The sequence below is a fragment of the Pinus tabuliformis genome, chromosome 8, assembly GCF_031772625.1.
Source record: "Pinus tabuliformis cultivar Carrire ecotype Pingquan chromosome 8, CPIR1, whole genome shotgun sequence".
Classification (NCBI taxonomy): Eukaryota; Viridiplantae; Streptophyta; class Pinopsida; order Pinales; family Pinaceae; genus Pinus; species Pinus tabuliformis.
This window is the reverse complement of record NC_142294.1, coordinates 1,519,263,769-1,519,840,484: the sequence shown is the minus strand read 5'-3', so window position 1 is coordinate 1,519,840,484 and position 576,716 is coordinate 1,519,263,769. Positions and strand designations below refer to the sequence as shown.

At 39.7% G+C, this 576,716-nt stretch overlaps 3 protein-coding genes across 3 annotated transcripts; 2 read left to right on the top strand and 1 right to left on the bottom strand.

Annotated features, from left to right (window-relative positions):
* Nucleotides 1-121,614: 121,614 nt before the first annotated feature.
* Nucleotides 121,615-533,300, bottom strand: LOC149241668 (uncharacterized). The gene is made up of 7 exons (XM_089367568.1): nt 532,922-533,300; nt 437,206-437,353; nt 329,062-329,151; nt 328,631-328,685; nt 328,311-328,433; nt 121,936-121,992; nt 121,615-121,837 (listed from the first exon to the last, which is right to left on the bottom strand). The coding sequence occupies exons 1-7, from the start codon at nt 533,002-533,004 to the stop codon at nt 121,734-121,736; spliced, it is 660 nt and encodes a 219-aa protein (XP_089223694.1). The 5' UTR covers nt 533,005-533,300; the 3' UTR covers nt 121,615-121,733.
* On the top strand, nt 236,521-243,299 carry LOC149241670 (uncharacterized). The gene is made up of 4 exons (XM_089461029.1): nt 236,521-236,668; nt 236,783-236,924; nt 237,053-237,283; nt 243,182-243,299. Exons 1-4 carry the CDS (start codon nt 236,521-236,523, stop codon nt 243,297-243,299), a joined length of 639 nt encoding a protein of 212 aa, XP_089317155.1.
* Nucleotides 248,765-249,653, top strand: LOC149241669 (uncharacterized). Its single transcript, XM_089367567.1, has 2 exons — nt 248,765-249,225; nt 249,351-249,653. Exons 1-2 carry the CDS (start codon nt 248,767-248,769, stop codon nt 249,543-249,545), a joined length of 654 nt encoding a protein of 217 aa, XP_089223693.1. The 5' UTR covers nt 248,765-248,766; the 3' UTR covers nt 249,546-249,653.
* Nucleotides 533,301-576,716: the final 43,416 nt, after the last annotated feature.

Here is a 576,716-nt window from a genome sequence, read left to right as displayed (position 1 = left end):
TATCTCCTAAAATCAAGAAAATGCGATATGACGAAGTTTGATGACAATGACCCAATAAATTGGATACTTTAGATGGAGAAATATTTTGATCTACATGGTGTACCACTGTTACAAAGGGTATGTATTGCATCTAATTATTTAGAACCGAATCAATTTTTATGGTATAAAGGGATTTTTTCTCGTAAACCACTTGTTACATGGTCAATTTTCATGGAGGAAATGATAGCACATTATGAGGATACAAAGAGAATCACCTTCTTTAGCCAATTGATAAATCTCAAAAAAAAGTGTTCAATGGACAAGCACATTGAGGACTTTCAAAAATTGAATATAATGGAAAACGAGATTCGAGAGAAGCAGAGGATTGATGTCTCCATAGGGACTTTAAATGATAACACTCAACATGAGGTTCGTCCTTGGGAACCTGATTCATTGGAGAAAGAATTCAGGTTGGCAAGAAAAGTGGAAAGCAAAATCATGGCAACAAGGAAGTCTACTCCTCACAACTATAAAGATGGAAGTGTTGTTTCTCCTAGCCTTCCATAACATACAAGGTTGACACCACAACAATTGGAAGAAAAAAGAGAAAAAGGACTTTGTTACAATTGTGATAACAAATACATTAAAGGTCATAAGTGTGCTGAGAAGAAATTATTTTACATTGATTGTGAAGAGGAGGAAGAAAAGGATTAAGAAACATCAAAAGAAGAGGATATACACCAAGAACCAACCCCAGAGAGAGTAGAAATGAATCCGACCATATCCTGTAAAGCGTTGGCAAGAATTACCACTCCTCAAACTCTCAAGATAGAAGGACATATCATGAAGAAAAAGGTTCAAGAAGAGAAATATCACATCACAAAAGAAGAAAGGAATCTGACCATATCTTGTAATTTATTGGCCAAAATTACCACTCCTCAAACTATCAAGATAGAAGGACATATCAAGAAGAAAAATGTTCAAGAAGTGAAATATCACATCGAGCATCAAGAAATGAATCTGACCATATCTTGTAATGCATTGGAAGAAATTATCACTCCTCAAACTCTCAAGATAGGACATATCAAGATGAAAAAGATTCAAGTAGTGAAAGATCACATCGGCCATCAACAACAAGTTCTCCAACTTTTAAAGGATGATGCCACTTTGTTGCGGAATTGAATGAAACAACAGGCAGATCAACATCACAGTGAAAGAAGTTTCAAATTAGGTGATTGGGTATTTTACGGCTACATCTCAGGCAAGATATTCATGAGAAGGAAATGTTGGCAATACTACATGCACTTAAGAAATGGCGACCTTACCTAATGGGAAGACACTTCAAGTTAAAAATGGATCATGATAGTCTTAAATACTTTTTAGAACAAATATTATCTTTAGAAGAACATAAAAATGGGTCACAAATATGTCGGTTTATGACTTTGAAATCATCTACAAAAAAGGGAAGAAAAATGTTGTTGCAGGTGCAGTCTCAAGAAAGGATGAGGATGTGGAAGCATTGTTTTGTGCTATTTCTATTATCCAACCAGATTGGATAAAATAAGCAAGGGATGAATGGAAGAAGGGAAAAGAAGTGTGGCCACTCATTCAAAAGTTGTAGAAGATCCCAGTTCAAACAATATTGCCAGAACTTGACGAGGAAGGAAAAATCATATTGGAACCTAGAGCAGTGACAGAAACAAGAACCCAAAAGCTATGAAATCGATCAATTTCAAAGTATCTCAACAAGTGGAAGAACTTACCCACTGAAGATTCCAGATGGGAGAACAATAATTTTATACAGAAGCATCAAGAACTACTCAAGCATTGAGGAAAACACTTTTGAAGGAGAGGGGCATGTTAGCTCCCTATACTACTAGTGTAACCCCTTATTGTTATTAGTACAACCCCCTTATTATATTATTGTGCCCATGTAGTCCCCATATTGTTATTATTGTGCCACATAGAAGCCCACTATTGTTATTATTATGCCCTTACATTATTACTGTTATGTCATCTCTGATTATATTACGACCCCTTAGACTCCTATATATAGAAAGGATGTCTTGACATTTGTATCATCCAAGAATTGTTCATTTCTGTAATGTAAAGGAGGTTTCCCCCTTGAGGAGGCTTATTTCTAAGGTGTTGATCTATCTTTTCTATCTTTTTGTGACCTGGTTTCATAACATAAATTCTCTAATTTCTTCCACTTCTCTTCGTTCGTTTGGTAGGCGAGCAACAAAAGAAGAAGGATGAAAGGGAAAATGCTCAGAAGGAAAAACTTCATTATTAGTTTCATTGATCTTATATTCTTCAATATCAAAATCAACGAATTTAAACATGAAGGAAACATTTGTTGATCTTTCGGGTAGAGCACTGATTGAATCATAATCAATTACAAAATCTTGATAATATTGATCATGTTGGATTTTGAAAAGAAATGCAGCCATCACTCGAGATATTTTGACATAACATTCATAATATTTGTCCACCTCAAGCATGTGTCACTTGCAAAATAGGGTTCACACGTGCTATTAGCATTTATTCAACTTGAGTAAGAACTCTTAAAATATGAGGTTGCTCACCAGGGTCCATGTTATTATATCGATAAAAATGATGGGCTCCTCTTTAACTCTTACATCATCTGCAAACAGGTCCTTCAGAATGTCTCACAACATGGATTTCGGGATATTATTCTTGGAAAATGTGGCACATTTGGAAAACTGACAAGCTATCTATATTTGCTTGAGATTTTTTATGCACTGCAATCATGTTTTCATCAAAATGAATATGATCTCTACCGATCGAACCATGTTGAAAACCATTTGGAAGAGTAAAATTTCTTCTAACATGTACTTCATCTTCAAGAACATGAGATTCCCTTCACAAATTTGAAGCATGTGGAATGGATCTATGAGAATGTCTTTCCAAATTTATGGTGTGCATTTCACGAACTTGAGAGGATGTAAAGGTATCTTTGTCATAAAAGACTTTAAAATTTAATTTCCAACTAATTATAAATGAAAAAAAAATGAAAAGGAATGAAATGCATTCAAAATTTACATTTGGTTTCTCTTGGATTCTAAGATAAGTGGATGGAACATTTTGGGATGTAGTTTCTATGCCTCTATTCAAATGAGTTGTTTCCTGTTTCAAAAAATAAAATGCATTATAAAATTAAATGTCCAAAAAAGAAAGATTCAAAAATTGAAAATAAATCAAATACATTGAACATCTGCAATAGTTTTACAATTTGATGTTTTGGATTCCAATTCTCCAACCTAATGAGATGAGATCATGGTTTCTCCATAACATAAGTTTAGAAAATACAATTTCTAGGCAACTGTAAACGAAAAAATGAGAAAAATATCAAATGCACTCAACATTTACATTTTTTTGGCGATGTGGATGAATGCTATGAGATGGTTACTCTTCACTTATAACATCAATAGATTGAACATCTACGAAGTTAATTTGTATGCCTCTATTGAAATGACCTGTGTCCTGTTCAAAGAAATTAAAATACGCCATAAAATTCAATGTCCAAGCAACTAGAAATTTAAAAAATGAAAATAAAATCAAAAAACATTGAAAATTTACATTAGTCTAGCAATCTGATCATCGAGGAGAATGCACAGGAAGGTTATGACATGCTTGATATTCACTTCTCAGATTATTAGATGTAACACTTTGGGAGTTAATTTCTAGACCTCTATTAGAACAAGTTGTATCCTGTTCGAAGAGAATAAAATAACATAAGTTTAGTAAAAAAAACTTTGTAAATATAGGAATGTAATAAAACAACCATTGTTACAGTGAAAATCAAAATATAATTGTGTTACCTCCATTGTTCCACCTGAAATGCTATCAGGGATGACTGGTTCTCTTGGTGGGACCACATTACTTTGAGAAGTAGGATTTGAAGATCTGATGTTTCGAGCAACTGGATCCAAATTATGAAACAAATGTCCAAGTAAACTATCATCCAAATCATCACACAAAATGTCATCATTACCTACACCATGGATGTCTTGCAACCTTTGGCCATCAAAACATGAAATTGGACACACGGAAGGGTTAGGGTGGACATTTGCATCCACATTATTGATATGGCATTCTTCCTAATTGCAAGATGTTTCCCCAATGTTATGAACATTTTCAAGAGAGCATCGAACAACAATATTATGCTGACGAGGAGCATATCCTGATAATGAACTATCAACAAGAAATGTTCTTTCCATTATATCATCCATAGTACGATACTTACGAGGAATTATAAAATCATTTTCAAGAGTGGATTCACTCGTTTTTCTATTATATGTAGCTCTCCTATACTCATTTATGGCATCCTTATTTTATTGATACTGAAAACGATGACTTTCATTAGACCTCTCACGTGATTTTGGTGATAAATTTTGTTTTCTTGTATGCTTGCTTGTGCCTTTAGATGACATGTCTACAATGAATAATAAAATATTCATTATGGAATCATAAACATGGAACATAAAAAATATCTAATATAAACAAACAAACAAAAAATGAAAAAGGCACAAGGTTTTTTTTTGGAAATCATAAAAAACATAGAAAGTGTATATGTTATTTTTTCCAACCATATAAACCTATCAAAATGTATAAAGATTTTTCCAAATGGCTTAAACAAAAAATCCTAAATTTCTATGTATCATATTAGAATCAAAACGAAACCCATACTATTGGGACACAATACTCTAAGAATTATATGAATTGGATGTATATATAAAAAATTGGAACTATATACTATCAAAATATAAATGTAAGTATTAAAATGAACATAAACATATCACATTGTTTGAGAATCAATGACAAAAACCAATTATAATTATACAAAAATTGAAAGATGCATAACATCGAGAAACATTTACATGTAAATAAGAAACATTTAGGGAGAAACAATATGAAATATTTTACATCATAAAGATCAATACAAACATAATTTTAAATATCACCATAAAGACCCATAGTATGTATAGAGACAAAAATGGAAATATTTTCCAAAACCATAGAGAGTATAAAATGGAAATATTTATAAGAACTCCTAAGAATACTAATTTCCTAAGAATCCATATCCATATCCAATGGTGGAATCTTATCAATAGAATCCATACGGGGAGCAATTGAAAAAAGTTTTCCATACTCAATCAAATCATTGCAATCCTCCAATGTTGGGTACCAAAACCAAGACATCTGTTCATTAGTTGAATTATCAATATCTATTGGAAAATAGATGTGAGTCATCATGTAATATAATAAGAAAGGAACTTCACTGCAGTTGCACATAAGAACCAGACCATGGAGCCAAGACATTTGTTGTTTATATCTGCAAAAATTTCTTCCAACAACTTCCATCTGAAACCCCAATCATCTTCAAAGTAGTCAGTTTTTCGTTCACACACAGTTGACCAAATTGGAAATGATCTAATTCTTCAATTGACCATATAGAAGTGGATCCATCATTGACAAGGCATATCAATTGATTCATGTATATTGCTAATGACATACATTGTACGTCACTGATTGGAACAAACGAAAAACCCCACTCATTTTTTATTATGTCAAACTAGTAGATTGTACACCCGTACCGAGGGTAATCTTCATACTCCTTGTCGAGATACAACCAAAACAATTTACTTTTATAAAAAACTACATTCTTAGGGGGTGATGTGCCACCAAATGGAATAGTAGCCCTCTGCCATACCCTATCAAAACTACTACAAACACAAAATTTTGACTGCATCCTGTCATACATATGTTTTAGAACAACCTAATCATATTTTCTGCTGCTTACATTTTCCAATAATGAAAAGAGTCTCAAGTCTCCAATTCGTATTGGCCCTATGTTTTTAAATGCCTTTGTAAATGGATTCATCACAAAATAGTTCTGTGTTTGGGAGAATTCCGTTGGTAAGGATAAAACCACCATTGGTCCAACAATACACTCTACTATGTATCTTGAATCTATGTATTGCAAATCAAATTGAGATATGTGGCCATTATGATTAAGGTATTGAGCAGCAAAGCAATTGTCTTCACTATTGAGGAAAGGTACGAGAAATCCAAATTCATTCATAGAGACATTCTTGCAACATAAAAAGAAAGAAGGGTTTTTCAAAGCATTCTTCCATTTTTTACAAACAGTGCTAAACTTTATCACAACCGATAAAGGGAGCCATAGGAAGACAAGTTCAAGAACTTCAAATGGAAGACAACTCCAAATAGCTGGATCCATGATGAAACAATGAAATCACCTAACAGTTAAAAGACACATTTGATGTCAACAAAACAATTTAATTTTGAATAAAATTAAAGGTAACATACATACATAATTTATGATACAAAATTTTCCATTTTGTTAAGGATAAAAATGTTAATGGTTGTGTAAGAGTGAAATTTTAACTAATAAAAAATAGTTGATGAACAACTTGGCTTTTTTTCTAGATTCAAGATCACATAGCTACCTATTTTGTATAGTAGTAAATTTATTTTAGTTATATGTTTTAATTATGCATGTAATGTGAATCACCTAAATAATTTTTGGTTGGAATTTGACAAACAAACAAAAATTGACTCAATCATAATGAATCCAAAAATATCAAATTAAAACTATATTAGTAAATTTATAAAACAACAAATTCGTATATATTAATTTTTTTCATATTTAGAATTAATCTAAAATTATTTTACTTATTTATTAATAAAACACTAGATTGTTAATATCATAAGATAATCCTTGTAATGGACTGCATTAATATCACAACTTAAGCATTCTAAGGGACTACATTAATATCTACATGACTATGATTATGTGTTATATGGAGGTTAAATTAATAAATATTAGGAAATTTAAATAATAAAAAAATGTAATATGTTTTATGTTTGTGAGGTTTTTCAACCTAATTTTATATACTTATTACTTTTTTTAATTATTTGAATTTCTTAATATTTATTAAAATAGTATTTCTTATTTAATAATGTAATTTTTAATCATACACTAATCATAATAATTATAATTTAAATGTTCTTAACCATTAAGAAAATGTGTTTCTAAAACAATTAATTCTATATGTCTCCATTGTTTTAAAAAAATAATGATATATAACTTGATCTTAATCTTAAAACTGAATTATTATTTTTATTTTATGTGTTTATAAATATTTTTAATGGGTTGTCTAACACCTAGATGTTCAGGAATTTTTGGTTGGAACTAACTACATTTTTTGTTGACTCAATCTTAATTTTTATTGTTTACTCAAATTTACTTGTAATTCCAAACAATATTTGCCAAATTTACTTGTGATTCAAACAATATTTACTCAAATTTACTTGTATTTTTTAATTTTTTTTTGTTGAATAAAATTTAATTGTAATTTCAAACAATCTTTGCCAAATTATAAACAATATAAAATTTAAAAACACATGAATTTAATCATATATTAAGCAAGTTGGTTAAAGTTTCTTTAAAAAAAATTGAAAAAATTTGTTTTATTGAATTAATCTATTCTTATCCATATTTTTATTATACAATGTCTTTTTGTAATTATAATTTATGAAAGAAATTAAAAAAAAAAGTTGTTTAAAGTTTCTCAAAAAAAATTGAAAATATTTGTTTTATTGAATTAATCTATTCTTATACATATTTTTATTAGACAATGCTTTTTCTGTAATTATAATTTATGAAAGAAAAAAAAGGTTGCAATAAGAGATTTAATATAATTTTTTATAATATAATTTTATAAAATCCATATCTTATTTTTCTAACATATCGTAATATGTATGTAATATAACGAAAAGAGTTTTTGCATTATTCTCTTATATAATTATATTATTCTATTTCTTTCAAAAAATTAGAAAAGAAATGTTTAAACAATTCTCAATAACATATTAAATATATTTAATTATTTAAATTAATACATTCGAGCTAAGACATATACATTATACAAATTCCTATAATATTAGTAACAACCAATTACATTACCCATATTACACATATACATCAACGAAATTCCTACAATATTAATGACAACCAATCACATTTAAAACCCATATTTGTTCATTACTCAATGCAATTTCTATTCATCAATACACATTTAAATATTCATAATTATACCTCACACACTTTTATTGAATCCAACAAAATTTCCTCAATGAAGCAACCATACACACATAAGATTTGACATTATCAATTAGCAGGAAACTTGGATTTCTTTATCCACTTGATTATGATTATGGGGTATATGGAGGTTAAATTGACATATATTGATGGCTTGCTAACAGATGCAATGTGACAATTTCAGGAGTAAGACATCCATCCAATTGAATAGAATAGTGTTTAAGAGCTATATCTAATTTTTTCAAAGAAATATTTTACATGGCTTTTAAACAAGTAGAGAAAGGTGTGACATTCTTTACAATGAACAGTTAATAAAACAACATATTCCACTTGTTTGGGTGCCAAAGTTAATTTATAGTGTCACATAGTTAATTTATAGTGAACAACTAATTTAGGTTAATTAAGAGTAGTTTAGATTAATGAATAATTATGATTAATTATAAGTAACTATGGTTTATTTAAGTTTATGAGTAATTGACTAATTCTATGTTTCATTTTTTAGGTTTATCCTAGTAAGTGAGGTATATGAGTAAACAGGTTATTTAATAAATAGTTCTGATTTAAATATTTATTAATTATTTGTGCATTAAACAATTTCTCATTTAATAAATATTGTTTTAATCATTATTGCAAAACTTATCCGATTTCATTAGTATAAACATTAAGATCATTGTCAAATTAAATCATGAATTCTAACTTAGATTTATGACTAATTATCATTAACTATGAGTTATTTAGCTTATGAGTAATTAACTAATTTTATGTTTTACTTTTGAGGTTTAGGAGTAATTTATTCTAATTTAGGTATGTGAATAAACAATTTCTGATTTAATAAATAATTTTAATGTAAATATTTATTAATTATTTAGAATTTAAAAAATATTTTTTTAACCATTGTTACAAAGATTAATTAATTTCATTAAAATTAGTATAAATAAATGAGACCTAGTATTACAAAGATGATTTTTTATCCTTTCTTAGATGTAATGAATTTTTAATCAGCATAGATTTATCTTAAATGCAAATCTAAAGTGCGGAGAAAGATTCAATTTCTTGAGGTATAAATTTTTGTATGAGTCTACCTTATTTAAATGTTTTGTATAATTATTTGATTTTTTTATATTGACGGAGATGAACAAAATTTCAAGTTTGATGACATAGAGGTTACACATCATAGTGGGTTGTAAAATGAGTCCCATTTGTTGGGATGACATGGAGGCACTTGCCCAGAACATTGTATTGAGAGATAGGGTGTAATAAGAAGAAGTCTAATGGAGACACGGTATAATATACAACTCAAGTGGAGATCAGCTTCTCATTCCTAAATGGTGAGAAATTTGAGGTTATTTATTTATTTAAATGAAATACTTGATTTCATTCACATTTTGATTTAGTTACTCATTTTTATTTGATTTTATATATTTTTTATCTGATGTATTATTATCTTTCATAATAGTTAAGAGATACAGTGGTTTTAATTAAATTTTTATATCTTTCTTATTAATAAAAATAATATATATGATAAATTAAACTAATTTAAATATTTAATAATATATATGAACCGTGAGGGTCCTCTTTGGGAGATACCTCAGCAATCGAAGCGAGGAAAACCAGCATTCGGATGACGGACTGTAACAAATCATAAATGCGAGTATATCAAGGTCAAGGAGCTTCTGAGCTCTCACTTGCAGGAGAAAAGTAAAATAAGAGGTGTAAACTTACCTGTAGCCGCCGAGAGAGCTGAGGTGTTGAGGTTAAACACCTTGACATTGTCGGAGGGGTTTGAACAGACCCATCTGCACGCTTTGCCAGCAAAGAGAACAAATCAGTATGAACCTCTAGCGATTAACAACTTAACTCTGAATGCAAACCATAAATTAAGAAGCAGATGATCATTACCTGTGCAGGCTTAACGCTGAGCACTTCATGGCCTCCTGAGGGATGGCAGGGTGTGAAGACGACGCTGGAGGTTTCGAACCGGTGTCTGAGCACCAAAGTGGAATTGGAAAGACTTGCAAACAAATGAGTTTTGGGCTTGCTCCGATGGGGTTTGAATAGCCCTAAAACCCTCGGGCTCTTTCCAGCCCTTCGATCTAAGGATTAGATCCTGATCGTTGAAGTAGAGCGGGAAACTGGAGCGAAGAAGCCGAGAAACCCGAACCTGAGGTGTCACATGGCCGGGTGGGCAAGCCATGCCACCTGCCATGGTGTGGACTGAATTCATAAAGGCAGCGGATGACTTGGCGCCTGCAACGGCTGCGGCCGGACCACCAAACCCCGCGCCAAATTAATACACCGCGTACTGAGGTGGGTTGAAGAGTTAGGTTTTAGATGTGAAATCAAATACCGCCATAAACCAAATCACCATGTAAAATATATATCATGGCAGCATATAACCGACCTGTGGTAAGGTGTTGGGACTAAGCCGCATAGGTTTTACAATGTTATATAGTATAAAGTGTTGGGTAATGTATTATTGAGTTTAATATGCGACAATACATAAAAGTATGAAGTATATAGTGTAGTAAAAGTAACTTGTAGGGTGCTCATTAAATTTTTTTTTATGTATATGTAATAGAGGGTGTGACAAATTGGTATCAGAGCCCAGTTTCAACACTGTGGCCTCAAGAATGACATGTTCACTATGCAGAAGCTTACACCATGTATGCGTATAAAAAGTTAATAAATTAATTAACTGCTGTTTCTGTCTATTTAGGGGTGAGATACAGGAATATAACAGCTAATAGTTAAGCCAGGAAAAAGTAGTGAAATGCAAGGAGTCGGCAGCAACCCTCGGGAAAACCCAGAGCTGTGGGTACAGTTGGGTGAGGAAACACGAAGTACCAATCTCGCAATACTGGAAACTGTTCAGGAGTTGAAAAATGAGATGGCACGATTACGAGAAGACAACGCGCGTTTGACGGTAGAACAAGAGAGAATTCTGAAGAGTTTGTCGGACAGGCAGAACCCACCCTTATCTAATCCCAGCGCGGAACAGCAGAGGATGACAGAAGAACAAGACTATCAGATTGGACCTGAAAATTCAGAAGGTAAGGAGGATCATTCTGATAATGTACCAGAGCAGCAAACCTCAAAACGTCAGAGAATGGAGCTGCAGGGAGAATTTCGAAAAATTAAACCCCCACATTTTGATGGAGAACAGGAAGAAGCAGCTGAAGCATGGCTAATAAATATGAACAAATATTTTCAGTTGTACGAGTATGATCATAACTTGAAGGCGCGACTGGCTATCTTCCAGTTACAAGGTACGGCAACCCTGTGGTGGGAGGAAATCAAGATTGTCAAGGGGGTAAGTGAATGGACCATCACATGGGGGAAGTTTCAGAAATACTTCAAAGAAAGATACCTGACCGAGTGCTTCTACGATGAAAAGGCAAGAGAATTCCATGATTTAAGACTGGGGCAGCAGACTATGGACGAGTTCATTAATCGCTTTACTTCTCTGCTACGTTATGTACCTTATATTAAGGAGGAAAAAGCCAAGGTACAAAGGTTTGTGAGTAGCTTACCTTCATATATAAGAGAGAGGATTGAGTTTGACAATCCTAGGACCATGGATGAGGCTATTCGTAAAGCAAGGATCTGCTACCAGCAGAATAAACAGAAGGGGGATGCTTCAAATAAAAAATGGAATGAAAGAAGGAGTAGTCGGGTGGTTGGAAACAGCAAAGGAGGTCGCAGTAATGGAGGAAAGGGAGCTGGTAAAGGATTAAACAACAGAACTGTAGCAAAAAGTGCACCCCGAGCTAGGCCAATAAGTGAATCTAGAGTAAGTGAACAGCCTGTTAGGCCAGAAGGTGAAGGAATGACCAGACCTCCAGTTCAATGCTGGGGCTGTGGAGGACCTCACTATGTTAAAAACTGCCCACAGCGAAAGGGGACGGACCAGATATCCCAAATTCATGAAGCATCGACCGTTGGGGACGTGGCACGTAGTGTACCGAGGATTAACGCAGCCTTGGATGACCGCCAAGCGGAATACCAGCCGACTATGGTGGAATTTGAAGGTAAAATTTCAAACCTTTCTATAGCTGTTCTTATTGATCCAGGAGCTACTTTAAGTTATATTAGCCCAAAGATAGTAGAACAGTGTAAGTTACAATCTGAAAAATTCAGAAATCCGTGGTTGGTCCAATTAGCTACAGGAGCCAAGAGACGGGTCTTGGAAAAAATAAATAATTGCTCTTTAACCGTAGCAGGACAGCCAATAGTTGTGGATCTGAACGTACTACCCTTGGGTTCATATGACATCCTGATTGGGATGGATTGGCTGGAGAAACACTGGTCCTTAGTGAACTGCAAGACTAAAACCATTTACTATAAGAATGATCTTGGAGAGCAGCAAGAACTACAAGGGATCAAGCATCCCGTACGGATTCGACCCATTACAGCATCTCAGTTAGCTAAATGCATCAAAAAGAAATGTCAGATTTATGCTATTCAGGTGGGCTACGCAAATCAGAAGGATAAAACTGCTACGCTGGGCAACATTCCGGTGGTGCAAGAATTTGCAGATGTTTTTCCAGAGGAAGTACCGGGATTACCACCTAAAAGAGATGTGGACTTTACCATCGAATTGATTCCGGGGGCAGCACCCGTGTCACGGGCACCATACCGAATGAGCGTACCAGAATTAACAGAATTAAAAATGCAACTGCAGGAGCTGCTAGACAAAAATTACATCCGTCCCAGTGTATCACCCTGGGGAGCCCCAGTGTTATTTGTCAAAAAGAAAGATGGAACTTTTCAGATGTGTATTGATTATCGTCAGCTAAATAAGCTCACAATCAAAAATAAATATCCTTTGCCCCGGATTGACGAACTTTTTGATCAAGTGAAGGGGGCAACGATGTTCTCTAAGATCGATCTGCGATCTGGTTATCATCAGATTAGAATTAAAGAGGAAGATATCGCTAAGACAACTTTCAGAACGTGGTATGGGCATTACGAGTTCGTGGTGCTACCTTTCGGTCTGACCAATGCACCTGCTACCTTCATGTGTTTGATGAACAGTGTGTTTCACAGGTTCTTAGATAAATTTGTGTTGATATTCATAGACGATATTCTGATTTACTCCCGATCGAGGAAGGAGCATGAGGAACATCTTAGAGTGGTGTTGCAAACTTTGCGAGAACATCAGTTGTATGCAAAGTTTAGTAAGTGTGATTTCTTCCGGAAGAGATACAATACTTAGGTCATATAATCACCAAGGAGGGGATTGCAGTAGACCCTAAAAAAATAAGGACTATAATGGAATGGCCCATACCAAAGGACGTGGCAGATATTAGGTCCTTTATGGGGCTAGCTGGCTATTATAGAAGGTTTGTGGAAGGTTTTTCAAGGGTAGCATACCCTATCACCTCCTTACAAAAGAAGGGGAAGGCATTTAAGTGGACCTCAGAGTGTCAGCGGAGCTTTGAGCAGCTTAAACACTTACTCACCACCGCACCCATTTTGAGTATAGCTGATCCTAATAAGGATTACGTGGTCTGTACTGACGCAAGCAAAGAGGGTGTGGGAGGAGTGCTGATGCAAGAGGGAAGAGTAATTGCATATGAATCAAGGAAACTAAAGGAACATGAGCAGAAATACTCTGCTTACGACTTGGAGTTGGCAGCCGTTATCCATGCACTGAAAATGTGGCGACATTACCTTTTGGGAAGAAAATTTCTGTTGTTGACAGACCATCACAGTTTAACAAACTATTTCAGCCAACCCACCTTAAATACGAGACAAGCTCGTTGGGCAGACTTCTTAAGTGGGTTTGATTTTGAAATTAAGCATTTGAAGGGAAAGGAGAACCGGGTAGCTGACGCATTGAGTCGAAAGGTGCAATGTGTGTGCAGAATTTCGGTCAGTAAATGGCAGAGTACCTTACTTGAAAAGATAAAATTAGCGGCTGATCAAGATGTTGTTTATCAGCAAATTAAACAGCAGGTACAACAACTTTCTGGTAAGGAAACACAACAGGGATATGAATTAGACGATGCCGGAATGTTGTACTTTAATAAAAGGTTGTATGTACCTAATGAAGATAGTCTTAGAAAACTGATTCTGGACGAATTTCATATCAGCCATTACACCGGGCATCCAGGATACCAAAAAATGGTCACCGCACTTCGGAAGGAATACTATTGGCCAAGAATGAAGAAGAATATAGCTGAATACCTGGCGCGATGCCTGGAATGTCAACAAATTAAGGCGGAGCATTTGCATCCAGCAGGGCTGCTACAACCCTTACCCATTCCGGAATGGAAATGGGAAACTATTTCCATGGATTTTATAACTGGGTTGCCCCGAACAAAGAAAAATAATGATTCTATTATGGTGGTGGTAGATAAGCTAAGTAAGGCAGCACACTTCATACCTGTACAGTCCACATATAAAGCTGTGCAAATTGCTCATATTTTCATGCAAAATGTGTTCAAATTGCATGGACTTCCGAAGGTAATAATATCTGATCGTGATGTCAAGTTCACATCGACTTTCTGGAGAGCATTGTTTGCTGAACTGGGAACACAGCTGAACTTTAGCACAGCCTATCATCCCCAGACTGATGGCCAAACGGAACGAGTGAACCAAGTAGTGGAGGACATGTTGAGGGCATGTGTAATGCTAAAACCAACCCAATGGGAGGAATATCTCCACCTGGTTGAATTCGCGTATAATAATGGGTATCATACGTCAACACAGCTGAGTCCCTTTGAGGTTCTGTATGGGCGAAAGTGCCGCACACCCTCAAGTTGGGGTGGACCTGAGGATAGGTTAAGATTTGGCCCGGATATGCTCAAGGAAATGGAAGACATGGTGAAAAAGGTGCGTAACAACTTAAAGGCTGCTCAGGACAGACAAAAAAGTTTTGCAGACCGGAAGAGAAGGTTCAAAGAATTCCAGGTCGGAGACCATGTTTTTGTAAGGATCCAAGCCAGAAGGAGTACCTTGCAGTGGAGTGGGTGTGCCAAACTTGCCCCTCACTATTTTGGACCTTTTCAAATCCTGGCAAGAGTGGGGCCAGTAGCTTATCAACTCGCCCTACCAAGTCATATTAAGATCCACAATGTTTTCCACGTTTCCGTACTAAAAAAATATGTCTACGATCCTAAACATGTGATCCAATGGCAAGATGTTCGGGTAAGAATTAATCTGGTTATTCTAACTAAGTTTGACCTTATACAAGGAAATAACTAGATCTGTTGTTGATTGCAGGTCGAGCCGGAAGGCGAGGTTCTGGTCGAACCACTGAACATTCTCGACCGGAGAGAAGTGCGGCTGCGGAAGCGGGTTATTTCCCAAGCTAAAGTGCAGTGGCAGCACTATGGGCCTGATGAGGCCACTTGGGAGGATGAGGAACTCCTTAAAGAAGCTTACCCGAACTTGTTTAGAGGAAACAGACATCGGGACGATGTCCAAACTCAGGAGGGGGAGATGTAATGACCCCAGAGGATGTAAATATGAAATTTTACTATGGTAAAAGATAGTATGGTAGTTGTTGTTTTATTTTAAAAAAAACAAAACTCTGATAAACTATTTTATTGAGAAATTTAAATATTTTCTTGAAATGCTGGCAGCCTCTTAAAGGAGGATTTCAAAGAAAGTAGTCAGTTGTAATAACTGATTGAAACTACCTTCCCAAGCAGGAAAAGTCCTGGTAGTGGGAGGAAGCTCTGTGCTGTGGGGACAGACAGAGAAATCTTTTCCAAAAAGGAAGGAAAGAGAAGAAAATACAAGAAAAACTGGTTAAGTCTGGTAAGGACCAGATAACCAGGCACAAGGTGCACATATCTTGTTGAGGGCTGAAGGCCTGCAAGATGGCTCGGGGGGAGAATCCAGTTTGATAGATGGATCTCATGGCTGGGTGGAAGAGCAAAATCGAAGTACAGGTGACTGGATTAAGTACCTATTCGTGACTCTGGCGAACCAGGTACGGTTTCAAACTGCAGAGTCTTTGTTGAATTAAAATGAGGAATATGCAGTGAGCTTCTAATAGTCAAATAATAACTGCATTTCATTCCCTTCGATACTGTCATACTGTTAATATAGCTACACAGGTGTAGTTTTAATTAAAAGACAGGTTATTATTCAATAGACATGATACGAAGTAATCAGAGAGGCAGAGGCAGTCTCAAGTAAAGAAAAGCGGTTAACGAAAACAAGCAGTCCAGAATGCCTAGAATATAACAAACTGTTAATGTAATGTGCCAAAACAAGAACAATATTAGAGACCTTTGAGCCTGAGTAGTGAATGCCGGCTATAGTTCGGATTCTAAACACATCGACAGGGAGGAGGTAAACCCATTTCTATTTATAGGAAACTGTTGAAATGCGAAGAACTATCATATTGTTCCAGACAAAGAAAGAAAATAAACATACTCTGTAATCGTACGAGATGGAGGGCCATACCGTATTCTGTTACAACCAATATTAACAAATAACAGTGTTCGCAATTATAGTTGCAGAGGAATCAGTTCAATATAGAATGACAAAGGAAAACGAGATATCTGATTAAGAAACCTATGCATGCTACCACAGAAGAATTCCATTCCTGTGTATATTCCGACATTTTTAAAGGAAAGGAAAGAAGTATGGCGTTACCGATTAAACCGAGCCGAGAACATCAATAGCAAAACTATTTAATGACAAGAGTCGCATGGAGATACCAGAACTATTTACCCCGAAACTGTAACAAAACTTAAGTAAATCGAAGAACCCTGCCGTCGCTGAGACGGACAGCATATCCATAGATGGAGTCGGAAATCAGCGGCAAACAAGGAAAACCAAACAGTGCACATCATATTAATATTGCTAAGTATACAAATCATATTAAAAATTGCTCAAAGCGCAAGCAACCCAGAAGGGGGTTCAGACAGAGCAACGTTTTCATATACAAATTAAAAAAAATAACACCCCGATAGTGTAACCTTAGAAGGGTAACATTGTACATATGTATAAATGAAAAAACTTCAAAAAATATAGCCTGGTTTCGCTAACCCAAGGCTGTGCATTACGGCCAGACCCTGTGCAATGTCATAAATTAAGTACAGAGACCCAATGTCCAGATATGCCGAAAGGGCGGTTATACAATAACAAATTTAATCCACAGATAAATGAAATCAAGTACATGGGTTCGCCATGGACTATATTTCACCAGGGCTGGACATGGACTCAAGCCAGATAACAAAACACATATAAACCGTGAGGGTCCTCTTTGGGAGATACCTCAGCAATCGAAGCGAGGAAAACCAGCATTCGGACGACGGACTGCAACAAATCATAAATGCGAGTATATCAAGGTCAAGGAGCTTCTGAGCTCTCACTTGCAGGAGAAAAGTAAAATAAGAGGTGTAAACTTACCTGTAGCCGCCGAGAGAGCTGAGGCGTTGAGGTTAAACACCTTGACATTGTCGGAGGGGTTTGAACAGACCCATCTGCACGCTTTGCCAGCAAAGAGAACAAATCAGTATGAACCTCTAGCGATTAACAACTTAACTTTGAATGCAAACCATAAATTAAGAAGCAGATGATCATTACCTGTGCAGGCTTAACGCTGAGCACTCCACGGCCTCCTGAGGGATGGCAGGGTGTGAAGACGACGCTGGTGGTTTCGAACCGGTGTCTGAGCACCAAAGTGGAGCCGGAAAGACCTTGCGAACAAATGAGCTCTGGGCTTGCTCCGATAGGTTTATGTATTGACCTAAAACCCTCGGGCTCGTTCCAGCCCTTCGATCCAAGGAATAGATCTCGATCGTTGAAGTAGAGCGGGAAACTGGAGCGAAGAAGCCGAGAAACCAGAACCCGAGGTGTCACATGGCCGGGTGGGCAAGCCATGCCACCTGCCATGGTGTGGACTAAAATCATAAAGGCAGCGGATGACTTGGCGCCTGCAAGGGCTGCGGCCGGACCACCAAACTCCGCGCCAAGTTAATATACACCGCGTACTGAGGTGGGTTGATGAGTTAGGATTAAATGTGAAATCAAATAAACCACCATAAACCAAATCACCGTGTAATATATAATATCATGGCAGCATATAATCCAACATGTGGTAAGGTGTTGGGGCCATGCGGCATATGTTTTACAATGTTATATAGTATAATGTGTTGGGTGATGCAGCATTGAGTTTAATATGCGACAATGCGTAAAAGTATAAGTATATAGTGTAGTAAAAGTAACTTGTAGGGTGCTCATTAAAAAATTTTTTTATGTATATGTAATAGAGGGTGTGACATAAATTATTTTCTCTTTTAAAAAAAAATAATTGATATCATATTAGTTTAACTATTAAGATTGAAATTAGTTTAATTATATAAATCAAATACCTAATAATTTTTTTAGTCAAAAACTTTTAATTTTAAAATATTTTTAATATATGTTATTTTAAAACTATAGATTTAGTGTCATAAATTTATTAAAAAATTTCAATAATACACCTCATAAATTGTAAATAAAAATACTTCATTAGTTTGTAAAAAAAATTACATATCCCTTCTCATAAATATATAATTCTATTAAAATATTAAATTGAAATGCTCCAATAAATTAGAGTCATTTACATTTTCCCTCACTTTAAAAATAAAACAAGTGCAGAAGGCATTTGACCGAACAATGAACCAAAAACAAGTGAGGGGGATTTGTTTTGACTACAGAGTTTGCGTTAATGGGTTTTTGAAAAAAACTCGTATTTTTATTATTTAAAATTGTAATATTAAAAGATTTATTAAAAACAAAAAATGATAATTTAAATAAATCAATAATTATATATTTTTTTGACTTGGAAAACAAAATTGAATAAATTTAAAAATATTTGATAGTAAATCATTTTCTCTTTAAAAAAAATAATTGGTATCATATTAGTTTAATTATTAAGATTGAAATTAGTTTAATTATATAAATCAAATACCTAATAATTTTTTTTATCAAAAACCTTTAATTTTAAAATATTTTATTTTAATAACTTATTAATTTATCAAAATCTTAAAACTACAGATTTAATGTCATAAATTTATTAAAAAATTTCAACAATACGCCTCATAAACTGTAAATAAAAATCCTTCATTAGTTTGTAAAAAAAATTACATATCCTTTCTCAGAAATATATAATTTTATTAAAATATTAAATTGAAATGCTCCAATAAATTAAACTCCGCGATTGTCATTGTTCCTTGTTTCTATCCCGTCATCTTGGAGAGAATTGGTTGAGAGTCGAGACCCTTCCCTCTCTACACCTGTTCATCGTTTTCCTATAGAAATGTGGAGCAGTTTTTTAGGAGCCTCTAGTTTAATTTTTTAGATAATTTTGATAGTAACATTGATTTTAATGGAGCATTGTATTTTTTAATGCTATTTTAAATGAAATATTAAATGGTTACTGAGTTGTAAAATGAGCTTTTCAATTGAATTAAATATATATAAAAAATAATTTTAATATATGAATTTAGATTCGTAACAAATGCTTATTGTTAAATAAAAACAATCTTGTTACACCTGAGAAAGCTAATATGCAATTATGAGAAAGTGGTAGAGTTAAAAACCCTGGAGTCTAATCAATTAAGAGCTAAAGATTGTGTAGCTAAGGAAAAAAAAATAGGGTGAAGGTTGTCTCAACTTCATAAAAGAATGGTAGCCATGTCTAGAACCTTCCGATTATAGTTTGAACATACGCCAAAGGATTAAAGGTATTAAACATGTCGCATATGTTGTGATGACATGGATGAACTTGCCCAGCACATTGTATTATGCCTTTTTTTAACAAGGTAAGTTGTTGATGTGAGAAACAAGGCGTAATAAACAAGAAAGCAGAGGCTAATGGAGACACTGTATAATATACAACGCAAGTTGAGATCATCTTCTCATTCCCAAATGGTGAGAAATTTGAGATTGTTCCGGAATCATGGAGCTACATCCCTTACAATTCGGTCAAAAGCGGATAGCTATGTTTAGGATTAGTTTTTTTTTCTTAAATATGAACAAAGGATATCATAAATCTATATATTATTTAATTTATATATATATATATATAGAGAGAGAGAGAGGGGGGGAGAGAGAGAGAGAGATATTATTTATTTTTGGTATGGCCTATTCAACAAGACTTCAACAAAAATGAACAAAGCCATTCCACATTACAGTAATGACAAATCTAGTTAATAGTGGCCATTGAAAACAAATCTAGGTAACAAATTGTGCAACTTTCTTAGGAGATAGAAGCAGAGAGAAGCCCCTTCAAATAGTTCCAGTAATCCTTGCACCAATCCTTCTAGTAATCCTTCAACAATTCCAACAACGCAATCACTAAGAAAGGGTTTCTCCAATGCATCTTGAGGGAAACCTGAAAAAATACTAGGTAGAGAAAAGGAAGGCTATGAAAGATTTTTCACCTTTATTAACAGAGAGAAGCCCTTTAAATATTTAGAGTAATCCTTCCAGCATTCCAATAATCCTTCAACAATTCCAACAACCCAAGTGCTAACAAAGAAATGCATGCATCCACAGAGCCATTGATTATAATAGATAGAATGGTAATGAATACTAAGTACAATAAATATTTAATGACAATTTGAAATGCTCAAGATGGAGTGGATGTGTTATTTTAATATTGCTCGAGGTTACAATCGGGCATGGAGTGGGAGAGTTATTCTATTATTCCTCCACGTTACAATCAGAGATGGAGTGGCAGAGTTATTATTAAGAGCATGAATGGTGAAATTGATGGACACCTGTTTTTTGGAGTTATTATTTCCATTGCGGATTACTGGAATGATTGCTGGAATGGTGAAATTGATGGACACTTGTTTTTGGAGTTATAGAGACACCTATTATTTGGAGTTATTATTAACAACATGAAAGGGTGTAATTGATGTACAATCTAATGAAACCACAAACAACTATTATTTTGAATTGGACAGGCCACCAATGGTTTGAAATGGATAATGATCTTATTTAGAGATAATTAAATAAAAAAAATCATATATTATACTTTCATATCTAAATTTTAAAATGGTAGAAAAAAATTTATCACTATCACTATCACTATCACTATCACTATCATTATCACTATCCCTCTTATCACTCAAAATTTTTAAATAATTAATAATATACACACTATCCCTCTTATCCCTGAAAATTTTTAAATAATTAAAAATATACACACTATTAATTTTGACTTTTTTTTTCATTTAATCTTACCCTAAATTAAAAAAAGAAAAATGTTATGAAGGTGCAATTAGTTGGAGGGGTGGTGTATATTCATGTAGGAAGCAACAATAAAAATATCATACCATTGGAAAAACAAAACTAAAATCACCAAAATTCTAATTTCTAGAAAATTAGTTAAGGTTGTAAAGCAAATCAACTGAAGTACAAAAAAAATTATCATGCAAGTGAATAAAGTTTATTGAATTACATAGAGTGTTTAATCTGCCAAAAATTTATATATATATATATATATATATATATATATATATATATATATATATATATATATATATATAGATATAGATAAAAAAATTTGGTAGATTAAACACTCTATGTAATTCTAAAAGAAAATAAAGTGATATATGTTAAGTGGAAGTAAGAGAAGTAAAGAAAAAAATGAATTATTTAAGGATAATTAAAAAATGGCATAATAGAGAATGTTCTATGAGTCTTTTCCAATAGCACATTGTAGACTAATTACATTAAAGGGGAATATCTAAGGAAAATCAATTAATTAGCAAACTAATTATTAATTCCAAAATCAAATAGAGAAGGAAAGGAAGATATTTATCATTATTTATTAATATATTAGTTCATCCATAAACTCAAAAATTAATTTGTCCTTCCTTTAAAATAAATTTTCTAACAACATAAAACCTTCATAATCATCAAATTATTATATACTGATATTTCATTATATATCAATATCTACATATGCGTATTCAACACATTTCTTCCTTATTTTATTCCAATATCTACGTATTCACAATATTTCATCATTAGTTTATCTCAAAATCTAATTATATTTTATATTATATTTGAAGTAGTTTTATAATTACATAATTTATATGCTACAAATTATTTTATTATAAAGTAAATTATGAGAAAATAGTGAAATTTACATATGTGTGGATAAAAAAAGAATGCATTCAAGATAGTTACAAAAATATACAATAAGATAGCTTGTAATAGTTGGTACAAGGAAAAATATAAGTCAATAGAAAAGAAATTATTAAATGTCAATTCAAATGGGGAGATTCATAAAATGAGTGAATGCGAGAAAACTCATGCATAAGGAGTAATCCTTCTTAAAAAAAAAACAAATTAATTGGCATTGTAAATTTTCATCCTAAAAGAATGTGAATATAGTTACATTCACAAAGTTTATTGCTAGGAGAAAAATTAAAGATTAAATTATAACATATGTGTTCGAGCTTGATAAGAAAGAGATTAAGGAAAATTTCTCCTTTCTAACTAAATGTATAATAGGTTATTTTACAAGGAAATTTAAAGAAGTGTTAAACATGTTGTTAAGAGAAAACACCCTTTATCTTCCCAAGTTAGCTTTTAACTTCTTTTTTTTCTAAGTAAAGGCTAATTCTATTAATAAAAGGAAAATATAGTTACATGGAGGTCAAGACCTCAGAGGAAGCCGAAGCTGTCCAACAGAACTGACAAACTATCCCCGGGTTGAGATAACCAGATACAAAAGACCCAGAAGCCATACATACAAAAACACTGGCCATAATGGTAAACAACAGTACAGGTCAGAGGAGAGTTGTAGCCATACTTTCTGTGCTGCCCGGATAACCATATGCAAAACTGAAAGACCAAAGGCCTGATAAACTTGCCGAGCCAAGACCTGATAAAAAACATATTGACAGAAGATCTGATAAACTTGCCGAGCCAAGACCTGATACAAAACACATTAACAAAAGCCAGAATAAAACAATGCTTTGAATAAAAGAACCAGAAGGGAAACTGCAACATCAGACGAGGTCCCGGAGGCATCAAGCATCTGTCTGAGGGTCCCGAGCATCCTTCTCCACCTGGCAAGGAATGCCCATCCACGAGTCATCAACATTGTCCTCAACACCTGTACCGCTACCACCTGGAGGAGCTGCCAAGCGTTGATTGCCATCGGGGGTTTCGCCGGATTAACAGAAGCTGAGATATCCTGCGTATTGTCTTCTGGAGGCTTGAGGACATCAGGGACACTCCCCTCAGCCTGCAACTCACCACAATTGAACACAATTCCCACATCTTCTCCCTGGAGCTCGCTATCATCCTGAGACTGCGTAGTTGAGGTTTGCACAGAGACACTAGGTCGAGCTTCTTCCTCAGCCAAAATTACAGTGATGCTGGCCGAGAGAACTGGTCTATTAAGGCGACTATGGAATTTGAAGCGGGTGGTTTGGAACAAATTGTGCAGGAAAGGCTTGCCATTATCAGAGGATGGGGAAGCCGAAGCCAGAGGGATAATATTCTGGGGAGTAGGCTGAGAATGCCCACGGTTTCCACTGTTGCCTCCACAGTGAGAGCAACCACGGCGACGCATTATTGTCAAGGGAACAAAGTAACCTGAAGGAGATGAAGAGAAAGGCCAGATAGAGCAGGTTCGAAGGTAAGAAATCCAAATAAAGGTCTTACACCAGACATGCAATGAAGCTACCAGAGCAATACGAGGATGCAGGGACAGAGACAAGCTGATGAAGGGAGACCCAATGGGAATGTCAGCTGATACAACCAACGAAGCCATAAATAAAACAACCTGCGAAGAGTCTCGAACAGGGAGCACATTCAATTCTGAATGCTTGATGATCTGTAGGTACCATATATAATCCATTTTCATCCGCGTGAGCATTTTGGAGGTTGTGCGGATTTGCCAACTACAAGTCCAGATGCCGGCTTGACATAAACCTTCATTGATTATGACATTAAAGCACCCACATCCAGGTGTGTTTCTTCTTCCTGGTTCATATCATTCTTCACTATGGTATGGTAATTCATTAGTTGGGCGTCTGAGGCGATGCTGGAGAGTGATCCTGTATGAAGTTCCAACCCACATTCCACTCCAATATTTGCAAGAAAGTCTGCCAGTTTGTTTCCTTCTCGACGAGTATGCTTAATGGAAATGGCCCTGTGTCGAGAAAGCCAGATATCAATGAGCTCAAGCCTTTGTGCCATTCGCCAGTTGTTGCTTACCTTGTGCGAGGGAGTGCCTTGCATGATTTTGGTTACCATATTTATAATGATCTGTGAATCCCCTTCTATGATAAGCGGAAAAAATCCTCTGTCATGTGCTAAGGTAAGACCTTGCCATAAGCCTTCCAATTCCGCTGAGTTGTTGGTATCCCAACCTTTTGAGCCAAGAAAAAGCAGTAGAGGAATCCCCTGATGATCTCTGAAGACCCCTCTGAATCCTGAGCTTCCTGGATTGCCTTTTGAGGCTCCATCGAAGTTAAGCTGAATCATGTTGTTGGGGGGTGGGATCCACTTTGTAGGCAGTCGGCCAAGCGGAGGTGGGTTTCCTTTGGAGGTAAGCTCTTGATTCAAATGAATATTCCAATTTGCCCAGATGGATTGTTCTTGCGGCAGAGAAGGAAGATCTTCCTGGGACCAAGAAATGATGGAGAGGGATTCTTTGATATTTTGGCATAAGATGGTCCAGAGATTCTCTATAGACATGGATTGGTCCTTGAATATCCTGCGATTCCTTTCCTTCCAGATGTTCCACATCAGGAGTCCAGGGATAAGCTTCCACAGAGTGTTTAGGAGTTTGCTTTGATACGGTGATTGGTTCCAGTTGCGAACTGTAGCTTTGATGTCCCCATGAACTCTGCCCTCTTTTTGGCAGCGAAAGCTAACTTTTTCCCATAGCTTGCGCGCAATATGACAGGCTTGCATAAGATGTATGATGGATTCCTCTTCTTGCTTGCAGTTGGGGCATATGGAAGGGCCATGATAATCTCTTTTCCTGAGGTTATCCCAAGTGAGGATTTTATTTTGACATAGGAGCCAAAGAAAGGTAGAGACTTTCGGCCAGTTGGAGGGATCCCAGACTTTGCTCCATAGTACATCTTTGACTATGCGCTCCTTGATGATTATATTGTAAGCTTCCTTTGTGGTAAAAGTGCCTTTTTCTTCATAGCCCCACCTAAGAATATCCATTTCCTCCGAAAAAAGTATTTTCCTTTTCCGTAATTCTGAAGTGAGAGAGTTCTGAGCCTGTTCAGTGTCGTGCCTTAGAATCTGATCCGCTTCAACCCAACGTCTATAACCCTATGTGGAAGAGGGATTCCAAAAGTGTCTGACCTTGTCTAACTCATGCAAATCCTGCTCCGGTAAGTGAAGGTGAGAGAGAATGTCCTTGAGCTTTGGCAGCTGCTGCCAGGAGTCCTCCCAGAATCTAGCTGTGTTGCCATTCTTGACTTCCCAAAAACTATGCTGTTGAATTAGGTTCCTGTGTTGTTTGGCCGAATTCCATATCAATGATCCCATGCCCACTTCTGACATTCGTATTCGTTCTTCAATTGGGAAATTGCTTGCGTATTTGGCGGTCCATAGTAAAGCCCAGGGAGTGATTGGTGCAGAGAGCCATCTCCACCAAATTTTGGCTCCCATGACTTCGTTACTATGAGACGGGTCCCTCAGACCAATGCCCCTAGCATTCTTCAGAAGACAGACTTTATCCCATTTGACAAGAGCCCATTTACGGGTGGGGCCAGAGCTACCCCATAAGAAGTTGCGCTGGAGCTTCTTGATTTCCTTGAGAACCCATTTGGGAGCGGCCAAGATAGAAAAAAGGTAAAGCGGCATGGAATGAAGAACAGCTTTAATGAGGACTAATCTGCTGGCCATGTTAAGAGCCCTGTGTGTCCAAAGAAAGAGACGAGCCTCTAGCTTTTCTAAGAGGATTTTCTAGGAGGAGTGCTTAAGAGCCGAGGCAGTTAGAGGCGCTCCTAGATATTTAGATGGGAGAACGGCAATGGTGAAGCCAAGAATACGCGCTATGGCATTTTGGGTAATTACAGGAGTGTTGAAGAAGAAAATTTGAGATTTGACTTTATTGACACTGGCTCCAGAGGCTTCGGAAAAGTCCGACAGGAGAGCTTTGAGTTGACGGGCTTCCTGAATAGATGGATGGCTGAAAAGCATGTTGTCATCAACAAATTGTTGGTGAGAGAATGAAGGGGAGTTGAGAAAGGATAAGCCTTTGAGTAGCTGAGATTGCAGGGCTGATTTGAGGCTACGCCCCAATCCCTCTGCCATAATGACAAATAGGAAGGGAGAAAGGGGATCTCCCTGCCTAATACCCCTAGAGGGACAAAAGGTGGGCGAAGGTATGCCATTGATGAGCACCGAAAAGAATGATGAAGATAACAGACTCATAACCCACCTTACCCAAGGAGGAGCAAAGCCAAAAGCTGTTAGAATTTTTTGAATGTAAATCCAACTTAAGCTATCAAAAGCCTTGGATAGGTCTATTTTGAGCAGCATACCTGGTTTCTTGGATTGCTTCAGTGAATGGATTATTTCATGAGTTAAGATAATTCCATCCGTTATCTGCCTGCCTTCTACATAACCAGATTGCTCAGGCGAAATGATGAGAGGAAGCAGTAATTTCAGTCTGGAAGCAATAATTTTGGATACAATTTTATAAATAATATTGCATAAAGCGATAGGTCTATACTTATCAGGTGTGCTGGGCTCCACTTCCTTGGGAATCAGCGCAATGAAAGTGGCATTCAACCCAGGGAACATCCATCTTAATGTACGCGATTCCTCCACCACTTGCCAAACCTCCAGTTTGATCAGGTCCCAAAAGTTGTGAAAAAAGTTTGAGGTAAATCCATCCGGACCCGGCGCCTTGCCAGCTTTCAATTGATGCACTGCATTTTCAACTTCCTGAAGGTCTACAGGTCGGAGAAGGAGTTGATTATGCTCCTCTGAGATTAGTTTGGGAATGTTCCTCAGAATTTTGTCAATAGCTGGCGTTCTGTCTATGTTTGGCTCTTGATGTGCTTGCTTGAAATAATTGAGGAATTCACTTTCAATACCTTCATGAGTTTCAATCCTTGCTCCCTGCTCATTTTGAATGTGGGATATGTTGTTATTCATTCTGCGCTGAACGGTGGTTCTGTGAAAAAATTTTGTGTTTTTTTCTCCGTCCTTCAGCCACTTTATTCTTGATTTCTGTCGCCATAGGGTTTCCTCCTGTTTTTCTCTTGCTAAGATTTGTGCTTCAAGAATTTGTTCCTGTTTTTTCAGATCCTCAGATCATCCTTCGATTATGATCTTCTGCTGCAAATTCTTCATGTCTTGATTGAGGGCATTCTGAGCTTGAAAGATGTTACCAAAAGAAGTGTGATTCCAATGTTTGATTTTGCCTTTGAGGTGCTTGAGCTTCTACTGAAATTGAGACATCTTGGAGCCATTAGGAGGGGAAAAATTGCTCCATGTTGAATTGACTAACTTATTGAAGTCCGGATGAGACATCCAGAAGGCTTCAAAATGAAAAGGCCGTCGAATGTTGTGACCGGGGCGGTTCCACTGAAGGGCTATAGGCCAGTGATCGGAACCCGATATCGGCAGGATAGAAGCTACAAATTCTCCACCCAAGTGAATTGCATTGTCTGATAATAGGAATCTATCAAGGCGCGAAGCAATCTGATGCGATCCTTCTCTTTTGTTATTCCATGTAAACAAACCATTGTTGGAGGGGATATCAATAAGCCAGTTATTCTGAATGAAGTCTTTTAGGTGATTCCCATCTCTGTTACCTCTGTTTCTGCCTCCCTTTTTTTCTTCCAGCCTTGCAATCATGTTGAAGTCACCTCCAGAAATCCATAGAGGGTGCAACCTATTTGTGTTGAGCTCCGAAAGGATGTCCAGGATTTCAACTTTGTGCATAGTTTCCTGAGGAAAATACACATTAGTAATATGACCATAAATGTTAGTGCCATTTATGTGAAATATTGCTTGGATGAAGTTCTTGTTTGCATGTATATTGTTGAGCAAAAGAGTGTGCGCGTCCCATAGAATTGCAAGGCCGCCAGACGCCCCTTGAGCATCTACAGTTGTTACCATCCCACCTGGCCAGGCTTTCGCTGCAATTTTTTCCAAAACTGTTGAGTTGCATTTAGTTTCTTGCAAGAATAGAATTTGAGGTTTTTCCTGCATGATCATGTTTTTGAGTAGTCTACCTTTCCTTGGGCTATTGAGCCCTCTAATGTTCCATGAAATCAACTTCATTGGGAAGGGTTGGGGTTGATGTTGAAGTACTTAGTTAGCTTGGAGTATCTGCCTGACTCCACTAACACTTCTCCTATTCTGATAGTTCTTTGGAGAGTGGTTTTCCTCCCACGCTTTTTGTTGTCTTTGGCAATAAACTTTCCATCCCAAGAACTTCCAATCTGGACACCAAGAGAGTGATGCTTTTGTGCTCGCGTTAGGACCTCCACCAGGTTGTCTACTTGCCGATCTGGGATTTTATCAAAATTCTTTGTTTTGCATGCCTGCTCTAGGCCTAAGATATCAAGTTCGCCAATGTCTATGTTCTCAGGATCTTCCTCCATGTATTGGGATTCTTGTAATTCTTCAGTTGTTTCAGTTGTTGTTCTTGGGCTGGGTGTTGTATTATCGACCTCCATTCCTTGAAAGTTCCAGGCTGGGGTTTTGATCTGGGTATGGGGGAGCGATTTGCTGATCAGAGGATCCTCTGGGAGCGATAAGGCCGCTTTCTGTTTATCTTTAATGGTTTCCTTCTCAGAAAGAGAGGGATTTTCAGACTCAGGATCATCATTACTCGCCAGAGCAGCAAAGTTGTTGCTAGTTGAAGGTTTGGAGGAGCTAGCTGGATGCGTCCTGGGATTGGTTACCGATTTCTTGTGGTTTCTTCTGCAGCTAACCACTTTGGTAAATCCATTAGGAGCAGGCTTGTCCGGGGACATCTGGGAGGGGGGTTTTCTATTTAGAGGATAGTCCCTAAATAGATGACCCAGATCATGACATTTCCTACACCAAAACGGTACATGCTCATAATCTATCAGCTGAACCCATTCAATATCATCATGAAATAAACTTACCGCATCTGGCAGGGCTTGATTGAGGTTCATGTAGACACAGATTCAGGCATATGATGTGTATCTGCTAATTTTTGTTTCCTCTGCCACTTTGATAAATTCACCCAGTGCATTACCAATTTCTTGCAAGGAGTCTTCCTCCCAATATTCCACAGGAAGAGAGTAAAGCCTTATCCAAACCGGAGCCCAACTGAGATCTTCCTTGTCAGGGTTGAAACGTTCTACCCATCCTCTGAGATACAGGCCAGCAGCGTTGAAGAAGTACGACCCTCCGTCCAGAACCCTATTTCGATCCTCCAAGCAGTTAAAGATGGCCGTGAAAAAACCTTTTGGCCCTAGTTGCAGAGTAATGTGACCCTTTGGATTCCATTTGGAGGCTATCCAGCCTCTCAACGCTTTCTCAGTCGGCCACAGTCCAATGAACTTGCCTATTAACGCATGATCCCTCATGAACTATATTCTGGCATTGATTCGATGGCTTGGAAATTCTACTTTTGGCCTTTGAGTGGCTACTGGCTTGCATGTGGATGAGCTAACCTTGGGCTGATCCTGCTGATCTTGAGCTTTGTCCTGATGTGCACTTGGATCCTTATTACCCTCACTCTGCACCTCTGCATTGTCGTTTTCTTCATTTTGTTGCTTTTTGTTGTCGTCCTTTGGGGGAGGCGCATCGCCCTCCCCCTGAGGGGGAATCATTATTCCTAAGATTGCCTACAGAAGATGTATGGCCGCAGATCGACCAGAGACTGTCAAAGCTGACCTCGGTCAGGAGGAGTCTGCCGTAGCAGGGTTTACAGAAACCCTAGAAAGAAGGTTGTCGCGTGCTCCTCATCGTCCCAGCCTCCAACTCCAGAAATCGGGGGTTTTGGGGTGTTATGGACACAATGGAATCATTATTTTTGTGATTTGAGCATTGTATGAAGAACAATTGGCTGAGCCAAATCCTTTTATGTTGTAGGCAAAGAGAAAACACCCTTTATCTTCCTAAGTTAGTTATTAACTTACCGACACCTGTTATTTAGAATTAGACACACGTTACCAATGGTTTGTGTAGGAATTTACAGGGTAAGTTCCTCAGACAGAACACCAAAGGACACCGCTCACAACCAGATCGCAGATCAATACACAAGTATTTTTGACGTGGTTAAAACCCTCAAAGAGGGAAACAGTCCACGACCTAAGCCAATGCGGCCACTTCAGGCAATTTATTAATAAAAGAATGAAAATTTACATAAGCTTCTCTCATAGACGGATTACCCTACAAATGACCCTCCATGTGCTTTAAATAGAAATCATGGACCAATCGGGTGTCAAGCCATGGATCAAGTGTCGATAATACCGAGGAGAGAATGAACCGTCGGATCACTACATATCGTGACCGTCAGATTGTAAGTTACAAAATGTACAAGGTAAAGAAACACACTTTACCTAACTCTATACCTAACTCTATACTAGACCAAGTTGTACTTAACTATTTCCTATGTGTCGGAATATCCTAACATCCCCCCTTAAGAACAACTTGGGATAGGATTGAAGGATTTACAAACATGACACAATAGGAGAAGGAAGGAGGCACTAGAGCCTATCCCCCCTTAGTGACAACTTCCTGAACTCCAACCATAAATCGAATTTTAGTGAACTTCGCCTCTGTGAGAGCCTTTGTGAAGATGTCTGCAACTTGATCATCTGTTGAACAATATTGCACTTCAAGAACATGGTTGTGAATGATCTTTCCGATGAAGTGCATGTGCAGTTCAATGTGTTTGCTGTGCTGATGTTGGACTGGATCTTTGCATAGTTGAATGGCACTTTTATTATCTCACCAAAGTGTAGTCGGATGCTGCTGTTGAAAGCCAAACTCTGACAGGATCTGACGAAGCCACAAGGCTTCCTTACTAGCTTCTACGGCACCACGATACTCTGCTTCTGCTGATGAAAGAGAAATGGCACCTTGTTTCTTGCAAACCCATGTAATAGGTCCTGAACCAAGAGTGAACACATAACCAGCAGTAGACTTCCGATCATCAGGGTCACCATTCCAATCGGAATCAGTGAAACCAACCAATAGAGGAGATGCTTCGGCACTGTAATGAATCCCAAACTGAACTGTACCTCGAATATAACGAAGTATTCTTTTAGCTGATTTCCAATGATTTTCACGTGGTTTTTGCATAAACCGAGCAACAAGGCCAACGGCAAAGGAAAGGTCAGGTCGAGTATGGGTTAGATACAAAAGTTTTCCTACAAGTTGACGGTATAAGGTAGCATCAACTTCAGGAGAAGTACAAGTGACTGAAAGTTTGACTCCAGATTGGAAGGGAGAAGGGGCTGGCTTACAGTCTTCCATGTGAAAATGGCATAGAATATCATAGGCATACTTGGACTGGGAAAGGGAAATACCCTCCTTGGATTGCAAGACTTGAAGACCAAGAAAATAATGTAAGTGTCCTAAGTCTGTCATTTCAAATTTCTTTTTAAGGCTGGACTTCACATGGTTTATAAGGTTGGGATCACTACCGGTAAGGATAAGATCATCAACATAAATAACAAGAATGATAAGAGACTTGCCCACTTTCTTGGTGTAGACAGTATTGTCAGAATGACACCTAGAAAAGACAGATTCTAAAAGAAAGCTATCCATTTTGGCATACCAAGCTCGAGGAGCTTGCTTGAGACCATAAAGGGATTTCTTAAGCCGACATACAAGGCTGGAGTCTTTTTTTATGAAGCCAATGGGTTGTTCCATGTAGATTTCTTCATGCAAGTCCCCATGCAAGAAGGCAGATTTAACATCCATCTGATGGACTTCCCATTTGAACGAGGCAGCAAGGGAAAGAACAAGGCAGATAGAGTTCATTTTGGCAACAGGGGAGAAGGTTTCAGTGTAGTCAATGCCTTCAACCTGTGAAAATCCTTTAGCAACAAGACGAGCTTTATGTTTATCAAGTTTCCCATCTGGTCCATACTTGGTTCTATAAACCCATTTGCATATAACAAGTTTTCGTCCCTTTGGTAGAGGAACAAGATCTCATGTATCATTTGCCAATAATGAATGATATTCTTCATTCATAGCTGCTTCCCAATCTGGATGGCCTGAAGCTTCTGCAAAAGTGTCAGGATCATAATTTACTGGAGCTTGAGCTAGTAAAGAAGAGGCTCTGTCAAACTGAGAACGCATGCGTCGCTGATCTATAGGATCACCGACAAGATCACCTGCTGCATCTCGAGTAGCACGAACCCATTTTGGAAGCTAAGGAGCTGAAGGAGGATCCTGAGATGGTGCGGGAGGATTGTCATCCTCACTTTCATCATCTGAAGAAGAAATGTTTTCAAAAGTAGAAGAGATAGGGAGAGGTGGCACATCTGCCGGACTAGGCTCGTAGGCCAATATATTTTCATCAAATTTTACATCTCTTCTAATGATAACATTTTTTGACTTAAATGGAATAAGTCTATAGCCTTTGACATCTTCAGAATATCCAACAAAAGTACATTTTTCACTCTTAGGTTCCAAAGCTTTATGCTTTTCATCTGGAATATGGGCCCACGCTTCACTTCCAAAAACACGAAAGTGACTTACATCTGGTTTGATTGAGCTCCATGCTTCTTCTGGAGTGATATTATTTAAATCCTTAGTAGGAGTGCAATTTATTATGTAATTTGCACAGTTAATTGCTTCTGCCCAAAAACTAAGACCAAGTCCTTTAGATTGTAGCATACAATTAGCCATTTCCTTTAAGGTGCGATTCCTCCTTTCAGCTACACCATTTTGTTGTGGAGTATATGGAATAGTATGTTGCATTTGAATTCCATTCTCAGTGCAAAAGTTGGTGAATGTGTTTTTAACATATTCTCCGCCATTATCAGATCTTAGCTTAAGAATTTGATGTCCAGATTGTTTTTCAACAAAGGCCTTGAAGGCCAAAAATGTGTTAAATACTTCACTCTTGAGTTTTAAGAAGTATACCCAAGTGTGTTTGGAGAAATCATCAATGAAAGTTAAGAAATACTTGCAGCCAGAGAATGACACAACTGGAAGTGGACCACATAAATCACTATGCACAAGCTGTAGAGGGGCTGAGGCACGTTTTTCAAAATTGTCCCGATGATGTTTTCCGAGTACACATCCGGAACAAACACCATCTCTGCAAGATACCATAGGAAGACCTGTCACCATATTTTATTTACATAGGTGCTGAAGGGAGCGATAGTTTAAGTGACCAAATCGCTCATGCCAAAGTTTGCTCACTTCATCGTTATGAGCAACAAATACTGAGGGAAGATTTGATGACCCAAAGTTGTGAAACTTATAAAACCTTGTAGAATCATCAGCAACGCCAGTAGCTAAAATCTTTTTAGGATCTCTTAGGTCCTTGATTACAACATCATGAGGTGAAAATTCAACGATTTTACCTTCACCTGAATGAGTTATCTGATATATAGATAGAAGGTTGCAGGATAAGTTTGGAACACATAATACATCATTAAACTGACCATTGTCTAGATGAACAGTTCCAGTCCCTACAACACTAAGAGATCTATCATCACCAACATATATATTTTTGGTGTTACAATCATTTAAAGAAGAAAACATGGCTTTGTTTTTGGCCATGTGATAAGAAGCTCCAGAATCAATGAGCCACTCATGAGAATGAGAAGAAGAAGATACATTTAGTGCATAGCCAGACCAAGATGCTTGAAAACCACATGCAGAAAGTTCCATTCCTGAAGATGAAGTTGAAGTTGAAGATTGCTCCAAATGGATGTTATGTTTCTTCATCACTGCTTCCAAGGCTTCCATCTTCTTAAAGCATTTGGATTCTAAGTGGCCATCTCGATTACAAAAGTTTCAATGTCTATCAGTCTTCTTCCATTTGTTTTTATTTGTCTTATCATTTTATTGAAATGATTTTTCATTTTGAGGCTGAGATTGCTTAGGACCCTTGTTTGGTTTAGGACCATTCTTTTTAGGATATGACTTCTTATGATTCTTTGAATTTGGTTGCTACTGGGTGGCTAACGCTTTCTTGGAAGAGTTTCCAAGATTAAGAAGACCAAGGTGTAAGAGTTTTTCTTGTTCTCTTATTAAAGAATCACAAAAAGAGTCAAAGGAAGGGGACTTGTAGTCTATTCCTTGAGAAATGAAGGCTTCTCTTGTAGAATGGAAGGTGGAAACAAACACAGAGTAGGCTGGTCCCAACTTAGTAAGAATGGAATAGATAAGGTTACTATCTTCTTTCTTAACTTTAACACCTTCCAAGAGATATCTAAGGGTCTTGAACTTGGACAAGAAATCTTCAATGCATGAAAAATTATTAGGGTCCAATGTAAGCAACTCATTTTCAAGTTGATGGGCTCTAAGTTCATTTTTAATCCTAAAAACTTTATTGATTTGTTTCATTGCTTCATCAGGAGTATCAAGTTCTGCAATATGGAATCTAAGATCTGGAGAAATAGACATCCCTATCAATCCACGTGCTTGATCTTGCCTATTTTCCCATTTAGCAGCCTTATCTTCATCCTTTGGTTTCTTTTCTTGGCCTGAGGCTATTCTGTAAAGACCTTTACTTCTAAGTAAATCCTCAATGTAGGACAACTATTGGAAGTAGTTGGTGCTGTCAAGGGTAACTTGGTATTGACTTTCCATTTCAACGGAAACTGAAGCTAAAGATGCTGAAAATAAGTGTTCCAATGGATAGATCTCGAAAAATTAGGTCGGTTTAAAAAAACGGCTCTGAAAACGACTTCTAGGTGAAGAAGTTATGGCTTTTTGAAAAAAGTTGATGAATTCGCCGACGAAGTGCGGGAACGGAAATGAAAAAATCCACCCCCAAAAAATGGAGACTTGAACCCAAGACCTCTACTCTCTTAGAATAGTTTTGAACCAATTGAGCTATACAAAAAATTTGAGAGAGAGAGAGAGGGGGGGGGTTGATGCTTTGGGTTCCGTGCTTGCTTTGAGAAGGCTCTTTTTCCCTACAAAACAAAAAACACAAAACCCAACACGGACATACAAAAAAACGAACCTTGCGGCTCGATGTTAGCTTTAGCCGAAAAACTAAATATTTTCAAAAATGAACCTTGCGGCTCAAAGTTAGCTTTAGCCGGAAACAAAATATTTTCCTCAATGTTTCTGATTTTCCGAGATCACGCTAAGGCGCAGGGAAAAGAGCATACGCATGAGAAAAATCCTTCCTTTCTGTTTCTGATTTGCCCAGATCGCACAGAGTCGCAGGGAAAAGAGCATACGCAGAAATGAAAGGTATAGATCCGGTAATAAAAAAGGCTAAATAAACCGAAACCGAAATAAACAGAGAGAAAATAACTGTAAACTGCAAATAAACATTGCCTCCAGATCTTAAAAATGACGCAGCTATGGCTACCGGAAACCTTTTCGCGTGAAACGAAATGGGTTCCTCACTGGAACAGATGCTCCCAACACAACAAAGCAGTCCTCTCGGCCCGAAAGCAGTCAGAAACAGTAGATCTAGGAAACGGCAGTCGGATGCAGTTCTACCGGCTTCAGATTTGGATCACCAACGGACGCAGCCCTCAAATAGCTCTGATACCATGTAGGAATTTACAGGGTAAGTTCCTCAGACAAAACACCAAAGGACACCGCTCACAACCAGATCGCAGATCAATACACCAGTATTTTTGACGTGGTTAAAACCCTCAAAGAGGGAAACAGTCCACGGGCTGAGCCAACGCGGCCACTTCAGGCAATTTATTAATAAAAGAATGAAAAATTACATAAGCTTCTCTCATAGACAGATTACCCTACAAATGACCCTCCATGCGCTTTAAATAGAAATAATGGACCAATCGGGTGTCAAGCCACGGATCAAGTGTCGGTAATACCGAGGAGAGAATGAACTGTCGGATCACTACATATCGTGACCATCGAATTGTAAGTTACAAAATGTACAAGGTAAAGAAACACACTTTACCTAACTCTATACTAGACCAAGTTGTACTTAACTATTTCCTATGTGTCGAAATATCCTAACAGTTTGAAACGGATGATCATCTTATTCAGAAATACACCTTTCCACTACTATGACAAGTGTATGTGTAAGGTGTGTGTTACATTTTGTAGTCTTCCCATTATGGTTAATCCTGATAGGTGTCAATTAACAAATGGCATGGTAAATTTTTAATGGAGCTTTGTAAAAAATTAATTTAAACAAGGTTTAATCATGTGATTTAGATATGCACAGAAGTTAGTGGTGTGAATTCAATCCATTGATATTGTGGCAACGACGAGAATATACTGGCATCTTTAAATTCAATTCGCCCAATCAATGTTTTTTATTAGTAAAATCATTAAAGTGCTTCAAACAGGACGTCGTGGAATTTTCACTATAAGGTTTTTTCTACGGAGATTCATAATCTGAAATTAAAACCCATTTGAGCCGAAATATTGGTGAACCTTATGTATGAATTTCATATCTTGTCTCACTATAGTTCATAGATATGATCCAAGTAAATTAGGGTTTTTGCAGGGTTCTGAATTCCATCTCAAACCAGTGACCTTGGGAAAATTGTCATAACTTTCTCTCTGAGCATTGGATTCCAATTTAGTGAAAACAACATAAATATGAGGAAATATAATTTGTTGTATATCATTTTTAGAGCCGGAGGTTGAAACAATGACATGTGGCACTTCGTACAAGTGATCTATTGAACTAGTCTATAATCTGGGCATCTTGGAAGATTGGAGATAACTCATTCTTGGAGAATCCAATCTCAATCATACTTGTGGCATTGGAAAGAGGACTTAGAGGGATACCACAAAATGCAATTCTAGTCCTCGGTTATCCGAAATCTCAGAGATATATCAGATTCAATATCGATCTTGTACAAAGCAAAAAAAGGTGTGTAGTCTTTTTTGAAAATTTGCATAAGTTTTGTTTGAAAAAATAGTTTGAAGTGATTCAAAGGGAATAGTGATGCATAATTATCATTAATTGATGCCCTGAAGAAAGAAAATAGAAACACCTAGTATGCAACCTGAAAGCTCTATTACGAATCATGAAGAAGAGGAAGAAATGAAACATGATATATCAAAATTACGAGACCAAGTGCAACAAATTTCACTCTCACAAAAAGTAAGGGAAGCTAAAATGGATGGTTTGAAGAATGGCATGGAAGCTAAGATGCATGGTTTGAAGAATGGAATCAATGAAGCAAAAGGCAACATTGAAGATTTGAAGAAATACATGGAAGGTTTGAAGGGAGGTTTGGCGAAGTTGATACAAGAAATGCTTCCTAATGGTGAAAAGGTAGTAGAGAAAACTCATGATGAGAAAAAAATAAATGTTAATCATGATTTAATAGACTCTAGTGTTGGATTGAAGACCCACCATATTCCAAATATCAATATGAGGAATTTTGATGGCAAGGATCCCTTAACATGGATACTACAAATGGAGCAATATTTTGATCTCCATAATGTGCAAAAAACACAATACGTACGCATTGAAAATTTATATATAGAACTCAACAAATTTGTATGGTATCAATGGCTTTGCTCTCGTAAACAAATTGTCATTTGGTAAATTTTTACGGAGGAAATGATAGCACCTTATGAGGATACAAAGAGAAATGCCTTCTTTAGCCATTTGATAAATCGCAAACAAAAGGGTTCAATAGTGGAGCACATTAAGGACTTCCAAAAATTGAATATAAGGGCAAATGATATTCCAAAGAAACATAGGATTGGTGTCTTCATATGGACTCTAAAGGATAGCATCCAACAGGAGGTTCTCCTACGGGAACGTGATTCATTGGCGAAGGCATTGAGGTTGGAAAGAAAAATTATGGCAACATGGAAACCTACCACTCACAACTATAAACATGGAAGTGTGGTTGGTCCTAGCCATACACAACCTACAAGGATGACACCACAACAATTGAAAGAAAAAAGAACAAAAGGGCTTTGTTACAGTTGTGATAGAAAATACACTAAAGGTCATAAGTCTGTTGAGAAGAAATTATTTTACATCAATTGTGAAGAGGAGGAAGAAAAGGAACAAGAAACATCAAAAGAATGGGATATACACCAGGAACCAACCCAAGAGAAAGAATAAATGAATCCGACCATATCTTGTAACACATTGGAAAGAATTACCTTGCCTCGAACTCTCAAGATAGAAGGACATATCAAGAAGAAAAAGGTAATAGTGTTGATTGATTCATGTAGTACCCATAATTTTATTTATTGTAAGATATCCAAAGAACTAAATTGCTTCTTATATCCAGCAACAGAGCGTCAAGTGATGGTTACAAATCGAGGAACCATAAATTTCTCGGGAAAGTTCCATAATATCAAGCTATCCATGGGAGAATATGTATTGAATAGTCCAATTATTTCCATTCCAATGGGTTTTATTAATGTTGTACTAGGAGTCCAATGGTTACAATCTTTGGGTACGATAACTTATAATTTTCAAGAACTTTTCTTGAATTTTTTGGGAAGGAAAGGAAGTTGAATTAAGTGGTATCATAGGGAAACCAAGAAATATAATCAGCTCTAATGGCATGAGAAATCTTCTAAATAAATAACAATGGGGCGTAATTGCACAATTGTGTTCACTAGAGGCTCAAACATCAAAATTATCTATTTCTCCAAACGTCCAAAAAGTATTGGAAAATTATTCCTAGGTATTTGAGACTCCCAAAGGCCTCCGACCTATTCATGATCATGATCATGCTATTCATTTGATTCCGAGAGGTATTCCTCCAAACATCGCGCCTTACAGATATCACTATGCCCAAAAGAGTGAAATTGAACGTATGGATGGAAAAATGCTAGAGGTTGGTATAATTTAGCCTAGTAAAAGTTCATTCTCTGCTCCAGTAGTATTGGTGCACAAGAAGGATGGATCATGGCACATTTTTCTGGATTATAGGGAGCTCAAAAATCTCACTATTAAAGATAAATTTCCCATTCTTGTCATTGATGAACTATTGGATGACTTACATGGAGCAATTTACTTCACCAAGTTGGATCTTCGTTTAGGATATTATCAAATAAGAATGAAGACTTAAGACGTTCTGAAAACAACATTTAGAACTCATGAGGGTTATTATGAATTTTTGGTCATGCCTTTTGGCCTTACCAATGTCCTTTCTACATTTCAAGGTTTGATGAATTCCATTTTCAAACCCTTCCTTAGAAAATTTGTGTTAGTATTTTTTTATGAGATACTACTCTACAGAAAGTCTTTGAAGGATCATGTTCAACATGTTGATAGTGTGCTTAAGCTATTAGAGGAGAAACAATTATATGCAAAACCTCCAAATGTTTCTTTTGAGTACAGGAGGTGGAATATCTAAGTCAGATTGTATCTCAAGAGGGTGTTAAGGCAGACCCTAACAAAATTAAATCCATTAAGGAATGTAAAACACCCGCATCCATAAATCATGTGCGAGGATTTCTCGGGTTGACAGGGTAATCACAAGTTTATTAAAAATTATGGGAGAATAGCAGCACCTCTAACAACATTACTAAGGAAAGATGCATTTTCTTAGACTCCGGAAGCACCTAAGGCTTTCTAGAATCTTAAAGAGGCAATGTGCCAAGCACTAGTCTTAGCTATGCCAGACTTCACAAAAACTTTTATTGTGGAATGTAATGCCTCAGGAAACGGAATTGGTATTGTTTTAATGCAAGAAGGAATACCCTTTCCTTTTGAAATTTGTCCAATCAAAGGAAATTATTTACACAAAGTTATTTATGAGAAGGAAATGTTGGCAATAATACATGCACTTAAGAAATGGCAACCTTACCTAATGGGAAGGCACTTCAAGATAAAAAAAGATCATGATAGTCTTAAATATTTTTAAGAACAAATATTATCTTCAGAAGAGAAAAAAAATGGGTCACAAAGATGTTGGGTTATGACTTTGAAATCATCTACCAAAAAGGGAAGAAAAATGTTGTTGCAGATGCACTCTCAATAAAGGACGAGGATGTGGAAGAATTTTTTTGCGTCATTTCTATTATCCAAATAGATTGGATAACTGAAGCAAGGGATGAGTGGAAGAATGATGAAGAAGTGTGGGTGCTCATACAAAAGTTGCAGCAATATCCTAGTGCATCTGATACATCTAGCTGGAATAATGATTCATTATGGTACAAAGATAGCTTGTACCTTTGTAAGAATTACCAACTCAAACAAAAGGTTCTTCGGGAATTGCACACCTCTCCCTTAGGAGGGCACTCAGGATTTTAAAAAACTTACCACAAGGTTAAGAAGGATTTTTTTTGGGATGGCCTTAAATGTGATATTCAAAATTTTGTGGCGGAAAGTTTGGTTTGCCAACAAAATAAAGTTGAGACAATTAATACCACGAGTTTGTTACAACCTTTATCCATTCCAAGTCAACTTTGGGAGGAGGTTTCAATGGATTTTATCATAGGTTTACCCAAATCTAAAGGAAAGAGTGTCATCATGGTGGTAATTGATAGACTTACCAAGTATGCACATATATGTGCTTTATATAATCCATTTAAAGCCAGTACAGTTGCTACTAAATTTATGGAAACAATTCAAAAGCTACATGGAAACCTAAATATTATTGTAAGCGATAGAGATCCATTTTTTACTGGAAAGTTTTGGAGAGAATTATTTTCTTGTTTTGGTACTCAATTAGCTCATAGCTCATCTTATCATTCTCAATCGGATGGGAAAACTGAGATAGTGAACAAATGTTTGGAAGGATATCTTCATTGCTTTGTATCTGATAAACAAATGCAATGGGTCAAGTGGTTACCTCTATTTGAATGGTGGTATAACACTTCCTTCCATACTGCACCAAAAATGACCCCATTTATGGCACTTTATGGATATCATCCATCGTCCATCACATCATCTTTACATGAAAATTCTAAGGTTCAACCAGTGGAAGATCACGTCGAGCATCAACAATGAGTTCTACAACTATTAAAGGATAACCTCACCTTAGCGAAAAATAGAATGAAACAACAGGGAGATAAACATCATAGTGGAATAATTTTTGATGTAGGAAACAAGGTATTTTTACAGCTACAACCATACAAACAAATGTCCCTCAAGAAAGCTAAGAAGGATAATAAATTATCACCAAAGTATTATGGTCCTTACAAGGTGTTGCAAAATATTGGTACTATGGCATACAAATTGGAGCTTCCTACATCTTCCCGAGTGCACCTACTTTTCCATGTTTCATGCTTAAAGAAGGTTATAGGTGACAAGCTCCCAGTTCAATCAATATTGCCAAAGCTTGACAAGGAAGGAAAAATCTTATTGGAACCTGAAGCATTCATGGAAACAAGAACTCAACAACTACGAAATTGATCAATTTAATAGTATCTCATTAAGCGGAAGAACTTACCCACGGAAGATTCGACGTGGGAGGATGACAATTTTATATAGAATCATCTAGAACTACTCAAGCATTGAGGAAAACACTTTTTTGAACGAGAGGTACATGTCGGGTTCCTATAACATTAGTGTATTCCCTCATTGTTATTAGTGTACCCCCCTTATTATTATTTTTGTGCCCAATAGAAGCCCACTATTGCCATTGTTGTGCCCTTAAATTATTATTGTTGTGTCAGATTTGATTATATTGTGACCCCTTAGACTCATATATATACAAAGGAGGTTTTTTCATTTGAATAATCCAAGAATTGTTCATTTGTGTAATGTAGAGGAGGTTTCCCCTCAAAGAGGATTATTTTGAAGTCATTGATGTATCTATTCGTCTATTTTGTGAGTTGGTTGCATAACATACCTCAAGTAACTAAGCTTGCTACATCAATACGATCATGACATTGATGTATAGGTTATGGTTGTTGGAAAGCCAAGGTTTGAATATCATAACATACATTTAATAAAGGAAACCCTTGTTTCTAGAATGAAAATAACTGCTATATGGTCATATTTTTAAGTAAGCAAGGCATGCATAAATATTTTCGAAGGATTATAAACTTATTTTCATAGTTTGAAAATATGGTGAATGAGTGAGATAAAGGGAGGTTTAAAAATATAACCTTTATTAGGTTAAGCTAAATATCCTTAGCAAGGTCCATTCCATAAATGAAAGATAAACTCATGAATCTTATAAAGTCAAAAATTATCATGTGGGAGTTTAAATGATAAAAGTTACTTATCACTCGCACAACATATATGATTTTAATTTAAGTATTTATCTCTAATGTCAAAAAAAGAACCATAAAATGAAATATGTCTACAGAAAGTCTTTTGTTATGAGAGATGTTATGGGTTTAATATTAGGGTTTATCATATTAGTTTTAATATTGACTTTATAATATAGGGTTTGTAATATTGGGTTTATAATATTGAGTTTAATATGCGGGTTTATAATTGTCACAATGTTACATTACATTGTAGTTTAACCAATGCCACAATGCATGATTACCAAATTATTCAACCATGTTTACTATTGTGGTTGACTATGCTTGACTATATTTGAAATTAAACACTCTTCAACTTCAATTAAACATAATCGCCTACTATTATTATTGATGAATATTAATAGTCAAACATAACCAACCACATTAGTCAAACATAATCAAAGAGAGTCAACCTTTAGAATCAATGTTTAAATTGTCAACCATAATTTTCAAGTTTGATCAAGCATAATCTCTATTAATATTAATCGATTAATACTCATATTCAAACATGTGAAATTGGAATTGTACATAAATCTATCGAACATCACATTATGATAACCATTATTTAAATTCCATAAAAATTAATCTCAACCACTGAAATATCCTTAGCAAGGTCCATTCCATAAATGAAAGATAAATTCATGAATCTTATAAAGTAAAAAATTATCATGTGGGAGTTTAAATGATAAAAGTTACTTATCACTCGCACAAAATAAATGATTTTAATTTAAGTAATTATCTCTAATGTAAAAAAAAATCATAAAATGAAGTACGTCTGCAGACAATTTTTTGTTATGAGAGATGTTATGTGTTTAAAATTAGGGTTTATCATATTAGGTTTAATATTGAATTTATAATATAGGGTTTGTAATATTGGGTTTATAATATTGAGTTTAATATTAGGGTTTATAATTGTCACAATGTTACATTACATTGTAGTTTAACCAATGTCACAATGCATGATTACCAAATTATTCAACCATGTTTACTAATGTGGTTGACTATGCTCGACTATATTTGAAATTAAACACTCTTCAACTTCAATCAAACATAATCGCCTACTTTTATTATTGATGAATATTAATAGTCAAACATAACCAACCACATTAGTCAAACATAGTCAAAGAGAGTCAACCATTAGAATCAATGTTTAAATAGTCAACCATAATTTTCAAGTTTGATCAAGCATAATCTCTATTAATACTAATCGATTAATATTCATATTCAAACATGTGAAATTGGAATTGTACATAAATCTATCCAACATCACATTATGATAGCCATTATTGCAATGTGAGAATCATTGTCGCAATCTTATATTACACAACAATTTATCCAACATTGTATTGTGGCATTACAAAATTAGTTAACCATATTTACTAATGTGGTTGGCTATTTTTGGCTATTTTTGTTGACTATGTTTAAAAATAAACACTCTTCAATTTACGTCAAACATAATTTCCTATTATTATTATTCAACCACATTAGTCAACAAAGTCAAACAAAGTGAGACTTTATAGCGATTGTTTAAATTGTTGACAATGATCAAACTTTGGTGTACATAATGTGACAATCATTGTCATAATGTTACATTACATTGAAATTTATCCAACATTGCGTTACGAAAGTATAATATTGGTTAACCACATTTACTAACATGGGTTTATAATATTGGGGTTTTTATTAGGGTTTGTAATATAGGGGTTATAATGATCAGGTGCTCATGTCCTAAGTGTCGTAAAATGCTCAAAAATGAAAGTGCTCAGAACTGGTTCAAATTTGAACGACTAAAAAGTGCTCGTCCTCCTGATTCTGGCACCGTAAACGGTTCGAAAAATTGTCGCCATATGAGAAAGTTATGCCAAAAACAAAATCGCCCAATAACCCTTAATTTTTGAATTTTTCAAAAAAAATTTAAAAAGAATATTCCATGGAATATTCCAGGGATTATTTTTTTTTGGGCAGCCAATCATAGGTTTCCATGTGGCAGGCCCGGAGGCAGCCACGTGGCCTGGGTGACGTCAGCAAATGTATGCGGGCGCATATGTTTAAAATTTTGGTGTGGTTGTGAATTGAACCCACAACTTGTCAAACACAATTACAATGCCTTACCAATGCACCAAGCACAGAAGACTTGTTATGTGGGCGGCATAAATTTGTTTTAAAGTTTGATTTTCTGTTGGGCGGGGCTCGAAGGGGGCCAGCCCCTAAGGGTCTACCCCCATACCACGTGACCTCACGCCGAGAACCGGGTGCCATGCCTTAACCGCCGGCACAAACTCCAACGCAAACCACCAGCCGAGATTTGCGGTCACATGCGCGCTAAAAATGAAGTTAACCGGCGGTCAGTTAGCGGCGGAATTGGCGGTGGCGCCAAATTTGGCGGCCGCTCCATATTTAGCGGGGTTATCTGGCAGTCAGCCAGTTTTAACTGGAGTTTTTTTAGGCCAAGCTGGTAGTTGGGAGTAAATGGCCATAACTTTGGCTAGGAAAGGCGATTTTGGACGAATTTTTTTTTGATTTTGGATATTTTCGACCTTCTGAAGCCATTGGCATAGGTCTTACAGCCATCTGAGGTAATTTGTAGAGGTTTTGGAGCCATGGAAGTTCTAGGAGCCACTAGGGCCCAGTATTGGGAGAACTGTATAGGGTTGCAGGTATCCATTGGAGGTGAACCAGTAGTCAATCCTGAAGGATTCAAGTGTTCTGAATCCGATTTTACCATCTATTCCACCTTTGTATGCTTCTATTCAGCTGTATATTCAATTTTAGCATTTAATTAAAACAAGGATAGGCCCATTTGGGAGCCTTGGACCCAGCAGACGTAGCCCAGGAGGGGTGAACTGATTTATCAACTTCTTTTGCATCTGTGGATGATTTATTTTGCAGAACAAATTCGTTTTAGTGTGTTAAATAGTAAAAGGAAATAAATCTGCTATACTTAAATGGGTCATGAACAGCTGAAAATTTCATTTGTTTTCTTTCTGCAAGACATGGACATCTTTTAAACATGTATATATCTGAATTGAATACCTTGTAAACCATTTACAAGTAGTTTCAAATTCAGATCAAGTTGGTATCAGAGCTATGTTGTTGTTTCTTTGTATCAAAAGCAGTCAAATAAGCTATATACAGAGCCTGAAACGAGCCAGGAAGCCTTCGAAATGCTCTTGTTATACAATTGCAAAGTAGATAAATGCTCTTTCAATCAATCTCTGGTATAGTTGTCTTTTGATTGTTTTTGTGCAAAGATCTTCTAACTGTCTTGCAAGTATTGATGCTTACCAGGTTGACACTTAAAAGAGGGGAAGGACAGTTGACTAGAGAATGAGAGAATCCTCAGTCAAGTAAGGCCAGAGAGCCATCACCTCCACCTTCAATTTCACCCTCAAGAGTTTCAGTAGAAGCTTCAAGGATGTCTGCACATGAAGGAGAAATTCTTGTAGACATGGATCCAAAAGAAGAAGAAAGAGTTTTCAGAAAGGCTTTCTTGGACCTCACTGAAATAATGAGGATATTGTACCAAGAAAGAAATGAGAAATTGGCTAGAGAAGGGTCCAAACATCCACATGAAGGAGAGGGCTCTTCAGGAGGTAAGAAGGATGATGATCATTCCAAGAAAGGACATGGAGGTAATGGTGATCCACCACCCCCATCGTCACCTTCTTCCTCTTCATCCTCGTCTTCTTCTTCTGTGCATAAGCATAGATCCTATGGAAAAAGTCATTTTTTGAAGCTTGATGTAAAATTCGAATTACCTATGTTTAATGGTGAAGTGAATGCAGAAAAGCTTGACAACTGGATTAGGCAGTTGGAAGTTTACTTGAGGATCTAGAATATGTATGATGATGCCACCAAGATTCAGTTGGCTTCTTTGAGAATGGATGGGGTAGCATTGGTCTGGTGGGAGGCCAAGACTATAGAGGAGATAAAGAAATTTGGTAAGGTTACCTTAACATGGCCTGAATTTCTGTTAGCCATTAAAAAATAGTTTTATCCTCTTGCTCACATGCAGAAAGCCATTATGAACTGGCAAAATTTCAGACAACTTAAGGGTCAGAGTGTCCAAGACTACACCCAAGAATTCAGGAGAAGAGCTCTCTTATTAGGGGTAGATTTACAGACCCAAGAAACCTTGCTGAAATACATTGGTGGCTTGCATAGCTACCTTAGACACACCATATTGATGTTTAACCCTACTAGCCTTGACGAGGTTTGTGTCCAAGCTACCCATTTAGAGGCAAGGGGAAAAAACACATTTGAAGAGGGTAGAAACAAGCCCCTCAAGGGGAAAAACAAAGAGAAAACCTCCAAGGGAAAGGGCAAAAAGAATGCATCTATCAAACAGGAGAGTGAGAAATTGATCTGTAAACACTGTTCTAAACCAGGTCATGAGGAGAAAAACTGTTGGAAATTACATCCTGAAAAAAGACCTCAATTTAAAAAATCCAAAGGGAAACAGAAAACTGTTGCTACTACATCTACACCACGGGATTTAGGGGATTATTCAGGTGATGAAACCAAAATTGCAGCCATGGGTTTGAAAAACTTGAAGGGAAAAGAAATTGAAACTCAAGCCAGCACTAGTACCTCAAACTGCCATGTACAAGCTCCTAATGACGAAGAAAGAATTGAACTGTTTCATGTGAGGGTGATTTCAAAACATACTAAAATTGACACACTTTTTGATAGTGGGTCACAAGCAAACCTTATATCAGAGGACTTGGTCAAGCAGCTTAAACTTGAGACCGTTCCACATCCGAAGCCATATCCACTTGGATGGATTTGCAAGGATGCAAATTTACAAGTTTCAAGAAAGTGCACATTGCGTTTTGCAATTACTGCACATTTTATTGACACACTTGAACTTGATGTGGTACCTTTTGATATAGCAAGAATTGTTTTGGGAAGTCCTTACTTGTTTGACAGGAAAGTTATCTTTCATCGCCATGAAAACAAATATCATCTTTTCAAAGATGGCAAGGAGTTCATTGTTAGAGCTCATCGCAAGAAGACAAATATAGCGATGGTGAATGCAGGACAGGTAAAAAGGCTGGTCAATTCAAGTAAGAATTTTGTTCTTCTTATGATTAAGCCCAAGGTTGATGTGAATCATGATTCATTTGACAATTGTGATCCAAAACTTAAATTAGATCTATATGATGTAGTTGATGCATATCATGAGATGTTTCAGGAGCCAACAGGTTTGCCTCCTAAGAGGGAGATTGAGCATGAAATCCATTTGCATCCAGATTGTCCTCTTCCAAACATAGGCATGTATCGCATGTCTATTATGGAGAATGCTGAAATAAAGAAGCAAATAAAGGACTTGTTGGACAAGGGTTTCATAAGGCCAAGTACTTCGCCATGTGGGTCACCGATTGTATTGATTCCAAAGAAAGATGGCACTTGGCGTATGTGTATTGATTTCAGGGTCTTGAACAAGATAATGGTAAAGAATCATTACCCACTCCCAAGGATAGATGATTTGTTAGACCAACTGAAAGATTCTCGATATTTCACTAAGTTAGACTTGCGCAGTGGATATCATCAAGTAAGAATTGAAGAAAGTGACATTTGGAAGACAACATTTAAAACCAAACAAGGACTCTTTGAGTGGCTTGTGATGCCGTTTGGTTTGTGCAATGCACCTGCAACTTTCATGCGGGTAATGGATGATGTCTTGTGTCCTTTTCTTGATGATTTCGTTATTGTCTACTTAGATGACATCTTAATTTTCAGCAAGTCTACAGAAGATCATGTCATGCATGTTAGGAAAGTACTTGATGTTTTGAAGAAGAATCAGTTATTTCTTAAAATGTCAAATGTGAATTTGGAAAGACTTCTTTGGTTTATTTGGGACACATAGTAGGAGGAGGTACTTTGAGAATAGATCCTGCTAAAATAGAGGCTATTGTGAATTGGCCTACTCCCAAATCCATAACAGAGGTAAGAAGTTTTTTGGGTGCAGCTCAATATTGGAGGAAGTTCATCTCTAACTTCTCTTCCATAGAAGCTCCTATGCATGCAGTGACAAGTGTGAAGCATGCTTTCCAATGGGGAGGCAAGCAGCAAAAAGCTTTCAAATCTTTGAAAGAGAAGATTAGTTCAGCTCCGGTCCTTGCATTACCAGATTTGAGACAGCCATTTGAGATACAAACCGATGCTAGTGATTATGCCATGGGTGCAGTTCTTCTACAGCATGGTAAGCCTATTGCTTTTAATTTTGAAACTTTTAATGGTGTTGTTGTAAATTATCCTACATATGATAAGGAGTTGTATGCATTGGTACAAAGCGTCAAAAAATGGAAACACTATTTGATGGGCAAAGAAATTGTTAATCATACCGACCATCAGCCCTTACAGTACTTGCAATCACAAAGCAAGTTACAACAGTCACGACACTTCAGATGGATGGGCTTCTTGTAACGGTTCCATTTGGTAATAAGGTACAAGAAAGGTACTTTGAATAAGGTTGTTGATATGCTTTCAAGGCCTATTATTGGTGCTGTTACTTTACTTAAGAACGATTCCATTGTACATGATAGTTACATAGAACAATATGCATCTGATGATGACTTTAAAGATGTGTATGCTAACTTGAGTAAAGGGAATCATATAGAGGAAAATGACTATCACATGCATAACAATTTGTTGTTTCATTTGGGAAAGTTGTGTATACCATAGGGGGAGAGAATAAATGTCATAAGAGAAGCTCATGCTTCTCTTATTGCTAGCCATTTTGGTATAAGAAAAACAGTTGCACATCTACAGAGGTATTGTTATTGGCCTTGCATGGTAGATTATATTTCAAGATTCATAAGAGGTTGTTCATTATGTGCTACAAGCAAGCCTAGTAATAGGAAGCTTGGCTTGTATACTCCTTTGCCGGTACCTTCTAGACCATGGGAGAGCATCTCTATGGATTTTGTAGGAGGTTTGCCAAAATCTAGAAAGCAGCAAGATTATTTATATGTAGTAGTTGATCGTTTCAGAAAAATGTGTATACTTATGCCTTGTAAGAAAATTATAACTGCTGAACAAACTGCTGAATTATTTTTTCATCATGTATGGATTCACTTTGGTTTGCCTACTTCCATTATTAGTGACAGGGATTCCAGATTTGTGGGGAATTTTTAGTCCAACCTATGGGAGATGATGGATACAAAGTTGAATAAAAGTACTGCTTTCCATCCGCAAACAGATGGACAAATAGAAGTTGTGAACAGAACCATTGTGCACCTCTTGAGAGGTTATTGCAGCAAGCATCCCAAGCTTTGGGATGAACATTTGCACTACATACAACATGCTTACAATCGTGCCAAGCACTCTTCCATAAACACCTCACCGTTTGAAGCTTGTTTTGGTTACTTGCCAAAATCACCTCTTGATTTCATTCTTGAGAAAGATGTCGCCATTGAGGGACATAGTGATATTGACAAAGCTCGTTCATTCATTGAAAGAATTCAGCAAATACATCAGCAAATTCAAGAACAGCTTGAGAAGAGTCAAGGCAAGTACAAGGAAAGACACGACAAGCATAGAGTCGATCACAAGTTTCAAGAAGGGGATGAGGTATGGCTGTACATTAGTAAGGAAAGGATGCAAGGAGAAGGTAAAAAGCTGAAGCCTATTCGTTATGGTCCATTCAAAATCCTCAAGAAGGTTGGAAATAATGCTTTTCAATTAGATTTTCCTTCCTACATGCAAATGTATTCTGTTGTCAATGTGGAGAACTTACGTTTGTATGAACCTCCTTTGATTGTTGATCATGAAAGTGTTGTTCAGCTGCCATCTATAGAAGATTTCTCGCCAGAATTCTTAGATGAGCTGAAAGAAGATACAATCCTTGACAGAAGGACACGCACTTCAAGGAGGGGCAATGTAGATTATGTTCGGGTTGGTTTCAAAGGCAGCAAACCGAACAAGGAAAAGTGGATGGAGGTGGACAGAGTGAGGGAGCTATACCCTCACCTCTTTAACAGGTAGTTGAAGGCTTTTGGGGTCCAAAAGCTTCCCAATGGGGAGGCGTGTTCAAGTGCTCATGTCATAAGTGTCGTAAAATGCTCAAAAATGAAAGTGCTCAGAACACAGTTCAAAGTTGAACGACTGGAAAGTACTCGTCCTCCTGATTTCGGCACCGTGAACGGTTCGAAAAACGGTTTTCGTATGAGAAAGTTATGCCAAAAACAAAATCGCCCAATAACCCTTAATTTTTGAATTTTTCAAAAAAAAAAAAAAAAAATGTTCCATGGAATATTCCTTGGAATATTCTAGGGAATATTCCTTTTTGGGCAGCCAATCACAGGTTGCCACGTGGCAGGCCCGGAGGCTGCCACGTGGCCTGGGTGACGTCAGCAAAGGTATGCGGGCGCATATGTTTAAAATTTTGGTGTGGTTGTGAATTGAACCCACAACCTGTCAAACACAATTACAACGCCTTACCAATGCACCAAGCGCAGAAGACTTGTTATGTGGGCGGCATAAATTTGTTTTAAAGTTTGATTTTCTATTGGTTGGGGCTCGAAGGGAGCCAGCCCCTAAGGGCCAGCCCCCATACCACGTGACCTCACGCCGAGAACCAGGTGCCATGCCTTAACCGCCGGCACAAACTCCAACGCAAACCACCAGCCGAGATTTGCGATCACATGTGTGCTAAAAATGAAGTTAACCGACGGTCATTTAGCGGCGGAATTAGCAGTGGCGCCAAATTTTTCAGCCGCTCCATATTTAACGGGGTTATCTGGCAGTTAGCCAGTTTTAACTGGAGTTTTTTTAGGCCAAGCTGGCAGTTGGGAGTAAATGGCCATAACTTTGGCTAGGAAAGGCGGTTTTGGACGATTTTCTTTTTTATTTTAGGTATTTTCGACCTTCTAAAGCCATTGGCACAATTCTTACAGCCATATGAGGTCATTTGCAGAGGTTTTGGAGCCGTGGAAGTTCTAGGATCCACTAGGGCCCAGTATTGGGAGAACTGTATAGGGTTGCAGGTATCCATTGGAGGTGAACCAGTAGTCAATCCTAAAGGATTCAAGTGTTTTGAATCCATTTTTACCATATATTCCACCTGTGGATGCTTCTATTCAGTTGTATATTCAATTTGAGAATTTAATTAAAACAAGGACAGGCCCATTTGGGAGCCTTGGACCCAGCAGACGTAGCCCAGGAGGGGTGAACTACTTTATCAACTTCTTTTGCATCTGTGGATGATTTATTTTGCAGAACAAATTCGTTTTAGTGTGTTAAACAGTAAAAGGAAATAAATCTGCTATACTTAAATGGGTCATGAACAACTGAAAATTTCATTTGTTTTCTTTTGGCAAGACATGGACATCTTTTAAACATGTATATATCTTAATTAAATACCTTGTAAACCATTTACAAGTAGTTTCAAATTCAGATCATATAATATTAGGATTTAATATATTCCCACATATATATATATATGGCTTATAATTTAGGGTTTATAATTTTAGGTTTTAATATTTTGTTTAAGATATTAAGTTTTGTAATATTAGGTTTAAAATATTGGGTTTTAATATTAGATTTTACAATATTAGGTTTTAATGCTTTCACAACCATATTAGTAAATGAAACTAATATATGTTGATAGGCATATATGAACCACATTAATAATTATTAGATATATGGTATTGATTCATAAACCCAAATATATAAACCAAATATTTTATACCTAATATTTAAAACTTAATACTATAAGTCCTAAAATTTTAAACCCTGAATTATACCCAATATTATAAATCTTATTAGTGTAAAACCCTATTAATATTGAACCCTAATAATATAAATCCTAATGTTAAATCTATGTTATAAACTTTATATTTAAAATTAGGATTTATAATTCCTTACCATACACCTAAAAATTATTAATGTGTTGATATATGCTCATCGATGTATATCAACCACATTTACTTTTTTGGGTTGTATATGTGCTTGATATATGCCTATCGGTGTATATCAACCACGTTTATTAATGTGGTTATGCTATTAATTAGCGAAGCCTGTAAAAATTCAATACTTTATGTTAGCTACATTGTAATCAAGAAAATATTTAAATTTATGACCTGCAAATTATTTTTATGGAGATTTCAATATTAAACTAGAGTCTTTTAGAGGAAATTTTAGCCTAAAAGTGCCAATGAAATTTTCATGTACATAATGTGTAAACCAATCAAAATCTTTTAAATTTAAAAAGAGGTACATGTAAATATTTTGGAGAGAAAATTTAAAAACTATTTATTTTAATTGTATTTTTGGCTTATCTCCTCATATATTTACTCAAATTTCAATTGTAGACACTTATTGGATGCAGAATTAAATTATGCATACAACGAGTACCCATTATGCATACTTTTGAGAAGATCCAGATTGATAAAATTTGAAAATACATTTATTAAAAAAAAAAAGACATGTTCAACACATTTTTTTAGTGTATCTTCAATTTTATTAATGTGGGTCTTCTCAAACGTATTTGTAATGGGTAATCATGTCTACATTTTAAATTTAAGTAAATTTATAAGGAGATAAGTCAAAACTACAATGAAAAAAGTAAATTTTTTTTCCTCCAAAATTCATAACTATTGTTTTATTATTTTTCCTTAGGAGGACACTTTTATGCTAAAATTTCCTTTAATAGGGGAGAAAATAATCTTGGTTGTTGATAAACTTAGTTTCGACACCAAAAACAAAGTGATAATTTTAGAAAATTATCTCTTAATGATAAAGTGAGAATTTAGTGTAAAATTTATTTTCAAAATGTCACATTTAACATAAATTAACTAAAAGGAAGAGTAAAAAGGGTATCTTAAAGAAGAGTAAGAAGATATTATTGAGGTGAATTGAAAAACAAAATTTAATAGTGATGTTTTTATTGTATTTATATTTAATTAGAAATGAAGTGAATAATGTCTATTTGAACTATATGAGATGAATAAAGTTAATTCAAATTGGATTGCCCATTGTTATAATTTAAATATATCATTCAAACTTACATTAAGAAGACTTCTAAAGTTAATTCAAATTGGATTGCCCATTGTTATAATTTAAATATGTCATTCAAATTTACATTAAAAAGACTTCTGTTAGAGAAGACTAGTTTATCTTTCAAATATTGTATTTAGATTGCTCTTGGAAACAAAAAGCTCTTACTTAGCAAACCAGGCCAATAAATATATTTATGAGATATATTGAAAATGAAACATACAAATAGAGGAATAGAGTCACTCGTGCACCACAAACAATAGTTTGTATTTATTATTATTTTTTGAAGGAATAATTTAAAGTATTTGACTAACTTAAATTATGTTTATTAAATCATTGTAACTATAATACATATCAAAATACAACTATATTATTATCTATAACCATCAAACTATAATAAACTTTTGCAAGCAATTTTGAGCAACTATGAAAATCGAATCTTAAACATAATTTAAAAAACTAGTATATTTTTTATTCTTAAAAATTGATAAACTACTTATTATGAAATTAGATTAAAAACTATCATATTTAAATAAAACAACTTTAATTTCATAATATATATATGTATATATATATATAATATTAAAAATGTTACAACAATTACATACATCTTTATCTTGGAAAAAATTTGAAAAAAAAAAAAAAAAAAACATATCATTCATTATCGAAAGCAATTTTATTATCTCTATTAAAAATTAGAAAAATCAATAAATAAATCATTAAAATAAATAAATAATCATATCAAATTCTTAAACCTAAATTCATATATATATATAAATAATTAAAACAAACATTAAATAATCTCTAACTAAAAACCCTCAAATAAATATATTAAAAAATTCTCACCATGCATAAACTCAAATAAAATAAATAAATAAATAAATAAAAATCTCCCGGCATTAAACTTACTTTAGTAATGAGAGTAGTAGAAAGGAAATTGCAAACTCACAAATACTAAATTTAATCATATTTATTTATTTAAATGATTATTTTAAAAAAAAATTCAAATAAATATATTAAAAAATTCTCACCATGCATAAACTCAAATAAATATATAAAAAATCTCTGGGCAATGGGTAAACTTACTTTAGTAATAAGAGAAATAGAAAGGAAATTGCAACTCACAAATGCTAAAATTTAATCATTTGAATGATTATTAAAAATAGATAAGGTTAAATTATTAATTTTTTTTAATATTTTATATTAAAAATAAATTTAACATCTTAATTTAAAATGAATCTAAATATTTTTTAAATAATTTAAAATTTTATTTACAATCAATATATTCCAATCCATTAACTCACTTGTATTATGTATTATAAACTAGGTCAAAAATTTAAATTATCATAATCCACATCATTTTTGTTTTTAAAATAAAAATAAAAAAATTTAAACACTTCCAGGGTCAGATTTATTGAAAAAAAAAATTAGCTGAATTCCAACTTAAAAATTTACCATCGCCAAGAAATTGTGACATCGTTAGAAAACGACGGCGCTAACGCACACAGTGAATGATTTCGCAATATCGGGACCTGTGGTTGTAGTTGAGGGTTTCGAAAGTTTCCGTCGAATCCACTTGTATAGACATATAGACGCAATAAATGCAGCCATAGCGGCTACCATGCCTAAAGCTGTTGGAAGCTCGTTAGAGCGTTTCCCTCCTGCAAATTTACAAATATAGCCCTGGTAAATTAGCGAAGTGTTTCTAGCGTGATTTCCTGTATAAATGGGATTTCCGCTTGCAGACCCAACTACACCAAATCTGCCTTAAACGCGGGGATTTCCACTATGAAACATGAAAACACAAGTCCAACATCAAGGTATTTAAACACAGAGAAAGGAAATCAACATTCAAAGCCTCCACGGGCTACTCAAATGATAATGCACGCAATACTGCTTTTATTCCCAATAAAATAAGGAACAGAGTCGGACTTCGCTCCACACAGCAATTCTCTCCTCCCTCTCACTTATTACATTTTCTCTTTTTATCACTCAAATAATTTCTCTAACAATATTTAACAGCAATTTTCTATTCTCAAGAGATCTAACAACAAATCTTCTATTTCGTAACTCTCTTTTGCCTCTATACTCACAACTCTATCTTTAAATCTAAAATAAGATAGTTTCAACTCATTACAATAATAAATTATAACAAATTATTTGAGAGATCCAACCCTCTCACTAAAAACTGGTTTTGACCCAAAAGTCAATGAATTTGAACAAGTTTCCACATTGCTGGCTAACTCCAATACTCCTGCATCACCACCACGCGTAAAGCTGTCGGAAGCTCCTTAGAGTCTTTCCGTCCTGCAAACTCACAAATATAGCCTTGGTAAATTAGCTATGCCTAGTTCACCGAATAAAATCTTTACAGAAGCACCAGCGTAACCTATGGTGAGAGAATGTACGTTTTACTGCACCGAAGGTGAGATATTTTGGGGTAGTAAATTGGCTATATGTTTTATTTCACCAAATAACAAAACCACAATCGTTATAAAATAAACAAAACGACAATTATTAATTATAAGATACGATATGCGACAGAAATACCGGATTCTGGAGTACTCTCGCCTGGCTATGACCGCGGCGAAATAATGGACGTATTGAAAAAGCTATAAATTTCATAATGCAAATCGCAGTTCCTACTTCGGTAGCGTGCTCCATTAGCTCCAGTTGCGCATGCCGTGGCCGAATTATTAGATCGACCGGCACCGGATATCTTTGACCGACCGGCAGCTAAGCACGACCGGCAATTTGTTGGGGACAGATCTCTCCAACACTGGGCTAATATATAGATTTCCCTCGAATCCGACAAATCAGTGTCGAATTTAACTGTAGCAAAAAGTTGGGGATTGTGCACAGCTTTTTCGATAGTATCTGAGAGGAGTTTCTCAGTAGCATTTCCGAACAGCTCTGGAACATAGCTTTTATTGCTGTCACAAACAACATTCATAACCTCGCTTCTCTCATTATAATCGTTGTAAAAGTTATGATTGTCGTAACGTAAGAAGCAGTCATTTAGCAAAAGGAATCCGGAGGTTCTGTCGCGGCATTTATCAACAAGAAACGCTTTCGTCGCCGATGCGCACTGTTGGCAATCGGAGGAATTTAAATCCCCCCTGCACTGGAGAAGCCCATAAACAGCACTATTGCTGTTTTGGCCCTCAACACTAGTGTTGAATCCGGTCATAGAAACGTTCCCCACCAATGATTCAAGTACCCGGTCTAAATTACGCTCGAAATCGCTACCGTCTCTATATTCGTTAGTCCCGCAATCACCCCAATAGGAATTATTAAAATCCTCAGCTGCTAAGAGGTGCAGAGGCGTCCATACACTGACGATAAGCAACATACAGTTCATTATTAATGCTTTCGGCTTCATCGCCATCGCAGGGCAGGGAAAGAGCTCAACGCCCTTCTCGATCTTTCTTAACTTTATGAAGGAAGGCGCGTATTCTAAAGTTGAGTTGGAAAACACAGCAGGGGTATGTGCGTCAGTGTGAGTTTTCAATTGGTGTGGCTGAATCGATCAAAGTTAACTGCAGATTCTCTCTAGTCTCTTTCATCCATTAATAATAATAAAAAAGGGAAATTAAGTATGACATTAATCTAATCTTTTTCACACATTATACTAAATTTTCCCTTAACCGTCCACGTAACGGGGTCGAGGTCGGGGTCGGGCTTGGCTTTCTATGACGTGGAAGACCGGGAAGAAAATTTTACTTACGAAGAGAAGGCGTAGGAGATGGGGCAGACGATTTGAATGAAGGGCGGGTCGTCCCTATTGACTTGCCTTTCTGTGGAGTGGAAGACTCCCTTTTCTACAATGTGGAAATCTCCGTGACTGAGCCCGATGACTCCAAGTCCCCGCGCCTTTTTGGATCGATACGGCGAGTCTGACGCTTTGTCTAAGCAGAGTCTAAGCGTTATATTTTTCAAAATTTATTGGATCATTTTGTTTGGAATTTTTTCACAATTTGTTGAAATGATCAATTTAAGTGGTATAATAAAAAAAGTTTAAATTTATTTATATATTTAAAAATTGATTTAAATTATATAATATAATATTTTAAAATTTATATTAAAATATATTTAATAAATAATTATTTTGATTTGTTTCTTCAACTTGTCTGGACCACATTTGTCACGCCCCTACACCTGCGGTGCTCTTCCAACCGCTTATAGCGAGGTGCGGCACCACCGAACGCTTTCTTTTCACCAATACTCACCTTCGTGGACTACGCCTAATTCACTTGTCCTTACTTAGTTTGTGTTTCGCAACCAAGTAAAATGCATTTATCCTTTATACTTAATGAAGCCCATACTCATTCATTATCCATATGCAATTAACCAAGAACATCAACAATTGCAAACAAGTATAAAGGGAGGGGCAACTCCCGAACAGTCTGCCCAACAATATATTATAACAGTTTCTTCAATAATACATCATCAAGTATACTTGGCAAAACTCCAAGTCTATACTTAGAATAATTTTACAATCAAGGCATAGAACAGCCTTTACAATACATGTGCCAACCTCATACGGTAGGAGGGTGCTCACCCGAGACACCAAGAACTCCACCTCTAAGTTCTGCACAAAACTACCTCAAAACCGCACCTTGATCGACCTACACCTGACCTCCGGTAAAACTGCGCACTTCACAAGTGGAGCGCATGAGATATGCGCACTCCTCTTTTCTGCGCACTCCTTTACCCCTTATCCAATGTGTAGTAGGAAGTGCGAGCTGCTTGAGTGATGATCCCAAATGAGACTTGCGTCCTCACAATATATACACAAGCCTGCTCAACGTAAGGGTGTGTCCAGCCTTAAGGCCGACCCCCAAAACATGTTAAAACGCCCATCGAATGGCTATAGTGTATGTCGGCCTTGCCATCGTGCAAAGCCTCTCCACGCCAAGGTATAAGTTCTTCGCTCCACGCATTTTTCCCACTAAGTGTCGCGCGCCCTCATGTAACGTCGCACTTAGCTCGCCAAAACGTCGCATATGTCCGGAAGTGGAGCGCCCGCCCGTCGCATGTCCGCCCACTCGTCGCACCGATGTGCGCCCGCCGTGCCGCGCGCCCGTCGCTCATCTGCCCGAGTTGCGAAGACCTTACAACATTCGTTGATTCGAAACGCGTCGACAAATGGTTTCTCATGTGATTTTCGCCGAAAAATCTCTCGCAAACTTGTTATGGATCACAGAAGCCTCAGCTCTACCATTATTTTGAAATTTTTGCATAAAGATTTTCAGTGAAGAATTTGATGTTGATGTAAATTTTTGGGAGTTGAAATGTGTCTTTAAAGATGAGTGAAGTATTACTAGTTAAACATTTCAATAACAAAAACACATGTTTTACGAAAATTTTATAACAACGTTAATTATTATTTTTTATATATGTTTAAAAAAATGTAAAGTAAATTTGAATACAAAATTTCATATTAAAATGTTTAATTTATAGCTACCACCTACTATAGACCAAACAATTCCCCTGTAACTACTATGACTTGTACCAATTGGTTTCCTTAAAAAAAAAAGTGAAAATATGTTAATCGTCTTAAAGAAAATAAGTGTACATTTTAAACACATTTATGTGGGAATTGATGTGATCAAAGACCGTCTATTGGAAAATGAAATGAAATGATATTTTAAGGTACACCAAACTAAAAATAGTCTATGAGACCATTAGTTTCCTGTTTTCTCGCTTTTGCAATTCAATATTTTTCCTATTCAAATTGATGATGAGCTCGCCAAACATTACAACAATCCCCTCGCTGAAAAGAGAAAACCAAGAAACGGATGCTAACATGTTCTCATAACTTTCTTTGATGTCTTTGAATACATCACATTCCAAAATGAAATGTTTTTCGGATTCCATTGCCCAAGACATGAAAAATGTACACACCCATTCTTCCCAAACATCTTTAACCCCTTTCCCCCGTCCTTTTTCACACCGAAGTTGATGGGAGTTGGTCCTTAATTGTGCAATAAAAAATTTTCCCTTCCACGAAATGCTAGGGAATAAGAGAGACAGTGATGTGATATTTGAAAGAGCATTGAAATTAAATTTGAGGGTTTCAGTCAGATTTCATTTGACCGTGGGCTTGAAGCACGATAAACACTTGACCAACAAATAAATCTAAGAGGAGCACTCGCTACTCGTGTTTGGACCAAACCTAATTTTCGTGTAGAAATAGAATGTGTGAATTTCCTTTGGATTTTTTTCCCAACCTTTCCTACTTTGCCGACACCAAATAAATCTAAGAGTAGCACTCGTTGCAGTTGTTTGGACCAAACCCAATTTTTGTGCAGAAATAGAATGTGTGAATTTCCTTTGGCTTTTTTTCCCAACCTTTCCTACTTTGCCGACACCAAATGTCGACTCCGTTTGACTTGAATCCAGTGGGGCGGATTAAAATTCAAAACGATTTTGGTTTGGGAGCTATTTCATAGGCTTTCAAGAAGTAACCAATAGTGTCATTGTCAATAATAGAAGTTGAATATGTTGCTGCAACAACATCAGCGTGTCAAGTAGTTTTGATGAGAAGAATGTTGAGGGATTTATGCCACAACCAAGGGGGAGCAACAACTATTTTCTGTGACAACACGTCTACAATTGCGCTATCAAAGAATTATGTTTTTCACAAGAGGACCAAGCACATTGATGCTCAATATCATTTTATGAGAGAGTTTATTAACAATGGTAAAATTATGTTGCAGTAGTGCAGATCACAGGAACAGTTTGCTAACATTTTCACAAAGCCATTGGCACGTCAAAATTTTGTTTATCTCAGAGACTGTTTGGGAATTGTCAATGGCGAAATTTGTGATTAAGGGGGAGTGTTGGAAAAATTAATATCAACCACTACAATTACTAAACTGGTAGCAACCATACTTTCCAAGTAGAATTTTTGCATGTTGCAGATTTTGTTAGCAAGCTGAAGTACAAAATTTCTCAGGAGTACAAGTTCTACATTCCTCAACGCACATCAGATAATTAAAATCAAATAAGTATTTAATATAGACGTATGGTAAAACATTTACTCTGCAACTCTTACTTGCAGTCTGCAACCTCTCCAAGTTTAGAAAATCATTCATTTTGTACAAGAGCCCATACTATGTCTTAATGTTTTGTTCAGTCATGCATTAATGTGTCAAAATTATATTTTTTGATAAATATGAATGTAAAACACTTTTTGCCAGTCGAGAGGATGTAAAGAGGATGTAAATTCTCAGAGATCGCAGTAAGAAATTTACTGGGTGAAGGAGCCACAATCTCCATATGAATGTATTTCATGCATTAAAATTATAAACTAAAGTTTTATTGTGTTGCTCCAAATTTTACTCTGTGTTTTATGTGAGTTGACTATCTATGTTATTTTTTAGCTCCTGTCTAGTTGTGATTTGATCACTGCAACTGAATATTTGACCTCCGCAATTGATTTGAGGGAGACTCGTCTCCTTTGCCCATTAATTTTTTTATATATATTTATATTGTATCATCACACTTTGTGATTAATACATTCAAGCATAAATCCCTTTTTTAAATTATTTATTTATTTTCATTTATTATATTCAATTGGTATCAGAGCTCAGATTAAAACTCTCATGTGTGAGAACAATGTTAATGCATGACAAGGATTCACACACTCCTTCGCTAATGTTTAGCTGTTCAGTATAGAAATGCACACAACATTATGGAAAGCGAACAAGGGATTACAACCTATCGATTCCTAGTAGACAAAAGTTGAAAATTGGATGGTAACTATGGAAAAGAGTTGAGTCAAAGCATTTCAGAGGAGACTGGTAGCATTGTTATTCTTGGAGAGCCTTAGATAAACTTTGGAGTTGCATAGAAGAAGCTTCATAAACAACCTTTAGTGGACAATGTGCGCTTCAATATAGAGCATAATTGGATCGTGGACGTGATTGGACAGTCGCACCTTCATCAAATGAGGTGATGCCAAGAGTTCTAATAATTTCATTTGTCTACTGGCGATGACAATGTGGCCAAAATCCTCATTCTAGTTTTGGTGCATCTATCATAGTTGTGATTATCAAGCACGTGAGAGAGAGAGGCCTAGAGTGGTTGGTTGGTGTCATACCCAAAAATGAAATTTCATAAGTAGAATGTTTCATAATTGAAGAGTGTTGGAAAGACAGAGAAGACAAAACACAAATTCACCCATAAAAATACAAGCTATGGCTCTTCTATTGATCACACAAAACTTGATTCTTAAAATGAACCTGGTGAAGGGTATTTATCCTTTTCCAACTAGCGGCTTGCATAAAATATCTTGACATGCATCCACATGCAACCACACACTAAAATTCGTCTATCACTTAACTTGACTTGACTCAACACTCAAACACTCAATCACTCAATCACTCAGTTAACTGAATCTCTATTTTTAGCTAACTCCACATGTGGGAGTAATTACAATTTCTAACACTCCCCCTTAATTACGACTGTATGACTCAACATAACTTAACTTTACTCGATTATCACTCAAACATGTCTGTTGGTCTATGTCTCAGTTAGGCTTACAATGACTCAAGGATTTTACAATTTTTCATTTTCTTTTTCTCTGCTTCCAGATTCTATATCCTCGAAATTGCTTCATTCTCTGTTGAAATTTCTTGTTGTAGGTTTTATTCACTTGTTGCTGCTACAATTTTTCTTTGACTTGTCTTGAACTTGTTCTAAAAAACAATTGGATCATGTCTTCTACACCTTCCTCTTCAAATATTTGTTCAACCATGGACTGTTTCCAAAACATTGCATCTTCAAACTGTCTTCTTTGCTTTGCTTCTTGTGCTTTATATTCATGAGTTTGACTCGCTTCAATTTATCCTATTGGTTTCTAAATCCATTCTTCAATGAGCTTCAAATATACATGAAACTTATTAAAAACCTTGCTTTCAACTTCTTTACCCATGCTATTCTGAACACCTACATATTCAAAAACAATGTTAAAAACATCTTTAATATGACTCTCTTCAGTGAGAGCTTCCTGCTCTACATCTGCCTTCTTTTCAACTGCATGGAGGTTTTCTTCCACTATTATGTTGTTAGTGGATATTCTCATAAAAAACTCTTCAATCAATTTATCATGTTCTTGATCATCAACTGCTGCTAGATGACATACTGCTTCATGAGCAGTTCCAATTGCTTCATATCTTGCTGCTACAGTGGCAGCTTCAACCTTCAATGTTTCATCAAACATTGTGCTTATCATATTACCACAATCAATCTCTGTTTCAAAAAAGAAACCACACATATCATCAACATAATGTTCATCGACACTATGGTGTGATATCTGAGCATGCATGTGCTCATACTCAATTTCATTGATAATTTCAACTTCACCAAATCTATCAACTGTAACTGGATTCACCAATTCACATTTAACTTTGTAGTCATCATCCACATGTGTCTCATCACAGTGGGATTCACCATCATCTTTATCATCCATATTATAGTGGATTCCTTGAGCATTAATATGCTCTTTCTCTGTTTCACACACAGAGGCTTCAACTTCTCTCTCTGCAATCTTTGCTACATATTCTTCATCCATATGCACGCTTGCATAATGGGTTTCAATTTTATGGCCTTAAAACCATCATCCACTTTTGAGTGGGGTTCTCCAAGCTCTATTTTCCTCTCAGAGTCTTGCTGATATACTCTCAGATCTATGGCTGACTTCTTTTCTTGTGACATAACCTGTTGTTACATGTCACTCCTCCTTGCGCCAAATTCTTCTTCCAGGAACATCCATGCTTCCTTGGAAGTTGTAGCCTTTACTACCTTGGACAAACACTCCTCATCCAATACCTGTTTTATAAAATTCAATGCTAAAACATTACATACTTCATCATATGGGTTATTAGAATCATACTCAATTAACTCTTTAGCTTGAAGAAAAGTTAACATCTCGATAACCCAATGATCAAAATATTTACCTGTAAACAACGGAGGTGGTAGAAAATCAAAGCTACACCAATCACCGTAGATTTCTTTTTTGTCTTCTGCTAGACTTCTCAGTTCCTCGGCTGCGGCCTAAACCTCTCTAACCATGGCAATGATCTTTGCCTCTTCTTTTCGATTTAATTTCCTCATATGCTTCAGTCGTGCTTTGTAACCCGTGACTTCTGTCTTTCCTCTATTTTATAGATTCTTTCTTGATTGAATGAGGCTATCTTCCATATCGCCCTCGAAAGAAAATATGATTTTCAATATGCACCCATGTAAGGAACAATCTTCACCCAAAAACATGATTCTTACAATGAACCCAGTCAAGGGTATTTATCCTTTTCCAACTAGCGACTTGCCTAAAATATCTTGACATGCATCCACATGCAACCACACACTAAAATTCGTCTATCACTTGACTTGACTCAAAACTCAAACACTCAATCACTCAGTCACTCAGTTCACTGACTCTCTATTTTTAGCTAACTCCACATGCGGGAGTAATTACAATTTCTAAAAAAGAGGTGACCTCCACCATGGAGATTGGTCAAAAGCACCTTGTGGAGGTATGATGGATCCAGAAATGGAATTTGATGTGCATTTTGCCCATCACGAGGCATTTTTCCCATATTTCACGTTTCAAATTTTTTAATACTCATCTTTAGCAATGTGTTTGGAAATTTGTAGAACGTATTTTTATAGTTAAGTTTTTTCTCAAAATATCATTAAATTTTTTTATTGGGAAATTAAAAACCTTTATTGGGAAATCCAAGTAACTAGAGAAACCATACTAAAACACATTTCTTAGGATATGCATAATTTGATAATACGGAGTTAGAACATGGGTGGGACTAGTTTTGTACCATATCTTAAGTGTAGTCTCCCAGAGAAATTGACCATGGTTCATTCAACCCTCCTGCGATTACCCACCTTTGCAAGTTGCGACCATGGCATATATCCCTGTCATTATAGATATTCAAGACCATCTAGCTTTGTTGTCTACTATTTTTATTTCTGCATATCTAGGGTATGGACTTTTGGTGCACGCATGTTATTGTTCATGTTTTAATTGTTACAGGCATTTTGGGAGTGGAGAAAAGGGCTCAAGGTATTTTTCAATTTTGGGGATATTGCATTTTCAGTGCAGTAGAAAGAGATTAGCAAGTAATATCACTTTAGTTGAATCTATTGAAGCTAAATTCCTTTCAACAAATGGTGATGATAATTCTCAACACTTGCATTTTTCTTTGTTCTCATAACTACACAGGTAAGTTTAATAAGTTTAATAAGTTTCTATATATGTGTTTCTATTTTGTAGAACTAGGAAACAAAAATGTTAGTATTAGGGTCCTTACAGTTTTTTCTTTTAATTTAATAGCTTCTAACCAAAGAGTTTATAAGTTGAAAATACAATTGGGTTTTGTCCTTGGAAGTGTATATTGCTATCTCTAACAATTGTTGTGCAGGTTTCTATGATGTTTCAATTAGTTGAACATAAATTATAAAATCTTAGTTGGTGACGAAATTTACCAACTTCTAAAATTCCCTCCTCAAGATCGATAAATATACTGTGTATGAAATAGGGTTGATCATGCAGTAACGCATGCTATGGAGATGTCCAAAAATTTATTCGTTGTGATAGAATTGGGAAGACTCTCCAAAGAGAGCTTGATCATTTCATTCACAAACATGAAAATTTATACATCCTAGCTATTGTAGTTTCTATAGTAATCTACCATTAATTTTCAACTACCCTTACTGACTCCACCGACTAACACTAAATTTTTCATCACATGAACAAACATAGACGTCAAATGAACATGCATAGATGACGTCGAGATTATTCTAACAAACCTCCCCTTAATCACGATGACATAAATTTTAAAGTGCCTGCTGGTCTAAGTCTCAGCTAAGGATTACAACAATACATAAAAAAACTTGATAAGGGGGCTTTCATATTTTGTTGTTGATTTCCCACAGCACAACTCTCTTTAGTGGAAACAGTGTTGCAGATAGTACTATCTGCAAACACTCCACTGGATATTCTCTGCAATCTATGCCACACAGGTGTCACAGTCTTCATCAACGGACACTCAGTTGCAGACACTCTTATCTGGCAACACTCCACTCGATCTATGCCACATAGGCATCACAATCTTCATCAGCGGACACTCGGTTGCAAGCACTCTTATCTGCCAACACTCCACTAGATATATTTGTTCCACACAGTGATGCAGGAGCATTCAACCCAAGGAAAATCGTTGTAAATAGTAGGCATAGGGGGCCATGCATTTTAGGAAATAGTTTTCCTAAGTATCAAGTTAATGCAACATTTAGGCCTTAAGTGTGATTTAATTAGATGCTCTCAAAACAAATAAATGAGAACATGAGTAGTTCCATGATCCTAGGAGCAAGGGAGAGCTTTTACGCATAAAAGGAAGAATAGATGTGGACCATTGAGCAAAACAGGGGGCTTTACTATTTTAAAATAGAGAAAAGATGGAGTGGATAAAGTCTACCATATATGTACATATGTAGTGAGCTTTAGGGCTTTAGTGAGTGATTTAAAGAAAGGATGTCATTGATCCGATCCAATGTTTCCATATAATATATGTAAGCCTACGAGCAACAGGAAGAGGCCACAAATAGTAGAAATCATGCCTATGCGAGACGAGGAGTCTTAGATATAATTTGTTCTTTTATATTAATATATGCAAGATTGGTTCCTATCTTTGTCAATATGCTTAAGAAGTATTTCATGTGTGATTTACAGTGAATTCATAGGCTCTGTACAAGTACAAATAGAATTCTGAAGGACACAGAGGGAGAGCACGATTCAGAAGAATCGAAATGGATCATTAAATCCATTTAGAGCTTTGCAAGAACGACAGAGATCAAAGGAGTGTGAGGAGTTTAAGTTCAGAAGGAAGAGCAAGCTACGAATTAGCAAAAGGCTGGAACCTTTGAAGAAAGCCTTTGAGGAGAAGCTAAAATATGGAAAACTGGAGACTTAGAGTAATTTTTAAGAAAAAGGAAGAATGGAGAACGAAGAGTGAGGCATAGGTACCATTAGATCTGAGAAGATCAATGACGGATATCAAATCGGTAAGGAGAGCTATCGCATTGGTGGGGTCATTACATAGTTTAACTCCTGCGAATGTAAAACCCAAATTACACTAAGAGATAGTGAAAACCACAGTTGGACTCAAGTGCCAAACTTGAAATAATTTAGGGACTAATTTATTTCCCTATCGGGGCCGAAAAGTTATCGGATCGGCATGTAGAAATGGAAGGAGCTGGGCATTAAGGTTGAGCAATATGCAATCGCGTGATTTAATCTCAACTGTCAGATCACAGATCTGATCGACGATCAAGATCTATTAGCAAATCACGTATCGGCGCTGGCGAAGATCGGAGGGGTTGGCATTCCAGAGAGTAGAATCGCCGATAATTACGAACACGAATATATAGAGCTTGAAGTCCAGGTATAGGTGATTGGGAGCAGAGTTTACTGTATTACATCGTATTTATATTAAGTTTTGTGTCAAAGGTTGCCGAAGGTTTTAACGCTAGAAGGAATGATTTAAACATATCGGAGTCGGGGAGAAGTGAGGCATGTTTGTATGCATAAACCCCGAAGGGAGTGAAGGCCGATTGCGATCAAGGTAAAGCATTGAAATCTATGTAAGGTCGTATTGAGTTAAAAAGGTATGTTTACAGAGTTTTCCTTTGTAAACGTATGTTTCATTTATAAATGGTTTTTATGAAGAAAAGAGCACCGATAGAGATATGTTTACGCGTAAACATATATTAACCAAGGTTTCATAGGGATGGTTATATATATATATATATATATATATATATATATATATATATATATATATATATATATATATATATATGGATTGTGGTTCTGAAGGGTTTTGATTTCCGATAAGAGGTTTCAAGCGGGGTGATTGAAGTTCCAATGTAATGGAACTTATAAGAGGGCCACTTGACCATTTATGGTCTAAGGGTTTGACTCCATTATAGAGTCAGACACCTGGGACAGTTGTGGATGCATTATTGATAAATGCATACTATGGGTATATGTGCGGGTGTTACCCTGGCATTAGTTTGTCTAAGGATGGTTATATGTCGGTACCCTACACCATTAGTGGTATCAGAGCAGATTTGTAGTCTGTAAAAGGAGAACTTTTGAAGTTCTTGGAAGACTGTAGCAGTTCCAGCAGAGGTTTGGAATAGAAGGAACAAAGAATTCCTTGAAGGAAGGAGAAAGCAAGATTGCTTAATGCAAGTTCTGAAGGAAAGAGGACTTGGAAACCAACCAGAGGATAATCCATTCAAAGTGCAAAAGAATGGGTGAAGCAAGATCATGCTGAGATCTTGAAGGTATGTTATGTTTTAAATTAAGAATGTGTGTTTTTATACTAATGCACAGGTGACAACAAGAGAGGCTTTGAGAGAAGAACCAGGTGAGTTCTTGAAGACAGAGTAAGGAGAATACTCTGAAAAGAAGAAGTGGTAGTGAACCTAAAGAATCCAATAAGAGATTGGACAGAGAGGACAGTCAAAGTGTTCTCAAGAGAGGGTGAGAGATTGCAGAAGCCTAGAAGGAGCAAAGGTGTTTCTCAAGAGGAGGTTCTAGACAAAAGACCCATGCTTACCAAAAGACTGAGTGAGGAGAGCTTAGTGAGGTAAGATTGCAGCAAGGAGGACTAGCTGTTGTAGAGGCTTGTTGCAAAGGAGTTCATGAAGAAAGAAGAGAGGAAGATGACTACTGATATTCATAGCAGAGGTTCAGAGAGAAGCCACAATAGAGGATATAAGAAAGAGGATGCCAAAGAAAATGGCAAGAGGATGAGTCAAGAAGAAATTGACAAAGAGGTTGCTGAATTAAAAGAACAACTCAATGCATTAAGGAGAATGCTTGAGGAAAGCCAAAGACTAGGTTGGGTCTTAAGGAAGAAGCCAGTGGAATGGCATGAGATGCAGAGAAGGCTACAACAAAAGAAAGTAAAGTGGCTGAAGGAAAAACTCAAGGAAGTTGAGTTAGAAATAGAAGAATCCATTTTTGAACGAGAACAAGGTGAAATTCTGGAAGAAAGTGAAGACTACACTGAAACTAAAGAATGGGGATCAAGTGAAGATCTTATGGACTATTGGGATAGTTCAAAACAACATGAGAAGATGTTGACTGAAGATGAAGACTTGAAGACTGAAACTTCAAGTGAGACCAAAAGGTCTGATGATTTTAAATCTGACAATTTGTGTATGTTTACATGTGAAGGACAATTGGCTGATATTTTCATGGAGAAGGAAGAAGACCAACAGAATCTAAATTCTGTTTTAGAAAAAGATGAGATAGATAGATCTCATATACATTTGGAGAAAGATATCAAGCAACCAAGTGAAGGGCTTGAAGAGATTGAAGAGGAGACAATCGCAAAATTTCTAAATCATCTGAAGGATTTAGAACAGCAAGGGACTGAAGGCAAACTTGAGGAAGAGACTATGTTAGCTAAAAACATAGTAAAGGATCATCAATTCACTATGATGATAGGCATAGTGGAGATAGCCATGGAAACTATTGAGACAGACAGTAGGGGAGAAGGACATCTGCTGAAAGATGTTAAGAAGGAGGAACCCTATGCAAAGGATTTAACCTTGGGATAAGGAACACTAACAAAGGAGTGTTTTGAAGAGAATGGACAATCTTTTGAAGATGTCGAAAGTCTGAAGGAATAATCTAGGAGAAAAGAGCATGATGGAGAAGATCTCTTGAATGAGGAAAGTAGTGATTTGCTACAATAGAAAGACCTTGAGATTACAAGGGTCAAAGAAAGACAATATTTTAATACAATAACACATCATGTAAAGGATGAAGCTAGAAGAAGATAGCATTGTGATGAAGTGCTTGATAAATGTGAAGAGGAGATTAAAGCACTGGAGAAACTGATGAGAGAAGCTGACAGTAGAATAGAAGCTGCAGTTACAGTTTCTAAAGAAGAAGATGTGTCTCAAGTAGCCATGGAGACAGGAAGATGCAATAATTTGTTTGCAGGTTCATTAAAAAGCATGAATGAGTGTGAGTATGTAATCAAAGAAATGAGCAGAGATTGTTTGAAGATGGTAAAGAGGTGGTAGGAATCAAACAATTTCAAAGTGAAGATAACCATAAGTAGGTTAAGGAAGGAGAAATTCACGACTATGAACCCAAGCAGGAAGACATCATTAGAACAGATGGTGTGGAAGAGAGACTAACTGACAGTCTCATGAATTTTGCTGAGAATTTGAATCAACATACTGATGTGTTGGCAGAGGAGAAGGAGAAAAGAGAGCAGCAAACTGAATTGTTTCCAAAGGAAGATAAGGCACAACAGCCTTATGTTTTTTATTTTAACAATTGTTTTGAGTGTGCAGGTTTTGTTGCAAGTGCTGGAGGGGATTTGGCACAGGTGAATAGCCAAATAAAGATGAGAGAAGATGAAAATTCTATGGAAGAATTCAATCCATGGAATGGAGAAATTAATTTGCTAGAGAAAATGCTGAACAATCATGATTTAATCATGAAAGAGGGTAAGGATGATCGGGAGGCAGCAAACAAACCAAAAGTTGGAGCAAATAAAAGAGAAGTCAGCATAGGAGTCACAACAAAAGTTGAAGCAAGCAAAGCCAATGTAGAAGACAACATCAAGAACCTGAAACAAATAGAAAAAGATAGAAATACAAAGCAGAATATGGACCAGCCCAAAGATATGTTGGACATAGAAATTGAAGAAATATGGCAGCAAATGATGAAGCAATTCAAATGGAGAAAATTGGTAGCAGCAGTAAGCAAGATAAATCAGAAGTTGAATCTGATTGACAAGAAGAAGAAGACAACAGACATACAGTAGCAGCAAAGGTACAAAACATGTGGACAGTTACAGAAAAAAGTGTGGGATCCAGGAAGACAAAGATCATAAGACACATGATCAGGAGATCATGAATATTTTCTACTTTGAGAGTCTGATGCAGTAGCATTCAGCCCAAGGAAATTCATTGTAGGGGGACATTCATTTTAGGAAATAGCTTTCCTAAGTATCAAGTTAATGCAACATTTAGGCCTTAAGTGTGATTTAATTAGATGCTCTCAGAACAAATAAATGAGAACATGAGTAGTTCCATGATCCTAGGAGCAAGGGAGATATTTTATGCATAAAAGGGAGAATAGATGTGGACCATTGAGCAAAACAGGGGGCTTTTCTATCTTAAATCAAAGAAAAGATGAAGTGGATAAAGTCTACCATATATTTACATATGTAGCGAGCTTTAGGGCTTTAGTGAGTGATTTAAAGAAAGGATGTGATCTATCCGATCCAATGTTTATATATATATATATATATATATATATATGTGTGTGTGTGTGTGTGTGTATGTATGTAAGCTTATGGGAAACACGAAGAGGCCACGAATATTAGAAATCAGGAATGTGTGAGATGAGGAGTCTCAGATGTAATCTATGGTTTTATATTAATATATGCAAGATTGGTTCCTATCTTTGTCAGTAAGCTTAAGAAGTATTTCATGTGTGATTTACAGTGAATTCATAGGCTCTGTACAGGTACAGACAGAATTCTGAAGGATGCAGAGAGAGAGCACGATTCATAAGAATCAAAATGGATCATTGAATCCATTTAGAGCTTTGCAAGAAGGACAAAGATCAAAGGAGTGTGAGGAGTTTAAGTTCAAAAGGAAGAGTGAGTTGCGAATGAGCAGAAGGCTGGAACCTTTGAAGAAACCCTTTGAGGAGAAGCTAAAATATGGAAAACTGAAGACTTAGCGTAATTTTTAAGGAAAAGGAAGAATGGAGAATGAAGAGTGAGGCACAGGTATTGTTAGATCTGATAATATCAATGGCAGAGATCAAATCAGGAAGGAAAACTATCGCATCGGCAGGGTCATTACACAGTTTAACTCCCGCGAATGTAAAACCCGAATTACACTAAGAAATAGTGAAAACCACAGTCGGAGTCAAGTGCCGGACTTGAAATAATTTAGGGACTAATTTATTTCCCTATCGGGTCCGAAAAGTTATCGGATCAGCGTGTAGAAAGGGAAGGAGCTGGGCATAAGGTTGAGCGATATGCGATCGCACGACTTAATCTCAACCGTTGGATTGCAAATCTGATCGACGGTCAAGATCTGTTCGCAAATCGCGTATCGGTGCTGGCAGAGATCGGAGGGATCAACATTCTAAAGAGTGGAACTGTCAATAATTATGAACACGAATATATAGAGTTTGAAGTGTGGGTACAGGTGATCGGGAGCGGATTTTAGTGTATTACTTCGTATTTATATTAAGTGTTGTGCCAATGGTTGCTGAAGGTTTTATCACCAGAAGGAATGATTTAAACATATCGAAGTCGGGAAGAAGTGAGGCATGTTTGTATGCGTAAACCTCAAAGGGAGTGAAGGCCAATTTCAATCAAGGTAAAGCATTGAAATCTGTGTAAGCATCGTATTGAGTCAAAAAGGTATGTTTACAGAGTTTTCCTTTGTAAACGTATGTTTCCTTTATAAATGGTTTTTATGAAGAAAAGAGCGCCGATAGAGATATGTTTACGCGTAAACATATATTAACCAAGGTTTCATAGGGATGGTTATATATATATATGGATTGTGGTTCTGAAGGGTTTTGATTTCTGATAATTTTCATAGGGATGGTTATATATATATATATATATATATATATATATATATATATATATATAGATATGGATTGTGGTTCTGAAGGATTTCTGATAAGAGGTTTCAGGCAGGGTGATTGAAGTTTCGATGCAAAGGAACTTATAAGAGGCTCACTTGACCATTTATGGTCTGAAGGTTTGACTCCATTGTAGAGTTAGACACATGGGATAGTTGTGGATGCATTATTAATAAATGCATACTATGGGTATATGTGCAGGTGTTACCCTAGCATCAGTTTGGTTAAAGATGGTTATATGCTGGGACCTTGCACCACACAGGAATCACAGTCGACAGAATATTCATTAGCGAAAACTTGATTGAAGACACTCTTATCTGCTAACACTCAATAGTCATGTCTCACTAGCACGCTCCACATATAGCTCCACACACTTTTTGCTGGACCTCAGATGGAGCAGCTATCCATGTGATCTGTTCACATAAATTGTCTTCCACGTAACAATAGCAGAAGCTTCTTTAAAGCCAGGTTTTCCGTTAGTGTTACCATAACCCTTATCACGTCCAAATATTTGGTTTTATATAATTTCCTCCACGAGCCATCAGAAGGGGGTCTGAATCGAGCTATGATGACGTTCTTAGGACTCGACCAAGAGCTCACCGTGCTAGACTAGTTGCTACTCTGGTTGTCCCCCAAGGTGGGAGAATTAGTCTTCACCTTGGTGCCCCTCAGAGTCCTGGTTACATTATCATAAGCCCTCACAACTTCTTTTGCGGTATCAAAAGTACTGAGCCAAACACGGGTTTTCTTATAAGTATCTCGGATCTCCATCGCAAATCGATCCTAAGGCCTCCTCCTCAACTTCTGCACTACATACTTGTTCCCAAGCACTCGGCTGACTCATACTGGCTCCACACATCCTCAGCTTTCTTATGCTTACTTTCAGAAGCCACTCACAGCCAGTGGACATCACACAATTCATTTAGGCATTGGCCTTTAAACTTTTCACCTGGGCACAGGTTTACACCTCCTTCTTCCAGGCAAGACTCCAACAATGCTTCACAATAACCCAACAACAAAGTGCTCAACGTATCCTCAACACACTGGAATCGACATGGTCTTTAAACATGGTGATTCACACCTTGGCAGACACACTCTAGGATAGATTCCTTGAGGGCTTGAATCTCTTCTTCAACCTCATCAGGCGAGTATATCCGTTTCATAATTTCCATAGCCTCGGCTTCTCCTTTCTTTCTCTACAACCAACAGGGAGATTCCGGTGGTATAATCTCCCCATCCACAGAATCCCATCCTCCCATTCATCAACATCCACCAATGGAATCTATGAGCCTTTGTCCTCAATTCCTCCTTTCAAGTTGAGAACGCAGTCAGAACTAAGGGTTGTTCATGCATAGATTGCCCTTAAATGTTTTTTTTTCTCGCTATCTGACATTGTGTGTTATTCCCAACCAAGAGAGAGTGAAGCGCAGATTAGTAGAATGAATGGTGTGAGCCAAATGGGCTACCTGTGTTAGAGGAAGCGGTCGATTATTCCATGTGTTTTCTCTTCCAGAAATGCCATTGTTGCGAAGAACATGCGAGGTGAAGGATCTGTCCAGGAAATCGCTGAAAATAAGAGAGTCCAGGAAGGAACATGGAACTAAAATATAGTTGTTGCAAGAAATCAAAAGGTCGTGGACCTATGCTGAAATGTGTCGCTCGAGTTCAAACGTGGAGTTCGTAAGTGTTTTACATGAAGTTCATAAGTTTTGTTTCACATCAAGTTTCCACGTATATGTGAAGTTCTTTTTCAAATCAACATATCCACGTATGTGTGAAATGTGAAGAGTTTTGTCTTTATAATAAAGGTTAAAATATTATATATGATTTTATATTTATTATGAAACATATATAATTATATGTGGAAATTTTGAAAAATATATTTTAAAAATGGGATAGAAAATTTTAAAAAGATATTTTAAAAAGGAGAAAGGTCATTATTATTAAAGTTTAAAGAGTAATAATTAAAGTTTTATTTTTAAGCGGAGTTTTTGTGTTTTGGAGCATGAATTTTATTGAAAATGGAGACAACAGTTACAGATATGGAGAAGTTGAGCGGGGCTAATTTTTCCCTATGGAAATCACAGATAGAAGATATATTGATTTTAAAGGATCAATATTTGTCGATTGAGGGAACAACAAAAAAACCCTCATCGATGATAGATGAAGAGTGGAATAAGGTCAATAGAAAGGCGATTGCAATAATCCGCCAATATCTATCAAAGAATGTGTATTTCAATGTGTCTAGAGAAAAGACGACATAAGGATTATGGAATAAGCTCCATCATTTGTATGAGAAGAACACGACATCAAACATAGTGTTCTTGATGAAGAAGCCTTATAATTTCAAGATGAAGGAGGGTGCTTCAGTTGCTGAGCACTTGAATGCATTTAATATTATTACTAATCAACTTGCCTCTTTTAAAATAATTCCAGATGATGAAATTAGAGCTATTTTGTTAGTGTGTTCTATGCCAGATAGCTGGGAAAATTTAATTGTAGCTATGAGCACTTCAGCAACTGCAGGGACCCTAAATTTTGATGATGTCAGCAACAATTTAATGAATGAAGAGTTGCGACACAAGTCAATTGCGGAAAACCAGGGAGGAGAAGCTCTAGCTTTAGCTGATCATGGTAGGAGAATGGATAAAGGCTGAAAAGGGCAATGAAGATCGAGAGGTCGATCAAAATCAAGGAGAGGCAAGATCATCTACTTTCATTGTGGAAAACTATGGCACATGAAGAAAGAATGCCTATGGAAGAAAGGTCAAAAGGATCATAGACTGGCCAATACAAATCACAAGTCATCTAGCACAAATGAAGGTGAGACTACTGCTATAGCCATAGATGGTGATGTGTTGTTTACTGTTTTAGTAGAGGATGCATGTGTATATACATCTAGCAGTAGCTTTGATTAGATCCTTAAATCTAGGGCATCTCACCATGTAACCCCATGCAAAGACAGTTTTGTTGCATATAATCCTAGTGATTATGGTAGAGTGCATTTGGGGAATAATCATTTTTGCAGTATTGTTGGAGTGGGAGATGTCTAGATCAAGATGAAGGATGGACAAGATATATTGTTGAAACAGGTCATGCATGTACCAGAAATGTGTAAGAGTTTGATCTCTATGGGATGACTGGATGATGAAGGTTATTGCACAAGCTTTGGAAAAGGAGGATGGAAAATTAGCAAAGGAGCATTGGTCATGGACAAAGGACCCAAGACAGGAACATTATACACATTGAAGGCATTGATAGGAAAATCAGATTTGGCTGCTGTCACAAAAGAAGGAAATTCAGCAAATCTGTGGCATAAGCGCTTGGGTCATATGAATGAGAAGGGTTTAAAAATCCTTGTTGGTAAAAATTTATTGCCAGGTTTGAAATCCTACAATCTTGATCTTTGTGAGCATTGTATATATGGTAGAAAAAGAAGTGTTTCATTCCTTAGAGGTGGTCATGATGGAAAGAAAAATGCGTTAGAGTTGATATACTCAGATGTGTTTGGGCCTATTAATATCAAGTCATTAGGAGGAGCATCATATTTTGCAACATTTATAGATGATGCATCCATGGGCATATCCTATGAAAAGTAAGAGTGAAGTGTTAGGAATATTTCAAAAATTCCATGTTGCTGTGGAAAGAGAGACTAACAAATTTCTCAAGTGTTTAAGAATAGATAATGGTGGAGAATATTGCTCAAATGCATTCAAGGAATATTGTAAGAAGTTTGGCATAAAGCATGACAAGAATGTGCCTAGTACTCCTCAACATAATGGTGTCGCAGAAAGGATGAATCACACCATTATGGAAAAGGTGTGAAGTATGTTGTATAATTCTAGTTTGGGGAAGAATTTTTGGGCTAAAGCAGTGAGGACCTCTTGCTACCTCATAAATAGATCTCCAACTATAGCCTTGGATGGTGGTATCCCTAAAGAATTTTGGACTGGTAAGAAGTTGAATTATTCTCACTTGAAAATCTTTGGATGTGAAGCATTTGTACGTATTCCCAAAGAAAATAGAACTAAGCTAGATGATAAATCTATGAAATGCATTTTTTTGGGATATGCGGGTGAAGAATTTGGTTATTGTCTATGGGATCGATTCAAACATAAAATTATTAGAAGCACAGATGTTATATTTAATGAGTCAGAAATGTTCAAGAGGACTGTAAGTAAGTTGGAGGTCAAGAAGGTTATTGACAGGTTTAAAGAGTAGTAGGAAAACATCCCACCAATTCAAGAAAATGAACAACAAATTCAGGAGCAGGAAGATCCACAAGTGGAAAATGATGAACACCAAGAAGAAGGAATATTGCAGGAACCTTTTCAAGAGATTCAACCTGATAATGCACCACCACAATTGGTTCATAGATCTTCTAGGCCTCATAAGCCTTCACAAAGGTATCCTCCTTCAAACTATATTTTGTTGACTGATGAAGGTGATCCTAATTGCTTTCAAGAAGCTTGTAAAGTTGAGCACAGTAAAGAATGGAAGAAGAAATGAACTCTTTGCTAGAAAATAAAACTTGGGAATTGGTAAACCTCCCAAAAGGTAGAAAGGCTCTACAAAACAAATGGATTTACAGGATTAAGCATGAAGGTGACAAAAAGAAGGAGAGGTATAAAGAAAGGTTGGTGGTGAAAGGATTTGCCCAAAAAGAAGGTATTGAATTCACTGAAATATTCTCACCTATTGTTAAAATGTCATCCATTAGAGTCATTCTTGGTCTTGTTGCTTCTTTAGACTTAGAATGTGAAAAGTTAGATGCAAAAATAACTTTCCTTTATGGTGAATTGCAGGAAGAAATTTATATGGAGCAACCCGAAGGCTTCATAGAAAAAGGTAAAGAAGACCTTGTTTGCAGGTTGAAGAAGAGTCTCTATGGGTTGAAACATGCACCTCGACAATGGTCCATGCAATCTAGATTTAACTCAGTGGGTGTGAGTTATCTACAATGTTGGATGTGTCTAGTAATGGTGGAAAGTATGGCCAAAGGCGGTCCACGTTGATTATTGGGTGCAGGCCAAGGAATGGGGTAATGTTGAGCTCAAATGCATTGTCTCCCATAGCCTTGGTAATGGTGAAAGGATCATATTAGAGTGGTCTAAGTTTCCAATAGGATCTGGTAAGGCATTCCTTTTGCAAATGCAACCAGAATTTGTCGTCCAACTGAAAATTGTGTGGCACCTGATGTTGATCATGTCACTGCTTGTATTTGGCATTTGATTTCTCCAGAATGTTGTGGACCTACTGGTGAATATGTTGGATGTGCTCAATGAATTTGTTTTCTTTATTTGTTTTGGATTGTACATGAGCCGAATCTGCTTGAGTAGCTGCAAATGGCATGGCCACATCAATGGGACATAGTGGCTGGAATCCCAAGCCCACCTGGAAAGGTTTGTGGCCAGTCGAGCTATGGAGAGCCTGGTTATAGCTGTGCTAAACATAGGGTAGGCTCTCATCGCATGTGCATGGATGCTTTGACTTGTACATACACAGAATGTGTACGATCATCCTGTTGACAACCTCTATCTGGCCATCAGTTTGGGGATGGAAGGTTGTGGACTTAGTGTGTTTCGTGTCCAACATCGACCAGAGACTAGACCAAAATGTACTGAGGAACTTGATGTCCCAATATGAGATGATAGACTGTGGGATGCCATAGTGTACCCACACTCGTTCAAAGAAGAGTTTAGCAGTGGCCTTTGATGTGATATTCTTCTTGCAGGCCGCCATAATGGCCATCTTTGAGAACCTGTCTATGACCACAAAAACGTAGTCGTTTCCATGCTTATTAGAAGGAATGCTTGACATGAAATCCATGGAGATGGATTCCCAATGTCGACTAGGGGTAAGCAGCGGGGTATAGAGGCCTTGCTTCTTGATGGTCAGTTTAGCAATGGCGCAGGCAGTGCATGATCTGATGTACTTCCCTACATCCTATCGAAGATTCAGCCAATAGAAATACTTCTACAGTACTGCCACCATTTTCTTGACCTCGAAATGCCCAGCAGCTCGACTATAGTGTGCTTCCCAAATCATCTTGGCACACTCACTTGAAGGAACACAAAGGTGACCCAGGTGGCATAATAGGGAATCTTGGAGGTGAAAATCTGGAACATGCCGACCCTCCAAGAGTGTCTGGTATGTGTGGCTGAATTTTGGGTCGCTTTTGTAGAGAAGTGACCAATCAGCAGTCTCGTGCCCACAAGAGTTGAGCATGGTGGTTAATGCCATGATCGGTGGTCGACTGAGGCAATCTGCAACATTATTGGTGTTGCCCTTCTTATACTTGATATTCAAATGGAACTGTTGAAGGTATGTGGACCACCTCTGATAGCAATCATTTTGTAATTTCCCTTGGGTTTGTATGAACTGCAGGGGCTGGTGGTCTGTGTCGATGATTGTTTCCTTCCATAAAATGTAATGCTTCCATTGTCAGCAGACCTACACAATGGAATACATATATTTTTCATAAGTGGGATACTTCTGAAATGTGTTTGAAAGTGTCTCACTATGATATGCCACTGGATGTCCATGTTGAGTAAGGATTGCCCCAAAATCATAGTCAGAGGCATCTATCTCAACCTCAAATGGTTGTTGCAAGTCTGGTAATGCGAGCACTAGTGCTAAGCAGAGGTGATGTTTCAACTCTGTGAATGCCTTCTATTTAGATTCATACCAAAAGAATTTTGATTTCACTCCTCCTTTGGTGACTTGACTCAAGGGCCAAGTGATATGAGAAAATCCCAACACGAACCTGCAGTAGAAGTTGGCAAGACCCAGAAAGCTATGAAGCTCTGTCAGAGTGGTTGGATATGGCCAATCCCAAATGGCTTGGATATTAGCTGGATCCACATGCACCCCCGTTCATCAATAATGTATCCTAGATACTGAACTTGGGGCATGCCAAAAGTGCATTTCTCCAAAGTGGCACATAGCTTGTGTTGCCGCAATGTTTAGAGAACTTATCGGATGTGATGGAGGTGCTCTTCCCAACTCTGGCTAAAGATCAGGATGTCATCCAAATATACCACTACAATTGAGTTGGTGAATGGCCACAAGATGTCATCCATTAGCCTCATGAAGGTTGCAGGAGCATTCGTCAACCCAAAAGCGATAACCAACCATTCAAAAAGGCCATCCTTGGCTTTGAAGGTAGTCTTCCACACATTGGAGGGTTCAATTGGTACCTGGTGATATCTTGACTTTAATTCTATCTTGCTGAAATATTTTTCTCCCTTTCGTTGATCCAGAAGGTCATCAATCTGTGGGATCGAGTACCTATTTTGGATATCAATCTTGTTCAATGCCCGATAGTCAATACAGAGTCTCCAAGTCCCAGCCTTCTTCTGTAACAACATGATCAGGTTTCCACAGGGTGATGAACTTGGTCGGATGTGACCTTTCTATAGCAGCTCCTGAATCTGCCTCTTGATTTCATTATTAACCAGAACGGAGCGTCGATAGATTGGTCCATTGGGCAACGATGTACCTGGGGTCAAATTAGTGGAGTTCTTGACCTGACAGTGTAGAGGAATGCCTACAGGAGAGGTGAAGATGTCCTCGTACTCCTCCACGGCCTTGTCCATCTGTAGTTGTCATGCGGAGGGGCCCTGTCTGGAGGTCATGGCCACTGTCTTCTTCTTTCCTTGAGGGCGTATCATCAAGAAAGCAAATTTCCCATTTTTGGAAATGAACTTACTGCATTGTTTTGTAGTAACCAAAGAGATGGCTGTAGGTGGTGCTACCTCCAGTATCCTATACAACTTATTTCCCAAAGTAACAATAATAGCACGAGGCCTTGATTCATACACAGCATGTCACTTCCACAAGTATGGTTGGCTTAATAATACATTACAAACATCAAGGGGAGAAATGTCACATAATACCTCATCTATGAAGGGCTTGATGTTGTATGGAAGACGAAACTGCTGGATCACGCGAAGATCTTGTCCTTGGTGAAGCCACCCGATGGTGTACGGTTGTGGATATGTTGTGGTTAGTAAGACGAGCCACTTCACGACCTCTGCTGAAATGAGGTTATTTTGTCTCCCGCTGTCAACAATGAACTATAGTGGGGAGCCCTTTACCCACATCTGGGAGTGGAAGAGGCGCTCCTCCTCCTCCTCTGGATCTTCAAGTTCCTTCTTCTGGACCTTTCTGTGGCAATAGTGGCGTTGGGCTCTGCACGATAATCTGCTTCCCTTTGTCATTCCCCTTGTTGGGTTCTGACATGCATCTGATTCTGAAACCTTTAGCTCAGCCACCAGTGACTGCCTAGCCCGACACTCGCTTGTGTTGTGAGTGGAGCTCTTATGGAACTCATACCACTTTCCCGTGTCCTTTTTTAGCTTCACGACGTTGTTCTTTGCTTGCAACTTTGGCGGGTTGTCTTGGGTCACCCCGCCTTAGCTTTGTCCTTTGTTATGCGATTTGGGGGCACCTTTCCCTTGCTTTGGATTCGCAATCCAAGGTCTCTCTTCTTCTATTTAAACTTTTGCTCTATCTTGATGGCATATCGGTATGTCGTGCCAAGTGAGGAGATGCTCAGGAATTCTATTTCGTCGTGGATGTACCTATGTGGGCAGCCATAGTATTTCAGCACCAAATGCTGCTCTAAATCCTTGATACCCAACTTTGAGGGAAGGGTATGGAAAATATTGGTAAACTCTGGCACGTCTTGGTCCCTTCCCTGATGCAGCGTGGTCCACTTTGTGTATTGATCCTCATAGCTTCTGACAGGGTAGTACTGCTCCTTGATGGCAGTTCGGAATGAATTCCAAGTAGGTATGGCTAAAAACAATGAGGTCGTACTTTCATCCTTCTGCTCACAGTAGGTTTCCCATTAGTCCTTGACATGGGGGGTAGCTTTGAGAAGAGTGAAAGTTATCTTTTCCCTGTCGGAAAAATCATGAACAAAAAATACCCTTCTAGCATATTTAACCATTTATCTACGGTGTTTGCATCTATCTAACCGTCAAATATGGGAATGTCAAAGTTAACTTGTACCTTAAAGGGTGTGGCACTTCCAGAGTAGCGTCTCGAAGTAGATGTGTCACCCCAGCGTAGCCGCTTAAGGATCTGGGCAAAGTTTTCCATCATCGCGTTCCTTTGTCGCTCGAGGGCCTCTTCGAGCAATATTTTGATAGGATCTCCTGCCCCCTCGTCTTTCTTTTCATCCACCATGGAAGGTTGTCGGGATTTCCGAGGTTGGTCTTGCAAAGTTTTGACTATTTCAAGCCCTAACTCCTTATATCCTGACCTCATTGATGACATGCAAAGAAAGATAGAGAAAGAGCAGACCTCTCTGATACCACTGATCCAGATTTAAACAGGAATGCAAAAATTTACAGATATAACCACGCATATAGAGATACAACAGAAATAATACTTCATTTCATTATTGTAAAATACTGAAATATGCTTACACAAATAAATGGAAATAAACTAGCTAGGGCGATGATAGCTTATCTCTGAGAAGAGATGTGGCGGCTATATGCCTCTGAACTGTGTTACAATGAGGCTCAAAGGTCTATTTATTATTGAGAAACAATGGAAAACCCTAAACATCCAAAAACCTAACCCTAGGAGATGAAGCACCAAACTATGGGCCCCGTTTTGGGTAAATTGGTACATCAACTTCTCGGGGTCATAACTTTGGCATATTATCTCCATTTGACGTGCACAATACCTCTTTAGAAAGACCCATGTTACTCCCACCTTTCCCAAAAAACATTGTTTAGGGGCTCAAAATGGCTTCGGAAGTTCACAACCCGAAAAACTGCAAAAAATAGTAAATTGTGCTACAATTAAGGAAACTGAAAAACTGAAAGAAGAAATGGTGGGGTTCCAACTAGAATTGGTAGGTGGCCACCAATATCCACCTAGATCAACAAGAAATTTAATTCATTCATGTTGGAACACGGTTTTCACAGGTTGGAAGTTGACCATTGTGTTTATATCAAGAGGTATGAGCAAGGAAAGTATATCATATTATTTTTATATGTGGATGACATGTTGATTGTTGGGCATGATAAGAATAAGATCAATAGGTTGAAGAAATATTTGGGTAGAAAATTTGCAATGAAGGATTTAGGACCAGCACAACAGATATTGGGCATGCAGATTATGTGTGACAGGAAAAACAAAAGGTTGTGGCTGTCACAAGAAAAATATATCAAGAAGGTGCTTGACAGGTTTAATATGAAGGATGCCAAGCCAGTTGGTACACCCCTTGCAGCCCACTTCAAGCTGAGTACTAAATTATGTCCTAGTGATGACAAGGAGAAGGAAGAGATGAGCAGGATTCCTTATGCTTCAGTAGTTGGCAGCTTGATGTATGCCATGGTATGCACATGACTAGACATTGCATATTCAGTGGGAGTAGTGAGCAGGTTCCTTGCCAATCCAAGCAAACAACATTGGCAAGTAGTAAAATGGATTTTGAGGTATCTCAAAGGGTACTAGTCATTATTGTTTATGTTTTGGTCATAATGAGACTGTGCTTGAAGGATTTACATATGTAGATATGATTGGAGATATGGACACCAGAAAGTCCACTACAGGTTATTTGTATACATTTGCAGGTGCAATAGTATATTGGGTGTCAAGGCTACAAAGAATAGTAGCTCTCTCTACAACAGAAGTAGAGTACATAGCTGCAACAGAAGTTTGTAAAGAGATGTTGTGGATGCAGCGATTCCTAGGAGAGATAGGAATAAATCAGGACAAGTATGTGCTATATTGTGATAGTCAGAGTGCCATTCATTTGACGAAAAACTCAACATTTCATTCAAAAACCAAGCACATTGACTTAAGGTACCATTGGATCCGGCATGTGTTGGAGGAAGAACAATTATCCTTGGAAAAGATCCATACAGATAGGAACCTGCTGATATGCTCACTAAGGTTCTACCAAGAAATAAATATGAGTTATGTAGAGGCATGTTAGTACTCAGTGTGACTTGATTCATGACTCTTATTTGGCTTCAAGTGGGAGAATGTTAAGTGTGAAGCCTAACTCACGAACATTGTGTGAAGGGTGGCACCAACTCCTCGACACTCTGTCGTCCCAGCTGTCATCGCCACACTCGTGTCAAACCTACCACATTGCCATTAATTTCTAGATCTCCATTTGAATCACATGCAAGATTCTAGATCCTCCTTCAGCCTCTATAAATTTGTAATTTCTCTGGCCAAGGAATGAAATCCAAAGGCTAAGGTCTCTCTATATAATATGAAGTGATTTATGTTCTCCAAGTATTTTTTTTCTCTTCTGCTGTCAATTTTCTTCTCTTGTTGCTCCATTGTTTGTGATGTTTCTCCTGTTGCTCCATTGTTTGTGATGTTTTGTCTGTTGCTATAAAAAAAAATTATTTCAGCTCTGCTTCTCCTATCTAACACGTTAGTTTGAAAGACACACTTTGATAAGTGTTACAATGTTTATATTTCATAGAATGTTGTTTCTATTTATGTTCAATGGGCTTTTCCTTTGAAATCATTCCATTGCACATGAACTCAATACTTTGAAAACAACTAAATATCTTGTGACTTTTTGGTAATATTTTAATTACTTTACCCACTTCACTTAGTGATAAGTTAAGTCTAAGTCAAGAAACTAAGTAGACAATTGACATGAAATCCTCATAATATTCTATGATGCTAAGTATTCTCAAAATTGCACCTTTTTAAGTTTGTATTTTGATGACCTTTTTTATCTATCAAGACCAAGATCACGGTTTCCAACATTGTTACATAATTGTAACATAATTAATTACATGAAAGAAAAGATAATATTTCATTGTAAAAATGTCTACTTTCACGGTAAAAATTAGTAAAAATTTCTTATTATAAAATTATATGATTTTTTTATCTATATCCAAAATTCTACTTAAGTGATTACAAGAGATAAAAGATAATGTTTCATTGTAAAAGTACCATCTTTCATGATAAAAATTGAAAAAAAATCTTATTGCAAAAATTGTTTTTGTTTGTTTGTTTTTTTTAAATCTTAAGACTAATCCCATTTTAAATGAATTAAATTTTTATATAATATTTTTAAAATAAAGTATTCATATTCTAAAAATTGGAAATATTCAATTACATATATTTATAATAAATATTTATAAATATATAAAAAAATTATATAAAACCTAACATCTAATAGGATGGGTTTTAGATTTTAGATAATAAAATATTATTAATCAATTAAATTAAGAGGTTAAGATTTAATAATTTATTATGCGTTATGGTTTTTTTGTTTTTTTAATGATAAATATGACTTTTTTTAACATGTTATTGAAGATTAATTTTTTAATCAGATCTTTATTAGTGAAAGGATTAATTATCATAACATCATTTTTGAAATGCAAAATTTAAACAGAGCATTCCTTGATAAAAAGCCTAAAATCCAAAACATCAAAAAAAAATTGTATAATGAGCAAAAAGAAATCTAAATTCTAACTTTGAGTGGATCCATCGCGCTGCATTCCCCCCGCCATTGAATTATTCATAGATTTATAGAATGCTATAGTTATGCAACTGGAATATATATATTTAATAATAAACTGCGAAACTAAAAGAATGCGAAACGTTATTATGACAAGCAGAAAATGTTTATGACAAAGTTGCTAAAAGAAATCTGTATTCTTCAAACAAAGAATACAATTTATTTTAGAAATGGACGGAGTGTTACTTATTTGATGAACAAGGAAAACAATTGTACAAACCGGGTGGTAATTAAAATCGTGATCCTGACGGCATCTGGAAAGGCAATAGAAACAACCCCGGTCGTAATTACAATCATCTTCCCCGTCGTCCACGCCTTGGAAAGCCAACAGAAACGACTCCGGCCGTAATTAAACTTGCCTTCCCCGTCGTCCACGCCTTGCACAGCCAATAGAAACCAATACTGTTATAATTAATTGACAAAAATAGACTGCACAAAATATGAAACAACTTGTTTGACAAGGCGTCCATAATAATTTATGAAACGACTTGTTGGACAAGGCGTCCATAATAATTTAAGAATTGGAACCTCAAGCATTACCAAGCGAGAAGGACGTGGAGCTCCTGCCCTGCCCTGCAATGGCGATGAAGGCGAAAACATTGATCAGCTGTGTGTTGCTTATCGTCAGTGTATGGACTCGTCTGCACCTCTTAGCGGCTGAGGATTTTAATTATTCCTATTTTAATTATAGCATGTGCTTCTGAAAGGTTTAAATGACATTATGCAGAGGCTACATGGCGCCTGAGTACAGCTGACAGAGAAAGCAGATGTCTTCAGCTTTGGAGTTCTTGTACTAGAGATTGTCAGCGGACCAAAAATAATTTTACTTTTAAATGATTTTTGATAAATCTATTTTTTTTTCAAATATCATTATATTATTTATATGATTAATATTATGTATATATTTTTATTAAATATCATTATCTTATGGATATTATTGAATAGGTATATTATGTATATTTTTATAAATTTTATTAAATAGTTGAGTTGAGTGAATTTATTTTAATGAATACTATACACCAATTTGATTTTTAGTTTGGCATAAAATAAATATAATATATATATATATATATATATATATATATATATTAATTTATATTATACATTAATATTATATTATATCACACTATATATTGATATATACACAACTAATATATCATATATTAGTGTTTTATCATATAATTGTATTTAAGATAAATTAATAATAATAATATAATAACCTTTAAAACTAAAAAATTCATATCGAAATATTTTTCCACAAAAAACATTTAAATTAATAATTTTTTATTTTTTTATAAATTAATATGTGATACTCATTATAATTTTTGACTTTAAAACTTAAAAATTCAATAATAAAAGTATATTATTAATATGTTATAATATTTGAACTATTTTAATAACTAAATAGTGGATATTCTAAAGCAAGTTACCTACACATTATATTCAATATCAAATGTATACTTAAATAAATTTAAAATGAAAATTACTATTATATCCAAGAATAAAAAAAAAAATTGGATAATACTTTAGTGTTCAAAGAAATGTTACTATTTATAAAAAAAAATATTATATAAGGAGTAAAAATAAATAAAAACAAAAAAAATTAATGTAATGGATAAGGAAAGTAAGTAATTTTAACATTTATCTGAATTACATATTTATCTTAATTTTTAAAATTAACCAAAATTTTTTAGTTTTTTTAATTGTTTTTATAGGAAATTGTTGTTCTTAGACTTCTGTGTAATGAATTTATTGAATTGAAAGATTACATTGTGTTTAATTTTTTCAAAAAAAAATTAATGTGATATTTATTAGAAAACTAATAATATTATGTCAAATTATTAAATATGTATTATTGTTTGTCCAAATAATTAATATGATCATTGATATTTTTATCTTGTTCACTATGATTGATATACATTATGCTTTAATATAAGTTTATTTATGAAAATAATGAGAAAGGAAGAGAGATAAATTCAATATATTTATGAAATGTGAGGTTCAATTTTTAATGTTACATGTTATATGTCATTAAAAATTCATGAAATTATTGGTGTGTATAGAATGTTATTCTCCCTTAACATGCTCCTCCTAAATTAATGATTTCTTCTTGGTTAAGCAACAAATTTCATGTTCTCTGCTCATATTAAGTATTTTCTTTATTGTAGTAATGAGAAGGGAGGAAAGATTAATCATTTCCTAATTTAAATATATTTATAAATTATGAAGTTCAATTCTTAGTGTTGCATGCCACAAGTCACTAAAAATTCATGAAAGTGGTGTTGTGTGTGCAAGCATGTTTTTTTAAAGAATAAGGTTACATTAAGGGTTGTTCATTGTTTTATCAACAAGTTTCATGCCCTCCATTCATATCAAATGAGAACCTTGAGTCAATGTACTCACAAACATATATATACATATACATATATAATCTAATTTTTATAAATAGAAATATTATAGATATTTTAACAATAACATTTCCATCATTTTAATAACACTGATTGATTACCATAACATTTGTGTTTTTTTCAAAAATATTTCATAGAAAATTTGTTTATACTAAAAACTAACCTTTAAAAGATAACACATTTAAAAATAAACAAATAGAAAATCAAGAAATTTAGAAAAACATTAAAATACAAATATAGCATGGAAATATATTTTCCTTATATTAAAATTCTTTAATCTAATAATTACCACATATATATATATTAAATATTGAGTTCCTTTTACAATATAAACTTTGAACTTTAAAACTCCATCTAAATCTTATTAACTTGGAAGCTTCAATCTTAATAAATGCAAAAGGATTTTATTTAGAACAATATATTTGGATTATAAGAATTTATTAAAATCATTTCATTTTCCAAACAGACCGTCTTTGTTGGATAAGTTTAAAATAAAGATTTTTTTGGAAGTTTAAGCAACACAAGGTTAAATACATAATCAACTTGAAATAGAGGTAAGTTCATGCAATGAGATGGGGATTTTTTTCTCTATCTCTTTATTGTCTTTTGATTACACATTATTTAATTTTTTTATTTATTAATTTTGTATATAAATTTGATTTTAATAATGTAACATGATTGTTTAGCTATTTCTCAATTTTTAATAGAGATGATAGAATTAATCTCAAATAAAAAATGATCCTGTATTGTTTTTCCAAAGCCTTATCAAGATAATGATGTATCTAATTGTGACATTTTCAAAATCATATTCTCTTAAAGCAAATGAAAGTAAAATTGCTCTACTTAAATATGAGTATGAGTATATGAATGATTAATTTCTATAATATATAAGTTTATTAATTTTTTAAAATAGAAAAAAAATACATTTTTCTTATACCATGTTTAAGTTTTAATTTTAATAATTATTTTTCAAAATTCCGTTGTAAATTTTCTGTAGGGGTGAGAGATGATAATGTAACTGTTTAATAATATATGTTAAATATAAATTAATCACGAAATTCTTGAAACATCCTTCAAATTAATAATCTCAAAAATTAATATAAAAATATGTTTATGTTTGATTTATCTTTTAAACAGTTTGAATGATATTTTCGAGTTATAATCATGAGCAACAGATAAACATTATTTAATAATAAATATATCATATTTAGTTAAATTATATAGAAAATAAAATACAGTTATTAATTTTTCTACCATTTTCTTTTTAGTTAATTTCAATTTTCTCACCCTCTTACATCCTTCAAATTAATAATCTCAAAATTTAATATATAAATATGTTTATGTTTGATTTATCTATTAAAAAGTTTGATTTTTTCGAGTAATAATCATAAGCATCAGATAAACATTATTTAATAAAAAATTTATTATATTTAACCAACTTATATAGAAAATAAAATACAATTATCAATTTTTCTACCATTTTCTTTTTAGTCAACTTCAATTCTCTCACCTCTTCTTTTTTTTTATTATATTTAACCAACTTATATAGAAAATAAAATACAATTATCAATTTTTCTACCATTTTCTTTTTAGTCAACTTCAATTCTCTCACCTCTTCTTTTTAAGTACACCAATTTCAGATTCCAAACCTATGTTTTCTATCAAATTCTCACAAAATATTAGGGTGATAATTTCTTAAAATAGTATATATTACCAAAAAAAAAACATTAAATAATTATTAAATAATATAATAAATTTAAAATTATATCAATAAGAAATAATAATAATAATTTAGTTTTTACACTATAGGAAAGGGTTCTGCAAATTTAGTTGTATGATTTAGCTTATAGGTCTAATAACTAATCATTTAGTTTGGGTTGTTGTTTCTAAAAGGGTATGGCCCAAAGCTTAATTATGTCCAATGTCACTTCATAATCTAATGATATGTAAGAAAGATCTATTCCACTTGAATTAATAAGACACTAGAAACCTCACATACTCAAAACAAACCTATTGAAAACCAGTTTGATTCAATAGCCCTAATCAAAACAAATATACAAGAGAATGTAAAAATGAACATTTTATCATGAAAGGCTGAAATGTTTAGAAATTTTCTTGAATAACTATTTCAAATACCATTTTAAGAAAATATTTTCATTGATGCTGCTCTGTGCAAATGAATGACAGAATATTAAACTAATTTTTGTTGTTGTTGCTGCAGCAGTAGCTTTAATGTCTTTGGGCGAAGAGGTAGGAGGTCGAGGCACGTACTGAATCAAATGGGGAAAATTGAGAATAGCAGAGTTCCCTTTCAGAGCAAAAGTTGCATGTAATCAACAATTCAGTATTATATAACGGGGAGATATGTTGCTTCACTTCATATATTCAACATCTGTCTCGCAATGTGATGTGAACTGTGTTCAGTGGGTTCACTTGAAGAAGCCGTACACAATATCATTACATTTTCATGGTGACACTTTATGTTGATCATTTAATCAATATTGGGAGTAGTGTTGAACTTTCTCTCTTACATTGCTTTTGAGTAGTGTTAACCTTTTTCTATTACATTTCGTAGATGGATGCAAAATATTTCTCCCTCGAATTAAATATGATTTGTCCCGCATCATATTCGTTAACAGTGAAGTTGACTTAAGAATTAGATGTTTTAAAAGTTAGAGTTATTTTCAAAATGCCATAGAAGGTCATTCAGGAGTGAAAGGATTAAAAGTTAATGTTACTTCCTAAAGGAAATTTGTGTGCAGTCTCATTTATTTCATTCGTAATCAAATTAAATATATATATATATATATATATATTATAGGATTTAAAAGAAATCCATTTAAAAACTATATAGATAATGGCACATTCTTTAGAAGACTCCTTCCCTATCAACCACTTAAGAAGAATATATAGCAAAGTAATGTGGAGTTATACGTCATGCGCACATGGGGCGACTCTAAGAATCGCCTGGTGGGGGCAATTTTTAGAATCGCCCCATCTGCTACAAATTGCCCCAAACAATGCTTACTGGGCATCCAATACAATATTAATTGAAGAAATCCTAGAAAAGGAGTTCCTCTTCCTCCTCAGAGACTAATACCTGTATATCAAACTATGCATATAGATCAAAATCTATATTCATAAGCGAACTAGTAATTAATAGTTGTTTGTGGTTGAGAGTGTTTGTACTAGTTGGCAGATCAAAATCTATATCCATAAGTGGGCTGAAAAAGCCCACAATAAGCCGACCTTCCTTCTCGCTCATTTTCAGGGCAGCTGAGCCATGTCTGACAACTCTATAGCATATCCTAGATATTTTATATAAGTTATTAATCACCAATCCTAGAAAGGAATTGATTTAGTCATAAGCATATATATTCTTGCTCCTTGAACAAGGAATTAATTAGCAGCTTGGTTTCATGGTTGAATTACTAATTACCTGGTCGCTTCAATGGTGGGAACCATGCCTTCAATCGTGGGAACTACTTCTATATCTTGGACTTCTCTATCTCTTGAATCATAGAGGAGCAGCATTTATCAATTAATTGCAAAAAGTGCAGTGAGTCGTTCGAGGGTAGACCCCACTCACTGTGCTAGGAGGCCAGGTTCTATTCTTTCTACAACTAGGTAGGATTTGAAGGAGCAATTAGCCAGGTTCATGGTAGGAGGAATTAGCCAAGTTTCAAACCATCACACGTTGGTGGAACCCATCCATCTTGGGCTACCTCCCGACATATTTCTTCGGCGTTAGCTCATCAGATAATATGGAGCCACCAAATTGTCCTTTTCGATGAAAATTTGCAGCGATGCTAGGCGATTCTGAGAATCACAGGGTGGCTGGGAGATTCTCAGAATCGCCCCACCACCAAGTGTGTATGTCACCAAAAAATTTATATGAAAATCCCAATGTCAACATTGTAAAACCACAAAAAATTTCGAAATTTTTGACGTAGTGACAAAATAATTTCTGCAACCCATCCCTATATATCACACGGTGATATCATAAGACATGCCAAAATGATACGTTAACTAATCTCTTTGAGTAAATGTTTTCTTTTATTAACATTGAAAGTACCAAAAGATGCGGACATATGGGACATCATGTAATTTGTCTCAGTAAATGTTTAATTTCTTAGCAATGGAAGTGCCATAATTTGACTATGGAAGCGCAATTGAATAATTGTCCTAAAAGTATATTGCATGGATAATTAAGTCACACCAAATCACGTAAGAAAAGGACTTTTCGAGTTGTCAGATAGCATATTTTGAAATATTTTTTAAGATTCATCACATAAAGATTTAAAAGGTGTAAATGAATTAAATAAGCTTGTATTGTCATAGTAAAATGAATATAAATTGTCTACCAAATAGGGTCGAAAGGGATGTTACCCCTTGCTCTATGAGCATTGGTGGCATGAAATTTTTTACCGTCAAACTTCGTGTACCATTGGTCTTTCGAAAATTCTTCTAGGGTCGTATATTTACCATTACGCACACTTTGGAGTGATAGTTACCAAGAGTATGAAGTATTCTTGCAATTGTAATGACAATTTATGGCTAGGCGATTTTGAGAATTGCCAGGTGACGTCGCCCCGCCACCAAGTGTGTATGTCACCAAAAAAATTATATCAAAATCCCAATGTCAAAATTGTAAAACCACAAAAAAATTCGAAATTTTTGACGTAGTGAAAAAATAATTTTTGCAACCCATCCCTATATATCACACGGTGATATCATAAGACATGCCAAAATGATACGTTAACTAATCTCTTTGAGTAAATGTTTTCATTTATTAACATTGAAAGTACCAAAAGATTCGGACGTATGGGACATCATGTAATTTGTCTCAGTAAATGTTTAATTTCTTAGCAATGGAAGTGCCACAATTTGACGATGGAAGCGCAATTGAATAATCGTCCTAAAAGTATATTGCATGGATAATTAAGTCACCCCAAATCAGGTAAGAAAAGGATATTTCGAGTTGTTAGATAACATATTTTGAAATATTTTTTAAGATTCATCACATAAAGATTTAAACTGCATATTATTAAACGTGGAAATGAATTAAATAAGCTTGTATTGTCATAGTAAAATGAATATAAATTTTCTACCAATGTGGCATGAAATTTTTTACCGTAAAACTTTGTGTACCATTGGTCTTTCATAAATTCTTCTAGGGTCGTACATTTACCATTACGCACACTTTGGAGTGATAATTACCAAGAGTATGAAGTATTCTTGCAATTGCAATGAGAATTTATGGCTATGGAGTCACACTCATGTTTTCAATGATTCCAATATGGAAAGTAGAGTTCCCATTCAGAGCAAAAGTTGCTACGTCATGCGCACATGGGGCAATTCTGAGAATCGCTCGCCCCATCTGCATTCAAGATCATAGAATACTTGATGTTGCTGCTGTTGGGAATTGATCGTGGGGGCTACCGTAGTGTCTTGCTGCATCATTCTGAAATCTTTAAAAGAACATGAGCAAAAGAATCCCAAATACAATAACGGTGCACTCCACTAAATCAATGGCAGCGCGATGGGTGCGATAAAATTGTATTAAGGCTGGGGAAATTTTGAAGCAGAAAAAATTCAGAGAGCCACAACTTCTCTCCACTTATATGCGCTCGCAAGAAATGATAGAAAATAAAATTTAATGTCCGTCATTGAATATGTGTAGGTTCTATAAATAGTCTCTTTCAATTACTTCCTAGCTATACTCCTTACGTGCTGACTTGTATTATCTATTCTATTTATGAGGGCCAGTTAGTGTTACTCAAAATTGTGTGGGAACTTCATTTTATTGGAGTTGGTTAAAGTTTACTATATTAATTTAAATAAAATGTTAAAATATATTCTGAGTTTAATATAAATTTAAAAATGATTAAATTTTGGGTATAAAAGATTATTATTTTCAATAATTTGATTAATCCAAAATATATTATCAAAATAAGATTATTATTTTTTAAATTTGAGCACATGAAAGTATTTAGAGATTAGATTTTTTGGTTGGAGAAAAATTTGTTGAAAAAAGTAGTTATTTTGAATAATCTTTTATCTTTCAACGTATGTATGATCTTATTTCTAGGAGGATAGTTGAATTGGTTTACATATGAGATGAGTGAGAATGAAATCAAATGAGGAAATATTTGTTATATTTGTTATTGAGGAAATCTGTTATTAAGGAATTTTTTGTGTTTTAGATTGTTTCAAAGACTCTCATACCTTGTAGCATGGAGTAATTATGCTTTTGAAACTCTGACATAGAGATCATGTTAAATAAAAATGTTTTTTTTTTTTGTTTTTTTTGTTTTTTTAGGATTTGTTATGTATAACATTAAAAGTATGAACACTTTCGATAATTAGGAAGAGTTTTTCCAGTAGAAATCACATAGGATAAAATTTTGCTGAATTGTTATCTTGAGTCATATGCATGGTTATGTTTTTTTGAGGAAAGTTAAATTGGATCTCTCTTGAGTGATAAAAACTTAAGCAATTTCCATGGCTCAATACCTTTTTTCCAGAAGAAAAAACAACTTTTATTAAAACTAAAAGAGGTTGCAATCACCTGAGTAAAAAAACGCTCATGGAAGAGCACAAAACATCCAAAAACTTCACCATATATTGTAGAGGAACACATTGCAATAAAAACCAAATGTAAACCTCCCATATGATGGCAAAGAAAGAAGATTGAAAATGCAACGAGTGCAAAAGGATCACACAACAGAAAAAACAAATAGATAAAGATCGCATGCAAAAATAGAGAGAAAAACTGGGAGGAACCAGGAGAGTGACTTAACAGTGGAGGCATGTAAAAACCACATGGAACAAAAATTATGGGCCATCACGAAGTAACAAAAGCCCCTGATCCAATGGGGAGACCATTGTCCAGGAATTCATAATAAATAAGCCCAGGAGAGACAGTGACTCCACGTTTTGAAAGTTGATCAGCCAAAACATTCTGCTCCTAGAAAATGTGGCAAAAAGAGATAAAGGAGAAGCAGGCCTTTAAGGAAGAAATCTTCTCAAGCCAGTGGAATAGAGAGGGCACGAAGAGAGAGTGATGCCCCAAGGCCTAATCTATAACAACCTTTGAATCCCCTATAATAAGAATCTCATCCACTATAATCCAAGAGGCACAATGCAAAACTCCCCATAATGCAACACCTCAACTCGCATGTTGGTTCCATGCCCACCGGACCAACATCACTTACCTGGTTTGATTTGAGCACTATTTTCACAACCCGAAGATCACTTACCTGATTGCTAAATCCAACGCCGACGCCGAGAAGAATGCGGCTGACTATAAGCATGCCGAGATTCACAGCTCCAGCATTCAAGATCGCTCCTAGGAGGAAACTGAGGCCGCCGACGATTATGCTTACTCTTCGCCCCTTGGTTTCCTTCTTGTTGGGCACACTCATGACCATATTGATCAGAGGTTCAGTCGTTTTTCAGTCACATTGAGGAGGAAGGAAGTTGGGAGCTTGCCATCACTAATTGAATGTATTAAGAAATCATACATGCCAGAGCCTACTTTTGATGTGTTGGAAGAAACTGTTGACATGCGAAGGTTTATTATGGGATCATATGGTGAGGGGAAATGCATTGAACAACTTAATGACATTAGTTTCCAACATCAGTTTCGTATCAAAAAAATTGATGGGAAAACACTAATATGGGGCAAGAAGTATTCAACTACTGCAAAATGGGCGCCGTCATTAGGTTTGCAATTTTTTAAGTTCATTCCAGATCATCATGTCATGGTCTTTTAATTTTATAGTTGAAAAAATTTTAATTTCTTTTGTATCTAGCATGTTATGGTTGAGAACATGTTGAATTTATACTTAGGAAAGAAAAATGGTATTCTACCAAAAACATTAATGTGTTTTTCCCCTCATAAACAACTTTGTTTGGCACATAAAAATTTGGTTTTACTAGCATTTTTTAAAAAGTTTGAAAATTTACCCTAAAAAGAAATCATCGTTCCAGTATCATCACTTTTTCGTTTTGAAGCTATATTTTACACGAAAATTTCGTAGTAAATTTCGTATTCACTGCCATTTTTAAAACATGTTCAAAATTGACCTCTAAAAAATAAAATCATCGTTCCAGTGTACACACTTTTCTTTTTTAGCACTGTTTTTGATGTTTTTTCGGGGTTTTTTTGCCAGAGTTCCTGTTTTGAGTTTATAGTTCCCGTTTCAAAGTTTACATTGTTCTTACATGCACATCTACCCAGTCGTAAATGCAGATTTCTTGAGATTGTTTGAACCTTCAATGATTGAGGACCCTAAAGAGCAGAGTCAATTGCCTTCTATCGATGCCCCGCTACCTAAATATCTTAATGAATTGCAGGAAGACACAGTATTGGACAGGAAGGTGAGGACGACACGTAGGGGAGATGTGGAGTACCTCAGGATTGGGATCAAAGGTTCAAAGCCAAGCAATGCAAAGTGGATTGAGATTGGACAAGTGAGAAACCAATTCCCTCACTTAGTCGATGCTTAAAAACCAACTTTTGGTGGTCCAAAAGCTTTTCAGTGGGAAGGCCGTGATCCGAATTGGATCTATGAAGAACTGTCAGAAGAACCATGATTGTATCAGGTCGGGACATACATCAAAGAATTAAGAAAATAGTGGTCAAAAAAACCTATGAACAGTGGCAGTTAGCAGCCAGTGTGGAGCGACGAGGACCTCGGTCAATGCGCGCTGACTGAGGCCCATGGAGACTGCGTAGGAGGCAAAACTAGCCCCTAGGAGGCCCAGATCGGGAAATAGAGGCACCAAATTTATAAAATTTATAACCCAGAATAAAACATGCTCAGTTCATATTAACTTCAGGTAATTACAGACATCCAAATATGAGAATAACACTCCGTGATGCAAGCAGATCGAGAAAACTTCTCGCAGATGCAGAGCAGGGAGACTTAGTCTCAGACAGACTCAAAAGACTCAAACTAACATCACAGACTATAGAGTTAAAACTCCGTGGTGCAAGCAGATCGAGAAAAATTCTTGTAGATGCAGAGCAGGGAGACTTCACTCAGACTCAAACTTCTCAGACTCTCTAAAACTCTCCAAAAAACTCCTCCCCAAATGAACTTACAATTCTAGTATTTATAATATCCTAGCAGGTCATCTAGTGAAAACTTTTACCGGGAACTTGAAACCAAAAGAATCCAACTTTCAGCTAGAACATCATGCAAGATGTCTATCATGAAAGGACCTTGTACAAAAGTAATGAACAGTTCTAAAGATTCGGGCAAGTGGGGACAACCACTTGTTATCTCATCCCTCCGAGGCTAGGCCATATGGGGACCGAATCATTATATATCTAAAAACGAAAAGATGGCCGGAATCTAGGACATCGGATCTCTTACAAAAGTAATTACACAGAGGAGATTTTATTCGGACTAAATCCCACGGAAACCAGAAAACAATATATGTACAAATAAAGCAGGATATGGAAGGATATCATCTAAGATGGCCAGAATCTAGGACATCGGCTCTTTTACAAAAGTAATTACACAGTGGAGATTTTATTCGGACTAAATCCCACGGAAACCAGAAAACAATATATGTACAAATAAAGCAGGATATGGAAGGATATCATCTGAGTGATCCTTCCAATCAATCACTATTAGCTCTGCCATCATAATCATGTGCATGAGTATCTGGGACAGCTGGATCAATATGACCAAGTTTGGTTTGGTCAAGTTCTATTAGTTCATTAATTATTTCTTCATTATCTAGAGCAAGCACTTCGTATGGTACAGATTCATCTAGCCAATATGGTGCAGCATCTCTGGTACAACAAAAGAATGGAAATGTGTACATGAATGGAGGCCTGTCTTGCTCATCCACTGATATCAATCCTCTAAATCTGATGGAAAGCTTAAAGGATCCATCTTCTTCATTTGGAATGACAATTGTGTGGCGGTGGATGAACTCAAACTCTATGACATAATCATTCTCGATAGCTACATGCATTTCCCAATGGATAATTTTGACAAACTCAGCAAAAGTCCTATCAAAAATACTTTTAGATCTGGGCAAATACCTAAACATAAATAGCTTAAACCATGGACTCCACCAATTGTCAGCAGGGTCTATAGCTGCTGCATAAATTATGACCTTAATCGAACCATGTATCCTAGCTCTCTAATGAATAGAGAAATAGTCTGACCATGTCCAGTCAGTATTTTGAATGCATCCAAAATAAACAGGATCTAGTTCTCTAGACAATGCATAATAAACACGCCATGGCCTAATCCTATATGGTAACTCGTTTATATATGACCATCTAGACTCTTCAGAGTCAAACCATTTTTGCAAAATGATCTGTCTCAGGCATAATGGTAAGGTTAGGCATTGTTTTGAAAGACATTCTAGACAAAACTCATAATGACAGTTACTACAGACTGTGACATACGTGACTCTGCTAGACTTGACATGACTGGACTGGCTTGTAGAAGCTTCATGCTGGTGAAGAGGTCTGAACATCTTGATCTCTTTGATTTCTTGAGCACCTTCTCTGGTAAGCATGTCAGCAAGATAATTTTCTGCACCAGACTTGTAAACAATATCAAAATCAAAACCCTCAAGCCATAGTGCCCACCTCAGCACTCTGGTACTGCCTTGTTCTAACAATCTTTTGTTTGCCAGCATCTGTTTCATATGCTTTAAGTCTGTTCTGACAATAAATTTAACACTTTTCAAGAACAAGTGAAATCTCTTTATTCCTCTCTTTACTGCAAGTATTTCCTTATGAGATGAAGGATACTTTTTCTCTGTATCATCAAAAGATCCTGAGGAATAGGCACAAACCAGTTCTTTTCTTCCATGCTTTTGTAACAAAACTGCAGCCCAAGTGTGATCAGAAGCATCTGTCTCAAGTATAAAAGGAAGATTAGTATCAGGAAGCTTAAGTTTTGGCAAATCATTAAGCTTACTCTTAATACTAATTACTGTTGTTGTCATCTCATCTGTCCAACTGATAGCTTTCTTCTTTAGTCTGTTCAACAATATCTTTGTGTCTTCTGATTGCTTAGCATAAAAATTCCTTATGTAATTTAGACATCCCAAAAATCTCTGCAGTGTTTTCACATCAGTAATAATATCAGGGAATTTCAATAGATGGGTTAGCACATGTGGCTGAAGTTCTACATGTCCTTTTTCTATGTGTAAACCCAAGTAGTCAATCTTGACTTTCCCAATTTGAAATTTTTCTTCTGTATCTGAAAGTACCAAGCCATGCTTATATACAAGTTGGTAGAACTGTTCTAAATGGACCTTGTGCATATTTACATCTCTACTAAATAAAAGCAAATCATCAATATATATAATAATGTACTCTACCCCACCAAAAATGTCTTCCATTCTTGTTTGGAATTCAGATGGAGCATTTTTCAGACCAAAGGGCATCACAGTCCATTGATATTGGCTGTGAGGAACAGAGAAAGCTGTTTTATATCTATCAGCAGGAATAATATCAATCTGCCAAAATCCACTTTTAAGATCAAACTTACTAAACACATTAGCATTAGCAATCTTAGCAAGTAACAGTTCCTTGTTAGGCAGAGGATATCGAATAGGGAGAAGAGCATCATTCAATGCTTTATAATTAATCACAAGTATTTTCTTACCTCTTTTTTGCTCACTGTGCTTATTGACATAAAAAGCAGGGCAAGCCCAAGGGCTCTTACAAGGTTCAATAAGCTTATGTTCTAACAGTTGTTCAATTTCTGCTTTGCACAATTCTTGCTCTTTCGGACTCATATGATTTGCACTAGCTTTTTGTGCCCTAGGAACATATCCTTCTTTGTAAGGTAGTGCAAAAAAATACTTTTCCCATACCCAAAAGGCATCTGGCCTACTGGAAGTACAATCTACATGAAGCCTATCATAAATCTGTTGCAAAGTTTTGGGACCATGTAACTCTACATTTTTTACAATCTTATTAATCTTGGTCAGATCTTGTAGACTATACTGGAGAGGATCCTCATCTTCAGGCTGCACATTGATTTTGTAGTCACTGGAAGCAGGAACTATGATAGGACCAACAGTGGTGGAGAATATAACATAATCTTTCCCAAAAGTGACTGGAAAATATTTCTTCAGAAAATCTTGTCCTAACAAAATGTCAGCACCAGTATCAAAACTATACAAAGTGACAAAAACATGTACATCATTCAAGAAAATGGGAAATTCAGGAGCTATGTGACCTATTTCCATTAAATCACCAGTGATAGCCCTGAATTAGAGTTTAGTAGGCTGCCAATAATAATGTGGAATGGCTTTGTATTTGCAGCAGCTACTCATAGCACCAAAATCTATTTGAGCATCCAAAGTATAAGGTTTAATGCTAGGGACTTTAATTCTTATTGGAATAACCACTCTATCTCCAATGCCCATAACATTAAACAGCTCAACATTTTTCTTTGGGGATATCTCTTCAATAACTGGAACATTTTTCATCAGTAAACTTGTTAATTTGGAATTACAATCATCATAATCATAAATAAGTAATTGAAGCGTGGACGACAACTGTATCATTTCTGAACTTGTATGATGAATTGAAGATTCCAAATCTGTGATCTTTTTCTTGAGAGCATTAATTTGATTCATACCTGGAGATACAGAAATCTGCAAAGGTATGAACATTGAATCGAACTCTCTTTTGATGAATTCATCCTCATCTCTTTCTTCTTCTGAAAATCTTTCTTTCTTTTTAGATGGCAGTTGTTTCTCAAGATTCTCAATTTTTTCAGTCAATCTTCTTCTTGCTATAAACTAGACTGGATCTAACTGTGTGAGATCAGCTTTGACTGCTGCAATCTTTGCTTGTATATCTCCTGAAGATTTTAAACTGAACATTTTAATATCAGGAATGAATGTTTCATCAGAATCAGATGATTCTGAATCAATTGTTAATTTCCTGATTTCAAGAATTTCATTATCTGAAGATTCTGAAGAAGAACTTGAAACTTCAAAATATTCTCCCTCAGAGTGAGATATGAGATCCCAATCTTGCGGATCGTGGATTGTCGAAAAGATATTCATTACCTTCATCTGCTTCCTATATTTTCTTTCTCTGCAAGTGTTAGCATAATGACCTTCTTTACCACAAATAAAACACACAACTTTTTTAGAAGGTTTTGATCTTTTCCTAAATACTACCCTTCTTCCTTTAAATGATCTTTTGGAAGGAAAGTACTTTTTCTTCTTAGGAAAGTATTTATCATTCTTGCAAGAGCAGGACTTGTCAAACTTTGTCTTTTTAGAAACCTTTCTTTCACTTTTCTTATGACAACCAAAATTATAGGTTTCTTTGAAATTATTGCAAAGCTTTGTGCTAAAGTGCATCTGTTTGGAAAAATTCTTCTTAGCTTTGCTTTCTGCACATTCTTTCTGCAAAATTGTGACAATCATTTGGTGAATAGCTGCAAATGATTGTCCTTCCAAATTCACTTTATGATCTGCTATGTACTGATTAATGAGATTAGGAATTTTACCAGGCATAGACTGAATGTAATACTTCAGATAGGAAACATTATGTGGATCACTAGCCTGATACATAAGTTTCTGCATAACACAAAAATACTCTTGCAAATAATCAATGTTGCATAATTTCTGGGAGAGAAATAGCTGTGAATGATGGGCTGAGTCTTCAGGGACTAATCCAACAAATTCATGTTTTAAAGCTTCAAATAGTGCTCTTAATGGATCAGTAACTATTTGATCTTTCTCTTCTTCTGCAAGCCTTTCCCACCATTGCTTTAGTATGCCAGTAAAAGACCATACAATTTGAGTGACTATAACAGACCATGGTGCTTTGGTTTCAGCTTTTATCTGTAGTGCCCAAGCATGGACATTATGCAATACAACAATCACTTCATTATAATCAAGGCAATCAATATTTACTAACAATGAATTTCCATAGCCTCTGGAAGCAGGATTGTCTAATCTTACAGATGTAGATTGTAGATTTTCAGTATATCTACTAAACGAGCTTGATGTTGATGCTTCATGTGCAGAGGTATCCCCAACACCTCTTTTTCCTTTGTTAGAATAGAAAAAGGAATCACTTCTATCTCTTTTAGAACTTGGTTCACCTTGTGATTGTTCACCAGTTACTCCTGACATGGCCATTATTGTAGGAGCAGATGATTGGCCATTTTGTTTCATTAAAGAACTAAGGCTGACATAGTTCTTTGGCAATCTTAGACTTTCAACAAAAGGAAGATCAGCTAGTATATTCTTCATCAACTCTGTTTTTTCTCTAGCTAGATTGATTCCTTTCTGGATTTTCTCAAGTCTGACTTTATCTATATTCTCTACCCCCTTAAAAAAATATGCTTCAATTCATCAGAACTGGAGGAGAATTTCAACTTTGAACTTGAAACATCTACTTCTCTATAATGAGGTGGAGAATTAGGAGTGGGGAGTGCATCTTTAAGATGTTCCAAAGACTTGGAGATGATACCCATATTTGACTGAATATTATTTAACTTCTGTGTGTGTGCATCTTGGGTTCCCAATGTCTCAATATAACCAGTATGCATCTTTTTTATGTGTTCTTTAATTTATAAAACATCCCGGGCTATATCATCAATATTATAAAGCATACAAACTATTTGGTAGTTTGTATAATTATGCAGCTTTTCATTTTCGTTTTGATCTGGATCAGAAGTTTCTCTCATAGATAACCATTGGAAATCTGCTTTCTTTGTTCCATTGCTAAATGTCCTTCTAGAATTTCCAGATTCTAAATATCTTTCTGGTATTTTTGCAGTGACTTCTGACTGAGCTCTAGGAAGTGAGAAACTTTTAATATCAGGTATAAAGACTTCAGAGCTAGGGGAATCATCAATCTGGAATGTAGAAGATGAAGATGGAACGCAGAACTGACAATCATCAGGTTTATGAGAGGTAGACTTTGTATGATCCTCTCTTGGAGTAGAATGTCTTGATGATAAACTTCTGGGAACAGAGGGTATATGTGGATTCCTACCACCCAAAATTGTAGATCTAGGGAAGGATGACATAGATCTAGTAAGTGAAGGAGTGGTAAATTTAAGACCAGAGGATCCGTCAAGATGTTGGATGAGAGACAATTGTGGAGGAACTTTAGATGTTTGCAGTTGAGGATATTTCTGTGAAAGTGGAATATAAGTACTATTCCATTCATCTGGAAGAGTACATTCTGCAAAACCAATCTGTAAGGGAGTAGTGTTACCAGGGCCAACAATAACACCTTCTTTTAAAGCTCTACCAGCTAACTTTGGATTGAGAGGAGGCATGGAGGTAGAGACAAATCTCAGGCATATAGAAGCATGGAGCTGAGAAATCTGTGACTGTGGGGCAACATTAAAACCATAAAACTAAATATAAGCATTCAAGAATTCATTGATATAAGGGTCTGTCAGTGAAACTTGATATCTGGGGATAACTGATGACCAGACAGGGCCATTATTGAGGGGACTTTGGAATCCTCCCAATAAAGCATCGTTGAAGTTATTCATTCTGGTATCAAGGACACATGTCAAGCATGAAGTATTTAGACCAGGACGGACTAGTGGATTAATTCCAAATTGTATGATACCTATATGGATATATCTATAACCATTTTCCAAACCCCATTTGATATTTTCTGGCTGTATCAGTGGGATTTGATATACGGACTGGCCAGTGGAAATAGGAATATTCACAGATGTAAATCTAAATAACTGAGCAGCTCGAAACTGGAATACAAGCATTTTATAAAGCTTATCAATATCAATCTTTGGCAATGTCTAGTTTGGCTGTGCAAAACCCCTCAAAATGGGAAGGCCCCAAGCACTCGGTCGCATGAAGAGCCGAGAGAACTGTGGGGAAAAGGTTAAAGGACAAGGCAAGACCCGCACTCCGAAAACCGACAGTATTGATCGGGGGCACCCTCAAGCGGTAAGCGGAATTGGTGAAAATGGAGCAATCCCACTCAGCGCCCAACGCATGGCAAGAGAAGGAGAGAGAAAACCACCGTTGATCACACGCTAACGGTCGGGCAAGTCAACCGTGCGAAACGTGCGAATGGCATTGGATCTGGAGGCCCCATATCTAACGGTTGAGATCACGCCCGATGGGAAAGCGGAATCGACGGGGGATTAAGCCACAATTTGTAAAGATTTGACGTCCGATTTGACTACCAAGGTGGCAGAAAACTCATTCCACGATGTAACGGAAGAACCATACCGATGAAGCGAGTTGGCACAACTGCAGGAGGACATGCGGCCACTCCATGTGAGCCTGATGATGACGCCAAACAGGGAACTCCAAGCAAAGTTGTAGCAGGTGATCCGACGGGAAGTGGAAGAGGAGTCGAACAACCATGAGAACGAATGGCCTTAAAGCCATGCACAGGTAAATCAGAAAGACACCAGAACCCCGAGAGGAGGACGAAACACAGAAAGGAAGAAGACAGAGAAAAACCAAAGAAATACAGTGAAGCAAAAGCAGAACGGAAGACAGAGGGCCGAGCTAACCGAAGGCAGCATCGAGCACCAGAGAGCTTGAGAGATTCAAGCTATCCCTAAGAGGATCTGTCTGGACTGAGCACCACATTGGGCTCTCTCCATTGAAGACCAGAAAGGTCACTAAGCTGGTAAAGAAAAGAGTTTGTGTACTCTAGTGGCTTGGGGCATCCGAGAACGACCTGCCAAGCAAATTTTGTTTCTGGAGACTCATATTGAGCTCCTTCATTGTAATTCTCTGCTTTAAGACACAATAAAAGAAGGCCACCACTGAGAGCTGGACCGGAGACGTAGCCCTGGAGGATAGGGTGAACTCCTTATTAAATTTTTGTGTTCTTATATTGCTTACTGTATTTCTCTATTGTTTTTCCATTTCAAGTGTCTGTACATTTGCAATATGATCGATCCGTTGCCTAAATAACATAGAAACACACTAACACATGAGTCTGTAATACCTTCATTTATTAAATCTTTAACTGAGGTCACTCATAGGGTGATTATCAGATCATACATTTGCCATGATATTAATCTTATGGATCCTCCAACCAATAACTTTAATGACTCCTTAATCACGAATATAATTTCTCAAGCAAAAGTCATAAAGTTATATTGAACTTCACAAATCAAAAATATTATTAAACAATGTGTCTCCCTCCTCCTTTTTAAGTTATATATATAATTTTTATAATAACAACCAAAACATGATTTCATCAACCAACCATCAATCTTTCTTACCAACCACCAATATTTTAAAAAAAGTTAGGAAGCCATTTATTAATCAAAACCAAACAACACTTTTCACTTAATTGCAAACTTCCACGAAACTTAAGAGCCCAACTTCCAAACAACTACCACAAATGTATTTTTACAACCGCTATTCACTTTTCTTTTCTTTTTACTTATGACCAGAATTTACAATTTGTTTTTTTACTTACTCATTAACAACACCTTTTTTATTTTTTTTATTTCTATATATATTTTATTCCACCATTCACCGCCATAGATACATAACTTCATTAATCATTTTAAGCAACTTCCATAATTCACTTTTCACTTATTTTTAACCTTTGCATTAAACATAAAGCCTTTGAGATTCATAAGAAACGATTAAAAAAAAAAAATTACCCTTAAACGAAAACATTGGAAAACATATCCAATAACCAAATTCTATCAATGACAGAACCTTGCCCACTCTTTGATTTAAAAAAAAAACTAGAGGCCGATTTCTTGCCCACTCTTTGATTTAAAAAAAAACTAGAGGCCAATTTCTCTCTAACAGGATATGAAATATCTTGCTTTAGCACAGTCAACAAATACTATAGAGTTTATATCAATCTCCAAACACTAGACGTCAAGGATTTGCCAGGCTTCTTCGGCCCTCTCTTACAAGCACACTTCAGGCAGACGTTCTTAGCGGTTCGGCTCCCTCCAATGAGCCTAACAAATCAATTCTCCACAGGAGCACACTCTTACGCAGAAGCAGACGAACTGCAAGTAACCTCAATCCTTTAGCCAGCTCGCCCTTCACTGGGACCTTAGGCACTGCACACAAACTTTTGTTGTCACACCATCACTACAACACAACAAATTTTATGTAACTTTCTGATACTTCTCTGCAACACAAGGTCTCTCAGACCTCACACAACGATCTCTAACTCTCACTCTGATCACTCACACAACACTTCAAGCTCTGATACCAAATCAGAGAACGCAGACACAAAACTAGAACTGAACACAAACACTCAGAAACTTACTCATTCGATTGCTAAAGAGGGTTTTTATACATAGTGGAGATGTTTCTGGAGTCCGTGACGGTGGCTTCTTAAAGAAACTATCTAAGTCTCGAAACTTCCCCCAGAATTCTCTAGAAGGAACTAGACTATGCTTTTTCAAGAAACTATCTAACTCTCGAAACTTCCTTCTGAATTCTCCAGAAAGAACTAGACTATGCATTTAATGCAAGTGATTGGAATTATTAATGTTTTCCAACAATTAATATTTAAAAAAAATGCTAAGAGATATTACATTGCAGTCTTAAAAGACTTAAATAATCGTTTTAATGTTTCGTGTATATTCCATATTATTGTCAACTCTTCCAAAATATATACACTCAACCTTAGAAATATAAAATTATGATATCAAATTCCCTTTCACTTATCAGCATATTCATTGCAGGTGTTTGAATAGTTTGATTAGAAAGGAAGCAATCAACGTATAAATATTTTTTGAATCATTAATATTTAAAAAAAAAGGAGCTAAGAGCAATTACATGATGGTAGTCTTGAAAGACTTGAATAATCGTTTTAATTTTTCATGTGTATTCCATATTGTTGTCAATTCCTCCATCAATTCTTATTGCAATTACTTATAAAAAAAATTAATAACCATAAATTCTGAGAATTTAATTTTGCAATTACTTATAAAAAATAAAAAATAAAAAAAAAATTACCAAATTTAAATTTACATCATTACTGATGGTATACATTAACTCAACATCCTACCACAATTTTTAGATAATTGGAATATGACCTCCTTCGAATTTTCGTCACATTTCAAATGTGAGAAGTCTCAATAGTTTGTCAGTATGAGTCTCAATTATTATTTTATAGCAAGTCACAACACTATTTCGAAAACCATTTACTTGCCGAATTTGAATTGGGTACACATAATATGAGGGTAATGTGTTCAACGAGTGTCACCCTCTGCTCTGCTAAAGAGAGGGCATATTATTTCTTACCTTCCACAGTTGGGTTCATTGAGCATCCACCTCTAGTTGCTCAACATCGATGCTCTGCTTCTCATGAAAAAAATAAAGGGCATATTATTTCTTACTTTCCACGGTTGGGTTCATTAAGCATTCACCTCTACTTGCTCAACATCCCAAATGGAATCCTTATAGCATGAGAAGCAATTGGTGATGTTGCTAGTGACCCTTACATCCTAGATGGAATCCTTACAGCATGAGAAGTGATTGGTGATGTTGCTAGTGACCCTTACAGCATGAGAAGCGAGCAGCCATTGGTGATGTTGCCAGTGATTCTTACACCATGAGAAGCGATGGGAGATGTTTCTATACAACATGAGAGAGTAGCAAGAAGCGATTCCTGATGTTTCTAGTGATCCTTTAAATCAAATCAACATTATACATGTTCACAATTCAAAAGAGAAAAGTCTCTTTTGACTAAGTTTCAAAGACTCGTGATCTAAAAAGTTTGCAAAAGATTATGGCCAATCCAAACTTGGACATCATAATGAATTAAAAATACCATTCCTTAAGGGCAAGATACGATAATTAAAACCTTGTACATAACTTCGAACTTAGATGTAAATCTACTAAGTATGCACTAAAGAAAAAAGTCTAACATAAAGATCATTATCAATGCATCATCTTCAAAAATAAATTTCATGTTTTGTTATGAAACCAGCTCAAGAAAAGATAGAAAAGATAGATCAACGCCTTAGAATTCAGCCTCTTCGAGGGGGCAACCTCCTTTACATTACATAAATGAACAATTCTTGGATGATACAAATGACAAAACCTCCTTTCTATATATAGGAGTCTAAGGAGTCACAATATAATCCAGCCGACCTAACAATAATAATATAAAGCCACAAAAATAACAATAGAGGGATTCTATGGGGCACAGAAATAACAATATGGGGGTAATAGGGGCACAACAATATAAATAAGGGGTATAACTACAATAGTAATGGGGTAATCACTAGTATTATAGGGACCCAACATGCCCCTCCCCTTCAAAAAAGTGTTGTCCTCAACGCTTGAGTAGTTTTGGATACTTCTGCATAAAATTTGCATCCTCCCATGTGGAATCTTCAGCGGATAAGTTCTTCCACTTGATAAGATACTCTGAAATTGATCGATTTCGTAGCTGTCGAGTTCTTGTTTCTATGACTGCTTCCGGTTCCAATATAATTTTTCCTTCCTCGTCAAGTTCTAGCAATATTGTTTGAATTGGGAGCTTGTCATCTATAACCTTCTTTAAACATGAAACATGGAAAACTGGGTGCAATCGAGAAGCTGCAGGAAGCTCCAATTTGTATGCCATAGTACCAATCTTTTCCAACACCTTGTACGGACCATAATAATTTGGTGATAATTTATTATCCTTCTTAGCTTGCTTTAGGGACATTTGCTTATATGGTTGTAGCTGTAGGAATACCCAATCACCTACATCAAAACTTCTTTCACTGCGATGTTGATCTGCCTGTTGTTTCATTCTATTTTGTGCCAACACGAGGTTATCCTTTAAGAGTTGGAGGACTTGTTGTTGATGTTCGATGTGATGTTCCACTGCCTGAACCTTAGAATTTTCTCTTAAATATGATGTGATGGATGGTGGTTGATACCCATAAAGTGCCATAAATGGGGTCATTTTTGTTGCTGTATGGAAGGAAGTGTTATACCACCATTCAGCCAGAGGCAACCATTTGACCCATTGTGTCTGTTTATCAGATACAAAGCAACGAAGATATCCTTCCAAACATTTGTTTACTATCTCAGTTTTCCCATCAGATTGAGGATGATAAGATGAGCTATGAGCTAACTGAGTACCAAGACAAGAAAATAATTCTGTCCAAAAATTTCCAGTGAAAATGGGATCTCTGTCACTTACAATAATCTTTGGGTTTCCATGTAGCTTTTGAACTGTTTCCATAAATGCAGTAGAAACTGTACTGGCTTTAAATGGATGTGATAATGCACAAAAGTGTGCATACTTGGTAAGTCTGTCAACTACCACCATGATGACACTCTTTCCCTCAGACTTGGGTAAACCTGTGATAAAATCCATTGAAACCTCCTCCCAACGTTGGCTTGGAATGGATAAAGGTTGTAATAGACCTGGTGTCTTAATTGTTTCAACTTTATTTTGCTGGCAAACCAAACATTCCGCCACAAACTTTTGAATATCTGATTTAAGGCCATCCCAAAAAAATTCCTTCTTAACCCTGTGGTAAGTTTTTAAAAATCCTGAGTGCCCTCCTAAGGGAGAAGTGTGCAATTCCATAAGAATCTTTTGTTTTAGCTGGGAATTCTTACAGAGGTATAAGCGATCTTTGTACCATAACGAATCATTTTGCCAGCTAAATGTATCAGAAGTACTGGAATCTTGTTGTAGCTTTTGAATAAGTGCCCACACTTCTTCGTCATTCTTCCATTCCTCCCTTGCTTCGTTTATCCAATCTGGTTGGATAATAGAAATGGCACACAACAATGCTTCCACATCCTCATCCTTTCTTGAGAGTGCATCTGCCACCACATTTTGCTTCCCTTTTTTGTAGATGATTTCAAAGTCATAACCCAACATCTTTGTGACCCACTTTTGTTGCTCTTCAGAGGATAATCTTTGTTCTAAAAAGTATTTAAGGCTATCATGATCCGTTTTTACCTTGAAGTGTCTTCCCATTAGGTAGGGTCGCCATTTCTTAAGTGCATGGAGTATTGCCAACATTTCCTTCTCATAAATAGCTTTGCTTAAAAACTTTCCCTTGATTGGACGACTTTCAAAAGCAATGGGTCTTTCATCTTGCATTAGAACAACACCAATTCCATTTCCTGAAGCATCACATTCCACAATAAAGGTTTTTGTGAAGTCCGGTGTAGCTAAGACCGGTGCTTGGCACATTGCCTCTTTAAGATGTTCAAAGGCCTTTGTTGCTTCCGGAGTCCATGAAAATGAATCTTTCTTCAATAATGTTGTTAGAGGTGCTGCTATTCTCCCATAATTCTTAACAAACTTGCGATAATACCCTGTCAACCCAAGAAATCCTCGCAGATGCTTTATGGATGTGGGGATTTTCCATTCCTTAATGGCTTTAATTTTGCTAGGGTCTACCTTAACTCCTTCATGAGATACAATATGACCCAAATATTCCACCTCCTGGACTCCAAAGAAACATTTGGATCTTTTTGCATATAATTGTTTCTCCTCCAATAGTTGTAGCACCCTGTCAACATGTTCAACATGATCCTTCCAAGACTTGCTGTAGATTAGTATATCATCAAAAAATACTAACACAAATTTTCTAAGGAATGGTTTGAAAATTGAATTCATCAAACCTTGAAATGTTGAAGGTGCATTGGTAAGGCCAAAAGGCATGACCAAAAATTCATAATGACCCTCATGAGTTCTAAATGTCGTTTTCGGAATGTCTTCAATCTTCATTCTGATTTGATGATATCCCGAACGAAGATCCAACTTGGTGAAGTAAATTGATCCATGCAATTCATCCAGTAATTCATCAATAACAGGAATGGGGAACTTATCTTTAATAGTGAGCTTGTTGAGCTCCCTATAATCCGGACACATGCGCCATGATCCATCCTTCTTGTGCACCAATACTACTGGAGCTGAGAAAGAACTTTGACTTGGTTGAATTATACCAGCCTCTAGCATTTCTGCAACCATACGTTCAATTTCACTTTTTTGGGCATAGGGATATCTGTACGGCCTGATGTTTGGAGGAACACTTCCTGGAATCAGATGAATAGCATGATCATGATCACGCATAGGTGGGAGACCTTTGGGAGTCTCAAATACCTTGGAATGATTGTCCAGGACTTTTTGGAGATCTGGAGAAATAGATGATTCCAATGTGGAAACATCTAGCGAACATAATTGTGCAATTACACCTCTTTGCTCCTTTTTTAGAAGCTTTGTCATGCCATTAGAGCTGATTATCTTTCCTGGTTTCCCTGCAATACCCCTTAATTCAACTTCCTTTCCTTCCGTAGAAAATTTGATGAAAATTTCTTGAAAATTAAAAGCTATTGTACCCAAGGATTGTAGCCATTGGACTCCTAGTACAACATCAACACCTCCCATTGGAATGGAAAGCATTGGGCTAGTCAATACATATTCTCCCATGGATAGCTTGATATTATGGCACTTTCCAGAGCAATTTATTGTTCCTCCATTTGCAATCATCACTTGACACTCTGGTGCTGGATATAGGAAGCAATTCAATTCTTTTGCTACCCTACAATGAATAAAATTGTGGGTGCTTCCTGAATCAATCAACACTATTACCTTTTTCTTCTTGATTTGTCCTTCTATCTTGATGGTTTGAGGAGTGGTAATTCCCGCCAATGCATTACAAGATATGGTCGGATTTATTTGTTCTTCATCTAGGCTTTGTTCCTGGAGTATATCTTCTTCTTTTGACCTTTCTTGCTCCTTTTCTTCTTCCTCTTCACAATCTATGTAGAATAATTTCTTCTCAGCACACTTATGACCTTTAGTGTATTTGCTATCACAACTGTAACAAAGCCCTTTTGCTCTTTTTTCTTCCAATTGTTGTGGTGTCAACCTTATAGGTTGTGGAAGACTAGGGGCAACAACACTTCCGTCTTTATAGTTGTGAGTGGTATGCTTCCTCGTTGCCATAATTTTGCTTTCCATTTTTCTTGCTAACCTGAATGCCTTCTCTAATGAATCAGGTTCCCAAAGGCGAACATCATGTTGGATATTATCCTTTAAAGACCCTATGAACACATCAATCCTATGCTCCTCTGGAATATCTTTTACCCTTATGTTCAATTTTTGGAACTCCTCAATGTGCTCCATTACTGAACCCTTTTGTTTGAGACTTATCAATTGGCTAAAAAAAGTGTTGCTTTTTGTATCTTCATAATGTGCTATCAATTCTTCCGTAAAAATTGCCCAAGTGATAAATTGTTTACGAGAGCAAAGCCATTGATACCATACAAACTGATTTGGTTCCAAATATACAGTTGCCATACGTACCTTTTGTGCATTTTGCACATTATTGAGATCGAAGAATTGCTCCATCTGTAATATCCATGTGGCGGGATCCTTGCCATCAAACTTCCTCATATCGATTTTTGGAATATGGTGATTCTTCGATCCAACATTAGTGTCTATGGAATCATGATTAACATTTCTTTTGTTCTCATCATGAGTTTCCTTTACTACCTTTTCACCATTAGTGACCCTTTCTTGTAGCAACTTCTTCAATTCTTCCATGTCTGTCTTCAAATCTATCTTCAAATTTGCCATCGAATCCTCCATCTTAGCTTCCATGCCCTTTATCTTAGATTCCACGCCATTTACCTTAGATTCCATGCCATTTATCTTAGATTCCACGCCACTTATCTTAGCTTTTGTTAGCTTTTGTGAGCGTGACATTTGTTGCACTTGTTCTTGTAATTTTGATATATCATGTAGCATTTCTTCCTCTTCTTCATGAGTCATGCTAGAGCTTTCAGGTTCCTTACTAGGTGTTTTCATTTTCTTTCCTCGGGGCATCAGTTACCAATAATAATGCTTTACTATGCCCTTTGAATTCCGTTAAACCAAGCTTACACAAAAATTTAAAAAAAAAACTACACACCTTTTTTCACTTTATAGAAGCCTGATATTGAATCTGATGTATCTCTGTAATTTTGGATCATCCAGTTCTGAAATTGCTACCTGTAGTAGCCTTCTGTGTTCTCTTTCCAATGCCACAAGTCTGAGCCAAATTGGATTCTCCAAGGAAGAGTTATGTGAAATCTCCCACAGTGACTTGCTTTTAGACTGGTTCAGTAGAGCGAACTTGTACGACGTGCCACGAGTCACTGTTTCAACCTTTGAATCTAAAACACACACACAAGAAACTACAGTCTATCCTATTTCTGTAACTTCTTACGAAATTTCAATCCGATCCCCAGAGAGAAAGTTATGACGATTTTCCCCAGGTCACCTGTTTTGAATGTAATTCAGGAGTCTGCAAAAAGACCAACTTCCTCAGATCATATCTCCGCAAATATCGCGCAAAACGCTCTGAAATTCGGACCCAAGGTTCAGCGCGCTTTCTTCTCAAATGGGTTTTTTTTGCGACTTCTGAAATGTCACAGAAAAAAAGTTATAGCGAAAATTCCACGATGACCTGTTTGGAGCAGCGAAACCCTAGAATCCAAAGCTCTGATACCAAATGTTATGAAACCAGCTCAAGAAAAAATAGAAAAGATAGATCAACGCCTTAGAATTCAGCCTCTTCGAGTGGGAAACCTCCTTTACATTACATAAATGAACAATTCTTGGATGATACAAATGAAAAAACCTCCTTTCTATATATAGGAGTCTAAGGAGTCACAATATAATCCAGCCGACCTAACAATAATAATATAAAGCCACAAAAATAACAATAGAGGGATTCTATGGGGCACAGAAATAACAATATGGGGGTAATAGGGGCACAACAATATAAATAAGGGGTATAACTACAATAGTAATGGGGTAATCACTAGTATTATAGGGACCCAACATGTTTGTACAAATAAAATGATTGAAAACAAAGATAAAGACTTGTTTACAGTGGAGTAAATAGGCATAGGGAAATCTGGAAAGCTAGAAAAATAGCATTATTTTTTATAACATTCTCCACAATCACGTACACCTTCGGTGTCTCTTAATGATACATATATCTCCAACCCAAGTGGTTTTTTTGATGGAGCTGAATAGGGAGGTAGATGTGGATGGGGGATTTGAATTTGGATTTGTATGGACTTTAACATGTAGTATAGGATCCACGGGGGATGTGGAACTAATATGAAGGTGGAGGCTATGGCAATTTGGGGGTTGCTCTGATTCATGGCATTTCTAGACATTCACAACATAAACATATATGGAGACTCCCAAGGCATCATCAATCATGTCTTGGGATCCTCCACTATTTCACACCCCCATCTATAGGGCTGGCTAAGGAACATCACATATCTTCAGGCACTCTTCAGGGAGTCACTATACAACACATCCACAGAGTTCACAACACTGTTGCAGATGCCTTGTCTAAGCAAGGTCTACTCGACACTTTGGATGGGCTTCATATCACTCTGGAGGTGGATGGATGCTTGATAGATGCTGGTTTTATGCCTTTTCCTTGAGTTTTTGCCTACACTGTATTTTGTATTTTTGTTGTGTCCACATCACATAGATGCTCATTGTGGAATTCACATTTCTGGGTTTATTTTGTCTTGCACTAGATAGCTATTTCACTGTTATATGCTTCTTCATCTGATTTTGTTTTTGGTACACTGACTATTTTTATGTGGACTCGGTCTAATTGTAGAGATTGAACCTGGTCTTTTTTAATATGATACACTGGGCCATTGTTGGTCTATGTGGTAATATGTTGCTTTCATGCTGAATCTAGATGGATCTTGATGTATTGGTTTTACTATAGTATAATAAAATCAACATTTTTTCATTCCTGGAAAAAATTAAAATCATCGATAATAGTCTTTATTATTTTTAAACATTGATGAGGAGCAATTCCAAATTGAAAGTAGGCAATGTTAGAAAATAAACCACAATTGTACAGTTGCTTATTTTTCCATACATGAAAATAATGGCAATAACCAAACCCTAGTTACCAGAAACGGGATGATGCCCGTCGTTTCTTGGAGAAACCCTCGGAGAAACCCAACGACACTGGAAACGCCATCTTAAACGGTTGTTTCATTTTCAGTGGCCAGAAACAGTTTCCTGTGAAACGAAACAGTTTCTTCTCCAAAACGAAACCGTTTCTTCTCCGTTTCTGGATAGACTTCCAGTTGAATTTATTTTTTCGGGTAGACTCCAGTTAAATTTATTTTTTTCAAACCGTGGGTTAAGTCCAGTTTAATTCACAGTTGACTACTAGTTTTCTGTAAGTTACATATATAGAGGGTTAAGTCCAGTTTAATTCGCAATTCACTGTTAGTTTTCTGGAAGTTACACATACAGAGCGAGAGTACTGCAGGGTATTGTGAGAGAGCAACGAAAAGCACTAGTTGTATTTGTGAGAGAACACAGGGTATTGTGAGAGAGTAGCCAAAGAAAAGCATCAGTTGTATTTGTGAGAGAATACATGCAGGCTCCAATAGTTGTGTTATGCCATTAAATTCTATCTCTAGACTCTAGTTGAGTAGCATTGTTATTGTGTCTCAGAAATTTTTATTTATTAAGACAATAGTTATATTTTTTTTTAACTGGGTAGCGATCCATGCAAACCAATGGCTTTTTTTAGTTGTGCAATTGCTCATGGTTTTTCAAGGCTTTAAGCAGAAGAGGAGAGAAAACCCATCACTCGTCAAATGCAAGCAAGGCACAGATCAGAGCCAAGCAGCTTGACGCCCCCATCGAGTTATCTTCAGCAGCATCGTCAATTTTATTGTCAAAAGGTACTACATACAAACTTCAATCTCTGATTTTTCTTATGAATGTTGATTGACAAACGTTTTTCATACCAGCTTTCTTCATCCCACCTCTTTATGCAATAGAGGAAAGTTCTAGTTTGTAACCTACTTTGAATTATAGAATTTAAGGTTCATTTAATTCTCTTATCAAAAGGGTTCCATGCTTTGTTGTTCTTGCTTGTAGCCTGTAGGAATATATCTGCAAAAGGTCCAGATTAATTTAAGTCCACAATCGTTGATTATGTGTAACCTGAAGCATTATGTGTCTGTCATAGTTAATTTAGAATGTGTAGCCTAGTTACTCAGGATTATGCCAAGCACTAAGTAGACCCTCATGGATAAAATAGAACAATAGGTTCAAAAGGATGTTAAAAAAAACAAAAACGCAGGTATCAATGAACTTGCAAAATTGAACTGGTATGGAATTTAAGCTTGAACTGTCTCTATCTTAATTACATATATTTTCTATCGAATTTAAGCGTTGGGAATCTAGTGACATTAAAAATAATTGTATTTTGTTTGAGGATAATTCAACATGTTTCGACAAGAATAATTTCTCTTTCGAAATCCCCAAAACTGAATTTGAAGCCAAAATATGCCAAAACCAATTTTATTTTATTTTATTTTAGAATGTTAAGGCTTGAACATATATAGATAATTTTATGTATTTAAAAATTAAAGAAAATAAACAAAAATAATTATAAATTTTGGAAATTTTCTTTTTCATTTTCACTTTAAATTTTTACTTTTCTTTTATTTTAGAATGTTAAGTGCCGAACATATAGATAACTTAAAAAAATAGAAATAATTGTTAATTTGGAAGATGTCCTTTTTCATTTTCACTTTTACTTTTATTTTAACAAATTCTAAATTAACAAGTTTAAGACAATGATTTTTGTAAAAATAAGTTTAAAATAAAAAAATCTACTTTAAATTTAAATTTAAGTTTTTGGAAAGAAGAGAAAATGTGGATTTTTTTTTCTTGGTTGAATTGTAACTCTAAAATTGTTATATTATCTAGGGTTATTAGAAATGATTTAAAATTTAAAATAAACTATAAAGAAAATCATATATATATATATATATATATATATATATATATATATATATATATATATATCCAAGTATTTAAGATAATTGGAATTTTTTCATTCCAATTTTTATTGTATCGAATCCAATCCGAATTGAATTCAAACTTGGTAACTATGGTTTTAACCAATGTTTGTTATTTGAACCGTAGATACCCAATCTAAATGACTCACAAGACCTCCCTAAAAAATAGTTAATTTATTGTTTAAGAATAGATAAATTCACAAGTTTAATAATATATATTTAACATGCGAGAGAAACACTCTTGAAAATAAGAAATAGCATACCCACATATATAATTTGCTACAATTGATAACTCATTTTCAGCTTTGGTGAATTTCATAAATCCTTTTCCTTTAAAAGGCTTAGCTTCAGTGTGGCCCAAAAAACATGATATTAAATTCTAATAAAAAAACATGATATTAAATTCTAACACAAAAATCATGATATTAACTAATAAATTAAATTAAAATATAAATATTTCAAAAGCCCAAAAAACATGATATTAAATTCTAATAAAAAGCAAGATATTAAATTCTAACACAAAACAACATGATATTAAATTAAATAATAAATTAAATTAAAATATAAATATTTCAGAAATTATTTATATATCTGTTTTAAAACTACTTTTCAATTTAACAAGAACTTTTATTTTATTATGTTTAATTGTTATTAGTAATAAACTAAACTTATCATATATAAAGTTTTAAGTTTTATGGTAAAGGATTACTATCTAGTTCTAAATGATATAAATAACAATTATATATTATGCATTCATCAAAGTCCTTATCATAGACTCTGATGACGTTTTAGATACATACACGAATTATTTGTAACTGGCTTGTATTATTATACTGTGAAGTTGTATGAAAATCTTGAAAAGTTACGTACTTTGTGCAAAGTCTTGAGATCTTCTAGAACATAATAGATGAAAATGATATGCATTATTTTAGGAATTTAAGTGAAACATATTTACTATGCTAAAATTCCATTTAGTATTTAGGCAATTATTTACTTTAATTGAATGAAACTAAAGAAGGCAGTGGCTCCATAGATTGGCTATGTATATGAATGTTTTTTTTCATTTTTATCTAGCAAAGCACAGGGCTGAAATATAACTCCATGCATAATAGGTACCTACGTTCTCATTGTGGCTTGGGAGGTGCACACAATACACCTAAATTTTTGGATCAGGGACTATCTTCTTACAATTTCACTTGAAGCAGTGCATCACCATGGCCCATCCCATACATAAAAGCACCAATAATCATAGAGATAATCCAAAATTGTAGTCATCAAGACTAAAAAGTCCAATACAGTGCAACACGGCTGAAGAACGACATTGGCATATGCAGAGTAGTGTGCTATCAGTGATTTGGTCCTATGACCTTGCGATGAGAACAAACTAACAAATCCAACTGGAGAGACAAAGTTTATTCTTCAAATTCATGGTGGTTGTATAGAACTTAATGTCTTATTACACACATCATCTTTCCAAAATCATAGGTGTTTGCTTTCGAAGGTTACTGAGCTGCTAAATCAAAAAATTGTAGATTTCGTTGCTGTTCATCATCGATGCAGGGTAATTTTCTCAATTCCTTAAAAGCATGCATTATTTCTTCATCAAATCCTTGTGCAAACTGAAATTTAGATAGAAATATAACAAGAGAAGAATCATTAATAAATCTAGTATAAAAGTATTTGAAATCATAAAGTCCTTGTCTAGGTTGTACTTGTACGCCTTTACAAATATGCTAGCCTTTTCTTGAAGTGCTTTAGCTACTCCTCTTCGTTGTTCATGAATGAGGAGTAAGGTCACCATCCTTGGTCTTTCGTACCTTAGCAGCTCAGGCAACAACCCTCTCTCTATCACAATCTCTTTGATTTCCGCAAGTCATGGTGAAAAACTGAGCTTGAAATACAACTTTTGAATGCCTTGTCCCTAGCCCAGAAGGGCTTCAACAATATTCTTGTATAAAATAGTATGGTAGCTACTCCGCACTTGTCAAATGGAGATAATTTTATTTTAACCAATAATATATATATATATATATATATATATATATATATATATATGTCAAATAAGAAAAAAAATAGAAATCTTAATAGAAATCTTAGGGGAATTGATATTAATCTACCCATTGCTTTTAGAATTCAATACTTGGCTTTTGAAAACAAGATACATAGAAATGAAATACTACATATTTGGTATTATATGCACATTGTAGATGATTTTTCCATTGCTCAAGCATCATAAAAAATTGTCAGCAACCATTCATCATATAGTACATCAAATTATACATGTGAATAAATTTATCTCTTCAAATGTTTAATTAATTATATTTTTCTAATTAGGTGTCAATTTTTTATTTTTACTTTTTGTAACTAATTTTCAACTATAAATTGTGCAGATTAAAATTGGTTGCGAAGGAGAATCATCTATTTTTTATTCCACTCATTTCTCATTGCAATGGAAGAAAGTTCATCAATGTCACAAAGTAGACCACCCATTTTCCAACAGAAATCTTCCATAGAGGCATCCAAAAAAATCCAAAGCAAAGAATATCAAGAAGCAAAAAAAGCCTTTGAAGCAAGGTTATGGGCAGCTGTGAAATGCACTCAATCTTATAGCGGAGGATCAAGTGGATGATCTGGTTCAAAGGTTTGGTTGAGCCCTTATTGTAAAGAACAAAAATCAGGGAATATAGTAAGAGTTTGATGGCTTTTACTTGGAATGGGGAAAAAGAACAATCAGCGTTTATGTGACAGTGTACCTAAAACAAAGAGAGCTTATCTAATTAAGAAATTTAATGAACTTTAAAAGCTTAGACATATTGTTGAAGGTTTAGTTCAAACTAACAACAATCCTAGTGGATTGACAATTGGTGGTCCACACTCTTATTCTCGACATCAAGTTTTTGTTCCCACCTTCAAAACTTATGGGATGTAAAAGGGAGGGGAAATCTCGATGCATCCATTGGACGATTTTTTTTCGTAAATGGCATATCTTTCAATGTTTGTAGGTCTCCTTATTGGAAGGAAATGGTAAGGAATCTAGTTAACAATGCTCTTAAAGGTTACAAGCCTCCTAGTTATAAAAAGATGAAGAAAACAGTGTTATCCGAAGAGAGGGCTCAGGTTGAAGCTACATTTCAAGACATTAAAGATAGCTAGAAAGAATCTGGGGTCTCCATTGTCTCAGATGGTTGGACAGATGTTAACCATCGTCCCCTTATATATATTTTGGTTTCTAGCCCAAAATGAGTTATGTTCTTAAAATCCTATGATACTACAGGAAAGACAAAAGATGGTCCATATCTAACAGGTCTCCTCAAAGAGGCAATAAAGGAGGTTGGAAGAAAAAACGTGATCCAAATTGTTACAAATAGTGCCTCAAACAATGTCCTTGCTGATGGGTTGATTGAGGATGGATATCCAACAATTTTTTGGACTCCTTACTCTGTGCACTACTTGAATTTGCTCCTGAAAGATATTAATAACATTGCATGGGTTGATAAAACTAACATTGCATGGATTGATAAAACTATAACTGAAGCAAAGATGCTACAACACTTTATTATTAATCATGCAGCGTCCATAGTAATTTATAGGAAATATGCAAAACTTCAGTTTCTTCGATGTGCCGAGACTAGATTTGCATTTTCATTTATTATGCTTCAACGCCTTATTAAAATGCATTAATCTTTGAGAGAGATGGTGGTATCAATGGATTGGCAAAGGTGGAAGAGTTCTCATACTGGGGATGGCCTAAAAGTTGAGGACAAAGGTGGAAGAGTTCTCATACTAGGGATGGCCCAAAAGTTGAGGACATTATTATTGGTCTTTCTTCAAAGAATTTTAGAGAAGAGTGGAGGATATTGTCACCCTTATAACATCTATTATTTCCACCCTTTGCATATTTGATAGTGATCAACCATGCTTAGGGGATGTGTTTGAGAGCATGGATCAAATGAGAGAGAAGATTCATAACATAATGGAAGATAAAAATTCTAAGATCGACAAAGACACCAAAAATGAAACGTAGGAACTTAGTTTGACAAGGTGGAAAATGTTTCATAGCCCTCTTCATTCAATTGCATTCTTACTCAATCCTAAACGGTTTCATAAGAAACCGTCGTTAGATGTAGAGGTGATGCAAAACTGGAATAATTTTATAAATAGGTGTTACAATCATCAAGATCGCACTGCTTTACGGTTTGAGTTAGGAAAGTATTTGAGATCAAAAGACCACTTTGCAAATGAAAATTGTGCATACAACAAACAACAACTTAGACCCATCGACTTCTGAATACAATATGGTACATGGACCCCCTTTCTTCATCAGTTGGCTATCTGTTTCCTTTCACAGGTATTCTCAATAAAAAATACTTTTAAAGGATTGATTTATGGTTTAAACAATTAATTATAAAGCTCATTTTGGATTATTTATTTTTTAAGATTTCAATTGACTATGACTAACATAATTTTAATTTTATTTTACAGTTGACTAGTTCTTCTGCATGTGAAAGAAATTGTTGTGAATATGCTTTCATCCATTCAACAAAGAGGAATCGCCTGGCACAAAAGTAACACAAGATTTGGTGTTTGTACACTCAAATCTACGTTTGTTATCTCGACAACAACTAGTATACAAAACTAGACCTATGAGAATGTGGGATTATAGTGGTTCACAAGATGATGAAAATGATGAGCTTCTACTTGAGGTGCTATAAGACAATGCTGAAGACATGCTTGATGATACCATGAAGTCTATTGACTAAAATAATTCTTTGGGAAGTGGTTCAAGCTCAACAACTATTCAAGAAAATGAGCTTGAAAATCTAGATTATTAGGTTTACTTGCATTTTGATATGAATTGTTGAAAGTGACTTTAAAGATACATATATATTCAAAAGTATAAATTTAATTATTTATATTTCAAATCTCAAAAGTATAAATTTAATTATTTATATTTCAAATCTCTTAATGTTTACTCTTTTCTTTTCTTGGAATTAATGATGGGTAAATTTTTGGATCTACAAAATTATCACTTCTTTCTTAAAACTAAATCCGTGTTTACCAATGTTTCTTTACAATTTCATAAGCAAAAACATTGCAGATTTATGATTAATCACCTTTAATATTGTGTTTTTCTCTTTCCTCATTTCTATTCGAAACCTCCAAACTTGGTTTCTAAACTTGGTTTCTTGTACCGTTCTCATTTCCCGTTCGGTTCCTATTTCCCATTTCTGGGAACATAGAAATGGGAACATTGAAATGGTAAAACCCCACTCACTTAAAAATAAATATAATACACATTTCCAATTTCGAACACACTTACTATTATTTCGAAACAGTGTTTACTATTTCTCAACAGTGATGAGGAGCAATTTCAAATTGAAAAAAGTAAGAAATGTTAAAAAATAAACCACAATTGTACGGTTGCTTATTTTCCGTACATGAAAATAATGTCAATAACCAAACATGAAATGGTAAAACCCCACCCACTTAAAAATAAGAATAATACACATTTCCAATTTAGAACACGCTTACTATTATTTCAAACACTTAATATTTTTGTTAGAAGTTTTTCCGTTCTTAAGAAACTCTTACAAAAAATACGCCTCCAATTCTTTTGGATTTCTTTACGGCCTTGCCTCTATGGAAAATTAATCACCATTTCAAAAGATATTCAGTGTGCATGACACCATTAAATACTTCGGTCAATATAACTGCAATTTAAGAAATGTATAGCTCCATTGTCTGCTTCATTCCATAGGCAATGAGTCATACACATTTTCTATTTTTTACACATTATTTTGTTATGTTTTTTCCCATGGGTAATTTTTTTTTAATAAAAATGCACCTTCAGTTGATTGATTTTCTTTATTGCCTGGTCTCTATTTTAGAAAAATATTCAGGGGGTATGATACCATTAAACCCCTCGGTCAATACGACTCCATTTTCTGAAATGTACAGCTTCATTCCATCTGCATTGATTTAAAAATAACATTAAAATAGATTTAAAAGGACGAAAAAAAGATAAAGAGATATGATATAGAAAAAAAACAAAAACAAAAACCATTACCATTTAAGGTCTTTTGAACATCCAAATGTATCAAGATTTGAGCGTCATCTTGTACTCCTGGAAAACAAACATCTTTTAAATATCCCTTCAAGTGTAATTATTAATTTATGATTTAACTTAATCTCCGGAATATCCAAATCCACATCATGATTTTATGGAATTTCATCATAGAATTGATTAATTCCGCACTAAACTTTACTATTGTATTCCACTGAAATTGCATTCTAAATCTGCAACAAATTCATATCAACGTTTTTATTTTTCCTTTACAAAATCGTTTATATACACCTTCTTGGAATTGAGAGAATCAAAATTTCCATAGTAAAGTGGAATAGTAGCTAATAATGAATAAAATTGTATGATATAAAAATCAAATGCAAGATGCACAATTCTACCTAATCTAAAATAATCTAAAAACCACATTAATCTAACCATCAAGGATCAAGTATAGTCATACGAAACTATACTAGCATATCATCAAAATAAACCCTCCCCTTGCTTGATCACGAGATAAAATAATGATATATCAAAGGACAAGTTGATCACAAGTTGGTATAGATACATAATGAAGAAAGAAAGGATTTGTTACCCACCAAAATGGTTGACCCCATAAGAAAAAACATTTTTCATAAGAAAAAACATTTCTCATACATTTGAGAGCCAACCAGAAATTGCATTCTAAATCTGCAACAAATTCATATCAACGTTTTTATTTTTCCTTTACAAAATCGTTTATATACACCTTCTTGGAATTGGGAGAATCAAAATTTCCAGAATAAAGTGGAATAGTAGCTAATTATGCAATAAAATTGTATGATATAAAAATCAAATGCAAGATGCACAATTCTACCTAATCTAAAATAATCTAAAAGACACATTAATCTAACCATCAAGGATCAAGTATAGTCATCGAAACTATAAAATTGTATGATATAAAAATCAAATGCAAGATGCACAATTCTACCTAATCTAAAATAATCTAAAAGACACATTAATCTAACCATCAAGGATCAAGTATAGTCATCGAAACTATACTAGCATATCATCAAAATAAACCCTCCCCTGCTTGATCACGAGATAAAATAATGATATATCAAAGGACAAGGTGATCACAAGTTGGTATAGATACATAATGAAGAAAGAAAGGAAAGGATTTGTTACCCACCAAAATGGTTGACCCCGTAAGAAAAAAAATTTCTCATACATTTGAGAGCCAGAGCCAACCAGCAACCCATGATATTCACTTATTCACTTCTCAATGTTGATATACCATGTGCTTCTGCTATCTGCATCAACCACATACTTCTCACCAATGTAATTTCCTCTTGGATAAAGGTGGTTACTTCTCACCAATGTGATGTAATTTCCTCTTGGATAAAGGTGGTTACTTCTCACCAATGTGATTTCCTCTTGGATAAAGGTGGGTTACTATTCAAAAGGTACTTTAATCATTATGCAATCAAGTTCTTATATTTGTTTGTTTTGCACATTTAGTGTTGTTTGTTTTGCACATTTAGTGTGGATAAAGAGGTAATTTGGAAAATTGACCAATTTTGATTGTAAATTTGTTCTTTTTGATTGTAAATTTGTTCTTTCACCTTACCAAGGGGATTTGTTTGTTTTGCACATTACCCATGATATTCACTTATTCACTTCTCAATGTTGATATACCATGTGTTGATATACCATGTGCTTCTGCTACTGGGATCAAACACATACCTCTCACCAATGTGATTTCTTCTTGGATAAAGGTGGGTTACTATTCAAAAGGTACTTTAATCATTTTGCAATCAAGTTCTTATACTTTTGTTTTGCACATTTAGTATGGATAAAGAGGTGATTTGGAAAATTGACCAATTTGAGGCCTTAGGGTTATGGGAGGGGGACTACTTGGAAGACTCAGATTGAAATAAGCTGTTCATTTTCCCCTACACCATACTTTTTCACTTTTCATGTCACATTACAAACCCATTTATATACCACTTCCATTCTTTGAATCTAACATGTCATTGATAATCATGGAAAGTGGCATGTTAGGAGATGAACATGTAGGGAGAACTGGTCAAATCAATATGTTCTCCATGGAGGATCAGATATACACCATTGAGAGAAATCAAGAGATTGGCCACATGCCTAATAATCTTGGGGTTTACAATATGATTGCAAATTTAGACGAGGTCACTAAGATTTTTGGGGAAAAATCTACATCTAGACAGAGTCTTGCTATGGCCAAACATAAAGGGATAACTTGTCAGAGAAGGGATATCCAAGACCGAAATAATCACAGAGTTTTTCCTCCTCCTACTTCAGAATCCTATTTCAGAATTGAATTTTGACTTAGGCAATTGGGTGAATAATGCAAAGGTTTCTATTCTAGTGAAAAAACTTTTAAAGATACCATCTCACATGGCCAAGTTACTAAGTCCCATTGAAGTTACTCAAAGGGAAGAAAAGCTTAGTGACGAATTGGAAGATGAGGAAATTGTATTGAAAAGTATGAACTGTTATGTGGGGAATGAAAATCATCTACCATTTTATGTTTCTTTGATAGTGAATGATCGTCTTTTACACAATTGCATGCTTGATTCAGGGGCTTCATCAAATGTCATGACCAAGAAAGTCATGGAGCAACTGAATTTAAAGGTTTTTAAGCCCTATCATAACATATGTTCAATGGATTCTAAAAGAATTGAAGTGTGTAAGATAATTAAAGATTTACAGGTTTTCCTAGCTGCATACACAGATAGAATAATGACTATGGATATTGTTGTGATAGATGTTCCAGATTCATGGGAAATGCTCCTATCAAGAAAATGGGCATCAAATCTAGGTGGCAACCTTCAAATGGACTTATCATATGCCACCATCCCCATGCCTGATAATACCTTTGTCAGACTTTATCGCGAGTTAGAAAAAAGATATCATGTTGAGGATCCAAGGAAACCCAACAATGAAATTATCTATAGATCATGCCAGACAAGAAGTGATGCAGTGCTGACAAATTTCCTTCGCCCCTTAACAGAACATATTCAAAACGAAGAGATTAGGCATAGCTCAAAAAAATTGGGTACTTCAGATTTTCCATCAGAGCAGTTTCAAGACAAAGTAGTAGGATTGGAAATAAATGCATCATCATCACCAGAGCAGTTTCAAGACAAAGTAGTAGGATTGGAAATAAATGCATCATCATCACCATTGCAACTAACCAAAAAGAAAATAAAAAAACGAAAAAAAAAAAAAATGAACCATCAGTTATGAGCAGCATCAATAGTTGGAAAAACAAAAGGAAGAGGTTTGGTTTATCTGATGGCCACAAACATGTTAATATCGGGGCAAGTCATAGTCCCAAGATAGTCAGAATTGGGCAAGGCACATCAAAGAAAGAACCTATGGACTTGCCTGTGAGTAGGCAGGTTCTCAAGATGGATTTTATTGAAGACATCTGATGCCATAGGGCATCTTTGTGTATCATATTTCTAACCTTATCTCGTGTCATTTTTGTTTAAGTAGTTTTATTTCATGAATAAATTGTCATTTATGCTCTCAGAATAAATTTTTATTTCTTCGTTTCTATACTTTATTTCATTTGATAATATTTTGAATGGACACTACTGATATATGTCTTTTGTCAATGGATGCAGATTCCAAGTTCTTGCACACTATCACTTCATATTTAGCATGCATCCCCAAATGGAGCCAAATGTTGACCACTGGAGTGGCACCTGATGATTATATGAAGACTTCATGCCCAAACATGATCCAAAAGACACTTGTACCATTAGATATTGTCAGTCAACAGAGTTTTTTTAACTCTACTTCTATCTTCTCATCACCTTTCTTGTACCTAGATTCCACACCCTACGGTGAATTGTAATATATTATACTAGTAATGATGAGTTTTGAGTCTGTAACAGGCCTAGGATGTTGGGACTCTATCAACAAACGAGTACACCTTGGAGTGTTTTTTTAATCTGGTTAATTATCCCTTCTTTTTCAGAGGCGGATAATTTTCTAGGTTTTTTCGCTCATGTTTTACCCCAAAGCCGGGGTGACGGTTTGAAGATTGAGCCCCTAACACATCTTAGTGTCTAGAGTCGATGTATATTACCATACTAGATCACACAGAAAAATTCGTGGAATTTGTTTAGGTCTAGGTAGTCATTTTTTAATTTTTTAGATTTCCCACAGGTCAAAAAATGCAAATAAAATTGTAATAAGTGTAGTCTATAGAAGTTGTATGGGGTATGAGTAATCAAAATTACACCTCACCCTCAAATTTCTACCCTCAAATTTCTACTATGACACACTTTGAAGGGTTAATAATGTGTTTTGGACTCTCAAAACCTATTTTTCCTAAGTTTAGTGGGAACTTTGGCAATTAATTAAACCATAAAATAAATAAATGAAGAAAAATAAATATCCACACATACTAAATGTTGTGAAAATGAGGTGAAAAATTATGGGGGAGTTAAAGTGAAGTCCCAAGGTGATGTGGACTCCTAAAATCAAGGAAAGAACGTGCTCAAATAAAATCGAATTTCTGGCATTAAATGAAAAAACTGTTTGGAAATTCGAATTTGTGAAGTTAATGCATATTTGGGAGGGATTTTGGAGAATATTTGGTAGAGATTTTTGTGGAAAATTGTCCCCACATGGGTTACCACCCATATACACTTGTCATTCCACCATAAAATTCAAATTTTGCACATAAGGGAAGAAGAAAATGATGTCCACTTACCAAAATTCGATTTTTACACTTGGCATTGGAGCTCCATTCAACAAATTTGAATTTCTCTTTGGGATTGTCACCCAATGCCATTTGTCATTGGCATTATTCATTGGAATTTGCTCTAAACTCTCTATATAATAGAGCCATGGACTCTCACATTGTGTAATATTGTTACTAGCTATTGTGCTTGCGGAAGCGCTGCTGCCTTGTACACTTTCAGAAATATCAATAAAGACTTTGGGGTTTCATTCATGAGGTGTTCCCCCTTTTCGAGTGTGATGAATTGTTGAGCATTGATATAATTTTTTTAACTCATGCTTTGATCTAATTTGCTTCCATATGCTCTTGTAGATTTGTTAATGTAAAGCTATCTTGCATTGACATTTGGTTTAGAAGTATGCTCTAGGTATAGAATGCTCTAGATGGTTTTAAATAAATCTCTAGAGTTTCTTATAATTGTTTATTACTAAATCTATATAGAATTAATTTTTGATTGAAGTTTTGTAGAGGGAACATCTTGATGGAATTATAGAATCAAGCGTGAGAAGGAGTCTTTGGAAAGACCAACCCACTCTTGATACATTCTTAAAGGAGTTCTCATTTGTTCTTTGAACCTTTATAGTCTTATCTTACAAAGTGGTTTTGCAGGGATTTCGGCACATAGCTTGTACACAAACCGAGAACTTCTAAATTTAAATCTCTTTTAAAAAAAACATTGTACTTCATTTCTTTCATTTGTTATCTAAGAGCTTGAAGATGGCTAAGTAAAAACGAGAGTTTACTCTCACTCTTTAGCTTAGCCTTTTGTAAATTATAATTGTACATATATATTTTATCTTGTTGATTTTTCCATTAATACTTAACTTATTTTGCAGCCATTGTTTGGATTGTTTGCTAACTCTTGTGTGGCAGATTTTGAAGAGCAACTTCCTGCAACATCTAACAAGTGTTTGCAGGACCTTTGGCAAGTTGGCAAGTGTTGGGGGTTCAATTTCCAAGGATGTCATGAGCCCTTTTGAGGCTTATTTTGGCCAAGTCGAATTCACTAGAGGGCTGCCAATTTTCCTCTTTACACTTTGGGCATTTGGAGGAAACTCGCACCTTGTTTCCCTTGCATAAGTTTTGTGCAGAGATATTGTCACTACTTTCTCAAGAAAGGAGGTCTAGTGTCCAAATTTCAAGAGATTATTGTGAAGACTCTCCTTGAAGTATAGTTGAGAACTTTGAAGGGCCCTCTTCTCATTGTAATATTAATAAAATATCTAACTTGCTTGTGGGAGCTTGGGATTTCTCCCACAGTATCCTATCTCCCTATTTAGAGGGAGACTTCTCTTGGGTGGATTGACATTTGCATGGTTTAAGATTTCATACTTCATTCACTTACATGCATGCTTTAATTGGGAATTAACACAACCTCACTATCACATTTCATTAAGTTAAAGTTTGTTACAATTTCACATGAGCTTTGCATTTTCTTTCTCATTGTTGTTTGGAGCTACAAGCTTACACTTAAATTTGGGCAATTCATCCTTTACATGTAAGCATTTTATATTCTTAACAAACTTTGATTCGTTTCCATTTACCTTAGTAAATTGTTTCATGAGCACTTGAATACATGCTTCAATTTTATGCTACATTGTTATCTTGAATATTAGAGCAATTTATTGGCATTGTCTATTTGAAACAAATTTTACTTTCAAGCAAATTACTTGTATCATTTTACTTCATTGATGAAACACATGCAACACTTGTAAGCTAATTTTATTCCTCCAATTGAAGTTATAATTGCAACTTATGTTGAACACTATTTCATTTTCAAGCATTGCAAATCAATCTTTTGGAAGCATTTGCATGTATCATTATTTTAATTTAGGGAATTAACACAATTTGCATATTTCATTTTCAAGCATTGCAAATCAATCTTTTGGAAGCATTTGCATGTATCATTATTTTAATTTAGGGAATTAACACAATTTGCATTTCATCTAGGCATTTTAGTGTAGGAATGCCCCAAAGCCTCATTAAAATTTTACCTCCAACATAAGTTGGTTGAAATAGACATCTTAAGGATCCTCTACTCCTCTATTGACTTCTCACTGTGAGATCCATATTATTAGGCGAGGGTGAGGTCTGAGGATTGAAGAGTTAAATTGTAATCTTGTTGTAGCGCTAATTAATAAAATTAACCTAGAGCACTTTCCATTACATTTACTTTTCTTGTTTCTTGATGGTTTGAGTTTTCATATGCAAAGTCTATTGCAAAAACAAGTATTGTAATCATTTCAAACAAGTGTTTTTTTTTTCATGTTTCAAGTCTAATTGCATATTGATGTCTTGGTTTAGCACTTCCTTTCTTTTACATTTCCAAGTTAATTACTAATTTCTGGGTTTTGGCAAAATATGTTTCACATGTTTTGATTTATAAAGTTGATTATCTCAAAAGCATTTTGTATCTTACATATCTTGTACTAATAATTCTTATTTACATTTCAGGGTTACTTTGTTTTCTCTTTTGAGAGCATTGCATTTTACTTTGAGCAAATATATCTTTAAATTGTTGAGCAAATTCCTTGTAAGGCACTGGTTTTATGGTTTTTAATCATATTAATGATTGACATTGTTATTTCAAGTTGTTAACTTTATATTTGCTTATAAATCTTTAAAAGTAATCCATTTTCACTATAACACTCTCCTAGAAACTCACACCTTTTAACTTAACTTTTCATTAGGGACCACCCCCCTAGCTAACCTAGGAGATAGCTCAAACGGAGAGAGTTGGGATTAGTGTGGCAACCCCTTCTCTGAGTTCCCTGCCACCAACCACACCTTGTGGGGTTGAAGGCTTTTCTCACTGACTTGTAGGTAGGTGCAATGTTTTAAAACTCCGACTCGGTATCGACTCGGTTGGCTCGATTTCAATGACTCGGTCATTGTAAAAAATACATTAAATATTTATTTTTTATAAAAACACATAATTTTAAAGATTTTCATTCATGTTTCCAAACACACAGCATTAGAATATAGATAGAAGACAACATATGGTCAAAGTAGGCTCACGAATATATCCATTATATCAAAATGGCAACCAGTGCATTGTCCAATACATACACGATGATGATATAGAGATCAAAACAAAAACACATAACCAAAGAGGCTATAAATGGCCTCTACAACAAAATTCGGTGACCAGTGCTATTGGCTACTACTAGAGTTGCCAACATCATCTGGCTCAGTGTTACTTGGGAGCGGGAGCAAAAGTGGGGATCAAGAGCGAAAATGGGAGCGAAAGCAACATTTTCAGAAGCTTCTGGTTTGGGAGTGAATCCCAAAGGAGTTCGACAACCAATGTCACTAACATCAAGGTACATAGAGGGATTGGTGGTCTTGATTAAATACGAGTTCCATTCCCTAATACATGACAAAATTCAATGGAAACATTGCAAGCTCCAATCCTGAAATCCTGAAAAACTGATAAGTCTACTAAATTTTGAATGAAATCTAAAATTCTATTTTCTCCATATGAAATCCAATGAGGCTGGAACCACTCGCAAACATCCTGAGTCATTTCATGGTAATGTTAAAAATTTAAGTAAAAGGATGAAAATGAAGATTAAAGAGAATGTCACTTTTACTTTAAGAATTTAACATTACCATGAAATTTGAATAGCATATCAATAGTAGGAGAGGGGAATGGACCCCAAATAGCATTCAACTAATTTAGAAAACACCTTGGAGTCCCCAACACTTAGCTAACAGTTAATTTTTTTTTAAATATGAAAAATCACATTTTTTTTGGGGTTACAGGCCGCATTCATTGACTCGGCCGAGTTATTGCAGAACCGGCCGGGTTGACCGAGTCATGACTGACTCGGCCAAGTCATGCAATAACTCGGTCGAGTCAGTCATGACTCGGCCTCCCGTTCCATTTTTTCTGCCGGGTCACAAAAAATCCTGACGACTCGGATCAACTCGGTCGTTTCGGATTCGATTCGACCGTTTTTTAAAACATTGGGTAGGTGTAGGCGGCAGGGTCAACAACATTGTCACACCAAGAATTGCTGACCCTAGGGTTAGGGATAGCCCTTGGTCACATGGTGGGCATGTGACCTGGTAGAAGGTCCAAAGAGGGGCCAATAAGGTGCCCAATATGCTGCCTGTGAGTGACGTGTGAAACCGTGATGACATGGATCAGAATTGGAGGCCTTAGTCCTAAGGGCCAGGTCGTTGAACCATATAACCATATATCGCAATCAAGGGTGAAAGCTCGAGCTTCTAACAGAGAATGGAGACTAGTTCACGGAATCAACGGTTGGCAAGGCCTCCAACCATATGACATAAGCCCGGGGTGGGGGGTGTCTCTATTGAATGGCGACCATTGGATGAGTCAGAGGTCGATGGAAGTCGGATTGCTACCCCAAAACTGTGAACGGAACCAAGATAGAGAGGCCTCCCCCGTATGACACAAGCAACGGAGGGAAGTGTCACTATTGGACGAGGACCATCAGATGGTCCAAAGGGCGGTGGATCGTTGGATCTCTGCCCAAAACCTCAAAGAAGATCCGTGTTATCAGGGATTCCCCCCTCTAACGTCAACAAGGGGGATGTGGGGGTAGTGCATTTAATCTTGGTTGTAGATCCACTACTGTCGAGGGCCATCGGATGGTGGATGACAGTGAAAAAGGGAAGCCTAGGATAAATTTAGGGTGGTCAAGGCATACGCATTCCTCTAATATATATATATATATATATATAGAGAGAGAGAGAGAGAGAGAGAGAATGTGACCACAAGTGATGTTGGAAATAATGTAAGGTACATGGTATCAAGGCATACTACATAATCAAGTACCCCTAGACCCATAAGAGCCACCACCATGTGGCAGTGTAGAAAAATGTCACATCAGCACCATGTGGGAATTTATCTCCTAGATTTGTCTCCAACTGATAGCTAGCAGCCCTGGACAACCACCAATGTAGTCGATGTATTGTGCCATTTGATCTATGCTTCTTGAGACATTTATATGTCCCCTCGCCCATATATCGAGAGCATATGTTTGAAGGTGGGCAGTCCACTCCTAAAGGTATGTGTTTCATTGTGCCATCAAGTGGTCATGCTTGTTTTGCCTTAGGCATTTTGGGCATGGATTATTGTGTGACTTGGAAGAAGGAAGGGTTTTTACTGTAGTTTTGTTCCCTCATCTTAAATGGGGGGTTAATCCTCAACCCTAGTCCTGTGGGATCTCCCTTATTGGCTTATAGCTTTAGGAAGGGAACTACTTGGGAAACCACAATTTTGGCAGTGTTGTCCCATTTTTCCATTTCACATTTTTCACTCCCCTCTACACATTACAAGCCCTATTTCATCATCTTCCCTCCCTAGGTCCACATGATCACTAGGTCCACAAGGCACTGGTACACCCCCTCCCCCTGTCCACATGTTTGGGTCGGGCCTGAAGATGTTTTCCTGTTGAAAAGTGTGCAACAAGAAATGCTTGTTTAGAATGCAACAAGATGATGGAGCTTAGTGAAAAGAGTCGCCTTCACTAAGTGGGCCCGTAGGCAAATTATGGCGCAAGTTCTTTTTTTGGATCCTAGCAGGGATGATCACAACAGGAGTGACCACAGCAGGGATGATCACAGTATGGGTGACCACAGTATGAGTGACCACAGTATGAGTGATCAAAGTCTATTTTTAGACTGGCTGTCAAAAATAAAAAAGTCAAATACTATTGTCTCATAATAATATTTAGACTATAAACTTGATCTTATTCTCTTGGAACACTTCAGTTTGAGCTATAGATGTGGCACATGCAGCTGTCAAAAGGAAGTACGCTTTCTTTGTGGGTCAGTTGAGTTGTTGCATGCATGACTTCAGTTAGAACTCAAGTGAGTTGAGTTTAGTGGACTAGAGGTGGAGTTAATGGAGTTGTGTTCAGTTTAACTTTGTTAAACTAGTTGTATTTAGTCTAACTGATCAATAGACTAGAGATGAGTTGGGTGAATTAGTTATTAATTAATTCACAAGTTATTAACTCATAATGAAACTATAGAATACATCAGTTAACTTAGTTGCATGTCAGTGCATGTTCAGTTCAGCAAGGACAGGTGTTAGAGGATCAGATTGCTATCAGTTGTGACTATATCTGTGCATGATGATTTGCACAATCAGAGGGATTGAGTATGCCAATGAATTGGCCAATACCAAGAATTGTAGCCTGTGCTCACGTCCAACACAGTGTGAGTGATTATTTGCAGGTCAAATATGAGTTTGGTAAACCATTCTCATCAATTCTTGAGCAGGTATTGAGCTGTGGAGGCAGGCAAGCAGCGGGGGAGATTTGGAGATCAGATCTGAGCTGTATTTTGTGTAACAGGTGGAGATACTTGTGAGAAGTATTATGCTGTGTAATGTTACCTGATTCAATCAATATAATATATAGATAGTTGGGGTTTTTAGCGAGATGCTTTCCCCGGGATACATACTGTGTTAATGAGTTTGACTGATGCTTCTATGTGCGCCTGTGAATGTTTCTGCTTTTGCAAATTGATGATCAACGTAGAGGAGCTTATGTATTGTGTATGTATTCCGCAATAGTACATGATCAGGATAATCTCCATTGAATATGTGTCATATTATTCAAAATTTCGACATGGTATCGGAGCTGTTGATCATCAGATCTACTATTCAGGAAGTGTTTACATTCTATTTCTTCAGGCAGAGTCTGTAATCGGGCCAGGTAGCCTCTGGATTCATCCTTCTTTTGGAAGGTGAGATATCCGGTGAATGCCCATACAGTCGATCTCTGTACAAGAAATACTTTGTTCTCACGAATTCTAGATCGGAAGTGGTTGAGTTTTTGAGCTGGTGGAATTCGAATTTAATTCCAAAGCAAGAGATAAAAACTCAGAAACATTAAGTGTGAGAATGGAGACAGTATGCCCTCACGAAGTTCACCCAATGCCGGGATGAGCTGGGAACTGTGGGGGTGACTGTCGGATGAGGATGCTGAGTCTAGCACTCCTTGACCTTCCTAAGAGTTGGCATAGCTACCAGGACTCGGTGAATGGAAGGGAGAAACTGCCAGGATGGGAGAGACTTTGGTCGGATCTTGTGCAGGAGGAGATTAGACGGAGCACCAGAGACGGTTCTTCATCCATGCAGGATGAGGAGAACTGTGCCTTAGCGAGTAAGGTGAAGAAGGGGAAGGAGAAGGGTTCTCTTTCCGAATCCAGTTCTTCCAGTGGTGGGAAGAAGGTTGACAAATCGAAAGTGCGATGCTTTCGTTGTCATGAGGAGGGTTCACGAGTCAAGAACCTGTATGCTCTTGAGGTTCAAGATGCATGCAAAGCCTTGAGCAGCGAGGCAATTGATGGAGACTTGGTGGTTGAGAGGGAAGGTATGTTACCTTTCAACATGCAAAGCCAGAAGAAGTGTCAGACGATTGTGGAGGAGCCACGACTGGTGCAGCAGCTTCAGGAGGTTGTGGAGGAGCCACAACAAGGGAAGCTGAGAGGAGATCGAGTAGAGACATCTACTCATCCAGAGACCTCCAGTAGGGGGAAACTTAGAGCCAGGTGGGCTGAGGGATCGCATGCAGCCATACCTCCAGGTAGGAGGTGGGGTGATGTGGATTGATCGTCCTAAGGAGGAGGGGCAAGATCCTTGAGGTACCCAACCTTTTGGATGAGACCTTACTACGGGAGCCCCAGATGTGTAGTAGCAGGAACTGACTGATTGGGTAGAGACAGATGCGGATGGAGTGACAGAGAGAGCGACAGTGCAGGGAATCCCAGGACAGCACATAGCTAGTAAGCTGCAGCAATGCGAGAGGCACAAGTGTTTTGCACAGTGCTAGGTGGCACAGAGAGGTGTGCAATGGTGCGAGATGCATGGAGATGTTGTAGTAGCGCAGATGTCAGAGAGGGAGCACTTGTCAGCAGCAGGTAGAGCTTCAGCATCAGAGGGTGTTTCTAGCCCAACAGGGAGGTCAGTTGGGAGGTGCAATGCGGATGCAATGCTGGGAGATAGAACCAGCAGCAGCACGGATGCAGTCAAAGATCAAAGTGACAAAGGCTAGAGCAGTCAGATACTGAAGAGCACAGAGATGCAGAGTTTTCAATCGACAGAGGCAATAGCAGTCAAAGAATTTGATGACAGAGCAAGTGGACCGGCCAGATGTGTTGCATGGAGAACATTCCAGAGTTTCAGGATCGGGTTTGAGAAGAAGCCTTTCTTGTTGAGAAGGAGTGTTGAAAAGTGTGCAACAAGAAATGCTTGTTGAGAATGCAACGAGATGATGGAGCTTATTGAAAAGAGTCGCCTTCACTAAGTGGGCCCGTAGGCAAATTATGGCGCAAGTTCTATTTTTGGATCCTAGCAGGGATGATCACAGCAGGAGTGACCACAGCAGGGATGATCACAGTATGGGTGATCACAGTATGGGTGACCACAGTATGAGTGATCACAGTATGAGTGATCAAAGTCTATTTTTAGACTGGTTGTCAAAAATAGAAAAGTCAAATATTATTGTCTCATAATAATATTTAGAATATAAACTTGATCTTATTCTCTTAGAGCACTTCAGTTTGAGCTACAGATGTGGCACATGCAGCTGTCAAAAGGAAGTACGCTTTCTTTGTGGGTCGGTTGAGTTGTTGCATGCATGACTTTAGTTAGAACTCAAGTGAGTTGAGTTTAGTGGACTAGAGGTGGAGTTAATGGAGTTGTGTTCAGTTTAACTTTGTTAAACTAGTTGTATTTAGTCTAACTGATCAATAGACTAGAGATGAGTTGGGTGAATTAGTTATTAATTAATTCACAAGTTATTAACTCATAATGCAACTATAGAATACATCAGTTAACTTAGTTGCATGTCAGTGCATGTTCAGTTCAACAGGGACAGGTGTTAGAGGATCAGATTGCTATCAGTTGTGACTATAGCTGTGCATGATGATTTGCACAATCAGAGGGATTGAGTATGCCAATGAATTGGCCAATACCAAGAATTGTAGCCTGTGCTCACGTCCAACACAGTGTGAGTGATTATTTGCAGGTCAAATACGAGTTTGGTAAACCATTCTCATCAATTCTTGAGCAGGTATTGAGCTGTGGAGGCAGGCAAGCAGCGGGGGAGATTTGGAGATCAGATCTGAGCTGTATTGTGTGTAACAGGCGGAGATACTTGTGAGAAATATTATGTTGTGTAATGTTACATGATTCAATCAATATAATATATAGATAGTTGGGGTTTTTAGCGATATGCTTTCCCCGGGATACATACTGTGTTAATGAGTTTGATTGATGCTTCTATGTGCGCCTGTGAATGTTTCTGCTTCTGTAAATTGATGATCAATGTAGAGGAGCTTATGTATTGTGTATGTATTCCGCAATAGTACATGATCAGGATAATCTCCATTGAATATGTGTCATATTATTCAAAATTTCTACAGTTTGCCCCAGAGGTTGATGCAGCTAAAGAAAAAGTTAAAAGCATAGCATGGCCACAAGCAAGAAGCAAAAGAAAAAAATATTATAAAATGCAAAAGATGGTTGGGACATTATATTACCACATGGGAAAATTCCAAACATGAGCTTTGCCCCTTCATTATGGCCATCACCCTGGTTCCTAGTGCCCCATGAGTGCCCCCACATCATTAAGGAACCCATTCATGTCTCAACCCCTAGTGGGCGATGAACTACCCCAACTTAAGGGGCTAATAATTTCTTATATCATACATAACATGCTATCATTTCGTAGAGTGCCAAGCAATGATATAAAGAAAAATCAAGAAAAGGAAAAAGGAAAATAAAGAAGGGTGGAAAAACAAAGGTTGGGATAACTCATATATCCATGATTGCTTCCTCCTACATTTATACAACTAAATATGTGGACATCCCTCATCATTACCATCCTTGAACCCATGGCATTTGGCTTTGAGAGCCCCGTGTCCCCATCCATCTCATCATTATTCACATGACCCCTATCAATTGAAGGATGTACCTTGGAGTTGTCTTTCCCTTTAGGGGTTAGGAACACCTAATAAGATTGTTTATTAGCCACTCCTACCTAGGGAGGTAACACTATTACAAGCTTAAAGCCCCAAATTTTGAAGGGAATCCCATTATGAAGTCTCAATGTGCCGTTGGTTAGAAAGCTTGATTCACTTAGATGCACTAATAAATTATTGTACTTGATGGTCATGAAGTGCATTGGATCTTATATGTAGTTGGAATGTAGTTTCATCATGGGCTGGGAAAGTGCATTGGGTCTTATATGTAGTTGGAAGGTAGTTTCATCATGGGCTAGGAAACTTAAGTGAGGTCCAAGGCAACCAAAGGATCATATTGACACCCCTAGGGAATGTGTTGAGATCCATGGGACTCCATCATGTGTTTGTTCATTGCCTCACATCAATATTCCACCAAAGTTCCCGGACGAGGGGGCGAGGATACGTGGGAGCGGCCTATGCAAAAGCTCCCCACCAATTTTTAGGAAATGTGAGGGGACGTCAGGATCTTAAAAACTTATAACTATAAAATATAATTTAATAATTTATAAATTGAGACCACTATGAAAATTGGATTTGAATTGAAAAGCTGCAAAGCATGATCATTGATATGAATATAATTATCTAATATAATAATATCATATAATAATAAATTTAAAATTCTAATTTATTATCATACATCATACATTATGATTAAAGTTTAAACCATATTGATGTTTCACTTCCTACTATGAACATTGAACACTGAACATTGAACAATGAACAATGAATATTGACATAAAATTATAAAAGTCAAGTTTGATACATCATATATCAAGAGTCAAAATTTTATAGAATTATAAAAGACTAAAGTCAAGTCTGATACATCAAGAGTCAAAATTTATAGAGTCAGAATAACATAAGAACATCAACATATCAAAAGATAAACGAGCATAATTTTGCTCAAGCCTCAAGATAATGCCCCGCTAGTCTCTGCATACAGCTGCTGCATGAATAAATCAGGATGAACCATATGGTCCATATCACCATCTGAATCTGAATCTGAATCACTAACATTCTCAAACATGCTAAGTGGCACACCAACTAACCCCCTCTATCTCTCATCAAGTCTCTCCTCCATATCTACCTATGCATCATCCTCTGGATCAACATCCCATAGTGTCGCTGGTCCCTTCAAATACTCAGGTATCTTCCTATGCTCAAGACGTAGGGCACTGTGCACAACAACTAACTTCTCCACTCTTTTAGAGGTAAGCTTGTTCCTCTTGATAGAGTGAATGAAGCTATATGTGGACCAATTCCTCTCTGCTGCAGAGGAACTAGCAATCTGAGACAACAAACGCATAGCTAGATCTTTGAGCTCTGGAGCACCATCCCCATGCATCTTCCACCAACCAATCGGGTCATCTTGGGCTAGATCTATGCAATCTGCTCGAGCACCACGTGTGTTGAAGGGGCCACTAAGAGATGCAAACTGAACAAACTGTCTTCGAAATCTTGACCCCTCCTCACTGTACATATTTGCAATTGCATCTAGGAAGCCATTCTTTACCTTTGGATCATCAATTAGAGGCACCCTCCTAGGTCTCTCAACATACCATTTTGGGTTTAATGCATATGCTGCCATGTGCAAAGGTGTGTTCATGCGATTCCACCTACGCTGAATGATGGGTCGAATCTGGGAAGTATAAAACTCTAATGAGGGCACTCTGCTGAATGGCTACCTTCACATGACCCAACATGATATCAAAGGTCTCAGATTTCTCCAAGACTAGGAGCATCTGAATCAGTGTAACAAATGACCTCCACAATAGGGCCCAAGAATGACACCAAATAAGAACAATCTTCCCACCAAACATTGTCCAACACCTGAAGAGAGATTGCATTGCCCCTCAGTCTCTGGATATTCCTGCTACATTTTGGCTCGTGTGGGAACTCTTTGCCCGTACTTTACCTTCCACTATCTTAGGCTCGCCGATCTTATTGCTCACTGAGCGAGGGATCAGGTCGATCTGAAAAAGCTTCCTCTCAACTAGTTGTTGAGACTATAAGCCGGTAGGAAGAAACTTTTCCTAGCGAGTATAGGTTAGCCTCATACCTTATCTCCATGGTTGGGGGCCTAGCTAGCATTAGTTCATGAGGTAGTGGGGTTTGATTCTGAGCACCTTCCCCACTTTGAGCTCACAACCAAGGATTTTAGAGGTGCTTGTACCTCTATCATCCTCTCCAATAAGAGAAAATAACTAGCATATCTAGTATCAGTGGGCTTGAGGAATTCCTTCCTCATGTGAGCCCTGTACATAGCCAAGGAGGTGTGGTGGTAGAAAATAAACATCTACACATCTCTTGCCGCTGTCACCAAGTTTGATATCCACTGAATCTTGCCAATGTCCTTCAGTGCATTATTGAGTGCATGCACACAACAAGGAGTCTATAAAATATGTTGATACCTGTTTTGAATCAATAACCCAACTGATCTACAAATTGTTGTTGCATCTGTCACAACCTGCACCACACTATCAGACCCAACATCCTCTATAGCTTCTCGAAGAAGCTCAAATTGGAAAGATGCATCCTTGCGCTTTCCAGAATAGTCAACAGCTTTAAGAAAGAATGGACCTTCTGAAGATGTCACTATGATGTTGATTAGTGGATGTTTTCGAATGTCAGTCCATCCATCCATAACAATAGAGCAACCAAACCTCAACCATGTTTGTCTCATTCTTTCTTTCTACACATTAATTTTGGACACTTGTCTATCTAAAATTGTTGTTCATAGTTTATGTTCTCCGGGTGGTACATATGAAGGCCCTATTTTTGCAATTGCTTCAACCATTTCCTTGTAATAATGAGAACGAACAACATGGAAGGGAATTCCATTGGCAAAAAGAAATTTGCCAGTTACATCATATGTGTCATCTCGATCTATAATGTTGTACATCCCAGACACTGTACCACCCATTGCACAAGAACAAGATGCACTAGTAGAAACCCTTGTCTTTTTTGATGAAGCACTGGATGGAGAAATATTTGTGGATGGATCAACATGTCTGCTAGAAAATAATCATTTTCCAGTGGCTGCCCTTTCTAGTCTCCAAATTTGCTCTCTTTGAGTTGAATTCAGGTTCTTTGAGGGACACATATTCACTCCTTTACCTGTAATAGCCAAAATGTGTTGCTTCACCTTGGTATAGCTGCCAACAAAATGATGCCCACAAATATTGCAGACCCAATCACGTGAGCTACCACCAACTTTTGGATTCCTTTTCGGTAGTAGTCTGGTTGCATAGATTAGAAGTGGTTTTAGAGGATTAAATGTCCCCTTTGCAAATTTTTCCAGCTCTCTTGGTGGGTCTCCAGAATCTACACCACGCCTATTCTGGTATCTTGCCCCCTTGTGACCGCTTTCAACTTCTTCTTGTGCATCTTTTGGCTCACTACCACTGTAGCTACTGTCACTGCTCTCACTATTCCCAGAAGAAGTTTGACTCTGACTCATAGTTGTAAGTTGTAAGTTGTAACTTTGTTAGTTGAATGACAAATTAAAATGTAAGCTGCAGCCTATAATGAAAAAAAAAAGAAGTAAAAACATTACAGTGTACACAAGCTAGTAGCTACAACACACATTGAACACTGAATTTTTATTTTTTTATTTTTTACAAGAAAAAATTTAAAATTACTACACAATGAAAAGTTCTAAACAATTTAAAAAAATTAAAATTTACAAAAACAGTTTCAATTTTTTTTTTAAACAGAGTTAAAACTGAAGAAACAAAAAAAAAAAACGCAGCAGGCAAGACTTCTTACATGGGTCTAAAAATTTAAAAAAAAAAAAAAAAAATTTACAACAAAAATTGAAAACAACAATGAAGTTTCTAATTTTTTTAGAAATACATTATGTTTAAAAATAAATAAATAAATGAAAATGAAAAAAAAATGCAACTACAAAATTACAAAAAAAAATAAAAATGAAAAAAATTTACAAACAATTCTGGTACTTACTTGAGATGCAGCAGTCAGCGTTCAGGCAGAGCCGTAGGTGACATTGGACAGTGGACCTGAATGGCGATGGTGGACTGCTGCTTGACAGGGAGGAGTTTCTTGCGATGGACCAGTGGACTACTGCTCGACAGGGAGGAGTTGCTTGCGATGGACCAATGGACTGCTACTCGATAGAGGGTGGAGTCTGCACTGCTGCTCACTAGAGGAATGATGCTCGACGGGGGATTGTTCTAGTGTGCTCGATTAGTGGACTGTTACTCAAGGGAGGACGGGAGGAGTGAGGAGCGAATGGTGTGAGGGGGCGCAGATATTAAATGTTTAAGAGTTAAAACCCTACATAATTACAAATAATGTGCTCCCAAATTAACAGTTAATTAAATTTGGTTTATATTAAAACTTAGTTATTTTAGAATTTAAGTTAAATTTTAGTTTTAAACCATTTTTTTTTTTTAATTGTGCCTCTCATCCCCTCTTGTCCCCCCACGACCCCCTTCGTCCCCCTTTTCGGAAACGACTCCTCAAGACAGGGAAACAATCCCCTAGCACGTCCCCCTGCGTACCCTGATTTTTGGGAGCATGGGGAAACGGCCCCTTCTCTTCCCCAAGTGCTCGGAGCACGGGGTAGCTAGGAAACTAGACCCGGGGGGGAGTCCCCGTGGAACACTGCCCCACATTATTCGCGAGATGACGCTATTGGGCTAGTGTGCCCTAATCGACTTAGCATGATCATGGAAGATGATCCAAGGTCCAGAGGAGGTTTGTCTCACCTTCAAAACTTGGGAGGGCAGGCACCATCATTAGAGCCCTCTTTTGGAGCAGTTTATAGACTTATCTTTCATCAAGACACCCACAAGGCCAGTGTTTGTGCCTCAAACCCATTATGGGGCACCACATGGTGACTTGCATAGAAAATTCTAGGCCATCCCCTAATTCATCTTTATTGGATCTCTCTCTCTCATCATGGCACTTAGAGGGACTCAACATGGCCCGCCAATGACCCTACATCATCGACTTGGGTTGCATATGGATGGCTTATTCATATCTTGTGATAGCTACTTAGTCAGCTTGTGACTAAGGCTTGTTCTAAGAACATTATTTTATAATTTTGGGGGTTCATGAGGATAATTCAATTTAAAGAGACTCATATAAATAGAAGTGCTTGTTCTAAGAACATTATTTTATAATTTTGGGGGTTCATGAGGATAATTCAATTTAAAGAGACTCATATAAATAGAAGTGATTCTCATTTGTGAGAATTGATCATCATCACTTGGATTTTTCTCTCATAAAAGAACTCACACTTTTTCTTTGGATGCTATTAAAGATTCTTTGATGCATTTTGACATTTGGAGCTGTAATTTTCGATTTTCTTTGGAGCTACTTCATGATTTGTGGATGTATATATCATATTGTCATCTTGTAAGTGCTTCTTGTCGAATACTATCATTTCTGAGAATTGATCATCATCACTTGGATTCTTCTCTTCTAAAAGAACTCACACTTTTTCTTCGAACGCTATTAGAGATTCTCTAATGCATTTTGACATTTGGAGCTGTAATTTTCGATCTTCTTTGGAGCTACTTCATGATTTGTAGATGTATATATCATATTGTCATCATGTAAGTGCTTCTTGTCGAATATTATCTTGGAATAATGTCTAATGTATGGAATTGTTGCAGCTAGTTAATGCTCTTCTACCCTAATTTGTTGAATATCATTTTGGAAAGCTATTTGGTTGAAAATTACATATGTTACTCATTGCATGAAAAATAATGAATGTTCCTAGTGGATGAGATTTGTCTTTCTTCCTTAAAACTCCTTAAATATTGAGTGGGTAAATGTTGAAGATTGATAACTAGGGCATCAATCTTTAGCCTCCTTAAGGACCATTTTGGCCAATCTAGAATCATCTAAGACTCCATAGCCCAAAGGACTAGGCACTAGTCCAGGGATTTTGGTGATCAAACTCTTCTTTCTCCATATTTTATCCTCCTAAATTTCAGTCGATCCCCTAAAGGTAAGGCGGAAATCTAGGACTTGCAACAAAATTTGAGGGAGGTGATTTTCTAGGATTCCAAGAGTCCAAACATCAAGCTCAGATTCTAGGCTACCTATGCTTCAAGTTTGGTGGGTATCCGCCTGATTTTTATAATATTATCTCTTGCCATAGGTGCTACTCCAAGAGCCAAAACCTAGGTCTTTCTATCTCACCTTGGGGACTTCTTTAGGAGTTGTATGAACTTAGTATTCACTAGAATAAATCATAAGAAGCCCTTTCTCCTCCCTTTCCTTGACCTAGTGAGTGCCTTGGAAGTATTTCTTCCCACGATTATTCATAAAACCCTAGGTATAGCACAAGCTTTTCCTAGGTCTCTCAAAGGGAGCAAATAACCTTTTAGAATTGTTAAAACATCACATAGAGCTTCTTTGAGAGGTCTACCTCATAACCTAGAGTTTTCATTAGGGGACTTTTGAGGTCTAAAATGGGCCTCCTAAGAAAAATGTACAACAAAAATAAACTTTATAACAACCAATAGGATTCAAGATAATGATGTCAACCATTGGAGATGATTCACCATTTTTGAAGTAAAAAAGTAAAAATATTAAAAAATAATAAAATAATAAAACTACTTTTTCAACTCGTTTTTTCAACTTATCTCCCTAAGGTTTTACTCAAATTTCGAGCAGAAGTACTCGTTGGATGCAAAATTTAATTCCTCATCCAAAGAGTACCCATGTTTCATACTTTCGATGGACCCTGCTACACGAAAAATGAGAAATGCATGAAAAACGTTATTGAAATAACGTTTTTCATGTATTTCTCATTTACGTGTGGTAGGGTCCATTGAAAGTATGCAATATGGGTACTCCTTGGATGAGGAATCAAATTTTGCATCAAATGAGTGTTGTCGCTCGAAATTTGAGTAAGCCCATAGGGAGCTAACTTGATAATACGAGTTGGAAAAATAGTTTTTTTCTTTTTTCCCTCTAAAATTTGATGATGTAATCTAATCTTATTTTATTATTTCCACTATTATTTTATAATTCCCTTTGGAGGCCCATTTTAGGCCTCAAAATTCCCCTAATGGATCTAAGGAATACCTATTATCATTGCATATACCAAAACTTTAAGCCTTGAACTCCTTATCTCAAGGCCTTTCTTGGAGAGTGTTTTAGCTTCTTTGAAACATTAAACAATTCTTGTCTCTCCTTGAATGGACATTGTGGAATCACATCATACCTAATCATTGATCTACCTATTCTAAGTGATTCCCTTCCCACCTAGACCCCTCCCATCGATGAAAGTTCGTAAAGAGCACGAGAATTTGACTAGGATGATAGTTGGTCATTGTCCCATTGTTGTCACTTAGTCTAGTAGTTGTCCCTTAGGTTTTCTATTCCTTAGGACCCTGCCAGATTGTGTGGTAACAGGGACCACGTGAGTGCCACATGGCAGGGTCTGTGCACTGGTACATTTAAATTAATGAGCCCCTAAAGAATCATAATTTGCAATCCTGGAAACTGATTGGGGCCAAATTTATACACTGGAAAAATCTCGTCGAGACAAATAAAATGATGACACCCAAATTGAGTTTTGGAAACTTGGAATAAGTAAAAAAAAAAAAAATCCCCATTTCCCTCAAATGATGACACCCAAATTGAGTTTTGGAAACTTGGAATAAGTCAAAAAAAAATTCCCCATTTCCCTCACTGTACCAGAGAAGTTTGGTTAACATAGTATATAAAGTCCCAAGGGTAAGGGGGTGTGTTTACAATCATGGTTCGAGCAAGGCTAAAAAGTTTGTACTGAAGGACAAGCTCAAGAGCATTAAAATGTCCAAGTCATATACGATGGTTTCTTACCTTACCAAGTTTTCCAAAATAAAGGAAGAGTTGGATGGTGTGGGTGAGACAATTCCATATAGAGATCTAGTGAATTTTGCTCTGTTAGTTTCACAAAGTCATGCAAGCCTTCACAGATGGGATATGTGCCAAAGAAAGCTTTTCAGAATTGGGAGTGTTTATGGGGTCATTGCATCCAAGAAGAGATTCACGAACAAGCTCAAGTTGGATCTCGTGTTAAAAGCAAGGATGATGAAGAAAAAATCACTCTAGTCGGCAAAGGGTAAAAATAGCGGTGGTGGTGGTGAGCCAAATTTTAAGGGAGAGAAGAAGAAAAAAGATCTCAGTAAGATCAAGTGTGGTAAAAAGAGCGGTGGTGGTGGTCAACCAAGTTCTAAAGGAGAGAAGAAGAAAAATGATCTCAGCAAGATTAAGTATTTTTCATGCCACTAGTTTGGGCATTATGTTACTAAATGCCTGAATAGGAAGAAAGGGTCCAAGAACGACCAAGTAGCAGCCTCAATAGAGATAGATGAGATCTCTTCTCATTTTGAGAGGGAGTTTTCACTCATTGCCTCTAGCAAGTTTAATGGCTACCAGTTTATGGTGTGTGAACAGCAGTGGGTCCTATCGTATGACAGGGAACAAGAAGTATTTCAGAAAAATGCTAGAGAAGGGCATGCAGTTCAACACTGAGATGGGAGACGATGGGAAGTACTGAGTCGAGGGTACTAATACAATTCATTTTGAGAGGGAGTCTAGAAACCCTCTATATCTCAGAGATGTTCTTTATGTACCTGGAGGTTGGGCTCAAGAAGAATCTCATTTCAATTTTAGCATTGGAGGATAAGCGGTATGAGGTGAACTTCAAATAGGATAGGATTACAGTTTACAGTTTGAGACACAAACAAGACCCTGTACAGATTACAGTTTGAGACAAAAACAACATTGACTAGCAGAGGAGCCTGTGACTTAGGCAACGAGCTTGGAGAGTTGTGGCATAGGAACATGGGGCATTTGCACCATGTAACGCTGAAGATTCTTAAGGATATAATGACAAGGTTTCCTCAGTGCAACATGGATCAACATGAGGTGTTGAAGGATTGCACACTTGGCAAGTAGTCCAAGTCATCTTTTCCCAGTAGAGACATGTAGTGTTGAAGATTCTTAAGGAGATAGCGACAAGTATGCCTCAGTGTAGCGTGGATCAATATGAGGTGTACAAGGGTCCTAGGAGGGGATCCTATGGAGCAACTACTAGGTCAAGGCAAACAATGGAGCGATAGCCCGCTGTCACCTTAGCTAAGGCTCACTGCTCTTCAGGGACTTTCATCGATGGGAGGAGACTTAATATGATAGGAATCAATAGATGAATGGATCAATAGAAGGATGAGGAGTGATTCCTAAGGCATATTCACAAGAGAGACTCAATTATATGGCTTTCTTGCTTGGGAAGCAAGGTGATATGCTCTCTAGGAAGGGCTAAGAGGATTTTCAACGCTGGGGTTTGTGAATATATCTCGTAAATATGACTCCTAAACCTAGTAATCCTTATGGATAATTGGCCTCTATGTGATCTTTGTGAAATTAGAGTTATCAAATTGCGGGTCCACAAAAGGCCAAGTGGACCTAGAATTAGGTCAAGGATATGGAGTTGATTAACCAAGGGGGGGCTTGATTGATTAGGAAAGAGAAGAGGATCAAAGGACAAATTTTATTTTGAAAATTGAATGTAATGATCCAAATGAGGACACTAGCCAAGGAAAACCTAGGGCAAGAAATGATTCTTGAGCTAGGTCTTGCAATACCTTAAGATCCCACCAAATTCCCTGAAATTTGGGGGAGCCCTAGAGAGAACACTAGCACGGTTATGGACAAGAGATGAAACCTTTTTGATGGTTATAATGGGAGAAAAATGATGCCCTAGGTGACCTATGGAGGCTAGGCCTAGAAAGAGAAGGAGAGGTGAGAGCAATATTCCTTAAAAGTGATCACCTATGGAAGGATTAGTGCCTTATCCTTTAGGAGAGATCGAGTCAAAGAGAATTTATTATTTGGAAAAGATTTACCCAATCAAGGAGGCCTTCAAGCAACTTCGCATGACATTAGGGCATGAGAGCAACGACTCAAGATATTTATACTTTGATATGTAATAATTGATGACTTATCGAGATGAATTCAATTACAGTAGTTTCTAGGAACATTCACTCATTCATACATGGCCTATACAATGATGCAATGCTACAAAAGATCAAAATTTCCACAATTTCGCATAGAAAAGTAGTAAATTTCAAACTTGTATAGCAAAAATCCCAGCAACATTTCATGTGACAAAGTAAATACAAGAATAAGCATGAAACATGTACAAATGAGTATATCCAATCATCAAATTATGTCAATAATGAAGCTCCAAGACAAGATAAATAGATCCAAACATAAAAATTTATCCATGTAATCCAAACTCGTCCTTCAAATGGAATGTGAAATTCTCAAGTGGCTACTAAATCCCAATCCAAGTGATGATGAAAGAAATGAAACACCTCTCATCTATTTATATCATCTCTAATGAGTTCGATTTGTCTAAGTAGCCCTAATTTAGCCCCAAATAATAAAATAATGTGCAATAATAGCATTCCTTGGTGACAAGCCCACCAAGGTAGCTCAATAACATAAAAGAAGCCTCTCAAGAGGACAAAATAATCAATATAATGAGTTGTTGGGCCACTGAGAAGGCCTAATGAAGTCCAAAGTGTACCATGTTGAGAGAATGGACTTCAAACATAATGGACAAGGGGTTGGTCCCTTGTTTCCCAAGTAAGTCACATATGGTAATCCCAAGTGGGTGTGGGGGCACAATGACATCCTCATGGGTCTCCAAGTGGATTGATAATGTTTGCTAACCATATGTAAGGGCTAGGATGATGACCTAAGCCCTCCCTTTGCCTCCTGCAGTGAGACACATCCTCATTTGGAAACCTAGAACATCTGCCCAGTATATGGTGCAAGAGTGGAGCTGGTTGGGCATGGCGAACTAGGTGCATCATCTTCATCCAAAAGATGGAACACGAGCAATCATTGAATGGTGTTTGGGATCCATGAAGTACTCTTTACTATGGTGGAGGCCCATGACTCTCAACGTTCACTCTACAAGTGCCAATGTGGCTCTCTTGAGGGCTTGGACCCCGTATAGGGAGGCCAAACCCCAAATGGAGACCCACCTGCAATCCTGCATCAGATCCAATGCGTCCCCCTGCCCTCAAATACAATAAATCATTAGAGTAATCAAGTAAAAGAGTTTACAAATCACGAAATCAAGTGGGCGCTTCATGGTGGCATGCATTTCCATAGTGGGCTTTGGCATGTACAGGTGTCACCAAACTCAATGGGGGTTTAACCAAGGACCCCATTAGGTGGTTTCAACCTCTAAAGGGGATGACATGTCCATGGTACATCCATCAATGGGTAGTGTTACAACTCAAACTAGCAGGGGCCCTAGGAGGGGGGGATCCTATAGAAAAACTAATAGGTTAAGGGGCAACAATGGAGAGATAGCCCATTGTCACTCAACTAAGGCTCCCCACTCTTTATGGACATTCACCGATGGGAAGAGACAGAGTATAAGAGGAATCACAAGGATGAATAGATCATTCAATCGATAGAGGGGTGATTCCTAAAGCTTATTCACAAGAGAGGCTCAAATAAATGGCTTACTTGTTTGAGAAGCAAGGTGATGGGATCTCTAGGAAGGGATAAGGGGATGCATTGGCTTTTATGCAGGATGGCAGGTGGGTCTCCATTTGGGGCTTGGTCTACCTATACGGGGTCCTATCCCTCCAAGGGGGCACATGGGCACTTGTAGGGTGAGCGTTGAGAGCCATAGGCCTACACCATAGCAAAGATTACCTCATAGATCCCCAACACTGCTCATTGATTGCTTGTGTTCCACCTTTTGTATGAGGATGAAGCACCTAGTTTACCATGCCCAACTGGCTCCACAGTTGCACCATACACTTGGCAGATGTTGGAGGATCCAAAGGATGTCTCCCGTTGCAAAGGGAGGGCTTATGTCATCATCCTAGCCCTTACAGATGGTCTACAATCATTTTCAATTCATTTGGAGACCCATGAGGATGCCCATGTGCCCCCACACCCACTTGGGAGCACCACAGGTTCTTGCTTTGAAAACAAGGGGCCAACCCCTTGTCCTCTATGTTTGGAGTCCTTTTCTACATCATGGCACCCTTTGGACTTCATTAGGCCTCTGAGGAGGCCCAACAACTCATTCTATTGATCATTCGACCCTCTTGACAGGCTTATCTTTATGTTATGGAGCAACTTGGTGGGCTTTGTCACCAAAAGTATTCTTATTATGCACATTATTTTATTTTAGGCGCTCAATTAGGCCAATTTAGCTAAATTGAATTCATTAGAGAGGGTATAAATAGAAGTGAGATGATTCATTTTCATTATCATCACTTGGATTGGTTTATTCTCTCTTGTGAGATTTTCGCTCCCTTTTGGAGGACAAATTTGGATGACATGAATGAATTTTGATGTTTGGATCTTCTATCTCATCTTGGAGCTTCACTATTGGCATAATATGATAGTTGGATATATATACTCTTTTACACATGTAAGTGATATTTTCATGTATATTCTTGTTATTTACTTTAATACATGAATTTTGCAGGGATTTTCGCTATACTAGGTTTGAAATTTATTGCTTTTCTTATGCGAAATTGTGGAAATATTGGTCTTTTGTAGCGTTGCATCATTTCATGTATCATGTGTGAATGTTCCTAGAGATTGTTTCTTTATTGAACACATCTTGATAAGTCATCAATTATTGCACATTGAAGTATAAACTCTTCTAGCAGCTGCTCTCATGCCCTTATTGCCATGCGAAGTTGTCTAGGAGGCTCCTTGATTGGGTGTAGTTCCTCTAAATCATAAATTTCATCTTGACTCCATCTTACCCAAAGGACAAGGCATTGATCCTTCCATAGGTGATCATTTTCAAAGCTTATTTCTCTCACCTTCCACTCTTTTCCTAGGTCTAGCCTCCATTGGTCACCTAGGGCATTATTTTTCTCACAATTTATCAATCAAAATAATCTGATCTCTTTCCCACAACTGCGCTAGTGTGTCCTCAAGAAGCCCTCCAAATTTCACAAGAATTCAACGATGGGATCTTGAGATATTTCAAGCCCTAGCTCGAAGATCGGTTCTTGCCCTTGGTTTCCCATTGGCTAGTAACCATATTAGGATCATAAAATTTCATCTTGACTCCATCTTCCCCAAAGGAAAAGGCACTAATCCTTCCATAGGTGATCATTTTCAAAGCTTATTTCTCCCACCTTCCCCTCTTTTCCTAGGTCTAGCCTCCATTGGTCACCTAGGGCATCCTTTTTCTCATGATTTATCCATCAAAACAATTCAATCTCTTGCCCACAACTACGCTAGTGTGTCCTCAAGAAACCCTCCAAATTTCACGAGATTTCGGCAGTGGGATCTTGAGATATTTCAATCCCTAGCTCGAAGATCGATTTTTGGCCTTGGTTTCCCATTGGCTAGTAACCTCATTAGGATCATAAAACACATTAAAAGAAAATTGTTTCTCTGATCCTCTTCCATTTCCTAATTAGGTCAAGTACATCCTTGGTGACCAAATCCATATCCTTGACCTAATTTTAGGTCCACTTGGCCCTTTGTGGTCTCGCAACTTGTTGACTCCAATTCCACAAAGATCACTTAGAAGTCAAGCATCCATAAGGCCTTTTGAGACTAGGGGCTACCTTGACAAGGCATACTCTCACACCCTATCCTCATAGGCCCTCTTAGCCCTTCCTAGAGAGCCCATCACCTTGCTTCTAAAGCAAGCAACCCATTTAGTTGAGTCTCTCTTGTGAATAGGCCAAGGAATCACTTCTTTATCTTATCATTGACCATATATTCTCATGATTCCTCATATACTGGGACTCCTCCCATCGATGACAGTCTGTAAAGAGCAGGAAGCCTTACCTGAGGTGACAGTGGGCTATTGCTCCATTGTTGCCTTTGACCTAGTAGTTGCCCTTTAGGATCCCCCCTTGACTCCTGCTATTTTGAGCAATAACATTTTTGGCAGCATTGTTAGGAAAACGAGACGCGTGTCTTGTTCTCCATACGAAAATATTGATATATCATTCTTGGCAACTCCATTTGAAGAACGAAGCCCTAGTTATTCATTGTTCTATAAGGTCAATGGTTGTAGTGTGCAAGCATTTGTCAAGGCATTTTCATTCACCCTGGCAACTCCCATGTCATTAAAGACCCAGCAACATGTTGAACACATATATTCCCATCATAGATATGACAAGGACCTCAAGATATCCCTCATCGAAATCCATGAAGAATATGCCAATGTTCAATGGGGATCCACATTCCGCAGCCAATCACGTTGTAAGGTTCATGAGGTATCTTTCAAGACAAAATATAACTCAACCTCGTGACCAAATGGAATTGTTTACCTTATCCATCACCCCCAATACCGATTGGCTTGAGTCATGTGAGCCTAAAAGCATTCCTTCTCTCTCAAAGTTGGTTGTGCATTTCGTGTTGCATGAAGGGTTGGGTTTCCAATCTCATGAAGACATATGCCAAATGTTGGACGTGGCCCTTCGAGAGGAGGAAGTTATTGAATATGGTTTTATGCTTGAGGAACGATATCTTGATCATCAAGGTCAAGTTATTAATGCATACCTCAAGGATTGTACCGAAAAGGAGGCTCATGAATTGGAAAACATCTCCTTTGAGGATGACAAAGAGTTTGATCCTAAAAGCCTCCAGAATCTGCAAGAAAGAATGAACGAATATAGTACTTCATGGAGGAGGTTAGTAAGGGAATATAATGCTAATGAATTATTCTTTGATTTATACAAGCAAGAGGAGGAGCTATATAAAATGAAATGTGAATATGGTAAGAACCCCATTGATGCTCTCCTCTTAGAAGCATTGTACCAAACTCATGTAACAAATACCATAGTTGTTGCCCTCCAAGAGGAGAGGAAAGAGGAAAAGTCCTTGCATAGCAAAGAAGAAAATGAATTGCAGCTTAGCCAACAACAAATGCATGATGAGGAATGGGATGATCCTGAGGCAGATAATGACCATCAAATGAATGAAGAACATTAAGGGAATTTTGAGGTCTAAAATGGGCCTCCTAAGAAAAATGTACAACCAAAATAAACTTTATAAGAACCAATAGGATTCAAGATGATGATGTCAACCATGGGGGATGATTCACCATTTTTGGAGTAAAAAAGTAAAAAAATAATAAAATAATAAAACTACTTTTTCAACTCGTATTTTCAACTTATCTCCCTAAGGTTTTACTCAAATTTCAAGTGGGAGTACTGTTGGATGAAAAATATAATTCCTCGTCCAAATAGTACCCATGTTGCATACTTTCGATGAACCCTACTACAATAAAAATGAGAAATACATGAAAAAACATGTTTACAATAACGTTTAAATTTAGGTATGTTCTATGCTTAAGAGCAATTTACTTCAATTTTTTTATTAGCCCAATATCAATATCCAGTTTAGCAATCACATCAGCATGATAGTAAAATGCAAATAGAATATAAACATAAATAGTGGAAGACAAGCCAAGACAAGATAATACAAGATGTGGCACCAGCTAGGGACAAACCCCAATGTGGGGAAACCCTTGATCAATTCTTCTTATATTCTTTGTTAGTTCAGCAGAGAGAGAGATAGTACAAATATACAAAACTGATATTTTATGACAGCAACAGCAAACTGTAAAAGTCAACGTTGGTCAAACAAGTCAGATTTGACCTCCAATCAAGCTTAGTCAAAGCTCAGTCAACTCAGCCTCCAACAGCAAGATGTATCATCCCAAACACTGCTCATGAACTTGCTGCAATACTGCAAATCTGGGACTAGTTAGGGCACTAACCACAGTCCCTAATAGCCCATCAAACTGGCCTAGAAGAACTCCTATTGACTAAAGTTGTCCTCCAATGGAACACTGCCCTCCACGCTACTCTTTTAGGGCAGTTTCAAGCCTAAAAGTAAGGACTAGTCTCCCTAACTCAGCTGCAGCACTCAACAGGACCTTGACTAGGCCTGCAACAGCTTCTTAGGAGGATTGTCCACCCTCTAGCAAGTCCTCAAGCATACCTCCTAGCCTCAGCCTCCAAGAACAGGGAATCGGCTCTCCAACCAACAGTTTTTTCCTCTAAATGGACCCCTGAAACAACACTTAAATGAATTCGTTGTCACCTACAGCACACCCGAAATTCACATGCTTCTTCCATGCTGTCAATGGACTTCTTCTTCTTGCTGCGGCTAGGGTCTCTCCTTTGACTGTAGATTGAGGCCTTCTTTTTCTGCATATTGACTACGAATAAGAGCCTTTCTTGTCTGCGGATTAAGGGCTTCTTCTTAATTGCGGATAAGGGCCTCTCCTTGTTGTGGCTAAGCTTCCTTTTGACTGCAATTAGGGCTCTCCTCCTTTTGATGGAGGCTCGGGGATTTTACCCTCCACATAGTCCAACACTTCTTATTCTTCTAATGTCAGATCAAGAGACATCTTCCATCCATGATAGTCAGACTTTTCACGGAGCTTGTCTTCAACTGAGAAGTGGGATGAGGAACCCATTGAGCCTTTTGTCCTTTCCAACTGGCTTCGGTGATTGCTCTTTCACTCTTGCTTGGGCTTTGTCTTCACCTCAGCTCTAATACCATGTTGAATTTAGGTATGTTCTATGCTTAAGAGCAATTTACTTCAATTTTCTTATTAGCCCAATATCAATATCCAGTTTAGAAATCACATCAACATGATATTAAAATGCAGATAGAACATAAACATAAATAGTAGAAGACAAGCCAAGATAATAAAACACAAGATGTGGCACCAACCAGGAACAAACCCAAATATGGGGAAACCCTTGATCAATTCTTCTTATATTCTTCAATAGTTCAATAGAGAGAGATAGTACAAATATAAAAAACTGATATTTTATGACAACAACAACAAACCCTAAAAGTCAACGCTGGTCAAACAGGTCAGATTTGACCTCCAATCAAGCTTAGTCAAAGCTCAGTCAACTCAACCTCCAACAACAAGATGTATCAACCCAAACATTGTTCATGAACTTACTGCAATACTGCAAATATGGGACTGATTAGGGCACTAACCACTGTCCCTAATAACCCATCAAACTGGCCCAAAATAACTCCTATTGATTGCAACTATCCTCCAATGGAATGTTGCCCTCCATGCTGCTCCTTTAAGGCAGTTTCAAGCCCAACGCAAGGACTAGTCTCCCTAACTCAGCTGCAGCACTCAACAGGACCTTGACTAGGCCTGCAAGTCCTCAAGCATACCTCCTAGCAAGTCCTCAAGCATACCTCCTAGCCTCGGCCTCCAAGAACAGGGACTCGGCCCTCCAACCAACAGTTTTGTCCTCTAAACGGACCCCTGAAACAGCCCTTAAATGACTTCATTGTCACCTACAGCACACCTGAAATTCTCATGCTGTCAACAAGCGGCTTCTTCTTGCTTCGGCTAGGGTCTCTCCTTTGACTGCAGATTGAGGCCTTCTTTTGTTGCATATTGACTATGGGTAAGAGCCTTGCTTGTCTGCGTATTAAGGCCTTCTTCTTAATTGCGGATAAGGGCCTCTCCTTGTTGTGGCTAAGCCTACTTTTGACTACGATTAGGGCTCTCCCCTTTGACTACGTTTAGGACTCCTGCTTGACTGCTTATAGGGCTTGCACTTCACTACTGATCAGGCCTCCTCCTTGACTACAGCTAAGGAACCTTTAACTGCAGCTAGGGCACCTTTATGACTGCAACTATGTCTCCTTTAATACTACAGCTAAGTCTCCCTCTTGACCTTTCTTTCCACCAGGTCCTGTTTGTGAGAGGACGAACCTAAACCAGTGGAGAGAGAAATCAAGAGTAATGTGTGTCTCAAATGACCTGAGGTCTCCTCTATTTAAATGCAGGGTGGGGATAATTTAAATTTTCTTGCTAGCTGTCCTTGACAAATTGTCAATAATACAAATAAATTCATATCTCCATAAATACATGTCAGAATCGGATGATCTTTAGATCAATCCTACACCTCTCGGAGTGAGGAATCCAAGAAAAAAATCAGCTACCATAAATAAGATGACGCACATGGAGTTTGGCCCTAGTTGCCAATTTTAACAATTTTTCATGTATTTCTCATTTTTCGTGTAGCAAGGTCCATCGAAAGTATGCAACATGGGTACTCCTTGGATGACGAATCAAATTATGCATCCAACGAGTGTTTCCGCTCGAAATTTGAGTAAACTCATAAGGAGATGAGTTGAAAATATAGTTTTTTTTTTTTTTTTGTTCCTCTAAAATTTGATGATGTAATCTAATCTTATTTTATTTTTACCGCTATTATTTTATAATTTCCTTAGGAGGCCCATTTTAGACCTCAAAACTCCCCTAATGTCTATGAAGGCCCCATGATGTCTCAAACATGAAAAAAATGAACCCAAGGAAGAAGAAAGTTCTCCATCACCTCTGATTAGCCGTTTTGGTCCTTATAACACCCTTCCTAATGATTGGAAAGGTCACTTTTCCATGTTCCAAGATGATGACAATTTGGCCAAAGAAGAAATTTCCACAATTTCGGATAATTATGATAGCCCTTGTGCTAATAAGATTGAGAAATATGCTTCCTTTAGCCATGCCACCGATAAATATTTTTTCTTCATGTTTGAGCATTCCTCCCCTTGTTGTGTCCCTAGCCCTGATATAGATGTTTGCGATGATTTTTATTCCCCTAGCTTTAATGAAGCGTTGGTTTACCCTATGAGAAATGAAGAATCATGGTTTTTCCCAAAATACAATGGTGATTGCAACTCTTGTTTTCCCAATAACTGAAATAATATCATCCTAAATATGTCTAAGTCATTCATTCCTTCTTACCCCGAGGATGATAGGCCTGAGATAGTTCTTCATCAAAGATTTATGTACTTGGTCATTGACATTTCCATCCTCTAGTTAGAGGAGAAAATTCAATCTTCTTGGTTGGTGTCTTTTCCTTGCCTTGGGATTTCTTTTTGTAGCATATGGGTCTCTCATTTTCCCAGCCCTCACCCTCATAATCCCTCATACTTTTTTTCCCATTTGTGTTTTTGGATCTGCTGTAATCATAGAAGCACATGTTTTATCACTAATCAAATGACATGTTGGTTGCATTGGATCTATGATTATACTTAGAACTTCACATTGTATCATATGCATGTTAGAGTGGGATGCTGGTTGCATTGGATCTATGATTATACTTAGCACTTCACATTGTATCATATGCATGTTAGAGTGGGATGCATTGCATGCTCATTCTCTCATTAGAACTAACATCATATGATATTTTCATGATAGATTAGGTGCATTTAGATTAACATTTCATTTTTACTTTCTTGTTGATTTTTTATGGCCTAATACTAAGCATGGGTGATCATAAGACACCATGAAAACATGTTGCTTTGTGTGCTTGGTCTTTAATATATGTAGGTAACAAGTCTGTGGTACCAAGAGATTGTTGGTGTTCTCATGACCTCTTGTTCGAGTAACTTCATGCACCTTTTCGAGAGATCATGTCTTAGTTGGAGCTAGATGTTACCCACCACCTATGGGTAGTGTATATAGGAGAAATTTTTTCGACTAGATGGTCCTCAGCCAACAGCCAATTGTTGGCATTATGATACAGATGTTGTCTTTGATGGCAACTCACTCAGATGAAAGTTCACAATGCAGCAGGTCAACAGCAAAGGATTATAGATCAGACTCCAAAGAATGAAGAAAGAGAGGTATATGCTGGTTCACTTTGTCCAAGGCACATATACATGCGGTTTAACAGAACAAAAGTAGCGTATAACGTATACATGCACTTACATGTTGGAAAACCAAGTTTTTGGTCCAAGGTATTTGATCCAAGGTATTTTGGTCCAAGGTAATTGGTCTGAGGCATTTGGTCCAAGGTATTGACCCTAGGTATTAGGTCCAAGGTATTAGTCCTAAATTGTTTTGGTCCAAGGTATTGAGAAAGGCCTAAGAGTATATAAGGAGGAGAAGATCATTAGGCCATGAAGTGCAAGCAATGAGAAGAATACTTCTATATGAAGTATATATTATGTTGCAGGGTTATGTTTAGGACTGGATCTGAAATATTCATGTGCACTTTGAGTTCAACACTGGATCAGGAATCATGAGACTTGAAATGACTTATTCTTGAATGCTTTTATATTGGTTGAGCCCAGATCTGATGTTTTGCGCTTGTTCTATTTGTTATCTATCATGATCTGGGTTATCTAAAGTCTGGAATTGCAACAAAGTTTCGAGTCAAAATTTGCAGATATGTACACAGGTTCGTCTCGGCCAAAGGGTGTGTACACGCAGGTTCGACTCTTTCAAATAGCGTAGACAAAAAGAAAAGCTTCTTTTCATATCTGACTGATCTATCTGATCAAATTCTGTTGTTTTACTATTGTATGTCAATGAAGTCTTCTTAGATATGAACATAGAATTGTTGTATAAGGAAACTGAGTCTGATTGATTGATTGATGAAGAAGGAAGGGTGATCATTATTGGTATCTGTTTTGAACTCTGTAATATGACAGTGGATCTTCAGAATGTCACTGATTAGTACAGCCTATGGTTCAGAAGTTTATGATTCAGTATCTTTAGAGATATACATAGGTTGGGTTAAAAGGAAGTAGCGTATACACGCAAGTTGAGTTCAACCAAGTAGCGTATACACTCTAATGCATGATTTTTTAGGTTACAGCTGGTTTTAGATGATGTTGCAGGGTTCTGAGTTGAACACAAAGTTCTGGTGTCAGTGATTTGATTGTTCAGATTAACTGAATATTGGTTAATGCAATTTAAGTTTAAAAGCTTTGATGGGTCCAATGTGAAAATTTGATGAAACGTAGCTTTCAGATTGTGGTGTTGTGATCCAAGAGTATCCATTCTGAAAATTCATGAAATGTGGTCCCTGGTGGAAGAGTGAAGTTTTCTGTAAGCTGGCACCTACGTACTAGTAAATATATTGGCTAGTACAAGAGCTAGGGGGTTGTAGCTCCCTTTCAATATAAGCTGAAAAACGAGAGAAGGTTGTAACCTTCTGCAAGTAGAAGCCTGCGCACTAGTATGAGTCTGCACCAGTACAAGATTGTTAATAGATTTTCTTATTATTAGAAAAAGGCAGAGACGACAACAGTAGGTGGTTTTTACCCACATTGGGTTTCCACCTTAAATCTTGGTGTTCATGTTTGTTACTTATGTGTAATGCTTTATACTGCTTTTACTGCACTGTCTAATAAATCTCTGATACACTGGTTTAAGCTCAACACATGATAAACTGTCTAAATCACAAGTTCTTTGCATATACGCTGGTTTCTTTAAGCACGGTCGCGTGTACACGCTAGTTCACTTCACTAAAGTAGTGTATATAAATCTGTTTGGGAAATAAAATTATTGATCTAATAACACTGATTCACCCCCCTTCTCAGTGTTATTTCCAACAATTGGTATCAGAGCAGTTCCTTCAGAAGAAGCTTAATCACTTGAAGGGAGATCCACCATCATGAATAATCAAGAAAGCATGGGATCCATTAAACCGCCAATCTTCAATGGGAGCAACTTTGTTTATTGGAAAATAAGAACCATAGCTTATCTACAATCGCTTGGAACGGATGTCTAGGAAATTATGGAAGGAGGATATACATTTCCAACAACAATTCCTACAGATACAGTAGGTAAAAAGAAATATGAAACCAATGCCAAAGCTGTCAATACTTTATTGGGAAGTCTGTCACAATCAGAGTTTGTCAAAGTCATGCAGCTCAAATCATCCAAAGAAATATGGGACAAAATCGTTCTAAGCTACGAAGGAGACTCTCAGGTAAAACGTGCTAAGCTTCAAACTCTCAGAATTCAATATGAAACTCTTAAGATGCATAGTGATGAAAGTATAGCTAGTTACTTCCTACGTATAGATGAAGTTGTCAATTGTATGAAAAATCTGGGTGAAGAAATTAAGGAAGTTACCTTAGTTGAGAAAGTTTTGAGATCCTTGTCTGCTAAATTTGAATCCAAAGTGTCTGCCATAGAAGAAAAATAGGATCTGTAGAATATCACTATGACGCAGCTTCATGGAATCTTAACAGCCTCTGAGATGAGAAAAGGAGGACCATCAAATATGAGAGAAGCCACATTCAAAGCTTCAGCAAAAGGAAAGGAAGAACACAATGAATCAGGACATATTTCATCAGAAGAAGATGAAGTAAACTTTGTCAAAAAGCTTCAACGAGGTTCTGGAAGGTTTAGAGGTAAGTTACCCTTCAAATGTTTTTCTTCTGGCAGAGTCAGTCATTATGTTGTCATTATGCTGCTAGATGTCCTCATAAAGATAAATTTGAAAAAGGAAAGGAATATGCAAAAGGGAATAGAAAACAAGTTGTGAATAAAAGGAGCTATTATACTCATGAAGATAGCAATGGTTTATCTAATAGTGATGAAGATGAAACTGGACAAGATTACAGACTTCTCATGGCTTATGAGAATGATAATTTCTGGGATGCTTTAGAAGAGGAAGACCTTCATGAAGAAATATCTAAACTCAAAATCTGTTTATAAGAAAAGAATGTGATTACAGATACCTTGACATACCAACTTGCTGAAAAGGAAAAACACAAGGAAAAACTAGAAGGTGAAATTGTGGGTCTAAGAAAGGATCTTAAGAAAACGAAATCTCTCAATCTTAGATTTGCTAAAGGATCAAAAACTTTAAATGAAATTATCAAAGTTCAGCATTCTCCTCTGATGCTCCTCTGATAAAGACAAGTCTTGGATATACTGAAGAAGCATCTCAATCACAGAAGCCGTCAACCTCCACCAAAAGCTATCTTGATGCAGCAATGACCAGTGAACAGTATGACAATCGTCAGTAAAGGCATAAAGTAGATCACAAAGTAAATAAGACTCAATTTACTCCAAGGATAAATAGAAGCCACAACCAACCTCAGGTAAATCATACTCAATTTTCTCAAAAGATGAATATTAATAGAAACTATAATCACCAGGTCAATAGATTCGATAGTCGCAGGAACCTCTTTAATGGGAAATGTTTTTCATGTCATAATTTTGGACACAAAGCTGCTCAATGTGTTTCTTACAAAACCATCATGACTAGAGAAGCACGAAATTGAAGGAATGTAACAAGAATCAAGAAAAGTTCCTATAATAACTTTTCCCTTCTTGAAAATGAAACAGAATGCTCAATCTGTAACAACTTTGGTCATAAAGAATCTGAATGCAGGAGCAAATTTCGGCAAACATTTCAAAAGGGGCAAACTCCATTAAATCCCAAGATATGGAGAAGGAAAGAATCTCAAACAGAAAGATGTCGTATAGCCTTGTATGCAAAAGGGCAAGAAAATCAGTGGTACATCGACAGTGGATGCTCAAAACACATGACAGGAGACAAAGAAAAACTTCACTCATATAATGCCTTAGAAAAGGAAAAGAATGTCTCATTTGGAAATGACACTCCTGCTATCATAAAAGGTAAAGGCTCTGTTTTCTTGAAAGAAAAGGTTAAAACTGGAAATGTTATGTATGTAAATGGTTTAAAGCATACCCTGTTGAGTGTCAGTCAAATGTGTGATAAAGGAAATGAAGTGGTGTTTCGATCAAATGGATGCGTTGTTCGTGAGCTTGATATAGGAGAGACCGTGATCAAAGGTACAAGAACTCCAAACAACTTATACATACTCAAGGGAGGACAACAACAGTGCTATCTAAGCAAAAATAATGAAAATTGGATGTGGCATAGAAGATTGGGACATCTAAGCTTTTCTCAAATAAGAAAAGCATGCAGATTCAAGGTTGTTCGTGATCTTCCAAATATCAACATCCTAGAAAATACAATATGCAAACCATGTCAAATCGGCAAACAAACCAGAGTTCACTTCATGGAAAAAAAGGGTCAGCTAGTAAGCCTCTTGAACTTGTCCATACTGATTTATGTGGACCATCAAGGAAAAAGTCACCTCGTGGAGAAGAATACTTTATTTTGTTCATTGATGATTTTTCCAAAATGTGTTGGATAGGTCTTCTAAAGCATAAAGATGAAACTTTTGAAAAGTTCCAAAAGCCTTCAAAGCTTTGATTGAAAATGAACCAGATCGAAAAATCAAATGCCTCAGTTCTGATCGAGGAGGGGAATTTACCTCGGATGAATTCTTTGACTTTTGTGAACAACATGGAATAAAAAGACAATTCTCCACTACAAGGACTCCTCAACAAAATGATGTGGTAGAAAGAATGAACAAAATAGTCCAACAAATGGCTCGAGCTATGCTAGATGAATCTAGAACTCCTGCAACCTTCTGGGGTGAAGTTGCATTCGCTGCCGTAACTATTCTCACCCAAGCAAATGTTCGGGTAAACAGCACTCAAACTCCACATGAACTTTGGTATGGTAAGACTCCCACTGTAAAATACTTTAAAGTTTTTGGAAGCAAATGTTATATCAAAAAGACTGATGAAAAACTTGGTAAGTTTGAACCCAGAGCAGATGAAGGCATTCTTCTTTGGAAAAATTGTTGAAAGCATTGATGTTGTAGTAGATAAAACATGCAAAAATCCAAAACAGATAAAATCAACAGAAAAATATGATAATGAAGAAGATTGGGATTATTTTCCCACATCAAATCAAAATCATATTGAACAAGAAAACAATGAAGCACGAGAAGAAGAGATAATGGTACAAGAAAAGACTCTGTCCAGGTATGTTCAGAAAAATCATCCAAAAACTCACAGTTTAGGGGAAAAAGAGGCAGGTGTACAAACGAGAAGAACTATTACAGAGACCTCAAGCTATCTAGCATTATTATCCTCCACTGAACCTCAAAATGTAAAAGAAGCATGCAAAGATGAATGTTGGGTCAAGGCCATGGATGAAGAACTTGAGCAAATTGAAAAAAATGATACTTGGGAATTAGTTCCTAGACCTCCTGATAAAAACATTATAGGAACTAAATAGATATTCAAAAACAAGCTGAATGAAAATGGATAAGTCATTAGAAACAAGGCCAGACTTGTTTGTAAAGGGTATGCTCAACAAGAAGGTATAGATTTTGAAGAAACTTTTGCACCTGTTGCCAGACTTGAAGCCATAAGGATGTCTCTTGCTCTTTCTAACTTTCATAAATTCAAAGTATACGAAATGGATGTAAAATCAACCTTCCCGAATGGAGATTTAGAAGAAGTTTATATTGAACAACCAAAAGGATTCATTCTTGGAAATGATGCAAAACTTGTATGCAGACTCAAAAAGGGCCTCTATGGTCTGAAACAGGCTCCAAGGGCCTAGTATTACCGCCTTGACAAATATCTACACCAACAAGGTTTTACAAAAAGTTCAGTAGATAGCAATCTATATACAAAAATTGAAACTGATAAATTGCTAATTATTATTGTTTATGTTGATGATATCATTTTTGGTAGCAATGAAGAATCCATGAGTCAGAATTTTGCTTTAGCAATGCAGTAAGAATTTGAAATGTTCTTGCTTGGTGAACTTACCTATTTTCTTGGTCTACAAATTCAACAAAATAAAGATGGTATTTTTCTTTTACAAACCAAATATCTCAAATAGATCTTAAAAAGGTACAGAATGGAAGATTCTAAACCTGTATGTACTCCAATGGTAACAAGATACAGTGTCAGCTCAAATGATGAATCAGCAACAGTACATCAACCAACTTACAGATCCATGATTGGCAGTCTACTTTATCTAACAGATACCCAATCTGACTTCATGCATGCAATAGGAATAGTTGGAAGATTCCAAGCAAATCCAAAGGAATCACACCTTCAGGCAGTCAAAAGAATTTTCAAATATCTTCAAGGAACTCAGGACTTTGGTTTATGGTATCCTAGAGATGCAGATATTACTCTTCATGCATATACAGATGTAGATTGGGCAGGAAGTGTTGATGATAGAAAAACACTAGTGGTGGTGCATTCTCTATGGGTTCCAGATTAGTGTCTTGGTTCAGCAAGAAACAAAGTTCAATTGCTTTATCTACAGCTGAAGCAGAATATGTGGCTACTGCATCTTGTTGCACATAGCTACTTTGGATGATGCAAACCTTGCAAGACATTCAAATCACATGTACTCCACCCATCTCCATTCTATGTGATAATATAAGTGCCATCAGTATTTCAAAGAATCTAGTCATGCACTCCAAGACCAGCACATGCCTATCAAATACCATTTTCTACATGAACAAGTGCTTGAACAAAAGGTCAAATTGGAGTATGTTCCCTCCAAAGAACAGGTCGCTGATATATTCACTAAAGCACTGCCCAGAGAAACATTTGAATATCTCATACAAAAGCTAAGAATAGTTGCTACATCATCCTGCTGTTAAATCCAATTTTTCAGAGAAAGGTTATTATATGTGTGTTTCATGAAGTACAGTCGCGTACACACACGGGTTTCTGTGGGCCAACGAGCGTATATGTTTTTCAAACAAGAAAACAGTGAGGTAGGCTCTGATATGGGTGCTCTGTCTGATGTTGATGATTACAGTCTATTGATATGCTCCGTTCATTAATTTTTATCTAACTGACAAAGATGCCTTGATCATTGACTTGTTAATAATGCACAGGTAACACAGGTTCAGGGGAGCATTAGCCTTCACTCGCATTCTACATTGTTGGCATTATGGTTGTTGAGTCCAGCTATAGCTTTAGATATTTATACCTTTTGTTGCTTGAGTCATGTAAAAGTCTAGGGTGTGATATGTCTTATCATACATTTGAATGAGTCCTATTGGACAAATGATGTAATTTGTATCCCCACTTTGCATGGATGGATGACGTAATTATATTTCTGTCATGTATAAACAATTGGTATATCCCCACTTGGTTGGATGGATGAGTCAAATTTAGTATATCCCCACTTGGTTGGAAGATGGATGTATATATGATTCATTGGTGATAGGAAGGTCATACTCACATAGTTGAGTTATAAAGTCATATTATTCTTTTGGAGAATATTTTTGCAGACTCTGCTTGTGCTCAGGGGGAGCATGGACGGTTTCAGTGCATCTCAACATATATAAAAGGGAGTTCAATGAGACAATTCAACATGTACTTAGGGGGAGCATGAACAGTATAGGGGAGAGAATATCCTGGTTTTCCCATTGCCCTTGATGTCAAAGGGGGAGAGTGTCTTGGTGTTGTTGTTACCATCAAGTCCAAAGAGGGAGATTGTTGGCATTATGATACAGGTGTTATCCTTGATGGAAACTCAATTAGATGAAAGTTCACAGTGTAGCAGGTCAACAACAAAGGATTACAGATCAGACTCCAAAGAATGAAGAAAGAGAGGTATACGCTGGTTCACTTTGTCCAAAGCGCGTATACACGCGGTTTAATAGAACAAAAGTAGTGTATAACGTATACATGCACTTTCACAGGAGGAAAAGCGTGATCCAAGGTATTTTGGTCCAAGGCAATTGGTCTGAGGCATTTGGTCCAAGGTATTGAGAAAGGCCTAAGAATATATAAGGAGGAGAAGATCATTAGGCCATGAAGTGAAAGCAATGAGATTCTAAGGAATACTTCTATCTGAAGTATATATTATGTTGCAGGGTTATGTTTGGGATTGGGTCTGAAATATTCATGTGCACTTTGAGTTCAACATTGGATCAAGAATCATGAAACTTGAAATGACTTATTCTTGAATGATCTGATATTGGTTGAGACCTGATTTGATGTTTTGCGCCTGTTCTATTTGTTATCTATCATGATATGGGTTGTCTGAAGTCTGGAATTGCAGCAAAGTTCTGAGTCAAAATTTGCAGATCTATACGCAAGTTCGTCTTGGCCAAAGGGCGTGTACACGTAGGTTCGACTCTTTCAAGTAGCATATACAAAAAGAAAAGCTTCTTTTCAGATCTGACTGATCTATCTGATCAAATTTTGTTGTTTTACTATTGTCTGTCAATGAAGTCTTCTTAGATTTGAACATAGCATTGTTGTATAAGGAAATTGAGTTTGATTGATCGATTGATTAAGAAGGAAGGGTGATCCTTGTTGCTATATGTTTTGAACTCTGTAATATGACAGTAGATCTTCAGAATGTCACTGATTAGTATAGTATGTGGTTCAAAAGTTTATGATTCAGTATCTTTAGAGATATACACAAGTTGGGTTAAAGGAAGTAGCATATACACGCAAGTTGGGTTCAACCAAGTAGCGTATACACTCTAATGCATGACTTTTGAGGTTACAGCTGGTTCTGGATGATGATGCAGGGTTCTGGGTTGAGCACAGAGTTCTGGTGTTAGTGATCTGATTGTTCAGATTAACTGAATATGGGTTGATGCAGTTTAAGTTTAAAATCTTTGATGGGTCCAGTGTGGAAATTTGATGAAACGTGGCCTTCAGATTGTGGTGTTGTGATCCAGGAGTATCCAGTCTGAGAATTCATGAAACGTAGTCCCTGGTGGAAGAGTGAAGTTTTATGTAGGCTAGCACCTACGTACTTAGTAAATATATTGGCTAGTACAAAAGCTAAGGGGTTGTAGCTCCCTTCCAGTAGAAGCTAGAAAACGAGAGAAGGTTGTAACCTTCTACAAGTAGAAGCCTGCATACTAATATGAGTCTGCACTAATACAAGATTGTAAACAATTTTTCTTATTATTAAAAGAAGACAGAGACGACAGCAGCAAGTGGGTTTTACCCACATTGGGTTTCCACCTTAAATCTTGGTGTTCATGTGTGTTGCTTATGTGTGATGTTTTATACTGCTTTTACTGCACTTTCTAATAAATCTTTGATATATTGGTTTAAGCTCAACAATGATAAATTGTCTAAATCACAAGTTCTCTGCATATACGCTGGTTTCTTTAAGCATAGTCGTGTGTACACGCTAGTTCACTTCACTGAAGTAGCATATATAAATCTGTTTGGGAAATAAAATTATTGATCTGATAACACTGATTCACCCCCCCCCCCCCTTCTTAGTATTATTTCCAACACCAATAGCCCCTTGCATCCACCCAATAGCTCGATGTTCCATTATCTCAGCCACCTGAACCAACCATGTGGTTCCTCGCCCACTTGTTATGATTGTATGTTTGAATTTGGGCCTCTCAACCCCAAAGGTATGGCTTTTCATTGGTATAGTTAAGTAATTTTCCTTCCTTGTCATGGGCACTTTTGGGCTTGGATTGGTGGGGGCATTCGACGGAAAGAGTGGACTAGGTTTGTACTCTTGTCTCCACTGCACGATTTCATATTTAGCCTTATATCCTAGTCCCGCGGGATCTCCTTTACTAGCCATTAGCTTTAGGGTTGGCACTACATGGGAAATCCCAATTTTGGTTGCGTGGTCCCGCTTCCCGACACCATATACATCACTCCCTTCCATGCATTTTAGTTCCATTCATCTCTTTTCCCATCCAGGTCCACATGTATCCACTAGGTCCACATAGGGTTAGCCTTCCCCCTCCCCTTGTCCAAACCTTGGGTCAAGCCTGAAATGATGCCCAGAGGTTGATGCAGCTAAAAAGAAAAGAAAAAGCATAATTTGGCCACTCTCAACAGGAAATGTACCACAAAATGCAAAATATGGTTGGGACATACAAATTTAGCACGTGGGCAAAAGCCAAACATGAGCTCTACCCCTTACCCATAGCCATCACCCTGGTTCCTATGGGCCCTAAATGAGCGCCCTCCATCATTAAGGAACCCATGATTGTCCCAACCCCTACTAAGCAATGAACTACCCCACCTTCAAGGGGTATCCACTATTATATATCACAAAACATGCTCTCATCCCCTGGATCCCTGAGTAGTTATAAAGAAAAATCAATCAAAGGCAAAAGGCATATGAAAAAGGGTGGAAAAACAAAGGTCGAGGTGGCTCATGTACCACAATTTGCTCCTTCATAGAGTCATATACCCATGTGTGGGCTTCCCTATTATAGCTACCCTTGTACCACGATGTGTGGTCTTGATGATTCCCCTGATCCCCTCTCCATTCATCACTCTGTCATTTTCCACCTACCACTTGAAGGATGTACCATGGGCATGTCACCCCCCTTTAAAGGTCGAAACCATTTAATAGGGTCATTGATTAACCCCCTATTAAGCTTGGAGACATTAGTGTATGCCAAAGCCCACCACACAAGGACATGCCATCATGAAGTGCCCCATTGATTCCATGACATGTAAGCTTTTTTACTTAATTATTCTAATGATTTGTTGTATTGGAGGGCAAGGGGACGCATTGGATCTTATGCAGGATGGCAGGTGGGTCTCCATTTTGGGCTCAGTTTCCCTATATGAGGTCCTAGCCCTCCAAAGTGCCACATGGGCACTTGTAAGGTGAGCGTTGAAGGCCATGGGCTTCCACCATAGCAAAGATTACTTCATGGATCCCCAACAATGCTCATTGATTGCTTGTGTTCCACCTTTTGGATCAGGATGATGCACTTGGTTCACCATGCCCAACTGACTCCAAAATTGCACCATAAACTTGGTAATTGTTCCAAGATCTAGAGGATGTCTCCTGCTATAGAGGGAGGGCTTATGTCATCATCCTAGCCCTTACATATGGTTTACAAGCATTTTCAATCCATTTGGAGACCCATGAGGATTTTCTTGTGCCCCCACACCCACTTGGGAGCATCACAAGTTCTTGCTTTGAAAACAAGGAGCCAACCCCTTGTCCTTTATGTTTGGAGTCCATTTCTATATCATGGCACCCTTTTGACTTCATTAGGCCTCCTCGAAGGCCCAACGACTCATTGTATTGATCATTTGACCCCCTTGAGAGGCTTATCTTTGTGTTATGGAGCTATTTGATAGGGTTGTCACCAAAAGTATTGTTATTAAGCATATTATTTTATTTTAGGGGCTTAGTTAGCCAATTTTGCTAAATCAAATTCATTAGAGAGTGTATAAACAGAAGTGAGATGATTCATTTTCATCATCATCAATTGGATTGGGTTATTCTCTCTTGATATTTTTGCTATCCATTTTGGAGGACAAATTTGGATGATATGAATGAATTTTGATGTTTGGATCTTCTATCTCGTCTTGGAGCTTCACTATTGGCATAATATGATGGTTGGATATACTCTTTTACACATGTAAGTGATATTTTCATGTATATTCTTGTTATTTACTTTAATACATGAATGTTGTTGGGATTTTTGCTATACTAGGTCTGAAATTTACTGCTTTTCTTATGCGAAATTGTGGAAATATTGGTCTTTTGTTGCGTTGCATCACTTCATGTATCATATGCAAATGGGTGAATGCTCCTAGAGATTGTTTCTTTATTGAACACATCTTGATAAGTCATCAATTATTGCACATTAAAGTATAAACTATTCTAGTAGTTGCTCGCATGCCCTTATTGCCATGCGAAGTTGTCTAGGAGGCTCCTTGATTAGGTGTTGTTCCTCTAAATCATGAATTTCATCTTGACTCCCATCTTGCCCAAACGAAGAGGGATTGGTCCTTCCATAGGTGATCATTTTCAAAGCTTATTCCCCTCACCTTCCCCTCTTTTCCTAGGTCTAGCCTCCATTGGTCACCTAGGGCATCACTTTCGTCATGATTTAGCCATTAAAGGAATTCAATCTCTTGCCCACAACTGTGTTGGTGTGTCCTCAAGAAACCCTCCAAATTTCACGAGATTTCGACAGTGGCATTTTGAGATATTTCAAGCCCTAGCTCGAAGATCGATCCTTGCCCTTGGTTTCCCATTGGCTAGTACCCTCATTACGATCATAGCATTAAAACATCAAAATAATATTATTTTTGTGATCCTCTTCCTTTCCCTAATTAGGTCCAATACATCCTTGGTTGACCAACTCCATATCCTTAACCTAATTTTGGGTCCACTTGGTCCTTTGTGGTCCCACATCTTGTTGACTTCAATTCCACAAACATCACTTAGAAGTCAAACATCCATAAGGCCTTTTGAGACTAGGGGCTACCTTGACAAGGCATACTCTCACACCCTATCCTCGTAGGCCCTCTTATCCCTTTCTAAAGAGCCCATCACTTTGCTTCTAAAGCAAGCAAGCAACCCATTTAATTGAGTCTCTCTTATGAATAGTGTTGATTTTTAGTAGCTTGGGAGGTACTCCAAGCCTTAGGGTTTAGGGTTTGGAGGGTGGAGCACCACAAGAGTTACTTGTGGGCTTAGAACCCCAAGTTGGGGTTTTACACCTATCGTTGTTTCGACCAAAACCATGAAGCATTTTGGACATGTGGTGGATGGAGATGATAGAGGACAGTGTGGAGAATCCAACACTTTGAGAATCATCGAATTCTAATATGTCCTTGATGAGTTATGAATTTTTGAAGTTGACAATGAATTTTTAGGTGTTCAAGTGAGGTAGGCTTGAAGTGAAATTAGCCAAAAGACATGTCTCTTCAACAAATTCATGGAGTCCTTATTTTGGTATAAATACAAGGTGTGTGAGGCTCATTTAGAGTATCCAAGTGCATTCATCTCTTATGTGAACACATATGAGGCAGTGTAGGAGTGCAGGGCAAGACGTGTAGGAGAAAAGGTTGGGTTTTGGCATGATTCTTCTTCCAATTACAAGTTTGAGTTACCTTAAGAGCAGTCACATGGAAAAAGGCAAGTGATGAAGGTTTTTGTGTGGGATGTCTCTCCTAAATAGGCCGCAGCCCTAGCTGTGCCTTATAGGAAGGCCATAGGCCTAAAACACATGTACAGGGAGCCTCAACTCTGTTACAGAGAAGCCATAGGTGTACAGGGGAGTTAGAAGATTTGTTTGGGGGTTATTTTAGCCCAGACCTATAGCCTTGCATTGGGAGACCACTATGAAAGGAAGTCGCAACATTGGAGGGTTGTTTGGGTGAATTTAATAGGGCTATTGCAGCGTGCTAGGTGCCCTAACTAGGAATAGTCAAGGACAACAGTGTACATCAGCACTTTATGATATGAGATATGTATGATTGATGTGTTTTGTGTAGGGTTGAATGTTAGAGGATCAGTCCTAGTGTGGATAGAAGTTGGAGCAACCTGTGGGAGCCATTTGGAGGGCTTGTCTTTGTGGATGAAAGCCTATCCTAGGAGAAAATTGTGCAGTGAAGTATTGGGCATCATTGGGCTAGTGGAGGGCAGCGTGTTGGCTACCCAAAGTATCTCGTGACTAGCAATCTTAAAGGAAGTGTGACAACTGAACATTGGGTGAAGATTGGAGGCTAATGTGCAGCACTTTGATGGACAAAATTCACTGCTAGATTGGCAGATTGGAGCTCAAGTATTGGCCAGCGTAGAGAGTAGATTGGATCAGCACGTGTTCATTGCAAAAGAAGCGACTTGCAGCAGTGTTAGGTGGCAGCCCTCTTGAAGACTCTCTGTGATGTCCTCTGATGGACTAAGGGGCAGCTAGCCGATAGGACAAGATGTGACATAGAGTCTGCGGCGTGATTGTCATTGTATCTTGTATTCCATAGATTGTTGTATTATTTAGATTGGTTTAATATAACAAAGATTGGGTTGTACATCATTGTACAATATTTTGTTAAAAACTGTGTATACTTGTGCATATGTGATTTACTATTTTACATTTTCCATTGTGCAGAGTAGTTCTATTGAGATTCTTGGTTTGGTAGTATCATATATTCTAAGATTCTATCCTAGACTCAAGATCGTGGAAATTCAACATGGTATCAGAGCTTTTTGAGCTACTTTGGAAATCAATGAATCAGAGTTGTGCACAACAAAGTACACGTTAAGAGGGAGTTGGTCACATTGTAGGTGACAATGTCAAAGTTGCAGGTTGGTCTCCAGTATGAGGACAGGTTGGAGGGGTTGTCCAACTATAGTCCATGGAGGGAAAGGATCAAGTTGGTCTTGTAGGTCAACAGGATTTGGGAGTTAATTGAGAAAGAAATCAAGAAGCCAACTGACCCAAAGGAAAGGAGCTGGAAGTGTACGAAGATTTGGATACAGGGTGAGATTGATCATTCTTATGGTGTGAAGGATCCCCTAATACCTCATTTGTCCGGAAGAACATAACACATGAGATGTAGATGGCTCTTCAGAATTTGTTCCAAAATAAGGATGAGAACCGGCTATTGGTATTGGAGGATAAGTTGAAGTCCACGAAGATGATATTGGGTGAAGGAGTGACTTCGTATCTAACGAGATTGTCTCAGGTCAAAGATGAGCTTGTTGCCATCAATGTGACTATTTCAGAGAATGATATGGTGAGGATCGCCTTGAAAGGGTTCACCGAGGAATGGAAGCCCTTCATTAAAGGGATCATTGCCAGAGAGAAGTTGCCAGACTGGAATAGGCTGTGGGACAACTTCATTCAGGAGGAGTTGCAAGACGAGGATCTTCATTCGAAGAAGATGGTTTCAGATGATGACATGGCACTTGTAGCACAAATGAAGGGAAGCGGAAGAAGAATTTGAGTAAAGTCAAGTGTTTCAACTTTGGCAAGATGGGTCATTTTTCGTCAAGATGTCCGATGAAGAAGAAGGGAGATGACGAGAATAAGAAAGGGAAGCAAGTCGTCGTTGTTTCCACTTTTGCTGAGATAGATGCTCTCACCAGAAGATTGGAGGAGGAGGACTTTGCCATGATCTCTCATTTCTCGCGAGGTACTATCGATGAGGATGGATGGCACATGGACAGTGGTGTGTCGAAACATATGACAGGGTCACAGGAGATTTTCAAGACTCTAGTTGAATGGGACTCAAAGTTGCACATGGTGTCAAGCGACAAGAATCAGAAGGAGATCTGTGGATCGACAGTTGTGCCATTCAAGATGGAGACAGGACGAGTGATGCGGGTCTAGGATGTACTGTTTGTACTAGGACTCAGATATAGAATGATATTTGTCTCGATGATTGAGAAGAAGGGGTTTGAAGTCTTGTTCCAGCATGGGAAGGCAAGACTTAGGCCCAGAGGCTCTGGGCTCTATCTCCACAGGTATTGTGCTAGGAGTTAGAGAGCATGGTCTATACAGGCTGACAGGAAAGACTATAGATCATGGGAAGAAGAAACAGGTGGACTAGGTACAGGTTCTAGAGAAGCAGTTGCAGGTGCAGGCTTCAAAGGTACAGGTATAGGTTCTAGAGAAGAAGGTCCAGATTCTAGAGACTCAGAGGAAGTCAAGTTCTAGAGGGAGTTTGCAGGTTCAAAGGGAGACTTTGCAACCCCAAAAGAGCGCATGGTCAGTGGGGAGCAAGGGTGCTTCCACATCTGCCAAGAAGGAATCCTGGAGGGATTAGAAAGTGATACAGGAGAAGAAGAAGAAGCAAGATGCTTCTAGTGACAACGACACTTCCGAGAGAGGCGTAGTTCATACTTCAGAGATTGTTGTCGTTGTGAGCGCCAGGAGTTGGGCGAGTGTTGCGAGTGATGATGATGATGAGTTACTTCTTAGTTTTTGAAGTACCTCCCTTGCTAAGAGGGAGTGTTGATTTTTGGGTAGCTTGGGAGGTACTCCAAGCCCTAGGGTTCAGGGTTTGGAGGGTGGAGCACCACAAAACTCACTTGTGGGCTTGGAACCTAAGGTTGGGGCGTTGCACCCATCGTTGTTTGGGCTAAAACCACGAGGCATTTTGGCATGTGATGGATGGAGATGATAGAGGGCAGCGAGGAGAATCCAACATTTCGAGAATCATTGAATTCTGAGATGTCCTTGATGAGTTATGAATTTTTGAAGTTGACAATGAATTTTTGGGTGTTCGGTTCATGTACGCTAGAAGTGAAATTAGCCCAAAGACATGTCCCTTCAACAAATTTGTGGAGCCCTTATTTTGGTATAAATATAAGGTGTGTGAGGCTCATTTAGAGCATCCAAGTGCATTCATCTCTTGTGTGAACACATTTGAGGCAGCGTAGGAGTGGAGGACAAGACATGGAGGAGAAAGGGTTGGGTTTTGGCATGATTCTTCTTCCAATTACAAGTCTGAGTTACCTCGGGAGCAACTGCAGGAAAAAAGGCAAGTGCTGAAAGTTTTTGTGATGGTTTTTGTGTGGGATGTCTCTCCTAAATAGGTCGCAGCTCTAGTTGTGCCTTATAGGAAGGCCACAGGCCTAAAAACACATGTATAGGGAGTCTCCACTCTGTTATAAAGAAGCCGCAGGTGTACAGGGGTGTTAGAAGGTCTGTTTGGTGGTTATTTTAGCCCATAACTATAGCCTTGCATTGGGAGAACACTGTGAAAGGAAGTCGTAGCATTGGAGGCTTGTTTGGGCGAATTTAATAAGGTTGTTATAGGCTGCCAGGTGCCCTAACCAAGGATAGTCAAGGACAGCAGTGTACATTAGCACTTTATGATATGAGATATGTATGGTTGATGTGTTTTGTGTAGGGTTGAACGCTGGAGGATTAGTCCTAGTGTGGACAGAAGTTGGAGCAGATTGTGGGAGTCATTTGGAGGGCTTATCTTGGTGGATGAAAGCCTATCCTAGGAGAAAATCTTGCAATGAAGTATTGGGCATCATTGGATTGGTGGAGGGAAGCATGTTGGCTAACCAAAGTAGCCCATGACTAGCAGTCCTAAAGGAGGTGTGATAGCTGAAGATTGGGTGAAGATTGGAGCCTAATGTGCAGCACTTTGATGGACAAAAGTCACTGCTAGATTGGCGGATTGGAGCTTAGGTATTGGCCAGCCTAGAGAGTAGATTGGATCAACTCGTTTTCATTGCGTAGAATCGACTTGCAACAGTGTTAGGTGGTAGCCCTCCTGGAGACTCTATGTGTTGTCCTTTGATGGACTAAGGGGCAGCTAGAGAGTAGAAAAAAGAGAAAAGGACCAACAGGACAAGATATGACATAGAGTCTGGAGCGTGATTATCATTGTATCTTGTATTCCATAGATTGTTGAATTATTCAAATTGGTTTAATATAACGAAGATTGGGTTGTACAGTATTGTACAATGTTTTGTTAAACATTGTGTATACTTGTGCATATGTGATTTACTGCGTTATATTTCCAGCTATGCAAAGTAGTTCTGTTGAGATTCTTGGTTTGGTAGCATCAAAGATTATAAGATTCTATTCTAGACCCAAGATCATGAAAATTCAACAAATAGGCCAAGGAATCACTTCTTTATCTTATGATTGACCATATATTCTTATGATTCCTCATATATTGGGACTCCTCCCATCGGTAAAAATCCATAAAGAGCAGGGATACTTAGTTGAGGCGATAATGGGTTATTGCTCCATTATTACCCTTGACCTAGTAGTTGACCTTTAGGATCCCCTCCTAAACTCCTGTTAGTTTGAGCAGTAACAGGTAGGTGGCATGTGATATAGTGATGGAACGGAGTGGGGATCAAGGGAAGGATCCAGGCCACATGTCATGGTACAAGGGTAGCTATAATGAGGAAAGTCCACACTTGGGTATATGTGTGTAGGAGGGAGCAAATCATGGTACATGAGTTACCCTGGCCTTTATTTTTCCATCCTTCTTCATATGCCTTTTGCCCTTGATTGACTTTTCTTCATAACTGCTCGGGGCTCCAAGGGATGAGAGCATGATGCATGGGATATAGCAGTAGGTACCCTCTTTTAAGGTGGGGAATTTCATTTTCCACCAGCAGTTGGGACAATCATGGGGTTCTTAATGTGGAGGGGGTTCATCTAGAATTTTAGGAACTAAGGTGACGGCCATAAATAAGGGGTAGAGCTCATGTTTGGCTTTTTCCCACGTGCTAAATTTGTATGTCTAGACCATGTTTTGCATTTTGTGGTACATTTCCTGTTCAGAGTGGCCAAATTATGCTTTTTTCTTTTCTTTTTAGTTGCATCAACCTCTGGAGCATCATTTCAGGCCCAACCCAAGGTGTGGACAAGGGGAGAGGAAGGCTAACCCTATATGGACCCATTGGACAAATATGGACCCGGATGGGAAAAGAGATGAATGGGGCTAAAATAGTGGAGGGGAGTGATGTGTATGGTGTCAGGAAGTAGGACCACAACCAAAATTGGGATTTCCCATGTAGTGCCAACTCTAAAGCTAGTGGTCAGTAAAGGAGATCCTACGAGACTAGGATACAAGGCTAACCACCAAATCGAGTAGAGGAGACAAGAGTACAAACCTAGCCCACTCTTTCTGTTGAATCCCTCCACCAATCCATGCCCAAAAGTGTCCATGACAAGTAAGCAAAATCACTTAACTACACCAATGAAAAGTCATACCTTTCGGATTAGGAGGCCCACCTTCAAACGTACGATCATAACAGATGGGCGAGGGGCCTCATGGTTGGCTCAAGTGGCAGAGATAGTGGCACAATGAGTTATATGGAGGCTACAAGGGGCTGTTGGCTACCAGTTGAGGACCATTTAGAAGAAAAAAAATTTCCTATGCACACTACCCACAGGTAGTGGGTAACAGGTTGCACACTTGGCAAGTATGCCAAGTCATCTTGTCCTAGTAGAGATAATAGGGCCAAAGATATCTTGGACCTTGTTCATTCAGATGTATGTGGTCCTTTCTCTACAGTATCCCTTATTGGGTATAAGTACTATGTCACCTTCATAGATGATAACTCCACAAAGACCTGGATATTTTTCATGAAGAAGAAGGATGAGGTCTTCTCAAAGTTTCTAGAGTTTAAGGTCGTGGTTAAGAACCAGGTTGGTAGGAAGATCAAGGAACTAAGGTCTGATAATGGTGGGGAGTACACCTCAAACACATTCAAGGAGTTGTGTGCCAAGGAGGGCATTAGGAGGGAGTTGACCACACCATATAATCCTCAGGAAAACAGGGTCGCAGAGTGCAAGAATAAGGCCATAGTTGGAGCGGCCAAAGGCATGTTGCATGACCTGGGACTACCTAAGTTTCTTTGGGTCGAGGCATGCAATACAACAGTTTTCTTACAAAACTAGAGCCCACACAAAGTGTTGGAGATAGTTACACCAAAGGAGGCATTTACAAGGATGAAATTGGATGTGTCTTGTTGTCGCTCATATTGTACAAGCATTGTGACAACGGCTCAAGGAGGGGGTTGTCACTCTGATCCCCGACCACTCCATTCTAGTTGTCTCCCAACAACAGGCTATGGGGTGTAGTCCCTATGGAAGTGAGATGATCGAAAGTAAGTTGGGAACCAACTTGCCCAGGAGACACAGTTGAGTGGCCTAACGACTTGGCGAAAATTTAGCAAGATTGAGGATTTGATTAGATTTAGAATTGATACCAGTGCCTTATGGAATCAAATTTCTTGCTTATTATGGATTATGACGAAGTAACCAGATGGACAATCGTTGCTTATATGATTAACTAACCTATATGAGATGCAACTCCTAAGATCTAAATGAGATGCAAGGATCTTGGTTAATTTTAAATTATATGCCTAGTCTAAATGGAACCTTTCCCTTCAATGTTTTGAGAACAGTGTTAAGAGTAGGTTATGGGATGGAAACCAATGGAAAGAAAACAAAGGCTTGATTAACGATACCTCCCCTTGTGTTTCAACCACTCAATGTCTCCAACACTGCAGAGATTGTGGCTCTGACGACTGCAAGGTCACTGTGTTAACCACTAAGAAGGGTTGAATCCCTCAAGTTAGATGAGAAAGGGTTGTCATACAAGTATCAACCAAGCTTATGCTTAGAGGTAAGTTTTTAATGGAAGCTAGGCTTAGAATGCTTATGCAAAAGATTATGAGTGAGATTTTTAGGTGAGATTACTTAAATGTTCCTCTAAGTACTAAGTTATGATTTACTCCAAGTTACAATGTTAAGTACTTCACAATGCTTAGAAAAGGTAATCTCAACCAAAAGACAAGTGCTTAAGTTTAACAGTGCCAACAAAAGATAAAGATATCCACAAGATGCAATTGCTCAAAAATATAGATCCATAATATATAAACAATAGAGCAACAATTAACCAGTGATTTAGTATGATAAGCCAATGACCATTATCCAGAAAAGACAATAAGATAGCAAGTGTTCTTAGCCAATATTCTTCAATAGGAGATGTGCAATTAGATTTACCAATCTTCAAGTTAAGAACACTTAGATGCAATTTAGATCACCGCCGATTGAAACAAGTTACTTCAATGTCAAAAGAAAGAGTTAGGGATAATTGATGTAACTTCAACCAAAGATTTAAAATGTGCTTAGAGAATGAGCTTATTAGATGTGAATTATGAACTTTATAGCATATAAAATCACAAGAAAAACACAACGTTAGCTACTTCTACAATGTCAATGCTAGCAACAAGGAACAATATAGTGCAAAACTATGAAGACACTTATGCAATTTATGTTCTAATGAACCTTTAATGAGTAATAAGTGAACGATATGACAGCAGTAAGGAATTTATGACCGCAGTGAGTAAATTTGCCTTAGATACCGGATTCAAAGTGCATATGCTTGCCCAATGTAAGAAAGAGAAATCCAACTACCAAATCAATTTTTCCAACTCAATAATTTAGATGTATTCAACCTTCTTATGATGAGATTACCACAGTTATATCAGATCTGAAATGTTAATTACAACAGTAGGAAAAGATGTAAACAGTGAGCTATCAATGCTACAACAAGTGCCAAAACATGCCCAAAACTTGGAATAAGATTGCCAAACTAAAAAAAAAATGAATTTTTGAGCGCTTTCAGAAGTCTTATCAGAAAATATCAGATCTGATTCAGTGATTATGCAGAGAATTTTCAGCAAGCAAATTACTAGATCTAAGCTAGATCTTCAATGCCCAAGTGGCCAAAATTTTAGGAAAATTTTATTATGCACATTTAAAGTGTTTTGACCAACTAGATGTGTTTTTAGGGCATTTATATCACTGTTATGAAGATGTTATTACAGCTGTAATAAAACATAGATAAAATGAGAGTTTAGAGAGCAAACCCTAGGCCCAAGGCCTTGTAGATTACTTGCCCAACTTTGCCAAAATTTCTCCAATGCTCTTGCAACCTGAAAACACCCACCTAGGGCTAAATTTTTCTGCAAAATACACGAAGCTTCAATCCCAAAAAAATTCAGAAATAGATAAAGGACAAACTAGGGCTAAATGAGGGCAAGAGGCAAAGGAAAGAGGTCAAGGAAAATCACGGAAGGAGGAAGGAGGCCAAGGAAGGCTAGCGGCTCAAGGAGGAGGCCGAAGGAAGCCAATGCAAAGCCCTAGAGGGTTGTCGCTTGGCTTGAACGAAGGCCGAAAGGCCCTTAGGGGCTGCAACCTAGGCTTTTTAGGTCCTAAAGGCCTGTGGCATCCTAAAGGGAGCCTCAAAGAGGCTACCGCAAGCCTTTTAGGGTTGTGGCCTAGGGAAAAATGGAGGAGGAGGGGGGACAAAGGCCCTAGGCCTCACGATTAAGGCTAAAAGGCCCTAAAAACCAAGATGCAAGAGGAGGAGAGGGAGGCTGAGGGGGATGGAGCCTACGGCTAGCCTCAGAGAGGCTTGAAACTTAGACGCAGAGGGCTAATAGGCTGATGCAAGGGCCTAAGAGGAGGATGTTGGCTTTGGAGGGGCTAGATCCGAGCCCAGGAAGGCTAAAAAATGAAACCCCAACTTTAGAAAAATTAATCTCCTTCAGATCTGCAATTTTGCTCAATTTCTTCAATGGTTGGCCCTTCGAAACATTGGAGACTAGATCTTACCCTCAAGGGCCTAGATCTAGCTCTATTCCAGCTTTCTCCACTTGATCTCACCTGCAAAAATAAATTTACAAATACCCAAAACCCCAATATATACAAAAAAAAAAAAAAAAAAAAACCTTAAAACCCCAAAACCCCAATTAGAAATAATTTACAAAATATATTTTACAAATCTATTTACAAAATTTACAAATATACAAGGGTTTTAAAATAAATTTTGAGAAATACTTTTTTTATACAATTTTCTCTGATAAACGACTAATAATACTTTGGAAAATTAGCGTGTGAGTTTTTGTAGCATCGGTTGTGTTCTAGCCACAAAATTTGGTGGAGAGACTAGAATACATGAGATATCCAAAACTGATAAATCATTTCTGGAAATTCCACCTAGAAGTGTCTCAATTAGATTATTAGCCATTTTTTAAATATTTCCAAAGTCTAAGCTTAGGGAATATGGCTAATTAATTGAGATAAGGTGAAAATCATCTAGAAACTCACACGGATCGATCCAGAAATGATCTGACCCGTCTATTAAGATTTAATCTTGGTCGCTGGAGTCCCAACAAGAAGATATAAGAATGGATCGATGTGGTGATGGAGAATAACCCAGTGCAGATACTCAGTTGCCCATGGAGTTCGATTTTCTCAGTGGCAGAGATTCAACAGAGAAGATAGAGTCAGACGGTGAATCGCATGTAGCAGAGGAGGTTAGCAGGATTCTAGGAGGAAATATTGCAGTCCTGGGAAGAGGCAGTGAGAGGAAGGTCGAAATCCCCAGAGGCTCTATGCAAGCACTGCACAGAGGGTGACACAGAAGGTTCAGCGTGTGGCTAGGAAGGCAATTTCGGTGGCAAAAATTAGGTGTGGGGTGAGAGAAAATTCTAACAATAATTTTTCTAGTATTTTTCTTAGATTAGATTATCAATAGAGCATCGAAATTATTGTACTCATAATTGTTGTTGAAGAATAATAAAGCCCTCATCTGTTGCACCACTTTTTCCACATTAGGTTTTTCCGGGGACAATTATCAAAAAATAAATGTGTCAAAATTCTTCTGTGTGTGCTAGAATTTCTCAGTTTCTAGTATTTTATTTTCTGCAATACTTTTATGGTGAAATTGCAGTTGTGATTTTATTCATTGTTTGTTGTAGTAAATAAACTACATAATTAAATTTACAGTTAGGAGAATAATTTCTAGTTGCTGCAATAGATGAAATTTTCACATGGTATCAGAGTTAGTTTCGCACATTGGTAGCTCAAAAGCAGGAATTTCTTTGTTTAGAGGGAGCAGTAGTGGAAAATTCGTAGAGGCTACGCAAATTACCTAGCCATTACGAATTGCTTGGGAAATTCAATTTTCAGTTGCAGGTGGCAGAAAAAGATCGATTTCTAGAGATTAGTAATTCCAGCAGGTAGAGGGAGCAACAACAAAGTTATTTTCGAGAGCAGATTACTGATCTGTGGTACAGAGAATTTTACAGCAGTTTGCAGTAGCAAAATAAGTGTCGAGGGGAAGAGGAATAACCAGTGTTGCGAACATCACAATTTTTTGAAAATATCATGATTTTTTTGCCAAAACGATTTAATCACCGATTTTTTTGGCTATTTTTTTAATTTTCAAAAAATCGTGAAAAAATCGCAATTCGATCGTTAAAAAATCGTGAACGTTAGAAACAATGAGTTTAAAGGTCTGATTTTTGGTTTTTTTGTCATTTTTTTCAGACAGTGGGCAAGTTTGAGAGCCAAGGAGGAGAAGAAGTCATCCACAAGCACAACAGAGGAGAAAAGCGAAGGAATTTAGCATCCAAAGCAAGAAAAATTCAAGTTTGGACCATGTTTCTTCATCAAAGTGTGGTTTCCAAGTATGGGCATGGACATTTTTTTGTTTCTTTCTTGTTTTTGCTTGGGTTTCTATAACCCATTGATTTTCAATGATTTTTGAGTGGATTTGATTGTGTTTTGTTTTCATTTTTTTTTCATTTTGGTCAAAGATGCAAAAACTTGATTTTTAGATTTATAAGTTTAATTTTTTCTTGTGCCCTAGGTTTTTTGCATCTTTTTTTCTTGGGTTTAAATGTGCGTTTTTTCCATTATTGTTTCATTGAGTTGAGTAATTTTTTTTGTCAAAAATTCAATGTGTTGTATGTAAATTTATTTTTATTTTTTTAACTTGCAATTCTTCTTGTGCCCTAAGTTCAACTTCAAACTTCATTTTACATTAAAACTCGAGATTTCAACAAAGTTACAAACATGCAAAGGAAATTGGACCCTCTGTGGCAATTTGGCGAACCTGATGGAAGGTTTGACAGATCAAACTTGACTTGCAAGTTATGGGGGCATCATATGATAGGGGGGTATACAGATTGAAGTATCACCTTGCACAAATCCCTGGATATGAGGCAGGCCCTTGCTCAAATACAAATTCGGAAATCATTCGAAGAGCCCTCGGATCATTGGAAGAAATATAGCAAACCAAACTATCCAAGTCAGCTCTGAAGAGTCAACTAGCAGGGAGTAGAGTGTTAGGAGGTGAACATGAGAGTGGCACTAGTTCTACTTCAGCATCAGTATCTACAACCAACCCTGTAGTTGCCTCATCATATTTTGTTCCTAGAACCACACCTGGTTCACAACCATCTATCTCTTCAATTATTAAAAAAAATGAGAAAGAAGAAGCTGACAAGTTGTTGGGCAAGTTTCTTCTTTGGAGTGATATTCCTTTCAGCGTTGCAAGGAACAATCCATTTTTCCAGCCCGCTGTTGATGCTATTGCAGTTGTTGGCCCAGGGTACAAAGTCCCTTCTTATGATGACTTTAGAGGGTGCATTCTTCAAAATGAAAAGGTTGACTGCACCAAGAGATTGGAGGAGTTTAGGGCATCATAGGCACACACAGGATGCACTAACTGCTGATGCTATCGCAGTTGTTGGCCCAGGGTACAAAGTCCCTTCTTATGATGACTTTAGAGGGTGCATTCTTCAAAATGAAAAGGTTGACTGCACCAAGAGATTGGAGGAGTTTAGGGCATCATGGGCACACACAGAATGCAGTGTGATGTCAAAGAGTTGGACTGATCAAAAGGTTATAAGCCTTATAAACTTCTTGGTTAATTGTCCCAAGGGGACAATGTTTATGAAATTTGTTGATGCATCTACACATATCAAAGATGCGTGATTATTATGTGATTTGCTGGATGTGTTTATTCTGGAGGTGGGTCTAGAACATGTTGTCCAAGTCATAACGAACAATGCTACAAATTATGTTGTTGTTGACAAGATGCTTATGGAGAGGCATCCTACCTTATTTTGGACACCTTGTGTTGCACATTGCATTGATTTGATGTTGGAGGACGTACGAAAAATTCTTTTTGTCAAAGATATTGTTGACTCATCAAAAGCATTACAAAATTTATATATAATCATGCAAATGTGCTTCATTTGATGAAAACATTTACCAACAACATGGAGTTGGTGTGCCCTACTATTACACGGTTTGCCACCAGTTTTATATCTCTTCAATCCCTCTTGAATTCTATGTGGGATGTGAAGAGTATGTTTCTTTCAGATGAGTGGCGTGACCGCAAACCAGAGGGAGAAGCCATATGCAGATTAGTTTCATACCAGGAAAGCTTCTGGGCGAGAGTGCAAGAGGTGTGCAACATTACTGAACCTTTGGTAAAAGTTCTTCGATTAGTTGATGGTGACAAGCTCGCAATGGGCTACTTGTATGAGGCCATGGACAGGGCCAAAGAATCCATTCAGACCTAGTATGATGATAAGGGAGATGAGGAGTTTCAGAAACAACTCTTCCTCTGAGAAGTGATTGATGAATGATGGAACAATATACTCCATGTCCCATTCATGCTGCAAGAATCTACCTGAACCCCACATTTTCTTACTCTTGTGGGTTCTTATTCGATGCTGAGGTCATGGATGGATTCTTCACCTATGTTCGGAGGATGGTGCCATCTCTGGTAGAACATGCAGAAATCTCCAAAGAAATGGAAATATACAGGATGGCAGGTGGCACATTTAGCTTTAACATGGTTGTGGTTGATAGGAAGACTAAAATACCAGGTATGTTTTAGTTTGTTTCAAATTTCATTGTCTTTTTAAGTTCATAACTTCATACTTTGCTTCAACTTTCAAATTTCATTTTTTTCTTATGTTTATCTTATTTGTAATTTTGTTGTAGATGCATGGTGGAGAAGCTATGGTGGCAAAGTACCCAATCTGCGAAGGCTCTCCATTCGAGTGCTTAGCCAAACATGTAGCTTCTCGGGATGCGAGTGTAACTGGATTGTATTTGAAAAAATACACACCAAGAAGTGCAACAGGTTAAAACTTAAAATATTCCAAATTTCCAATTGGAGTCCCAGCGACTTAATGACATGGTCTACGTCTACTACAATCTTCGATTGTGGGTGAGGCAACTTCAAAGGACACTTGAGGTGGAGGCCATTTTATTGGATGGGATTGACCACTGTTGCATGGAGGGTTGAGGCCGAGAGGTCTCTCATGGAGTTTGCTGCTGATTGGTTAGAGCAGGAGGTAGTGGAAGGGGTAGAGTAGGAGGAGGAGCAACAGGAGGAGGAGGTGACATCACCTACCCAGGCTACCCCTGTCACCAGTAGAGGACGTGGTATACCTCCTGTAGCTCCTATTTCTTCAGCTTCTAGAACACAACAGAGTCCACTGCCAACTCCACTGCCATCTACATCTAGAGGGAAAGCTATTGCATTTTCTCGCAAGAGGGGGCAAAGGAAATCAATAGTATTAGTTATTTGGTTCATTTCATTGTATATGGCATTATGACTCATGATATGAGATACATTATTATATTTTTTTGTTGATATTTTGAGGTTGAGTTGGTACTCAGGACTTACTAATCAGGACATGATTCATTGTTGTGTGATGTAGCACTATAAATTGTTGATTTGGGGTAGCATCGGATGTGCTCTAAGCCTCAAATTTTGCAGAGAGGCTTGAGCACATGCATTCCAAAGAATCCAGAAACCGTTTTGGAAAATTCCACCTAGAGACAATTATGTTAAAAGAATTAATATTTTTAATGGAGTTCCTAAGTCTAAACTTAGGAAAAATAATATATTAATGGGTATTAATTTAATTGTGGGTGTAACTTCTAGAAAAAGACAAATATCAAGTCAAAACGATCTGAGCCTTTAATTAGGAGTTAATCTAGGCTATTGGTTGTCCAACAGGAAGATATAAGAAGGGCCTTGAGGGTCGTTTGGAAAATACACCAAGAGATGAAGAGATCGAATTTCTGAAGTGAGAAGTTCTCAAGAGAAAATTTTGATCGAAAGGATTTCTTGCAATTGAGGGGCAGGGATAGTTGGGTTGGAATATCTTCTCCAGAGCCCAGGATATGCAGCAGAGAGAGGCAAAGAGACACCAGAGGCGTTGACACTAAGCCAGGAGGGCCCACGCAGAGCTTGACGTTGACCCAAAAGGGCTCACGTAGAGGCAGCGCAATCACCCACAAAGAATTCTAAGTTTTGCAGAGGAGCTGACATTTCTGAGCCAGGAGGGCTGGAAACTACTCCAGAAGGCAAGACATTTCCCAGTTGAGCTGACGCAGAGCCTCAGAGAGCTCCATGCAGACCCACGCAGTTACTGTGTAGGGGCAACGTAGTTGTAGCCGGGGACAGTTGATTCAGCTACCAGATCAGCCGGGATTTGCCGAGTAGAGTGAGGTAATCTGACAATTCTTCTCTACCAGTTGTATTTCTCTGTAACTAGATTATTGAGAGGGCATTCAGAGTTGTATTCAGAAACTACTGCTTAATAATATAAAACCCTCAGAGCTACTGCACCGATTTTCCCGCATTGGGTTTTTTTCGGGGACATTTGTCCAAAACTAACAATGTCCTATGTGTTTGTATTTCCTTGTTTAGTTTCTATGTTTCAGAATCATATTTAATTTGGTGTAGGCTGCTTCAGTAATTTGCTTCAATATTTCAAGAAGAAATCTGAAATAAGTTTGTAATGTAATTTACAAAGGTGAAGTAGATTCAGTTGGTTGTAGTAGGACTCCTGAGATTGTTAGATCTAGGAATTTTCACATGGTATCAAAGGCAGGTTTGATGTGTAATAGGAAGAGAAGATCTAGCACTAAAGCAAGGGCCAACTCACTGCAGCAAGCAACAATTCGAATCCCCTGAGGGATTGCACAATTCTAGAGAGGAGGGTTATATTTTTGAGGTTGTCTCTCTCTGAGTGAGTTGATAGAGAGGTAAGACTACCAGATTGAGAATTTTCCAAGGTAGAGGGAGCCACGCAGAGCCTCAGCACTGTAGATTTCCATAACTATTTTGTTTTGACACCCTTTTTCCTCCATTTTCCTGTTTTTCATCATCGTTATCAACTCAATAAAAGCAATAAACCATAGATTTTGATAAGGTAAAAGCTCTCATATGTCTTATTTTTCATATTCGTGAATGTGCCTTATTATTATGTTAAATATTGCATTAGCTACAAAATTATCATGATTTTGCAGCGATTTTACAAATCCACAACTATCTCTATGGTTTGCAGGGTTCTGGTGCGCCAACAAAGCAAATAAGCACATGGGAGGTTGAGGATCGATCTCCTCATGGATCGCCTCCTATTCGCTAGAGCCAATTCACTGAAGGAATCAGACAGTGGCGTTGTCAAAAGCACAAGTGAAACATGTAGCAGCAGAAGTCTAAATGCATCACGTTTCTCTGATTTTCTTTCCAAATGGCAAATCGTCGAGATAACGCTTTTATTGTTAAGTTTCAAATTTGAATAAGGATTGATTGAAATACCTATAGTCGTAGAAGTATCAAACTATTGAGCACGCATTTTATATAAATATGTATTCTCTGTAGAGGATAAGAGGAAGGAAGTAATAGTTAAATTTCTGAAGAATTGTGAAACAGACCTTTGTTCTCATATGAAATTAAAGTTACCTTTCTGTTATCTGATGCATATGTGAGCGTGATTTACACCTACTGTATGTGGAGGACCCCTACAGACAGTCAAGGTTAGTTTACTTCATTTTATTGCTTTTTGTTACCGTATTGTCATTTCATTCTAGTTTAGTTTCCTTCTTCCGCTATTTCATCATTTCGTTATAACTCAGTTAAATCTTGTTATTTTGTTTGAGCATAAATTTCTTCACACTCGTTTAATGGTTTAATTTCTTCAACGTTTTCGCTTAATTACAGTCAACATTTTTATGCTTTTAGAATCAGAACTTGTATATATTCTATAGTCAGCATTAGAAGATTACTTTCATGCTTTTTAGAATCAGAGTTTGTATATACTTTGCAAACAACTTTTGAAGGATCATTTTCTTGCTCTTAGAATCATTTGAATTTCAACACTTTGTTTTATAGCAACCAGGTGTTCAGGATAGATTCATAATGTTAAAATGATTAACATAAGCTGTTCAGAACAACACTCAATATAGATATGACCTAGTAGACTAGTCTAACAATAGCTTAACTTCCACTTATTAATTTGTAGAAATCTAACTCTAATCTAATAGGAATCTAGATAACAACAAAAATCCCAAAACAAATATAACCATCATCTTACAAACTAAAGGAAAGGCTTCTAGCATATATAGTGCACTTGCACTTCACAAATTTACCAACTCGGGTCGATAATTTATGCTTGCAATTTAAGAACATTAAATTGACCAAACAAACGCAGAGCTAGAGGGACACAATTTTCTACAACCTTAGCATAATTGCAGTCATGATCCTAATGAAGACAAAGTCAAGATAGTAATGAAGAAGGTGCAATCATGGTGCAACAACAAAGAAGATCTCTGTAGTGCAGTAGTAATGGACTCAATGGTGCAGAAATGATGATGATCCCAACAGTGACAAAGAAGAGGATTGGTGTCTTGGTCTTGGAGTGGCTTCATAGGTCAAGGGTCATGGTCTTGGTATTCGTTAATTGAAATCTCTATAAGAAGAATTTTGTGTGGGTTTTCCTCTCCAAGAGGGAGAGGTTTTGGCCTTGGCAGGCGTTGAAATTTCTAAGTATCACCCATTAGAAATTTTATCTGTATTCTCTAGTTTATTTCGCCTACTTGTTTAATTACTAACAAGTTATTTAATCATATAAACATTGAAATAAACACAATATAGTCTCAACCATTTACATATAAACAGCTGAAAGAAATAGAAAAGCACACAAGTGACATTGTTATTTTTGGACAATCGTCCCCTAAAAATACCCAACTTGGGAAAACTGGTGCAGCAATTCTGAGGGTTATATTATTATGCAGTATTTCTGAGTACAATTGGGTGCCAAACTGACTCACTTGACAGAGAAAATAATCTAGCAGTAATACTTCTCTATTCGGAAGCAGATAGTCTGAAAGTCTGCCCCACAAAGCCCTCTCCAACATAATCTGAGGCTCTGCGTCAGCCCTCCTGGCCTCTGCGTCAGCGTGAAACCCTCTGCGTCAACCCTCTGAGGCTCTGTGCAATCTCTCTGGCTCTTTGCATCACGCCTGCAGCCTCTGTGTGGATGACATAGGCCCTTCTGGCCTCTGTGCAGTCCCTGCTAGCCTCTATGTCGCACCCTCTGGCTCTGCGTCTGCCTCTGCGCTGGTCTTCCGGCACTATCTCTGCCTCGTACTCACTGCCCCTCACTGCAACTCTAATCACTGATTTGATTTCTCTTACTTAGCAAACCCCGCTCTAGAAAATCGAATGACTGATCACTATGGTGTATTCTCCAACTGATCCTCAAGCCTCTTCTTATACTTTTTATGTTGAGTCTTCAATGGCCGAGATTACATCTCTAATCAACGACTAAGATTAGATTTGGCTTGATCCATGTCCTTTAGAACCTTCTAACCCAATTTTATATTAATACCCATTAATATTTTATTTTTCCTAAGTTTAGACTTAAGAACTCAATTAAAAATATTAATTATTTTAATATCTCCCTAACTCGATAAAATCTACAAAAACCATTTCTGGGTCTTGGAGATCCCATGTGTTTTAGCCTCTCCACCAATTCTCATGGCTAGAGCACATCTGATACTACCCCAAATCAACACTCACTCTTAGCGAGGATTGTGCTCTAGTAATACTCCACACTAAGCATCACCCTGATCATACGGCACCGGTACCTGTGTTAATGCTAGGCCTCCCTGCCCAACATCCTCTGCACTATTGCATTCTATAGTGCTGCCCATGGCTCTACCAATGCCACTGCTACATCTGTACGACAGCTCTCTCTGCATTCGTGTTGCTGCTGGTCCTTTCTCCCAACACTGCATTTGCACTATAGTTCTCTCTCATCATGCTACTGCTACTACACTGCAACTCAGGTACTGAGAAGTAAGTAACTGATCCACCCAACAACTGACATCCTAGTCAGGCTAGAAACCCTCCCGATGCTAAAGCTCTCTCTGTCGCTATCCTGTGCTCCCACTGGTGCCTCTGCGCTACTGCAACAACACTGTGCCTCTCACACTGTTGCAAACCTCTTTGTGCCATCCTGTACTGTTGCAAAATCCTCTGTGCCTCTCGCATTGCTACAACCCTCTCTGCTCTGCCAGGGACTACTACACTTCTAGCACTCTCTACTGCTTTATCTGCATCCATTTCTACCGACATCCGCCATTTTGCTACTCTCACTTCGGGGCTCCCGTAGCCAGGTATGATCCAAGAGTTTGGGTACCTCAAGGATCCTACCCCTCATCACATGCAGTCTTCCTGACTACAGCTCGATGTCTCTCCACCTCTTCTCTAGAGGTACATGAGCAATCATGGCACAATCATCATCCTCCTCTACCTCCTTTTCTGCCTTCATTGGCGCTACTTTGGAGTCAGATGCCTCTCCCTTATTCTTCTTCCTCGGACACTGGTTCGCTTAATGCCCCAATTCACCACAGTTGAAGCACTTTATCTTGGAGAGGTCCTTTTTCTTCCTCTTCTCCTACTTCCCCGCAGATGCCAGAGTTGCATCTTCTTCCTCTTCTTTCTTGACCCCGGCTCCTTTGTTGCTACTTCCCATCTTGGTCAGTTGTCTGATCTCTTCTTGGCGAAGAGCTACCCACAATTCTTCCCAATCTGGAAGATTTGCTCTGCCCAGAATGCTCTAGACGAATGTCTCCCACTCCTCGGAGACTACATTTAGGGCAGTCCTCACCGTCAACTCTTGATCCGGCGTGGCCCCTATGGAAGTCAATTGGTCCTGGATCTCCTGCAACTAATCTACCTGCTCCTCCTTATGCATCTGGTACAACCGCAGCTAATTCTCCAGTAGCATCTTCCTCTGCACGGAAGTGCCTTGATATAATGTCTTCAAGGTGTCCCACATTTCCTTTGTCATCTCTTTCTCGGCAATATGCTAGACCACATGATCCTTGACGCCATCAAGGATTATGCACTTTGCCTTGGCCATCGCATCCCCATACCTTTCATTGTCAGCTAGGTCAACTGAGATAGCCACGGTTCTCAAGATGAAGGCCTTGATGCGATGTCTATCTAGAACGGATAGAATCCTGGCCTTCCAGATGACAAAGTTGAACGCCCCGTTCAGCCTGTCCTGATCCCTCAATCCATTCATGGCCATCTCTTTTCTCTTCCTTTCGACTCCTCTGAGTCTCTACTTCCCTCTTGGAAGTTCCCTCTTCGACTCCCTCTGAGTCGCTACTTCCCTCTTGGAAGTTCTCTACTAGACTACCACTGAGTCTCGATTTCCCTTCTGGAAATCCACCTACCAACCGTCGAATCACACCTCTCCGATCTCCTATGCACCTGCAACACTGATTTGGATTTCTTGACTAGAAATCCGCGTAGGTAGCAACTCCCGCTACCTTGGTTTGTCCCCGTTAGGTACTGTTCTATCTCGGCAGCAACAACACCCCACCAACTTCACTCCCAGCAATCTTCCCATAGCTTCCTATGCCCCAACAATTGAAGCACTGAGCCTCTAGGCTTTGCGCAATCCCGAGAAGGCTAATTGGCTCCCTTGGCCAACTGCGTCAACCCTCCTGGTCTTCTGCGTGGCTCTTCGTGAGCTTCTTCATCCTTCTTCTGCCTCTGCATTGGCCTCTCTCTGGCTCAAATTAATGATGCAGTCCCTCTGCATCAACCCTTCTCTGCTACTCTCCACCTAGGAACAACTTCTGTGACTCGGGACAGTTGTTTCTACTGCAAATTCTCTGATTCAGCTGGTGCCTTCAGCTCTCCTGTGATATGCAATGCTCTGATACCATGTTGAAATTTCTAGGTATTATCCATTAGAAATTTTATATGTATTCTCTAGTTTATTTCGCCTACTTGTTTAATTACTAACAAGTTATTTAACCATATAAACACTGAAATAAACACAATACAGTCTCAACCATTTACAGATCAACCGCTGAAAGGTTGTTGAAAGAAATAGACAAACACACAAGTGACACCGTTATATTTGGACAATTGTCCTTGGAAAAACTTAACTTGGGAAAACCGGTGCAACACTTCTAAGAGTTATATTATTATGCAGTCTTTCTGAGTACAATTGGGTGCGAAACTAGCTCACTTGATAGAGAAAATAATCTAGCAGTAATACCTCTCTATTCGAAAGCAGATATTCTGAAAGTTTGCTCCACGAAACCCTCTCCAACACAATCTGAGGCTCTGCGTTAGCCCTCCTGGCCTCTGCGTCAGTGTGAAACCCTCTCTAGCACAATCTAGAAACTCACATGAAACGATCCAGAAATGATCTAAGCCATCTATTAAGATTTAATCTTGGTCGTTGGAGTCCCAACAAGAAGATATAAGGGATCAATGTGGTGATGGAGAATACACCAGTGTAGATACTCAGTTGCCCAGGCAGTTCGATTTTCTCAGTGGTAGAGATTCAGCAGAGAGAATAGAGCTAGACGTCGAGTAGCAGGTGGTAGAGGAGGTTAGTAGCATTCCAGGAGGGAATACTCCAGTCCCAAGAAGAGGCAAAGGATGAAATCCCTAGAGGCTCTGTGCAAGCACTGCACAGAGGATGATGCAAAAGGTTCAGCTTGTGGCTAGGGAGACAATTTCGGTGGCAAAAATTAGCTGTGCGGTGAGAGAAAATTCTCACAATAATTTTTCCAGTATTTTCCTTAGATTAAATTGCCAATAGAGCATCTTAATTATTGTACTTAGAATTATTGTCATTTGTTGCCCCGATATTCCCACATTGGGTTTTTCCAGGGGAGAATTGTCCAAAAATAACTATGTCAAAATTCTTGTGTGTGTGCTAAAATTTTTCAATTTCAAGTATTTTATTTTCCGCAATATTTTTATGTGAATATTGCAGTGGTGATTTTATTCATTGTTTGTTGTAGCAAGTAAACTGTATAGTTTAATTTACAGTTACAAGAATAATTTCCAGTTGCTGCAATAGAAGAAATTTCCACATAATGCACACTATTGCCTTAGCAAGGTTAGATCAACCGTATAAATATCTGGAGTCCAAACAAGGTCAATTCATGCCCACAGTTTGTGAACTTGGGGACCAAGGACTAGGGAACCTGCATACACTATATATTTTTCTCAAAAAGTTTGTCAAACATATGTCGAATCAAATCATCTAAGATAAACTTTGAATCTATTAATAGAAAGATTTTATCCCCATCTAATGAAAAACAAATTTTTAAATTAATAAGCATAATATAGGCAAGTCTGTACCCAACACATACCACAAATCAATGAACACTGAACACCAAAAAATGCATCGCAAAGTCTTTATTATGATTCAAATAAATGTTCCCAGCGACACTGTAGTTTTACATCAATTCTTCTGAAGCAATTTCTTAGTCAAACATTAGATGATTTGAGACTTAAAGGACTCTCTATATATAGATAAATCTTCCAAGTGGAAAAATAACGGCTAGTTGACTTAATCCTCATCAAAATAATCTTGGTCGTTGGTCGTTGATAAATCTTTGATGATATTTTAATTTTAACCATCGAAAATATTTATTTTGAGGAATTTTCGAATTTCTCATTAAATTCCTATTTTATTAGACTCAAAATTAATTATTTTGAGCTAATTTCTTCAAAGACTTTGACCTAACTACCAAGGTCCAAGAGTTCAATTTTTCTTGAAATTTCCAATATTCTCTTGGTGGGGGACCTCCAAAAAATAATTTATTCGATACCCAAGAATTTTTCCACTGAAGAAATTAAATTTCTCCAGAGATTTTCGTAAGCTTGGTAGGACTCTTTGATTTTCGAGTTTACATGTCCATTATTCACCCCACTACGAATGAGGGTAGCACAAGATTCGAACCCAAGATCTCCGATTTGGTGAGACTTCATTCCACGACCATCGCCACTTGAGCTACCTCAAGCGGACAATTTCTCCGGACATTCAATTTTGACTCTAATTGATTAAATTTCTGGCTTAGGATTTTTATTTATTTTTGCAAGAATATTTAATTAATTAACACTTAAGGGGATTAAATATTTTTTCCACTCTCTAATATTTTAGCCACGGTGTTTAAGTATGAGGGATCATGCACAAAAATGTTTTTTACATAAGATTTTTACAATTCAACCCTCAAAGGAGGAATACCCATTCGGCTTAGACTCTCAAATTACATACTCAATTCTACGACACAATATGATCTAGTAGATCAAGTGATTTGTAATAAAATAATTTAGCCAATTAGCTTAAATTATTCCCAAATCACTTTTACATATGACTCGACTAAAACACAACGACTCATCTAAGACTTTGACAAAAAATTCCACTCTAGTTTTGAGGTGAGGTTGGAGGGAAAAACTCTACCGACCACCTGTGTTTAAAAACACAAATGAATTAGTGAGATGAAAAACCTCATAAGATGAAACTCTCGCCAAAATAATAGGCTTACCTAGGTTGTTACATACACACACAGTCTTACTAGCATCATTTACATTATAAATTTGCATAATGGGTTTACAAAGACTCAATAAACTGCTCACTAATGATCCAATTATTTGAAAAACCTTTGGCAAATCTGCTTTCTTGGAACTTTGACAAAAAGTCTGCAACATCTAGCTCCATATGGAACTTGTAACCCCTCAAATTAAAATAAGGAAAACAGACCCCAAAAGCTATCTATATATAAGAGAGGAGAAATCATTTTCTCATCACAGTTGATTGGACTTTTTTATTTGTGAGTTGAGTCTCTGAGGGTTTTAAGACCCCTTTTTCTTTTGATTGGTTTTCAGTGGTGATGATCCCAACCTAGTCATCCCCTCTTTCTCTCAACAGTTTGGAATACTTTTCTAAGGCATCTTACATTTGGTTGTTGGCCAAGCAAGGGAGAATTTTGTGGGGTATTGGTGTGGAAAGACATTGGGTTTCTTGTGGCTTTGTTAGCGCTCACTTTGCAGCATCATTGTAGATGCAATCACAAGAACAACAAGGATCAGCTATTCGCAAAATAGCCCTAAACCCACTCCAAGGCTTTCAACTAGACCTGAACGAGATTACCTATAACAATGGAGTAATCCACACTATATCCATTCAAAATCGAAATCATCATGTATACATAGTAAATCTCGCTTGAATAGAGAAAATCTCACTGTTGATAATATCAGCGATATTGGAAAATATCGGGATATTTTAGGCAAAATGATATATCACCGAGAAAATATCGTGATATTTTCTATTTTGAAAATATCACGATATTTTCAAAATATCGGCAAATATCGTAATATTTTGAAAATATCAGCAAAATACCGGCTATGTTTAAAAATTTGAAAAAATTGTTTTTTATGCTTGCCAATATTTGCCGATATTTTCGCCGATATTGCCGATAAGATGTTTTCTGGACCCTCGCCAATATTTTGCCGAAACGATATTATCAACACTGGAAAATCTACTCTAACAAACTGAAATATAAAAGACATAACATGAATGCGTGAAATAAAACTAGCTAACGACATGAAATAAAAAGGAGTAGGGTTAGAGATACTATACAAACGATGCCCTATGGCATCAGATGTCATCGATGTGGCACAATCTCGGACATCTGCTTGCTGATTGGTAGATCAATAGGTTGCTTATCAGATGTCCCTTGCTGAAACTTGACCCTCTTTGGTTGGTGTAACTATTTGTCACTGTGTTGCATATCTCTGTCAAACTGAAACCTGCTTCTCTTTCTGCTCGGAGGAGGGGATGGGTGGTGGAATGAAGAAAAGTGATAAACTAGCTGGACAAACTTTGACTCAAAATACAACGGATGACCCTGAGGCACAACTTCTTCACCATTTTCCAATCAGTTAGGAACTTCCACGTGATATTTTCTTTCCACTTCTCTATATAATGTGGCCATGCCACCAGCTGCTGCAGGAATACTGGAGTAAGATAAATCCATCTGAATAGACCCACCTAAATTAGTGGAAAACTTTATGGAAAGGAGCATTCCCCAAACATCTGGTGCATTAATCACTGTTATGTCCATAGTGATAATCTTGTATGGGTAATCAGGGAATGAGACTTGTAGATCCTTTACAGCACCAAAAATTTCAACTTTTCTCGAATCCATTGAGCTAATGTTATGAGAAGGTCTAGAAATTATTAAGTTTAATTGTTCCATAACTTTCTTATTCATAACATTTATAGATGCATCGGAATCAAGCACGCAATTGTGAAGCAAACTATCATTTATGTCCCAAGTCAGGGAAAAAGACTGATGGTCTTCATTCGGCATGTAGCAGTTTAAAACTTTTAACTTAATTTCCTCATCCTTAGGATTGTTCTCATCATTACTTTGTTGAACCATACCCAAAGCCTTGAAGAAAGATGCCCAAGATGCCCTTTGAGATGGAATTCTTAGGAGTTCAAGCAACGGGACAGATATCTTAATGTTATTGATCCATGCGTCCTGATGCATAGTTTTTTTCAAAGTTCCAAGTGGAAGTACCAATTTTTTCAATAGAATCAGATCATCTATCAACAACTTATGTGTCATTATAAGCCCATTCTGCAAGTTATGTAATGTAAATGATGCTAGTAAGACTGTGAATGTATGTAACTACCTAGGTAAGCCTATTATTTTGGCGATAGTTTTATCTTAGGAGGTTTTTCATTTCACTGATTCATTTGTGTTTCTAAACACGGATGGGCGGCAGAGTTTTTCCCTCCAACCTCACCCCAAAGCTAGGGTGGAATTCTTTGTGAAAGTCTTATGTGAGTCCTAGCGTTCTAGTCGAGTCTTATGTAAAATGATTTGAGAATAATTTACGTTAATTGGTTAAATTATTTTATTACAAATAACTTGATCTACTAGATCATATTATGTCGTAGAATGAGTATGTAATTTGAGGGTCTAAGCCGAACGGGTATTTCGCCTTTGATGGTTGAATTGTAAAAAATCTTATGTAAAAAATATTTTAATGCATAGTCTCTCTTACTTAGACACCATGGTTAACATATTAAAAGGTGGAAAAATAATTAATCTCCCAAATGTCAATTAATTAAATTTTCTGGCAAAATTGAATTAAAATCCTAAGCCAAAAATTTAATTAATTAGAGCCAAAAGTGAATTCATAAAGAAAATAAATTCTTCAAGTGGAATAAATTGTGGCTCTTAAAAGAATTAATTTTTGAAGGTCCTCCACCAAGGGGATATTGAATATTTGAAGAAAAAATGGACCCTTGGACCTTGGTAGTTAAGTCAAAGTCAAATTTTTGAGGAAATTAGTTCAAAATAATTAATTTTGAGCTAATAAAAATAGAATTAAATGATAAATTTGAAAATTCCTCAAAAATAAAATTTCAATGGTTAAAATTAAATGATGATAAAGTATTTTTCGACGACCAATATTATTTTGACAAGGATCAAGCAAACTAGCTGTTATTTTTCCACTTCGAGGATTTATTTATAAATTAGAGAATCATTTGAGTCTCTAACCATATGATTTCTGGTTAAGAAATTGTTGCTGAAGCATTGATGTAACACTATTATCCCACTAAGAACTTTTATTTCTATCATAATAAATACTTTGGGTTGCAATTCAAGGTGTTCAGTGCTCGTTGATTTGTGGTATGTGCTAGCCACGGGTTTTCCTATGTTGTGTTGGTAAATGATAAAAATTGTTTTTCATTACATGGGAATAAAGTCATTCTATTGATAGTTTTAGGCTAATCTTAGATGATTTGATTCGCCATATGATTAAGAGATTTTATTGAGATATATACAGTGTTTGCAAGTACCCCAGTCCTTGTTCTCTAAGTTCACAAACTGTGGGCATGAACTGACATTGTTTGCATCCCAAAAATTTATGTGGTTGATTTAAACTACGCTAAGGCTATTGTGTACATTGGGTTTCTAAAGTATATTTAACCATTTATCAAAGAAAAAATTCCATAAAAATTATATCTTTAAATTTATTTCAAAACCCTTGTATATTTGTAAATTTTGTAAATAGATTTGTAATTTAAATTTGTGAATTATTTTTTCTAATTAAGGTTTTGGGGTTTTGAATTTTTTGAATATATTTGGGGTTTTGGGTATTTTATCTCCATTTTTTACAGGTAAAATCAAGAGAAGTTGGAATAGAGCTAAATCTAGGCCCTTGAGGGTAAGATCTAGTCTCTAGATATTTTGCAGGGCCAGCCACTGGAAAATTTGCAGCGAAATTCAAATCTGGAAGCCACGAAAATTTTTCTAAAGCAAGGGTTTCATTTTTAAGGCCTCCAGGGTTCAGATGCGACCTCTCCAGGGCCAACGTCATTCTCCTCTTGCCTTGCATCAACCTTCTTGCCTTCAGCGTCAGCATCATAGGCCCTTTTAGGGCAGACCGTAAGTCTTAGACGCCTTAACCTCCCCTCCTAGCCCCTGCGCTGAGGGTTTAAGGCCAAATTTGGCCTAGCCTCAACCTCCTTCAGAGACCCTAGATGGCTACCCCTCGGGGCTAGCTGTGGGCTTTTTAGCCCTAAAATCCTAATCGTTGCCTCCTTTTCAGCCTCCTTCCTCCAGCGTCCAGCGATTTAGGGCTTTTCCTGCCTCCTTTCCCTTCGCTCTTCTCTCTTTGGCTATTTTTGACCCCCGATCTGCCTTCCTCTAGCCCTTAGCCCTCAAAGTTGGCCCTACTAGACTTAGCGTTGGCCTTCTTTGGCCCTAGTTTGCCCTAAACCCATCTTTGAATATTTTGGACTGAATAGTTGGTGGTTTTGCAAGTTTTTTGGGCCTCAAAAACTTTGATTTTTAGGGGGCAAGCTCATCCTAAAGTTTCAACAAATTTGGACCAAATGATCTTGAAGGCCTTGGGCCTAAGGTTTGCTCTCTAAACCCTAAATTTTCACTATTTTGCGACTGCTACCATTTTTATTTTATAAAAGTGATACATAGGCCCTAAAATCTTAAAATTTGGCCGCTTAGGTTTCCAAGATCTAGCCTAGATCTAAAATTTTGCTCGCTAGAATTTTCTGTGTAAATAACTGAATCAGATATGTAATTTCTTGAATAATTCACCTAAAAAGGCTCAAGAACTAAATTTTTCTGTTTTGGCAAAATTTTCCTAGTTTTGGCCCTATTTGGCACTTGTTGTAGCATCACTAATTCACTGATTTTGTATTTAATCTACTATTGTAACAAGGTATATTAGATTTGATATTATTCTTAAATTTGCATCATAAGAGGTCTAAAAGTCTGACTTTTCTGTTTGACAAGCAAATTTTAAGTCTTAGGGTATATTGTGGCACTAATAACTCACTGTTGTCATATCATTCACTTGTTTCTTATTAAGAGATCATTGGAACACAAATTGCATAAGTGCGTTCATAGTTGTACATTCTATTGTTTGTTGTTCCTAACATAGATATTGTGGGGATGGCCAACATTGTGTTTTCCTTGTGAATTTATATGCTATAAAGTTCACTATTCACATCTAATAAGCTCACTCACTAAAAGCACTATAATCGTATCTTTCCTAAATATTAATTTTCAACAATTAATGTTAAAGTTTATTAGGGCGCCATTTTTTTTGCTTTGATAATTGCATCTCATCATTAATGCATTAAGTTCATCAAATGTCATCATTACATTATTAAGATCTACACCATTATACATCACTATATGCAATTACATAGAAATAAACAACATCACCATCATCATCAATGCAGCAAAATATAAAAGGAATAGTAGAAAAAAGCATGCACACACATAGAGACACCAGGATTGGTCAGAGACCAGGGCAAAACCCACTATGGAGAAAATCGTTGCAAATCTGCTTCTTCTTCTTCTTAGATTGTCATCAAATGGTGCAGCAAAAGAGAGTACAATGATCCATAACTTTATCTATGCAACAAAAGAATTAATGATATCCATGAAATAGATCTAATCATGTTAGGAATCAGAACTCTCACACTAATGGTTGTAATGTGTTGTCACAAACTAATGTCAATTATTGAATATTATCTGTCTCAGGTGCCCTCCCACCTGCGAGAGCCACCTCTGGGTAAGATTCCTAATACAATGGCTACTAGGCTACCTTCTTCACAAACACGTCCAACAGGTTTCCTGTACCTTCGGCTGAAATCCACGATCCAGGGTATCATCTCACCTGAACCAGAGAACCTGAGCTAGCAAACTCAACAAGGAGAAAGCTCGCTCAAGCTTGCGTCTTCGTGCCTAGCTTCTATCCCGCCTGTCTCCAAAGTTGTCATTGTGCCGAACATCGCTGAGCACTGGAGTCACTGTTAATGAGCCCAATACATGTCTTTGCAGCGTATACTAAAAAATCAGATCTACAAATTTACAGAACTGTATAACAACAGAGAGAAACCCAGATCTACCAGATCACTAAAGTCAACTAAAGCCAAGATGTCAAACCCTAGATCTGAACTCTGGTCACTCTCATCAACACTATCTATGTGCGACCGAAACTCCCCAGTCGCTCTCTCGGACACTGTCTGAGGGCGACTATCACTGTTTGGTTGCTCTCAAGAAGACCCTGTGCATGCGACCAGGGTGAAACACACCTAAAACCCTTGGTTGCTCCCATGAAGTTACTGTGCACGCGTCCGGGATAGTCGGGTCGCTCTCAGGACCATTCTGTGTGACCAACGGGGAACTGATACCTCCAAATCTATCTCTGAAGCCCAAGTTGCTCCTATCAGCCTATGTGCTAGCGTCTATGGTTCTTTGGTTGCTCTCATAGGCTTGTGTGCTAGCGTCCAAGGTCTAAAATGGCCAATTCTGTGCCAGCATCCGAGATCTAGAAAACCCTAACCTAGAGCGAACCTTTCGCTTGTGACTTTGGACCCGTGCGAACTCCTTCCGTCGAACCTGTGTGAACCAAGAAAAAAGAGAAGAGAAGATGTGTCTAAATTATCTTGAGGTCTCTTCTATTTATAGGTTTTCCTGAGGGTTCACTTGGGGATAATACTGACCCGAGCAGTTACTCATGTGGTTAGGGCCAACCCATTCCATAATAAATGTATGAATAAAATAATTCATAACCCAACTTTCGCTTGACCAGATTGGGTAATATTTAGGTTGATTTTCATCCTCTTGAAAAGAGGAATCTAATGCAATCATTATCTCGGTCATTTGAGTTGTCCAAGGTGGAACTTTACCACAGTTGAAAAAATTAACACTCCCTTTCGATTAAAGAGAATTCCACCTATTGACCACTACGTGTCAACGACCCATAGCAGTACACCCCTTTTTTCGCAAAGGGGTAGCGCTTGATCGACGTGTTTGTGCCATTCGACTATCATCATCAGCGTGATCATGTTATGTTGTAAACCCAGTCTGCATGTGTAAATGTGTAAATAATCTCAGCAGATCTGTGTCATGTATGTATTTGCTTAGGTAAACCTAATTTTCTAATGATGATTTACATTCCGGAAGGTTTTTTTGTCTAAACGATCTATAATCGGCAGAGTTTTCCTTCAATTACCCCAAAGCCGAAATGGATTTTATCATTAGAATGTTAGGGGAGTCTTAGTGTGCTAAGTCAAGTCTATGTAAAAGTGATTTGGGAATAATCCTAACTATTTGGTTAGATTATTTTATTACAAATTGCTTGATCTGCTAGATTATATTTGTGTCGCAGAACTAAGTAGCCTGTGAGGGTCTATGTCAAATGGGTTTTCCCCCTCAAGATGTAAAATTGTAAAAATCATGATGTAAAGTGTTTTGAGGGTTAGAAAAATAATTTATCCCCTCATAAGTCATAAGTCCTAAGTCGTAGATATTTTTAAGTTTTCCAAAGGCTAAATTTGATGGTCCTTTGACAAATTAAATCTTAACTGGTCCAGGGACAGATGATTTGATTATTTTGCTAAATTTTATGTTTTAGGTCCTGGGGTTAATTAAAAGTCAAAATTTTGAAGAAATTAATTCAAAAATTAAATTTTTGAATTAATTAAAATAAATTTAAATGATAATTTCGAATTTCCTCATTGTTTTAATTTCGACGGATGAGATTAAAAGATTTTTTTATCCTTCTCAATGGTCGAGATCGCTTTGACAAGGATCACTCGAACTAGTCATTGGGAAATTTTTCTTTAAATAGGAGATCAGTTGTCAGTTGAAGATCATTCGATCTGAGAGTCGTGTGCTAAGGAAAGCTCTCTTGTAATTTTTTTTTCATGTGCAAATAAAGAAAGACTTTGGGGTTAATCTCTGCTGGTGTTACTCTTCAGAAAAATGTTGTAAGATGTTTTATTTTCTTGCATAGATTTACTTTCAGCCATTGATGTTAGCTTATTGAAGAGTGATTTAGACACAGGTATCTTGTCTGATCACTAGGGTGATAGTTTAATTTCTGAATATAATAGCAGGTATTTCCATTTGATCTGAATTTCACTATTGTTTTCTCTCTCTATGTTAATGGTTGAATTAAGTTGTGCAGGAAATCCTTGATTTTGAGATCACTGGGCGTTTGGGGAAGTTCTCGGCTGAACTAGCCAACTCCCAAAAAAGAATTTTCTGAAGAGCCCATTTGGTTTTGATCCCAGGCTTATCATTAGAATTTTTTTGGTGAATGCATATGAAGGGTTTTCTGAAGCACCTCATACTAAATTTAAAATTCTAAAAATATTTCTGTGGCATACTGACAAATCTGGGTATTTAGAGCTTTCAAACTGTGAATATTGTAATTATTTCCCTGGTTTTTGGGTTTTTAGTATGATCCTTGCATATATTGTTTCTGGGTGTTTGTTTTTTCATTGGAGGCTGCAGATTTGAAGGCTAGCTTCAATCTTGAAACTAGATCTAAGCCCTGGAGGGTAAGATTTGGCTTCAGAACCAGTTTTTTGCAGGGGTACGATTCTACTACCTTGGGTCTCATTTTTGTAGGAAAATTTTTCGAAATTTTTTAAGATTGAAACCAAACCCTCTTCTCAGCAATTTACCAAACCACGCTGCCTGCACAACTCTGCAGCTCATCCCTACATAGCCATACAACCCCTCACGTCCGCTCCTCATCTGCTGCCTCCAAACATATTTTCGGCCAGCTTCATTCTCCCACGCAGCTTCGGATTACTCTTCTGCGGTTTCGCATTCGTTTCTCTCTCTACATATCCCTTTGCCGACATTCCCTTCAGCGTGCTACCTCCTCCACATGAGCTGCTCCACATTTGATCTGTGTCGCCCTCTAGCATTCCTCTCCCTCCTCTGTCGAGCCAGCCATCTCACGCTCCAACATTATCCCTATGCGTTCCCTCCTCCTCTGCCAGCGTCTTGCTCTCCTCCACGCACATCCACACCTGCACACGCATTTCTTTTTTTCTCACTGAACTTGCTTGAGCTGCCATCCAAACCTGCACATTTATTTTCTTAGCAAATTTACTCACTGCTTTTCAATTCACCTCACGCTGATGCGATTCTCTGCAGCGTTCAACGTTGCCCTCGTCAGCTATCTCTCTGCCTGCATCCTCCATTCGTCGAGCCCCTCCACATTCCACGCATCTGCAAACAAAAATTAAAACCCGTGGCTCCCTGCGTTGATTTTCCCCAGGCCTGCACACACCAGTCGCGCAAATAAATTTCGATTTCGATTTTCTATAAGCTGCGGTTTGATTTTATGGTTTATGCATTTATGCAAGTTAGGGTAATGTATATTTTTATATAGTTAGCATAATTAGTTTTAGAATTAAGTTTTATAAAATTTTTGTTAGGTTTTAGATTTATTTCATTTTTATTTTGTTTTATTTTAATTTTGAATTTAGAGCTTTATAAAAAAATAACAATAAAAAATAACAAAAAATAAAAAATAAACTAAAAATTTCGATTTAAGTTCTATTTTTATTTTTTTACTTTCACCTTTTTACTTTAACTTTTTGTTAAAAAATAAAAAATAAAAATAAAAATAAAAATAAAAATAAAATTGGAAATTCCTTTTGATGTCTTTTTTCTGTTGTGGTATCAGTATTCATCATTTTACTATAGTTAAATGTACTTAAATTTTTATCTGGAGTTTAACTATTGGAAAGTGATTAATTTCCTAGATTTGGAATTTCAAGCATAATCATTTTAAATTCTAGGTGCTTAGCTTTTAAATTTTGTGGTTATTCAAAGTATTCTATCTTTTGAAAATTTAATTGCTGGAGCTTTGCTAAGTCATTGATCTTTATTGCTTGATTGATTTAGTGCTTATCATATGCTAGACATTTCAGTAAATATCTTCAAGCAATTGTTGAAAGATTTGTTCGTATTTATATTTTCTAAGCAGCGAATCAATTATTCGATTTCCACTTCATCTAGCAAAGGCACTGGTATTAAACATTTAAAGATCTAATCAAGTTTTAAAATCAATCAAGTGCTTGTTTCCCTCGTTGTGTCTCCCAAGCCAGCTGATTACCAGTTGGTCTTCTTTTATCCCATAGGGTCTACCCCCCTTAGCCTAGGGAGACAGCTTAAACAGAGAGATCAGGATTAGGGTGACATCCCCCAGTCTGAGCTTTGTCGTGGTGCGTAGACACTCTGTGCGACAACACCACCTATGAATATCTGTCCATCAAACAATATACCATTCTAGAATCTTCGAGTGTCATCACGTATCATCACGGATCATCTCTATCATGTAGTCGTCATGCCATGTCCATCTCAAGAGTCTCACCATCAAAAATCATCATTGTACATCTCGATCTATCCTTTGCTTATTCTTGCTTATCTCTTTATTGTTCCTGCTCATATGCTGAACATTCTTGGAATTTCTACCAGTGGGCTACTACCCAGAATATCATCATTAATCGTCATCAAAGAGCATATCATGAAGGAGGGCATCTCAACCGAGAAACATCGGGGAGAAATAGCTTCCACCCATTCTGAGCAATAGGACAAATCATCACACAGGGGAGTACACCCTCGACCCTAGAATTTCATCAGGGAGCTTACCCTCAACTCGGAATCATATCGGTTTATCTCAACCCATCCTATTTCCTATTGATCTTCCCATTGATAGCCTTGAATAGTCATGTGGTAGAACCCCTGACTCATAATCGACTTGAGTTGTACACCCCAAGTACACTCTCAACTCATTGGCCAAACGAGGAGTGGTATTTCCAACAAGCTGGCCCGCTTGTGGGTATGATGCCAACAGGGGTATACTCTACAAATACAAAACAGGGGAGCAACATTCTCTGACCCTATGAAGATAGGGGAGCAACATTCTCCAATACTATGGTTAACATATAGGGGTAACGCCCTATTGTCCAGAGTTCCCTTAACCCCAGGAGCCCTTCTCCCTCAATTCCTCACTCTAGGGGCTCAAACAGGAGGGAAGAGTTGGTTGAGTGTCCTCGATCAGTGCTGCTCTCATCATACTCAAAAACGGTATCTGCGTGTCTAAATAGTAGTTATTTCCTGTTCAAAAAGAACATCAAATCAAATATCATGTCAGATCATATATAAGCATATAAATCACAAAACGGTACCATAATCATCCTCCCTCTCAAGGAGGTGCCAACCACAAGCCTAAGCTTGTTTCGAACAACTGCATTGTCTCAATTGTATGAGTATGTCGGTCCCAGTGATAAATATGGGACTCACTGCCAACCAGATCATCACAATGTATCCATTTCATATCCGGATCATACTCAAACAACTCTCTAAGGAGCTTCTATATCTTGCCTCACAGTGAGCCATGCTAGCAACATCATGATGAACCTCTATCATGCTATGGACCTCTCATCCAAGATATCATGGCAGATCTTATACTAAAGCAGTGTCCAAATGTGCTTATCAACAACGATCTCAAATATCAGCAATAGATCTATGCAAACACATGTCATAGGAGAAATATCTCATTCTCAAAATATAACACCTCATGCAGATATTTGAAACCATGCTTAGTGGCAACTCTATGTGAGTGAAGCATCTCAAACATGAATTTATTCAGGTTCTATGCACATCATATATATACAAATGTTCAAAAACGGAACATCAATGCTTCAACCATCGGATGCCATGTCAATTTCAACAACATCTTGAACTTCAAATCAGAGTATCCAAGGATTTTCATTTTCATTATTCAAAAACATTTTCCAATAGCTTTGCAATATGGAATTTCTTTCCCAAATTCCAGAAATCGATTCATCATGCCATGATACATCATTTTGGGCTTCATAAGCCATCTCCCTCTGATTTAGATCATCAAAGGCTCATCACCTATCACAAGTAGATCATCAAGATATAAAACCAAAACCATAATCAATATCAAAGCCATACCTTGGAACTCATCATCCTGACTTCATCATATAACTGTCAAATATAGACATATCTAGATTGCAATTCTCTAAGAATAATGCCTTGCTAAGCCATCATAATCAGCCATACACAACTCAATGTTGTACTATCAACAACAAAGTCAACTAATCGGAGTTTAGAAGCCAAATCATGACCATTATCATAGTATTAATAATTTCAACCAGGAGGAAGGTGGAGCTCATATCAAATCATGAATTCATCATGCCAACAAGTCATGCATTATCAATCCACACTTGATTAAGTCATTCTCATAATCATAATACAAGTCATCCTGTCACTAGGTGCAAATGCATGCATCAAGAATGAGTCATGCAAGTTCCATTTTTCATTCCAAATCACAACTATCATTACTTCAACCATTGTGCTAGGAACAAGAAGGCCAACTTCCACAATAGTCATCATGCCCACATGAAGGCAAATCAACAATCATCAAATCAGATCACTAGACATCAGGTCAAGTGAAAATTTCTATTGTAGAGAGATCTATAGTCAAAGCACATCTCAATCATCAATTCAAAGTTATTATCAAGCATCATGAGAAAACACTTTTCATATGTACGAGTAATGCTAAATCATGCCAACCTCTTATAGCACAAACATAGTGACATATCTATATGTATGTCCGGTCACTTGCAAACACAAGTTTAGTTTGCATTATTCATGTTATGGAAAACATTCAAGCTTTTCCGGATAGCAAATCTTACTACAAATCTACAATACATCTGTGGTACTGACATCTTCCAGGTGACCATCTTATTTCATGCACAATACTTCATTATATGATCAGCAATTTAACTCAACAACTTTAGAAATCAGTTAACAATGGAAAAATATGTTAGGGACATCAAGATTCAGAGTTCACACAGCTTCACTATGGTCAACAACAGTCAAACCTCCGTCGCTCCATTCTTGTTAGCATGAGAGCGACCTTATCAGTTTCGACGTTGTCTAGGCCTTAGCATGCGTGCATCCAGGGACGAGATCTCCTAGATCTGTGACTACGTCCAGAGAAGAAACCATAATTTAGGGCTTCAGATCTAAAACTCTATGATCAATATTGTCATATGCACATAAATCATACTTCAGCAACATAGAATACAAATAGTAATAAGGGTAAGAATCTTGAGAAGAGATTCTCCCTCTAACTAGGGATTTGCATCATTCATCTTCATTCATGTAAGCAACCTATCTCTACTTGAGTCATGCAACAATAGATTTGTTAGATCATAAACATGTGGCTATCAGCATCATGACATCAATCTTTCATCAAAGGTTAGACTCAAAGAAACAAATAGATGCAACATCATATCTCAAAGATTACAAATACAATAGCATTTTCTGTCAGGTCACTCCATCAAGTTACTATATCCATTTTAACCATATGCCATCAAGACAAGACCACAGGAAGTAAGAGATCTAGAATATCAATCTTACACTTATACCTCTCACATCAAGGTTATCATGCTCTTCATGACCAATGAGATCAAATTAAGTCATTCAATAAAGCTTTATCAAAACAACAAGAGTGTCAATCACTCTTTTCATATGCTTATCGCAAGCATTACTAGTAGATTCATGTATAAGAGTCAATGAACTATCATTCTATATGAAATCCATCATGACAAGTATCAAGAGTATCATTTTCTAGACCCAAGGTGCTAGCCTTCTTTATAGCATCACGATATCCAACAGATAGATCATATATGTTAGCCAAACATCAAGATTATCAATGTATCAACATTAGGTAGAAGGTCAAAATGTTCAACACCAAGTGCATAATTTCATCATAGGAGACATATATCCAAGTCACTTAATATGCATGTATGAGCCATTAAAAAGAGAGGCATTCTCATCATACCTTAGGGCTTACCGAGCCAATAGTTGAAACACAACATACCATGCATACCTTGTGGTATTCAAATGCCTGAGCACCTACTCATTAGACATAGGCCGCTTGGAGCACTTTGTCATATTTTCATCAAGTACCTCCTTGTCTCTTTCCAGATCTGCATCTCAAAATGATCCTCAAGAATGATCTACTCATCACATCTCATCAAGGAGGTTAGAAACATCCATATACTCAAATACATATGCAAGAAGTACAAGAAATAAACATATTCACTAGATCTATAAGTCTAAAGGGTAAGAAGAATCATAAGTCAAGAAATACTTATCTTAAATGAGAGGTGATCCTCCATCAATGTCCATGGTCCATATACCAATGTTTTCTTAGGGCTTCATCAAATCTCCCACAAGTGCTTGAGCATTTTCACATAGACCATGCTAGAGTTTCATACATCATATCTCAAGTCTTTGCCATAAACCAGCGTTTTCTCTCCAACCCTAACCTCATATAATCCATCAAACCCTAATCATAAAGATGCCTTGGGTTTTCTTCAAACCTTAGAATTCTTTTAGGTATCCACCACCCTCTTCATGCTTCCATAAAATGTGTCATCATCCCGGTGATCTCAATGACTTTTCTTCAGCCCAGCTTTGATAACATGTTAAAATTTTTTGAGTGACATTGTTCTTTGCTTTGATAATTGCATTTCATCATTAATACATTAAGTTCATCCCATATCATCATTACATCATACATCATCATATGCAATTACAGAGAAATAAACAACATCACCATCATCATCAAACCCTAGATCTGAACTTTGGTCGCTCTCATCAACATTGTTTGTGTGTGACCGAAACTCCCTGGTCGCTCTCTCAGATCCAGTGTGAGGGCAACTGACTGTTTGATCACTCTCAAGAATACTCGGTGTGTGCGACCAGGTTGAAACACACCTGAAACCCTTGGTTGCTCCCTTGAAGTTACTGTGCATCCATTTGGGGCAGTCAGATCGCTCTCAGGACCATTTTGTGTGAGCGACCGGGGATCGATACCTCCAGATTTGTCTCTAAAGCCCAAGCCGATCCCATAAGCCTATGTGCCAGTGTCTATGGGTCTCTGGTCGCTCTCATAGGCTTGTGTGCTAGTGTCCAGGGTCTAAAATGCTCATTTTTGTGCCAGCGTTCGAGATCGAGAAAACCCTAACCCAAAGGGAACCTTTCGACTGTGATTTCAAACCCTTGTACGAAGTCCTTCCATCGAACTTATGTGAACCAAGACAAAAGAGAAGAGAAGATGTGTCCAAATTATCTTGAGGTCTCTTCTATTTATAGGCTTTCGTGAGGGTTCACTTGGGGTTAGGACTGACCCAACCAATTATTCATGTGGTTAGGGGTAACGCCCTATTGTCCAGAGTTCCCTCAACCCCAGGAGCCCTTCTCCCTCAATTCCTCACCCTGGGAGCTCAAATAGGGGGGAAGAGTTGGCTCAGTGTCTTGGCTCAGCGCTGCTCCCATCATACTCGAATTTGGTATCTGCTTGTCTCAATAGCAGTTGTTTCTTGTTCATATAGAACATCAAAGCAAATATCATGTCAGATCATATATAATCATATAAATCAAAAAATGATACCATAATCATCCTCCCTCTCAAGGAGGTGCTAACCACAAGCCTAAGCTTGTTTCGAATAGTTGCGTTGTCTCAATTGTATGAGAGTATCTCGGTCCCAACTATAAATATGGAACTTACTGCCAATCAGATCATCACAATGTATCCATGTCATATCCAAATCATGCTCAAAAAACTCTCTAAGGAGCTATTGTATCCTGCCTCACAGCTAGCCATGCTAGCAACATCATGATCAACCTCAATCATGCTATGGACCTCTCATCCAAGATATCATGGCAGATCTTATATTAAAGCAGCATCCAAATGTGCTTATCAACAACAATCTCAAATATCAGTAATACATCTATGCAAACACATATCATAAGAGAAATATCTCATTCTCAAAATAGAACACCTCATGCAGATATTTCAAAGCATGCTTGGTGGCAACTTTATGTGAGTGAAGTAGCTAAATCATGAATTTATTCAGGTTCTATGCACATCATATATATATACGGATGTGTTGGAATTTCTAAGTTTAACCCATTAGAAATTCTTCCTATAATATCTGGTTTATTTCTTCCTACTTGTTCAATTACTTAACAAGTTATTTACCATGTAAATACTAAAAATAAACACAAATAAAGTATCAACGTCTACAGATCATCAACTAAAAGTAAACAAGCACACAAGTGACACCGTTATTTTTGGACCAATGTCCTCAGAAAAACCCAATGCGGGAAAACTAATGCAGCTATTCAGAGGGTTTTATTATTATGCAGTTTTCATAATACAACGAGGGTGCAAAAATGGCTCACCCAACAGAGAATGCCCTCGGTAGTAGTACCTCTCCTTGGAGACAGATATTCCAGCTGATAAATCACCAAATGAACGATCCCACAGCAACAATTGTAGCTTCCACTGCTCTGCGTCACTCTAATAGGGACTACATCACCCTATTTGGCTCACTAGCTCCCAGTCTGTCCCACAAAATCTTCCCACTGTTGCCTCTTGGCCCTGCGTCAGCTCTACTAACCTTTGCGTCAGCTTCTGGAGCTTCTGCGTCAGCCCCTAGACCCTCTGCGTCTCACACGTTGGCCTCTCCTGGCTCTGCGCAGCTCCTGGCTGCCTCTGCGTCACAATCTCTGGGCTCTACGCTATCGCTCTGGTACCAACTCTGTCTCTCTGCTATGTATTCACTACCCCTCGCTGCTGATCAATGATTCTATCTCTCTTAGCAAACCCTGCTCTAAAGAATAGAATGATTGATCACTCTAATGTCTTCTCCACTGACCCTCAAGCCTCCTCTTATACTTTTATCATCAGTCCATCAATGACCAAGATTAAATCTCTAATCGATGGCTAAGATTAGATTTGACTTGATCCATGACTTTTGGAACCTTTTAACCCAGTTTCATATTAATACCCATTAATATTTTATTTTTCCTAAGTTTAGACTTAGGAACTAAAAATATTAATTATTTTAATATCTCCCAAACTGGGTATAATCTGTCCAAACCATTTATGGGTTCTGAAGATCTCATGTGCTTTAGCTTATCCACCAATTTTCATGGTTAGAGCACATCCGATGCTACCCCAAATCAACAGGATGTTCAAAAACGGAACATCAATGCTTCAATCGTCAGATGCCATGTCAAGTTCAACAACATCTTGAACTTCAAATTGTTAATTTATGGTATGTTCTATGCTTAGAGCAATTTACTTTTTTTTCTTATTATTATTTACAGCTTAGCAATCACATGTGCATAAGTAAAGTGCAGATAGAATTAAACGATCAACAGAAAACAAGCCAAGACAAGAGACACAAGATGTGGCGGCTAGATAGGGACAAACCCCACAATGAAGGGAAACCCTTTGATCAAATCTTCTTTTATCTTCAATAATTCAGCAGAGAGAAATAGTACAATAAATCTAATTTATATCAGCAATAGCAAACCCTAGATCAACAGCATCAGCATTAGCAGCTTCAGAGGAGGTCCAAATGGACCTACAACGCAGTTCAAAGGAGGAGATCTGATGGTCAATGCTAGTCAAACTTTGGATTTGCAATTGCAGCTTCAGGTTTAGCAGCTTCCTTCCACATGTGTGAGAGAAGAGTCACCAACTGCGCAGGAGAGAAGAGCCTCTTTACTGTGCTAGAGAGAGAGAGAGATGTGATGAGTTGAATGAGTCCAAAAGAGGAAAAGTCCTCCTGTATTTATACACATCTGATGATAATTGAATAGGTGCGACTGTTGGGATTCTGAGCCTACATGAGTTATTGGTAGGCTTGATAATAATTCCATAATCAAAATAAATTCATATCTCCATAAATACTTATCGGAATCAGATGATCTTTAGATCAATCCTACACCTCTCGACGAGAGGAGTCTAATAAAAATATTATCAGCCATGAATAAGTTGAGCCACATGGAGTTTGGCCCTAGTTGCCAATTTTAACCCTCCCTCTCAACTAGGAAGAACCCCATCTGTAATCTATTTGTCAATCGCAACTATTCATCCATAAAATGCACTACCCTGTACAGCTTGAGCCTTGCCCTGCTCTGCTTTATTCTGCCTATTCTGCTTTGTCTTGTTCTGCCCTGTACTGATCTGTACTGTTCTACTATGTACTGCTTTGTTTTGTTCTACTCTGCTTTTGCCCGAATTATGAAGAAGAAGAAATGATCGAGGATGTATCATGCTGACTCAAAGTCAGTCTTAGAGTATGTACCACTCGTCCTAGACCAGACTCAACCAACCCGAAGTCAGCGTCATAGTGAGTACAACTCCTACCACTGGTCCCAGACCAGTCTCAGAGTGCGTACCACTGGTCCCAGACCAATCTCAATCGACTCAAAGTCAGCGTCATAGTAGTTACCACTCCTACCACTGGTCCCAGACCAGTCCTTCACTGACCCGAAGTTAGCCTCAGAGTATGTACCACTGGTCCCAAACCAGTATCATTGATCTTAGATCAATAAAGGTAATCCTACCGTAGGGAGTACGGTAGATACAACGATGCGTCCATCGGTACTGCTATGGTCCCTAACTTCATTTCCTTGCTTATTGATCAAATGAGAGGTACTTCCCATGAGTCCCAGACTGAATGGGTAGGATGCCTTGACAGGAGAACTTAATCAATCTCATTCTCACAGGAGAACTAACCATCCTGCTACACAATCGCCATGGAGAACACAACATCCAGGCCTCACAGGAGAGCTAGTCATGCTACTACATAATCGTCATGGAGAACACATCATCCAGACCTCACAGGAGAACTAATCATCCTGCTACATAGTCACCACGGGGTGCACATGTACACCACCAGGGGATAGTGAATCACCCTGTGGTCATATGTCGCTCGAAGAAGTACCCCGCACCCCCTCGGAGCTCCCAAAGCTCAATGCATCATACAGGACCCTCATCAGAGGGTATTTGAACAACACCAAGTTGTTCTCAAAAAGTCAAGAATTTGACTTTCCCTAAGGGCTTTGTCAAAATGCATCCAGGCCTCACAGGAGAACTAGTCATGCTACTACATAATCGTCATGGAGAACACATCATCCAGACCTCACAGGAGAACTAATCATCCTGCTACATAGTCACCACGGGGTGCACATGTACACCACCAGGGGATAGTGAATCAACCTGTGGTCATATGTCGCTCGAAGAAGTACCCCGCACCCCCTCGGAGCTCCCAAAGCTCAATGCATCATACAGGACCCTCATCAGAGGGTATTTGAACAACACCAAGATGTTCTCAAAAAGTCAAGAATTTGACTTTCCCTAGGGGCTTTGTCAAAATGTCGGCGACCTATTCATCTATACCGATATATTGGAGCCTTATATCTCCCCGCTGCACCATATCTCGAATATAGTGGTACCTGATATTAATATGCTTGGAGCAATCATGAAATATGGGATTCTTTGACAAACAAATCCCACTCTGGCTGTCACATAAGATCATGGTGGTATCCAGTGTAAATCCAAACAGCTCACTGAAGAGCTTCCACAACCAGACTGCCTCACAGGAGGCCATGCTAGTAGCAATATACTCTGCCTCGGTGGTGCTCAAAGCCACTGACTTCTGCTTCTTTCTCATCCAGAATATCGAAGCAGATCCCAAGGTGAAACAACACCCAGAAGTGCTCTTATAGTCCACCACACTGCGTGCCCAATCAGCATCAGTATATCCAAATAGTCTCACATCTCCAGCAGTGTATCTTAACCCATAAGTGATTGAGCCACGAAGATATCTCAACAGATTCTTGGCACCAATCCAATGTATGTGGTGAGGTTTAACCATATGTTGACTCAATAAGTTGACTGCAAAACATGTCTGGATGGGCATTCACCAAGAACATTAATGCTCCGACGAGTTGACGATACTCAGTGGAATTTCGTAAAACAAGTCCAGCAGCACTACCGCTTAACTTTTTGAAGTCAAGCTCCATCAGGGTAGTTACGGGCTTGCAATCCACCATACCGAATCCTTCCAGAATCTTCACCACATACAGCACCAGTATGAGAGGTTTGTCATCTTCAACCTTAAAGTAAAGGTTTGGATCAGCTTCACTCCTAGTGAATCCCAGCTTCATCAAGTAGCTATCGATCCTCTCATACCATGCTCGGGGTGCTTGTTTCAGCGCATAGAGGGCTTTCTTCAACTTGCATACATGAGAGTCTCGATCATAAATCTCAAATCCTTCGGGTTGCTCCACGTAGACCTATTCTTTGATTGAACCATGCAAGAATGCGGTCTTGACATCCATCGGATGTAGGTTCCATCCTTGTGAAGCCGCAAGGGCTATGATCGAGCGGATGGTAGTATATCTGGCAACAGGTGCAAATATTTCATCATAGTCTATACCTTCCTTCTGGGAGAAGCCACGAGTGACAAAACGAGCCTTATATTTTTCCGTACTTCCATCTGCTACATGCTTTATCTTGTAAATCCATTTAGAAGTGACAACTTTCTTGTCCTGGGGTCTAGGAACTACTTCCCAGGCATCATTCTTCATAATAGACTCATATTCTTTGGAAATAGCATCCTTCCATACTTAATGCTTGATGACATCTGAGAATGATGAAGGCTCATTTTGTATGATCGTGCTCATGATGGTCAGGTATCCCTGATACCTGTTGGGTTTCTTACTTTCACGGAAGGTTCCTCGGGGTGTAGTGTGTCCTTTAGCATCATCGAGTAGCCCCCTAAGCCAAGAAGGCCTCTTCCTAGAAGAGGAAGGCTCAGGTGGATCAATAGGATCCATGGATTCTTCCACATCAGGCATTGATTCATCATCCTTTTCTTTCGGTTCCCTAGTGCCAGCTTCTTGAGAGTTCCTCAAAGTTGGAAGATTGTCCACCTTGTTGAGATCCATATCTTCGTCAAAGGTGACATCATGACTAATCACGACTTCCCTTTGACTAGCAACATAGATTCTATAACCCTTAGCATTTTCACCATAGCCCACGAAGACTCATTTCTTTCCAGATGCACCAAATTTATTCCTTTTCTCTTTCGGCACATGAAAATATACAGGGCTTCCAAAGATTCTAAAATGAGATACATCAGGTTTCTTACCGGTGAACATTTCTTCAGGAGTCTTGGATCCCAATGCTTGATGAGGGCATCGGTTTTGTACATATACGGCGGTGTTTGCAACTTCGACCCATAGAAACTTCGGAAGTCGCTGATCATGGAACATGGCACGGACAGCGTCCACAATCGTACGGTTCTTCCTTTCCGCCACACCATTCTGTTCAGGAGTATATGGTGTAGTAGTCTCCCTCTTGATGCCAGCCTCTTTACAAAAGTCATGAAACTTGTTAGATTCATGTTTAGTCCTGTTATCAGTCCTTAAGATCTTGATCTCTTTTCGGTTTGATTCTCGATCAAGGCTTTGAAGTGTTGAAACCAAGAGAACACTTCATCCTTCTTCTTCAAGAAATATATCCAAGTCTTTCGAGAATAGTCATCTGTAAAAGTGAGGTAATATAAATATCCTCCCAAGGAGTTTACAGGCATCATACCAGATATGTCTGAGTGAACCAGTTGTAATATGTCGGAGGTCTTGCTTTGGCTTGAGGGGAATGGTCCCCTTTTGAGCTTTCCTTTTACCTTTGCTATTGAATTTGCCATTCCTTTGATTGCCATGAGATGGATTTTGATCATCATCCTGGTGTGAGTCCTTTCTATCAGGGCACTCCCTTTCATAGTGACCTGGTTTATCACAAATGTAACATCGTCCTTTTCTTCCACCCTTAGGTCCAGCCTTTCTTTTTGATTTAGTCCCAGAATTTTTCTTTTTCTTAGCATGAGAAGAAAAAGCAGCAGGAGGACCTTTAGGCATGGGCATTTCTTGCTCTTCAACCCTTGTTTCTTCTTGAATGCATCTAGCCATTAATTCCTCGAAACCAGGAATTACATTATTATTCAGAAGAGTAGTCCTGAACACGTACCATTCAGATGGTAATCCTCCAAGAGTCGTGAGTGCCATTTCCCTATCAATAATAGTCTCCCCAATAGATAGGAGATCGTTCCTGATCTCGGTGATTCTTAAGAAGTATGCTTGCATACTCTCATCTTTGCCCTTCTTAATTTCCTTTAGCTTATTTCTAAGAAACAAAACTTGATTTGCATCATTAACTTTAAATAAACTCACCAGTCTATCGTAGATTTCCTTGGAGGTGTTCAGGTTGGAGATGTAGGCCACCAAGCGCTTGTCGATAGAGTCCCGGATGATCTTCTTTGTTTTGACTTCACTGGTTTTCCATTTGTTCTTGGCAGCAGCGGTTGCATTTGATGGAGGCTCAACAATATTGCCTCTCACATGGTCCAATACTCCTTGATCTTCTAAGGTTAGATCGATAAACATCTTCCATCCGTGATAGTTAGCTTTCTCATGGAGCTTGTCTTCGGCAGTGAAGAGTGATGCCATAGTTCTTTTAGGATAGCCTTGCCAATCTTCTCTTCGGTGATTGCTCTTGCTCTTGCTCGGGCTTTGTCTTCACCTTAGCTCCGATACCATGTTAATTAATGGTATGTTTTATGCTCAGAGAAATTTACTTTTCTTTCTTATTATTATTCACAGATTAGCAATCACATGTGCATAAGTAAAGTGCAGATAGAACATTAAACGATCAACAGAAAACAAGCCAAGACAAGAGACACAAGATGTGGCGGCTAGCCAGGAACAAACCCCACAATGTGGGGAAACCCTTTGATCAAATCTTCTTTTATCTTCAATAATTCAGCAGAGAGAAATAGTACAATAAATCTGATTTATATCAGTAGTAGCAAACCCTAGATTAGCAGCATCAGCATTAGCGGCTTCATCATCAAAACTAGGGCAGTCGATATCTCACAAACGGATCTTCGGATCAGCTTGATTCCACTATCAAAATATGCGGCCTTCAGAGGAGGTCTAGATGGACCTACAATGTAGTTCAGAGGAGGAGATCTGATGGTCAACGTGGGTCAAACTTTGGATCTACAATTGTAGCGTCAGGGTTGGCAGCTTCCTTCGACATGTGTGAGAGAAGAGTCACCAACTGCGCAAGAGAGAAGAGCCTCTTTACTGCGCCGGAGAGAGAGACAGATGTGATGAGTTGAGTGAGTCCAAATGAGGAAAAGCCCTCCTGTATTTATACACATCTGATGATAATTGAATAGGTGCGACTGTTGGAATTCTGAGCCCACATGAGTTATTGGTAGGCTGGATAATAATTCCATAATCAAAATAAATTCATATCTCCATAAATACTTATCGGAATTAGATGATCTTTAGATCAATCCTACACCTCTCGACGAAAGGAGTCTAATAAAAATATTATTAGCTATGAATAAGATGACCCACATGGAGTTTGGCCCTAGTTGCCAATTTTAACACAAATCAAAGTATCCAAGGTTTTCATTTTCATTATTCAAAAACATTTTCCAATAGCTTTGGAATATGGAATTTCTTTCCCAAATTCTAGAAATCGATTCATCATGCCATCATACATCATTTCAGGCTTCATAAGCCATCACCCTCTGATTTAGATCATTAATGGCTCATCACCTATCACAAGTACATCATCAGGACATAAAACCAAAACCATAATCAATATCAAAGCCATACCTTGGAACTCATCATCCTAAATTCATCAGATAACTGTCAAACATAGACATATTTGGATTGCAATACTCTAAGAATAATGCCTTGCTAAGCCATCATAATCAGCCATACATAACTCAATGTTGTAACATCAACAACAAAGTCAACTCATCAGAGTTTAGAAGCCAGATCATGACCATTATCAAAGTCATCATTATCATAGTATTAATACTTTCAACCAAGAGACAGGTGGAGCTCATATCAAATCATGACTTCATCATGCCAACAAGTCATGCATTATCAATCCGAACTTTATTAAGTCATTCTATCACTAGGTGTAAATTCATGCATCAAGGATGAGTCATGCAAGTTCCATTTTTCATTCCAAATCACAACTATCATTACTTCAACCATTGTGCTAAGAACAAGGAGGCCAATTTCCACGTAAGTCATCATGCCCAAATGAAGGAAAATCAACAATCATCAAATCAGATCACTAGACATCAGGTCAAGTCCAAATTGCTATCATAGAGAGATATATAATCAAAGCACATCTCAATCATCAATTCAAAGTTATTGTCAAGCATCATGACAAAACACTTTTCATATATACCAGTAATGTTAAATCATCCCAACCTCTTGTAGCACAAACATAGTGACATATCTATATGTATGTCACAATCAACTACACAAAGAAGTTCAGTTTGCATGTTCATGTTAAGGAAAACATTCAAGTTTTTCCTGCTAGCAGATCTTGCTATAGATCTACAATACATTTGTGGTATTGACATCTTCCAGGTGACCATCTGATTTCATGCACAATACTTCATTATATGATCAACAATTTAACTCAACAACTTCAAAAATCAGTTAACAGTGGAAGAATATGTCAGGGACATCATGATTCAAAGTTTAGACAACTTCAGAAAGCTTTAGATGATGGTCAAAGAGAGTCAAACCTCTTGTCGCTCCCTTAAGGTTAGCATGAGAGCGACTTTAGCTGCCTGGACCTAGGCTTTGGCATGCATGTGTCCAGGGATGAGATATCCTAGATGCGTGACTGTGTTCGAAGCAGAAACCCTACTTTTTGTAAGGGCTTCAGATTTAAGACTCTTTTGCAAATCAATACTATCACTGTCAGATGCACATAAATCATACTTCAGCAGCATAGAATACAAATAGTAATAAGGGTAAGAATCTTGAGAAGAGATTCTCCCTCTAACTAGGGATCTACATCATTCATTTTCATTCATGTAAGCAACCTGTCTCTACTTGAGTCATGCAACAGCAGATCTGTTAGATCATAAACATATGGCTATCAACATCATGACATCAATCTTTCATTAAAGGTTAGACTCAAAGCAATAGATAGATGCAGCATCATATCTCAAAGATTATGAACACAATAACATTTTATGTCAAGTCACTCCATCAAGTTATTGTATCCATTTTAACGTTATGCCATCAAGATAAGACCATAGGCAATAAGAGATTTATCAATCTTACACTTATACCTCTCACATCAAGGTTATCATGCTCTTCATGACCAATGTGATCAAATTAGATTATTCAATAAAGCTTTATCAAAACAACAAGAGTGTCAATCACTCACATTCCATATGCTTTTATCATTCTTATCGCAAACATTACCAGAAGACTCAGACTCCTGTATAGATGTCAATGAACTATCGTTCTATATGAAATCCATCATGACAAGTATCAAGAGTATCATTTTCTAGACCAAAGGTGCTAGCCTTCTTTATAGGATCAAGATATCCAACAGATAGATCATAGATGTTAGCCAAACATCAAGAGTATCAATGTATCAACATTAGATAGAAGGTCAAAATGTTCAACACCAAGTGCATAATTTCATTATAGGAGACATATATCCAAGTCACTTTCATATGCATGTATGAGCCATTAAAGAAAGAGGCATTCTCATCATACCTTAGGGCTTACCGAGCCAATAGATGAAACACAACATACCATGCATACCTTGTGGTATTCAAATACCTGAGCACCTACTCATTAGACATAGGCCGCTTGAAGCACTTTGTCATCTTTTCATCAAGTACCTCTTTGTCTCTTTCCATATCTGCATCTCAAAATGATCCTCAAGAAGGATCTACTCATCACATCTCATCAAGGAGGTTAGAAACATCCATATACTCAAATACATATGCAGGAAGTACAAGCAATAAACATAATCATCAGATCTATAAGTCTAACAAGTAAGAAGAAACATAAGTCAAGAAATATATATCTTCAATTAGAGGTGATCCTCCTTGAACCAATCTTCAAGAGCCATCAATGTCCATGGTCCATATACCAATGTTGCCTTAGGACTTCATCAAATCTCCCACAAGTTCTTGAGCATCTTCACATAGACCATGCTAGAGTTTCATACATCAAATATTAAGTCTTTGCCATAAACCAGGGTTTTCTCTCCAACCCTAACCTCATATAATCCATCAAATCCTAATCATCAAGATTCCTAGGGTTTTCTTCAAACCCTAGAATTATTTTAGGTCTCCACCATCCTCTTCATGCTTCCATAAAAGGTGTCATCATTGGGGTGATCTCCATGAATTTTCTTCAACCCAGCTGTGATAGCATGTTAAATTTTCTTAGGGCAACATTGTTCTTTGCTTTGATAATTGCATATCATCATTAATAAATTAAGTTCATCCCATATCATCATTACATTATTCATATCTACACCATTATACATCAACATATGCAATTACATAGAAAGAAACAACATCACCATCATCATCAATGCCGCAGAATATAAAAGGAACAATAGAAGAAAGCAGCATGAACACATAGAGACACTAGGATTGGTCCAAGACCAAGGCAAAAACCACTATGGCAGAAACCCTTGCAAATCTTCTTCTTAGATCGTCATCAAATGGTGCAGCAAAAGAGAGTACAAAGATCCATAACTTTATCTATGCAGCAAAACAATAATGATATCCATGAGACAGCTCTAATCATGCTAGGAATCAAAACCCTTATACTGATGGTTGTACTGTGCCCCCACAAACTGATGTTAACTATTTAATATTGTTGTCACTGTGCCGAACACTGTTGAGCACTGAAGTCACTGTCAATGAGCCCAATACATATGTTTGCAGCAGATACTAACAAATCAGATCTACAGATCTGTATAACAGCAGAGAGAAACCCAAATCTACCATATCACTGAAGTCAATTGAAGCCAAGATGTCAAACCCTAGATTTGAACTCTGGTCGCTCTCATCAAAATTGTCTGTGTGCGACCAAAACTCCCCAGTCATTCTCTCGGATACTGTGCGAGGGCCACTGTGACTGTTCGGTCACTCTCAAGAAGACTCTGTGCATGCAACTGGGGTGAAACACACCTAAAACCCTTGGTCACCCCTTTGAAGTTACTATGCATGCGTCCGGGACAGTCGGGTCGCTCTCAGGATCATTTTGTGTGAGCGACCAAGGACCAATACCTCCAAATCTGTCTCTAAAGCCCAAGTCGCTCTTATAAGCCTATGTGGCAACGTTTATGGGTCTCTGATCACTCCATAGGCTTGTGTGCTAGCTCCAGGGTCTGAAATGCCCAGTTTTGTGTCAGTGTTCGAGATCCAGAAAACCATAACCCAAAGCGAACCTTTCGTCTGTGATTTCAAACCCTTTTGCGAAATCCTTCCATCGAACCTGTGCGAACCAAGACAAAAGAGGAGAAGATATGTCCAAATTATCTTAAGGTATCTTCTATTTATAGGCTTTCTTGAGGGTTCACTTGGGGTTAAGACTGACCCAAGCAATTACTCATGTGGTTAGGGCCGACCCATTCCATAATACATGTATGAATAAAATAATTAATAGTGCAATTATTATATCGGTCATTTGAGTTGTCCAAGCTTGAATTTTACCACAGCTGCAAAAATTAACACTCCCTCTCAACTAAGGAGAATTCTAGCGTCCAATATTTGTCCATCGAACAATATGCCATTTTTTAATCTTTGACAGTCATCACATATCATCATGGATCATCTATGTCATGTAGTCGTCGTGCCATGTCCATCTCAAGAGTCTCATCATCACAAATCATCATTGTAAATCTCGATCTATCCTTTGCTTATTCCTGCTTGTCTCTTGATTGTTCGTACTCATATGCTGAACATTCTCAGATCTAGAAAAAGAAGAATTTGTTACCGGAGAGGAGATCAAGCTACCACCCTCTATCCATCAAGGTTTTATCTGGAATCTCTGCCAATGGGTTATTACTTGGAATTTCATCATCAATCGTCATCGAAGAGCATATCATGAAGGAGCACATCTCAACCTCGAACCACATCAAGGAGCAATAGCTTCCACCCATACCGAGCAATAGGATAACTCATCACATAGGGGAGTACACCTTGACCTTGGATCACACAAGGGAGTACACCCTCGACCCTGGAATTTCATCAGGGAGCTTACCCTCAACCCGGAATCATATCGGGTTATCTCAACCCATCCTATTTCCTATTGATCTTCCCATCAATGACCCTGAATAGTCATGTGGTAGAACACCTGCATCATAATCGACTTCGGTTGTACACCCCAAGTACACTCTCAAATTGTTGGCCAAATGAGGAGCAGTATTCCTGACAAGTTGGTCTGCTTGTGGGTATGATGCCAACTGGGGTATACTCTGCAAAGACCAAACAAGGGGGCATCATTCTTCGACCTTATGAAGATGGGGGAGCAAAATTCTCCAACTGCTCCCCGATACTCTGCTTCTGTTGAGGAGAGAGCCACTGCCTGTTGCTTCTTACTAGTCCAAGTAACAGCACCAGATCCTAGACTAAACACATACCCAGCTGTAGATTTACGGTCATCAACCGAACCGGCCCAGTCAGAGTCAGTGTAGCCACGGAGAATAGGATTGGAGTTGCGAGTATATAAGAGGCCATAATCAGAAGTACCACGCACATATTGTAGCACCCGCTTTGCTGCTATCCAATGATCAGCTTTAGGAGCTGACATAAAGCGAGAAATGTAGCTTACTGCAAAACTGATGTCAGGTCTGGTAGCAGTAAGATAGATGAGACTGCCCACTAATTGCCTGAATAAAGTTTCATCCACAAGGGGAGAGGATGACTGTGCTGAAAGTTTGAGCCCTGGTTCCATAGGAGTCGTGGTCGGTTTGCAATCCTGCATTCTGAACCTTTCCACAAGATTTTTGGCATACTTGGACTGAGAGAGAAAGATCTGATTTTCAGTCTGCCAAACTTCAACCCCCAGACAGTAATGAAGAAGTCCCAAGTCTGTCATCTCAAAAGTTCTGCATAGATCTTGTTTGATCCCATGGATCAAGTGTGCAGAGCTGCCAGTAATGATAAGGTCATCCACATAGACAACCACAAACAAGATATCATCACCAGTATGCTTGATATACAGGTTTGCATCAGATGGGCTCCGCTGAAAACCCTGATCTGTCAGGTACTGATCAATTTTCATGTACCAAGCCCGAGGAGCTTGTTTCAATCCATAGATTGCTTTAGCTAACCGACACACTTTCTGTTCTTGACCAGCAACCTTGAATCCTGGAGGCTGCATCATGTATACTTCTTCTTGAAGATCACCATTTAGGAAAGCACTCTTTACATCCATCTGATGAACTTTCCAATTGAACTGAGCCGCTAGGGCAAGAACAAGCCTTATGGTACTCATCTTGGCTATAGGAGCAAAAGTCTCCTCATAATTGATGCCTTCCTTCTGTGAGAACCCTCGAGCCACAAGACGAGCTTTATACTTGTCTATGGTTCCATCATCTTTGTATTTCACTTTATACACCCATTTGCAGCCTATGGGCTTTTTTTCGGCAGGAAGATCAGAAAGTGTCCAAGTGTGATTCTTCTGAAGACTCTAGAATTCGGCTTCCATAGCCTGTTCCCACTCAGATGTACCCTTAGCCTCTGAATAGGTTTGAGGCTCAAAAATACTGTGTAGGTTAGCCATAAGAGCAAAATTGACTGTAGACTGTTGTCTGTTCTTATGTCTAGAAGTTCTACCTTCAAGGAGCTCATCATCTCGGAGATCACCTATGGTTTTAGCCCACCATTTAGGTCGAAGAGAAGAAGAACCAATATCAGGAGTAGAGGAACCAATATCAGGAGGAGGTGGAGAAGGCTCAAGAGCAATAGGAACAGCAAGAGGAGGGTTAGCTTCTGGAGGAAGCTCAGATAGAGTATTATCAAATACTGATGCTACATCATCCCTCCCATCAGGTGGATCGACTGGAAGAAGAACACTGTGAGGCTGATCCTCAGAACGCTGCTCAGAAGAAGAAGACTGAAAGAATCCTCTGTCTTCATCAAATACTACATCTCGACTGAAGCTAAGACGACCAGTGGCTATATCTATCAGCCTATAGGCCTTGTGATGATCACTGTAACCTGTCATCATGAGTTTCTGGCTTTTGGAATCCAACTTAGAGCGCTTAGCAGATGGAATCCAAACATATGCAACTGAGCCAAATACTTTGAGATGACTGATCTTAGGCTTACGACCAGACCAAACTTCTTCAGGATTCTTCCCTTTAACAGCCTGAGTAGGTGATCGGTTAGGAAGGTAAACAGCAGTAAATACTGCTTCAGCCCAGAATTTGTTTGGAACACTCCTGTGTTGTAACATGGAGCGAGCCATTTCAACAACTGTGCGGTTGCGACGCTCAACAACACTGTTCTGCTGGGGAGTGTAAGGTGTGGTTAATTGACGTTTGATGCCATGAATATCACAGAAGTTGGCAAAAGCTGAGGAACAAAATTCCCCCCCATTGTCGGTCCTAAGGGTCATGATATTACAACCAGATTCTTTTTCAACTAAGGTTTTAAACTTCTGAAAGGTACTAAGAGCATCAGATTTATTTTTTAAAAAATACACCCACATCTTTCTACTGAAGTCATCTACAATAAGTAAAAAATATTTGCAAGCAGTGATAGAAGCTGTATTCATAGGACCACAAATATCAGCATGAAGTAACTGAAGTACCTTAGATGCGCGCCAAGATTCTCCATTTTTGAATGAAGACCGATGTTGCTTTCCCGCTTGACAGGCACTGCATACCCCCAACTGCTGAGTCTGAATATCAGGTAATCCTGACACAAGTCCCTCCCGAGAGAGCTGAGAGAGATACTGCATATTTAGATGCCCATATCGCTGATGCCATAGAGTGCTGATGGGAGAGACACGTGCTGCTAGAGCCACTTCTGGAAAGTCACCGGTGTCAAGTAGCCTGTATAGACCATGGTCCTCTAGGCCAACAGCAACTGTTAGACTGGTCTCCCTGTCAATGATGGAGCACTTGTGTGCACTGAACACAACATCAAGCTGAGGAGAATTCCTCATAATCTGGCTGACAGATAGCAGATTAATCTCCATACCAGGAACATAGTATACATTTAGAAATATGAGCGTGCGTCCACCAGACTGAATTTGAACTGTACCCTGCCAGCTACATTGTACTTTTCACCTCCACCAAATACCACTGAATCACTGAAAGGTGAGAAGTCAATAAACCAGTCACGCCTATGAGAGAAGTGGCATGATGCACCAGAATCAATGTACCATGCAGAGGAAGGAACATGTTCTGAAGACCTTTTAGCCATAAAGGCGTAAAAGGCAGAATCTGTCTGCTCGGAATGTTCTGCAACATTCGCTGTCTGATTTGGCCCTCCCTGTTTCTTCTGTTCAGAAGCAATCCTCTGTCGGCAATCTTTCTTCATGTGACCGAACCTGTGACAGTAATTACACTGCACACTTTTCTTCCTAGCAGGATCAAAAGGCTGAGGAAAGCCTTTCTGCTGAAAAGACTGAGAGGACTGGTATTTTGCAGCAAATGCATTTTCCGAGGGCACTGATGAAGCACCACTACCAAACTGCTGTTTCCACCGATCCTGCTGCAAAAGTTTGGTACATAAATCTGGAAACTTCAGATCAACATTTGTGGTTGTAATGTTGAGAGTTTCTATGAAGTGTTCATAAGATTTCGGTAGACTTTTCAGAGTAATGACTACCATATCTTCTTCCTCCATAGTCCGACCAATGGCTTCGAGCTGATCTCGAATGTCTTTAATTTTGTTGAGATGTTCCTGTAAAGACATATGTTCCTCCATCATGATGGAGAACAACTGATTTTTGAGAAAAAATGCTCTGCTTTTGTCAGATGTCTCGTGCAGTTCTTTCAACTGTTGCCAGATTTCGGCAGCGGTCTTGCCAGAAGGAATCTGTGGTAACTGATCATCAGCGACAGAGAGCTTGAGAAGCATAACAGCCTCCCAATTTCGATCATCAAATTTATCTTGATCGGTACCAGCTGTACCGGGACGAGGCTCTTTGCCCAAAATGAGCTGATCAAGACGCCTGTATTCAAAAATGGTCAGCATTCTTTGTTTCCAAATGTTATAGTTGCTGCCATTAAAGCGTTGATTTCCTTCTAACATCAGATTGGTGTGCGTGGCCATTTTCCCAAAGTCAATACAGAAGTCTGACACACAAAAAAGTGTAGCTGCCTGCTTAAAAATCTTCTTTCAAGATGACTGTACCAAACCTTAACAAATTCTGTTGTGAAAGAAATAGGCTTGCACACAAAAAATTACTCAGATCTGTATCAGTGCACCAGATCAAAAAACACTAGACCAAAAGAAAAAATAACTCAGATCTGATCACGCCACTTTAAAGATAACTGTGATGCTGGTTTGATCACGTGCACTGATGATAACTGTGATGCTGTTTTGATCCCACTTCAAAAATAACTGTGATGCTATTCTGGTCCCACCGCTTCAAATAAAATCACAATAAACTTTAATCCAATTGCTAAGAAAACACGTGAATCTGGAAAATACCTTTACGTGAAAATGCCAGATATTTTCAATGCCGTCACTATAATCTGGAAAATCCCGTCGCGTGATACAAGCGGGGCTTAAATCACTGGAAGATCTCGATCTGTGGAATACACGAGCCAAAATACGTGAGCCAAAATGGTGACGCAAACACTTCAATCTTCGGTTTCCGCTACCGCTTCCGATTCTGATTTAGGCTCACCGCTTCCGCTTACTGTAACTTGATATGTTTCCGGCGTGCGATTCCCGTGTGGTGAAGACTGTGGAGACAGTCAATAGATTGACATTACCATAACTTGATATGTTTCGGGCGTGCAATTCCCGTGTGGCGAAGACCGAGTGGGCGTCGGGCGTGTAGACTGTGTTGCCACGTTCCCGTGTGGCAAAACAAATCCTCAGCTGAGACGTTAAATGAGGATTCCTCGCAGCGAACACTAATATGCTCAGTGGCTAGGGTTCAAGTGCCACGATGAGACAACAAGGCTTCAAACAAAATAAACTGTTCAACCGACAAATAGACTGCTGCCCCTGGATTCTAAATGCCGGATTTTAATTTCAAAGCAATTTCACGATTCCGCCACAAAGTTAATTCCTCATAAAATGATAATGCAGGAGAAGAATCCCTTTCTGTATCGAGATTGACGACTGTAAGCTTTTATCACAGTGAGCAAAGCCGAGGCTAAGACTCAGTGAAGGCTACCTGGCTTACAGAGGGCTCGACCTTAGAAAGGAATGAAGGAACTCAAGAGATTAGGATACGAAGAGGATAGCTGATCAAGAGATCTACAGACCCTGAGAGCAGTTTCGAAATGAACTCCTGAATTTTTCAAACTATGAAAAATTATTTCGAAAAAAAATCCCTGTGCTCTGATACCATAAAAGAATATCGAATGAATTAATTAGAAATGAGCAAACAGCTCAATGATAATACAAAGATATTTACAATAATAGAAACATCAGGTTTCTATGTAGAATATGGAAACAAACAGTTTCATCTAAGAAACTGCTAAAAGAATAAAAATAGCAACAGCTAAAAGACTGAGCATTAAATACTAAATAGAAATATTCTAATAGGTAACACCCTATTGTCCAAAGTTACCTCAACCCCAGGAGCCCTTCTCCCTTAATTCCTCACCTTGGGAGCTCAAACAGGGGGAAGAGTTGGCTCAGTGTCCTCGATCAACCCTACTCTCATCATACTCGAATCTGGTATCTGCTTGTTTCAATAGTAGTTGCTTCCTGTGCATACAGAACATCAAATCAAATATCATGTCAAATCATATATAATCATATAAATCACAAAATGATACCATAATCATCCTCCCTCTCAAGGAGATGCCAAGCACAAGCCTAAGCTTGTTTCAAACAGTTACACTGTCTCAATTGTATGAGAGTATCTCGGTCCCAACTATAAATATGGGACTTACTGCCAATCAGATCATCACAATGTATCCATGGCATATCCAGATCATGCTCAAACAACTCTCTAAGGAGCTTTTGTATCCTGCCTCACAACTAGCCATGCTAGCAACATCATGATCAACCTCGGTCATGCTATGTACCTCTCATCCAAGATATCATGGCAGATCTTATACTAAAGCAACATCCAAATGTGTTTATCAACAACAATCTCAAATATTAGCAATACATCTATGCAGACACATATCATAGGAGAAATATCTCATTCTCAAAATAGAACACCTCATGCAGATATTTCAAAGCATGCTCGGTGGCAACTCAATGTGAGTGAAGAAACTCAATCATGAATTTATTCAGGTTCTATGCACATAATATATATATGAATGTTCAAAACAGAACATCAATGCTTCAACCGTCGGATGCCATGTCAAGTTCAACATCTTGAAATTCAAATCAGAGTATCCAAGTATTTTCATTTTCATTATTCAAAAACATTTTCCAATAGCTTTGCAATATGGAATTTCTTTCCCAAATTCCAAAAATCGATTCATCATGCCATGATACATCATTTTGGGCTTCAAAAGCCACCTCCCTCTAATTTAGATCATCGAAGGCTTATCACCTATCACAAGTAGATCATCAGGATATAAAACCAAAACCATAATCAATATCAAAGCCATACCTTAGAACTCATCATCCTGACTTCATCAGATAACTGTCAAATATAGACATATCTGGATTGCAATGCTCTAAGAATAATGGATTGCTAAGCCATCATAATCGGGCATACATAACTCAATGTTGTACTATCAACAACAAAGTCAACTCATCAAAGTTTAGAAGCCAAATCATGACCATTATCAAAGTCATCACTATCATAGTATTATTACTTTCAACCAGGAGACAGGGGGAGCTCATATCAAATCATGACTTCATCACGCCAACAAGTCATGCATTATCAATCCAAACTTGATTAAGTCATTCATAATCATAATACGAGTTATCCTGTCACTAGGAGCATATGCACCCATCAAGGATGAGTCATACAGGTTCCATTTTTCATTCCAAATCACAACTATCATTACTTCAACCATTGTGCTAAGAATAAGGAGGCCAATTTCCACATAAGTCATCATGCCCACATTAGGACAAATCAACAATCGTCAAATTAGATGACTAGACATCAAGTCAAGTCCAAATTGCTATCGTAGAGAGATCTATAGTCAAAGCACATCTCAATCATCAATTCAAAGTTATTGTCAAGCATCATGACAAAACACTTTAATATATACCAATAATGCTAAATCATGCCAACCTCTTATAGTACAAACATAGTGACATATCTATATGTATGTCTCGGTCACCTGCAAACACAAGTTTTGTTTGCATGTTCATGTTATGGAAAACATTCAAGATTTTCTTGCTAGCAGATCTTGCTACAAATCTACAATACATCTGTGGTACTGACATCTTCCAGGTGACCATCTGATGTCATGCACAATACTTCAGTTTATGATGAACAATTTAACTCAACAACTTCAGAAATCAGTTAATAGTGGCAAAATATGTCAGGGACATCATGATTGAGAGTTCAGGCAACTTCAGAAAGCTTCAAATGATGGTCAACAATAGTGAAACCTTTGGTCGCTCCCTTCATGTTAGCATGAGAGCGACTTTAGCTACCTGGATGTTATCTAGGCCTTAGCATGCGTGCGTTCAGGGATGAGATCTCCTAGATCTGTCACTGTGTCTGGAGCAGAAACCCTAACTTCTGTAAGGGCTTCAGGTCTAAGACTCTACTGCAGCTCATTGTCATATGCACATAAATCATACTTCAACAACATAGAATTAAAATAGTAATAAGGGTGAGAATCTTGATAAGAGATTCTCCCTCTGATTAGGGATCTGCATCATTCATCTTCATTCATGTAAGCAACCTATCTCTACTTGAGTCATGCAACAACAAATCTGATAGATCATAAACATATGGCTATCAGCATCATGGCATCAATTTTTCATTGAAGGTTAGACTCAAAGCAGCAGATACATGCAACATCATATCTCAAAGATTATAAACACAATAGCATTTTCTGTCAAGTCAGTCCATCAAGTTACTATATTTGTTTTAACCATATAACATCAAGACAAGACCGCAGGTAGTAAGAGATCTAGAATATCAATCTTACACTTAAACCTCTCGCATCAAGGTTATCATGCTCTTCATGACCAATGAGATCAAATTAGGTCATTCAATAAAGCTTTATTGAAACAACAAGAGTGTCAATCACTCTTTCCATATGCTTTCATCATGCTTATCACAAGCATTACCAGCGTACTCATGTATAGAAGTCAATGAACTATCATTACCAACCTTACCTTATGGAGACATCTATTCACATTCACATGTCGGCCTATAAATATGTGTGAAGGGTCCTGGAATTAGGACAGTGAAAAAGTTTGGATATCTCTGAAATTTTCGAAGGACAAGCATAGAAGTAAGTTCAGATAAGAACGCAGAGAATGTTTTGGTGAAGGATCTCAGATAAGGGTACTAAATTGCAATAGATAAATTCGGTATTGTCTCACAGTCAAGGGTGAAACCCTATCTTCGTATAGCAAGGAGAAAATTCGATGAGACTACAGTAATCAAGGTTTGGTATAATCACAAGAAGGGTCTCTCTCTATTTCGGTGTAATTGCAGAGGTCATATTTTGGATTGGAGTAGAGAAGCTAGACAAGATTTTGGTGATATCACAGTGACATCCCCTCACTGTCTCGGTGTTGTACCATAGTAATGATCTCGATATAATCCCTGTCTTACAGTGAAGAGAATTCGGTGCTAACACAGGAAGAAGATCACAAATATGCGACAAGGTCTCGGTACTACCACATGAAGAAGGTCTAGATGCGAAGATCGAAGTGGAAGAGGATCGAAGAAGAAGGTTGACTGTCAAGAGAACTTGTGTCTTGGTCTTAGAGAGGCTACTAGGTCAAGGGTCTTGGTCTTGGTCTTGGTATTCGTCAATTGGAATCTCTATAAGAAGAATTTGTGTGGGTTTTCCTCTCAAAGATTGAGAGGTTTTGGCCCTGGCTCATAGCCTACATTCTGTCTCTTATATATTTATGTTCATGCATTGGTAGTTGTTTGATGAAGAAAAGCACTAATAACTTAAGCAATAAGAAGATCCTAATCTGATGAATTAAAAGGCACTCACAAGAAGTTACTAATCAAGAGAAATCACCTAATTGTTATGCCCTAGATTTCTCAACAAATCAGAGAGGATCTTAAACATCTTTGTACAACGAATATTCTCAACCATCCTCTTATCCTAGGGAGATTCCTTTTATCCATGCTCTTTCTCAATCTAGGGAGATTTCTTTCATTCAAGCTCCCTCTTAACCTAGGGAGATTTCATCCAGGCTCCCTCTTAACTTAGGGAGTTCTTCTTCTTCTTTATGACATCAAAGAATCTTTCGTGGCTTCCATCCTTCTCATCAGAGTTATCATTACCATCACCATTCACATCATGCTTATCACATCAACTTTTCTTTACGAACATCTTCACTATCTTGAAGATCACGTACCTGCACAACTTAGATAGCAAGTACAACCAAATCTATAGAAGCATGAAGTTAACCATATCAAAATCATGGAAGCATTCGACTTTATGTGTCGGATGCCCAAACTTAAGTACAAACAAGAGACACATAATCTTCAACATCTTGCTAGGGACTTTGTCATAAACCCTAGACTACTTCATCAAGGCTTATTTCATAACAACTTTCATTACATCTAAGGTTTCAATGTTTCTTTCCAAAGGTATGACATACCCTACTACAACATATAGCAAACCCTAGAAACAATTCAAACAAATATAGATTTGCAATGCATCTAACAACTTTCAAAATTCATATGTTATACTTTCTACTAGGATTTATACAAACCCTAGATTTCATACATGAGATTCAATAATCAAAACCAATCACAGCTCAATCAGGCTCAATCAACACCATGACTAGCTTCCACTAGGATTTGTTGCAAACCCTAGATTTTCTCAAACAATCAAACATTAATCATAACCAAATCTCAAATTTCAACAATCTTACATAAATCTACATTGTCATCAAACATCAGAGATTTTCACTTCCACTAAGGCTTAACTCCAAAACCCTAGAATTCACAAATACTATCATTCTAGAGAAACAAACTTCGACTAGGGTTTAGTTCCAAACCCTAGGACTCATGACCATCAACAATTAGGTCAATTCATATATCTAGGATATCATGCACAAGCATATCACAACATGTGTTAGTCAAAACCCAACCATACAAATATCAATAAGAGTTAGACATATAACAGACTTGATCAGACTAGGGTTCGATCGGACAAACACACACATCTCAAGGTAATCATTTTAAGACATTATAAGGGTCTTGCTTATACATTCTACCAAACCCTTTGGGTTTCAATACAAGAACATAGCAAACCCTAAATTACCAATACTTCAAAGTTTCAGAATTTCAGACATTACCATTCAACCCTAACAAGTTAGGGTTTCCATAACCATACCAAAATCCCAAACAAAACATCATCAATCAGTTACTTTAGACTTCATCAAAACATCAGATATTTTCTTTCAACAATAACCCTAAGCAGATTAGGGTTTCACACATTATCATTAGCATACCCTTAAGTTAGGGTTTTCCAGAGAACCTTTCAAGGGTTCTATAAAAACAAACAAGGATGCAAGGAGGGTAGATTTATCAAATGATGAACCACCCAAAACAAGAATTTTTATAATTCAATACAGCTAGACATAGCTAGAAATAATGATGTTAGTGATGTAACGCAAATTTCAAAAATAAGATGAACGTACTTTTAAGTCTATAGTCTAAGACATACCTGGAGAAGTTCCTCAACAAACCTTGTAGGAAGTGTTCTCTTTGTATTAAGCCATGATCTTTTATACCTGTAATACATGCTTTCAAGTAGAACATGTGATACCAAGAACATGATTTAATTTCTCAAGTTAGATCTCCTACATAACCATGGAGGATGGAACCCTTTGAAAAATTACTCCTTTCAATTAAGGATGTTTTCTTGAAATCCTAGATTACTCGTAAACCCTTTAAGATTAGATACATTTGAAAATCTAAAAGCTTATGAACATACGTACCTTGTGTTTACATACATCTGGTTTTATTAGACTTGTTGTAGTGACAATACTTGCTTGATTTCTTTTAAGTTGGTTCCTTGTACTCACAGAGTGCTTTCTTCGGACAGACTTCGAATAGTCGTCAAATGAATATTTTTGCTTTATCAAATCCTCGTTACCTAAGTCACCTAACACGGGGATTCGGGACACGTAGGATTCAAGATTCGTGGTGTCGGATTCGGACACGCTGACCCCCCGGAACAGGACACGTTAGGACACATTATATATTATTTTATTAAATATATATATATATATATTTAGAAAAAAATAAATATATATATATATATAATTAGATATTATCATATTTCTTACACAACTTTTAATTAATGATACAAATTTATTGATTCCAAACATAGATCTTCATCTATAGCTATTAGCATGCATAGTACATACAAAATTCAAATAAATGTCGGTGGTACTGGTCACATAAATGATAAATCTATTAAAAATTTAAATCATGATTCATAATTCATAACTGAAAGACAACTTACAACTACAAGATAGTAAGATAAACACACCGACAACTGTAGTTTTCTCATTAAGTCATCAAATCAAAATGTGTTACATAGGTAGTGTTGGTGCAATGCCAATGGCAAATAGAAATAGAAAATATAAAACAACTACAGGTATATAAGCCTCAAGGCATCAATCAGCATCAAAATCAGCATCACTGTCCCCATCATCATGGTCCCCACTGCTCTCATTTGCATCCTCCTCCTCCCCTATATCCATAGTCGCCTCTGCATCTGCTAGTATGGAGGTTGACCCCTCTAAGTCATCAAATCTAACAGGCTCTAGCACTGGATCATTGAGATCCATGTTGGCCAATGCCAACTCAACAGTGGTGTCCAGACCCATATCATCAAGAAAGACATCCCACATCTTTTTCTTTCCCCTCAACCACTCTTCCCTCTGCCTGTAAATAAGACGAAGGTTGGTGTGCACATACACCATTGTCTCTGCCCTGGACTGCTCAAGCCTGCTCTTCTTCACACTACACAAATTCCCATATGTGCTCCAATTCCTCTCGCAACAAGAGGATGAAGTCACTTGAGAGAGGAGCCTCATGGCTAACTGCCGAAGAGGAGGGCTTGTTGCCCCATGATTTGCCCACCAAGAATAGGGCTTCTTAGCCCCCTTGTCTCTAATCACATCATAACCTCCAAATCGACCACTGCCAGTGGAAAACTCTGCAAAGGCATCCTCCACCTCAACAAACAATGCACTATCCTGATAAATCCGCCTAAATGCCTCTTTCCTCCCCTGTGAGATTTCACCATCCATGTGAGGAGGGAATCTACGGGAAGGTCCACCATTCAGCCACTCATGGCTGTAGTATTTGGGGTTCAATGAGTGAGCCAAACAATGTAAAGGTGTACAATTCTTGTCCCATCTGTTGATAAGAATATTCTGTATAGTATCACAAAAGGCCTCTAGTGATGTCTCATACTCGGGGCACTCACTCTGTAGAATAATGCTCCTCACAGACTCAATCATGGAATCCCATCTCTCATAAACCTCTCCTAGGATGGGTTTGTCTGTATCTGCAACTCGAAGCAAAGAAATGATAGGGTCCATGATCCGAATAATTAGATCTACCCTCTCCCACCAACCATCATCTAACACTGTGTCCTTCACTCTTTTAGAGGCTACCTGATCTGTCTTTCTCCAAAAAGACCAAAACTCAGAAATAACCATGGACCCAAGAGCGGTCTTGACCTCCCTCAACCTCTTCAACATCATGAATGAAGATGCAAACCGTGTATCAGCAATCTTCAACAATGATAGATTGTTGTACTCCTTGTAGATAGTGAGGGCATTTGTATGATTTTGCACAAAGTTACGGATATGTCTTGCATCCTCAATAATGCTTCCAATCCAAAGCACATCAGAAGCAATGGATTTTAGTGCTAAGTTCAATGAATGGACAATGCAAGGTGTCCAAAACACTTGTGGATATTTAGCTTCCACAATCATGCCAGCAACCTTGCAAACAAGTGCATTATCTGTAATGATTTGCACACAAGAATCAACACCTACATCTTCAACAACTTTAATAAATAACTCACCCATAAATTGTGCCTCCTTGTATTCGCCAAGTGTATCCACTGCTTTCATGAAAATTGGACCATTCAAGGAAGACACCATGAAGTTGATTATTGGGTGTCATGCTGGATCTGTCCATCCATCAGAAACAATGCTAACCCCAGATGTTGGCCATGATGCCACAATAGGCTCAAGCATTTTTTGCACCTCTTTTTTTCCCTTCGTCAACAATGTGGTTCTCAGCTTCTCTGACCCAGGAGGCACATACCCTGTTGGAGCCCCTTGAGTTAGAGCTCGACACATCTCAACAAATAAAGGTGAACGTGCAACATTAAATGATATGAAGCAGTGTTGATAATATCGCCGAAATATCGGCGATATTCGCAAATATCGCGATATTTTCGGCGAGCCGAAATATCGCCCTCGAAAAATCGCTATATTTTCATGTTTTGAATTTCTCGCGAGAATTCCGAAATTTCGGCGATATTTTAGTAAATATCGCGAGACGAGGGTAAATATCGCCAGGTTAGGTTTTATCGACTTATAAAATGGTTTTTGAGTTTTCGATGCCCGTCATTTTGTTTTCGTGCGAGCTGGAGAGTGAGACGGAACCGGTCGGTGCTGCGAAGGAGGGTTTACCGTTTGGCTGCCAAGAAAACTTAAAAGGTATGAATCATTCACATTGAATCCGACATCGTCTTCACTGTTCAGTGCCGCTGCGTTTACTGTACATACTATATACAAACGCTGGTTTACAACTGTGTTTTATAACATGTTGCATATAGTTCAAACTTCATATTACATAACTTCGTTTTAATCACCGCTACCACTATATAACCGTCAGGAATCCACGAAGACTGTAATCGTTGTCTTTAATAAATAATGTAGGGTGGTATGAATCGTATGATAATTTAGTGACTATGGGAAATTGTGTAGTAACTCGTTTGTATGGGGCAGTACTTTCTACTTGAAACCAACTGCTTCAAATTTTCAAAATGACAATGCTGAAACTGCCTTACTGCTGCATAGTGACAATGATGTAACTGCCAGGCTACAGCATATGAAACCCTAACGCAATTATGCCTCAAATGTACAGTAAAATACTAAAATATTGAATCTTGATACCCTTACAACCTGCTATCCTGTTGCAAATATATAATAGTGAAGCCTAACTGGACAATAACAAACACTCTTACAGGTGAGTCGGTGACAAATGACAATACTGCTGAAAGTGACAGAGAGACTTTTGAAAGTAACACCCTTACTTCTGTAGAGTTGCAATAAGCCAGAGTAGTGACTATGAAACCGTTGCATATGTTCTCAAGGAATAGGCTTAAGATAGTCTAAACTTTAGACTCTAAAGTTTCTAATATCTATTTCAATTTTCCATACACAAGGTGACAGCTTATTGGTGTGAATGGGTTCTGTTCAGTGTTACCCCTCATATTATCTGAGGCCTTATACCTGCGATTTTCATCACAGTGTCATAGTTGTGAATCTTTATGCCATTTAGAGTCTAGACTAATTTTAAATGTTTTTATTTTTTATTTTTATTTTGTGTATTTTTAATGTTTTTAGTTTTTTAAATGCACTGAAATCAAGAAAGATATACAGTTTCTCTACTAAAAAGTAAAAACATAATTACAGCAAGCTATCCTTGCTGTGATTTAACGTATAACTGAATTAAGCAGTGTTGAACAATACCTTGACAAGTCTGGGCAGCAAGGACTGACAGTTAAACAAATTAAGTTTTAACTTTTAACTGTCATTTTCTTAAGAATTTTATATATTAAAAAAACAAGGGTTATATATTACTTAATAACTTATTAAGTTACTAATTCCAAATTTTTTTTGGTGCTGTAGGTTTCCTTTTGAGTTAGCCCACTACAAAATACAAATATGCCAAAAAACTTGGACCCATTTTGGGAGTATGGGATCCCTGATGGTGGGACAAATCGTGCATATCTTTCATGCAAATTGTGTGGGGACAAGATGACAAGTGGGGTTACACGACTGAAATACCATCTTGCTAGACTCACTGGACATGATGTTGGCATTTGTCAAGTTTCTAGTCCGGAGCTTATACGAAAAGCTCTTGAGGCAATTGAAGAAAAGGACAGAAAGAAGGAAGAGGCGGAAAGAAACAAAGCTGAACGTGCAGGTAGATCTTTTGGGATATCTTCTCCTGATTTTGATGTTCAGGGTAGTGGCCCTACTGGCCCTAGTGGGAGGGGCTCCACAACTGGCACACCATCACATGCTAGCGCTACTGCTAGTGTGAATGCGAGGTCATCATTTTTTGTTCCACGAACAGGAGCTGGAGCACAACCTGGCATAAAATCGCTTTATAAAAAAAAGGAGAAGCAAGAAGCAGATAGAGTCATGGGGAGGTGTATTTTTTGGAGCGACTTACCTCTCAGCATCACAAAAACCAATCCATTTTGGCAACCAATGTGTGATGCTATTGCTGTTATGGGCCCAGGGTACAAAAGTGCCACATATGAGGAGTTGCGGGGGCCAATTCTTCAAGCAGAAAAACAGGACATCAACTCTAGATTGGCGGAGTTGAAACAGACATGGGAAGTCACTGGATGCACAGTGATGTCTGATGGTTGGACAGATAGGAAGGGTAGGACCCTTCTAAATTTCTTGGTACATTGTCCTAAAGGTACCATGTTTATTAAATCGTTGGATGCATCAGAACATATCAAAGATGCAGCAACGATATGTGAGTTGTTAGATGGGTTCATTCAGGAGATTGGTGTGCAGAATGTGGTGCAAGTCGTAACAGACAATGCAGCTAATTATGTGTCTGCCGGTAGAATGCTTATGGAGAGGCATCCCACATTGTTCTGGACTCCATGTGCAGCGCATTGTCTTGATTTGTTGCTTGAGGATATGGGGAAACTCTCCTTCATCAAGGAGGCAATTGATATGGCTAGGAGCATCCCCAAGTTTATTTATAACCATGCTTTTGTTCTTAGCCTTATGAGGAGGTTCACTAGAAACAAGGAGTTGCGGCGTCCTGCCATCACGCGTTTTGCCACAACCTTTATTACTCTTCAGTCTTTGCTTCGATGTCAGTTCGAGTTGAAGCAAATGTTTGTGTCTGATGATTGGCGTGCTTGTAGATACAGCAGGAGACCTAATGGGAGAGCCATTGAAAAAATGGTGTACTCTGAGACATTTTGGCGTGGAGTACAAGAAGCATGTGCAGTTAGCGAACCCATAGTAAAGGTTCTTAGATTGGTGGATGGAGAGAAGCCTGCAATGCCTTATTTGTATGAGGGCATGGATAGGGCCAAGGAGGCCATTCGTTCCTATTATGCAGACAAGGGTTCTGCTGGCCTTAATAGGCAGATGATGTTATGGGATGTGATCGATAGTCGGTGGACAGGGATGCTTCATCGACCCATTCATGCAGCAGCACTCTTCCTCAACCCTGCATTTGCATACAAATGCAAATTAAGTTTTGATGGCGAGGTGATGGAAGGGCTCCATTCCTGTATTCAGAGGATGGTACCTGATTCTGAGCTTCGTAGCAAAATCAAGCGCGAGGTACAGAGTTATCAGGATTGTGTTGGCCTATTTGGCTTTGATGATGCCATTAAGGAAAGGGCCCTCTTCATGCCACGTAAGTGACAAGTCATCACTCATTAGAAATTAGAAATTTGAATTTAATTATGTTTTAACTTTTAACTTTTAACTTTTAAGTTTTTGAATTTTTTATTTCATTATTTTGTTGTAGATCTTTGGTGGCGAAGCTATGGTGCAAGGGTACCAAATTTGCAAAATTTGGCTATACGAATCTTGAGTCAAACATGTAGCTCTTCAGGGTGTGAGCGCAATTGGAGTGTATTTGAGAAAATACACGCCAAAAAGCGCAACAGGTATAACTTTGAACTCAAGCCTTCAGTTGAGCAATTACACTTATTGTAATTTTTAATTTTTAATTTATGACCTTCAAGTGTCAAGAGTCAAGAGTCAAGACTCATTACTTTTTTTGACACTCTTATAGGTTGGAGTTCGCACGCCTCAACGATTTGGTGTATGTGCATTACAACATCCGACTTCGAGTGAGGCAAATAGAATCACCAGTGGATCCAGATGCCATTTCCTTAGACAATATTGATGTATTGTCTCCGTGGAGGGTGGAGTCTCAGGAGCCCATATTGGAGGAGTCACCTTCATGGTTAGAGCCAGTGGCAGATGATCCATTAGAGCAGGGGCAGCAAGAGGAGGACTCGAAGTCAGAGGAGGAGCAGCACTTAGAGGAGGAGCAGGAGGAGCAGGAGGAGGAGGACACTGCGGGAGCATCAGCATCAACACCATCTGCTATAGATATAGGAGAGCATAGCTCCATGCCTATCACTCATTATTTGACATTAGGTGCAGAGGCAGTGTCAGGGCCTTCTACTACTAGGGGCAGGCCTGGCAAACAGCCCATCATGTTTTCCCGTAAAAGGGGGAGAGGGCAGTAGAATCTAGATAGATAGCTGCTAGTTTTATTTGTTATGCTACATGTAACTCATGATGATGAGATACTTTTATTATTATATGTGATGTTATTTTGTATTGGTTCTCCACATTTGAGTCCTTGAATGGACAATTATCAGGGATTAGCACGATTTGGTATCGCCTTTGATATATCATTTCTATTTGACATCATATATATCAGTGTTTTCTTCATATTTATGTGCCAATGTGTTTATTAAATTTCATGTTGTTATTGCTTTATATGTTTAAAAATCTGAAAAAAAAAATGAATATATTATGCATTTTTTTAGCTTGCTTTTGTTGTTTAAATTCTGAACATGAAGATGTTGCTTTAAAAATTAAAATAGTTTCTTGAGTGTTTGCTGGGCACTGTATAGTTATACTCATTTAATGCCAATTTTTTGTTTTTTTTGTGCCCTAGGTTTGAATTAGTTCACTACAAATGTCAAATATGCCAAAAGCCTTGGACCCATTTTGGGAGTATGGGGAGGCTGTTGGTGGGGCAAATCAGGCATATATATCATGCAACTTGTGTGGGACCAAGATGTCAGGAGGGATTACACGATTGAAATACCATTTGGCTAAACTCTCTGCATATGATGCAGATGTGATGCCTTGTATGGTTTCTAGTGCAGAGGTTATACAAAAAGCTCGTGAAGCAATTGCTGAACAAGACAGAAAGAAAGCTGCTAGGGAGAGGCCAATGGTCTCAGATAGATAGCTGCTAGTTTTATTTGTTTTGCAACTTTTGCTACATATAAGTTTATAACTCATGATGATGAAATACTTTTAAAGTTTTATATATGTGATGTTGTTTTGTTTGAGTCCTTGATTGGACAATTATCAATTTATCACTATCAGGGATCAGTAGGATATGTGATGTTATTTTGTTTGAGTCCTTGATTGGACAATTATCAGGGATCAGCAGGATTTGGTATCGCCTTTGAAGTTTGATGTATCATTTCTATTTGACATCATATATATCAATGCCTTCTTCATATTTATGTGCCAATGTGTTTAGTTCATGTTGTTATTGCTTTATATGTTTAGAAATCTGAAAAAAATGAATATATTATGCATTTTTTATGCTTGCCGATATTTGCCGATATTTGCGCCGATATTGCCGATAAGATATTTTCCGGACCCTCGCCGATATTTTCCCGATACCGATATTATCAACACTGAGATGAAGTTTTGATAGAAGAAGGCAATGGTGAGATCAAACTCTTCCCGCCTCTCTTTTTGGAAAATCTTGTCCACTGGACCAAGTGCTCTTCTTTTTTATGCTTGTCCCCCAGTAGAAGTAGAACTCTCAAATGGAAATTTGGTGTTGGCTTTCCTCAAAAATGGAAGGGGGTCTTCATTCTTGGGTTTTTTTATTTTGAAGCCAGTGCCACATGTTCCATACCAACATTGGCCTCCTTTTCCAATTCTTTTCTCTTTTGTGAAGTAATAGCTCTACAAGATCCAACCCCACAACCAGGTAAAGCCAACAAATGTGATTTCACACGATAATATGTGCTTTTGAAAGAAATGTTACAAAAATTGCATTTCCATTGCACATTGCCTCTTCCCTTTCCCTTGTTTGTCTGGCCCATCCTCTCTTGTGACATATTTCCACAATGGATATTTATCAGTCTTTAAGTTCTCTTCCCTCAACATTACTTGCAGCAAACTCTGATGATATTGGGGGAGGAGGGGCATCTCTACCCATGACATTCTTGCCCTTCCTTTGCCCCCTAACTGCTGCCTTTGATTGAGCCATGAACACTGTTACCTGTAAAAAAAATGAAAAAAATTACAAAGCATGCACAAATTTGTAAATAAAAAATGAAAATCATATACAAATTGTTGTAAAAAATGCAAAAAAATGGAGGTGAAATGCCAGTCTTAGAACAGAGACAGTTTTAGCATGTCTTTTGGAAATTCAAGGTTGCAACTTGCCAGAGTATTCTGAGAAATTCAAGGTTACAATACACATAAATTATAATTAAATAGATTCCACTATCCAGATATAAAGTTATTTCATGACTCACAGCAAAGAAGGGTTTTGATCTTGCCAAGCTCGTACAAGATTTCAGTGTATTTGGGCAGCCAAGTTTTCTCCAAGATTGCAGTTTGATCCTGTGGAAGGAGAGGCCGAGAATAGGCATTATATTCTCTGATCTATGAGAGAATGGCCACAATTCTGTGGAGGAGGGCCAAGCCTCTGTTCACCATGAAAAGGAGGCCATAAAGCTTGGTTGCTGGCAGAATAGAAGCCCGAGTTACCTCAATACACAACCCAGGTGAGAAGGCCTTTTAAGACCGAGATATGGACTCCAAGTTGATATCTAAAGGAAAGAATCCAAGGAAGTTTCGTTATCTATGGTGTGGAGTGGTTGAATAATAGTGTGATTGGAGTGGTTTCGTTATCCAAGTAAGTTGAGGCCCTTGAGAATGAATGGAGTGGAAGAAATGCCTTGACAAGTTGACAAAGAAAAAGGCTTCCTTTTGAAAATGTTTTCATAATGCATTCCCAGACAACAACGAAGGGAATGTTTCTGAAACACCATGCTGCAGTTAGGTGTTCATTCCCTCAACAAGAATGGCATTAAGCAATTTCAAAGAGGATTGAATCTAATCAGTGTTCTCATTATAGTACAACGACGGGAGTTCAAAAGGGACATGACATGTTTTGGGACTGCTGCCTGGGAACCCGAATACCCTCAGATTCCCAACAAGTGAAGAAATATAGGCCACAGACCTGTAGATGGAGACTGAGGATTGTCAAAGGGCTTGACTGGTAATCTGAGGTCAGAAAATTCTGTGGCATGGAGCTGCTCAACGTAAACTGTAAACACTGAACAGTGAGATCAGAAATGCTGCAAATGCACTTACCTGGTGGACCGGTGGTCGATTCTCCTTGTTGAATGCTCTACTCCTTGCTGCAACAGCACAAATCACTTGCCAAATGAAAATATTAATGAGAAAACACACCCTTTTCATACCCACGCTGAGCTTAGCGAGTCCTGGAAACAGGACACGTTTCCCAAAATCGCGACACGCTTTTGAAAATTGTGACACGACCTCAGATTCGACGTGTCAGATTCGCTGGATTCGGGATTCATAGGGGGTTTAGGACGAATCCGGTTACTTAGCTCATTACATTGCTAAGATGCACTGAAATTTATCACTATAATGTCATTGAACCTCCCTCTGAGATTTGCATCAATTCTACACTTTGTCACTTACTGAAATCTCATGAGTTCATCTCTCTGAAGTTGATCCAAACAGTTCACTGCAGAATATCGAAACCTGGTTACTTAAGTCCACTGAAAGTCTTCTCTAAAGTTTGTGTGAGATTTTAGATCCTCATTTTCTCAAAATCTTAATTCCATTAGCCCATAAATGTCCTTGGGATCTTGATCTAACTGACTTGATCTTCAATGCAAACAGAACCTTTCACTGAGAAATCTTCAAAGATGTATAAGTGATCTTAAAAGTGCCTTTGATCATGACCTTAGCTCTGTTACCATGTTGAGAAATCCAAAGTGTGGCAATAAATCAGTTTTTCTTATTATGATATTATCTTGTGATGTTTCATTATTATTATTCTTTTATTTGACTTATCATTTCTTTATCATCAAGACTAATGCCAAACAACAAATAGTGGAGGACACAAGATGTAGGCACTATGCGAGGGCAAAACCCCCCTTGAGGGGAAAGCCCAGTCAAAAATTCTCTTCCTTCAATAGTTTTCTTTGAGAATATTCAACCTAGTCATAGACCAAACCTTCCCTCCATACCAAGTTAGCCCTTCCAGAGCTTTGACCCCTTTGTAGCTGCACTTCCACCCCAGCGACTTCGACTATGCAACAACTTATGGCATCAAGCAACAACTGCCAGCGACAACACTTGAAAGACTTCGATCTCCCATACTAGGGCACAAAAGAGAGAGAGAGTAGCACCAAAACTTTGATTTCTTCCTTCTCCTTGACCTTGACCCAACTTGCACTCCTTTTGGCTTCCTTGATCCACTTCACACTTTTTCTGGCTTCTAGAAAGATATCAAACTAGCTTGAGATGAGATGCACCAAATGAATTCGATCTCCTTCCTTTTATAGGCTCCAGGTGAGGTCGAATAGGTGTCCTTTAGGCCGACTTGATCTCCATTAGGCCGACTTGGTGTGAAGGTTACATAAATCATATTTTACTCAATAATAAACCTTTTTACATAATTCCAAAGCCCAAGAAGGGTCTCTTTAATTGTACAATGACTCTATTGACTCAATATTAATCCTAGGAGTCCACAATGGGGACTTTGACTAATATAATGATGACCCATATTAATCCTAGGAGTCCACAATGGGGACTTTGACTAATATAATGATGACCCAAGCATGAAACCCATGCTTTAATAAGTCATTGATACAATAATAATAATAAAAAATTTCATGCTTTAATAAGTCATTGATACAATAATAATAAAAAATTCCTTAATCTTTCGATACATACATTACATGATGATTCAAATACATTTATGAAGACCGAACCTAGTTACATTGTTCAACATTAAGGAGATTGTAAAAATCCCATCCCAAAGAAGCCAAGTAAATAAATCCTTAGGACTTGATGATGAAGATCCACCTATTATATTGCAAAATATTCATTTCACTAGGACTAATCCTGGCCATGACCCATTTTTGGTGACTCTAGCTATAAATAGGATTCTTCATAATTGCGAATTAGATTCGGGGGATTTCGCAAACATTATGCCACTAAAATTCATGAATCAACTTGAATTGGACATTACTCAACCCTATAAGAATGTGTGTGGTTTCGATTCCAGGTCCTAGAAAGATATCGAACTAGATTGACATGAGATGCACCAAATGAATTCGATCTCCTTCCTTTTATAGGCTCCAGGTGAGGTTGAATAGGTGTCCTTTAGGCCGACTTGATCTCCATTAGGCCGACTTGGTGTGGAGGTTACATAAATCATATTTTACTCAATAATAAACCTTTTTACATGATTCCAAAGCCCAAGAAGGGTCTCTTTAATTGTACAATGACTCTATTGACTCAATATTAATCCTAGGAGTCCACAATGGGGACTTTGACTAATATAATGATGACCCAAGCATGAAACCCATGCTTTAATAAGTCATTGATACAATAATAATAATAAATTCCACTCTATTGACTCAATATTAATCCTAGGAGTCCACAATGGGGACTTTGACTAATATAATGATGACCCAAGCATGAAACCCATGCTTTAATAAGTCATTGATACAATAATAATAAAAAATTCCTTATTCTTTTGATAAGTACATTACATAATGACTCAAATACATTTATGAAGACCGAACCTAGTTACATTGTTCAACATTAAGGAGATTGTAAGAATCCCATTCCAAAGAAGACAAGTAAAGAAAGCCTTAGGACTTGATGATGAAGATCCACCTATTATATTGCAAAATATTCATTTCACTAGGACTAATCCTGGCCATGACCCATTTTTGGTGACTCTAGCTATAAATAGGCTTCTTCATAATTGCAAATTAGATTCAAGGGATTTCGCAAACATTATGCCACTAAAATTCATGAATCAACTTGAATTGGACATTACTCAACCCTATAAGAATGTGTGTGGTTTCGATTCCAGGTCCATTCCCATCCACGACCTTATTAAAGACCTTAAAGTAGCCTTGGTTGTCAATGAAGATATCTTTGTGCTCATGGACATTGTTTTTATAGACATACCTGACGTATGGAGAATGTAATTTTCTAGAAAATGGGGTGCTTCTGTAGGTGGGCAACTTTAGATGGATTTATCCTATGCCACCATCCCTCAACCTGATGGGGCTCTGTTTGTTCATTATAGGGAACTCCATATTCCAATTCATGTTGAGGATATTGGCCTTCTCCCATATCTTAATAAGCCCCCTAAATTCAAGGATTCGAATGCCCTTGCCCTTCCTCCTCCCCAAGAAGAGTGTCTCCTTAAAACGCCCAACCCTAAAGGAAATAAGCCTAAAAAGAAGTGGGTGCAAAAACCAAAGAGGGAATTTAAGGTTGGGGAAGTAGTGTTGGTTGATAAAAACCTCGTGCCTATCAAAATCCATGATAAGGTTGGTGAAGGATACTATTACATATAGCTAGAATTGACAGTGAGCTTTGCTCTAACCCCATCGAGACAAGTCACATCACCCCTTTCCTAGAAACTTGACATTGTATATTATGCATGGCATATTGATTTTGCATAGATATTATCATCATATCATGTTCTCATACTAGAATAAGTGCATTTAGAATAGATTTGCATTTTACAATAGATTTTCTTTCTTGTATGGTTTTAACTTTTAATATTTACATGAAAACATGGGCGAAAAAAATACACCCAGGGCACATGCTTCCAACATTGTTTGTGATGTGCAGGATACAGGTCTGCAGTTTTAGAGGATTGATGGTGTTCTCATGACCTCATCATTCGAGTACATGGATTATGCGCTCTGTAGTGAGCTCGTGTCCCAGTTAGAGCCAAATGTTACACATCAAAAGTGGGTGACCCCATAGGAGAATTTTTCTCCTAGTTATCTCTTCAGCTGATGGTCAACAACCCCAGACAGCAACCAACATAGCCAATATATTTTTCCATTTCATCTCCGCTCATTGCATCAGACATATGTCCCCTCGTCTGTTTTTCGAGAGCATATGTTAGAAGGTGGGAAATCCAACCCAAAAGGTAGGTTTTTCATTGTGCAATCGAGTGCTTATGTTTGTTTTTCTTGGGCATTTGGACATGCATTATTGGGTGACTTGCAAGAAGGAAGGACTTTGACCATGGTTTTGTTCCCTCACCTTAAACGGGGGTTAATCCTCAATCCTAATCTCGCGGAATCTCCCCTATTGACCTACGGTCTTGGGAATGGCACTACTTGGGGAAAACCCGATTTTGGTAGTGTGGTCTAGTTTAACATTACAAGCCCTATTTCATCATTTTTCTTCTTTGGGTTCACATGACCACTAGGTCCATAAAGCACTGGCACACCCCCTCCCTTTGTCCACATATGTGGGTTGGGCCTTGTTAAATTTAAGACATGTTCTTTGCTTAGGACAGTTACTACAATTTTCCATATATTTCTTTTCATTAGCAACCACATCAATCATTATCACATTGACAGTAACTGAAGAAAGAACATAAACGAATAATGCAGAGGACAAGCCAAGACAAGAGGACACATGAATATGGCTCAAGCCAGGGAAAACTCCAAGATGGGGAAAACCCTTGATCAATTCTTCTTATTATTAATGTCAAGTGTTCAACAGAGAGAGAGAGAGAGAAAGTACAATAATTCAAGGTCAAGCTTGACTAGTAAAATAGGAGAGCCACTATCACTGCCCTCAATCATAGATGCAATTCTGGAGTTGATGTCATACTGTAGAAGAAGCTGACTAGTTAGGGCTAATAGCTATCTATCAAGGAACTGCTTTAATCAGGTCAACCATTCATCTATCACTCAAGACTACATGAGAACATCATATCTTATGTTTACAAGGGTTGGAGTTTTGTTGCTTGCTGGTCCTGGTTAGGGCATGAAGCACAATGTTACAGACTTTACAAATACACCTCAAACAACCTATTACAATTGCGACCTCCCTTCATGTTGATCTATCCTCCTTCAACTTCTAATATGTTATTGATTCACACCCTAAATAGATCTCCAATGTAGTCTGCCAGGGTAGTAGCTTGTCTTCTCGGCCTATTGTTAAGAAAGATAAGGTATGTGGCCTGCTTGAGAGAGACTTCTTGTAGATGTGGCTTTCTTGGGAGAGAGCTTTCACACCATAAAATCAACCCTAAACACTCCAACTCTTTCATTATGTCTGCGGTCATCTTCAGGAATAACTCGGACTTGTAATATGAAATAGAAAATCCCAGAACAGTCTTCAAACAAGCCCAAACTTGCCTTCAACAGGCTCGGCCTCCTACCAGAGGAACTCGTTCTATCAAGTAGCCCAATCAAGATGCCAATCATGCCCTTCCTCCTTCGTTAGAGTTATCTTCCTTCTGCGGCCATTTTAAAGAGAAAAAGATGTGTGTTAAGATGTGTAAAATGATGATGGAGAGGACTTCCTTTTATAGGAATTGGAAAGGTGTTCTATTTGATTATTTAGCCCCAAGCCGACCTTGACAATTTGTAAATGAATGGGCATAAATTCAAAAAGACACTTCTTCTTGTCCAAATTAGATGATCTTTATATCAATTTTGGTCCTCTCGAAAAGAGGAATTTAATGCAATCATCATCTCCATCAAATGAGCTATACCAAGGTGGAATTTTGCCCTAGTTGCCAATTTTAACAGGCCTGGAAACTTTGCCCTGAAGGTTGATGTAGGTAAAAGAAAGTAGCATATCATGGCCACAAGCAAGAAACAAAAGAAAACGAATATTATAAAATGCAAAAGATGGTTGGGACATTTAATATAGCACATGGGAAAAAGCCAAACATGAGCTCTACCCCTTATCATGGCCATCACCCTGGTTCCTAGGGCCCCATTTGTGCCCCCACAACGTTAAGGAGCCCATGCACGTCCCAACCCCTGGTGGGCGATGAATTGCCTCACCTTAAGGGGGTAATGACTGCTTTATATCATTCACAGCATGCTCTCATTTCCTGAAACCCCGAACAGTAATACAAAGAAAAACAAGAAAAGGCAAAAGGCAAAAAATTAAAGGTGGAAAACCAAAGGTCGACATAACTCATGTCAGGGTTGCAGGAATCGCCCCCCCCCCGGAGGATCCAAACCCGGAACCGCGGATCGGAGCGAACCGTCCCGGAATCCAAGTCGGAAGCGCGGTTCCGATTTTAAGGTTGCGCGGATCCTATTTAAAAAGGCGATTCCTGCCTTTTGGGTTGCGGCCACCCCGGAACCGCGGATCGGAGGGCGGTTCGGGCACGGGGTGGCGCCACGCTTCCGGCCCGGAACCGCACGCCACCCGCACGCCACCCAGGCGATTCCGCAAGCAACCCCGCGGCCTCCTTTTTTTTAATTTATTTTTTTTAAATTTGTTTTAATATGTGACTTAACTAGCATGAGGGGGTGGGTTAGGTTAGTTTAGGGTGAGTCTAGGGTGACTTTAGAAAAGAATAAAGCCCCCATTCTCTTCTCATTTTCTCACTTTGAGTTTATGAGAGTTGGAGAAGAGAAGAGAGGAGAGGAGAAGAGAAGAGAGGAAAGGAGAGGAGAAGAGAGGAGAGCTTGGAGGAGTGAAGAAGGAGGAGCTAGGAGAAGGAGGAGGAGCTAGGAGAAGGAGGAGGAGCTTGGAGCAAGAGCTTGGAGGACTTCATCTACAAGAGCTAAAGAGGTAAGTTCAAACCCCAAACTCCCTTGTTTTTTTGAAAAAAAAATTGTATTTTTCTCCTCCCTCTCCTACTCTTTCCCATTGTTTCTACTTGCTCCTTTATTTACAGGTTGTCCACCACCTATATCCATATTCCAAGATGGTGTTCTTTTGGCTTCTATGTATCATTCCACTCTTGGTTTTAATGATGGCAAGGGTGAGGAATAGAGGGGAAGAGGAAGGGGATGAACTTGGTCCTAATAGTAGTGACCCAATGTATGATGAGGAGGAAGGGTTTGAAGAGGAAGGGGATGAACTTGAAGAGGACACTGAAGCACAAGATGGGAAAGGTACATCAAATCCCTTGTGGAACTATGTGACCAAACTTGAAGGGGGAAAGGGTGGTGGATCTTACAAATGGATGTGCCCTCATGATTGTCATGGAGGAAAACCATATACGGGTTCATATACCCGTCTGAGGAGGCATTTTTGTGGGGTGCTAGAGAGTGATGAAAAAAAGGGTTCTGTGGGGGTAGCCATTTGCCCAAAAATTTCAAGTGAACAAAGACAAAAATACATCAAAATAGAGATGGCTGCACAACAAAAAAACAAGAAACAAAAAACTCATTCAGAATCAAGTGCAACCTCTAAATTTGGTAGTTGCCCATCTCCTTATGGTACTTCTGCAACCTCTGGAGGTAGAAAAACAATAGGGGATTTCCTTAATGTTACTGGGAGGGATGATGTGGATGGAAAGGTAGTCCGTTTTCTTTGTGCTTGCGGTGTACCATTCAATGTGCTTCGCTCTCCCTATTGGCATGACATGGTAAAGGCCATCAATGAAGCCCCAAAAGGATACAAGGCCCCCAACTATGAGAAAGCTAGAACAGTGTTATTAGAAAGAGAAAAAGCTAAGGTTCAAAGAGCTGTGACACGTTTTACACATGAGTGGGTGGATTATGGGGTATCCATTGTATCAGATGGGTGGACAAATATTAGAAACCAACATTTGATAAATGTTCTTGGTGTTTCTTCTAAGGGTGCAGTATTTATTGCATGTCATGACTCCTCCTCCATCAGTGCAACTGCACAAAACATTGCAGATCTCCTATTGAAATCAATCAAAGATGTTGGTCCGAATAATGTGGTTCAAGTGATCACAGATAATGCAGCAAATTGTAAGGCAGCAGGAAAAATTATTGAGCGTACTCATCCACACATCTTTTGGTCTGGGTGCCTGGTTCACACATTGAACCTTTTGATGCATGATATTGTGAAACACAAAGAATGTGGGTGGATTGCTGAGGTTTACAGGAAAGGGAAGCAGCTCATTAAATTCATCACAGGGCATACAAGGGTAAACTACTTCTATGGCACTTACTCCAAGTTGCAATTGCTTAAAATTGCAAAGACAAGATTTGCTAGTTATTACCTCACCTTTAGGCGGCTAGTGAAGGTGAGACAAGCTTTAACTAATCTGGTGTGTGCTGAAACATGGGATGAAATTAACCAGTGTACAGATGGTGCTACTGCTAATGTAGTCAAGGACACTGTTCTTGACACTTACTTTTGGTCACAGGTTAAATATGTTTTGCAATTCACCAAACCAATTTATTACATGATCAAGTTTGCAGATTCAGATCGACCAGTAATTGGGGAGGTGTATGAGCAAATGGATAGCATGTTGGGGCAGATTAAAGACATTGTTGAGCCTAGAGATACCACCTTGTACAATTATATTCGTGAAGAGGTGGAAAAGCGATGGGATATGCTAAATGTTCCATTGCATGCATTAGCATATGTTTTGACACCTAGGTACTATCATCCATCATGGCTTTCAAAACCAGCACCTGGGGGGGAAGCAGGAAAAAACCACACCAAGATAAAGAGGTTCACGAAAAATATATGGCTGCATTGAGTAGATTAATCCCTGATAATGAGGAGGCTGCATTGGTACGGAGACAGGTGAGCAACTATACGCTCAACACTGGTCCATTTGGGAGCATGCATTCAATTGAAGATCGAGAGCATTTTTCTGCTCTTGAGTGGTGGAACATGCATGGAGGGCCTACTCCACTTCTACAGAGTTTGGCATTGCGGGTGCTATCACAGGTGGTAAACACTTCTTCTGCAGAGAGGTGTTGGAGCTCTTATTCTTTCATCCACAGTGTTAAAAGGAACAGGTTGAGTTTAGATCGGGCAGAGAGCTTGGTTTATGTTCATTACAACTTGCGATTGTTGTCCCATTACTGTGAAGATGCAAAGTCTAATAAAGACTTGTTGACTTGGGACAAGCATCCAGAGGAGCCCAATTTGGAGGATGGAGTGTTGCAACTAGAGCAATTAGAGGATGCTCTTATCCAGGTATGTCCATTGTGGTATGAATTTTCCAATTTTCCCTTATAAAGCATTTCTCTAATTCATGTTTTTAATTTTTTTGTTAACTAGTGTTTTTTTTTTTTTTGCATGAATTTTTTGAGCGATTCTAGGATGATGATGACCGTGTTGATATGCCACCACCCCCACCCCCATCTGGTCCTAGGTTCCATGGTTCAACACCAACAGCAGGGGGTTCTTCTTCATCAGTTCCAGTGCCACGACTTACACAGGGACCATCTTCTTCATTGCCACCACGTGGAGGCACGCCATCACGTTCTATTCGTGGTGGAAGGAGGAGAGATTAGTAGATATATTCACAATCTACTTCTTTTTGTCATAGTCTATAGATTACTCATTAGACTTGTAGACTTGTGAATTTGAATTTTGAACCTTTTTGGCTTGGCGGTGACCAAGTGACATATTTTGTAAACATTATTATTTGAATTTTGGACATGACAAATGTTGACAGTTGCTCACTTGCTAGATAAATCATAATATGCTCTATGTTTTATGTTTTATAATATGCTTAAATGTTTTATGTTTTATAATATGCTTAAAAATTTGATGTATGTTTGTAATAGCTAGAATATAGATGATTGTTGTACATACTAGTAACTACAATGGAATCATGGATGCCATATCTATCTTGATTTATGCAAAAATATGCATGTTTTCATGTCTTCTACAATTAATTTGGTATTTGGGATGTTTGTTTTGAGTATAAATGCAAAAAAATATATAAATATATATATATATATAGCAGACGCTTCCGCGGACGCTTCGCTCCCTAGATTTTTGGAAAATGACGCTTCCGCGCTTCGCGCTTCCGCTTCGCGCTTCCGCTTCGCTCCCGCTTCGTGCAACATTGACTCATGTATTCACAATTATTCCCTCCTACATCTACACACCCAATATGTAGACATCCCTTATCATTGCTACCTCTGAACCCATAGCATTTGGCCTTGAGACCCCCATGTCCCCATCCATTCATCATCATTCACAAGACACCTATCAATTGAAGGATGTACCAGGGACCTGTCTTTCCCCTTAGGTGTTTGGAACACCTAATAGGGTTGTTTATTATACACTCCTACCTAGGGAGGTAACAATATTTTGAGACCAAAGCCACAAATTTGGAAGGGAAGCCGCATAGGAATTCTCAATTTTCCCTTGATTAATAAGCTTGGTTCACTTATATGCACCAATGAAATATTGTACCTAATGGTGAGGATATAACATTGGACATTATATGTAATTGGCAAGTGGTTTCATCATGGGATGGGTAACTTATATGGGGCCCAAGTCCACCAAAGTATCATATTGACACCCCAGCTACAATGTTGAGAGCAAGGACTCCCATCATGTGCATAGCATCATTTCACACCATGCACACCTTCAATTCCCTCAATAGTCTACTCATTGCCCCACATTATTCACAAGATGATGCACTTAGACCAATGTGCCCTAGCCGGCTTAGCATTTAAGATTTACCATGTGATGTGGCAGTTGATCCAAGGCCCAGATGAGGCTTGTCTCACCCCTTGAGACATGGGAGGGCAAGCACCATCGTTAGAGCCCTTAGTATTGGAGCATTAAAGGCTATTTTATCATCAAGAGACGAATGACACCAATTTTTGTACCCCAAACACAATTTGGGCCCCCACACGATGATTTAATTAGAGAATTAGGGGCTATCTGGTAGTTCGAAATTTATTGAGCCCCTCACATATTTCGGCACAAAAAGGACTCAATGTTACCTTCCAATGACCCTACATCAACATGATATTATCATTTTGGCTTGCATTTGGATGGCTAATTTATATTTTTGTAAAGCCACTTGGTCCGCTTGTGTCAAGGGATGTATCTTGCCCATTTTTATAATTTTTGTGGCTTCTAGGCTAAAATTACATTTGATAGATCATGTATAAATAGATGATAGTTCATCTGAGCTACCCATCATCATCACTTGGTAATTTCGGCCTCTTTGGCAAATTCACACTTGTTCTGATATTAGTTATTGGAGCATCTTGGATGCATTTTGATATTTGGAACCAACTTTTTATCTTCTTTTGGAGCTATCTCTTGATTGTCGATGGATATATTGCATGCTATCTTGTAAGTACCTTTTGTTGAATTTTTTCTCTTGAAATAATGTCTAATGTATGAAATTGTTGCAACTAGAGTAAAGCTACATTGTGCCCTAATTTTGTGAAGATAAATTTTTGAAAGCTATTTGGTTAGCAATTGCATATGTTATTCTTGGTATGACATGTGCTAGTGGTGAAATATTGTTTTACTCCATAAAACTCCATAATTCTTGAGGGGGTAATTGTTGAGGGTTGGTACCTAGGGCATTATTTCTTGACCTCCTTAAAGACAATTTTGGCTAATCTAAAGCATCTAGGATTCCATATGCTTAAAAGGAAAAGGCATTAGTCCAAGCCTTTGGTGATCAAACTAAATTTTTCTCCATATATTTCTTCTCTCAAATTTCGGTCCCCTAAAGTAGGACGACTAGTCTAGGGCATAGAGTGAATTGCATTAGAGAGTAAATTGGTGAATTCTAGGAGCATAGACACCAATCCTAGGGTCTTATCTACAAGACCTCAATGTTTGGTAAGCATCCAAATGGTTTTCATCCATAAAATCTCTTGCCCTAGGTGTGCCCTAAGAGGGAAATCCTAGTTTGTATTGCCTTAACTTGGGGACTTCCTTGAGGGTTGTATGAGCTTAGTACTTAGTGAAGTAAATCACAAGAATCCCTTTCTCCTCCTTGCCTTCATCTTGGGAGTACCTTTGTTCACGATAATTCATGAAACCCTTGGTCTTGCACACCTTTTTTGTAGGTCATTTAGAGGGAGAGAAGAACCATTAGAAGTGCCATATCATCACACAAAGCTTCCCTTGAGAGGTCCTACCTCATCACCAAGCACCATAAATCCTAGAATACCCATCAAATGTGATTATCTATCTTACCAGGACTCCTCCCACCAGTGACAATCCGTAAAGAGAAGGGGACATTTGTTGTGGTGACAATGAGCCATTTGTTGAAATTTCTAAGTCTATCCATTAGAAATTTAATCTGTATTCTTCTAGTTTATTTCTTCTACTTGTTAAATTCGAACAAGTTATTTAAAACATATAAATAACGAAATAAACACTATACAATCTCAACATCTACAGATCATCAGTTGAAAGAAAACAAACACACAAGTGACATCGTTATTTTTGGACAAATGTCCCCAGAAAAACCCAATGCGGGAAAACCGATGCAGTTATTCTGAGGGTTTATTATTATGCAGTATTTCCTTAAGTACAATTGGGTGCCAACCTGATGGCGGTCTTGGTACAGGCAGGAGCGTTAATCTCCCAAACTGTGCGATTATATCTTCTATAGCGGGTTGCGGGTGTGATTTCTTGTTCAATGGGCTTTTTGTCATCCACCAATAACCTTTAGAGCTTCGTTAAGTTAGCAGCCCTCCAAAAGTCACAGAGTTCTCTAAACTACCACCATACTAGACCCTACGGTAATACAAATCTTAGTTTAATAAAACTTGGAATCCGCCTTCTAAAACCCGTCAGTGCTTCTCCACTATTGATCTGTTCAAGATCCAATGGTCAACAATACTTCCCTGACCTCGAACCTGCTCCACGCCTATCAACCGTTGATCTTTCTCCACCAGATCTAACAGCTCATATGCATATCGGCCGGCTAACCTGCGCACTCCAAATCCACCCGAAAAAGTGGTTTCCCTCTCTCTCCTCACTGCTACGTGTCTTTGTCTGTATGGAATCAAAGCCAACGGGGGAATTACCACTTACCGCCTTTCTTCTACCCAATAACCACTTGTGGTTTCTCCAACCCGCTTCGGCTTGTTAACTGTCGATTAACTTCTCCCGAACATTGTTGATTGGTCTCAACCGAAATCTAACCGTCCAAATTAAATCTTCACACCGCAGGTCTTCCTCCGCTGATCTCAATTGTCCATTCCACACACTCAGGGTTCACGAGAAACACAGTTAAAAGGAAAAACACGAATTTAACACAATCAACATCATTTCATTCAATCTCACAGAACAATAATTAAACTTCGAATTTCACGACAACATAGAGATTTTGAAGGAGATTATCCTTCGGGATTTGACAGGAATTTCTCATTCACATGCACAGAGACTAATTTTCCCAATTCACTAGATTTGCTCCTAGAAAGCCAAATTTCTTTAACAGTCAAAATCCCTTTACAATAGTGTGAAAATTACATAAGTACTGGTTCATCCTAACAACCAGATCCTAATTCAAAGGCTAAAATTTATTAACCCTATTTGTCCTATGAGGCATTCTCCTCGAGAATCTCCACTATAGCTAACTAACTAAAACTTATTACATCATGATCAAATCCTATATTCTAGCTCTATGCTTAACTAGGAAAACATGGAAATTGATGGCTAAAGGATCCCACTCCTTTGCTTGTAAATTTTTTTGTATTTTTGGAATAATTCTTCGAATTTGTCTTCAAGCCTTATGCTCCTACATCAAACTCCTGAGGACAAAATTCTTCATGGGCTCCTATCCATGAGCTCTTCTACAAAACTGCCCAATTTCTGTAGCATGTTTTCTATTACCCAAGTAGCTTCAGCAATTGGCTGATCCTTCCATTTGACCAAATACTGAAAGTACTCCTATCCTCTGGTTTTCTTGAACACTTTCTTGTCTAAAATACTTTCTGACTATACATCCTTTGTTGTAGGTAATTGTTTTACCCAGTCAATTTCCTGTGTCTCTTGGTCTTCTTCTGTATCATTTGCAATTTCACCTTCATACTTGTACAAATCAGCAACATTGAAAATTAGAGATATTCCAACATCAGGGGGTAATTTAATTTCATATGCATTTGCAGAAAATTTCCTTAATACTCTGCATAGTCGAATTTTCTTGAACTTCAATTTGTTATACTTCCTCTTTGGAAATCCTTCCTTCCTTAGGTGTGCTAAAACCAAATCCCCAACTTCAAAGTTCACTTCTCTTCTTCTCATGTCTGCTCTATTTTTGTACTTGATGTTGCTATCCTGTAGTTGTTGTTTCACCTGTTCATGTATTGCTTGTATTTCTGAAGCAAAATCTTCTCCCTCTACACTTCTCATCTCATCTTTTCCCAAGTTTCTTAACTCAGACACTCCTCTTGGATGCATTCCATAAACTATATGGAATGGACTATGCCCTATACTCCTGTTAGGTGAGTCATTATATGCATATTCAACCTGTGCTAATACTTGATCCCATTGCTTTGGATTTTCTGCAGTAAGATTCCTTAAAAGATTACCCAAACTCCTGTTCACAACTTCAGTCTATCCATCATTCTGTGGATGATAAACAAAACTGAAACTCAGTTTAGTTCCCAGCTTCTTCCATAGTGTCCTCCAGAAATGTCCAACAAATTTGGAATCCCTGTCTGAGACAATACTCTTAGGCAACCCATGCAATCTTACAATCTCCTTGAAAAACAAATTAGCAATGTGAGTAGCATCACTAGTTTTATAACATGGAATAAAATGTGCCATTTTTTAAAATCTGTCCACTACAACAAAAATTGAATAATTTCCTCTTTGAGTCTTTGGTAAGCCCAAAACAAAATCCAATGCTTACCATATCCCAAGGCCTATCTGGAATTGGTAATGGAACATACAAACCTATGTTTTGGCTTCTTCCCTTTGCATATTGACAAACTTTGCAATTTTTCACATACTTTTCCACTTCAGATTTCATTTTCGGCCAGAAATAAAATCTATTCAATTGTTCATAAGTCTTATCTATACCAAAATGTCTTGCAAATCCACCACTATGTTTCTCTTTGATTAAATTCTCCCTCATAGAACAATTTGGTATGCACCGTTGATTTCTCTTAAACAATAATCCATCTTGTAAGACATAATCCAACCATTTATTCCTATCCATCAAAACATGATTCTTACAAGCTTCAAATGCCTCTTTAAAATCTAAATCTGTCTCATACAATTCTTTAAGAAAATCAAAACCAAACACTTGAATTTGACTCTCTTGAAATAATGCATTTCTCCTAATTAAAGCATCTACAACTTTGTTTGATTGGCCATTTATATGCTTCAAAATAAAATGGAAACCCTGAAGATACTCTACCCATTTGGCATGCTTCTGGTTACGCTTTGGCTGCTGCATAATATACTGCAATGCATGGTTATCTGAATAAAGTATGAACTCTTTTGACATTAGATAATGTCTCCACTTCTTCAATGATTGCACAACTGCATAAAACTCTTTATCATAAGAAGAATACTTCTTCTTTGAATCATTCAGCTTTTCACTAAAATAAGCTATAGGTTTGTCTTCCTAACTTAAAACACCTCCAATAGCTTCTCCACTGGCATCACATTTCACTTGGAAAGGTTTACTAAAATCAGGTAGAATCAAAATAGGTTTTTTAGTGATCTTCTTCTTCAACAACTGAAAATTCTTTTCTGCTTCAGCAGTCCATCTAAATGGTTGTTTATCCTTCTTTATAGTCTCAATAATAGGAGCATTGATCTTACTAAAATTCTTTATGAATTTCCTATAAAAACTAGCAAGACCATGAAAACTTCTTACCTCAAAGATACTTTTAGGTGAAGGCCACTCCATGATTGCCTTGATCTTCTCTAGATCCATCTTCAACCCTTCAATGGAAATAACAAAACCCAAATACACTAATTCCTCTTTCATGAATGAACATTTCTTCAAATTCAACAATAATTTCTCTTGTTGTAACCTTTGTAAGACATAATTCAGATGTCTCATGTGCTCCTCCTTAGACCTGTTGTAAACTAATAAACTCTTTAAGGACTTCATTCATGAGTTTCATAAATGTACTTGGTGCATTTGACAACCCAAAAAGCATTACTCTCCATTCATACAATCCTTCATTTTTCTTAAAAGCAGTTTTCCACTCATCCCCTTCTCTTATCCTTATCTGATGATACCCACTCTTAAGATCTAGTTTTGTAAAATACTTTGCTCCACTCAAACAATCCATCAAATCTTCAATTCTAGGTAAAGGAAATCTGTACCTAATTGTGATTTTATTGATGGCTCTTGAATCAATACACATTCTCCAGCCTCCATCTTTCTTTGGACTCAACACTGTTGGTACTGCACAAGGACTCAAACTTTCTTTGATCAGTCTTTTGTCAAGCAATTCCTAAACCTGCTTTCTAACCTCTTCATTTTCTGTGGGATTCATTCTGTAAGTTGCTTTGTTTGGTAGATTTGCTCCAGGAATCAAATCTATATGATGGCTAATTCTTCTAATGGGTGGTAACTCATTAGGCAAATCATCAACAATGATATCAAAATAGTTGTCCAACATTTCTTGAATTTCAATGGGTAAATCAAAAACTTTAGTAGAAGTCATTATTACCTTGGGCTTACAAATTACAGCAAAATTTACCTCATTCTCTTCAATCTGTTGTAAGTATTCTTTTCCTCCTAGTAATAGAGTTTTTGGATCAGTCTTCTTTCCTAATGCATCCTCTTCTCCCATAGGCAGCAATGTATGATTGATACCATCTTTACCAAACTTGTAGGTGTTTCTTTTCCCATAATGCATAGCTCCTCTGTCATATTGCCAAGGTCTCCCAAGCAATATGTGACACACATCCATAGGCATCACATCACATACAATTTACACTTTTATCCTTATATTTGCCCAATTGCAACTCCACTTCACACTGCTCATTTACTAACAACTGATGTCCCTTTTGTAACCATGACACCTTGTAAGGTGTTGGATGTCTCACTGTCTTCAACCTCAATTTCTCCACTTCTATAGAGACCAAATTATCAGTGTTGCCACTATCAATGATCATCTGACAACATTTCCCTTGAACCTTACACACTGTTCTGAACAAAGTCTTCCTTTGTGATGGTTCAACTATCTCCTTTGCTGGCTTGAGCAAAACTTTATTGACTACCAAAGATTCTCCTCTCTCTAGTACATCTTCTTCTGTCACTGCTACTGCTTCTTCCTCAACTTAAGCAACAATCGCATTCCTCTGATTTGTTCCTGCATTCTCTGGCATTCAAAAGCTCTGTGTCTCAGTTTGTTATATTTGTAACATCTCACTTCTCTTGCTCTGCCTCTGCCTCCTCTTCCTCTAGAAAAACTCCCTCTGCCACCTGCATCACCTTCTGTGGTTTCATGCTGGGTTGAGCTACTGCTAGCTCCATCTCTAGGTGTTGTAGATCTTCCTCTACCACCTTGACTTCCTTTCCTCGAAAAGTACCTCTTCCTCTAGCAGATTGCTTCCTCATGAGTTTTTCTTCAGCTTTCAGTACCACCTGATAATCTTCTTCTACTGTTTTAGGAGATAGTATACTTATCTCATCTTGAATGTCCATCCTAAGACCATTCACATAATTGGCCACCTTCTCATCTATATCCTGAGTTTTTCCAGCTCTTATACTTACTTTACAGAATTCCTATGTATATTCTCTCACTATCATAGACCTCTGTCTAAGATTTTGCATCTGTCTAAACAAGGTTTGATGATAATTACTTGGTAGAAACTTACCTCTTAGCTTTGCTACCATCCTATTCCAATTCCTGATGGATTGCTTGCCAAGACTCTTTCTTTCTGCCTGCACTCTATCCCACCAAAGTGCTACATGTTCTTTTAGCTTGGTGACAACAAACTTTGCTTTCTTCTCATCTTCTGTTTCTTCATAATCAAAGAATTTCTCCATGCCATTAATCCAGTCTATCAATTCTTCTGGATTCAATCCTCCTGCATATATTGAAAGCTCAGTTTTTTACCTAGCTGTGGACCTCAACATTGATTGGAAGAATCTCATCTCAAGAGTAACTGCTATAGTTTCCTCCTCTTCTTTAGTTTCAGCCATAGGCTCACTAACATCTCCATCATCTATATTTCTCCCTATTGTCAATGCTTCTAATCTAGCCTACATTTGTTGCATAGCTTCCATCACCTTAGAATTTGCCCCTGGTCGTCCTCTTCTACCATGTCCTCGTCCTCTTCCAACTCTAAAAGCCATATTGGATTTCCTTCTCTTGCTTCTGAGATTCAATTCAATGTCAACAGGTTGCTCTAATACCACTAATGATGGTGGTCTAGGTACACACAGGAGTGTTAATCTCCCAAACTGTGATATTATATCTTCTACAGTGGGTTGCGGGTGTCATTGCTCGTTCAATGGGCTTTATGTCATCCACCGATAACCTTTAGAGCTTCGCTAAGTTAGCAGCCCTCCAAAAGTCGCAAAGTTCTCTAAACTACCACCATACTGGACCCAACGATAATACAAATCTTAGTTTTAAAACTTGGGTTCTGCCTTTTAAAACCCGTCGGTGGTTCTCCACCGTTGATCTGTTCAAGATCCAACAGTCAACAATACTTCCCCGACCTTGAACCTACTCCACACCTATCATCGATTTTTCCCCACCAGATCTAATAGCTCATATGCATATTGGCTGGCTAACCTACGCACTCCAAATCCACCCGAAAAAGTGGTTTCACTCTCTCTCCTCGCTACTACATGTCTCCATCTGTATGGAATCGAAGTCAACAGGGGAATTACCACTTACCGCCTTTCTTCTGCCCAATAACCACTTGTGGTTTCTCCAACACACTTTGGCTTGTTAACTGTCGATTAATTTCTGCGCCCGAACACCGTTGATTGGTCTCGACCGAAATCTAACCGTCCAGATTAACTCTTCACACCACAGGTCTTCCTCCCCTAATCTCGATCGTCCCTTCCACACACTCAAGGTTCACAAGAAACATAGTTAAAAGGAAAAACACGAGGTTAACACAGTCAACATCACTTTATTCAATCACATAGAACAACAATTAAACTTCAAAATTCACGACAACACAGAGATTTTGAAGGAGATTATCCTTCAGGATTTGACAGGAATTTCTCATTCACATGCACAGAGACTGATTTTCCCAATTCGCTGGATTTGTTCCTAGAAAGCCAAATTTCTTTAACAGTCAAAATCCCTTTACAATAATGTGAAAATTACATAAGTACTAGTTCATCCTAACAACCAAATCCTAATTCAAAGGCTAAAATTTATTAACCCTTTCGGTCTTGCGAGGCATTCTCCTCGAGAATCTCCACTACAGCGAACTAACTAAAACTTATTACATCATGATCAAATCCTATATTCTAGCTCTATGCTTAACTAAAAAAACATGGAAATTGATGGCTAAAGGATCCCACTGCTTTACTTGTAATTTTTTTTGTATTTTTGGAATAATTCTTCGAATTTGTCTTCAACCCTTATGCCCCTGCATCACAACCTAGCTCACCCGACATAGAAAAATAACCGGCAGTAATACCTCTCTATTCGGAAGCAGATATTCAGAAAATCTGCCCCACGAAACCCTCTCCAGCAACACCGAAGCACTACGTCAGCCCTCTTGGCCTCTGCGTCAGCCTCAAAACCATCTGCGTCAGCCCTTTGAGGCACACAGCCTCTGGGACCCTCTTCATCACTCATGTTGCCTTCTGCATGGATGATGCAGGCCCTCTGGCCTCTGCACTGTCTCTGCTAGGCTCTGCGTGGCCTGCTCTCGCTTCTGCATCTACCTCTCTGCCTTTGCACTGGTCTCTCGGTACTATCTCTATCTCTCTGTCTAGTACTCACTGCCCCTTGTTGTTGATCACTGATTTGACGTTGCTTAGCAACCTTGCTCTAGCAAATCGAATGACTGATCACCCTAGTGTATCTTCCAACTAACCCTCAAGCCTCTTCTTATACTTTTCTCGTTGGTCCTTCAACGACCGAGATTAAATCTCTAATCAACGGCTAAGATTAGATTTGGCTTGATCCATGACTTTTGGAACCTTCTAACCTAGTTTTATATTAATACCCATTAATATTTTATTTTTCCTAAGTTTAGACTTAGGAACTCCATTAAAAATATTAATTATTTTAATATCTCCCAAACCGGGTACAATCTATCCAAACCATTTCTGGGTCTTGGAGATCTCATGTGCTTTAGCATCTCTATCAATTTTCATGGCTAGAGCACATTCGATGCTACCCCAAATCAACACCATTGTCCCATTGTTGTCATTTAGTCTAGCTCTTGGTCTTGTAGGGTTTCCCTCTTCAATGCTTGCTTGATTTTGTGGTAACATGACCTTTGCAACAAGTCTTTTACTTGGGGATTTATCTAAAGATTGTGCATGTGGAGTCACAGACTTTGACATTGTATCCATTTTGACACTGTTGACCACTACGTGTCAATGACCCATATCAATACACCCCCTTTTTTTGCAAAAAGGATAGCGCCTAATCGATCTGTCCATGTCGTTCAACTATCATCATCAACTTGATAATCATGTTATAATGTAAACCCAATCTGCATGTATATGATATAAATAATCTCAGCAAATTCGTGTCATATATGTAATTGCCTAGGTAAACCTACTTTTCTAGCGACAATCTACATTTTGGGAGGTTTTTTGTCTCACCGATTCATTCTTGGATGGTTGATAGAGTTTTCCTTTAATTTCACCCCAAAGCTGAAATGTATTTTGTCACTAGGATCTTAAGCGAGTCCTAGTGTTATAGATCGAGTCTATGTAAAAGTGATTTGGGAATAATCCTAGCTATTTGGTTAGGTTATTTTATTAAAAATTGCTTGGTATGCTGAATTATATTTGTGTTGCAGAAATAGATAGTCCTTGAGGGCCTATCACAAATGGGTTTCCCCCCTTATGATGTAAAAGATATGAAAATTATGATGTAAAGTGTCTTGAGGGTTAGCAAAATAATTTATCCCCTCGTAGGTTAATTAATTATATTTTTTGGCAAAAAAATTAATTAAACCCTAAGCCAGAAATTTAATTAATTATAGGTCCTATGTAAATTTAAATTTTCCAAATGAAAAATTCGTTGGTTCTTAAAATTCCAATTTTAAAAGGTCCCGAGACTAAGGTAAATTAATTATTTTGCTAAATTTTAAGCCTTTGATCCTTGGAAGTCAAAGTCAAATTTTTGAGGAAATTAACTCAAAATTTTTATTTTTTAGTTAATTAAAATGCATTTAATTGAAAAATTCGAATTTCCTCAAGAATTTAATATTTCGAATTTTCGACGGATGACATTAAAAGAAATTTTAATCCTCATCAATGGTCGAAATTGCTCTAACAAGGATCACTCAAACTAGCCGTTGGAAGATTGATCTTTAAATAGGAGGTCATTTGTCAGTTGATCCATCCGATCTCTGAGTCGTGAGCTAAGCTAAAAGCTCTCGTGTAATCCTTTTTGATAATAAAGAAAGACTTTGGGGTTTATTTTTCATCGATGTTACTCTTCATGGAAATATTGTAAGATGTGTCATTTTCATGCATAAATTTCTTTTTAGCCATTGATGATAACTTCTAAAGAGCGATTTGAATACAGGTATCTTGCTCAGTGGCTAAGGTTTAAGTGATAATCTAAATTTTGAATGTAATAGCAAATATCTCTATTTATCTGAATTTTATTATCATTTTCTCGCTCTATTTTAATGGTTGGATTGAGTTTTGTAGGAAAGTCTTGATTTTTAGATCATCAGGCATTCAGGGAAGTTTTCAGTTGGACCAGTCAACTCCCGATTCATATTTTCTGAAGAGTCTAGCTTGATTTGATCCCGGGCTTATCATAAGATTTTTATTGGTGATGCATGAAGGGTTTAGGGCTAAGCACCTTCTTTTAAATATAAAAATTTAATTTTTTATGTGCTAAATTAATAAATCTAGCTATTAAGAGCCTTAGATTATCAGATCTCGCAGCGGAGTTGGACTCCCACTCACCGGATCTGGTAAATCTGCTATTCCTATGCATAGATCTATAAATTTTTTGGTTTTTCTGACTTGGGTTTCTGGGGTTTTATTTTATTTTTTTGTATATCCGGGTTTTGGGTGTTTTTATTTTCAAGTACAGCGTGCAAATCTCAAGGCGAAGTTTGATTTCAAGCTAGATCTGGCCTCAAAACTAGCTTTTGCAGGGTCATTATTTCGTAGTCCAAGGGTTTTAAAATATTTTAAATCTGGAAATAATTTTACGAGGGTTTCATTGATAAATCTGAAGCACAAGTGTGAAATTCATTTTTCTGGGTTTGTCTTGAGTTTGGGCTATAGTTTCTCTGTCTTCCTGAGGTTTTTTCGAAATCGTTTTTGCTGCCTGGGGTTTTCAACAGAAAATTTCGGATTTGTTTTGCTGCCTTGGGTTTATTCTTGCTGCGTTTTTCTATTCTCTGGGAGATTTCAAATTTTTTCTGACGTTTTTGTTTCATTTCTGCGTCCCCTTGACTTGCATCTGCTCCCTTGTCGTTGCCCTCGCTGCTCCTTCAACCTGCAACAGATCCGTCGAACTTATCTCGCTCACCCTTCACACGGTTCGCTTCCTCATCCGTCAGCTCTCCTTCCCTTGCATTTTGTCCATCCTCAAAACCCCTGCCACCTACGTCCATTGCTTCCATCGCATCCTTTATTTGTCGCGTTAACACTCTGTCCCTTCAAGTAGTCTATTGTTGTAACTCCCTTCCCCATCGCTCCCTCGACCTGCACGAATTCTTCACTCCCGCTTGGTCCTTCTAACTCCCTTCTCCGCAGCCTTTCCAACCTTACTCCTTTCCTCACCATCGTCGTCAAAGTCTGAACTCCATAAGCCGCCAACCCTGCATGTTCCTTCCCACAGCTCCGTCGAGTTGCTAGCCATAGCCATCCACGCACCATCAACTTGTGACAGGCTTGTCCCTTCCTCACTGCGTCTTCCACCGTCAAGCAAACTCGACCTCCTCCGCCGTCCAATTCCTTCCGCCATTGAACGCCCTCGGACCTACACAACCAAACGATAAAAGTCGACTTGCCCTTGTTTCGTCTTGTTTTAATTTTTTTTGCCTTCATTTAGTTTAGGTTTCTTTAGATAGTTCGATTTTTTTTTATGAGCCTTCATTTTTGTTCTTATTTGTTTTGATTTTCCTTATTTAAAAGAAATCTAAAAAAGGGAAAAAGATCTTAATTTTTTTATATTTGACTTTGACCTTTTTGTATTTTTAAATTTCATTTTAATTTGTTTTGATTTGGACTTCGATTTCCTTTTTTATTTTTTTATGTTTTTGGGTGTTTCATTTTAATTTTTTTATTTATTTTGATTTCGATTAATTCATTTTGCTTGAAAATAAAAAACAAATAAATAAAATTGAAAAACCCTAAAAACAAAAATAAAAAAAGGCTTCACTTTTCATGTGACTTTGAGATCGTCTAAATTTTTTTAAATCAAAAGTAAATTTTTTGGAGTTAAAAGATTTAAAAAAAAATTATGTGGCCTCTAGCCCATTAAAAAAATTAAAGAACGTTGTAAATTCTTTTGATTTATTTCGGTCACATTAATAAGGTTTTAATTGATCATTTAACGCATTAAGTCTTGCTTCACAAAACTTAGCCATCGAAAAAATTTCCTAAGGACTAATTAAATCGTCAAATTTTAAAATTCCTTCTTGGTGTATTTTTGTGCTAAGGGTAAAATCTAAAAAGATAACTTTTGTGGTATGCAACATTTTTCATTTCTCTCTAGTTAAACATACTTAAATTTTTTGTATCTAAAGATTAACTATAAGAAAGTGGTAAATTTTCCTAGATTTGGGTCAGTAGGCGTAGATCATTTTATTTCTAGGATTGGAATTGATTAGCATTTGAATTTCATGGTGTTTAAAGTATTTGGATCTCTAAAAATTTAACTGCTAAAATATCTTGCATCTATTGAAATTCATCATCATTGCTTGAATTATTTGATGTGTGTCACATGTTAGATATATTGCGAATATTTTCAAGTAATTGTTAAAGTGCTTTGTCGTGGAATTATAATAGATCGCATATCTTTGTTTCCTAAGCTGAGTACTTGTGAACATCTGTTGACATTGATATTAAATTGCAAAGTAGTTTTTTGTTCTCTTTGAGCTATAATTGTATCAGAAAGATTTGAAATAAGCTTGCGATTTAATTGTAATATTTTCAGGGGTTTATTTTTTAAGTCTTCATCCATAAAGCGAACATTTAATTTTGGGGATTGAGAGCTTTTGCGACACAAGTGCTTTCTAATCCTCGAGTCTAACTTCTTTAAATTGCAAAGAAGTTTTTTGTTCTCTTTGAGCTATAATTGTATCAGAAAAAATTTGAAATAAGCTTGCAGTTTAATTGTAATATTTTCGGGGGTTTATTTTTTAAGTCTTCATCCATAAAGCGAACATTTAATTTTGGTGATTGAAAGCTTCTGCGACGCAAGTGTTTTCTAATCCTCGAGTCTAAGTTCTTCTCAACTTCTGGTGCATTTGCATATAAGTTAGCTTTGCACAATAAAATTTACTTCCAAGCATAGGCTTGGTCGATAGAGACATAGATATCCATACATCTTTGCTTGAAAAGCCTGCTTTTAATAGTACTTAAAACTGTGACCTTGTAGTCATCAGAGCCACAGCGCCGGAGGCATCGAGTATGTTAGATTTTCAAGAGAGGTATCGTTAATCACACCTTAGTGTGCTTCACCTTATCTTCTCTCTGCCAATTACTACGAAATCAGGCTCAACACAGAAAGGATTGAAGGATTCACATTTAAATAGGCATTTAACTAAAATTAACCAAGATTCTTGCATCTCACATTAGTTTTAGGATCTGCATTTCATATAAGATAGTCATTCATCTAAGCAGTAGTTACTAATCGATTACTTGGTCTTAATTTCCCTAACAATATCGTTGACTCCATAAGGCACTGGTATCAATCATTTAAAATCTAATCAAATCCTATAAGTCTTGCTAAATCGTAATCAAGTACTTCATCGCTTCACTGTGTCTCCCGAACTGGTTGGTTCCCAACTAATTCTTCTTCATTCCATTTTTCCATAGGGTCTACCCCCCTTAGCCTGCTGTAGGGACACATTGTAAATGGAGAGATTGGGGATCAGGGTGACAACCCCTGATCTGAGCTGTTGTCATGGTGCCTAGACATTCCGTGTGACAACAGACACAATTGTCCAATACTTAACATATTATGCTTTAATATTTGATACATAAAAGACGTTACAAATACATTTCTCTTCATTTTTCTTAGTCAGGATAGACACAAGTTACAACACCTTTGCCTATGTACTTCACATGATCATCTCCTAAAGTAATTTCAAATTGAATAGAGCTATCAATACTAGAAAATAGCTTATTGTTGCCTATCATATGATTGTTGAAACTGCTGTCCAACAACCAAACATCCTTGTTTTTGTTGAAGTTTCTAAGTTTACTTAGGTAGAGACCCTCCATGCATCTGATTTATTCCTACCTACTTGTTATTTTAATTAAGTTATTTACAATGTAAATAATGAAAATAAACACTAGTGCATGCTCAACATATTACAGATCAACAACTAAAGGAAACAGAAACAATCACACCATATGACACCATTATTTTTGGACCAATGTCCCCAGAAAAACCCAATGTGGGAAAATCGGTGCAGCTATCTGAGGGTTTTCTTATTAAGCAATATCAAAGAACAATCTGGGCGCCGAAACTGGCCTACCCAATAGAGAATTTCCTTGGTAGTAACAAATCTCCTGGCTGAAACCCCGAATAATCCTTCTGGCAACTACTCAGCCCCAATCTGCCACAGAAACCCCAACATCAGCCTCTCTCTGGACTGCGTCAACCCAACGCTGGCCCTGCGTAACCCCGGATGGGTCTGCATCAGCCTTAAGAGGCCCTGCATCAACCCTTCAGCCGTCTGCGTCAGCAACGCTGGCCTCTCTGAGGCTCTGCACAACTCCCGGTCGCCTCTGCATGGCCCTGTGTGAGCCCTGGCTGGCTCTGCATCACTCTTCCCGGCTACTGCGCTACTTTCCCGGCACTATCTCTGCCTCTCTCTCTCTCTCTGTACTCAATGCCCCTCAGCTACAACTCCTGATCACTAATTCTATCTCTCTTAGCAAACCCCACTCTAGAGAATAAAATGACTAATCACTCTAGTGCGTTCTCCAAGTGACCCTCAAGCTTCCTCTTATACTTTTCTCGTTGACATATCAATGGCCGCGATTAAGTCCCTAATCGACAACTAAGATTAAATCTAGCTTGATCCATGTCTTTTGGATCATTCTAACACAGTTTCATATTAATTCACATTAATATTTTAATTTCCCTAAGTTTAGACTTAGGGACTCCATTAAAAATATTAATTATTTTAATATCTCTTGAACTGTTTAGAATCTGCCCAAACCCTTTCTGAGTATTGGAGATCTCATGTGCCCCAACCTCTCCACCAAATTTCATGGCTAAAGCGCATCCAATGCTAATCCAAATCAACCCTCCCTCGTAGCGAGGATTGCGCTCTAGTAATACTCCTCACTCAGTATTACTCTGATCATCCGGCATCAGTCCCTGTGTTGATGCTAGGCTTGCTGCCCACCATCCTCTACACTGTTGTATCCTGTACTGCTGCCCATGGTTCTGCCACTGCCACTGTTGCATCTGTACGACAGCTCCCTCTGCATCTGTGTTGTTACTAGTCCTTTCTCCTAGCACTGCATCCGCACTGCACCTCCTCTCATCATGTTGCATCGTGCTGCCCACCGCTGCACTGCAACTCAATTACTGGGAAGTAAGTAACTAATCTCCCAATCTAACCTCCCTGTTGGGCTAGAGACACCCATTGATGTTGAAGCTCCCTCTACTGCTGACAAGTGCTCCCTCTCTGACATCTGCACTGCTGCAACAACTCCCTGCATCTCGCACCATTGCACACCTCTCTATGCCATCCTGCACTGGTGCAACACTCCTGTGCCTCTCGCATTGTTCCAGCCTACTAGCCTCACGTTGTCTCAAGACTCCTGCATTGTAACTCTCTCTACCGCTCCATCTGAATCCGTCTCTACCCACATCAGCCAGTTCTGTTACTCCTCTTCGGGGCTCCCATAGCAAGGTCTAATCCAAGAGGTTGGTACCTCAAGGATCTTGCCCCTCATCGCCTGTAGTCCGTCTAACTACAGCCCATGTCTCCTCACTTCCGCTCAAGTGGCGCATGTGAACTCATGGCACAGTCATCGTCTATCAAAACTTCCTTCTCTGCCTGTGTTGGCGCTACCTTAGTCTCGAAAGTCTCTCCCTTACTCTTCTTCCTCGGACACTGGGTCGCATAATTACCCAGCTCCCCACAGTGGAAGCACTTGATCTTGAAGAGATCCTTCTTCTTTCGCTTTTCCTGCATTCCCTCAAATGCTAAGGCAACATCTTCCTCTTCCTATTTGACTTTGATCCCCTTGCTGCTACTACCCATCTTCGACTGCCGTCTGATCTCTTCATGGCGAAGAGCCGCCCACATCTCGTCCCTAGGTGGGAGAGTCTCTTTGCCCAATATACTCTGGACAAATATCTCCCAGTTTTCTGAGACAGCGTTCAGGGTTGTCCTCACCATCAACTCCTGATCTGGCGTGGCTTCTAACGCTATCAACTGATCTTGGATCTCATTTAGTCCACCGAGGAAGGTGTCAATCGGTTCTCCCTTCTTCATCTAATACGACCTCAACTAATTCTCAAGTAGCATTCTTCTCTGCACAAAAGTATGCTGGTACACTTTCTTGAGAGCCTCCCACATCTCATATGCCATTTCCTTCTCGACAATATGTGGTACTACATGATCCTTGACCCCGTCAAGGATGATGCTCTTGGCCCTCGCCATTGCCTTCTCGTACTTGTCGTTAACATTGGGGTCGATTACGATAGCTATTACCTTCAAGGTGAAGTTCTTGACATGATTTTTGTCAAGTACGGATAAGATTCTGGTCTTCCAGACTGCGAAATTCGACGCTCCGTCCAGTCTATCCTAGTCTCTTACTCCCTGTAGTGCCATGATGCTCTTCTACTTCCTTCCTAGAAGTTCTCTGTTCGATTGCACAGAGTCTCTACTTCCCGTCTGGAAGTTCTCTTCTGGACTCCCTCTCAATCCCAATTTCCCTCCTGGAAATCATTCTGCCACTGTCGAGATGCCCCCTACTTTGATCGTCTTGTGCAACCGCAACATTGATCCAGGTTCCTCGGCTAGAAACCCTCGGCAGCAACTCCCTCCTCTTGGACTTGCTCTGTCAAGTATTGTTCTGACCAGTGTTGAAAATATCGGTATCGGCAAGGATACAGAAAACATCTTATCGGCAATATCAGAGAAAATATCGGCAAATATCAACAAGCATAAAAAATGCATAATATATTCATTTTCTCCATATTTCTAAACATATAAAGCAATAACAACATGAACTAAACACATTAGCACATAAATATGAAGAAAGCACTAATATATATGATGTCAAATAGAAATGATATATCAAACTTCAAAGGCGATACAAAATCCTGCTGATCCCTGATAATTGTCCTGTTGATCCCTGATAATTGTCCAATCAAAGACTCAAACAAAATAACATCACATATATAAAACTTTATAAGTATTTCATCATCATGACTTATAAACTTATATGTAGCAAAAGCTCCAAAACAAATAAAACTAGCAGCTATCTATTTGAGACCACTGGCCACTCCCTAGCAGCTTTCTTTTTGTCTTGTTCAGCGATTGCTTCAAGAGATTTTTGTATAATATTCACACTAGAAACCATACAAGGCATTACATCTACATCATGTGCAGGGAGTCTAGCCAAATGGTATTTCAATCAAGTAACCCCTCCTGGTATCTTGGTCCCACACAATTTGCATGATATATATGCCCGATTTGCCCCACCAATAACCTCCCCATGCTCCCAAAATGGGTCTAAGGTTTTTGGCATATTTGACATTTGTAGTGAACTAATTCAAACCTAGGGCACAAAAAACAAAAAATTGGCATTAAACCCCCCAACACAAAAAATAATAAATAATAACCAGCGCATTTTAAAAAATTACTACATTATTTGCATTTTGCAATGTGAATGAAAAATGGCAATAAGGGGCTGCATAAGAAAGTTGAAAAAAAAATGAAGCTTGCTATCCAAATATGGAGAAAACCCTTGCAATAGCTCATGGGGATGAAAATCATAGCAAATGGAAAAAAAAACAAAGAAACAAAATGTTGGTAAGCAAAGAGGTAAGCAAGCATAACCCTAAATCTATGAAAAAATCATTAACATAGGGGTTTTTAAGAACATACCTGTTAATGGAAGAAATAAAGTTTTTCTCATTATTCTTCAATCTTTGATCCACAAAAAAATCTTAGTTGGTGGTGATAATCGTTGTTTAATCCTCAATCTCTCCTTGACAACCACAACAAAACTCTTCCCCTCCCTTCTCCAACACTCAGAAACAGAAATGAAGAAAAATAAAACGATTTTCCCTTTTTCTAGCCGCGGCATAACACACCCAGTGATATTTTCTACCGTCTCGCGATATTTTGCCGAGATCTCGACGATATCTCAGAAATATCGCAATATTTTCAAGAGCCAAAATATCGCGATATTTTCTCCATGATATTTTGGCTCGCCGAAAATATCACGATATTTCCGATATTCGGCGATATATCTCTGATATTATCATCATTGGTTTTGACTACAGTACCTCACTAGCTCCACTCTGCAATATTCCCACAACCTTCTAAACCCCAGCAACTTGAAGGTGAGAGCTCCTAGGCTCTACGCAATCCCGGCACCAGCAACCCAGCCTCCTCAGCGAACTGCATCAGCCCTCCCAGCTTCTGCGTGAGGCTCCCTTTGCCTTCTTTAGCCTCTGCGCTCCCTCTTCCTGGCTCACCCTTCATGACACAAGCACGACATCACCCTTCCTTGTTCCTTCTATTCTAGAAACAGCTTCTGTCACCTCGGGACAGTTGTTTTCTATTATTATTGCTTTGCATGGCTAATGTCCTTAGTCCTCCTGTGATCTACAAACCCCCTCTGATACCATGTTGAAGTTTGTAAGTTTACTTAGGTAGAAAACCTCCATGCACTTTATTTGATTTATTCCTAACTACTTGTTATTTTACTTAACAAGTTATTTACAATGTAAATACTAAAAATAAACACTACTGCATGCTCAACATATTACAAATCAACAACTAAAGGAAACAGAAACAATCACACCATACGACACCATTATTTTTGGACCAACGTCCCCGGAAAAACCCAATGTGGGAAAACCGGTGCAGATATCTAAGGGCTTTCTTATTAAGCAATATCAGAGTACAATCTGGGTGTCGAAACTGGCCTACCCAAGAGAGAATTTCCTTGGCAGTAATGCCTCTCAGTTTCTAACAACTCTCTTGGCTGAAACCTCGAATAATCCTTTCGGCAGCTACTCAGCACCAATCTGCCCTAGAAACCCCAACGTCAGCGTCTCTTTGGACTGTGTCAGCCCCTCTGCCCAGCGTTGGCCCTGCATCACCCTATATGGGTCTGCGTCAGCCCTCTGGCCCTCTGCGTCAGCGACGCTGGCCTCTCTGAGGCTCTGCGCAACTCCCAATTGCCTCTGCGTGGCCCTGGTTGGCTCTATGTCACTCTCCCCGGCTATTGCGCTGCTCTCCTGGCACTATCTTTTCCTCTGTCGTTTTGTACTCAATGCCCCTCAATTGCAACTCCCGATCACTAATTGTATCTCTTAGCAAACCCCGCTCTAGAGAATAGAATCACTGATCACTCTGATGCATTCTTGACCCTTAAGCCTCCTCTTATACTTTTCTCATTAACATATCAACGGTCGAGATTAAGTCCCTAATCGACAACTAAGATTAGATCTAGCTTGATCCATCTCTTTTGGATCATTCTAACATAGTTTCATATTAATTCACATTAATATTTTAATTTCCCTAGGTTTAGACTTAGGGACTCCATTAAAAATATTAATTATTTTAATATCTCCTGAATTGTTTAGAATCTGCCCAAACCCTTTTTGGGTATTGGAGACCTCATGTGCCCCAACCTCTCCACCAAATTTCGTGGCTAGAGCACATCCGATGCTACCCCAAATCAACAGTTTTGATCATAGTCAATTATTTGACATGAGATCAACAATGAGTCATGATGTCCCTTCTTCAATGTTGGAGACATTTGCTTTGCCCTTGTTCAGATCCAACTGTTTTGAATACTAACCACAAATTGGATAAATATTCAGTATAGCAATGACATTAGTCTTGGATCCTTTCAAGAAAGATCCAAGAACCTCGGACAAGAAGATGGATAAACTTTCGGTGGTACTACAGTGACAATGCTTCACTGTATAGGTGCCATTTGCACAGTAAGTTTGGAACAACAACAATATCAATACCACAGAATGTCATAGTAATGTGCCACACGATATTGCTCGGTGTCAAGAGTAATCTCATCATTCACCTTGTCATTGCTACTTTATTACAATTAATCTCAAAAAGTGATTGGTTTGACCTATATGACAGTACCATAAGATGATCAGTGTCATATGAATCAGATGTATGAGGAGTCAAAGTATCTCAAGGCTCAAGTGATCTCAATAACATATAGTCTGAAGCAGTTTCGGTAATGCTATAATTATGCTATGGTGCTTGATGTTGGACAGTGCAAGAAGGTCTCAAAGGAAGTCTTATAAAAGGATTTCAGTTGTGTCATGCTAGGCAGCTCAAGCAAGGATCTCATTCAAGGAAGTATCAAGGTGAAGATCTCCTCTTCACGTGCCAAGTAAGTATCTTTCATGTTTATAATCAATCCTTGGTTTTAATGACTTTGTGTTTGCAAGGAGTCATTAAAATTCCTTGCATAAGAAAGAAGGATAGGTATAATCCTCGAAAGAGAAGTCAGTGATATCTATGGAAAAGTCTCTTAAGATCAAGCATTGTTTGAATGCATGTAAAAGTATCAAGGGACTCATAGGATTCTTATGAAATTAGTCAAAGGTCCTCTCATCCCTATGTAGTAGGAGAGAAGACATAAAAAGAGATATATGAAATGATAGAAGATATATTCTCTGAAGAATGCAAAAAAAGAAGGTCATACCACTTAGACCTGATCTACACAAAATTGAAGGTATCAAAGAATGAAGGGATATCTTCATGAGATCTCAATTGGAGATCTGGGAGAGATGATAAGAAGATAATCATCATTGTTTTCTAAATACACTAACTGATAAGCAAGGTAACAAATGTCCATAGACAAGAAAGTTACCTCATTCAACTTGCGATCTCTATGCTAGATAGAAAAAGACAAGTTGAGGGCAAAAGTGTTGAAGACATTTGCAGAAAGGAAAGGCAAGGATGGTCCTCAAGCAAAGACAAAAATAAGTATAGTTAAGATTCAATACTATAGAAAGATTTTGGAAGCTCATATCACTGAAAGATGGAGGAAGCTAAAAGGGCCAAGAAAAGAGGGAGTATCAAATCTCTCCTATGAGTAAGATAGTATCCCTCACAAAAGGGTCCTATCATAAGCTCCTAAATCTTGTGTTATAAGAAATGACAATGATAATAAGATGCATCATGGCATCATGGAAGCATTGGAAGCAAGAGCTCGTGACATCACCATGGGAATCATGAAGGAAAAAAGGGACAAAATCCATGGCAGTCAAACATGAAGGATATAGCTCTTGAGAATCTCATTGAACATTGAAGGAAAGAAATATGTCATCTAGGACAAGGCTCATCATACATCAAAAGGGAAACATCTGCCAGATGGGGATATGCAGGATCCTCAAGGTTCTCTGATGGAATCCTCATCGGAGGGTTCACTAATCCAGAAAGGAAGCAAGTGTTTCATCGGAAACTCCAACTTATGGAATTCATGGGATGGTGTGATGACATGAAGCAGATCAAGGGATTGAATATCTTTTCAATCAAGGAAGCTGTTGGAAAAAGCCTAGATGACCTAAAGGAAAAATGAGGTATGTACACTTGTATTTAATATTATAATGTCGTGTCATATGGTTGCAAGTAACATGGATCATTTCTTCTATCTTGAGAAGCATGATCAAGAGAAAAAGGATCTTCTCCTCTGAAAGAATGCAGAAGGCATAAGTCACACTAGATGAAATCAACATAATATGTCCTCATTTAAAGTATGAGGTAGTTGATGAAGAAACTACCTCAACCTGAAAGCTCCTGGAAATGGAATTTGTGAGGAAGAAAGAGATTGTGAGATATGCAACCATGATGAAGACGATCAACATCCAAAATACCAAGAATATTTCACTGGGAAATCTCCTAGAAATATATGAAGACTCTGATGAAAGTCTAAAAAAGATGAAGACCCTTGACAATGGATATCTTTGGGAGATGTGTCAACATATATGCATGATGTTGATACCTAAAGCAAGATGTTATGATGAAGACCCATATCGAAAAGTACAATTTGATTTAATGTTATGTTTTGATTTCTTGAATAATATCTAGATGAGTTCATGCAGGGCTACAGGCACAAGAGTTGTAAGTACAAGTACAACTAGCATCCATGTGGTGGATGGAAATTCCTGAAAGAAACATGATGAGGAAGAAGTATCCATATGACAAAGATTCCAAGATATGTATCAAGAAGGTCACTTTCCATGAAGAAAGGAATGACATAATAAACCAAGAAGGAAAGTGATGAATGGCTAATTTCCTACAAGGAAGAAGCTCAACTAAATTTCATGACATCAAGCTAATCAAGCAGTTGAAGGACCCACGAAAAAGAAGTTGTTGATATATAGAAGAGTCCTTAGCTAAGAAGGAGCTCTAACAGGTCCCTGATCAAGAGGGAGTTTGAATTAGATCACCCCTGATTACAAAGGAGTGACAATTGTGTTTTTCTATTTCATGTGTCATGCGCTAGACTAGGACTAACCGCCGTAAGTCTAGATGAAGGCCGTGAATGGAAATGTAGACACATGATAGACACATCATTTTTGTCTTAACCTGAGAAGAAAGAATGGAGGATTGGGTAATCATCTGGCATCAGATACTCTTTGAGGATGTGTAGGGTATCCAAGATAAGAGTAGGCAAGAGCACCGATATTCTTTGACGGCTAGGAATCCAAGATAAGACGAGTCCTAGAAGATCATACTCAGTGAACACTCGGGTGGGTATGTACCTTGACAGACAATGATGAAGGTGTCTATAAATCATTGGTCTCGCCAGCAATGCAGCTCATGGTCTCGTGAAGAGATGGAGTTGTTATTCAAGGCCTTGCATTATGACAATATTGAATGATATGATGCTATAATAGATGGGATTACCAATCCGACTCTTTTTATGAGATCTCTTCAAAGCAATGTGGAAAAAGTCGAAGTTGGGATTAAATCGGCAAGGGTCGAGAAATTGAAAAAGTCATTAAAGTCGGGTTTTTTTGAAAAATTTGGCAAAATTAAAAAAAATACAAAAAATATTCATTTTTTAAAAAATCCAGACTTTTTCAATAAAATCCCGACTTCTTCAATAAAATCCCTATTTTTTCAAAAATAAAATAAAAAATCGTTAAGGAAACTACCCCATTCACGATTTTTTGGAAAAAGTCCCGATTTAATCCTGACTTTTTCAATTTAATCCCAACTTTTTCAACTGGGAAAAAATCGGCAAAAAATCGGCCGATTTAATTGGCCAGCAAAAAAAATCGCGTTTTGGGGATTTAATCCCAATTTTTTCCCGACTTTTTCCACACTACTTCAAAGTGATTGAGTGTGACCAGGTACCATTATGAATACCTCCCTAGTTAAGAGGGAGTGTTGTTGAAAAGTGTAACTAGGCTCGGTCTTCATAATGACTTGTAATTATGTTAAAATTGGCAACTAGGGTCAAACTCCATGTGGGTCATCCTATTATGGCAGCTAATATTTTTCTTGGATTCCTTTCATCGAGAGGTGTAGGATTGATCTAAAGCACATCCGATTCCAACATGTATTCATGGAGATATGAATTTATTTATGTTATGGGACAATTCGTCAAGGTCGGACAGCAACCAAATTGCCCCTACTAATCCTCCATGTTTTACTATAAATAAAAGAGGGCTTTAAGTCATTTGACATACACACTCTTGTGATCTCTCTTCATTCTGTTTTGGGTTTGATGAAGATGAGATCTAGAGGGAGTGCCCTAGGTGATACGCTGCCCTAATAGGAGATGCCCTAAAAGCTGTGATGAAGAAGGCTCTACGTTGTCATGGACACAGCACTAACGCTGCCATAAATGTGGTCATGGAATCACAGCAAGGATTGGGAAAAAAATGCAGGTCTATGACTGACATCTAGACGCTGATTTAGGAGGGTCATATTATGCCCTAGCCACAGAGAATAGGAGGGCTTATGACTGTATAATGGAGGCCTAAAAGACAAGCCCTAAAGCTGTGTAAGAAGGCTCAACGCAAGCTTGAATAAGGGCACCTATGTGTACCCCAATACGCTGTCCTATACGCAACAACAAGAGGGACTTCGTTGTCCGTAACACAATTATGGAAGGAGCTTAAATGCAGGTCCTATCTACTGGCCTTATTCCACTCATACGCTGGAAAGAACACAACCCTAATGCAAAGTAAAGACCCTTCACGCTATCCTACAAGAGTCCTCTATACCTAGCAAGGAGAAGCATATAATGTTGTCAATGGATGCTACAAAAGGACGCCGTCCTAATGTGAGGATATGTCTCAGTCAAGGATGTATATAGTCACAGCAAAGGAAGCTTATCAGCAGTAGTAAAGATTGTTGTTCTAAGGCATGACTTAGGCACGTTTGGGAGTAGTTGTCTCTATGTTAAGGACTGAGGGCAAATCTGTTTACATGGACCTATTGAAGGAGTCTGCAACTATAACCTACCTGCTCTACTAGGTTGTAAGCCATAGCAAGCAGCTAAGGTTGGTAGTATAAATAGTTGCAGCATATTAGATGTAGTATATTGGGTGCAGCATAATGATGTGATAGATGAAAGCATGATGGGGGCAACATGGTGCAGTATGGTGCAGCACAATGGTACAGCATGGTGATGATGGGCATGGATGTCTAGCAGCAGCACGATGCATTGCAGCAGCTTGTTGATGATGGGTACAACATGATGATGAGGTATTGCTTAGTGATGGGAGCAGCATAGTGATGAGAGCAGCTTAGTGACTGGGTGGTGCAACATAGTGTCAAGTGCAACATGATGATGAGGTGCATCACAGTGATGGGTGCAGCATGGTGATGGAGTCACCTTGGAGGATCAGTTGAAGCAGTATGCACTTCTGAGTGTTGGTTCTCTTTGGGTTCTACTTTGATATCTTGGATGAGCAGGAAGTAGAAGTCAATTGCTTTGAGCACCGTTGAGGCTGAATACATAGTTACGAGTATGACCTCGTGTGAAGCTACTTGGTTGAGGAAGATCTTCAGTGAGCTGTTTGGACACATACTGGATACCATCGTGATCTTCTGTGACAACCAGAGGAGGATTCAATTGTTGATGAAGCCCATGTTCTATGATCGCTCCAAGCATATAGACATCAGGTACCACTTTATCTGGGATATGATACATCGAGAAGCAAGAAGGCTCCATCGCATTGGGACTGATGTGCAGGTCGCTAAAAGTCTATTGAAGCCCCTAGGAAAGATCAAATTCTTGACTTTCCGAGAACGACTAGAAGTCGTGGAGAGACTCTCTCTTGAGGGTCTTGTATGATATGGACATTGAGCTCTGGGAGCTCCGGGGGGCTTAGGGGTACATCTTGGAGTGATGAGAAACCATAGGGTGAGTGGTTCAGCCTTCCCGTAGTGGTCTATTATGTAGGAAGGATGAGTGGTTCATCATTCTCCTATTGAGACACAATCATAGGGTGAGTGGTTCAGCCTTCCCCTGGTGACATGTAGGCAAGATGAGTGGTTCATCCTTCTCTTGCTGAGACATCCTACCCATGCAGTATGGGACTCATGGGAAGTACCTCTCAATTGGCCAATGACTAGGGAAATGAGGATAGGGACCATAGTAGTACCAATGGACGCATCGTGTTACTACTGTACTCCCTATGCTAGGATGGTATTGATCTGGGATCAAATGGAACCGACTTCGGGTCAGTGAGAGTAATATGACACACTCTCTTTATTGGAACTGACTTCGGGTCAGTAAAAGTGGTATGAGACTCTCTTTTATATGGGATTGACTTCGGTTCAGTAGATGATGGTATGATACATTCTCGACCACTTCTTCTTCACAGTTCAGCAGAGCAGTGCAGGGCATTGATGGCAAAGATAGTACATTCTAGCAGAAGGAGTTCTCCCTAGTTGAGAGGGAGTGTTAAAATTGGCAACTAGGGCCAAACTCCATGTGGGTCATCTTATTTATCGCAACTGATATTTTTCTTGGATTCCTCTCATCGAGAGGTGTAGGATTGATCTAAAGATCATTCGATTTTGACATGTATGGAGATATAAATTTATTTGTGTTATGGGACAATTCATCAAGGTCAGCCAGCAACCAAATTGCCCCCACTAATCCTCCACGTTTTAGTATAAATAGAAGAGGACTTAAGTCATTTGACACACACTCACTCTTGTGATCTCTCTTCATTCTGTTTTGGGTTTGATGAAGATGAGATCTAAAGGGAGTGCCCTAGGTGATACGCTGCCCTAATAGGAGATGCCCTAGAAGCTATGATGAAGAAGGCTCTATGTTGTCACGGACATAGCTCTAACGCTGCCCTAAATGCAATCATGGAATCACAACAAGGATTGGGCAAAAATGCAGGTCTATCACTGACATCTAGATGATGATTTCGGAGGGTCATATTATGCCCTAGCCGCAGAGAATAGGAGGGCTTATGACTATGTAGTGGAGGCCTAAAACACAAGCCCTAATGCTATGTAAGAAGGCTCAATGCAAGCTTGAATAAGGGCACCTATGTGCACCCCAATACAATGACCTATACGCAGCAAGAAGAGGGACTTCGTTGTCCCTAACACAATCATGGAAGGAGGTTAAACGCAGGTCCTATCTGCTGGCCTTATTCCACTCATACGATGGAAAGAACACAACCCTAATGCAGAGTAAAGACCCTTCACGTTGTCCTATAGGAGTCCTCTATACCCAGCAAGGAGAAGCATATATATGTTGTCAATGGATGCTACAAAAGGATGCAGTCCTAATGTGAGGATATGCCGCAGTCAAGGATGTATATAGTCACAACAAAGGAAGCTTATTAGTAGTGGTAAACACTGTTGTTCTAAGGCATGACTTAGACATGTTTGGGAGCAGTTGTCTCTATATTAAGGACTAAGGGCAAAGTTGTTTACATGGACCTGTTGAAGGAGTCTGCGACTATAGCCTAGCTACTTTGCTAGATTGTAAGCCATAGCAAGCAGATAAGGATGGTAGTATAAATAGTTGCAGCATATTAGATGCAGTATATTGGATGCAGCATAATGATGTGATAGATGAAAACATGATGGGGGCAACATGGTGCAGTATGGTGCAACATAATGGTGCAGCATGGTGCAGCACAATGGATGCAGCATGGTGCAGCACAATGGTACAACATGGTGATGATGGGCATGGATGTCTAGCAGCAGCATGATGCATTGCAGCAGCTTGTTGATGATGGGTACAACACACTGATGAGGTACTGCTCAGTGATGGGAGCAGCATAGTGATGAGAGCAGCATAGTGATGAGAGCAGCTTAGTGATTGGGTGGTGCAGCACAATGCCAGGTGTAGCATGATGATGAGGTGCAACACAGTGATGGGTGCAACATGGTGATAATGTCATCTTGGAAGATCAGTTGAAGTAGTATGCCTTCACTTGAGTTCAGATTAACTACCTCATTATGTTATCTTCATGGTCAAGATCTCTGCTCTTATCTTGTCAAGTCAAAGTGTTGACTTCTGATGTATATGTACTATCTCTCTCTCTGTTGAACTATTGAAGAACATAATAGGAATTGATCAAGGGTTTCCCCACATTGGGGTTTGTCCCTGGCTGGCACCACATCTTGTGTCCTCTTGTCTTGGCTTGTTTTCTGCGATTTATGTTTATGTTCTATCTGCATTTTACTATCATGCTAAATGTGATAGCTAATCAGGAATTGATATTGAGCTAATATGGAAAATTGAAGTAAATTTTCTCTTAGCATAGAACATACCTAAAAGTAACAAATTATGAATTTATGAAATGAAGAAGACAAACAAACAAAAAATATATTTTGTAATACTTGCATTGTGGGTTTCATGAGCAAGGAGTTTTTATTATAGGTCAAAGACTTCTTCTTAATGTCTATAGGAAGAGTTGTTACACTTGTAAAAGTCCTCCAAGATAGACAAGCACAATGATCCTATGTTGGCCTCAACATGTGCAGAAAGAAGATTCACGTTGGATCCAATATATATATATATATCTATATATATATATATATATATATATATATATATATCTAAGTGACATGTCAGTTCACTTATTCATGTCGGCCTAATATGGAGCCTAACCACTATATATAGCCAGCTCAGATCATTCCACAAAAACAGTTTTTCGGATCACTCTCTGACTTCGGATAATAGAAGGATAGTTTGGGTGTGAGACAAAACTTCGGATAATTGATAAGAAGCTGGAGACAGAACTTCGGATAAATGATAAGAAGCTGGAGACAGAACTTTGGATGGGTGACAGTAAAGAGAAGATTGTTTGGTGCTAGTGCTACTTGAAGACAAGGTCAGCATGATGTCAAGGTCAGTGCTACTCAATGCAGCAAAGTGATAAAGAGAAGAACATGAGGAGGATGACTGTGTCTTGGTCTAGGAGACAGTTCTGGTCAAGTATATTTGTCAAGGTCAGTGTACTCATCTAGTGAAGAATCTATAAGAAGAGAGTTGTGGGTTTTCCCCTCAAGAGGAGGGGTTTTAGCCCTGGCTTGAAGCCTAATCATTGTGTCACTGTTCTTATTGTTTTGATTGCTATTTGATGTACTGCACATAAATAATAAAGGACAACAATAATAGTTACACAAGTAGTAATCATGTGAGAGAATTTAAAATAATGTCGGCCCTACCCAAATTCTCAATAGATTCTTGACTCATAAGACAAGAGATCCCATTAGTACATCTACTATTAGTTTGGACAAATCTTTGGACTCGTCTTTGGCAATCACAGCCATCCTGAACTTATTGGGTAGGCTCCTAAGAACTTGTTACCCACCATTTTGTCAGTGATATCCCTAGGACAAAAAAATTCTCCAAGATGGTCCTCAGTCGGCAGCCAGTAGCCCCTTGCAGCCACCTACTAGCTCGTTGTGCCATTTCTCTGCCACCTAAGCTAGCCACGTGTCCCTGACCCATCTGCCATGATCGTATGTTTGAAGGTGGGCCTCGCAAACCTAAAGGTATCCCTTGTCATTTGGTAATTGAGTATTATAGTTTTCTTATCATGGACACTTCTGGGCATTGATTAATGCAGGGATTCGGTGGAAAGAATGGGCTAGGTTTTTGCTCCTGTCCCCTAGACCTCTTTTTGGATGTTAACCTTGTACCCTAGTCTCATAGGATCTCTTTTACCAAACCTTGGGATTTAGGGATGGTATGACATGGGAAACCCCGATTTTGGTTGTGTGCTCCCGCTCCCTCATCCATATATATTACTCCCCTTCCATTCATTGTAATCCCACCTGGGTCCACATTCCTCCACTAGGTCCACATAGGGTTAGCCTTCCCCTTCCCCTTGCCCACACTTTGTGTCAGGCCTAGAATGATGCCTCGAAGTTGATGCAACTAAACAAAAAACTAAAAGCATAATGGGCCACATTCAACAGGAAATGTACCACAAAATGAAAAAGATGGTTGGGACAAACACATTTAGTATGTGGGCAAAAGCCAATAGATGAGTTGTACCCCATCATCGTGGCCATCACCCTGGTTCCTAAAAGCTCTATGAGCCTCCTTTATCATTTAGGAACCCATGATTGTCCCAACCCCTGGTGGGCAATGAACTGCCTTACCTTAAAGTGGGTATCCACTGCTATATCTCGCACATCATGGTCTTATCCTTTGAGCCCCTAGCAGTTAATTACAGAAAAATCATAAAAGGAAAAACGAATATAAAGAAGGTGGAAAAATCAAGGTCGGGGCACCTCATGTACCACAATTGCTCCCTCCTATACATTATATACCCAAGTGTGGGCTTCCCTTTTTCTAGCCACCCTTGTACCCTGGCATGTGGCCTAGGGCTGTCCATTTTCATTCCCTACTCCATTCATCTCTTTATCACATGCCACCGTCTTTTGAAGGATGCACATTAGACATATTATCCCCTTAGAAGTATAAACCACCTAATAGGATAATTGGTTAACCGCATTTGGAGCTTGGAGACATTAGCACATGCCAAAGCCCATTATGGAAGGACATGCCATTATGAAGTCCCCACCTGTTGCCCATGGTTTGTAAGCTCATTTACTCGATTTCCTTGATGACTTGTTGTATTGGAAGGCTAGGGAACTCATTGGATCTTATGCAGATTGCAGGTGGTCTCCATCTTGGGTTTGGTCTCCCTATACGGGGTCCTAGCCCTCCAGAGGGCTACATTGGAACATGTAGGGTGTTTGTTGAGAGCCATGGGCCTGCACAGCAGTAGAAAACACTCCATGGATCCCTAGATATGTTCAGAGATTGCTCAAGATTCACCTATTGGATGAGGAAGATGCACCTGGTCACCTTTGCCCAGCCAGCCCCACAGTTGTACCATGCACTCGGCGAATGACCCAGGGATTGTATGTTGATGTGGCATCACTTACACTATCATCTGAGCCCTCACAGATGGTCTACAAGCATCTTCGACTTACTTGGAGACCCATGAGGTCATTTGTGTGCCCTCACACCCATAGGGAACACCATTGGTTTATACAAGAAGAACAAGGGGCCATCCACTTGTCCATTACTTATGGAAGTCCTATTTATCATTATGGCACTTTTGGACTTCATCAAGCTTTTTAAAGAGCCTGAAGACATGTATTATTGATCATTTGACCTCTTGAGAGGCTTGTTATTTTGTTTATGAGCTAGCTTGGTGAGCTTGTCACCAAAAGTTAGTTATTTGCACATTATTTTTATTTTAGGGACTAATGTAGGCTCAAATAGCTAAATCAAACTCCTTAGAGGTGTATAAATACAAATGATGAGAGTTCATTTCTCATCATCACTTGGTTTGGACTTGTCTCTCTCTTGAGATTTTCACTATTCCTTCTTGGTGGACGAAATTTTGGAGCATGGATGAAATTTGATGTATGGATTGTCTTTTCTTATCTTGGAGCTTCTTGATTGGCAAGCTTATTGGTGATTGGATTTATTCTCTTACATGTAAGAACAAATTTAATGCTACTACTCTTTTACTTTGTCACATGCATTTATAATGAGATTTTCACTATACTAAGGCAAGTTGTTGTTAAATTATGGTATGTTCTATGCTTAGAGCAGTTTACTTATCTTTCTTATTATTATCCACAAATTAGCAATCACATGTACATAAGTAAAGTGCAGGTCCAACAGCACTACCGCTTAACTTCTTGAAGTCAAGCTCCATAGGGGTAGTTACGGGCTTGCAGTCCACCACACCGAATCTTTCCAATATCTTCACCACATATTTTCCTTAAGATAGGAAAATCTCCCCTGGCTTCTGCCAGACTTCAAGTCCTAGGAAATAGTGCATCAGTCCTAGGCCCTTCATTTCAAACTCAGAAGCCAACTCCCTCTTACATTTGTGAATGAGAGGGTCTGCAAGAGGTCGTCAACATACAGCACCAGTATGAGAGGTTTGTCATCTACAACCTTAAAGTAAAGGCTAGGGTCGCCTTCACTCCTAGTGAATCCCAGCTTCATCAAGTACCTATCGATCCTTTCATACCATGCTCAGGATGCTTGCATCAGCCCATAGAGGGCCTTCTTCAATCTGCACACATGATATTTTCGATCATAAATCTCAAATCTTTCGGGTTGCTCCACGTAGATCTCTTCTTTAATTGAACCATGCAAGAATGTGGTCTTAACATCCATCTGATGTAGGTTCCATCCTTGTGTAGCAGCAAGGGCTATGATTGAGTGGATGGTGGTATATCGAGCAACAGGTGCAAATATCTCGTCATAGTCTATACCTTCCTTCTGGGAGAAGCCACGAGCGACAAAACAAGCCTTATACTTTTCCGTACTTCCATCAGCTACATGCTTTATCTTGTAAAGCCATTTAGAAGTGACAATTGTTTTGTCCTGGGGTCTGGGGACCACATCCCAGACATCGTTCTTCATTATAGACTCATATTCTTCAGTCATAGCATCCTTCCATACTTGATGCTTGACGGCATCTGTGAATGATGAAGGCTCATTTTGGATGATCATGCTCATGATGGTCAGGTATCCCTGATATCTGTTCGACTTCTTACTTTCACGAAAGGTTCCTCGGGGTGTTGTGTGTCCTTCAGCATCATCAAGTGTCCCCCTAAGCCATGAAGGCCTCTTCCTAGAAGAGGAAGGCTCAGGCGGAGGAGGATCAATAGGATCCACGGGTTCTTCCACATCAGCCATTGTCTCATCTTCTTTTTCTTTCGATTCCCTGATGTCAACTTCTTGAGAGCTCCTCAAAGTAGGAAGATTGTCCACCTTACTAAGGGCCATATCTTCGTCAAAGGTGACATCATGACTAATCACGACTTCCCTTTGACCGACTACATAGATTCTATAGCCCTCAATATTTTCACTATAACCCACGAAGATTCCTTTCTTTCCAGATGCACCCAATTTATTCCTTTTCTCTTTCCGCACATGAAAATATACAATGCTTCCAAAAATTTTAAAATGAGAGATGTCAGGTTTCTTACCGGTGAACATTTCTTCAGGAGTCTTGGTACCCACTGCTTGATGAGGGAATTGGTTTTGTATATATACAACGATGTTTACAGCTTCGGCCCATAGAAACTCCAAAAATCTTTGATCATGAAGCATAGCACGAACAGCTTCCATGATCGTACGGTTCTTCCTTTCCGCCACACCATTCTGCTTAGGAGTATATGGTGTAGTAGTCTCCCTCTTAATGCCAACCTCTTTACAAAAATCATGAAACTCATTAGATTCATATTCAGTCCCATTATCAGTCCTTAAGATCTTGATCTTCTTCTCGGTTTGATTCTCGATCAAGGCTTTGAAGTGTCGAAACTAGGAGAACACTTCATCCTTCTTTTTCAAGAAGTATATCCAAGTCTTGCGAGAATAGTCATCTATAAAAGTGAGGTAATATGAATATCCTCCCAAGGAGTTCACAGGCATCATACCAGATATGTCTGAGTGAACCAACTGTAATATATCGGAGGTCTTGCTTTGGCTAGAGGGGAATGGTCCCCTTTTGAGCTTTCCTTTGGCACATCCTGGACATACACCTTCTTGTTCTACTCGAAATTTGGGCATCCCTGTCACCATTTGTCTTACATCGGGTAGAGCTTTATAATGAAGATGAGCAAACCTCCAATGCCATAGTTCGGACTGAAGAGATGTGTCACAAGACATGACACCTAGTGGACTTCCTCCGACCTGATATAATGAATCAACTCGAAACCCAAGAGTGAAGGCATCTTTAATATTGTTTTTCCATACACATACCTTGCCATCGCTGAAGGTCACCTTGTAGCCTTTGTCTTCCATAGCCGAAATGGATACCAGGTTCTTTTTAAGATCAGGTACATATAATACATCCTGTAGGTGGATTGTATTACCTTGATTCAATTTAAGAGAGACATTTCCTACACCTTTCACGGGATATTTCATATTGTCTCCAAGGACAATTTCCAGGTTGGTTTCTTTCTCTATCAGATTATTTCCCCAATAGATAGGAGATCGTTCTTGATCTCGGTGATCCTTAGGAAATATGCTTGCATACTTTCATCTTTGCCCTTCTTAATTTCCTTCAGCTTATTTCTAAGGAACAAAACTTGATTTGCATCATTAACTTTAAATAAACTCACCAGTCTATCGTAGATTTCCTTGGAGGTGTTCAGGTCGGAGATGTAGGCCACCAAATGTTTGTCGATAGAGTCCCGGATGATCTTCTTAGCTTTTACTTCCCCCTTGGTCCATTTGTTCCTAGCAGCAGCAGATGCATTTGATGGAGGTTCAACAATTCCGCCTCTCACATGGTCCAACACTTCCTGTTCTTCTAATGTTAGATCGAGAGACATCTTCCATCCGTGGTAGTCAGACTTCTCTCAGAGTTTGTCTTCAGCAGGGAAGTGTGTTGAGGACCCCATGGTTTCTTTGGATAGCCTTGCCAATCTTCTCTTCGGTGATTGCTCTTGCTCTTGCTTGGGCTTTGTCTTCACCTCAGCTCTAATACCATGTTAAATTATGGTATGTTCTATGCTTAGAGCAGTTTACTTATCTTTCTTATTATTATCCACAAATTAGCAATCACATGTACATAAGTAAAGTGCAGATAGAACATTAAACAATCAACAGAAAACAAGCCAAGACAAGAGACACAAGATGTGGCGGCTAGCCAGGGACAAACCCCAATATGGGGAAACCCTTTGATCAAATCTTCTTTTATCTTCAATAATTTAGAAGAGAGAAATAGTACAAAAATCTTATTTATATCAGCAACAGCAAACCCTTGATCAGCAGCATCAGCGGCATTAGTCAATATCTGTCAGATCACCTAGATCAGCGGCATCAGTCAATATCTATCAGAGCACCTCGATTCCTATGCCAAAAATTTCGGCTTTTCAAGGATAGTTAGCTTCACCTACTACGCAGTCAAGAGAGAGAGAAAGCTAGTCAACACTGGTCAAAGTTTCAATCTACAGTTTGTAAACCCTTAGAAAACTGCGTCCTTCCTTCCCACGTGTGAGAGAGAAACATATTCTTCTTGACTCCAATCTCCCCAAAAGGATTAGGCGCTGGTCTACCATAAGGTGATCACTTAAAGAAACATTTATCTTCACCTCTCCTTCTTTATTCTAGGTCTAGCCACATTAGGGCTCCTAGGGCATCATTTTCCCGACAAGCCAACCATAGAAAAACTTCAATCTCTTGGCCTCAACTGTGCTAGTGTCTCTCCTAGGCCTCCTCCAAATTTGAGGAAATTTTGACAGTGGGGTTATGAGATATCCCAAGCCCTAACCTCGAGATAGGTTTTTTCCCCAAGTTTCCCTACGCTAATTCCTGATAGGGATCATTCTGCACCTTTGAGTGAAAATCACTTCTTTGATCCCTTTCTCCTCCTTGTTTAGGTCAAGTCTATCATTGATTGCTAGAATCCTTCCTCTTGACCTAACCTAGGTCCACTTAGTCCTGTGTGCTCCCATACTTTCGAAAAGTCAACTCTTCAAAAACCACTTGGAAAACCAAGTTAAACCAAGATTTTAGGGTTTTCGAAGCTCCTCTACAATTCACACTCCTTAAACATGGCCCTTAAATCATCATCCCCTTCTCCTAGAAAGCCTTGTACCTTGCTTAAGAAGCAGGGAAGTTCCATTCTTGAGCCTCCCCTAGGAAAGGGTCACCAAGATCACTTCACATCCATCTTAGTTGATATACCCTTTATAAGTGATTCTCTATATATCAGGTCTCCTCCCATCAGTGAATGTCCGTAAAGAGTAGGAAGCTTTCTCTGTGGTGATAGTGGGCTATAGCTTCATTGTTTCCCTTGACCTAGCAAGTGCCCCTCTAGGACCTATTAGCTGTGAAAATTTCTAACAAGAAATTCTACTGCAATAACTGATTTATTTCTCCTACTTATTTTCCACAATAAGTTATATACAAAACCCTTCAGTAAACATTAAAATAAATTCTACTGCACTTATCACATAATAGCATAGAGAAAATAACAGTGATATACAAGCACAAGAATCAATCACATCAACACAGTTATTTTTGGACAATTGTCCCCAAAAAAACCCAATGCGAGAAAACCGATGCAGCAGATGAGGGTTTATTTATTAATCTTCAACAACAATCTCTTTACAAAGAAAGATTCTACAGAACACTGACACACTTTTGAGAGAAAACACCTGAGACGGTTTTTCTCCTCCTTCTAGAGAAGTTCTAACACCTTGGAGACCCTCTACCCTCCTCTACGTTACTTTTGCATCAACCTGCATGAGAACTGCATCTCTAGCTACATTGTCTCACTGTTCTTCCCTCTGTGCTGTCTCTCAGATGCTCTGCTCACCTCTTCCTCAGTCTTTGAATGATGTTGATACCCTCCTCTTCCTTCCCCCTGATACTCTCCCTCTAAAATCGAACTTCTTCTCTTTGAGAATAGATTTCCCTCAAGTTACTGAGTATTTGCCTGGTGTGTCTCCAAATGACTCTCAAGTATTCTCTTATACTTTTCATGTTGATGAATCAATAACTGAGATTAAGTCCTTAATCAACGACTAAGATTAAAACAAACTTGATCCTTGTCTCTTAGAAGCTTCTCACCCATATCTTTATTAATACCCATTAATATTTTTATTTTCCTAAGTTTAGACTTAGGAACCCCATTAAAAATATTAATTATTTTAATAATTCATCATCCGGATGGGATTTCTCCAAACGATTTCTGAGTCTTAGAAATCTCATGAATATTAGCCCTCCACAAAAGTTTGGAGCTAGACCACATCCGATGCTACCAAAAATAACACTCCCTCTTAGCGAGGAATGTGTTCTAGCAATGCCTCCTGTTGTCGCCCAAATTGTCTAGGCAGTGCGACAATGCTCAGAGTAAGGGTTGTCACTCTTAAATCCTTACTCACTCCGTTTAGACTCTCTCCTAGACAAGTCAAGGGGGGTAGTCCCTAGGTAAATGGATGAGAAAGCCTGTGGATCACGGGCTCTAGGAGATTTTAAAGATGGACAACTTGATGAATCTAGATGATTAAAACAGATTGATAGATTAAACGCCAACGTAAACCAAACACGACCACAAGATAGAAACAATTATAGACCAGTGCCTTCGATATTTGAATTAACCATCAATAAAACAAGTTACCCAAAACGATTTTCAATATGTGACGAAAAGTGACGATAATCCATATAAATGCCCAACATTGGATCACGCAAAATATTCTAGATTTTAAATGATTTTCGTTCACTGCCCAGATCTAGATTTAATAAATTTTCTTCAAAAGCCAAACATGATTAAAAATGTTTATCGCACCTTGACCATAGGAAAATCATAAAAAATTGCACTTAATGACCAAATGACACTAAGGAACTTTAGGTTAATTTTTTTTAAATTATTCCTTAGGAATTTAAATTAATCGAAGGGTTAAAAAAATCAAAATTTTTAATGGGCCATAGGCCACATTAAAAAAATTTAACGTTTAAGCGAAAACCCCTTAATTCATTTCAATTTTAATTCTCAAGTCACCAAAAAATTTAAGAGTTTTAGAAATTTTTTAATGTTTTAAATTTTTAGATTTTTTTTATTTTTTAAATGTTTTAGGATTTTTTAAATATTTTTGATTTTTTATTTCTTAGGATTTTTTTTAATTTTTAATTTTTATGATTTAATAAAATCAAAGTCAAAAATAAAATAACCAAAACCAAAAATAAAAAGGAGACCAAAATGGAACCTTATAAAAAATAAATAAAAATAAAAGAAATGCTATCAAAATATATGAAACCTAGAAAGATTATGCGCTAACACCCTAACTACATACAAACCAAAAAACTGAAATAAACCCAAACAATATAACCCAACGTAACACACCCAAAAATCGAAATGATTTGTGTTTGTTGTTGTGTAGGTATACTTCGACAGCGGAAAGGAAGACCGAGGGCAGGCTTTGCGATGAATGGCAACAATAGAGGGTTTAGCTTTTGCAGGTTGAAGGATATACACAGCGAGGAAAGAGAGAGAGCTGCAGGTATGGACGGAGAAGGCAGCGAGGAGCAGTGAGGGTCGGAGGAATACACTGGCAGCATGCAGGTGGAGAGGGCTGCGTGAGGTAATACGCAGCAGTCAAACCGCGGATTAGGGAGAGGGTTTGGATGTAGGGAAGAAGGGACTGCGAGGGAGAAATGGGCGGCAAGAGGACTGCGTGCTACGGATTTTGGGGCTATGGAGAAAGCAGCGTAGGGAGCCAGGATCAATGGAGGGAATACGCAGCTGGAGAAAGGGTTCCAGATGAGGAAACCACAGGCCAGATGGGGAAGATCATGGCTGCAGGTGTAGGTTCGAAGAGCGGAAGGAGGGTTCGGGTATGGCTGAGAGGTTTTGCAGTTGCAACGTGAGAAAGGAGAACTGCGAGTTTCGATGGTTGCTTGGAAGGAGTTTGGAGCAGCGGGAAGTAACCCAGAAATTTTCTAGATCCCCTAAAAAAAATTTAAAACCCAAACCCAGACCATAAAAAAAATTCGAAGCTTTTCAAAAAACGACGATGAACACAAAATCGAAATTTTCCTGCTCAAAAAAAAAAACCAGGCAGCCAATCTGCAGAACTTCCACCAGAACCTCTAAATATTTTCCAAAAATCTTAATAAAAATTTTAACTTGCTCTGCTTCAGATTTCTTTGAAACCCTTAAAAATTCCAGATTTTAAAAATTTAAAACTCTTGGATTGCAAAATCTCTAGACAGAAACCCTGCTAAAAATGATGCTGATGGACTTCCAGAGATCCAGATCTTACCCTCCAGGGCCTAGATCTGGACTCTGCACAACCTTCAGCTTCAGATCTATAGCTACAAAACAACAAAAAACACCCAAACGATATACACAATGACCCAAAAACACTAAAACCCTGAAAACCAAAGTCAAAAAACCAAAATTAATTACATGCTTATGTACAAAATGGCATATCTATCAGATCTAAGGAGTGCGAGTCCGACTCCGCTCCCAGATCTGATGATTTGTGGCTCTCAGCAGCCATATCTAACGATTTAGCACAGAAAATTTAAAATTTTTTGAATTTTAGAGGAGGTACTAAGCTCAAAACCCTTCATGCATCACCCATAAAAATAATATCTTATGATAAGCCCGGGATCAAATTTAAACTGGGCTCTTCAGAAAACACGAATCAGGAGTTGACTGGTTCAGCCAAGAACTTCCCTGAACACCCAATGATCTAATAATCAAGGATTTTCCTGCAAAACTCAATTCAACTATCAACATAGAGCGAAAAAACAATAATAAAATTCAGATCTAATAGAGATACCTGCTATTATATTCAAAACTTAAATTATCATTCAAACCCCAACGACTGAGCAAGATACATGTACTCAAATCGCTCTTCAGAAAGCTATATCAATGGCGAAAAAGAAATATATGCATGAAAATAATACATCTTACAGCGTTTCCATGAAGAGTAACACCAGTAGAAATTAGCCCCAAAGTCTTTCTTTATTGCTCATAAAAAGATTACAAGAGAGAGCTTTTCGCCTAGTACACGATCAAAGATCGGATGATACTTACTGACAAATGACCTCCTATTTAAAGATAAATCCTCCAACGGCTAGTTCGAGTGATCCTTGTCAAAGTGATTTCGACCGTTGATGAGAATCAAATTTTCTTTTAATTTCATCCATCGAAATTTTAAATATTGAGGAAATTTTGAATTTTTCGATTAAATGCATTTTAATAAATTCAAAAATTAAAATTTTGCATTTATTTCCTCAAAATTTTGACTTTGACTTAACCCCAGGGACCCAAGGCATAAAATTTAGTAAAATAATCAAATTAACCTTAGTCCCTGGACCTGTTAAGATTTAATTTTTTAAAGGATCCACAAATTTTACCTCTAGAAATTTAAATTTACCTAGGACCTAGGACCTATGAGAAGATAAATTATTTTTCTAACCCTCAAGACACTTTACATCACGATTTTTACATTTTTACATCTCAAGAGGGAAAACCCATTTGCAAAAGACCCTCACAGACTACCCAGTTCTGCGACACAAATATAATCTAGCAGATCAAGCAATTTGTAATAAAATAACCTAACCAAATAGTTAGGAATATTCCCAAATCACTTTTACATAGACTCGATCTAGAACACTAGGACTCCCCTAAGATTCCAGTGACAAAATCCATTTCGGCTTTGGGGTAAGGCTGAAAGAAAACTCTGCCGACCATCCGAGAATGGATCGATGAGACAAAAAACCTCCCGGAATGTAGATCGTTACCAGAAAACTAGGTTTACCTAGGTGATTACATACACGACACGGATTTGCTGAGATTATTTACATTATACACATGCAGACTGGGTTTACATTATGAGATGATCCTCAGGCTGATGATGATAGCTGGATGGCAGGAACACATCGATCAAGTGCTATCCTTTTTGCGAAAAGGGGGTGTACTGCTATGGGTCATTGACACGTAGTGGTCAACACCTCCCAATAGAAGCATCACACTAATCCACATCATCGGTTCTCTGCGTTGTTGATGCTCGATATGTTGCCCCTCATTTACTGCGCTACTGCACCCTGTACCGCTGCCCATAACACTGCACCTGTCACTGCTACATTTGTACTACAGCTCCCTTTGAATATGTTGCAACATGTTGCCCATAGCACTGCCATTGCTAACTGTTGCATTGCAACTCCCTATACTATTCGCTTCTGCTACTAAAACAGATTCTTAACCATCCCCATGTTCTCCCTGAAATAAACAAACTTTGTTCTTCCTAGATCCTTGGTGAGAATGGTTGCCACCTGTTCTCCTGTCGGGGTGTACCTCAATTGTATGGCCCCTCGTTGGACACAGTCTTTGATAAAGTGACACCTGATGTCAATGTGCTTCAACCGATCATGAAAAACTGGATTCTCAGAGAACTTATGCAACTCTAATTATCACACCAAATATTGGTCGCTTCCATCCTTCTCTTGAATAGATTCACAAGCAATTTGCTAAGCCATATGGCTTCACACGAAGCTGTGCTAGTTGCCATATATTCAGCTTCAGCGGAGCTTAGAACTACGGATTTTTGTTTCCTACACCAGGAGGTCATTCCCGATCCAATGTTAAAACAATACCCAGTGGTACTTTTCCAATCTACTGAACTTTCGGCCCAATCTCCATAAGTGAACCCACTCAGCCTGATGTCATTGCCTTGCGTGTACATTAGTCCATGTTCAACTGTTCTGAGAACATGCTTGGCTATTGCCAAGTATACCCTCTTTGGTTCCACCATGAACTCACTGAGGGTGTTGACAGCGTAACAAATGCCTGGCCTGGTATTGACCAAATACATCAGGGACCCTATGAGCTGCATGTACAAGGTGGGATCAACTTCTTTATCTTCGGATGCATCAATCTTCTTCCAGTTGGTAATCACTGGAGTAGTCATAAGTCTACAGTCATGCATTATGAACCTTTTCAAAATCTCTGTAGTGTATCTCCCTTGCCCAAAGAAAATCCCACCCTTCTACTGCCAAACTTCCAACCCAGAAAATAATGCATTTGTCCCAAATTCTTCATGTTGAATTTTGTACCTAGGTTTTCCTTGCAATCTTTGATGACAAGACTGTCAGGAAAAGATCATCCACATATAACACTAGAATTAGAGGCTCATTCTCTACAATCAGATAATAGAGGTTGGGATTTGTGTCACTCTTAACGAATCCTATCTTCTGCAAGTAACCATCAATTTGACCGTACCATGCTCTAGGCGCTTGATTAAGCCCATACAAGGCTTTCTTCAACCTACATACATGAGTTTTCTTCTCATGTTTCTCAAAACCCTTTGGTTGTTCAATGTATACTTCTTTTTATATAACCCCATTCAAGAATGCAGTCTTGACATCCAAATGGTGAATCTCCCACCCCATTGTGAAAATTCCTGAATCTAACACATCAGAAACCCCTACTGCAATATCTGGTTTCTTATCTCTTACTTGTTCTTTACATTAACAAGTTATTTATATGCATAAATATCGAAATAAACACAATTGCAACCTTCACAAATATACGGATCAGCAACTGAAATAAACTGAGACAACACAAGGGACACCGTTATTTTTGGACAATCATCCCCAGGAAAACCCAATTCGGGAAAACTGGTGGAGCAGATATGAGGGGTTTATTATTATGCAAATTTTTTAATACAACTAAGTTGCTAGAATTGGCTCAGTGTTCAAAGATTATCCTCGGAAATAATAACTTTCTTCGGAGACAGATATTCCAGCTAATCAACAACTAGATGAAAAGCCTCACAGTCACTTCGACTGCTCCCTTAGCTGGACAACGAAAGCTACTCCAAGCTACCTTCAAGGAGTGCGTCACCCTCCAAAGACTGCATCACCCTCTACGGCTCTGCGTCAGCTAACCAGCTCTCAGTATGCCCCACAAAAATTCCTCAGCGCTGCCTCTTCATCCTAGCGTCAGCTCTATAGCCCTCTGTGCTACCTGCATCAACCTCTTAGCCCTCTGCTTCCTCTGCGCTGACCGCCTCAGTCGCTGCGTCAGCCTTCCTAGACTCTGCGTTGTCTCGCTAACACTCTCTCTGCTATGTATTCTCGGCCTTCGGCCGAACTGCCCCTCACTACAACAAATCACTAGCTCGATTTTTCGACAAACCCTGCCTCAGAAAAATCGAATTGACTAATCAACTTGGTGTGTCTCCAACTGACCCTCAAGCCTCTTATATTTTTCTTATTAACGATTCAACAGTCGAGATTAAGTCTCTAATCAACAGCTAATATTAGATTTGGCTTGATCCTCGTTATTTAAAACTTTCTCATGCATATTATATTAATACAAATTAATATTTTAATTTTCCTAAGTTTAGACTTAGGGTCTCATTAAAGACATTAATTATTTTAATATCTCTTCATCCGGGTAGAATTTCCCCAAAACGATTTCCGGGTCTTGGAGATCTTATGTGTCTTAGCCTCTCCATCAATTTTCATGGCTAGAGCACATATGATCCTACCAAAAATCAACACTCCCTCTTAGCAAGGAATGTGCTCTAGCAATGCTTCACCACAGAAACACCACACTGATCCTCCACATTGGTACCTGTGTTGATGCATGACCTACTGCTTCACATCATCTACATTGCTGCTTGTTGTACTGCTGCCCATGACATTGCCACTACCACTACTACATCTGTATTGCACCTCCCTCTCAACATGTTGCCTATGTTTCCCCTAACACTGCCACTGCTAACTGCTGCAATGCAACCCAGTTACCGAGAAGTAGGTAACTGACTTTCCCAAACATTGACATCTCGGTCAGTCTGGAAGCCTCGTGATGTTGAAGCTGCCTTTGTTGCTAACCCATGCTCCCTCTATTGCCATGGCCCACTACACTATTGCAACCTCTACTGCCCTGCTATAGAACTATGCACTCTAGCCCTGCTTTGTTGCTCCACCACACTTTTCTCCACCCGACCACTGTCATCATGCTACTGTCGTTAAGGGCTCTCGTAGCCAGATGTGATCCAATTGTTTGGGCACCTCAAGGATTCTACCCCTATTATGTAGTCCTCCTAACTACAACTCGATGTCTTCCCACCTCTTCTCTAGAGGTGCATGAGCACTCATGGCACAATCATCATCAGTCTCGACCTCTTTCTCTGCCTTCGCTAGAGTTTCTTTTGAATCGGAAGCCTCTCCCTTGCTTTTCTTCCTCGGACACTGGGATGCATAATGTCCCAGCTCCCCACAATGGAAGCACTTAACCTTGGAGATGTCCTTCTTCTCCCTCTTCCCTTGTTGTCCCGCAGATGCTAGAGCCGCATCCTCCTCCTCCTCTTTCTTGACTCGAACTCCCTTACCACTACTCCCCGCCTTGGTTAACCTCCTAATCTCTTCCTGTCGAAGAGTTGCCCACAACTCCTCCCAACTGGGAAGAGTTGCTCTGCCCAAGATGCTTTGGACAAACGTCTTCCAGTCCTCAGAGACTGCATTCAACGCAGTCCTGACCATAAATTGTGGATCCGGTGTAGACCCTACAGAAGTAAGCTGGTCCCGAATTTCTTGCAACCTGAGGATGAAGGGATCTATCTCCGCTCCCTTCTGCATCTGATATGACTCCAACTGATTCTCCAATAGCATCTCCCACTGCACGGAAGAGACTTGGTATAAGGTTGTCAAAGTGTCTCACATCTCCTTTGTTGTGTTCTTCTCAACAATATGTGGTATGACATGATCTTTGACCCCATTAAGGATCATGCACTTCGCCCTCACCTGGGCATCCTCATACTTCTCGTTCTCAACTGGGTTAACTAGGACAGCCACTACTTTCAAGACATAGTCCTTGATGCGATGTCGATCGAGGACTGCCAAGATCCTGGCCTTCTAGATGACAAAGTTGGAAGCCCAGTCCAACATGTCCTGATCCCTCAGTCCGTTCACTGCCATTTCAATTCCTCTTCTAGACTCCCTCTGAGTCTCGGCTCCCTTCCTAGAAATCTCCCTCTGAGTCCTGATTTCCCTCCTGGAAATCCTTCTGCCAATTGTCGAATTGCTACTCTCCAATCCTCCTTTGCGACTGCAACACGGATCTGGATTTCTTGGCTAGAAATCCAATGAGGTAGTGATTCCCTCTACCTTGGTTCCGTCTCCTTAGACATTGTTCTGCTTTGACAGAAACAGCATCCCACTAGCTCCTCAAATTACGATTTGCCCACAGCTCCCCAAGTCCCGACAACTGAAGAAACTGAGCCTTTCAGGATCTGTGTAATCTCAGTAAAGGTTGAATCTGCCCCTCTGGCCAACTGCGTCAATCCTACCTCTTCTGCCTTTACATTGGCCCTTCCCTTGGCTAGAAATGATGACATAGGCTCTGCATCATGTCTTCTCTTGTTGCTTCTACTCTAGAACAACAATATTTCTCGGGATAGCTGCTTCTGCTACAAATTCTTCAGATTTCTCTTGTTGGCGTCTTCAGTCCTCCTATGATCTGCAATCGCTCTGATACCATGTGAAAATTTCTGAATCTAACACATCAGAAACTCCTACTGCAATATCTGGTTTATTATCTCCTACTTGTTCTTTACATTAACAAATTATTTATATGCATAAATATCAAAATAAACACAATTACGACCTTCACAAATATACAGATCAACAACTGAAATAAATTGAGACAACACAAGGGACACCATTATTTTTGGACAATCGTCCCCGGAAAAACCCAATTCAGGAAAACCGGTGCAGCAGATATGAGAATTTTATTATTATGCAGATTTCTGAATACAACTAGGGTGCCAAAAATGGCTCACCCTTCAGAGATTATCCTCCGCAGTAGTACCTTTCTTCAAAAAGAGATATTCGGCTAATCAACAACCAGATGAATAGCCTCACAGTGACTTCGACTGCTCCCTTAGCTGGACAGCGAAAGCTGCTCCAAGCTACCTTCAGGAACTACGTCACCCTCCAGAGACTGCGTCACCCTCTATGGCTATGTGTCAGCTAACCAGCTCTCAGTCTATCCCACAAAAATTCCTTGGCGCTGCCTCTTCAGCCCAGCATCACTCTGTAGTCCTCTGTGTTGCCTGCGTCAGCCTCCGCTGCCACCACGTCAGCCTTTGCTGCCACCGCGTCAGCTGCTTAGCCCTCTGCGTCCTCAGCCTTTGCGTCAATCCCAGCTACCTCTGCGTTAGCCTTCCTAACCTCTGCGCTGTCCTACACATTAACATTTTAATTTCTTAAGTTTAGACTTAGGGTCTCATTAAAAATATTAATTATTTTAATATCTCTTCATCCGGGTGGAATTTCCCAAACGATTTTTGGGTCTTGGAGATCTTATGTGCCTTAGCATCTCCACCAATTTTCATGGCTAGAGCACATCCGATGCTACCAAAAATCAACACCCATCTATGTTGCAAGGGATATCACAGATCTAATAGAAGTATACCTGACTACTAGGGCGAAGGTTTCTTCGTAGTCTATCCCTTCCTTCTGAGCCTACCCCTTAGCCACGAACTTGGCTTTGTAGTTTTCCACACTGCCATCTGCAACATATTTGACCTTGTAGATCCATCTCAAACCTACAAATAATATGTCCTAAAGCCTAGGTACCACTTCCTAGACATCATTGATCATTATGGAACTGTATTCCTACACTATAGCATCTACTTAATTACTTTTCCGATCTACTGAACTTCTAGCCAAATCTGCATCAATGAACCCACTTAGCCTGATATCATTGCCTTGGGTATACATTAGTCCATGCTCGACTATTCCTCGTATCTATCTTAGAACATGCTTGGCTGCTACCAAATGCGCCCTCTTTGGTTCCACCATGAACTGACTGAGGGTGTTGACAGCGTAACAAATGTCTAGCCAAGTATTGACCAGATACATCAGCGACCCCCACTGAGCCTGATGTCATTGCCTTGGGTGTACATTAGTCCATGCTCGACTATTTCTCGTATATATTTGAGAACATGCTTGGCTGCTGCCCAATGCGCCCTCTTTGGTTCCACCATGAACTAACTGAGGGTGTTTACAGCGTCACAAATGTTCGGCCTGGTATTCACCAGATACATCAGGGACCCTATGAGCTGCCTGTACAAGGTGGGATTGACTTCTTTATCTTCGAATGCATCAATCTTCTTCCAGTTGGTAATCATTGGAGTCACCATAGGTCTACAGTCCTGCATTCTGAACATTTTCAAAATCTTTGTAGCATACCTCCCTTGTCCAAGGAAAATCCCACCCTTCCGCTGCCAAACTTCCAACCCCAAGAAATAATGCATGTGTCCCAAATCCTTCATGTCAAATTCTGTAGCTAGGTTTTCCTTGCAATCTTTGATGAGCTTGTATGAGCCTGTCAGGAAAAGATCATCCACATATAACACCAAGATTAGAGGCTCATTCTCTACAACCAAATAGTAGAGGTTAAGATCTGCGTCACTCTTGACGAATCCCATCTTCTGCAAGTAACCATCAATTCGATTGTACCATGCTCTAAGTGCCTGTTTAAGACCATACAAGGCTTTCTTCAACCTGAATACATGAGATTTCTTCTCAAGTGTCTCAAAACCCTCTGGCTAATCAATGTATACTTCTTCTTCTATCACCCCGTTCAAGAACGTCGTCTTGACATTCATCTGGTGAATCTCCCACCCCATTTGTGCTACAAGGGATATCATGGATCTAATACAAGTATATGTGGCTACTGGGGCAAAGGTTTCTTCGTAGTCTATCCCTTCCTTCTGAGCATACCCCTTAGCCACAAACCTGGCTTTGTATTTTTCCACACTACCATCTGCAGCGTATTTGACTTTGTGGAGCCATCTCGAACCTACAACTGACCTGTCCTGAGGCCTAGGTACCACTCGCCAGACATCATTGACCATTATGGAACTGTATTCCTCCACCATAGCATCTACCCATACTTGTATCTGAATGGTCTCCTAAAAACTAGAGGGTTTTCCAGCCTGAGCCACCAAAGCTTGGTATCTGTTTGGCTATCTATGCTCCCTTTTCTCATTCTTGGACGCACCGACGAAATCCTCTCCACCCCATAGTATCTGTCAAAGTTCCCAACTCGTTCTTCCATTAGTAGTGGGTATGTCTATCTGCTCCTCTTCCTGAGTCTCCGCTTGTCGTGACACCTTTGGAGTTTTTCCTTTAGGAGAAATATTGGTGCTAGCTTCTGCTGGTCAAAGTTGTCGGACCAATGGATCATCCTTTGACTGCTCTTCGGAAGGCATTTCTCAGGATTTCGTGAAATCTCTGTCCTCCATGAACTTTACATCTCGTCGACTTATGATCTTCCTATTCCTCGGAAGATAGACTCTATATGCCTTATTAGCATTCTCGCTATATCCCACAAGATATCCTTTCTCCACAGTCTAATCCAATTTCTTCCTCTTTTCTTCGAGTATATGGCAGTATGCCAATGTCCCAAATACCCTGAAATGACTCACTTCAGGCTTCTTACCAGTGAAGACACTCTCCGGAGTAATCTTACCTAATGCCCTATGAGGAGTCTTGTTTTGGACATAAACGATCGTGTTGCATGCTTTTGCCCATAGAAACTTGGGCATATCTCGATCATACAACATTGCCCTGGCTGCTTCAACAACTGTCCTGTTCTTCCTTTTTGCTACTACTCCATTCTACTCCGGATTATAAGGAGTTGTCCACTCTCTTATGATGCCTTCCCTTGCACAAAAATCAGTTATGTCCTTGTCGATGTATTCTCCACCATTGTCTGAGTGCAATATCCTTATCCTCTTTCCTGTCAAATTCTCAACTAGAGCCTTGAACTCTTTGAATCGCCCAAAAACCTCATCCTTCGTTTTTAGAAAGTAGATCCAAGTCTTTCTGGAATGGTTTGATCAAAATTGGGCAATGTTGACTAATATCCCTAGACAATCGAGGTAGAGGCAAAGGCTAGACAAGAGGAGAAGAATCTAGATTCTAGATGGTTGATGCATCTGAATGGTTGATGCTTGAATAATTAATCATTAATGTACAATGGATGCTATATCTATCTTGATTTATGTAAAAATATGCATGCTTCCTTATCTTCTACAACTAATTTGGTATTTTGGAATTTTTTTTAATATAAATGCAAAAAAATATTAAAAAAAATTATATATAGTAGACGCTTTCGAGATGCTTTGCTTCCTAGATTTTTGGGAAATGACGCTTCCGCATCCCCGCTTCCAAAAAACGTCCCCATTTCATCCCTGCTTCGTGCAACATTGATACAAGCACAAGAATCAATCACATCAACATAGTTATTTTTTGACAATTGTCCCTGGAAAAACCCAATGCAGGAAAACCGGTGCAGCAGATGAGGATTTATTTATTAATCTTCAGCAACAATCTCTTTACAAAGAAAGATTCTACAGAATACTGAGACACTTCTGAGAGAAAACACTTGAGACAACTTTTCTCCTCCTCCTGGAGAAGTTTAGACACCTTGGAGACCCTCTACCCTCCTCTGTCACTTTTGCATCACTTCTGCGTCAGCTTGCGTGACAACTGCGTCTCCAGCTCCTTGTCTCACTGCTATTCCCTCTGCGCTATCTCTCAGATGCTTTGCGTCACCTCTTCCTCAGTCTCAGACTGATACTAATACCTTCCTCTTCCTTCACCCTGCTACTCTCCCTCTGAAATCGAACTTCTTCTCCTTGAGAATCGATTTCTCTCGGGTTACTAAGTATTTGCCCGGTGTGTCTCCAAATGACTCTCAAGTCTTCTCTTATACTTTTCCTGTTGATGAATCAACGGCTGAGATTAAGTCCTTAATCAATGGCTAAGATTAAAACAGACTTGATCCTCATATCTTAAAAGCTACTCACACATCTTTATTAATACCCATTAATATTTTTATTTTCCTAAGTTTAGACTTAAGGAACCCCATTAAAAATATTAATTATTTTAATAACTCGTCATCCGGGTGGAATTTATCCAAACGATTTCCAGGTCTTGGAGATCTCATGAATATTAGCCCCTCCACAAAATTTTGGAGCTAGATCACATACAATGCTACCCAAAATCAACACTCCCTCTTATCGAGGAATGTGTTCTAGCAATGCCTCCCAATAGAAGCATCACACTGATCCACGTCATTAGTCCTCTGCGATGTTGATGCTCAGCCTCCTACCCCTCATCTACTGCATTGTTGCACCCTGTATTGCTACCCATGAGACTGCGCATGTCACTACTACATTTGTACTACAGTGCCCTCTGAATATGCTGCATCATGTTGCCCATAGCACTGCCATTGCTAACTGCTGCACTGCAACTCCCTATACTATCCGCTTCTGCTACTGAAATGGATTCTTAACCATCCCCATCTTCTCCCTGAAATAAACAAACTTTGTTCTTCCTAGAGCCTTGGTGAGAATGTCTGCCACTTGTTCTCCTGTCGGGGTGTACCTCAACTGTACGACCCCTCGTTGGACACAGTCTCTAACAAAGTGACACCTAATGTCAATGTGCTTCGACCGATCATGAAAAATTGGATTCTCAGAGAGCTTGATGCAACTCTAATTATCACACAAAATATTGGTCGCTTCCATCCTTCTCGTGAATAGATTCACAAGCAATTTCCTAAGCCATATGGCTTCACACAAAGTTGTGCTAGCTGCCATATATTTAGCTTCAGCTGAGCTCAAAGCTACAGATTTTTGTTTCCTACTACACCAAGAGGTCATTCCCGATCCAATGTTGAAACAGTACCCAGTGGTACTTTTCCGATCTAATAAACTTCCAGCACGATCTGTGTAAGTGAACCCACTCAGCCTGATATCATTGCCTTGGGTGTACATTAGTCCATACTCAATTGTTCCTCGTATATATCTGAGAACATGCTTGGTTGTTGCCCAATGCACCCTCTTTGGTTCCACCATGAACTGACTGAGGGTGTTGACAGCGTAACAGATGTCCAGCCTGGTATTGACCACATACATCAAGAACCCTATGAGCTCCCTGGACAAAGTGGGATCAACTTCTTTATCTTCAGATGCATCAATCTTCTTCTAGTTGGTAATCATTATAGTAGCCATAGGTCTACAGTCCTGCATTCTGAACCTTTTCAAAATCTCTATAGCATATCTCCCTTCTGCTGTCAAACTTCCAACCCCAAGAAATAATGCATTTGTCCCAAATCCTTCATGTCAAATTCTGTAGCTAGGTTTTCCATGCAATCTTTGATGAGCATGTATGAGCTTGTCAGGAGAAGATCATCCACATATAACACCAAGATTACAGACTCATTCTCTACAGCTAGATAGTAGAGGTTAGGATCTGTGTCACTCTTGAAGAATCCCATATTCTGCAAGTAACCATCAATTCGACCGTACCATGCTCTAGGTGTCTGTTTAACCCCATACAAGGCTTTCTTCAACCTGCATACATGAGATTTCTTCTCATGTGTCTCAAAACCCTCTGGCTATTCAATGCATACTTCTTCTTCCCACCCCATCTGTGCTGCAAGGGATATCATGGATCTAATAGAAGTATACCTGGCTACTGGGGTGAAGGTTTCTTCATATTCTATCCCTTCCTTCTGAGCATACCCCTTAGCCACAAACCTGGCTTTGTATTTTTCCACACTGTCATCTGCAATGTATTTGACTTTGTAGAGCCATCGTGAACCTACAACTGACTTGCCCGGAGGCCTTGGTACCACTTTCCAGACATCATTGACCATTATGGAACTGTATTCCTCCACCATAGCATCTTACCCATACTTGATGTTGAACGGCCTCCTGAAAACTAGAGGTTCTCCAACCTGAGCCACCAAGGCTTGGTATCTGTCTGGCTATCTACGCTCCCTTTCTTGTTCCTAAGCGCACCGACGAAATCCTCTGCATCTCGTAGTATCTGTCTAAGTTCTACGCTCATTCTTCCATTGGTAGTGGGTATGTCTATCTGCTCCTCCTCTTCCTGAGACTCCACCTGTTGTGATAACTTTGGAGTTTTGCCTTTAGGAGAAATATTGGTGCTAGTTTCTGTTGGTCGAAGTGGCTGGACCAGTGGATCATCCTTTGACTACTCTTCGAAAGACATTTCTTGGGATTTCCTAAAAGCTTTGTCCTCCATGAGCTTTACATGCTGTCGAATCCCACAAGATATCCTTTCTCTGCAGACTAATCCAATTTCTTCCTCTTTCCTTTGGGTATATGGCAGTATGCCAAACTTCCAAATATCCTGAAATGACTCACTTCGGGCTTCTTATCGATGAAGACACTCTTCGGAGTAATCTTACCTAATGCCTTGTGAGGAGTCCTGTTCTGGACATAAACGGTTGTGTTACATGCTTCAACCCATAGAAACTTGGGCATATCCTGATCATACAATATTGCCCTAGTTGCTTCAACAATAGTCTTGTTCTTCCTTTTTGCTACTCCATTCTACTCCAGATTATAGGGAGTTGTCCACTATCTTATGATGCCTTCCCTTGCACAAAAACAGTGAAGTCCTTGTCAATGTATGCTCCACCATTGTGTGACCGCAATATCTTTATCCTCTTTCCTGTCATATTCTCAACTAGAGCCTTGAACTCTTTGAATCGACCAAAAACCTCATCCTTGGATTTTAGAAAGTAGATCCAAGTCTTTCTGGAATGGTCATCAATGAAGGTGATGAAGTATTCGCACCACTAAGAGCTTTTGTGGACATGGGTCCGCAGATATCAAAGTGTATCAATCCTAGAACACTCTTAGCCCGATTGTTACTTCTGGAAAATGCCGCTTTGGCATACCTGCCTCGTGCGCACCCTCTGCATTGATCATCTCGTTTGGTACTCAACTCTGGAACTCCTGTTACTGTTCTTCCGAGAATTTTTAGAGCCCCTTGGTGCAAGTGTCCCATCCTCCTGTGCCATAGTTCATTCAAATCTTTTTGCCCACTGCTGCCTATCAGTGCCATTGGAGATTCTAGCTGTAATTTATACAGCCTTTTACTTCTGACTCCAATCTAGGCCTTCTTTTTCCAACTCGGGTGTTTAACATATACTTTCTCCTTAATGAAGAAAACATCATAGCCCTTTGTTTTGAAGCTGAGATACAAAGAGTAAGTTCATTCATAATCCTGGCACATGCAGCACATTGGTTGCTCGAAGCCGATCCCCTACTTTTGTTTGAAAGACTACAGTACCTCTTCCTATAGGGGTACATTTTGACTTATTTCCCATGGTGATCTAGAAGTTCATCCTTTCTTCCTGATAATTCGAAAAACATTCTCGTATTCCTGTCATATGCCAAGAAGCTCCACTATCTATATACCAAACCTCAAAGGAGGTAGAACTCGCTAGGCAAGCGACTTCTTCTTCCAGTCTGGAAGCTAACATAGAATAATCATGATCCATGTTCTTTGTGCTCTCTTCTTTCTCTGGAGATCTGCGTGAGTCCCTCTGAGTTGATGCCCCAACATCATGCTCGAACTCATAGCAAATTCTTTAATCCTGTTGCTCGATCTCTACTCTGATACCATGTGAAAATTTCTAACACGAAATTCTACTGCAGTAACTGATTTATTTCTCCTACTTATTTTCCACAATAAGTTATTTACAAAACCCTTCAGTAAACATTAAAATAAATTCTACTGCAATTATCACATAATAGCATAGAGAAAATAACAATGATATACAAGCACAAGAATCAATCACATCAACATAGTTATTTTTGGACAATTGTCCCCGGAAAAACCCAATGCGAGAAAACCAGTGCAGCAGATGAGGGTTTATTTATTAATCTTCAACAACAATCTCTTTACAAAGAAAGATTCTATATAACATTGAGACACTTCTAAGAGAAAACACCTGAGACAATTTTTCTCCTTTTTCTCCTCCTCCTGGAGAAGTTCTGACACCCTAGAGACCCTCTACCCTCCTCTACGTCACTTCTGCGTCAGCCTGCGTGAGTACTGTGTCCTAGCTACGCTGTCTCACTGCTCTTCCCTCTGCGTTGTCTCTAAGATGCTCTGTGTCACCTCTTCCCCAATCTCTGACTGATGCTGATACTGTAATATCCCTAATTAGCCATGGCTAATTGGAATATTCGATTTTGCTCAATTTTGCCTTCTATAGTTATTTATAAATAAAGAAGTGAGGAAAGGGGGGACATAACTCACTTTATGAATAAAGTCACTCCTAGTAGCACAACGTTGTAACTTAAAAGGGGAGCCAAGGGGGCCCAAGGACCATGTAAAGAAGGGGCCCACGTAAACACTTGGAGGGATTGCGCAGATGAGAAGGAACATGTGGCAAGAGAGAGGCTATGTTGGAGGAGGTGGCCTTAGGGTTTTGAGAGAGGCCAAAACTATAAAGGAGAGAGGAGCCTCCTCATTTTGATCATTCGATTATGTTGCATTTGAGCTAGTCACTTCGACTTAGAGCACGCTGGCTGTTTAGCCTATCTGCAACACTGTTTAGTACATCGAGTGTCTTTGTTCGGAGATCTCACCCTTAGCCCCGAGGGACTTCGAGTGCCTGCTCGGGAAAGGTAGTTCCATCAGTATTTTGCAGGAGGAGCGATTTCTGGAGTTGAGGAGGAGCTGAGTATTTTGATGACTGTGCAGTCTTGAGAGGGGAGGACGCAGTTCTTTTGGGTAGGAGCTCCGGATTGGGTTTTGTGGAGGATTTGAGCTGGGAGATTGAGCAGGGGATCAGCCCTTGCATATTGGAGGATTTTGGCAGAGTTTCAGGTGGAGTTTTGGAGGATTCTCTTCAGGAGCAGCGCAGAGCCTTGAGGGATTGCGTAGATCCCCAAGGGGGTGATTTTCGGGGGTCAGCTATTTTAGAAAAGCTTTCTGGGCTTTTCTGGGTTTATTGAGCAGAGGCTGATTCTAGAGTTTCAACATTTTCTAAGGAGGGGAACAACCCCAAATCCTCATTTGATTCCAGCCGTAGCAGCAGCACAGCAGTTCTCCGGCAGTTTGGACGCAGTTCAGAGAGAGGCCATTTCATCACCATTCTGAGTGTATTCCTTCACTTGCCTTGTGCAAGTCGAGGTGCTATCCTTCTGATCACCTCTTGTACTCTTTCCATTACTCAGTATAATAAAATGGCTTAGCATTTCTCTCTGCATTTCTCGAGTATCTGCTTATATTCTATGTATGCATTATTGTATGTTGCACTATTGTTATTTCTCTGGCTGGAGTTTGCTTGTATTTGAGGGATATCTCTGGTAAGGGATATTACAGTGGTATCAGAGCATAGATCTGGCTCAGCCTGTGGAGCTAGCAGTCTATGACACCGAGGGAGAAGCCCTACATCTGTTACAGAGGTAGGAAATACAGAGATATTGAGCGTAGGTTGGAGAACACCTACGGAGAGGGAGACTGTGTTCGGGTGGTGGACACAAAACAGGAGGAGCCTGTGGTGAACACAGAATAGGAGGAGCCTGTGGTGGACGCAGAGCAGGAGGATCCGATGGCAGATGATGATGGGAAGAAATTTGCAGACATGCTCCTCAAATCAGTGCAGGATCTGTCAAGGCAGATCGAGGTGATGGGGCAGAGATTCACGGCGGTGGAGGCTAGACAACGTGAGAGCCCACGGGTTTTCCAGGTTGGAGAGGGATCGGGTGCATCTCACCATTTGCCAGAGCAGGGTGCCACTCAACATGATACTACTCAGTAGGTGGCCTCACATGCCCCTATACACTCTACCATGCCCACTTTCCTTGGAGCAGACACAGGGGCCGGAGCACAGCAGGAGACAAAGCCCGGTCATATGGGCGATTATTTTGTGGAGTACCAGGCCTATGGACAAGAGTTCAGGGATGCTCTCTCCTTCAGAGACTTTGTTCAGCTCGAGCGGGATAGTAGACCCCGCGACCATCACAGAGGATATCGGCATTATCATGATGGAGACACCCACCGTACAGCTAGTAGATTTCACTTGCCTACGTTTGATGGCTCATCAAACAGTTCAGCAAAGTCTTGGGTGGAGAAGCTGGACATTTATTTCCAGCTTAACCAAATGTCGAAGATAGAGGCCATCAAGGTGGCGACATTACATTTGGATGGTGAGGCCCAGGACTGGTGGTTCCATGGATTGGTTACACTCGGACACTCCACAGTGATGACATATGCCGAGTTCACCAGGAGACTGATGGAGAGGTTTGACTGGAGGGATCCGAAACAGCACTTTGTTGAGCTAACGAGGCTCAAACAGACTGGGAATCCAAAGACTTACATTGCAGACTTCTTGAGGATTTCAGTGATGGTACCAGATTTATCCGCAGCACGAAGGATCTACATGTTTGTTGAGGGGTTAGCAGAGCCAGTTCAGGGTCTAGTCAGATCCACTAGACCAGCCACACTCCAGGATGCTATTAGCAGGACCCGGGACTTACAAGATGCCTTACCCAGGACCGGGACACCTTACCCCAGAGACAGGCTTTCTAGCCTAAGGGGAAGGATGTGAGGATTCCGCCTCCAAAGGGGAATCTAGGACGAGCACAGATTCATGATGATGCCAGGAGGGAGTTGAAGAAGAAGTGGTTGTGCTTCACCTGTCAAGAGCCGTGGGCACCGGGACATAGATGTGCTGCTGGCAACGCACATTTTATTGAGGTCTTCTCCGAGAGCAGCAGGGAAGAGGATGAGGAGGATGATGTGGAGGTAGGAGATAGTCATGCTGCGCAAGATCCTTTGCCACCTCCACCACCAGCAACAGGTGGTGCAGCCTTTGCACCTACCAGAGGGGCCCTTGCAGCATTGCGAGGAGTTCCCAAGTATCTAACGTTGCGCGTACGAGGGACAGTACGTGGCCAGCGAGTATCAGTTTTGGTTGACAGTGGGGCAACCCACAACTTCATCGATGCATAGATGGTTGAGCGGAGAGGTATACAGACAGAGAGCTTCGATGGCTTTTCAATTTTGGTCCCAGGAGATCAGACCATGGTGTGTGCTCGTTATGTTCCAGAGTTATCAGTGACGATGGGCACCTACACACTGACTAACCACTTTTTCGTGGTCGATATTCCAGACACCAACATGATACTAGGTGTTCAGTGGCTTATCACTCTAGGGAAGGTCACGACAGATTGGAAGGCCCTGTTAGAGTCGGTCTAGTAGCCCTCCATCAGCGATCAAAGCTCTTTGCATTTGCATAGGTAGGTGTCTCATCAGTGTCATTCTTTGCATTCCGTTAGGCATGCCATAACCCTGATGGAGGAGCTGGTGTCTTTGTCCCCCTCTGGGCACTGCTGGATCAGCTTGTTTCAGTCATTAAACTTTGTCAAGGTTACTTGTCTATTGTCTTGAGATCAAATTTTTAGGTCTAGGGTTTTTGGTCAAGTTTGTCTTCAAGCTCATGTCTCTGAAGGTCAATAAGTACCCAGCAAACCAGAGGGATGATTTTTAAAGTGTTTTTTCAAAAGATTCTATCTTGTACAGTTAATTTTCACCTTGGATTTAAAAACCCTGTTTTTAAAGCCAAAGTCATTTCTCAAAAATTTTGTGAAAATTGTAAAAAATTCAAAATGATTCAAAAGACAGCATATAACCCTGGCTCCCTTGCCAAGATCCCTCAGAGCCTATCCCTGCAAAAATTATCAAAGAAAAGCATCAAATCAATCAGTTTCAGGACAAAAGGAAACCAAAAAGTCAAGTTTATAAAGTGTCATGGAAAAACATTATAAAGTGGGTTATGATATGAAATTAATTCAAACAAGGCTATAAAAGCCCTAATCTCCCTCTATCAAGCCTCATTATGCATCCAAGTGATAGAGCAACTGATTGCAAGAGAGTTTGAGTGAAGTTTGTGAGTTGGGAAGGCGCGCGACCCGTCGAACCAGGCGCGCGACCCGTCAGAGGCGCGCGACCCGTCAGGCACCCTCCGCCAGTGTTAATTTACAACGCGCGCGACCCGTCAGAGGCGCGCGACCTGTTGGGTGAGGCGCGCGACCCATCAGCGCTCTCTCTGCAAAACCGCCAGCAAATTTGCCAAGGAGCCACAAATTGCTAAATTGTGCAAGCATTTTAATCAACAGTTTGCAAAGCAGAAACAGCAATACATTTCAGCCACTTTGCTCCTAAAACAAGATAAGAAACCGAAACCAATTATGAGCAAAGTGATGACCATGCATCAGCTTCAGAGTTTGAGGAACAGAGGAGGCCTCACAAGGGTGGAAAGGGCGGTCATCATAGGAGAGAGGAGCCCACCTCTTTGACCGATTTGCAGGCTTGTCCAATGGCAGTATCATGTTTCCGTTATATGTCTTGTTATGAGTTTTGCGAGAGGATCTCTCGGATTCAGCATCACAGGGAGTTGGCTCGCTTATTTGTTTTGCATTTGCATGATGGACATGTGAACCTTGCTGGGGTGGATTTTACATTGACACCCGATGATGATTGCTCAAGCCACAGGGATACCGAATGTCGGAGAGGTGTGGAACAAGCGCAGGATGTTGGACAGTGTTCAGTTTGAGCCTTTCATTAGACCTGCATTCATGAGACATTTGACGGGTGTATTTCCCTTCAGATTTTTGAGGAGTGAGTATGCTCCCATGATGAGGCTTATCATGCTGTTTTTCACCTGTGAGGGCAGATTTTCACAGATATATTCGTACCATATTCGCCTGATGATGCATTTCACACGGGTACGAATGATGAACATCCCTGTTTTCATGTGCCAGAACATTGAGAGGATGGTGCCCTTGATGCAGAGGAAGAGCCCAGCACAGCAGTATAGGAGCCTCTATCATTACGGTTTGATTCAGCTTGTGGTCAGACATCAGTTGGCTCAGCAGGGCATCACATGGGAGGAGTTCATCTCTCGTGAGTTCTTTACAGCACCACCACCACATCCGGAGATTGTTCATGAGGAGGGAGGACCATCACAGCAGCATGATATCCCCGGGACTAGCCATGTCAGCTCTTCTCCATTAGTCACTTATCAGAGAGGCCACAGGGCCTTATTTGCAGCAGCTAGGCGAGTATTTTCTCCACACCAGGTGGAAGGGGTCTCGCCTTCTTCATCAGCACCACGAGTGTTATCTCCACACCAGGTGGAAGGGGCCTCGTCTCCGACAGCAGCATAGGTATCAGAGAGGGGCAAACAGCCCAGGATTGATGAGGGGCGATCAGGTGTTCCAGATATAGAGCTTGTTGATCTTGATGTCAGTTCTCCTAGCCTAGAGTCAAAGGAGATCATTCAGCACCTTAAAGCTGAAAATGATGCATTGCAGAAGAGATTAGAAGGGGCACAATGGACAATCTCATATCTAGAACAGCGCAACAAGCAGTTGGAGGATGAGCAAACTCTCGATGAGTTGTGGAGGATTCGTAGTGACCGCAACTTGAATCGAAGAAGACCCGGTGATTTAGTGCCAGTTGAGCGAGAGGCTATGCTTATCCGGCTCAATGCTCATTTAGAGAGGCTGTTGGCTAAGGCCAACCAAGATAAGAAATTGCTGAGAAACATGAAGAATCATTATTGGGCACAGATGCACGTGTGCAAAGCAAAGATGAAGGTGCTCCAAAGGCGGTTGGTCAAAGCACAAAAATGGAGAAAAAAGACCCGATCCCCTCCACATCTTGGCCGAGGCTTCCTTGAAGGAGCATGGCACTAAATAGCTCAGCCCCAACACAAATTCCAAGAAATTTTGAGCATTTTGGGTGATTTTTGGTTTTTAAGGCAAAAAACAGGTTTTTCCGCTTGACGGATCTCACCCCCCGCGCGACCCTTTCACTTAAATTATATAGCAATCGCAGAGAGTGAGCATCCCGATCGCTTCGCTCTTAATAGGGATGCCCGTGACGTGTACGTGTGGGATGAACCAAATCCTCATTGAATCTGATTTTTCCATTAGAAGGGGCTCGTACATGTTCTGCAGTACCCCCTGTGACTTATGCCCAGTGTTCAAAACCTTTCTAGTAGAAAGCAAGTAACCGCGGGCAAGCATCTTTTTTGCCTTCTGAAATAATATTTTTATTCCCTAATATCTCACTTTTTTTTTTGAGTAAAGGTGATAGATGGTTTGAAATTTACCTTACCTTAAAGGCTCTAATTTTGATGTTATAATTAATCCTGGAGACACCCCTTATATGGCAACTCTATTTTCAAAAAACTCAGCATTTCTGGATTTGGCATGTGAAAAGTTACACATGCTCACCCATTGCCAAGAGATTTTATGAAGTTAAAAAACAAGCAAAAAATGACTTTCTGCCACATTTTTGACACACAGAAAGCAGTCTTGGGCGATTGCAATTTTGGAGGGGCAAATGACAACCAAATTCAGAAATTCCAGTTGGGTTGGAAAGTAGACTCACAGACCTTTCCAACAAGCCTACTCTTGCCTCATTTGGACACCTGAAAGTGCCCCAAAAGTGCTCTCAAAGGCGCGCGACCCGTCAGGCAAATTGCTCAGGATTTCAGCCTACAGCTCAGCAAAACGCAGTTTTGACTGTGTTTGACTTTTTGGAGTTGATTTTTATCCTTCTTGTTGTAAATGATGTAAATTTATGACACTTTTACACTTATGTATCTCTTCTGGAAGATTCATTCATGAGATAGGTGAAAATTAAATGAATGAATTGATTTCCTAGTTTATAGAGGCAAGTTGTTTTGACTGCCTAGTTTTCAGTGCTTAGTTTAGAATTGGTTGAAACAGCTCCTAGGATAGTGAGCTCGACCCCTAGAGGTAGGGAAAGATGTTAGATGATCTATATTATGTACTCTCTTGCTCATTTTCATGGTTGGACTCTTGAGGGAGAAGCTCTTATTGTATTATTTACTGTATCTCTGCAATTTTTGGCAAAGGAAGACCAGGGTTTTGCAATCTTTTTTGGGATTCTTGTGGTCACATGTATTGATGGTGTGTTTCTCTTTGTACTTGTAAGTGTGTTATGTGAATCATTTCCTTACTTTTCCTTCTGCAAATTAGGCAAATGAAGTGTTAAAGTAGAATTCATGACTGTCATGCTCTGCTTTTAAGTTTGCTTAATATCAATGTTTTCAACTGTTTAAGGGGAATTCAAGGTTATTGCTTGCTCTCCTTAACTCCTCATCGGTCATTCTCATCCATCCATCTCTATCAAAGGCATCAATACTGTTTCCTACCTCGCCCCAAAGAACCCCCTGCGAAAACTGTGTCCAATCCCCGCACCCGAAATTGCCATTTCCCCAATTTTCCACCAAAAACCCTAAAAATCCCAAATCAACCCTTTTGATCAGTTTACTAGCCTAAAATCAGTGTTACCCCATTGGTTATCTCGCCCATTGAAGATCTTTATCGAGATAGACCGGAGAGAGCCCTCTCCTACCCCGTAGGGCTAGCTACGAGGCTAAGTGGTTTGATGTTGCCTTGAGGTTTACCTTTCTCAGCCTGAGGTGAAATTTCAAGTGCTAACAGTCCCTAGAGATGGAGTGGGATGATGAGAAGACAAGGAGGCATGAGAAGATATAGGGACAGCACACATATCCGCCTCAGACTGTTTCAGCTCATCGGATGGAGGCAGCCTTCCGGAAGGGAGACGTAGAGTGGGCAGTGGAGCTACGCGCATCAGAGGCAGGGACTATAGGGCAAACGATGCACCCAGAGATACAGTCCATCCTTGACCAGTATGCCACAGTGTTTGGGGAGATTCCGCCGGGACAGCCACCGGACCAGGGGTTTAAACACACCATTGAGCTTGAGCAGGGCATACAGGCAGTGATTACTACCCCCTATAGGCATCCCAAGGCCTATTGGGATGAGATTGAGCGAGCCATTCAAGAGTTACTGGCTCTTGGACACATTCCGCCAAGCACGAGTCCTTTTGCTTCTTCTGTGGTGTTGGTGAAGAAGAAGGACGGCACATTGAGGATGTGCATTGACTACAGGGCCCTGAACAAGAAGACCCTGAAGAACAAGTACCCCATACCCCAGATCGATGAGTTGATGGATGAGTTGAGAGGAGCACGGTTCTTCTCAAAAATTGATTTGAGATCTGGGTACCATCAGATTCGCGTGAGGGAGCAGGACATTCCCAAGACCGCCTTCAGGTGTCACTATGGGCACTTTGAGTTTTTGGTGATGCTCTTCGGGCTAACCAACACCCCAGCTACATTCCAGTCCTGCATGAATCACATCTTCCGCAGTCACTTAAGGAAGTTTGTGTTGGTGTTCTTTGATGACATTCTCATTTACAGCAGGACTTGGGAGGAGCATCCCCAGCACATTGAGACAGTGTTGCGCATCTTGGAGGAGCAACGATTCTATGCCACGCTCTCCAAGTGTGAGTTTGGGTTGATGGAGATGTTGTACTTCGGACACATCATCGGGGTGGACGAAGTGAGAGTCCACGAGGAGAAGATCAAGGCCATCAGAGATTGGTCGGAGCTGAGGAACGTGATATAACTCTGGGGATCCATTGGTATTAGTACTTACTACTGGAAGTTCGTCAAGATTTTCTCACAGCTTGCTGCACCCCTAACAGATTTGACAAGGAAGGGAGCATTCAGTTGGTCGGATACAACGCAGCGAGCCTTTGACAGGCTCAAGGAGGTTATGAGCAACTGCCTAATGCTTGTATTATCGGATTTTTCGCAGCCATTTGTTCTGGAGTATGATGCGTCGGGAGATGGGATCGGTGTAGTGTTGATGCAGGGAGGTCACCCTATAGCCTTTGAGAGCCGGAAGCTCCTTCCACATGAGAGGTTGTATTCTATATACGACAAGGAGATGCTGGCCATTATGCATGCATTGGCCAAATTCTGGCAGTATTTAGTGGGTAACAGGTTCAGGGTGAGGACTAATCACAACAGCCTCAGGTTCATTTTGGAGCAAAAACAGCTACAGGAGAGGCAGCATAAGTGGATCAGTAAGATCCAATCGTATGACTTTGACATTGAGTATGTCAATGGTAAGAACAACGTGGTAGCAAATGCCCTTTCACGTAGACCTGCCACGTTGTCTCTTATGAGCTTGGACACAGACTGGAGGGCTCGACTCTTAGTAGAGTACTCCAAGGACAGATTTGCATGTGAGATTTTGGATGGGCAGGTGGCGGATGACAGGTACAGGGTGATCGATGAGATCATCTACTATAGGGACCGGATCTTCTTGACTGAGGGATCTCAGCTCAAGAAGAAGATACTTCAGGCATCACATGATTCACCATTGGCCGGCCATCAAGGGTTTACCAAAACCTACAGGGCCATTAGAGAGAGGTTCTCATGGAAGGGCCTCAAGGAGGACGTACTCCAGCATATCCGGGAGTGCGATGTTTTCTAGAGGAACAAGGGGGAGATGAGCCATCTCACAGGATTATTGCAGCCTCTTCCCATTCCGGAGGGGAAATGGGAGAGTATTTCGATGGACTTCATCATAGGGTTGCCCATGGTGCAGGGCAAGGATTGTATCTTTGTCGTCGTTGATCGACTGACAAAGTACGCACATTTTTTCGCCATATCCACACACTACACAGCAGCACAGGTGGCCGAGCTGTTCTTTAGAGAGGTCTTCAGGCTACATGGTCTTCCTAAGACCATCATCAGTGAAAGGGACAGTTGTTTCATGGGCAGGTTTTGGCAGGAACTTTTCCGGTTGGTGGGGATGGAGTTGACATCAAATACTAGTTATCACCCACAGACGGACGGGCAGACAGAAATAGTTAACAAGTGGTTGGAGGGCTACTTGCGTAACTATGTCAATGGGCAACAGCGAACATGGGTGAATTGGTTGCATCTGGGGGTGTACTGCTACAACACTACACATCACATGTCCATTGGTATGTCACCATTCTATGCTTTGTATGGATATCATCCTTTATCTTTTGCTGACGTGATGTTTGGTGCTAGCAAGGCTCCAAGAGCCAAGATTTGGATCCAAGAGAGTCAGGATATCCTCCGAGCTCTCAAGGATAATATGGCTACAGCGCAAAACCAACAGAAGTTGTATGTTGACAAGGGTCGGGTGGAGAGACAGTTTGAGGTAGGGGACTTGGTCTACCTACGATTACAGCCATACCGACAGTCGTCACTGAAGCAGAAGGGAGCTGATAAGCTCAAGCCCCGCTTTTATGGGCCATACAGGGTGATACGCAGGATTGGACAGGTTGTGTATGAATTGGAGCTGCCCCAAGGCAGCAAGATTCATAACGTTTTTCATGTATCATGCCTGAAGAAGGCATTGGGGCAGCAAGTGACAGTGACAGATGAGCTACCACCCACGGATGATGAGGGGCATTTGGTGTTGCAGCCAGAGGCTATTATTGATACCAGGGAGAGGCAGCTACGGAGCAGGACGGTCCGAGAATTCTTGGTGAGGTGGAAGAATTTACCGAATGAGGATGCCACTTGGGAGAGTGAGAAAATTTTGCAGCATCCATCACTTCAGTTGCTTGAGGACAAGCAACATTTTGCCAGGGGAGACTATAATATTCCTAATTAGCCATGGCTAATTGGAATATTCGATTTTTCTCAATTTTGCCTTCTATAGTTGTTAATAAATAAAGAAGTGAGGAAAGGGGGGACATAACTCACTTTATGAATAAAGTCACTCCCTAGTAGCACAACGTTGTAACTTAAAAGGGGAGCCAAGTGGGGCCAAGGACCACGTAGAGAAGGGGCCCACGTAGACACTTGGAGGGACTGCGCAGATGAGAAGGAACATGTGGCAAGAGAGAGGCTACGTTGGAGGAGGTGGCCTTAGGGTTTTGAGAGAGGCCAATTCTATAAAGGAGAGAGGAGCCTCCTCATTTTGATCATTCGATTATGTTGCATTTGAGCTAGTCACTTCGAACTTAGAGCACGCTGGCTGTTTAGCCTGTCTACAACACTATTTAGTGCATCGAGTGTCTCCGTTCGGAGATCTCACCCTTAGCCCTAGGGGACTTCAAGTGCCTGCTCGGGCAAGGTAGTTCCATCAGTATTTTGCAGGAGGAGCGATTTCTGGAGTTGAGGAGGAGCTGAGTACTTTGATGACTGCACAGTCTTGAGAGGGGAGGACACAATTCTTTTGGGTAGGATCTCCGAATTGGGTTTTGTGGAGGATTTGGGCTAGGAGATTGAGCAAGGGATCAGCCCTTGCATATTCGAGGATTTTGGCAGAGTTTCAGGTGGAGTTTTGGAGGATTTTCTTCAGGAGCAGCACAGAGCCTTGAGGGATTGCGTAGATCCCCAAGAGGGTGATTTTCGAGGGTCAACTATTTTAGAAAAGTTTTCTGTGCTTTTCTGGGTTTATTGAGCAGAGGCTGATTCCAGGGTTTCAGCATTTTTTGAGGAGGGGAACATCCCCAAATCCTCATTTGATTCCAGCCGTAGCAGCAGCACAGCAGTTCTCCGACAGTTTGGACGTAGTTCAGAGAGAGGCCATTTCATCACCATTCTGAGTGTATTCCTTCACTTGCCTTGTGCAAGTTGAGGTTCTATCCTTCTGATCACCTCTTGTACTCTTTCCATTACTCAGTATAATAAAATGGCTTAGCATTTCTCTCTACATTTCTCAAGTATTTGCTTATATTCTACATATGCATTATTGTATGTTGTGCTATTGTTATTTCTCTGGCTGGAGTTTGTTTGTATTTGAGGGATATCTCTGGTAAGGGATATTACAGATACCCTCCTCTTCCTTCACCCTGCTACTCTCCCTCTGAAATTGAACTTCTTCTCCTTGAGAATCGATTTCCCTCAGGTCACTGAGCATTTGCTCGTTGTGTCTCCAAATGACTCTTAAGTCTTCTCTTATACTTTTCTTGTTGATGAATCAATGGCCGAGATTAAGTCCTTAATCAACGGCTAATATTAAAACAGACTTGATCCTAGTCTCTTAGAAGTTTCTCACCCATATCTTTATTAATGTTAAGATATTCCAACACATAGGAAATAGTTAAGTATAACTTCGGAATGCCCCCCATAGGTTCTAATGCCTCCTTCCTTTTCCTATTGTGTCATATTTGTACATCCTTCAATCCTATCCCAAGTTGTTCTTAAGGGGGGAAGTTAGGATATTCTGACACATAGGAACTAGTTAAGTATAACTTGGTCTAATGTAGAGTTAGGTAAAGTGTGTTTCTTTACTATGTATTTTTGTAACTTACAAGCCGACGGTCATGATATGTTCTAAACATGAAGTGATCCGACAGTGCATTCTGTCCTTGGTATTACCAACAATTGATCTGTGGCTTAAAACCCGATTGGTCCCTGATCTCTATTTGAAGAGCATGGAGGGTCATTTGTAGGGTGACCGTTTAGGAGAGAAGCTTATGTAAATTTTATTTCTTTTATTAATAAATTGTCTAAAGTGGTCGTGTTGGCTCAGGCCGTGGATAGTTTCCCTCTTTGAGGGTTTTAACCACGTCAAGAATATTGGTGTATTGATCTATGATCTGTTTGTGAGCAGTGTCCTTTGGTATTCTATCTGAGGAACTTACCCTGTAAATTTCTACATGGTATCAGAGCTATTTGAGAGCCGCATCCATTGGTGATCTAAATCGGAAGCCGGTACAACTGCATCCGACTATAGTTTCCTAGATCTATTGTTTCTGGTTGCTTTCGGGCCGAGAGAACTGCTCTATTGTGTTAGGAGCATTTGTTCCAATGTGGAACCCCTTTCTTTTCACGCGAAAATATTTCCGATAGCCCTAGCTACATCATTTTTAAGATTTGGAGGTATACGATCTTTATTTGCAGTTTTAGTTATTTATCTCTATGTTTTTTATTACCGGATCTATACCTTTCATTTCTGCATAGCTCTTTGCCTTGTGACTCTGTGCGATCTGGGCAAATTAGAAATAGAAAGGAAGGATTTTTCTCATGCGTATGCTCTTTTCCACCGTGCCTTAGTGTGATCTCGAAAAATCAAAAACATTAAGGAAAATATATAATTTCTAGCGAAAGCTAACTGCAAGCCATAACGTTTGTTTTTTATTGTATGTCCGTGTTGGGTTGTGTGGTTTTTTGTTTTGTAGGCAAAAAAAAAGCTTTTTCAAGTAAGCACGCACCCCAAAGCTTCAGTGACTAAAAAAACCCTTCCTCTTTTCCAAAAATTACTAACCTTTTAAACTAGCTCACTTGGTCCAAAGTTACTCTATGAAAATAGAGGTCTTGAGTTCAAGTCTTTCTTTTTGTTGAGTTGCTTTTTCAAAAAGCACATGTAACTTATGTTTTAAAGTTACTTTATGTAAAAGTGTTTTCACCCATTATAAAAAGTGAGTCACTTATAATTCTAAAGACTCTTTATCTTTTATTTAAGTCACAATTTAGTGAGTAGCTCATAAAAACCCTTCCTCTTTTCCAAAAATTACTAACCTTTTAAACTAGCTCACTTGGTCCAAAGTTACTCTATGAAAATAGAGGTCTTGAGTTCAAGTCTTTCTTTTTGTTGAGTTTCTTTTTCAAAAAGCACATGTAACTTATGTTTTAAAGTTAATTTATGTAAAAGTGTTTTCACCCATTATAAAAAGTGAGTCACTTATAATTCTAAAGACTCTTTATCTTTTATTTAAGTCACAATTTAGTGAGTAGCTCATAAAGTACCATTGTAAAAGTGACTTTCACTTATTTATAAAAGTGGGTCACATAAAATCTTTTTTTTTTAAGTGAGCTAATTAGATTAAGTTTGGAGGGGGGCGGGGGTAGGGGCGGATTTTTTTTTAAATATAACATTATCTTTCACTTTCGCACATTCATGCACTTCGTCGACATCTTCAACAAATTTTCTTCAAAAAACCATAACTTCTTCATCCGGAAGCTATTTTCAGAGCCATTTTTTTTAATCGACCTAATTTTTCGAGATCTTTCCATTGGAACACTTAGATTTATCATCTACAGCTTCAGTTTCTGTTAGAATGGGAATTCCATGCCAAGTTATTCTTGACAGCACCAACTACTTCCAATGGTGGTCCTACATTATGGGTTTACTCAGAAGTAAAGGTCTTTACAAAATAGCCTTGGGCCAAGAAACTAAACTAAAGATGAAGATAAGGCAACCAAATGGGAAAATAGGCAAGATCAAGCATGTGGGTTGATAGGGAGGTCTATTTCTCCAGACCTTAGATTCCAAATCGCAAAACTTGATACTCCTAATGAAACAATGAAACAACTCACTAAAGCTTTTGGAATTAAAAATGAAATTAGAGCACATCAACTCGAAAATAAGTTTCTTACATTGGACCCCAATAATATTTCTTCCATTGAAGATGTTTTGTCCAAGTTCAAGACCCTTAGACTTCTCTTGGAAGGTGTTAAGGTTAAGAAAGAAGATGGCCTTATCTATTCCATTCTTACTAAGTTGGGACTAGCCTACTCTGTGTTTGTTTCCACCTTCCATTCTACTAGAGAAGCCTTTATTTCTCAAAGTACTAGAGAAGCCTTTATTTCTCAAGGACAAGACTACAAGTCCCCCTCTTTTGATGCCTTTTGTGATTCTTTAATAAGAGAACATTTCTTACATCTTGGTTTTCTTAATCTTGGAAACTCTTCTAAGAAAGCCTTAGCTACCCAGCAACAACCAAATTCAAAGAATCCTAAGAAGCAGTATCCTAAAAAGAATGGTCCTAAACCAACCAAGGGTCCTAAGCACTTTCAGTCTCAAAATGAAAAATCAATTCAACAAAATGATAACGCAAATAAAAACAAAGGGAAGAACACTGATAGACATTGCAACTTTTGTAATCGAGATGGTCACTTAGAATCCAAATGCTTTAAAAAGATGGAAGCCTTGGAAGCAGCAATGAAGAAGCATAACATCCATTTGGAGCACTCTTCAACTTCAACTTCATCTTCAGGAATTTCACTTTCTGCATGTGGTTGTCAAGCATCTCGGTCTGGTTATGCACTAAATGTATCTTCTTCTTCTCATTCTCATGAGTGGCTCATTGATTCTAGAGCTTCTTATCACATGGCCAAAAACAAGGCCATGTTTTCTTATTTAAATGATTGTAACACCAAAAATATATGTTGGTGATGATAGATCTCTTAGTGTTGTAGGGACTGGAACTATTCATCTAGACAATGGTCAATTTAATGATGTATTATGTGTTCCAACCTTATCCTGCAACTTTCTATCTGTATATCAGATAACTCATTCAGGCAAAGATAAAATCGTTGAATTCTCACCTCATGATGTTGTAATTAAGGACCTAAGAGATCCTAGACAGATTTTAGCTACTGTAATTGTTGATAATTCTACAAGGTTGTATAAGTTTAACAACTTTGGGTCATCAACTCTTCCCTCGGTATTTGTTGCTCATAATGATGAAGTGAGCAAACTTTGGCATAACCGATTTGGTCACTTAAACTATCACTCCCTTCAAAATCTAAGTAAAGAAAATATGGTGACAGGTCTTCCTATGGTATCTTGCAGAGATAGTGTTTGTTCCAGATGTGTACTCAGAAAACATCATCGGGATAGTTTTGAAAAATGTGCCTCTTGGCACGCCTCAACCCCTTTACAGCTTGTGCATAGTGATTTATGTGGTCCACTTCCAATTGTTTCATTCTCTGGCTACAAGTATTTCTTAACTTTCATTGATGATTTCTCCAGACGTACTTGGGTATACTTCTTAAAACTCAAGAGTGAAGTATTTAACATGTTCTTAGCCTTTAAGGCCTTTGTTGAGAAACAATCTGGACATCAAATTCTTAAGCTAAGATCTGATAATGGTGGAGAATATGTTAACAACAAATTCATCAACTTTTGCACTGAGCATGGAATTCAAATGCAACATATTGTTCCATATACTCCACAACAAAATGGTGTAGCTGAAAGGAAGAATTGCACCTTAAAGGAAATGGCTAATTGTATGCTTCAATCTAAAGGACTTAGTCTTAATTTTTGGGCAGAAGCAATTAATTGTGCAAATTACATAGTAAATCGCACTCCTACTAAGGTTTTAAAGAATATCACTCCAGAAGAAGCATGGAGCTCAATTAAACCAGATGTAAGTCACTTTCGTGTTTTTGGAAGTGAAGCATGGGCTCATATTCCAGATGAGAAACATAAAGTTTTAAAACCTAAGAGTGAAAAATGTATTTTGTTGGATATTCTGAAGATGTCAAAGGATATAGACTTATTCCACTTAAGTCCAAAAATGTTATCATTAGAAGAGATGTAAAGTTTGCTGGAAATATATCGGCCTACGAGCCTAGTTTAGCGGATGTGCCACCTCTCTCTATCCCTTCTACTTCTGAAAACATTTCTTCTTCAAATGATGATAGAGAGGATGACAATCCTCCCCCACTTTCTGAGGATCCTCCTTCAACTCCTCAGTTTCCCAAATTGGTCCGTGCTACTCGGGATGCAGCAGGTGATCCTATAGGTCAGCGACGTACACGTTCTCAATTCGATAGAGCCCCTTCTTTACTGGCTCAAGCTTCAGCGAACTATGATCCTAACACCTTTGCAGAAGCTTTAGGCCATACAGACTGGGACGCAGCTATGAATGAAGAATATCATTCATTATTGGCAAATGATACATGGGATCTTATTCCTCTTCCAAAGGGACGAAAACTCGTTAGATGAAAATGGGTTTACATAACCAAGGTTGGACCATATCGAAAAGTTGATAAACATAAAGCTCGTCTTGTTGCTAAGGGTTTCTCACAAGTTGAAGGCATTGACTATACTGAAACCTTCTCCCCTGTTGCCAAAATGAACTCTATCCGCCTTGTTCTTTCCCTCGCTGCCTCTTTCAAATGGGAAGTCCATCAGATGGATGTTAAATCTACCTTTCTGCATGGCGACTTGCATGAAGAAATCTATATGGAACAACCTCATGGATTTATACAAACAGACTCCAGCTTTGTATGCCGACTTAAGAAATCCCTTTATGGTCTCAAGCAAGCCCCTCGAGCTTGGTATGTCAAAATGGATAGCTTTCTTTTAGATATTGGCTATTTTAGGTGTCATTTTGACAATACTGTCTACACGAAAAAAGTGGGTAAGTCTCTTATTATTCTTGTTCTCTATGTTGATGATCTTATCCTTAATGGTAGTGATCCCAACCTTATAAACCATGTGAAGTCCAGCCTTAAAAAGAAGTTTGAAATGACAGTCTTAGGACACTTGCATTATTTTCTTGGTCTTCAAGTCTTGCAATCCAAGGAAGGTATTTCCCTTTCCTAGTCCAAGTATGTCTGTGACATTCTACGCCACTTTTACATGGAAGACTGTAAGCCAGCCCCTTCTCCCTTTCAGTCTGGAGCCAAACTTTCAGTCACTTGTACTTCCCCTGAAGTTGATGCTACCTTATACCATCATCTTGTAGGAAACTTTTGTATCTGACCCATACTCGTCCTGACCTTTCCTTTGTTGTTGGCCTTATTGCTCGGTTTATGCAAAACCCACATGAAAGTCATTGGAAAGCAGCTAAAGGAATACTTCATTATGTTCGAGGTACAATTCAGTTTGGGATTCATTACAGTGCAACAGCATCTCCTCTATTGGTTGGTTTCACTGATTTCGATTGGGCTGGTGACCCTGATGATCAGAAGTCTACTGTTGGTTATGTCTTCACTCTTGGTTCTAGACCTGTTACATGGGCTTGCAAGAAACAAAGTGCCATTTCTCTTTTTTCAAGAGAAGCAGAGTATTGTGGCGTCGTAGAAGCTAGTAAGGAAGCCTTGTGGCTTCATCAGATCCTGTCAGAGTTTGGCTTTCAGCAGCAGCATCCGACTACACTTTGGTGTGATAATCAAAGTGCCATTCAACTATGCAAAGATCTAGTCCAACATTAGCGTAGCGAACACATTGAACTACACATGCACTTCATCAGAAAGCTCATTCATGACCATGTTCTTGAAGTGCAATATTGTTCAACAGATGATCAAGTTGCAAACATCTTTACAAAGGCTCTCACAGAGGCAAAGTTTACTAAACTTCGATTTATGGTTGGAGTTTAGGAAGTTGTCACTAAGGGGGGATGGGCTATAATGCCTCATTCCTTCTCCTATCGTGTCATAATTGCACATCCTTCAATTCTATCCCAAGTTGTTCTTAAGGGGGGATGTTAGGATATTCTAACACATAGGAAATAGTTAAGTATAACTTGGTCTAGTGTAGAGTTAGCTAAAGTGTGTTTCTTTACTATGTACTTTTGTAACTTACAATCCGACAGTCATGATATGTTCTAGGCATGAAGTGATCTGACGGTCATGATGTGTTTATTTATCTTATTAATGAATTTCCTGAAGTGGCCGCGTTGGCTCAGGTCGTGGACTGTTTCCCTCTTTGAGGGTTTTAACCACGTCAAGAATACTGGTGTACTAATCTATGATCTGTTTGTGAGCGGTGTCCTTTGGTACTCTATCTGAGGAACTTACCCTGTAAATTCCAACAATTAATACCCATTAAATTTTTATTTTCCTAAGTTTAGACTTAGGAACCCCATTAAAAATATTAATTATTTTAATAATAATTAATAACTCATCATCCAGGTGGAATTTCTCCAAACGATTTTTGGGTCTTGGATATCTCATGAATATTAGCCCCTCCACAAAATTTCGGAGCTAGATCACATCTGATGCTACCCAAAATCAACATTACCCACCATTTGTGGGTCAAATCCCTAGGAGAAATTTTTTCTCCAAGATGGTCTTCAGCCGTAAGCAAATAGCCCCTTGCAGCCACCAACTAGCTCGTTGTGTCATTTCTCTGCCACCTGAACCAGCTATGTGGTCCCTAACCCACTTGCCATGATCGTATGTTGAAGGTGGGCCTCCCAAACCTAAAGGTATGCCTTCTCATTTGGTAATTGAGTATTATAGTTTGCTTATAAAGGATATTTTTGGGCATGGATTAATGTGGGGATTTGGAGGAAACAATGGGCTAAGTTTGTACTCTTGTCCCCTAGACCTCTTTTTGGATGTTAACCTTGTACCCTAGTCCCGCGAGATCTCTTTTAATGACCCCTGGGCTTTAGGGATGGTATTACATGGGAAGCCCCGATTTTGGTTGTGTGGTCCTGCTAACTCACCCATATATATAACTCCCCTTCCACTAATTATAACCCCATTCATCATTTCCCTCACCTGGGTCCATGTTCCTCCACTGGGTCCACATAGGGTTAGCTTTCCCCTTCCCCTTGCCCACACCTTGGGTCGGGCCTGGAATGATGCCCCGAAGGTTGATGCAACTAAAAAGAAAAGTAAAAGCATAATTGTTCACATTCAACAGGAAAATGTACCACAAAATGCAAAACATGGTCGGGACAAACTCATTTAGCACATGGGAAAAATCCAATACATGAGCTCTACCCCATCATCACGGCCATCACCCTAGTTCGTACATGCCCTCGATGAGCCTCCTTTATCATTCAGGAACCCATGATTGTACCAACCTATGGTGGGAAATGAACTACCCTACCTTAAAGGGGGTATCCACTATTATATCTCAAACATCATGGTCTTAACCCCTTGAGCCCCGAGCAGTTAATTAAAGAAAAATCGTAAAAGGCAAAAGGCATATAAAAAAGGGTGGAAAAATCAAGGCCGAGGCAACTCATGTACCATGATTTCTTCCTCCTGTACATTATATACCCAAGTGTAGGCTTCCCTTTTACTAGCTACCCTTATACCCCAACATGTGGCCCAAGGCTTCCCCTTTTCATTCCCTACTCCATTCATCTCTTTATCACATGCCACCACTTTTTAAAGGATGTATCTTTGACATATTATCCCCTTTAGAAGTAGAAACCACCTAATGGGATATTTGGTTAACCCCATTTGAAGCTTGGAGACATTAACACATGCCAAAGCCCATTATGGAAGGGCATGCCATTATGAAGTACCCACCTGTGGTCCATGGTCTGTAAGCTCTTTTACTCGATTTCCTTGATGACTTGTTGTACTGGAAGGCTAGGGGGCACATTGGATCTCAGGCAAAATTGCAGGTGGTCTCCATCTTGGGTTTGGTCTCCCTATACAGGGTCCTAACCCTCTAAGGGGCTACATTGGCACATGTAGGGTGTGGGTTGAGAGCCATGGGCCTCCACAGTAGTAGACAACACTCCATGGATCCCTAAATATGTTTAGAGATTGCTCGAGATTCACCTATTGGACAAGGAAGATGCACCTAGTTCACCTTTGCCGAGCCAACCCCACAATTGCACTTGGCAGATGACTCAAGACTTGTATGCTGACGTGGCATCACTTACACCATCATATGAGCCCCGACAGATGGTCTACATCCATCTTCGACTTACATGGAAACCCATGAGGTCACTTTTGTGCCCTCACACCCATTGGGAGCACCACAGGTTTATTCTATGGAGAATAAGGGGCCAACCCCTTGTCCATCATTTTGGAAGTCCTATTCATCATTATGGCACTTATGGACTTCATCAAGCTTCTTAGAGAACCCAACAATATGTATTATTGATCATTTGAACTCTTGAGAGGCTTTTTATTTTGTTTCTAAGCTAGTTTGGTGGTCTTGTCACCAAAAATTAGTTATTTGCATATTATTTTTATTTTAGGGGCTAATGTAGGCTCAAATAGGTAAATCGAACTCATTAGGAGAGTATAAATACAAATGATGAGAGTTCATTTCTCATCATCACTTGGTTTGGACTTGTATCTCTCTTGAGATTTTCGCTATTCCTTCTTGGTGGACGAAATTTTGGAGCATGGATGAATTTTGATGTATGGATTGTCTTTTCTTATCTTGGAGCTTCATGATTGGCAAGTCTATTGGTGGTTGGATATATTCTCTTACATGTAAGTGCAAATTTAATGCTATTATTCTTTTACTTTGTCACATGCATTGATAATGAGATTTTCGCTATACTAGGGCTAGTTGTTGCATGCATTTACTGCAAAATTGTGGAATTATGTTTCTATATAGCATATCTCTATGTATGGGCCATGTATGTTGAATGAATTCTCCTAGGGATAATTCTATGGTTCAATTTATCTAGATAAGCCACTTCACCTTGCAAAACAAAGTATAAAAGCTTTTAAGGTCACTCTCCTTCACCCTAATGACAAGCGAAGTTGATCTTTAAGCCTCCTTGACCTGGAAACGAAGTCTATCTTCATATTATCCTTGACTCCAATCTCCCCAAAGGATTAGGCATTTGTCTACCATAAGTTGATCACTTAAAGAAACACTTTTCTTCACCTCTTCTTCTTTACTCTAGTTCTAGCCACATTAGGGCCCCCTGGGCATCATTTTCCCGAAAAGCCACACATAGAAAAACTTTGATCTCTTAGCCTCAACTGCGCTAGTGTCTCTCCTAGGTCTCCTCCAAATTTGAGGAAATTCCGATGGTGGGGTTGTGAGATATCCCAAGCCCTAGCCTTGAGATTGGTTTTTGCCCTAAGTTTCCCTAGGCTAGCTCCTCATAGGGATCATTTTGCACCTTCAACTGAAAATCAATTCTTCGATCCCTTTCTCCTCCTTGTTTAGGTCAAGTATTTCATTGGTTGCTAAACTCCTTCCTCTTGACGTAACCTGGGTCCAATTGGTCTTGTGTGGTCCCATACCCTTGAAGTGTCTACTCTTCAAGAAACACTTGGGAAACCAAGTTCAACAAGGATTTTAGGGTTTTGGAATCTCCTATACAATTCACACTCCTCAAACCTAGCTCTTAAATCCTCATCCCCTTCTCCTAGAAAGCCTTGTACCTTGCTTAAAAGGCAAGCAAGTCCCATTCTTGAGCCTCCTCTAGGAAAGGGTCCCCGAGATCACTTCACACTCATTTTAGTTAATCTATCATTCATAAGTGATTCTCTATATATTGAGTCCCATTCTTGAGCCTCCTCTAGGAAAGGGTCCCCGAGATCACTTCACACTCATTTTAGTTAATCTATCATTCATAAGTGATTCTCTATATATTGAGTCTCCTCCCATCGGTGAAAGTCCGTAAAAAGTAGAAAGCTTTGGCTGTGGTGACAGTGGGTTTTAGCTTCATTGTTGCTCTTAACTTAGCAAGTGACCCTCTAGGACCACCCCCCCGCCCCTCCTCTAGTTTGAGGGGTAACAGGACCCCCTGCTAGTTTGAGCGGCAACAGAACTTTCTCCACAATTTTTTAATCTTCCATCATCTCCCCAAGAATCTTGAGCTGATTCATAGCTCCCATCACTTTGGTCATGAACTAGTTAATGTTCTCTGTCCCCATCTTCAATGTTTCAGACTCTTCTAAGAGTTTGGAGCTTCACAGTATTCACTTTGTCATTACCCTGATATGCTAACTTCAAAATATTCCAAGTTTGCTTTGCATTGGATGCTACCAGTATCTTTGAAAAAATTGAGTATCTACTGAACTCTGTATCCAAAAAGTGGCCTTGTTCTCCTTTTTCCTCACTTCCACGTGCTGATTTTTCTGAGCATTACACATAGCCTGCAGAGTTATTTGATCTGGCTCTCCAAATCCATTCTCCACTGGTTCCCAACATTCTTGTACCTATAAGAAAGTAACAAGAGATTTTTATTTTTTAATATCTTGAAATCACACCTTTTTTTTTCGAAGTCAAAGAAAATCTTGAAAAAAAAAAAGAAAAAGACCAAAACGTTTTTAACTTTGTTTTTCTTGAGAAAAACATAAAACCAAAAAGCTTTCTTTAATAAAAAGCTTCTGAAAAATTAAACTCATCAAATAATACCTTTTAATCATACCTGCTTAACATCAATTCATAGCACTTGCATAGAGACAAAATAGGTCAAGTATAACTAAGTTGATGAAAAACCATTGATGCCTTATGCCGTCAGCTCAAAAAAAATGGGTGGACCTCCTGCCGTGTTTCCAAACCCTCATTGCACCATTTGGCACCTGAAAAAATGCAAACATAACCGTTCTTACAGTGAGAAGAGTGGTGACTCTGGTGGTATATGGTAGCGGTGTACCGTGGCAGGGCAGCAGACGTCTCAAAGCAACAACGACTGAAGCTGAGATTCTAAATTCTATTCCATTGCTGGCAGTGACTCAGGCTCAGAATAACTATGGACACATCGATGGCGGCTGCAGTTGGTGAATGCAGAGGAAAAACTCACTGATGTGTCAATCTCGTGCGTTGATAATCGAACGTTCAAAGTTTAATATCTGCTCTCCACTATGTGAAGAGGCTTAAGCATACTCTGATACGATGCTAAACCTCACAACCAGAAACAGGAAAAATACACGAAGCATTGCATGGCCTTCTCACCATTAAATACATTTAGAATTGTTTAGGATTAACCACTTCTAGAGATATGTCGGATTAACAAGAATTTTCTAAAAATATCTTAAGAGGAGAGATTATAATGGTTTGTAGATTTCTGTGGTGTGGTTTTTTAAAATCTAAATTCGGATATCCACAGTTTTAACATGCATTACTTTTCATATCTTTGGATTTACGGTTGAGAATTAAATATGAGATTGTCCTTTGGGTCTAACTACCTAGTATGTTTATCCGCCAATTCTATAAGATTTTGAAGTTTTGAGGATGTATGCATATATATTTTCCCATGAACAAAGTAACATTACCGAGGAAAGAATTCAAAATGAAAGGAAATTTGTTGAGGTAAAGTAGTTTGAAGAACCAAATTTACCACATGCAATATTGTTTATCAAACAAAATAAGTGCTCAAAATCTATAAGAAATACTTTTCTCTATTGTCATTCACGACAGTCATTACATTTGACAATACACTCATTCAAAAGTATGTAATGTCTAAAAGGGATGGAGTATGAATATGAATATTTGGTGATGAAGAGTTCGTAGACGACCTGATAAAAAAGACAAACTAATAAGATGATATCCGTCTGTGAGCATGTGTCTTTTTTTTCTCTTTCCCCTGCTTTTACATTTTTGTTTTCCTTTTTATTTTCTCTGGAGTGAGGTGTGTAGGATGGGAAGGGAGAAAGTCAAACCATTAATTACACGATTGTCTGTTGGCAAACCAGTTGCAAAGTGAATGTGTACTCGATGCATGCGGTTGAGACCATTTCTACGAATAGATTCCAAATGCTTTTTATAGGATCCATGTACACAAACTGCACTGTTCAGAACAATAACAGATTCTTAGAATTAAAAGGCTGGATAATCCTTGAGCATAGAAAAGCATAAAAACAGATAAATTCTCAAGTTACATATAGAAAGTGAGGATGAGTGGAAACAGCATGTAGAAGGGGGAAAATATATCACGTTTGAATCTTCATTCAAGATTAAAGAAATAAAATTCGTCTCTCACTTGGAACTTCATCTGGGGATTGGATGCGCCTAAATAGTTTTTCTGAATCTACAATCTGCCAAGCACAATCATGGTCATATGAGATCTCTCTGTACTTCATTTTGAGTTTTGAAAGCTATACAATAACACTGTCTATCAAGAGTTCCAGGTCACTAAACAATTGGTTTAATCAGCAAGGGCCTCTAATTTTTTGAATTAAATTTCAGTACTATGGTAACAGAAGAGACATATCCATGGAGATTAAAAAGAATAAATGTTTTTAAATCGAAAATATCAGCTATAATATTGAAAAACTAATCATATCTCAGTTGTCAATATCCCAGAGGAATTAACGGAAAATTAGAAACAGAAATTATCATACGAAGTGTTGCTGATAATAAGAACACATATAGAATGAATTCCAAATGAAATAATCAATAAAAGCATAATACCTCAATGCTGTGTCCCTGGTTTGCTCTTATCAACAACTGACCATTTTCTTCAACTAGCTTAAATCTCTGTTTGTCGTCAAGCCTTACTGCCTGAAAAGGTATACAAATTGTATTAAAGCACTCTCAACTATATTAACAAATTTTTGGAGCAAATTTCTGGAGCTTTATATTCTGAACACGTATAAAAAACTAATTTATGTATAATGTTTCAAATCATATTTTTTGCCACTCCCAAGTGTCCTGTACATGAGAGGTCATGATCATCACCATGTTATAATATGTGATGGTGGCCATGAGAGGTTTTAATGTATGAATGTATGTGTGTGCCTTCACCTCCCTCACCCACCCTTCCTTCCGGGGAACTCAAGGTGAGCATGTGTGCCACAGCACTGTATTAAGAGTGGAAATTAAACTCCGGGACCTTCGTAAGGCATAATAAAACATGGTCTATAAGCACCAGTCGAAAAGCCCAAAGCATTTGAACCAATGATATTGACCAAACTCTCTAACAAGGGATTCCAACCACGGAGTTGAGTAAAATTGCATACAGTACTCAATTTTGGACTTGCTTTCATAATTTCATGAAATTCCAAGCTATGATTTGCCATGTCTGCTCCCAAGAACAAATTATATTTTTCTAAACAGAATTTTCATTCACTCCATACATGATTTGTCGGCCCTCACAAAAATTTTTTTTCCTTAAAACAAGTCTAAATTAGTGCAAAGCCAGTGCTAAACTACACTAAGCTCACTCTATACAAAATGCAAATAATTTTCAAATGCATTGGTTTCTAAAATGTTTCAAATCATTTTTTACCTTTTGAGTCTCTCACACATGCAAGGGAATTGTTATCAATTTTTTAAATGTGAGATGATGGCCATGAGAGGTTTGAAAGGATGAATATGTCACTGTCTATCACAGTACTGTAGTTGATTCACAATGGCCAAAATATTTTGGACTATGTTCTAGTGAACCAAGCCCTACTACATCAGATTGGGGATCTTCATGTCTTCCCTCCACTCCCCCATCGCTGACAATGCCTTCACAGACTTCACTCAATAGAATTCCCCATTTTTCCCCAACCTCCTCCATAGCTCACTGGAACCCATAGACCTTAATTCACTTGAAGGTCAACCGAATGCCTACACTGTTTTCTTTTCCAAATCATTCCTTCTTTCAATCTCTTTTCTTCCCTTAAAAGGATCAAGGCCAAATATACTTAACTTTCTAGTGTCATGTGGCACACTCTTGCCCCATAAGATCTACAACAAGAAATTTATCCATCCCCAAGGTAGTGTCCCTATGAATTGTTGGTTTGATGAAGAATGTTGATGAGCCTTATCATTGGGTAATTATATGGGCCTTAATTCACCTTGTAGTTTAGTCAAACCAACTATTCTCACAAATTATTGCATACCTTTGATTATATTTTGTTTATGAGATGAATTAGAGTTGGATATTTTGCTTTGTGGTCTAATATGCATATAATGCAGGATTAAAGGATAAAAGGAAGGAATTTTAGCAAAGACCTTGCTCAAAACTCGAATGGGACAAGGGAGAGGAATTACATGAGAGAAATCCTCCTCATTTACTACCCCTCCATTCGAATATTCCTCCATCAGCTCGGAGTGCAACTAGCCAAATTATGAGCACTAGAAGGCAATCGAACAAGTGGAAGTCAAAGCACCAGTTTATCTCTAGTTTGAGAGCTAAGCCTCCCTAATTTTAAGGAAGTCGTTGGAGACTTCAGTCGTATAAGTAGAGAGGCCTAGGACCTCAGTAGGATTCAGACTTTTGATTGTAAAACTTTACTTTATTTTTGAGTTGCAAGACTTGTGACAGTTGTTGATGTAATCCATTGTTTTGATAATAAGAATGAGTTTTGTTTTGAGCCAGCATTGAGTTAACTCAGAGGGTTGAAGCTCTTGGGTTAGGGCCCAACCCTAGCAGCTAAGGCTCCTCTTTATTGTACATGTATGTTAGCGTAGATTCATGGTTTAATCGTTCATTTGCTTAAGTAGCTGCATTTCCATTATAGCAGTGTAGTGCATAGATTCATGGTTTAATCGTTCATTTTCTTAAGTAGCTGCATTTCCATTATAGCAGTATAGCGCATAGATTCATGGTTTAATCTTTCATTTGCTTAAGTAGCTGCATTTCCATTACAGCAGTGTAGCATAGATAGGTTGTGTTTTAGTTTTCTTCCGTTTGTGCCTTTTTCTTCAGTTAGCAGGTTAGCAAGGATTATACCCATAGATCTCCTTACCGTCCGATCCACAATAAACCTGACCAATCACCATCCAATTCATTTCAATGCTTGACTTTATGCGCTTTAGATTTCCACCATCGATCTGTCTAGCCCTCGATCCAACGGATATCGCGTCATCTCGATACTTTATGTGCTCCCAACCTCCACCGTTGATCAAACCCGCATGATCTAACGACTATCGCGTCATCTCACGTGAATTCTTGCACAGTCGATATCCACCCGAGAGCATGCGAGAAAAGTGGTTTTCCCGTGCTACTTGTCGTTCACTTAGGCTAATCACATAAAATTCAGAAATACAGCTTACAGCCCTTAGGGCACGCGAGAAACTGCTTACCACCTTTATTCATTTCAACGTTTGACTTTAAGCGCTCCACACCTCCACCATCGATCTGCGTCGCTTAATCCAACGGCTATCGCATCACCCGATCGCCAACTAGCTTGGCTGCTCTCCACTGTTGATCAACCCCACCTGATCCAACGGTTATCGCACAATCTCGCACTCACACAATCTCGCGCGAATTCTTGCACGACCGATATTCGCCCAAGAGCACGCGAGAAAAGTGGTTTTCTCGTGCTACGTGTCACCCAGTTAGGCTAATCGCGCAAAATTTAAGAATTCAACTTACAGCCCTTAGGGTGCGCGAGAAACTACTTACCACCTACGAAGACCGCCACTCATCCTCCGTTAATCATGTTCGTCCATCTATTACTTAATCTCATGCGATAGGATCTCCGCCACTCATCTTCTGATTAGTCTTGTTCGTCCATCTCTTGACTTAACCTCCCGCAATAAGATCTCTGCCATTCATCTTCCGTTCATCTTCTAATTAGTCTTATTCCTCCATCTATTCACCCAATCCCCTACGATAAGATCTCCGCCATTCGTCTCCCGTTAACCCTGTTCGTCCACCTATTCACGTAATTTTCTGCGATAAGATCTCCGTCGCTCATCTCCCATTGATACTATTCCCGATCGATCCAACGGTTCCTATGCACTTTTGCTTCGTTACATCCTCCTTTTACTGATTTCACTCTTCACATGCTCTTCCGCTTAACTCCTTGCATGCTTGATTTTACCAAAACACCCATAATGCAAAAACAGACTTGGTTTAGTTTCTTCGCTTACACATTAGTTTGGTTTGATACTCTTTACTTCTGTAACTTAGATAGCAGCATTAGGTTAGTGTTGATTTAGCAATTCTGCTTAGTATAGTTGTTTAAATGGTTAATTAGGATATGGTGTGATTTAGCATTACATGTTGTTTTCTTCATTACTGCAGTAGAGTAGCTCTCTTAGAATAGATTTTCTCTTCTTCCATCAAAGAATCAAGCTTCTTCTGACTCTATAGAAGTCTGGCTTGGAACCCCTGGGGTCTCTTGCTAGATGAACAAGTGACAACAGGCAGGACCTTCACTTCTACTTGTGCATATAGCACTATCACCTCCAATTTTGTACGAACCCCGGGTTGATAAGTAAAGCTGGTAGCCCAGGAGTTGCAGCATCCTTGCTGCAATACTGGCACTCATCACTTTTTGGCGCCATTGTCGGGGAGGTGTCAGAGTAGAATGTGATTACTGCTTTCTTTTCTTCTATTTCTAGTCTTCAATTTTCTTCCATTAGTTTATTTCTGCAAAAGTAATCTAGTAGCTTCCTTTCTTTCATTTGTCATTATCTGCTTTCCTTTCCATTCTGCAAGTAGAATTTCAATTCAGCAAGTAGTTTCTTTCTATCAGTAGTTTTCATTCAATCAACAATTTCATTTTTGCAAAGTACTTTCTTGCTAAAAAAATCTTCCAAAAACCAACCCAAAAACATTTCCTTTCATGCCTCGTAGGAGTAGGGACAATTTAGGAAAATTCTTGCTAAATACCCCCACTGCACCCAACGGCCAACCTTCTCTCTTCTTCAATGGTTGTGAACTGGAGGAACCTTTAGGTGAGCAACCTGACATGTTTGAAGAACCTATAGGGGAAGAAGAAGAAGAAGAAGAACCAATTCCTACTGAACCAATGGCTGAAAACCGAAACAACAGAGGGAATGGAGAGAGATTTGAGGGTGCCTTCCCCATTAGGAAAACCAAAGGGGAAACCAAGATGAAGAATATAAGCCCCTCTGCCCTACCTCATTTCCATGGCCTCACCACAAAGGAACTTGACACTTTCCTATTTGAGTTTGTTGTTATATGCCGAACCTATGACTATACAGATGATGAGCAACAGTTAAAATTGTTTCCATCTACTCTCAAGGATGCAACATTGCGCTGGTTCATGGGTTTACCTGGAGATAGCATCACAACTTGGGCTCAGATGCAGTGGGATTTTAACAACAAATATAGGGACTACTGTAGGTCAAAGGATACTAAAGAAGAGATTTTCAGGATGACCATGGGCCAGGATGAATCCTTAGAAGACTATGAAGAAAGATTCCAGCTCAGTTACAAAAGGGCCTGGTGCACACTTGACCCTGAGTCACTGACGCTGATCCTGCTTAGAGGAGTAAGGGAAGAACTTTTGGATACCTTAAATTTGTTAGCAGGAGCAGATATCTACCAATTACCCTATGAGGATATCAAGATTGTCTTTAGAAACCATTCTAGGGTAGCCAAGAAAAAGGGTAGGGGTAGTCAACCTATGGCCAGTACATCATCTTCCAACTCATCCATCAAGGGTGAAATTGGAAATATGCTGGAAGATTTCAAAAGTGAGATGTTGCAAACCCTTGCCTTGCAATTGGATACCATGAACATCAAAAGGAAGCAAGAGGAAGCAGAGAGAGCCTTGGCCATCTTTTGTCCTAGATGCACCAGGAGGCATCCTAGGAACGAATGTCCATTGAACTACATTGAGATTTGCTCGATCTGTGAAGAAAACCACTCCACAGACAAGTGCCCTTCTTTACTCGGACTCAAAGTTGTATATCAAGGAGCTGAAGGGGTCACTAAGCAGCTTTGTTACATCAACCAAAGGAGACCTCCTGGGCTTAGACCATACCAGCAAGGTATGCAAGGGTCATCCCATGCATATTACAACCCCAACCAAACCACAACTATACCTTCTTGGGGACCCCATGCTCATCCTTCCTAGTCTACACCCCCTCCTTGGTCCTATGCATCTCAGTATCATTCCCAGCCAGCCAACCAGTCATTTCAACCTTATGTTTAGCCACAACCTCAGTGGAATACCCCACACCAAGGGTGGAGGCCCCAATACAACAATGCTCCATCTCTATTGCCTCCACCACCTACCCAACCACAACTCCTACACTCTGCTCCACCCAAGCAACCCCAGATGCCTGCCCAGCCAAATCCGAACCCGAACAATAGGCAGGCTCAACAAGTATACAGTGGAGAGACATCATACCCAACTTATCTTGTAAAAATCCAAGAGATCAACCTAACATATGGGAGAATTCTGGGAGATCAACTTCCCTCTCCACATAAGGAGGTTGAGAAAGAAAGATAGGAAAGCAACCTTAAAGTAAATCCACCATTTCCTAAGAGATTAGCCCAACCACTCCAGCCTACCCCAGAAGAACTTGAACTTCTGGGAGAATTGAAAAATCTGTGTAAAGATCCCCCTTCTCCAAGCAATAAAAGATGTTCCCATTTACAATAAGTTGATTAAGGAGAAATGCTTCAAGCATCCAAAAAGAAGAAAATGGGATGCCCCTACCATTAATGTCATTAAGCAGCTGTCTGACTTAATGCTGGGGCAGGTAATATGTCCAAAATATTTGGACCCTAGAAGCCCTGTAGTAGATGTGCACATCAATGGCACCATTGTCCCACACACTCTGATTGATCTTGGGGCTGCCATTAATGTGATGACCAAGGACACCATGCTCAAGCTCAACCTCCAAGGGTCATTGAGGAAGACCACAACAGTTCTGCAACTTGTAGACCATTCCACAGTCACCCCTGAGGGAATTGTGGAGGATGTGATGGTCTCCATTGACTCCTGGGAGTACCCTGCAGATTTTCTAGTTCTCCAACCTAAGGCTAAGCTTATTGGTTACCCTCTCATCCTTGGGAGGCCATGGTTTGCCATAGCTGATGCTTACATTAGCTGCAAAGCTGGGAATATGACCATCAAGAATGGGCATATGTCCAAGCAGTTAGTCCTATACCCTCCTGCTCAACCTTCTCTAGAGCATGATTTACCTTTATGGTTGGAGGAGGAGGAAGAAGATGAGGCTTATTCAGCCCAACTTTATGCTTTGGAAGCAACCATAGGAGGAGGACAACAAGATGAGGATGACTTAATTGAACACCTACTCCAAAGTCCAACTCCTAGTTCATTACCATTAGAAGAAGAAGTAAGGGAAACCCAGAAAAATCATCCAATTGACTTATGCTTGGCCAATTCCAACCCACTCTGTGTCAAAACCATAGAATTTGACCCAGAGAAAACTTTGAAAATTAATCCATCTCTTTCTGCTCTTGAAGAGGAAAAGCTATGCAACATGTTGAGAGAAAACCTAGAAGCCTTCGCTTGGAGTTACAAGGAAATGAAGGGAGTACACCCCTCAGTGTGTACTCACCACATATACATCAAAGAAGGTTGCAAGCTAGTCCGGCAACCACAAAGGAGGATGAATCTAGCTCTTAAAGATGTAGTAGTCAAAGAAGAACTGCAAAAACTGCTAGATGCAGGATTCATTTACCCTATCTCTGACAGTGAGTGGGTCTCTTCTTTAGTGTTAGATCCCAAGAAAAACGGTAATGGAGGATTTGTGTCGATTACAGGGAGTTGAACAAAGCCACAAAGAAGGATCATTTTCCCCTACCCTTCATTGACCAAGTGCTAAATGGCCTGGCAGGGAGAAAGTTATTTTCTTTCCTAGATGGATTCAATGGGTACAACCAAATCCAAATATGCCCATAACACCAGGATAAGACCACATTCACCTGTCCTTGGGGTACTTTTGCGTATCGGGTCCTCCCTTTCAGCCTACGCAATGCTCCTGCGACTTTCCAGAGCACAATCTTGAGTATTTTTGTTGAATTAGTACATGATGCGGTGGAAATATATATGGATGATTTTACACCTTATGGATTTGATTTTCAAGAAGCCTTGACTAACCTAGGCAAAGTATTGCACAAATGCATTAAAATGAACCTGTCTCTCAATCCAAAAAAATGTGAATTCTTAATGACTAAAGGGACTGTACTAGGTCATTCAATATCTTAGCAAGGACTGCAGGTGGACCCAAACAAAATAGCAATCATCCAAAGGGTCCCACCTCCTCAAAAGCAGAGGGATGTCAAGAGTTTCTTAGGGTTAGCTGGATACTACCGAAGGTTAATAAAGGACTTCAGCAAATTGGCCTCTCCTTTATTTGGGTTGTTGGCCAAAGATTCTGAGTTTATATGGTCAAAGAGCTGTCAAGAGGCCTTAGACATTTTAAATCCTGCGACTTTCCAGAGCGCAGTCTTGAGTATTTTTGTTGAATTAGTACATGATGCGGTGGAAATTTATATGGATGATTTTACACTTTATGGCTTTGATTTTCAAGAAGCCTTGACTAAGCTAGGCAAAGTATTACACAAATGCATTAAAATGAACCTGTCTCTCAATCCAGAAAAATGTGAATTCTAAATGACTAAAGGGACTGTACTAGGTCATATTGAGTCTTATAAATCATGATTCATCAAATTCAATCTTAAAGTTTCAACTTCAAGCTTTCAGAATTGAAAATTCAATAACATTTATCATCATTGATCACCAAAGTTGTACTTGTAAGCTAAGTTTAACCATTAAAAGAAGTAATATCGAAGATATTTTTAAGTCCTAACTTCTAACAGTTAACATGATATGAAATGTTAAAAATTTATAAAATGAAACATGAATAATGAGATGAAATGAAACAACTTTAGTCTTTCACAAAGCATCATATTCATAATTCACAATCATTACCAATGAGTTATAATTGCCAAGGTCCAACTTCAAACTTCAAATTTTCATTGTCACAGTGATATAATGTTTACAAAAAATATCATTATGATATGAAAGAGTCAAGAGTCAAGAGTCAAGGACTCAAAACTCAACAGTTATGAAAACTAAAGTCTAATAGAAACTAAAAAAGACAAGTAAACTGTAAATCTACATGTGGCCCTTGCCACGAGAGTCTCCAGGAGTATAAGCAGGTCGTGGTGGTCTTCTAGGAGTCTCCCGCACAGACTGACGACCAGAACTAGAACCTCCATGCGAGGGTGTAGATGGAGGTGGCGACAGCAAAGGAACAAGACTCGGACCTCGAGCACTGCTACTGGATGGTGGAGGTGGAGGAGGAGGTGGCATGGCTGTTGCTTCATTTTCATCCCTTACAAGTTCCTCTTCTAGTTCTTCAATATGTACAATGCCATCCTCCAAATTGTCATCCTCTCGGTGATTGTCCCAAATTTTATATGTGGGATCCTCATTAGCCCGATCACAGTGATGACTCAACAACCTCAAGTTGTAGTGCACATAAACCAAGCTTTCTGCTCGGTTTTCATTGAGTCTGTTTCTTTTCACATTATGTATATAGCTGTAGGTGCTCCAACACCTCTCTGCAGAAGAAGAATTTACAACCTGTGAAAGAACTTTTTTTGCCAATTTTGGCAAAAGTCCGTGGCCGCCATATGTTTCCCACCATGTGAGAGATTCAAATTTATCTTTGTCGTCCATTGCATGGAAGTTACCATACAAACCAGTGCCACTGAAGTATCTGCCTATTTCAAGGCGCACAGCTGCACATTCCTCCCTGTCAGGTACCAACTTTTCTAATGCTTCCAAATATCCTTTAGTTACCTCTGGATCTAAATGGGGTTTGGTCCTAACCCCACCCCCTGCTGCAGGTTGGCCCAACCAAGATGTAGAGTAGTATTTTGGCGTAAGGATATACGCCAAGCAATGTAGTGGAAGGTTAAGCTTATTCCACCGTTCACACACACAATCATGAATCAGTTTGTACAAGTTGGGATCTCTATTATGAACAATGTCTTTTATTTCCCCCAACATGGTATCCATTTGCTCATACACCTCGCCAATCACTGGTTTGTCTGTATTTGCAAACCGAATCATGTGATAAATTGGCTTGGTGAAATCCAATACCTGCCTCACACTTGTCCAAAACTGCCCATCAAGAGCGGCCTCCTCCACCATTTCAAAACCTGCCATGTCAGCTACATTTGTAGCCCTTTCCTTTAACACCTGCCAATGTGGACTTGATACCATGCTAGCTAATGCCTCTCTTACCTTCAAAAGGCGCCTGAAGGTGAGGTAATAGCTACCAAATCTAGTCTTCGCAATCTTCAGCAACTCCAATCTCGAGTGACTGCGAAAAAGGCCATGGGTATTGATATGATTTGTAATAGATTTTATCATTTGTTTGCCTTTCTTGTACAAATTACCAATCCATTGGTATTGTTCATTTTTGTTTTTGACAATATCATGCAACAGAAGGTTCAATTTGTGAACCAAACATCCAGACCAAAATATGTTGGGGTATTTATCCTCAATAATTGCTCCCGCTGCCTTACAATTAGGAGCATTATCAGTGATGACTTGGATGACATTGTATGGGCCAATACGCTCAATTGTTTCAAGTAATGCTTCTGCAATGTTGATGGCGGTCTTGAACTTGTCTGAGTAATCATGTGCAGCTAGAAAGATGGGACCACTAACAGACACAGCAAGAACACTTATCAATGGCTTGCCTTTTACATTTGTCCATCCATCAGATACAATGGACACCCCATGGTCAGTCCAAGAACTTGTCATTTTATTCAAAGAATGTGATATTTTTGCTTTTTCATGATCAAGACCAACGGTTCTTGCCTTGTCATACCCAGGGCTCTTGTATCCTTTAGGGGCATCATTTATGGCAGAAACCATTTCGTGCCAATAAGGTGAGCGAAGAACATTGAATGGTATCCCACATGCATAGAGAAACCTGTAAACTTTTGAATCCACATCATTCCTACACCCCTCATCAAGGAAATCTGATATGGTTCTACGCCTTAAAGATGATGACCCTGTGCCTCCATGTCCATATCCACTGCCTTGGGAGGATGTTGAAGGAGTTCTTTGTGATTGTGAGCTTGGTTCAAAGAAACCCCTTGATTTTTTTGTTCTGTATTGGGCTTCCTCCTCTTCCCTTATGTATTTGGCTCTCTCTGCTGTTGACACCGCTGTACAAGTTTTGATTCCTATTTGTTTCTCTCCATCCCATGGCCTTTTCCCGCAGAGGTGTCTTCTAGCACGGGTGTATGAACCTGTGTAATCAGTGTTGCAATGGGGGCAATGAAATTTAGTGGTTCCACCCCCTCTCCCTGTTTCAGCCCTGTTAACATATTTCCACAATGGAGTTTGGTCTTGTTTAGTTTTTTGAGGGTCATGTTCACCCTCCTCCAGCTCCTCCTCACCGGGGTTTTCACCCATTTGACTTTCTCTGGCTTCTTCATCCCCCTCTTCAGTTTGAGGCTGGCCCCTCTGTTTCCTACTCTCCAGCACCATAATAACCATAAAAGGGACCAGGAAGAGGAAAATGCCAAGAAATATAGCCAGGTCCATGGTGTTTGATGTTTGTAGGGTTTTGATTCTTGAATCTGCAAATTAATTTAATTTATTGGGATTAATTAATTTAATTTATTAATTTGATTTAAATACATGATTTTTAAACTCAATAAGCTAAATTAAATTAACTAAATTACTACCTAACCAGCTAAACTAACTAAATTACTAAGTTACTTACCTCTGCAGGCTTGCTCCTCGCTCCTTGGCACTTGCTCCTCGCTCCTCAGCACTTGCTCCTCGCTCCTTTGCTCTTGCTCCAGCTCCAAACTCAAGCTCAATGAGTAACAATGAATATTTTTTTGGCCCATTGGCCTTTTAAAACCAATTTTTTTTTTTTTTTTAATTTAATTTTTTTTGGGTCCGCGGAATTTTTTTCCGCCGACCCGCTCCCGGCCCCGCGCGAATCGCTCCCGGAGCGATTTTTAATGCCCGGGAGCGATCGGGGAGCGATCGCTCCCCGATCGCTCCCGGGCATTAAAAATCGCTCCGGGAGCGCCGGAGCGATCGCTCCCTAATTCGCTTCCGAACAGACCAGGGAGCGCAAATTTTTTTAAGGGAGCGCGCTCCCGAAAATCGCTCCCGTCCGGGAGCGATTTTCGAAGTGCGCTCCCAAGCCGCTCCCGCCCGGAGCGCGATTCGGGAGCGGGTTCGAGGGAGGGTGGGGGCGCTCCCCCGCAACATAGTTGCATACATTGAGCTCTGGGAGCTTTGGGGGCTTGCAGTTCTTACTGGAGCAACGTACAACCACAGGGTGACTCACCCTCCCCTGGTGGTGCGCACTAGGACAAGATGATTTGCTCTCTTGTCGAACAGGATGATTCGCTCTCCTGTGTAGCATGATGATTAGTTCTCCTGTGAGACCTGGATTGATGTAATCTCCATGGCGATTGTACCAGGATTGATGTGTTGTCCTGTGAGGCCTGGATTGATATGTTCTCCATGGCGATTGTAGCAGGATTGATGTGTTCTCCTGTGAGGCCTGGATTGATGTGTTCTCCATGGCAATTGTAGCAGGATTGATGTGTTCTCCTGTAAGGATAGGATTGATTAAGTTCTCATGTTGAGACATCCTACCCATGCAGTCTGGGACTCATGGGAAGTACCTCTCATCTAATCAATGAGTAGGGAAATGAAGTTAGGGACCATAGTAGTACCGATGGAAGCATCGTTGTATCTACCGTACTCCCTACGCTAGGATGACCTCCATTGATCTGGGATCAATGATACTGGTCTAGGACCAATGGTAGGAGTTGTACCATACTATGACACTGACTTCGGTTCGGTTGAGACTAGTCTAGGACCAGTGGTATATACTCTGAGATTGACTTCGTGTCAATGCAGTACTAGTCTGGGACTAGTGAGAGTGGTACATACTATGACGCTAACTTCGGGTCGACTGAGACTGGTCTAGGACCAGTGGTACACTCTCTGAGACTCTGGTACTGGTCTGGGACTAGTGGTACACTCTCTGAGACTCTGGTACTGGTCTAGGACCAGTGGTAGGAGTTGTACCATACTATGACGTTGACTTCGGGTCGGTTGAGACTGGTCTAGGACCAGTGGTACATACTCTGAGACTGACTTCGTGTCAGTGCAGTACTGGTCTGGGACCAGTGAGAGTGGTACATACTATGACGCTGACTTCGGGTCGACTGACACTGGTCTAGGACCAATGGTACACTCTCTGAGACTGCGATACTGGTCTGGGACCAGTGGTAGGAGTGGTACCCACTATGACACTGACTTTGGGTCGGTTGAGATTGGTCTGGAACCAGTGGTACGCACTCTGAGACTGACTTCGGGTCAATGGAGAATGGTATGAGACATTCTCGATCAATTCTTCTTCTTCATAGTTCAGCAGAGCAAAGCTGAGCAGAGCAGAGCAAAACCAGTAGAGCTGAGCTGAGCAGAGCAAGCAGAGTTGAGCAGAGCTGGCAGAGCAAGCAGAGCAGGGTACTGATGTCAGAGATAGTACAGTCGGACTTATGGATCAATGAATGGAGTTCTCCCTAGTTGAGAGCATAGTTTTAAAACTCCAACTCCGACTCCGACTCGGCCGAGGATTGACTTCGACTCCGACTCCGAAACGGTAATGACTCGGCCGGCTCGATATCAATGACTCGGTCATTGTAAAAAATACATTAAATATTTATTGTTTTTATAAAAAAACATAATTTTAAAGATTTTAAAGATTTTCATTCATGTTTCCAAACACACAGCATTATAATATAGATGGAAGACAACATATGATCAAAGTAGGCTCATGAACCAATCCATTATATCAAAATGGTACCCAATGGCAATACATAGTCAACTGTCATACATGATCAAAGACTCAAAACAAAAAACACATAACCAAGGAGGCTAGAAATGGCCTCTACAACAAAAGTAAACTGTGACCAGACTCCAGTACTAGTACTACAGCTACTGGCTAGTAGCGATTGCTAGAGGAGCCAAGATCATGTCGATCAATCTCTGGATCATCATCAGAGTCAGATAGGGGGCCCCATGGCTCCTCCTCATCATCATCATCTCCAACTGCAGCTGTAGAAGTGGTACCACTAGCAGGCTGTGCAACTGTAGCAGATGCAAGCTGAGATAGAGTAGATATGCGGCTGCGCTTCTGTCGTGGCTGAGCAGAGGAAGCACCTACAACTGGAGTCCTTGTTGGCTGTGAGACTGAGGCTGGTGGATTGGGATCTGCATTCAACTGAACAGCATGTTCAAGTTCAACTGATCTCTCAATATCTAAATTTAAATCAAGATCCTCATCAGGATCAAACTCTGCTGGACGACTCTCCACTACCCATTCTGATGTTGGATCAATGTCTTCCAAGTTCCAACACAATGGGATCTGAATCAGGTCTTTTGTTCAGCAAATGGTTTCGTCTGAGCCGGAGGTTGTATTGGACATAAACTAGATCATTTAACCGTTTTTTATCCAAACGATTTCTCTTCTTTGTGTTACTTGGGAACATGAGCGAAAACGGGAGCGAGAGCGACATTTTCAGAAGCTCCTGGTTTGGGAGCGAATCCCAGAGGAGTTCGACAAGCAATGTCACTAACATCAAGGTACATAGAGGGATTGGTGCTCTTGCTTAAATACGAGTTCCATACCCTAATACATGACAAAATTCAATGGAAACATTGCAATCCTCTAATCCTGAAAAACTGATAAGTCTACTGGATTTTGAATGAAATCTAAAATTCTACTTTCTCCATATGAAATCCAATGAGGCCGAAACCACTCTCAAACATCCTGAGTCATTTCATGGTAATGTTAAAAATTTAAGTAAAAGGACGAAAATGAAGATTAAGGAGAATGTCACTTTTACTTTAAGAATTTAACATTACCATGAAATTTGAATAGCATATCAATAGTGGAGAGCATTTGAGTGTGTTAAATAGGGTTTGGTAGGGGGAAATGGACCCCAAATAACATTTAACTAATTCATAAAACTCATTGGAGTTCAAACCAATCAGCAAACACTTCAAAATGTCATTAAAAAAATGTCAAATCGCTGTTTTGATGGGGTTACAGGCCACTGGTTATGACTCGGCCGAGTCAATACAGAAACGGCCGAGTTGGCCGAGTCAGCCATGACTCGGCCGAGTCATGGCTGACTCGGCCTACTGAACCGTTTCCTCCACCGAGTCACATTTTTGGGCAATGAAACGGATCAACTCGACCGTTTCCGTTTCGAATCGGCCGAATTTTAAAACTATGGTTGAGAGGGAGTGTTAAATTGGCAACTAGGGCCAAACTCCATGTGGGTCAGCTTATTTATGACAACGGATATTTTTATTGCATCCCTCTCGTCGAGAGGTGTAGGATTGATCCAAAGATCATCCGATTTCGATAAGTATTTATGGAGATATGAATTTATTTAGATTATGGAATTATTATCAAGCCGACCAACTCTTATGTAGGCTCTAGAAGCCCAAACGTCATGCCTATTCAACCTATACGTTTTTGGTATAGATAGATGAGGATTTGATGTCATTTGGACAGACATTCTTGAGTAATCTCCTCCTCTCCACGTCTTGAGTTTTTGGAGGAGGAGTGAGACTCCAAGAGTAATACGCTGGCCTTATAATGATGCCCTAATCCAACGCATGTCTAGAATACATCTATCCGCTGGCAAATGATTCATTGTTACGATGTTCAGGAAATCTAATACATGGTGAAACTCTGTACATTGTTCATGGAAACCTGATACATGAAATCTCTATACACTATACGTTGTTCATGGTTATATATATATATATATATATATATATATATATATATACGTTGGTAACGAGCTGAAATGACCAGCAATATATGTGTGCATAGCAGGGTTCTATGCGGACATGTAGACTCATGATTCATATGTAGTCAATAGTGAGCGCAGTCATGGCACTTAATGCAGTCTTGGCAATTCATATATATATGTGTGCATAACAGGGTTCTATGCGGACATGTAGACTCATGATTCATACGTAGTCAATGGTGAGCGTAGTCATGGCACTTAATGCAGTCTTGGCAATTCATATATACGCTGGGCATGAGAGTCATATTCACGTTGTTCATGAAGACTAATATTTTGTTCTCATAAAAAGGAACAGCCGCAGTCACATAAGGATCAGCTGTAGTCATCACGAGTATCCGCACTAATAAACTCGGGTATCTACACTAACTAGCCGTAGGTCAATCAGCATCCCTCATCTACGAGTGAAGGAAGCTTCCAGAACACAGTAAGGGGAAGCTTAAATGTTGTCAAAAGAATCTAATCTATTCACTATTGAAGAAGCCCTAATACATCTATGTTAGGACCCTACATTGTCCCTTTTTGACCATATATTTTGCTATTATGTCATCCTTTTTCAACCTATATCTAAAGTCCATATTATGACTTTAATCCATTTTTCCTAAGCTATACAATATTTCTTCTCATTACTATACGTTTAATTTATTTTACATATAATTACATTACCTTCATAGTTAATCATTGAATCGGATAATTGCTGAAACAGTTATCATTGCAGTCTATGTTGCTGAAACAGTCTGGAGACTACAGGGTTATCATTACAGGTTATGTTGTTGTAACAGTTAGAACGATGCGCAAATCCCGTTGCTGAAACAGTTGTGATTTGCATTCTAGATTCGATAGCAACAAAAGAAGATCATCAAAGGAGCTGCTACACTGGCTGTAATGATCACATTCCAAAGTCAGCATTACCATAACCATTGTAACAGTATTTTGTTAATGGGAAAACCGATTACCCTATTTTGGTATATTGGGTTAAAGATAGGACTTACAATGTAATCAATTGTAATAGATGTCTCCTCTTTAAAAAGAGGAGACATCTACATTATGGGAGACAGACTGCTGGAAGGTTTGGAGCTAAAGGAAAAGAACTGGATCTTTTTTGTAACATGACATATTGATGGATGAATAAAATACTGTTCTGAGCATTTCTTTCTAGTTTTTGTTTCCTAGGGAATCTTGTGAGAAGGATAGGGCCCACCTTCATCACAAGATTCACCCATTACATTTCTGCAGTGCGTTAAGTGTGCTTTTTTTTCTATACCTTGATTGAAGTTCTGTTTACTGAATGTTGCTCATGCGTTATTGTTGAACTCTGTTTTTCCAATTGATTGTTGCATTACTTTCTTGAACTCATTTACAATTTATCTGTGAGTGTTTCATTGGCAATTAACTTTAAAGGGTGAATTGATAAGCATGGTAATCAGAAACAAGGGGGAAGGTTCCTGCTTGGGGAATAGGGTCCTGTTCTCTGTTACAGCTAGTGTTTTCTTTTGTGGAGTGACTCATTTTATTAGATTGCTCTTTTCAATTGAAATCAATCATTCCTTGATAAATAGATTTTTTTTGCGGTAACTTAGGGCAGAACTTCAGTTTGCTTAGAACAAGGTGTGACTAATATACTTATTACTACAACTTCTACTTTTTTTGAGATTGAGTACATATAGTGCATAGTTGCCTTTGAAATAACAGACTTCCCTGGGTTGACAATTTATGTAGCACTTATTTGTCTGAATTAATTAACAATTAAAGTGACCAACAATCTACAACACAGTCCTGTTCACGCAAAGGAGACAGTCAAATGGAGCCATCCTAACACGCAATTGTGCAACCTGTTATACGCAGTCCTAGAAGGCTCCCTCAAGCAGTTCTAAAGGAAAGTAAGACGTTGACCAAAAGGAGAGACTTAGCCACATTTAAGGGTGCCCTAGGGCCACAATCAAAGTGTTTTATGCAGCAAAGGAGGCACGAATACACAGGAAAAGAAGAGGCCTTATCTGTTGCTATGAAGAGACCTTGTTGTTATGAAGAGACCTTATCTGCAGCAAATGAAGGACTGATCAGCAGCCCTATACGCTGTAATAAGAAGACTCTGATGCGCTGGTAAGAAGAAGACTAGATCTGTTGTTCAAACCACAGTACAACCGTGTGCCCTAGCCGCAGTGGAAGGAACCATAATACAGCAAGGTTAAGGGACTGTTTGAGCATCCCTATTACAACTGTGTGAGGATGGTTTCTTCTTGTTAGAACACTGAGTTAAAAGGATCAGTGGAACAAATCTGTTGGGGTATCATTGGAAGAACAAGTATATCGTTTATGCTGCTACAGGGAGACTGTGTTAGGCCGCAGGCCATAACACCACAGTCAACATTTCGTATGGGTATTTGAGGGCTCAAATTATTACCATAATATATGAAGTTGTCATGCATTATATTGTTGAGATCTAAATCTATTAGATGGTTGTATGATGTTGTTGTAACATGACATGGACATAAAAGGTAGCATAATGATGAATGAGGTCATGGACATAAAGGGCAGCATGATGATGAACAAGATCATGGACATAAAGGGCAGCATGATGATGAACAAGATCATGGACATGAGTAGAATAATGATAATCATGATTAGTGCAGCATGGTGCAGTATACAGTGGACCAGATGCAGCTCGATGATAGGTGGAGTCACCTTGGAGAATCAGTTGAAGCAAAAAGCCTTCAACTGATCTCATATAGATATAGAAAGTCAAAGTGTTGACTTCTATTGTAAATGTACTATCTCTCACTCTCTCTTTCTCTGCTGAATTTTGAAGAACATAAAAGAAGAATTGATCAAGGGTTTCCCCACATTGTGGGATTTGTCCCTGGCTAGCGCCACATCTTGTGTCCTCTTGTCTTGGCTTGTCTTCTGCGATTTACATTTATGTTCTATCTGCAGTTTACTTTATGCTAATGTGATTGATATATGGAAAAGAAATTAAATAAATTGCTCTAGCATAGAACACATCTAAAATTAACACCCAAGTTGGGCCCTCCCTTTTCACATTCATGCTAATGCCTCACACAAATCCATAGGAGCAGCCTTAAGTCAGGTAGAGGAGAAATTGCCCTATGCCACCTATTTTATCAATAAGAACCTGTCAAACACTGAGCTAAATTATACTGTGACCAAAAAGTAACTCCTGGTTGTTGTTCATTCATTAAACAAATTTAGACATTACATTACAGGCTATCAAACATTTGTGCATACTGACCACGCTGCAATCAAATATTTAATGAACAAACCAGATGTGAATGCTAGAATTATAAGATGGTTACTTTTATTATAATAGTTTGATCTAACTATTGTTGATAAGCCTGATAAGGAAAATGTTGTTGCAGACTTTCTATCTAGGATGAATCTACCTGCAAGTGAAAAAGGAATGGTGGATGACCAGTTACCAAACAAACATTTGTTTGCTATTTCAGTTGTCTCCCCATGGTTTGCTGATATAGCAAACCATTTGTTATCAGCACGGTTCCCACCAAACTTACCCTTCAAAGAAAAGAGAAAGATAGTCAGGAAAAGTGCCCCCTTCACTTGGATTGGGGGAAATCTTTTCAAACTTCACCCAGATCAAATCTTGAGACGGTGTTTAAGGGAGGAGGAAGTTTTTGACATCCTTCTAACCTGTTATGATGGGCCTTGTGGAGGTCTCTTTGCAGCAAAGAGGACAGCATTCAAAGTATTACAAGCAGGCTATTATTGGCCCACTCTTCATCAGGATGTGAAAAAGTACATTAGTCAGTGTGGTCGGTGCCAGAGAATGGGAAAGCCTACTCCAAGAGATGAAATGCCCCTACAACTTCAAGTGACTTTCAAGCCATTTGACAAGTGGGGCATGGACTTCATTGGGCCTATCAACCCTCCTTCAAATAAAAAACAGTACATTATTGTGTGCACTGATTATTTGACTAAGTGGGCTGAAACCAAAGCGATTAAGGCAGCAACAGAAGAGAAGGTGGCTGAGTTCCTAAGGGAGAATGTATTCTAAAAATTTTGGTAACCTAGAGAGCTAGTCAAGACCAAGGCAGCCCGTTTACCTCCAACATGATTGAAGAACTGCTCAGCCATCACAAAATCAAGCATAGGACCTCCACTCTTTATCATCCACAAGCTAATGGGCAAGTGGAGGTGACCAACAAGGCACTGGAGAGCATCTTAACCAAGGTAGTAAGCAACAGCAGGAAGGATTGGGCAAAGAGACTAGTTGAGGCCACCTGGGACTATAATACAACATCGAAGACCACCACTGGATTTACACCCTATGAGCTGGTCTATAGGAAAAAGGCTTTGTTGTCCATTGAGTTTGAATATAACACATTGAGGATGGTAGCTCAACTAGATTTGGATCTTAGTCTTGCATAGAAAGAAAGATTGTTCCAATTGAATGGCTTGGATGAATTCAAAATGCAGGCCCTCCTACATACAGAGATAGTTTAGCTTCAGAGAAAGATCTGGCATGATAGACATAGTAAGGAGAAGCAACTTCAAGAGAGCAATTGGGCATTGTATATGATTCCAGGTATAAAGACTTCCAGGGCAATCTAAAGACAAGTTGGCTCGGACCTTATGTGGTGGAAACATGCCATGATAATGGTTCAATGCAAATCAAAACTATAGATGAAGAAGTCATTTCATTGTTTGTTAATGGACACCGATTGAAAATGTACAAAAGGCTTTTATCAAAGCAAGGGTTCATTGACAATATCAATAAAACAGTGATGATGGTGGAGCAAGTTCCAGCTCCTCTCTCATCAGGTCACTGAAAAAAGAAAAAAAGAAAAAAAAGAATAAGGATTTAGGTGAAAACCTCCATGAGGCGCCTAAGTCCCATCTTTGGGTTGAAAACCTCGTGAGGCGGCCCAATGATGAAAAAAAGGGGGGGAAGAATAAGAAGATCCCTGGGTGAAAACCTTCCTTGAGGCGCCCATGGCAAACATCTAGGGTGAAAACCTCTCTGAGGCAGCTTGGGTGTTTTTCAAAAAAATAAGAAAAAAAAGAGATAAAAAGATGTAATTGTTATTTGCAGGTGGACGAGAAAGACAATCAAGGAGCAAAAAGAGGATCTAAAGGGCACCCTGCCTCACACATATCCATCTCCTCCACTCCTTACCATGCATCACTCCATCATTTCTATTGTTTTCCACTCCACTGCTTCAATTTAGGTGAAGACTATGTTTTCTACAATCATCAACTACAGGTCTTCACTAGGATGATCTAGGAGCTCCAGATAGCAGACAGCAGACAGCAGACTCCAGACAACAGAGGAGGAAGAAGAATGACCATGCAGCAAATAAACAACGCAGCACATCTAATCTTCGACAATTACAACATGGCATCAAGACCACAGATAAGTATCCCGCTCACTCACTCATACGCATAATTTGAAAAAAGTTGTAAGGTTACGAGGTAGTTGGTTTACAAGTGAAAAGGTGGCCAGTTAACTTGGCCACCTTCGTAAAGTCATCACATACAAAACCGGGTGTCCTCTCACACGTGGTTGCAGTCAACTCAAAGACAGAGGAAAAGTAGGACAAGAAGTGGTTAACTACGGATCTACGAGATGGGAGTTGATTACAAGGAGTGGGAAACAAAACATCATTTGCATGCAAGCATGCATTCCACCTCCTCGAAACTCCCTCACTCAAGTCGCGCTTATAACTTTGGCCACCCACCGAAATCAAGGATCCATCGTTCTACAAGAGAATTTCTACAGGAGCATGCACAGGAATTCCTACAGGAACAGTGTACAGGATACACAGAGGCAGTCTAATGGATAAGCAGAGAAGAGTTCAAGAGGGAATATCACGGGAGTGTCCAAGCCACCATTCTAAAGAGGTAGGATCTAAAAATCCATCCCCATTTACAAGCAAATGAACTAGAAATGCTCTAAAAGCTAGTGGATATAACAACTGTGAGAGGTGAATTACATACACAAGAAACTCTATTTTCTCCTGAATTTAAAATTTTTTTGTGTCAAACCTCTCATTTCCTCCTCAAGCTTCACAAGCAAGATGACAGGAGGGTTAAAATGGAGAGAACCCACAAACACTGTGAGGATACAACAACACCACAAGTGCTTGAAATCTTTATAAGACACCAATGGATGGGGTTTTTCGAAAAATTCACAGGGTATGATGATGAGGTGGCTCAAGAATTTTCTCATTCCCTCACTCCACACAACAGAATCCATGCCACTGTTATAGTTAGAGGGCTCACTATAGATCTCACCCCAGAGCTCATCAGTAGGGTCACCACACTTCCCCTAGGAATTCCATGGAGAAAAGAAGACAAAGCAGACAGTCAGGTGGCAAAAAGGAAATTCTTTTTAGAAGGTGAAGAACCCACAGAGGATAAAAATGGAGTAAGGAGGGACAATCTGCCATACCCATGGAGTGAGGTAGGTTACCAACTCATCAAATATATATCATGTGAGGGTAGATACATTGTTGTGCATGGCTACCATTTTATATTGCTTGAAGAATTAAGATTTGGGGTAGAAACACCAGTTCACCGAAGACTCAGCATACCCTATTTCTTGATGCAATCACTCATAGACTCCAGCAACAAAGTAAACGAAGGGAATTCCCAACAACTAGCTCACCATGGGTTGATCAAGATCCTCATTGAGGATGCCCTCCAAAACCTCAAGATCCCTATAGCATGGTCAGTCTTCAAAGACTTACCAGTAGAAGATGACATCAAAACCCTAACCTATGATGTTAGTCCTTTTGTCAATAAGGAGAAGGCAAAACAAAAAGAAGAAGATACAGAGCTAGATGGGGATGAGATGGATGGAAAAGACACTAATGCAGAGGAACATGATGAAGGAGAAGAGAAGGAGGATGATGCTGAGACAGAGGAGGAAACTAAGGAAGAAACTGATGGAGATGAGAAAGAACAGCAAGAGGAAGAAGATAAGAAAAACAAAGAGCTAAGTGCCTTAAGGGGCAGAGAAACAATAATGAGAGATCAACTTGAGAGGGAAAATGCATCTGAGAGGACAGCTACAGAAAAGGGAAAACCAACTAGCATGTATGGCCAGCCTCTCCTTGGAGGCCATCCAATGTAGGATGCCAGCTAAATCCTATGCTCTTTACCTCAGAGAACAATGGTTGCAATTTCATATTAAAACACTAGCACAAAGGGGCACCATGTCATTTCACGACTATAGGCAGTTTATTAATCTTTGTGATCAAAGTACACTAGAGGATAGGGCCAAAATCATTGAGTTTTACTTACACAACATGGCCCTCACAAACATGAATGTTTGGGATCCTAATGTCGAGCTAGGAGATCTACAATTAATGGCTTTGGCATCCTGGATGAACCATGAGGAGTCAAGGGCTGCAGAGATGAAAAGAATATTGGCCAGAGAACAGAATGAATCTCTTTTCATCAGAGTTGAACAATCAAATCCCAAGGCCCTAATCAGCGCCCATAATCTAATTGCAAATGATCCTCAGCTGGCACCTAGATATCTTGCTGCCCAAGAGCAAGCAATTTCACATTTTGAGGATATGTTTACGCTGCTAGGAGATGATAGTATACATGCCTGCCCAAGGAGATGGAACACACTGCCACATAGCTTGAAGATCAGAGAATATCACTCCCCTCAAAGGTTGAGAGAGGCACTCAACAGGACACCTATGTATAAGCAATCAATGCAAAGGTTGAAGGTCAATTGGATAGGCCTAAAACTCAGTCCACCACTACTCCTAGGGATGCTAGAAGGGATAAAAGGAGGAAAAGAGGCAGTGGGAAGAAGTAGAAAGAAAAGCAGGCTTCTATGAACAGGAAGAAGAGACGACATCAAAGGCATAAGATGTCAGAGAGGCTACCAGAGCCATGAAGGACATGGTCATTGACTAAGTTGCTCAGAGGATGAGCAACACTTTCAGTAGGGGGTGATGATGAGCCTCATCATTGGGTAATTATATGGGCCTTAATTCACCTCCTAGCTTAGTCAAACCAACTATTCTCACAACTTATTGCATACTTTTGATTACATTTTGTTTATGAGATGAGTTAGAGTTGGATATTTTGCTTTGTGATGTGATGTGCATGTAATGCAAGATTAAAGGATAAAAGCAAGGAATTTTAACAAAGACCTTGGTCAAAGCTCGAATGGGACAAGGAAGAGGAATTATAGAAGGGAAATCCTCCTCATTTACTACCCCTCCATTTGAATATTCCTCCATCAGCTCGGAGTGCAACCAGCCAAATCATGAGGACTAGAAGGCAGCCGAGCAAGTGGAAGTCAAAGCACCAATTTATCTCTAGTTTGGGAGCCGAGCCTCCCTAATTTTGAGGAAGTCGTTGGATACTTCAGTCGTATAAGTAGAGAGGCCTAGGACCTCAGTAGGATTCGGACTTTTGATTGTAAAACTTTACTTTATTTTCGAGCTGCAAGACTTGTGACAGTTGTTGATGTAATCCATTGTTTTGATAATAAGAATGAGTTTTGTTTTGAGCCAGCATTGAGTTAACTTAGAGGGCTCAAGCTCTTGCGTCAGGGCCCAACCCTAGCAACTAAGGCTTCTCTTTATTGTACATGTATGTTAGCGTAGATTCATGGTTTAATCGTTCATTTTCTTAAGTAGTTGCATTTCCATTACAGCAGTGTAGCGCATAGATTCATGGTTTAATCGTTCATTTGCTTAAGTAGCTGCATTTCCATTACAGCAGTGTAGCGCATAGATTCATGGTTTAATCTTTCATTTGCTTAAGTCGCTGCATTTCCATTACATCAGTGTAGCATAGATAGGTTGCATTTTAGTTTGCTTCAGTTTGTGCCTTTATCTTCAGTTAGCAGGTTAGAAAGGATTATACCCATAGATCTCCTTACCATCCGATCCACAATAAACCTGACCAATCATCATCTGATTCATTTCAACGTTTGACTTTATGCGCTTTAGATCTCCACCATTGATCTGTCTAGACCTCGATCCAATGGCTATCGTGCCGTCTCGATACTTTATGCACTCCCAATCTCCACCATTGATCAAACCCGCATGATCTGACGGCTATCGTGTCATCTCGCGCGAATTCTTGCACGGTCGATATCTGCCCGAGAGCACGCGAAAAAAGTGGTTTTCTCGTGCTACATGTCTTTCGTTTAGGCTAATTGCGTGAAATTTAGAAATACAGCTTACAGCCCTTAGGGCGCGCGAGAAACTGCTTACCACCTTTATTCATTTCAAGGTTTGACTTTAGGGGCTCCACAACTAATCTGAAATGATCTTAAAATAGAAAATAAAGGTATTACAGACTCATGTGCAGGAATGCCTATATTATTTAGTGCAATGGATCGAAAAGATTGCGAATAATACAGACATTTAACAATTAGAAAACATAACATTTCAACACATCAACACAGCAAATAATCAAGGAGTTCACCAGACTTCCTGGCTATGTCTCCTGGTCCAAGCCTTCAGTGCTGACCTCTATATTATGTCTTCATATAATGGGAAATTACAGTTATCAGTTTTCCTTCCCCTGCCCTCTTCTCAATACAACAATGGGATACATATATAGAGCTTTTGCTCGAGATTCTCGAGCCCAGAAAGTAACGCTGCCTCCCAAGGATCCTTTGGAATGCCCTGTCGTTTCTCTTCTAGCTTTGTCTTTTTTGCTCTCTGTCGCTTCATCTCTCTCTGCTGGTCTTTATGACACGTTCTCTATTACAAGGATAATGCTTACAGCGTGGAGCAATATTCATAATAGAAACAGTTTTACAGTCGAAAGGGACCGGTGGGCATGGGTAACCCGACCGTCCGGCCTTTCTGTGTGATAAAGTCCCGAAACAGAGCATTTTCAATAATACACAGAAATACATGAAATACACGGAAAAACCCGACCGCAATGCTTTAAGCCGAAACTCAAAAACATTAAACCCGCATTTATAAAATCGTCGGGTCCGGGCATGTCGCATATCACCTTTCGCTCAGTGCATGGTCCCTTGGCATTGTGATTCGCCAACCTGCGATCCCTGATTGGCCCCATCGACTATCGGCGCATCGGTGGTATCGCTGCTTCAACGGTCCTTTACTTTGTTGCGCTCCCGATCCCCAATCTCCGATCACCCTGATCGTTTTGATCGTCGATTCAATCACAACCGTCCATTCCTTTCATTGATCTGACAACTATGACAAAAGCTCTCATCGCAAGTGTTAAAGTCTATGGGTCTGGTCCTTGCCCCATGGTTCATTGTGATGCGATAATGTGGCCATCACATATCGCTAAGCCTGCAAGCCTTTGTTAAGTCCTCCCTTTGGAATTTGCGATGTGATATATCCTGTTGTCATATCCATCATTGATCTGCGCGCTCGATCAATGGCCCATGTTATATCGTGTTGATCGCTATCGCAATTCCTCAAGGCTACAGTCCTTTATACTCCGCTTTGGCTTTTCTCTAATGCAATTTCTTTGATGCGTTTTCCTCTCATCCATTGATCTTTTGGATCCAACGGTCCTTGAGTGTTAACGCTGCGTTGCAACATGGTTTCCCTGATACTCTGTTTCCACAATTTAAACATGTATTTCTCCGGTGCAATAAAAGGTTGTGATGCGGGACTTTGAAACATATTTTTCCCATTTTAAATACAATTGAAGACTTAAGAGGTTTATCCAAGATCCATTTTGGATCATGCCTCCCCACTGAAAAAGCTTTTGGACCACCAAAAGTTGGTTTTTAGGCATCGATCAAGTGAGGATACTACTCCCTCACTTGTCCAATTTCTATCGTGCCTTGCTTGGATTTGGACCTTTGAGTCCTACTCTCAGGTACTCAACATCCCCTTGACACGTAGTTCTTACCTTCCTGTATAGAACTATGTCCTCCTGTAACTCATTGAGATATTCAGGCAACAAATCCCCAATAGAAGGCAACTAACTTTGCTCTTCAGGATCTTCAATCAATGAAGGTCCATACAATTTCAAGTTTTCTGCATTAATGACTGAATAGATCTACATATAAGCTGGAAAATCAAGGCGAAAAGCATTTTCACCAATTTTATAAAGTATCTTGAAAGGTCCATACCTTATTGGTTTTAGCTTCTTACCTTCACCCTGCATTCTGTCTTTGTTGATGTACAGCCAGACTTGATCACCAACTTGGAAACAATGCTCAACTCGATGCTTATGTCTTGCCTTGTACTTGGCTTGACTTCTTTCCAGCTGTTCCTGTACTGCCTGGTGAATTTCCTGGATTTGTACAATGAACTTGGTTGCTTTGTCCACATCATTGTGTCCATCAAATGCTATGTCTTTACCAAAACAAGTCTCAAAAGGAGATCTCTGAGTAGAAGAGTGCTTGGAACAGTTGTCAGCAAGCTGCACATAACACAAATGCTCATCCCAAAGCTTGGGATGCTTGCTGCAATAACCTCTGAGCAACTGGATCACTGTCCTGTTGACCACTTCTGTCTGACCATCTGTTTGTGGATGAAATGTTGTGCTCTTCTTCAACCTGGTGTCCATCAACTCCCATATATTTGACCAAAACTTCCCAACAAATTGAGAATCTCGATCAGATACAATAGAAGTGGGTAACCCAAAATGAACCCATACATTCTGAAAGAACAACTTTGTTGTTTGTTCAGCTGTAACCTGCTTGTTACATGGTATCAAAATACACATTTTACTGAACCTATCCACAACAACATACAAATAATCATGACCTTTCCTAGATTTTGGCAATCCCCCAACAAAATCCATGGAAACACTTTCCCAAGGATGAGAAGGAATTGGAAGTGGAGTGTACAAGCCTAATTTCCTATTATTGGGCTTGCTTGTAGCACACATAGTACACCCTTTGATATATCTAGAAATTGTCTCATGCATTCTTGGCCAATAACAGAACCTTTGCAATTGTGCAACTGTTTTACTTACACCAAAATGACCTGATATGAGAGAAGTATGTGCTTCTCGGATTATGTTAACTCTTTTAGTTTGTGGAATGCATAACTTTCCCAAATGATATAAGAGTTGGTCCTTTACATAATAATCCAATTCTTCTACTTGCTTTCCATGACTTAAAGTTGCATATACATCTTTAAAATCTACATCTTGAGCATATTGTTCAATGTAACTTTCATGCATTACTAAGTTATGCTTAAGTATAGTAGATGCATTTATGATTGGTCTTGATAACATGTCTGCAACCTTATTGTGTATGCCCTTCTTATATCTGATGACAAGATGAAATTGTTGTAGAAAACCCATCCACCTATAATGTCTTGATTGCTGCAATTTAGTTTGTGAGTGCAAATATTGAAGTGGTTGATGATCTGTATGTATGATTGTTGCTTTACCCATTAGCTAATGTTTCCACTTTTTCACACTTTGTACTAGTGCATACAATTCTTTATCATATGTGGGATAATTAATTACTGCAGAAGTAAATGTTTCAGACTGATAGCATATGGGTTTTCCATGTTGCATCAACACTACCCCCATGGCATAGTCACTGGCATCTGTCTCAATCTCAAATGGATGTTGAAAATCTAGCAGTGCTAGTACTGGTGTTGTACTGATTTTCTCTTTTAAGGTGTCGAAGGCTTTCTGCTATTTGCCTACCCACTTAAACACCTGTTTCAATCCTGTTTAAGCATGTAATGGAGCTGCAATCGAAAAAAAGTTAGCAATAAACTTTCTCCAGTATTGTGCTGCCCCTAGGAAACTCCTAACCTCTGTAGCAGATTTGGGTTTAAGCCAGTTCACAATGACTTCAACCTTAGAGGGATCTATTCACCACCCCCTACAATATAACCCAAATAATTTAAAGATGTTCTGCCAAATTCACATTTTGACAGTTTTAAAAAGAGATTTTCTCTTTTTAAAACATCTAAAGTCTGCTTCACATGCTTTACATGGTCTTCCCATGTCTTACTAAAAACAAGAATGTCACCTAAATAAACAATTACAAGGTCATCAATAAATGGTCTGAGTACATCATTCATGACTCTCATAAATGTCGCAGGAGCATTAGTTAAGCCAAAAGGCATAACCAACCATTCATACAGTCCTTGCTTTGTCTTGAAAACAATCTTCCATGCATCCTGTTCTGCAACTCTGACTTGATGATAACCACTTCGCAAGTCTAACTTAGAAAAGTAAAATGCTTCTTTCAATTGATCTAATAAATCATCAATACGAGGAAGAGGATAACGATTCTTGATCACTATTTTATTTATTGCTCTATAATCAATGCACATTCTCCACGAACCATCTTTCTTTCTCACCAGCACGATTGGAGATCCACATGGTGATGTGCTTGGTCGTATAAACCCTTTACCGAGAAACTCCTGTACCTGCTTCTTTATCTCTACATTCTCTAAAGCTGACAACCTGTACATTCCAATGTTAGGTAATGGAGCATCTTACTGCAAATAAATATCATGTACTATTTCTCACTTGGGTGGCAAACCTTTTGGTTCTTGAAATAGAACATCATACTCTGAAACGACTTTAACTAAATCAGCGTTCTGTTTAGACTCACAACCTTCAAATGCATTGGATTTTTCAAGATCCTTTGCCTTTACAACCATTAGTAAAATCTGTTTACTTGAATTTACAATTTTTTTCATTTGTCATGAATTTATGAGAGAATATTTATCTTTGAGTTTATGAGCTCTTACAATGTATTCTATTTCATTTTTAGTGAGTTGATACTTATTCTCAGCTCTATAGAAAATAGCTTTCCTATCATACAAGTATGGACTTCCCAAAACAATACCACATATATCCAATGGAACTATATCTAACTCAACCTCATCTACAAATGTTGATCCAATAGAAAACCTAAGTTTACATTGTCTCGTTACTTGTAGCTTTGTTTTATCACACACCCAACCTAATGGATATGGCTTCTCATGAGGTTTTGTTTGTAATCCCAACTTCTTTACAATTGTTTCAGAAATCAAATTTACTTGTGATCCACTATCAAACAAAGTATCAATCTTATTATGCTTGGAAATTACTCTAATACGAAAAAGCTCATTTCTTTCCCTCTCATTATTTTCATTATCAACAGATTGTGCAGAATTACTTGTGGATGCTTCAGAATCTTTACCTTTAATACCTGTGGTTGTAACTGTTGTTTCATCGCCTGAATCTGATCCCAAGTCCTGCTGAATAGCAGTAGCATTCTTTTTCTCCTTACCACTGAACTTCTTAGGTTTCCGTTCTGGATGCAAAAACCAACAGTGTGCCTCATTGTGTCCTTCTTTCTTGCAATGAGTGCATGAAGGTTTATCCTTCTTTATAGTCTTTGCTTTCCTCTCCTTCCATTTCAGTTTCTTCTTTTCCTTGCTCTTGCTTATAGAATATTTAAATTTTCCCCCAACCTCTGGGTTTACATTCTTACCTCTAGCTTCCAAATGTGTGGCTTGAACTGATACATCATCTAAGCTAGTGGAATTAAACATGAGAATAGTATGCTTTAAATAGCTATGAAGACCACCTATATACTTCAATAAAGTCTCAGGCGAATCTAATGATATACCTAGAGTTAAAGCTCTCTTTCTGAATTCCTGAGTATAACTTTGTACACTTTGACCCTTCAACTGACGAAGAGTTTGCCAACTCATCATTGCCTGCTGCATGTAAGCTAAAAGATAGAATTGCTTTTTGATAGCGGAAACAAATTCATTCCAGGTAGAAATGATTTTACCATGTTTTTGTAGATCAGCTTGTGTCTTGCCTTCCCACCATACTAGTGTGGTTCCTCCAAGTCGAAGGCTAGCCAGCGAAATTTTCTTCCTTTCTGAATCAACATTCTGTACCTTGCAATATACATCAATTTGTCTTATCCAATTATCTAGCTTTTCTGCATTGAGTTCTCCATCATAAATTGGCAAATCAAACTTCACATCTAATTTGATTAAGGAAGTTTTCTTCTTCTTCTTAGAAGAGCTAGTGTTATGTGAAGAAGATGATGAGGATGATGAAGGTGATGATGGAGGAGATGGTGGAGGAGGCATTTCCCCTTTCCCTTTGCCTTCTGGAGGGGCAACTAGAAAAGGTTCCTTTGCTCCTTTGTCTGGTTTAGGTGTTGAAGTGCTTTCACCTCGACCCTTCTTAAACTCCAGATACATCTCTTCCACCATAGCTCAGATTGTCATAAAACTTTCTATAAACTGAGATTCTGATCCCAATGGAGCTTCTTCTGCCATTCTCCTCTGAGAATAGACTCTTCCAATCTCTGGATTAGCCTCAACAAGTTCTCCTTCTCCTAGTTTGAGCTTTAATCTAGTTAGCATTCAAAATCCAGCACAAGCTTGTCTAACCTTAACAAAACCAAAACCAAAACCAAATGCATTTATACCACTTGATCTGAAATGATCTTAAAATAGAAAATAAAGGTATTACAGACTCATGTGCAGGAATGCCTATATCATTTAGTGCAATGGATCGAAAAGATTGTGAATAATACAGATATTCAATATTTAGAAAACATAACATTTCAACACATCAACACAGCAAATAATCAAGGAGTTCACCAGACTTCTTGGCTACGTCTCTTGGTCCAAGCCTTCAGCGCTGACCTCTATATTATGTCTTCATATAATGGGAAATTACAGTTATCAGTTTTCCTTCCCCTGCTCTCTTCTCAATACAACAATGGGATACATATATAGAGCTTTCGCTCGAGATTCTCGAGCCCATAAAGTAACGCTACCTCCCAAGGATCCTTTGGAATGCCCTGTCGTATCTCTTCTGGATCTGTCTTTTCTGCTCTCTATCGCTTCATCTCTCTCTGCTGGTCTTTATGACACGTTCTCTGTTACAGGGATAACGCTTATAGCGTGGAGCAATATTCATAATAGAAATAGTTTTACAGTCGAAAGGGACTGGCGGGTGCGGGTAACCCGACCATTCGGCCATTCCGTGTGATAAAGTCCCGAAACAGAGCATTTTCAATAATACACAAATACATGAAATACATGGAAAAACCCGACCGCAATGCTTTAAGCCAGAACTCAAAAACATTAAACCCGCATTTATAAAATCGTCGGGTCTGGGCATGTCGCATATCGCCTTTCGCTCAGTGCATGGTCCCTTGGCATTGTGATTCGCCGATCTGCGATCCCCAATCGCTCCGATCGGCCCCATCGGCTATCGGCGCATCGGCGGTATCGCTACTTCAACGGTCCTTTGCTCTGTTGCGCTCCCGATCCCCGATCACCCCGATCGTTCCGATCGTCGATTCAATCACAACCGTCCATTCCTTTCGCCGATCCGACGGCTATGACGAAAGCGCTCATCGCAAGTGTTAAAGTCTATGGGTCTGGTCCTTGCCCCATGGTTCATTGCGATGCGATAATGCGGCCATCGCATATCGCTAAGCCTGCAAGCCTTTGTTAAGTCCTCCCTTTGGAATTTGCGATGCGATATATCCTGTTGTCATATCCACCATTGATCTGCACGCTCGATCAACGACCCACGTTATATCGCGCTGATCGCTATCGCAATTCCTCAAGGCTACGGTCCTTTATACTCCACTTTGGATTTTCTCCAATGCAATTTCTTTGATGCGTTTTCCTCTCGTCCGTTGATCTTTTGGATCCAACGGTCCTTGAGTGTTAACGCTGCGTTGCAACATGGTTCCCCTGATACTCTGTTTCCACAGTTTAAACATGTATTTCTCTGGTGCAATAAAAGGTTGTGATGCAGGACTTTGAAACATATTTTTCCCATTTTAAATACAATTGAAGACTTAAGAGGTTTATCTAGGATCCATTTTGGATCAACATCTCCACCATCGATCTGCCTCGCTTGATCCAACGGCTATCGCGTCACCCGATCGCCAACCAGCTTGGCCGCTCTCCACCATTGATCAATCCCGCCTTATCCAACGGCTATCGCGCAATCTCACGCGAATTCTTGCACAATCGATATTCGCCCGAGAGCACACGAGAAAAGTGGTTTTCTCGTGCCACATGTCACCCAGTTAGGCTAATCGCGCAAAATTTAGGAATTCAGCTTATAGCCCTTAGCGCGCGCGAGAAACTACTTACCACCTACAAAGACCGCCACTCATCCTCCGTTAATCATGTCCGTCCATCTCTTACTTAATCTCATGCGATAGGATCTTCGCTGCTCATCTTCCGATTAGTCCTGTTCATCCATCTCTTGACTTAACCTCCTACGATAAGATCTCTACCATTCATCTTCTGATTAGTCTTATTCGTCCATCTATTCACTCAATCCCCTGCGATAAGATCTCTGCCATTCGTCTCCCGTTAACCCTGTTCGTCCACCTATTCACGTAATCTTCTGCGATAAGATCTCCGCTGCTCATCTCCCATTAATACTATTCCCGATCGATCCAACAGTTCCTATGCACTTCTGCTTTGTAACGTCCTCCTTTCACTGATTTCACTCTTCCCTTGCTCTTCCGCTTAACTCCTTACATGCTTGATTTTACCAAAACACCAAAAACGCAAAAACAAACTTAGTTTAGTTTCTTCGCTTACACATTAATTTGGTTTGATGCTCTTTACTTTTGTAACTTAGATAGCAGCATTAGGTTAGTGTTGATTTAGCAATTCTGCTTAGTTTAGTTGCATAAATGGTTAATTAGGATATGGTGGGATTTAGCATTACATGTTGTTTTTTTCATTACTACAGTAGAGTAGCTCTCTTAAAATAGATTTGTTCTTCTTCCATCAAAGAATCAAGCTTCTTCTAACTCTATAGAAGTCTGGCTTGGAACCCCTGGGGTCTCTTGCCAGATGAACAAGTGACAACATGCAGGACCTTCACTTCTACTTGTGCATATAGCACTGTCACCTCCAAGTTTGTACGAACCCCAGGTTGATAAGTAAAGCTGGTAGCCCAAGAGTTGCAGCATCCTTGCTGCAATACTGGCGCTCATCAAATGTAAGGCTATGCATAAATATCTCTAATTTGCACTTACCAGAGCAAGTAATCAGAGACAGAAAGGGAAAACAGTTATAGGTCGAGACCACGATGCAAAGACATCCACCTCAGGGGACTCATGCATACTTTCAGAAGATTGCACAAGAGAGAGAGATTTCGATTTCTCTATGTTGGCTTCCAGGTTGGAAGAAGTGGCATGTATGACTAGTGTTGCATCATCAAAAGTATGGTATATAGATAGTGGAGCCTCATGGCATATGATGGGAATCATAGAGTGTTTCTCAATATATCGAGAAGAGAAGATGAACTTTCAGATCACCATGGGGAACAGGGCAAAGTGTACTCCAGTAGGAAAGGGTACCATAGTTTTTCAGATAGAATTGGGAGAGCAGTTTCGTGCCACAAATGCGCTACATGTGCCAGGATTGGGGATGAACTTAATTTCCGTGTCACAACTACAAGGTAAGGGCTATGACGTCTACTTCATTAAGGAAAAGGCATACATCAAACACCCGAGCTGGAAAAAGAAAGTGCAGATCGGGATCCAAAGTAATCGGTTGTATAGATTACAACTAGAATCTCCAATGGCACTAATAGGCAGTCATGGGGACAAAGACTGAACGAACTATGGCACACAAGGATGGGTCACTTACACCATGGAGCTCTGAGAATTCTTAGGAGCACTGTAACAGGAGTTCCGGATCTGAGTACAGAACGAGAAGATGTATGCAGGGAATGCGCTCTAGGAAAGTATGCCAAGGCGGCATTTCCTAGGAGCAACCACAGGGCCAAGAGTGTACTAGGATTGATACACTCGGATATCTGTGGACCTATGTCTGTCAAAGCTCTTAGCGGTGCTGAGTATTTCCTTACTTTCATTGATGACCACTTAAGGAAAACTTGGATCTATTTTTTGAAAACCAAGGATGAGGTTTTCTATCGATTCAAGGAGTTCAAGGCTCTAGTGGAGAATCTGACAAGTAAGAAAATAAAAGTCTTGCGCTCAAATAATGGTGGAGAATATGTCGATAAGAACTTCACTGATTTTTGCGCTAAGGAGGGCATCAAAAGAGAGTGGACAACTCCCTACAATTCAGAGCAGAATGGGGTGGTAGAAAGGAAAAACAGGACTATTGTAGAAGCAGCTAGGGCCATGCTGTATGATCAGGATATGCCAAAATTCCTGTGGGTAGAAGCATGCAACACAGCTGTATACATTCAAAACAGGACTCCTCATCAGGCATTGGGCAAGATTACTCCAGATAAAGTCTTCACTAGGAAGACACCTGAAGTTAGTCATTTCAGGATATTTGGGAGTTTGGCATATTGTCGCATACCCAAAGAAAAGAGGAAAAAGTTGGATCAAACTACAGAAAAAGGGTATCTAGCAAGATATAGCGAGAATGCTAAAGCATACAGGATCTATCTTCCAGGGAGCAAGAAGGTAGTAGTACAACGAGATGTAAAGTTCATGGAGGATAGAGCTTTCACAAGATCTTGCGAAATGCCTTCCAAGGAGCAGTCGAAAGTGGATCCGTTGGTCATGCCTCTTCAACCAACGGAAGTGAAGAATCCTTCCTCAGATCAGGAAGATTCTTAGGATGAGGAAGAGGAGCAAATAGAAGCACCTATTGGCAGAGGAAGAACCAGTAAGGAACTTCGTCAGATTTTGCGTGATGCAAAGAACTTCATCGGAGAGCCAAGGAACAGTAAAAGGGAGCGAGAACAGCCAGACAAGTATTAGGCATTAGTAGCTCAGGATGGAGAGCTTGCCAGCTTCAAGGAGGCAGCTCAGCATCAGGTCTAGCTAGATGCGATGGTGGAGGAGTATAACTCCATAATGGTAAATGATGTCTGGGAGGTGGTGTCAAGGCCTCAAGACAAATCTGTGGTAGGTTCAACATGGATCTACAAGATCAAATATGTTGCGGATGGCAGTATTGAAAAATACAAGGCCAAGTTTGTGGCTAAGGGGTATGCTCAAAAGGAAGGGATTGACTATGAGGAAACCTTCGCCCCGGTAGCTAGGTATACATCTATTAGGACCGTGATATCTCTTGCAGCCCAGATGGGATGGGAGATCCATCAGATGGATGTCAAGACGACATTTCTGAACGGGGTAATAGAAGAAGAAGTATACATTGAACAACCAGAGGGCTTTGAAACTCATGAGAAGAAGTCTCATGTATGCAGACTGAAGAAAGCCTTGTATGGGCTGAAGCAGGCACCAAGAGCGTGGTATGGTCGAATAGATGGCTACTTGCAGAAGATGGGGTTTGTCAAGAGTGACGCGGATCCAAATCTCTACTATCTGGTCGTAGAGAGCGAGCCACTTATCTTAGTATTATATGTGGATGATCTCTTCCTGACAGGATCATCCAGACTCATTGAAGACTGCAAGAAGAATCTAGCCACAGAGTTCGATATGAAGGATCTGGGACGAATGCATTATTTTCTAGGGTTGGAAGTTTGGCAGTAGAAAGGAGAAATCTTCCTTGGGCAAGGAAGGTATGCTACAAAAATTCTGAAAAGGTTTGGGATGGGAGACTGTAGACCTATGGCTACGCCAATGATCACCAACTGGAAGAAGATTGATGCATCAAAAGACAAGGATGTCAATCCCACCCTATACCGACAACTCATAGGGTCCCTGATGTATCTAGTCAATACCAAGCCAGATATTTGCTACGCTATCAACACCCTTAGTTCATGGTGGAACCAAAGAGGGCTCACTGGGCAGTAGCCAAGCACATTCTCAGGGATTTACAGGGAACAGTTGATTATGGGCTCTTGTACAAGAAGGGGAAGGATATCAAGTTGAGTGGATTTACTGATGCAGATTGGGCAGGAAGTTTAGTGGATCGGAAAAGTACCTTTGGGTACTGTTTCAACATTGGATCAGGAATAACCTCGTGGTGCAGTAAGAAACAAAAGTCCGTGGCTCTGAGCTCGACTGAGGCAAAATATATGGCAACAAGCACAGCTTCGTGTGAGGCCATATGGCTTAGAAAATTGTTGGTAAACCTATTTAGAAGAAATATGGAGGCGACCAAGATCATGTGTGATAATCAGAGTTGCATCAAACTCTCTGAGAATCCAATGTTTCATGATATAGGTCAAAGCATATTGATATCCACTGTCACTTTGTCAGAGATTGTGTCCAACGTGGAGCTGAATAGTTGAGCTACACTCCTACAGGGGAACAAGTGGCAAATATCCTCACTGGAAAGTCAAAATTTGACTACTTCAGAGAAAACATGGGGATGGTAAAGAACCCGTTTCAAAAGTAGTTTGTTAGTAGCACGAATGAAGAGGGAGCAGTGCAGATGCAGTGTTGGGAGAAAGGACCAACAGTAGCACAGATGCAAAGGGAGTTGCAGTGCAGATGCAGCGCTGGGAGAAAGGACCAACAGCAGCATAGATGCAGAGGAAGGTGCAGTGCGGATGCAGTGTTGGGAGAAAGGACCAGCAGCAGCACGGATGCAGAGGGAGTTGTCATACAGATGCAACAGTGGCAATGGCGGAACTATGGGCAGCAGTGCAGAATACAGCAATGCAAAGGATGTTGGGCAGGGAGGCCTAGCATCAGCACAGGTACCAATGCCGGATGATCAAAGTAATACTCAATGAGGAGTATTGCTAGAGCACAGTCCTCATTAAGAGGGAGTGTTGATTTGGGGTAGCATCGAATGTGCTCTAGCCACGAAATTTGGTGGAGAGGTTGGGTCACATGAGATCTCCAATACCCAGAAAGGGTTTGGGCAGATTCTAAACAGATCAAGAGATATTAAAATAATTAATATTTTTAATGGAGTCCGTAAGTCTAAACTTGGGGAAAATAAAATACTAATGTGTATTAATATGAATCTGTGTTAGAATGGTTCAAAAGACATGATCCCATGGATCAAGCCAGATCTAATCTTAGCCATTGATTAGGGACTTAATCTTGGCTGTTGAGATGTCAACAGAAAAAAGTATAAGAGAAGGCTTGAGGGACACTTGGAGGACACACTGAGGGAGACCAGTCAATTCAATTTCTGGAGCAGGGTTTGCTGAGAAATTGAACCAGTGGTCTGGAGAGCAGTCAGTAGGTAGCAAGTACGGAACAAAGAGACGAGAGATCAGTGCAGAAGAGGCAGAAATAGAGCCAGAGGAAGCCACGCAGAGGCAGCAGAGACTGCAGAGCCAGAAGGGCCTGCATCATCCACGCAGAGGCTGCAGGAGTGACGCAGAAACCCAGAGAGGCTGTGCAGAGCCTCAGTAGGCTAGCGTAGAGGGTTTCAAGCTAATGCAGAGGGTTTCAGGCTATAGCAGAGGTCAATAGGGCCTACACTGGGTTTAGGAAAGTGCTGGAAGTTTGTTTATCTGTGGATAAGCCAGTTTGGCACCCTGTTGTAGAAGAAAATTGCTGAATAATAAAATCCTCCCTTGCTGCACCAGTTTTCCCACATTGGGTTTTTCCGAGGACATTAGTCCAAAATAACTGTGTCAATGTGTGCATATTTTTGTTTCTGTATTACGATGTGATATCTGCAGCAGTGTTTATTTTAATGTTTGTTGAAGCAATTTCATAAATAAATTATGATGAAATAAGTAGGAAAAGTAAATCAGTTGTTGCAGTGGTAGAATTTTCACATTTGCTACGTATCCTTGGTCCTGGAGAAGATACTCCAACCCAACTATCCTTGCCCCTCACTACAATTGCCTAGAATCGAAACTCTCCCGGCAGCTTCTCTACATCAGAAAATTGATTCTCTGAACTCTCTGTGTATTTCCAAGTAACCCTCAGCCTCCTTAAATAATCTCCTCATTGACATTCAATGACCCAGATTATAAGCTAATCAATGGCTAAGATCATTTATGCTTGATCCTCATCTTCTTTTAGAAGTTACACCCACAGTTTATATTAATACCCTTTAATTATTTTATTTTCCTAAGTTTAGATATAGGGTCCCTTTAAAAATAATTAATTATTTGAATAAAATTGTTTTTGGGTGGAATTTCCCAAAACGCTTTTTGGGTTCTTTAGAATACATGTTCCTAAGCCTCTTTGCAAAATTTGAGACTTAGAGCACATCTGATGCTACCAGAAATCAACACTCCCTCTTAGCGAGGAATGTGCTCTAACAATAGACCATGCTGGAGCATCACTCTATTTTGTAACATCTCCCTTTGCGCTACTGATGATGTCCACTAACCACTACACAAACGCTGCATTTGTACTGCTGCTGATCCTACCACTGTCGACACTGCATCCGTACTGCAACTCCCTCCGAAATTCTGCATCCGTGCTGCTACTGGAACTGCCACTGCACTACAAACTATTGTTGCTACTCCACCAGCAATGAAAAAAATCCCAAATTACTGAACTTACTGTGTTCAGCATGATACCATGTGAATGTTGGAACCTTACTGTTGCTAGTCTTTGCGCTGACCCTCTGAATCTACTACATTGTTGCTAACCTCTGCTCTGTGCCATCTGCACTGGTGCCAACTCTGCTCTACGTTATTCACTCTCTAACGCTAATAGCCACTTCAACTGTCTCTCCGACACTCTTCAACACCATCTGACACTAGTCCATCCTGCTACTTCTAATCTGGGCTCCTATAGCAAGGTATTGATCCAAGAGGTGGGCTCCTCAAGGATCCTGCCCATTTGTAGCTCCTTCGAACTACAGCTCCAAATCAGCCCACCTCCCTCCTGGAAGAGTCTCGGCTATCATGGCGAACTCCTCTTCCTCAATCTTTGCGTGCGCAGCCTTCAAATTGTGCTTCTCATCTTTATCCTTCTTCCTGAGAGGACACTCACTTGCGTAGTGACCCATCTCATCACACCTGAAGCACTTTATCTTCAAGATGTCCTTCTTCCGCCTCCACTACTCCTACTGCCCCTTAGATGCAAGGGCTGCATTATCCTCCTCCTTCATGGGCTTTGACCCACTGCTGCTGCTTCCATCAAGTTTGCACTTAACCAAGTCTCTCCTCAGCATCTCTTGTTTGAGAGCTGCCCACATTTCATGTCCCAATTCGGCAAAGTTGTCGTGCCCAGGATACTCTAGACAAAGACTTGCCACTCATATAAGCAAGAATTGAGAGCCAGTCTAACCAACTCTGAGTCTTGAGGTGTAGACCCCACAGCAGATAACTCGTCACGGGCCTCCTGAAGCTTCGTGAGGAATGGATCCACACGTTCCCCCTTCTCCATCTAAGTAGATCTTAGCTTCTGCTCCAAGTACATCTTCCCCTGCTCGAAAGATCCCTAATACAACATAGACAATGCATCCCACATCTCCTTAGCAGTCCCTCTGCTTGTGATGTGACAGACCACAGGATCCTTCACTCTGTCGAGGATCATTCTTTTTCCCTTCTCCATTTCAGCTCAGTACTTCTTCAACGGATTTGCATCTACAGGCACAGCCACCACGTTGTCGACATATGTCTTGAGGACATGCTCATCTAGAAGGAATGACATTCTTGCCTTCCAGATCACATAGTTGGATGCTCCGTCCAACCTATCCTAATCCCTCAGGCCACTGGTTTCCATCTCTGCCACAAATGTCAAAAATCTCCTCTCTGGTTCTTACTGCTACTGCTCAGCCAATAAGAAAGCGGACTTCTTGGCGGGAAGTCTTACTAAGAAAGAAATTCCCTCAACCATGCTTCTTCCTTCTCTTCTGACGTCTTTCTACCCAGCAAAATGGCCTGCAGAAAAATCGCGTTCCACCAGCTTCTCCTCACGCTGAGGCTTCAGCGTTGCTCCCTCTATCAACTCACTCAGAGAGAGACTGCCTCGAAATATCAGTCTTCTGGCTAGGACTGCACAAACCCTTTGGGGTTTCGAACTATTGCCTCCTGCAGCATTTTCGATCTCCCTCTTTTGCTCAGCGTTGGGTTCTCTGGTACTGTTCTTCTTTCTTTACCTGCACTATTTCTGACACCATGTGAAAATTTGAGAATTCCACCCGAATCAACTACTGCAGCAACTAATTAAACTTCTCCTATTTGTTAATTTCTGAAACAAATTATTCACTGCTTCCTACAACAAATATTGAAGCTAACACACTGCAGCCTACACCATTTTAAATTATATACCCAAAACAAGAACATAGCAATAGAGAAAAATTCACACAAGTGAGTATTTTTTGGACAAATGTCCTTAGAAAAACCCAATGCAGGAAAATCGGCGCAACATCTCTGAGTGTTTTATATTATTATGCAGTAGTTTCTAAATGCAACTCTAGATGCCCTTTTATCAATCCAGTTACAAAGAAAATAAACTGGCAGAAAAACTTAGTGAGATTACCTCACTCTACTCGGCACTTCCCTACTGTTCCAGCAGCTGAACCAACTTTCCCCGATTATCTCTGCGCTAGCCTACTTAGGCCCTACGTTGGCCTCAAAAGGCTCTGCGTCAGCTCAACTGGGAAACGTTTGCCCTCTGGAGCAATTTCCAGCCCTCCCAGCTCATAAATGTCAGATCCCTCAACAAACTCGGACTTTTGCGTTGAAGACAACACATCTTTTGCGTGAGCCCTTCTGGCTTAGTGTCAAGCTTTGCGTGAACCCTTTTGGCCCATCATCGACCCCTCCTAGGTCTGCGCTGCCTCCTCCTCGTGTCTCTCTACCTCTCTGCTGTGTATACTGGGTCCTGGAGAAGATACTCCAACCCAACTATCCCTGCCCCTCACTATAATAGCCCACTATTGAAAATCTCCCGACAACTGCTCTGCTTCTAGAAATCGATTCTCTGAACTCTCTGAGTGTATTTCCAAGTGACCCTCAAGCCTCCTTAAATAATCTCCTTGTTGACATTCAAGGTTCAAGATTAGAAGCTAATCAATAGCTAAGATCATTTCTGCTTGATCCTCGTCTTCTTCTAGAAGTTACACCCATAGTTTATGTTTATACTATTTAATTATTTTATTTTCCTAAGTTTAGACTTAAGGTCCCTTTAAAAATAATTAATTATTTCAATAAAATTGTTTCTGGGTGGAATTTCCCAAAACGCTTTCTGGGTTCTTTGGAATACATGTGCCTAAGCCTCTCTGCAAAATTTGAGACTTAGAGCACATCTGATGCAACCAGAAATCAACAATATCTTTCTTTCCTCCAATGTGAGAGGAGATGTCTTGGTTTCCCCCAATGTAAGAAACAATTTTCTTGCTTCAAGTAAAAGCAACTTCCTCTCATCCCTATGCACCTCATCCAAACCAATTCGATGTGTCCTCCTCCCTACGAAAACCCCTTTACACTAACATTAACTGCAACTAGTGGGCTTCTCATGTCACTTCCCACTACAACTCACCTCATAAATTCCTTTGTTCTTGTTCCCCTGCCCCACTTCTTACCACTAATTTTAGGTATCCAAATTTTCAGCTAGATAAAATTCATCGACAGCCAAGGGTTATAGGCCAATACTTTGCTCGAAGTCCCTCCCTCCCCTTCCTTATGGTCAAAACACATGTCCACCTTATTCTTAAATCAAGTTGGATAGTTCAAATCCAAGCAATTACAATACCATCAAGGTTTGTCATACCTTTTCCAAATTTTGGGCAACAACTCTAAATATGTGTATGTCAGAGTACTTTGAGAGGAAAAAACTTAAGGTTGTAGGGCAAAAAGGGTTCCAAAAACACTATCAGGTGATGGATTGCATCTTCATGCCTTGTGTTTTATCGACGAGGCTAGGCAGGCAACAATATTACATAGCATTAAATTGTTTTGTAGGCTCTTAGAAGTCTTTGACCCAATATCAAGGGCATCCTTATACTAGAGATCGTGGGACACTAATGTCCCCGACTCTTTTTGAGACACTAGTAGGACAACTCCATTCACAGTGGAGGGTTTTCTAACTTCATTAAGAGCACCATTATGGTTCTGCTAGTTTGTCCCCTTTCTCCTACATTGATTGGGGTCTACATTTACAAGTTCGAAAAGTATCATAGGGAGAACACTCATGCAAAGAATGGTTACAATGTACACCTTGTCTTGATTGACATACCCTTGTTTGTAGAGGACAAGGTCCTTTGAGCCTCTTCCCCAAGGGCCGTTAGAAGTAGCTAGAGGCTTTCTTTTCCCATCTTTTTGTGAAAAATCAGTTACCTGATTCCTACTGCAGCAAACTGATTATATTTCACCTACTTGTTAAATTAATTGAACAAGTTACTTGCAATTTTCTATAGCGACCACTGAAATACATACATTGCAGCCTACACCAAAATAAAACTGCAGAAGCTAAATACAGCATAAGGAGAGAAATAAACATCACACACATCTACACAGTTATTTTTGGACAAATGTCCTCGGAAAAAACTTGTGTGGGAAAATTGTTGCAACAGTTGAGGGTTTGTATTATTAAGTAGTAGTTTCTAAATACAATCTTTGGATACCTTGTTGGTTATCCAGTATAGAGAATATCACTGACAGAAGAATAGTGAGAAGTACCTCACACTATCCCAAGCTATCCCGAGTGATCCAGCCACAGAATGGCTTGCCCCTTGCTGCCTTTGTGTTTCCTTTGCGCAGTCACTATGTCAGCCCAGTGTCACAGCGTCTAGGGATAGTGTCACTCCCTTTGCTGATTGATTTGCCTCCCAGGAACTTCGATTTCCACCTCTCGGTCTCACACCCCGGCTTCCGGCTTCAGAAATCGATTCCTTCAACAAAAATACGGACCTCCTCAAGGCTCTACGTTAGCCTACACTAACAAACTTAGCCTTTGCGCTACCTCTCTCGGATCTCCCTCTGCCTCCTCTGTTGAGTATTCCCTGTGAAAATTCCACAACCGAAATCCCTACTGCAGGCACTGATGATATTACTCCTATTTGTTAAATTCCTTTAAACAAATTACTTGCAATTTCCTACGGAAAATATCGTAATACATACACTGTAGTCTTCACTTAATTAAATATTATGCAGAAACAAGAGACTGAGAAAGAAATAAAATACAACACAATGGACACCATTATTTTTGGACAAATGTCCCCGGAAAAACCCAATACAGGGAAACCGGTGCAACAACTCTAAGGGTTTATTATCATTAAGTAGTAGCAAATTCTGAATACCTCTCCGGTTATTCAGTTACAGAGAGAAATACTGGCAAAAAGATTTGTGAGATTATGCCACACAATCACTTATAAGATCTCGGCTAATCCGGACTATGGATGAGGTGCCTCTGGCAGGCCCTATGCTACCTCTGCGCAGTCCTCACATAGTCCCTGCGTCATCCTCTCTAGGCACTGCATCACCCAATTTGTTGATCGATTTGTTGCCTAGAGTCTCCGCTCTCAGCCTCTCAGTCTCACACCCCGTTCCTGGCTTCTGAAACTGACTCTCTCTCACCCTCTGCGATGTTGCCTCCGTGTGGCCCTTCGTGGCCCTGCATCAGCCTCTGTGTCTAGGCTACTGGATCAATCTCTGCCTCTCTCTGTTGATGATTCTCCGGCTGAGAAAATCTCTCTTTGAATTCTTTCCCTGCCCCTCAACTGCAAGAAATATCCTCGATCAGAACTTCCTCCCCAGAACTTCTCACTTCAGAAATTCGATCTCTTAATCTCTCGTTATGTTTTCCAAATGACCCTCAAGCTTCCTTAAATAATATTCTCGTTGACATTCGACGACCCAGACTAAAAGCTAATCAATGGCTACGATTAAAAGCTAATCAATGGCTAAGATCATTTTAGCCTGATCCTCCTCTTCTTCTAGAAGTTACACCCACAATTAGATTAATACCCATTAATATTTTTAGTTTCCTAAGTTTAGACTTAGGGTCCCATTAAAAAACATTAATTATTTTAACCAAATTGTTTTTGGGTGGAATTTCCCAAAACGCTTTTTCGGTTCTTTTGGAATACATGTGCCCAAGCCTCCCTGCAAAATTTGAGGCCTAAAGCGCCTACCCCAAATCAACATTCCAAGATCAGGAGAAATCTCCAACCAAAACTATCCCTGCCCCTCATTGCAAAAGATCACTTCAAATTCTTATTCCGGCAACTGCTATGCTTGAAAAATTCAATCTTCTGATCTCTCACTTGATGTTTCTTCCAAATGCCTATCAAGCCTCTTCTTATGATCCTTCTGTTGAGAACCAATGGCCCAAATTAGATCTTAACCAATGGCTCAAATCATTTTGGCTTGATCCTCATCTTCTTCTAGAAGTTTCATCCACAGTTAGATTAATACCCTTTAATTATTTTAATTTCCTAAGTTTAGACTTAGGCACCCATTAAAAATAATTAATTATTTTAATAAAACTGATTCCGGGTGGAATTTCCCAAAACGATTTATGGGTATTGTGGAATACATGTGTCCAAGCCTCCCTGCAAATTTTGAGGCTTAGAGCACATCCGATACTACCAGAAATCAACACTCCCTCTTAGCGAGGAATGTGCTCTAGTGATGCAACTTGCTGAAGCATCACCCTGCTCTGTAACATCTCTCTCTGCACTGCAAATGTCTGACATCGTTGCCCACCAACTACCGCGCAAATGTTGCATCTGTACTACTACTGACACTACCACTGCCAACACTGCATCTGTACTGCAACCCTCATAAGTTTTGCATCTGTGCTACCACTGGTACTGCCACTACCAATACTGTATCTGCACTGCAATCTTCTCCAACTGCTTTTGCTACTACATCAGCAACAGAAAAGCGTCCAAAATTAGTGAACTGGTGTTCAGCATGATGCATCTGTTGCTAGAGTTCTGATTGTTGCTAGTCTCTGCGTTGACCTTCTGAAGCCTCTGCACTGCTGCTGACTCTACTCTGTGCCAACTGCACTGCTGCCAACTCTAGCTCTGCATTGCTCAGTCTCTATCACTCCTAGCCACTGCAACTGTCACTCCAACACCCCTCTGCACCAACTGACCCGCTCCATCCTGTTACTTCTGACCTGGGCTCCCTTAGCAAGGTATTGATCCGAGAGGTGGACTCCTCAAGGATCTTGCCCATTTGTAGTTCTTTCAAACTATATTTCTATATCACCCCACCTTTGGGCGATCATGGCAAACTCCTCCTCGATCTGTGCAGATGCAACCTTCGGATCATGCTTCTCTTCCTTGTCCTTCTTCTTGAGTGGACACTGCGTAGCATAGTGATCGAGCTCACCACACAGGAAGCACTTGATCTTCGAAATATCTTTCTTCTTCTTTTGTTGCTCCTGCTGCCCCTTAGATGCGAGGGTTGCATTCTCATCCTCCTCCTTGGGCTTCGACCCACTGTTGTTGCTGCCATCAAGTTTACACTTGACCAAGTCTCTCCTCATCTCTTCTTGCTGAAGAGCGCCCACATTCCTTCCCAATCTGGCAATTTCTCCCTACCCAAGATGCTCTGGACAAATACTTACCACTCTTCTGAAACTGAATTCAGGGCTAGCCTCACCATCTCGATAGGCTGAGGTGTTGACCCCACAGGTGTCAACTAGTCTCGGGTTTCCTAAAGCTTTGCAAGGAACAGATCTATGCGTTCCCCCTTCTACATCTGCATGGATCCTATCTTCTGTTCCAAGTACATCTTCTGCTCCTCGAAAGATCCCTGATATAGCATAGACAAGGCATCCCACATCTCCTTGGCAGTCCCTTTGCCTGAGATGTGACATACTACATGATCCGTCACTCCGTCAAGGATCATCCACTTGGCCTTCGCCATCTCTCCCTTGTACTTCTTGAGCGGATCTGGATCCGCAGGCTCAGCTACCACATTGTCGACGTAGATCTTGAGAAAATGTTCATCCAGAAGGCATGGCATCCTCACCTTCCAGATCACATAGTTGGATGCACCATCGAACCGATCCTAATCTCGCAATCCACTAGTTGCCATCTCTACCAATGAAAAATTTGAATTGCCTCCTCTCTCCTCTGCGCAACACTGGGTTGGCCTACGCACTCCCTGCTGAAGTAGTAGAGTTGCTACTCAGCTAATGAGAAATCAGACTTCTTGGTTGGAAGTCCTTTGAGGAAGAATTCCCTCTAGTGTGACTCCTCCTCTCCCATTGACGCTATTCTGCCAGCAACTGCTGCAAAATATCTGCATCCCAGCTGAAGATTTGCTCTGCAAGGAAAAGTACGTTGCTCTCTTTAGCCTCTGGAAAGCCTCGATCTGGAGATTGAACTTCTTTGTCGACTCACTTAGAGAAATCGAATTCTCCTCAAAACTTCAACCTCCTTGGCCCACCAACTGCATTGCCTCTAGGTTTTCGAATTGCTGCCTCTACAGTAATTTTGAACTCCTCTTCTTTTTTGTTTCTGAGCTCTTCTGTTCACGATCTGTGCTCTGATACCATGTGAAAAATCAGATAAACGATTCCTACTGCAGCAAACTAATTATATTTCACCTACTTGTTAAATTAATTGAAGTTACTTGCAATCTTCTACGACAAATACTGAAATACATACATTGTAGCCTACACCAAAATAAAACTACGGAAACTAAATACAGCACAGGAGAGAAATACACATCACACACATTTACACAATTATTTATGGACAAATGTCCCCGGAAAAACCCAATGTGGGAAAACCAATGAAGCCACTGAGGGTTTGTATTATTAAGTAGTAGTTTCTAAATACAATCTTTGGATGCCTTGTTGGCTATCCAGTACAGAAAATATGACTGACAGAAGAATAGTGAGAAGTACCTCACACTATCACTAGATATCTTGACTGATCCAACCACAGAATGGCTTGCCCCTTACTACCTCTGCGCAGTCACTGCATCAGCCTAGCATCACAGCATCTAGGGACTGTTGATTTCTAGTACCATCGAATGTGCTCTAAGTCTCAAAATTTGAGAGGAGGCTTAGACATATGCATTGTCCAATACCCAAAAATTGTTTTGGGAAATTCCACCTCGAGACAGTTTTATTAAAATAATTAATTATTTTTAATGGGACCCTAAGTCTAAACTTAGGAAATTAAAAATAGTTAATGGATATTAATCTAAACTGTGGGTGAAACTTCTAGAAGAAGGCGGAGATCAAGTCAATATGATCCTAACCATTGATTAGAATCTAATCTGGGCCGTTGATTCATCAACGAGAGGATTATAAGAGGAGGCTTGATGGGAATTTGGAGAACACACGAGAGGCAGATACTCAATTACCCGAGTAAGATCGATTTTCTCACTGGTTGAGGTTCGGCAAGAGAAAATCGAATAAGAGGGAGAGTTGTAGGTGAGAAAGGAAGAAAGGGCATCAACATCTGTCGAAAGTGCAAGGCAGCAAGACGCAGAGAAGGAACAGGGTGATGTAGAAAGAGGCAGCGCAGAGGCAAATTGACGCAGAGCCTGCATGGGCAGCTAGATGCTGGGCCAGGGTGAGAAGTTTGACGCAGAAGGACTTTGGGGAAGAGGAGTACTTCACCTGGATCAGAAATTTGTCAGGAAGCGTCTGTAAAAATTTTCACTCTTGTTTTGCTGGATGTAATTTTATCAATGTTGTATTTGTGCCAGCATTTTTCGTTACATCTACTTTCTGCAATATTTTAATTGTCAAGGCTACAATAGAATATATTTCGATATTTGTTGTGAATAACTTATTTCTGAGATAATAAGTAGAAGAAATAATATTAATCACCGCAGTAGGATTTCTATTTAGAAATTTTCACATGGTATCAAAGCTAAGGGAAAGCAGAAGGAAGAAGTTGGAAGACCTAGTGTTGAAGGAAGAAAGGAATTCGAAATTCCTGTAGGGGCAGTAATTCGAATCTCCAAGGGGCTTGTGCAGTTCAAAGCCAAAAGGATTAGATTTCGTGTGAAAACTCGCTCTGAGTGAGTCGACAGAGACGTAAGTCTTTCAGATCGAAATTTGTCAGGGGTAGAAGGAACAGTGCAGCAGAAGATTCAGCAAAAGGGCTTGTCTCAGGTGGGACGTAGTTTTTCCTGGGACAGATTAGCATCGAAAATTGGCACACATGGATACTCAAAGTGTCTCAGAGTTATCTACCAGATTAGATGAAGGATTCACATGCCTAGCAAATTCAGCGTTAGTAGATGTTTGGTACATTGATAGCGGGGCTTCAGCTCATATGACTAGAGTACGAGAACATTTCTCGAGCTATCAAGAAGAACAAATGGACTTCCAAATCACTATGGAAAACAAAATGAAATGTACTCTGGTAGGGAGAGGCACCATAGCATTTCAGACGAAAGTAGGGAACAACATCCGAGCCACCACTGTTCTGCATGTGCCAGGATTAAGAATGAACTTGATTTCAGTGTCCCAGTTACAAGACAAGGGATACGATGTATACTTCATGGGAAAGAAAGTGTATGTCAAGCATCCAAGCTGGAAGAAGAAAAGGTAAATAGGGATTCGAAGCAACAAGTTGTATAGATTGCAGCTTGAGTCACCAATGGCACTAATAGGCAGCGACTATAATGGTGAGAATGAGCGAAATGAATTATGCCATAGGCGAATGGGGCATTTACACCATGGAGCACTGAGGATGCTCAAAGAGACTGTTACAGGAGTACCAATCCTTAGTAGTGAACATGATGACTTATGCAGAGGATGTGTACTAGGGAAGTACGCTAAAGCAGCGTTTTTCCAGAAGTAACAATAGAGAAAACTATGTATTAGGATTGATACACTCAGATATCTGTGGTCCTATGTCCACAAGAGCTCTTAGTGGTGGTGAATACTTTGTCACCTTTATCGATGATCATTCCAAAAAAACCTGGATCTATTTCTTAAAGACCAAGGATGAGGCATTTGATTGTTTCCAGAGTTTAAAGCTCTTGTTTAAAATATGACAGGGAAAACAATAAAGGTATTGCATTTAGATAATGGTGGAGAATATACGGACAAAGACTTCAGAGATTTTTGTGCAAAGGAGGGTATCAAAAGAGAGTGGATAGCTCCATATAATCCAGAGCAAAATGGAGTAGAAGAACTGAAAAATATAACTATTATTGGGGCAGCCAAAGCTATGTTGTATGATCAGGATCTACCTAGGTATCTATGGGCAGAAGCTTGCAACACAGTAGTGTATATCCAAAACAGAACTCCTCATAGAGCATTGGGGAAGAAAACGCCCGAAGGAGTCTTCACAGGGAAGAAGCCGGAAGTCCACCATCTCAGCATATTCGGAAGGGTGGCTTATTGTCACATTCTAGACGAGAAGTGCAGTAAACTGGATCAGACTGCAAAAAAAGGATATCTCGTAGGATACAGCAAGACCTCAAAGGCATACAGAATCTACATTCCTAGCAGCAAGAAGATTGTAGTGAGACGGGATGCAAAGTTCATGGAGGAACAGAGCTTTCAAGAAATCTCGTGAGATGCCTACAGAATATCAATCAGGAGATGTTCCATTAATCCAAGAGCAGCAAGGGCAACAAGGAGGACAGACACCTCGATCGAGTATAGTGACCAGTACCAGTGTCTCCTCAGAAGGAGGAAATGCATACAGTTCTTAGTAGATGTAACAACAGGATCAGGAGGAGGAGTTGGTTGAGCATCCCACCACTAGTGGTAGAACCAGCAGAGAAGTACAGCAGACACTAATGGACGCAAAGGAGTTTGTTGGAGCTCCTAGAACCAAGAAAAGGCAGCATAGACAACTTGACAGATACCAAGCATTGGTAGCTCAGGTTGAAGAACCCTCTAGCTTTCGGGAAGTTGTTCAAAACCAAGCATGGGTGGATGCCATGGTAGAAGAATACAACTCTATCATGACAAATGATGTCTAGGATGTAATACCTAGACCAGAAGATAGATCAGTTGTAGGATCATGATGGATCTATAAGATCAAGTATGCTGCAGATGGCAGTATAGAGAAGTACAAAGCAAGGTTTGTGGCAAAGGGGTATGCTCAAAAAGAAGGAATAAACTATGCAGAGACCTTCGCCCCAGTTACTCGATACACCTCTATCAGGTCCTCTATATCCCTAGCAGCTCAAATGAGATGGGAGATTCACTAGATGGATGTCAAGACAACATTCTTGAACGAGGTGATAGAAGAGGAGGTGTATACAGAATAGCCCCAAGGATTCGAAACTCATGAGAAGAGAACTCATGTTTGCAGATTAAAAAAAGCCTTGTATGGGCTCAAGCAGGTACCCAGAACATGGTATGGTCGGATTGATAGTTACTTGTAGCAGTTGGGATTTGTCAAGAGTGATGCTGATCACAATCTCTACTATTTGATGGTAGAGAATGAGCTACTTATTCTAGTATTATATGTAGGTGACCTGTTCCTAACTGGGTCATCTAGCCTCATACAGGATTGCAAGAAGAATCTTGAAGATGAATCCGACATGAACGACCTGGAGTTGATGCATTATTTTCTAGGGTTGGAAGTTTGACAGAAGAATGGGGAGATCTTCCTTGGACAAGAAAGATATGCTACAGAAATTCTGAAGAGATTTAGAATGCAGGATTGTCAACCCATGGCTACTCCCATGATCACCAACTGGAGGAAAATAGATGCATCAGGAGACAAGGAAGTAGACCCCACCTTGTACAGGAAACTCATTGGGTCGCTCATGTATTTGGTCAACACTAGGCCGGACATTTGCTTTGCTGTCAACACTCTTAGTCAGTTCATGGTAGAACCAAAAAGGGTGCATTGGGCAGCAACTAGGCACATTCTTAGGTATGTGCGCGGAACTATCGAATATGGGTTAAAATACTCCTGAGGGGAGGACGTCAAATTGAATGGGTTCACAAATGCAAATTGGGCAGGTAGTTCAGTAGACCGAAAAAGTGCCTTGGGGTACTGCCTCAGGGTTGGATCAGGGATGATATCTTGGAGCAGAAGGAAGCAAAAATTTAGTAGCTTTGAGCTCAACAGAGGCAGAATATATGGCAGCCAGCACAACTACGTGTGAAGCTATATGGCTCAAAAAATTGCTTCTAAGCTTGTTCAAAAAAAAGGATGGAGGCCACCAGGGTTTACTGTGATAATCAGAGTTGTATCAAACTCTCTGAGAATCCAGTATTTCATGATCGATCAAAACACATAGATATCTGATGTCACTTTATCAGAGGTTGTGTTTAGTGTGGGGTAGTATAGCTATAGTATGTCCCCACAGGAGAGGATGTAGCCGATATACTCACTAAGGCTCTCAGAAGAGCTAAGTTCACATAGTTGGGTATGGTAGAAAATTCGTTTCAGTAGCAACAGTAGTTTGCAATGCAGGGCCAGTTGGCAGTGGCAGTGCCAACAGCAACAAAGATGCAGAAATTCAAAGGGAATTGCAGTACGAATGCAGTGTTGACAATGGCAAGGTCAGCAGATTACAAATGCAGCATTTGCGCAAAGGTTGGTGGACAGCATGACAGACATCAGCAGCGCAGAGGGAGATGTTACAAAACAGAGTGATGCTTCAGCAGGTTGCACTGCTAGAGCACATTCCTCGCTAAGAGGGAGTGTTGATTTCTGGTAGCACCAGATGTGCTCTGAGTCTCAAAATTTGCAGGGAGGCTTAGACACATGCATTTTCCAATACCCATAAATCATTTTGGGAAATTCCACTTGGAAACAATTTTATTAAAATAATTAAATATTTTTAATGGGACCCTAAGTCTAAGCTTAGGAAATTAAAATAATTAATGGGTATTAATCTAAATTATGGGTGAAACTTCTAGAAGAAGGTGGAGATCACGTCAATATGATCCTAGCCATTGATTATAATCTAATCTGGGCTATTGATTGATCAACGAGAGGATTATAAGAGGAGGCTTGATGGGCACTTGGAGAACACACCAGAGGCAGATACTCAGTTACCCGAGTAAGATCGATTTTCTCACTGGTCGAAGTTCAGCAAGAGAAAATCGAATCAGAGGGAGAGTTGCAGGTGAGAAAGGAACAGAGGGAATCAACATCTTTCGAGAGTGCAAGGCAGTAAGACGCAGAGCAAGAACAAGGTGATGCAGAAAGAGGGAGCGCAGAGGCAGATTGACACAAAGCCTGTGTGGGTGGCTAGACGCTAGGCCATGGTGAGAAGTTTGACATAGAGGGACACAGAAGGATTCCGGGGAAGAGGAGTACTTCACCTGGATCATAAATTTGTCAAGAAGCATCTGTAAAATTTCTCACTCATGTTTTGCTGGTTGTAATTTGTACATGAGAATTTGCTAAAGAATAATAAAGAAACCCTCATCTGCTGCACCAGTTTTCCCACATTGGGTTTTTCCAGGGATGATTGTCCAAAAATAACTATGTCATTGTTTTGTATTTGTGTCAGCATTTTTCCTTACATTTGCTTTTTGCAATATTTTAATTGTGAAGGTTGCAGTAGAATATATTTCGATATTTGTTGTGAATAACTTATTTTTGAGATAATAAGTAGAAGAAATAATATTAATCACCGCAGTAGGATTTCTATTTAGAAATTTTCACAAGGACAGCATCACTCCCTCAGCTAATCGATTTGCCTCCCAGGAACTTCAATTTCCACCTCCCAGTCTCACACCCTAGCTTCCGGCTCAGAAATCGATTCCTTCAACAAAAATACAAACCTCCTCAAGGCTCTGCATTGCCTTTGCGCCAGCCTATGCTGGCCAGCTTAGCCTCTACGCTACCTCTCCCGGATCTCTCTCTACCTCCTCTGTTGAGTATTCCCAGATTAGGAGAAATCTCCAACCGGAACTATCCCTACCCCTCACTGCAAAAGATCACTTCGAATTCCTTTTCGAGCAACTGTCGTGCTTCAGAAATTCGATCTTTTGATCTCTCACTCAATGTTTCTTCGAAATGCCCATCAAGCCTCTTCTTATAATCCTTCTATTGAAAACCAACAGCCCAGATTAGATCCTAATCAATGGTTCAGATCATTTTGGCTTTACCCTCGTCTTCTTCTAGAAGTTTCACCCATAGTTAGATTAATACGCTTTAATTATTTTAAATTCTTAAGTAAAAATAAAAACTGATTCCAAGTGGAATTTTCCAAAACGATTTCTGGGTATTGTAGAATACATGTGTCCAAGCCTCCGTGCAAATTTTGAGGCTTAGAGCACACTTGATGCTACCAGAAATCAACACTTTTGTGATCTTTGAAAGATAATATTTAACACCTCCAACAAATCTTTGGAATACTTTGTTGTTCTATTAGGGGACGAAGTGGAGTTTACCATGGCCTACAAATATTTTGAGGTCCATTTCACAAACCCTGGGATCACCACTATGAGACCTATTGCACATTTTTTTTTCAACGGATCGGATCACCTATCAGCATTCCATGTGCCATGGTCATCCCATTCTGCAAGTTATGTAATGTAAATGATCTTAGTAAAACCTTGAGTCTATGTAACAACCTAGGTAAGGCTATAATTTTGATAACAAATTTCATCCTATGAGATTTTTTAACCTCCTTGATTACCTATGTTTCTAAACACGGCTAATCAGAAGAGTTTTTTCCCTCCAAATTAAACCCCAAAGCTACGGTGAAATTTATTGATCGAATTATTAGGTGAGTCCTAGTGTTTTTAGTCGACCCTAATGTAAAAGTGGTTTGGGAATAATTTAAGCTAGTTGGCTTAATTATTTTACTACAAATCACTTGGTTTACTAGATCATATTGTGTCACAGATGGGTTATGTGTCTTGAGGGTCTAAGCCAAATATGTACTCTCTCTTTGAGTCTTGTAAATGAAAAATCTTATGTATTAGAGGGTCAGGAAAATATTAAATCCCCTCATGTATAAATTAATTAATTTTTCTGGCAAAACAAAATTAAATCTTAAGCCAAAAAATTTATTAATTAGAGTCAAATTTAAATTTCTCCAAATTGAAAAGTTTGTGGGTCTTAAAAGAGTCGATTTTTAAAGGTCATCCACCAAGGGAATATTGAATATTTCAAGAAAATTTGGACCCTTGGACCTTGGGGGTTAATTCAAAGTCAAATTTTTGAGGAAATTAGCTCAAAATATTTAATTTTGAGCTAATTAAAATGGAATTAAATGATAATTTCGAAAATTCCTCAAAAATAAAAAATCAAGGGCCAAGATTAAAAGACCTTGAAGTGTTTATCAACGACCAAGATTATTTTGACAAGGATCAAAGAAACTAGCCGTTATTTTTCCATTTAGAGGATTTATCTATAAATTAGAGAGTCGTTTGAGTCTCTAGCATCTTGATCTCTAGCTAGATAATTGTGGTAGAAGCATCTTTGTAAACTAGTGTCCCATTGGGAACCATTTTTTCGATCATAATAAAGACTTTGGGGTGCAACTCGATATGTTCTATGCTTATTGATTTGTGATACGTACTAACTACAGGTTTTCCTATGCTGTGCTGAATAATGGTAAGATATGTTTTCATTGGATAGAGATAAAATCATAATATTGATAGTTTTGGGCTAATTTTAGGTGGTTTGATTCTTTATATGGTTAACAAATTATTTTGAGATAAATACATGGTATTTGTAGGTACTTCATTCCTTGGCCTCCAAGTTCACAAACTTGGGCAGGAATCATTTTGCTTAGATCCCAAGTATTTTTTGTGGTGGATTAATTCACAAACTTGGGCAGGAATCATTTTGCTTAGATCCCAAGTAATTTTTTGTGGTGGATTAAATCTTCGCTAAGGTTGTAGTGTACATTGGGGTTTCTAATGTGTTTTTAGCCATTGATCAAAGAAAAAGCTACAAAATATTTTCTCAAAATTTTAAACTTTCAAAACCCATGCATATTTGTAGATCTTGTAAATAAATTTGTAAATATATTCTTGTAATTTTATTTTCTAATTGGTTTTGGGACTATTTTGAGATTTCTTATTTGTATTTGGGGGTTTTTCTTTGGTGACATTATTCAAAATTAAATTTCCAAAATAATTTTTTTAGGTTAATTATTTTTAGGTTAAACTTCCAAAATTTGTAGATAAATTATATTTGGTAAATACATTCTAACCCTCTTATTTTATTCTTATTTTATTCTTTTTTTTTAATTAACCTTTATACCTTTTTTTCTTATTTGGTAAATAATTTCATCAAACCTTAGAATTTTTCTTTTCCTTTTTCTTTTCTTTTCCTTAGATGCTCCTGGTCAACTTTTACCTAGTAGACAAGCTAAACAAGATCATCATGGAGGGCATCTATAGGTCATTTGTCCATGTCACCTCGGTCAATCCTCCGAGAGGGTTGCACCCAAAGATGGCCTTCTATGTCGAGCACTTATTGGAGTTGAGAGACAGATTCATTGTTCGACCCCAGTATACATTTCACCATTGGATGCATGTTCTTTGCATTCCTCTAGGCCAGATTAGAGTAGGTTCTCATAGACTTCGGGTAGAGACGGACCACCAAGTGGATAGACCAAACAAAATTTGCCAGGTATGTCATTTACAGGAAGTGGAGACTGAGGTGCACTTCATTCTTGGATGCCCTATCTACTAAGAGATTAAAGGAAGGCTTCATTGCTTGTTCAGAGATTCTCGGACCCTCACCTACTTTTTCAAGTATCCCGATCAAATATGGTTGTCCCTATATATGCAAGAGGTTCTCAAGTTGTAAGCGCATATTCTTCAGCCTCCCATCAGACCAAACCCCACACACAGGATCACGACATTTTTCAGGGTACTACCTTTAGACAGGAGCACAAAGAGACCAATTGATTTGATACCAGTATGTAACTAGACTCTAGATCAGTGAGGATCTGTGGGATCTCACTCCACCACACGATATCTCAGTAGTAAATTTGTCTCAGATCTGTTCCAGGGAGACGGACTAGGTCCTCCAGGCTACAGCTACGTGCGAACCCCACCCCAAGCAACGATTTAGTGGACAGTGTGCACTTTCCACCAACTCTTCATCGGGCCAACAAACTTTGTTGAGTTTCTTCAGTGTTCTTCATTCAACCTTGGATGTTAGGAGAGATGGGTTTGATCCTCAGACCTATTAGCTCCTAGATCTTCTCCGCTAGGGCCAGATGTTGATTTACTTCATGCATTGTATCTTTTATAGGAGACCATTTGGTTCTCCCACTTTGTATGGACATCATTGTACTCAACAATCCCTTTGACCTACTTTGTGGTCATTAGTTGGACATAAATATAATTATCTTATCTTATCTTATCTTATCTTATATAATTATCGTATATGTAATAATATTCTATCCCTTTCCCTTCCCTTTATTTTCACCGCACATATAATTAGTGGTTCTCTCTCACAAATTAAATTGGATGGCTAGCTTCATCATCATTTTGCAGGCAAACATTTTTTTGAAGTTTCAGCTCTCAAAGGAGGCCGTCTAGCCATTTAGAGAGAGCCAAAGGGATTTTTGAACCTTGATTTAGCCTATTGAGGCTTTTGTCCAGCACTCTTGTGCCTCTGTACATTAACGATCAACCATTTTATAGAGGCCGTAAGCCCAAAAAGGGCTGACCTTTGAAACTCTGACTTCAGAGGGCCATGAGTCTTTTAAGGTTTCCAAAGCCTCACTCCATACACATAATATTTGTCAAGGGTTTTGCAATAATCTTCTTTGAAAGAATATCTCTATGCAAATAAGCGTTTAACAGGGGTTTAGATTTTTTTTTTTAAATCTATTTGCAAATAAGGTGGCCAAAGACTTAATGTTTGGCATTGATCTGACATTGTCTTGTGTTGCAGGCTTCTTGCAGAATCTCTTAAATAATTGTGAGGTTTGATTGTTAGGGTTACCTGCAGGCTTCTTGCAGAATCTCTTAAATAATTGTGAGGTTTGATTGTTAGGGTTACTAGGGCAGCCGCAGGGTTCAAAATATTGGAGACAATTAGCACTAGCCACAAATCCCTGGGCCTTATCTAGCCCAAACATAAGATATCTCAGGGTCTGCTAAAATTTTATAGGCTAACACTGTGATTTTGCATGGTTATTCTCATTGTTTACAAGGTTTTCAAATTCCTTTTGTGGCCTATAGCTGATCTGCGCATTCAAAGATCTATTTTAGCCGTGGCCACTGTCATTTCTGGTCTCTCCAGGGCTTCTGACCTTGACTGCAAACCTATTAAAGTTCTGCTCTTATTGCAGATTGCTTAAAGATTATTTGTTGGGTTATTTTCACTTGTTGAAGGGTTCCATCACCAATTTATTGCAGAGATTTGTCTTTGGTGCATCTCATTGTCACTTATCACTTTTTAAGGGCAAGTCTTGGGCTATAAGCCTCTAAAAGGTCTCCTTAAACTCACTTTCCAGAGCTGAAGCGTTAATTTTGGAGGATAAACACATTAATACTAGGAGGCCCAAAGTTAATTAAAGTTTGTCATACACGAAGCATATAACTGTTTTCTTCCTTAACAGTGAGCTGTCCCTTTCTTACAGTGGCATAATTGAGCCCCCTTTTCTTCATTGAAGGCAGTCCAGGGCTAACAAAATTGAGTGCAGGTGTAGAGTGCCTTATTTGGACGTGTGTGCAGAACAACAGTTAAAGATTTGGGCCTGCACTTTAGTCCTCTAACTGCCTGGACTAGGCCATAGGCCTTCAAGTAGATTTTGTTCATTATCCTTACTATAGAGTTGAAATATAAAGGTTGCAGACCCTAAGCACGAATGTTAACACTTAATTTAAGGCTAAAATCACTCTCAAATCTAGCTCCTATGCATTAAGATGTTTGGCTATCATTGCAAGCATATTTGATTTACTTGATTTCTCTGTTAGAGATCTGATATAGTTGTTGCAGGGGCCTGATATCAACTTCACAGTGGCTGCAAAAATCTGATTTGAAGCTACAGAGAATTCATCATTGTCTTCGTTGTTGGCAGTCTCACTACTCTCATATCCTCTTGCTCCTAATTGTCATACACGAGGACTCATAAAGGGACACATTTGAGATAATTGCTTGAATGATCTCAATAAGTTTCATTTCATTAATAGTTTCTGACTCGTTGGTATATTAATGAATATCTTACCATAGTCATCATATTTGAATGTGCTAGATATCCTAAATTGCAAATCTCATTATTGCTTTCTTTCATTGCAAAATTTGGACAATTGTCATCTCTCGTTAAAAGCAAACTTCAGTTTCATCACCTCATCAAAAGCTTAGGAATTATCTCATTAAATCAGCTCTCTTGCATTCTTATTTTTGGATGAAGTCCATTTCATAGAGTATAGGTTGTTTTCTATCTGGCATGTATGAATGCTCCCTTATGTCCTCAATTATTTCTGTTTGCAACACCAAGCTCTCACTTATTTCTAACTGTTAAATCATAAAGCATCCTAAATAAGTACATAACTAAAGCATCTGCTCTCACTGTCTCAACTGGCATTTTCTCATTAAGCAGTCCTGAAGTACCCTGGCAGTTTGCATTTCACATAACAAAGGTTGCATCCATTGTGTACATAACTAAAGCATCTGCTCTCACTGTCTCAACTGGCATTTTCTCATTAAGCAGTCCTGAAGTACCCTGGCAGTTTGCATTTCACATAACAAAGGTTGCGTCCATTGTGTCATCTCTCATTGATTTGTGAGCATCCTTGATTTACTTGCAAAAGTTGTATTTTCCTTGTACTTGTCGCCTATCCTTAAAATGTAATATTGTTACTAAAGTTAAAGTATAAGCTTTATTCAAGTCATATTTCATATCGATATTGTGCCATCTCGTTATACTAACATTTTCCTTGCAGCACTTACCTATCTTATGACTTGGCATTCTACTTACAAGTGTTTCAATTTTGTGATTTGAGCATTACTAATAAGGCACTGGTCTATCATCTCTTTTATCCTTAAGTGTCTCAATAACCTACAACATCATTGCTCAACAATAATAGATTCACTTGCCCATCAAACCCTTTCAAGTTACCAAGATAAGTAATTGCATCTCCTAGAGCTTGTTGCTTCAACAAGTCCCCAATTTCCATCTACCTCTAGGAACTACCCCCTTAGCTTGCCTAGGAGATAGCTAGAACGGAGTGGGAAGGGATTAGAGTGACAACCCCTGCCCTGAGTCGTTGTCACTTAATTTGAGCGACAACAAGACCTACTTTCCGATCTTAACTGTATGAAGGGCATTCCTCCTCCATGCCCAATCACCAATGTTTCCACTGTTTCCATTTTCATTTTCAAGACATCCATCCCTACAAGATGTACTTTTTTTACGCCATCATTATAAGGCCAAAATCTAATTCATGTCTTTCATGCTAAAATTGGGCATGTGTTCAGCTAGTGGAATCTATCATGATGCAACATGTGATCTATTGAAAATGAACAATCCCACAAGTCATCATCCAATCTAAGTTTGAGGCCCATCCTTTACAAATGGAGCATTGTCAAAGCCATATTCTTTCGTTGCGAGGTCCACACTCTAGAGGACTTTGTGTTTGGGTAGAATAAATATGCATGTCTCATTTTTTTCTTTACCAAGGACATTGCCTCCCTATCTTGATCTCATCAAGAACAAGGCTGTTTCTCAAAGGGCAATTAATTTCTTCAATCCATTAACATTTTGATAAAGCATCTCCCTCTTCAATGTTTTTTGGATGCCCCCAATCATCTCAACCAAAACAAAGGAGAGATCAACATCACAGCGATGGATAACATATATAAATGTACATTCAAAGCACTTGGATCTCCCCATGCACAAATCCCCCATTCAAAGCACTCGGATTTCCCTGACCACAACCCACCCCACCTCCCCACAAAAAAAGTGTCTTAGCCCTAAGAAGGCTTTTTTATTACGAGTTTTTCATGGAATTGCAAGATGGTTATATTCCATCCTAACCATATTCGGTGCTAATTAGTATATGGCCTTGGGATCCCTCTTAACCAATTGCAAGTTTTCTCCCACCACCTATGATCAAGATTAACCACCACATCCCTTTGCCCTCCCACCACCTATGATCAACATTAACCACCACATCCCTTGGCCTAAGAAGATTTACAATTTGTATGTACTATGATCTCGAGTAAATCAATCATAAGGAACACTTTGCATTTATATGTCCCATATAATATGAGATATGGGGGACGTTCCATTGCTTATTCAAACCCTCAAAACATAGAGGGTTCCATGGAAATTTATTTTGCTATCCTAATTAAAGATGCCTATTTTCTACATCCAAGAGGTCATTATTCACAAATAAGAAATGTTGTACAACCCCTCCAGACCTAATACTATCAAAGTCATTACCGCCTTTCCCACCACCTATGATCAAGATTAACCACCACATCACTTGGTCTAAGAAGATTTATAAGTTGTATGATCTTGAGAAGATCAATACTAGGGAGCACTTTGCATTTACATGTACCATATAATATGATATACAAGGGAGGTTCCATTGCTTATTCAAACCCTCAAAACATAAATTAATGATTGAGTTGCTTCACTCACATTGAGTTACCACCAAGCATGCTTTGAAATATCTGCATGAGGTATTCTATTTTTTGATAATGAGATATTTCTCCTATGGTATGTGTCTACATAGATGTATTGTTGATATTTGAGATTATTGTTGATAAGCACATTTGGATGTTGCTTTAGTATGAAATTTGCCATGATATCTTGGATGAGAGGTCCATAGTACGATTAAGAATGAGTATGATGTTGCTAGCATGGCTAGTTGTGAGGCAGGATGAAGAAGCTCCTTAGAGAGTTGTCTGAGCATGATCTGGATATGACATGGATACATTGTGAGCCAATTAGCAAAAAGTCCCATATTTATAGTTGGGACCAAGATACTCTCATATATTGAGACAGTGCAGCTGTTCGAAACAAGCTCAGGCTTGTGGTTGGCACCTCCTTGAGAGGGAGGATGATTATGGTATCCTTTTGTGATTTATATGATTATATATGATCTGACGTGATATTTGATTTGATGTTTTGTATGAATAGGAAACAACTGCTATTTGTTGATTTTTTGGCAGCATCGGATGTACTCTAGCCATGAAAATTGGTGGAGAGGCTAAGGCACATAAGGTCTCCAAGACCTAAAAATCGTCTGGGGAAATTCCACCCAGATGAAGATATATTAAAATAATTAATATTTTTACTGAGACCCTAAGTCTAAACTTAGGAAACTTAAAATATTAATGTGTATTAATATAATATGGGTGAGAAAGTTTTAAATAATGAGGATCAAGCCAAATCTAATCTTAGCCGTTGATTAGAGACTTAATCTCAGTCGTTGAATTGTCAACAGGGAAAGTATAAGAGGAGGCTTGAAGGTCAGTTGGAGACACACCAAGTTGATTAGTCAATTCAATTTTTTGGGGCAGGGTTTACTGAGAAATCGAATTAGTGATCTATTGCAGCGAGGGGCAGTTCGACAGAAGGCCGAGAATACATAGCAGAGAGGCAGAGAGAGTGTCGGAGAGATAGCACAAAGCCTAGGAAGGTTGACGCAGAGGCTGAGGAGGCCAGCGCAAAGGGCCAAGAGGCTGACGCAGGCAACACATAGGGCTGCAGAGGGCCAAGAGGTTGACGCAGGCAACACAAAGCGCTACAAAGCTGACGATGGGCTAAAGAGGCAGCGCTAAGGAATTTTCGTGGTGCATACAGAGAGCTGGTTCACTGACACAGAGCCGTAGTGGGTGACGCGGTCTCTAGAGGGTGATGCAATTCTTGAAGGTATCTTGGAGCAACTTCCGTTGTCCAGCTAAGGGAGCAATCGAAGTCACTGTGAGGCTACTCAACCGGTTACTGATTAGCTGGAATATCTCTCCGAAGAAAGGTATTATTGCCGAGGATAATATCTGAAGGGTGAGCCATTTCTAGCACCCTAGTTGTATTCAGAAATCTGCATAATAATAAAACCCTCATATCTACTGCACCGGTTTTCCCGAATTGGGTTTTTCGGGTGATGATTGTCGAAAAATAACAGTGTCCCTTATGTTGTCTCAGTTTATTTTAGTTGTTGATCCGTATATTTGTGAAGGATACAATTGTGTTTATCTTGATATATGCATATAAATAACTTGTTAATGTAAAGAAAAAATAGGAGATAGTAAACCAGATATTGCAGTAGGGGTTTCTGATGTTTAGATTCAGAAATTTTCACACTATTGAGACAAGTTGATGATGAGAGCAGCGCTGATCGAGAACACTGAGCCAACTCTTCCTCACTGTTTGAGCTCCCAGGGTGAGGAATTGAGATGGAGGGCTCCTAGGGTTGAAGGAACTTCGGACAATAGGGTGTTACCCCTATATGTTACCCATAAGGTTGGAGAATGTTTCTCCCCTATCTTCATAGGTCGAAGAATGTTGCTCCCCTGTTTGGTCTTTGCAAGCATACCCCAGTTGGCATCACACCCACAAGCAGGCCAACTTATTGGGAATACCGCTCCTCGTTTGGCCAACGAGTTGAAAGTGTACGTGGGGTGTACAACCCAAGTCGATTATGATGCAGGTGTTCTACCACATGACTATTCAGGGTCATCGATGGGAAGATCAATAGGCAATAGGATGGGTTGAGATAACCCTATGTGATTCCAGGTTGAGATTGAGCTCCCTGATGAGATCTCAGGGTCGAGATGTGCTCCCCTATGTGTTTGGATATCCTATTGCTAGATATGGGGTTGTAGATGTATAGCTCCCCCATGAGATTTCGGGTCGAGATGTGTTCCCCGATGTGGTTCCAGGTTGAGATGTGCTCCTTGATGATATGCTCTCTGATGATGATTGATGATGATATTCTGGGTAGTAGCCCGCTGGCAGAGATTCTAGGTAGCAGCCTGATGGATAGAGGGTGGTAGCTTAAGCTCCCCTCTGGTAACAAATTCTTCTTCTTCTAGATCCAAGAATGTTCAGCATATGAGCAAGAACAATCAAGAGATAAGCAGGAATAAGCAAAGGATAGATCGAGATGTAAAATGATGATTTGTGATGATGAGACACTTGAGATGGACATGGCACGATGACTACATGACAAAGATGTTCCGTGATGATACATGATGACACTTGAAGATTCCAGAATGAAGATTCCAGAATGGCATATTGATTGATGGAAAGATATTGACAGGTAGAATTCTCCCTATTTGAGAGGGAGTGTTAATTTTTGCAACTGTGATCAGTTTCCACCATAGATAGCCCAAATGACCGAGATAATGATGGCATTAGATTCCTCTTTTCAAGAGAACCAAAATCGACCTAAAGATCACCCAATTTGGTCAAGTGGAAGTTGAGTTATGAATTATTGTATTCATACATGTATTATGGAATTGGTCGGCCCTAACCACAAGGGTAACTACTTGCGTCAACCTTAACCCCAAGTGGACCCTCAAGAAAGCCTATAAATAGAAGAGACCTCAAACTCATTTGGACACATTCGATCAAGTTATCTTCTCTTCTCTTTTGTCTTGGTTCGCACAAGTTCGTCGAAAGGAGTTCGTGCAAGGGTCTGAAATCAAAGGCATGAGGTAAGTTCGTCGAAAGGAGTTCGCGCAAGGGTCTGAAATCAAAGGCATGAGGTTCGCTCCGAGTTAGGGTTTTTTGGTTTCTGGACACTGGCACAAAACAAGACATTTTAGTCCCTAGACGCTGGCACACAGTGGTCATGACAGCGTCCAGAGAGCCTTGGACGCTGGCATAGAGGCTTATGGGAGCATCCAAGGCTTCAAAAGTAGATCTGGAGGTGTCAGTCCCCTGACACTCGCACAAAGTGGTCCTGAGAGCGTCTAGGTTGTTCGGGCTCACGCACAGTGACTTCAAGAGAGCGACCAAGGGTTTTTGGGTAGATTAGATGAGTTGGTCCCCAGACGCATGCACAAAATGGTATGGGAGCGTCCGAGCTACCACATTCGCTAGCTCACAGTTCACGGAGAGCATCCAGGTCTGCTATAGTCTCTCACACGACTTCTCCTCCTTGTGTCCGAGACTCAAAGATGAGATTTTAGTATTCCGATGTTTCCGCTCAGTGTTCAGCAGTGTTCGGCACAGTGATAGCAATATACAATAGTTGATATCAATTTGTGACAACACATTACAACCATCAGTATGAGGGTTTTGATTCCTAGCATGATTAGATATATTTCATGGATATCATTATTGTTTTGCTGCATAGATAAAGTTATAATTCAATGTACTCTCTTTTGCTGCATCATTTGATGACGATCTAAAAAGAAGAAGATTTGCAAGGGTTTTCCCTGTAGTGAGTTTTGCCCTGGTCTTGGACCAATCCTAATGTCTTTGTGTGTGTGCATGCTTTTCTTCTACTATTCCTTTTATGTTCTGCTACATCGATGATGATGACGTTGTTCTTTCTATATAATTGCATATGTTGATGAATAATAGTGTAGATATGAATAATGTAATGATGATATGGGTTGAACTTAATGTATTAATGATGAAATGCAATTATCAAAGCAAAGAACAATGTATCCCTATGGAAAATTAACAAAAGAGAAGCTTTTTCTTTCACTCCATACCTCCTCTCAAGATTATGCAATAGCTATAAGCATTAGACTCCTAAGACAACATTTACACCACCCATTTCGACTAGAATCATGAGGTTATCGGATAAATAATCTCCCATGGTGAGCTAACTACTATGGCACTTCCTTAAACAATTCATGGTACCTCCATCTACAATCATTATCTAAAACACTAGTGTTGGATACATAAAGCAATTAAGAAGCTTGGCTGATGTATAGATAATAATGTAACAAAGTTATGGGCACTGCTAGAATCAATCAACCTCTTATTCTTTTATTTTTGAAATAGGAAAATGGTGTAGTTTTCTCCCAATAATGTAGTCATTTGAAAGCTACAAAATCCAAACATTGTTGTTGCTTCTAGAATACTTCATCATGGTTCCAGATTATACAAGTTTGATTGTTTTGAGCCTTCCTTTGCTTCCTCTTTCATTGCTCATGCCGACTCTTCAAGTGAACGTTGGCAAGAAAGATTTGGCCATATTACCAATAGGTGTTTTCAGTAGTTGAGAAGACAAACTTTGTTGCTCGGTCTTTCCAAAGTTTCTTGTATTGATGCATTTATACAAGTGATGTTCTTGGAAAACAAGGTCAAGATTATTTTCCTAAAGGAAAAGCTTTGTGTTTTACCAAACCTCTTAAGTTGGCATATGGTGATCTCAAATCATTTCCAGCCCACTCAATGTTGCACGAAGCGGAAGCGAAGCGGAAGCATTTTTTGGAAGCGGGGACGCCGAAGCGTCATTTTCCAAAAATCTAGGAAGCGAAGCGTCCGCGGAAGCGTCTGCTATATATATATATTTATATTTTTTTGCATTTATACTCAAAACAAACATCCCAAATACCAAATTAATTGTAGAAGACATGAAAACATGCATATTTTTGCATAAATCAAGATAGATATAACATCCATTGTACATTAATGATTAATTATTCGAGCATCAACCATTTAGATGCATCAACCATCTAGAATCTAGATTCTTCTCCTCTTGTCTAGCCTTTGCCTCTACCTCGATTGTCTAGGGATATTAGTCAACATTGCCCAATTTTGATCAAACTACCTAATTCAAGACTTAAAATATGGTAGAAAAAGCTTAACATGCTTGATCGATGATTTTGACTTGATTGAAAGGTAATATTTTGCTAAGGGCGTGCCGCGTGACAAAGGAGTTCAACAATAACACCACCAACACTATGGTACATATAGGGCTTGGTGCTCTTGATTAAATGCTAATCGCATACCTTCATACTTGATATAATCTAATGAAATGCCACAATCCCATTGATCCTGAATTCCTGAAAACCGTTAAGTCTGCTGAATTTTGAATAGGATATGAAATTCTATTTTCTCCATATGAAGTCCAATGAGGCTGGAACCACTCTCAAACATCCTGAGTCATTTCATGGTAATGTTAAAAATTTAAGTAAAAGGATGAAAATGAAAAATAAAGGAGAATGTCACGCTTTTCTGGAAGCGTACGGGAAGCATACGCTTCCTCCTCCGAAGCGCCACGCTTCCGATGCCCGAAGCGCCGTACGAAACGCGCTTCGGCGCTTCGGAAGCGGCGCTTCCAAATTTCCAGGAAGCGTCTAAAAATGCCGAAGCGGCGCTTCCGAATTCGGAAGCGCCACTTCCGGCCAAGCTTCCTAGGCGCTTCCGTACGGGACGCGCTTCGGGGCTTGGAACCGTGGGGGGGGGGGCGCTTCGTGCAACACTGAGCCCACTCACTTTCAAGGGCCAAGTATGCACTCACTTTCATTTATGAATTCTCATGTCGCTCTTGGATGTACTTTCTCAAGTACAAAGTGAGGTTTTTGCTACTTTTAAAACCTTCAAATCTTTTGTTGAGAAGCAATCCCCTTTTTCTATCAAGAAACTACACATAGATAATAGGAGGTAGTATGTCAATCAAGCATTCAAGAATTTTTATAGAGAATATGGCATTCAATTAAGTCTTCGAGATCTCGTGTTCTAGCCCCTCCACAAAATTTCGGAGCTAGAGCCCCAAAATCAACACTCCCTTTTAGCGAGGAATGTGCTCTAGCAATACTTCTCAATAGAAGTATTACACTAATCCACTGCATCGATCCTCTGTGCTATTGATGCTTGCCATGCTGCCCTTCATCCACTACACTGCTGCATCCTGTACTGCTACCCATGACTCTTCCACTATCACTACTACATCTATACTGCAGCCCCCTCTCAAAATGTTGCATCATGCTGCCATAGCACTACCACTGCTAACTGTTGCACTGCAACTCAGTTACTGAGAAGTAACTGAAACTTCACCCAAAAACTAACATGTTGGTCAGTATGGATGCCTCATGATGCTGAAGCTACCTGTGCTGCCACTCTGTGCTGACACTCTGCTACTACTGCGCTACTGCAATCTACTTTTTACCTCTTGCACTGCTACAACATCCACTGCATTGCTTCAAACTTTGGCACTCTAGCTCTGCCATTGTTGCTCCATCACACCTCCCACCAACCGACACCCGTTATTTTGCTACTGTTGTTAAGGGCTCCCGTAGTTGTATGCCATCCAAGAATTTGGGCACCTCAAGGATCCTGCCCATGTGTAGTCCTCTCGACTACAGCTCTATGTCACCCCACCTCTTCTCCTGAGGTGCATGAGCACTCATGGCACGATCCTCATCATCATCCTCCTTGTCAGCCTTCGCTGGAGCATCCTTTGAATCAGAAGCCTCTTCCTTGCCCTTCTTCCAAGGGCACTAAGTGGCAAAATGTTCTTATTCACCACACCTGAAGCATCTGACCTTGGTTATATCTGTTTTCTTCCTTTAATGCTACCCATGTTGTCCCGATGATGCGAGAGTTGCATGCTCCTCCTCCTCCTCCTCCTCCTTGACCAGGCTCCTTTGCCGCTACTTCTGGCCTTGGTCAGTGATCTGAAAATGGGGCACTCAAGGCTTCTTGTCAAGCTTACAAGAACCTCTCCCACATCCAAAGCTTAAATGTTCCCAAGATCTAGTGATTAACCAATTGCGGAGATAAGAAGGCTTGAAATAGGTGTATGCTTATGTTTGTTTTTGAATTGTTTATGTGCTTTGAGTTCTGTTACTTATGCTGATATCAAATGCATATAACAGTAAATAATAGCAACAAAATGCAATCACACATAATAGCAATATAATATGGAGTTCACCCAAAACTCTTGGGCTACGTCTCCTTGAGCTCTAGTCAACTCGACTAGGCTCTCTGAGATTATGGCAAAGTCCATTAAAAAGCTCCACGCTCAACTCCATTGTATTACACAGACACAATGGGCTTAGAAGGCCATCTTATCCATGGCTCTGAAGCTCTCTGGCTTTCTAGCTCTGGCTTTGGCTCTGGCTCTAGCTCTGGCTCTTGCTCTGGCTCTTGCTCTTAGCTCTTTGGCTCTGGCTTCTCTGAGCTCTCTCTCTCAGCCTCTACGTGCCTATGTATTTCGCTTGACCTCCAAGCGACTGTCTCAGCGACTTTTAGCTCTCTGGTTTTTCGCTCAACCTCCAAGCAACCCCAAAAACTCCCTCAGCTGCTTGCGCTACCCACGCTTGCCCTCAATCGTGCTCTTTGGCTTCTTTGAGGCATTGTTCCGGCTCTGCGGCTTCCCCAGCCATTTCTCTGCGTGTAATCATTCCTCTGTCTCTTCATCTGGCCCTCTGGCTTCTAGCTCTGAGCGTTACAAACGCATCATTGTTTACAAAATGCCTGCTTGCCGCATGGCACAATGATCAGGGGCGATTACAAAGGAATCGGGCCCTTTCTTCAGGCGAAAACCCGAAAATGGAACAAAATTCCAATACATAGAGTTTTACCGAAAATACACTATCGAGCGTGGAATCTGAACTTCAAACATTATGAAATCACCCCTGCAAACCCTTTTAGGTCCGCCTTTTATGGTTGTCGCAAGCCCACCGTTGATCTACGTGATCTCCGATCCAACGGCTGACAGTCTGTTTCGGGTGGCTTATCTGCAGGGAGATTACCCGCCCGAAAAGGCGGTTTTCTCTCCTGCGCCATGCCACGCGTCAGCCAGTGTATGGGTTCGGGCGGAGCCCATCCAATACCACTTACCAGTTGAGGCCCGCCCGAAATCCCGCTTACCACGGAACTCAAACAACACAAAGGCCACATCTATAAACCTTTCGGGTCCGGCTTTATCGCATATCGCGATCGCACAAGCATATTGGCCAAAAACCCATTTACACGGGAAATACATTGAAAATCCGAATTTCCAGATTTCAAATATTATGCAATCGGGCTTATAATTCTCATCGGGTCTAGACCTTATTGGCTTATCGCAAGTCGCGTGCCCAACGGCCCTTTGTATCGGGCATCGCCGATTGCCGATCTGCCGATCCGTCGATCGCCAATATCTCATCTCGCGTATCGCATCGGCGAGGGTCTATGCCTTCTGTCCTCCGATCGTCGATCACCGATTATCACAATCGCTAATCGCATGTCGCCTTGTCTGGGGTCCCGATATCGGGCGAAGGCATACCTCCGATGTGATGAGTCGGAGATCGCTGATCGGGGGTCCTTCTGCCCTGGCCTTAAGTCCACCCCTTTGCACATTCGTAATGTGGTTTCTTTAAAGAGCCTTTTAGGCCTTTTTTAGAAGAAATGCCTCATTTTTCAAAGGACAAAGGCAATCTTCATTCTACGATAACTTCTTCGTCCAAAGTCCATTTTAGCCCATTCAAGTTGTAGTAGATTCAGAATGAAAAGATCTACGCAATGGAACTATTTCCAAGAACATCCTTGGACTTTCATTTTCCTCTATGAGGAACATTTTAGACTTATAAGTCTATCTTAGATCCATTTTGGATCAGTCAGCCCCCTGATCTCTTCCTGTCGAAGAGTTGCCCACATTTCCTCCCAATTGGGGAGAGAAGCTCTGCCCAAGATACTCTAGACAAATGTCTCCCAGTCTTCAATGACTGCATTCAAGGTAGCCTTGACCATGAACTCAGGATCTAGTGTAGACCCCACGAAAGTCAATTGGTCTCGAATCCCAGGCAACAAATCATCAACAGAAGGCAACAGACTTTGCTCTTCAGGATCTTCAATCAATGAAGGTTCAAACAGTCTCAAGTTCTTTGCATTAACTACTGAATAGACGTGCATGTAAGCTGGGAAATCAAGGCGAAAAGCGTTCTCCCCAATTTTCTCAAATATCTTGAAAGGTCCATACCTTATTGGCTTCAGCGTCTTACCTTCACCTTGCATTCTGTCTTTGCTGATGTACAACCAGACTTGATCACCAACTTGGAAGCTATGCTCAATTCGATGCTTATCATGCCTTGCCTTGTACTTGGCCTGGCTTCTTTCCAGCTGTTCCTGCACTGCCTGGTGAATTTCTTGGATCTGTTCAATGAACTTGGTTGCTTTGTCCACATCATTGTGTCCATCAACTGCTATGTCTTTACTAAAGACAAAATCCAAGGGAGACCTTGGTGTAAAACCAAAACAAGTCTCAAAAGGAGATCTCTGTGTAGAAGAGTGTTTAGCACGGTTGTAAGCATGTTGCACATAACATAAATGTTCATCCCAAAGCTTGGGATGCTTGCTGCAATAGCCCCTGAGCAACTAGATCACTGTCCTGTTGACCACCTCTGTTTGGCCATCTATTTGTGGATGAAATGTTGTGCTTTTCTTCAATTTGGTGTCCATCAACTCCCATAGACTTGACCAAAACTTCCCAACAAATCAGGAATCTCGATCAGAGACAATAGAAGTGGGTAACCCAAAATGAACCCATACATGCTGAAAGAACAACTTTGTTGTTTGTTCAGTTGTAATCTGCTTGTTACAAGGTATTAAAATACACATTTTGTTGAACCTGTCCACAATAACATATAAATAATCATGATCTTTTATAGATTTTGACAGTCCCCCAACAAATTCCATGGAAACACTTTCCCAAGGACGAGAAGGAACTGGAAGTGGAGTGTACAAGCCTAGTTTTCTATTGTTGGGCTTGCTTTTAGCACACATGGTACACCCTTTAATATATCTAGAAATTGTTTCATGCATTATTGGCCAATAGCAGAATCTTTGTAGCTGTGCAACTGTTTTACTTACACCAAAATGACCTAATAATAGAGAAGTATGTGCTTCTCGGATTATGTTAACTCTTTCAGTTTGAGGAATGCTAACTTTCCCAAATGATACAAGAGTTGGTCCTTAACATGATAATCCAATTCTTCTACTTGTTTGCCATGACTTAAAGTTGCATATATATCCTTAAAATCTACATCTTGACCATATTGTTCAATGTAGCTTTCATGCATTACTGAGTTATGCTTAAGTATAGTAGATGCATTTATGATTATTCTGGACAACATATCTGCAACTTTATTGTGTATGCCCTTCTTATATCTGATGACTAGATGAAACTGCCATAGGAAACCCATCCACCTATAGTGTCTTGATTGCTGCAATTTAGTTTGTGAGTGTAAATATTGAAGTGGTTGATGATTAGTATGTATAATTGTTTCCTTGCCCAATAGGTAATGTTTCCACTTTTTCACACTCTACACTAATGCATACAATTCTTTATTATATGTGAGATAATTAACTACTGCAAAATTAAATGTCTCAGAATGATAACATATGGGTTCACTGTGTTGCATCAACACTGCTCCCATGGCATAGCCACTGGCATTTGTTTCAATCTCAAATGGTCTTTGAAGATCTGGCAATGCTAGTACTGGTGTTGTACTATTTTTTTCCTTTCAAGGTGTCGAAGGCATTCTGCTGCTTGCCTCTCCACTGAAACACCTTGTTCAATCATGTTAAAGCATGTAAGGGAGCTGCAATCAAGGAAAAGTTAGCAATAAACTTTCTCCATATTGTGCTGCTCCTAGGAAGCTTTTAATTTCTGTAGCAGATGTGGGTTTAGGCCAGTTCACAATGACTTCAACCTTAGAGGGATCTATCTTCAATTCACCACCCCCTACAATATGACCCAAATAATTCAAAGATATTTTGCCAAATTCACATTTTGATAATTTAACATAGAGATTTTCTTTTCTCAAAACATCTAGAGTCTGTTTTACATGCTTCAAATGTTCTTCCCATGTTCTACTGAAAACAAGAATGTCATCTAAATATACAATTACAAAATCATCAATAAAAGGCCTGAGTACATCATTCATAACTCTCATGAAAGTGGCAGGAGCATTAGTTAAGCCAAAAGGCATAACTAGCCATTCATACAGCTCTTGCTTTATCTTGAAAGCAGTCTTCCATGCATCTTGTTCTCCTACTCTGACCTGATGATAGCCACTACGCAAGTCCAACTTGGAAAAGTAAACAGCGTCTTTCAGCTGATCTAATAGATCATCTATGCGAGGAAAAGGATAATGATTCTTGATCGTTATTTTATTCAGTGCTTTGTAATCAATGCACATCCTCCACAAACCATCTTTCTTTCTCACCAACGCGATTGGAGATCCGCATGGTGATGTGCTTGGTCTTATGAACCCTTTTTCGAGTAGCTCCTGTACCTGCTTCTTGATCTCTGCGTTCTTTAAAGTGGATAACATGTACATTCCGATGTTACGCAATGGAGCATCTTGCTGCAAATGAATATCATGTACTATTTCCCTTTTGGGTGGCAGACCTTTAGGTTCTTGAAATAGGATATCATACTCTGAAACAACTTTTTCTAAATCAGCTTTCAGTTTAGCATCACAGCCCTCAAATACATTAGTTTTATTAGGGTTCTTTTCCTTTACAACCATTAATAAAAATTGCTTGCATGAATTTACAATTCTTTTCATCTGCCCTGAGTTTATGAGAGTGTAGTTATTTTTGAGCTGATGAGCTCTTACAATACATTCTATTCCATCTTTTGTGAGTTGATACTTATTTTCAGTTCTATAGAAAATAGCTTTTCTATCATACAAGTAAGGACTTCCTAAAACAATACCACATATATCCAAGGGAACTATATCTCACTCAACCTCATCTACAAAAGTTGACACAAAAGTAAACCTAAGTATACATTGTCTAGTCACTTGTAGCTTTCCTTCATCACATACCCAACCTAATGGATATGGCTTCTTGTGAGGTGTGGTTAGTAGTCCCAACTTCTTTATAATTGCTTCAAAAATCAAGTTTACTTGTGATCCACTATCAAATAAAGTATGAATCTTTTGATGCTTGGAAATAAATCTAATATGAAAAAGCTCATGTCTTTTCCTCTCATTTTCTTCATTATCACTAGATTGTGTAGAATTACTAGTAGACGATTCCGAATTTTTACCTTTTATACCTGTCGCTGTGACTGTTGTTTCATCACCCGAGTCTAACCCCAAATCTTTCTGAATAGCAGCAGCAGTCTTCTTCTTCTTGCCATCGAACTTCTTGGGTTTCAGCTCCGGATGCAAAGACCAACAGTGTTCATCATCATGTCCAACCTTCTTGCAGTGAGTGCATGAAGGTTTGTCTTTTTGTACAATGTTTGTCTTCCTCTCTTTACATGTCTGCTTCCTCTTGTCCTTCTTCTTGCTTGCAGTGGATTTTGATGATCCCCCAATCTCTGGGTTCACATTCTTGCCTTTAGCCTCTAGATGTGTAGCCTGAACGGATACCTCATCTATGCTAGTGGGGTTAAACATGAGAATGGTGTGCCTCAAATAGCTATGTAGATCACCTATATACTTCAAAAAAGTTTCAGGTGAGTCTAGAGAAATGCCTAGAATTAAAGCTCTTTTTCTAAATTCCTGGGTATAGCTTTGTACACTTTACCCCTTTAATTGGAGAAGAGTTTGCCAACTCATCATTGCTTGCTGCATATAAGCTAGTGGATAGAATTGTTTTTTAATGGCAAAAACAAATTCTCCAGGTAGAAAGAATTTTACAATGCTTCTTCAAATCAGCTTGTGTCCTGCCTTCCCACCACACTAGGGCAATTCCTCCAAGGCGAAGGCTAGCCAACTGAATCTTTCTCCTTTTTGAATCGATGTTCTGCACCCTGCAATATACATCAATCTGTCTAATCCAGTTATCTAGCTTTTCTGCATTTAATTCTCCATCATATATTGGCAAATCAAATTTTACATCTAATTTAATCAACAGGCAAGAAGTAGGTGTTGATAGAGGAGGCTCTTTCCCTTTCCATTTGCCTTCTGAATGGCCATTTGGAAGAGGTTCCTATGTTCCTTTGTCTTGTTTGCAGGTTGAAGTATCTTCACCTCGACCTTTCTTAAATTCTCGATACATCTCTTCTACCATGGCTCTCATGGTCATGAAACTGTCCATGAACTGAGAGTCTGATTCCAAGGGAATTTCTTCTGCCATTTTCCTCCTAGGATAGACTCTTCCTATTTCTGGGTTAGTCTCAACCAGTTCTCCTTCTCCTAATTTGAGCTTTGACCTAGTTAGCATTCAACAATCCAGCACAAGCTTGTCTAACCTTAGCAAACCTAAAGCTCTGATACCACTTGATCTAATAATGAGATCTAAGACAATTATTAAGGTATTACAGACTCATGTGCATGGATTTGTCTATGTTACTTTGTGCAATGGATCAATAAGATTGCGAAATACATAAACAATGAAGCAGTTAAAGAACATAATAGACAAACACACATAAACACAGCAAGTTTAATAAGGAGTTCACCCAACACTCCTGGGCTACATCTCCTGGTCCAGCCTTCAGTGGTGACCTCTCTATTATGTCTTCAGAAGCAGAGTTTTTACAAAAGTGAGCTCAATTTGAGTCTCACACAACAGATACAAAACAACAAGGCTTCACTTGGATCCCCCAAGTCTTTCTGAGTACATAGACTCTCCTCACTGACTCTCTGTCTCTGTTTTCTCTCTGTCTCAGCACTGCTTGTCTCTGTTTCTGTCAATCTATGGCTTTAAAGCCAATCGATGTTGTCTATTCATTTCTTCTTCTCGGGCTCTCTGGCTTCCCGGCCTCTGTCTGCTCAGATCCCCCTCTAAGCGTTAGCAATCATTGCTAAACGCTTTCAGGGATGGTGGCCACCTGTTCTATAACAGAATGGGTCATCAGGCCTTTGAAATCCCAAAAATGGTTTTTTTCTATTTACACAGAGAAATGCTGCAAAACACAGAAAACATCCGCCAAACACTGTTCATCAGACTTCAAATATTCATAAATCCGCACTATTTTTCTATTGGGTCCGCCTTTATATCGTGACCGCATATCCACCATTGATCTGGAGGGATATTGATCCAATTCATTTCGGGAGTTGAAAGCATACGGAGATTAACCACCCAAAAAGGCAGTTTTCTCACGCCAGGGCTTGGACACGTGGCAGCCAATGTACGGGCTTTGGCGGAGCCCGGCCAAAACCACTAACTAGCTACAGCCGCCCGAAATCCTGCTTGTTTTCTTTGTATTTAAAACATACATTAAACACTGAAAAACCCCGTAAAATGGCTTTAGACGGACTTGAAATATTATGAAAAACCCCGTAAAATGGCTTTAGACGGACTTGAAATATTATGCATATGCATTCACAAACCCTTTCGGGTCCAATTCATCGCATCAGCGCATTTTCTTTGGTTTTTGGTTTATTTAACGAAAAACGCAAATACAAAGGAAAACCCTGTTTTCCAGATCTCAAAATATATATAATACCATCCATATTTCCCATCGAGTCCGGCTATTGCGAGTTATGTTTATATCTGTCCCGCTCCAATGCGATGTTGCAATGTGATTGATCAACGGCCCTTGGGCCATCGAACTACACGCTTGATCAACGGTCCTTGTTGATCGCTATCGCAATATCTATGTGGTAGCCTCCAGTAGCCTCCACCGTTCGCGATATGCCGATCGCATCTGGACCGTTGATCGGCCAGATCCGACGACTCTCATGCAAAGTTGTTTTAAGCCGCCGATACTCTGTTTTTCACTGTTTTCTTTATGTTTTTGCCTTCCGATAGTGTAATCCGACTTTTTAAAAGGCTCTTCTTTTTCGATAGTTTTTTAACTATATGAAGACATAGAGGGTTTTAGGATCCATTTGGATCACCTAGGCCTCCTCGTACTTCTTCAGCAGATCAGCGTCAACCAGAACAGCAACTACCTTCAAGGCATAGTCCTTGATGCGATTCTTGTCTAGGACTGTCAGGATCCTTGCCTTCCAGATGACAAAATTGGATGCTCCATCCAATCTGTCCTAATCCCTCAGTCCATTGCCTGCCATCTCTACTCAACAAATATAGGACTGGTTCTCTTCTCCCTCTCCTGTTGTTAATCCAACAAGACTCAGATCTGGATTTCTTTGGTACTAGACTCCCTCTGAGTCCTAATTTCCTTCAGGAAAATCCTTCGGCCAAATGTCAAACCACTCCTCTCCAATCCTCCTTTCCTGCTGCAACCCGGATCTAGATTTCTTTGGCTAGAAATCTGTCAAGGCAATGACTCCCTCTACCTCGTCTTTGTCTCCACAAACGTTGTTCTACACCAATAGCAACAGCGTCGCACCAACTCCATTGATCGAATCTTCTTTGCACCTCTAGCCCCGGCAACTAACTGATTTGAGCCTCTCAAGCTCTGCGTTGGCCTAGAGAATTGTCGCAGTCACTGCGTGAGCTCCTCTCGGGTACTCCGTCACCCTCTATAGGCTCGAAATGATGATGCAGGGACTACGTGAGCCTCTGCATCACTTCTCTGGCTCGACATCACTCCTTCAACTGCTCCTCTGCATCTAAAACAACCTTGTCACTCGAGACAGTTACTTCTCTGCAGCAAATTCACTGGATCTCCCAGCTGATGTCTTTAACGTCCTATGATCTCTGCAACCTAGCTCTGATACCATGTGAAAATTTCTGAATCTTTACAAACAGAAATCCTACTGCAATCACTGGTTCATCATCTGCTACTTGTTATTTCATTCAACAAGTTATTTAATTATAAACAATGATGAAAAACACTACTACAAACTACACTAACATACAGATCATAAATTGAAACAATAGATGAGACAAACACACAAGGGACACTGTTATTTTTTGACAACAAGTCCCCAGAAAAACCCAATGCGAGAAAATTGGTGTAGCGGATAGAGGGTTTGTATTATTAAACAAGCAGAATCTAAGTACAACAGGTAGCCTCTCACACCGTATAACCTTTCGGAGAAATCTCGGCAACAAGAAATACATACGAGGGCTTACCTCATTCTCCAAGTCACAACTAATCCACTGAGTGGCCTGACTCCGGCAAGCACTGCAAAATCCCAACGCAATCATTGCTTGGACCAGCGTCTTGCCTCTAGGAGACTGCGTCACCCCTTCTGTTGGATCGATTTGCTGGAGGAAGACTATTGTTCAGCCCTCTCAGCTCAGAACCTCGCTTCTCCAACAAAATCTCAAACTTCTGACGAATATCCTGCACTGCCATAGCAAGAGTCCCTCTTGGCCTGCGTCAAATCTGCATGAGCCCCTTCATGGGTTGCGTAGGCCTCTACGCTGCCTCTCTGATGCTACTGCTACCTCTGCCTGGTACTCGTTGGCCCGGAACTCCTTTCTAATCCAACTCAATGCTTCTGCCCCTCACTGCAACTCAAATCACTAGTTCGATTTTCTCAGCATAGCACGCCCCGCCTTGGCTTTGTCCTTTGTTTTGCGGTTTGGGGGCACCTTTCCCTTGTTTCGGATTAGCAAATCCAAAGTCTCGCTTCTTCTGTTTAAACTTTTGCTCGACCTTGACAGCATACTGGTATGCCGCATCGAGCGAGGAGATGTTCAGGAATTCTATTTCTTCCTGGATGTACTTGTGCACGCAGCCACGGTGTTTGAGTACCAAATGCTGCTCTGTATCGTTGATACCCAACTTTGTGCAAAGGGTATGGAAAATATTGGTAAACTGGCACATCTTGGTCCCTTCCCTGTCGCAGTGTGGTCCACTTTATATATTGATCCTCATAGCTTCCGACAAGGTAGTACTGCTCCTTGATGGCATCCCGGAATGAATTCCAAGTGGGTGCGGCTGAAAATAGTGAGCCTGTACTTTCATCCTTTTGCTCGCAGTAAGTTTCCCATCAGTCCTTGACGTGGAAGGCTGCTTTGAGAAGAGCGAAAAAAATCTTTTCCCGACTAGAAAAATCATGAACAAAAAAATAACCCTCTAGCACATTTAACCATTTATCGAGGGCATCTGCATCTATCTGACACTCGAATATGGGGATTTCAAAATTAACTTGTACCTTAAACGGTGTGGCGTTTCTAGAGTTGCTGTTGGAAGCCTATGCGTCGCCTCTGGGTAGCCGCTAAAGGATCTGGGCAAAGTTGTCCATCAACGCGTTCCTTTGTCGCCCAAGAGCTTCTTCGAGTAAGATTTTGATAGGATCTCCTGCCCCCTTGTCTTCTTTTCCATCTGCCATGGGAGGCCATTGGGATTTGCGAGGCTGGTCTTGCAAAGGTTCGAACAGTTCAATCCCTAACTCCTTATATCCCGACCTCGTTGGGGACATGCAAAGAAAAACAGAGAAGAAAAGCAAACCACCCTGATACCACTAATCCGGATTTAAACACGAACGCAACAAATTATAGAGATAACTGTAAACACAAAGATGCAGCAGAAATAATACTTCATTTCATTAATGTAAAATACTGAAATATGCTTACAAACAGGAATGGAAATAAACCAGCTAGGGCGGTGGTAGCTTATCTCTGAGAAGAGATGTGGTGGCTACATGCCTCTGAACTGTCTTACAATGAGGCTCAAGGGCCTTTTTATTATTGAACAATAAGAGAAAATCCTAAACAACCAAAACCCTAACCCGAGGAGATGTAACACCAAGAGTTTATGGGCCCCGTAGGGGTGAGTTGGACAGCCAACTTCCCAGTGTCGCGACTTGGTCATATTATCTCTGTTTGATGTGCATGATAGCCCGTTGGAAAGATCTCTTCGAGGACTACGACGGAAAAGACAATTTTAGACAGAAAATCACTGATGGTAGATTTCCCAAAAAACGTCATTTAAGGCTTCAAAACGGCTCCGGAAGTTTAGGACCTGAAAAACTGCTAAAAATAGTAAACTGTGCTATAATTAAGGAAACTGAAAAACTGAAAGAAGCAATGGTGGGGGTCCAAGTGGAATTGGAGGGTAGCCACCAATATCCACCTGGATCATGCCTCTGCGTAGCTCTAGCTACCTCTGCGTCAGCCTCTTCAGTCACTGCGCTGACCCTCAGGCACATTCTCTATCTCTCGGCTATGTACTCGTTGCCCCTCGCTACAATAGATCACTTGTTCGACTGTCTCAGCAAACCCCACTCAAGAAAATCGAACTGACTGATCAATCTTGGCGTGTCTCCAACTAACCCTCAAGCCTCCTCTTATACGTTTCCTATTGAGTCTTCAATGGCCGAGATTAAGTCTCTAATCAACGGTTAAGATTAGATTTGGCTTGATCCATGTCATTTAGAACCTTCTCACCCAGTTTTATCCCATTAATATTTTAATTTTCCTAAGTTTAGACTTAGGAACCCCATTAGAAATATTAATTATTTTAATCTCTCTACTTAGTGAAATTTCCCCAAACCATTTTTGGGTCTTCGAGATCTCATGTGCTTTAGCCTCTCCACAAATTTTCATGGCTAGAGCACATCCGATGCTACCACAAATCAACATTTATCATCTCCTACTTGTTATTTCATTCAACAAGTTAATTAATTATAAACAATGATGAAAAACACTACTACAGACTACACTGACAAACAGGTCATAAACTAAAACAATAGATGAGACAAACACACAAGGGACACCCTTATTTTTGGACAACACGTCCCCGGAAAAACCCAATGCAGGAAAACCAGTGCAGCAGAGACAGGGTTTGTATTATTAAGCAAGCAGAATTTGTGTACAACAGGTTGCCTCTCACATAGGCTAACCTTTTAGAGAAATATTAACAGCAAGAAATACATGCGAGGGTTTACCTCGTTCTCCAATTCACAATTAATCCATTAATTGGCCTGACAATGGAAAACACTCTGAAATCCCAGCACAATCACTGCTTGGGCCAGCGTCTTGCCTCTAGGAGACTGCGTCACCCCTTCTGCTAGATCGATTTACTGGAGGAAGACTATTGTTCAACCCTCCCTGCTTAGAACCTCGCTTCTCTAGCAAAATCTCGAACTTCGGACGAATATCTTGCACTGCCACTGCAAGAGTCCCTCTTGGCCTACGCCAGCTCTGCATGAGCCCCTTCCTGGGCTATGTAGGCCTCTACACTGCCTCTCTGATGCTACTGTTGCCTCTTTGTTTATGCCCCTCTCAATGCAACTCAAATTACTAGTTCAATTTTCTCAGCAAACCACGACCGAAAAAAAATCGAACTGATTCGATCACTCTATGTATCTCTAACTGACCCTCAAGCCTCCTCTTATACTTTTCCCGTTGATGAATCAACGGTCGAGATTAAGTCCCTAATCAACAGCTAAGATTAAATCATACTTGATCCTCGCCTCTTAGAAGCTTCTCACACATATCTTATTAATACCCATTAATATTTTTATTTTCCCAAGTTCAGACCTAGGAACCCATTAAAAATATTAATTATTTTAATAACTCCTCATCTAGGTGGAATTTCTCCAAATGATTTCTAGGTCTTGGAGATCTCGTGTTGTAACCCCCCACAAAATTTCAGAGCTAGAGCACATCTGATGCTACCCAAAATCAACAATCCCTCTTAGCGAGGAATGTGCTCTAGCAGTACTTCTCAATAGAAGTATTACACTAATCCACTGCATCGGTCCTCTGTGTTGTTGATGCTTGGCCTGCTGCCCTTCATCCACTACACTGCTACATCCTGTACTGCTGCCCATGACTCTGCTACATCTATACTGCAGCTCCCTCTCAAAATGCTGCATCATGCTGCCCATAGCACTACCACTGCTAACTGTTGCACTGCAACTCAGTTACTGAGAAGTAACTGAAACTTCACCCAAAAACTGACATGCTGGTCAGTATGGATGCCTCGTGATGCTGAAGCTACCTCTGTTGCTACTCTATGCTGACGCTCTGCTACTACTGCGTTTTTGCAATCTACTTTGTACCTCTCGCGCTGCTACAACATCCACTGGGCTTCAGACTTTGGCACTCTAGCTCTGCCATTGTTGCTCCATCACACCTCGCACCAACCGACAGCCATTATTTTGCTACTGTTGTTAAGGGCTCCCGTAGCTATATGCCATCCAAGAGTTTGGGCACCTCACGGATCCTGCCCTTGTGTAGTCCTCCCCACTACAGCTCTATGTCACCCCACCTCTTCTCCTAAGGTGCATGAGCACTCATGGCACGATCCTCATCATCATCCTCCTTGTCAGCCTTCGCTAGAGCAGCCTTCGAATCAGAACTCTCTTCCTTGCCCTTCTTCCAAGGGCACTAAGTGGCGAAATGTCCTTATTCTCCACACCTGAAGCATCTGACCTTGGTTATACCCTTTTCTTCCTTTAATGTTGCCCATGTTGTCCCGATGATGTGAGAGTTGCATCCTCCTCCTCCTCCTCCTCCTTGACCCCGCTCCGCTCCTTTGCGGCTACTTCCGGCCTTGGTCAGTGATCTGAAAATGGGGCACTCAAGGCTTCTTGTCAAGCTTACAAGAACCTCTCCCACTTCCAAAGCTTAAATGTTCCCAAGATCTAGTGATTAACCAATTGCGGAATTAAGAATACTTGAAATAGGTATATGCTTATGTTTGTTTTTGAACTGTTTATGTGCTTTGAGTTCTGTTACTTATGCTGATATAAAATGCATATAATAGTAAATAACAGCAGCAAAATGCAATCACACATAACAGCAATATAATATGGAGTTCACCCAAAACTCTTGGGCTACGTCTCCTTGAGCTCTAGTCAACTCAACTCTGGGATTATGGCAAAGTCCTTTTACAAGCTCCACGCACAACTTCATTGTATTACACAGAAACAATGGGCTTAGAAGGCCATCTTATCCCTGGCTCTGAAGCTCTCTAGCTTTTTGGCTCTGGCTCTGGCTCTGGTTCGTGGCTCTGACTCTTGGCTCTTCGGCTCTGGCTTCTCTGAGCTCTCTCTCTCGGCCTCTGCATGCCTATGTATTTCGCTTGACCTCCAAGCGCTGTCACAGCAAATTTCAGCTCTCTGGTTTTTCACTCAACCTCCAAGCGACCCCAGAAACTTCCCTCAACTACCTGCGCTACCCACGCTTGCCCTCAATCATTCTCTCTGGCTTCTTTGAGGCATTTTTTTGGCTCTGCGGCTTCCCCACCCATTTCTCTGCGCGTAATCATTCCTCTGTCTCTTCATCTAGCCCTCTGGCTTCTAGCTCTATGCATTACAAATGCATCATTGTTTACAAAATCCCGGCTTGCGGCGTGGCACAATGATCAGAGGCTGTTACAAAGGAATCGGGCCCTTTCTTCACGAAAAATCCCAAAAATGGAACAAAATTCCAATACACACAGTTTTACCGAAAATACACTATCGAGCACAAAATCCGGACTTCAAACATTATGAAATCACCCCTATAAACCCTTTCAAGTCCGCCTTTTATGGTTTTCGCAAGCCCACCATTGATCTACGTGATCTTCGATCCAATAATTGACAGTCCGTTTCGGGTGGCTTATCTGCACAGAGATTACCTGCCCGAAAAGGCGGTTCTCTCTCCTGCTGCATGCCACGTGTCAGCCAGTGTATGGGTTCGGGCAGAGCCCATCCAATACCACTTACCGCTTGAGGCCCGCCCGAAATCCCACTTACCACAGAACTCAAACAACACAAAGGCCACATCTATAAACCTTTCGGGTCCAGTTTTATCGCATATCGCAATCACACAAGCGTATTGGCCAAAAACCCATTTCCAAGGGAAATACATTGAAAATCCGAATTTTTGGATTTCAAATATTATGTAATCGGGCTTATAATTCCCATCGAGTTCGGCCGTTATTGGCTTATCGCAAGTCGCTTGCCCAACTGCCCTTTGTATCGAGCATCACCGATCACCAGATCGCCGATCGTCGATCTGCCGATCACGTATCACATCGACAGGGGTCTATGCCTTCTGCTCCTCCGGTCGTCGATCGCCGATTATCGCAATCGCTAATCGCATGTCGCCTTGTCTGGGGTCTCGATATCGGGCGAACGCATACCTTCGAAGCGATGAGTCGGAGATCACTGATCGGGGGTCCTTCTGCCCTAGCCTTAAGTCCACCCCTTTGCACATTTGCTATGCAGTTTCCTTAAGGAGCCTTTTAGGCCATTTTTAGAAGAAATTACTCCTTTTTCAAAGGAGGAAGGCAATCTTCTTTCTGCAATAACTTCTTCGTCCAAAGTCCATTTTAGCCCATTCAAGTTGCAGTAGATTCAAAATAAAAAGATCTACGCAATGGGACTATTTCCAACAGCATCCTTGGACTTTCATTTTCCTCTGCGAGGAACACTTTAGACTTAGAAGTCTATCTTAGATCCATTTTGGATCAGTGAGCCTCCTGATCTCTTCCTGTCGAAGAGTTGCCCACATTTCCTCCCAATTGGGGAGAGAAGCTCTGCCCAAGATACTCTAGACAAATGTCTCCCAGTCTTCGGTGACTGCATTCAAGGCAGTCTTGACCATGAACTCAAGATCTAGTGTAGACCCCACGGAAGTCAATTGGTCTCGAATCCCTTGCAACCTGAGAAGGAAGGGATCGATCTCTTCTCCCTTCTGCATCTAGTACTATCTCAGCTGATTCTCCAATAGCATCTTCTGTTGAACGGAAGTCCCCTGGTACAAGGTGGTTAGCATCTCCCACATCTCCCTTGTTGTTTCCTTCTCAGCAATGTGTGGGACCACATGATCTTTGACCCCATCTAGAATCATGCATTTAGCCTTCGCCTGGTGATCTGATAATGAGATCTAAGACAATTATTAAGGTATTACAGACTCATGTGCATAAATTTTCCTATGTTACTTTGTGCAATGGATCGATAAGAGTGCGAAATACATAGACAATGAAGCAGTTAAAGAACATAATAGACAAACACACATAAACACAGCAAGTTTAGTAAAGAGTTCACCCAACACTCCTGGGCTATGTCTCCCGCTCCAGCCTTCAGTGGTGACCTCTCTATTATGTCTTCAGAAGCAGAGTTTTTACAAAAGTGAGCTTAATTTGGGTCTCACACAAAAAATACAAAACAACAAGGCTTCACTTGGATCCCCCAAGTCTTTCTGAGTACATAGACTCTCCTCACTGACTCTCTGTCTCTGTTTGCGCTCTGTCTCAACACTGCTTGTCTCTGTTTCTGTCAGTCTGTGGCTTTAAAGCCAATCGACACTATCTGTTCGTTTCTTCTTCTCGGGCTCTCTGGCTTCCCGACCTCTGTCCGCTCAGATCCCCTCTGAGCGTTAGCAACCATAGCTAAACGCTTTCAGGGATGGTGGCTACCTGTTCTATAACAGAATGGGTCATCGGGGCTTTGAAATCCCAAAAATGGTCGTTTTCTGTTTACACAGAGAAATGCTGCAAAACACGCAAAAAAATCCGCCAAACACTGTTCATCGAACTTCAAATATTCATAAATCTGCACTATTTTTCTATCGAGTCCGCCTTTATATCATGATCGCATCTCCACCGTTGATCTGAGGGATCTTGATCCAACGGCTGAGATTCATTTTGGGCATTGAAGGTGTACGGAGATTACCTGCCCAAAAAGGCAGTTTTCTCATGCTACGGCCTGGACACGTGGCAGCCAATGTACGGGCTTGGGCAAAGCCCCGCCAAAACCACTTACCGCCTACAGCCGCCCGAAATCCCGCTTGTTTCCTTTGTATTAAAAAAATACATTCAACACTAAAAAAACTCATAAAATAGCTTTAGACAAACTTGAAATATTATGCATATGCATTCACAAACCCTTTCGGGTCTGGTTCATCGCATCGGCGCATTTTCTTTAGTTTTTCGTTTATTTAACGAAAAACGCAAATACAAAGGAAAACCTTGTTTTCCGGATCTCAAAAATATATATAATACCATCTATATTTTCCATCAGGTCCGGCTATCGCGAGTTATGTTTATATTGGCCTCGCTCCATTGTAATGCTCCGATGCGATGTTGCAATGCAATTGATCGCAATTGCATATCGCACATACCCCAGGGCGTTTGTAATCGCTCCTCTATAATTTCCGATTGCGATATCGCGATTCAACTTGGGCCGTCGATCTGCGCCCTTGATCGGCGGTCCTTGTTGACCGCGTTGATCGCTATCGCAATATTTATGTGGTAGCCTCCGATAGCTTCCACCGATTGCAATATGCCGATCGGATCTAGACCGTTGATCGGCCAGATCCGACGGCTCTCATGCAAAGTTGTTTTAAGCCGTCAATACTCTGTTTTTCACTGTTTTCTCTATGTTTTTGCCTCTTGATAGGGTAATCCGACTTTTTAAAAGGCTCATCTTTTTCGATAGTTTTTTAACTAGACGAAGACTTAGAGGGTCTTAGGATCCATTTGGATCACGCCTTCCCACTGAAAAAGCTTTTGGACCACCAAAAGTTGGTTTTTAAGCATCAATCAAGTGAGGATACAGCGTCCTCACTTGCCCAATCTCTATCCATCTTCAACTACTTGGTTTTGAACCTTTGAGTCCAATTCTGAGGTACTCAACATCCGCACTACGCGTAGTTCTCACCTTCCTGTCCAGAACTGTATCTTTCTGCAACTCATTGAGATATTCAGGGAACAAATCATCAATAGAAGGCAACAGACTTTGCTCTTCAGGATCTTCAATCAATGAAGGTTCAAACAGTCTCAAGTTATTTGCATTAACTACTGAATAAATGTGCATGTAAGCTGGCAAATCAAGGTGAAAAGCATTCTTCCCAATTTTCTCAAGTATCTTGAAAGGTCCATACATTATTGGCTTCAGCTTCTTACCTTCACCTTGCATTCTGTCTTTGCTGATGTACAGCCAAACTTGATCACCAATCTGGAAGCTATGCTCAATTCGATGCTTATCATGCCTTGCCTTGTACTTGGCCTGGCTTCTTTCCAGTTGTTCGTGCACTGCCTGTTGAATTTCTTAGATCTGTTCAATGAACTTGGTTGCTTTGTCCACATCACTGTGTCCATCAACTGCTATGTCTTTACTAAAGACAAAATCCAAGGGAGACCTTGGTGTAAAACCAAAACAAGTCTCAAAAGGAGATCTCTGTGTAGAAGAGTGTTTAGCACGATTGTAAGCATGTTGCACATAACATAAATGTTCATCCCAAAGCTTGGGATGCTTGCTGCAATAGCCCCTGAGCAACTGGATCACTGTCTTGTTGACCACCTCTGTCTGGCCATTTATTTGTGGATGAAATGTTGTGCTTTTCTTCAATCTGGTGTCCATCAACTCCCATAGACTTGACCAGAACTTCCCAACAAATCGGGAATCTCAATCAGAGACAATAGAAGTGGGTAACCCAAAATGAACCCATACATGCTGAAAGAACAACTTTGCTGTTTGTTCAGCTGTAAATTACTTGTTACAAGGTATTAAAATACACATTTCACTGAACCTGTCCACAATAACATATAAATAATCATGACCTTTTCTAGAATTTGGCAATCCCCCAACAAATTCCATGGAAACACTCTCCCAAGGACGAGAAGGACATGGAATTGGAGTGTACAAGCCTAGTTTTCTATTGTTGGGCTTGCTTTTCGCACACATGGTACACCTTTTAATATATCTAGAAACTGTGTCATGCATTCTTGGCCAATAACAGAATCTTTGCAGCTGTGCAACTGTTTGACTTACACCAAAATGACCTAATATTAAAGAAGTATGTGCTTCTCGAATTATGTTAACTCTTTCAGTTTGAGGAATGCATAACTTTCCCAAATGATACAAGAGTTGGTCCTTAACATGATAATCCAATTCTTCTACTTGTTTGCCATGACTTAAAGTTCCATATACATCTTTAAAATCTACATCTTGACCATATTGTTCAATGTAGCTTTCATGCATTACTGAGTTATGCTTAAGTATAGTAGATGCATTTATGATTGTTCTAAACAACATATCTGCAACTTTATTGTGTATGCCCTTCTTATACCTGATGACTAGATGAAACTGTTGTAGAAAACCCATCCACCTATAGTGTCTTGATTGCTGCAATTTAGTTTGAGTGTAAATATTGAAGTGGTTGATGATTAGTATGTATAATTGTTTCCTTGCCCAATAGGTAATGTTTCCACTTTTTCACACTCTACACTAATGCATACAATTCTTTATCATATGTGGGATAATTAACTACTGCAGAATCAAATGTCTCCGAATGATAACATATGCATTTATCGTGTTGCATCAACACTGCTCCCATGGCATAGCCACTGGCATTTGTTTCAATCTCAAATGATCTTTGAAGATCTGGCAATGCTAATACTGGTGTTGTACTAATTTTTTCCTTTCGAGGTGTCGAAGGCATTCTGCTGCTTGCCTCCCCATTGAAACACCTTGTTCAATCATGTTAAAGCATGTAAGGGAGCTGCAATCAAGGAAAAGTTAGCAATAAACTTTCTCCAATATTGTGCTGCTCCTAGGAAGCTTTTAATTTCTGTAGCAGATGTGGGTTTAGGCCAGTTCACAATGACTTCAACCTTAGAGGGATCTATCTTCAGTTCACCACCCCCTACAATATGACCCAAATAATCCAAAGATGTTTTGCCAAATTCACATTTTGATAATTTAACATAAAGATTTTCTTTTTTCAAAACATCTAGAATCTGCTTTACATGCTTCAAATGTTCTTCCCATGTTTTACTGAAAACAAGAATGTCATCTAAATATACAATTACAAAATCATCAATAAAAAGCCTGAGTACATCATTCATAACTCTCATGAAAGTGGCAAGAGTATAAGTTAAGCCAAAAGGCATAACTAGCCATTCATACAACCCTTGCTTTGTCTTGAAAGCAGTGTTCCATGCATCTTGTTCTGCTACTTTGACCTGATGATAGCCACTATGCAAGTCCAACTTGGAAAAGTAAACAGCTTCTTTCAACTAATCTAATAGATCATCAAAGCGAGGAAGAGGATAATGATTCTTGATCGTTATTTTATTTAGTGCTCTATAATCAATGCACATCCTCCAGGAACCATCTTTCTTTCTTGGTCTTATGAACTCTTTTCAAGCAGCACCTATACCTGCTTCTTGATCTCTGCATTCTTTAAAGTGGATAACTTGTACATTCCAATGTTAGGCAATGGAGCATCTTGCTGCAAATGAATATCATGTACTATTTCCCTTTTGGGTGGGAGACCTTTAGGTTCTTGAAATAGGATATCATATTCTGAAACAACCTTTTTCTAAATCAACTTTCTGTTTAACATCACAGCCCTCAAATACATTGGTTTTATCAGGGTTCTTTTCCTTTACAACCATCAGTAAAAATTGCTTGCATGAATTTACAATTCTTTTCATCTGCCCTGAGTTTATGAGAGTGTAGTTATTTTTGAGCTGATGAGCTCTTACAATATATTCTATTCCATCTTTTGTGAGTTGATACTTATTTTCAGTTCTATAGAAAATAGCTTTTCTATCATACAAGTAAGGGCTTCCTAAAACAATACCACATATATCCAAGGGAACTATATCTAACTCAACCTCATCTACAAATGTTGACCCAAAAGCAAACCTAAGTTTGCATTGTCTAGGCACTTGTAGCTTTGCTTTATCACATACCCAGCCTAATGGATATGGCTTCTTGTGAGGTGTGGTTAGTAGTCCCAACTTCTTTATAATTGCTTCAAAAATCAAGTTTACTTGTGATCCACTATCAAATAAAGTATCAATCTTTTGATGCTTGGAAATAAATCTAATATGAAAAAGCTCATGTCTTTTCCTCTCATTTTCTTCATTATCAATACGTTGTGCAGAATTACTAGTAGATCCTTCAGAATTTTTACCTTTTATACCTGTAGTTGTGACTGTTGTTTCGTCACCCAAGTCTGACCCCAAATCTTTTTGAATAGCAGCAGCAGTCTTCTTCTTCTTGCCATCGAACTTCTTGGGTTTCAGCTCCGGATGCAAAGACCAGCAGTGTTCATCATCATGTCCAACCTTATTGGAGGGAGTGCATGAAGGTTTGTCTTTCTGTACAGCGTTTGTCTTCCTCTCTTTCCATTTTTGCTTCCTCTTTTCCTTGTTCTTGCTTGCAGTGGGTTTTGATGATCCCCCAATCTCTGGGTTCACATTCTTGCCTCTAGCCTCTAGATGTGTAGCCTAAACGGATATCTCATCTACGCTAGTGGGTTTAAACATGAGAATGGTGTGCCTCAAATAGCTATGTAGACCACCTATATACTTCAACAAAGTTTCAGCTGAGTCTAGAGAAATGCCTAGAATTAAAGCTCTTTTTCTAAATTCCTGGGTATAGCTTTGTACACTTTGCCCCTTTAATTGGGACAGAGTTTGCCAACTCATCATTGCTTGCTGCATATAAGTTAGTGGATAGAATTGTTTTTTAATGGCAGAAACAAATTCACTCCAGGTAGAAAGAATTTTACCATGCTTCTTCAAATCAGCTTGTGTCTTGCCTTCCCACCACACTAGGGCAGTTCCTCCAAGGCGAAGGCTAGCTAGCAGAATCTTTCTCCTTTCTAAATCAATGTTTTGCACCCTGCAATATACATCAATCTGTCTAATACAGTTATCTAGCTTTTCCGCATTTAATTCTCCATCATATATTGGCAAATCAAATTTTACATCTAATTTAATCAACAGGCTAGAAGTAGGTGTTGATAGAGGAGGCTCTTTCCCTTTCCCTTTGCCTTCTGAATGGCCATCTAGAAGAGGTTCCTTTGTTCCTTTGTCTTGTTTGGAGGTTGAAGTATCTTCACCTCGACCATTCTTAAATTCTCGATACATCTCTTCTACCATGGCTCTCATGGTCACGAAACTGTCCATGCACTGAGAGTCTTCCAAGGGAATTTCTTCTGCCATTTTCCTCCTAGGATAGACTCTTCCTATTTCTGGGTTAGTCGCAACCAGTTCTCCTTCTCCTAATTTGAGCTTTGACCTAGTTAACATTCAACAATCCAACACAAGCTTGTCTAACCTTAGCAAACCTAAAGCTCTGATACCACTTGATTTGATAATGAGATCTAAGACAATTATTAAGGTATTATAGACTGATGTGCATGGATTTGTCTATGTTACTTTGTGCAATGGATCGATAAGATTGTGAAATACATAAACAATGAAGCAGTTAAAGAACATAATAGACAAACACACATAAACACAGCAAGTTTAATAAGGAGTTCACCCAACACTCCTGGGCTACATCTTTAGGTCCAACCTTCAGTGATGACCTCTCTATTATGTCTTCAGAAGCAGAGTTTTTACAAAAGTGAGCTCAATTTGAGTCTCACACAACAGATACAAAACAACAAGGCTTCATGTGGATCCCCCAAGTCTTTCTGAGTACACAGACTCTCCTCACTAAGTCTCTGTCTCTGTTTGCACTCTGTTTCAGCACTGTTTGTCTCTGTTTCTGTCAGTCTGTGGCTTTAAAGCCAATCAACATTGTTTGTTCATTTCTTCTTCCCGGGCTCTCTGGCTTCCCGGCCTTTGTCCGCTCAAATCCCCCTCTGAGTGCCTTTTTCAGGGATTATGGCCACCTGTTCTGTAATAGAATGGGTCATCAGGCCTTTGAAATCCCAGAAATGGTTGTTTTCTATTTACACAGAGAAATGCTACAAAAATTGGAAAACATCTGCCAAACACTGTTCATCGGACTTCAAATATTCATAAATCCGCACTATTTTTCTATCAGGTCCACCTTTATATCGTGATCGCATCTCCACCATTGATCTGAGGGATCTTGATCCAACAACTGAGATTCATTTCGGGCGTTGAAGGCGTACGGAGATTAGCCGCCGGAAAAGGCAGTTTTCTCATGCCAGGGCCTGGACACGTGACAGCCAATGTACGGGCTCGGGCGGAGCCCGGCCAAAACCACTTACTGCCTATAGCCGCCCAAAATCCCGCTTGTTTCCTTTGTATTAAAAAAATACATTAAACACTGAAAAACCCTATAAAATGGCTTAAGATGGACTTGAAATATTATGCATATGCATTCACAAACCCTTTCGGGTCCGATTCATCGCATCGTCACATTTTCTTTGGTTTTTGGTTGATTTAACGAAAAACGCAAATACAAAAGAAAACCCTGTTTTCTAGATCTCAAAATATATATAATACCATCCATATTTCCCATCGAGTCCGGCTATTGCGAGTTATGTTTATATCGGCCCCGCTCCATTGTAATGCTCCAATGAGATGTTGCGATGTGATTGATCGCAATCGCATATCGCACGTACACCGGGCCATTTGTAATCGCTCCTTTGTAATCGTCGATTGCAATATCACGATTCAACTTGGGCCGTCGAACTGCATGCTTGATCAACGGTCCTTGTTGACCGTGTTGATCGCTATCGCAATATCTATGTGGTAGCCTCCGATAGCCTCCGCCATTCACGATATGTCGATCGCATCTGGACCGTTGATCGGCCAGATCCGACGGCTCTTATGCAATGTTGTTTTAAGCCGCCGATACTCTGTTTTTCACTGTTTTCTTTATATTTTTGCCTTCCGATAGTGTAATCCGACTTTATAAAAGGCTCTTCTTTTTCGATAGTTTTTTAACTATATGAAGACTTAGAGGGTTTTAGGATCCATTTGGATCACCAAGGCCTCCTCATACTTCTTCAGCAAATCAGCGTCGACCAGAACAGCAGCTACCTTCAAGGCATAGTCCTTGATGCAATTATTGTCTAGGACTGTCAGGATCCTTGCCTTCCAGATCACAAAATTGGATGGTCCATCCAATCTGTCCTGATCCCTCAGTCCATTGACTGCCATCTATGCTCAACAAATATAAGACTGGTTCTCTTCTCCCTCTCCTGTTGTTAATCCAACAAGACTCGGATCTGGATTTCTTTGGCGCTAGAAATCCTCGAAGGAACAAGCTCACTAGACTCCCTCTGAGTCCTGATTTCCTTCTCGAAAATCCTCCAGCCAAATGTCAAACCACTCCTCTCCAATCTTCCTTTGCTGCTGCAACCCGGATCTAGATTTCTTTGGCTAGAAATCTGTCAAGGCAGTGACTCCCTCTACCTCGGCTTTGTCTCCACAAACATTGTTCTACACCAATAGCAATAGCATCCCACCAGTTCCATTGATCGAATCTTCTCTGCTCCTCCAGCCCCGGCAACTCACTGATTTGAGCCTCTCAAGCTTTGCATTGGCCCAGAGAACTGACGCAATCATTGTGTGAGCTCCTCTCAAGTACTCTGTCACCCTCTACAAGCTCACAATGATGATGGAGGCACTACGTGAGCCTCTGCATCACTTATTTGGCTCGGCGTCACTCCTTCAGCTGCTCCTCTGCCTCTAAAACAACCTTGTCACTCGGGACAGTTGCTTCTCTGCAGCAAATTCATTGGATCTCCCAATTGATGTCTTTAACGTCTTATGATCTCTGCAACCTAGCTCTGATACCATGTGAAAATTTCTGAATCTTTACAAACAGAAATCCTACTGCAGTCACTGGTTTATCATCTCCTACTTGTTATTTCATTCAACAAGTTATTTAATTATAAACAATGATGAAAAACACTACTGCAAACTACACTGACATACAGATCATAAATTGAAACAATAGATGAGACAAACACACAAGGGACACCGTTATTTTTTGACAACATGTCCCCAGAAAAACCCAATGCGGGAAAATCGGTGCAGCAGATAGAGGGTTTGTATTATTAAGCAAGCAGAATCTAAGTACAACAGGTTGCCTCTCACACCAGCTAACCTTTCAGAGAAATCTCGGCAACAAGAAATACATACGAGGGTTTACCTCATTCTCCAAGTCACAACTGATCCACTGAGTGGCCTGACTCCAGCAAGCACTGCGAAATCCCAACGCAATCATTGCTTGGGCCAACGTCTTGCCTCTAGGAGACTGCGTCACCCCTTCTGTTGGATCGATTTGTTGGAGAAAGACTACTGTTCAGCCCTCTCGGCTCAAAACCTCACTTCTCCAACAAAATCTCGAACTTTTGACAAATATCCTGCACTGCCACAGCAAGAGTCCCTCTTGGCCTGCGTCAAATCAACATGAGCCCCTTCCTGGGTTGCGTAGGCCTCTACGCTGCCTCTCTGATGCTTCTGCTACCTCTGCCTGGTACTTGTTGGCTTGGAACTCATTTCTAATCCAACTCTCTGCTTCTACCCTCACTGCAACTCATATCACTAGCTCGATTTTCTCAGCATACCACGCCCTACAAAAATCGAACTGATTTGATCACTCGGTGTATCTCCAACTGACCCTCAAGCCTCCTCTTATACTTTTCCTATTGATGAATCAATAGTCGAGATTAAGTCCTTAATCAACGGCTAAGATTAAATCAGACTTGATCCTCACCTCTTAGAAGCTTCTCACCTATGTTGCACGGGTACCCGCACCTGGGGTGGGGTTCTCGAACCCGTCCCGGGTTCCCGCACCCGAGTACCAGATTCGGGTACGGGTTCTTCCCGGACGAACCCGGGAACCGAGTTCTTCCATGAAGAATCGGGTTCTTCAAAAAAAAAATGGGTTCTTTTCCTTTAAAAGGTTCTTGGGTTCTTGGGTTCTTCGGGTGCTTGGGTTCTTGGGGTTCTTGGGGTTCTTGGGGTTGGGTTCTTTGGGTTCTTCATAAAAAAAACTATATTAAAAATTTAATTTTCAAATAATTTTTTTTTATTGAAATTTAAAAAATAACTTATAACAAAGGTAAAAAACTTTAAAAACCCTAAATCTTTAAGACTTTAACTCTTTACACAAGCAAATATCTGATAGACTGATACCGTGATACGTGATTATTCTTGGCGGCAGAGCACCGCGACATACCAGAAGAACAAACACCGTGATCACTGATTACTGATTTCATTTAACTTTTAAGTTTTTTCCATTTGGTTGAGGCTTGAGCCGTCCCCGTTTACCATTTCCGGCGGCAGTGGGCAGCTTCAGCAACAGTGGGCAGTGGGCAGTGGGCAGCTTCAACAGCAGTGGGCAGCTTCAGCGGCAGTGGACAGAGTAGCTTCAACGTCAGTGGTATTTACAAGTTTTCGTTTTCAATTTTATTATTCCATGGAAAAGTTTCACAAGACCCGCGTGTGAAAAATATAGGTGCATTATAATTTATATTATACATTTGAACCGTCAACACCCACAGGGGCTCAACTACATTAAACTACATTACACTTTCATTGTAAGTGGATCGCAATTGCCCACTAGCAGTCACTACTGCAATATCCCTAATGCCATAGGTGTTCGTGATTACTTAAAACCAAAAACCCAGGCCTGTAGACCCGTGTTCTCTGTTCCGACGATGAGCTTTGTGGAACGGAACGTAGCCACCATCTAATTTGTAAGGCTCCTTGGAGCATATTAGCAAGTTTAATTGCAATGTTTTCCATCAGCTTTGTGGAATGGAACGTAGCCACCATCTAATTTGTAAGGCTCCTTGGAGCATATTAGCAAGTTTAATTGCAATGTTTTCCATCGACACGTAACATTGAGCTGGCAAAACATATAATAAATAATTCCCTTCTCTATACAGATGGACATTCAATTGTAACAACTCAATTTAAAAGCTAAATATGTCACTTATGTCGAGAACATAGAATATATGGCATCGAAACCAGAACTGGAAAAGAGACCTCTTATTCTATAATTTGAGCCTGCAGATTCTTGTAAATCAATTTGGAATGAAACATTCATTCCCGAGCCAAATAACCATCAAATTATAAATTGTAAATGCACACATACAGGTTCAGACATTTTCGGTCAAATAGAAAGTAGGATTGAGACCAGCCATAAGCTGTAATCAGTTGATGATGTTAAATGGCGAAGGGCTATTTTGGACCATGGCTAAAACAACAAATTATAAACTGTAAATGCACACATACAGGTTCAGACATTTTCGGTCAAATAGAAAGTAGTATTGAGACTAGCCATACGCTGTAATGGCTGATGCTTTTAAATGGCAAAGGGCTATTTTGGACAATAGCTAAATTAAGTATCAAAATCTGCCAATTTCTCACAGCATTCTGATAACATCATGTTAAGATTAAAACTAGGAAAATATGCCTAAATCATATATGGTTTATACAGACTTGTACACCAAGTAATCTCTAAAAACTACGAAGATGTTTTATGTTTAGATAATGAATATTCAGGCAGAGCTTCGCACTCAAAGACAAACTATCCCTCAAGCCATCAGATCGCTGTTGTGCATTTTATTGGGAAACAAAGACTGATAAGCGTGTTTTGTGGAAGGGTAAGGCTGCCACTGTTTTTGGGATTGCTTTACCACAGAGCACACCATGCATGGGGCAGGTGGACGATTAGACATCAAGAAAATTCTAGACCACTATCAGGTTGAGAAGAATCTCCTATGAAAAAATTGTGTTTTTATATGGGAGAGACTAAACATTCAAAGCAAAGTTACAAGCTCAAGCTCCAGCTAGAATGAATAATTTCAATAAGGAGAGAAGCTGTCTTGAAATTAGAGCAGAAGGCAGAAATGCTAACACTCCTTGGCTGTGTAGGAGGAAGGGTCTGTATGACCACAGCCTGATTCATTGATAGGCATCCTTGCAAATGAACCTAAGCTGCATCGTTATTTTAAAGCCTGTGTGTGACAAAATCTGTCCCAAGTTTCACCAAAATAGCTGAGTCTAGCATTTATCCTAGTATGTATTTTGAATTTTCAGTTTTAGTAGTAGCCTTGAGCTCTCTCACATAGCTGTCACAGCGCAATGGTTATACGGAAAAGATTCAAAAGAACGTTATGTTGTCATAAAATATAGCTTAGTCTCTCATTAATATTTATTATTAACATCTATTAACATAACTTTTACTTTGAATTTTGTTAAACAGATTCAAATTGTCTTCCAAAATTTGCAAAATAAAAAATGTCTTCAGCAAGTCCACAATATCCACTTTGGAAATATGTGGATAGGCAAAAACCTCCAAAAGGTGCTGGGGGGACAGCAACAATAAAATGCACTTTATGTCAGCTTGAATGGAAAGGGAGCTATACCAGAGTTAAAGCTCATTTTATGCAGATACCAATGAAGGGTGTTGATGCTTGCACTGGAGACCCAAATGATCCCACTAGACTCCCTAGTGCACAAAGAGAGCAACAAAAGGCTGATGGTAAGGCAAGCAAAGAGATCTCTAGGCCATCTCACAATGTGACTGAAAATGATGATTCAAATGAAGAAGAATTACCATTTGATGATGAAGTTGAAGCTGGTGATGAGCATGTGTCAGTGTCATCTAGAGCATCAAAAAGCACTACCAGTCAAACACGCAAGAAGCCTAAACTTGGTGGCCTTTATGACATGTTTGATGTGAAAGGTAGGGAGGGTGTTGATCTTGCAATAGCAAGATTTTTTCTTGCATGTGGCATTTTTAATGCAGCTCGTTCCCCTTATTTTGAGCAAATGGTTCGTGCTATCAATGATGGACCTCAAGGGTATAAAGCTCCTGGTTATGAAAAGCTTCGAACTGTATTGGTGGACAAGGAAAAAGCCCGTCTTGAGAAGGCAATGGCACCCTTCAAGGCATCTTGGAGTGTAGATGGATGCTCCATTGTCATGGATGGATGGACTGATTGTAGGAATCGTCCATTAATAAACATCATTGTCTCTTCCATGTCTGGGCCTTATTTTCTCAGGGCCATTGATTGTTCTGATCAAGCAAAGAACACTATGTTCTTAAAAGACCAATTATGTGATGCCATTGCAGAGGTGGGGCCATCCAATGTTGTTCAAGTTATTACTGATGCAGCTCCAGTGTGCAAAGCAGCAGGAGCAATGGTTCAGAAGGAGTACAAGTGACAAGTTTCAACTTTCAAGTTTGATTTATCTTATATTTAAATTACATAAATGATAAATTACATTTTTAAATTTTTTAACTTTAGTCCTTGATTACATAAACATTTTGATTTATTAATATTTTAATTTTGTCCTTGATGTACCCAGGCATATTTTTTGGACACCATGTGCTGTGCATGCTATGAATAATGCATTGAAGGACATTGGCAAAATTGAATGGATTCAAGCATTAATTGAAAATGGCCGCAAAATTCAAATGTTTATATGCAACCATCATCAGTCACAAGCCATTTACCGCAAGCATGGAAAAATGGAGCTTCTTAAACCAACAGATACCAGATTCGCAACTTACTACATTTTACTTACGCGGCTTGTGGAGATAAAGGAGGCTTTATCTGCCACAGTGGTCAGTGACATGTGGGAACAGTGGAGGTTATCTACCTCAGATGCAGCTTTGGAGGTGAAGAGGTTGATTTTGAATGATAATTTTTGGGTTGATGCCAAATTTGTTGTGGAAATTATAGAACCAATTTGTGATATGATCCGCTATGCAAACACAGATGGTCCATGTTTAGGTGAGATTTATGAGAACATGGACTCCATGTGTGAGAGGATCCAAACCATCACAGATAGGAAGGATCCTACTTTATGGCCACAACTGAAAGAGTTTATACATGAGCATTGGAATAAACTGAACACCCCTCTTCATATGGTAGCTTATGCAGTTAATCCAAAATGGTATGATCCCACAACAGGAAGGAGGCCTCCATCCCAAGATAGAGAGGTGTTCAAAGGATTCTTGAACGCTGTCAAGAAAATTTATGGTAATACAGAAGAAGCCTCTGACATACGATCTCAGTTTGCCCAATTTTCACGTGGCCGAGGTGTCTTTGGTTCACATGCATCTTTGGCAGATAGACACAAGAAGAAGGATCCAATTGATTGGTGGTGGCTTCATGGTGTTGATGCTCCTGAGTTGCAGCAATTTGCCATACGGTTACTTGGACAGGTAGCTAATTTGGAGTTCCTCATCTTACTCAAAATTTGAAAAATTCTCAATTAAATATAGGAAATTAATTTTAATTTTTAAATTTTAAATTTTCATTTTAGTTTTAGTTTTTATTTTTAAAATTATAACTAATTTAATGGGCTCCCCCTAATATTTCAGGTAGCTAGTTCTTCATCTTGTGAGAGGAATTGGAGCATGTATGCCTTTATTCATTCAGTAAAGAGAAATAGGTTGGGCTCAAAGAAGGCAGAAAACTTAGTGTACATTCATAGCACATTTCGTCTCATATCTCAAAAAGACCCTGGATACAAGGGCGGTCCCTTCAAGAGATGGGACCAACACATAGATGATGTTGCGTGTGTGGACGAGGAGATACAACCAGATGGCCTTATTGAGCTACCTCCAATTGCTATGGATGAGCGAGAGCCTGAAGATGAGAGTGATTCCTACCTGGAGAACATGCTAGCTGAAGATCTAAGTGATGTTGATGACATGGATGTTGAAGACATGGCTTGAGGAAGCCATTGTTCCTTAGGCTTTAGCTATTTAGTATTTTTATTTTAGCATTTTAAAATTTCCTAGTTCATGTTTGAAGATGCTTTAAGGCAAATTTTGAATGTAGTATGACAATGGACATATATTAATATCATGATTCATGTTAATATGTAAACAATGAACAGTTTTTTGGTGATAAATTTTGAAATTTCAATGTCAATGTTGAATGTTCAATGATGTGCATGTTTAAATGATTATCATTAAAGTTTTCTTGTTTAAAGTTGAAAAAATATACAAATTCAAATTTCATATATATTATTAATTATAAATTTATAATTTATAAAATATAATTATTAAAATTTAATATTATTATATTACCTAACGAACCCACGCACCCTATTTCCAAAAATGTCGTCCCCGTCCCCGTCCCCGTCCCCGTCCCCGCACCCGTTTCCTGGCAACATAGCTTCTCACCCATATTATTATTAATACCCATTAATATTTTTATTTTCCTCCGTTTAGACTTAGGAACCCCATTAAATATATTAATTATTTTAATAGCTCATAATCAGGGTTGAATTTCTCCAAACGAATTCTAGGCCTTGGAGATCTCATGTATTCTAGCCCCTCCACAAAATTTTGGAGATAGAGCACATACGATGCTACCCAAAATCAACACACTTCACCTGTGGGTGTCAATATACTTCTTTGGGGCCTAGGTACCTGTGAGGAAGGTGCTTAGGTCACAGGCTGCTGAACCACCTGACAATCATAGCATAAAGTCTAGTGAAAGCAACCAGACATCATAGACAATAATCATTTTGCATCTAAGTGAACCAACTTTTTATGTAAAGGGCTATTTAATATTTCAAATAAGGCTTCCCTTCCAAAATTGGGGCCTTGAATTCGCAATGGTGTTTCCTCCCTAAGTAGGAGTGGCTAAATAAAAACCCTATTAAGTGTTTCTATCCCCCCAAGGGGAAGTAACATTTCTTTAGTCCACCCTTCAGTTGACAAGTGTTAGTGAATAATGGTGTTAGTGAATAATGATGTTAGTGAGGGGATAAGACTTCATGGCCAAATGCCATGGTCAAAGGGATTAACATGATGAGTTGACAAGTGTTAGTGAATAATGGTGTTAGTGAATAATGATGTTAGTGAGGGGATAAGACTTCATGGCCAAATGCCATGGTCAAAGGGATTAACATGATGGGGATCCATATCTTGAGTGTAAAGATGTGAGGAGGAAGCAATTGCAAATGCATGAGTTACCAATTTAGCCTTTGCTTTTCCACCCCTCTTGTGCGCCTTTTACTTCTGCTTGATTTTTCTTTGTATTAGTGCTCAAAGCTCAAAGGGTTAGAGCTTGCTTTGTATGATGTATAGCAGTTGAACTCCCACTTAATAATGAGGCAGCTCATTGCCCATCGGGGTTGGGACATGCAAGGGTTCCTTTTTACAATGTAATGGAGCAACATGTGCTTAGGAACCAGGTGATGGCCATAATGAGTGAGTTTGAGCTCATACTAAGCTTTAGCCCACATGCTAATGTGTGTCCCTGCCATCTTTTTCATTTTGATATTCTTTTGTTTTATTTTGTGGCCATAATATGCTTTTTCCTTTTCTTCTAGCTGCATCAACCTCCTAGGGCCCTACCCAGGTCTATGGATTTCTGGGTGCCAAATCCCAGAGATCTAATGGTTAGTTGAACCCGAAAAATGGAGGTGGAATATGGGCTTGTAATGTAAGAAGGAAAGTGGTAAGTATAGAATTGGGATAATGGAACACACTATCCCAACCAAGGCTTTCCTAGTAGTGCCCTCCTATCCCCATTGGACCATTAGGGGAGGTCCCACTGGACTTGAATCACAAATTAACACCCCATTTAAGGTGAGGGAACAAGATCACTGTCAAATCCCCTCCTCCTTCCAGGTCACACCCTAATCCATAACAAAAGCCCAAATACAAACAAGCATAAGCACCCGATTGCAAAGTGAATATAGTATCTTTTGATCAGAATCCCACCTTTGTTCATGTGCTCTTGTCAGATGGGTGACAAAGTATATGACTGATGCAGGTGGCAGAGATAAAATGGCACATCATCAACTAGTGGTGGCTATCAGTGTCTACATGGCTTGGCAGTTGGATGTGAAGAATGGGAGAATTTTTCTCCTATAGGGTTACCCATTTTGGTGGCTAACATCCAGCTCTAATTGGGACATGAGCTCACCGAAGAGCGCATGATCCATATGCTTGAATGGGGAGTTCATGAGAATTCCAGCAAACCCTAGGCTCGCAGACCTATAACCTACACATTGCAATAAACTTGTTTTGGACCATGTGCATTGGGCAAAGGGTATCACCCATGTTTTATTTGAAAGTATCTGTACAGAAAATAAAGTTTATTCTAAATGCAATCTAATCTACATAAAACATGATATGAATGATATTAGAATGCTCACGCAATATGTGGTGCAACTACACTACTATGTTATGCTACTATACAATGCATGACCTAGGTATAGTCATATAACCAATGTAACAAGCATATCATTAGATCAAGATAACATCTCTTTTCCCGATGGGTCATTACAAGATAGAACAAGAAAATATCACAATCACCTTTGCAATATTGACATGTTGAATCACAAGGGTGAGAGGTGGGAAAATAAGATGACCATGTATAAGTGTCATGGACGAGGAGGGAAAACAGGAATCCAACTTGCACCATTGGATCCTTTCCAGTAGCTTGAGTATGGAGTAATCAACAATCAAGATTAGGATTTTTTGGCGAAGAGCAACCTCAAGCAGATAATCCATCAAGCCATCATCAAGATCACTTTCAAAGTGCTCTTCATGATGATCAAGGGAGGATTCTTGCTCAAGGTACTCTTCCTCATGACTACCTTGTTTTCCTTCATCAATAGAATAATTAGGATAGTCAAAGGCGATGTTTTCTTTTGCATGGAAATGATATTCTTCAAATTCTTTATTATAGCAAAGGAGACCTTCTTCTTGGAGAGCATGAGTCAAGTGTTGAGTGACAACTTCAACGTGACACAATGGTCCCCAATACTAAAGAAATTATTCAATGAATACCCCAGTCGAAGGGATTCTCTTTGGTTTGCAATTGCATCTTTTAAGCCAATCTCTTTGATCATCACTAAAGGAAGTAATGAACAATATCATGAGAACATCCTCATGAACCATGTTGATCTGTGAAGTATAAATGAAAACTTTTACAACATGATTCACAACTAAGGAAGGTTTACCATCGAATTTTGAGGCATTCATCATATAATTTATATCCAATCGATTTGGATATCGAAGAATATCCTTGACATCTAAAGGGGTATATTTCATGCAAAACCCAAGGAGCCATTGCCTTGAGTTTTGCATAGCAACCAAAATGAGGAGTCACCAAGGTGAATTCAAAATGCCTTGAGAGATGCTTGCTTCACCCTACAAGCATTGGATTCGGAAGTTCAATGATATCCTTGACATCTAAAGGGGTATATTTCATGCAAAACCCAAGGAGCCATTGCCTTGAGTTTTGCATAGCAACCAAAATGAGGAGTCACCAAGGTGAATTCAAAATGCCTTGAGAGATGCTTGCTTCACCCTACAAGCATTGAATTTGGAAGTTCAATGAACAGCTTAGTTCTTCCAATGGAGTCGCTAGAAGAGGATTTAACTTATCGTTAGGGATGAAGCTAAATCTTTAAATTATAGGGATGTGGACCTATTTCGTCACTAGCAACAACGCCAAAGATGTTGCAACAAAATCTAGTAAGCCATGGAGAGGGGTACCCTTCAACGCTATCACTAGACCAAGTGAAAACAATGGGGTGATGGCCCACTATCACCATAGCCAAAATGCCCTACTCTTTATGGATTTTAATTTTTCATCAATGGGAGGAATCCCGGTATGTATATAGGTCACCTAATGGGTATTCTAAGCTTAAAGGTGCACGGTGATGAAGAGGCCTCCAAGGGAAAGACATAATTTGGGCATAAGGCTCCAAGAGGAGGAAATTCGCTTTTCTCGAAAGAGGCCAAATAAGGGCAACAAAAGACCTAGGGTTTCATTGTTAGGTTGATTTGGAATGACCAAAGGTCAAGGTGCAAAGAAAGGGTTTCCCACAATGTCTTTCAGCAAGGTTTGGGCACATGAAACCCTCAAGAAATCCCCAAGTTGAAGCTAAAACCAAACTAGTGTTCACCCTAGGTAAAACAACTAGGGAAAGAGAAATTGTGGATGAAATTGGAGTGAATTCCCACCAAAGGGAAATGATTTTGTGGCAACCACTCAATCCTCGATGTTTAGACTCTCCAAGACCCAAAATTCCTCCTTATCAATTCGCACTAGGCCCTAGCTAGCCACTTGGCCTTAAGAGGGCCAAATTAGGTAAGAGAGAGAAAAGAGTAAAATTTTATGGAAAAAATTGACTTGATCACCAACAAATGGATGGTCAATGCCTAGTCCTTGGGTGGATGGATTCTATGGATGTTTAAGTTTAGCTAATCCTTGCAAAGGAGTAAGGATATTTTGATGCCCTAGTATCAAAACCCTAACTATTAACTTTGTTAGGATCAAAGGCACATGGGAGAGGGACAACATGAGTTAAGCAAGAGGAATACCATTCACATGTTATATAATGAGTAATGCTTGCAATAATGATATCTAACTTCTATTTTCAACAAATTAGGGCACAATAGAAAAACCCTATTTCACCAATACATTCCATACATTAGACATAAAGCAAAGATTTATCAAATACAAGGCTCACTTACAAGATAACATGCATGAATAATCCATCAAAGATCCAAGATAACTTCTCCAAACACACACATAGCTCCAATACAAAATTTGTTCCATAGACCACATCTTTCCACAAGTAAAGAAAGCCAAAATTCTCCTAAGAGAGGTCAAATTCCCAAGTGATGATGATGAAAACTAAAATATTCCTCTCCTCTATTTATGTGGGGAGGAAGATTTCCTAATTAGTCTAAAAGCCCCTAATTAACAAGTAAAATCATAATGATGCATTGGGTTACAAGCCAACCAACTAGCTTAAGACAAAAGATCAAATGATAGCCCACACGTGTGACTTGTGAGGCCTCATGACGCTGATGCCATCCAATAAATGAACTCAATGTGGCATGCATCGATGCTTGAGAGTGCCATGAGTGGTGTAGAAGATTCTAAAAATCATGATTTGAGGGTTGGCCCTCAAATCTCTGTCAATATCCCTATGTGGTCCCCAAAATCTAGTTGGGGCACAAAAGGTGTATCCCTATGTGATCCCCAAAATCTAGTTGGGGCACAAAAGGTGGTCTCCAGGGCCTACGCATAATTTCTATCTCTGCTCCAACATTGAGGGCTTTCCAGGTGCTACTAGCCCTCCCAAGTCTCTTAAGGTGAGACCATCCTCATTTAGGTTCTAGATTAGCTACCATCTCTCGTAGAGTGCTAAGGCCAACCTAAGGCATGTTCATCCAGTTGCATAAATGAACTCAATGTGGCATGCATCGATGCTTGAGAGTGCCATGAGTGGTGTAGAAGCTTCTTAAAATCATGATTTGAGGGTTCGCCCTCAAATCTCTGTCAATATCCCTATGTGGTGAAATCTAAAGAACACAGAAACAGTTTGGAGAAATTCCACCCGTATTGTAGTTTATTAAAATAATTAATATTTTTAATGGGGTTCCTAAGTTTAAACTTAGGGAAATTAAAATATTAATGGCTACTAATCAAAATATGGGTGAGAATGATCTAGAAGGCAGATCAAGCCATGTTTTAATCTTAGCTGTTGATTAGAGACTTAATCTCGGCCGTTGAAGTCTCAACGAGAAAAGTATAAAATGGAGGCTTGGCGTTCATTTGGATACACACACACAACAACAGAATTGATCTGGAGTTCGATTTCTGGGAATAGGAAGCTGAGAAATTCGAACTAAGTGATCATTCTGCAGCAGAGGGGCAATGAGAATCGAAGAGAAGGATTTTCTGGAGAATGTTGAAAGAGAGGCGGAACGAGTTTGCAAAGAGGCAGTGCAGTGGTCGGGAGAGCCGACGCTAGGCCAGTCTAGGCCCACGCAGTACTGACGCAGAGCCAGAAGGGCCAGCACAGAGTAGAAAAGTTGTCTGTCATGCAGAATCTGGAACTGTCGGGAACTGCCGAAACAGCTGGGAAAGTTGACGCAAAGGGCAGAATCCGAAACTGTTGGGAACAGTGGGAACTGTCGGGAACGTTGAAGTAGAGGGCAGAAGCCGAAACTGTCGGGAACAGCCGGAACCGACGGGAACTGCTGAAATCGCTAGGAAAGTTGACGCAGAGGACAGAAGAGGTGATGCAGAAATAGTCGGGGTTAGCCAGTCTTGTGCCGGATCAGCCATAATTCTGCAGGGTGAAGTGAGGTAAACCTCACTTAGATTTTCCACCAATATTTTCTCTGTAAAGGATTGCTAGATCAGCATCCTAGACTTGTATTCAGATATTTCTCCTGCATAATAATAAAACCCTTAGAGTTGTTGTGCCGGTTTTCCCGCATTGGGTTTTTCCGGGGACTATTGTGTCCAAAAATAAGTGTGTCCTATGTATCTTGTTCTTTGCTCTGTTTTCTGTTTCATGAGATCAAATATTTAATTAGTGTAGGTTGCAGAAGTAATTTGCTTCAGTATTCAGAAGAATAACTTGATAATGTATGTTAAAAATCAAGTAGGTGAAGTAGATTCAAATTTGTTGCAGTAGGGGTTCCTTCGAGTCTAGGAATTTTCACATGGTATCAAAGGATTGATTTTGAAACAGAAGAGCAGATCCAGTGCTGAGCAGTGAGGCCGAAAGATGCACTTAGCAACAATTTGAATCCCCTTGAAGGGATTGCGTAGTCCTTGTCGAGAAGCAGAGATTCTGAGGAAATCTCTTTGAGAGAGTCAACTAAGAGGTACGATTTCCAGTTCATGAGTTTGCAGAGGCAGGAGGAGTGACGTAGAGACTCGACGCAGTGCTTGAAGAGCGCAATTTCTGCCGTGGCAAAAATTTGCTGGCAAAAAACAAAGACACGTAGAAGGGGAATTTTCTCCTCAGAGAACTTTCCCCCAGAAAGTTCGAATTTCTCACTTGTTGAGTAGCTGAGCAGTGACTAGATGAGTCAATTTGACATTTGGGTGAGATGGCATCACATGGGCTCAGAGATCAGGACAGGTTGGACGATGCCTCCAACGATGTCATATGGAAGACCATAATCTTAGTTGTTCTGGAGGAATATGATCTCGAGGCCTACGTTAAAAGTGTTGGAGTTGTTCCTGCTGACAACGATCAAAAGAAGAAGTACAAGGCCGAGCAGGGGAAGGCAAAGAGGCTCATTCTCGATGGATTTCGAGATCATGTGGTCTCACACTTGCAGGGCAAGGATACAAGCCGAGATATGTGGGAAACCTTGTCGTCATTGTATGAAGGCTCTTTCAAACAATGGAAGATGTATTTAGAGCAGAAGTTGTCGCAGACTTTGATGCAGAAAGGAGAAGGGGTGAACCTCTATCTTCAACGTCTTCGGGACACTAGAAACCAACTTGCTGCAGTGGGGTCCAATCCTCAGCCAACCGCGATCATGAGGATAGCCCTGAATAGAGTCTCAGATGAATGGAAAGTTTTCGTCCAAAGCATATTGGGCAGGGAAAAACTACCTTCATGGGAGGAGATGTGGGAAACTCTTCAATGGGAAGAGCTAAGGAGGTACCTAGTGAAGGTCAATCTCAATGGCAGTAGTGGGAGTGGTACAAAGACGAAGCAGGAGGAGGAGAACACGGCTCTAGCATCGAAGGGACTGCAGAAGCCGAAGCGAAAGAATGACATTTTGAAGGTGAAATGTTTCAGTTGTGGCGAGATGGGCCACTATGCCTCCCAGTGTCCTTTAAAGAAAAAGGGCAAGGATGAGAAACATGATCCTAAGGCTGCTTCAGCAAAGATTGACGAGGATGAGTTTGCCATGAATGCCCACGCATCTCCAGGAGGGAGATGGGGTGATATTGAGTTGTAGTCGAGAGGACTACATGTGGGCAAGATCCTTGAGGACTCCACCTCTTGGATCAATTCCTTGCTACGGGAGCCCAAGATTCAGCAGTAGCGAGATGGACTTAGTGTCAAATGATGCAGTGGATTGTTTAGAGGACAGATACAATAGCTTGGGACCAAAGACTGAACAACGCGGAGCAAGGTTGGCAGCAGTGAAATTGGCATAGTGCAGGAATCAGCAGCAAGGCAGAAGTTTCAAAAGGTCGAAATCAACAGCAATCAGATTCCAACATTCATTGTATTATGTTGAACATAGTTAAGTTCAAATAATTTCGGATGTTTTTTAGTTGCTTCTCTCAGCAACTGAGTTGCAGTATGAATGCAGTGTTAGCAATGGCAGTGCAAGCAGCATAGCAGATGCAGCGTTTGAGAGGGAGTTGTAGTACAGATACAGCAGTGGTAGTGGTAGTGTCATGGATAGCAGTACAGTAGCTGCAGCAGCACAGTGTTGGTGGCAGCAACAGTGCGGAAAGGGAGATTCTTCAGAAGCAGAGCATCATGCAGTTGGACATTGTTGCTAGAGCACTTTTCTCGCTAAGAGGGAGTGTTAGTTTTTGGTAGCATCGGAAGTGCTCTAGCCTTGAAAATTGGTGGAGAGGCTAATGCGCACGAGTTCTAAAAAAACCAGAAACCGTTTGGTGAAATTCCACTCGAATTGTATTTTATTAAAATAATTAATATTTTTAATGGAGTTCCTAAGTCTAAACTTAGGGAAATTAAAATATTAATGGGTAATAATCAAAATATGGGTGAGAATGATTTAGAAGGCAGATCAAGTCATGTTTTAATATTAGCCATTGATTAAAGACTTAAAATCTTGGTCGTTGAAGTCTCAATAGGAAAAGTATAAAATGGAGGCTTGGGGTTCATTTGGATACCCACACAGACAGAGAGAATTGAGCTGTAATTCGATTTTTGGGGCTAAGAAGCTGAGAAATGACTAAGTAATCATTCTACAGCAAAGGGGTAGTGAGAATCCGAGAAGACTTTCTGAAGAATACAGAAAGAGAGGCGGAAAGAGCTTGCAAAGAGGCAGTGCAGTAGCCGAGAGAGTTAACGCTGGGCCAGTCTGGGCCCACATAGTCCTAACGCAAAGCCAAAAGGGCCAGAACAGAGCAGAAAAGCTGCATGTCACACAGAATCTAGAACTGTCGGGATTGTCGGGAACTGCCGAGAACTTTGGGAACAACCAGGAAAGCTGACGCAGAGGACAGAAGCCAAAACTGCCGAGAACTGCCAGAACAGCTGGGAAAGTTGGCGCAGAGGGCAGTAGCTGGAACTGAAGGGAACTGCCGAAACAGCCGGGAAAGCTGACACAAAGGGTAGAAGAGGTGACGCAGAAATAGCTGAGGTTAGCCAGTCTTGTGCCAGATCAGCCAGATGGCTGAATTTTGCCGGGTGAAGTGAGGTAAAACTCACTCAAATTTTCCACAAGTATTTTCTCTGTAAAGGATTGCTAGATGAGCATCCTAGATTTGTATTCATATATTTCTCCTGCATAATAATAAAACCCTCAGAGTTGTTGCATCGGTTTTCCCACATTGGGTTTTTCCGAGGACTATTGTGTCCAAAAATAAGTGTCCTATGTATCTTGTTCTTTGCTCTGTTTTTTGTTTCATGAGATCAAATATTTAATTAGTGTAGGCTGCAAAAGTAATTTGCTTTAGTATTCAGAAGAATAACTTGATAATGTATGTTAAAAATCAAGTAGGTGAAGTAGATTCAGATTTGCTGCAGTAGGGGTTCCTTCGAGTCTAGGAATTTTCACACATATTACTTGACAATCAACCAAATAAATAAAATCAGATCTCTCTCTCTTAAGGTGCGCATCAAGCTATGTAATAACCTTTCAAACCAATCCTTTATTGTGTGCTTATCTAGAGTTCCATTAAATTATTATCCAGCTCTAACGTTTAAATACAGTGAACTAGGAAAATATAAAATATAACTTGTTCTGAGGTGCATTAAACTATGGATAAGTCTCGAAACCAAGCCTTTAATGTGTTGCTTATCTAGAGTTCCATTAAATTCTCATGCAACTAAATGTTCATCGACAAATGCCACCTAATTTTGGGAAAATATTGTTTTAGTTCCAAATGAAAAGGAAGTAAATCATAATGAAAAACTTCATAATGTAGACCTCTAACTGTCCCTACAGACAATAGATATATCATATCTCAACGAAACATGATGGTCCTCAATTCTAACAAATATGGTCAAATCCTCCTGCATGAATGGTTTATTGTTCCTACCAAATAACATGCATTATTTAAGTTTATGTAATTTATTATTTACTTGAACAATAACATGGGAATGTATATTATCTCACCTCTTTAATTTCATCCACTGTGTGAGAGCACATGGGAAAACCTGCATATGTCCTTTCCTCTAGCTTCAACAGATCATTAACTCTTACATAGCCATCGCTTCTCATGCTCAATCCTAAGTCAATTGCTCTATGTCGCAAAATAGTAGCCCTACAAAATTAAACAAAAAGAAAATCATTGTTAGTTGTATAAAGGCCTTGTTTAGAAAATCATCGTTAGTTTTAAAAAGACCTTGTTTATGGAGAAAACAATGTATAGGATCACTATCATTTGCAGGCTCGTCTTTAATAAGGATTATTTCCAGATACATTAACCAATGGCACTAAAACATCACTAAGTGAAAAATAAAATATTTAGAGAGAGAGTTATTGAAATTTAAAAAATAACAGAGTGAGGAAGATAATTCCTTCTATGCTCAATATCATTGGAGTTTACACGTGGAATTTAAAAATATATTAATAAAAAATGTCTCAAGACATTCAAAAAGATATTAATAAAGAAAATATTTCAATGTCGACCATTTCTAAACTGTATGAATTATTGAAATGTCTAAATGTCCAACAGTTAGCGTGAACACTCTACCCATAATCAAGTATCAATAAAATTAAATAATAATAGAAAAGAGTGATGAGTTGGATATTTATAGGGAAGAAACTAAAATTCACCATTGGGAGAAAGACTTACAAGTCATTCACTATCGTGAGAATGACTTCCAACTCATTCGATGAAAAAATTTCAAAGTCCTTTAAATGAAAGTATACATTAAAAATCCTCGATGGGAGTGTCACATGCTCAAATGAAATGCCTAGGACGTGGGCCTTAATTCTCATCCCATGCGTAATTAAGTATGAGGAAGAGTGTTGAAGAAGTTTCGCATGGTGCCTTAAGGAAAAACCTTCTAGAGGAATTCTTGGATATATCTTGTTTGGTATGGTTATTAGAAGGTATTTGCATGGGAAGGGAGATGAGGGAAAGGATTGTTGGAACTTGGCGGTGGCGTATGTTCAGATGTGAGGGGAGACCATACAGGGGAGCCACTCTCATTCGTCGGGGTCTTAGTGGTGTATGCGATCAATGGAGAGCAAGAGTTTGGTGCACAGGTAATGCAAACGGCCATTTGGGAACTCGCGACTAAGTATGAGAAAGTGTCTTGAAGATGTTTCGCATGGCACATTAAGGGAAAACCTTCTAGAGAAGTTCTTGGATATATCTTGTTTGGTCTGGTTGTTAGAAGGTCTTAGGAATTGGTTGGGGAAAGAGGAAAGTTAATGAAGCTCGGGGAGAACTTAATGAAACCCAACATGTAATGTAAGACTCGGATGAAGCTCAGTGCATGTATAAGGGCAAGTGAAGGCAAGAATATGGCAGTCAATTGGACTGATTGGGTCCATTGAGATAAATAGACGGTGGCAGGACAGTCATGAGAAAAGTAACAGGAAAGGTAAAGTAAATGGATTTGAGGCATCAGATGCCTTGGCTATGTTGGGAACTATTATTCTCACTGTTGTGCATGTTGTACATTGATAAAGGGAGTTCTCTTAACCTTCATCCTACATCAGATGCCTTGGCTATGTTGGGAACTGTTGTTCTCAATGTTGTGCATGTTGCGCACCGATAAAGGGAGTTCTCTTAACCTTCATCCTATGAACATTGGTAATTATGTTGTGATTATGATTATGGTGGTGTCTATATATGTATACATGTATGTATGTGTGTCATTATCTAATAGGGGTCAGGGATCATGAATTTTTTATGCTAATGTGTATATGTATACATGTATGTATGGCGTTGTCTAACAGGGTCATCATGGATCATTTTTGTGGAGGAATGATTGCTTATGTAGGTGAATGGCATGAAGTGGTTCTTGGTTTTATGAGGAATCAAGTGGGAAGAGTAGCCCTAGCAAATCTATGAGGTTAGTATCATGTGGATATGATTTGATATTATGTGCTATACTATGCCTATGTTTATATTATCGCAGGCTATGATGAAGGATACATCAGCGAAATGATAGCAGTGTGATCTGCGGCATGCTGGGACAAGCATGGATAGTGGAAAGACACTATAAGCAAAGTTGCTTGGTAGAGTCAGTGTGGTCTCTAGATGTACCGTAATACTGTTGTATATATGTTGTACATGTTGTATATGTGGCGTTGTGTATAGATGGTGATGTGTACATGTATATGCAGTGTTGTGTACATGCGATGCGGTGTAAACGTTGTACATATGGTGTTGTGTACACGTGGTGCTTTGTGCATGTTGTAGATATGGTATTGTGTACATGCTATCATTAGGGGAATTTTGAGGTCTAAAATGGGCCTCCTAAGGAAATTATAAAATAATAGTGGAAATAATAAAATAATATTAGAATACATCATCATATTTTAGAAGGAAAAAGGAAAAAACTACTTTTTCAACTCGTATTTTCAACTTACCCCCCAATGGATTTACTCAAATTTCAAATGAGGAAAACTCACTGGATGCATAATTTGATTCCTCATCCAAGGAGTACTCATGTTGCATACTTTCGATGGACCCTGCTACAGGAAAAATGAGAAATACATGAAAAAACCACGTTTTTTCATGTATTTCTCATTTTTCCTGTAGCAGGGTCCATCGAAAGTATTTCTCATTTTTCCTGTAGCAGGGTCCATCGAAAGTATGCAACATGAGTACTCCTTGGATGAGGAATCAAATTATGCATCCAGTGAGTTTTCCCCACTCGAAATTTGAGTATAAGTTGAAAATACAAGTTGAAAAAATAGTTTTATTATTTTATTATTTTTTAATCTTTTTACTTTTTTACCCCAAAAATGGTGAATCATCCCCCATGGTCGACATCATAATCTTGAATCCTATTGGTTCTTATAAAGTTTATTTTGTTGTACATTTTTCTTAGGAGGTCCATTTTAAACCTCAAAAGTTCTCTAGTGACATGTGGTATTGTATGCATGTGGTGTTGGATACATGTACATGTGGTGTTGTGTGCATGTTGTGTTGTGTAGGTGGTGCCATGTACATATGGTGTTGTGTACACGTTATGCAGGTGGTGTTATGTATAGGTGATACTGTATACATATTGTACATGTGATATTGTGTAGTGTATATGTACTACTACGTTACGGGTATTGTGTAATCATTGTATAGTAACATGTATATTCGTTGTGTTGTACTATGTGTACATATATGTATTGTGTGTGGTACACCAGGTGTATGGGTATGTGTCGTGTTGTACACTAGGTACAAGTGTATGTGTTGTGTTGTACACCGAGTGTAGGTGTATGTGTTGTGTTGTACACTATGTGTGAGTGTATGCATGTGATGTACAATCTGTGTATGTTCATGTGGTTGAAGCAAAGGCACAGAGTGTTTATCGGGTGTGGCAACCAATTCAGTGTGTACGGAAATGACAAAGGACATGAGTGGAAGCAAAGGCACAAGGTGCTTGCGAGGTGTGGCCGTTGATTCAGTGTGTGTATGGAAAGGAAAAAGGACACGAGTAGAAGCAAGATATTGTAAATAATGCATCGAACTATGTTATAAAGCTCCATGGGCAGTATGTTTTGTTTTAAGCAGTCTTGCAGGTCATAAGTGTCATAGAACACCAAGGATGGTGTTCCGCCAAGGGGGAGGGGTTTGTAACAGCCCCTAGTTGATTTCCCACGTAAAAAATATAAGAGCAAGGTCATGGAACACGTATTCCAAGTTAAATGGTGGGAAAAACATCCTAGTGGGTGTCCCTTTCGATTTCTGTATGGCTAGGGAATTGGCTAACGCTGTAATATCCCCTATCAGAGGTATCCCTCAAACACAAGCAATATAGTAGTCGGGGTGCTCAAAGATATAAAACAAAAATAACAGTAGTGCAACATACAATAATGTATACATGGAATATAAGCAAGTACTCGAGAAATGCAGAGAGAAATGCTAAGCCATTTTATTATACTGAGTAATGGAAAGAGTACAAGAGGTGATCAGACAGGTAGCACCTCGACTTGCACAAGGCAAGTGAAGAAATACACTCAGAATGGTAGGGAAATGGCCTCTCTCTGAACTGCGTCCAAACTGCCGGAGAACTGCTATGTTGCTGCTACTGCTGGAATCAAATGAGGATTTGGGGTTGTTCCCCTCCTCAGAAAATGCTGAAACTCTGGAATCAACCTCTCCTCAATAAACCCAGAAAAGCCCAGAAAGCTTTTCTAAAATAGCTGACCCCCGAAAATCACCCCCTTTGGAATCTTCGCAATCCCTCAAGGCTTTGCGCTACACCTGAAGAGAATCCTCCAAAACTCTACCCGAAACTCTACCAAAATCCTCCAATATGCAAGGGTTGATCCCTAGCTCAATCTCCCAACTCAAATCCTCCACAAAACCCCAGTCCTGAGCTCCTACCCAAAGAGACTGCGTTCTCCCCTCTCAAGACTGCGCAATCATCAAAATGCTTAGTTCCTCCTCAACTCCAGAAATCGCTCCTCTTGCAAAATATTGCTGAAACTACCTTGCCCGAGCAGGCACTCGAAGTCCCTTGGGGCTAAGGGTGAGATCTCCGAACGGAGACACTCGATGCACTAAACAATGATACAGACAGGCTAAACAGCCAGCGTGCTCTAAGTCGAAGTGACTAGCTCAAATGCAACATAATCGAATGATCAAAATGAGGAGGCTCCTCTCTCCTTTATAGCGTTGGCCTCTCTCAAAACCCTAAGGCCACCTCCTCCAACGTAGCCTCTCTCTTGCCACGTGTTCCTTCTCATCTGCGCAGTCCCTCCAAGTGTCTACGTGGGCCCCTTTTCTACGTGGTCCTTGGGCCCCCTTGGCTCCCCTTTTAAGTTACAACGTTGTGCTACTAGGGAGTGACTTTATTCATAAAGTGAGTTATGTCCCCCTTTCCTCACTTTTTATTTATTAATAACTATAGAAGGCAAAATTGAGCAAAATCGAATATTCCAATTAGCCATGGCTAATTAGGAATATTACAGTCTCCCCCGGCAAAATGTTGCTTGTCCTCAAGCAACTAAAGTGATGGATGCTGCAAAATTTTCTCACTCTCCCAAATGGCATCCTCATCCAGTAAATTCTTCCACCTCACCAAGAATTCCCAGACCGTCCTGCTCCGTAGTTGCCTCTCCCTGGTATCAATAATAGCCTCTGGCTGCAACACCAAATGCCTCTCATCATCCGTGGGTGGTAGCTCATTTTTCACTGTCACCTGCTGCCCCAATGCCTTCTTGAGGAATGGTACATGAAAAATGTTATGAATCTTGTTGCCTTGGGGCAGCACCAATTCATACTCAACCTGTCCAATCCTGCATATCACCCTGTATGGGCCATAAAAGCGGGGCTTGAGCTTATCAACTCCCTTCTGCTTCAGTGACCACTGTCGATATGGCTGTAATCGTAGGTAGACCACGTCCCCTACCTCAAACTATCTCTCCACCCGACCCCTGTCAGCATACAGCTTCTGCTGGTTCTCCTTGAGGCCCTTCCATGAGAACCTCTCTCTAATGGCCCTGTAGGTTTTGGTAAACCCCTAATGACCGGCCAATGGTGAATCATGTGATGCCTGAAGTATCTTCTTCTTGAGCTGAGATCCCTCAGTCAAGAAGATCCGGTCCTATAGTAAATGATCTCGTCGATCACCCTGTACTTGTCATCCGCCACCTGCCCATCTAGAATCTCACATGCAAACCTGTCCTTGGAGTACTCTACTAAGAGTCGAGCCCTCCAGTCTGTGTCCAAGCTCATAAGAGACAACATGGCTGGTCTACATGAAAGGGCATCTGCTACCACGTTGTTCTTGCCCTTGACATACTCAATGTCAAAGTCATATGCTTGGATCTTACTGATCCACTTCTGCTGCCTCTCTTGTAGCTATTTCTGCTCCAAAAAGAACCTGAGGCTATTGTGATCAGTCCTCACCCTGAACCTGTTACCCACTAAATACTGTCGAAATTTGGCCAATGCATGCATAATGGCCAGCATCTCCTTGTCGTATATAGAATACAACCTCTCATGCGGAAGGAGCTTCCAGCTCTCAAAGGCTATAGGGTGACCTCCCTGCATCAACACTGCATCGATCCCCTTTCCCGATGCGTCGCACTCCAAAACAAATGGCCGCAAAAAATCTGGCAATACAAGCACTGGGCAACTGCTCATAACCTCCTTGAGCCTGTCAAAGGCTCGCTGCGCTGTATCCGACCAACTAAATGCCCCCTTCCTCGTCAAATCTATCAGGGGTGCACCAAGCTGTGAGAAACTCTTGACGAACTTCCAGTAGTAAGTACAAATACCAATGAATCCCCGGAGTTCCGTCACGTTCCTCGGCTCCGACCAATCTCTGATGGCCCTAATCTTCTCCTCGTGGACTCTCACTCCGTCCACCCCTATGATGTGTCCCAAGTACAACATCTCCGTCAACCCAAACTTACGCTTGGAGAGCTTGGCATAGAACTGTTGCTCCTCCAAGATGCGCAACACTGTCTCAATGTGTTGGAGATGCTCCTCCCAAGTCCTGTTGTAAATGAGAATGTCATCAAAGAACACCAAAACAAACTTCCTTAAGTGACTGCGGAAGATGTGATTCATGCAGGACTGGAGTGTAGCTGGGGTGTTGGTTAGCCCGAAGGGCATCAACAAAAACTCAAAGTGCCCATAGTGACACCTGAACGCGGTCTTGGGAATGTCCTGCTCCCTCACCTGAATCTGATGGTACTAGATCTCAAATCAATCTTTGAGAAGAACCGTGCTCCTCTCAACTCATCGATCCTGGGTATGGGGTACCTGTTCTTCAGGGTCTTCTTGTTCATGGTCGTGTAGTCAATGCACATCCTTAATGTGTCGTCCTTCCTCTTTACCAACACCACGGAAGAAGCAAAAGGACTCATGCTCGGCCGAATGTGCCCAAGAGCCAGCAACTACTGAATGGCCCACTCAACCTCATCCCAATAGGCCTTGGGATGCCTGTAGGGGGTAGTAATCACTGCCTATATGCCCTGTTCAAGCTCAATGGTGTGCTCAAACCCCCGGTCCGGTGGCTGTCCCGGCGAAATCTCCCCAAACACTATGGCATACTAGTCAAGGATGGACTGTATCTCTGGGTGCACCGCCTGCCCTATAGTCCCTGCCTCTGATGCATGCAGCTCCACTGCCCACTCTACGTCTCCCTTCCGGAAGACTGCCTCCATCTGATGAGCCGAAACAGTCTGAGGCGGATATGTGTGTTGTCCCTGTATCTTCTCATGCCTCCCTGTCTTCTCATCATCCCACTCCATCTCTAGGGCCTTCCAATCTGTCGTGACCTTCCCTAGAGTGATGAGCCACTGAACACCCAGTATCATGTTGGTGTCCGGAATATCGACCACGAAAAAGTGGTCAGTCAGTGTGTAGGTGCCCATCGTCACTGATAACTCTGGAACATAACAAGCACACACCATGGTCTGATCTCCTAGGACCAAAACTGAAAAGCCATCGAAGCTCTCTGTCTATATACCTCTCCGCTCAACCATCTGTGCATCGATGAAGTTGTGGGTTGCCCCACTGTCAACCAAAACTGATACTCGTTGGTCACGTACTGTCCCCCATACGCACAGTGTCAGATACTTGGGAACTCCTTGCAATGCTGCAAGGGCCCCTTTGGTAGGTGCAAAGGCTGCACCACCCGCTCCTGGTGGTGGAGGTGGCATAGGACCCTGCGCGGCATGACTATCTCCTAACTCCACATCATCCTCCTCATCCTCTTCCCCACTACTCTCGAAGAAGACCTCAATAAAATGTGCTTTGCCAGCAGCACATCTATGTCCCGGTGCCCACGGCTCCTAATAGGTAAAGCACAACCGCTTCTTCTTCAACTCCCTCCTGGCATCATCATCAATCTGTGCTCGTCCTGGATTCCCCTATGGAGGCGGAATCCTCACATCCTTCCCTTTAGGCTGGAAAGCCTGTGTCTTGGGGTAAGGTGTCTGGGTCCTGGGTAAGGCATCCTGTAAGTCCCGGGTCCTGCTAATAGCATCCTAGAGTGTGGCTGCTCTAGTGGATCTTACTAGACCCCGAAGTGGCTCTGCTAACCCCTCAACAAACATGTAGATCCTCCGTGCCGCGGATAGATCTGGCACCATCACTGAAATCCTCAAGAAGTCTGCAATGTAAGTCTCTGGGTTCCCGGTCTGTTTGAGCCTCGTCAGCTCAACAAAGTGTTGTTCCGGATCCCTCCGGTCAAACCTCTCCATCAGTCTCCTAGTGAACTCGACATATGTCGTCACTGTGGAGTGTCCGAGTGTAACCAACCCATGGAACCACCAGTCCTAGGCCTCACCATCCAAATGTAATGTCGCCACCTTGATGGCCTCTGTCTCCGACATCTGGTTAAGCTGGAAATAAATGTCCAGCTTCTCCACCCAAGACTTTGCCGAACTGTTTGATGAGCCATCAAACGTAGGCAAGTGAAATCTACTAGCTGTGCGGTGGGTTTCTCCATCATGATAATGCCGGTATCCTTTGTGATGGTCGCAGGGTCTACTATCCCGCTGGAGCCGAACAAAGTCTCTGAAGGAGATAGCATCCCTGAACTCCTGCCCATAGGCCTGGTACTCCGCAAAATAATCGCCCATATCACTGGGCTCTGCCTCCTGCTGTGCTCCGGCCCCCGTGTCTACTCCTAGGAAACTGGGCATGGTAGAGCGTATAGGGGCATGTGAGGCCACCTGCTGAGTAGTATCATGCTGAGTGGCACCTTGCTCTGGAAAATGATGAGATGCACCCGATCCCTCTCCAACCTAGAAAACCCGTCGACTCTCACGCTGTCTAGCCTCCACCGCCGTGAATCTCTGCCCCATCACCTCGATCTGCCTCAACAGATCCTGCACTGATTTGAGGAGCATGTCCGCAAATTTCTTCCGGTCATCATCTGCCATCGGATCCTCCTGCTCTGCCTCCACCACAAGCTCCTCCTGTTCTGTGTTCACCACAGGCTACTCCTGTTCTGTGTCCACCACCCAAACACAGTCTCCCTCTCTGTAGGTGTTCTCCAACCTACGCTCAATATCTCTGTATTTCCTACCTCTGTAACAGATGTAAGGCTTCTCCCTCAACGTCATAGACTGCTAGCTCCACAGGCTGAGCCAGATCTATGCTCTGATACCACTGTAATATCCCCTATCAGAGGTATCCCTCAAACACAAGCAATATAGTAGCCGGGGTGCTCAAAGATATAAAACAAAAATAACAGTAGTGCAACATACAATAATGTATACATGGAATATAAGCAAGTACTCGAGAAATGCAGAGAGATGCTAAGCCATTTTATTACACTGAGTAATGGAAAGGGTACAAGAGGTGATCAAATAGGTAACACCTCGACTTGCACACACTCAGAATGGTAGGGAAATGGCCTCTCTCTGATCTGCATCCAAACTGCCAGAAAACTGTTGTGCTGCTGCTACTACTGGAATCAAAAGAGGATTTGGGGTTGTTCCCCTCCTCAAAAAATGTTGAAACTCTGGAATCAGCCTCTGCTCAATAAACCCAGAAAATCCCAAAAGCTTTTCTAAAATAGCTGACCCTCGAAAATCACCCCCTTGGGAATCTTCGCAATCCCTCGAGGCTCTGCGCTGCACCTGAAGAGAATCCTCCAAAACTCTACCCGAAACTCTGCCAAAATCCTCCAATATGCAATGGCTGATCCCTAGCTCAATCTCTCAGCTCAAATCCTCCAAAAAACCCCAGTCCTGAGCTCCTACCCAAAGAAACTGCGCCTCCCCTCTCAAGACTGCGCAATCATCAAAATGCTCAGTTCCTCCTCAACCCGAGAAATGGCTCCTCTTGCAAAATACTGCTGAAACTACCTTGCCCGAGCAGGCACTCGAAGTCCCCCGGGGCTAAGCGTGAGATCTCCGAACGGAGACACCGATGTTGTCTGCGTGAGCCCCTTTTCTACGTGGTCCTTGGGCCCTCTTGGCTCCCCTTTAAGTTACAACGTTGTGCTACTAGGGAGTGACTTTATTCATAAAGTGAGTTATGTCCCCCTTTCCTCACTTTTTATTTATTAAACTATAGAAGGCAAAATTGAGCAAAATCGAATATTCCAATTAGCCATGGCTAATTAGGAATATTACAAAGGCAATCGTGAATGCAAAGAAACAATAATTGGCATTTTATTTATGAAATAAAGAAAAATATGAAAAAAGGAAGGTGAAGAGACACAGATTTGCATGAGAAGGAAATTGAAGGAAAAATGAAGGAAAATGAAGAAAATAGAGGCTTCAATGATAAAAAAGCTTCTGAGAATAAGTTTACAAGCTTTTTGACAGTTTTTGGGTGGAGCTCTCTTCTATTCACTCACTTGGAGCACTTTGGCATTCACTTGGATTTGGAGAAAAGGAAAAGGAAAGCAAGGAAGCGCAAGGGAACTAGTGGATCATTAGCTACAACTAGATTGCTTTGTAGGTAACAGGTTGCATGTGTGATTTTCTTGCTGATTTATGGATGCATGGTATATGCATGTAATTTTCCGGTTATGTGTTGTCATTGGCATGGGAATTGCCTAGATTGACAGTGGTTTTAGCCTTGCCTTGTCATTTCTTGGATAGCCATGGTGTTGTGTGTTTTTCCACTTGATGTTTTTCTATTGGTGCTCAAGTTCCTTATGGTTGTGGGTTGAGTTACTAGTTCTTGGAGTCGTCGGTTGGAATAAATGCTCTGAAAGCCCTGGAACAACTTGGGTTGAGTTACCAGTCTTGGAGCCTAGGTTGGGAAAATCGCTCTAGTGCCCTTGGTGGGTTGAGTTACTAGTACCTGGTTGGACAAATTCTCTGAAGCCCTGGAAGGATGTGAGTTGAGTTATTAGCTCCTGGAGCCGCGGTTGGAACAAATGCTCTGGAGCCCTGGACAGCTTGGGTAGAGACCGATATGGTTGGTGTTAGTGATGTCCGACTGTGAGGTGGAATCACTGGTTAAGGGTTGATGTGGTTTGACCTCTGGAAGCCCTGGTTTGGTTTTACTTGGATGGAATATGATGCGGGGGTGATTGGATGAAAGAAAGATTTGGTTCAGCCCAATCTATAGTCGAGTGGTATGTGGAAGTCCCTGACTTGATTGATATTTTCATATGTTAATAAGAGTTATTCTTTTGTTGTGATTCATGTATATTTGTAGCGATTACGTTGGTGATATTATCGTTGAGTTGCCATGGTTTCTATGTTGGATGTTTGCTAGTTATATATTGGTTATGTGATGTATATTACTTATGGCTCTTGACATGTTTTGATGAATGTATGAATGGTGGATGAATGCATGGACTAGAAAATGTTATTGCAACTATTATGAAAGGGCATTTGAGCCTTCTCGATGATTCTCGGGTGACAACTATCAATTTGTGATCCCTAAGAGATGAGGTGAGTTGTCAATTTGTGGTCAGTTTGTCGGCCCCACTTCTTTAACTAGAGCTAGGAGGTTGGTTCATGTCATAATAACTCTTTTTTCCATGTTTACCTTGGTAACCTAGTGAAATTAGGTAAATATGGAAGGGGTGGTTACAAGGTGGTATCAGAGCTTCCATGTTCAAACACTTGAACTAGATGGGCTATCATGGTTGTGTTTATGCATGCCTAGTTGGTTGGACATGCATTGTGATGGTCATTGTTGTGGTCTTGTGTCATCATGATGTTGTTGGTATGTTATGATGTTGATGTGTTGGCTGAGATGGAACAGAAGATGTAGATCATCATAGCGAGGTTGCAACACTGGACCTTGGGGTAAGCGCAGATCGTCATACAGTTGTATGTTTGGCATGCAAGGATGATGCTTAATGGTTTTTATATGAATTGTGATTATATGCATGTTTATCATTCTATTATTATTGTGATTATATACATGTTTATCATTCTATTATTATTGTGGTTACATGCATGATAGATGTTAGTTAATCAATGCGGTCATATGCACGAGTCGGATAGTCATGAATGATAGTAACTTCTTGTTATATGCATTGCATGTGAAAATTCCCTAAATTGGATTCCCTACTGCAACAACTAATGATATTTCTCCTATTTGTTAAATTCCTTTAATCTATGTTTCCAGGAAACGTGGGTTCGGGGACGAAGATGGATACGCCATTTTTTGAAACAGGGTGCGTGGGTTCGTCGAAATATATTATAATTTATATATATATAATATATAAATATTATATTTTATAAATTATAATATATGAATTTGTATATTTTTCAACTTTAAACAAGAAAACTAAAATATTTTTTATTTAAACTTTAAATATTTAAACATGCACATAACTGAACATTCAACTTTCACAATGAAATTTCAAAATTTCTAGTTTGATATCAAGTGCAAATTGGAGTTTACATATTAATAAGAATCATGATATATGTCCATTGTCATACTACATTCAAAATTTGTCTTAAGGCATCGCCAAACAAGAACTAGGAAATTTTAAAATACTAAAATAAAAATAGCTAAAAGTGAACAATGGTTTCCTCAAGCCATGTCATCAGCATCACTCAGATCTTCAGTTAGCATGCTCTCCAAGCAGGAATCACTCTCATCTTGAGGCTCTTGCTCATCCATAGCAACTGGAGGTAGCTCAATAAGGCCATTTGGTTATATCTCCTCGCCCACACACATAGCATTGTTTGTATATTGGTCCCATCTCTTGAAAGGACCCTCCTTGTATCCAGGGTCTTTTCGAGATATGAGACAAAGTGTGCTATGAATGTACACTAAGTTCTTTGCCTTCTTTGAGCCCAACATATTTCTCTACTAAATAGATAAAGACATAAGTACTCAAATTCCTCTCACAAGATGAAGAACTAGCTACCTAGAATATTAGGGAAGCCCATTAAATTAATTTAAAAAAAAAAAAAAAAAAAAAAAAAAAAATGAACCCCAAAAAAACCCAAAAGAACCCGATTTTGGAGTTCCAAGTACCCATCATCAAGGTTCTCCATACCCCTCAAGACAAAAGAACCCAAATTTTTTTAATGAAGAACCTGATTCTTCATAGAAGAACCTGGTTCTTGTGGGTTCTTCTCAGAAGCACCCGAACCCGAATCCAGTACTTGGGGACTAGAACCCAGGACAGGTTCGAGAACCCCACCCCCGGGTTCGGAAACCCGTGCAACATAGCCTTTAAACAAATTACTTGCAGTTTTCTATGACAAATATCAAAATACATACACTGCAACTTTCACTTAATTAAATAAATGCGGAAACAGGAAACTGAGCAAGAAAGAAAATACAACACAAATGACACCGTTATTTTTGGACAAATGTCCCCGGAAAAACCCAATGCGGGAAAAAAAGTGGAGCAAATCTGAGGGTTTATTATTATTAAGCAGTGGCAAATTTTGAATACATCTTTGAATACCTCAAGGGTTATTCAATTATAGAGAGGGAAATACTGGCAGAAATATTTGTGAGATTACCTCACATAATCACAAAAAAATCCCCGCTGATCTGGTCACTGGATGAGGTGCCTCTGGCAGGCCCTATGTAGTCCTCAAGCAGTCTCTGCATCAGCCACTCTAGGCACTGCATCACCCAGTCAGTTGATTGATTTGTTGCCAGGAGTCACTGCTCTCAACCTCTCGATCTCACATCTCGGCTTCCGACTTCTGAAACTAACTTTGCTGCAAAATTCCGGACTCTCTCTTGCCCTCTACGTGAGAACTGCTGGATCACTCTCTGCCTCTCTCTCCTAATGATTCTGCGGCTGAGAAAATATTTCTCTCTCCGGATGCTATCTCTACCCCTCAACTACAAGAAATCTACTCGATCAGAATTTCCTCCTGAGAACTTTCCACTTTATAAATTTAATCTGTTGATATCTCGGTGTGTTTTCCAAATGACCCTCAAGCTTCTTTAAATAATCTTCTCGTTGACATATTCAACTACCCAGATTAAAAGCTAATCAATGTCTAAGATCATTTTAGCTTGATCCTCGTCTTCTTCTAGAATTTACACCCACAATTAGATTAATACCCATTAATATTTTTAATTTCCTAAGTTTAGACATAGGGGCCCATTAAAAAAATATTAATTATTTTAATAAAATTGTTTCTTAATGGAATTTCCCAAAACGCTTCCTGGTTTCTTTGGAATATATTTGCCCAAGCCTCCTTGCAAAATTTGAGGCCTAGAGCACATCCAATGCTACCCCAAATCAACATAAATTTGAGGCCTAGAGCACATACAATGCTACCCCAAATCAACATTACGGTCATATGCATGATGATTATGGTCATTACAACTAAGATCTTGATGTTATATTGTTAAAATTGGCAACTAGGGCCAAACTCCATGTGGGTCATCTTATTCATGGCTGATAATATTTTTATTAGATTCCTCTCGTCGAGAGGTGTAGGATTGATCTAAAGATAATCTGATTCCGATAAGTATTTATGGAGATATGAATTTATTTTGATTATGGAATTATTATCAAGCCTACCAACAACTCATGTAGGCTCACAAAAGCCCAACAGTCGCACCTATTCAATTATCATCAGATGTGTATAAATACAGGAGGACTTTTCCTCACTTGGACTCACTCAACTCATCACATCTCTCTCTCTCTCCAGCGCAGTAAAGAGGCTCTTCTCTCCTGCGCAGTTGGTGACTCTTCTCTCACACATGTGGAAGGAAGTTGCTAAACATGAGGCTACAACTGCAGATCCAAAGTTTGACCATCAAACCTCTTTTGAACTGTGTTGTAGGTCCATCTAGACCTCCTCTAAAGGCCGCATTTTTTGGTGGTGGAATCAAGCCACTCTGACGGTCGATTTGCGAGATATCGACTGCCCTAGTTTTGATGATGAAGCCGCTAATGCTGATTCTGCTGATCTACAGTTTGCTACTCCTGATATAAATCAAATTTATTGTACTATTTTTCTCTGTTGAATTATTGAAGATAAAAGAAGATTTGATCAAAGGGTTTCCCCACATTGTGGGGTTTATCCCTGGCTAGCCACCACATCTTGTGTCTCTTGTCTTGGCTTGTTTTTTGTTGATCGTTTAATGTTCTATCTGCACTTTACTTATGCACATATGATTTCTAATCTGTGAATAATAATAAGAAAGAAAAGTAAATTGCTCTACGCATAGAACATACCATAAATTAACATGGTATCGGAGCTAAGGTGAAGACAAAGCCCGAGCAAGAGCAAGAGCAATCACTGAAGAAAAGATTGACAAGGCTATCCTAAAAGAACTATGGGGTCCTCATCACTCTTTCCTGCCGAAGACAAGCTTTGTGAGAAAGTCGACTATCACGGATGGAAGATGTCTATTGATCTAACCTTAGAAGATCGAGTATTGGACCATGTGAGACGCAATATTGTTGAGCCTGCATCAAATGCAACCGTGCTGCCAAGAACAAATGGGAAACCGGTGAAGTCAAAACAAAGAAGATCATCTGGGACTCTATCGACAAGCGTTTGGTGGCCTACATCTCCGACCTGAACACCTCCAAGGAAATCTGTGATAGACTAGTGAGTTTATTTAAAGTTAATGATGCAAATCAAGTTTTGTTTCTTAGAACTAAGTTGAAGGAAATTAAGAAGGGCAAAAACGAGAGTATGCAAGCATACTTCTTAAGAATCACCAAGATCAGGAACGATCTCCTATCTATTGGGGAGACTATTACTGATAGGGAAATGGCACTCACAACTCTTGGAGGATTACCATCCGAATGGTACGTGTTCAGGACTACTCTTCTAAACAATAATGTAATTCCTGGTTTCGAGGAATTAATGGCTAGATGCATTCAAGAAGAAACAAAGGTTGAAGAGCAAGAAATGCCCATGCCCAAAGGTCCTCCCACTGCTTTTTCTTCTCATGCTAAGAAAAGGAAAAATTCCGGGACTAAATGAAAAAGAAAGGTTGGACCTAAGGGTGGAAGAAAAGGACAATGTTACATTTGCAATAAACCAGGTCACTATGCAAGGGAGTGCCCTAATAGAAAGAACTCACACCGGGACAATGATCAAAATCCATCTCGTGGCAATCAAAGGAATGGCAAATTCAATAGCAAAGGTAAAAGGAGTGCTGGTAATCAAGGAAGAGGACAACCATTCAAGAAGGCTAGAAATTCCAGGTATGAATCCAACATTGTTGAAAATAAGCAGGATGAATATTATCCACCAGCTGCTCTATCTATCTCTACTCCTTCGGACTCAATGGGAATTTGGCTCATTGATAGTGATGCCTCAAGGCACTTCACTGATTACAAAGAAGTTCTCCTTAATTTGATAGAGAAAGAAACTAACCTGGAAATTGTCCTTGGAGATAATATGAAATATCCCGTGAAAGGTGTAGGCAATGTCTTTCTTAAATTGAATCAAGGTAACACGATCCACTTACAGGTTGTATTATATGTACCTGACCTCAAAAAGAACCTGGTGTCCATCTCAGCAATGGAAGACAAAGGCTACAAGGTGAACTTCAGCAATGGCAAGGTACGTATATGGACAAACAATGTTAAATATGCTTTCACTCTTGGGTTTCGAGTTGATTCATTATATCAGGTCGGTGGAAGTCCGCTAGGTGTCATGTCTTGTGACACATCTCTTCAGTCTGAACTTTGGCATCGAAGGTTTGCCCACCTTCATTATAAAGCTCTACCCGATGTAAGACAAATGGTAACAGGGATGCCCGAATTCCGAGTCGAGAAAGGTGGTGTATGTTCAGGATGTGCCAAAGGAAAGCTCAAAAGGGGACCATTCCCCTCAAGCCAAAGCAAGACCTCCGACATGTTACATTGCTTCACTCAGAGATATCTGGTATGATGCCTGTGAACTCCTTAGGAGGATATTTATATTACCTTACTTTTACACATGACTATTCTCAAAAGACTTGGGTATACTACTTGAAGAAGAATGATGAAGTGTTCTCTTGGTTTTGACACATCAAAGCCTTGGTCGAGAATCAAACTGAAAAGAAGATCAAGATCTTAAGGACTGATAACGGGATTGAATATGAATCTAACGAGTTTCATGACTTTTGTAAAGAGGCTGGCATCAAGAGGGAGACTACTACACCATATGCTCCTAAACAGAATGGTGTTGCGGAAAGGAAGAACTGTACAATTGTGGAAGTTGTCCGTGCCATGCTCCATGATCAAAGAATTCCGAAGTTTCTATGGGCCGAAGCTGCAAACGCTGTTGTATATGTACAAAATCGATGCCCTCGTCAAGCATTGGGATCTAGGACTCTTGAAGAAATGTTCACGGGTAAGAAACCTGACGTATCTCATTTTAGAATCTTTGGAAACCCTGTATATTTCCATGTGCCGAAAGAGAAAAGGAATAAATTGGGTGCATCTGGAAAGAAAGGAATCTTCGTGGACTATGGTGAAAATACTAAGGGTTATAGAATCTATGTTGTCGATCAAAGGGAAGTCATGATTAGTCATGATGTCACCTTTGACGAAGATATGGTTCTCAGCAAGGTGGACAATCTTCCAACTTTGAGCAAATCTCAAGAAGCCGACACCAGGGAACCGAAAGAAAAGGATGATGAATCAATGCCTGATGTGGAAGAGCCCATGGATCCTATTGATCCACCTGAGCCTTCATATTCTAGGAAGAGGCCCTCTTGGCTTAGGGGGCTACTCGATGATGCTAAAGGACACACTGCACCCCGAGGAACCTTCCATGAAAGTAAGAAACCCAACATGAATCAAGGATACCTGACCATCATGAGCACAATCATACAAAATGAGCCTTCATCATTCTCAAATGTCGTCAAGCATCAAGTATGGAAGAATGCTATGACCGAAGAATATGAGTCTATTATGAAGAATGATGTCTGGGAAGTAGTTCCCAGACCCCAGGACAAGACAGTTGTCACTTCAAAATGGTTTTACAAGATAAAGCATGCAGTGGATGGAAGTACGGAAAAATATAAGGTTGGTTTTGTCACTCGTGGCTTCTCCCAAAAGGAAGCTATCGACTATGACGAGATATTTGAACCTGTTGCCAGATATACCACCATCCACTCGATCATAACCCTTGCGGCTTCTCAAGGATGGAACCTACATCAGATGGATGCCAAGACCACGTTCTTACATGGTTCGATCAAAGAAGAGGTCTACGTGGAGCAACCTGAAGGATTTGAGATTTATGATCGAAAATCTCATGTATGCAGGTTGAAGAAAGCCCTCTATGGGCTGAAGCAAGCACCCCGAGCATGGTATGAGAGGATCGATAGCTACTTGATGAAGCTGGTATTCACTAGGAGTGAAGCCGATCCTAACCTTTACTTTAAGGTTGAAGATGACAAACCTCTCATACTGGTGTTGTATGTGGATGACCTCTTCCTAACAGGCGCAGACCCTCTCATTCACAAATGTAAATGGGAGTTGGCTTCTGAATTTGAAATGAAGGACCTAGGACTAATGCACTATTTTCTAGGACTTGAAGTTTTGCAGAAACCAGGGGAAATTTTCCTATCTCAAGGAAAATATGTGGTGAAGATTCTGGAAAGATTCGGTATGGTGGACTGCAAGCCCGTAACTACCCCGATGGAGCTTGACTTCAAAAAGTTAAGCGGTAGTGCTGCTGGACCTGTTTTATGAAATGCCACCAAGTATTGTCAACTCGTCGAAGCATTAATGTTCTTGGTGAACTCCCATCCAGACATATGTTTTGCAGTCAACACATTGAGTCAACATATGGTTGAACCTCACCACATACATTGGATTGGTGCCAAGAATCTGTTGAGATATCTTCGTGGCACAATCACTTATGGGTTAAGATACACTGCCGAAGATGTGAGACTACTTGGATATATTGATGCTGATTGGGCAAGCAGTGTGGTGAACCGTAAGAGCACTTCCGGGTGCTATTTCACCTTGGGATCTGCTTTGATATCCTGGATGAGCAGGAAGCAGAAGTCAGTGGCTTTGAGCACCACCGAGGCAGAGTATATCGCTGCTAGCATGGCCTCTGGTTGCGAAAGCTCTTTAGTGAGTTGTTTGGATTTACACTGGACACCACCGTGATCCTATGTGACAACCAGAGTGGGATTTGTTTGTTAGAGAATCCCGTATTTCATGATCGCTCCGAGCATATCGATATCAAGTACCACTATATTCGAGATATGGTGCAGCAAGGAGCTATAAGGCTCCAACATATCGGTACAAATGAACAGGTCGCCGACATTCTGACAAATCCCCTAGGGAAAAATCAAATTCCTGACTTTCCGAGAACAACTTGGTGTTGTTCAAAGACCCTCTAATGAGGGTCCTGTATGATGCATTGAGCTTTGGGAGCTTCGGGGGCGTACGGGGTACTGTATGATGCATTGAGCTCTGGGAGCTCCGGGGGCGTGCGGGGTACTTCTAGAGCGACATATGACCACAAGGTGATTCACTATCCCATGGTGGTGTACATGTACACCCCGTGGCGACTATGTAGCAGGATGATTAGTTCTCCTATGAGGTTTGGATGATGTGTTCTCCATGGCGATTATGTAGCAGGATGATTAATTCTCTTGTGAGGCCTGGATGATGTGTTCTCCATGGCGATTGTGTAGCAAGATGATTAGTTCTCCTGTGAGGACAGGATTGATTAAGTTCTCCTGTCAAGGCATCCTACCCATGCAGTCAGGGACTCATGGGAAGTACCTCTCATCTGATCAATGAGCAAGGAAATGAAGTTAGGGAGCATAGTAGTACCGATGGACGCATCGTTGTATCTATCGTACTCCCTACGCTAGGATGACCTTCATTGATCTGGGATCAACGATACTGGTCTGGGACCAAAGGTAGGAGTTGTACCCACTATGACACTAACTTCGGGTCGGTTGAGACTGGTTTGGGACCAGTGGTACATACTCTAAGACCGATTTCGGGTCAGTGAAGGACAGGTCTAGGACCAGTGGTAGGAGTGGTACCTACTATGACGCTGACTTCAGGTCAGTTGAGAGTCGAGACTAGTCTGGGACCAGTGGTACACACTCTAAGACTGACTCCAAGTCAGTGGAGGATGACACTGGTCTGGGACCAGTGGTAGGAGTTGTACTCACTATGATGTTGACTTCGGGTTGGTTGAGACTGGTCTAGGACCAGTGGTACATACTCTGAGACTGACTTTCAGTCAGTATGATGCATCCTCGATCATTTCTTCTTCTTCATAATTCGGACAAACGCAGAGCAGAACAGAACAAAGCAGAGCAGCGCAGAATAGAGCAGAACAGTATAGATCAGTACAGGGCAGAACAAGACAAAGTAGAACAGGTAGAATAGAGCAGAGCAGGGCAAGGGTCAAGCTGTACAAGGCAGTGCATTTGATGGATGAATAGTAGCAAGGAGTTCTCCCTAGTTGAGAGGAAGTGTTAAAATTGGCAACAAGGGCCAAACTCCATGTGGGTCATCTTATTCATGGCTGATAATATTTTTATTAGACTCCTCTCGTCGAGAGGTGTAGGATTGATCTAAAGATCATCCGATTCCGATAAGTATTTATGGAGATATGAATTTATTTTGATTATGGAATTATTATCAATCCTACCAACAACTCATGTAGGCTCAGAATCCCAACAGTCGCACCTATTCAATTATCATCAGATGTGTATAAATACAGAAGGACTTTTCCTCGTTTGGACTCACTCAACTCATCACATCTCTCTCTCTCTCTCCAGCGCAGTAAAGAGGCTCTTCTCTCCTACGCAGTTGGTGACTCTTCTCTCACACATGTGGAAGGAAGTTGCTAAACCTGAAGCTACGACTACAGATCCAAAGTTTGACCAGTGTTGACCATCAGACCTCCTCTTCTGAACTGCGTTGTAGGTCCATCTGGACCTCCTGTAAAGGCCGCATTTTTTGGTGGTGGAATCAAGCTAATCCGACAGTCGGTTTGCGAGATATCAACTGCCCTACTTTTGATGATGAAGCCGCTAATGCTAATGCTGCTAATCTAGGGTTTGCTACCACTGATATAAATCAGATTTATTGTACTATTTCTCTCTGCTGAATTATTGAAAATAAAAGAAGATTTGATCAAAGGGTTTCCCACATTGTGGGGTTTGTCCCTGGCTAGCCGCCACATCTTGTGTCTCTTGTCTTGGCTTGTTTTCTGTTGATTGTTTAATGTTCTATCTACAATTTAATTATGCACATGTGGTTGCTAATCTGTGAATAATACTAAGAAAGAAAAGTAAATTGCTCTAAGCATAGAACATACCATAAATTAACATACCATAATCGTCTTCTTCTAGAAGTTACACCCACAATTAGATTAATACCCATTAATAGTTTTAATTTCCTAAGTTTAGACTTAGGGGCCCATTAAAAAAATATTAATTATTTTATTAAAATTGTTTCTGAGTGGAATTTCCCACAACGCTTTCTGGGTTCTTTGGAATACATTTGTCCAAGCCTCCTTGCAAAATTTGAGGCCTAGAGCACATTCGATGCTACCCCAAATCAACATAACGGTCATGTGCATGATGATTATGGTCATTACAACTAAGCCTCCTTGCAAAATTTGAGGCCTAGAGCACATTCGATGCTACCCCAAATCAACATAACGGTCATGTGCATGATGATTATGGTCATTACAACTAAGATCTTGATGTTATATGTATCGTGTTAAGCTGAATTGAGCTGTGTAGACGGTTATGGTTACGATATTCAGGTATGAGTCGATATATTTGTGATATTGTGTCGTACTAGTCTGGATTGACTTGTGCAGATGTGTTAGCCTCCCCTGAGATACATTGAGGTATGTGTTTTATTATGTCATCTATTTGGTTTATCTAACATGGTATGTTTATAGGTTGTTTGAATGTTTGATTAATCGCATGATATGAGTATGTGTTTATAAAATTGCATGAATGAATAATCTTGTTTTAAGATGGTTGTACTAACACAGTATGTGCTAAGAGATAGTTGATATGCACTTAAGTGCAAAGTGGGTGCTAGTTGTAGTATTATGACTAATGGTTGTGCGTTGATTATGACATGGTTGTTAGTCTTGGTAAGCGCTAATTTCAAATTAATAGACATGATGTTTTGATCTTTGAAACATGTGTGAACAGTTACAGGGCAACATGCTTGGTATTAACATTACAAGGTAACAGTTGATTTGTTTATATAACTAATAGCCAGGTGATGTAATAGTATATAGTAAGACTCAATTGCAGCAATGAAAAAGATAAAATAAAGGAATTGGGTGAGAATTTCTTTGGCTATCTTTGGAAACCGCAATTTCAAACGAATGACCGCTTTGCATGAATATAGTAAGTCTTCTTCACCTTGATTTTGTCTAACATTATGTGGATATGTGCTATATTCCTGAAAATGTATTTGACAAATATAACAATTGGTTTCGAGTTATGACTGGATTTATCAAGAATTGAAGTCTCTTGAGAGATGATATATGTACATGTTCAGTTACAAGACAATGTGCTTGGCACGACAAGGTAAAGTAACTGATATATTGTTATATTTATTTATACACTGACAGTTATGTGTTTATGGTTGTATGATGCAGGGGATTGCATGGCAGAAGAGACTGCCATGAAATCTTGGAAGAGGCTTGGGTTGAGTTTTCCCTTGGAAGCATTGAGAACCCATGGGGATTGAGTCATCGTGTTTATTGCTAGTTTTGTGCTTTTGGTCTTTTGTGATTTGTTTGCGCTTGATTTGTAGTTTGTTTATGTTTGGTGCATAGCCATGCCATTTTATTTGTCGTGTCGTATTGTTATTGGTTTTCATGGTTTTTCTTCTTATTTGTTTGTTCTTGTCTTCTATGTTTTGAGTGTTTGGTGCATAGCCATGCCATTTCATTTGTGGTGTCATATTGATATTGGTTTTCATGGTTTTTCTTCTTGTTTGTTTGTTCTTGTCTTTTATGTTTTGAGGGTCTTAGGAATTGGTTGGGGAAAGAAAAAAGTTAATGAAGCTCGGAGAGAGCTGCATGAAACCCAACAAGTAATGTAAAACTCAAATGAACCCCGATGCATGTATAAAGTGTTGATTTTTGGTAGCATCGGATGTGATCTAAGTCTCAAATTTTGAGAGAGGCTTAGGCACATGTATTCCAAAGAACCCACAAAGCGTTTTGGGAAAATCCACCCAAAAACAATTGTATTAAAATAATTAATTATTTTTAAAGGGACCCTAAGTCTAAACTTAAGAAAATAGAATAATTAAAGGATATTAATATAAATTGTGGGTGTAACTTCTAGAAGAAGACGAGGATCAAGTCAAGATGATCTTAGTCGTTGATTAGCTTCTAATCTGGGTCGTTGAATGTCAACGAGGATATTATTTAAGGAGGCTTGAGGGTCACTTGGAAAAACACACAAAGAGAGTTCAGAGAATCGATTTTCTGAAGTAGAGCAACTGCCGGGAGATTTTCGATAGTGAGCTTTTGCAATGAGGGGCAAGGATAGTTGGGTAGGACCCAGGATCAATAGCAGAGAAGCACAGAGACACCATGAGGAGGCAGCACAAACCAAAGAGGGGTTGACGCTGGGCCAAAAGGGCCCGAGCAAAGCTAATGTAGAGCTAGAAAGGCTCACGCAGAGGCAGAGCAATCTTACAGTGCAGAAATCTGAAATATGTCGGGGAGCTGAGATTTCTGAGTCGGAAGGGCTAGAAACTGCTACAGAGGGGTAGACATTTCCTAGTTGAGCTGACGCAGAGCATGTTGAGGCTAAAACAGGGCCAACGCAGAGATAGCCAAGGACATTTGGTTCAGCTGTCGAAGCAGCCGGAATTGTCGGGTAGAGTGAGGTGATCTCACTAAGTTTTTTTGCCAATTTATTTTCTCTGTAACTGGATTTCCAGAAGGGCATCCAGAGTTGTATTCAGAAACTACTACTTAATAATATCAAACGCTCAGAGCTGCTGCATCAGTTTTTCCGCATTACGCTTTTCCGAAGACATTTGTCCAAAAAATATTGTCACTTGTGCATCTTTCTCTATTTGTTTTGTTCTTGTTTTGGGCAAATTAATTAATTAAGTGAAGGCTGCAGTTGATATAACTTTGATATTTGCTGTAGGAAATAGTAAATAATTTGTTTTAGTAATTAACATATAGGAGAAGTTTAATCAGTTGCTATAGTAGTAGATTCGGGTGGGATTCTCGAATTTTAACATGGTATCAGAGCTAGTGCAGGTGAAGAAAGCAGAACAGTGCCAGAGAACCCAGTGCTAAGTAGAAGAGAGAGGTCGAAAAAGCTACAGGAGGCAGCAGTTCGAGTCCCCAAAGGGGTTTGCACAGTCCTAGCCGGAGGGCAGAATTTCGAGGCAGTCTCTCTCTAAGTGAGTCAATAGAGAGAAGGGCTTCCAGATTGAAATCTTGTTGTGGCAGAGGGAGTAGCACTAAAGCCTCGGCGTGAGGAAAATCTGGTGGGATGCAGTTTTTCTGCAGGCCATTTTGTTGGGCAAAAAGACGCCAGAAGAGAAGTGAAGGACTGTGAGGGAATTTTTCCTCAGAAGACTTCCCGCCAAGAGGTCCATTTTCTTATTGGTTGAGTAGCAGCAGTAAGAAGCAAAGAGGAGCAGTTCGACATTTGTAGCAGAGATGACGAAGATCGAGGAGGAGTTCGCCATGACAGCCGAGATACCTCCAAGAGGGAGGTGGGCTGATTTAGAGTTGTAGTTCGAAAGAGCTATAGATGGGCAGGATCCTTGACCTCTCGGATCAATACCTTGCATACCTTGCTATGGGAGCCCAAATCAGAAGTAGCAGGATGGACTAGTGTCGGATGGTGTTGAGGAGTGTCGGAGAGACAATTGCAGTGGCTAGGAGCGCCAGAGACTGAGCTGCGCAGAGCAGAGTTAGTAGCAGTGCAGATGGCACAGAGCGGAGGTCAGCAGCAGAACAGAAGATTCAGAGGGTCAGCGCAGAGACTAGCAGCAGTCAGGCTCCAACATTCACATGGTATCAAACTGAACACAGTTAGTTCAGTAATTTGGGATGTTTTTCGTTGCTGGTGGAGTAGCAGCAACAGTTTGCAGTGCAATGGTAGTGCCAGTAGCAGCACGGATGCAGAATTACGGAGGGAGTTGCAGTACGGATGCAGTGTCAACAGTGGCAAGGTCAGCAACAATACAAATGCAGCATTTGTCAAGTGGTTGGTGGACATCATCAGCAGCGCAAAGGGAGATGTTACAAAATAAAGTGATGCTCCAGCATGGTTTATTGCTAGAGCACATTCCTCGCTAAGAGGGAGTGTTGATTTCTGGTAGCATCAGATGTGCTCTAAGTCTCAAATTTTGCAAAGAGGCTTAGGCACATGTATTCCAAAGAACCAAGAAAGCGTTTTGGGAAATTCCACCCAAAAACAGTTGTATTAAAATAATTAATTATTTTTAAACGGACCCTAAATCTAAACTTAGAAAAATAAAATAATTAAAGGATATTAATATAAACTGTAGGTGTAACTTCTAGAAGAAGACAAGGATCAAGCAGGAATGATCTTAGTCGTTGATTAGCTTCTAATCTAAGTCGTTGAATGTCAACGGGGAGATTATTTATGAGGGTCACTTGGAAAAACACACAAAGAGAGTTCCGAGAATCAATTTTCTGAAGCAGAGTAGCTGCCGGGAGATTTTCAATAGTGAGATTTTGCAGTGAGAGGCAAGGATAGTTGGGTTGGAGTATCTTCTCCAGGACCCAGGATTAGCAGTAGAGAGGCAAAGAGACACCAGGAGGGGGCAGCGCTGACCCAGGAAGGGTTGACGCTGGTCCAGAAGGGCCCACGCAAAGCTGATGCAGTGCCAGAAAGGCTCACGCAAAGGCAGCGCAATCTTCTAGTGCAGAAATCTGAAATCTGCTGGGGAGCTGAGATTTCTGAGCTGGGAGGGTTGGAAACTGCTCCAGAGAGCAAACGTTTCCCAGTTGAGCTAACGCAAGGCCAATGCAGAGATAGCGGGGGACAATTGGTTCAGCTGTTGGAATAGCCGGAAATGTCGAGTAAGGTGAGGTAATCTCACTAAGTTTTTCTGCCAATTTATTTTCTCTGTAACTGGATTGTCGGAAGGGCATCCAGAGTTGTATTAAAAAACTACTGCTTAATAATATAAAACCCTCAGAGTTGTTGCACTGGTTTTCCCGCATTGGGTTTTTCCGGGGACATTTGTCCAAAAAATATTGTCACTTGTGCATCTTTTTCTATTTGTTTTGTTCTTGTTTTGGGCGAATTAATTAATTAAGTGAAGGTTGCAATTGATATAGATTCGATATTTGTTGTAGGAACAGTAAATAATTTGTTTCAGTAATTAACAGATAAGAGAAGTTTAATCAGTTGTTGCAGTGGTAGATTCGGGTGGGATTCTAGAATTTTCACATAAGGGTAGCTGAAGGCAAGAATATGACAACCAGTTGGACAGGGTGGGTCCATTGGCATAAATCAATGGTGGCAAGACAATCATGAGAAAGGTAATAGGAAAGGTAAAGTAAATGGAGTTGAGGCATCAGCTGCATAAGCTATGTTGGGAACAGTTGTTCTCAATGTTGTGCATCTTGTGCACGGATAAATGGAGTTCTCTTAACTTTGATCCTATGAACATTGGTAATTATGTTGGGATTATGAATATGCTGGTGTCTATATATGTATACATGTACGTATGTGTGCCATTGTCTAATAGGGACGTCATGGATCACGATTGTTTTATGCTAATGTATACATGTATGTAAGTATGTCGTTTGATAGGGTCATCAAGGATCATTCTTATGGAGGAATGATTGTTTATGTAGGTCAATGGCATGAAGGGGTTCCTAGTTTTATGAGGAAACAAGTGGGAAGATTAAACCTGGCAGATCTACGAGGTTAACGTCATGCAGATATAATTTGATATTATGTGCTATACTATGCCTATGTTTATATTATGGCAAGTAATGGAGAACGATACATCAATGGAATGAAAGAAGTGTGATTTGCGGGATGCTAGGACAAGCATGGATAGTGGAAAGACACTAGAAGCAAAGATACTTGGTAGAGCCAGTGAGGTCTCTGGATGTGTAGTGATACTGTTGTACATATTGTATATGCGGTGTGTTAGTTTTTGTAGTGTCGCATGTGTTCTAGCCACGAAATTTGGTGGAGAGGCTAGAATACATGTATTCTCCAAAACCCAGAAATCGTTTTTGGAAATTCCACCTAGAAACGACTTAATTAAAATAATTAATCTTTTTTTTAATGGTGCCTAAGTCTAAACTTAGGAAAACTAATTAATTAAAAGGTATTAATTAAGTCATAGTGAGAATCTTCTAGAAGAAGACATGGATCAAGTTCTAGTTAATCTTAGCCCTCGATTATGTTTGAATCTTGGCCATTGATGTCTAAACGAGAGATTATAAAAATAAACTTGATGGGGCTTGAAGAAGATACACCAATGCAGATACTCAGTTGCCTAGGCAAATCGATTTTCTCAGTGGCTGAAGTTTAGCAAGAGAAGATAGAGTCAGAGGGTGAGCTGCAGGTGAGAGAGAGGGCATTAGCAGTAGTCCGAAAGTGCACGATAAATTCTGGAGGGCCAACGTGAGAGAGGACACTGATCATCAGGGCACTACACAGAGGATGATGCAGTGAGACCAGTGTAAGGGCAGAGGGTCCGTTTTAGGGTTAGAAAATCGTTATGGAGAGTGAGAAATTTATTACTAAATTTATCTAAGTGTTTTTTCTCTAATTTTACTGTTCGATATCTTGTACAAGAATCATTGCTGAAGATTAATAAAGAAACCCTCATTTGCTGCACTAGTTTTCCCGCATTGGGTTTTTCCAGGGATGATTATCCAAAAATAACTATGTTAATGTGCTTATATGTGTGCTAGCATTTCTATAATTTTTCCTTGCATTTATTTTTATGCAGTATTTAACTTGTGAAGGCTGCATTGTATTTATTTCGATATTTGCCGTAAGAAAAAGCGAATAATTTGTTTAATTTATTTAACAAATAGAAGAGATAATATCAATTGTTGCAGTAGGATTCCAAAGTTCGGAATTTTCACATGGTATCAAAGCACAAATAGAGGCAGGAAAATCTCAGCTACAGGTAAGAAGAGGGAGCTTCGAAGCACTGCGTCAACAGCTGCTCGAAACCCTAGAAGTTGCGCAGTCCACTTAGCCAGAAAGCCAATTTCTGTGGAGAATTTTACTTCTCTAAGGGACTTGTTAAATTTTAGGTATGTTCTATGCTAGAGAAATTTATTTAAATTTTCACAGTTAGCAATCACATGAGCATTAAAGTAAACTATAGATAGAACATAAATATAAATCGCAAAAGACAAGCCAAGACAAGAGGACACAAGATGTGGCGCCAGCCAAGGACAAACCCCACAATGTGGGGAAACCCTTGATCAATTCTTCTTTTATGTTCTTCAAAGTTCAACAGAGAAAGAGAGAGAGAGAGATAGTACATTTACAACAAAAGTCAACACTTTGACTTTCTATATCTATATGAGATCAGTTGAAGACATATTGCTTCAACTGATTCTCCAAGGTGACTCCTTCACCTATCATCGTGCTGCATCTGGTCCACTTGCTGCACCACTGCATACTGCACCATGCTGCACTAATCATGATTATCATCATGTTGCCCATGTCCATGATCTTATTCATCATCATGCTGCCCTTTATGTCCATTTGCTGCACATAACCATGTGACACCATGTTGTACTGCACATAACCTTGTGACACCATGCTGTACAGGTCCTCCTCATTGTTGCACCATTGAAGCCATCACTACAATATCATTGAGATCAGCCTTGACATTAAGTCAACGAGGTCTTCTTCAACATGATGATTGTGCCTTATACTTCATCATCATTGAGACAGTGATCCTCATTAATGCTTTTCATCAAGTAGTCCTAGTTATTATATCATTCCTCCATTACTAGTTTGCTGGAGCTTTAGGACTGTTTCTCCATATAGACTGTGATACTGCTCCTTATGCCGAGACAATGAGATATAGATTCGAATCTCACTGTGATGTATGATCTCTCTGTGATCATCACTGAGATTGACTGTTGTCTACTGCAGGAATACCTTCATGATCTTTATGTCCACATCCGAAACTCCTTTTATTCGAGATAGATATGCCGAGAGTGACATGGTCAAACTTTGTTGTGGATACCACCTTCAGATCTTAAGTATGCTGAGAGTGACATGCCCAAACTTTGTTGCGGCTTTAGATCTTAAGTTTGCTACGGAGAACTTATTCATTGCTCCATGCATCGAGGTTGTGACAACACCTAAAACTCAAACCAAGTGCAGTCAAACCCTGCGGTTCCTCTCTTCATGACTGTGGCAAGACTGCAGCTTCATACGTTGACTGCGGCTACATGTCCTCAAGACTGCGGCCCCTCTTCTTCGTGACTGCAGCTCCATGCCTTAACTGCGGCTTCACTTCCTTGTGACTGCGGTTACGACTACGACATGTGGTTAGGGCATCACGTTGACTATCTCTACCCTGCGTATGGTTCAAGAACAGCATATTAAGTGTACATCGTAAATGTCACCATGAACATCGTATAAGTATCTTCAAGAATTGTGTATTAGTAGTCTTCAATTGTTGTGCATATAGATGATAACATATGGATTCTATAGTTGCTGCGTAGACAGCGTATAGAGTTCATTGTTGTACGTAGTTGCTCCATTGCCAACGTTCATTGTTGTGCATTAGAATCACGTTATAGGAGTCTCTATTGTTGTGCGTTAGAACTAGGGCATCATAGGCCAGCGTATATTCTCATGGTGTCTCTCTCCTACTCCAAAAACCCAAGACGTGGAGAGGAGGAGATCACCTCAAGAATGTGTCACCAAATGACTTCAAGTCCTCACCAATTTATACTAAAAACGTAGATGATGAATAGACATGTCTATTGGGCTTCTGAGCCTACTCAAGTTGCTGGTCGGCTTGATAATAAATCAATAATCAAAATAAATTCATATCTCCATAAATACTTATTGGAATCGGATGATCTTTAGATCAATCCTACACCTCTCGATGAGAGGGATCCAATAAAAATATCAACTGCCATAAATAAGTTGACCCACTTGGAGTTTGGCCCTAGTTGCCAATTTTAACAGGAGTCAACAGAGAAAGTAACATCTCTAGATCAAAAATTGTCAGAGGCAGAGGGAGCAGCAATAATTCTTTTGCAGGGCATATTTCTAGCTAGGACGCAACATTTTGCAGCAGCAAAATCAGCATTGAGAAGGAAAGGAGAAATAGCACAGAAAAGTCATGGATAGAATCAGTAGCCATGAAGCCTCAGAATTGTCTTCCAGATTGGAAAATGAATTTGCATGCTTGTCAGGTTTAGCATCATCTGGTGTCTGGTATATTGATAATTGAGCTTCAACTCATATGACGAGAGTTAGAGAATATTTCTCTAGCTATCAGGAGGAGCAAGTGGACCTCCAAATCACTATGGGGAACAGAACTAAATGTACTTTGGTAGGGAGAGGCACCATAGAGTTTCAGACTGAAACAGGAACCAGCACCAGTGCTACTAATGTACTGCATGTGCCAAGATTGGGTATGAACCTAATTTCAGTGTCCCAGTTGCAGGACAAGGGGTACGATGTACACTTCGTGGGGAAGAAAGTGTATGTCAAACACTCTCGTTGGAAGAAGGTGAGACAAATTGGAGCTAGAAGCAACAGGTTGTACAGGTTGCAGATTGATTCTCCAATGGCATTGATATTCGAGGATAATAGCAATGGGAAGGCGCTGAACGAACTATGGCACATGAGGATGGGACATTTACACCATGGAACTGTAATGGGTATTCTAGTTCTCAGTACTGAGCACGACAACATTTGTAGAGGCTACGTTCTTGGGAAGTATGCTAAGGTAACATTTCCCAAAAGTGATAGTAGAGCAAAAGGCGTGTTGGGATTGATATACTCAGATATTTGCGGCCCTATGTCCACCAAAGCTCTTAGTGGAAGTGAATATTTCATCACTTTTATTGATGACCATTCCAGGAAGACTTGGATCTATTTTCTAAAGACCAAAGATGAGGTCTTTGATCGGTTCAGAGAGTTCAAGGCACTTGTAGAGAACGCGACAGGGAAAAAGATCAGGGTGTTGCGTTCAGATAACGGTGGAGAATACACTGATAAAGACTTCACAGGTTATTGTGCGCAGGAGGGCATCAAAAGAGAATGGACAACTCCATACAACCCTCAGCAGAACAGAGTAGCGAAGCGGAAGAACAGAACAATAGTTGGGGCTGCAAAGGCTATGTTATATGACCAAGATTTGCCTAGATTTCTATGGGCTGAGGCATGTAACATAGCGGTGTACATTTAAAACAGAACACCTCATTGAGCATTGGGGAAGAAAATCACAGGAGGAGTCTTCACAGGGAAGAAGCCTGAAGTAAGTCATTTTAGCATCTTTGGGAGCGCGGCTTATTGTCACATCCCAGACGAAAAAGTAGTAAGTTAGATCAGACTGTAGAGAAAGGGGTCCTCGTAGGATATAGTGAGACCTCAAAGGAATACCGGATCTACATTCCTAATAGTAGGAAGATTGTAGTAAGGTGAGATGCAAATTTCATGGAAGACAGAGCTTTCAAAAAATCTCAAGAGATGCCTGCAGGAGATCAATTAGCAGAAGTTTCGTTAGTCCAGCAACAGGGACAGCAAGTTGGGCAAGCAGGAGGACAACCACAGGTATTGAGTACAGTGACCAGTACCAACATCTCCTTAGGGTAGGAGATCAGGAAGTTCTCAGCAGACGGAGTAGCAGGAACAGGAGGAATTCACTAAACCTCCCACCACCAGTGGTAGAGCCAGTAGGGAAGTGCAGTAAACCTAAAGAAACAGAGGAGTTTGTTGGAGCTCCCAGGACAGATAAGAGACAGCGCAGGAAGCTTGACAGATATCAAGCCTTGGTATCTCAAGTTGCAGAACCTTCCAGTTTTCAGGAAGCCGCACAGCATCAAGTGTGGGTGGATGCCATGGTAAAAGAATACAACTCCATCATGACAAATGATGTTTGGGAGGTAGTGTCTCGTCCGGAATACAGATCAGTTGTAGGATCCAGATGGATCTACAAGATCAATTACGTTGCAGATGGCAGTGTGGAGAAGTATAAGGCTAGATTCGTGGCAAAGGGGCATGCACATAAAGAAGGAATAGACTATGAGGAGACCTTCGCCCCAGTTGCTAGATATACCTCTATTAGACCTGTCATATCCCTAGCAGCGTAGATGGGATGAGAAATTCAACAGATGGACGTCAAGACAACATCCTTGAACAGGGTGATAGAAGAAGAGGCGTACATAGAGTAGCTTGAAGGCTTCGAAACTCATGAGAAGCACACTCATGTATGCAGATTGAAGAAATCCCTATATGGGCTCAAGCAGGCACCCAGGGCGTGGTACGGTCGGATTGACAGTTACTTGCAGCAGTTGGGATTCATCAAGAGTGATGCAGATCCCAATCTCTACTATCTGATGGTGGAGAATGAGCCTCTCATTCTAGTTTTATATGTAGATGATCTGTTTTTTGACAGGATCATCAAGGCTCATAAAGGACTGCAAAAGGAACCTTGCAGCAGAATTTGACATGAAGGATATGGGGTTGATGCACTATTTTCTAGGGTTGGAAGTATGGTATAAGAATGGGGAGATCTTCCTTGGGCAAGGGAGATATGATACAAAAATTCTAAAGAGATTTAGAATGCAAAATTGCAGACCAATGGCAACACTAATGATTACCAATTGGAAAAATATAGATGCATCAGGGGACAAGGAAGTCGACCCCACCTTGTATAGACAGCTAATTGGGTCACTCATGTATCTGGTCAACACTAAGCCAGACATTTGCTTCGATGTCAATACCCTTAGCCAATTCATGGTGGAACCAAGAAGGGTACAGTGGGTAGCAGGCTGCAGTTAGGCACATTCTCAGGTATGTGCGTGGAACAGTCGGGCTTGGGTTGAAATATACTCTAGGGGATGATGTCAGATTGAGCAAATTCACGAGTGCAACAGGAAGCAAAAGTCAGTAGTAGCATTGAGCTCAGTAGAAGGAGAATATATGGCAGCCAACACAGCTACGTGCGAAGCCATATGGCTTAGGAAACTGCTAGTGAGTTTGTTCAAGAAGAAAATGGGAGCGACTAGTGTTTACTGTGATAATCAGAGTTGTATAAAACTCTCTGAGAATCCAGTATTTCATGATAATCAGAGTTGCATAAAACTCTCTGAGAATCCAGTATTTCATGATAGGTTTCGATATCATATGTCATTTCATAAAAGATTGTGTTCAACGTGGGAGAGTCCAGCTGCAGTATGTTCCCACAGGTGATCAAGTAGCATACATACTCACGAAAGCTCTAGGGAGAGCTAAGTTCATCCATGTCATGTCCCCACTTTTATCCTTCTTCATAGTGCAACCAGGGTGGATTTCCAGGGCAGGAGATGGCTAGGTTAGTGGAGCCGGTTTATGGCATCAGGGGTTCCGATGGAGTTTTACAAAGTTCTTATGGTATTTGATGGCATTTGCATGGCATATTCCATCATCCACAAAGTTTGCCTTTCGTTCCGTCGCATTCCAACAACTTTCAGAAATCAGCATTATTATTAGGCATAACTTAATTAATTATGCTCGAGGTGGCATTCCGAGGAAATTAATTAGTGGAACACCTCAGTGTAATAGCTCGTTGGAACCAGAACTGGAAGATCTACAGGATGGGATGGTTAGATATGAGTTTCAGTGGCCTGAGGAGACATGGTGGCCAATTTACCATTTTACCACATTAAAAGAATATTTTAATTCAAATAAAAGAGGGAAAAGTGCTCCATGATTAAAATAATAATAAAATAGAAGGTTCTAGAGGAGCATCAAATCTATAAAAGAGGAGAAGGAGACCATTGGAGGACATCTTGGTTTTCCATATTGTTTCTTGTATGAGAGGTTGAAGACCTGGTTCTCTGCTCCATTGGTAGCCCCAGAAGGAAAACCCTCGGATGATATAGAGAGATTGGGCCAGCACCCATCTCCCCTTGGTGGATTCATTCAGAATCCACAGGGGTAGTGATTGCTTTTCTATTTCAATTTGGATATCGGAGGGTCATTCCCAGCTATTCTATTGGCATCTATCTATATATAATAAAGCTGGATTTTGGTTGTTCCATTTCTCATTGTTCCTCGTATTGTGATCTTTTAACGAGTTTTCGTGCAATTTATAGATTTATGGTTCTAGTTTTACATGGCAATCTTCTGGAAAATGCATGTTAGTCTTATATGAAGCGCTATTCCAAAAATTTCTGATTTGGGACATTACAGTGGTATCAAAGCTGGTGTTCCTGCTAGCCTGAGGGTTTACTTGCCAAAATTGTCGAACCGGATTTATTACAGGAGCAAGAAGAAGAATTTTTTGAATACAAACCATGGAAAAAAAAGGGAGTAAACTTCTGAAAGCAAAATTGTCGCCCACTAATTGACAGATTTTTGGTTCAAATTGTAGAATAAATATTCTAGACAAATGTTAGCATAGCCAAATCCATGAATTATCGAAAGGCCAAGATTTAATTAATTTTGAAGGTTGTATTATTTTAAGAGGGCACCACCTTAGACTCAGAAGCCTCTCCCTTGTTCTTCTTCCTCGGACACTAGTTCGCATAATGACCCAATTCCCCACAGTGAAAGCACTTGACCTTGGATAGGTCCTTCTTCCTCTTCCTACTTTCCCGCAGATGCCAGAGCTGCATCCTCTTCCTCTTCCTTCTTGATTCGGACTCCTTTACTGCTACTTCCCATCTTTGTTAGGCGTCTGATCTCCTCTTGGGGAAGAGTCGCCCACCGTTCTTCCCAATCTAGAAGACTCGCCCTACCCAGTATGCTCTGGACAAATGTCTCCCACTCCTCGAAGACTGCGTTAAGTGCGGTCTTCACCATCAACTCCATATCCGGTGTGGCCCCTATGGAAGTCAATTGGTCCCGGATCTCCTTCAACCGACCGAGGAAGAGGTCTATCTACTCCCCTTTCTGCATCTTATATGACCTTAGTTGATTCTCGAGGAACATCTTCCTCTACACGAAAGTATGCTAGTACAATGTCTTCAAAGTGTCCCACATCTCCTTTGTCGTTTCCTTCTCAGCAATATGTTGGACCACGTGATCCTTGACCCCATCAAGGATGATGCACTTTGCCTTTGCCTTTGCCTCCTCGTACCTTTCATTAGCTACTAGGTCAACTAGGATAGCCATTACTCTCAAGGCGAAGCCCTTGATACGATGTCTGTCTAGAATGGACAAGATCCTAGCCTTCTAGACCACAAAGTTGGACGCTCCGTCCAGCCTGTCCTGATCTCTCAGCCCATTCACGACCATCTCTCTGCTCTTCTCTGTCGACTCCTCCGAGTCTCTCTACTTCTCGCCTGGAAGTTCTCGGTTCGACTCCTGCTAAGTCTCTCTACTTCCCGTCTAGAAGTTCTCTTCTAGACTCCCTCTGAGTCCCGATTTCCCTCCTGGAAATCCTTCTGCCAACCGTCAAGTTTCCCCTCTCCAATCGTCTGTGCAACTGCAACACTGATCTAGATTCCTTGGCTAGAAATCTGCCACGGCAACAACTCCATTTACCTTGGTTTTGCCCAGTTAGGCACTATTCTACCCACAATACCCCACCAGCTTCGCTCCCGCAAACTACCCACAGCTTCCTATGCCCCAGCAACTGAAGGACTGAGCCTCTAAGCTCTACGCAATCCCGGCAATGGTAAAACAACTCCCTCATCCAACTGCGTCAACCCTCCTAGTCTCTGTGTGGCTCTGCGCGTGAGCCTCTTTCTGCCCTCTTCAACCTCTGCACTCGCCTGTCTCTAGCCCGGATTGATGACGCAGTCCCTCTGCGTCAACCCTTCTTCTATCGCTTTCTGCAAGGATCAGCTTCTATCACTCGGGACAACCGATTCCGCTGCAAATGCTCTGCTTAGTTTATGCCTTTAGCTCTCCTGTGATCTGCAACCACGCTCTGATACCATGTTGAAATTTTGAAGTCTATCCGTTAAAAATTTAATTTGTATTCTCCTAGTTTATTTCTTCTACTTGTTAAATTTGAACAAGTTATTTAAAACATATAAATAACGAAATAAACACAATACAATGTCAACAGTTGAAAGAAAACAAACACACAAGTGACACCATTATTTTTGGACAACTCGTCCTCGGAAAAACCCAATGCGAGAAAACAAGTGCAGCAATTCTGAGGGTTTATTATTATGCAGTATATCCTTGAGTACAACTAGGTGCCAAACTGGCTCACCCGACAGAGAAAAACAACCGGCAGTAATACCTCTCTATTCGGAAACAGGTATTCAAAAAGCCTGTCCCACGAAACCCTCTCCACCATCTCTGAAGCAATGCGCTGGCCCTTCTGGCCTCTGTGTCAGCCTCAGAACCCTTTGCGTCAACCCTCTGAGGCATTGCGCAACCTCTTGGACCCTCTGCGTCACTCATATTGCCCTCTGCATGGATGACACAGGCCCTCTGGCTTATGTGCTGTCTCTGTTGGGCTCTATGTGGCCTGCTCTGGCTTCTGCGTCTGCCACTCTGATTCTGCGCTAGTCTCTCAGCACTCTCTCTGCCTCTCTGTCCAGTACTCACTACCCCTAGCTGCTGATCACTGATTCGACTTTGCTTAGCAAATCGAATGACTAATGACTCTGGTGTATCTTCCAACTGACCATCAAGCCTCTTCTTATACTTTTCTCGTTGGTCCTTTAACGGCCGATATTAAATCTCCAATCAATGGCTAAGATTAGGATTTGCCTTGATCCATGACTTTTGGAACCTTCTAAACCAGTTTTATATTAATACTCGTTAATATTTTATTTTCCCTAAGTTTAGACTTAGGAACTCCATTAAAAATATTAATTATTTTAATATCTCCCAAACCAGGTACAATCTGTCCAAAACCATTTCTGGGTCTTGGAGATCTCATGTGCTTTAGCCTCTCCACAAATTTTCATGGCTAGAGCACATCTGATGCTACACCAAATCAACACAAAGGACCTTGGGGGCCTGACCACTCATGCTTGAGTGACACTGAGGAGATGATAGCAGTAGAGTAGGGAGATATTCAGTATGTCTGTCACGATGAGGACTCTTCATTGGACAAGTCCATGGGCTCATATGATGATATCTTAGAGGAGCACGAGAAATCATAAGGAGTTGATGACAGTAGCCCTGATATGCATCCATGTGTGGTAGAGGAGTACGAGGAGCAGCTGATTGATCATTGATCCCATGTGGGAAAGAGATCAGGAAGCAGATGAGCGGTTGATGAGTCAGCATAGAGATCACATAGAGGAGCATGAGTCATGTCGAGTCATTGACATTAGGCCAAATTCATATGATGAGCAGTCTATGGGTCCTAAGAGAGGCATTCAGGATAGTGTATCACTAGTGATGAGTCAGCATGAGCAGCATATGATGGAGTGTGAGTCAGCTGAGGAGGATGAGACACACAGTATGCATTATGAGCCCTTTTGGGAGACCCAGTTGGAGGTTCGTATTGAACCCGTGATGATGGAGGATGAGCAGCCACCGTTGGGGTCAGTCATTGATGAGGAGCAGACAGAGGTGCAGACAACTGGCAGGGTGACGATGTTTGTTGACACTTGTCCTCGAGAGATGTTGGAGTATGACAGGATAGTTTGGTAGGAGATTGGTGGATATGAGGAGCGTGGAGTTTCCTATCAGGCGAGGGAGATGGCAGTGAATCCATCTTTGGGTCCACCCATTGATGAGATGCAAACAGGTGCAGTGGCAGTTAGCCGAGCTGCAACATTTTCGGGCAGTAGCCCTCTCCAGGAATACATAGCTAGGGCTTGCGGCACAGCTTGGCTACTTGTACCCATCACAGGGAAAGAGGCAGACCTTTCTCGATTGATATTGTTGACCAACCAGGCAGACCTTTCTCGATTGATATTGTTGACCAACCAGATAGGGCAGCTTGAGTTGAGCATCGACCAACATCAACATAGTAGACTTGTTCCTTACATAGGAGTCCATGACTTAGATTGGCAGGAGATCATGAGTTGGTATCCTTTTTGATGGAGTGTCATTTTTAGCTAGGAGCCTTGTATTGCAGGTGCCCTCCAAGGAGAGGGATATTGCAAGCATCAGTTGGCAGTAGGATGTAGGTTGACCACTCATCAGTATGTCAACATGGCTTCAACATGATGAGATTGACCTTGGTCTATGCCAAGGGTTGGATTGGAGAGAGGTGATGAGTTGGTACACTGTAGGTGGAGCAGCTTTCATAGTGGGAGTTATAGCACAGCAAGAGTCGTGGAGCCTTGATGCTCCTTCTTGGCAGCTTTGGGATCCAGGAGGATTTGCTGATGACAAGTTCTTTAGGAGACTGATCTGGGATCCGGTCATCGAGGAGTCCGTTCATGGTGGGTTGAAACAAGAGCAGAGCGTCACCCAGTGGTTCGTATGGGATCCTGGCATTGGGTCTCAGTGGCGTGGGACCACCAGATTGGTCCACATATTTGGGTTGCTTGAGGGCAAGCAATCTTGTGGTGGGAAGACTGTCATGCCCCCATTTTTATTCTTCTTCATAGTGCAACCAAAGTGGCTTTCTAGGGTAGGAGATGGTCAGGTTAGTGGAGCCAGTTTATGGCATCAGGGGTTCCGATGGGGTTTTGCAAAGTTTTTATGGTATTTGATGGCATTTGCTTGGCATATTCCATCATCCGCGCAGTTTGTCTTTCGTTCCGTTGCATTCTGACAACTTTCAAAAATCAGCGTTATTATTGGGCATAACTTAATTAATTATGCTCGAGGTGGCATTCCGAGGAGATTAATTGGTGGAACACCTCAGTGTAATAGCTCGTTGGAACCGGAACAGGAAGATCTACAGGATGGGATGGTTAGATATGAGTTTCAGTGGCCTGAGGAGACATGGTGGCCAATTTACCCTTTTCCCGCATTAAAAGAATATTTTAATTGAAATAAAAGAGGGAAAAGTGCTCCATGATTAAAATAATAATAAAATAGAAGGTTCTAGAGGAGTCCATCAAATCTATGAAAAAGGAGGAGGAGACCATTAGAGGACATCTTGGTTTTTCATATTGTTTCTTGTATGAGAGGTTGAGGACTCGGCTCTCTACTCCATTGGTAGCCCTAAGACGAAAACCCTCAGGTGATATAGAGAGATTGGGCGAGCACCCATCTCCCCTTGGTGGATTCATTCAGAATCCACAGGTGTAGTGATTTTTTTTCTATTTCAGTTTGGAGACTGGAGGGTCATTCCTAGCTATTGTATTGGCATCTATATATATATATATATATATATATAATAAAGCTAGATTTTGGTTGTTGCATTTCTCATTGTTCCTCGTATTGTGATCTTTTAATGATTTTTCATGCAATTTATAAATTTATGGTTTTGGTTTTACATGGCAATCTTCTGGAAAATGCATATTAGTCTTATACGAAGTGTTGTTCCAAAAAATTTTGATTTGGGACATTACAACCAAGTTCAAGGAACAAATGGGTACAGTAGAGAACTCGTTTCAGTAGCAGAAACAGAGGGATTCTCAGTTGCAGCAGCAGCAGCAGATGAGAGGGAGTTGCAGTGGAGATGCAGTAGTTAACAACAGTACTGTCAACAACAGCGCATATGTGGTGCATATCAAAGTTGCACAGTGGTTGATAGGCAAAGTAGCCAGACATCAACAACATGACAAGAGGTGACACAGGAACAAGGTGTTGCTACAATGGGTTGCAGCGCTAGAACACATTCCTCCCTAAGAGGGAGTGTTATTTTTTGTAGCATCAGATGTGTTCTAGCCACGAAATTTGGTGGAAGGGCTAGGAAACATGTATTCTCCAAATCCCAGAAATCGTTTTTGGAAATTCCACCTAGAGACAACTTAATTAAAATAATTAATCTTTTTTTAATGGTGCCTAAATCTAAACTTAAGAAAACTGATTAATTAAAGGGTATTAATTAAGTCATGGTGAGAATCTTCTGGAAGAAGACACGGATCGAGTTCTAGTTAATCTTAGCCATCGATTATGTTTTAATCTTGGTCGTTGATGTCTCAACGAGAGATTATAAGAAGAAACTCAATGGGGCTTAGATAAGATACACTAGTGCAGATACTCAGTTACCCAAGAAAATCGATTTTCTATGTGTCTGAAGTTCAGCGAGAGAAGATAGAGCCAGAGGGTGAGTTGCAAGTGAGAAAGAAAGGGCATCAACAGTAGTCCGAGTGCAGGATAAATTTTGGAAGGGCCAGCATGAGAGAGGACATAGATCATTAGGACACTGTGCAATCACTGCGCAGAGGATGATGCAGTGAGACCAGGGTAAGGGAAAAGGGTATGTTTCGAGGTGAGGACGGACAGGTGGAAGAGGACCAGTTCGGTGCTACAATTGTGATGAGCAAGGACATGTAGCAAGAGATTGTCCCCTACCAAAGCGACCTTGGTGTTCCCATTGTCGAGTCAATGCTCACACAACTGAAGACTGTCCAGAACTGATCGCTAGATGGGAAGAACGCCTTTGTCAGCGAGGGGCTAATTTCATTAATTCAGAGCCTCGTGTTGAAGAAGAAGCTCAGAGGAGAGAGAAATTTATTGCTAAATTTCTCTCAGTGTTTCTTTCACTATTTTTGTTGAGAGGACATAGATCATTAGGACACTGTGCAGTCACTGCGCAGAGGATGATGCAGTGAGACCAGGGTAAGGGAAAAGGGTATGTTTCGAGGTGAGGACGGACAGGTGGAAGAGGACCAGTTCGGTGCTACAATTGTGATGAGCAAGGACATGTAGCAAGAGATTGTCCCCTACCGAAGCGACCTTGGTGTTCCCATTGTCGAGTCAATGCTCACACAACTGAAGACTGTCCAGAACTGATCGCTAGATGGGAAGAACGCCTTTGTCAGCGAGGGGCTAATTTCATTAATTCAGAGCCTCGTGTTGAAGAAGAAGCTCAGAGGAGAGAGAAATTTATTGCTAAATTTCTCTCTGTGTTTCTTTCACTATTTTTGTTGTCTGATATCTTGTACATGAATTACTATTGAAGATTAATAAAGAAACCCTCATCTATTGCACTGAGTTTTCCCGCATTGTGTTTTTCGAGGGATGATTGTCCAAAAATAACTGAGTTAATGTGCTTATATGTGTGCTACCATTTCTATAATTTTCCCTTGCATTTATTTTTCCGCAGTATTTAACTTGTGAAGGCTGCAGTGTATTTATTTCGATATTTGTCGTAAGAAACTGCAAATAATTTGTTTAATTTATTTAACAAATAGAAGAGATAATATCAGTTGCTACAGTAGGATTCCAGACTTTGGAATTTTCACACAGTGTTGTGTACAGATGGTGTTGTGTACATATATATGCAGTGTTGTGTACAGATGATGTTGTGTACATCTATATGCGGTGTTGTGTACATGTGTGGTGTACACGTTGTACATAAGGTGTTGTGTACACGTGATACTGGATGAATGTTGTACATGTGGTCCTGGATGCATGTTGTACATGCGTTGTGTACATGTGGTACTGCGTACATGTGGTACTGCGTACATGTTATACATGTGGTGTTGTGTACATGTTGTACATGTGGTGTTGTGTGCATGTGGTGCCATGTACACGTTGTGTAGCTGGTGTTGTGTACATGTGATGTTGTGTACACGTTGCACAGGTGGTACTGTGTACATGTTTTACATGTGATACTGTTGTACAAGTGGTATTGTGTACATGTCGTATGTGTTGTGTTGTGTATATGTACTACTGCGTTATGGATATTGTGTAAACATTGTATCACGACATGTACATTCGTTGTGTTGTACTCTGTGTATGTATATGTATTGTGTTTGGTACACTAGATGTAGGTGTAGGTGTTGTGTTATACACCGGGTGTAGGTATATGTGTCGTGTTGTACACTGGGTGTAGGTATATGTGTTGTGTTGTACACCGTGTGAATGTATGAATGTGATGTACACTGTGTGTATGTGTACATGGTTGAAACAAAGGCACTGAGTGCTTGCTGGGTGTGGCAACTAATTCAATGTGTCTACTTTAAGCAAAGGACTGATTGAAGGATAAGTATCAGTATTTTATTTTAGTTCCTAATTACGCATGTGATCTATGACTCTGATTTATGAGGATTGCATGTGATTTATGATTTTGATTTATGATGGTTGAATTTTGAGCTAACCGGAAGTGATACATTTATATATGATGATTTGGTCAAAGAGCTAGTTTGACTTGTCACAAGAGGTAGACAAAATTGCAAGTTTACCTTATTGACGAGCTACTAACGATGTATGATTTGAAATAATTTCAATTTATTTCTAGTCTAATGGCAATTATGTGCTTGGTACAGGAAAGCATGGGAAATGCCGGGTTTGAGTGGTTGGCACTAACTGCGAGAGATTTTAATAGCAGCGACAAAAGGAATGGGAACAGGCAGCACTATGCTGGTACAAGACTTCAGGAGCAGGGCCATTATGGGGCATTGGTACCCAATAATGTCCATTGATTACCATGAGCATGCTATGACCGATATGATGGTTTTGAGGCAGGGACATGCATTCGTTTTTGGACCTTCCGATGCAAGGAAACTTTGCCAAGGGATGGATCGCCCGAGGGACTGTGTAGCAAAGAAGGGGATGCCAGTAGAACTTGGAACGTGTGTGACTACACAGAAAAGGATGACCAGATTGTCAGAGGGACTGTGTAGCAGAAAAGGGAAGGTTGAGGAATGAATTTGTTTTGGTCATTGGCATTTCCAAATGGAATCAGGAGCACATTGGGAGTGTGCCATGGAACAATGAGTCGGTAATTGTTCACTGAGAGAACTAGTAGCGCAAGGATCGTAGCGTTGGACATTGCAGACAAATTTGATCTTAGTAGTGGATTCTAGACTTCCTAGGAAGGAGGTGAATCTTGGTACTACTTTTGAGAGTGGAGGTGTGAGCCTCTGGATTCCCTTGTTGACTGATGCGGGCATCGTATCTTTTTATTTGTTGGTTGAAGCAAATGTTAATATGTGTATATTATTATAAACACTGTATCGATCAATGTTTATAAAGCTCCATAAACAATATGATTATTTGTTGGTCGAAGCAAATGTGCATGAGTGTATATGTGGTTGTTATTGTAAATATCCTAATGAGTTGTGTTATAAAGCTCCAGTGAGCCGTATGTTGTTTTGTTTTCAGCAGGATGTCATTGTAAGTATTGCATCAAGCTATGTTATAAAGCTGCATAGGCAATATATTTTGTTTTCAGCGGTCTTGCTGGTCATAGGTGTCATAGAACATCGAGGACGGTGTTCCTCGAGGGGGAGGGGTTTGTAACAGCACCTGGTTGATTTTCAATGTAAAAAATATGAGACCAAGGTCATGGGATATGTATTCCCAGCTGAATGGTGGGCTAAACATCTTAGTGGGTGTCACTTTCGGTTTATTTATGGTTATGGAAAGTAGGAGAAAAGGAAAGTGAAGAAACACAGATTTGCGTAAGAGTGAAATTGAAGAAAAAATAAAGGAAAATGAAGAAATTAGAGGCCTCAATGATAAAAAGGCTTATGAGAGTTAGTTCACAATATTTTTGACAATTTTTGGTTGGAGCTCTCTTCTATTCACTCACTCTCTCTCATACTCTTGCACACTTAAAGTATTCTTGGAGCACTTTGGCATTCACTTGGATTTGAAGAAAAGACAAAGGAAAAGAGGAAAGTGCAAGGGAACAGGTGTATCATCAACTACAGCTAGATTGCTTTGCAGGTAACAAGTTGCATGTGTGATTTCCTTGTTGATTTATGGATGCATGGTATATGCATGTGATTTTCCGATTATGTGTTCTCATTGGAATGGGGATTGCCTAGATTGATAATGGTTTTAGCCTTTCCTTGCTATTTCCTGGATAGCCATGAAGTTTTCTGATTGGTGCTCAGGTTCCTTATGGCTGTGGGTTGAGTTACTAGTTCTTGGAGCCATCGGTTGGAACAAACGCTCTGGAAGCCATGGAACAGCTTGGGTTGAATTACTAGTCCTGGAGCCTAGGTTGCGACAAACGCTCTGGTGCCCTTGGTAGGTTGAGTTACTACTCCCTGGAGTCGGGTTGGAAAAATGCTCTAAAGCCCAGGAAGGATGTGGGTTGAGATGTGGGTTGAGTTATTAGTTACTGGAGCTGCAATTGGAACAAACGCTTTGGAGTCCTGTACAGCTTGGATAGAGACCGATCTAGTTGGTGTTAGTGATGTTCGACCATGAGGTGGAATCACTGGTTGAGGTTTGAGGTGGTTTGGCCTCTAGAAGTCCTAGTTTGGTTTTGCTTGGTTTATTCCAGGAGATCCCACATTCATGCTTAGAATATGGTACAAGGGTGATTGGATGAAAGAAAGATCCGGTTCAGCCCAATCTATGGTCAAGTGGTACGTGGAAGTCCCTGACTTGGTTGGTATTTCATATATTAATAAGAGTTATTTTTCTATTGTGATTCATGTATATTTGTAGCGATTATGTTGGCGATATTATAGTTGAGTTGCCATGGTTTCTATGCTGGTTGTTTGTTGGTTATACACTGGATATGTGATGTATATTACTTATGGATCTTGACATGTTTTGATGAATGTATGAATGGTTGATGATTGCATGGACTAACAAATGTTATTGCAGTTATTATGAGAGGGCATTAGAGCCTTCTTGATGATTCCCAGGTGAAGACTATCAGTTTATGATCGGATATGCATTCATGACCTATAGCTTAAATGTTTGCCATGTGTTTGACAAAATTTCTAGTATGTTCTAGCCTGTCTAGGGCAAGTTTATGACTCAAGTTTGCATATTTAGCCTTCTTGTCATGTCATTTATGATTCTGAGAAGTTTCAGGAAGTTCTGGACAGTGGTCTGGAGGTTGGCCTAAAAAGATGGCACTAATCCCAAGACCGCATGCTCTGAACTAGAAAATTTGGGTCACAACCGCACCCAAGAAGGCTTGTGCATGCGGCTGTCTAGGGCAAGTTTATGACTCAAGTTGGCATGTTTAGCCTTATTGTCATGTCATTTATTATTCTGAGAAGTTTCAGGAAGTTCTGGACAGTGGTCTGGAGGCTGGCCTGAAAAGGTGGCACTAATCCCAAGATCGCATGCTCATTTGGGTAACAACCGCACCGAAGAAGGCTTGTGCATGCAGTTGGAGGCCTATAACCGCGTGGAGGCCTTGTCATGCATGCGGTTGGGGGTTAAAGTGTGTGAAAAGAAGCCCTAGCTCAGGGTTTGGTCACCTCGAGTGGTTCTTTGGCCCCTAAGTGTCCTATAGCCCTGAGGGATGAAGTAAGTGGTCAGTTTTTTGGCCTCACTTCCTTAACTAGAGCTAGGAGGTCAGGCCATGTCATAGTAACTCTTGTCTCATGTTTACCCTAGAAGGCTGGTGAATTTGGGTAAATATGGGAGGAGTGATGCATATCTTCTTGTCACTATATAGTTTGGTACGTACTATGGATGTCTTACTCATAAGTGGAACAATTCAATTTGCTTACTTACCAAATCAATCTTACAACATCACAAATAAATTTTCATTTACAATCAAATGAAATGAGAGAATAAAGAGTATTAAGTCAGGACTCATGAGAGCCTCTATATTTTTTTTGCATCACATCACAAATATGTAATATGGTGTTGTGTAATATTATATTTTTACCTACATAAACATGCTAGACCTAAGAGCTAAACATTGCATGTTTCTAAATTGTAACATAAATATTAAAAACAATGAGGTTATGTACAAATGTCAATACATTACATGTTTCATGTTAATGTTGAATATTAATAAATGCGAAAAACACGGTTGATGGAGTGGGGTAATGCTGGAATTTCGGAGAGAAGGGGAACATCACAAAGCTAGGGTTTGCAGTAGAAGTACAGTGTTGGGCACCATGGAAGGGCAAGAGGGGGGGAGTTCCACTCCCTCCTATAGTCAGGCAGTATCTAATAGATTCAAGAAACCATTGGGGACTGAAGACGAAGTTCTAGGAGGAAGGAAACAAGAAAATAGAAGCTCAATGGGGAAGGAAGATTCGCAGGAAGAAGTCAGAAGGGAGAAGCAAACAGGAGGAAATCAGAATGCTGACACAAGAAATCGGTCTGGACCATGTAAGCCAAGGGCAACCATCACACCCCGAGTGGTGTTAAGTGACCCAGCGTTACAAACGCATAGGGAACACATGGCGACTTATGCAGTCATCTGTAAGTTCATGGGGTTATGGCCAACGGAGAAGGCTTTACATGTTTGGATAAAGAATCATTGGAAACCTAAGGGGGATATTGATCTGCACCTTGGATCCAAGGGTTTCTTCACTGTTGTTTTTACAAACATAGAGGATAAAGACAGGGTGTTCGAAGGAGGGTCGTACTTCTATGCTACTGCAGGCCTTTATATGCGACCTTGGGTGATGAATTTTGTCCTGGAGCGTGAGACGTTCACTTCGGTACCGGTTTGGGTAAGGCTCTATTCACTACCTCTAGATTATTGGCAGCCAAAATCATTAAAGGCGATAGGAAATGAACTAGGGAATTTTGTTAAAATATCAGAGGCCACAATGCAAGGAAAGTATACCTCCTTTGCTCGTATATGTGTAGAGATCGACCTCTCTGGGGCTCTACCAGATGAAATAATACTTGAAGTTTTTTATGAAGAATGGGTGCAAGCAGTAGACTATGAGCATGTTCCTTTCAGATGTTGTAAATGTCATGAACACGGGCATCTATTCAGAGATTGCCCCCTAAACAAAATGGAAAGCAGAGCTAAAGCGACAATAGGGAGAGAAAATGAAAGCTACAGCAAAGTAGGAAGCAAAGGTAAAGGAGGGAGAAAATACCAAAATAAAAAATCAATGAGGAAAAGCAGTTAAGTCAGAACAGGTTCAAGGTATTAGAAGAAGAAGAGGAGCTTGATAAAGCGAAACAAACACTGGAGGAAAACCCAGAAGAGAAGGAAAAGGAAGACAGCATGGAGGAAATGCCTGAAAACAACCAACAAAGGGAGGATCTGGCGAACACTATGGAACGCGATAGGGACCAAGGGATGACCTCGAGCGAGGTGGGAACAAAGAATCATGAACTACAAGATATTCTGGATAGGGAGCATCTAGATCTAGAAAAGTTCCTGGAGAAAGGAACTACCAAAGGAATGGATTCGCTACCTCAAGAGGAGTTTAATAGAGTGCAACAGTTATTCCTATGGAGAACACAGACAAAAGGCTCAGGTTTCAAAAGAAACCATGACAATCAGGAAAACAAAGGGGTGAAAACAATGAAGGCAACATCAGAACTAGCTCCGAGGAACCCAGGTAGGAAAAGAGGCAGGAAAAAACAGAATGAACTACTTATAGAATGTGGAAAACTCATGATAGATTCAGGTAAGATGAAGGACCTAACTAGCTACTCCTTTACAAATCTTTCCTAATGAAGCTTACAACATGGAATATTAGAGGTCTAGGAAGTAAAAGGAAGGAAAGAAATCTTAGCAATAGAATGAAAGAAGAAAAACCAGATATGATTTTCATTCAGGAAACAAAATGTTCAGTAGAAAAAATAAGAGAGATCCAAAGCAAATGGCTTATCAAATATGAATATATATAGAAGTTAAAGCAGACAAAGAAACATGAGGAATTCTCACACTCTGGAACCCTCAGAAACTTAGCATCCTAGATGCGGAAGCATCTAGGAACTATTTATCAATGGTTATACAACCTTTGGGGGACAAGGAAGTTTATTTACTCACAAATGTTTATGGCCCACAAAATCTGGACGATAAACTCGGACTTCTAACTTCTTTGGAGGAGGATATCCCCTGGATTCTAGGAGGGGACTTCAATATGATTAGATCTCTATCGGAAAAAAAGGGGGAACCAGATCACTAGGCAGAGACTCCATAGCATTTCAAAATTTCATACACAAAATGAAACTGGTGGATACAGAGACAAGTAATGGCATTTTTACCTGGAATAATAAAAGGGGAGGAGCAGCTCAAGTGGCCTCTAAACTTGATAGATTCATTATCTCAGAGGACCTCATCCTCTCTGGCCATAACCTGGTGTCTATGATACTTCCTTTTGGAGGCTCAAACCACTAGCCTATTCAACTTGAAGCGTCCTTTATAGGAACTCCAAGAAACAAACCATTCAAGTTTGAAAACATTTGGCTTAGTCATCCTGACTTCATCAACAATATTGAAAGATGGTGGACAGAAAATACGCATGTTCAGGGCACTAAAATGTTCCTTCTGCAGCAAAGATTGAAACATGTTAAATAGAGGCTTAAAGATTGGAATAAGAATGAATTTGGTAACATATTCGAAGCCAAAAAAGCAGTGGAACAGAGACTACAGGAGATAAACCAAACCATTATTACAGAGGGCTTCACAGAGGAAAGTAAGGAACAAGCAGATTGTGTTCAACAAGAATGGGAAGGCTTATGCAAGCAAGAGGAGATTTTCTGGAAACAGAAATCGAGGGTTCAATGGTTAAAAGAAGGAGATAGAAACACAAGGTTTTTTCACAAATCTACCATGGATCATAGATTGCAAAACAAGATTGTAAAAATCAAAGATACTTTCGGAAATCAGCTCACCACACACCAAGAAATAGAAACAGTTCTGGTTCAACATTTCCTAGGCATAGCCAAGGAACCTCTCATAGACAGATCTCAATTTATCAAGGACTTCTCAAAGCACATTCCTAAGTTAGTGACAAGAGAAGACAACTATAATCTTAACAGGCCAGTGAGTGAAGAGGAAATCAGCGAAGTCATCAAAGAAATGCAAAACGGGAAAGCTCCGGGTCCGGATGGTTTCAATGTTGACTTTTTCAAAGCATGCTGGGAAATAGTCAAGCATGACATCCTTGATGTGGTGGAGGACTCAAGGAAGAACAAAATTGTTCTGAAAGCGCTCAACACCTCTTTCATAGCCTTGATCCCAAAGCAGGAGAATGCTATCACTCCAGACAGATTTAGACCCATAGCATTATGCAATGTGGTGTATAAAATTATTTCAAAAGTAATTGCGAACAGACTTAAACCCTTACTCCCAACTCTAGTGTCTGAGGAGCAAACAGGATATGTGGAAGGTAGGCAAATTCTAAATAACATCATTCAGGCACACGAGGTGGTCCACTCACTTAAGAGCAATAAATAGGCAGGTATGATCATTCAGCTCGACCTAGAAAAGGCTTATGATAAGCTAAGCTGGGCTTACATCAAGGAAGTACTGAGAGCATATGGATTTGACCATAACTGGATAAGATGGGTAATGGCCCTTGTAACCACTCCAAGTTTTTCAATCCTGCTAAATGGTTCACCATCAAAGACCTTTAAGCCCTCGAGAGGACTCAGACAGGGAGATCCGCTCTCACCCTTCCTATTTATTCTCATGATGGAGGGGCTAGGCAATGCGATTAAACATGCCAAAGGAGAGGGCAAGATCCAGGGACTTAAACTCACTTTAAATGGGGATGCCCTGACCCATCAACAATTTGTGGATGACACCATGCTGCAGGGCACACCCACAGTCAAGGAAGCTCAAGCCTTCAAACAAATACTAAACGACTTTGCTATGGCGGCGGGGATAGAGGTAAGCCTAAGCAAATCTAAGATTTTCTTTTTTAATACTGACATTGCTATTCAGAGAAACCTCACCAGAATTCTAGGCTTCCAAAGAGATATACTACCCTCCAGATATTTGGGAGTACCTCTAACAGAAAAACCTTTGAGCAAGGCAGTTTGGGAGCTAGTCACTAATAAACTTCAGGACAGAATCAGGAAATGGACCATCAGGTCTTTGAATATAGCAGGACGGCTAGTACTTACAAAAGTTGTCCTTCAAATTGTTCCCATATTCATGCTCTCAATCCTTCCAGCTCCTAAAGGAGTAATGCAACACATCAGAAATATCCAAAGAGATTTTCTTTGGGGCAAGGGGGAAGAGAAGAAGAAATGGGCTTTGGTAGCCTGGGATAAAATATGTAAGCCAAAGATACATGGAGGTTTGGGACTTGATGACCCTGAAACCCTAAACAAAGTCTTGGGGGCAAAGCTATGGTGGAGATGGATAAAAGAATCGGTTTCCCTTGGGCCAAAATTTGGAAACAGAAATATGCAGGCAATTGGCAGGAAAGGGATTACATTAGAATGACGGGATCCATCAAAGGCTCCCACATTTGGAACAGAGCTTGGGATAACAGAGCCATAGTTCAGAAACACAGTTTCTGGGAGATTAGAGATGGAAACCTTGCTTGGTTCTGGGAGGATAATTGGCAACAGGAACCTAAACTGTTAACAAAAGAATTTGTCAATCTCAAAAATGAAACTGATGATAAAGGATTAAGCAAAGTAAATGACTTTTGGGATCAGGAAAGAAGTGATGGTAAATGGAGAAAATGGAAGAACCTAGTTTACGGTGATGACTCCCCATTGAAAGCCCAGGCAACAGCTCTTACAGTCATCTTGGATCAACGAAAGATTCTAATATCAACATCTTCAGATCAACTAAGATGGGGTAAAAATAATGAAGGCAATTTCAACCTCAAAGAGGCCAAACGAATTGCCATGGGGCTTGACTTCCCAAACCCTGATAAGGTATGGAAGGACCTATGGCAAAGCCAAAATTGGATGAAAATTAAAATATTCATGTGGTTAGTGCAGCATAAAAAAATTCTGACTTGGGAAAATCTCAGGAAAAGAGGAGTAGCAAGACCTTCCAGATGCCAGCTTTGTGAATTACAAGAGGAAACTATAGAACACCTTCTTAACCTTTGCCCATTCACCTCTACCTTATGGAATTGGGTGGCTTCAATCTTTAGACAAACAGGCATTATTAAAACCTTGAGGAACTGGAGGAAAAATTTCTCAACAAATGAAGTAATCAACAAGGCGTGGGCTTTGGTTCGAGGCTTTATAACCTGGGATGTCTGGAAAGAACGCAACAATAGAATCTTCAAGAACAAGAAGGGTTCACCCCAAAGCATCATGACTTAGATTAGAAGACAGCTCAGAGAGACTATAGGAGCCCTTTTAAAAATCCTCCCTAATAATCAACTTGAAGACCAGGATAAGCAGATGCTTTCAAATTTGGGACTGCAGGGGCTCTCCCCCATGGGCACAAACAAGACAGTAAGGCATATAACAAATGATAAGGAATTTTGGCAACCTCCACCTCAGGGCTTTATGAAATGCAATGTAGATGGAGCCTCAAAAGGAAACCCTGGTACGACCGGGTATGGAGGGGCCATAAGGGATGAAAGAGGTTTCATAAAGACCATCTTTCACTATCATTTAGGGAAGGCCACCAATAATATGGCAGAGCTCATGGCCATGGAACATTGCCTAGAGATTCTAAGGGACTCTAATCTACATAACATCATTATTGAAGCTGATTCCAAATTGATAATTAATTCGGTCAAGAAGATTAGCAATGGATCAACACCAGATAAAGTGTCGAGACACTGGAGGTTACTGCAAGTATATCAACGCATTCAAGCCCACCTGCAAATCATGAGAACCCTTAGCTTTATCCATGTGCGCAGAACAACCAACAGATTAGCAGATATTTTGGCAAACGAAGGTGTGCTCTGTGCAAAGACTAATATAAGATATGACTGGCTAGAGGTTCCCCAAGGACATTTAAAGGACGAATGCTCCAGACAGGCGATCTTAGATAGAGAGCTCTATCAAAGCAAGGAGAACAATCAGGATGAAGACTGTGGGAGACAAAGTAATTTCGGTCCACAGGGGGAAGCAGGAGTTTAAAAAGCGCGAGTAGGAGGTTAGTTAGCCCTCTAAAGTCTACTTTTGACCTTCGGGAAGGACTGCTCCTGGAACTGTATATCTTAATGGCACTTAGGCCAAAGAATGCAAATAGGTTAAGATGGAGCGAAGATACACGTATGGACCCCAATTCCAGCAAATTTAGAACAGAGATCCTGAGTAATGGGACCATGGCTGCCGATAAAAGGGGCGCGCAGGTTGGTGGAATCGCGTGGCGAACAGCAAGAAGGACAACAAGATACCGGAACTGAAATTGTTTAGACGAGTCATTACTCCAGCTTCGGGTCTGAAACAGAGGTTAAGTTTCGTGCTTATCGCACGACCTCACTGGAATCGCGCGCAAATGGTGGATTTCGGGCGGATAAAGTGATTAGAGGTTATGACAAAATCGGACCCGATATGATTATTAATTATGGTCTATTGGGTTCATCGGGTCTGATTTGTTTGATAAATGGTGTGCTTGTTGGCCACCCGATATGATTCTCATCCGTTGGATCTTTGGCTGAGGATCGAATGGTCAGTGATGGACTGCTCGTTTGGTTTGGTGGGCCCTCGGCCCATGGTATGTTTTGTCGTCTCGGGACCATGGACTGGGGTAGGCCTGTCATATCGGTGGGCCTTACCGCCTTGGTCACTTTTGTATACTATTTCTCTTTTTTAACTTAATTGAATAGAAGGATCCACTCTTGCCTTAGCAAAAAAAAAAAATATCAATAAATGCATTTTACTTTTACATAAATTTGGAACATGTTAGGGAACACAATTTTTTTATATTGATATTCCAAAGTTAAAAACAAAAAATAAAATATATATGTATCTTTTAACTTCTTGATTATGATTAAGAAGGTTTGTAGGTTTGCATTGATTTTATTTAATTTTTCAGCTTTTTGGATCAATTTTCATTTTTCATTTTTTTTTGTCTATTACAAGTATTACAACCTATAGGAGCCACAAATTAAACACAAGTCCAAACAATAATAATGTTGAGGGAGGAGGACTTTGCTTGGGCTTATTGTGTCAAGATTCCCAGAGACCCCAGCTCCTCTGTAAATTTTGCAAAGCGAAATGTAGTGGAGGCATTTATATATTCAAATACCACCATGCACAGATACCCAGCCATGATATAGGTCTCTGTAACAAGGTTGATCAAGATGTCAAACACCATGCAATCTTGGCCCTTGATATGTTGAGTCAGCATAACGCCAAAAAAGCAAAGTGTTGATTTTTGAGTAGCTTGGGAGGTACTCCAAGCCCTAGGGTTCGGGGTTTGGAGGGCAAAGCGTCACAAGACTCACTTGTGGGCTTGGAACCCAAGGTTGGGGTTTTGCACCCATCGTGATTTGGGCCAAAACCATGGGCACATTTTGACATGTGACGGAGGAGGATAATAACTCTTGTCAAGACGAATCTGACACAACAAAGATCATCCGATTTCAAGTTGTAGAAATGGAGGTATGAATTTTTGAAGTTATGATTGGGTTTTTCACATGAAGTATCATCAAAGTTGTTCAAACCTTAAAGGTGACGTTTTGGAGCCCTTGTTTATGTGTATATATACAAGGTGATATGGGGGACTAATAATCATCCAAAAGTGCAACACACAATTGAAGATAAACTCGTTGGAAAGGAGGAATAGTTATGTCTTCGCCGCAACAAAGGAGGATTGATCAGCATGGGCCAAAAAAGTCTATTTCAGGGTTGGATTGGAGGGCCGAGTTGCTGGAAGGGAGGTCGAGGTACCTCCCTAGAGGGTTGAGGCAGAGGAAGGTTGTTTTAGGGTTGTTTGAGGTGTTTCTTGGGTGGAGAAGCCTTGGGAGGGCAGCGTAGGTTGTTGTGGGTAAGCCACAGGCCCTACCTCACTGTTTGAGGGTAGCGTAGGGTGTATTGAGGGTTGTTTATGCCCAAAACAACAGCCAAGGGAGTCAGCACCTCTCCAAGGGTAGGTCGCAACCAAGGAGGGTTGTTTGGGTGACTGTTTAGGCGTTGTTGCAGCAGTCCAAGATGCCCTAACCAATCACATTCACAACAACAATATTGCAAACTTGAGACACAAGTTTTGATGTGTGTTGGATCCTTTTCTTTGGGTCAGATTACCTTGTAGCCTGTGGGTGCCATTTGGAGGACTTTTCGTGGTGGTCAAAAGTCCATCCTAGGAGCAAAACTTGCAGTGAAGTATTGGTGGAGGGCAGCGTGTTGATAGCCCAAAGTAGCCCTTAACGAGCTATCTTGAAGTGATGAAGAGGAGCTGAAGGTTGGGTGAAGATTGGTGCCGAAGTGCAGTACCTTGATAGACAAAGGTAACTACTAGCTTGGCAGTTTGGAGCTCGGGTATTGGCCAGCCTAGAGAGCAGATTGGATCAACTCATGTACATGCAACAAAAGTGACTTGCAGCAATGCTAGGTGGAAGCCATCCTAAAGTCTCGATGTGTTGTACTTTGAAGGACTAAGGGGCAGCTAGTGAGCAGTACGGAAACAAAGGACCAGCAGGACAAGATACGACATAGAAGTTGCAACGAAGTTTGTCATTGTATCTTGTATACCATAGACTGTTATATTATTCAGATTTGGTTTAATATAATGAAGATTGGGTTGTACATTATTGTACAATTTTGTTAAAAATTGTGTATACTTGTGCATATGTGATTCACTGCTTTATATTTTTTGTGCAAATTAGTTATTGTTGAGATTCTTGGTTTGGTAGCGTCAGAGATTTTAAGATTCTAACCTAGACCCAAGATCATTGAAATTCAACACAAAGCAAAATGTAGAAATAGGAACTCTTGGAATTGGCCATTCTTCTCCCAATAACCCCTTGTCATCTCTCTCTATTATATCCTCAATGTCGGGCCCAAGTTTCCCACACATGCCTCAAAGTCCAAGTTTCCCACACATTCAACACTGGAGTTGGAAAAATAAAAACTTTTTTTGCTCCCCACACAAAACCCGGTTCCCAACCTACCTTGGATGCCACTAGTTGGAAAAAAAATGTCCATAGTCAAGCAAGGAAGGCCATTGCTAACTTTTGGTATTATTCTGACATACCTTTCCACTGTTCCAAAAGTCCTTATTTGCAAGCTATGATTGATGCAGTTGCTATTGCAGGTCCAAGATTCAAAGACCCTTCATCAAAGAGCCTTAGGACAGATTTGTCGTTAGAGAGTGTTGAAGATGTCATGGTTGTGCTATCTGAGTTTCGTTCATCATGGGTAGAAACAGGGTGCACCATCATGAGTGATGGATGGATAGATCAGAGGAATAGAACTTTAATAAATTTCCTTGTATCATGTCTAGCAGACACAATGTTTCTCAAATCAATAGATGCCTCGAACAAGGTTAAGACTGCAACTTATTTGTGAAATGATGGAGGAAGTCATTCAAGAAATGGGAGAAGAACATGTTGTACAAATTGTCACTGACAATGCAGCGGATTATATGGCTATCGGTAGACTTTTTGAGATTAGGCACCCCACTATTTTATTGGTCACTTGCGCTGCCCATTGCATAGATTTACTGCTTGAGTACATTGGTAAACTTCCTTGGATACATGAGGTTGTGGAGATGGCAAAATCCATAACCAAATACCTGTACAATCACACTATTGTGATAAAAACTTGACTAAACTGAGAGGGGGTTGAATCAATTTAGTACATTCACGAACATTAATTTATTTTCTTTAAAACTCATTAACTGAACTTTTAAATGAGCAGCTTAACACATAATGACCATCAAATTGAGTATGTGAACAAGAACTAATAAGTAAACCATGACATCACATCAGCGCATATGGACACTAGATATAAGTGGAAACCCATAAAGGGAGAAAAGCACAATTTTGTTATTGTTGTGATGCAAAGGCAAGCTCTTACTCCCGTATTACATCTGATTTTTTGTAGGCTCCAACCTATAGGACACTGCTACCTCAATTTTGTACACGCTGCAACATGCAAGGAAGCTCCAACTCCCATATGTTTTCTGTAGACTACAACCCACAAGAGGCTCCTACTTCAACGGGCTCCAACCTGATAATTATCAAGTCACATCTTGAAAAGAGACCACAATCCCTTCATGCAAAATGAAAACAATATGTTGGTTTACCTAGTCTACAGTTCTGCATATCTCCATCTCTGATTCTGATTCTTCTTCTCCTTAAATCTGCATCACATATGCTCTATATGTGCCAGGTAACTAATGCATAACATCTCAATCAGCTCTCACATTCTCTAAAACTCTAACCAACCAGCTCTCCAACCTTGCACAAATTTATAAATGAACTTTGATGGTTGTTTGTGTTCCACTCACACGAATATGAAATGACAAAACTTGTCTCTTTGCATTCCAAAGGTGTCTCTTCAATTCCAAAATTGCTTAAACTCTTGAATATTAAAATACATAAAATGAATTTCATCATATCCAAATGTCATGCATTCATATTCTTCACGTCAATAAAATAAATAAATAGCATGCAATAATAGAATCTTGCATTCACATTCAAATAGTCTTGCAGCACAATATTTTTCCATATCTTTTCCTTTGTCTTGCCTAGCATCATGTCTTTGTCTTGCATTTTTGTCATGGAGTCTTGCCTTTGCCTTGCATCATGTCTTTGTCTTGCCTTTGTTGTCATGGAGTCTTGCCTTTGCCTTGCATCACAACAATTCAGCGCAACCAAACCAATCTTCAAATCAACCTTACACAAAACATGTATATAAGCATACCTTGCACCCAAACACAACAAGCATACTAAGCATACCAATCTGCTTTTCAAACATAACAACCATATATAGTATACCTGGCTGCTTCTTTGCCATGACAATATATGCAATCAGCTCAACATGTAATAACAGCATATGAAAACAGGCTATAACAATGTCTGTATTAATACAAGTGTGACATCATATTTTCCTGCTCCCTTACCCTTTGTTGTTCCTGTTGTCCCTTTGCCATTATCTTCATCTCTTGTTGCCAAATATCACTTCAACATACCTTGCTGCTCTTATGCCTTTGCTACTTTTTTGTTGCTCCTTTGTTGGTCTTTTGCCATCAATGACAACAATGCCATCAATGTCCCCCTTTGACATTGACGCCAACACATCCATCCTCCCCCTTTCTTTTTTCTTGAAAAGCATTCTCCTTATTACTTCAGACTTCCGCTTACCTCCTCCTTTGACATCAATGAGAAAGGGTACAAGGTGAGATCTATCTCTGTTGAAGAACATATGTTCTAGATGTATTTTTTTTAGATTTCTTTTCATGCACATGAGCAGTCCTTTAGTATTGAGGTGTTTGATTAAAAATTGATTTCACTATCAACTCCATCATAGTATAGACCAATATCATCAATTCTTCTAGACTCTAACTGTGCTAGAGGTGACAATGACAATTTGAAGACGTGATTTGTTTTCAAGACAAACCGAATCTCATTTTCTTCAAAGCTCTTACACTGTCCAAAAAATGACCATGAATATATGTTATGATCCTATCCTATTTACTTCTTACATGAGCCATCAATTGGTGAAGAATCTACAATATGATGCTTTTCAAGCAACCGCTTAAGTTATAATCGATTTATGAACAGGCAAGCAAAATAGGTTGTTGATCTAGTCAGCGACGAGTTTTCGTGTGACCCACAATCACCAGGTTGTTGATCTAGTCAGCGACGAGTTTTGGTCTGACCCACAATCACCTCCTGCATAGTAATCAGGCTTGATGCATGCCATTTCTTGCTTAATTCGATCAGATGTATGTGTGCTCTGTCCAATAAAACTCTGGAAAAAAAAAAAAAGAGAATTTCTATGGGACTCTACTCCAAGCGTCATGCAATGAATCCTCTGCATATCTATTTGCTGAGAAGAAGGAATTGCATCACTTAGGATATCATCATTTGTCATTACTTCATTTTGTATTTTAACTTTCTCCAAAGCAGCCATAATGTCACCATCTTCATCTTCAACCACGTATAGAGGAAGTGATTGACAAGGATATAAATGCTTTATTGGTCTGCCAAATTCTACATGCTGCCATTTCCATAAAATATGAATCGAATCCTTTACCCTCTCCGGATTTGCAGTCAGTTTCTTCATTGTCGATAACGATGTAAGTATTAACATTGCAATGTTTTAATGGTGCACAATAATGAACCTCAACACTGCTAAGTGAATGGTGAACGCTAAGTATTGAGACGTGTGGCAAGTTTCATGAACAAGAGACAACATAAATTATGCTTGGGGTAGCATTTCTGGTCAAATGTATGTTGTGTGTTGAAAGAAATTGGATTGGGCAGCGAAGTAAGGAGACGTGAGAACAAATTTTGAGGCCATATAAAGTCACTAGTTGAAGCAAGAGGAGCCATAAAATCACGTCGGTAGTCAATAGCATGAGAACTAACATATAATTTCTGCTTGGATTTGGACCTCTCAGAGTCTAGCTTGACATTCATTTTGGCATCTGAAGATTATGAATCTCCTTCAACTTTCATTGCAACAGCCATCCCTGTTTGCTCAATATATCCCATGACAGAAGGAAAAAACTGCCAAATTAACGTCTTATAATGCATTGTATTTGTAAGCTTGGATCAAATGATATAAAGGAGCACCAATTTGTATAACGCAGCCCTTGATATAATATTTGCAATGAATAAAGTGTTGATCTAAGGATGATCTGAGGTTGTCATTGGTGTCAACCCAAGCAACACCAAGGGCTACCCTGATCTTGCAAGGAATTTTGACTTGACAACTTACTCTATTTTGAGTCAAGGATCTTCTAGATGGATTCTACTCGTCGAGATGTTCCCGTTGATATATGGCACGCCAAGTAATTCTTCACGGTTTGAGGGATATTCATGTTTGAAGTTAGTAACCCTAGTTAGTGGGCTAAAACCCTATGGGGTTGTGGCATGGCACTCATAATTGGTTTTGGTCATTGAATAGTCAATAATTAATAATTTTTTAAGCTTCTAAAATCCCTTCAACCCTATGGGGTTGTGGCATGGCACTCATAATTGGTTTTGGTCATTGAATAGTCAATAATTAATAAATTTTTAAGCTCCTAAAATCCCTCCAACATTATCGACAATCGACAGAAGCCCCTCTCAACTCTATCTAAAGAAATCTCATATATCCTCCAAAAGTGGTGATCGTGGCATTTTCGCTATAACTTCATTTCTGCGAAGTCTTAGATTCTGAAATTAAAACCCATTTGATTCGCAATCCTGATGAACGTCGTGACCGAATTTCAAATCTTGGTTCGCTATATTTTCGGAGATATTATCTGTGGAAGTTAGGGATTTAGCAGGCTCCCAAATTTCATCTCAAAGAAGTGACCTTGGGAAAATCGTCATAACTCTCTCTCTGAGAAGAGGATTAGAATTCTGTAAGAAGTGGCGGATAGTGCACGGACTGTAGTTTTCTGTGTATCAATTTCAGAGCCAAAGGAGGAAACAGTGACACGCGACATGTCATACAAGTTCGCTCTACTAAACTAGTCCATAATTAGGTCATTGTGAGAGATTGGGCATAACTTTGTCTTGAAGAGTCCAAATCGGGTTAGACCTGTGGCATTGGAAAGAAGACTCAAAGGGCTACTACAGGACCGAAGATCAGATATTGGGGATCTGAAATCACAGAGATACATCAGATTAAATATCGTGCTCCTAGAAGGCAAGAAAAAACTAGATCAAGTGTTGTCAAGGGATGCAAAGAACTAGACTTTCTAAGGTAGCAAAGAGCAAGGTGCAGCAAAATGATGCAGCAAAGGTAAACTACAGGTAAGTATCTTCTGTATATGTATGTTCATCTCTTAATTGCATTAATTTCTTTGTATTCTAATTTATTTATTTTTTGTTTAGCACTGACATATGCTCTGCAGGATGAGGTAAGTTTTGCTATTATCATATCATGGGTATTTCCTTGAAGACCTTTTGCAGGTATTATATATTCATCAAGAGAAGACTCAAAGCATAATCTAATGTTCTGAAGAGTGATAAAGGGTAGCATGACAAGAGCAACAATCAAGGTGCATAACAGCAGCAAGAAGTTCACCACATGAAGTCTTTAAGTGGGAAGCACTGCATACAATCATTGTAAAAGTATCATTGTACAGAGTCATTGTAAAAGAATCTTTGTAAAAGTTGTACAAGTGTCTATCTGCCAAGAGTTGAAGAGGCAGTGTCGGGAGGTCTAGGATCATCATTAGGTGGTTGAGTCATAGTTGGGGTTATGGTCTAGTGTGTCGTCTTCTTCTACATCATTCTATATCATTGTAAAGTGGACCATTTTCCCTGGTACGGAAGTCCATTCTTCTTTTCTTCTTCTATAGGGTGGTAGGGTGGTGCTAGGCTGGTGCATGAAGTCACCAACAGGTTCAAGTCTGTGAAAACTTCAGAGTGGTTGGGTGGTGCTAGGGTGAGTTGTAGCTCATTGGGTGTTGGGGCATCCGTTCAATTGACTACTGAAGAATCTCGAGCATTGGAGCGTTCATCTAGTGGGAGCTGGAGAAGAATGCTTTTCTAGATTTTAGGAAGTTGGAGCTTTCTTTTCAATTGGAGTTGAAGATTAAAGAATTATTAGAAAAGCGTTCAGTGGTTTTTGACTCGGAGGGGATTTTCCACCTAAAATTTTTGTGCCTCCTGTGTTATTTTATTTATTGTTGTTACTGCATAAACATTGATAAGAATTGAAAATTAACTAATGCTCTGAAAATATTTAAAAGTGCTATTTGCTCAGAAATACTGATTCACCCGCCCCCCCCCCCAGTATTTTCCAACATAAAGTATGTAATGAATAATGCATGCAACATTTATAAGCAGCCTCCCTATGATATTTACACACCAACATAGACAAACTCCATGCTTGAGTCTGTCTGCCTTTTTTCAATGGGCAATGAGAGAAATATCTCTCTGGACTTCCACGTGAATGTAAGTCTAGGGTACAAGCAATTGCTTCGATTTGGCTTGTAATGTCTTCAATGGAGGCTCCTCTTTCTTTCAAAATATCCTTTATTTTGTTTACAACCTTAATTCCTTCCCTATACACTTTGGCCATATACCCTAGCTATGAAGCAATCTTCACATAAGGATGAAGATTGCCCATCACCACTTTATCCATTTGGAAAACTTTAAGGAGACGTTGTTCATGGTGCCCATAGCTGATTCATCTCTTTAGCAAGAACACAAATGTTTACAGCTTGATTGCATATTCTCTTATGGAAAGCTGCTCCACCTTAGGCAAGCCTTCACCCATTTAAAATAATAAATCCCTTGGAATATATGCCAATATAATAATGTTATAGTGAATATGCACGTCGACAATAGTATTGAAGCTGGCAGAAGATGAACACATCCGTTGGCAAAATATCGAAGTTGCTAAAATATGAATGCAATCATTGACAAATTCTGTTGGTAGAATATGAACACATATGTTGGCAGAATATTGAAGTTGGTAGAATATGAATGCAACTGTTGGCAAATCTCATTGGTAGAATATGAACGACCTCGTATTGAAGCAAATTGAAGCTAGCCACTAATACCCTGACCGAAGTCAATCAATTCAACACCATATATTAATAATGTGCGAATGCCAATATCATAATACAATCAACAATATAACGATATACTATGATTGAATAACACTATTATAATGTTGTGAATGTTCGTTTTTGTAGCATTGGAGGTGTTCGAGCCTTGAAATTTTGTGGAGAGGCTAGAATGCATGAGATCTCCAAAACCCAGGAATCGTTTCTGGAAATTCCGCCTAGAAACGGCTTAATTAGATTATTATTCAATTCTTAAATATTTCCTAAGTCTAAACTTACGTAATATGACTAATTAATTAAGTTATGGGGTGAATGTTCTAGAAACTCACACGGATCAACTTCAAGTTAATCCTAGCCATCGATTTAGATCTAACCTTGGTCGTTGAAGTCTCAACAAAGGATTATAAGAAGAATTCAATGGAGCATGGAGAAATCCCTTATGCAGTTTGATTTCATGAGCAGATCGATTTCCTGAGCAATAGCATTCAGTTGCCAGAGAGAGAGCCAGAGAAATCGAAGTAGTGAGAGAGGGGCAGGGGCAGTGAAGCCGGAGGAAGGATTCCAGTTCCGGTGAGTGCATTTTCAGAGAGGCTGAGAAACCACAATGAGGCTGACACAAAGCAACGTAGTAGCCTCTAAAGGCAAAGTAGAATTGTTGGGGGAAGCAGAATTTCAGTGCTAGAAGTTGGGCAGAGGTTCCAGAGGCCAGGAAAGAAGTTTTCCTGGACAACAGTTGGTCAGATGGCTTGAGGAGAAGTTGTTCCAAGCTAAGAGCAGGAGCAACTGCGCGAGGGTGACGCAGTTGTTAATTTGTGGTAGCATCAGATGTGCTCTAGCCATGAAAATTGGTAGAGAGGCTAAGGCACATAAGATATCCAATACCCAAAAATAGTTTGAGGAAATTCCACCCAGTTGGAGAGATATTAAAATAATTAATATTTTTAATGGGGTTCCTAAGTCTAAACTTAGGAAAATTAAAATATTAATGGGTATTAATATAAAACTGGGTGACCCCGGATGCGGGTGTCGAAGCCAGACGTACAGGCATGCCACATGCAGTGCATGGGCTGCCCCGTGTAAACCCATAAGCTCCCCAATGAAGGCCGTCATATGGCCATTAAGCCACCCCAAGTGGAGAAGGCATTCAATGCAGAAGAGACGGGGTAGATGGAGGAGCAGGGCAGATTTATTGTGCACCTGCAACGAGAATTTAGGGGAGAATATTACAAGTTTCATGGCTCGATCAAGGCATTCTGGCCTGAGGAAAGTTGGCGGTCGTGGAAGCATAGCAAGCTCCGGCCAAGTTCGGGTTCATTCCCCTGCAGCCTGGAGAATTGTCCTTGCGGCCATTCTGGTTGCTGGGTGGGGAAGAGAGAGCAATTTGGTGCCTTGCAGCATCGAGTCTGGCAGCGGAATTGTTGGCCAACGAGCGAAGGAAGACAAGGGGAAAGCCGGGCATTTGAGAGTGAATTGGGAGGAAACTGTTGCGGCTACCAATTCCAGATTCAACATCGAAGACACAGAGGCAGCTTTAGACTTACAATGGCAAAACTTCGCGAACGGCAGCCATGTAGACGAGGTCCATCCAGAGGATCATCCTCAAGACCACCTGCAGCAAATGAGCACCATCATTGTTGCTGCTGCTACTGCCACCGGAGAGCTAGAGCAACCCCGCTTCCCATTCGACAATATGTGGAGGTTGGGGGATCTTGTGAAGGGAAGACGAAGCTCCCAGCTTTTGGTTCTGTGGTTTTCACCTTGCCGAGAACAGAGGATTATGAAGGCGTTAACGCCCATATCTCCATCATGTTCACAAAACTTCCAGATGAGGAGCATCTCCAGAACCCGCAGGAAAAACTACTGGAAGACATGGGCAGGGAGATCAGTCTTGGAAAGGAACAATCGTCCGTGGAAAAGAATGCTGCTGAAGCGCAACCAACGTCTGTTGTTGGAAGCTTGGAGGAGACGAGTCGGCAAGACCGCTTCCCTCCGGTGGGGCCACCTCCTCCAGATGTTGACGAAGACACTTGGCGGAAAATGTGGGAAGGGCGCGAGGAAGGCGACGGGTGGGCTTATGTCGTGGAGGATCCGAACCTGGCTGAAGCGGCAGATGCACACTTCGCCTCCATCCAGCAATCTTCAGCTCGTTGAAGCCATGGCGGGTAACGTCTGGATTTTGTCTTTTGATCCTCTGGTTAATGCTTCCTCTGTTTCGGTCTTTTGGCATTCGCCTCCTGTCTCTTGGTCCTGCTTAACTCTGAGTTTGTGGTCATGTCTTTGGTTTTGCCTCATCACTGGCAATTTGAATTGCATAGCTGACATCTGTAACTCAGTCACGTTGACACCTGTCAGTTATACAAGTCAAAATATTTCTGCTGATAGCCCCTACGTGGGCATTCATATGTCTAGTTCACTGTCATGAAAGTTTAGCTCTTTGTCGCCCCTGTGTGGGTTTTTTGTTTTCTTGGACATCTCAGTTTGGTTTTGGAAGAAGCTACCCCTGCGAGGGAGCTATAAGGTTTACAGTCTGCAGGCCCAGGGCTATTCTTTTGGCTCTGGAAGGAATGACATGATGCTTGTAATCTTTTTGTACATATAATATATTACTTAGATAGCTTTTACAGAGAAAAAAAAATATAAAACTGGGTGAGAATGTTCTAAATGACATGGATCAAGCCAAATCTAATCTTAGCCATTGATTAGGGACTTAATCTCGGCCATTGAAGGCTCAACAGGAAAAGTATAAGAGGAGGCTTGAGGGTCAGTTGGAGACACACCAAGATTGATCAGTCAGTTTGATTTTCTAGAGCAGGTTTTGTTAAGAAAATTCGAACAAGTGATCTAAGTTGCAACGAGGGGTAATGAGTACATAGCAGAGAGGCAAAGATAGTGCCAAAGGTTCAGCGCAGTGACTGAGGAAGCTATGCAGAGGCAGCTAGAGATTGTGCAGAGGCTGAGGGGCCTACGTGGGTGATGCAGAAGGCCAGAGAACTAACGCAGAGAGGCAGAAGGTTGATGCAGAGGGTTCTAGAGCTACACAGAGGCTAGCAGGGCTGACGCAGAGCCTTGGAGAAGCGTCGGAAGTATATTTGTGGGGAAGACTAGTGCTGAGAAGCAGAATATCTGTCTTCGAGAAGAGGTATTACTGCCTTGTAAAAATCTCTGTTGGGTGAGCCAATTTGGCACCCTAGTTGCACTTAAGAAATCTACATAATAATAAAAACCCTTAGAACTGCTGCACTGGTTTTCCCGCATTGGGTTTTTCAGGGGACGATTGTCCAAAAATAACATTGTCCCTTGTGTGTTTGTCTAGTATTTCAGTTGTTGATCTGTATATGAGTTAATGTTGCATTTGTGTTTATTTTTAGTATTTATATGAATAAATAAGTTGTCAAGGGATAAACAAGTAGGTGAAATAAACCAGATAATGCAGTAGGGATTTCTAATGGATAACATTTAGAAATTTCAACAGCGTATCAGAGCATTGCAGATCAGAGGAGGACTGAAGGCACCAACCGATATCGGAAATTTGCAGTAGTAGCAGTTGTCCCGAGAGACGGAGCTGCTCCTAAGCAGAAGGCAGCAAAGAAGGAGTGACGCAGAGGGCTTGCGTCATCATTTCGAGCCAAAGAGAGGGCCAACGCAGAGGTAGAGAGAGGCACAAGAGGCTCCCGAAGAGCCACGTCATCCTACTCAGCCAGGTAGGCTTGACGTAGTTGGCTAGAGGAGAGATTCGGCCTTTGCCAAGATTGTCATCCTACTCAGCGAGGTAGGCTTGACGCAATTAGCCAGAGGAGCGATTCAGCCTTTATCGAGATTGCGCAAAGTTGGAAGGCTCAGTTTCTTCAGTTGTCGGAGCCTAGAGAGTTGTGGGCAGATTTTGATTGAGAAGCTAGTGGGGTGTTGTTTCTGTCGATGCAGAATAGTACCTAAGGGGACAGATCAACCATAGAGGGAGTCGCTACCTTGACGAATTTCTAGCCAAGAAATCCAGATCCAAGTTGCAGTTGCAAGGAGGATTGGAGAGGAGCGGTTCGACATTTGGCGGGAGGATTTCCAGCAGGGAAATCAAGACTTAGAGGGAGATTTCCAGGAGGGAAGTCAAAACTCAGAGGGAGTCCAAAAGAGGAGCAGAAATGGCAGTGAATGGACTGAGGGATCAGGATAGGTTGGATGGGGCTTCCAACTTTGTCATCTGGAAGGCCAAGATCCTGGCAGTCCTGGATCGACATCGCATCAAGGATTTTGCCTTGAGAACCGTGGTTATCCCGATCGACCCAGCTGAGAATGAAAATTATGAGGATGCAATGGCGAGGATGAAGTGCATGATCCTAGATGGGATCAAAGATCATGTCATACCACATATTGCTGAAAAGAACACAACAAAGGAGATGTAGGATACTTTGACAACCTTGTATTAGGGCACTTCCGTACAGCGGAAGATGTTATTGGAGAATCAGTTGGGGTCGTATCAAATGCAAAAGGGAGAGCAGATAGATCCATTCCTCCTCAAATTGCAGGAGATTCGTGACCAACTTACTTCCACAGGGTCTGCACCAGATCCGGAGTTCATGGTGAGGACCGCCCTGAATGTAGTGTTCGAGGAGTGGGAGACATTTGTCCAAGGCATTTTGGGCAGAGCTACTCTTCCAGGATGGGAGGAGATGTGGGCAGCTCTTCACCAAGAAGAGATCAGGAGGTTGACCAAGGCGGGGAGTAGTGGCAAGGGAAGTCGAATCAAGAAAGAGGAGGAGGAGAATGCGGATCTAGCATCTGTGGGACAACAAGGGAAGAGGAAGAAGAAGGATATCTCCAAGGTGAAGTGCTTCCATTGTGGGGAGCTGGGACATTATGCATCCCAGTGTCCAAGGAAGAGGCTTCAGACTCCAAGGCAACTCAGCTAAGGCAGAGAAAGAGATCGAGACTGATTACGAATGTGCCATGAGTGTTCATGCACCTCTAGAGAAGAGGTGGGGAGACATCGAGTTGTAGTCGGGAGGACTACATACTAAGGACAGGATCCTTGAGGTGCCCAAACTCTTGGATCACATATGGCTACGGGAGCCCTTAACGACAGTAGCAAGATGACAGGGGTCGGGTGGAGCAAAGTGTAGTGGAGCAGCAAGGCAGTGCTTAGGTGCAGAAATCTGAGGCAGCACAGTGGAGGTTGCAGCAGTGCGAGAGGCACAAAGGTGTATGCAGCAGCGCAGTGGTAGCAGAGGGAGCACAGTATAGCAACAAAGGCAGCTTCAGTTTCACGAGGCTTCCAGACTGACTAGAATGTCAGTATTTGGAAGAAGTCAGTTACCTACTTCTCAGTAACTGAGTTGTAGTGCAGTAGTTAGCAGTGGCAGTGCTAGGGGCAACATGGGCAGCATATTGAGAGGGAGATACAATACAGATGTAGCAGTGGCAGTGGTAGTATCATGGGCAGCAGTACAAGAAGCAGTCATGCAGATGATGTGAGGCAACAAGCCAAGCATCAGCACAAGTACCTCGCTAAGAGGGAGTGTTGATTTGTTGTAGCATCGGATGTGCTCTAGCTATGAAAGTTGGTGGAGAGGCTAAGGCACATAAGATATCCAAGACCCGGAAATGGTTTTGCAAAATTCCACCCAGTTGGAGAGATATTAAAATAATTAATATTTTTGATGGGGTTACTAAGTCTAAACTTAGGAAAATTAAAATATTAATGGGTATTAATATAAAACTGGGTGAGAATGTTCTAAATGACATGGATCAAGCCAAATCTAATCTTAGCCGTTGATTAGGGATTTGATCTCGGTCATTTAAAGACTCAACAAGAAAAGTATAAAAGGAGGCTTGAGGGTCACATGGAGACACACCAAGATTAATTAGTGGTCAGTTCGATTTTTTGGAGCGGGGTTCGCTAAGAAAAATCGAACAAGTGATCTGAGTTGCAGCGAGGAGCAGTGAGTACATAGCATAGAGGCAGAGATAGTGCCAGAGGGTCAGTACAGTGACTAAGGAGGCTATGCAGAGGCAGCAGAAGCCATGTAGAGACAGCGAGAGATTGCGCAGAGGCTGAGGGGCCTGCATGGGTGACGCAGAAAGCCAGATAACTGATGCAAAGAGGCAGAAGGCTGACGCATAGGATTCTAGAGCTACGCAGAGGCAACAGGAATACTGCAGAGATAGCTACAGACTGCGCAGAGGCTGAGGGGCCTGCGTGGGTGATGCAAAAGGCCAGAGAACTGACGCGGAGAGGCAGAAGGCTGACGCACAGGGTTCTAAAGCAACGCAGAGGCTAGTAGAGCTGACGTAGAGCCTTGGAGAAGCGCCGGAAGGATTTTCGTGGGGCAGACTAGCGCTAAGAAGCTGAATATTTGTCTTCAAGAAGAGGTATTACTGCAGTGTAAAAATCTCTGTTGGGTGAGCCAGTTTGGCACCCTAGTTGTACTCAAGAAATCTGCATAAAAATTAAAACCCTCAACACTGTTGCACTAGTTTTCCAGCATTGGGTTTTTCCGAGGATGATTGTCCAAAAATAACGGTGTCCCTTGTGTGTTTGTATAGTATTTCAGTTGCTGAACTGTATATGAGTTAAGGCTACATTTATGTTTATTTTCAGTATTTATATGAGTAAATAACGTGTTAAGGGATAAACAAGTAAGTGAAATAAGCCAGATAATGCAGTAGGGATTTCGAATGGGTAACATTTTGAAATTTCAACAGCAATGACTACGCAAAGGTAGTTTGGACAACTCAATTTGAACTGAGGTCAGTGCCGGGATTTCCCTGTGGAATGAGGAATTTCTCCTCACTATATTTTCTTGCCAATATTTCTCTGTAGGATTGCCAATTTCCACATCCAGTTGTACTCAGTTTATTTCACTGCTGCATAATAACAAAACCCTCAATTGTTTCATCGGTTTTCCTGAGTTGGGTTTTTCCAGGAACATTGGTCCAAAAATAACTGTATCATTTTATGTGTGTGTGCTAGCATTTCTTCCAATGTTTATTTCTTCTGTAGTTTATTTGTGTAGGTTGCACTGTGATTGATTCAGTTTTTGTTATAGCAAACAATAAATAAATTATTAAGAATTAATTTAACAATTAGGAGAATTATTTCCAGTTGTTGCAATAGGATTCGATTTTCTGATTTTTCACATGGTATTAGAGCACAAATGATCAGCCGAAGAGCTCAGTAGGTAAGGAAGAGGGAGTTTCATTGTTCAGTGTGGGCAACAAATCGAAACCCCAGAGGCAGTGCAGTCACCTTGGCCAAGAGCGTGAATTGCTTGAGGAGATTCGGTTTTCTGAGTGTGGGGCAAAAAAAATCGATCTCTCCAGATCTAGGGATTCCGAGGTAATTTTCACAGAGCAGATCTCTAGCTTGACGTCGCAGTTTTGCCGCAGCAAAACTAGCGTCAGGAGGAAGAAGAGCACACACTGAGGGAAAATTTTCCTCATGGAACTCCTAGTATCAAGAAGTTCGAATTCCCTTGTAGATGAACAGTTGTTGTGAGCAGTTTTTCTCACTCCAGAAGGGAGTGCGAATAGCCTAGCAATAGCTGAGCAAAAGGGAAGAGGAGATTTTTGACATCATCTAAGATGCACTAGGATGCATAAAGGGGAACGCATAGACCCCTTCCTCACTAGGATTCAAGGGGTCCGAGACCAGTTGTTGGGGCAGTGCCTCTGTGAAAATTCCTAAACCCGAAATCCCTACTGCAGCAACTGATGATATTTCTCCTACTTGTTAGATTTACATTAACAAGTTATTTGCTAAGTCACCTGACACAGGGATTCAGGATTCGATGGATACAGGGATTCGAGTGTTGGATACGGACACGTTCACCCCCCGGAACAAGACACGTTTAGATACGTTATATATTATTTTATTAAAAATATATGTATTAAAAATTAGATATTTCTTACACATTCTCATTCATGATACAAATTCATTGATTCAAACATAGATATTCGTCTAGATGTAAGTTTTACAAAGTAACATTATGCATAGAAAATTACAAATACAATTGACATAAATGATAAATTATAAATTTATAATACATATTCATTCATTAATGATCCAACAGGAGAAAGACAAGATAGTAAGATAAAGATATTGTAGTTTTCTCATTAAGTCATCAAAATCAAAATGTGTTACTGTTTACATAGGTAGTGCAATCCCAATGGAAAATAGAAATAGAAAATACAAAACAACTACAAGTACAAGTCTACAAGTACATAATCCTCAAGGTAGTAGGTAGCTCACGACTCATGAGTCATCAATCCTCATAGTCATCATTAAAATCAGCATCATTGTCCTCATCATCATGGTCACCACTGCTCTCCTCTGTTGCATCCTACTCCTTTGTATCCAAAGTCATCTTTGCATCTTTTGGTGTGGAGGATGACCCCTCTATAGTATCACCATCATCAAATCTAATAGGATCTAGCACTTACATGTTGCTTGAATCTCCTTGAAAATGCTCCCACACCCTTTGCACCTTGCTCCTAAACACCCACAACAAACTAAACAATTGAATGTGCAAATAGAATGGGGAAATGCGCCTTTATAACACTGCGCGGGGTTCTTGATTTCCAGATTCTTGTCCAAAAATCAGGGCATGTTCCAGATTCGAAGTGTCCCTATTGGACACGACGTGTCCCGATTTTCGAACACGAATCCACCTGAATCGTGTCTGATTCGCCGGCTTTGGGACACGTAGGACCTGGGGGACGAGTCCGATTTCATAGGTTATTTGTAGTTTCCTACGACAAATATTGAAATACATACACTGCAGCCTGCACCATTTAAAATAATATGCTGAAACAAGAAACTGAACAATAGAGAGATACAACACAAATGACACAGTTGTTTTTGGACAAACATCCCTGGAAAAACCCAATGCGAAAAACCAGTCCAGCAGCTCTGATGGTTTTATTATTATGCAGTGGTAAATCTGAATACAATCATTGGATGCCCTCCCGCAATCCAATTATAGAGAAATGTCACTGACAGAAGGATAACCTTGATTACCTCACCCTATCACTGGAAATCCTGTCTAATCCAACCCTTGAGTGGACAGCCCCTAGTTGCCTCTACGCAGTGTTTGTGTCAGCCCAGCGTGAACTGTGTCACTCTTCCCGGCTGCTCGATTTGCCTCTAGAAATCTAACTTCTTCTCTCCCAGTCTCACACCCCGGAATCTAGCCACAAAAATCGATCTCCCAACAGATTTTCGGACTTCCTCTTGGCTTCTACGCTGCCTCTACGTCAGCCTACGCTGCCTCTGCGTGGGCCTGCGTAGCTCTACATTAGCCTCTCTGGCTCTGCGCTACTACTGTTGGATCTCCCTCTGCCTTCTCTGCTGAGTATTCTCCGACAGGGAAGAATTCCCTTCGTATACTATCCTTGCCCCTCACTGCAAAAGCTCACTTCGAATCTCTCTCCGACAATTGCTCTGCTTCAGAAATTCATTCTTTTGAACTCTCTTCTGCTTGATCCTCATCTTCTTCTGTAAGTTACACCCACAGTTAGATTAATACCCATTAATTATTTTAATTTCCTAAGTTTAGACATAGGGTCCCATTAAAAATAATTAATTATTTTAATAAAACTGTCTCCGGGTGGAATTTCCCAAAACGATTTCTGAGATCTTTGGAATACATGTGCCCAAGCTTCCCTGCAAAATTTGAGACTTAGAGCACAACCAATGCTACCAGAAATCAACACTCCCTCTTAGCGAGGAATGTGCTCTAGCAATGCCTCTCATTGAAGCATCACCCTGACTTCATAACGTCATCTTCTGCTTTGTTGATGTCTAACATGTTGTCCACCAATTACTGTGCTTCTGCAGCTGACACTGCCACTTTCAACACTGCATCCGTACTACAACTCCCTTTGAATTTCTACATCTGTGTTGCTGCTAGCAATACCACTGCCAACTACCCCTTCACTGCAAATTGTTGTTGCTACTGCACCAGCACCAAAAAAACATCCCAAATTACTGAACAAGTGTTCAGCATAGATGCATCTCGATGCTGAAGATCTTATTATTGCTAGTCCCACGCTATCCCTCTGAAGTCACTGCATTGCCGCTACCACACTATGCCTCCATGCACTACTACAACTCTACACTACGCAGCTCAAACTTGGCATTCTAGCCACTTCATCTGTCGCTCCAACACTCCTCTCCACCATATGACACTTAGTCCATCTCGCTACTACTGATCTGGGCTCCCGTAGCAAGCTATTGATCCGAGGTGGACTCCTCAAGGATCCTACCCATCTGTAGCTCTTTCGAACTACAACTCCAAATCATCCCACCTCCCTCTCAGAGGTATCTCGATTGTCATTGCGAACTCCTCCTCCTCGATCTTCGCGGGTGCGGCCTTCAAATCATGCTTCTCATCTTTGTCCTTCTTCCTGAGAGGACACTGTGTCATGTAGTGACCCATTACAGCACACCTTAAGCATTTTATCTTCGAGACGTCCTTCTTCCGCCTCTACTACTCCTGCTGCCCCTTGGATGTAAGGGTTGCATTCTCATCCTCCTCCTTGGGCTTCAACCCACTGTTGTTGCTTCCGTCAAGCTTGCACTTGGCTAGATCTCTCCTCAGCTCTTCCTGCTTGAGAGTTGCCCACATACTATCCCAGTCTAGCAAAGCTGTCGTAACCGAGCTGCTCTGCACAAAGACTTGCCACTCTTCTGAGATTGCATTTAGGGCCAGTCTCACCATCTCGGAACCTTGAGGTGTAGACCCCACAATTGCTAACTCATCCCAGGTCTCATGGAGCTTCGTGAGGAACAAATCTATGCGCTCGCCTTTCTGCATCTGTGCAGATCTCAATATCTGCTCTAAGTACATCTTCCGCTGCTTAGTAGATCCTTGATATAGCGTTGCAAGGCATCCCATTGCATCCCACATCTCCTTAGCAGTCCCTTTGCTAGCGACGTGACAAACCATGTGATCCTTTACTCCATCAAGGATCATCCTCTTGGCCTTCGCCATTTCTGCCTGGTACTTCTTCAGCGGATTTGGATCTGCAGGCACAACCACCACGCTGTCGACATAGATCTTGAGAGAATGCTCATCTAGAAGGAATGCCATCCTTGCCTTCCAGTTGACATAGTTGGATGCCCCATCCAACCTATCCAGATCTCTCAGCCCACTGGTTGCCATCTCTGAAACAAAAATGTCGAACCACTCCTCTCTATTTCTTACTGTTGCTACTCAGCCAATAAGAAAACAGACTTCTTGGCGAGAAATTTACTGAGGAAAAATTCCCTTAATCGTCCTTCTCCTCTCTCTTCTGACGATTTTCTACCCAGCCAACAGCCTGCAGAAAAACTGTGTCCCACCATCTCTTCCTCACGCTGAGGCTCAATGCTGCTCCCTCTGCCACGACAAGATTTCGATCTGGAAGCCCTTCCTCTCTGTCAACTCACTCAGAGAGAGACTTTCCTCGAAAATTCAACCCTCCTGGCTTGGACTGCACAATCCCTCTGGGGATTCGAACTGCTACCTCCTGCAGTTATTTGATCTCCTCCTCTGCTCAACGCTGGGTTCTCTGACACTGTTCTTCTTGTCTCAACTGCACTTCTCTGACACCATGTGAAAATTCCTAAACCTGGAATCCCTAGTGCAGCAACTGATTATATTTCTCCTACTTGTTAGATTTACATGAACAATTTATTTGCAGTTTCCTACGACAAACATTGAAATTATACACTGCAGCCTACACCATTTAAAATAATATGCCGAAACAAGAAACTAAACAATAGAGACATACAACACAAATGACACAATTGTTTTTGGACAAACGTCCCCTGAAAAACCCAATGTAGGAAAATCAGTGGAGCAGCTCTTAGGGTTTTATTATTATGCAGTAGTAAATCTGAATACAATCACTGGATGCCCTCCCAGCAATCCAGTTATAGAGAAATGTCACTGACAGAAGGATAAGTGAGATTACCTCACCCTATCACTGGAAATCTTGGTTGATCCAGCCCTTGAGTGAACAGCCCCTCGCTGCCTCTGCACTGCCTCTCGACAATGTCTGCGTCAGCCCAGCATCTCACTATCTAGGAACTGTGTCACTCTTCCCGGTTGCTCGATTTGCCTCTGGAAATCTAACTTCTGCTCTCCCGGTCTCACACCCCGAAATCCATCCACATAAATTGATCTCCCAATAGATTTTTGGACTTCCTCTTGGCTTCTGCGTTGCCTCTACGTGGGCATGTGTAACTCTGCATCAGCCTCTCTGACTTTGCGCTGCCACTGCTGGATCTCCCTCTATCTTCTCTGCTAAGTATTCTCCAACCGGGAAGAATTCCCTTTGGATACTATCCCTAACCCTCACTGCAAAAGCTCACTTCGAATCTCTCTCCGACAACTACTCTGCTTCAGAAATTCGATCTTTTGAACTTTCTTTGTGTATCTTCCAAATGACCCTCAAGCCTCCTTAAATAATCTTCTCGTTGACTTTCAACGGCCCAAATTAGAAGCTAATCAATGGCTAAGATCATTTATGCTTGATCCTCGTCTTCTTCTAAATAATATTCTCGTTGACATTCAACGGCCCAAATTAGAAGCTAATCAATGGCTAAGATCATTTATGCTTGATCCTCCTTGTCTTCTTCTAGAAGTTACACCCACATTTAGATTAACACCCATTAATTATTTTAATTTCCTAAGTTTAGACTTAGGGTCCCATTAAAAGTAATTAATTATTTTAATAAAATTTTCTCCAGGTGGAATTTCCCAAAACGCTTTCTGGGTACTTTGGAATACATGTGCCCAAGCCTCCCTACAAAATTTGAGACTTAGAGCACATCTGATGCTACCAGAAATAACCAACCTCAACCCACACAGCTAGTGCGATTAGCACTCCACAGTGTCTTAGAGGAGTGGTAGGTATTTGTCCAAATTATCTTGAGTAGAGACACCTTGCCAAGGTGGGACAAGATGTGGGCCAATTTGCAACAGGAGTTGAGATGAGACCTAGTAAAGAGCTCCATCAGTGGCAGCAGCAGCAGATCGAAGCAGGTGAAGGAAGAGGAGAATGTGGCCCTCGCATCGAAGGGTCCAAGTCAGGGACAGGGAGCAGCAAAAGAAGAAGAAGGAAATGTCAAAGAAGTGTTTCAGATGTGGTGAGTGTGAAAATTCCTAGACTCTAGGAACCCCTACTGCAGCAAATTTGAATCTATTTCACCTGCTTGATTTTTAATATACATTAACCAAGTTATTCTTCTGAATACTGAAGCAAATTACTTTTGCAGCCTACACTAATTAAATGTTTGATCTCATGAAACAGAAAACAGAGCAAAGAACAAGATACACAGGACACACTTATTTTTGGACACAATAATCCCCGAAAAAACCCAATGAGGGAAAACTAGTGCAGCATCTCTGAGGGTTTATTATTATGCAGGAGAAATATCTGAATACAAATCTAGGATGCTCATCTAGCAATCCTTTACAGAGAAAATACTGGCGGAAAATCTGAGTGAGTTTTACCTCACTTCAACCGGCAGAATTCCGGCTGATCCGGCACAAGACTGACTAACCCTGGCAATTTCTACACTGGATCTGCGTCACCTTCTCTGCCCTTAGCATCAACTCACCCGGCTGTTCCGACAATTCCCGACACTTTCGGAAGTTCCCAACAGTTTCGGTTGTTCCGATAGTTCTGGATTCTGCGTGACGGGTAGCTTTTCTGCGTCAACTCTCCCAGCTACTGCATTGCCTCTATGTCAACTCTCCTGGCTATTCTGGCAATTTCGGTTGTTTCGGCTTTTGCATGACAGGAAGTTTTTTTGCGTCAACTCTCCCAGCTACTGCACTGCCTCTCTTCAAGCTCTCTCTGCCTCTTTGTTCTGTATTTTGCGAAAAGTCCTTCTCCCGGATTCTCTCTGCCCCTCAGCTGCAAAATCTCCCCCAATCGACTTTCCTCCTTAGAACTTCTCACCTCAGAAAATCAATTTCCTCAATCTCTTTGTGCGTATTTTCAAATGAACCCCAAGCCTCCATTTTATACTTTTCCTATTGAGTCTTCAATGGCCGAGATTAAGTCTCTAATCATGGCTAGAATTAAAACATGACTTGATCTGCCTTCTAGATCATTCTCACCCATATTTTGATTAATACCCATTAATATGATAATTTTTAAACTTAAGAACTCCATTAAAAATATTAAGTATTTTAATAAATTACAATCTAAGTGGAATTTCACCAAATGGGGTTCTTTAGAACTCATGTGCCTTAGCCTCTCCACCAATTTTCAAGGCTAGAGCACTTTCAATGCTACCAAAAACTAACAGTTAGCTCAGTCACTACAATACCCAATGTCCTCTCAAGAAGAAGGACAAGGAGGAGAAGCAGGACCAGCAGGCAGCGTCAACAAAGATCGATAGGCTATCCTCCAGGCTCGAGAAAGACTTCGCCATGTTTGCTGACATAACCCTTGAGAAGTCCACCTCTTGGATCAATACCTTGCTACGGGGGCCCACAGTATTTAGTAGTAGGATGGATAAGTGGCAGTAGATGCAGTCAGATGCCAAAGTGACAGATGCAGAGTCTAGTTGCAGTCAGATGTTGGGGAGAGCAGTGCAAAGTTGGCAGCAATGCAGGAGGCACAATGCACAGTCAACAGCAGTGCAGATGCATCAGTGACAGTGCAAATGCTAGCAGCAATCAAAGACTCGGGTGACAGATGTATCATACTGATCACAGTTGATTCAGTATTAAAGATGGTTCTCAGTTGCAGTTGTTGCAGTTGCAGCAACAACAGATGAGAGGGAGTTGCAGTGCAACTGTAGTGTTGGCAGTAGTTCAGCAGAGTCAGCAGCAGCACAAATGCAACACATATTAGAGTTACGCAGTGGTTGGTGAGCAGCAACAGCGAGACATCAGCAGCGTGACAGGAGATGATGCAGAGACAAGGTGTAACCACGGGGAGCAACAACTCTAGAACACATTTCTCGCTAAGAGGGAGTGTTATTTTTTGTAACATCGGATGTGTTCTAAGCCTTGAAATTTTGTGGAGAGTCTAGAATTCATGAGATCTTAAAACCCAGAAATCGTTTCTGGAAATTCTTCCTAGAAACGATTTAATTAGATTATTAATAAGTTTTTAAATATTTCTTAAGTCTAAACTTAGGGAATATGACTAATTGATCAAAATTTGTTAAGTTATGGTGTGAATGTTCTAGAAACTCACACAGATCGACTTCAAGTTAATCCTAGCCATCAATTTAGATCTAATATTGGTCGTTGAAGTCTCAACAGAGGATTATAAAAAGAAGTCGATGGGGCTTGGAAAAATCACTTGTGCAGTTCGATTTCATGAGCAGATCGATTTCCTAAGTAGCAGCATTCAGTTGCTGAGAGAGCCAAAGAAATCGAAGCAGTGAGAGAAGGGTAGGGACAGTGAAGCCGGAGGAAAGATTCCAGTTCCGGTGAGTGCATTCACAAAGAGGCAGAGAAGCCATAGTGAGGCTGATGTAGAGCAGCGCAGTAGCCTCTAGAGGGAAAAGTCGAATTGCTGGGGAGAAGCAAAATTTCAGTGCTAGAAATCAGGTAGAGGTTCCAGAGGCCAGGAGAGACATTTTCCCAGATAGAAGTTGGTCAGACGGCTTGAGGAGATGTTCCAAGCTGAGAGCAAGAGCAACTGCGTTAGGGTGACGCAGTGACTGCGTAGAGGCATTTTGGACGGCTCAATTTGAGTTGAGGTCAGTGCTGGGATTTTCCTATGGAGTGAGGAATTTCTCCTCACTATATTTTCTTGCCAATATTTCTCTGTAGGATTGCCAGTTTTGGCATCCGGTTGTACTCAGTTTATTCACTACTGCAAAATAATAAAACTCTCAGTTGTTACACCAGTTTCCCAAGTTGGGTTTTTCTGGGGACATTGGTCCAAAAATAACTGTCATTTTATGCGTGTGTTAGAATTCTTCCAGTGTTTATTTCTTCCACAACATATTTGTATAGGTTGCAATGTGATTGATTCAGTATTTGCTGTAGCAAACAGTGAATAAATTGTTAAGAATTAATTTAACAATTAGGAGAATTATTTCCAGTTTTTGCAATAGAGTTCGTGTTTCCGATATTTCACATGGTATCACAACACAGATGATCATCAGAAGAGCTCAGTAGTGAAGGAAGAGGGAGTTTCATTGTTCAGTGTGGGCAGCAAATCGAAACCACAGAGGTAGCGCAGTCACCTTGGCCAAGAGCTTGAATTTCTTGAGGAGATTCGTTTTTTTCTTAGTGTGAAGCGGAAAAATTCGATCTCTCCAAATCGAGGGATTCTAGAGGCCAAAGGACCAGCCAGTATTTTTCACACATCAGATTTCTAACTGGACGCAACAGTTTGGCAGTAGCAAAACTAGCGTCGAGAGGAAGAAGAGCACATGCTGAGGAAAAAATTTCCTTAGGGAACTTCTAGTCTCAAGAATTTTGGAATTACTTTGTAGATCAACAGTCATTGTGAGCAGTTTTTCTCACTCCAGAAGGGAGTGCGAATAGCCTAGCAGCAGCTGAGCAGAAGGGAAGAGGAGATTTTCGACATCATCTGAGATGGCCACTGTCGGACTACGAGATCAGGACAGGTTGGACGGTGCTTCCAACTATGTCATCTAGAAAGAAAGGATGCCCTTCCTTCTGGATGAATATGGCCTGAAGTCATTCATAGATGTAGTGGTAGCTATCCCCACAGACGCATATCAGTTAGAGGATTACAGAAAGGAGATGGCAAGGGAAAAGAGATTGATCCTAGATGGTGTTTGGGATCATGTTGTATAACACATAGCGGCCAAAGTAATGGCCAAAGAGATGTGGGATACACTTTCCATGCTATACTAGGGCACTTCCGAGCAGCAGAAGATGTACTTAGAGGAGAAGTTGAGATGCACCAGGGTGCAGAAAGGGGAACGCATAAACACTTTCCTCACCAAGATTCCAGAGATCCGGGACCCGTTTTCAACTGTTGGGGCAGTGCCTCAACCTAAAGACCTAGTGCGATTGGCACTCAACAGTGTCTCAAAGGAGTGGCAGGTATTTGTCCAAAGTATCTTGGGTAGAGACACCTTGCCAAGGTGGAACAGGATGTGGACCGATTTGTAGCAGGAGGAGTTGGGATGGGACCGGTTAAAGAGCTCCATCAATGGCAGCAACAGCGGATCGAAGCAGGTGAAAGAAGAGGAGAATGTGGCCCTTACATCGAAGGGTCCCAATCATGGATAGGGGGAGAAACAAAAGAAGGAGGACATGTCAAAGGTCAAGTGCTTCAGATGTGGTCAGCTCGGTCACTACAGTACCCAGTGTCCTCTCAAGAAGAAGGACAAGGAGGAGAAGTAGGACTAGCAGGCAACATCAACAGAGATCAATAGACTTTCCTCCAGGCTGGAGGAAGACTTCGCCATGTTTGCATGTTTGTTGACATACCCCCAAGAGTTAAGTGGGGTGACTTGGTGCTATAGCCCCAAAGAGCTACAAAGACTGGGCAAGATCCTTGAGGACTCCATCTCTTGGATCAATAACTTGCTACGGGGACCCACAGTATTTAGTAGCAAGATGGATCAGTGCAGTGGATGCAGTCAGATGCCAAAGTGACAAATGCAGAGTCTAGTTGCAGTCAAATGTTGGGGAGCGCAGTGCAGAGTTGGCAGCAGTGTAGCTGGCACAGTGCAAAGTCAGCAGCAACGCAAATGCCTCATTGACAGCGCAGATACTAGCAGGAGGCAGAGACTCGAGTGACAAATGTATCATATTGATCACAATTGATTCAGTATTTAACATGCTTCTCAGTTGTAGCTACAGCAACAACAGATGAGAGGGAGTTGCAGTCCAAATCCAGTGATGGTAGCAGAGTCAGCGGCAACGCAGATGCAGTGTTGGTAGCAGAGTCAACAGCAGCACAAATGCAACACATATCAGGGTTGCCTGACATTTGGTGGGCAGCAACAGCTAGACATTAGCAACGTGACAGGAGATGATGCAGGGACAAGGTGTTACTACAGGGGGCAACAACTCTAGAACACATTTCTCGCTAAGAGGGAGTGTTAGTTTTTGTAGCATCGGATGTGTTCTAGCCTTGAAATTTTGTGGAGAGGCTAAAATGCATGAGATCTCCAAAACCTAGAAATAGTTTCTGGAAATTCCGCCTAGAAACGACTTAATTAGACTATTAGTCAGTTTTTAAATATTTCACAAGTCTAAACTTTGGAAATATGACTCATTGACTAATTAATCAGAATTAATTAAGTTATGGTATGAATGTTCTAGAAACTCACACAGATCGACATCAAATTACTCTTGGTTGTTGAAGTCTCAACAAAGGATTATAAGAAGAAGTAGATGGGGCTTGGAGAAATCACTTGTGCAGTTCGATTTCATGAGTAGATCAATTTCCTGAGTAGCAGCGTTCAGTTGCCAGAGAGAGCCAGAGAAATTGAAGCAGTGAGGGGTGGGGACAGTGAAGCCGAAGGAAGGATTCCAGTTTCAGTGAGTGCATTTGCAAAGAGGCCATAGTGAGGCTAATGCAGAGCAGCGCAGTAGCCTCTAGAGGCAAAGTCGAATCACTAGGTAGAAGCAGAATTTCAGTGCTAGAAGTTGGGCAAAGGTTCCAAAGGCCAGGAGATACATTTTCGCATACGGTAGCTAGTCAGATGGCTTGAGGAGAAGCTGTTCCAAGTTGAGAGCAAGAGAAATTGCGCTAGGGTGACGCAATGACTATACAAAGGCAGTTTGTACGACTCACTTTGCGCTAAGGTCAATGCCGGGATTTTCCTGTGAAGTGGGGAATTTCTCCTCACTAGATTTTCTTGCCAGTATTTCTTTGTAGGATTGCCAGTTTCGGCATTCAGTTGTACTATGTTTATTTCACTACTGCATAATAATAAAACCCTCAATTGCTGCACCAGTTTTCCCGAGTTGGGTTTTTCCGGCACATTGGTCCAAAAATAACTGTCATTTTATGTGTGCGCTAGCATTTCTTCCAGTGTTTATTTCTTCTGCAGTTTATTTCTGTAGATTGCAGTGTGATGATTTAGTATTTGTTGTAGCAAACTGTAAAAAAATTGTTAAGAATTAATTTAACAATTAGGAGAATTATTTCCAGTTGCTGCAATAGGATTCGGTTTCTGATTTTTCACAATGAACAAAAACGTTGTCGCCACATTTATAAATTAACTTTAATTGCAATGCCATATATCCACCAAATATAAATGCATTTGATAGTTTTATAATATAAGAAACACATTGCAATGTGAATCCACCACAAGCTGTAAGAACCATAGTTGTAAGCTCTAATATGTATCCACCATAAGTTATAATACAATAATGTTTGTGTTGCCACCATTATATCCACCATATAATGCACGCTACCAATATATTGTCATTATCACCAAACCATTTATATCATCGATGCCTTTGAAGATTTGACCACCAAAATTATATAAAACGTTGTATAATAATATCATAAAAACGCTCCATATCCGGAGGTTGTTACCAATTTCCAGGCTTATGAATGCAGTCTTAAGCTCATCCACAGCAGGAAAAAGAGACCTAAATGCCATAATTATACACTAAAATTGCTCCTCTTTTAACAGAAGCAACTTCTTGCTGAAAAAAATGATGGTATTCTGCTCTAGCGCTCTGAGAATGTGATTTCTACAGCAAAAACTTCGATGGAAGAAAAGAAGAGATTCCTTTTGTCAGCCATCCATGCAATCGAGGACAAAGAATTTAGTGTTATGAAAACCAATGCGCTTGGAATCATGTAGAATTGGATGCTCATGTGGTCGGTAATCAGAATATATCAATGCCAACGCATATATCAACCAACTCAACATATTGTATTAACCAATGCATAAATTGTATCTTTCGGTCCATGCCAATCAAAGCCAACGCATTGTAATGTATGGTAGCAGTAATAATAATGCTAATAGGATTTGTAACACTTCTCATATGTGCAGCAATCATGAATATATGTTGTCAATAATATGTATAACACTGACACCATTCATTATTTGTCCCTGTCATCTGTCATTTGCACTATGTCTTTGTCTATCCATAACGTATGTTGTCGCTGCCACTGCAACAATAACTACAAATGTCCCTCAGATCTTTGAATTCAATGATTCAAGCAACTTGTTCACAAGGCTAATTTATATATGTCATAATTTGATCCTTAGAAATGCAAAAAGATGATGTTGCAATGTCACATAGTAGTTGATGCTTATTTGAACTATTTGTATATTGTCTTTTGTACAAAGTTCTTTTGGTTTTACTTCCAGGTCTCTCGCCATGCCAAACTTCAAAGAACTATTGAATTGTCCATGCCAAAAATCAAAGACAAGAAGGCCCCTTAGGTTGGGTCACCTACTTGCCAAATCCACAACACAAACGTTCCTATCTAATGTTGAATTTCACCTTCTGTAAAGTCTTCCGAAGGGAAAAGATGTGTAACAAGAATTGAAGGAGGATCAATCTGCATCAAGGGTTCCTTCTTGCTATTACCTTTTCCTTTGCTCTTCTTTGTGCATCTAATGTCTCATTTGAGGTTCCATTGCCCCTTTTTCTTTCTTTCATATTATCACCTTCCATGATGCCTGTAGTAGTGGTTACCTCATTTGTGTCATTTAAAGATGCTAAACATCAAAAAGCTTCCTTGTGCACTCCAAATTTGGAGTTTGAAACACTGATTTTTTTGTCCTCATAACAAGAGCTCACTCATAACATGTGGTCGCTTCCTCATCCTCATCCCACTGGGATTCATGTAAGCAAGGAAGAGTTGATATCTATAAGATCTCCCTCCTTTCAATACATTGTGACTTTGTATTTCCTTGAATTTGCATTGTATATATTTGGAAATTATTTTTGAAGAATTGAAAGTGTATCACATCCAATGCCTTTGAAATGTTATAAAGTGAACCACAACTCTAATTGTTTGCTCATCACGCTTAAATAAAATTCAGTGTATAGATATATTGCTTGTTGAGTTCATTTCTTCTTTTATAGGTGACATTTTAAATTTTGTGGCAAATACATTTTGCAAATGATGCATATTTGGATCTAGAATTCTTCAATACCACTCTCCTTCAAAGATTTTTGGCCTTAATTTTAGCTCAACAACAAAGTCCTTTACTATCTTATCAGTGTCCATAGTACTTTGACTAGGATTTCATATGCAAATTTAGTCTTTACATATTTGCTTTCATTTCTAAGGCATTCTTGGGGCTGCTCTCCCCTGAGATGGTGCTTCTCTAACATTATCATTCATCAGATTTTTCTTTGCTTTCATGAGCAACTCCCCCTAAGATTGTGATGACTTCATTTGGCTATTGAAGTCTCAGGATACTCCTTTTTCTTCCTCCTCCATACTTTTGTTAGCTTCCTTATGTTGTTGTCTACATTTCCTTTCGGCTCATTATCTAGAGTGCTTGGAGTTGTTTCCATTTTCTGTCTAGAACTCTTTAGGGTATATAGTAGCTTGCAGTATTTTTCCATATGGACAAGATTGCTTCACAAATAGCATTTTATATGGCCAAGAAAAGAAACAAATGGTGTGTGCTTTCTTGATTCATTTCACTTTTCTTTACGTACATTTTGCATTCAATATCTCTATGTCCAAATTCATTGCACAGATAACAGTAACCATAGAAATGATTTGTGTACCTGGTGAATGAATGTATTCTATGTTTGCTTGCTTGAGGGAGCCTTCTTATTTGCTGCATCTTTTGCTGATTAAACTTGATTTTCTTTGTCTTACATTCTGCTGCAACATGTCCAAGTTCATGGCAAGAAAAACACTTCATATCTTTCAAAGGAGCAAAGAATCTCCTTTGAGATCTTCCAAATTTGCTCAATTTATCTCCAAGAGCAAATGACCTTTTTGCAAATGACCATTTCTTCATCTCATTCTTTGGCTCTTGATGTTGTTGCTTGTTTTTGTTTGCTTCTTTACAAATCATGTTGTAGTTGGCTTCTTCTTTTGTAGGTCTTTTTAGGGTTGCTTCATTATCTTTTATGGTTTCCTTTTCTATGTTCTTTATAAAGACAACCTCCTCTTCTAACTGCTTACACAACTTGTCCTTTTCATCTAACTCTCTTCTAGCTGAAATAATCTTAGACTCTAATCTTTCACATTGTACCTCTCTCTCCTTTAGCTGACTATTCATCATCTTTTCTATTCTCCTTGCCTCTTCAAGTTGTGTCTTCAAACTAACAATTTATTCCTTGTACTGATGCTCTCTCTCATCACATATTTGCACAAGTTTCTTTAGGTCTTTGTTTTCATTCTTCAGACTATCTATGCTATCCAATGATAAGTCAAGCCTAGCTTGATGTTCATCTGTGTTTTCATCAAGAAAGTCATGTGCATTCACATATGCAGAGGTTTCATTTAATTGAACACTTTCCTTGTGACATGACTTTTTCTTTTTCCTCTCTCTTTTCATTTTTTGCACCACTACTACTAATCTCTCCCTCATACATGAGTTGCAACCTTTCCCAAATTTCTTTTGCAGATGTAAGATCTATGGTTGTATCAAGATCCTTATTATGAAGTTTTTTATACATAACACATTTTGTCTTAGCATTCCACTGTTGTTCTTGCACAAAGGGAAAGTCTTTGCGGTAACCATCACATACAAGCTTCCATACACCAGGTCCATAAGCTATTAGTTATGTTTTAACCTTATCTCTCCATTCATGAAAGTTTGATGTACTAAGAACATGTACACTTTGATAGTCCATGACTCAACTAGATCTACCTTCAAGTTGTTAGACTTACACTGAAGGAACTTGGCTCTGATACCAATTGATGAAAACTTGACTAAACTGAGAGGGGGAATCAGTTTAGTACATTCATGGACATTAATTTATTTTCTTTAAAACTCATTAACTGAACTTTTAAATGAAAAGCTTAGCACATAATGACTAGCAAATTGAATATGTGAACAATAAGTAATAAGTAAATCATAACATCACATCAGCACATAAAAGCAAACAAATATGGACACCAGATATATGTGGAAACCCACAAAGGGAGAAAACCATGATTTTGTTATTGTTGTGATGCAAAGGCAAGCTCCTACTCCGTTATTACAACTGATTTTCTGTAACCTCCAACCTACAAGAGACTGCTACTTCAATTTTCTGCAAGCTGCAACATGCAAGGAAGCTCCAACTCCCATACATTTTCTGCAGGCTACAACCCACAAGAGGCTCCTACCTCAACAAGCTCCAACCTGATATTTATCAAGCCACAACTTGAAAGGAGACCACAATCCCTTCATGCAAAATGAAAACAATATGTTGATTTACCTAGTCTACAGTTTTACATATCTCCATCTCTGATTTTGATTCTTCTTCTCCTTAAATTTGCATCACATCTACTCTATATGTACCAGGTAACTAATGCATAACATCTCAATCAGCTCTCACATTCTCTAACACTCTAACCAACCAACTCTCCAACCTTGCACAAATTTATAAATGAACTTTGATGGTTGTTCATGTTCCACTCACACGAATATGAAATTGCAAAACTTGTCTCTTTGCATTCCAAAGGTGTCTCTTCAATTCCAAAACTGCTTAAACTCTTGAATATTAAAATACATAAAATGAATTTCATCATATCCAAATGTCATGCATTCATATTCTTCATGTCAATAAAATAAATAAATAACATGCAATAATAAAATCTTGCATTCATATTCAAATAGCCCTACATCACAATATTTTTCCATGTCTTTTCCTTTGCCTTTGCCTTGCATCATGTCTTTGTCTTGCCTTTGTTGTCATGGAGTCTTGCCTTTGCCTTGCATCTTGCCTTGCCTTACATCATGTCTCTGTCTTGTCTTTGTTGTCATGGAGTCTTGCCTTTCACTTGCATCACAACAATTCAGCTCAACCAAACCAATCTTCAAATCAGCCTTACACAAAACATGTATGTAAGCATACCTTGCACCCAAACACAACAAGCATACCAAGCATACCAATCTGCTTTGCAAACATAACAACCATATATAGTATACCTTGTTGCTTCTTTGCCATAACAATATATGCAATCAACTCAACATGTAATAAAAACATAAGAAAAACAGGTTATAACAATGCCTGTATTAATACAAGCGTGCCATCAACAGTACATGTGCCATCATATTTTCTTGCTCCTTTACCCTTCATTGTTCCTATTGTTCCTTTTCCATCATCTTCATCTCTTGTTGTCAAATATATATGCAAAATACCTTGTCGCTTATACCTTTGCTACTCTTTTGCTGCTCCTTTGCTGGTCTTTTGCCATCAATGACAACAATTCCATCAAACTCCCCCTTTGGACATTGAATAAACTAGTGCTCCCCGTGTGTTTCGCAACAAGTGCTTAACCACCTCTCGTGGATCTGATAACTCTGGCAATACGTTCGTTTACTAACACTTGCAGGTTTTGGTGTAACGACAATCGTGGTTCCAACAAGTGGTATCAAAGCCAAAGGTCTTGAATTCGAATCACAGCCGGCTCACCCTGGGGGAGATTGTTGGGCATGAGATAAACCAACACTCCTCGTGTGTTTTGCGACATGTGCTTAACCGCCTCTCGTGGATCCGTTAACTCTGGCGATGCATCTGTTTACTAACAACTGTGGGTTTTGGTGTAATGGCAATCATGATTCCATCATATAGTCCTAAACACCATGAGAAATACACTGAAGGCAAAGACATTGTTCGGCGTGTAGTGACCAGATTTGCAACAAATTTCATATCTTTGCAATCTATGGTTGAGCAAAAGATAAATCTGAAGAGGATGTTCTTGGGACCTGAGTGGATGGCATATAAACATTACAAGGCCCTTGAAGGCATTAAAATTGTTGCACTTGTATTGAACGACAGTTTCTGGAAAGATGTCGAAGAGATTATTGTTGTGACAGAGTCCCTTGTCAGAGTTCTCAGGTACTTCAAGTCTTTTAACTATCTCATTTTCGAAATCTCATTTCAAGCTTCATTTCATTTTCAAAGTGTCTATTTCATTGAATTTTAAAGCTTGAACTTTCAGGATGGTTGATGGTGACAAACCCGCTATGGGTTACATTTATGAGGCGATGGATCTTGCCTCCTTAGGAGGCCATCAAAAGAAGATATGGGGATGAAGAGGCCAAGTATATGCCTCTTCGGGACATTATTGATGCACGTTGGGATAGGCAATTGCATTCCCCCTTACATGTTACTGGGTACTTCTTAAACCCACAATATTTTTATGATAAGAGAAAATTTAATGAGGATGGAGAGGTTGGTGTTAGTTTTTGTAGCATCGGATGTGTTCTAGCCACAAAATTTGGTGGAGAGGCTAGAATGCATGAGATCTCCAAAACACAGAAATCGTTTATGGAAATTCCATCTAGAGATGACTTAATTAGATTTTTAACCTATTTTTTAAATATTTCATAAGTCTAAACTTAAAGAATATAGTTAATTAATCAGAATTAATTAAGTCAAGGTGAGAATAGTCTAGAAACTCACACGGATCAGTTTCAAGATGATCCTAGCCCTTGATTAAGTTTTAGTCTTCGTCGTTGGTGCTCAAAGAGAGGATTATAAGAAGTCGATGGGCTCTAGAAGAACACACTTGAGCAGTTCAATTTCCTTGGCTAATCGATTTCCAGAGAGCAGCAGCAGTTGTCGGAGAGCCAGAGATCAAAGCAGAGACAGTGAGGGGCAAGAACAATGAAGCTGGAGGAAGTTTTCCAGATCCAGCGAATGCATTTGCAGAGAGGCCGAATTTTCTCCAGGAGGCTGCATAGTCCTAGCGTAGAAGCCTCAGAGGGTAGTTTGATTTGCTGAGAGGCAAAGACGTCTTCAGTTCCAGAGGTCGGGAAGGAATCCCAGAGTGTCGAAGAAGCATTTTCACAGCCAGCAACAGGCAAGATGACTTGATTAGCAAACAATCCGGGCAGCACATGTGGCAGGCAGCTTCAGAGTGACGCAGAGCCTGCGCAGGCCCAGTTGGACAGCTTGCGTTTTAGAAGCAATCCAATGCCGGAATTGCCCGGAGTAAGGGTAATTTCCCTCATCAGATTATTTTTGCCAATATTTTCTCTACAGGATAGCCAATGTTCGGCATCCAGATTGTACTCAGAATTTCTCACTATTGCATAATAATAAAACCCTCAGCCACTGCACCAGGTTTCCCAAGTTGGGTTTTTCCGGGGACATTTGTTGAAAAATAATTGTCATTTTTATACATGCTAGATTTTCTCAGATTCCAGTGTTATTTTTCTTCCATAGTATTTGTTTGTGAAAATCTCAGTGTGAATTATTTAGTATTTTTCATAGAAAACTGCAAATAAATTGTTAAATAAATTAACAATTAGGAAAATAATTTCTAGTTGTTGTGATAGTTGAAAATTTCACATGGTACCAGAGCGTGAGTGATCAGTCGAGAAGCTCAGAAGCAGAGAAGGGAATTTCGTTGTTCAATGGGAACAACAGGCTATAATTCCTAGAGGTTGCGCAGTTCGTTGACATGCAAATCGAATTGCTGGGGCAAAAAATTCGATTTTCAGTTGCAGATTGGCAAAAAAGTCGAGTTGCCCAGGATAGTGATTCCAACAATCAGAGGGAGCAGCAATAGCTCAAATTTTCACTAAGTAGATTCCTTGGTTGGACGCAGAGGGTTTTGCAGCAGCAGAACCAGCATCTGGTGGAATAGAAAAGCACACACATCAGAGGGAAAATTTCTCTTAGGGGATCTCGAGATCTAGAGATCTAATTTTTCCAGTTGCAAATTGGCAGTAGTTGTGAGCAGATCTTCTCACTCTAGAAGGGAGTGTGAGTAGCAGATCAGCAGCCAAGTAGAGGGAAAGAGGGAGTTTTTGACAAAATTCAGAGATGACCATAGGTTGGATGGATCTTTCAACTATGTCATTTGGAAGGCTAGGATGTTCTTCCTTCTAGATGAATATGGCCTGAAAACCTACATAAATAATGTGGTGGAAGTTCCCCAAGATGCGGATCATCTCAAAGAATATAGGAAGGAGATGGCAATGGCGAAGCGGTTGATCTTGGATGTTGTCCGAGATCATATAGTCTCACATTTGGCAGACAAAGGTACAGCCAGAGAAATGTGGGCAGCTCTCTCCACACTATATCAAAGTGCTTCCAAGCAGTGGAAGATGTTCTTGGAAGAAAATCTCAGATGCATTAGGATGCAAAAGGGATAAGGCATAGATCCCTTCCTCACCAAGATTCAGGAGGTCTGAGATCATCTTGCAGCTATTAGGGCAACGCCTCAACCATCAAAGCTAGTACGGTTGTCACTAAAGAGTGTCTCGAAGGATTGGCAAGTCTTCGTCCAAAGTATATTGGGCAGAGAAACGCTACCTAGATGGGGATAGGATGTGGGCCGATTTGCAGCAAGAGGAAATGAGGCAAGCTTTGCTTAAGAGATTCGTCAGTGGCAACAATAGCAGCAGATCGAAGGGTGTGAAATTTGGCAGACAAAGGTACAGCCAAAGAAATGTGGGTAGCTATCTCCACACTATATCAAAGTGCTTCCAAGCAGTGGAAGATGTTCTTGGAAGAAAATCTCAAATGCATCAGGATGCAGAAGGGAGAAGGCATAGATCCCTTCCTCACCAAGATTCAGGAGGTCCGAGATCAGCTTGCAGTTGTTGGGGCAACGCCTCAACCATCAAAGCTAGTACGGTTGGCACTAAACAGTGTCTCGAAGGATTGGCAAGTCTTTGTCCAAAGTATATTGGGCAGAGACACGCTACCTAGATGGGACAGGATGTGGGTCGATTTGCAACAGGAGGAAATGAGGCGAGCTTTGCTTAAGAGCTCCATCAGTGGCAACAGTAGCAGCAGATCAAAGGGTGTGAAGGAGGAGGAGAATGTGGCCCTGGCATCGAAGGGTCCTAGTCAGGGGCAGGGGGAGCAGAAGAAGAAGAAGAAGGACCTGTCAAAGGTCAAGTGCTTCAGGTGTGGTGAGTTCGATCACTACAACACACAGTGTCCTCTCAGGAAGAAGGACAAGCAAGAGAAGCAGGACCAGCAAGCAGCATTCACAGAAATAGACAAGCTTTCATTTAGGATAGAGGAAAAGTTTGTTATGTTTGCAGATATACCTCCAGGAGTGAGGTGGCGTGATTTGGTGTTCTAGCCCCAGAGAGCTACAAAGATTGCATAGTGTCCTTAAGGAGTCCACCTCATGGATCATTACCCGGCTACGAGGGCGCATAGTATTTGGTAGCAGGATGGATCAGTGGCAGTTGATGCAGTCAGTTCCAGTGTGACAGTTGCAAACTAGTAGCAGTCAGATGTTGAGGAGCGCAACGCAGTGTTGACAGCAGAGTAGATGGCTCAATGCAGAGTTAGCAGCAATGCAAATTCTTCAATGATAGTGCAGAGGCTAGTAGTAGTTGGGACTCAGGAGATAGATGCATCATATTGAACACAGATGATTCAGTATTTTGGATGCTTCTCAATTGCAGTTGTAGTTGCAACAACAACAGATGAGAGGGAGTTGTATTGCAGATGCAATGTTGGAAGAAGTATGGCAGTGTCAGTGGCATCACAGATGTAGCATCAAAGTTGTGCAATGGTTGGTGGATAGTATGGCCAGACATCAGCAGCATGACAAAGCACGATACAGAGACAGAGTGTTGTAGCAAGGTGTGCAGCTCTAGAACACAGTCCTCGCTAAGAGGGAGTGTTAATTTTTGTGGCATCGGATGTGTTCTAGCCACGAAATTTGGTGGACAAGCTAGAATGCATCAGATCTCCACAACCCAGAAATTGTTTCTAAAAATTCCACCTAGAGATTACTTAATTAGATTATTAACCTCCTTTTTAAATATTTCGTAAGTCTAAACTTAAGGAATATGGTTAATTAATCAGAATTAATTAAGTCAAGGTGAGAATAGTCTAGAAACCCACACAAATCGACTTCAAAATGATCCTAGCCCTTGATTAAGTTTTAATCTTGGTCATTGGTGCTCCAATAAAGGATTATAAGAAGAAGTTGATGGGCACTTGGAGAACACACTTTAGCAGTTCGATTTCCTTGGCAAATCGATTTCCAGAGAGCAACAGCAGTTACCAGAGAGCTAAAGATCGAAGCATAAATAGTGAAGGGCAGGGACAGTGAGGCTAGAGGAAGTTTTCCAAATCCAGCGAGTGCATTTGCAGAGAGGGCGAAGTTTCTCCACGAGGTTGCGCAGTCCTAGCGCAGAAGCCTTAGAGCGCAGTTCGATTTGCTGAGAGGGGAAGATGTCTTCAATTCCAGAGGACGGGAAGGAGTCCCAAAGTTTCGAAGAAGCATTTTCCTAGCCAACAGCAGGCAAGACGGATTGATTAGCAAACAATCCGAGCAACACGTGTCGCAGGCAGCTTCAGAGTGACACAAAGTCTGTGCAGGCTCAATTGGATGGCTTGCTTTTCAGAAGTGATCTAGTGCCAGAATTGCCCAGAGTAAGGGTAATTTCCCTCAAATTATGTTTGCCAGTATTTTCTCTACAGGATAGCCAGTATTCAGCATTCAGATTGTACTCAGAATTTCTCACTACTGCATAATAATAAAACCCTCAGCTGCTGCACTGGTTGGGTTTTCCAGGGACATTTGTCCAAAAATAACTGTGGCATTTTTATGTGCTAGATTTTTTAGATTCCAACGCTATTTTTCTTCTACAGTATTTGTTTGTGTGTGAAAATCACAGTGTGAATTATTTGATATTTGTTGTAGCAAGCTGCAAAAAAATTGTTAAATAAATTAACAATTAGGAAAATAATTTCCAATTACTGTGATCATTGAAAATTTCACAATTGGCAGAGGACTTATGATATGCATTGAAAGGTGCTTCCCCGATCAAGAAGTTCAAAGCCATGTCCTTGCCCAACTGCAGGATTATAGGACACTGGCCAAATTATTTGCCTATACTAGTGCTATATGAGAAAGGACTAAGATGTTGTCAAGTACCCTTTAAGGCTTGAAAGCTTCATCAATTCATTAAATTTATTTAAACTTTATTTTGTATGTTAAATGTTTTATTAAATTTTGTTGTCTTTTAAGTTTTTAGTATTTACTATTTATCATCTTTGATTTGTACTTAGTACTTACTACTCACGAACCCTTGCCACTTGTCAGGTCTTTGGCGACAAAACTTTGGTAGTGATATACCATATTTGAAGAGATTTGCCATTCGAATCTTAAACCAATCATGCAGTGCTTTTGGTTGTGAACACAACTGGAGCATGTTGGCAGAGGACTTATGACATGCATTGAAAGGTGCTTCCCTGATCAAGAAGTTCAAAGCCATGTCCTTGCCCAACTACAGGATTATAGGATGCTAGCCAAAATATTTGCCTATACTAGTGCTATATGAGAAAGGACTAAGATGTTGTCAGGTACCCTTTGAGGCTTGAAGGCTTCATCAATTCATTAAATTTGTTTAAACTTTATTTTGTATGTTAAATGTTTTATTAAATTTTGTTGTCTTTTAAGTTTTTAGTATTTACTATTTATCATCTTTGATTTGTACTTAGTACTTACTACTCACGAACCCTTGCCACTTGTTAGGTCTTTGGCGGCAAAACTTTGGTAGTGATACGCCAGATTTGAAGAGATTTGCCATTCGAATCTTAAACCAATCATGCAATGCTTCTAGTTGTGAACACAACTAGAGCATGTTTGAGAAAATACATTCTAAGAAGCGCAACCAATTGACACAAAAGCGCTTAAATGACCTTGTATTTGTCCATTACAATCTATGACTTTGCAACAAGCAAATACTAGGTGAGAGTTGAGACACTAAGCCTTGAGGAACAAAAGGTTTGGCATAGTCATGCGTAATTGCATTTGAATTTGAAGATTTCCTAAATTGATTTGCACTTTAAAGTTCAAACTTTAATTCACATTTCCATATCTCATGATAATGACAGGTTTGAATCATTCACCAATCAACCTTGAAGAGATAAATCTACAAACTACAAATGCAACAGATAGGGTCCAATTGGAGGAGGCTCCTCTTTTAAGCCTAGATGACTTGGAGAATTTTGAGAGTCAAGCAAGCGAAGGAGTGGGAGGAATCGCTTCTAGTTCTCACTCTTAGAGTCTTAGTTACTGCTTTTTTACTAATTAGTATGCAATATTTTGTAAACTTTTAGAAGCAAATGCTTCTAGTTCTATGTAGTCATTGGTTAGGAGTCAAGACTCAATACTTTGGATCATGTTTGGGCTCATAACATATATGAGATACTTAATCATTCATGATATTTTGGACATCTATTGATATTATGCATTGTTTGGGCATGCCTTTATTGAATATCAATGAAAAATGTTTTTTTTTAATTCAATATATGTGTATATATTTATTTATTGAATTCACCGATTTTTTCCCAACCTGATCAAAACTCTTCGCTCTTTTGCCTCTTCAATTTATTGCCGATTCCAAGTCTGGTAACATTGATCCAAACCCTTATGGCGAAGTCCAGAAAGCCAAATTCAACAAACCCAATGAACATTTGTAGGGTTTTTTATTCTGGTGGGGGAGGGATTAGTCGTCCAAGAGCTTGGATTCTATCCTGCCACCTTACGTTGCTTGTATCAATTAATCTCTACTGTTGTTTGGACTCCATTTTAGTTTTCAATTGCGTGGACACTTGCTAACTGCACTCTCTGTACTATTGTTTAGGTAAAAAAAAGAGGGGTTATGAATATCTGAAACTGACACAGCTTGGGAGGAAGGTAGTTTTTTAGTGAATGGACCACTATTCTAAAGGGAATGGAATTCATTAATGTTGTAGTGACAGCAGAATTATTGCATCGACTTGACAGAATATTGATCTGTACAAATGTATTCACTCCAGATGCGGTACATGAATTTCCCTTTCGTGTTGAAGATTGTAGGTTGGAGGGATGAACCTTAAGACTGATAAATGGTTTGCTTCCCCTCAGATGTGGAAGGTTAGACGACAAGAAAAACGGCTTCTATAATTTATATTGGAGTTGATAGAAGCTCATGCTCGCCAATGTGATTGTCCATACCTGGTTTATATTCTCATATATAACATATATCTACTTTAAATTTTTTCATGTTTCCATGCGTTTATTTTGATTTTTTCCTAAAAATCCATTGTCAATGCAGTTTATATTATTTTTAAGTTAATTTTAAGGTCATAGTATTGCAAGAAGGGTTAGTTTTGATCACTAGTTTGGTGTGTGGTTTGAATGATTCTTCGTGTTTGAATGATGCTTTTCAGAATGTATAGGATGTGGTGAAGGGTCAAAGTTTTATTGATAATGGACTGGATTTCTATTGTTTGGTTGGAAGGAAGAGGAAAAGCCTTAGGGGCTTGGAGTCTCGAGATGAAAAGAGGGTGAAGAAGGTCTAGAAAATGATAAAACAGGAGTCTGGAGTTAAACTGATTGTTGGAGAATGCCTACAAGTTGAGAAGGTATGGAAAATGTGAGCAAGGCACTAATTAGGAACGTTTTGGGGAAGTAGATTTCTGAAGGGGCCCTCAATTCCTAGATGTAGAGAATACGAGTTCTAGTGATTAAATATTGGCTGACAAACAGTTGGATAGGTTTTCCATTTCATTTGGAAGGGGATGCTTCACCAATTCTTGATAGTAGCTGGATATGGGGATTTTCATTGATGTTGTTAAAGTCGTGGCGCCATTGTTTCGAGTCTCGACCCAAGGTTAGAAGTGACTTCTAAAATATATCTTGGGTTAAGTTGTCAAGCATGCTTTTGGAGCTTTAGATGGAGAAATTTATTAGAATAGGAAATTTGCTAGGCCGAAGAGTTTTAGTTGATTCTTCCTTCAAAGCTAGTGTTTTTCAATTAATGGCATGATTGTTGGTGGAAATCGAGCTCAGTGAGGTCTTGGTTGAATGATTGGACATTGTTGTAGGAAATTCTGCCATTCTCATTTTGTGGATTACTCCACTATGCCATTTCATTGTGCTAGGTAACAGCCTATGGGCATATTCTAGTAGACTCTGATCTTCCCCTATACTTTAAAGGTTTGGAGAAAATAGAGGATAAGACTACATCAAAGTTTTTGAAAAGGTTAGGGGTAAAGACAAACAAGGAGCCTATGGAATATCAGAAGGATTTGATCAATGTGAGCTCTTGACAGGATGAAGTTAATGGAAGTGCCCTGGTTTCAAAGGTAGTAGCAACTGTGAAAATGGGTGGTGAAGGTTCTAACTTCTATGAACCAAAAGCACGATCCAGGTTCAGTTCTATAGGCTCTAGGAAAACAGAATAATTCCTGAAAGTAGGTCGAACTTCGAGGCTATTTGGTTGCTAAGTCTTTGGAAGCTCCCACCATTTTATTTGAGAATTGAAGATATATGGTTCTTAAAGGGTATTGACCCTTTTATAATTCTTTAGGATTTTCTAGGGTAGACATGTTTAAAAGGGCACAGAGAACCTATAATCACAGGGCCATCTCTCTCATTCGCCAAATCCATTCAGTCAAGAAAATTTTGACAGATATTTGACTGTAAACCGATCCATTCAGAGAGAAACTCGTAAATATCAAGGTTCCACAGTTGAAAACAATATCACGACTTAAAGGTTGCATTTCGCCCTATACAATTAATTTTTCCCTGTAAGGATGGAACTATGGTAGTCATTAGTGAGAAACATTTACAGTTTAAGGATTAAACTGTGGTGGTAACTAGTGCGAAACATTTACCATTTAGTATATCTGTTGCAATAAAAATCAGTTAAAGAGGTTGTTTGTCCAAAAGTTCTACAGTTGAACACAATAAAATGACTCAAAGGTTGCATTTCGCCCCCATACAATTAATTTTTGCCGCATAAGGATGAACTGTGATGGTGATTAGAGCGAAACATTTACCATGTAGTATATCTTTAGCAATCAGATACCGTTCACTTAAAGGAAGTTGACTGTCCAAAGGTTCCTAAGTACTACAGTTGAAAACAAAAAGATGACTTAAAGGTTGCATTTCGCCATATACAATTAAATTTTGCTTAATAAGGATTTAACTGTGGTGGCGATTAGTGCGAAACATCTATCATTTAGTATTTCTGTAGCAATCAAAAACCAGTTACTTAAAGGGGGTTGATTGTCAAAGGCTCCTAAGTTCATAGTAGAAAACTAGCAGTCGACTTCAAAAAAAAAACGTAGCTGAAGTTAAGACTTGCTGGACATGACAGACTTTCTTGCAAAATCTTCAATCAGAGCAAAACGTACAAGAACAGCTTAGGTGAATGAATACCTGAATATCACTGACGTCTCGGAGTAACATGTCCGTATAGGTTAATATGAAAAATTTGGAATAACAACATAAAAGAGTATCACAGCAAACATATCCAAACCCTTATGGGCAGTACAGTAAGCCAGAATCAACAAACCCACGAGCATTTGGGAAAACAAAAATGAAAGAACGAAGACATGACTTACAAAAGTCGACCGAGAGCATGTATTCGATCCTGCCACCTTACGTTGCCTGTATCAATCAATCTCACCTGCTGTTTGGACTCCATTTTAGTTTTCAATTGCGTGCACACTAGCTGATTGCACTCTCTGTGCTGTTGTTTAGGCCGAAACAGAAAGAAGGATTATTAATATCTGAAATCGACACAGCTTCCCCTATGGAAGGAAGCTAAGGTATTTAGTTGATGAATCATTTAGTGGATGAACCGCCATTCTAGAGGGAACGAAATTCATTAATGTCGTGGCAACAGCATAATTATCGCGTCCACTTGGCAGAATACTGATTTGCACAAATGTCTTTCCTCAACATGCGATCATGAACTGTAAAGAGGAAAGATGTGTCTTAAGACTGATCAATGGCCTGGCACCTGCTGCTTTCAGTCCGTCCCGGGAGACGAGAGATGTTAGACGACAAACAGAAGGGTTTCCATGCTTTAAAGAGGAGTTGGTGGAGACTCACGTTCGCCAAGGTTGTGGTTTATATTCACATACATATCATATGTATCTCAGCTAGATGAAAATGAAAATAATGATTTTCTCGAATAAAAAGAAGAATAGTAAATTTATGTTTTTTTTTATAAATAAATATAATGATCTTCTTTAATAAAATGAAGCATAATGAGCTTTTATTTTTTTTAAATGAATATAAGTATTTCAAGATTGATTTTAACAATAAATTTAATTCGGAGGACTGTTAGGAGGGTGGAAAACATTATATGTTTTTCAAAACAGAGGTAGAGAGACATAATTATGGGATTGGAAAATGATTAAAGTGTTTTTTGGACTCCTAGTTTGTCCAATAATATTATATGGGTGTGAATTGTGGGTCTCAAAATGGAAACAAATTGAGAAAATCCAAAAACTCTTGATCATGAGCAAGTTCAAAATAAAAAACTTGGTTCCTAATGAGATAATGTTGAGTGAAACAAGAGCGACTTGTATGGAAGCAATTGCTATGGTGCTTCTCATAAGGTACCGAAAAATAATTGAGCAAATGCGAATAGGTAGATGGCCTAACTTTATCATCAATGAAGGCGTAAGTGAAAGAAAGAAATCATGGATGAGACAAAAAAAAATGGATGCAAAAATGGAATATTTACCTTAATGCATGTCCCACAAATAGCAAGGAGTTAAAGAATTTTGTTATGGCTAAGTTTCGTAAGCATATAAGGGGAAAAGAGTTGTGTAGAAAGAGAAGAAAGAAATCATGGATGAGACAAAAAAAGAAATGGATGCAAAAATGGAATATTTACCTTCATGCATGTCCCACAAATAGCAAGGAGTTAAAGAATTTTGTTATGGAGAAGTTCAGTAAGCATATAAGGGGAAAAGAGTTGGGTAGAAAAAGAAGTACTATGTTCAGGAATTCAACCCCATTTGTGATCTCCAACAAAAAGAGTACATTGGAGCCAGCATTCCATGGAGAGCAAAGATTTTGGCTGCTCAATTAAGAACTAACTCGCATGGGCAGTGGAAAAGGCCTAAAGAAGCTCGGTGTGAAACAAGGCGAAGGAAAAGACCTAAAGAAGCTTGGGAAGAACGGCTATGTACTTTTTGCACTTTTGGAGCAGTGGTATCTAAAAAACATTTCATTTTGGAATGTGATGCTTTCAAAGACATCAGAGATAATTATGGCAATATGTTAGCATTGGTTCCTTGGCATTGTCTTTTCAGTGAGGGGACTGTGAGAAGGTTGGGTCGTATCATCAATTTGAGTAAGAAAAATATTGAATTGCAAAAAACGAAAAAGTAAAAAAACGCTCTTATAGACTATTTTTAATCTTGTAAACATTAAAATAACATTCGTTCATTTATATAATTTACTTTACGAAATTAAATATTTTTATAAAAAATAATATATATATTCATACTTGCATTTAATTACACAATGAAATGTATACCATATAATATACAAAATCAAATGTATACAATATAATATAAGAGTAAGACTATTTGCAAATCAAATGTTTTCATACAAATTAATACAATATAATATTTTTTAATAAGTATTGAAAGCTTTTAAAACATAATAGTTTATTAAGATTTTCTTTTATTGAAATTGGGTTGTATAATTTAAAATATGTATATATATATAAAATATTTATTGTTTAAATTATAATTTTAAAATTTATAATATTTAAGAAAATAAGTAAATTATATCCGTTCAAAATTTTAAAATTATAATTTTTTGTTTTTAAATTAACTAAAAATTCACCTTCTCTGTAAAAAAATTTGAATTATAATTTTTCTTTTTTAAATTAACTAAAAATTCACCTTCTCTGTAAAGAATTTCTTGAGTTCACTCGAAGTTGAAGTCTAATGAGAAAACTTTATTCGAAGACAACGGGAATTTATGCAATGGAGTAAGATGCTTGATCATCCTCCCAAGATAATATGTTATAAAAAGGATTAATATGTCACATTAATAATATTATAATTTGATATGCATATGGTGTAGGTGTAGAATGTATACACATGGTAAATATTATTTAAGTGGTCTTATTAGTAATTATTAATAGTAATAGTAAGGACGGATTTAAGTTGTCTTATTATTAATAGTAATAGTAAATTAATAGTAATAGTAAGGACGGTTGCAGCGCAGCAAATCCCTGCTCTGAGCGGCGCTGATTGGGTGAAGTGTGTGTGTGCCGGAAACCCAGTGCCACTAAAAGCACCAGTAGCACCAATAGTCTAAGGTCTGATTTCCCGTATTCTATCATATGCTCTGTAGCTAATACGGAATCACTATTGGCCTCGTGCTTTCCCGTTGTTTATGGGCATAGCATGTATTACAAACTAGTGATCATATATTATGTCACCATGGAGACGTTGAACCTGAACTCGCAAATCTGCGTTTTCACTATCCGATGAAGAATCCGCAAGTCTCTTCAACCAATGCAAGCAATATGGCAGATTGAACTCGTGTGGAGAAGTTGGTTGAACCAAACCAGCCAGAGTAAGTGCCATACTAGTTTGGACTAGTTGATGGTGGAGATCCACTACTAAGGCCAGCAGGCGTATGCCAGAGCTCTGGGCTAAGAGACTCCGCTTATTCTACTTGAGATGGTCCATTCTACGTTTCCACTTGGACTAGCATATATACGTGTACATGTGCACGTGTGCGTGTGCATATCTACTTGGTCATTGGCATGAACCGGAACTACTACAAACTATACTAGTTTTACTCTCATGAACGAATGAGCAATGAACTGGGTTGCTATGGGGTCTATGTGACCTGGGAGACTCTGGAGGCTCGCTCCTCCTCCTAGACCTACCAAGAGTTGATGCCATATAGCAAGGTATCAATATATGATATTGCCATAACTACTTGGACCTGGGACTATGGAGAGGCTCCTCAAAGTAGTCATTACATCTATAAACAGAACATACTACTACAACCTCCTATTACTATATGATATTGGCATACCTAAGTGGTCATGTTCATCTACGATCTCGTCACGGGCAAGTTCTGGCCATAGATACACGATATCGACATATCTACGCGTTCATACATTTATAGATGCATCGGAGTGCTTGCATCCAAGCGATGTGCCTGCGTGTATGACTAATTCTCTCTCGAATGGGCGCATACAGTACATACCCTCCCCAACATAATAATAAACAAACAAAAAAATGTTTACATTGTCCTTTGTCTGGTTTCATGCATATTTTTCTCCTGCGTTTTCTACGTTAACCGCTTTCTTGCTTTCTATAACAGAGAGTTGCCCAGCTAAAGTTCCTGATATCGAACTTGCTGGACTTATAAAAAAATACGCTTTATACTTTTATATGAATGCACATTTTTAGCTCACAGCCTATCCCTCCCCTGTTGCTGGTATATTTATTTGCATTCGCCTTATTTATCAGAGTTATGATATCCCGCGAGTGCTCCTATAGAACCAAAATATTACTGCTGTTGTTTCAGGTTGGTCAGGATCCTGTAACCATGAAAGTGATTGGGACTGCGACGTACTGCTTGGTTTGGATCTTGTTCCAAAATATGGAGATCTGGTCCGGGTAGCCCCCTGCCTGCTGCTGCTGATCCTGAGTCATATTCACCTCTATCTGCCCCGCTTACCTTTACCTCTGCTCCCTGGTAAATTCCTTGCAGTCCTGCCAAAGGACAGTGAATGGTGGCCTTACAGAGATCCTACTGGGCTGGCGAGTTTTCATGCACAAACCAGAGCGAAATTCATGGCTTGAAGGTGACCCTCGGTCATACTACTGAAAGTTTTGTTTTATAGCATCTTCATGGTCTGGAGTCGTGCTGCAGGACACTCTGTTTAACAGCATCCAAATTCATCATTGTGCAGCCATTCATGGTATCTGAAGATGGAGGAACACCAAGTGATGAGAGACTGCTTCTTCCTAAGAGGGCAATCGATGAGAGAATTCAATCTCCGTTAAGCAACTAAACGGTAAGCAATTCCATGATTTATGTCTCTCCTGTTCATCGGTTTCAACCTATAATGAGAACCAACCGCATAATAAGCAAAAGTATCACAGTTTATCTTCCTGTTCCAAGGCCAGGTGAACCGGCGCCAGTAATTACTGGTATGGGATAACAGCTACTCGGTGGGGCAGCTTGGTTACTCCACCATGGTTGCTTGGTTACTCGGCTTCGTTATTCGCCCCAACTTGCTATCGTTTGCTTGCTTGCCTAGCTGGGATTACTTAGATCGCTGGCATGGTAAAGGCAGTGTTTGCTCAATCAGATTCTGAGATTAAGATATGGAAAAGCATAATATATTTTTGACTGTTTGTTTGGAGGAGGTTTTGGTATTATGTTCCATGTCTTTTGTAATTTCAAAGATACATATCTTGCATTTGTATTCCCATTTTCTGTATCGTATAGAGCTATATAGAGATGTATATACCGTATGTTCTCTGTTTTTATGGCATCCGGTGGATCCATTTTTGACTGTTTGTTTGGAGGAGGTTTTGGTATTATGTTCCATGTCTTTTGTAATTTCAAAGATACATATCTTGCATTTGTATTCCCATTTTCTGTATCGTATAGAGCTATATAGAGATGTATAAACCGTATGTTCTCTGTTTTTATGGCATCCGGTGGATCCAATTTGGGCCTTCAACAGAAGTTTTATTTCATTTCATTTCAAATCCTTGGTGATGGAAAATTTGTGTGCAGGACTTGTCTCTGGACGGTGTTGCTTCTATGCTTTCTAGCTATTTTTGGTGTCTGTTCAATCATCAACAGGTTTACAATAGTGGCTAGGGAGCTCTTTGGCATTTTGATTGCTATCTTATTTATAAGGAAGACTTGGAAATATAATTCCTTCTTGTCTCAGTGGTGACTCTTTCTATGTAAAGGAGTTTGTTCCTATTCCTTAGGAGTTGTTAAAATCAAGATCTTTTCTAGATTGGTGTGTAGTTGAGATATTCTCTCAACCAAGTGATTGTGTATCCAAGTTAGTTTATCTATCTTGAAACAACTACATGTATTTATATGTAACATTATTTGATCAATAGAATACAGTATGTGCATTATTCAATTTTAAGTTGGTATCAAACCCTGTTTGGACCTGAGGCCTTGGCCGCTCGCGGGCCAAGGGAAAAGAAGTATAGTGTTTTGTATGATGTTGTTTGTATTGGTTGTCCATTGGTTTTTCGGTTTGTTTACAATATGTGCATTATTCAATTTTAAGTTGGTATCAGAGCCCATTTGGACCGGAGGTCTTGGCCCCTCACAGGGCGAGGGAAAAGAAGTATAGTGTCTTGTATGATGATGTTGTTTGTATTGGCTGTCCATCGATTTTTCGGTTTGTTTAGTATCTGTGCAGCTGATTCAAAAGAAATTGTGTTACGCGTGCTGCTGGTCTTGATCGTGGAGACTCTTGTGATGAACCCAACGTGTTGCGCTGAGGGAAATAGAAGGCCTAGGGCCTTGGCCCCTCGCGAGCCGAGGGAAAAGAAATATAGTGTTTTGTATGATGATATTATTTGTATTGGTTGTCCATTGGCTTTTCGGTTTGTTTAGTGTCTGTGCAACTGATTCAAAAGAAATTGTGTTACACGTGCTGCTGGTCTGGATCGTGGAGACTCTTGTGGTGAACTCGACTTGTTGGGCTGAGGGAAATAGAAAAGAAACATGCGGTGTGCACTACTTGAGCTGCAAACGTTAGTGAGGAGTCGTATTGGCTATGTGTGCTGCGTGCGCTGCTAATGCTCGTGAGGAGAGTTGTATTGGTTGTACTTGTTGCGTTCTATGGTGATGTTATCATACAGGGTTTTATTCTGTTTTTTCCACCATGAAGCCTACCTTCGTGGGTGATTTTGCTGGTATGTCTCTTGTGCTGTGCAAATTTAGATTAATGTCTCATGCTGGAATGAGTCACATTGGGTTGTGGGAAGAGAGTAATGGAGTGTGATGTTATGAGAGTTGTCTCTGTGGCGAACGCCACTGCCCACAACAACTCAAGGGCATAGACCTGGTGCTCGCAATGTTAATGTTGTGGTTGACTGTCAACAGTTGACAGGGTTTCTTTATGCATCCGGGGAGATATCTTCTATCATGGTTTGGGATCTTCGTATAGAACAACTAGCTTGCAGTATCCCATCTTCTACAGAAAGCTGCATTTCAGCTCTATCTACATCTCAAGTTCATGATCGGCACCTAGTTGCAGGTTTTGGAAATGGGCGGTGGCCAACGATTCTTGGAGTACGCTGCAGGCGTAGTTGCCACTTTTGTTGATTGCCTTGGAGTTCGTTGTAGGCGCAGTTGCCGCTTTTGTTGATTGTCGCATGTGTTTTGCACAAATTTTTCTGATCAATTTTTCCGAGGGATACCACACAGAAATCCTGCGCTCAGTTTTCTGCTTCTCCCCATTAAGGTGAGCAACCTGGAGCCCCCGCATAGTGGAATTTGTGGCTTTGGGTTGCTTCCCCATCATCATCACGAACAATGTTGCTGTCATACCCAGACGTGGTTCCGTGGGCAAATATACGAAGTATGGCTGCTGAGGAGGGCTCGTTGATCAGCGTAGGCAGACCTTTGTGGGCATGAAGTATGGATCAAATTGCTATGGAGGTTGGGCATTGTTGGATATCACTGGTGGTCAAAGCAACGAGGCAGTAGAAATTGAATCCAATGGCAGCCAAAGTTGGAAACAATCGTGAAGACTGTGTGATCAATGGTATTTGCGATTTGAAAGATTTGTACCAATCTGTAAAATATCTTGATTGCGTGGATGGATGAATAACTTGGAACTCCATAGGCACAGGAAAAACTAATTGCTATTTCAGTTTAAAGTTTTTTTATTGGGCTGGCTTGAAACTTGAAGATGCTCGAGCTGCACAAAATCTAAATGGGCAGCTGGAAATTGTTGGTCGAATCATAAAGGTGTCAGCAGTGTCTCATCAAGTTGGAATGTAGGATTTTGGGGCTAATGCTACTGATTTTAATAATAATTATGTTGTGTCATGGTATTTCTGGTTGTTGATTGCCTTAGAGTTCGTTGTAGGGGCAGTTGCCGCTTTTGTTGATTGTCGCATGTGTTTTGCACAATTTTTTCTAATAAATTTTTCTAAGGGATACCACACAGAAATCCTGTGCTCAGTTTTCAGCCTCTCCCAGTTGGGGTGAGCACCCTAGAGCCCCCGCATAGTGGAATTCGTGGCTCTGGGCTGCTTCCCTGTCATCATCACGGACAATGTTGCTCTGTCATACCCAGACGTGGTTCCATGGGCAAATATACGAATTATGGTTGCTGAGGAGGGTTCATTGATCTGCGTAGGCGGACCTCTGTGGGCGTGAAGTATGCATCAGATTGTTGTGGAGGTTGGGCGTTGTTGGATATCACTGGTGGTCAAAGCAATGAGGCGGTAGAGGTCGAATCCAATGGCAGTCAAAGTTGGAAACAATCGCGGAGAATATGTGATCGATGGTATCTGCGATTTGAAAGATTTGTACCAATCTGTAAAATATCTTGATTGCGTGGATGGATGAATAACTTGGAACTCCATAGGCACAGGAAAAATTAATTGCTATTTCAGTTTTTAAAAAAAAAAAATTATTGGGCCGGCTTGAAACTTGAAGATGCTCGAGCTGCACATAATCTAAATGGCCAACTGGAAATTGTTGGTCGAATCATAAAGGTGTTAGCAGTGTCTCATCAAGTTGGAATGTAGGATTTTGGGGCTAATGCTGCTAATTTTAATAATAATTATGTTGTGTCATGGTATTTCTGGTTGTTATAGAAGTGACATTGGTCTGACCAACTATTGTCACAATTCTGAGTGTGTTGGAACTGGTCATTCCAACAATAGACAAATTTGCAGGATATAATGAAGACATGACGTTGAAGATGGCATCAAAAGAGCTACATCAGAGATTAAAGGATGATGAATAGTTAAGTTAAAGTTTGTGTGAGTTTGTGGAATAGACTCATGATGATGGTGTATTATGCGTCACGCACATTTATTAGTAAGTAAGTCTATGATGTTTTATAGTGGTCTTTGTAAAGTATGTACCTGGTAGCTCTTAGAGTTGGGGTGTGTAATGTAAGCCTGATGATGCATCTGTACCCCCATGAAGTTCGTGGTAATCTTGAAACCACTATGTAAGTGCAAGTTCGTAATAAGCCGGAAACCACTTTGCAATGTAGGTTTGTGGTAAGCCAGAAACCACGTGTGGGAGTGAAGTGGATAGGGATACCTGTAAGTATGGTTTAGGGTTAGCTAACAAAACCCTGGGCAAGGTTTAGGGTAAGCCGATAAAACCTAAAGCATGGTTATGGGTAATCCGAGAAAACCAATGGTGACGATGATGGAGGGGGATTTACAGGTACAGGTACACCGTACATGTATGCAATTATAATGGTTGACAAAACCATGTATGCAAAGGGCATCCAAGTAGACTGGCGATTGCAGCAATTGGGCACCCATGCATTCCTGTGGATAGTTGTTTCTTTATATGGACGTTGACATATTCTTTTGTCATATTGAACCACAACTAGACTTTGCATATTGAGATGGAGACAAGTAGTCATTAAGGGGGCGACTTGGAAATATAATTCCTATATTCTGAAGGAATCCCTACAGCAGCAAATCTGAATCTCCTTCACCTACTTGATTTTTAATATACATTAACCAAGTTATTTCTCTGAATACTAAAGCAAATTACTTCTGCAACCTACACTAATTAAACATTTGATCTCATGAAACTGAAAACAGAGCAAAGAACAAGATACATAGGACACACTTATTTTTTGACACAATAGTCCCCGGAAAAACCCAATGTGGGAAAATCGGTGCAGCAGTTTTGAGGGTTTATTATTATGCAAGAGAAATATCTAAATACAAATCAAGGATGCTCATCTAGCAATCCTTTACAAAGAAAATATTGGCGAAAAATCTGAGTGAGTTTTACCTCTCTTCACCCGGCAGAATTTCAGCTAATCCGGCACAAGACTGACTAACCCTGACTATTTCTGTGTTGGCTTTGTGTCAACCTTGCATCACCTTCTTTGCCCTCTATGTCAGCTCTCTCGGCTGTTCCGACAGTTTTGACAGTTCCCGACAGTTTCAGTTATTCCGACAGTTCTCGATTCTGCGTGACAAACAACTTTTCTGTGTCAGCTCTCCCGGCGACTGCGCTACCTCTCAGCAAGCTCTCTCCACCTCTCTGTCAATATTCTCTGGGAATTCCTTCTCCCGGATTCTCAGCTTCCTAGCCCCAGAAATTGAACTCTAGATCAATTCTCTCTCACTGTGTGTATTTCCAAATGAACCCCAAGCCTCCATTTTATACTTTTCTTGTTGAGTCTTCAACGGCCGAGATTAAGGCTCTAATCAACAACTAAGATTAAAACATGACTTGATCCGCCTTCTAGATCATTCTCACCCATATTTTGATTAATACCCATTAATATCTTAATTTCCCTAAGTTTAGACTTAGAAACTCCATTAAAAATATTAATTATTTTAATAAAATACAATCCGGTGGAATTTCACCAAACGGTTTATGTGTTCTTTATAACTCATGTGCCTTAACCTCTCCGACAATTTGCAAGGCTAGAGCACTTCCGATGCTACCAAAAACTAACACTCCTTCTTAGCGAGGAAAGTGCTCTAGCAACAATGTCTACCTGCGTGCTGATTTGTTTCTGAAGCACCTCCTTTCTGCATTGTTGTTGCCACCAACACTGTGTTGCTGCTACTACTGTACTGTTTCCCATGACACTGCCATTGTCACTGCTGCATCTATACTACAGCTCCCTCTCAAATGTTGCATCTGCTATGCTGCTAGCACTGCCATTGCTAACATTGCATCCGTACTGCAACTCAATTGCTGAGAGAAGCAACTGAAAAACATCCAAAATTAGCTGAACTTAACTGTGTTAAGCATAATACAATGAATGTCAAAATCTGATTGTTGTTGACCCCTTGAATCTTTTGCGCCACTGCTCACCTCTACATTATGCCATCTACACTACAGCCAACCCTGATCTGCATTGATCAGTGTTTGGTCCCAAGCCACTGCATCTATCCTTCAAACACTCCACTGCATCATCTAACACCAAGTCCATCTCGCTACTGTTGAATCTTGGGCTTCCGTAGCAAGGAATTGATCTAAGAGGTGGACTCCTCAAGGATTCTGCCCACATGTAGTCCTCCCGACTATAGCTCAATATTGCCCCATCTCCCTCTTGGAGATGCGTGGGCACTCATGGCATACTCTTCCTCGTCTATCTTTGTTGAAGCAGCCTTAGGATCATGTTTCTCATCCTTGCCCTTTTTCTTGAAAGGACACTGGGATGCTTAGTGGCCCAACTCGCCACAACTGAAACATGTCACCTTCGAAATGGCCTTCTTTTGCTTCGGTTTTTGTTGTCCCTTTGATGTTAGAGCTATGAAAATTTCTGAATCTATACAAAAGAAATCCTACTGCAGTCACTGGATTATCATCTCCTACTTGTTATTTCATTCAACAAGTTATTTAATTATAAACAATGATGAAAAACATTATTGCAGACTACACTGGCATACAGATCATAAATTGAGCCAAACACATAAGGGACACCATTATTTTTGGACAACACGTCAAAAAACCCAATGCGGGAAAACCGATGCAGCAAATAGAAGGTTTGTATTATTAAGCAAGCAAAATCTGAGTACAACAGGTTGCCTCTCACACCGGCTAACCTTTCAGAGAAATCTCGACAGCAAGAAATACATACGAGGGTTTACCTCGTTCTCCAAGTCACAATTGATCCACTGAGTGGCCTAACTCCGGCAAACACTGTGAAATCCCAGCGCAATCACTGCTTGGGCCAATGTCTTGCCTTTAGGAGACTACGTCACCCCTTCTGCTGGATCGATTTGCTGGAGGAAGGCTGTTGTTCAGCCCTCCCAGCTCAGAACTTCGCTTCTCCGGCAAAATCTCGGACTTCTGACGAATATTTTGCACTGCCACTGCAAGAGACCCTCCTGGCCTGCGTCAGCACTGCGTTAACCCCTCCTAGGCTACGTAGGCTTCTACGTTGCCTCTTTGATGCTACTGCTACCTCTCTGCCACGCACTCTTTGGCTCGGAACTCCTTTCCAATCCAAATCTCTGCTTCTGCCCCTCTCACTACAACTCAGATCACTAGTTTGATTTTCTCAACAAACCACATCCCAGAAAAATCAAACTAATTTGATCACTTGGTGTATCTCCAACTAACCCTCAAACCTCCTCTTATACTTTTCATGTTAATGAATCAATGGCCGAGATTAAGTCCCTAATAAACGGCTAAGATTAAAACAGACTTGATCCACGTCTCTTAGAAGCTTCTTACCCATATTTTTATTAATACCCATTAATATTTTTATTTTCCTAAGTTTAGACTTAGGAACCCCATTATTAATTATTTTAATAACTCACAATCCGGGTGTAATTTCTCCAAACGTTTTATGGGTCTTGGTGATCTTATGTGTTCTAGGCCCTCCACATAATTTCAGAGCTAGAGCACATCTGATGCTACCCAAAATCAACACTCCCTCTTAGCGAGGAATGTGCTCGAGCAATACTTCTCAATAGAAGTATCACACTGATCCACTGCATCGGTCCTCTGTGTTGTTGATGCTTGGCCCATTGCCCTTCATCCACTGCACTGTTGCATCCTATATTGTTGCCCATGACTCTGCCACTGTCACTGCTACATTTGTACTGCAACTCCCTCTCAAAACGATGCATCATGCTGCCCATAGCACTGCCATTGCTAACCGCTGCACTGCAACTCAGTTACTAAGAAGTAAGTAACTGAAACTTCACCCAAAAACTGACATGCTGGTCTACCTCTGTTACTAATCTGTGATGACCCTCTGCTACTATTGCGTTGTTGCAATCTACTTTGTGCCTCTCACACTGCTACAAAATCCACTGCGTTGCTTCAGACTTTGGCACTTTAGCTCTGCCATGGTTGCTCCATCACACCTCGCACCAACTGACACCCATCATTTTGCTACTGTCATTAAGGATTCCCGTAGTCGTATGTGATCGAAGAGTTTGGGTACCTCAAGGATCCTGCCCAAGTGTAGTCCTCCCGACTACAGCTCTATGTCAACCCACCTCTTCTCCAGAGGTGCATGAGCACTCATGGCACAATCCTCATCATCATCCTCCTTGTCAGTTTTCGCTGGAGCAGCCTTCGAGTCAAAAGCCTCTTCCTTGCCCTTCTTCCAAGGGCACTGAGTGACGAAATGTCCTAGTTCACCACACCTAAAGCATCTGACCTTGGATATATCCTTTTTCTTCCTTTCCTGTTGCTCATGTTGTCCCGGTGATACGAGATCTGCATCCTCATCCTCCTCCTTCTTGACCCGGGCTCCTTTGCCGCTACTTCCTGCCTTGTTCAGCCTCCTAATCTCTTCCTGTTGAAGAGCTACCCATATTTCCTCCCAACTGGGGAGAAAAGCTCTGCCCAAGATACTTTGGACAAAGGTCTCCCAGGGTTCAATCACTGCATTCAGGGCAGTGCTGACCTTGAACTCAGGATCTAGTGTAGACCCTGTTGACCACTGAAGTGGCACCTGATGATTATATGAAGACTTCCATGCCCAAGGATGATCTAGAGGACACTTGTATCATCAGATATCATTAGTCAACAAAGTTTTTTAACTCTACTTCTATCTTCTCATCATTTTTCTTGTACCCAGATTCCACACCCTGCGGGGAAATGTAATAAGTGATACTAGTAATGATGAATTTTTTGAGTCTGTAGCAAGCCTAGGACGTTGGGACTCGATCAGCAAACGAGTACACCTTGGAGTATTTTTTTTATCCGGTTAATTATCCCTTGTTTTTCAGAGGCAGAAATTTTATGGGTTTTTTCACTCATTTTTTACCCCAAAGTCGGGGTGACGGTTTGAAGATTGAGCTCCTAACACATATTAGCATCTAGAGTCTATGTATATTACCATACTAGATCACACAAAAAAATTCATGGAATTTGGCTAGGTCTAAGTAGGATTTTTTAATAATTAAAAATTTCCCGCAAAACGAGATTTTTTAATTATTTTCTATGTAAGGGTATAAATAAGTGGCCTTAGGAAATGTCTGGGTCATGTGACTACTCGAAATTCATCCTCAGAGGCCCAGCATTATCGTAAGACCCATTTTGGGGGTCAAAAAAATGACTTTATAGTCCCTCAAAAGCCGATTTTTCAAATGACAATAGCAAAAATGAGGAAAAAAAATCAAAAAAATGAATAATTGAAAAAATTTATAAATTTTTCCAATGTCAAAATAAGTCAAATTTGCACATGGAAATTCTGGAGAGTCAAAGGTGATGTTGGGCCCACCCAACAAGACTCAATTACAAAGTCAAAAGCAGTCAAGTTGTGTTCACATTGAGTTCATGAGGCAGCATCAAAAAATCACATATGGCTAAGTTCCAAATCAGATTTAAATTAGAGGAATAAAGTTTAAAGATAAAATAAGTGAGTGGGGAATGGACCCCACCTCACTCTCCCATTCTCTACAAATAATCAATATCAAAGGCAGCAAAGACTCCATGTAACCAGTTGAAAGTTCAACGCAACAACAAAAGGGTCCCAAATTATCCACTCAGCAAGTAAAGAGCAGTTATAAGAAATGGTTCATGGATATGATAGTTAAAGGGGGACAGAACTGCCACATGGGACAGACTTTGTCTCCCACTTGTCCCCCACTAAAACTCATGGAGCAGTTAAGTTTATACGCAGCAGTTTGGGCATATTTTAAGCTCACGGATTTGGAAAAGTTTGAGTGGGGACAAAACTGCCACATGGGACAGCTCTTGTCCCCCACTTACTCTCACTTGTCTCCCACTCACATACATATCAGCCAATGGGATCAGCGCAGGGATATGTTACTGCCAGCCAAAAAGGATGATACGCAGCAATCTACTCCAGCCTATAGGCAGCCAGATTTAACACGTGTTTATCACTGTTTCATATGTTTGGGTTAACAACTAGTTGAGTGGGATATTTTTCCTACTTACTCCCACTAAGTTTCACAATTGTCTAATCAAAGTAATGCGTATATCAGTTAAGGGGATACGCTGGCAGCTTAAGGAGATTGTTGATTGAAATCTACAGCAGCTCATTGGCAACCTACAATCAGTCATCTTGCCACTTGTGATTTCAATCAACAAGTTTGCTTGCTTATCAAATTCTGCATAAGCTGAGGATTGGTACATTGATGGTTGGGCTTCAGCTCATATGACTAAGTTTCACAATTGTCTAATCGAAGTAATGCGTATATCAGTTAAGGGGATACGCTGGCAGCTTAAGGAGATCGTTGATTGAAATCTACAGCAGCTCATTGGCAGCCTACAATCAGTCATCTTGCCACTTGTGATTTCAATCAACAAGTTTGCTTGCTTATCAAATTCTGCATAAGCTGAGGATTGGTACATTGATGGCTGGGCTTCAGCTCATATGACTGGAGAACGAGAATATTTCTCGAGCTATCAAGAGGAAAAGATGAACTTCCAAATCACAATGGGTAACAGGACGAAATGCACCCTAGTAGGAAAAGGAACCGTTATATTCCAGACAGCAGCAGGAGATAATCTTTGGGCCACGAATGTACTGCATGTGCTAGGGATGGGAATGAATTTGATTTATGTCTCTCAATTACAAGATAAGAATGTATACTTCATTGGTAATAGAGTATATGTCAAGCATCCAAAGTGGAAAAAGAGGGCCCAGATTGGAACTCAAAGCAACAGATTATACAAGTTGCAACTCGAGTCTCCTATGGCACTGATAAGCAGTAATGTCGATGGAGAAAAAGAATTAAATGAGTTGTGGCATAGGAGGATGGGTCACTTACATCACGGGGCATTACGGATGCTTAAGGAAATTGTTATGGGGGTCCCAGTACTTACTAGTACTACCAAGCATGATGATACATGCAGAGGCTGCGTGCTAGGCAAGTCTGCGAAAGCAGCATATTCCAGAAGCAACAAAAGAGCTAAGAGTGTATTGGAGTTAATACACCCAGACTTTTGTGATCCAATGTCTACAAGGGCCATTAGTGGCACTGAGTATTTTGTTACCTTCATAGATGACCATTCCAGGAAAACTTGGATCTATTTTTTAAAAACCAAGGATGGGGTCTTTGATCGGTTTAAAGAGTTTAAGGCTCTAGTGAAAACTAGACAAGAAGAAAGATCAAGGTATTGCACTCAGATAATGGCAGAGAATACACGGATAAGAACTTCACTAATTTTTGTGCATGATGCACTTTTGGTAGGATATTCCATGGTATTACATGAGCATGTACAATGGGCGCAGACCTTTCTTACAGGAGGATGTTTAGACTCCAGATAGCATTAGGGTGCATCATCAGGAGACATGATAGAAGATTTATCTGCATGATTTGGCAAGCGCAGGGAGGTTTAGCATGATCCCGACTGATTATCGATACATGGCATTCATTTGTTGGTTGGATACAGGGATTGCAGATGAGGCACATGTGGGTCTCAACAACTCTTCATACTACACAGCAGCAGCTAATAGGGGTTGGGAGTTGTGAACTCTCGATTTGGCTAGGGTATCCAAAGATCCAGTTGATTGGTGGGTCACTCTATTTCTTGGTGAGTAGGGTTATGATAGCAAGCGATCTAGTTCGTTCTAGGTTGACACATGGGTGATTGAGGAGACCTTCATCACATGGTGAGGCAGATTTCCCCTATTGCTTCTTAGGACCAGGGTTTGTCATGGATGGGTAGGCTCTTATGTCGTGGAGATGCCTAGGCAGGATCTGTTCGACCTTTATAGATATTTTGCCATCAGGTTCTATAAGGGGAGGATACAATATGTGCAGAATGGGCGGTCCGTTATAGTTAGTGGAACAGTGTCAGTATGGTGGTACCCTTTTGAGATTAGCCACGAACCCCGCCATTCCAGGGCTTGGCAGCTTAGCTACTATTAGGGATGAGCTAGTTTGTATAGGGGAAGGTCACCTAGATCTTCAATTGGACCTCAGTTTCATGGAGAGCATTTTATTTCTAGGTTACTTGTTGATATTATGCAGCACCTTGCTCACATGGCTATATGACCAACAGGAGATAGCCATGATTGACTCGTGAGGGCGAGGGATCTATTCTTTGAGACTTGAGGTGTACTTGTTGGAGTTCGCTATTGAGGTACCCAGGATTGATTTCTCAACAGGCTAGCTTTCCGGGGAGTTGACAGGGTCTTGGAAGTATCGAGGTACTCTATTTGTCAGTAGTATGCGTGGGAGGTCTCTTCCACCCATACATTTTTGGGTTGTAAATGGAGCAAGGGGTGCTTCACATTGAACAGAATGACTCAGGATCATAGTATCGAGGGATTCCTTTATGATAGAATAGTGCATGGATTCAGGGTGACTCGGTGGCACATTTGGGACCCTAGTATTGTTTACAATGATAATTTGGGTCAGCAGAGAGAGAGAGAGTGCTTGTTCAAGCATTACTTGAGAACTGAATTAGAAGTAGGGTAATTGTTAATAGAGGCTCCATTACCAGCATAGTAAATTTTTGAAGTTTAATTTTGTGATTGGCTGGAAGTACTCATTGAGTCTTGTCATATCAAGTGTTGTGACATTCCTTCATCAAGGGTCGAGTTAATTCTGCCAATGAGGATGATTTAGGAGTGGATCATGAGTTGAACATGGTCATCAGTATTATATTCCACATTGATTGTTATTTATGGGTTGGTACGTATTGCTATGCCATTTTTGGGTTTAGAAATCAGCTCAAAACCACTGCTACGACTATTCTAGGACACATTTAGAGGTTCATTTGTTGTTGGTTTGATAATTGAAGGCGTGTTGTTCATGTGACTGATTTATCACTGATGTACTGCTGAAACACATACCCAAGTTCATCTATTGTGATTTCATTGTGTATCCCCTTTATTGGAAATTTAACATGAAGTCTATGTACACTCCAACTTGCAAAATGTCAATGGTATAAATGTTTCATAGCTTTCGTGGGTTTTGCAAGTAGGAACATTACACGTGCTCTTGTTGAATGGCTAAGAAGAATATGAATGATGCAGGTGGCCGAGATATAATGACGCATCATCGGCTAGCGTGGCTATCAGGGGCTAGCTGGTTGGGTGTGAAAAATAGGAGAATTTTTATCTCCTATAGGTTACCCATTTTGGTGGATAACAGTACCAATCCAAAAAATCATCATGACCCCAAAAGCTACAAATATGACAGAGAAAGATGACGCAAATGACATGGAATGGGAAGGGCTAGACATCTAAGAGTTAGTCACGGCATGTGAGAACCAAGACCCTGCTCAAATTCCAAACAATATGATGGAATTCATATCTCAAGCCTACATCCACACACAACAAAAGTTGTTGGAAAAAGCCAAAGGTAAGTTACATACAAACTCTCCTCATCTAGGTGTGAAGAAGGCCAACATCAAGGACATGGTCAAGTTGAGCAAAGAGGAAAAGAAGAAGGAAAACCAATAGGAAACCTATTCAAGAATTAGGAGATAAACTAGTCAACTTGAGAAGGATAAACTAGTCAATGAAATTCAAGAGATGGAATGTGAGGGGCCTAAATGGAAAATCAAAGCATAGACTCCTTAGAGACAAAATTAAGTTAGAAAATACAAATGTAATTCTTTTGCAACAAACAAAATGTTTAGAGCAACAACTTAGTAAGTGGGTGCAATCCATTTGGAAGGACAACGAACTCATTACTGTGGATGCAAAAGGTGCATTTGGAGGGCTTGCTATATAGCATGGATCCTAAGGTCATTACACTCAAACTCCATGGCAACCAAGCATACCCTCACGGCTAAATTTCAGCGATTAGGAGTGGCAACAATTGGATACATAACCAATGTATATGGTCCAAACGCTCCAAGTGATATCGTGGCATCTATCAATTCCCTACGAGGTTTAGGGTAGCATATACAAACCAACTCCTATATCATAGGAGGAGATTTCAATTTTATCCTCTCTATAACAGAAAAGGAGAGGGGAATCCAAAGGTTGGATGAAGACTCTAACAACTTAATGATTTCATTAACGATCTTACTCTAGTTGACATGGAAACAAATAATGGAATCTTTACTTGGAACAATCGGAGGGGAGGAAGAGGAGTAGTGGCCTCCTGGTTGGATATATAACTAGTCTCAAAAGCTCTAGTGGTCGTATGCAAGGAATTCAATGCAACTATCCTCCCAAGTCACATTTCAGACCATTGGCCTGTATGCCTCAATTTAGAATGGGGGGAAGCCCAATGAGGAGGTCATTCTGGTTTGAAGCCTTATGGCTAAGACATGCTTCATTCATGGACAACATCGAAAGGTTGTGGTCGGAAGCTCCCATTTCCGAAGGATCAATCATGTATAATTTCCATCAGACATTGAAACATATCAAACACTTCCTAAAATATTGGAATACCACATTCATGAGGCAAAGAGGCAACTACAAAAAGAAATGGAGGAAATGCAAAAGCAAATAATGGAAGAGGGAAAATTTGAAGAATTAGCAATTAGAGAAATAGAATTGCATCACTGTGGGAGGAAAGACAAGCCCAAGAGGAAATCTTATGGAGGCAGAAATTAAGAATCCAATGGTTGAAGGAAGGAGATCATAATTCAACCTTCTTCCACAAATAAATGATCTAGCACAGACAACTAATCGCATTGTTGAAGTTTCTAAGTCTACTTAGTTAGAAACCCTCCATGCACTTTATCTAATTTATTCCTACCTACTTGTTATTTTACTTAACAAGTTATTTACAATGTAAATACTGAAAATAAATACTAGTGCATGCTCAACATATTACAAATCAACAACTAAAAGAAACATAAGTAATCACACCATATGACACCATTATTTTTGGACCAATGTCCCTAGAAAAACCCAATGTGGGAAAATCAGTGCAGTTATCTAAGGGTTTTCTTATAAAGCAATATCAGAGTACAATCTGGGTGCCGAAACTGACCTACCCAACAGAGAATTTCCTTGGCAGTGATACCTCTCAGTTTGAGACAAATCTCCTAGCTGAAACCTCAGATAATCCTTCCAGCAGCTCCTCAGCGCCAATCTGCCCCAGAAACCGCAGCGTCAGCCTCTCTCTGGACTGTGTCAGCCCCTCTCTGCCCAGCACTGGCCCTGCGTCAACCCTCTGGCCCTCTGCGTTAGCAACGCTGGCCTCTATGAGGCTCTGCACAACTCTCGACTGCCTCTATGTGGCCCTGCGTCACTCTCCCCGACTACTGCGCTACTCTCTCGGCACTATCTCTGCCTCTTTGTCTCTCTATACTCAATGCCCCTCAGTTGCAACTCCCAATCACTAATTCTATCTCTCTTAGCAAACCCCGCTCTAGAGAATAGAATGATTGATCACCTTAGTGTATTCTCCAAGTGTCCCTCAAGCCTCCTCTTATACTTTTCCTGTTGACATATCAATGATCGAGATTAAGTCCCTAATCAACGGCTAAGATTAGATATGGTTTGATCCATGTCTTTTGGACCATTCTAACACAATTTCATATTAATACACATTAATATTTTATTTTCCCTAAGTTTAGACATAGGGACTCCATTAAAAATATTAATTATTTTAATATCTCCTGAACTGTTTAGAATCTGCCCAAACTCTTTCTGGGTATTGGAGATCTCATGTGCCCCAACCTCTCCACCAAATTTCGTGGCTAGAGCACATCCGATACTACCCCAAATCAACACTCCCTCTTAGCGAGGAGTGTGCACTAGTAATACTCCTCACTGAGTATCACTCGATCATCCAGCATTGGTCCCTATGTTGATGCTAGACCTGCTACCCACCATCCTCTGCACTGTTGTATCTTGTACTACTACCCATGGTTCTACCACTGCCACTGTTGCATATGTACAACAACTCCCTCTGAATCCATGTTGTTGTTGGTCCTTTCTCCCACCACTGCATCCGCACTGCACCTCCTCTCATCATGTTGCATCGTGCTGCCTATTGCTGCATTGCAATTCAGTTACTGAGAAGTAAGTAACTGATCTCCCAACTCTGACCTCCCTGTTGGGCTAGAGACCCCCATTGATGCTGAAACTCCCTCTGTCGCTAACAAGTGCTCCCTCTCTGACCTTTGTGCTGTTGCAACAACTCCTTGTATCTCGCACCGTTGCACACCTCTCTGCGCCATCCTGCACTGTTGCAACACTCCGGTGCCTCTCGCACTGCTGCAACCTGCTAACCTTGCGCTGTCTCGGGACTCCTGCACTATAGCTCTCTCTTCCGCTCCATCCGCATCTGTCTCTACTCGACTCAGCCAGTCCTACTACTCCTCTTCGGGGCTCCCGTAGCAAGGTCTAATCCAAGAGGTTGGGTGCCTCGAGGATCCTGCCCCTCATCGCCTGTAGTATGCCTGACTACAGCTCGATGTCTCCCCACTTCTGCTCAAGTGGTGCGTGTGCACTCATGGCATAATCATCGTCTATCAAAACTTCTTTCTCTGCCCGTGTTGGCGCTGCCTTAGTCTCGGAAGACTCTCCCTTACTCTTCTTTCTTGGACACTGGGTCGCAGAATGACCCAACTCCCCACAGTGGAAGCACTTGATCTTGGAGAGATCCTTCTTCTTCCTCTTTTCCTACTTTCCCTCAGATGCTAGGGCAACATCTTCCTCCTCCTGTTTGACTTTGATCCCCTTGCTGCTGCTACCCGTCTTCGACTATCGTCTGATCTCTTCCTGGCGAAGAGCTACCCACATCTCGTCCCAAGGTGGGAGAGTCCCTCTGCCCAGTATACTCTGGACAAATACCTCCCAGTCTTCTGAGACAGCATTCAGGGTTGTCCTCGCCATCAACTCCTAATATGGCGTGGCTTCTATAGCAGTCAACTGATCTCGGATCTCATTCAGTCCTATGAGGAAGGTGTCAATCGGTTCTCCCTTCTTCATCTGATACGACCTCAACTGATTCTCAAGTAGCATCCTTCTCTGCACAGAAGTATGTTGGTACAATTTCTTGAGAGCCTCCCACATCTCATATGTCGTTTCCTTCTCGGAAATATGTGGTACTACATGCATCAAGGATCATGCTCTTGGCCCTCACCATTACCTCCTCGTACTTGTTGTTATCATTGGGGTCGACTGGGATAGCTATTACAGATAAGATTTTCGCCTTCCAGACTGTGAAGTTCGATGCTCCGTCCAGTCTATCCTAGTCTCTTACTCCGTGTAGTGTCATGATGCTCTTCTACTTCCCTCCTGGAAGTTCTTTGTTTGACTCCTCCGAGTCTTTACTTCCCGTCTGAAAGTTTTCTTCTGGACTCCCTCTGAGTCCCGATTTCCCTCCTGGAAATCTTGCTGCCGCTGTCAAGATGCCCCCTACTCTGATTGTCTTGTGCAACCGCACCACTAATCCGGTTTCCTTGGCTAGAAACCGTTGGTAACAACTCCCTCTTGGCCTTGCTCTATCAGGTATTGTTTTGACTACAGTACCTCACCAGCTCCACTCTGCAATATTCCCATAGCATTCTAAACCCTAGCAACCTGAAGGTGAGAACTCCTAGGCTCTACACAATCCTGGCACCAGCAACCCGGCCTCCTCAGCCAACTGCGTCAGCCCTCCCAGCTTCTACGTGAGGCTCCCTTTGCCTTCCTTAGCCTCTGCGCTGCCTCTTCCCGGCTCACCCTTGATGACACAAGCACTGCATCAACCTTCCTTATTGTTTCTCTGCTAGAAACAACTTTTGTCACCTCGAGACAGTTGTTTTTTGCTGCTACTGCTCCGCTCGGCTGATGCCCTTAGTCCTCCTGTGATCTGCAATCACGCTCTGATACCCTGTTAAAGTTTCTAAGTCTACTTATTTAGAAACCCTCTATGCACTTTATCTGATTTATTCCTACCTACTTGTTATTTTACTTAACTAGTTATTTACAATGTAAATTCTAAAATAAACACTAGTGCATGCTCAACATATTACAGATCAACAACTAAAGGAAACAAAAGCAATCACACCATATGACACCATTATTTTTGGACCAATGTCCCTGAAAAAACCCAATGTGGGAAAACCGATGCAACTATCCGAGGGTTTTCTTATTAAGCAATATCAGAGTACAATATGGGTGCCGAAACTGGCCTACCAACAGAGAATTTCCTTGGCAGTAATACCTCTCAGTTTGAGACAGATCTCCTGGCTGAAACCCCGGATAATCCTTCCAATAGCTCCTCAGCACCAATCTGCCCTAGAAACTCCAGCCTCAGCCTCTCTCTAGACTGCGTTAGCCCCTCTCTACCCAGCGTTGGCCCTGCGTCACCCCAGATGGGTCTGCGTTAGCCTTAGGAGGCCCTGCGTCAGATCTCTGGCCCTCTGCTTTAGCAACGTTGGCCTCTCTGAGGCTTTGTGCAGCTCCTGGCTGCCTCTGCGTGAGCCCTGGTTGTCTTTGCATCACTCTCCTCGGCTACTGCGCTGCTCTCCCAACACTATCTCTGTCTCTTTGTACTCAATGCCCCTCAGTTGCAACTCTCGATCACTAATTCTATCTCTCTTAGCAAGCCCCGCTCTAAAGAATAGAATGACTGATCACTCTGGTGTATTCCCCAAGTGACCCTCAAGCCTCCTCTTATACTTTTCCTGTTGACATATCAATGGCCGAGATTAAGTCCCTAATCAATGGCTAAGATTAGATCTGGCTTGATCCATGTCTTTTGAACCATTCTAACACAGTTTCATATTAATACACATTAATATTTTATTTTCCCTAAGTTTAGACTTAGGGACTCCATTAAAACTATTAATTATTTTAATATCTCATGAACTGTTTAGAATCTGCCCAAACCCTTTCTGGGTATTGGAGATTTCATGTGCCCCAACCTCTCCACCAAATTTCGTGGCTAGAGCACATCCAATGCTACCCCAAATCAACACGCATCACACATTTAAAATAACCCTACAGAAATAGGTTGGAAAACCACCAAGACATTGATGAGGAGCTGAAGACATACTAATAAAATTTGCTCTTAGGAGTCAGAACCTATTTAGGACAAGAGGTCGACGATAGTAAAAATCACAAGAAGCATCCCTAGAATCATCATTCTAGAGCAGAATGCATTTCTCATGTGTGAGATCTCTCTGCAGGAAGTGGAACAAGCAATAAAATAGATGCAAAATGCATAGCTCTGAGCCCAAATGATTTCCCCATGGACTTCTTTCAAGTGTGTTGAAAAATTCTTGAGCATGGCATCTGGATGGTGGTAAACCACTCTAGAATATTTTCCTCTATTCTAGTCATCTTGGATGCCACTTTCATCACCCTGGTCTCTAAAGACAATAAGGGTGAAAGTCCATCTGCCTTTGACTTATAACTATCTGCAATGTTAATTACAAGATAATTCCCAAGGTTCTAGCCTATGAAAATTCCTACACTCAAGGAACCCCTACTGCAACAAAACTAAATTTACTTCTCCTACTTGATTTTAATATTTATTATCAAGTTATTTTATGAATACTGAAGTAAATTACTTTTGCAGCCTACACTACTTTAAATTTGATTACATGAAACAGAAAACTGAGCAAAGAACAAGATACATAGGACAGTTATGTTTGGACAAAATAGTCCCCGGAAAAACCCAATGCGGAAAACCGGTGCAACAGCTTTGAGGGTTTTCTATTATTAAGCAGTGGTTCTGAATACAATTTCGGTTTCCCTCCCGACAAACTAGTGACAGAGAAAAATATAATGGCGGAAAACTGAGTGAGTTTACCTCACTTCACCTGGCAGTTTTCGGCTGATCCGACAACAGAACTAGCTAACCTTGGCTATCTCTAAGTTGGCCCTGCGTAGGCCCTACATCAGCCTTACAGGCTCTACGTCAACCCTGTGTTGTCTCTTCTACCTCCTAGAACTTCTACATTAACCTCTCCTGGCTGTTCCAACAAATCCCCGGTAGTCCCGGCTTTCTGCATGAGGGCAGCCTCACTTCTGTGGTGGCCCTTTTGGCTCTTCGTCAAGACTGCGTGGGCCCAAACTAGCCCAACATCAGTCCCTCTAGATGTTGTGCTGCCTCCACTAGTGGTTCTCTACCTCTCTACCCGGTATTCCTGAACTATCCCTGCCCCTCTGCTACAGAATGATCACCTAGTTCGAATTTCTCAGCTTCCTAGCCCCAGAAATCAAACTCCAGATCAATTCGTTCTCTCTGTGTCTTTCTAAATGAACCCCAAGCCTCCTTCGTATACTTTCTCATTGAGACTTCAATGGTCGATATTAAGTCTTTAATCAACGACTAATATTAAAACTTGACTTGATCCGCTTTCTAGAACATTCTCACCCATATTTTGAAGAATACCCATTAATACTTTAATTTTCCTAAGTTTAGACTTAGGAACCCCATTAAAAATATTAATTATTTTAATAAATAAAATATAATTCGGGTGGAATTTCACTAAATGATTTTTGGGTTCTTTAGAACTCATGTTCCTTAGCCTCTCCAACAATTTTCATGGCTAGAGCACATCCGATGCTACCAAAAACTAACACTCCCTCTAAGCGAGGAATGTGCTCTAGCAACAATGTCCAACTACATGCTGCTCTATCTCTGAAGTATCTCCTTTCTGCACTGTTGCTGCCACCAACACTGTGTTGCTGCTACTGTATTGCTTCCCATGACACTGCCACTGCCACTGTTGCATCTGTACTACAGCTCCCTCTGCATCTGTTGCTAACACTATCACTGCTAGCTCTGCACTGCGTCATTTTCCAATTGCTGTTGCTCAGCAATGGAAAAGCATCCGAAATTTCTGAACTAACTGTGTTCAGCATAATACCATGTGAATATCGGAAACTGACTGCTACTAGTCTTTGACCCTCTGAATCTTCTGCGTTGCTACTGACTTTTGCACTATGCCATCTGCACTGCTGCCAACCTTGCTCTGCGTTGATCAGTCTCTAGTCTCAGGCTACTGCATCTGTCTCTCCAAACAACCCATCGCATCATCTGACACCAAGTCCATCTCACTACTGCTGAATCTTGGGCTCTCGTAGCAAGAAATTGTTCCAAGAGTTGGACTCCTCAAGGATCTTGACCATATGTAGTCCTCCCGGCTACAGCTCAATATCGTCCCATTTCCCTCCTAGAGATGGGGCAGCACTCATGGCAAACTCATCTTTGTCAATTTTTGTTGGAGCAACCATAGGATCATGTTTCTCATCCTTATCCTTTTGCTTCAAAGGACACTGGGATGCAAAGTGGCCCATCTCGCCACATCTGAAACATTTCACCTTCGAACTGTCCATCCACTTTTGCTTCTGTTGTCCCTTTGATGCTAGAGTTGCGTTCTCCTCCTCCTCCTTGGTCTTCGTGCCACTTCCATTGCTACCATTGAGGTTGACCTTAACTAGGTCCCTCCTTAATTCTTCCTGTTGAAGAGTTGCTCACATCTCCTCCCATGGAGGTAGTCTTTCCCTGCCCAATATACTTTGAACAAAGACTTGCCATTCATCCGAGACTCCATTCAGGGTCGTCCTTATCATCGCGGTAGACTAAGGAGTAGACCCTAATGCAGCAAGCTGATCTTTGGTGTCCTGAAGACGTTGAAGATAGGAGTTAACCCCTTCTCCCTTCTGCATCAATGTCCACTGCAACTTTTGTTCTAAATACATCTTCCGATGTTCAGAAGAACCTTCATACAGAGAATACAAAGCTTCCCACATTTCTCGGCCTGTATCTTTTCCCTGCAAATGTGAGACCACATGATCTCGAACTCCATCGAGTATGAACCTCTTCACCTTTCCCTGCTCGACCTTGTACTTCTTCCTTTGATCAATGTCCGCAAGAACAACAACAACACTCTTGACGTAGGCTTCGACATCGTACTCCTCCAGAAAAGCTAAGATTTTGGTCTTCCATATGACATAGTTGGAAGTTCTTCCAACCTGTCCTAATCTCTGAGCCCATGTGATGCCATCTCAGCCAAACAGTCGAACTGACTTCTCTAGTCACTACTCAGCACTGATCTATTGTCCGGTAAGTGAAGAATTCAAATTTTTGGCAAGAAAAGTCCTCTGAGAAGAAAATTCCCCTTCTATGTGTCTTCACTCTTTTCTGACAGATTTATGCCCCGGCAAAAACTGCATCCTTCAAGCATTGCGCTGAGGCTTCGCGTCACTCCCTCTACCTTTGCAAACTCACGAATCGGAAATCGTACCTCTGTCGACTCTCTCAGAGAGATATTTCCTCGGAATCTCTGCTTCCCGACAAGGACTGCACAATCCCTTCAAGGGGATTCGAATTGTTGCCAAATGCAACTATTGGCCTTTCTGCTCAGCACTCGATCTACTCTTCCTGTTTCAAAATCAATGTTTTGATACCATGTGAAAATTCCTACACTTAAGGAACCCCTACTGCAGCAAAACTAAATTTACTTCTCCTACTTAATTTTAATATACATTATTAAGTTATTTTCTGAATACTTAAGTAAATTACTTATGCAGCCTACACTACTTTAAATTTGATTACATGAAATAGAAAACTAAGCAAAGAACAAGATACATAGGACACGGTTATTTTTGGACAAAATAGTCCCAAAAAACCCAATGCGAGAAAATCGGTGTAGCAGCTCTGAGGGTTTCTATTATTAAGCAGTAATTATGAATACAATTTTGGTTGCCCCCCTGGAAAACCAATGATAGAAAAAAATATAATGGCGGAAAACTGAGTGAGTTTACCTCACTTCACCCAACGGTTTCCTGCTGATCCAGCAACAAAACTGGCTAACCCGGCTATCTCTGTGTTGGCCCTGCGTAGGCACTGCGTCAGCCTTACAGACTCTGCGTCAGCCCTATGTTGTCTCTTCTACCTCCTGGAACTTCTGTGTCAGCCCTACATTGTCTCTTTTGCCTCCTGGAACTTCTGCGTCAACCTATCTCGGCTGTTCCGGCAGTTCCCCGGCAGTCCCGACTTTCCATGTGATGGCAACCTCACTTCTACATTGGCCCTTCTGGCTCTGCGTCAAGACTGCGTGGGTCCAGACTAGCCCATTGTCAGTCCCTCTAGATGCTGCGTTGCCTCCACTAGTGGCTTTCCGCCTCTCTCCCCGGTATTCCCGAACTATCCCTGCCCCTCTGCTACAGAATGATCACCTAGTTCGAATTTCTCAGCTTCCTAGCCCTAAAAATCAAACTCCAAATCAATTCGTTCTCTCTGTGTGTGTCTTTCTAAATGAACCCCAAGCCTCCTTCTTATACTTTTCTCATTGAGACTTCAACGGTCAATATTAAGTCTCTAATCAATAGCTAAGATTAAAACTTGACTTGATCTGCTTTCTAGAACATTCGCACCCATATTTTGATTAATACCCATTAATACTTTAATTTTCCCAAGTTTAGACTTAGGAACCCCATTAAAAATATTAATTATTTTAATAAAATACAATCAGGGTGAGATTTCACCAAACGATTTCTGGGTTCTTTAGAACTCATGTGCCTTAGCCTCTCCACCAATTTTCACGGCTAGAGCACATCCGGTGCTACCAACAACTAACATAGCCAACAAACTAAGCCCCATCCTTTTAAATATAATCTCAGGAGAGCAGATCAAGTACGTGGAAGGCAAAAAGATTATGGATACATCCTACTAGCTCAAGAACTCATTCAGTCTCTACATTTTACAAAGTAACCAAGAATGCTTATTAAGTTGGACCTTTCCAATGCCTTTGATAGAATAAGTCGGAAATAAATGTATCATATGTTTGCAGCCTTCGACTTCAGAGAAAAATGGATATACTAGGTCTCATCCCTCTTGTCCAAAGCCTTCTTTGCCATTGGTCAATCGCTCTACCTCAAGCACTGCATTCAACAAGGGGACCCCTTGTCACCTTTTCTCTTCATGCTCAAAGCAGAAGAGTTGAGTAGATCCATTAAATCTACTGTAAACCATAATTGCATTAAAGGTCTTTTTCTCCACAACAATTCTATCCTTGCTACTCATCAACAATTCATCAATGGCACTCTACTCATGCTTCACCCCTATGCCAATGAAGTCAAAGCCTTCAAGATAATCCTGGAGAACTTCAATGAAGCCTCGGACATGGAAATCAATGCATCCAAATCTCATTATTTCATCTTTAATACCCCATTATCAATTCAAATTCATATATGCCATGCTCTACATATCTAGAAATGTTCTCTTCTTTCCAAATACCTAGGTTCTTTACTCCTAGAGAACTCGCTTAGACTAGTCCCATGGGAAGAATTGCTGGCCAAATTTGAACATAAGCTATCAAGTTGGACTACTAGGGCTCTCAAGTTTTTGGGCAAACTCACCCTTTTGAAAGTTGTTCTTCAAGCCATGCCTTTGTACCTATTTTCAGCCTTAGCTGCCCCTAAAATTGTACTCAAAAGACCTTAAACATATAACAGTATTTTCTATGGGTGATGCAAAAAGGGAGAGAAAATGGTCTCTAGTTTCCTAGAGAAGAACCTACTTATTCAAGATAAAAGGAGGGCTACAATTGCAAGATCGAGACTCATTTCAATTCTTGCAGCTAAAACCTGGTGGAAATGGATCAAAAATCCTCTCTCTCTTTGGGGAAGGCTATGGAGAGTCAAATACACAGCCAACGTAGCATAGAAAAATCTGATAAGATTAGAAGGGGATCTTAGTGGATCTCAAATATGGAACAATGCATAGAACAAGAAGGACCTTATTAAGAACCACTACTTCTAGGAAGTTAGAGAAAGTACAATGGCTTTATTCTAGGACTCCTAGAATCAACTTCCCACACTAGCACAAGTAGGACATTATCAAGAACTGAAGGAATGGGAAATAGACAAGGGAATGTTGATTGTTGCAGAATATTGGTAGGACATAGAAGACCCTAGTATGTGGAGAAAGTGGAAGCTAAACGACTAGTGGAACTATCTTGGGAACCAAGAAGCCCTGGAAGAATTGTGTTCAAAACTTCCAGAGTGACTAAATAAATCTAGGAGAGTCCTAATAAAATCAGATGGGGTTGCAAAACAGAGGACAAATTTAACCTCAAAGAGGCATAATTAGCAATTGGATATGCAGATCTCCCGAAGGACCAACTTTGGTAGAATATATGGAACCGCAAACATTGGCCCAAAGTCACTACATTCCTTTGGCTTTTGGGTAACCACAAGCCCCTCACATGGGAAAAAAGTTAGAAAAGGTTTCCAAGGGCCCTCTCAATGTCACCCATGCAAAAGGGGGGAAGAAACACTGAACCACCTCATGGATGAATGTTCCTATGTCACAAGCTTGTGGGATAAAGGATATGATGTCTCCCTAAATCTAATAGAACTTGTGGCAACATCATTACCACTATCTCAGAATGGGGGGACAAAAGGTACCAAAATGAAATCATTAATCAAGCTTGCAAACTTTTTTTACGTTTCATCTTATGGGAGAATTGGAAGGAAAGGAACAGAGGGATTTTCAACAAGACTAAACAATCCATTGAGGATGCCTAGCAAAGAATTACCACAGACATAAAGGAAACCATTCTTATGGGTAACTGATCCTCTCATGATGGCAAGGAAGACGAGAAGAAGAAGGCATTCTTTGAGCTCTCAATCGTCATCCCTCATGCTTTTCCCACCAGGCACCCAACTCACTCAACCTATGATAGCCCTGCAAAATGGTTCCCATCCCCATTGGGAAGCTTCAAACCAAATTTTTGAGGGGGAACCTAAGGGCAATCCTGGACCTACAAGCTTCGGGGTGTAATTTGCAACTCACAAGGAAAAGCCCTTCACATCTTTGTAGGATCAATGGGTATTGACAAGAACAATGTTGCAGAGTTGTTCTCCCTGGATTATGGCCTTCAGGCAGAGATTAATAAAATATTAAATAATATCTTCATAAAAGGAGACTCCCTACTTACCCTACAAATGGTCAAAAAACTTCAAAATGGATCACACCCAGCCGAAATTGCCAAAAATTGGAGATTGGAGGGAGGTTTGGAAAGAGTAAAGAAGCTACTATCCAAAATACCAATAGTCATTGCCTCCCACATTCGTAGAACAAGCAACAAAGTGGCAAACAAATTAGCAAATGTGGGAGTCTCAATGGAAGCTCAAGTCCTAGACCTTCCCCTTGGGACGAATTTCATATGGAACCTCTCCCAACAGAATTCCAGGAGTTGATAAATGCAAATTTCCCCTCCCCCATGTTGAGTGAAGATTCCATGACTTATAGGATGATGCAAGAGGGTATGAGTGGACAAAGCTGCCATTGGCTAGAACGAAGGTGATTATGGTAAGAGGTTTGAGGTCTCATCAAATTTTGTAGATTCTTCTGGTACTTGGTCTGCAGTGTAAGTCGTATAGCCTTTGCAAGCAGCAAGTAGCATAGTGATCAATATTTGTGATAGCGCCATCATGGGTGATGACACCCTGGATATAACGAAGTACCACCATCACCATTTTAATCATAATGATAGAAGGACACTTGGGGATATATTCATCACTACAAGAATTTTTTCATTCATGAGACATGGTCTGTCTGAAAATTTTGTTTATCAATAGAGGGATCATGGAAAGTTTCTAAGTGGTGCCAGGCTCTGTGTAGGTAACCTTTCCCATTTCTTTGGTTTCCTTCACTAGCTATTTTATATTTGGATAGGGTCATATATAGTTTGGCACAATATTTTATATGCAATGTCAGGGAAGCCCTCTGTCACTGCTACACTAGATAATTTTTGGTTACATATAGTGGTTGGCCTGTGGAAGCGCGTAAACGCAATTGTTTTTTAGAAGTCTGGATTTGGTTGGAAAGAATTTTCTTGTTGGGGAAGGGCTTACCAGACTAGTATTCTCTCCAAGGAAGTGAAACAAGAGTCTTCCAGTTTTATAAGTGACCTTTGTTGTCAGCTTATTGTTCTATGCTTCAACCCAATGGCGATTTACTGCTAGAGTGTCATGCGTTCTCCCTTGTCTGTCCTAGATTCTCCCCCATCCATCTTGTAGAATCTCGATTTGTGTTTAGTAACAGTGGCAAGGACATCCAGACCCATGTCTGCGAGCCAAATCAACCTTATCTTCTTCCATAGTCTGAAAAGCTATTCATTTTGATTTAGTCTATCTTGTGGATTGGTCGACACTCTACTTTCTCACAATGGCTAGGGGACATTATGGTCAAAACAACTCTCCTACCAATTGAAGTGGAGGGCGATGTGACTGGTGTCGCATTGCACCAAACCCTATCCTCCTGTGTGCAGAATGTAGCAAAGGTGTTAAAATTAGCAACTAGGGCCAAACTCCATGTGGGTCATCTTATTTATGGCAGCTGATATTTTTCTTGGATCCCTCTCATCGAGAGGTGTGGGATTGATCTAAAGATCATCCGATTCTGATAAGTATTCATGGAATTATGAATTTATTTCTGTTATAAGACAATTCGTCAAAGTCGGCCAGCAACCAAATAAACCCCACATGTGCTCAACGTTTTAGTATAAAAGGAGATGACTTGAGAGTCATTTCACACACACTTCTATCTTGATTTCTCTCCACTTGTCTTGGGTTTTAGTGGAAGAGAAATCTAGGAGTGGAAGCCCTAGATGTTGGAGGAAGAGAGGCTGCCCTAGACACACATGGAAGGTTGCCCTAAACGCAGATGGAAGGCTGCCCTAGACACACATGGAAGGCTGCCCTAGATGCAGATGGAAGGCTGCCCTAGACACACATGGAAGGCTGCCCTAGACGCAGATAGAAGGTTGCCCTAACGCAGACCTAAAGGTTGCCCTAATGCAGACCTAAAGCAGCCCTAACGTTGGATGCCCTAATGCAATCCTAAGGTCTGAAATATAGTGCGAATTTGGAGCAAGGAAGGCTGAGGCAGGTTCGAGTTTGTGGATTGTTTTGGGTGTGGATTTTAGAGAAGAAGAGCTGCAACTCTTAGTCATTGCATGAGGCAAGAAGGATGGCTTGAGGTGACACATTGGAGCAGTCTTACTGTGCAAATCAAGCCGCAGACTAGTGGTGAGTTTCATGATTGTTTTATGCATGATATTGGGGTGTATATCTTTGTTTATAGGGACGCAGTAAAGGACTATTACAGCAGTTGTTGGGAGAGAAAGGACCTCCTAACTAGGCCACAGTCATCTCTAAGGATAGCAAGGCAAACTAGGGTATTCTCCCTATACGTTAGGCTTGTTGGTGTGCCCTAACTAGTCAAGTACATGCACAGAACCCTAGGCAGAAATTAGCAGTAGCATGCAGCGAATTGAGCGTTGTTTGTGGACTGATAGTTAGATGCATGGGATAGCAAGGCAAATAGTACAGTTGTGCTAATATATGGGACAGCAAGGTACATAGTGTTGTATAGATACATGGGACAGTTGTGACATGGCAGCAAAGGCACATGGACAGCAATAAGCATTGGGACAGCAGCAAGATAGAGTGTTGCAATAGCAATTGGGACAGCAGCAAGACATGGTGCTGCAATAGCAATTGGGACAGCAGTATGGTAAGCAAGGTGCAGCAAGCACATGGTGGCAAAACAAGATGTAGCAATGGCACATGGTACATGATGCAGTACAGTGATGGGTACTGTCATGAAGCATGATAAGATGCAGCATTGTGATGATGGGTGCAGCACGATGAGGTACAACATGATGACGAGATGCAGCACGATGATAGGTGAAGGAGTCACCTTGGAAAATCAGTTGAAGTAGCATGTCTTCAACCGATCTCACGTATCATCTTCTTAGAGATGATCTATGCTCTTATCTAGATAAGTCAAAGTGTTGACTTCTGTTGTAAATGTACTGTCTCTCTCTCTCTCTCTCTCTCTCTGTTGAACTATTGAAGAACATATAAGAAGAATTAATCAAGGGTTTCCCCACATTGGGGTTTGTCCCTGGCTAGCGCCACATCTTGTGTCCTCTTGTCTTGGCTTGTCTTCTGCGATTTATGTTTATGTTCTATCTGCAATTTACTTTAATGCTGATGTGATTGCCAATCTGGAAAAGATATTGAGCTAACTGTGAAAATTGAAATAAATTGCTCTAAGCATAGAACATACCTAAACTTAACATGGAATCAGAGTTGAGGTGAAGACAAAGCCCAAGCAAGAGTGAAAGAGCAATCACCGAAGACAGTTGGGAAAGGACAAAAGGATCAATGGGTTCCTCATCCCTCTTCAAATTCACCGAGGGTGAAGTCGGAGCAGAGAATATTATCAGAGTGGCACAACGGAAGCTTCTGATGGCCTACCTAAAGATCACTTCTATGGGAAGTCCGGATCTAAGGATGGAAGGAAAGGCAGTTCGGCCATTATGCGAAGGAGTGTCCGACTGGCAGGGACACATCACTTGATGATGATAACAATCATTCCAGGGACATCTTCAATGATCAGAGGAATGACAGGTAATGCAGGTCATCAAGGATACAACCGACTCTTCAATGAAAGCAAGGAACCCCAAGTATGAAGAATCAAATGTTGTTTTTGATAAGATAAAGAAGCGTTATCTTGTATTGGCCCTCTCCTTTAGATTCTTTAGGAATCTGGCTTATTGATTGTATTGCTTCAAGGCACCTCATCGGATAGAAGGGTGCTCTCTTGAATCTAGTAGAGATGGAAACAATCGTGGGATTATACTTAGAGCCGATGCCACCTATTTAGAAAAGGGTGTAGGATGTTACTCCTCAATTGAATGAGGGTAACTCGATTCATTTACAAAATCTCTTTTATGTACCTGATCGCAAGAAGAACGTGGTGTCCATTTCGGCAATTGAAGTCAAAGGTTTTAGGGTTGCATTCATCGATGGAAAGATGACTACAGGGATGCCTGAATTCAAAAGGAGCATGAAGGTACATGTATGAGATGTACCGAAGGAAAATCTCACAAGGGGACCATTCCCCTCATGTAGCAGGTCCACAGGTTTGGAACAACCTGAGGAGTTTGAGATTCATGATCGGGAATCTCATGTATACAGGTGGAAGAAAGCCCTCTATGGCTTGAAGCAAAACACCTCGGGCATAGTATGAGAGGATTGATAGCTGTCTGATGAAGCTCAGATTCACTAGGAGTGAAACCGATCCAAACCATTGCTCGAAAGTTGTGGATGATAGACTTCTCATATCGGCACGTTCTGAGGACGACCTATTTATGACAGGTGCAGACCCTCTCACTTGCAGAAGTAAGAGGGAGTTGGATTCTGGAGGTGGAATGGTAAACTGCAAGCCAGTGACTCCCTCGAGGATCTTAACTTTCAGAATTTATATGGTGGTGATGACGAACCAAATTTGGGAAACGCCTCTGAGTTTCATAAACTCATTTGCATTGATGTTCTTGGTGAACTTCCGTCCGGATATATGTTTTGCAGTTAGCATGGTGAGCTCATATTTGGTTGAGCCTCACTAGATTGGTGCCAAGAATCTTCTGAGGTATCTTCGGGGCACAATCTTTCATGGATTGAGATACACTGCCGGAAATATGAAACTGCATGATTATTCGAACGTTGACTGGGCAAGCAGTGTGGAGGATCACTAGAGCACTTCTTAGTGTTGGTTCTCTTTGGATTCTACTTCAATATCATGGATGAGCAGGAAGCAGAAGTCAGTTGCTATAAGCACCGTCGAGACCGAATACATAGCTACGAGTATGATCTCATGTGAAGCTACCTAATTGCGGAAGCTCTTAAGTGAGTTGTTTGTACACATGATGAATACCACTGTGATTCTTTGTGACAACGAGAGGGGGGATTCGATTATTGAGGAATCCCATACTCGATGATTGATCCAGCAGATAAACATCAGATACTGCCTTATCTAGGATATGGTAGATCGATGAGCGGGGAGGCTCCATCTCATTGAGACTGATGTACAGCTCGCAGACATTTTGTCAAAGCCCCGGGGAAAGGTCAAATCTGTGACTTTCCCGAATGACTTGGAATCGTTGAGAGACCTTCTTATAAGGGTCCTATATGTTGCATGCATTGAGCTCTGGGAGCTCTGGGGGGCTTGGGGTACTTACTGGAGCAACATACGACCACAGGGTGGCTCACCCTCCCCTGGTGGTGCGCTACGTATAGGATGACAGGTTCAACCTTGCCCTGTGATACCCCGTGGCGACTGTGGACCAGAATGATTAGTTCTCCTGTGGGCCGGGATGATTAGTCCTCCCGTGGCAACTGTGACACAGGATGATTAGTTCTCCTGTGGGCCGGGATGATTAGTTCTCCTGTGGCAACTATGAAACAGGATGATTAGTTCTCCTGTGGGCCGGGATGATTAGTTCTCCTGTGGGCCGGGATGATTAGTTCTCCCGTGGTGACTATGGGGCAGGATGATTCGTTCTCCTATGTACAGGATCATTAGTTCTCCTGTCGAGGCATCCTACCCATACAGTCTGGGACTCATGGAAAGTACCTCTCATCTGATCAATGAGCAGGGAAATGGGGTTAGGGACCATAGTAGTACTATCGATAGATGCATCGTTTTATCTACCGTACTCCCTATGCTAGGATGATCTCCATTGATCTGGGATCAATGAAACTGATCTGAGATTAGTATGAGTGGTTTGAGACACTCTCTTGTGATATTGATCTAGGATCAATAACACTGAATTCGGGTCAGTAAGAGTGATATGACACACTCTTTTCATATGGAACTGACTTCGGGTCAGTAGAGAATGGTATGAGACATTCTCGATCAATTCTTCTTCTTCATGGTTCAGCAGAGTAGAGCAGAGCAGTGCAAGGCACTGATGGCAGAGATAGTACAATCGTACATATGGATTAGCAGATGGAGTTCTCCCTACTTGAGAGGGAGTGTTAAAATTGGCAACTAGGGCCAAACTCCATGTGGGTCATCTTATTTATGGCAGCTGATATTTTTCTTGGATCCCTCTCATCGAACGGTGTAGGATTGATTTAAAGATCATCCGATTCATATAAGTATTCATGGAGTTATGAATTTATTTGTGTTATAAAACAATTCGTCAAGATCGGCCAGCAAACAAATAAACCCCATATGTGCTCAACATTTTAGTATAAAAGGAGATGACTTGAGAGTCATTTCACACAAACTTCTATCTTGATTTCTCTCCACTTGTCTTGGGTTTTAGAGGAAGAGAAATCTAGGAGTGGAAGCCCTAGATGTTGGAGGAAGAGAGGCTGCCCTAGACACAAATGGAAGGCTGCCCTAGACACAGATGGAAGGTTGCCCTAGACACACATGGAAGGCTGCCCTAGATGTAGATGGAAGGCTGCCCTAGACACACATGGAAGGCTGCCCTAGACGCAGATAGAAGGCTGCCCTAACGCAGACCTAAAGGTTGCCCTAACGTAGACCTAAAGCAGCCCTAACGCTGGATGCCCTAATGCAATCCTAAGGTCTGAAATATAGTGTGAATTTGGAGCAAGGAAGGTTGAGGCAGGTCCGAGTTTGTGGACTATTTTGGGTGCGGATTTTAGAGAAGAAGAGCTGCAGCTCTTAGTCATTGCATGAGGCAAGAAGGATGGCTTGAGGTGACACATTGGAGCAGTCTTACCGTGCAAATCAGGCCGCAGACTAGTGGTGAGTTTCATGATTGTTTTATGCATGATATTGGGGTGTATATCTTTGTTTATAGGGACGCAGTAAGGGACTATTACAACAGCTGTTGGGAGAGAAAGGACCTCCTAACTAGGCCGCAGTCATCTCTAAGGACAGCAAGGCAAACAGGGGTATTCTCCCTATACGTTAGGCTTGTTGGTGTGCCCTAACCAATCAAGTACATGCACAGAACCGTAGGCAAAAATCAGCAGTAGCATGCAGCAAATTGAGGGTTTTTGTGGACTGATAGTTAGATACATGGGACAGCAAGGCAACTAGTACAGCAATGCTAATATATGGGACAGCAACGTACATAGTGTTGTAAAAATATATGGGACAGCAATGTACATAGTGCTGTCAAGATACATGGGACAGTTGTGACATGGCAGCAAAGGCACATGGACAGCAGTAAGCATTGGGACAGTAGCAAGACATAGTGCTGCAATAGTAATTGGGACAGCGACAAGAGATGGTGCTGTAATAGCAATTGGGGCAGTAGTATGGTAAGCAAGGTGCAGCAAGCACATGGTGGCAAAACAAAGTGCAGCAATGGCACATGAGGGTACATGATGCAGTATAGTGATGGGTACTGTCATGAAGCATGATAAGATGCAACATTGTGATGATGGGTGCAGCATGATGATGAGATGCAACACGATGATAGGTGAAGGAGTCACCTTGGAAAATAAGTTGAAGCAGCATGTCTTCAACTGATCTCAACTAATCTCATGTATCATCTTCTTAGAGATGACCTATGCTCTTATCTAGATAAGTCAAAGTGTTGACTTCTGTTGTAAATGTTCTATCTCTCTTCTCTCTCTCTGCTGAACTATTGAAGAACATATAAGAAGAATTGATCAAAGGTTTCCCCACATTGGGGTTTGTCCCTGGCTAGTGCCACATCTTGTGTCCTCTTGTCTTGGCTTGTCTTTTGCGATTTATGTTTATGTTCTATCTGTGGTTTACTTTAATGCTGATGTGATTGCTAATCTGGAAAATATTTTGAGCTAACTGTGAAAATTGAAATAAATTGCTCTAAGCATAGAACATACATAAACTTAACAAAAGGAATCCACGCGTAGGTACCACTCCTGTACCCCACCAACTATCCAAAGAGAATTGGTCGAAGTTGAGGATGAGGTGAGACTAAGGCACAGGAATGTCGGATGTGGAGATGCTAGCCGAAACTAGGGACTGGGTGTTGGACACCGGTTGCACCCATACTTGCCAGACTCGAAAATGGAGATGGTTATGGGAAAGGTTACGCAAGAAAAAGTGCAATCCAACAAAAGACTGAAGTCCACCTAGAGGACATTTAGAGGCAAGTGAACAAACTTGACCAAAAGCTCAACATCCTAGTTGAGCGCCTAGCTAACATTGTGTTTACAAAGATCAAGGTGGAAGATGGACACCCGAAATCATCCAAGTGGATTCGACCACCAACTTTGTTCATGCATGACCTTATGTATCTACATGTTACTAATGTTGTCTTTGGTTATGTCCAAAAGCATCAAGAAGGTGAAACAAATCACCTTAATGGTTGGCATTTTGTGGAAGCTCTCTATTAAAAAGAATGCTTACTTGATGGAAAAGACAGCCATCAAACCAGTAAAGGGAGAATTGAAGCTTGGGATAAAGAAGGGCAGTAGCAGAAAAAAAAGGCTCGAAAAAGCAATCTTCTTGAAGATCAAAGGATGAAAGAGCCATCGAGCCTATCCACATGTTTCCATTCGAACTCTCTCATATAGGCAAACGTCCTAAACCCAATGGGAGAGTCCAGAGGAAATGCTTAGGCAATCCACCCACTATCACCTCGGTGGTGTTGCCCCACTCATTAGACTATAGGAAAAGGTCCTAGTCAAGGGGGCAGTCCCTAAAGGTCAAGCTAAGTCAAATCGTTGAGTAATCAAGGGGAGTTATAAGACTTGGCTTAACTAAGGCTTTGGCAAATTGACACTTACCACTCTCGACGTATAAGTGTATACATCAAATTACCAATGATAAACAAGCTTAAAATGTGTTTAGCTTAGCTAAAGAGTGCTTATTCAGATTTATGCTTAGAAAATGAGAGGTGAGTCCTGCAGCAAACATAGCATGTATCCAATGGAAAAATAATACTTGGAAGTAGATCAAAAGTTATGTTCACAAGTGACAGTCATAGATCATTTATCCACTATAAATTAAGAGCATTATTATCATCATTGGGACACCATTCCACTACAAAGGAGACCATGTGCCAAATATCATGTACTTGCAAGTTGCAACAATAAACAAAAGAGTGCCAACATACTGCTGTTTATAAGAGACAGTGATAACAGAGTTAAAACACTAAAACAGCAACCGGAACAAGAGCAAATTTATGTCTTTGATGCCTTGCCTATATCACAAACCTATAGATTTAGAGTGTGCTTAGGATATTAAGCTGATTTATGCACAGAAATTCATTCCATATGCCAAACCATAAGGATGTCAGTGCTATATATCACTGTGTTGGGAGCAGAGAACAAGAATTAGAGATCCCACAGAGATAGTATGAACCTTTATTACGATCACAGTGTGCATGAATGATGTGCCAACTTATCATGACATACAGGCTGGTTTCACTACTACAAGCTTCTGGAGTTCTGTTTGGTTGGCAGAGTGCTGGAAGGAAGTTGTGTTTAATTATTTCAAGACAGTAGAGAGAACTTATATCTTTGCCGGAGCATTGGTCTTGGGAATGTTGCAAGTATCCCAAGCTCAAAAATCGAACTGTAGATGGAGTAGGAGTTCAGCTTCAGAACCGATTTGGAGTGCCTCCACTAAACAGATGTATGTATATTTAAATGGCATTATAAGCACACAATCATTGTACCAAATCTGGAATAGAGCCATAGCCTTATGCCTATTGGTGACTAACAGTGAAAACGTTTCCAATCATAATTGCATAGACAACAGCGACCAAATTTTGTTTATGCAGAGAGCCCATGTTGGTGAAACATGTGGACTATATGTCCCTTGTTTATAGATCAGTAAGAGGAGGCTGGACTAGGGAAGAGAATTCTCTTGAAAACAAGGTGGGGAAGGGTGTATTTTATCTAATGAAGTGTGAATCCAACCCATGGATGGTGGGTTGAAACCATAATGAACTGCCAGAACTTGGTGTTGGGCAATGGAATCACCAAAAAAGTAACAATAGTTTTGCATCCAATCTTCTTCTCACACCTCAAATGAGTGGGATTCCTCAAAGAGTTAGCTTGAGCCAAACAAGATCCAAGGGGTAAGCATGGGAAAGGGAAAAGAAATGCCATGAAAAGGGGATTTATTAATCTAGGTTGCTAGATTTATGCTTGGTTCAAGGGATTTGACTTATGCTTCACATGTCTTTTCATATGCCATTACAAAAGAAAAGAAAATGGTTCTTGAAAGTAAAATATTGGGTGCAGAGATAGATTTTTCACACACAATAAAATTGACACCACCCATTTTTTATCGTGAGATTAATGGCTATATTCTTGCTTATATGGTAATTGATTTCCTTTTGCATAATCAAAATAACTAAACTATGAAAAGGAATAAGGGAGATCGGTTTGGTTGCAAATCGGATAGGAATCCAAACAAGTGGCAAATAATCCAAACAATAGGTATACATAAAATAAAATAAACAAAGGGGTAGGGACCTATTTGCACTTATTTTTGTGATAGAAAGATGCAACACAAGGGTGAGTATCTCCAAGCTACAAAAACATTGCAAAGAAAGTGAAATGATATGTTCAGCAAGAGAAAATAGTAAAATAATAAATAATATTTATCAAGCAAAACAAAGAATGGGGGCTCCAACCTATAATGCACCAGTCCCATTTTGTAGGTTTCTTGATGCCAACATAGCGTTCTTCCTCCATGTTGCCCCAAGCCCCAATCTAGCATTGGCGTGATGCACAAATATTAGGTTTTAAACCATAAAGAGGGTGATATTAGGTTTTTAACCATAAACTAGGTGATATTAGGTTTTAAACCATTACAAGGTGATGGGGATGATAAGCTTAATTGAACCTTCATTACAAATGGGATCCCACTCTTTTAGAAACAAACCATGGAAATGGCCTTAGGAATATGGTGGAGTTTTTAAATTCTTGTGAGAAAAACATTTTGAATGGAGGTGCCAAGTGCTATGATTGAAGCCATGGAAGTTCTCATGCCTCTCCTTCATTCATGAACATGCTAAAGAAAGAAAAGGTGTGAAGTGGAGTGGTAATGGATATCTAAGTAAGTTGCAAGAATCTATAAAACAAAAGGGAGGAGTGAAGACTCAAAGAAAGGAGTAAAATCTCTATGAACAATGATAAAAATCTAAAGGGAACTGGATAAATGTGTTTCTACAATTCTCCTCGACGCCCTTGGGGTTATGAATGTCGGATGTGGAGATGCTAGCCGAAACTAGGGACTAGGTGTTGGACACCAGTTGCACCCATACTTGCCAGACTCGATACTTCCATGAGGTTGACATATATTAGAAAATGAAGATGGTTATGGGAAAGGTTATGCAAGAAAAAGTGCAATCCAACAAAAGACTCAAGTCCACCTAGAGGACATTCAGAGGCAAGCGAACAAACTTGACCAAAAACTCAACATCCTGGCTGAGCGCCTAGCTAACATTGTGTTTACAAAGATCAAGGTGGAAGATGGACACCCGAAATCATCCAAGTGGATTCAACCACCAACTTTGTTCATGCATGACCTTATGTATCTACATGTTAGTAATGTTGTCTTTGGTTATGTCTATCGTTGTTTATCCTATATTTATTCACAGTATAGTAGAAGTAGGTTATTAGGGAAACCTGCCCCATTTTGTAATGTAACTACGTTTTGGACAAGACATGGTATCCACTTGTCAAAATAGCTTAGGTTGTGCTATTGGTCTAGTATCCCTAGGATCCCTAGTGGCAAGGCAGCAACTGTAGAAATTCCCACTGTAGATCAACAGATTATGCAATATACTAAAGCAAAATACAAGAACTACTTCTACAACAACTTTGCAAAAGCTTAATCGAATATGAGCAAGATCAATGAGAACACATATAACTGATAATGAGAAATCAATCACACATAACATAGAAGAAATAACCCGGGGAAAGCCTCAGCCTAAAATCCCAATCTCTGTATTATCATACAAGTGGAAATATGTTCGAGTGACAAAAAGAATCAGCTCACAAGCTATCTTGCTCCCTTTGCAATCAAATAGTACTTCTCATAGACAGCCAAAGGCTCTCACAACCTTCTCCTCTGCCCTCCAAGCCTCCTATTTCCTTGCGCAGTTTTTCCTGGGGTCCAGTGCTTCCACTTGTGTGAATTCCCACCTCACACTGCTCACTTGGCTTAGAAATAACTACACAAACCTGAAGGAGATAATTCCTTTTGCATGGATGAGTTTCCTATATAGGAAAAATCCTCCAACTGATAGTACATTGTCCCTTCCTTTGATCTCAACTGGGTATTTGACTGAACTGACATGCATGAGTTATTTATGAGAGAATATTCAGTTGTCTGAAGTGCAGCAGTTACATGTATGCATGCATTAACTAAATGAACTCGCAATTATTTCAACAAATTGTTTGAATTAATCTAACTTGACTTGACTCAGTTAACTGAGCCAACTAATTACAACTCATCCTTATCTCTTTAACTGATGGATAAATTCCTCAATTAATGGAGAAATTGTTGCATGTCCCCACATAGACTTCATGTTTGATTTCCTACAACTAATTAACTCAAGATGAATTAATTAATTATTTTACAAACAGCTACTAAAATCAAATTCGAATTTTACTTCTCAATTTTAGTTTAGGAACTAACTAAAATAGGAATCTAACCCGAAATGCTATTTATAGGAATGTTATTTTTAGCACTTCCATTTTTCATTCCTTGTTGCTATGTCCAACACTGGTACCTGAACTGTTATTTATAACAGTGCTATTTTTAGCACTTCTATTTTTAGCATTTCTTGTTGCTATTTTCAACACTCCCTCTCAACAAGAAAGGCATTCAACTCGAACCCGATCCTAAACCTTTGGAATGTTCTGCATGCAACACTTCTCCCAAGTGTTGTTGCTCCAGCAACTCTAGAAACAAAAAATCTCCCAACTGACCTCCCTGTTGGGCTAGAAACATCCTCTGATGCTGAAGCTTCCTCTGCCACTGACAAGTGCTCCCTCTGTGACCTCTGAGCTGCTGCAACACTCCATGCATCTTGCACCGTTGCACACCTCTTTATGCCATCTTGCACTAGTGCAACACTCCTCTCGCATTGTTGCAGCCTGCTAGCTCTGCACTCTCTTGGGATTCCTGCACTGTAGCTCTCTCTGTCGCTCCATCTGCATCTGCCTCTACCCACTCAGCCAATCCTGCTATTCTTCGTTGGGGCTCCCGTAGCAAGGTCTAATCAAAGAGGTTGGGTACCTCAATGATCCTGCCCCTATTCCAACCTTTTTGGGACTGTCACTCCACATCACCCCACCTCCGACCTAGAGGTATGGATGCATGTGATCCCTCTGCCCACTTGGCTTGAAATTTCCCCCTACTGGAGGTCTCTACATGAGTAGATGTCTCTACTCGATCTCCTCTCAGCTTCTCTAGTTGTGGTTGCTCCACAACCTCCTAAAGTTGCTTCACCAATTGTGGCTCCTTCACAATTGTCTGAGACTTCTTTTGGCACTGCATGTTGAGAGGTAATTTACTCTCCCTCTCAACCACCAAGTCTCCATCAGTTGCCTTG

Coding starts and splice junctions, on each gene's coding strand:
- LOC149241668 (XM_089367568.1), bottom strand. CDS start 533,004: ATGGAGTCCAAACAGCAGGTGAGATTGATTGATACAGGCAACGTAAGG. Junction 328,434..328,630: donor ATCCCCAGATGAAGTTCCAA/GTGAGAGACGAA, acceptor TGAACAGTGCAG/TTTGTGTACATGGATCCTAT. Junction 121,993..328,310: donor AGACAATCGTGTAATTAATG/GTTTGACTTTCT, acceptor TTTGTTTTCCAG/GAGTACAAGATGACGCTCAA.
- LOC149241670 (XM_089461029.1), top strand. CDS start 236,521: ATGGAAGGGCTCCATTCCTGTATTCAGAGGATGGTACCTGATTCTGAG. Junction 236,925..237,052: donor CACGCCAAAAAGCGCAACAG/GTATAACTTTGA, acceptor ACACTCTTATAG/GTTGGAGTTCGCACGCCTCA. Junction 237,284..243,181: donor CAGCAAGAGGAGGACTCGAA/GTCAGAGGAGGA, acceptor TTTCGATTCCAG/GTCCATTCCCATCCACGACC.
- LOC149241669 (XM_089367567.1), top strand. CDS start 248,767: ATGGCTGCATTGAGTAGATTAATCCCTGATAATGAGGAGGCTGCATTG. Junction 249,226..249,350: donor TAGAGGATGCTCTTATCCAG/GTATGTCCATTG, acceptor GAGCGATTCTAG/GATGATGATGACCGTGTTGA.